Below are 576,716 nucleotides of genomic sequence, written 5' to 3' on the forward strand. Positions count from 1 at the left end.
TATGTGTCATATAAGTTTCTTAATCCCTAAATTGACCTTGGGATCAATAAAGTGTCTGCCTGTCTATCATCAACTGGTCTCAATATCCAATGTGATTGGACGATGGGTCCGCTCAATGAAAAGTTTCTGTCCTGGTGAGCCTTAAAACCCTAAATCCTGACCTGCTGTCTGGTAAACTCTGTTGTTAGTTAACTCTGTTGTTAGTTGTTGTGAAAGCAGTTTGATAGAGCTCAGTGATTTTTGTAAACGGTTGATAATGATTTGCAATATGTTGAAAGATCTGGCTTTGAAAGGAATTGTTTCATCAAGCGCATTTTGTTCATCTTGATCTTTTGTTAAGTATGCCTTCACACAACGCTTCAATCAAAGTCACAGCATTTATTCTAGGTGGTTTTGAAGCAACCCAAAGGCCTTTTGTAGTCGGTGTGTTTATATTGATTACATTTATTGTAGCTGTTCTAGCCAATATGGTAAACATTTTTGACAAGAAACTGCACAAACCGATGTTTCTTCTGATTTGCAACCTTGCTGTTGTTGACATACTCTGCACCACCAGTATCAGTCCAACAATGATTGGGACTCTACTTGCTGGTGTTAATACTGTATGCTATATACTATGTGTAGTTCAGATGTTTATCATGCATGTGGGAGTGTCGATGGAGGTGTTTGCTTTAGCAGTAATGGCATTCGATCGATTGATTGCTGTCAGCTGTCCTTTTCAGTACAACAGTTATTTAACAAACGTGCGCACCATTCTACTTGTATATATGCTGTGGACTGCTGCCTGTGGTTTAATGGCTGTAATGCTGCTAAAAAATCTGCTGCTGTTAAAATCTGCTGTTAAAATCGATAATAATTATTAATCATTCATAATTAATCATTATTCTATATGTCTAACTTGAGTGACTTCCTGTATCTCCTTGGGTGCAGACGCTTTTCTGCTTGCTCTCGCTTCTGTTTGCCTTTTTTCCACTGTTATTCTTTTTTCTTCACTGAGAGATTACAGGTAGTGAATCCTAGGTATTTAGAAAACACTGGGAGTATAATTAATTGGAGATAAAGTGGGCTGCTGCCTTATTTCAACACACTGCACTGCACTGAACAAACCCGGTTGGCTCATCTTGAAGGGTTGTAACAAGTTTAAACTTTGTCCAATACTGAGCTTTTCCCTTGGTGTTGCTCACCATCTCAAGTTCACCATCTTCAATCTTTTTCTTTATGTTGTCCATGTTTGTGGCGGGACCAATGGGCTGGACGCGCGAATGGGATCAGTATAATATGATGTGAGTGACATGCAACGGAGAGGGAGGGGCAGAGCGGCTGCTGCGTTCAAGCCCAAGCCTGGCCTGTGTCTGAGGTAATGATGTGGTAATTGGCCCGAAGCCCGGCCCTCGGGCTGTCGGGCTCCAGTGCAGGGCTCTACGACAGACCCCCTGAGTGCAAGATTCCTCTCTGCCAAAGACTGAATGATACTAATCAAACGGATGAGAACATCTCTCCAACGATTTTTTTTCTGCCTCCAAAAGGGCCATTTCTGTTGCATCAATAGTCTTCCCCTTAGAAAGACGGAGGGCAAAGTCTTTCCACTTCACCATATTATTGCAATGATCTGGACTATTCTCATGTTGTTTCAGCAAAGCACCACCATTTACCTAATCACGCTGTCCCTCTGTTGAGTTTTGTGGACTTTCTCGAGAATAATTTGCAACAGAAGCAGTAAAGCGCATCATTTTTCATTTTTCACTGAATAAATTAGCCAGCTTCGCTTGATTTTTTCCCCATTAACTAATTGTCTGTATGTATAGTGGTAGTGAAAGCTTCGTCCATCTGATTTTTTGGGGAAGGTGAAGGTGTCACTTATTGGCACTGGCCCTCTTCTTACCAGATCAGTCCTTTCTGAGTCGGACAGGACCACTGACCATTCAGCTGGGTCAATTGGAGGAGCTGTTGATCTATATTGATAGCTGGAGCTTGTTGGGGGAGTGGATGGGAAATCTATAGCAGTGGGTGCAGATGTAGAAGGACCTGTAGGGACATTAGATTAAAAAAAAATAGAATTATAACATAACACAGGATATTTTACAGTAAAGTAAGCCAACACAAAACAAAAACTGTTAGATTAACTGACCTGTCACGCAAGCTGAGGTTGAAACCGATGTATCAGTGAATGTAAGCGCTGGTAGCTGCTCCTTACTTTCGCTGGCAACTGTTCCTCGCATTCAAGTGCTGTTAACTGCTCCTCACTTTCAAGTCCTTGTAACTGTTCCTCGTTTTCAGGTGCCTGTAACTCTGCAGTGGATGAACCTCCAATGATAAAACAAAAAAACAAATAAAAAGCTATGTTAAATGTGTCATGTCATATTAACAGGCTAAGAAAAACCTTACCTGCTGTATCATCAGCTGTGGAGGCACTGACACTTGATGAAACATCAGGGGCAGGTAGAGTTGGTTGCGCTCCAAAGTACTTCAACAGTGTTCCTGAAAAATAACATTACATAAGTGCATAGTTGATGGAGCAGAATGAGTTTATTTTGCCATCATTACTTACACTCATCAACAAGCAATTCCACACCTAACAATTCATATTCTATAGGCAAATGAGGCATAATTGCAGTATGGTGAACACTTAACATGGTGATCTACTGCAGCTTAATTATGAGTGTAGCACCGCTACATCACTCGCCATATTAATAAAATTGGAGTCTATTTTCATCACAGAAGTCTCCCCACCCAATATGGTATTTTCTCATAAAGACCAATACGCCATCTCTCATTAACATGTTACATTATAACTGTACTTTAAACCAAAGATCTTAGAGCAGAGCGCACGTAGTGCTCCATCTTTGCCTATATAACAGATGCCAGCTTCCATAGCTGTGCGTGTCGGACGTTGCCGACGCCTTAAGAGTCCCTCTAGTCAGTGGGTTGGGAGCCTGGGCTTTTAGCCTGCTGGCTAGTGCGCTGGACTCTGTCCGAGTGAGGTTTAATGTTCGACACGCACAGCAATGGTAGCTGGCATCCCTTACACCTAGTCAGGTTAAGTTCACCTTCGGGTGTTTCCTCCAACTTAAACCGATATCTCATGGATGAAGACTCACTGGACGTAGTCGCAATCAGTCTTACCACTATGTCACATTATAAAACAGTAATAAACTATCAACGCTTTCAGTGTGAAATCAGAAACAATCTCTCTGAGGAGATGTGGTAAATTTGCCTTCAGCTATGTTTTCATGTTGCTAGTGCTAATGTCCACCTCAGTCAGCTAACTTTAGTTTAAAGCATAAGCCCAGCTAGAGCTAGCACATAGGGAGGTACATGCTTGATTGAACATCCTAAACACTCCCAATATCCTTGACATCTTAAATCCACCTAGATAAATGTATATTAATGGGAGACATTTCACTGTTGATGGCGGGGATGTAGCTCTCATGAAGGCTTATATAAGATCATGACGCTAACTAGCCAGCTATCTAACTAATTGCTATCATAGCTAGAGCTGCTACCTCAAGTGAGCACAAAACATACTGACAAAACATACTGTAAATAATCATGCAAACATACCTTTGTCTTGCTCTTTTTTTCTCCTCCTCTGTCCTGTTCTTCTTTCTCTTTTCGGCACCAGAGGGATACGTCCTTTTTTGTGACATGGCTTAACATTACCGTCTCTTCCAACTGACTCTAATAAGACGATTGAACTTGATGCAGTGTCTATGCGCGCAAATTGTCTATGCACGCAAGGTGTCTAGTTTATGCGCATGACTCAAATGCTGGCAGACACAGAAGTTGTAGGCAGGTATATTGATCATGAAATCAGAATCATCTTGTCTTGAATTATTCATTCTTTTATGTCACTTGTTTAATTTATTTAATATGTAAAAAAAAAAAATTAAAAAAAAAAAAACATTTTTTTTTTCTTGATTAGCCACCAGGGGGCCCCAAGCAGCCGCTTAGTTCGCTTATGCCTCGGGCCGGCCCTGACCGCTGCCATTTTCGCCCCCCAAAGAGGAGTGCCCTCCAGTCTCAACAAGATGGAACTTCCACTCTCCACTCTCCACCACCCCGAACCCCACCCAAATCTCTGCCCTCTCCAGTAAGCCTCTCCCCCTCCTCCCCCCTCCCGGATTTCATGGACGAGATGAAAAAGCCACGTCCAAATCCCATATTCTCTCCCCTAAATCTAACCCTCACCACCCAGCCCCCTTCCCACCGCCACGCTTGAAACAACCATCATCGAAATGTCATCATGCTCCTCCACCTCCTCAGAATCATCCTCTGTCTCCACAGTCTGATAACAGCAGAGCACATGGTGTCCATGTAGAAATACAACTAACTCTAACTGATTTGTGCTGGGTCCACGCTACGAAGTTGATATCATTAATGTCTTCCCCCCAGAAAAGCCGGGGCCACTTGGAGTTCAGATAGCCTTCTCAATTCCTGTGTTTACAGGTAATAGAAAAATGGTGAATTTGCTGAGAAACAGGAAGTGCCTAAATAAATCTGCCAATCTATTAAATTTAGCTCCCATTCCTCATCAGCCACAAACTGTCGCAAAAAATTGCACAGTTGGTTTTGACTCTCTAAACTTAGGTCTATTAAACATCAGGTCTCTGGCAGGAAAATCTTTTTTAATACATGATTTTATCATCAAACACAATCTTAATTTTATGTTTTTAACTGAAACCTGGTTAGACCAGGATAAGTGCAGCTGTTCACATTGAATTAAGCCCTCCAAACTTCTCTTTCATACGTGAGACTAGAATGCATAAAAAAGGTGGAGGTGTTAGTATTCTGTTTATGAGTAACTCAAATGCAAGCAAATGTTTATGGAAATTTTACTTCTTTTGAATATGTGGCTCTTCAGTTAAACTCATCTTCTCGGGCTATATGTCTAAAAATCTGCAAGCCACCTAAATACTATACGGATGTTTTTGATGACCCTGTTGAGTTACTGTCTCTTATCTGCACTGACTTTGATTGTGTGTTAATTGTTGGTGACTTTAACATCCATGTCGACAAACCTGAGGACAGATGGATTTAAGAATTGTGTTGTGTCCATGATAACTTTGGACTCACTCAGCATGTGATGCAGCGCACACACAACAGGGGCCACATCCTAGACTTGGTTATCTCCAAGGGTCTGAACATTTCTAAGGTTCTGGTATCTGATGTTGCTCTCTCTGATGATTACTGTGCTTTCTTTGAGAGTGATATATCTCTGTACGCAAATGTTCAAACTGAGGTCGTCTCAAAGCTACATCACTGAAAACACCAGTGACATATTCATTGAGGCTTTCTCTTCCACACCTCCCCTCTCCAGGTTCTCTGTCAATGACCTTGTAGATCATTTCACTTCTAAAGTTACAAATGTTATTGATGCCATTGCACCCACTAAAGTGAAGGTGGTCTCTGGTAAGAAAAAATCTCCTTGGAGAAATGCCACGCAAAATGGAATAAAAAGGAATGTTGAAAAGCAGAGCGCAGGTGGCGAAAAACAAATCTCCAGGTTCATTTTGACATTTATAAAGAGAGACTTTACATTTTTCAATTTAGAACTGAAAAAGTCAAGGCAGTCCTTCTTTTCAGACATTATCACCAAAAACAATAATAATGCATGTGCCCTGTTTGTCAATGTCGACAGGCTAACAAACCCTCCTGTGCCAGTAGCCTCTGAACATCTACCAGGGCCTGTAATGAATTTGAATCCTTCTTCACTGACAAAATTCAGAAAATTAGACAAGCGGTCAGTGCCACCGTACCAGGTACAGGAGGTGTGCCTTGCTGCCTTGATATTTTACCAGCAGGGTTCTTCAAAAAAGTTTCAGACTGCATGACTTCATATCTGCTACAGATTGTCAACATGTCTCTTCTCTAAGTCGTCTTCCCCCAAGCCATGAAAACTGAAGTTATCAAACCACTCCTGAAGAAGAACAATCCAGACACATCAGTAATGAATAATTATAGGCCCATATCAAACCTCCTTATTTTAAGTAAAATCATTGAAAAAGCTGTTTTTCAACAGCTGAACAATTACTTAATAATAAATAGCTGTTTTGATGTCTTCCAATCCAAAACCAAGACTGAAATAATTGTTTTTGGAGCCCAGGAAGAACGACTAACAGTCTCTGCTCAGCTTCAATCTATAATGTTGAAAACTACAAACCAAGCCAGAAACCTCGGTGTAATCATGGACTCAGACATGAACTTCAACAGCCCCATTAAGTCAATTACGAAGTCGGCCTACTATCATCTTAAAAATATATCCAGGATAAAAGGACTCATGTCTCGGCAGGATTTGGAAAAAACGTATCCATGCATTTATCTTCAGCAGACTCGACTACTGTAACAGTGTTTTTACAGGACTCTAAAAAATCCATCAGACAGCTGCAGCTGATTCAGAACGCGGCTGCTCGAGTCCTAACAAGAACCAAAAAAGTAGATCACATCACTCCAGTTCTCAGATCTTTACACTGGCTTCCTATCAGTCAAAGAATAGATTTTAAAATCCTGCTGTTGGTTTATAAAGCACTGAATGTTTCGGGACAAAATACATTTCTGATCTGCTGCCGCGTTATGAACCATCCAGACCGCTGAGGTCATCAGGTACAGGTCTGCTTTCAGTCCCTAGAGTCAAAACTAAACATGGAGAAGCAGTGTTCAGTTATTATGCACCACATATCTGGAAAAAACTCCCAGAAAACTGCAGGTCTGCTCCAACTCTCACCTCTTTTAAATCAAGACTGAAGACCTTTCTGTTTGCCACTGCTTTTCACTGAAGCAATTTTAAGGCTTTGAACTGCACTGTGACTTTTATTTTCTATTCAGAATCCATATGATTATAAACAGTCAGTGCGTACATGTTTAGATTAACAGGTAAACACTGGGAAACACGTTGAAAAAAACACACATCATCACCATGACGCGTATCGACACGCCTCTTTTGGATCCGCGGCGCCGGCTTGCTGTGTGAATTATACTCTGGTTCGTCTTTTACAGCGGAGCTGCTTGGCTCTGTGTGAACAACCAACGGCAGCGAATTGGCGAACCGCCGCTGCTGCAATAATGCGGCATCTCTGTGTGAAAAGAGCTAGTGTCAGTGGGGGACCCTTCTGCCGGAGGGGAGTGGTTCAAAGAGATCATGTACAGGGTGGGAGGGGTCGGCCACAATCCTACCTGCCCGCCCCAGGGCCCTGGAGGCATGCAGGTCGTGGAGGGATGGCAGGCAGCAGCCAATGACCCTCTCAGCAGAGCGAATGATATGCTGCAGTCTGCTCTTGTCCTTGGCAGAGGCAGCAGCGTACCAGATGATGATGGAGGAGGTGAGGATGGACTAAATGATGGAGGTGTAGAAGAGCACCATCATTGGCTTTGGCAGGTTGAACTTCTTTAGCTGCTGCAGAAAGTACATCCTCTGCTGTGCCTTTTTGAGGAGGGCGCTGGTGTTCAGCTCCCACTTAAGGTCCTGGGTGATGATGATGCCCAGGAAGCAGAAGGACTCCACAGAGTCCACAGGGGAGCCAGACAGGGTGATGGGGGTGGGTGGGGCTGGGTTTCTCCTAAAGTCCACAACCATCTCCACTGTCTTTAGAGAATTTAGCTCCAAGCTGTTTTGTCCGCACCAGGACACCAGGTGGTCAATCTTCCAGCTGTAGGTGGACTCATCACCACCAGAGATGAGCCCAATGAGGGTGGTGTCCTCTGCAAACGTTAGAAGCTTGACCGACTGGTGACTGGAGGTGCAGCTGTTTGTGTACAGGGAGAAGAGTAGAGGGGAGAGGACGCAGCCTTGAGGGTAGCCGGTGCTGATGGTCCAGGAGTCAGAGACATGTTTCCCCAGCTTCAAATACTGCTTCCTGTCAGACAGGAAGTTAGTCATCCACCTGCAGGTGGAGTGTAGTACATGCAGCTGGGAGAGCTTGTCCTGCAGCAGAGCTGGGTTGATGGTGTTGAAGGCAGAGTTAAAATCCACAAATAGGATCCTGGCATAGGTTCCTGCTGAGTCCAGGTGTTGGAGGATGAGGTGGAGGACCATGTTTACTGCATCGTCTACAGATCTGTTGGCTCTGTAGGCAAACTGCAGGGGGTCTAGGAGTGGGTGGTTTTGAGGTGGGTCAAAACAAGGCGCTCAAAGGACTTCATCACCACAGAGGTCAGGGCGACTGGTCTGTAGTCATTTAGTCTTGTGATCTTTGTTTTTTTTGGGACAGGGATGATGGTGGAGGTCTTGAAGCAGGCAGCGCAGGGGACGGCGTGGTAGGCACTGTTGACTGTATTGTAACAGTGACCTAGAGTGTTCTCCTCTCTGGTCGGGCATTTAATCTGCTGACAGTATTTGGGGAGATCATGGCTGAGATTCCCTTTGTTAAAGTCACCGAGGACAATTTATTCAAAGTATGAATGAAGAAATTCTTGTCTCTTTTAAACCTATTCTATTTTTGCCTACTTTGCTATTTCTTAACTTGTTTTAATGTTTTGTTTTAATGTATTTTAAATACAATTTTTAATTTCTTTTAATGTAATTTTTATGCCTCTGTAAAGCACTTTGAGTTGCCATGTGTCTGAATTGTGCTATACAAATAAACTTGCCTTGCCTAACTTAATGGACAATTTGATCCTTTTCTTCTAACAGACTTCTAACTTGGACTGTCATTGACTGATGTAAGCCCTCTGCACAAGCTGCTTTTGAATCTGTTCATACATATATCTTCAATTTGCATTTAATTTATATCATCCAAAGTAAAACTCATTCTAGCACTGTTTTTACAGTTTAATCACCTTAATTTTGCAGTACCTGCACTGTTATTCACCTTACATTTCAACTATCTCGCTTTGCACATTACAATAGCAGCTCAGATCTGGTGGCTCAAATGATTATTTCATTTCTGTGTTTTTATTCTTATATTCCTGTTTTTTATTTTCATTTATAATTGTATGTATTGGTGTTTTTGTACTGTATGTGCCATAACAGCTTCTTAATGCCTAAATTTATCTTGGGATCAATAAAGTGTCTGTCTGTCTATCATCAACTGGTCTCAATATCCAATGTGATTGGACGATGGGTCCGCCCAATGAAAAGTTTCTGTCCTGGTGAGCCTTAAAACCATAAATCCTGACCTGCTGTCTGGTAAACTCTGTTGTTAGTTAACTCTGTTGTTAGTTGTTGTGAAAGCAGTTTGATAGAGCTCAGTGATTTTAGTAAACGGTTAATAATGATTTGCAATATGTTGAAAGATCTGGCTTTGAAAGGAATTGTTTCATCAAGTGCATTTTGTTCATCTTGATCTTTTGTTAAGTATGCCTTCACACAACGCTTCACTTAAAGTCACAGCATTTATTCTAGGTGGTTTTGAAACAACCCAAAGGCCTTTTGTAGTCGGTGTGTTTATATTGATTACATTTATTGTAGCTGTTCTAGCCAATATGGTAAACATTGTCGTCATTATTAATGACAAGAAACTGCACAAACCGATGTTTCTTCTGATTTGCAACCTTGCTGTTGTTGACATACTGTGCACCACCAGTGTCAGTCTAACAATGATTGGGACTCTACTTGCTGGTGTTAATACTATATCCTATGTGCCATGTGTAGTTCAGATGTTTATTATGCATGTGGGAGGGTCAATGGAGATGTTTGCTTTAGCAGTAATGGCATTCGATCGATTGATTGCTGTCAGCTGTCCTTTTCAGTACAACAATTATTTAACAAACGTACGCATCATTCTACTTGTATATATGCTGTGGATTGCTGCCTGTGGTTTAATGGCTGTAATGCCTGCGACTGTGCTCCCTCTCCATCACTGCCACACAAAGCTGATATACAATTTCTGTGACTACGCTGCTGTACTGAGAACTACTTGTGCTGACCTCGGTTACTATTTCAATATAATAACTGTCATATCATTCTTTGTCTTATTTTTCACTTTCTCTCTTATTGCTCTGTCATACTTTTTCATTGCATATTTTGTGAAATTATCCTCATCAGAAGAAAAAAGAAAAATGGGCAGCACTTGTCTGAGTCACTTGATCGTGGTAGTGTGTTTTTACCTTCCAATCTTTTTCCGCATTGTCGTAAGCAGAATGGGTGTGCCATTAACTGTTGAACAACGCCATGGCTTAACAATCTGGTCCTACATCGGCCCACCTGCAGTGAATCCTTTTGTCTACTGTTTAAGGACAAAAGAAATTAGATCTAGGGTTTGGAACATTTTCAAAAGAGTTGACATATCTTAGTGTGTTGTTGTGAAGTGTGAATTTACGTTCTTTAAAATGTTGTCTTCCTTTGATGCTCTTTATAGTATTATGCTAAAATTCATCCATACATTTGTTTAACTGTTTGTTCAATTTTATGTCAATAAACTGTGTGCCAATGATGTCTATGATATATCATTATTGTAGACGGAAAATTCTGCAATGATGAGTTGATTAAAATAATAATTATTAAATAATTATTCATCTTTCATAATTAATCATTATTCTATATGCCATCCTTAATGGACAATTTGATCCGTTTCTTTGCCATAAAATGAACATTTTGGGGTTTTGGATTGAGGCTCAAGGCATTTGAAGGAGTCCACCTTGGACTGGAAAAGTATAACTTGCATTTTCATTATTTTAAATCATTTATTTTAATGACAATCCAGAGTCAGAATTATTGCTAATAAAATATAGAATAATAAAATAATTGTTAGTTAAGTCCTTCAACATAATCAAATTGCATATTGGTTACACACTGAAATTGATCACACACCAACCGTTTTTAACTTGCCAGTTATTGATTATTTTTTGTATTTCTTCTACCTCAATTTTGTAGATGTAAATACAGTTCCTATGACATTCTGTTATTTTCCCCTGTGTGTTATTTAATTATATTGATATTCTGTAACTTTTCCTTGTAAATGGACTTGCATTTTGCTTTTCCAGTCTACAGACCGCTCAAAGCACTTGACAACACTTTTCACATTCACTCATTCACACACTGATGGCAGAGGCTGCCAACTGCTTATCATTAGAATCTACCTCCTGAGCTACAGCCACTCCCCGGCTTTATGAAGTTTTATATGTACTTCTTTTTTTAATGTTTTATGTTTGCACAGTTGACAGAGTTGTTGCAATCCTATTTCACTGCTGTCGCACACATGCAATAATGCATGTGACAAATACATGCCTCCCTCTCGAGTCTTGAATCTTTTGAATAATCTCTAGCTATATGTTCTCAAATCAAGAACAAGAAGTGAATTTATTAGGTTATCAGAAAAATTCAAAATGGACAAATCTGAATACACATAGACACACAGGACAATGGACAGCAAATCACAAGTGTCAGTGCTGCCACCTGTTGATGAAAAGAGAAATCTCATTTAATAATTTCTGAACACATTGCCTCAACTTACTTGGACAGTAATAATAATAATAGTAATAACAAAAATAAAAATAATGATATATCAAAAGCATGTCTGTTTTATTTCAGAATAATACAGATATTTGCCTGACTTAAATAATACACAGTATTATAATACCACAGTGCATGAAGTGCTGGTCTTAAGTTAAGAACTGAAACAGTCATATAGTTTGAATACTATTCCAATTTTAATGACACTCTTCTTTTGCAGTTAGTGTAGAAGAAATGTAATGTAGTGTCAATATGTGCTAACATAATATATATAATATATAATGTTATTAAAATGCATCATTAAAAAACTACTGCCAGTTAAAACAAAAAAGCAAAATGCAACAAACACTGTAGAATACAAACATATCACCAAATATTACGAGTGTCACTGTAATTTGTCCTGTGTTTATGGTGTGTGCATGAAAGCAAATCTGAGATAACAGTTGTAGCGGACCCGGCTCAGCACTGTTACGTTCCACAACAAGGTCATCTTAGGTTCAATCAAACAAACTGATTCCTCCTCACTTATCAGCTATAAAACTATCATTAATGATGTGATCCCGACTGCAGAGTTTGCCCACTTCCAAGGAAGGACAGCTTTTAACACCTCAAACTAATTTACAATAGGGTCCTGGTGGGATTATCAGGTATGGACTGTTTGTTTAATGGCTGTAAACACCAACATCAAACGGACTGTAAGTAGTGTGAATTTCTTTCTGCAACAACCCTGACACAAACACATGGGACTTCTCTCTTCAGGGGGCCAGACAGATAACCAACAGGACCACAAATCTGCTTGCATACCAAGCTGCCTGAATATTAAATGCTTCTACTTTTGCAGCACCCTTTAAAATCAGTATGAAGTAATTGTTTTATTCATTTGTTGTTACGCTCATCACATTCAGTCATTTTCTTGGTCAAGGTAACACTTTCCCAGTCTGAGTTATTCATTTAAGGTTTTCATCGTATTTCTAACGTGTGACTACTGACCATATGTGGGTAATTGTGTCTACATCAATACGCATATAAACTGAGTGACCAACATGTCTTATAACCATTAGTGAAGGAGATGTTGTAGAATTCTGATTTATTTAGCAATATAGTTAGGAGCTATTTACTATTTGTTTAAAAGTTATTTGCATGAAGTTGACATTCTTCACAATATTCTGCCTAAAGGAGGAATTCACTCATGTAAATGTTTTGTTTATTTGTTTCTTTCTCTTTTTTGTACTCTTGTTCGCATAATGGTTGTTTTTGATATTTTAATGGGTGATGGTGAATGAAAGATATGTGTTTTCAGCAAACAAAAATCAGATAATGTTGCCTGCAAACACCATTCAAGTTTATGAATAAAGTTAATTGTGTGGCAGTATGGCATGTAGCATATACAATAGCCGCTTAACAGCAGCAGCAGCTTTGACTAGACCAGCTTGCTGCTGGCTGTGACAGTGAAGAAGAACCAGTACCAAGCTCCAGCCATGAGCCCATATCTCCAGAGTGGGCAGGTAGGATTGCTCAGACAATGTTAATATTATCAAGAGTACGGTCTAGACCTGCTCTGTATGAAAAGTGTCCATTCTGAAGGCATTCATGCACATGTTCACTGAGAAAGACATTGTCTTGCTCAATTATACTGTAACTGTAACCTCAGTTTCAGAGACCAGTGCACTGCTCAGGCATTTATTAATGTTACAGTCTTACACAGGGAAAAATAGATTATGGTGTCCTTAGAAAGTTAAATTGTGGATAATAATGGTGGAGACGAGAGTGTGGTGTCGTAACAAGTCCTAAAACCTGGAAATCAGTTTGCATCTCTGCACTTCCAGTTCCCTCGTCTCAAAGTCAATGTGGTTTTTGAGTGGGTTTTTGGTTAAATGCCCGAAATAAGGTCTGTGGTTACCACAGGCTCAAGATATTATAAAATACATCACTAAATGTCCCACAATTGAATTATAAAGTGCTTACATGTCTTAAAAACAGTGGTTGCTAACAAGTGGCTAAATGAGACAACAGAAGTTGTCACGGACATTAAACGTCATCACACCGAACATGGAGACTTACAAATTGTAGGTTGATCAATTTATAGAAAACGTGTATAGTAATTGTGAAGTAAAACTACTGAATTGAAAATATCAGCATTTCCAATTCAGTGCAAATAAGAGTACCTACTTGTAACAGTGTCTTCACTGTGTATTTTTCAAATACACTGTAAAAAACAAGGTTGTAGAGAATAGAACACGAGAGCGTACTTACATAGTAAGACTATAATTATATATCTCCAGTATAATAGGTTGTGAACTACAGTGGTCTGGTGTGAGCCATAAAACTCCCGGGCCGGCAGCACAGTAGATCTATACCATCACCACAGTTTAAAGGTGCGATTAATATCAGCATTCAGTATCCAACCAAATGTGAAATATGTTCACAATCTCACCTTCTGTTCCTGAATTATGGCATCGAATAATGGCAGTGTTTTTGTAGAACATCATGATGTCACAGTGAAGTTGACCTCTGACCTTTTGGATAAAAAAAATGTCATCACTTCATCATTTTATCTTTATGTTTTTTATTATAAATTGAAATGTTGATGTCATTAGCATATTATTTCTTGAGTATTGGCCAAAAAACGTGTTTTGTGGGGTCACAATGACATTGACCTTTGACCTTTAACCACCCAAATCTAACCAGTTCATCCTTGAGCTTTAGTCAAAGTGGACTTAAGGATGCTGTCGCCCCTCACAGACGCATAAAAACTAATGAATAGCATCAACACTTGATCACTTGAGCAATGTCGGAAAGCAGCAGGTGTGAAATAATGGATATACTATTGAAAATAAAGACCTGTATACTCTGTTAGGTGAAGCTACAGTCACTCAGATCTTCATGATGATCAGCAGAAGTCCAGTTATCTTTATGGATATTTATTCTTTTAGGCTTCGTTATGGAAGTCTACTTGACTAACTCTTGGGAATGATTGACTGATTTAAAATATATATATATGTTTTGAGTGGCTTTTATGTGCAATGACAACAAACAGGGCAATCGGGCCTGAAATTGTTTAGGTTAGGTTCAGCTGATATTCTAATAGTGCTTACCCTAGACTTCTATTTCTCTTTTGGGGTTTTAAGAATGACTTTGTTCATTCTAGCTTGTTACAGACATTTTGTGCACTTGACACATTGTTCTCCATGTACAAAACATTACTAAGTAGTCCTCTCAGCCATCTGATTGTACCAAATCAAGCTTTGTGGCAAGTAAATCCAAACCTTTAAACAGTGGTTTATATGACGAATAAAAGTACTCACAATGAGGCGAAGATCCTCTAAATTTGATTGAAATAATGAAATGAAATTGCCTACAGTGGTCCAATACAGCTAGGAAAATAAAGGACTAATGATCTCAATATTAACTGTGAACAAATAACAATAAACTGTGGACAAAACTTTATCATCTCATAGTATATATTACTGTCCAACTGTATTCAAGGCTGAAATGTTAATAAAATGCACAAAAGGAAAATGAAGTAAGAGTACTGTAGTTATAGTGATTTACATATTAATTTGTACTATTTAACTTCTAATTTGTTTGCATTAAAAAATACAATATAGTCTCTTTGTATCCTCTTTAACTACTTTTTAACTTTCCCTAGTTCACCTGTCCATCACTGCTGGAAATGTTACAAAACAGCACAGTAGCTGTTTACTGCACTGTGTCACCAAACCCTCTGAGGTTCATTACCAGAGCAAAGTTCTGAGGAGGAATCACTCCAGAGGACTGAGAGTGACACAGCTTTCCTGTCAACACATTGCAAACAAATAAGTCATTAACCTAATGAGCAAAGTTAAAGAAAGAAACAGTAACCAAGCGTCGGTAACCACGACACAATGGATTGTTTTGCCTTGCAACAAAGTTCAGTGGGAGAAGAGATCCTCTGATGGCTGACGACATGCTTGCAGATGACTAATCAGTTGCAGGTAAACATTACTAGATGTGAATCAGGACAATTAAACAGCTTTTTGTTTTATTTCTGAGAAGATGTCTTACATCAATACATATCCATCTACAAAACAACTTAAAATACATTATGTATAAGGAGACATAAAACAGCAAAGAAATTAGAACAATACAAACAAATGTCTTCTAGAAACTGAAACTGAGCCCAGCTGCCTACGATTTAGCGCTTAGAAATCCAAACAAAACAGGAAGAAAGTGCAAACTTATAATGTGACTATAGTATCGCCAATGAAAGTATTTCGCAAAACAGAGCATCTTCAAACACAGTTCTTGTTGTAAATCCATTCATTTCTATGTTTTCTTACATATTATAAGCGGCCCTGTGCATATTTTTGTGCTTTTGTGATACACCCAGATTTTGCACCTCCGACCCCTAACCTGGCCTGACCACAGAAATGGCTTGCCCTGGTGCCTCACCTCGAAGAGCATGTGACCCATGTATGGAGGCTGAGTCCCCAGCAGCGGCCGGGGTTGAATTTCAACCTGTGGCTATTGCTGCATGTCACCCCCCCTCTCTTTCCCCCACACATTCCTCTCACACTTTAAGCTGTCCTATCAATATAAAAGCTTATAGCCAAAAAACAATGTCAAAGAAAGAAATGGTTCAGTGCATCAGCCCTCCACAAATCTGCTTTATCCATGTAAACTCATGCGCACGCTCCCTCTTCTACACGCGCATACGGCCGAAAGGAACAAACACTCGCAACATAAGAAAAAAGCATGTGTAGTGGTTAATTTCTCGTTCTATATTAAAACTCACTCAATAAATACAGGTCACATTGTATTAAATGTATATTCCTATGAATAAAACTACACACACACATTCTTATTAAATGTCCTGGATAGGCTTGGATTTTGTGCAAAACAGGATGTTGGATAATGTCTGGCACCAGTCAGGCTGTTTTTGAGGAACAGGTCAGAGTGACCTGGCCAGATGTTAAGACCTTGTGTTTGGTCTTATGATAAGTGTTGACAAATACTTTGTTTTTGCCAAATAAGGGATGAGTAGTGTGTCAAAGTTCCCCTGGGACCCCAGTAGGGAGGAAGTTAAAAGTAAAAGCCCCTTTAGATTTTGGAGATAGGGAAACCCATGTTAATGGTCAGTTGTGAGTCATATGAGGAAAATTGACAGGTGTCTAAAAGCGGGAGGAAAAGCCCCATTGGTGTTAAACAAATCAAGAAGGAGGGATAAGATGGCAAAACTTAGTGTATAAGTGTACAAACAGACAAAACACAGGTGAATAAAAAAAAAACATCATCAATCTGACAACATACGCACAGTATTTAGGAAACCTACTGCAATTACCCACAACACAACCAAATACACGGACGTGCTGCAATGGCACAAAACATTTCTATTTGTAGAAACGGGCAAACACAGAAACGAAACCCAAAACCCAAAAACTTAACTTAATATAAAATTAATGCATATCCAGTCAACACAACATAAATTCTCCAGTAGAAGGAGAACTTGATTTTAAACCCAAGAAAGATGTCGGACCATGGTCAGGAAATTGGGTTGGTTCTTGTATTTTTACAGCCGCAGGATGTCGTCGTGATTCTCAACATCATCTGCTTTCTCACAGTGGTGGTGGCTGCAGCTAGCTACCTCTTGACCAGCAGTGTTATCCTCCTGGCTGCCGTATGCCTCTTTAGCCTGGCTGAGGGCAGCTTTTTGAACTGACTGAAAAAAATGGTTGAAAGTACTTGCCAGCTTCCTCCTTTTCTTCTTCTTTCTTTTCTGGCATACTGATTTATCTTTACAGCAGGTCGTGGCATAGCAAGGAAACTCCCTCCAACACCTGCGGCACACTTCACATTGCATACAATAAAAATGACTCATACCATTTTCAGGAGAAGGAGTTTTAATTGTGAAATGAAAGGCAAAATAAAATTTGGTTACATTACTTCTATTAGGATGAACATGATTATTGCTGGCCCCTTTTTCCCCAGCCAGGCCCTAACAAGCACAGTGTGCAATGGTATATAAACTTTTATGGTCCCTGATGTTTAATGACGTAATATAAAATCAACTTTGCCACATACCCTTTCCAATACAGTTCATTTGTATGTGGGTAAGTGTATATTATACAGTTGGGCCTTTTGGTGCTCCTTAATAAAGTCAGCAAAGCCATGAACAACAAATAAAGTCAAATTATCGTCTTAATTTGGCCAAACATTTTCTCTCCTCGAGCCCCTCCGTTAGTTCAAAGTTGACATTTATTTGCCTCATGGGGATTGAAGAATAGTAGTATTATCTCAATGTTCATACACAAAATCATTTTGTTTTCTGTTACTGAGTACAGAGAATTACAGCCCCGAGGAGCTGTAAGCATCGCTGAGGAAGTTTAATCTTCTTATGAGATATTCTTTTTTTTCCTTTCAAACTGTTGTCTCAGTTGGCTGTACTCAACTGGACCTTTAGCATGTTTGTGTTTAATTTGACATGTTTGTGATACATTATAAAACATTATGTAGAAATATACACTAAAAAAGTTATTATTGACTGTAAAAACACAATAATTGGTTGTTATTTTTGCAATAAAATGTTTGTGTCAGGTGTTCAGGCACATTTATTGATTGAGACTTGCACAAATACATTGAAAAGTATCTTATTACAAATTATAAATACTTGCTCATGAAATGTATGCAAATAAAATACAATTACATTTTCTCTGGTGTGAGAAAATGCATTTAATTTTTAATTTGTATGTTGAGGATTCAAAAACTCATTCTATACAAACTGAACAGAATATCACATATTAGGCATTAAGTAGCCTAAATATAGGTCTGACCTTAACCCCCTACATTAACAAGATGAGCTCTGCTAATTTCACAGATCATAGTTGAAGTTAAATCAGAGTTGAAGTGGCCGTGCAGAGGAGGCTGGAGGTTGAAGGTGGGAGGCCACAGCTTCAGGGGTGCATGCTGGGTGGTTTCTGTCTGTGAAAGTGGGTGAACAGCCAGTTGAAATGCAGCTATGGGATCTGAACGGTCACAGTGATGCACTTTTATTTCAGATGACAATAAGACTGGACATTTAGCAAACGCCTTTCACATCAGTGTTAAACACAGATACGGTGGTGTAAGTAGATTTATAAGATCTCCAAAAAGACACAAAACAGTACCATTACAGCAGAGTGTGATACAATACAAAACAGTGAACAGAGAGAGAGAAGTACACCCCACCCCTTCACATCGTGGCAACAACAACATAGAGGAAAAGTATTCCCCTTTGTGTACACCTAACAGTCAAGTCCATCCATTTCAGTTCTAGTTGTTGTTCAGCATAACTAATATCCAACATTTTTTTATTTACATTTTAGTTTTATTTTCTTTAATTTTAGCTTTCCAATGTAACCAACAGTTGCCCTTTTCTAGAGCACATGTGTTTTATTTTTATTGCTCTTTTCTTCTGTTGTATTTTAGTGTCAGTCTGTAAGCTTACCTTAGACTGCATTATCTGATCATAATTTGAAAACACACGTTTATCTAAGGGGAAAACAACACGCAGAACACAGCTTCTTTTCTTAAGCTACTGGACACAGTTCAGAATGAGACATGGACATGTTGACTGATTTACTTGTATTTAACCAAAGACTGAGATTAGGCTCATAACTGGACACTAAAAATGTGTCTCATTTGAGAATAAAATGACATAATAAATGATGTATTTTAAGTATTTCAAATACACAGATACAAGCTTGATGTAATTTGTAACGTATTTTGTTACAAATTACATCTTTTTTTCTGCAAAGAAAAATTAATAGTACAAAACACTCAAAAGTAATTAAATAATAAAAAGTATTTTAAATACATTTAATTGAAATTCTGACCATATCTGCAGACTACATAATTTGGGCCCTCTATGTAAGTAAGAAAAAAACATACTGGAGACAATGAAATGGTATTTTACTGTAAATTGAAATGAACAATCTCAACATAGTCATAAAGCCGGAGGTTCTGCTATATCAGCATTCACCTGAGTGTGGAGACAAACGTTAGTTTTGTTGTTTTAAATTTACAGTTGTTTTAAAGATTTAAAGATTTTAAATACCATATTTTAAATAAGTTTCTCTTTTCTTTGACCATCCAGTTGTGGGCCTCAGAAACCACTGAGTTGGGTGAGACTGGGGTCAAAACAGATTAAGTCTTATGTGGCTTCACTTACTTCTGCAGCAACATATTTGAGCTTATTTAAACATTACTTCTTTTTAGTGCTTAGTTTTTATTTAGTTCATTCTAACTACCAGGTGCTTTGAAGGAAACACTGCCACTTAACTAGCCTGATGTGGTTCAGGACTGACCTCCACTATCAACCCACCTCATAAGACACAAGATGGCAGCAAACCACACCAACTGCAGCAGATCAGTACAGCGTGTGAGCACATTCATGTGGTTTCTGTTTGTTTGGGTGGCTGAGCTTATTGTGTAAACCGGTGGCGCCCTCTGCTGTATTTGTATTGTTAGTAAACACAGTGATATGAATGAGTCACTGTAAGCTGTCATGAAAGTTTTGTGTAAAAATACTTAATATTTGCTGCTCATGTTGGGACACTTACAGTCACATCAAGCTGCCAGTGACATGGATGACTGAAAACCCTCACGGCCTGCTTTCTGCTTGCTTCATTTAAAGATGTATATTAAATATTTTTAACCTAGTGCTCCTCTAGTGAGCTATAAATTTCAGTCCATTTATTTGGAATGACTACATGTTTGCCAGAGCCAAGAATAACGTGCATCGTTTAAGTTGTTCAATGTCTTATCAGCAGCATACGAGATACTCTGCATGACTTGCAGCCAACTGCTGTCCTGTCTGCTGTCCCTTTTGGACTTTAATCACTGAACTTTGATCATTCTTAAATAGAAAGATAAAAAAAATTCCTCAACTGCCTTGTTAATTTTCATTATTTTTCATTCAAACAATATTATTCGCCTACTTAAGTTATGCACCGTGTCTGAAAAATGATTTTATATTATTAAGTGCAATCTGAGATTTGGGGAAGAAATCCTCACTGCTTGATATTCATGACCAAAAAAAGCTGAACAAATAAACTGTCCTCAACGGAAAACACAATTTCATACTGTTTTGCTTTGTTAATATTTTCAGGACCAATCTAAAGCTTCTTTATTAGCTTCAAACAGTGTTCATGGGACAGACGGCTTGTTTATGTGAAACTATGTCATTTAGTATTTCTGAGGTTCTATTATTACCTTATTTATGTTGGAAATATATATACTTTCTGAGTTTGATATGTGTTTTCAAAATTATATAGTGCACCTTTAACTCAACAAGTTTCATCTCTTCTGTTTCGAGAAGATAAGATTAGCATCATAGAGGTAATTTGAAATTGTTTTTCATGCATAACAGTTAACATAAAACAATGAGTTATATGTTCAAAATGTTGCAGCAATAATTCATATTTACCTTGTGAAAGAATTGGTGGAAGGTTAATTACTGTTAAACACACTGCACTGTAGTTTTCATATGCATTATTTCAAACTTAATTGTAAGTTCATGAACATAAGGCCAAAGGAGCAGTGATTTTAGAAAAAAGAAAGGGATTTAATAGCAAAGAACATTTTTAAAAAGTAGCAAGAAAAGTTAAACATTGTCTGTAGGAGAAGAAAATCATCGTCATGCATTACGATGCATGAAAGATTTTATTCCTCACAAAGTGCACTACTTTGTCTCGAATTTCTTTTGTTTTCAGTCCATAGATAATCGGATTCAGTGTTGGGGGGAAAATTAATGTGGACACCCCCATGAATTTCCTTAAATGTGGTGAAACGTTCTTCAGTCTGTATGATATGATGGTGAAAAGACCCAGACACTCTAACAGGAGGAAAACAATTAGATGTGTAGCACACGTCTGCAAAGCTTTGGCTTTTGTGTCTGATCGTCTGGATCTGAAGCACGCAACGAGAATCTGAAGATACGTATACAAAATCATCCCATTAGCTATCACTTGTGTAAGAGCAACTCCTAAAAGCCCAGTAATGTTGTTGATGGTTGTGTCGGCACAGACCAGAGACAGCAAAGTTGGATTATCACAGTAGGGGTGTGTGAGTTCAGATCGACAGCGAGGTAAACGCAGCAGCAGGAAAAAAAGCACAGCTATTAAAACTAAACTACTTATCCACACACATGAGATTATTTTCATAATGTGAGCATGAGTCATGACTGTGTTGTACTTCAAAGGACAACATATGGCAATGTATCTATCATATGCCATAGCGCTCAGAATGAACACTGCACCTCCTGCATAGATGTGGATAAAGAAAGCTTGGGCAACACAAGCTGAGTATTGCATTGTCCTGCTGCTTGTCAGTATTTCTTTAATGACCTGTGAGAAGAGTGCTGTGGAACCTATCAGGTCGTTGATAGGAAGGTTCAGCAGAATCAGATACATGGGCTGATGCAGAGATTTGTTCAGGACAATGGTAAGGATAAGAATAAGGTTGCAGAAAAGTATGATCATGTAGCTCAGTGTTGCAAAAAGGAACGCAGGAAAGATAGTTTCAGGGGGGAGATCAAAGCGATTTAGCACTAAAACAGATGACATGTTGTAGGGGTTGTCCATTTTTATGCTCTTCCTTCCTAGGAAATTAAAAGAAGACATGGCATAACTATTTCATACACACATTCATTTAGCAGTGACATGATAAGACAAGTAAAACAAAGAATATAAACAAGCAGCGCCATAAAACTTTTGAAAAGTCCACATATATCAGTTATAGTTAAAATGTTAATTCTCACTGCAAAGGACGGAACTTACCAAATTAAAGCTTGAATGCTTCCACACCACTTCACCTTGAATCTGAATAAATTTCACTTAAACACGACACAGCATATATCATATACCATATGTAAATAACAAGTTAAAGTCTTTTAGATTCACAGTGTTGCACTGAAACGCCACAAACAACAAAATGCACAGAGGACAGACTGAAAACAAGCTGAATTAGTATCCCACTATGACAAATGTAGTGGATCATCACTACACCGGTGCTAGCAGTACTGGCAATGATCAACTGCAAAGACATTCAGAAGGATTAGCAGCTTTATATGATTTTTGCTGAACACCCGACAACGCCCTAGAGTCTTCTGGTTAAGTTTATGTTTAGATTGTTGTGACAGTGACTGAAGCACCGTCTCACAAGGGGCTTTGGAAGAATACCACCCACACATTTACATAAAGAATGTAATAATGATTGATTTGGCACAGCGACAGATTAAAGTAAAGCTATATCTATTAATTTAGATTATGATTGTTTACAAACAAGAGAGGACATTACTGTGTGGCCAAACCTCAAAGAAACTGCACAGAGAGAGGTGACAGTAAAGAGGAACGCTGCGATGAATTTTGGCAGCTGCTCTGAAGGCTCTTGTGGTCAACACGCCAGATACACCAGGTATTTACAGATATTAAAAACAAAAAAAAAGAAAGAATGTCAGGCCACAGACAACAGTGACAACTCCCAGGTACAACAGGAAAAGTAATCAGGGAACATTTAATGCCTTTTGTAATGTTAGTAAGCAATGACAAGATCATTTCCATCGAAGCTGCTGACACCAGCAGATTTCTCCCTCTGACACAACTGTCTACCCTAAACTCCACTGAGCCGGATGACAGTGGGGTTGTAGCTATCGCTGTGACGGAAGGACGGTGCCAACGACTGACTTTATGAAATATAAATGGAGTGTTAAGGTCTGAAAAGTAGTCGGCAAACCTGCATTCTCTTTGATAACCAGCAGGGGGCGAATCCAACTCCATTTCCAAAAAGAAGTCTGATTGTGTGTAAATAACCCCTCGCCTGATTTGTGGCCTCAAACAGTTTCCTAATCAGTTCATGGCGTCAACCTCTAGTTTCAAGTCTTCAACACAACAAGATGTTCATTTGGTAAGCAGGATATGCATTAGGGCACAGCAATGTTTGATCGACAAGTCACTACCGCAGCATGTCTGCAGGATCTCAGTCAAATCCAATCAGTATCCTCTCAAGCGCCACTCTTTTTTTTAGGTATTTTTTGGCCTTTTCATGGCTTTATTGATAGGACAGTATTGAGAGATGACAGGAAGCGGGGTGAGAGAGAGGGAGGAAGACATTCAGTAAAGGGCCAGAGGGTGGTCTTGAACCCTGGGCCGCTGCAGTATGGACAAGGCCTCTGTACAGGGGATGTGTTCTGTACCAACTGAGGTAATGGGGCTCCACAAGCTCCACTCTTCATCTAAATGTGGTCAGGTCTTGCTCCAAACAACCAAGATGGCGACGGCTGTAATGCCAAACTCGAGTGGATTTACACTCTGTGCTTAGGAGAGAGAAAGATGCTGACGTCTACCCAGTGCTCCAACGGATGGAGAGGCAGTGTCAACCTTGTGAGAGGATAATGCCAACGTCATGCACAGAGGGTCTGCAGGGATGGTCGGCCACCGAAGGGCCCACTATCTATGGTCACCCCAGTACCAGCGGATATCTGCTTTAATCGAGAGCATTCTTTATGACATATTTTAATGTGTATCCAGCAAGTTGTGGACATTGATATAACTAATACTTAAGTGTAAAACGGTGGACCTCAAGTAATGTAACAACCAATTCACTCGTGGTTACAACCAACACAATAACTAATGTAAACCACCAATATCAGAGCTGATACAGGTGTTACAAAAACTAACAAACCATAATATTTGCATTTTGAAAATTAAAACAGCAATTTTAACACTATACTCGATGAGTGTCTGTCTACTTTGTATTTTGATAGGTCTTGAATTGATATAGACTGCTCTGACTATTTTATGTTTATGTTATTTTTCATGTGTAAGAAAGACATGATAGTGAGACAGTGCACCTGGCCTTACAGGCAGCTCGCTGCCTGAGTGAGATAGTGATCTCCAAAGTGTGCTTATGCTGTTACACTATGGTGCTGAGGACTGTACATCCTTCTCTCCTGCTCTCCTTGTGGTAAGCAGGAAGTCAGGCTTTGACTGAAATGTTTGATGTCCCCCAAACTCTCCTCTCCAGGGCCTGAGCACAGCACAAAACACCAATACACTTGAAAACCCATGAGAGGGTCAGCTCCTGAGAGCAGGGGCCAGACAGAAGAGATACTAAGAAATGTGTGCCAGAGGACAACATGAAGAAAGAAAACCACTTGTCATCTGTCTTTTTGCAAAAGGGATTAAAAAGTAAAAGTGATTTGTAGAACTTATCTCACATCAGCTGGGTCAGTGGGGTCTGAAATCATGTTTATGCTTTACAATGTTTATTGATACATCTGTTCACTCTTTAAATCAGTCTCCTCAGTTACTAAAATAACAGACTATGTGTCTCAACACAGTCCGATTTGCTGCTGAATTTATATTTGTTCAATTGTTAAGGACATGGAGAAGTGATGATCATATTAAATCAGTGTTTCAACATTGTTTATCTTTTTAAAGTGCATATACAGTATAGAGAGAAAATCTCGAATCACATCCCATATAACCTTTATTTATTTAGAAATGACAGAGGTTTCAGATACATACTGAAAATGTTTTTGTTTGATTAATTCTTATTCTTTTGTAAAGGAGAATAAATAAGTATATTTAAATTTTTCACGTGATATAATTACCATCATATAATTTCCATTATGAAGGAAAATAAAACCTTTGTTTCATTTTCAAATCAATGGCTCACATCAAAATTCACATAATGGAAATTATTAAATGCCTGTTGACACAATGTTATTACATCAAACAGTTTCACACAGAGCAGAATGTATATTTATGCAGTATATCTATGCTTATTTCAATTCAAATATATATGCATGTGCACCACTTTCTATTGACTCAAAGCAATGACAGTGTTCATATCATTCAGATATCAGATATCCAATTTACAAACTCAAAATATGTAAGTCAGATCAAGAAAAACACATGAGTTTTTTCTATATAGGCGACTGTTGCTCACAGGACTAAATTGTACTTAATTTGGAAGTCAGCATTAGTTCCACAAATGATTATAAAATATTTCATAGGAATGCCAAAACTGCTTAAAGCTCTTATGAACCCGCTTTTCTTTTTAAGAACATTTTTATGCCAGTCTTGAGTTCTTTGGTTTTCAGTCCATATATAATTGGGTCCAAAATAGGGGGGAAAACTAAAAGTGTAAGACCAAGAGCTCTTCTTATATAAGGGGACACAATATTAATGCGATGAGCAATGAGAGTAATGAAACCACTGAATTCTAGGACTAAGTAAACGACTAAATGTGTGCCACATGTTTGAATGGCTTTTTGTCGGGCATTAGACTGATTAGTCATAACACATTTCCGTAAAATCTGTGCATATGTGTACAGTATCACTGAGAGTGGTCCGGCTTGGCATATGAATATAGTAAACAGTCCGTAGTAGTTGTTCACTCTGGTGTCGTCACAGGTCAGTTTCACAATTGATGGATTGTTACAGTACAAATCTATTACATTTGTCCTGCAAATTTTAAGCCGTGCAAGTAATGAAAGCTGTACAACTATAAGTGAAATATTGATTGACCATACTGAAATAATAATTTTAACTAAGTTATGTGGAGTCATGATGGCATTATACTTCAAAGGCCAACATATAGCAATGTATCTGTCGTATGCCATGGCAGTCAAGGTCAGCACGTTTCCTCCACCATAACTGTGAACCAGTAAAGCCTGAATAACACATGCAGGAAGGGAAATCAGTCTGTTCTGTGTCACAATGCTGTAAACAAGCTGAGGGAAAAGAGCTGTAGCACCCAACATATCACTGATGGGCAAGCTGAATAGCAGGATAAACATGGGTCTGCGCAGCTTTGCACTACAAGCAATAGTTGTTAATACCATCAAGTTGCACAACATGATAAACAGATATGTTAAAGTCCCAAACAAAAACGCTGGGTAGATGTATGCTCTAGACAAACCCAGTGGTTCCAATGTTAGTGAAACTGCAGAAGATGCATTCATGTACATAATCTTGCAGTGCTCTACAGTGTTATGCTGTTGTTGTTGTTGTTGCTTCTTTTGCTGAAAAACAACTGGAAAAAGAGAAAGAAAGCAGTGCTGTGAAATAAATCAGCTGTGCCTCTGCTATCTTACATCTGACATTATGTGCTCCTATTCTCACATACAGTTGAAACCTGTGAGATGTACAATGTAAGACTCTGCCTTTTATTGGCATTGAAGCACACTGATATTACCCAAGACTGCAGTCCATTTCATTTTGTCACAAGACTGACATATCAGGTGTCCTATTATCTCAGTTGATTGAGCATGCGTCCCATGAACAGATGCTGTGTCCTAGCTGCTGTTGCCCAGCCCTTGACCCTTCACCTGGGGACTCACAATAGAACAGCTAAGGAGCATCTCTGTATCATAGCCCCAACGACCTCCAACAAGGCCCTAACGCAATGCCATTTACTAAGACACCACACTTCACCAACTCCAATGTCTGCTGTACATGCTTTGTCCTTGGGGCTATGGACCACTTTACATGGTGGCATGAAGCTTAGGCTGTACCTGACCTGAGCACAACTGTTGGGCAGCGTGGTGGCTAGCACTGTTACCTCACAGCAAGAAGATCCTGGTTTCAAATCCCACTCAAGTTGGAGATGAGTACCAGTCGGACTATGTTGTACATTGTATGATATGTGATCAAATAAAAATATTTCCTCTTCCAACTGAACCAAACTTCCTCACAAGTCAGAAGGTAGTGATTTATAGCACTCCCAAGGTAGCAGTTGGAGCAGGTCGTGTGCTGAGTGATCATTTTTCATGTTCTTTTTACAGTTAATTCTTATATCTGAAAAGGGCTATACACCTACATACCTATAGGTAGAAGCCCAGTGCAAAGCCAAAGAGAGCTTTGGGAATATCTAAGTATACATGTACTTTTATTCAGAAACAATTTTCATTCAATTTATCCCTTTTGTGATTGGTGCACCTCAGCTCACAGTGTTTGTGTTGACAATATGGTTTAGTTTGCCAAAGGAATTAGAGGAGGATTCCATTTAGAGTCATTTGGTATTATTATTGTTATACAATATTCATTCCTCTCTTTTTTTTTCAAACACATTTGCACACATTAAAAATCTCATTGGTTATTCATCATAATCTGTGCATAAAATATTGGAAAGTTTCAAATCTCATGTTATATCACCTTTATTTATTAATATTTATTTTTTAAGAATTTACAGAAGTTTCACACAGAACAGACACATAAATAAAAATATTCCACATCAATTCTGTTGCAAAGGAATAGAAATCCTTTGTTTTTCATTTTTTGAAGAATCATTACACACACACAACAAAGAACCAAATGTGGTGGACAACTTATTAGAGAGATTGTAACAGTATAAATCCACTATATTTGTCCTGCAAATCTTGAGCCGTTTAAGTAACAACAACTACGTACCCATTATTGAGAAATTAAGTAACCATATTAAAATGATAATTCTTACCAAGCAAAGTGGAGTCATGATGGCATTATACGTCAAAGGACAACATATAGCAATGTATCTGTCATATGCCATGGCACTCAAGATCAGCAAGTTTCCTGAACCACAAAAATGAACCAGAAAAGCCTGAATAAAACATGCAGGAAGGGAAATCAGTCTGTTCTGTGTCACAATGCTTTGATTTGATTAATTGTTATTCTATTGTAAAGGAGAATAAATATATATACTTAAATTTTCACATAATTTCCATTATAAAGGAAAATAAAACCTTTGTTTCATTTTCACATCAATGGCTCACATCAAAATCCACCTAATAGAAATTATTAAATGCCTGTTGACACAATGTTATTACATCAAACAGTTTCACACAGAGCAGAATGTATATTTATGCAGTATATCTACGCTTGTTTAAATTCAAATATATATGCATGTGCACCACTTTCTATTGACCCACAGCAATGACAGTGTTCATATCATTCAGATATCAGATATCCAATTTACAAACTCAAAATATGTAAGTCAGATCAAGAAAAACACATGAGTTTTTTCTATATAGACGACTGTTGCTCACAGGACTAAATTGTACTTAATTTGGAAGTCAGCATTAGTTCCACAAATGATTATAAAATATTTCATAGGAAAGCAAAAACTGCTTAAAGCTCTTACGAACCCACTTTTCTTTTTAAGAACATTTCTATGCCAGTCTTGAGTTCTTTGGTTTTCAGTCCATATATAATTGGGTCCAAAATAGGGGGGAAAACTAAAATTGTAAGACCAAGAGCTCTTCTTATATAAGGAGACACAACATTAATGCGATGAGCAATGAGAGTAATGAAACCACTGAATTCTAGGACTAAGTAAACGACTAAATGTGTGCCACATGTTTGAATGGCTTTTTGTCGGGCATTAGACTGATTAGTCATAATACATTTACGTAAAATCTGTGCATATGTGTACAGTATCACTGAGAGTGGTCCGGCTTGGCATATGAATATAGTAAACAGTCCGTAGTAGTTGTTCACTCTGGTGTCTTCACAGGTCAGTTTCACAATTGATGGATTGTTACAGAACAAATCTATTACATTTGTCCTGCACATTTTAAGCCGTGCAAGTAATGAAAGCAGTACAACTATTAGTGAAATATTGATTGACCATACTGAAATAATAATTTTAACTAAGTTATGTGGAGTCATGATGGCATTATACTTCAAAGGACAACATATAGCAATGTATCTGTCGTATGCCATGGCAGTCAAGGTCAGCACGTTTCCTGTACCATAAATATGAACCAGAAAAGCCTGAATAACACATGCAGGAAGGGAAATCAGTCTGTTCTGTGTCACAATGCTGTAAACAAGCTGAGGGAAAAGAGCTGTAGCACCCAACATATCACTGATGGGCAAGCTGAACAGCAGGATAAACATGGGTCTGCGCAGCTTTGCACTACAAGCAATAGTTGTTAATACCAACAAGTTGCAAAACATAATAAACAGATATGTTAAAGTCCCAAACAAAAATGCTGGGTAGATGTATGCTCTAGATAAACCCAGTGGTTCCAATGTTAGTGAAACTGCAGAAGATGCATTCATGTACATAATCTTGCAGTGCTCTACAGTGTTATGTTGTTGTTGTTGTTGTTGCTTCTTTTGCTGAAAAATGACTGGAAAAAGAGAAAAACAACATTTCATGATCCATGTTAACAAACAATTTTATATTAAGTTCTGTGAAATAAATCAGCTGTGCCTCTGCTATCTTACATCTGGCAATATGTTATCCTATTCTTATATACAGTTGAAACGTGTTAGATGTAAGATGTAAGACTCTGCCTTTTATTGGCATTGAAGCACACTGATATTACCAAACACTGCAGTCCATTACATTTTGTCACAAGACTGACATATCAGGTGCCCTATTATCTCAGTTGATTGAGCATGCGTCCCATGAACAGATGCTGTGTCCTAGCTGCTGTTGCCCAGCCCTTGACGGTCTTCACCCGGGGACTCACAATAGAACACACAACAAAACATGGTGGAGTTAAGTTACGGTGGCATGTGCATGTATGGCTTTTGACAAAAGCACGATGAATTCTAGTATGAACAGAGCAATCCTGTATGCTCAGATTCAACTTAGTTTCTTAAATCTGACTAGATGGTGTTTCACACTTCAGCAATAACCTAAAACACACAACCAAAGCAACCAAATTGAGAACAAAAAGTGTGATGTATTTTGATGACTAAGTTATTCACCTGACCTGAATACAGTAGATCAGGGGTGGGGATACATTTTTGTTCCAGAGGGCCATACTGGGCCACAAATTGGGCAATTGAATTGAAACATTAAACACATGGTGCTGAATCATGTTAAACTAATTCTCTGTACGAAATGCAGCACTGAATGAAGAAAAAATCAGGCTAATGTAAATTATCCATAAACAAACATGTGGTCTTATACTTCATGTACAAGTTAACGTTAACTTAGTTTCTGATTTAGAGATGGAACTGTACCTATGAGAATAAATTATAACTGTAAGATGTTGATGATTGACAACATGAAAAGCATAGCCTAATGGGAACAGTTGAGACGTTCACCTCTGTTTGCAAAACCATCAAAGCCAAGCGTCATGTCTGATGTTGAAATGAGCAGTGAAGAGGGCAGGTCTTTATCAGTCAGTTGTGATCTGTAACATGACTTGTCAAAGTTATATTTGTGACTACTTTCCACAGTCTCTCTCTCATATTAGCTCTTGTCAACATGTTCCTTGTTTATTTAAATGAGTTAGAGTAGGAATCTAAAGAACAGAGATGACCTCAGCTGTTTCATGTAAAATGGTTGGCAATACTAATAAAACATAAAGTAATGCAATGCTCATAAACATTTTTCAACATAAATGTAAACATTTACAAATTCACAAACAATGTCATCATCAAATGAAGAAATGCGTAGCTTGCTGTATGTATTGTCCATAAGACAAATATTGCTGTATGGACACTAGTTTTGATTAAAGTATACTGGATTTGGATGTTAATTTGTACATATGCATACATTTGAAAAAAGTAAAGGTTGAATTACTATTTAATTCACATTTCTCTTTAAGAACATTTTCATGCTCTGCCTGAGTTCTTTGGTTTTCAGTCCATAAATAATTGGGTCCAAAAGCGGGGGGAAAATTAAAACTGACACGCCCAGAGCTCGTCTCAGTAAAGGGGACACACTCCCAAAGCGATGAGCAACAAGTGTAGCCAAAGTATTGATTTGTAGAATAAGGTAAACGGTTAAATGTGTGCCACATGTCTGAATGGCTTTTCGCCGGGCATCAGACTGGTTAGTCATGACACATGTACGCAAAATCTGTGCATATGTGTATAGAATTACTGAGAGTGATCCGCCTTGGAGAAAGATAATAAAAAACAGTCCATAGTAGTTGTTCACACTGGTGTCGTCACAGGTCAGTTTCAATAATGATGGATTGTTACAGTACAAATCCACTATATTTGTCCTGCAAATCTTAAGCCGTTTAAGTAACATAAACAACGTACCCATTATTGAGAAATTAAGTAACCATATTAAAATGATAATTTTTACCAAGCAAAGTGGAGTCATGATGGCATTATACCTCAAAGGACAACATATAGCAATGTATCTGTCATATGCCATGGCACTCAAGATCAGCAAGTTTCCTGTACCATAAAAGTGAACCAGAAAAGCCTGAATATAACATGCAGGAAGGTAAATCAGTCTGGTCTGTGTCACAATGCTGTAAACAAGCTGAGGGAAAAGAGCTGTAGCACCCAACATGTCAGTGATGGGCAAGTTGAACAGCAGGATAAACATGGGTCTGTGCAGCTTTTTACTCCGAGCAGTAGTTATTAAAAGCAACAAGTTAAAAAACATTATACACAGATATGTTAAAGTCCCAAACAGAAATGCTGGATAGACGTATGCATTAGATAAACCCAGTGGTTCCAATGTTAGTAAAACTGAATAAGATGCATTTGTGTACATAATTGTACAGTAAAGTACACTATAATTTGTTTGTTAGCGTTGCTTCTTCTTTCAAAAGGTTTACCAACTCCTTCCCACTGATGAAGGAACAATTTTCAGCTGAAAGAAGAGAAAAACATTGAGCAGTCACAAGCAAATATCTGACATTAAGTGCTGTGGAATCATTTCAGCTGCCTCTGCTATCTTACCTTTGGCAATATGTTATCCTATTCTCACCTGCAGTCGGAACCTGTTAGAAGACATAATGTGAAAGGCACAAGCACAAGGCAACGCTAAGCTCAAGGTTAACCTGTGATATTACCCAAGAGTGCAGAGCAGACGGTTTTTATAACACAACTGACATAAAGGTGGGAAAACAAGTATGATGTAATGCCGTTTCAAAACAGTTGCCTTTTGTTAGGACATCAGGGACAGAATGAAGTCTTTAAACAGCTTACCGTATTGATTAGTATTTGTCTTAAGCCATTTTATTGACTTTATATAATCAAATAATTTTATTAATATGTTCATTGTTTTTAAAATACTCAAATTAATCTAATATTTTGCGAATGCATGAGCTCAGCTTTCAAAAATATGAATTCATTAATTAATAGAAATTTTTGTAGCAGTGAGCGAGCAGGACTGGACAGACGGTCAGGGCCAGTTTTATTTATTTTCAAAGTCTTAAGCAAATTTCACTCAGCTGGGATCATAGCTGGTTTTTCCATCCGAATAATGTGTCTGTATTCTGTAGTACAGCATGGAATAAAAATAAGTTTCTGGCTGGTGCACTGGATGAGTCATTTTTATAAACAGGAATAGGTGACATGCTACAAGAAACTTTTAACTAGTTATGAAACACTTCCAGTTTCATACTAATGACTCTATATGAACTACATAAGCAAACAAGAACATCAGTGAGAATATTTTCCTCACAGCCTGAGGAAAAAAGCTGCTCTGCAGTGGTTTAAATAAAGTTAACTTTATTTCACAATCACCAAATTACAGTTGTTAATCTTCCATAGCCACAAATAGATGCATTATCTCATCGCCATGCATCCTGCTAAAAGCTGTGTTTACAAAAGAAATATGATATTAAAAGTATGCTGTGACAAACGCATGGACCAAGATCAAGATCTCTACGACACAAGGCAGTGGTGCTCATACCATTTTTGTCCACAGGGGTCCGCCAGTATCAAAAGAAAATGAAAGCTTCTTGTAGCGGCTTAAACAATTTATTTTACTAAACGTTTAAAATGTTTTTGGAAATATGTCAATTTTCTATTCACTTGGTGAAAGCAGCGTGTGTTTGTTGCTTCAGCCTTTCAGCATAGCTGCACAGTTGTAAACTTTGTTACTCTTCATTCCAGTTTATTTTAAGGCCTCAGCATCGCCTTATGCCAGATTTAGACATGATAGTGTATTTGTGCTCTAAATATGGTGATTGATATACTTTTTTTTCTTTCTTTTTTTATTAAGGAGCTAATTGTGAATTTCCCAGTAAAAACTCAGTAGCTATGCTTGTTTGTTAGATAGTTTGCTTACTTGAGAGTTGTTATTAACTTATGTATTAGTTATCAACATAATAACGTAACATATTGACGCTCTGGGTTTCCAAACTCTTCAAAAACTGACACTTTGGGATGGCGGCTGACTCGTCCTACAATCAAAAAGCGACAAATTGTGAATGAGACTCAAAAATCTACTTTTCTAACAAAAGCACCTTTAAGTTGGTGCTAGTTTTGTACCCCTCAGATGAGTCTATAATATGCTGTCTTTTGTCCATGACCATTATATTGCCCAACAGTAAAGTACATCTCATGGCACAGAAAGTTGCATTGCACTGCACCATCTTATCAGCTCCCCTCTCAACTTCTTCATCTGGCCATATGTAAAACCAAATGTATGTGCGTTATGTTGTATATATTGTGTTTCTATGTATTCCTCATTATTTTTTATCTAATTTTCACTCTTGGTATTTGTGATTCCCTTTTTATTTATTTTTTTGTACTAATGTTGATAAAGCACTTTGTACCATGTATTACTTTCTGACCTACCCTATCTGTATTTAAATTGATAGCTGACTATATGCACCTGGTTTTAATCGGGTTTACTTTAACATGTGATACCATGAAAATGAAATTGTTCATTTGTTCTTTTTCATTTTATATTTGTTTTCAATAACATGAACAGCATGAAATATGTTTCAGAATATCTGGATTTTATTAATGGACCACACAGCGAACAGAGCATATCTTGTGTATATTATACATTGTTTTTGATTCAACAATAATTGTGTATGATTAAAGTTGTTTACACTTTAGACACCAAGTAGCTGTGATGCATAATAAGTAATTCTAAATGTGAACACTGAAGAAGATGGGCTGCAAAGTTCAGTCTTCTTTATACAAAACAATATTTAACAACAGAATCACTGTGAAGAGGATACGAACAAGCAAAAATAATATCTGAGACACAGTTTTACAAAAAGGAATGAAATAAAGATGTCATTTTAAGTATCATATGTTTGACTATGCGCAATATGGGACTAATTTCTCCATTCAGAATCATACACAATGTTAACAACACAAATCACTCTACACACTAAAAGAAACACAAAAGAAAAGAGCCCAATATAATGTACATTTTTCCAAATAGTAACAAGGACAGGTACTTGAGTAACATGTTTTTAAATCTTCAGTAAGATACACACACTTTCAGCCAGTTTCATCTCATCAATATCAGCTGTGAGACTCCAGCACTCTGAAAAGGGGCTCAGAATCATTGACTTGGCTAAATATGTTGCTCACCTGTTTTTATAAAACTGTTTTAATTTGCAACAAGTTGTATTGTGGAAAAGGCATATTGACAAAAAAATAATGCACCTCAAATCCAGAGAAAAATGTTCTGTCCCACACAAGAAACCAAAAACTGTTGAGAGTGAGTCCAGTTTGTGTTCAAGTTTATGTACTTCTTCTGGTTCTTTTCACAGTTTACCGGTTTTTCACAGGTATTGTTTCCACAATATTGCTTACACCATCAGAGTGCTGCTGAGATAGCACAGTGTAATGTTGGTGATTGCAGTACAAAAAGACAAAATTCAGCTGTTAACCCGCTTGCATGAAGATTTAGACGGATACTCTACTCTTTTTCAAGACTGTCAGGAGAGTGTTTCGTATTTCACTTGTATACAGCCCATATACAAGTGGATTCAGAAGCGGTGGTATGAGAAATATCAGCATGCCCATGATCTTTTGCAAGTCAGCTGAGACATTTTTGAACCTGTGAGATAAAATTGTGAAAGTCCCCACAATCTCAAATATGACTAAAATGACCAGCTGTGCCACACATGTGTTGACAGCTTTCATCTTTGCTTCAGACCTCTGTGAAACCACACAGGTGATCAGAATCTTCACATAGGAAAATGCCTGAACAGACACACTCACAGCCTGCATGACAGCTGTGTTAAACAATCCTATGATGTTATTGACTGTCGTGTTCCCACAGGTGAGCTTCAGCAGAGACGGGTTATCACAGAACACATTCATAATTACAGATTTGCACCTGGGAAGTCGTGTCTGCAAAGAGAACAGTGATACAATCAAGACAAAGTCAAGACCCCAAACTAGAGAGATAATAAAGATAACGTTTCTGGGGGTCATGATAGAGCTGTAGCGTAACGGCATGCAGATGGCAGCATAACGATCGAAAGACATTGCTGCGAGAATAAACAAGATTCCACCACCATACATGTGAAGCAGGAATGCCTGTAAAACACAGAGAGGATAGTAAACCTTATTCGTCTCTGTAACGATGTCTGAAAGGACTTTTGGTAGCATTGCAGTTATGCCTATCAGATCATTGAGGGGAAGACTGAACAGGATGAAATACATGGGCTTGTGAAGGTTCCTCTTCAGAATGATCAAAGTCAACAAGGTCAGGTTGCAAAGGATGCCAAAAACATAAACCGTAATACCAAGGAAAAATATGGGATACTTTCCTCCAGGTGGAATGACAAATGGGTCCAGGGTCAACTCAGAGCTGAACCCGAAAGATTCGTTTTCCATTTTCACTTCAGTTAGTAGAAAGAAAAACAGTGATGAAATTGCATGAGTGAAAATTTGAATGAATGTTTAAAGCAATCAGAAGTAAGACAACATGTCACTTTCAAAGCAGCGCTGCAGGAAGTGTTGAGAGCTGCCCTGCCCACGAAACTTCATTTATTGTCACCACAACTGTAACTTGGTTACGTCACCTTTTGCCTCTGGGACTGGGAGTTTTGCAGAGACAAAAAGTTAGGATAATTATTTTAAAGTTTAAAGTTCTGAGATCTGAAGAAAAACAAAGCCCATGGTACCCAGCAAGTATTGAAAAAATAAATAAAAGAAAACTGTACCATCAAATTACTTAGACTTTTCTACGTATATTTATATATTTTTTTAAGATAAATAACTGTTGTGCCGAAATAGATTAATACAAGTGTGTCCTCAAATTACTTGTTTAAATTCGGTTAAACAGAAGGAACTCAAGTTATGGATTGTTGTGGTTAGTTAGTTGTTGTTTTAAAGGCTTTACTGTAGAGTTGCTCACAAATGACTGAATTAATTTCCAGCAAATGTATAAAATAAGATGAGAAAAGATGATGAGTACGGGTAATCTGCAGCTCAGAAGATTTCAATAACAGTGAATCGATCCTAGTTATTTGTGCACTATGATTTTTTCTAATGTTTCATATTTTATGACAGTAAGGGCACAAGCATCACCATCTCTATCTAAATTAATCTAAGATCTAAAAATCAGCCTTCTGTTTCATTGTATTCGGAACTAAATTAATTGATTAATTGCATTGTCTCAATCAAATAAGATAAGAAAATAAAGTTTGATGACCAACTGTATTCAAACGGAGAGTGAATGAGTAGATACAGTATATGGTGGGCCTTATTAAAGAAAAATAATTTATAAGGTTACAAGGTACATTTATTGTCATTTTTTAAATCGTAAGGGTTTAAAAAACAAAATGTGTTGAGTACTTTGTGCTACATCTATTTTAACCCCTTAAAGTGATAGAACATCGGGTCGGGTTTAACTCCAAATTATTAAACAAATAAATAAGATGAAAACAAAAGTTAGGGGCCTTCATAATAATTGTTATTTATGCATTTGTGATTGATGAACAATAGGCAGGTGGAGGTGACGCGCTCCGACTCTGCGCTGTGTGCGCAGGGAGTCCAGGGAGTGCAGAGTGGCAGAGGTGCTGGTGGCTGGGTGGCATTTGGCCGAGGAGCTGGTCCAGGAGAAGTTCACACACTGAAGAAGCGGAGAAACAGGCAAGGTTAGATAGAAGGCAAACTTGAAACACTAGAGACAAGAGAAAACACTGGAATCGTTAGGTTGACCATGTACCAACTAGATCTGGCGATAATAATCTGGCAGCAAGCAGAGAGGAGACAAAGGTATAAAAAGGGAGGCTTATTACTCCCAAATGCACTGCAGGCCAGCAGGAAACCACGCTCAGCTTCTCCCAGCACCTCTGAAACACATAACACAACAAAAACCACGAAAACAAGCCACAGTAAAGTCCAAACCATGACAGCATTGTTACAACTAGGCTTTAATCATTCAAATTACAGGACCTTGGTTATATATAAACAAATGTATCATGTATCGTGGTCTCTACACTGTGGGACAAATCGATCAATAGAGGCTGGACTTTTCATATTTTCGCTTTTACATCTTAAATCTACAGTTTTGAAGTTTGAATTTTACAAATCCAGCAATAGAGTTGACTGTTTTTTTAAAGGTGGACTATCAAGTCTAATATGAAAGCCACATTTTGGCCTACAGTAAGGCTGCAAAGGCCTGCAGGGAGCTACACATGTAGCTCCAAACTAATCTGAAATCTTATCCAAGAGCTACTGGAAAAATATTATGTAACTAGACACACTACAATTGGCAAAGTTACATCAGCAAGCTGTCTCATTGCTTTGTCAAAACACTTTATTAATGAGCCCCCTTGAGATTTAATTAAACAATGTGTTATTAACTGTCTCACATTGTGATCGATCCCTGGACAATTAGTAAACCTCCAGCTGCTAATGAGATTCCTTGGTATTTGCTAATGAAGAAGAGGGTTTATTAACACCCAAGGGGGGCTTTAACATGTGACATTACAACTTGTAAACATTTGATTCCTTAACTTTAATCATTAATTGTATCATTATGTCAAACATTTCAAAGGAAAATTCACAGTTATAGTATCACAACTTAGACTTTGCTTTGTGTTTTTTTCTCTCTATTCATCTCCAGTTTCATATAAAATACATAGTTTTAATTGATTTGTCAAATGGTTAAATTAATTAAAAATGTATAGTATATTAGATTTGCACTGTTGAGCCTTTTTTTATATGTCCCAGAAGAAAAATACTAATTAAAACAGAGTCCTGAAGTGGTCACATCAGGCCTTTGGGAACAAGGACCTTGTACATGCATACAAAAGGGCCGTTAGGACATTAGGACACTGAGAAAGACTAATCATCTCACCCAAGAGGAATGGACATGATGGACCCTTGAGTGGCTTTAATAATTGATTTGACCCTATTATGTCTTGCTGCGGTCTCTCTGCTGTATAACATAATAATAATGATATTGACAATAATGATAATAATTTGTTTCTGAGATTCGCGCTGTCACCTTACACAGCAGTCACACTCAGCATGAAACCTCACTGGGTTATTTTTTTTTTTTTTTTTTGCTCCCATACCTGAATTGTCTGTTTGTGACTGTTAGTAGAATCTCAGCAAATCTGAGACCGAAAAACAACCACGGAAGAATAAAACAAAGTGGGCCATCAGTCCTGCCTCGACCAGAAACACTATCCATCATGGAGAAACTTTATTCACACATGCCTATGTGGCAATACAAAATAAAGGCTCATTTCCACAATTGAGAGCATTCATACACACATTTTAGTGCCAATTCTGTTTCAGTGTACTGAATTTAGTTTGTTTTCATAAAATCTAATGTACTGGGCCCGAAAGTACTTGTGCAGTTTAATAGGATTTTATCACTGGGTAAAAGCCATAGGACCCAGTGTGTGAGTGTGTATGACTTTGACACTTATTCATTATTCATTATTTTTTATAATCTGAACACAGCAGGCAGGGAACTTGGGATACTAGCACCATTTTGCATCATTCAATACAATACAAAGGGTGTTTGCTTTGACCCATGGGCCACCATAGAGTTTTAGTTTTGGCCCCTTAAAGGAAACAGTTTGGGCATCCTTGCTCTGTAGAGTATATTGTAGCGTCACTGACATTTGCACTTTATTGAATTTGAGTCATCAGTTAATATAATCAATACGCAGTACTTATTGAGTGGTGTGAAAGGAATACAGGAAGAGATGTTGATGTTGACTGACCTCTGTACAGCACAATGATTCTAAACCATGTTAAATGAATCGCTGGATTTCCAAGGGGGAGGACAATGAAGTGATGTCAAATGGGCATAAAAGAGATCGAGATCCAGCTGCTGAATCAAGGTTCCACCTCCACAGGACAGGTACTGTCATCTAAGCGAAGTTACAACACTGTGACTATGCCAGGTTGCTGGTTTTGTTGAGCATGTATGTAGAGGATAAAGGTAAGCATCATTGTGGTGTAACATTTAACGCACACAAAGCAACCACTCCACATATTGATGTTTATTATGTTGTTTGTTTGTTTTTTTTCATTTTTGCTTTATGTCTTTTTTGGACCAAATAATGAAATGTGCAACAAATTCCAAACTGCTTACTAAAATGTTTGCTGTATAAACTTTGTGTTATTGTTCATGTTTTTTCACCAGTGGTGTCTGACATTTTTCTCCTGTAGGGTTTCCATCAAATCAAAGAGAATGGAAAGCAACATGACAGTCTCAGGTGATATGCTAGAGATCCAAGGCTTTGACATATCTCCAGAGTTCGTGTATCCTCTGTTTTTCCTCCTGCTGTTTGTCTACTTTTCATTGCTTTTTTCTAATATTGGAGTCCTTATCCTCATCATCACTGAGAAGAGTTTGCACCAGCCAATGTATATGCTGTTTTGTAACCTGTCTGTAAATGATCTAATAGGTAACACAGTCCTACTGCCTCAGCTGATGGCTCATATCATTTCAACAGAGCGGTTCATCACCTACAACCAGTGTGCTGTTCAAGCCTTTTGCAGCCACACATTCGGATCAGCTTCTCATATCATTCTCATCATTATGGCAATTGACAGATATGTGGCGATATGTCACCCCTTAAGGTACAACTCAATAATGACCACCAAAACTGTGATTGGGCTGTCAGTGTCTGCATGGGGGATGTCATTACTTCTCGTGTCTGTTCTGATCGGTCTCACGGTGAGGCTGTCCCGCTGTAGATCACTTATACAAAACGCCTATTGTGATAACGCATCACTGTTCAAGCTCTCCTGTGACGATGTGTCCATCAACAATATCTATGGGCTCTTTTTCACTGTGCTGCTGTTTAGTTTCTCGATCGGAGGCATAGCTGTCACCTACTTCCGAATAGCTCTCATCTGCTGGATCAAGAAAAACAAAGAGCTGAATAACAGAGCGCTGCAAACATGTGCGAGCCACCTCGTTCTTTACCTCATCATGCTCTGGTCGGGGTTTTTAACAATCATATTGCATCGTTTCCCAGATTACCCAGATTTGAGGAAGATTGCATATATTTTATTTCATGTGGTCCCTGCTAATTTAAATCCTGTCATTTATGGAATGCAAACAAGGTCATTACGGGATAAAATTATACAAATACTGCAAAGAAAAGTGACTCCATACTAAAACCTCTGTCTTCTGTTCATACTGTGCTTAAGACATGTTCTTAGATAATCCTAGAATTGATATTTAGTTAAGGCTTAGTCTTAGTTATTATCCTTGTTTGTGTTATTTTTCTTATCTGTGTGACATTTTGTGTTACAGGAGAATTACTTTTTTTTACTCTTCTAATGAAAACTAGGGGAGACATATAATAAGCCTCTGTTTTTAATAACTGAATAGAGGATTCTATCTCATTTTATTTATCTTGATTGTTTAGTTATTATTCTTGTTTATTCATGTTTCTTTTGGGTATTTTTTTTACTTATTGCTTTCTTATCTTTTCTTATCTTTTCTTATGCTGCTGGTCTCTGAGAGCTACTAAACAACATTTTGTTGTATGACTACAGTGACAAATAAAGTGTCTTATGTCTTATCTATATGGTTTTGATAATGTTCATCTTATGTGCTACTAAATAAATAAAATCAAAGGCTTGATCATAAGATGCATCTAATTAAATGTTTCCACTTGTTACACCTGTTTCTGAAGCCTGTCTGTATCTGGAGCACAAAGGTGATTCAATTTTAGTTCCTTTCGTGTATTCATAAGATCAGTGTAAAATGTAAATTAAAACAGAATGCAATCATTTGCAGACAATCTGTGTTTACCAGTAATTGTTTTCCTAAGTGTTCCTGAGCCCATGTAGTAATACAAGCATGTGTTTTACAAAGTAGTGAACCTCGCCCCATCCTTGCTGCCCGTTTCATACCCAATCGTGACGCAAACGCCTATTACCCATGTTTCAAACAGGTGTTTTTGAGCTTTCCACAACTTACCCAGTCTTTTGTTGCCCCTGTCCCAACTTGTTTGCAATGTGTTGCTGGCATCAGATTCAGAATAAACACGTATTTACAAAAATCAATGAAGATGATGAGGTGAAAATGATAAAAAAATATATTGTGTCTGTACTGTTTTCAACTGAGTACATGTCAAAAAGGATTAGCAAATAATCACATTCTGTTCCAACTCTTTCTGGAATCAGAGTTGTATGTGAAATTAGTATCTTTAAAACCACCATAAACAGACAAGGCAGCACAAGATCTTCGTCTTCTCTCATGTTTGTCGATACATTTGTTCTTCTTATCTTCTTTCCTCTTTTAAACTCAACATAACAGATTATTATTTTATTATGTTATATATTTTACTTATACATACATATAGTTCTAACATGAGTCTAATGATGAGTCCTACAACTCTAAAAGAATATGCTGAATATATTTTCTTAAGCAGAACTGAATACTGTACTGAATATTCCCTGAAAAAGCTAAAGGATGTATTTCAGTCCACCTCCCTGGAAAAAATAAATAAATAAATGTCCAAATTGAAGCTGATTCAAAACACAGTTCTGCTGCATTCTGTTTCCCTGTGGGTTCGGATTAAAGAGTCATGGCCCATTTTTACAACATAAAGACCTGCAGGGATAATACACATCAAGAGCCGAGCAAATGGTGGGGATCCAGAGGATTTAACAGATAATCCATGAGAGTTACACTGACATCTTGTTATCTCTTGTTCTGGATTTATGTACAGACTTGTTGTTGTTGTTGTTGTTGTATTTCTCAACAAATCGCCTCTTGTGTAAAGTTGGTATTCTCTCTTTTTAACTGATTGATGCTATGTCATGTCATGTCATGTTATGTTATGTAATGTTAGAATGATGTTATGTTTGTTTTCCAACTCCAAACTTTTAATCTGCCTCTGAGATCTGTAAGATATAAAGATAAAAAGAAATTGTGTTTCAAATGTATGAAGTATAGTATGAACTATATCATATGTACTTTATTTCTTTATGTTGCTTTTGTGAACACCTTGAAGTTTTATTTAAGATTCAAAGAAAAAAAACATTGCTGTACATCAGTATTTTATTTATTCAAAATAAAAGCACAAAATTATGGAAATACCATCAGTAGAAAAATGCATTGATTTGCCATTAGAGTGGCTATTTCTTGGCTGAGCTTTGTAATTTTCACACGGCATTGGGACAAAAGTTGGAGAATGAAAGTTGTCAACATATAAACAAATTGGTTTCAGGGCTAAGACGTTTGGAACAAAGGTAAACTGAATGTTCGTTAAATTATTGTATAAAATGTAGTACTTAATGAACCTGTAATTACACCTATTAACACTGTCACTAACGTCTCAGTCCTGTAGTTAGATGGCTTTGCCCATGATGAGAAGGCTCATTAAAAACACCATTATGAAAAATAGCCACATGAAGAAGCGATCTAAAACTTTGGCGACTTTCTTCCACTCCCCAGTTCTTTTCTGCGTGGCCCTCGTATCTCTGTAGCAGTTGGCTATGTACTCGATGTTACGCAGCAGCTGCCTCTCATTGCTCAGGGTGCTGCAGGGAGCCTCTCTCTCATTTCTCTCACTGTCACTCACTCCTCCCTTCCTGCATCTCTTGTGACCTGCCGATTCTCCACAGTCCATGCTCATGAACATGCCGTTCTTCCAAGTGCTGTAGTCGGTGGTCGGGTTCTTCCCTATTGAGCCCACAGGACTCATCATCTGATCCATGTCTTCCCTCTCCTCTGCCGTCACAGAGCCCACTGTTTCCTGTCCTCTCTCCATTTTGAAGACACAGTCCTCTCTGCCGGGTCCCGCCTGACCATTCATGGTGCAGTTGGTGTTCTTAACAGGCGGAGGCTCCTGTTTCTCCGGCTGTGGTGACATGCAGTTCTCCCCGACTTCATAAACAAAGCACATTCTGGCCATGTGCTGCAGAATGAGCTGCTTGGCCCACTTGGGAACAGGCTTGGCGTCCGGACCACAGTGGTGTATGTTCATGATGAAGATGGTCAGGGCAGTGGAGGCAGTGATCATGGTCATTGTCGCGATGTAATACTTTCCTGTGGAAGAACAGGAAGTCAACATCTGTGTTGGGGACGAACTAGTAAAATGTGAATGCGTTATGTAATGACATTACAAAATAAATGCAATTGTATCTGTGATATGTAGTTACATTATCTTTCTTCCTAAAGGGCATACAGTTGATGATGCTGATTTCAAAGTTAAGAATTCATTGCTTTTAATATACATTGAACTAAATACTATCATACCAATAAAGCTGATCTGTAACATAGTACATTAAAAAAAAAAGTAACACTGATCAAGATAGAGTTTTTAGACACTTGTTGGGATATGACCCCATTTTATTGCCCTTACCAATAAGTGGCACATTTTCAGAGGGCGGCATGATCTCTGCAACCAGCAGCTGAAAGACAGTGAGCGCCAGCATCACGGTGACACCCAAAGAAACCTTCTCTCCAGAGTCAGCAGGCAAGTAGAAGCCCAGCGGAGCCAGGAACGAGATCATCACACATGGTATGAGCAGGTTGAAGACATAAAAGGACGCTCTTCTCTTCAGTTTCAGTGTGTAGGTCACATCAGGGTAAGGGTCAGCGCAGCAGCCGTACTGAATAATGTTCTTCTTAGCCGGCATGCCCAGCACCTCCCACTCCACGTTGTCCACCAGGTCAGCCAGGTCAGCGCTCTCCAGGGCGTTCAGGATGTCTAGCTGGTTACCGTTGTAGGTCCAGGAGCCGTATGTGAACCTGCACTGCTGAGCATCAAAGGGGAAGAAAGACACGTCCACTTTGCAGGAGCTCTTGGTGATAGCAGGGGAATCCCACATTATCTGGCCATCATGTTGGATCACCACATTGGTGTCCATGGGACCAGTGAAATGGTCATCAGCACTGAAAGATAAAGAAAAGTTGTCTGGACAAAGAAATTAGAGCAACAGTGTTCATGTGTATTCCAGGAGCATATTGGTGTTTTGGATACCTTTAACAGAGCAGAGAGGTGGTGGAGAATGATTTGAGAAAGACACTTGATCAGGATACAAAGGCACAAGTTCACCAACTGAGGGAAGAGTCAACACATTTAGTAGAGTTGTACTCATTCCTCAGTGTTGTGTCTGCATTTTATAGTTTACCAGTAATGCTACGTGTTTGTTTACATGTATTAGTATGTGGTTAGTACATAGTGGGAGCTGCTTTCATAATCCTAATCTGATCACAGTAATGTCATCAGAGGCATCTCCTGCTCTATGGCCTCACTCATGTGATACCTTCCTCTTCCTCTTCCTCCTAAAAGTGGTAACTCAGATATTAACACTAGATCTAGATTTAAATTGTACATCGCCATTTTTAATATTGAAGTCCCTTTTGACTTTTTAAAAATACGGACATATATACCAATAACATTTAACATTTATTGATATTGGCCTTACTCTGTTGTAATGAATATGTATTTACAATATGATGTTTATATAAAAATGTTAAATTGCCTATAATTGGTGTTTTTATTGTTAATAACATAGTTTATTTCATTATGCGATGGATCAAAATACACTAATATATTTTTCTTATGACCATTTTCAGTCTCATTTTAGAATTATTTATTTTGCCAGGCAAAGCATGCATAAAGTTACTTACAGTAGATTATAAAACAATAGAAAACAAAACCACAAGGTGATTGAACTCAAATGATCAAAATATAATTTATTCTGTAAGTCTGTATTATTAGAAGTTATATAACTGGTGTATAAAACGCAGGCAGAGGCCTGGACACTCCTGTGAATAATGGCTTCAAGGAATGTTCAGCTTGTGCCTTTAATACTGACCAACAGGAGCCACACGGGGGACAATAAGTCAATGATTAACCCAATACCAGTCCGACCTACTTGTTATATAGGACTATATCAGGTCTCCATACATAACTACTAGGTATGCGGATGGTATCAAGTCCATCGTAATCATCTTTATTCCATTTGAGGTGTGCATCAACCCACACTTGCCGTATCCATAAATATGCGGTCAAAATTTGGTTTCGCTCATCCTGTAAAACATTGAAAATAATTGGCAAAAAGGGACAAATTACATGTAAAATAAATATGATCAAAATATAAAGATGGCGTCATTAATGTGTCGGTATCCGCACAGCTTCTTCTCACACATACAATCATGTGGTGACTTGTGTTGTTTTACCATGTCGATGATTTGTGACAGTGTAACCTGCAGGGTCACGTTCAGGATGTTGTTGGTGTCCTCCACAGGCCTCAGTGCGCTGGTGTAGTTGGTGAATAAATCTTTCAGGAGCTTCTGAGCATATTTCCCATGAGCACACCAACAGGCTAAGACAAGGAGAGAAACAACTCACAGTCGTATATGTTGTGTTTCAGTGAATTCTGCTACCTTACATTTTTTACTCCTGAAAAAATAAAGTATTTGGTTAAAAGGTCAGTTTTCTGGATATTCAGAGCAAATGCAGTGATGTGGATGCTGAAGTGGGAAGAAAGGGAGAACAGGAGAGAAGATGTGAATACATGACAGATGGTGTAACGGGACAGAGTGGATGTCAGGCTCGGCTGCCTTTCTATAAAGCTCTAGAAAGAAAGAGATCAGACAAATCTGCCATAATGTACCAGCAGTGACTTTCCCTCTTCAACTGTGTGCGTGTGGAGGTTTAGCATGTGTTCGCTGAACATTTGTGTATCAAGATGAGCCGGAAACAGAGAGATTAAACATGCCTGTGCTGTGAAAACTGTGTGTGAATGCGAATAATAAAATAACTCATCTATAGATTTTTAATGTTTTACGGTGAAATTATTCTCGCCACCTCCAGGAGACCAGACAGGACACGTATTAGCAGTTTTAAACATGGAGACACTATAATTTATGCTTTATGTGGGGCTTGTTCCCGGTGTCAATCTGGTGGATTTAGGTCTCAATAAAGCCTCTGATACAAAGAAGGTCTACGGGATTATGATGATAGCAAATCCCTCAACAACTGGCTCCAAGTGTACGGATTGTGGGTGACAGCTTTCCTAGAGCTGGAATGGAAATTTGAGAAGAAATGGGTGATGCAGACAATAATTTGAAAATAAAGGCATTCGTAAAATTAAATGCAAGTTTTATGCAAATGTTCTTTGTCATGGTGTGTGTGTAACTGCAAAAAAAAAAAAAAAAAGCTTATCAAGACAACATTATAGATCATATGAGGTAAATAAAAATACATTTGAACTTACTTGGCAAAATAGTGGCACAGAGAAGCAAGAGGAATAAAGTTTGGACCCTCCATCGTTTCATCTTGCTGAAACAAAATGATCCTCATCCAAAGACCATTGGAGCTTGGAGGTTCATCCACTAAAAATAAAAATAAAAATAAGAAGAAAGGACCCTCTCCCCCCAAAAAAGTGTGGTGGTGAATGCAGCTGGGTTGCGTTTGTGAGCTGCACAACAACATCAAGTGCAGTAATAATACTGATGAGGAGAGGCGGGGCAGCAGCCACATGTTAACCCTGCACACACAGGCGATCACACAGAAAAGATATACGTCAACATAAAACGAAAATGAAAGTGGGTTTGTTGAGGCGCAGCACCACGGACAGCTCCCAGCCTCACCCTCTACCAAGCTATAAACCTTTTGTTTGCTTTGTTTTCTTTTGTGTTTTTGCATCGTGCCTTGCTATCATCAGGAGACGCATTTGATTAAACACAAATCACCATGATGTCTGTGATCCGTCATTCATTTCTAACAGGCGGCTCCGCCCAAGCTCAGCAGCCTCATCACTCTCCTCCGCTCACTTTCTCTTCCGGGTGCTGCTCGATCTTCCTCGTATGTTCCTCCTGCTGGAAGATGTCGCATCTGAGCGCGATCAGCTGAGACCCCAGTGGATGCAGACATGTCGCAGGGATGTTAAAATGGCTGGATGATGCCCTTGTTGTTAGTATTCGGGTCCATCCTGCAGCCTGATGTAATGAAGGTTGTTGTAACAGCGTAGGTGTTGACAAGCCAAGCGCGTGAAGGGGTTGTAGGAGAGATTATAGTTAAGCAGCCAGTGGAGGTAGGTTGTCTATTCGTTTCTCAGGCTTTACAGTAAATGCATGCAAATAATGACCAATCAGTGTGTTGATATTCATTGAAAATGTGGACATTACTCACACCTCGTGCCTGTGTGTGATAGGGCTGCAACTAATGATTATTTCCAATTAATCGATTAGTTTTTTTGGTCTACAATGTCAGAAAATTGAGAAAAATTACGATCAAAGCCCAAGAATACGTCCTCAGATATCTTGTTTTGTCCACAACCCAACGATATTCAATTTACCGTCATAGAGGGGTAAAGAAACCAGAAAATATCACGTGAGAAGCTGGAATACCAGCCGCTTGGTTAGGGTTAGGAAAAGATCGTGTTGTGGCTTCCCTGGATCTGTCGCTACAAATATGGCTGGAAACTGTCACGGTGTCTCGCTAAAAATACCCCGTTTTCTGATGGAAAATGCCACAACAGCTCCTTAGAATATACCCAGTGGTTAAGCGATTAAAACCGTTGAAACGCCCTCTCAAGAAGTGGTCTCTCGCTTTGGCAGCCGTCTTTCTTATGGTCTGGTTAGGTTTAGGCACAAAAAACACTTCAGGAAGAAAATACAGCAGGAATTTTTCCTGATGTCATGAATCTTTTTTTTTACGCTTTAATCGATTAATCGTTACAGCTGTAGTGTGATCACCTTTGTGAGACAATGTTAAAATGTTCTTTAATCTGACCTGTTCTCTGTTTCAGACCAAGATGCTACAAGGCTCAAATATCTTGGGGCATGAGCGGCCTCTGGTCATAAGAGTATCATTCTCCTCCTGTGTTCTGGGTACTGTGCTCCTGCCTCTCTTTGGACTGATAACATGTGTCTTCATATCCTCGGTTTTCCATTTTGATGACTCCACTGGTACACATTGCCAGGTACGGTCCTTATTATTATCTTTTTTCTCCCGCTGCTACATATGTTTTGGAAACTAAGTCATCAACTTGTGTTTTCAGGTTCCTAATTACCTGCCATCTATCAGTGCCTCAATAAGTCTAAGTCCTGAGTGTCACATATGGCGGTTCTGCATCGGTCTGCACTCAGCGCCCAGGTTCCTGGTGGCGTTCACCTACTTCAGATTTTACAAGGCGCGTTTTACATCAAGGTTCCCTGAGAGTCCACTCAGCTGTTTGAACCTGGCCTTTTCTATTTTGGAGAACCTGGGCCTGTTGCTCCTCACATATGTATCATCCAGTGAAACGTACTGTGAGTAACACATGTTTAAGTTACTTTTATTAGAGCTTTTATTGTTCTTTTGAATACCAAGGTGATTTGGTTTATGACAAATTGCGATTCAAATTGTGTTGGCAATGTAAGTTCCTGCAAACCACTGATATGTTGAAACTTTGCATTTCTTTATGTTGCAACTCTACTTTCCTTAGGTATCGTTTTAAATGTTATGTTGTGTCAAGGCTGTGCTTCTGCTCTGGTTAGGTTTAGCCACAAAAAACAATTGGTTATGGTTAGGAGAAGATCAGGTTTTGGTTTACCTGGTTCTGTCTACACAACCATGGCTGGAAATTGCCTTGGTGTCTCGATAAAAATATCCTGTGGTTCAGCCCTTAAAAATGTTGAAACGCCTTCTCAAACAGTTTTCTCTTGCTTGGCAACCATTTTTTGACTGTAAAATGCCCCAACATCCAAATAACCAGTGGTGTAGGGATTAAAAATGTTAAAACGCCGTCTCAAACAGTGGTCTCTTGCTTTGGCAGCCATCTTGCCTATGGTCTGGTTAGGTTTAGGCACAAAAAGTACTTGGTAAGGGTCTGGAGGAGATCATGCTTTGGCTTACCTGGTTCTGTGGGCACAAACACAGCAGGACATTTTCTTAATGTCTCATCAAAAATACCCAGTTTTCAGCTGGAAAATGACCCCACATCTAGTCAAAAATAATCTTGAATATAATGCCAACTCAAACAGTTGTCTCTCGCCTTCTCGCCTATGAGTCATGCCACCTCCATCCCCTGCACCATCCTCTTCATCTCCAGACATCAAAGTCAAATGTTGATATTAAATGAATGAAATGTAAAAATCATACATATCTGTGGTTTGCAAAAACATACTCAGATTTTTAATCTGGCGACTGAGCTGTGTTTGAAGTATGATACAGAGCTGCATAACTGTAACAGGCAGGTTGATGTATTGATTCATTAAGTTCAGTTCATTTGACAATTGAATATTGCAATAATACTGTCCTTTACTGACCAAATTTCCCTTTCTTTTTGTATATTTTTGCCCTTCAGTTGTTCATAAGGAAGGTTTTGTCCTCTTTATTGTCAGCTCTCTTATCCACATGTCGATAACCTGCCGTTTATGGAAAGCCATTAAGAAGTATTCATTAAGTCCTGAGGTAGGAGATGCCAGATCACACAGCAGACGGAAATCCCTCATGTCATTTCCAGTGCTTCAGTCAGATTCAGTATTATTATTTTTTCTCCCTCATAGGATGCTAAGTCTCACCACTGGAAAGTGCGTTTCTTATTTCTCAACGTATCCTTCTGTGCTTTTGCCGGATTCTTTTATTGGAAACACAACATGTACTGTGAATCAGGAAGTAAGTGTGACATCAGTTTGATCTTTCTGCTTTAATCTGTAAGTGTTGTTACTGTGCTTCAACATCCATCTTATCTTCCTGCAGGTTATACACTTTTTGCCCTGTTTGAGTATCTTGTGGTCTTCTCCAACATGGCCTTCCATCTCACAGCAGTGTGGGACTTTAAGAGCCGTGAGGTCATGGTCATTTCGTCCTCTGAAGATAAAGACTTCTGACTAGAAACTGAAGGACTTGGTGCTAATTGTACAACCACACAGCCACCTGATCATGATAGCCTTGATCCTGCTGAAGAGGAAGACTGGGATGGCCTTTTCCATATATTTCCATGATGACGGCTCTTAGGCCTTAGTGGGTGTAGATGTCAGACAAATTTTAAGTCAAGATAGGCATATGTTCTACTGTATGGTCTATTCTGAGCACATTTTTTTTGCTTAATTCATTGATGCCTTTACCTACAGTACATGCTGTATTTTATGTAATGTGAAATTTCAACTTTTGTACAATGCACAAAAATATTGTGTGGTCATACTGTGTGTGCCAAAGTAAAGTGACAGTTCAAGTATGTTGGGCTTTCATTTTGAAACACAAAAGGGGGTTAAATGTCTATAAATTATTTATTAGGGACTGACAGTGGTCTTTGAGCCTTTCCGACTCTGCTATTTAGAGCCATTTTACACCATTCAGATTACGCCAAAACATTTGCCACGGAGATCTACTCCAGCTGACTGTTGTGAAAATACTTTGTCGTCCTTCCATCTCCATTTTTATTATTTTTTTAAAAATATCTAAGCTTTTAATATTTTTGTTCAAATGCAAATGTGTAAATGTGAGTTCTCTGTACTGCATGTGGCCATAATGCCCTGTAGTTAATCCACTGAGTAAGGTATTATGATCACACATCGCTTAACCTACCCTGACCTAAAAGTTAATGCTGCCGGATAAAAACCTAGTGGCCCAGTTGCCAAGTGCAAACACAAATCACTGTAATCACTGTACTTCTTTAATAGCTCCAACAGCATGTGTACTACACCCATTATTATACCTATACTGTGTTATTTCATGCACAGCTGTGCAGTATCTCCACCCATATGAGATAGTAAGGCAAGTTTACTCAAAACGTGATGTTTACAAATGAGTGTATGCTTTACAACTGAACAAAATTGCAATGCTCTTTCATTCCCCCAAAACCTTCAATAACTATTTTGTTAGTTTTGTATTGTAATTTACTTACAATTGACAGCAGATATATAATATGAAATATCTCAATATGGCCATATAATCATGAGATAATGCAACAAAAAGTCAATAAACAACATAAAGAGGCCTTTGTGCAGTGTTGTAAAAAGTACCTAGAAGTCATACTTGACTAAAAGTAACAGTGAAAGTCAGCCATACAATTAGAAATTGAGTAATAGCTCAAAAGTTATCAAAAAAAATAGTAGTGTGTAGTGTACCTACATGTACAACATTCACATGACTGAAACTGAATCAAATGCATTCAGCCAATATATATATTTTTAATCACATCTGTGCTTTTCCTTCTTTTGTATGCTTTTGTACGCCATGATGTCAGGTGGGCCTCCATATTGTAGAAGTAAGGTTGAATTGGTGTAATTGTCCTTTAACAGTGTAGTGGCTTAAACAATCCGCTAGATGGCGCACTGCAGCAGTAAGCCTAACTGTGATATCCAGCATAGCCTCCGGACGGTAGGGGGCGACATTGCGGGTGATAAGCAGGCACTCGGTGGTGTAGAAGAAGACGAGCCCAGTGTCTGTCCACATTCTGCGGCTTTTTCGGTTCAGTCTCGGTCGGGGGGGAAACACCGAGACCTTTTTTTTTTTAGCAGGAGGTGGAGTTCGCCGTGCTTCAACTCCAGGTGACCAGGCGTCTGCTGCAATGTTAACACAGAGCTGAAACTACACACCTGCCGGCTCTGGTACATGACAGGTAACTTTATTTTCGTGCTATTTAACTAACACGACCATGTAGCCTAGCTAAAACTACAGTCGCTCTTCATTAACGCCCCTTGCGTGACTTGCGGTGTCTTGCGGTCAGCTAAACATCAACGGTGGCTAATGTACGTGTGTACAACACGCAGCGAGTCGACAGCGATATAAAAAAAAAAACACGGAAGCGAGAGTGAGAGCGCTCTGTAATGTTAACCCCCTCTTTGTTGGATATTTCACTTCATTTCCTAGTTAGCCGAGGTGTTAAGCTAGCTAGTCGGGGCTTGTCTGACACCCAAACCACCAGACGCCGACGGACCAGGCTGCTCTCACTTTTCATAATCTTATTATTTTTCTCCTTTTAAGTGACATGTGTTTGCGAACACGCCGTCAAGAGCCCCCAGCTAAGCTGACAAATTAAGGTTTAAGGGCTTCCTTAGCGAAAGCCAGGTATTAGCAAGCTAACGAGTGTATTCGTTCATTCATTCAGGAAGAAGAGACACTTGAGAAGTGATAGCATGTGTGTGCAGTTACTGCAGGGGATATTTTATGTAACTAACTGTATTTCTTGGTGTATTCACTAAGCCGATTACTGCCGTTTTCTCACATGGTTTAAGAGACAAATAGCCACATTGTTTAAATAGTGCCTAACCCAGACATAAATACTGCATTCTCGTTCTGCTAAAATTGTCAGAATTTTGAAAGGAGTCTGGTGTCTTCTTTCCAGTACGCACCAGTCATGGAGTTCAACAAATTGGTGACCGTGTGGATATTTTGCTTGTGTCTCGTCGGAGAAAGTTGGTCTGACAAACCAAGTTCACCCACACCAGACAGCCAGGTTGTTGAAAATGGAGTATCAGGTGAGTCATTAACCATGGCATTAATGTGTTGCAGCATCCTCAATGGTCTGTTTTTAATCCACAAAGCTGACACACACTATAGATTGGCATTTAGTGTATTAGTGTTCGTGCCACATCTTTGTGATTTGTGCAGGCACTATATGTAGCCATGCTGAGAATAGTCCGGCTGGCATTCTCCATTAAGCCCTGTCCTCCAGCTCAGATCAAGCCTGCGAGTTAAACACGAGGTAATTGATCTAATGGTTAGTGGAGCAAATGAGGAAGGGCGTAAGTAGTTTCTGTAGTAATCAGGGCTCCAGACTAACTTTTCACAATGGTTGCACTGGTGCGCCTGACTGCTTTAGGTGTACCAGGACATAATTTGGATGTAGCTATGGACACATTTTAATTTAATTTTCAAACACATTATTTAAATGATTGTAAACAGGAGTAAAGCAAATACAATACTTTTTTTTTTTCATTTAAATCCTAACACACTCAACAAGAAATTGCAACAACTTGAATTATCTATATTTCAGGTGCGCTGGTGTGACCAATGAAAATGTTTAGTCACACCCTGGAGCCCTGGTAAAAAATCAGGATGTTAAACTATTTACAACAAGTCATAAAATCAAAAGTTGGCCAAGAATACATTTATGTAATCATAAAATTATTAAATGCACATTACTACAGAGGGCTACTTATCCATATTTTGTTGATGCTCACATCTTGGACTTTCACTTCTTATCATTTGCGTCACCCAGAAAATTCTTATCTATGTAACCTAATGTATAGACATGCATGCCAAAGGCAACATGGGCCTCGCACAACATGTCAAATGAGTATAACAAGCTCCTCTTGTGGAGTTACAAATCTTATGAGAAGAGGTCCCTTATCACCGTGATAATCTCTTGCCTCAGTCCATGAAGTAATTTCACATGAATGATGGCAGTGGTTTTGTTTGTTAAGCATAACCTAAGACTACTAAACAGATTGTAAACTATAAAACCAGACTCTAGAAAAGTATGAGCCAGTTATGACATACTATGACTCAGGTTTTTTTTAAAGTGTGCTAGTGTAAGAATTTCAATCTGTTTACAAAAAGCATAACTGTTGTACATGTTTACATTTGGAAATATTTCAGCCAGTATACCTTGAGCAACAACTTACCAAACACCCGACACAACACACTTGCTTGGTTGTGCTCTTTGCTAGCACTATTGAACAGAGTGATCAAACAGGAATTGTTGCGACATTGTCCAAGTTACTCACACACATTTTGCGCTTGAAGCACATTTTTACTGACATGTGCCACATGTCCCAACAGTCCCAAGAGGCCACAGTGTGGGAAAGAGTTCATTCTCTACAGTGATTTTCAAATCTTGACAGGTATTCTGAATGGCGATAGGACATAGTAACCACAGCAGTTATAAAGTGACAAAGTTATGGAGCGTGTTCTTCATCTAGATGCAGGCACGCTAAATGAACTTACGTAACATGAGCTCTTAAAAAAGGCAGCCTGACTGGTATGTAAATATCTTATCTTGTGTCTCTGGAGGTTTGCAAGCCAAATGAGAAAGAAAGCCAGGTTGGCTGTATGAGTGTTGCAGGTGGTAGGTTTTCCCCAGGGTAACTGTCTCTTTGTTTTAACATGCTGCATGTGAATGAGTGAGAGTAAGTGCCTTTGTGGTATGTGGCTTTGCAGGTTCTCTGAAGCTGAATGCTTGCATACTGTGGCTCAAAAATTAACTTTTCACAGCGCGGAAGTTCAGTTTGTGCATCTGGGCTTCCTACTTCTGGTTTTGGCGGTTTTGTGCAGAGAAATATAAGGCACATTTAGCTGGCTACAAACCATTTATAGACTCACATTCATGGACACGGTGACTTTTGCAGAGATTAATCTGCAACATGGTTTACTTTCTGTTTCCTCTATAACTGCTGAGCCAACCTGTCATAACATGGGCTTCTGGGAATAAAGAAAATATGGATTGGCGGGATAAGTTTATCGGTGGGAGGGGGCATTACGCTGTGAATGCCAGCACAAAACAAACCAAATGCAGGAAGTACACTATTGTGTGGGTGACAGTAATTAATGATGAAGCGGTATCAACTGAGCAATATGCAGCCTGAGCTTGGCCATTTGTGAAAGGGGAAGTGAGTTTGATTTTTGGGTACTCCATATTGTTGTAAGGATGATGTAAGCAGTCTGCAAATTCATTTAACTAAAGTTTTAAACCAAAAAGTACCCATCTCATTGCCAACTCAAGCAGACTACGGATTTTAATTAAAAAAATAAAATAGTCTTTTGATCAGAAATGTTCAATCAAAATTCTTTAATCCAGCAGCACATTCTCATTTGCAAAAGCCAACCCAGGAAGAGTAAACGTCTTCGTGTGGGTGAGCAAGGCCAACCTCCCCCTCACTGTCACCTTCTTCTTTTGTGGTTATAGCACAGTGAAATAAAGCATGCTGTGTTTGACATATGCTTCTTATATAACTTAATTTAACCAGGAAAAGGCCTCACTGTGATAGAAAAATTACAAATTAGCAAGACTGTCCGAGGTAAGATAGCATCAGCACATAGAACATAGAGGTTATATAAGACTGGCTTGAATAAAATATGTACTTCTGAAGGTTTCAGGGACAGTGCTCTTGTGAATTCACTTCAAATGTGCTGCTTTAACTTAAAAGTCACATTTAAACTTACTGTTGGCATGTTACATGTAGCCTGTCATGCCCTTTCACACAGCTCCTGGGTGTCTGCATTCATGCCAAACAAGGTTTCCTCTCAGCAGGAGTGGCAGCATTATCTCTGATCTGTTTCAGAGGATTTCTAATCCCTCAGGAAGGAGAGGGGACACAGAGGGCAGACGGGCTTCACCAGATAACTGAGACACTGCAGAATTACATGATCATTTATAATAAAAACATGCATTTATCTACAATTTACTGTAGAGTCCTTACACACTGCATTATTGAGGCCTGACAGTCAAAATGCAGAATACAGTTGAATCTTAACAACATTTAAACCAGTTTTCTCACATTAATGAGAGCTGGGGACTCCAAAAGGATAATAGATTTAAAAATAATTGTTAAAAGCTGTTTCGCCTTGTGTCGTGGCCTGTTTTCGGTCAACACAGTAGGTCTGACAGTCATGGTATCTGGCTTCTTCTTGGTAACATCCCCACATTGAAAGCCTTACATAAACAAGGCTTTGTCTGAAGATAAGTGAACTGCAAAATTCCTTAGCTGAACAAGAGCAAGAGGGCGAGTTAATCCAACTGGGGACTTTCTGCCGTTCCTGTTAAAAGCACTAAAGGTTAAAAGCCATGAACTTTATTGACCATCACAGGAGTAGTTGGAATCCAAAAACATGAACGTCAACATGCTATGGATTTTTGTCTTATCACATAGCAACAGGAAGGATCATCACTAGGATTTCCTTCAGACATCTTTTGAATAGCAAGTTTTTGGTGTTTTCAAGCATTAAGATAACTACAGTTAAACCAAATTGTTCTTTAAAGGCGTTTTGTTTAGTTCTGCATAGTAGTAGTAGTAGTAGTAGTAGTAGTAGTAGTAGTAGTAGTAGTAGTAGTAGTGGAGGAAATGTGAATGTTGACCCGAGACTTTCAAAGTTCCCTCTTAACACCATCTTGTTATGTTATGTTATTGTTTCTCCATCAGATTTGTGTCGCATCGATGTGCCACTATGCAAGGACGAGAACGGCATTCTCAGCTATGAGGCTATCCGTAACATCCACAAGCAGATGGACGATGACGCAAACGGCAATGTAGACGTGGCAGAGACAGACGGCGTAAGTACCAGCCTGAAAAAAGTCATCAACAGGAGCTGATGCTCTATTGAAAGTGGGGATAGTCTGGTTGGTACAGTCACAAAAGTGGTTTTCATTTAGTCTGAAGAGGCCTACATGTATCATTATTGTAACCCTCCGTCATCTGACTCGTCATAGGATTTCCTGCTAAGATCAGTTAATCATAGTCCTGTAATGACCTTAACTGACTTGGAGTAGCCGGAGGATTTGTTCTGTTTGCGCTTCAGTGCCTTCTTAAGTTGTTTTTGTCAAATAATTAACCTAATTCACATTGAGTCTGGTTGTATCTGGCATGCATGTTGTAGGCATTGATGTTGCTTCATTTGAGCAAACACATTGTCAAAATGAACAAAGATGTGAAGTCATTAGTGTAATTTAATGTGTTTTGTAATTTTGAAGTGCACAAAGAGTAGTGTTGGCTGCTTTTCTTTTCAATATAGACAGTTCACAGCTATTTCATGCTCATCAAAGCTGTTGTTTCTCAGACATCACCGGTGCCGTAAAGACAGTGCTTCTAGTCCATTTAGCTAACATCCTGAGTCCTAGTCTAAACTACAGGCAGTGGCCTTGAGGAGGCCTCCTTTGGTGCCTCATTTCAGCCTGATTCAGTCCGTGGCATGTGGTTTAGGCAAGACCAAAGCAGAGGCAGCGTCATCGCTGCAGTCATCTTTGCTTTTAGAAGAGGCACTTGGCATGCAAATACCCCCAAGGCAGAGAATCAAGTGCAGTTCAGAGAGCTCTAACATCTGTAGTGGCTTTGAGCCAAAGAATAAAAAGCTCAAAACGATTAAGTGCACTTCAAGACAGTAGTCCGGCTTCCTGTTATCATACAGTAATTAAATAAAGGGGATAGTTGATTTCTTTATGACCAAGATCAAAGTCTGCATCTGGCTTTTAGGAATAAGATCCAGGCCTTGGCCACATGAAACAGGTCCTGCTAATTTTCCAGTGAGTGTGTTTTGAGGAGTGATATTTCACCTGCAGTAGAGACCAGCTCTCTACCCTGTAGTGAAATCCTCCCACACAAATCTATCAAGAAAGAAAGGCATCATGACTTATTACTGTCTTCCACCCATGTTGCATGAGTTGGCTTTTGTGGGAGTGTTTTTTAAGATCCTGGTGACTGAGTTAGCCTACAGTATAGTGGGAAACCGGTAGTGTGGTTCCAGTGGCCAGAAGCTGACCACTACCACTCCACTGGGGGCGAGGTTGGAATACAGAGTGTGTCATGTATAATATGCAGTGTTTTTTATTTTCAAACCGAGATGCCAAAAAGACCCAGAGACGGTTCAGAAAATTAATATCTTTGGCTGAAATACCACAATGTTTATTATGTCCAACTTAAAGCAAGGGAGATAGAGATAAACTTAAAGGAAAAGTTCAGCCTTTTCAGAAATGCGCTGATGTGTTTTCTTGCAGCGAGTAAGATGACAAGATTTAAACCACGCTTATATTTATCCAGTAAATATAAGGCTACAGCCAGCAGCCAGTTAGCTTAGCTTCTGGAAACAGAAGTAGGCTAGCTTGGCTCTGTCCAAGGATAACCAAGTCCATCTAGCAGCATCTGTAAAGCTCATTAACACGTTATGTCTTGTTTGTTGAATTCGTACGAAAACCAAAATGTAAAATTAAATGTTGGAAGTTTTACTTGGAGTTATGTGCCGCCGGTTGCAACTTCACAGTGACAGTAAGACTTGAGGTGGTAAAACTTAATGTTGATAACATGACAAGTTGCGGCAAGACTCTCACCAAAAACGTAAATAAGTGGATTTCCCAAAATGTTGAATTATTGCTTTCGCATTTCTAAATTATTTTAAGAAGATAACAAGAACATAACGCAAGCCGATTAGTTAGCTATAACTCGTGACCAGCTAAGATTGAAAAGCTTCAATAAGTATTTGCATCTCACACATTTGTACCACTGTCGTTTTTTCATTAACATAACAGTCTACGTCTTTGCATGCTTGTGTTATATTGTAGAAAAACTATCAACGCAAGTGAGGAGGAAGTATGATGCTGCTCCACGCCATTAAATAGTTTGTGAGAAATAGGCATTGTTTTTCAGGTCTTGTATGGTTGAGATATTTATAGTGTTTTATGTTCCTTTCACACTGAGTAAAGCAAATACACACACAAGCCAAACAAATTGCATTTTCTTCTTTTATGGTGGTTATAAAGACCACAGTGGTGAAATGGGTCACAGTGCTCATGATAAATCAAAACCTCTCAACGGCTAATTTCCAGCACCAAATGTGGCCATTGTCCTCCCGCTGTTCATACATTTTATTTATTCAACCTTCACTCAGACTTTATTGTTTTAACCTGTGGGCACAGTATTTAATTCTCTATTTAGGTGGAAGGACAACTTGTACCTTGCGTCATTGGAGATAAAAATGCAGTTTTCTAATAGAAAATTGTAATATTTGTGTAAGATCATGTTGTGCAGGATAGATTCTCTGTAACCACTACAAACATCCTTGTCATCCTGCAGTTCCTGAGGGAAGATCTAAACTACCATGACCCCAAGGCCAAGCATAACAGCTTCCATGGGGATGACCAGTTCATCAGTGTGGAGGACTTGTGGAACGCGTGGAAGGGCTCTGAAGGTACTTTTTCCCCTGAAGGGAGACAGTGACTGCACAAACAGGCCCTCCTTTCAGCTCTGTTTTGTATTTATGAGAGTTGTAGTCTGTGAATCTTGTTTAGCACACTATGTTTCACATTGATTAGCTCCGCTAATACTGAGTGTTTGAAACTGTGCTGATAATTGTTATTTTTAACAAACCACTCCATGTGACTTTGTCGGCCTGGACAGCAGTTTTTTAAATAGCCAGTAAATTAGAGTTTTTGTACTGAAAGTGTGTGTCGCACTTTACCCCAGCTTGACCTTTTCACTTACTCAACAAAGGAGCACGGCAGTTGATCAACTGGCTTGTCAAGCAAAGTGCAGCCTAGTTATCAGCTGCAGCCAGTGGCAAAGGAGGCATCTTTTGACCCTGTCAGCACTAAATTCACACGCTCACTCTCACCTCCTTGTTCCTATCTGTTTAACTTGGCTATCGTGTCCTCATTGAGAGTACTTGTCATGTACTGTGCTGTATCTGGCACTCATGTCTCTTCACACCCTTTCCACTGGCTGCCTTTCTCCCCCTTTTTCACACGTAGTGCTGACTTACCCTGCATTGCAGTTTCTTGACAGTGCTCTGGAGGTTTTAAGCCAGGAAACTGGGTTTTTGTTGAAGAGAGCAACACATTAACAAAGACAGCCTACATTGTTGACTGTCTGCCAGGAGTTGGGGTGCCGATTTTCCTTCCCCAGTTATTGCTGTTGGCAAGCCGATATATCTTATGCCATAGGATACCTCATAGATCATTCAGAGTGTGAAAGCATATGATCATGTGTCAAGCTGTACATACAGTGGAGCTAAAAAGCGTTATGATAGTGACATAGTGTTGTTGTCTTAGCTCTGCATGTTGGGTTTAAATGAAACACACAACTATGATCTATGGGCTCAGACTTTATGTCCATTTCAGATGAACCATGTAGGTAGAAAGTGCTGATCATGGGATAGACAGTATTTGGACAAGTAAACACAGCCATTGCTACAGTCATCATATTTTATATTTGCTTTTTTATAATCACTGACTGCTTGAAGTGATCGACCCGTCGACGTCAGCAGATGCTTGTTATCTTCCCTGGTGATGCTCTGCTTGGCCTCTACTGCAGCCATCTGCAGTTCTTGCTGCTTTCAGTGGGGTTTTCTGCCTTCTGTTTTTACTTAAAGTGAAACACATGGTCAGTTATATTGAGGTCAGCTGACTGCTTGCTAGGCCCCAAGAATAACTTCTGAATGACCTCTTTCTGATTGTTGAGGATTAGTGTTTTACTGCATTGTTCTTAAATGAGCTAAAATGAACACCATCAAACACTGGTAAAGATAAAACTCATTTCAAAATAGATCAAAATAATGGAAAACACATCTGACTGCATTGAATGTGATGGAGACGTAGCCTTATCAGTACTGAATTCTGCAGATATAAGTTGAATAAGAATCGATGAGTGCTGTAACTGTGTTTTTATTTTTTCCTCTTCCCCTCAGTGTATAATTGGACAGTGGATGAGGTGGTGGAATGGCTCATCACTTATGTGGAACTGCCACAATATGTGGAAGCATTTCGCAAGATGAATTTTAATGGGAGTGCCATGCCAAGGTAAGAGATGTCATAACTGTATCATCGTGTCAAAGCTGAAAACTGTACTCGATCTATGGAAAATGTTTCTCCTTAGCTTTTACTTTATTAAAATACTTAGATATAAAAATGGTATACTTTAATGAAAGTTATTAGGCTCAAGCTACAGAGTTTATACAAGATAACAATAGCTGTGTTTTGATTTACTGTGTTTTGATAGACTTTCCTCAATTTCCCAAAAAAGTGTTTATGCTTTCTTGAGATGATTTAGCTTTTTTCAACAAGGAGTTAATGCACTTAATGGGAGGTGAAAACACCTTTTTCAGCAAAGTTCTGACGTAGTGATTATTTAACTCACATCACTGATCAGCTGTTTATGCTCAAAGAGACAAATATTTGTCCATGGTCCTCCTCTTCCCAGATATTCACATAATATTTCCTATACCCGGTCTGATGCCCACAGGACTGCTCTAAAGAAACCTCATAACCTCTAAATTGAGTTTTATTGGCGGTTTGCGATCAACTGGTTTTGTTTTCAGTTCACAAACTCAACTTCTTCTCCTCTGTTTATTTCAGCCATGCATAACATAGTCTATACCACCATCTGTGGATAAAAGTGCGCTTCATATAACCTAGTTTATTGTACAAATAATTGATGCAACCTATTTGGTTCCAGGTATTAAAACCCACTCACATTACCCACTCTATAAGGCATTACATTTCCTCTTCTGATCAGTCAGTGTCAGTTTTATTTCAGTCATTGTAGCCTTCTGCTATTTGGCTTCAATAAAAAACCAACCAGTCCGTACATTTGTCAAAATAGCATGATGAGTCTATCAAATAACCGTTAGTGTTTTAAATCTGATTTATTTAGGGGTCGCATTACAGCCTTTGCTCTTCCTTCCTTATTCATTCAATATGACTGTGTGTCTGTTCTCTCTCAGGTTGGCCATAAAGAACACCACTCTGACACTCTCTATTCTGAAGATTCTGGATCGCAGCCATGTGCAAAAGTTGCAGCTCAAATCTTTGGACACCGTACTGTTTGGAGCGCCGCTGAGTATGTGACCTTCTTTTTTAATTTCTGTACTCTCATTCATAAAACCTCAATGAGACTTTAAAACCTTGACTAGAGATGTGAAGGAAGTTCCTGTTTCATTACCTCTCATGAAGGTTTAGATTTTACTCTTTTTGGCTATGTAATTATAGCAGGATATCTCAAAAACTATCTCAAGAAATATCAGTAAAACCTTGTGGATATTGAACTAGTTGCATGATTCACTAAAAGGGAGGAGGAAGTAATCTGTAATTGCGGTTCCAAATAATATGCCTTGCTTTCTCTGTAATTGTGTTGAAAGTTTATTGCTTGCTCAGATCTTTTCGCCCAACCAGTTCACTTGAATAAAGCTGGTTGCCAGAGAGGCAAAAACATCTTCCAAATGACTAAATCAACACTTCCTGGAACTCCCTCGCAGGAAAAAACAGAACTGATTCTCTTGAATTTTAAGAATATTAGACTGAAACCTCTGTAGGATGGTGTGAATTAACAGCCTACCACCATCACTAACATCCTGACCATGTTGTCTGCTACTCTGATTTTCCATCAGTACTTTGTCCCTGTGTTGTCACCAGGTGTCATTTCCTTTTTTTTTTTTTTATTTAGTCACTTACTCATCTACTCACTGTTGACTGTTTTAGTTGGCCCATATTTGGTATTTAGGGTGAATCCTGTATCAGTTTCAAGGATGGAGGAAGTGAGTTGAGTGTGAGACACACTGCTCTGTATTCCAGACACACCCCTCTGCGTACTGAGACAAATAAACACACCACTCATCCTCTCCTTCTCCTTCTCAAGTGTCCCTGCACCACTTCTGTATCTACAGATCTTAATCCTTCAGGTTCTGCTCTCTCTTTTTGTCTCTCCTTCAGGGTGGATGGGTGTATTGATGGGGTGTGTTTCAGCTGTCATACCTCTTGGCAGTACTTTATATTTTTTTTACGTAATCTGTGTTGACATGTTCCCAGGCTGACCGCCAAAATTCCTGAAAAACACGTTTGTCGTTAAAAGCTTAGCTAGAGCGTGACAGCGGAGTACTGACATTTTGCATTACTAAGCTTAGAAAGTCAGGAAAATTCTGGACTTGGTGTCCAAATATTAAGAGTTTACACAAAATATTATTGGCTTTTTGAAGTGCAAGGATGCATACTTGCAAGCAGAGAGCAGCTAAGTGTTATTTCTTTAGTAAGCACGAAGAAAGCATGTAATGAACCTTCTTAGAAAGCAGGCTTTTGCATCTAAAGGAAGTGTGTAGAGGTCTGTGTCTGGCATGTGTCATTGTGGATGTGTTTTGCCAGAGTCGCACCCTGAGGAAGACATTAGTAAGCGCTGTCTGGCTTTGACAGCCTCTCAAAGAGTCCTACTAGTAGTCAGATTGATGTATAGCAGCAGCATTTTAAGACACATCTCACAATAGGTTTGTCCTAATCTGGTGGGCAGTTGTGTAATAATTACCTCAGGCACATTTAGGCTGCAGTATTAATAGTTTTGTGGTTAATTAAATGTCACTTTATGCTGTCTTGTTTTTGTTCGTGAAAGGCAGTGAATGTGTTGTTTACTTAGGTCTAAGTCAATTACTCCTTACATAATAATGTCAGCAGTGCAAACTGGGTTTCCTGTTCAAGACAGATAGTGTTGACAGGGCAGTAAAGAGTACCATGGGCACTCATTAGGGAAATTATTTTGTATTATCTTAGAGATAATACACTTCCTGTTAAGCATATGTGCTCTGTCACAATGTACACCCAAGACAAATTTAGCACACATGCATTTCAGTTTCAAATATCATGACCTCAATTTGGGAGTTGAGCACTTGGTGGTTAAGAGGTAATTATCTGTGTATGCCAGCCTATCAAATGCAGCCGAAGCCTAGACATTTGGGCTGCACAATACTGGAATTGCTAACTTCGATACAATACCTTGAAAAATATCAATATTTGATACCCCAGCGAAAAACTGACACAAAAGGGGGCATACAATTTTAGATTCTTATTAAATGATTAATATAACAAGGCTTGTGTACTATGTGTTAAGCACAACAGCATCTGAGTTCGTTTACTTTTGGAGGAGGTGGGGCTGCAGTTGTGTATGTGTCAACTTACTGTTGAGGGAGAGGAGAGCGAAAAAACGCAGTTAGTTCTGGTGTATCAAGAAATGCAAAAAAAATTATCATCAAAACCGTTTTGAATATTCAGAATTGATAAATTAATTGTGCTCTACTAGATATTGTTTTTCTGTATCCAGTAGAATTGAGAAGATACTGGTGTAGTGTCCTGTAGTTTTTCTGTTTCTCACGTCTGTGACATACTTAAACACAATAGCAAGCACAGCTCGTCCAAGTCCCTTGACTCTGATGAACCTGTGTTTGTTCTGGACTTTATAAGCAAGTCTACAGGAATATATACAGTTCTCCTAACAGATTTAACACGAGCTCAAGACTTGGTGATGTGCCTGTTACCATACAGAGGGCTCATGTGAAGAGAGATGTGTGCTGTGGGGTGAAATTGTTTGGATTCACAGTGTTATTTGACTTGGCTCTGTGTCATTGGCAGCCAGTGGTGCAGGAAGACGTCATAAAGAACACTAACTTTAGGTGTCATATGCTGCTGATCTTATCTAAAGAGATACAAGTCTGCATTGTCTTTCTCTCCTAATTTTACTTCCTTTTTGTCTCATTCCAGGAAGTAGAGGTCATGTTTTTGACATCTCTTTCCCGCTCACCCGTTTGCAGGTTTTGCAAGAAAAACTTGCCTCATCTTGTTGCGTGCAAGGCTGAAATTCAGGCTGTTTGTCTACCGCTGCATGACAGTGCTCTTCTGAGTCGTCAAATGACAACTTTATTCAACCCAAATTTGATTCTAGATCCAATTTAAGATGGCCTTTCCAAAAGTTCAGCTTGAAAGTGAATCTAATGTTAGGCTTCTTACAAACGAGATGGCTGCTTTTTTAGCTGCTGTGGCTTTTAATAGAAATGAATGACCATGACAGCACACTCACTTTTAGTTATTCAGAGGAATAGCTGCTAGGATTTGATTGATAGCACCTCATGTGAACCAAAACGTTAGAGTTGCTGTGGTTTGGTTTTCTGTGCATGTTTGTTAGCATTGGTTACCTGACTGAAATAGTCCGTGTTAAGCTGGCTTTATCGTGGTCTTCTGCACTCAGCCCCTCTCACCGCAACCTGAACTTGTGCTACTGACTGTCACCCCACAACACTTGCAGTATGACTGGGCTATGTTCCATCACAAGCTTCACACCACATCCATGTGAAGCTTGCTCTTATTACGCAGCTTAATGTTAGGGTTTTGATATACGTCGCCTGGCTCATTGTATTGGTCTATCTAGTGATTTTGGTTTTTACCTTGTGTGACCTGTCTTCGTTGTTTTTTTCTCTCTCTTAGTGAATAGACATAACCACTTGAAGGACTTCATGCTGGTCGTGTCAATAGTCATAGGCATGGGTGGCTGCTGGTTTGCCTACATCCAGAACCGCTACTCTAAGGACCACATGAAGAAGATGATGAAAGACCTGGAGGGCCTGCAGAGAGCTGAACAGAGCCTGCATGACCTGCAACAGAAGTGAGGGTTTTTCCCACCACCCACACAACAGACTATTGTATTCTGCAAGTACTGTATTGTGCACACATATCATCCATTTTCCATTTCCACATAAAACTCACTTTAAATTAGATCTTTTGAACATCAAAGAAATGCAAAGGCAGCTTTGAACATGACTTCAAGCTCAAGAGTATTATAATGAAGTATCACCCTTAAAACTAACATCAGCCAGTGTTGCTGCTAACATGTCTTGAGTTGCGTGAGTTACACATCCTGAATTATTAAGTGGTTAGCCTCGAACATTTACTGAATAGGGATAAAACCTCAGACGTTTTTCTCTTCCCCTGATGCTGCAATATTCCACTTTAAACTTAAATGTGTAAAATTGATTAATACCAACAAAGAATATTCTTACCGACTAACGGTTAAAGTTTGAGTCCTAACAACAGCCATTACCACCTCTTATACATTTTTCTCACACATGGACACAACAAAAACATCAGTGAGTTCAGATGGGCTGTTTGAACAGTTGGAATTCAAGCCAGTTTAACAACTCTCTACAATGTGCCAATTAGGAGGTGTCATTTTTAACTCACTAGGCCATGTTTAGTTCAAAGCTTCAACATCTGAGTGAATAGTCAGCTGCAACACAGCATTGCATTTTTAAAGCTAACTGAAATGTGCAATGTTTCCAGTCAGTATGCACTTTAAAGTGCATTTCCACGCAGACTTTTGAAAGGAAAGAAACCAAACCCCAAAGTAGAAATGCATTTTAGGTTGGTGGTCAATCTATTTCAAACTTTATTCTTAACCGTATGGATAAAGGCAGCAAACTTTGCTTTGAGCAATGTTGACCAAAGTCATAGATATGGATATGACAGGATTGCTATTTCATATTGTTGGTAGCATTTTACTGCAGTAATACAGACTCTGTTGGTAAGGAGTCAGTATTCTTTCTAGGCCTCGTGTGCGATCATACAGTTAGGTTTGCCTCTGCATGTTTACAGTGTTGGAGTTCAGGGATTTGGAGGTGGTTTCTTACCTGCTACACCTCCCCCTGGGCATCTTGCCTTGTTTTACTGCAGGAAATGAACCAGTGCTGATGTTTTGAATGCTTGGTAGATTTGTCCAAAAATGAATGATTGGATGACCTCTGAGCCTTGCAGTTTTCCCCAAAACTACACCTGCAATTAATAATGGTTAGACATTTTAATCAGAAGATTTTTTTATGCCTGAATAAACAAAATAAACAAACATAAACAAATGATTTCATAGTTTTACTTTATAGTAGTTTATACTTGGCAGACCCTGCTACCTTTCTGAGACCGATGGTAAAGAAAAGCCAAAGTAGAAGCTGAAATGGAAAGTGTTTAATCTCTGGGGATGCCATGTTTTGTTTTGTTAGATTAAAAAACAGCAATAGTCTCTGTCATGTTTGCTGGCCAGAGTACAGAGCAGTGACGGGTGTTGACACATGACTGCTTGACATTCCTGTCTTGATGCTTGTGGTCATTAACCAAGGGGAGATGATTTGTTGTAGGCAACAAAACTTTGATTTTGCTACCCTTAGTACCCACATGAGTTGCTCTTTGTATCAGCTGGCTGTTTTGAAGACACATGTTTTTGAAACTTGAGTCGATATGCTCTGATGAACATCAAATAGACCAAAACCACAAGACTTAGGTTGGTTTCTTGTTGTTTGTCAGCCTTTGGTGCTAGTTTTCTAAAGAGTGACAGCTTTCTCTTGCACTGTCGTATGTCCGTCATGACTTCTGTGTATGCATGTTTTCTGTGATGTATATGGGGTGTATTTCTTCATTGGAGCAGTACAATAAGGGAATGGAAAGTATTGTGGGATTCGCCTGTTGAATACCAACCATAAGAGCCATTGACTGCTCCAGTGGGGACAAACCATTGAGGTCAAACTCCGTTCTTCTGATAGACTGCCAGGTCAGCGTGTGTGTTGCCTCTGTGGCTTTATAGTTTGATCAGCTGTGAAAACACACCTGCCACTGCCAACTTTGAATTCGGCTCTGACATTTCATTTCTTGCTTCAACTAATTGCTCGCACTCAATCCTCTTGTGCGGAATAAACCACAGAGCTTTGAGTGAATCTTAAAGGCCCACAGGTGCAGACATGATTCATATGTTCTGCAGTAGGGCTGTGTGATACGACCAAAATCTCATATCCCGACACAGGTCATTTCAGGTACACATTTTCTGTCTATATATTAATAAATAGTTCATCTAAGCATCTCATTTATCTGTCTGTATTTATGTTATTATATCTCAAGAACCGTTTATTCAATCTACTTCACACCTAGGAAGTGCATTGTCAAATTTGGACACATGACACATTCAATATAAATACATTTTGATAAACAGCTAAGGCTACTCTGCAGCAGCAGGGGCGTGGCTTTAGCGCTCTGGCTTCATGGCTCTGCAGACTCACACATGATCCATGTCACTTGATCTCATGGGGAAGCAGACATAAAAAGATAAGTAACGCGTTACAGGGAGAATAAAAAACAAAAGTAGAAAGTTAATCGAGTCTGGAGGAGTGGGGAGACAGTCAACACAGGTTTTCTATTTTTCAGTGAAATGTGGAGGTGAGATTTTCTGTCAACAGTAGTATCCTAGCTAATGTTAGCCTCAAGGGCTAGAACGTTTATCGTTGCTTGGCAGAACCGTCAGCTGCTCCAGAGGGCCTATCTCATTGGCACAGAGAGCACTGTTGTAATCATCCAGATTTTAAATTGTAAATATCAAACATGTTTGATTTTAACGGCGCGGTCCCGGTCAGTCTGTGAGCAGTTCAGGAGGCTTAAGACTGGATCTGTAAACCCCTCACATTGTTAGATAATCTGTGCCAAACAGCATGTTTTGAACGGAACTAGTGTGACAAAATTGGAAATGTCCCTGTTCTGTGTCATGTTGACTCCCCTTCATGTAGTTTGTTTTGCATTCATGCAAATATTCTGCCTGCATCCATGTTGTGCAGAAGAACACAAGGTATCATCCAAATGAGGGAAAATATGGCTTTAAAGTTATTTGCAACACAGTAAAATAACAAAAGCGCATAATATGATGACGCATGATCATTTTTTATTGTGATATTGCACGGCCCTATTCTGCAGATACCCAAACTTACCATAGCTGATTGTAAAACCTTGTATGTGGCTTGTTTGAGACAGTGCTGTGCTGCTTCACCTTGACTAGTGCAGACTTTGTTATATTCATTCAGCCCTACAGTCTCATTTATCGACAATTCAGTACTGTTGTGCAACACCATTTAAATCTTATCTGTGGTGGGTAAGAGCTCAGGGAAAGGACGGACTAAAGACTAAGTGTCTTGTGTCTGTGTCTCATAAAGTAGAATATGTTCCATAAAGCATAATGAGTTTGGAATGACTTTTCATTATACAGAGGATTTGCAGTAGATTGTCAAGACTGTTGAGCAGAAAATGTTGAGCAGAAATCAGTCAGGCTAGCATGTGTGTCCTCTGCCCAAAGCAGTTGACTCAGATTCTCAGACATTTAATTTGTTAAACATTAAACTGCTCTAAATCAGATCCCCCTAAATGTGTTTCAGCCGGGACAGCAAAGCACTTTGGTTATAGGAAGGGATATTGTATTATGTTGTAGGTCAGTGTGACTAGCAACAAGAGACTAGTGGACCTTTTTGAAGCTGTGGGAGAGAGAGAGGTATGTCCTCTGTCTGTAGCCGTGCCTTTTCTTCCTGATCCCTGCTACCAGCTGCTCTCTTTCCATACCTTCAAGCAGATCCTGTGGTGGTATCAAGTAGCCTGGCCCAGGCGTGGCTTCCCTGTTGGGAGACAGTGGGAGGAGGCTTTGACTGGAGCTGGATTTCCTGGGTGCCTTTTTACAAAACTGTTTGACCCAGCCTCTGCCTCACTGGTGGGAGATGGTGTTAAGCACGACTGCTTAGCATGTCGCCACTAGCGCTAATACACCTACATTTGGTCTCGGGTGTCGTGTGCAGACAGACATCCTGGGAAAGGTCTGGCGACAAGGACGACAACATGTGATGGGCATTAGGAAGTTAGTTTCCCTCCCACACAAAATGAATGAGGCCAGTAAGATAATATGAGTGTACAAAAACTTTTGGGGTAAAATTTACCTTCTCTTGTAAAGTCTGCAGAGACACGGTCTGCATCCTGTGAGCTCTGCAATGCAGGTCAGATGAAACAGCATTTAGTGTCTTCTCTCTGGGCATTGCAGCTCTGTCGGTGCTTTCGAATCTTAGCTAGAGAATGGTAGAGGTCAGGGCCGAAAGCAATAGCAGGACTGCCCACCACCCACATTTTCCATAGCTGGCTCTGTGGATCACCTTTCATTTCTCTGCTCTTTCTGATGTTGTGTTTTGCCTGACCGGAGGACAGTGCTTCTCCCTAGTGACTGAAATACAGAACTGCTTCCTGCCCTTCAATGTCTGGAGACTAAAACAGGATGTTTTTGTTGTATCATAAACCTCAGTTCAACATATTTGGACATGGGAATTCAGCAGATTACAGTATCTTAAAATAATGTATGTCTAAGAACAAATAATTATGTCATGGGTGACAAGCCCCTCTTTTAAAAGTAGACTTTGTTTAAGAGGCTAGTCTAAAAATATCCCACGTACGAACACACATGTTCTGGATCCTACAGGAGCGTTGGGTGCGACACTGTACTCTTCTAGAGTTACACTCTGGCAGCTGTTCCCATTCTTGGCTCTGCTCTCTCTGATGTCAGTTTATTGTGAGCTGCCTAGCAGCTGACCATAACTGTTGCCTTTCTATATGATAGCCATTGTTTCCGGTCATGCTTGACTGATGCAAGTCCTGAATTCCACACATACATGGCCCTCACATGCGTACACGTCATTCCTAGCCACAGAAAATGACACTGTTACCTACTATACCTACTATGTTATATGTCTTTGTTTTTTACCGTATGAAGCAGCCACTGATGTCTCGCTTTTGAGACAAATTTAAATTAGAAATTATCGTTTCTCTTTGGCTGAATCCAAATGTATGGACTTCACCGCTCCTAGAGACTTGCGCACCTTGTGGGCGCATTCCTGGGAAGTCTGCGTGTGAGGAGAGGCTGTCTAAAAGCACAATTCTTCTAGTCCACAAAGGCCCTCAATTGGACTTTCTGCAGTTTTTAGCAGCAACCAGGCAAGTTCCATGACATCATGGGACTTATTTTATTAAAATGTTACTTGAATCATGTAGGCCAGAAATAATGTTCAGCCACATGATGATACAGATATATGTGGAAGTGTTAGCTTTAGAGGTAATCAAAATGCATTTTATTATATTAGTCTTTCATGATGACAGTAAACAGGTCACAATATGTACAACTGAAGTCCAAGTGGACATGTTGATTCAACCTTTGTTCCTTCTTCTCAGGCTGCAGATCGCCCAAGAGGAGCACCGTACTGTCGAAGTGGAGAAGGTGAACCTAGAGCAGAAGCTGAGGGATGAGATCAACGCAGCCAAGCAGGAGGCCCAACGACTGAGGGAGCTACGTGAAGGCACAGAGAATGAACTGAGTCGCCAGAAGTACGCTGAAGAAGAGCTGGAACAGGTACCTGCAAAATGATTCATGTGATTTAAACATGGAGCAAATGGTGTTAATGAACTTGTGAGGTGACAACTGCACAGTATGCTTAGGTCCATCAGATTCACACTGGCTATAGTATAAATACACCCACTGAAATCTTTGTCCATTAGGAATTTGGCAGGAAGAACACAACACAACCCACACAAGTAAGCAGAACACATGAGTAATTGTTTGAAGGACTATCACAGTGATCTAATTCAGCCACTTTGGTCACAGTTTTTTTCTTCATTCAGAAACAGTCTTAAATAGGAAACATGCAAAGCTTTCAGATTCTGTATACGCTTTGAGTTTTATGTTCAGTTGTCTGTGGCGAGGCCTGTCGCCTCTTGCTTTCACACACACACTTCTGTTGAGTTCACACTACAGGACAAATCGGCGCTAGATCACTATGTGTGAGCTGTGCAGCCAATGACTCCCAGACGCCCGGAAGATAACAAGCAGGCCAAATATCCGGTCATGTCAGGGGGACGGGTCAAGGAGCCATGTAACGAGCTGCAGCCAGTGAGAGCAGAGAGTCCTAGTTTGTATCAGAATACATGACAAGCTTTTCAGTATTTGCAACCTCTTTGTCCTTGCTGAATCACAATACTAGCAGGCAGCTATACTTTTTCATCAGGTCAGTATTGCATCATTTCCTGTGTCGCTTCTCACAAGTGTTTTTTTAACAAAATGTACTTTGGAGAGGAGACAAACTTGTCGGATATTCCCCCGGCGACTCCATGTCATTGATCATTCATGTAGTCTGCAAACCACAACTTTTTCACGATTACAGAAAGACAGAAAGTGTTGTTGGGAATGGGTTGATCTGATGACTTTGAAAGGCAGGTCATGTGACCAAGGCATCATACTGTCCTTAACTATAAACATGGTTTTAAGTTGTATTTGAATTTCAGACATTGTGGAATTTACACATTGCGTGTGTGTTATCAAACTGTGTGACAGTTTACAGTAATTAAGGAAATCATTTTCTAGATGTGTTCTATTTTTATGTGTTCATTTGTCTCCTAATGTTTGACATGTGTCGCAGGTTCGCATGGCGTTGAAGAAAGCAGAGAAAGAGTTGGAGTCACGGAGTAGCTGGTCCCCTCCAGAGTCTCTCCAGAAGTGGCTGCAGCTCACCCACGAGGTGGAAGTGCAGTACTACAACATCAAGAAACAAAATGCTGAACGGCAACTCCTGGTGGCCAAAGAAGGAGTAAGCATGCCAAAACCATAAGGGGAATGTCATCCATGCTGTTTGACCATCTCTTTAAATTAGATTCTCAAGTAACTACTATTTTAAAAAAAAAAGCGTCAAGAGACTTGGGAGTTTTGACTATCGTGACATGTCGGTTGTTATGCAGCAAAAATAATTCCAGTCAAAATTAAAGCAGTCGAATATAGAAGAAGCTACTTTGAAAGCATATCTTACCTTACACTAAAGGAAGTTACTACAGCAAAGCTACCCAAGGAAGAAGTCTAGTTTAGTTAACTAAAGCTACTCAGAATAAGTAGTTCAAACTACTTTGAAAAAAAATTCAAATCAAATTGAAGATGTACATGCAAAACTAAATTATAACAAAGTATAATACAAAAAAGGCACATGCAAGCAAAAGATGGCACTAAATTGAGTTTATTGAAAAAAGTATCCACTTGTTCAAAATAACAAAAACACCATTTGTTTCTTTTTATGGCCCAAAATCACTTGTAGTTTTGTATGAACATAGCTAAACTAACAGCAAGCAACTGCAATGTTTAGTCAAACTCCTAGTTTAATGACACGTAGTTCACTACTCCCCAACACTGAAGCAGCCTCATTAAGTAACCCAGATCATGGTCTTGTGAAACAAGCAGAGATAAATGTTTGGTCATCTGCTTTCACAGGCAGAGAAGATAAAGAAAAAGAGGAACACTCTCTTCGGGACCTTCCATGTGGCTCACAGCTCCTCCCTGGATGATGTGGATCACAAAATACTGGCAGCAAAGTAAGTCTGAAATTGTACTGGTGGTATACATATTACCGAATTTTAGAAAACTTGTTAAAGCAGCATATTCATTTTCTATTTAAAATAACAGATTTTTGTCCTCACTCAGACAGGATTAACATCACAAGGGGATAAGGAAATTAGATATTCTCTGTGCTTCTCAGTAATTTGAATTAAGTTACAGGATGACTTTTTCTGAAAATAAGAAGGTAATTGCTACTTTAAATATTACCTGCAATTTGGGGTGAAATTTACATTAATACATGTTCCTGACTAGATTAAAAACACTGAGCAGCACAAGGTTAAATATCACCCAATTTCCCCAAGAGAAATAAAGCAAGTCCTCTGCTTACTTCAGATTTGGAACTTCATACAGTGTTAATAATTAGTTTCTCCTCCTCTTGACTCATTTCTCTTTATTTCTCATTTCTTCTTCTACTTTCTCGTCATCTTTCATAGACAAGCCCTGGGTGAGGTGACGGCTGCTCTGCGGGAGAGGCTCCATCGCTGGCAGCAGATCGAGATCCTCACAGGTTTTACCATCGTCAACAACCCAGGCCTCCCTTCTCTGGCCTCATCCCTCAACCTCGATCCCACCTTCATGGGCGGCAGAGCTACACCTCAGCACTTCATCATGTCTGACGATATGGACGACATGGACGAGGATATCGTGCCTGGAACTCTGCAATGTAAGGGTTCATCCGAATCTGTCGGCAGTTCTGTGGGGAGTAGCAAACGAACTTCTAAACCCTCCAAGACCCTGCTGGGCAAATCCAAAAATCAGCCCACATGAGAATTTGGACCTTTCAAGCTACATTTACCTGAATTTGTCCTTGTGGCCTCCCTGGTGTTGTAGGTAGTGAGGGTCACTTGTCTGTGATTGAATGTGTTGTTTTACATTTGTATAATGTGTATCATGTAAATTCACATAATTGTCTTGTTATTTTACACACAATTCCAGATGAATGCCTTTTTTGTTAATTGTTCTCATTCTGGATAAAAGTGTTATACTTGACTCGATTATGGAGACTGAAGACTCCTGTGACTTTCCTCTGGAAATTTAACTGTCAAGAAAAATATACTTCTTAATGAGAACAAGTCCTTGTGCTGACGTATTTGTAGTGGTGGTGTCCTGATATGTGCTACAGACTTTTTTTGAATCTGCTTTTGGTCAAACAGCTGGAGGAAACATTTTACAGGCCATCAGTGCTCAATTTAAATTCTTATTTAGGTTGAATATGAGACAAAAACAATACACAAAAGCTTCATGTACAAAAACTATTCTTATTTTCATGACAGAATTCTGGAGTAAACACTTCTCACACATTTGTAGCTCATCAAGAAAAGCAGCAAAACTCTGATCATAATTCTTTGCCCTCATCTTGTTATGGGCTCTATATTCAACTTGACACACATTAGGTTCGGGTTTGACTAACTGCAGGCAAAAGCTCCGGCTGCAATAGTGAGTAAGTCTTTTAATCAACATTAATTGCACTCCCTATTTCACTCCCCTCTCTCCCCCCCACCACCTCTCTGGCACTTGGCTTCCACTGCTGTCTCATTGGCCAAACTACAGATGGCACCCGACTGTTGGAACGGCGAGCCAGTGACCTGTGGTCCGTGGGTTCAGACTGTCAGCCCATGTGGAAATATCCTGGTTGGCCATTTATCCATGCCCCAGTTCAGCCCTTAGTTTGACATCCCCGTCTCTCTCTCCTTGACTCAAAGCCACACAGTTATAATACCTTTTTAATCAGACAGTGTGCTGCATATGGACACAGCTGAAAGGGAAAAACTACTCCATGCTGCGTTCATCATGACCACCCTTGACCTCTCCTTAGAAGTTGCTTGCTTGCCACATTCACTCTCTCCTCTAAATCTTGTCACGACCCAGTGCACCCTGCTTTCTTCCCTGAGTGATTTGTCTCTTACTTTTATTGAAAATGGGCTAATATATTTATCGTAGTTGGTAACCCATTCACCGTTTTGTCCTTATGTTTGAATTTTTTTCCTTTTTAAGAGGAGAGATAAAACAGGAGCGCTGGGATTTTTTCATGTGGTTTACAGGCTAAATTACTAAATGTGGTTTGACTGAGACTTTAATAAGATTCGTAGTTTTAGGTCAGTTAAAGTAAAGAGAAATGTATCCCAGCACCTGAGTATCTTTCCACTAATCCCCCTGTCCGTCACACTTTATTTCCTGATTGTTGGTTGTTGATAATGCTGTTGTCTTGTGCCCACAGCTCCCAGTATGATGTCCCTGCGCCAACGCCACATTGACCCCCAGCTGGCCATGGGCTCTCAGAGGTTGGTAGAGAGCTGCCTGTTGGCTGGGCAGCAGGGCGAGGGAACCCCATACCCGTCCAGGTCTAGGGCTACCCTCAGACAGTCCCGCAGCCAGTCGTTCGGGCAGCTCGAGTGTCTCCCTCTGCCTCCTCTTTTCTCGGCTGTGTCGCACCCCTCCATCATCTGTGCCTCCAGCCTAAGCCCTCAGTCCCTGTCCTCTTTGTCCTCCTCTTCCTCCTGCTTACCCAGCGCTATGGTTGCCCCTCATTCCTCCCATTTATTTCATGCTTCTTTCCAGCCCATGGATCCCATTCCTGATTTCACCTCCTCAGATGTCTCCAAAGCACACTCCTCATGCAGCGACAGCTTTGGGTACTTTTTTCCAGTTCTCCACACACACCGCATGTGCGAGGGTGTTTTTTTTTGTTTTTTTTTCAACCTGCTGTCATTTCATTTTTTTAACAAAGGTATCGTTGCATAGATACCTTCGTCTGTACATCATTTTCTTCTCTTTAAGTCCATTTTAGTTTGGTATGCTTTCACGACATTGCACCTGATGCGGCATCACGGAATCTTTGCATTCACTGTTTCTCAACCTGTGTTCCCGGTGTTCTTTGCCTGCTCGACTAACAAGTGTGGAGTTCCAGTGTCCAGGCTGTGCCCAGCGTGTCCATGGCTTTTCCAGGCATAGTGTAGATAAACCACAGCATGCAGTGCTTCAACTATAAACTATCTTGATTTATTTCTATTTTTCTTGTTTCCTCAGACTTGTTTTTTTTTTTTTTCCCCGTCACAGGGACCTAAATCGCTCTGACTCCGACTCCTCCCTGTCACTCTCACAAGTTGGTGATCGTCTAGCTGCCTTCAGCTCCAAAGGCCACCTAATCAAGCCCACCTCTCTCATGCACGGCCTCTCCGGTCGTGCGGATGATGCCATCTCACTGCATGCTCACACCCCCAACGGAGGGAACCGCCTTCATGAGATCAGTCCTACAGAGGTCAGCCCCGACAGCCCCATACTCATGAAGAACGTATACGGCATGGAGAAGTCGCCCAGCCTGGGAGAGATCAACAGCCTGTCAGAGTCGTCCCGCTCCCTCAGCCCCAATTCCACTGAACCTGACACGCCGTCACCTACAGGAGGAGGGCAGCCAGGGGCCGTTGGGGCAAAGGGCAGCACCCGCATCCCGCAGCTGTCCTCCAAGAAGAGCCCTCTGGAGGAGGACAGTGGCTCAACAGGAGAAGACACAGATTCCACTGCCAGCCGCAAGAAACACACCTTCAAGATCTTTAAGAAACAGAGGAAATAAGGGCTACATGAACTACTGGCTGTCAAAGCTGTTTGACTGTATTCCTCTGGTCTGTTTTTGAAAAAAAGGTTTTGGGGTTCTTTAATGGTGAAATGATGGCACAAGTTGTTGCCTTTGCGTCTATTTGTAGGTACGACACCTATTCTGAGAAACTGGACTGTAGGAGCAACCAGCTGTTCAGTTTTATCTGCTTCTTTGGTCAATGTTGAATATGTGGGGAATGGGTAGGTTTGTATATTGGAATGTAAAGTATTATTTATTCTGCAGGAAATTGTGCCAGTCTCAAAGGGAAATGTGTCTCCCAGTTGGTTTTTTCTTTCTTGTTCTACGATCTATAACATTTTTGCATGTCTTCACTTTTGTTTGACTGATATTCGAATGCTCTTAGTGTTTGCTTGGTTCTTGTCGTTAACCTGCTTAGTCAACACTTGATGTTTCTTTTATTACTACCTAACCACCTAGCCTACAAATCCAAAGTGAATGCACACTCCCTTTTTTCACTGCGTACTTTGTTTTTATTGATGGTTACAAGTTTTTCTGTCTTTTGTTGTCTTCTTCTTGACAGAGCAAATGACACATTCAGAGGCTCGTACTACTATATTGGTGACTCAGTTCACTGTCAAAAAAATGACATTTGAACACAGCAATTGTAGCTACTTGGTTGGATTTTAAAAATATTTGGTTAAAAAATTGTATACAAATGATTTATCTCCCCACAAAATCACTCAATGACCCATTAAATTGCAGCATCAAACCTTTTGCTTTATTCTAAGAAATATTGTCGAGTGCATGTGAGCATGAGAGGGTGAGAGAGAGAAGTGCTTTGCTTTAAAACAATGCCAACAAGTTAAACAAGTGTTTTAAGATTCTCGCTTATGTAGGTATCCATTTCTTATAAGGAGGAAATGTTACCAAACACATAATTATGAAAATGTTGAACATAACAGACAGCGTGGAAAATAACTTTTTTCTGTGTATTTAATTAAAAAAATGAGGATACACTTTGAAAGTGTGCCGTAAATACCATATAAAGCAACATATTTATCAAAGAACTTTAAACATTTTTATTCAAGTACTCAACTATGTTTTGTTTTTGAAGATTATGCTCTTGATAAACAGGACATTGGATAACCGAGATCCAACACTTTCCACTGATCATAAACTTGCAAGTTTATCTTGGATTTTGTCTCCTGCTATCCTCCGTCTTCTTGTTTCTGTGTTAATGTATATTTAGGTGGAAAATAAAAACTTCACAGCAGTTTGTCAGTGAGAGATGGGTGCTGGTAAGGGCTATAGTTATAAGGCAAAGGTACTTTGCTCTGTATAAGATTTCAAGATGTAACCACTTTGTAATCCGCCTTTTTATGGAAGATTTAGCTCAACAAGTAATGGAAGCAGAAGACCAATCATGTTAAAGTGCCAAATCGCTATTTCTGTCAGAGGCCTTTGTATTTGTAGTGTGTTTGAGCCCCTTTTACTCAGAACACAAAACCACATGATGAATATACAGTCCGTAATGTATATCCTGGTTTACACGCTGAATGTCTAAGGGTTATTGAAACGGTGTCCTCAGTGCAGTATGTTTACATTTGTTACGGATAAGTACTCCGATTACCACCACAGAGAACACGGTGCCAGTTTTAATATGACGGCTTCATATGAGCACAGAACTATGCATCAGTAGTTGTAGGTGATTACTAAAGTAGAAGGGACACTTAGGGCGTTCCTGACTAATGAACAACCAAAAAGTGCTGCAAAAGACACAGTCGGCCTCCCCCAGCCTCATAATGTAACAGGTGGTTTGGATGTAAAGACATGTTTAAATATTTTACTTTAGAAACCAGTTTAAAAAATATATATATATCAATTTCCTACTGGTACTTTTTTAAAGTGTCATTTGTACCTCTTTTGCACGACAGAGCTGTAAGTGGATTATGCCATCCGAACGTGTGAAAGTATGTGTGACTGAGTGTGTGTCTGTCTGTCCGCTCCCAGTATAATGCACTGTAATGTTGATGCATGTCAACTGCTGTAATGAAACCTATATTGGGTTCAAAGAGTGGTGCAGCTTACGCTCTTTACTCCCCTCCCTATCTTTTCTTTCTCTTTATTTTGGGCTTCTATTTATGAATACAACAGTATATTTGTACAGAGAAAATGATAATTTTGCATCTTCTGTGATGGTCTAGACTTTTATGGCACTCCTGCATGATAGCAATAAACTATTTTGAATGAAAGATGAGCTGATTTGTTCTAGACATTGCACTGCATGCTGCACAACACCCGTTATCTGTTGAATTACAGCTTTTCTCCATTGTTTACACACAAATCTGGATGTAGGCACACAATCCTTTAAGAAACTCAAAGCTTATGTATCAAAAACAAAACTCCAGACTGCAAAACTCTTGAGCATAAATCGCATCATTTAGCACACTTTGTTTACCTGGAAAATAATGGCCTACAAAATGCCACACCCTATTATTACAAAACTGGTCTTACTCACTTCTCACCTGTTCAAACTCATTTAGAATAACAACTCAGTCACCCGTCAGCATAAAAGATGTCTCAGGTGACATCTACTGTTTTAGAAAAGTGGAAAATAGAGCAGCATGGACAACAGACAAGGAACCTGTTAAAGAAAGAGTGAGAGCCTTTGACAGTATGACCCTATAATGATGGGTTGTGAGTTTCACCCAATTTAAATTCATCAGAAAGGCAGATTTGCATTGTTTTCCTCTCTGTTACAAGGTTTGTGTCAAAGCAATATAAATACATCATATTCACAGTACTGTATTACAATATGGCAACAGACTATTCTCTATGTACCATAAAATTGCAAACTATTTTGGGACAAAAAAGTTTAAAAAAGGAGTTATAGGAAATAATTCCTACACAATTTTATACATTTGAATATGTTGTGTGGCCTCATGAAGCCAAAATATATAAACTAGAATGGTGCTACCTCCACCAAGGCCCAACAGTCCCCTTTTATGCTCACAGACACATACCTCCGTGTGGGAATGTGTTTAAATTGATGCTCTGTAACAGATATCCAAAGCTGTGTTTATCGTTTTGGTGGAAAGAATCACTTTTGACATGAGAGAACATAGTTTTGAGTGCAGTGTTTCTTTCTTTTTTTTTTGCAAGAGATTCATGCAGTTTTAACAAAATTTTTTACTGTTTTCAGTTTTGTGTTTTGAGAGAAAGTGAGCTTCTGGAAAGGTGTTTTAAAGTTTAGGGAAAACTAAAACCCTTAAGCTCCACTTCAACTGCACTGTGTATACAATGATTGGGTGGGACTATGTGCTGTCAAATATTTACCTATGTGTCACTGTAGGTGAGGTGGAGCAGGATGAGGTCCGGCTCTTTTGGCTTCTTGTTTCCTCACAGCTTGAAAATCATTAATGGAGAGATTAATGAAAACACTTTGTGAACCATGGACTTCCACACATTACGGATACATCTGTGTGTTTTGTCTCAGTATGCAGGTAGGAGCAGGTTTCCCTTCATGATCTGTGTTACTGTGGTGGTTCTGCTTTTAACAGACGTCGTTAGCAGCTACTACATGCATGTCCTCTGCCTCACACAGATAGTCTGGAGTTTAGACCAGGTGACCCTCCTGAATCCTCCAGACGAGCCTCTGCCAGACCATCTCTTGGAAATATTTTACTCCTGTGATGAACCTGCTACAGTACAGCTGGACTGTGTTTTATCTTTTGACACTGGCATCACTTCCACACTCCTGCTCAGACAGTGGAGCTGCATCCCTGGTGGCCCTAAAAAAAGGACTCTGGAGCTGAACCTGCCGGATTGGTTGGTCTATCAGGCTGATGGAATTGTTCCAGACTCCCAGTGGGTGCTGAGTTGTATGCTGCTGGCGTCCATCAAATACAGTGGATTTGATGACACTGAGAGGTCTGTCGCAGCTCAGGATGTGGCAACTTTGCAGCCTAAGCCTTTTTTTAATCGACCTGTGAAACAGCATCAGCTGTGTATGGCCTGGAGCACACAAATACTGCAATTAACTCAACGGATTTCAAAGAAACAGTGCCCTTTGGAGCAAGGTAAGGTTATAGCAGTAATTGCACATGTGCATAAAGGCACCTAAAATCCAAAATATTTTAAAGATGTAATATGTAAGATGGGAGTGAGGAAGGAAGTCCGTAAGTGGGACTTAATGTAACATGAATAAAACTAAAACATTACTTTTGTGCCTGTGTACATTTGTGCTTAAGTCAGACAGAAGTTTGACTGTGGGATCATTTTTGTGTATTGGCATTTGTAGGAGTGTTCGCCCCAAACAGCCAGATTACTGTACATTAGCAGTAAACTAGCAAGCAACGACACGCAGAGGATGTGTGTATCTGTGTGTTCTCATCCAGGTCCATCACTCAGCACTCACCTTAGACTTCGGTTCCCTCTCTTCTTTTCCCCCTCTCCTCTCTGTTGCGATCATGAAATAAAGTAACATTTGCCTTCCAGCTCCCGTCAGCAGTCAACATTACAGAACATGAACATCCAGCAATGGTGCTACAGTCAGGTTTTCTAAACAGGAATGAAGACAAATCTTTTTTTTTTAAAATCCCAAAAATTAAAAAGTAATCTCTCAGCTCCAGATTAACACACAATCCAATGTGATTCCGGGTGTTTATTCCTCCAGAAGGTCTGGCTCTGCAGCTGACTCTCTCCTCCCTCCTGCTCTGACCAGCTGAGTAGCAGCTTTGCTCCCCACCCGCATCACCCACCACCCACCCCGGCTCTGCCTGGTCCTTACATATTGTGCATTCTTTATATCTTTAAAATATATTTAATATCATCCGAATCAGCTATACAGATTAATGATTTTAGGATGTGTCAGATATTTAAATGTCATACTGAAGTGGTCTATTGTGGATGCTGGTGATTTTGGGTGACGGGTATGGAATAAAAATGTTGTGGTCTTTGCAAATTTCAACCAAAAAACTGTGTATGTCATTCAGAAACAGTGCATCTGCTGTCTTCATTATATGCTTCAACTGGAGAAATCTTTGGCATCACAAAGACACTGGACCCTTACAGCAGCAAGACTCTGGACTATCTGCGTGTTAAAGCCATCTCTTTTCCGTGGTAAGACAACCACAGTCACACCTTACATAACCCAGCTTTCTATTCTGTAAATGTTCATATTAAGAAGGGTGAGATAACCGTGTGTGCTTTGTATTTTTATGCCAGGTGTATGTTCTCCATCTGGATATTTGTGACCAGACACTGCCCGAGAAACATGTGCGGCGTGTTTCATCACATAGACTCCCATAATAACTACGTCACGCCAACACTGTTCCTCACAAATTCAGGTATAATCAAGATTTCTCTCTCAGACATTCTCATTATGTAACTACACAGTGTCATTATTTAGACTGACTTTGCCTCGTATGTGCAGGCCAGCTACACATCCAGATGAATGGAGAGTCCGAAGAATTGTCTGCATTTCTCTCTACATTCAAGGTGCCTTTAAGCGAGTGGTGCCAAATAAGTGTGATGTTGCATGGAAGAGTGGTGAGTAGTCTCTTGTTGACAGAAGATAAGCTTAGGATGTAAATAATGGTAATGACCAAAAATAACGTAATCATTGCGTCTCAGGTGACTCTCTCCATGATGTGCGTGGATAGTGAGAAGAGAACTTTTCATTCTATGGAACATATGTAAGTCTAATTTGACACCATGAAGTGATTACACTATGTTATCAACAGGATTAAAATATGCACTGGTGTCTGAATTTTACAGGTTTAGGCACACTGTTGTGCTGGATGACACAGAGGGATATTTTGTGATTGGAGGAGGGAAATACATAACAGGTGTGGAAGGTTATTATGGACCACTGGTTTACTACCGCAACAGAATATCACCTCACAGCATGGTAATGTACCGCACCTGCCCACAGTTACTGTCTACGCCAACTGGTTTAGTCTATTAGCTGGAGCGTTGCAGCAGCTATTCTTCCTGGGGTCCACAAAAAGCTTTACAATGTGACATCATAACAACTCACATCTTACCACAAAACATTACAAACTAAGTGAAGTAAGCACCAGTTTTGGTTTAGATTCCTTTAAGTATTTTCCTTTAGTTCACTGTTAGTTGGATTACTACAACACAGTAATGAGACCAGATTGTACATGATTATTTTAGGATTAGCTGGCCTGAGGTTCATAATTAGTTTTACTGTCGTCATTAATAATAATCATTTATTTTCTATTTAGGAACAGTTCACCCAAAAATAAAAAATGTAGTGATTACATACTCACCCCCATGCTGGTGGAAAGTCGGGTGAAGTTTTCTTTGTCTACAAAACATTTCTGGAGCTTCAAACCACAAAACAGCGTTGCGGCATTCAAATGTATAAAACCCAAACTGATTTGAAAAGACATTATTTACACCCTCGATGGTTGGTCAAGCTTGTGCACCGACTTCAGATGAGGTGCGCACTAGTGTTTTTAGCTTAGCTTAGCAGCTGCTACAGTGAAGATTCCTACTTTTAAAACTCTGACTTTTCAAATCAATTTGGGATCTTGGGGCTTCCTGAGACTTGGATTACGCTGGACGAGATGTTTTTTTTTTTACGGTATAAAACAAGTCCCCATCTGCTTCGGTTGTTTAGGAGAAGGCTGCAACGCTGTTTTGCTGCAAAGCTCCAGAAATGTTCTGTGGACTACATAACTTCACCTGATCCTCCATTGACATGTAGTTTCAATAGATACCTAAAATTTCATTTTTGGGTGAATTTATCCTTTAATCTCACTCCAGTATGTTATTCCTACAACATTCTTCTTGGTTATCCAAAAGTGATCTCAGCTTAGTTACCACATTTGTTTCATTTAAACACTGCAAGCATTTCAACACACTCTGCTACCTGACCTGGTAGATACTAGTCAGTAAGCAACCAAACATGTACGTATTAAATTTGAGTCTGATCCCTTTCCTCCTCTCCAGAGTGAAGCTGTTATTCCGGATGTTATCAGGACTGTGAACCTGAGCAGATGGCTGCAGACCTGTCAGGCATTTCATCTCGAGATGACTGTGAAAATCAGTGGCTATTCGCTCCAGGCCAAACAGGGGACAGAGTCTGGTAGTAGGCTTATATGTCCACTAGATGGTGCTAAAAGTACTGTTTCTGAAATATTCTCATCAGCCCTCTGCAGAGCTACTTAAACTGACGTAGCTGAAACCATCTGTGTGTTTTTCAGACACCTGTTTTGATGCTTTTCATGAGTGGATGGTAAAGGACAGACTGCCATCAGAGTCGCAGTGTGGGCTGTGGGAGGCGACTGACCCGCATAGAAGACTGGCTGCAAAACTGGCCAAGATTGTGGCTCTCAAACATGGTAAGAGGTAAACAGCACAGAAGGATTTTGTGCAGCACCAGTGCAGAATACCCAGAGGTGGAAAGCAACAGTAAATATGTTTACTGGACTTGAGATATTCTAGATGTTTGAACAAAATTGGGCTGTACAGCATGAATTTGTATTGTCTGACCTCCTTGCATGTTGAGTAAACAATCTGAATATTAATGCCTCAGTATTCACTGATGATATCCATATGTTATCTCACATAAAGCACTGAAATCAGTTCACTTTCTGACTTGCAGGAGATAGAAGAGTTAGCCTGGCAGCTGTGGGCAGAGCGCTGTACTCCTTATCACTTCATAAGCTGGGCAGGGCGAGCAGGACTGGAGTGGTCAGCAGAATATTACCACTGCTGCTGCAAGCTGGCTGCTTAGCTGATAACCGAGCTCTGCACATGGCGTCTGTGCTCTACAGCACTGGCCTGGGGGTCAAGAAACAGCCCAGTAAGGTGTGTGCTGCTGGGTCAGCTATCATAAAACTATGCCGGAGGTGAGCTTGTCCAATTTTTTATATTCCTCTCATGACCTTGTGTGCGGTACAGGCTTGGCTCCTGGCCCTGCTGGCAGCCCAGAGGGATGATCGATTAGCACTTCTGCATCTTGGGCACCTGCACCACCGGGGTCTCCATGGCCTCCCTGCAGACCCAGACCTGGCCTATGCATATTATTCAAACATTGCTAAACAGACAACTTTGGACCATGTGAATCCAACACCACAGCAGGTGAATGAATGTTTTGGCGTGCCATCAATTTTCATCTTTTCTTGCCTAAGATAAATTGTTATTAATGGCATGATAAACACATTTGTGAAAAAATTAGAACAGTATGTATACAATACATTCTGTCATAGCAAGCTGTGTCAGACATTCATACATCTAACTGTAATGCAGAGGCTGGGAGAAAACCTGCATGTACTGTAGCTATGGCCTTATTACAACATATGAGCTGATATGTGATATGAGTTTATATTATTTTCTTCCCTTATTGTGGCTATAGCTTTCAGATTTCTATCATCAATAAGTTTACCTGTGTCACTGCTTGCCATATGAAAAACAGATAACAGTATGACAAATTTGGTAATATTGCAATGCTCACAAGTTATTCATGTTTTATTTAAAAGGACTCTGTGGAACGTCTGTGTTGTGCTGGAGGCTGGTCTTTAGTTTATGTTAGCAGACTCCATTTCAAAACAAATGTAAGCTACTGTTGCTCTCTGTTAACAAGTGGAGAGGCACTCGAGAGTGTGCATAAAGTCACGACCCAAGTCCTTCACAAAGAAGTCCATAGTGCAGCAGCATTAAAACAACTTACGTCTCATTTTCCACCTCATGTTCCCTCACATATGTCCAATAATAAAGTGATTAATACATATAAATTGATATTTACATTGTTACACAGAGCCCTTTTAAGCACAAAGCTACATTTATGTGCAACTGTTTTTAGAAAAAAAAGAGAAAATATCTTCTCTCTCTTTCTTTTTCAGACATTTGTTGAGGCTGTTTACCTAAACAATGACGAGGTGTTGAATCTCCAGACCAATGAAGACCATCACATCTTCCAATGGCTGAAACTGCAGGCGCGCAGGGGAGCCGCTGAAGCCGAGGTACCCTGTTCCATCATCTCTGCTTTTTAAGTCATCTAAAATCACAGAAGTCTGATTTAACAACAACAAAAAAATGGCCGCAGACACTCCAACATGATTTTTGTCTTGCAGCAAACGATTGCCCGCATGCTGTTCTGGGGTCAGCAGGGAGTGTCTCCAAACATCCAGATGGCTGTGAGACACTATGAAAGGGGAGCTGTCCAGTTGGGGGACCCGGTGTCAATGTATGACTATGGCATAGTCCTTCTGCAGGTCAGATTTGCATCTCATGTACAATGAGAAACATGACCATTTGATATTTTAATGTCCTGAAAGAGTACTCCTAAGTATTATAAGTGTTATCTCCTGTTAGTAGATATGAATGTGTTTCTCTGTAGGGACATGGGGTTGAAAAGGACATTCCAAAAGCTGTCAGATTCCTGAAGAAAGCAATGGACCAGGTTTTGTATGGTTAACTGTCTATTTCTCCTTCCTTATTCACTTGGTATCTATACTGTAACATTCTAGACTGAGTCTGCTTTCTGTTGCAAAGACTCTTTCAAAGTTTGCACTCCTTATATTGCTTTCCACAATATTTTGTCCCACAGGGTTTTGTTCCTGCCATCACCGCCCTGGCCTGGTACTATGAGCAGTTTGAACAGGACTACAATAAGGCAGTGCAGCTGTGGGAGCAGGCTGATCGCCTCATGTGTCCAGAAGCTGCTCTGAATCTTGGTATCGTTCACTCGCAGGGTCTGTATCCAGGAAAAGCTGCTGACCAGGTTAGCTCAAGTATAAACGCTTTCTACTAACAGTGGTGGATTTTAACTACGCACATTTACTCAAGTACTTTACTTCAGCACAAATTCAAGGTACTTTACTTGAGTATTTCAATTGTATGCTGCTCTTTTTTTCTACTCCACTACATTCCAGAGGGAAATATTGTGTTTTTTACTCTACAACATTTGTCTGACAGCTTTAGTAACTGGTTACTTTTCAGATTACAAATTATCATACTATTCCTGTCCAGTGAAAGCCAGGTATCTCCAAATTTGGTGATTTTTAACAAGGTTTTGAATGCAGAACCTTTAGTTTTAGTATATTAACAATGTGGCATTAGTACTTTTACTCAAAATAAGGATCTGAATACTTCTTCCACCGATGTCTACTAGTATTTTGACAGACTATGCTTAAGTACTTAGAGATACATATTTTGTCTTTCTTACAGTTTATGGCCTATCAGTACTACCTGAAGTCTGCAGAGAGAGGGCACGTCAGGGGAGCAGTGTTCCTTGCTGACATCTGGACCACTGGGATACCCGGCCGTGTCAGCAGACGCCCATCAGATGCTGTTTTGTCAGTCACTTCACTTTTTATTTACTCCACTTTACATATATGATCTTTCTTTACGTCATGACTGAAATCTCTCTTTAACTGACTGCAGGTGGGTAAAGTGGGCAGCTGAGCACAACGGGTACCTGGGCAGCATCTTACGGAAAGCCTTGGATTCATATCTCAAGAGTGACATGTAATTATTTTCTCTATTCACACTTGATCCTGATCAGGCCTCTTGATTACTGCAGCAAATTAACACTGTAGCTTTTCAACAGGTTCAGCTCACTGTTATATTACATGATGGCTGCTGAGAGCGGATACGCAGCTGCCCAGTTCAATGTGGCATATCTATGCGAACAAAATACTGTGAGTTATCTCCATATTTCATGCTTTTTTTGTTGCTGTTTTGTTAATCCTTGTCCTGTTAATCCTTAGATATTTATGTCTTTACTCTGTATGTCCATAGTTAGGTTTTCTGGATCCTGCTTTTGTGTCAAACTGTATGTGGAGATATTACAATCTAACAATCCAAAGTCAAAATCCTGACACATATGGTAAGGAACTATCTTTTGAGACTTGAATAATTGGACACATCTGTGTTAACATTCACAACTGAAACCTTTTTCCCTTCATTCTATCTCCAGCCTTGATTAGGATGGGTGACCTGTTCTATGAAGGACACATTGACAGGCAGAAAGACTTGTTTTCAGCAGCAGAGATGTACAAACAGGCAGCACTGAGGAACGAGCCTCAGGTCGGCTTCTTTTAAATTGATTTTCTTGCTGTTTTTTTTTCAATCTTGTGTTGTATTGATAATTGCTCTTGTGTGCACATGTGCGTGTAATACATACTGTTCTTCCACAGGGATGGTACAACCTTGGCCTCCTTGCTGAAGAGGGTTTCAGGCTGCCGCTGTCAGTATTGGCTGAACTCGGCCATTCAGAGCTGTATCTGGCAGACAACAGTTTGCTTCTGAGTGCTTTGTACAAAAGGTGTGTTTGAATTGTATGTGTTTATATGGTGCATTAGTTGTGTAAGTGCAGACCACTGTTTTCAACTTAATCTGTCAGAAAAATAATTCCATTTTCTTTTCAAAGGTGCAGAGACTCAAATACAGATTCATACTTACCTTGCAGCCTTGCCCTCTTCAATGTGTACCTTCAGTCTTTCCAGAAGGACTATAGTGCTGCTATTATGGTTAGTGCTCAAGCTACATTTGTGAGAAGTTACATTATTGTATCATTTCAGTTATTTTTATTGTTATTATTATTGTGTTAGTATTGTTGTTGCTTTAGTATGTAAATAGGATTTTAATGTTAGCATTTGAGTCACTGGCATTCATTTTAATATAAAGATCATCGAGTTAAAGGTTCAGTGTGTAGCATTTACAGGGATTTTGGAAGATGTGTTAGCAGAAATGGAACTCAGTATTCATCATTTTGTTTTCATTAGTTTATGATCACTGTTGTGTTTTTGTTACCTTAAAATGAGCACTTTATATCTACAGAGGGAGCAGGTGCTTTTTTATGGAATGTTTCTACAGGAGCCCAAAATGGACAAACTATAACTGGCTCCAGAGCAGCCTTGCACATTTTTCTTGTCTTTAGGGGCCACCATATAGGAGAGGGTGAGGCAAGGGGTCTTCTATCAGTTGCAATGTGCAATCTGAGCACTGGGTGCCACTTAATCCTACACACTGGACCTGTAACTGGTCATAAAATGTTCTGACTAAAGGGACGTGCTGATTATACATGCACACTTCCACATACTGAATAATCTTTAACATTTACCAAAGTACAGCAGCATGTCATCAGGCATATCAGACTTCAAGTGCAGCACTTAATCTTAATGTCACATCTTACTGACATTTTGGTCATGTTATTTCACCACAGTTCTCCACAGCTGCTGCCGTGGTTGCAGCTCCAACGATATTCTTAATCATCCTTGGTGTGCTCAGGAGATCCTTCCAGTCGCTCAACTAGAAACTTGTCAGGATCGTCAGTGCAACAAACTGAGGGAGTGAACAGCAAAGTCAACCTGCAGACCAACAGCATGGCAAAATTCTGTGTTAGTTTACATATGTTTACATTGGGATCACTGTAAAGAACAAATGTGATTGTTTATTAAATATGAATAGTTTTTCTAGTACATGTCTGGAATGTTTTGGTTTGTACATTTCTTACTGTTAAAAGAATGTTGTGACTTTTCATGAAGAGAATAAAGACAATACAGAGACTGAATAAGAGCCACGAGCCTTGCAGTCACTTTGATGAGACTGTTGATAGATCAAATATTGTATATTATTTGTTCTTGGATATCCTTTTGTCTCCCAGTGCAATGATTCTTCACCTCCGCGGTCGATCTGTGTGTTGATGACATAGAATTTCAGGTATTGAATGCCCAGTTGTAGTCTCAGGTGTGCCACCACCACTATATACTTCAATGTGCAATAGACAGGTCATCTCCAGTCTTTTTCTAATGAGACATAATACCTTAATTTGAAAAATTCCATCAAATCTTTAACATATAATGGATGTCAAGATGGGGCCTAATCGTCAAAGACTCATATCTCTCATCTGATGTTCACATTGCAATAAAAAATATGTATTCATACAGAACCATGTCTCACATAACACACCACTGCTTATTAAGTATGGGAAACAAGTCTGCAAGAGAATTTATTGCAACTCATATCCCACTAACCAAAAATCAAGCAAGCAATTACAGACACTTCTCATGAGACCAAATCCATTCAACTCTCAACATCTCATTAACACCAGCAGACAAGTTTAATTGCTTTGCTTCTGTTTGTAAGAATGATTCAGAGTTTGTCGGAGGGATGGGATAAATAAAAGCTCTGAAATTTGTACTTTCAATCAGCTTTGAGGAAAAACAGACACGGTGTCAATGCCATTGAACTGAATATTGGACTCTGGTATTTTCAAGAAGGCTTGCAGCAGAAATACTTGAAAAATACATTTCAAGTTCAAATGATGTTAATTAAAACAGATGGGTACACAATGCGAGCCTAATATCCCCACAAACACTTCAAATGTACCACAACTAATGAATACACCTACATTGTAACGGTGGCTCCATAATTTAAGCCTTGATCCTGACCATGTTTTTGTTCCTGACTCCTTATAAACATTTTTTAGATGAGCTTCACTTGGCATTGTGTGAGCTTTTAGGACACTAGGCTCACGTCCTCAGTCATTTTTCTACAAATTTGAAGAGGGGAGTTTACATTCTACAATTAGAAATGTATGGTCTGTTTATTTGATGTGCTTCCAATGACAGACTGTTAGAGCTAAAAGTAAATGTATTCGCAACTATACACAAGAAATGCACATAAAACATGTAATCAAGTATGTTCAGTAGAATCACGACATTTTATTCATGAAATATATAAACCGTTTTTCTTGTATTACCAAGACTATATAACATCAAGAGTTGATTCTTGTAACATTATGAGTTTTATTTTTCTTGAAATATTGTGATAATCATTTTCCCCCCACCAGTGTTTCAAGCTCTTTCACTCCATCTCATTTTCTCAGTACTTTTATGGAGCCAGCGTATTAGCGCTTCATTTATAATCATATTATTCATGGCAGTATGAAAAAAAAGAGGAGCTTTGAAACAGTTATGATGGGAAATATGAATTTAGCTCAATCAAACAGTGACTGTGCTCTCTGTTTCTGAGGAAGGGTTTTTTTTGGGGGGGGGGGATGGGCTGCGTGACGTCACGCATATCGTGGCCACGCCCTGCGAATGACGTAGCCAACTGGCAGAGCGCGAGCAAGCAGTGGCTGAACAATTAGCCGTTCCGTTAATTAAGCTTTTAATTGAGAAAACGAAGACAAAAGCCTTTAAAAACACCTCTACACGCAGGAAGACGCGTTAAAAGTGAGTGAACAACCTATAATGTGCATATTTTATACAAATGCCGGCTTTAGAGCGAGCAGCTTGGCTCATTTATCGCAGTGGAAACCAGACGACAAGCTGCTGAAATGCTGGAAACTCCACTTTAGCTAATAGTTAGTTTTAGCTAACATTGACAACCTTTTCCTCAATAATAGGCCCGCTTGTCTCGTTATTGTAGCATTTGTGCCTAGCTTTATGGATTTTCTTTTGATTAACATGTTTTTTCACGACAGGTGTGGAGACTTTACAGAGTCAAAGCACAGGTGTAGCTAATGAGGGCCCATTAATGATGCGACTGAAAGCAGGTGCGGATGTGCTGCTGCTGATATCACGTCATCTCATCTGTGTAGGCCTGCTGTTGTACATTAGTTTGAGTATGGCTGAGGGGTATACTGGGATCTGGATGTGCAGTAAAAGTCACAGTGAAATGTGTCACATTATTTCTGTGGACCAAAAATATTCACAAAACACAAAATAAAAATTCAGAAATGTCACAGAATAAACAATCAGTGAAACAAAAATATCCCAATAATGCTAACTCATTTCGAGTAGTGTACTTAGTGTGTTTATTAGTTATATTAGGATGTCTTTGTGGTTGGTGTAGGTAGGTATAGTACAAATACTTTGTTGCTGTACTTAAGTATATTTTTCAGGTATCTGTGCTTTACTTGAATACTTACTTTTCTGAGAACTTTTAACTTTTACTTACTACATTTTAACACATATCTGTACTTTCTACTCCTGACATTTTCTAAAAAGGCTTTGTTTTGTGAAGCTATAAAATAGCATGTATACTATATACCCATATGTATATTGTAGGTCAGTTTTTTTCAATCCTGGTCCTCAGGGACACCCCTGCCCTGCATGTTTTTGATGTTTCCCGCACCTGATTCAAATGAATGGGTCGTTGTCAGGCTTCAGCAGAGAGTGATGACGAGCTGATCATTTGAATCGGGTGTTTTGGGGCAGGGAAACATCTAAAAGGACAGAGGTCCCCGAGGACCAGGATTGAAAAACACTGCTGTATGTGTTATGAAACCCAATTTCATGTTTGTATGTTTACAACTTGATAATGCAAAAAGTCAAGCTTTAAAGCCAAATACCCTAGCCAGGTACAGAAAAATGTAAAGCTTACTAGTGCTGCCATTGTATTTTTAGATTTTCCCCATTCCATTCATAATTTCATATTGTACGTTATTATTTAACACAGCTGAGCTGAGAGAAGAATTAAGGCACCAGTCTGTGATCACAGTGGTTCTTTGTACAATGTACTGTGACTACTCATTTAAACACAAAAGCATGTAGCAGTAATAAAAGAGGTCACATTGTGGGCTGCCTAATGTCACTCATTTTGATAATGTTTAATTCAGGCTTGGAAGGAAACAGTGATTATAATTAGACCTGGAGTTAAAAGTGTTTTCTATTTTAAGGTAAGGATCGGTGAATTCAAAGGTGACGGTGGCATATGACTAATGTGCTTTTAGGACAGCAGGGTGTGCAGTCAGCAGGGAGAGTGTCCTTCAGCTCTAGAACCGGGTTCAAGTCCCTGCGTCAGCTTGTGTTTTTGTGGAAGTTGCTAAATTCTTACATTCTCGAGGGTGTCCAGCTAAACTCCTCTCTGCTCTGACTTTCCAGTCTTCAAGGACAGTGATGTGATTACAGAAGGTTGGGAAAATAATGTCAAATTTAATCTAGACTTACATAACAAACGGCCTGTAAAAGAGATTTATCAGCAGTACAACAACATCCAGAGCATGTTGTCATCCTTTATAAAGGAATATAACACAACTGAGACTAATCAAATAAGCCAAATCTGTGCCTACATTGCAAAAGTAATGTTTTGTAATTAGGAGAACCTTGAGCATAAACAATTGAGAGTTACCCAGTCTACCTTATTATCTTGTGTATCTCCATGAGAGTAGTGATAATTAAAGCCTTGCAGTTAGTTGTTCGGGGTAGGGAGAGTATTATGCATCAACTTTCAATGTAGTTATCTTGTCAGTGATAGATTGCCCGTTGTTTAGATCTGGTAGACATATTATGTAATAGCGATAGGACTGCAACTAATAATATTTCATTGTCAACTTATCTGTCAGTTATTTTCTCGATTAATCTATTTATTGTTTGGTCATTTCTATAAATGTTTCCCAGAGGCCAAGATGACATCCTCAAATGTTGTGTTTTGTCCACAACCCAAATATTTTCAGTTTACTGTCTTAGAGGAGTTAAGAAACCAGAAAATATCACATTTAAGAAGCTGGAATCAGAGAATTTTAACTTTTTATTATATTTGCAGCTTTAAATGGAGACTGACCTCAAACATATCTCTGGCATATAGTTAGGGCAGAGTATCCTTAAAAAATAATTTGATACCAATACCTTGACTTCGATACCTGTTCCTGATCAATAATTTTTTCCGATACCCGTTTTAAGAAAAGATTACATTACACATACACGTGGTGAGCTTCGTCTCTGGGTGTATTTTCCTGCATGCCTCAAGACAGCCAATCACCAGCACTATTAGACCTTGGCACAACAAGCATGCTGCATGCTTATTGGCTCACTGACGCTGATGAGATTAACTCTTTGGGTATTGAAATCTTTCTATACTTAATAATATTGAGGCAATTCAGTCAGTGCCATCAAAGTATCGAACTTCAATACACAGCCCAAACTGTAATATCTCGTTGCTTATTTTCTTATGTATGTGCTGATACTGATATATAGACCCTGCTTTTTCTAACTGTCTTATTTATTGCCCTGTTCTTTCACAGTCTTAATTTTGTATTAATTTTAAGCAGCATTATGCAACATTTTTCCAGCTCTCATCCTTTGTTAAAGAGAAACAGTTTTCCACAGCACTTTTATTTTCATTCATTCATTCCATTGTGAATTTCAGATGTTTTATGTTACTTTGTGCATTGAAAGGCTATAGGGTACGCCGTCTGCTGCCTCAATGAGATCCTACATAGATTGTGATTTAAGTGCACAGCAGCCAGGCTTGTGATTTGAAGCTCAAAAGCTGAAATGCGAACAAATGAATAGGAAAGGAAACAGCAGCACTGAGGGAATGCGAAATCAAATTAGTTTAACTCTGTGATTTTTGCTCTGTGCACATTGGCTTACGCAGAATGCAGCTCCTGACAATCTACATTATCAAAGCAATCTGTCTCTCTTTCCCTTTTCTTCTCATTCCCATCCATTGGTTTTCCTCTCCTTTTCTCTTTTCCCTATTCCTCTCTTTTACCCTCCCTCTATCTTTGCAGATGGGCTGTTTGGCTGGAGAAAGGGAAGAGAGCTGTGCCAGTTGTACAGCGGAGGCAAAGAGAAGAAACTCACTCAGGCAGCAGCGGGAGCTGGACTCGTTCAAGGGATATACAGCAGGAACACAAGACGGAGGTGCAGAAACAGTGAAGGTACTACGCTTATTTGGGGGATGGGGGTGTAAAGTAGTTATTACTAGCATGAGATAATGAGTTCTTCATGATTTGTTATTAGAAAATGAAAGCCTTTTCTTCAGGACTGAAGACTTGGAGTGTTTTTTAGGCTGTTCTTTTCTGAGACTCACTTAAAAATTTTACAACATATTTCAAAAGTTAGTGACACACAAAGAATGTATGCAGACAAAGTTTGTTGGCTGTCTTCATTGTTTAAAGTTAAATCTTTATGCACCTGTATTAAGTTTAATCAGCATGGTTCATGAATGTCATATTTATGCTTGAAGATGTTTATAACCAGTGTTATTTCCCCTGAATATTCATTTTGTTACCTGCATGGCTGAATGGTTTTAAGCTTTCGCTTAATGTTGTGCTGTGACTGTATAACTCATAAATAATCCAAATTGTTCACAGAAGGAGAAGTTTCTGGACTAAAACTTGACAATTTATTTTATTAGAAAGTATATTCAGTTGATAAGTACATGATCCAAAATGCAATGTATGCTTTCAATACTCAATGTTTTTGGCAGTGGTACATGAGTGGATGAGTTGGTTATATTAGGTGCGTATCTTTTCCATCAAATACATGTGAGACGGACGACTGAAAAACATGGCTGAAACGCATTGTTTGTGAATGAGCTGTAACTTGAATGGGAGATCAAGAGTTTCTTTAAGTAATAGAAGAGGAAGTCACTCCAAAGATACTGATTTTCGTTTCCAGCTGACATCCCATTAAGTAACAATTCATGTTTTCCATTTTGTTGGAAGAAATTAGAAATTTGAAAAGTGTTATTTCTGTAATTTTTCTTCCAATAATCTTTACAACTCAATCTCTGTTTCCATTTTTTTGGCTCTGGCACCGGAAGGTGACATCCACATTATTTTTCCTTCAAGTAAAGCTTGTATTAGCCCTTTTTTATTTACACACAATACTGCCACAACAAGGACACAGACATTTTTGTTTGCTGTTCTTCCTCTTTGAGTTAGCTGGTAATCACTGCTAGCTGCTTTTTAAATCCCCTGGTGGTGGGTCGTACGTATAACATGCTATCAAAATGTTAGACAACTATCCTTTCCTGCAGGCTCACTGTCTCATTTTTCTTACACGGACGTCAATTTAGTTCTGTTACTACCTATGCTGCCGGCTTAGAGACAGGACAAGCGAGGTGTAATAATGGCACAAAGTCTCGCCTTAAACTGGCTTTGTAAAAGGGGCTATATCACTAATGTTTTCAAATTGGGGAAACAATTGCCAATGAACACAACACCAGAATTTAAAGAGATGTGTGACCCCAGTCACAGGTCTGGAACCAAGCTACTTTGCACTTATTTTTTGTTTATTTGCCCCTCCTGGGTTTCTCTCAAACTTAGCAAAGTGAAAGAAAGTACCACTTTGATTGCAACACCTGGGCATAACCACCATTTCACACAGAATTCGATGTTTAGATTGCAGTGTCTTGTAATTGTAGTTATCGATTTGAGGTTTTAATACCATTAAATATTCAATACTCATTTATTTTTTTTACTATTGTTGAATGGCAGCAAAAGCAGTATGCTGCTAGACTTTAGAGGAGGAATTCTTGAATGGGATGTCATGGTTGGTGATAAAACATAAAGCCTGTTGTTTGCATGGTGTCTTTTTTTGTATTTGGGGGCACAGCAAATTGGTTTTATTTACGTGTCCAACGATGCAACGGTGCCAAATAATTAATCTCTTTCTTGGGTGTCAAGATGTGAATATAAATGAGTGCATAAAAAGTGTAGGTCTATTGATTTCATTCTTCCTTTGGAAGCTTGTTGTGAACTGTCAGAGTGAATGATAGCACTTAGTAAACTTTGCCACGTTGCGTACATCACTTATTAGAGTGACAGGATGGAGCTTTGCCCACATTTTATGTCAGTTGTTTTATCTGTAAACACAGCAGTATTAGAGAGATTAGAGATTGAATTTTTGAAAAGGGCACATCTTGGTTTTTGGCCAAACTCCCCTCCCAAGTGTGAGAAGACTTGATATTATAGATCTGTATAATATCTAATCTGTTGCTGGTATTCATGTAAACTGTTTTGGTATGAAGGGCTGCAGTTTTTGTTTTTGCTGTTTATTTGCTTGAATGTTTTAACAATACTACTTTCATTAAATATAATGGCAGTACCATAAATGTTTCTCTTGAAAGTGTGTTTATAACTGTTTTATTAGAATCTGATAAATTGTTGGTCAGTAAATGCTTTTTTTTTAATTAATAGCTGTGGTACTTTGGCTGGAGAATAATATTTAGTACTGAGCATTTGGTGAATTAAATATCTGCCAGATTATTTATCTTTCCTGTCGGGCCCCATGAGCCCAGTAGTCTCATATTTTCTTTTTGTTTTTTTTGAACAATGTGTTTAATGGGCCTTTCCCACAACTATATCAAAGAATGTGCAAATAAAATAGTAAAGCCTGTCAACATCTTAATAGCTTGTTTCTCACCATGCATGTCTTTTTTCCCAAAGTTTCCAATGGTGCCATGGCGGCAAGGAGCCAGAGCGGTGTGGGATGCAGTTCCCTCCGAGTAGGTGTGCCTTCCTCTATGTTCCAGCTCCTTCTTATTCTCTGTGGTCACTTACTGGATGCCCAGGGTCAAGGTAAATTCAGATCTTCTCTACTGTGTTTATTCTTGGACGGAGAGCATGCACCGGGCTATCGGTGTCATTTTGCCTCCAGCTACTACACATACTTCCTATTGATTTATATTTTTGTTATGTTTATTGTAGTCCTAGTCTTGGGACTGATCTAGGGTCTGCTCAGATTGTATGTGAAGTTGCTAGTAGTTTGACAGAGAGACGACAGGGAAATGAATACCGACTAAATTACTGACAGATGAATAGACATATGATATGAATCCAAGTAGATAATACTAAAGAACCATAATGTTCTTTATTGCCACATCACTAGAAACGTAATAAAACATTATTCAAACAGATACAGTAAATGGAATAAAAAAGTAAATTACAGCCATTGCATAATGTGTCAAAGGATTTGACATCCAGGAGGAAGTAAAATGGGTCATAAATATTTGTATGCTGGTGTTTAATGTGCAAAGGTACAGTGCCAGGTACGTAGTATCAGTTTGTAGACCGGTTTTAATCCTCATAGCCTACGGAGACAAGGCCACTATGCCCTCTGCTGTCAAAGTACTCCACTGGCTTCCATCCCTCCCTGTGACTGGTTTTATTTATAGCATGGCAGGAATTGCTACACTAACATGTGACAAGGGCTCAAAATATACACACGTGCACACACACAAACACAGGAACGCACATGCAGCACACGACTGCCAACTTTCAGGGGTGGTAAGGGGCAGCAACAAGGTTAATGCACGAGAATTGGGAGTTGTGTATTCAGCCCTTATGAAATGAGCTCTGATTAATGGGCCTCCGCTGTGGCTTATGACAGTGCGAATCGTGTGGGAGGACAGGAGAGGACAAGTGCCAGACCAGGAGAAGATTAGAGCCATTCTCTGAAAACAAATATCAAACATTTACCTGGCATTTGGAATAATGAGTTAACAGTAATATTTCCCGTTTACAAAATATTCTCTCAGCTACTGTCTTCTGTCAGATAAATACTGAGAACTACTCCCACTTGTGCTGTATAAGTTAGTTGCAATTATTTAACGGAGGCTTAAGGAAACTTAAGGAAAGCTGATAATTGTTTTGTTTAATTGTCTTGTGCTGAGAACTGCAAGTAACACGCTTTACACAAGCTGAGGGCAAATCTTTAATTTATTTGTCAGTAATACAGTAGGGCAGGTCAATCCTTTCCAACTCTCAAGCTCTCCGGGATGAATTGCACAACAACTCAACAGTAAGTACAAACTGTGCACTCCCTTTACGCCTTTCTAGTTTATTTATTTTTCAGTTGATTAATTTGTTATTCATCAATGTAGTAGTTTCTTTTTAGTTGATTAATTTATCCATCCATTTATTTACCGATCCATTTATCCATCAGTGCTCACATTGCACAAGCAGTTACTTATGATTAGGTGAGCTGTTGAGCCTTGAATTACTTAGTGTACCTCTGGTAATGGTCAGAGATCTATATTGCCAGATAAAATTTAGATTGTTGTGTGTCATCAAATAGCATCTCTGTGTATGCTCGACTGATTTAAGTGAAGCTGCAGAGAAGTGAACACAATTACACTGTGACAAGAGGCAGTCTCATTGCATAACTAAACCTATAAAGACTCAATTGTCAAAATAAGCAAGTGCGGTGGGTAAATCGGGGTTTACTGTCAGATTTCCAGGTTATACATACAATACTACAAGAAGGAGCAGCTTACTCTTTAAATGCCACTAGTGTGTTAAGTGTGTTGGTGAAGGTTTTGCTTCTTTTGGCTGCACTGTGGTTTGTAGAAAACAAGAGTTTCTTTGTGGTCAACATCTGGATATCAGCTTTTCTGCTACCCATGATTCTACGCCTTCTGCTGAGGATATGGTATTCTTGTCAAGGTGAACTATGTGCTGCAGAGACGCAGGCAGGAGAGTGAGCCTGTGCTGCATGCCTACAGTTTGCTCTGCCAAATGTGATAATGACACGTCACATTTGTGGCAGGGATAAAAACCTTTTATATACAGTAGTTGCCATGTCAATGTGAGCTTCATAAGAAATTCAAGGGTGACATTACATAACTAGCATGTTTTCAGAATGTTGTGAGGTTTATATTTTGTAATAAATGGCAAAAATATGGTTGTACATTGTAAATCCAATTAGTCAAAACATACTTAGGTTCTTTTACCTCCTCCACTGTTTTCTTGAAACTAATTGGTGGCCAGGGTTTGACCTCTCTTTATCTTGGAGCCGATAAAAATAGGATGGGGAAGGATGTAAAGAAATTCTCTAAATTAATTTGGGATGAGGGTTGAACTAAAAACAACCTTTTATGGCAATGAAAGTTAAACTGACTGTTAAACCTCTTTGAATACATACATGCACAAATGTCACTGCCTGTATTGTCTATCAGAGGGAAACACAATATTAAAGGTGTCCTGTGGTGGGATGCTCCATTTTTTTTTAAACACGCATCAAGAAAATGCACAGCGGAGCTGACCCTCTGACCTCAACAAGCCACAGCCGCAATGGAGAATTCAACCCAACTCGATGAGGTAGGCTTGACTAGTAGAAATGTTAACTTTACTAGTTAACATTAGACTGTTTGATGTTAACGGTAATGTTACTGTTGTGTTCTCGCTAGCTAGCTAAGGAGTCAGCAGCCGACGTTTGCATTTATAGTGAGTTGAGCAACTCCTCCATCTTAGACCTACCAGCTAGCTAGCTAACTTGGTAATATTGCTAATGTTGGTCCCTTGAAAAACATTAACATTATGTAATGAGACAATTTGAGTTCAGCTATCCAGCAAGGAGCAATCCTACAGCTGCCTCTGTGTGTATTAGTGTGTTGGTACACACTTGGAAGGGGAAACATAGATAGTGTAAACACAGGCATTCATTGGCAAATGTATTTTATGAACTTGTTCTATTAAATACAAATTAATGAATACAGTAGGTTTACCATTTTTCTACTGATTTAGTAAAATTGATGCGACATGTATTTTTCTGTAAATCCATGTGAGTATACTGTGGGCTATACACTGTATAGTAAAACTTTCTTTTCTATTTGCAGAATGCTTCAAATGTCTCAAGCTCAGGCAAATGTGAGGTAAATAGAAAATGTAAATGGCTCCAGAAGTGAAAGAAAACGTTCACATTTTTCAGAATTTGATGCAGAGACTGGCATAATATTCTGCAAAAGATGTTGCTCTTTTCCCAGTCTTGCAAAATGGAACAAACTTTTCAATTAAGTTAATGTTTGAAAAATACAGATTACACCACTCCAAAACATCAGCAGAACATTTGACTGAATTTGCCCCAGTTTGAAAAAATAAACACAAGCAGTCACTTGATAATCACTGAAAAGATTACAAAGCTATGTTTCCAAACCTAGTTGGCTCTCACATCTCAAAAATGGTCTGACGCTTGGCAACATTTAACAGACTGACAAGACTTGTCTAGGCCATAGGTAAATCTTCTTGTGTCATGTCCCATTCCAGTGTAGACCCCTCAGTGGAAAGACCAGGAGATGGTCTACATGAACTATGTGGAAGATGGCAAGCCTGTCAATCATTTTGTTGACATTGGTTCATCGGAGCATGTTGAGCATGCCTACAGCTAAGGCATCCCTCGACGCCATACTTGTTGGTTTGAAGAATGTGGGTCTGACAAAGCAAGATTTGAAATCTTGGATGTTTGGCTTCGACTGTGATGGCACATCTGTGAGGATGGGAGATAAAAATGGAGTGGCAGCCAAGCTGAAACAACTGTGTCCCTCACTTGTACCATTCTGGTGTGTGGCTCACAGACTGGAGCTGTCAGCGCTTGACAATATCAAATCAGTGCCTCTGCTGGTTGAATTGAAGGAGACGCTGAATGGTTTTTACAAGTTCTACTCCAACTGTGCAATGGCTTCCCATGGGCTCTATGTACTGGGGAAAGCTTGGGCATACATGTGGTCAAACCAGGAGAATTTGATGCAACCAAACCTTCAAGAACCCTGGGCATATATGGAAGTCATCTTCTTTCACATATGTCCAGGGCCCTTGAAGGTTTGGTGAAGATTTTTGAAGTTACCCTGGTTCACGTTGAGAACCATGTTGGTGATCCAAATGACAGGGAGGGCAGTCTAGTAATGAGAGGGAGAATATGTTCCATTTATCAGGTCTGACACAGTTAAGATGGTGACTTGGTGTCTGACATTTTTCAGAGGTTGAAGCAGCTCAGCCTGCTGTTTCCAAGGGATGAACTGACCTTGCAGACGGTCTCTGATCGACTACAAAGGACAGCACACTCAATTGTAGCCATGCAGGTTGGTAAAATTTGTTTTGTTTTATTCTTGGACATAAGTATTTTCTATGTGAATTGCTAAAACAGATTTATGTAAGTCCTCTATCAAAGTGTGAAGATGTTTTGCAAGTTGATTATATTATTGAAATACCCATTTTGTGCTTGATTATATAAAATTTTAAATGTAAATTATGTAAGGTTTTTTTTTTTCATTTTTATGGATTACAATGAATAAATTGTTCTAATCTTAACTGAATAATTAAAAACTGAGACAGACCCAGGCCCAACGATCCAGTAGGTACACATTGAGAATGGACTTGGAAACACCTGGTAGAATGTCAAGCTCAACTCCATCTTCAACTTACTCATCAAAGACGTGTAGGTTTCTGTCAGCACACTTTGATAATCTTGAGAAAGGAATTCTGAAGGCAACCTCCATCCTCTTTGATCTTTCTAACTGACCAGATGACACAGCTGAACTGGCATCGTTTGGCAATGTTGAGCTCATTGAATTCATGGAGCATTTCCAATTCCTACTTGGAGCATGTAGGGACTTTTGTAGCGGCAGCTAAGAGAGAGTGGCTTGACCTGAAAGTCCTCGTTCAGCGTCACTACAGACAACTTGAACCCCAGTTGCTGTGGCAGCGGCTCCTTAAGGTTGCTGTTGGAAGGAAAGACCAGCCTGAGCACATGAAGGTCATAGAGGTGATCACACAAGTGTTGCTCATGAGTTCATCTTGCTGTGAGTGTGGAGTCTTGAGCATGGTGAGAAATAAATGAGACCGGACATCTTGCTTGGTTAACAAGATGCTTAGCGTCCTCCAACACATCTCAGTTCATGGCCCTCCTGAACATCAATTCAGTGCAGAGAAAGCAGTCACCAAGTGGTGAAATGGTGGCTGCCGGACCAGAAAAGCCCAGTTCCAAGACTAATTAGGTCTGGTCTTTCTAGCTCCATTAAAATGTTTTATCAGGATCGATTTTATGTATTACATAAATACTGTACATACATACCACAGTTATAATTTTTTGCTCCTTGAGAGTAGTTTTTATTTCATCCATTTCCTTGCTTTGCAAGAGTCCTTTGTGAGTATGTAATGGTACCAAGGACCGGTCTTAAATTACTATCTATTAGGGTTTTACCAATCAAAACCATTAAGTTTTAGCAGCAGTCAATAACAGCATATTATATATTCAGCATTTTAAGTAGTCTGTTATTTAATTAACTTTTTCTTCGTCAGAGGATGATGATGTGTTCTCTGTGACTACGTTGTGGTCGTGTTAACATTCTTTGGACTGTACAATAGTTAACACTAGTTCTACACTACTCCTGTACATTGAATATACACACAATAAGACACCAAAACAATCTCTGAAATACTATATTACAGATATGGAGTATGTAGTAGCTTTGTCTCCCTTTCCATCGTATCAAGGCTTTTCTTCAGTGGCCACTTTAAGAGATTATAACTGTTTCTTTGTAAAACTCTTCTGAGCATTTTAGTTGTTTTATTTCTAGATTAAACAACTGTATATTGTACTGAGAAGTATAGTACTAAAGGTACTCGCTGTGCCCTTCATAATTTTGGTCAAAGTAAATCTTGGAATTCTAGGAATATGACCTCATCTGGACTCATTCTTAATTGTTCTGGTCAAGATCGTCATGTAAATGCCTAAAATATAAAGTGTGCTGTTCTGTGGCATCATATTAAACTGTCACACAACTCTCATGCCTCTCTTTATGGTAAGTCTGCCATGTCACGATCTTCTAGTAAACAATCAATATGAATGATATGCAAGTAATTTCTCATATACACTGCACAACCGTGGGTACAGCATTGGAGGCACTTCAGCTGCTTGTAATGTGCCAAAAGACAACTCTGCTTTATCAGCAGCTGTGGAAGCCTGCCAACCACCTTGCAGATTGATTTTTTTATTACAAAGAATAAATGGATATTGAATCTGTGAGTAACAGAGTGACCTGGCAATGAAGACACTAATGTATTTAAGTCCAGTGTGGGAAAGTACAATTTGACAAGTAAGCTGATTCTATTACAGTGGGTGTAGTGTTTTACATTTACACAATGAAAAGTGCCCAGACCTGTGAGCAGGTACATTGAGAGAGTCATTACACTGGCAATGGTCATATTTTTTCAACCATTCTTTAAATACTGTTTTATTTGTTAAGCTCTACTTCTGGGTTAAACTAACAACACGTATAACACTAAATTGTTACACATTAAATTGAACACATATCTGTAATCACAGTACCAATTAATTTTGCATTAAAAGTGTTGTAAATATCACATTGCTCTCTGTATGATGCTTGGAGAGCATGGTGATGGCTTACCAGAACAATTTCCTGACAGCTCACTGTCTGCTTCAAGTAAAGTAAACGTGCTGATATCTAGCAAACATACCGGAGGGCTCAGACAGAGGCAGGATACGACTACGACTATCATGCCGTTTGTCACTGCAGGCGTTTAGTTGATCCTGACACCTGAGCCAACTTTCAAAACCTTGAGAGAGCATGGCAGACATTCAAAGTGAAAGTGTGGTGGCACAGAGGAAACAGTACCTCAGCCTTGCTGAAAGAATGTCTTGTATAAATGAGTGGGAGTCCTTGCTCATTTGGCACAACCTGAAGGCAGAACATTCTGGGACGGATCATAAATGACAAAAGACGGAAAGTGTGAATATTTAAAAAGTTACAGAACCTTGCATACCTGAATCTCTGTCATGTATGTGTGTGTGTGTGTGTGTGTGTATATATTATACTGTGTATCTTTAGTCAAATGTAAACCTATATATGAAGATATTTCAACTGTTCCTCTCCCATTGCAGTGTTTATGTGTATTACCTGTCCATAATACAGCATGCAGGTAATATTATGATTACACAATAGCAAGATGTCTAGGCGATGCTATCATCAGGTGATTATTTATTACAAGATGTAAAAGGAAGGCAGGAGGATGTGGTGTTTCATTGCATTTTTAAACTGTATCCTTCAGCCCACTTTATAGACTTCTTGCTACTATTGTGCAACACATATTGGACAGTATTTTCTCCTTGATTTTATATGTATATTTATTATTCTAAATATTGTATTGTATAGGAATATGCTAAGCCAGTGGGGACATGTCCAGATTTCTCATCACACTAGATGGCAGTATTGCTTTGTTTGAAAGCAGTAATTCACCATACTTGTCTAGGTGAGAGCAGCATCCAAAAGACATAAGCTTGAATTAATTAATAATTACTATGAACGTCCTCATTGATTAAATCTGTTCCTGACTTTGCTTTTGCATTTACATCAGCTCAGTTTTTATTTGGATGTCAAGGATGGGCTCTGTAGATTTTACTTGCTAAATGCGTTTTATAAGTTAAATTTTGTTGAATGGATTTTATAACACAACATTTCTATTGAGTAGAGGCATCATCATTGTTTAGAGTGGGATGGTTTTTGTGTACTCTAGACCTGTGGGACTGCAGTGTCTTCTTTTTTAATGAAAGTGAGGAGTCAAAGTCATTTAAGATTCATTAGCCCAAACATGGTTGTTGTATTCAATTGAATAAAAGCCCCCAACACAGCAGGGTACAACCCCATTACAACACAAATGACTTCTGAAAGCCATCTTTTGAAAACCACCATTTAGAGAATGCATTTAGGATGCCTGGTTGCACTTGCTTATTTTGATGACCTTAATGTCAGTGAGCCAAAAGATATCACGCTGGACAAGTTTTTGTGGCAGTGTTTATTTTAGAAGACTATGGCTGTTGCTGCTGTGCTTTTCATCTACTTCGCTCTGATTTACCAATGTACAGGGTCATGAAATATTACAGAGGGCCATAAAAGGCATGGCATATCTACCGCCCAGTACAGAGTAAGGGGAGTGAAGTCCCAGTGGATTATGTCACAGTCACAGCCTCCGACTCCCCACACACAGCAAGGCCCATTAAGTCTAACTATCTGGCTTTACGCTTCTCCCTTAGCAGCACCTCTTTTGCAACTAAAATCACTGTGATAATGTTTATTCAGTGTTACAGGGGAGAAATGGTATAAATGTGACACACACTAAGTTTTTTATTATGAGGTTGTGCCCTTTAAACCATCTCCCTGGAGAACTGGAGAGTAACAAAGAAATTGCATTTGAATTCATGTTTGTCGTTTAGCTGCTTGCTTACCCAGAGCAGAGAGTGCAACAGACAAAAAGTCTTAGTTACTAGATCATCAGCTTCACAGGCAAACAGTAGTTAGAAGTTCAAGAGAGGAGAGATCAACAATATTGTGAGTGGGTATACGGCAGTCAGAGTCAGAGTTTGAATTATAATAGCTCCTACTGCTAAAATTATAAGCTAGTTGACAAAACAATCTCACCACAACATCTGTTCAGTAGCTGTTAGCTTTTGATTGTATCACACAATCTGAAGATGGAGTTGTCATGGAGCTGTTGTGTTCAAATTTACTACTGAGTACTACTCAGCCTGTGAAAAGAGTCGGATCATTTCTCCTGTGGCTCTGGAGGGAATTTTGTAAAGTCTGAGAAAATAACCCGGATGACATTATCAGCCCGGGCTTGGAGACTATAAATTTTTAACAGAGAGCCTGTGTTACAAACTGTGGCATGGAGTCTGAAAGACGTGGCATTTACCAGGCAGGGAAAGTCTGACAAAGGATGCAATTGAGTTGGATTATAGGAAACGTAGGACAAAGTGTTTTTAGAGCTTGACTAATAGTAGGAAATAGAAGTCGGAATAACTTTGCTGCGACCTGCTGCTTTAATTTTTCTCCAACTTTGCTGCGGAACATGGAGTGAGGAACAGCTACTAAATACACTTCCACAGATACTTTTCTTAATTATATTGACCTGAAGATTTAATGTTTTAGATACTTAAGATATATTTTCCATAATATACCCCAATATCCGACATCCTCTGTTTTGGCATCCAAATAAAGGTCAACCCACATATACCCCTAATAAGGAAAAGTAGATGATCAGAGATGCCATTTAAGATTATCAGAATCACACACTACAGCTATAATGGAACATGTTCTGTGGGTTGACCTGCCTTGAGGGAAGACGTTAAAGCTGCAGAGGAACAGGTCCAGTGCACCTTGTCATCTTACACAATGACCCCTGCATTGTGTGCTCTTGTGTAATGCCCTTTCTCCCTTGAGAGGAGCCCATATGGCATTCTCTCATTGTGATCATGTGGCTATAATAGCTGTGGACTCAGGATTTAGGCATATCACCGCACGCCCTTGGAGAGATGATCATTAAGGAGATCTGTTTGATTTTTGAAATGAGACCCAGTGCCTGTGCTTGCACCAGGTGATGCTGACTATGCATGTGAGTTTTTTTGTGTGCTCACCAGTGTGATTATAAATTTAGCTGTGCTGCCAGAGTGGGAAGAATCCAGATGTCCTTGGAGTGTTGGAGTGTTTGTCCTCTGAGCGTGATGGTGTTGTGGTAAGGGGTGTGGCTGCGTGACTGGGCTCCTGCTTTGGCGGTAGCACTGACACTGTTCTTCAAAATGACATCTGAGGGAGGGACCTTTCACCAAATGCATCACAGTCTCATCAAGTGTTGCAGTCTGCCCAGATTAATGGGGCTGAGAGCTGATTATGCAGGGCTGTACATCATGACTGTCTAACTGCCTGCTGCTCTCCGTGCCTGTCAATGATCCACCCTCCTATATCCTATCCTTCCATAGGAAAATAGCATAAAGTGGCACTGTCGCCTTCAGCAAGAACGACTCCCGTGGTTTACCCCCAGACTTAAGCAATATGATTTGGCTGCGAAGTTTGTCATTTATCTTTGGATAAAGTACAGGTTTGGTGAAAGAGCCACACTATCCTCAGTACTATACTCACTTGTAAAGACATCCATCTTTCTATTGGCCTTTGTTCATACACGCACAAACACATACCTCAAATTAATGAACTATGCTAAGACACAGTGTACAGAAGGAGCGTGTTTGAGGAGTCATCTGTGGAATGTCCTAGAACAAACAATTGTGTTAGAAAATGTGCAAGAAGTCATAATGTATGGTCTGTGTGGCAGCCTTGTAGTTTTAATTCATGGCTGTGTCAAACTGCGAAGTTTAAAGTGTAATTAAATGGATTGGGACTGCTAATAAACAGGTATTTTACAACTCCAATGGCCTTAACTGCTGAGTTGGGCTACCTGCATGTGTAAATTACCTCTGTCGCCGCACCCTGTGAGCCCAGCCCCGTGTGGGGGATGGATTAATCTTCCCAGCACATTATTGAATGTGTTCCCTTGCTTGGGAGCAGCCGATAAATTGTGCTTGTCACAATGGCCCTGCACCTGCTCTCCATAGCCTTGGAATTTCTAACAAAGCATCACATTTCTGAACACAGCACTCGGGGCTATAAAAAAAATAGAGTCACAACATGGATAGAAAATGCTTGAGGAAGCTGTGATGGGGTGGGGTGGGGGTGGACTAGTGAGGAGGAGGGGTGGAAATACAGGAAAGAGAGGTATGTTGTCCTAGTTGTTGCTTTACATTGTATAACATACTTCATGCAAACACCTACACGCCATACAAAAAAAAAGGACAGATATAACAATTTACCATCTTAGCTCAGCAAAATATTATAAATTCGATGTTGAAATAGCTCCTTTAACTTAAACAGATTACACATTCAGTTTTGTGTTTACCTACAAAGCTGATGTGCTTATGAACTATGGGGAAAAATGGTGCTGTCACAAAGTCCATATTCACAGGTTGCGTATTCATTGATATCTTTAGCATTGATGTTTTGCATTAAATTCTATTGCAATATTATTTAAATTTTTACATCTAAAATAAGCCTTTGGTGTGTCTATAAAAAAACATTTATGAATCCGTACCTCTAAGATTCAACGTCTGTCGCACTGCTCTAGATAATGGTTTTATAACAGGTAATATATTTAACCGACTCTCTTCGCCAGAGTGTCTGGTAATGAGTGGGAGGACTGTGTTTTACCCTCTTTCTTGAGATACTTCAGTGTGACTTGGCTGTTGATGCGACTGAATATTACACTTGGTATACAGACTCCTACATACACTGGGCATTTCAACTGTAATGGCTTCATATGATTCATGTAGAAGTGCAATCTTTGCCTATTAACAGCTATGAACAGTCCACTGAGCAGAATTAGGCAGCCAGCTCAATCTGATACGCTTAAATACACATCCACTATGAATATTTCACATTTGGAAACAAACACAACTGAATCAATAGACTCCCTTTACATCCTTTGCACTGCTCAATGACTGAAACAGCTCCCACAACCTTTTTTCTTTTTTTCAAGCAGTCTTCCTGCACCCTTTCCATGCAATTATTGTCAACCAAATCAATATTCTATGCACTCCATTGAACTCACTAAAGACTATTGAGTGCATGGAATTCTTGAAAATTTCATTTTCCGCAGATTTCTCCCTCTTTGTTTAGTGGCTGCTTGACTCACAAACATCCTTGATATGCAAAGGATACCACATAGTTTTGCTGAAAAGATGTTTGAGCCTAAAATGCAGCTGTATGTCCATCTATGGCTTATTCTGAGGCGTAAAAATGCTTTTTCACTTTCACCAACAGGGGGAGCTTGCACACTTGCCTTCACCTGTGTTCTTTACAAGCTCTTTTTAGCATTTCGTCATGCATCTTTATTCATGCTCCCCTATATTTTACAGCCTTTGTTTTACTCTCCACCTTAAAAGGTCATATGCTGTATATTTTCATTGCTTTGTTTGTTTTGTCACATTAGTTGTCAATGGTTTACGGCGCTCACGCAGCAGTGATCAGTTTGCTTCATTGTTGAGTCACTGAAAATATGGCTTTTCCTGAACAAGACCATTGACACCAGTTAAATGAATTTCACTACATCTCCTACTCCATCTTCACCCTCGTCATTCCTGTCTCTTTGTTTTCACTCACTCACTTCTCACTCTGTCTTGCTTCCTCTGCCAACCACCACCCACCCCTACTCCCCACCCTGGCTGCGCTCATGCAGTTTCATCCCCAGAGGTGAAGAGCAGACTCCTATAATTACCCAAGTGTCTGTGAAATGAATCATTGGGCGGCTGATTGAGCTGCATGATGGGAAACATCCATCCTGAGTAGTACGACTGAGTGTTCTGAGCCCTCTACCCCATCTCTCTGCTGATGCCCAGGGCTGGCACGTGTGCATACTCAATGCCACTGCTGGGAGAGACAGGGTGTGGTCTGCAACCGCTGCGTGCTGTAGCAGAAACCCTGACAGCTGACATGGAAATGTAGCAATCATGAATGCTGTTACAAAAACAACACCAACAGCACCTGGATTCCTGCTCTGTACAATGTCACACCCTACCGTGAGAATGGCACACCTTTGCTGCTGTTGCAGCATTGCATGTGTTATAGTTTAATGTCAGTAGGGGGCGCTCATCTTACAAACAGCTTTACAGCACTCTAAAGCATTCTGACTTGAGATGTGATGTCACACCATGCTGTAGTGAGGTACACCATCAGCACCATCAAGTAGCTCTAAGAAACTGTGACTCACAGAAGAAGACTAGTGATTGTGGATTAACATGGTTAAATGCTTTTCCACTACCAGTCGATGAAAAATATACTGTGCAATATACTGTGCTGCTTACAGAAGGAGGGAGAGGAGAGAGAGAGAGACGGCAGCTGCTCCTTCACGCAGTGGCTGAGAGTTTCGTGATTGGTGTGAAATAATCGGGGTCATTCAGTTTACCAGAAAATAAAAAGCAAATTAAAAGCTGTTAAAATGTCAAATCTAAGTGCAAAAAGTTATTTTTTTCTTGGAGCGTGTGTCTTTCTGTATTTGACTATGCTGTCTATATTCGGACAGGTATGGTTGCATTTCTTAGATTAGTGGATGGTTGCTCCAGAACATCCACTAATCTCTTTGGTGGCCTCACATCTGATGCAAAAGTCAGGGAAATATTTTCTCATTGTTCATGCAATGATAAAACATCGACACCATCAGAGACAAAGAGCATTCACACCTGTAGTATGTCTTTGTCTTGGAAATGTTAACTGCTGCCTCTGAAACCTGGCAAACTCTGTGGTGGAGGACCTCAGACTTCTCCAAAATCCAGTGCACTTTATGCTCAGCTGTTCATTGATTATTGTAAGATTATTGATGTGATGTTGTTGACTTGTTATCAGTAAATGTTTACACAACTTGACAATGCGATCAACCTCTACAGGAATCGCTCTCGCTGCTCTCTGAGCTGACCAGAGCAGATTGTTTTAAAGTTGCCTGATGATTTCCCATGAGAAATAAACGGCAGGACTGTTAACATGATTGACTGGTTTAAGTTTCTGGGGACCATGATCTTAGACACCTACAGATGTGATAACACCCCAACGACAGCTTCATGATAGATACCTAACAGATACCTAATATACAAATATTGAACCTTTCAAAATGTCAGGAACATTTCACAGTTAGCTTTCTTGCCACCTTCTCTCACTTCCTAATTTACATATTTACAGAGCAGCTTGACACCCACTCTCTACTGCTCTTTTTTTTTATTCTTTACACATCTCAGTCTGTAACTTTGGGTATTTACAAATGAGTGTAACACTAAGAAAGCCTTCTAGAAAGGACTGTCTGAAATTAATTGTCCAACATAATCTCCATATAAGTTAATATTGTGTCAGTGCAGCTGTTTTTCACCCCTACCTTTTCTAACTTCAGCACATTTTTAAGTTACATTTTACTTAGTTCGTTCAAGAGACAGTGCAGGTCAAAGAGGCCACATTAAGAGAATATTTTTGTTGTGATGCAACTTGCAACATATATAACTTTATATAACTTTGGCAACTTTGATATTGACTATGAGTGACATTGTTATTGAATAGGTATAGGGTATTATTTACTTTTTCTGCAAGTAAGGTTGTATATATCCTTGCACACTGTTTTGAATAAGTGCTGTGTCAAATGGTTAATTTATTGCATCCACTACATCAAGAGAAAGTCATTTAAAGACACTTTTAAAGATGCAAGTCCGCAATACAACTTCAGTCATATTTGTGCTCAGCAGTTTAGCTCAAACTCAACACTCAAAGCTTTGGTTTGCTCTCTCAGAGCTCAGTACGCCTGCTGCTTTGATGCTGACTCTGTGCTCACAGAGACGAAGAGAGATAGGGGGACAAACAGTGTGTGACAACAGCCCTTCTCCCTCGCTGGCATTAGACATGGGAGTTTATACTGGGGAGAGGATGAGTGCTGTGACAAAGTCAGTAGGACAGAGGGGGAATGGGACTGCATGGGTTTGATTGTTTAATTAGACTTTACTTCATGGCATGCCAAGCCAAATGAAAAAAGAGGAAAAAAGGATTGTGGGAAAAAAAAGCCTGACGTTCTTGGCCAGAACTCATTGTCACAGATTGTGATGGACTCATGAGATTCTGGTGAGTTGCTGATAGTGTTGTCATTGTAGAGTTTGCACTGCTGTTCAAAGCCAAGGCTTTGCACACAATGACAGTTTTTTAATTTAATTGTTATTTATTTATTTTAAAAACTTAGCTTAGCTAGTAGAGTGACACAGTGTGACATTGAGCATATAAAAGCAGATATTCAATCTTAGAGTTCCACTGATGTCTTTTTGGGTTAGGTTGGCCTGGCTTCTCTATTGCTTCATGAGTTCATCTAAGTTCACTGTCACTATTAGACCAGGTGGCGAGTGTGCGACTGATAGAGATCCGGCTCAATATAATCTCTCAGGCCAGGAAGGCTTCAGGCTTGACTGAAAGCTCTGACATGAATGGGCACTTTCACCCTGACGTCTCCCAGGTATGTACCATGGGATATGTGAGTTTTCAAGTTTCAAGATCAAAGTCAGCTTAATGTATTTATTCATTTATTTTTACCTTCCAGTGGTTCAAGATCTGACCTTGTTCCAGATATGCAGAAGTATACTCTGAATATGTTCAGCACAGCAAGATATCATTGTTGGAAAACAAACACATTGGAAGTGAGGAGTGCCTTTTTCTTACTGATTCCAAATAGGGTTGGGTGATCTGCCAAATTGGCATATAAAGATGTCTCCAGTGAAACATCATGATGGACAATGACATCGTCGTAAGGCAGCATTTGCGTATTAGCTCACCAGTGTAGCTGCCGCTGTGTCCCGCTGTTGCTCTGACATGAATCTCCAACTGTCTCACCCTGCAGAGGAAACTCTCCCGTTACTACCAACATACATCCCTGTGCCAGGTTTAAAAGCATTTAATACCCTCGTCCCCACACCACATGTCCGTAGCTTAGCCAGCAACAAGAGGGCAGGGAGGCTAGTAGCTCTTGGACGTACCAACCACATCATAGTGCATTGATCTTTGATGTGCAGCAGAATTAACATTTTGAACTAGAGGTCCAAGAATGTGTATTTAAACCTTGTGTCAAGCTGTTCTTTGATAGCTGTGACTTCTATCGCTCCACTAAACATTTCTCTATAAAAAAGCAGTGGATATTCCCTGCTGGCTTGTCTCAATATACTGTAATTCTAGCACACCTGATTTGCAAAGCGATTCCCACCTGCCTTGAGAAATTGACAGTGCGGTTTTCTGTGACATCTGTTTGCAGTTGCTAGGTACTCTGGGTAATCCAGTGCATTTGTATGGAGCAGCATCCTGACAACTGCAGTGTCTCCCTGGCAGCCTGAGAAGGATTATGACTGTGCAGTTGATATACCTGACTATTGTCAGAAACGGCACCTCCACCCACGCACACTTCAACACAGTGTCAGCCAGCCATCACATCAGGCTGAAGAAGAATGATTGAACTCGCAAAATATTAAAGTCCTTCTTGTGTCCTTTTTTCCAGGCTTTATTTACAGTCTTCTTTCATCATTTCACACTGTTTCCAAGTCTGCATTCAGTGAACATGCATACTTCTTTTACAAAAGGAGATAGCGAGAAAAATGATGGAAAATGTTAACATCAGCTTCCATTTTAATTAATTTGTGCTTTTGTTCGCTGGTAAACACAATATTTCTGTCCTCAAGAAGGACCATATATTACATTTTTCATATGGATTCTGCTCTGAAACAAACAAAAGATATTACTTCTTGTTTTTTTTCTATGTTTAATGCATTACATCTTGAATATAAGTGCTTATGAGGCCTGATAAGGTCTGTGATATGTGACACAGAGTGTAATATCCCTGCTGTAGTCACTGCTTGACTAGCCAGTGTCTGAGATTGGGACAAAATGCCTGCAAGGATAAGCTGCACGAGGCAGTTTGAGTGTGACGGCGTGAGAGAATTGGTACAGATTTATTGAATTTTCAATAGGAAAAGGGACAAAAAACTCGAACTAATAAAACCCCAAAGGCTATTTTCCTATAGGGTATTTATGACTTTTGTGGAAATGTGCCCTCAATAAGAGCTGAGTAGCACAGGTTTGTGCATTTGTCTGTAGGCTATGTTGTAATTACGAACCACCATCACCCTGCTAAGAAGGGTCTGAGAGAGGGCCAGTCACGCTGCATCCAAAATAATGTTGGTTCTGCCTTTATTTCTCCTGTCATGCTGACACAGTTATATTCAGTCTTTCTTTTCATTTGCCTCCCTTTATTGTAGTATGATTTACATATGCTGTGGTTTGGAAAGAAAATTCTTAAATGAAACAAAGGAATTAAGTTCTTGTGCTGTACTTAATGTTTGTTGTTGTACATGTGAGCATTTTATAAATTCAATGCAATTATCTGTCCACTAAGAAAAAATATATACATTATTAATTTTTAGTTCTGGTCTAGTTTGAGGAGTTGACGAGATAAGGGATAGACTGATTTGTGAGGGCCAATATTCAGCATTGTTGCGATTATCGCCATTGGTGTTTTTGTGTGTCTAATTGCTGATAAAATTCATTTAAAAATTGGCTCCTGTGGCTCTGATGCAGCATTCTTTGTCTGTATGTAGTCATCACTCTGTGATCTCACTTAATGTCCTACCCACAACAATGATGTGATTGGTTACCAGTGTTTGTGTTAGGGTTAGGTTTTAAAGTAATGCGTTAAAGTAATCATTACTTTTTCTAGTAACGAGTAATGTAACTTCTTAGTTCTGAAATTGAAGTAATCTGTTATTTAGTTAATTTTTCATAAAAGTAATCCGTTACTGGAAAAAAATGCTGTGTTTTCCTTTCCTTTTGTCGCCACAAAAATAAAATAAAATCCCTGAAGCATCGTATTTCATCGTATTTGTGCTTTTAATGTTTCTATGTAAGCACTCATAGTTTAGAGGTTCATTAGTTGCATTTTTAAACATCATATACTAAGCAATAAGAGACTGTGTTGCATTGTAATTGAAACAGCTGTGCCCAGTATTGTATGCCTCTGCCCAGTTCGCTGTCAGATTGTTAGCAAAATAAAGAGCTGTTAATGTGTTATTGCATCTATTCCTATTATTAGGCTGCAGAGTTACCAATTGCGGGCCATAAAGAAGGCTACAAAATGACGGTAGAGTCAATACATTCAAAGATACAGTTGGCTACATGCCACCTGGACAATATAACCGACAGTCACAAAGGGGTTTTACTGTAATTTTTGGTCACTCTAAAGTACTCTAAGGCATCATTTTTCACAGTACATAACACATTAACGTAACAAGTTACTTTTTAACGGCAGTAATCTTGTAATGTGATGAGTTCCTTTTTAAAAGTAACGTTACCCAACACTGTTGGTTAAACATCACAAGTGATAGCCTATTCACACTGAACAATGTGGAGTGGAAGTATAAAGTAGCAGAAAATTGACTTACTCAAGTATCTGAAGTACTTTAAAATTGTACTTGAGTAAATTCTAGAGAGTTACAATCCATCACTGGTTATTCTAAATTTTGAAACTAAGATTTTTACTTTTACTGCAAATATACTGTTTATCAGTTCCAAATATCAGTTATCAGTCTCCTTGATTACTAATGATTGGTATGAGTATTGGCCCAGAAAAAACATCGCTGTTGATCCCTAACAAGAGGTCTTATTGACTGAAATGTAACTCTCTGATTGGACCCTTTTTGCGACTGTCATCCTGCATCATTAGCGCTACATGGACCCAGACTGGAAAATGAATTTTCTGAGCAGGTCACAAGGCACCTTAATGCTTCCTATGTGTTTATTGATCCTCACTGGTGTCAACAAGGCTCAAGAAGAAATAACAGATGATGAAAATATATTAGTCGAGACTTAAACTCACCTTTTTATCAGGAACTGCCGTATACACAGAGCAGGACACAAGCACACAGATGGATTTAATAGTGTTATATAATAAATTCACACATCTACTATTATAAAATCCGGTTTTTGCTTTCACACCACAAACATCCTGAATCAGAATCCACTTGGAACTAGACTGAAACCCAACTTTTCAGGAGGTTTGGTCCAAACCAGAGTTTCACTGACTGCTTTCAAATCAACCAAAACAAATTGAAGTTTGTAGCCTATAAAATTTACGGAGTCGAGCTTCTGTCCCAGAATTTCTAAATGCTGTTTTTACTGTTTTCCTCTTGATTGCTGGGCTTCAATTCATCCAACACATTAACAAATAGGCACCATTATCCTGATTTAGACCTTATAGAGGAAGACATTTCAATTAAATAACAACGCCCCTCCTTCTTCCACATTCTCTTCTTTTTAACAATGACAACCGTAATCATCAGAAATTGATACTTTAAATGTCAGGTCTGGAGCTTCATTAAAGTGGTGTCAGGGGCAAGAATAAATATCTTTAAAGTAAGAACAAATGTGTTTAATAATGGTTTTTAATCTCATTCATATCATCATGTTCTCTTATGGAAGCTATTAAATTATTGTGATTGGCCTATACCTCTTTGTCTGCAGGCTAGAATGAGAAACGACCCATATTTTTGTTAAGCATGATATGGAAGCATTAATTCTCACCAGCAAACCTGACAGAACAGGGCTCCTAGGGGCAAGTTAATACAAAATGATCACATTTTCACTCATAATCAATATTGGTCAGTGACAGTGGTCCCCTATTTTTCATCCCGCCAGTTGTCTGGAGAGAATGATATGTGGCTCTTTCCTGGTAAAGGGCCCTCTCAGCGACTTGGAGATGGAAATGGCATTTTTAACAAGTGGCCTGGGAAGCTATTGATTATAGTGCCATTTCTGGGGCTGCAGTTTCTGTGCCCCGAGAGCCTCTCCAACCATCTACGCCTGTTGGAGTGAAAGCAGGAATATTGAAATTGTGTCCACTGTTGTATGTTGTTTTGTTTGGAACATTTACTGTCCATTTATCATTATGCCACTTTGTTAACTTTGTTGGGTTGCCGTTGTGAGTGCCGTTGTGTGTTTGTAATCTTAGTTGAGCTACCTGGTCAAATGCAAAAAAAGAAGTAGCAGCTGTGTGTAACTTAAGATGTGTTGTGTTAATGTTGTTTTTTTCTTTGCCTTAACATATGTTTACATATCTGACAACCTTACAAATACTGTCCATCTGTGCTGGACTTAATTTGTATTAGTGAAAATATGATGAGCTTTATCTTTATTTTCCACCCAGCTGGTGAAATATTGGCAGTATTTATACAATCTTTTCAAACTGCATTTTAGCCATTGTGGTTAATGGACAAGGATATTCCATCGGAAAATTGTGTTACCCTTATCACTAGGCTTCCAGATGTCAGTTTAAAATACATTATTTATCCTCGTAGGACATAAATTGGGACAAGTCAGCATCTTTTGGAGCAGCTGCTGAGTACATTCAGGACCAATTAAAGACAGAGAGGCTAAAATATAATTCCTAAAATAGGCAAGGTAAGAAATACTAGTATCTGAAGAATTGGACTGTTTTTTTTTTTAGGTTTAAATTTCTCTGCTAGCCTGTTAAACCAACAATTTTATAAAACAACAACAAAATCAGACACATTTTTTTTTTTTAACTATGTCTGAATATGTGTTCTTTTTTCTCACATTTTAAAAACTGCTTTAAACCATCCTTTCCTCATAAGATAGGTGCAACAAATCTGCTGTCATGGACTACGCTGAAAACGCTGCCATTTGAAAGATCAGATTCTGGGAGGTATTACAAGATTCTGTCTGCTCTGCTAATAAATTTGTCAGATGAAAATTCTGTACCGCTCCTTCTTAAGATGACTACAGGCATAGCTCACTTTTGCAGCTTATTTCCCCTCTGACATCTTTCCCTCATTGCTCCCATGCCTGCTATATAATCTTGTAGCATTGAGAGCAGAAGCAGTTGAGTAACTCAGCAGCATCAGCAGCATAACAACTCCGATTGTATTTGCAACCTCGTAGGTCATAACACAATCTAAGAGTAGGACCAGAAACTAGAAATGACCAAGAACTGGAATCTGGGCCACTCATGGCATAGTTGCCTCAAACACTGTCGATGAAATGAAACTAAAGGCTAAGGCTGACAAGTCCAATGAACAACCCAATGTTGTTAGTCAGTCTCTCAATGCTCTGACTTTTCTACACTTCAGTTCATTTGTTCCTACTGAAAACATAAATCTTTCAAATCTCAGAGCAAGTTTCAAATAATCAGTTTCATTTTTTTTCAAACTGGTGGGCATTATAATTTCAAAAGTAGATATAGTAATAGATTAATTGGTTTTTGGTGTAGATAGTAGAAACTGAAATGATGCCCAATTGTTTGTTGTAATTAAGAACGTGGCACCTCGTACAACAGTGTGGCTCACTTATGTGTTTTTTTAATATTTTTTATTTAATTTTTTTTTTACACAATTGAGGTTTAAGCCAAAGATAAATTAGCTATATCAGGCTTTGGCTTTGCAGACAATACATGTTACTAGAATCAATTCAGCCTTAGCTTTGGTCTTTTCAGGGGTTTAACAACAAGAAAATAGAAGTATCATCAGCTTTACCCTTCATATATGAGTGCAGCATTAATTTAAGAGCACAGTTGCTTAATTGTACGCGCAAAAAGACCTCTCAGCTTGACAGTCTTTAGACTCTCTAGAAGCATGCTGCAATGGCAATCAACCTATTCAGTTGTTTAGGTATGTTGATGTGTTGGGAGTTTTAACGGAGTCCTGGTTCTGCCCCACAGTGAGCAAAGACAGATGCTCAGTGTGATTTAGGTGCAGAATGGCTGTAAGAAAGCAGCATTTGAATTAAAAAAGTGCTGTGGAAATGCAATGTTCGCAATTTCCCTATGGACATGGCCCAGCAACCAGCACCTGGACTAAATATCTTGTAGCACTCACATATTTATATATATATATATAATAGGCCACAGAAAACCTGTACCTGAGATATTCTGACTTGATACACATCCTTTTTTATGCAACTGATGTTTTAATGCGAGGCAGAAGTTAACAAGTTAGCATGAACTACCTGCTGGCACACATCTATTTGCCAGATGGTGGATTCACCTGGGTAAACAGATTTGCTGAGTCTGATTGTGTTATCTTGGTATGAGGGCCCGCTGAGACACAGCTGGCAGGAAAGAAAATTGTGTATTTGATCTGTGGCATGGATGTTAACCTGCATTAAAGGAGGTGGGATTTGTCATGATATTAAACCTATGAACAATTATGTGGGGGAGAAGGTGTAGCAGTTATATCTTGAATGTCTATAATGTTTCAGTATAAGTGGTATTTGACATAAGTACAGTAAATAAAGACATCCTAAGCCTAACACTTTGTCTAGACTGGAGGCGTAGTGTGAGCACATTAGTAGAGCACCAGCAGCAGCAGTAGCTTCAATGCTTCGTCTGTGTCTACAATGGATGCGTTTAGGCACAGTATTGAGTGTAGGTCAGCTGTATTTTGGCAGCGCTCAGAGACAAATACACAATGACTGTATTTAAAAATGGAAGCGTATCTGTTCAGTCGGACACAGTGAGACAGACAACTGTAAAACACGGCTGATACATCTTCTGTGTAGACACGCTGGCTCCGCTATATGTTCATTAGTCACGTTTGTCATTTTTAAAATGACACATTATTCAGCCTTTAATATTGATCATCTGTAGTACATGCTCAGATACAGCTTTGATGTTCCAGTAAGTGGACTCAGTGATTACGGCAGTGTTTGGATGTGTGCTGGGCATTTTTTATTTTTTTTTAACTCTTCTCTGATCGCTGTGTGTATCAAAAGTTTTTGGAAAGCCAGGCGTATGAAGAGAAAGTTGACAAAGAAGATGACAAGAAGCAATGCAGATTGTAGCCTGATTTCTATTCTGCAAAGTTTTTGTTCAACGCTGAAAACATTTTCACAGTGTCTCCCTGTCATTCAGTGAGAACAGAGACAACCTCTTTTAGTCGGGCTGTCAAGATTTCATAGTAAGATGTAATTATATGCCTGTACTTTAACAATTTATTTTGTATTTTTGAAATTCAGAGTGTTTTTTCAAACAAGGAGGACATAAGCTATAATTATGTTAAGCACTAAAAAAGGGTTAAAATATGATTAGAAAAGCATAAAAGTCAAGTAATGGATAATGGAAATAGAAAACAGGAAACGCAAATAAAGTAACCCTTCTGTAAAAAAATTGGTTTGATTTAAAGGTGATCTTAAAAATGCCAATTTCAGCTAATCACCTAAACTGTAATTAAACCAGGATTTCTGGCCTATATCTTTGACAGGAAGTCTTAAATCCCCACTCCAGTGTATTTTAACAGTTTTATAATATTTCAGATTTTTCTGAGTCCTCCCTGGATTGCTAGAATGGCAATCTGGTTGCCATGGTAATTGGGTTACATCCATTACGTTAAAAAGTAAGTGACACTGGCTGGAGTAGGTCTCTAAGTGACAGTCACTGACAATACAGTAGCTCAATGTAGCTAAGGTAAAATTTAGTTTAGGTTTGAAGTTGGTCTAAATGTACATTTGACATTGGCAACTGTCCAGCCCTTGACCTCTAACTTTGTGGAAGTGGATGCAGTTGCTAGTTGAGACATGGGGTGCAAGTGCACATGGGTGCAAGTGCACATGGGTGCAACCCACTAATTTTTTGTCAGTTTTGGTAAATGGATGCACAACTGCAGTCCTTGCACAGCATGTTGGAGACCGGAAAAGAATACATCATTTGTATGGAAATTAAAATATCCCCAGATAGAGTTAAGTTTGGCTGAATATCAAAACATTTGAGGCTACAATTACAGTAATAAGTTATATAAGTGTTAACATGCTGATGAAAGTTCTCAGTCATCCAGGTCATGCTAATTCTAAGTGCTGTATCATAGGCAACTGGACTTGTCATCAAGAAACTGAAAAGTCCAGTTCCCTACAATACAGCACTTAGAAGTACAAGTCTTAACTTCTATCTTTTGAGTAAGGAACGCACACCCCCTGTAGGCTTGATATGTGCTTTTTTAAAGTTTGTAGTTAACTCACTGAGGAAGAACAGCTTGTGTAAGTTTGCTTTCAGCCAGTTACAATGGATGCTCCTCTGTCCATCCATACTTTCAGTGGCTCTAAACAGTCACACTGGTCTAACTCACTACTTGAAGTAGCATTTTGGCCATATATATGTAGAATAATGAAACTCACGGTTGATTATGTTGCAGAAGTTTATCCTGATATGTTTTTTATGGATATTTTTATATTTTTCTGACCATTGACTTGTACCGGACAAAATTCAAGCTGGCTGTAAACATTGTTCCCACCAATGATCATCAATGTTGGAAGTGATTGGTTTTGCACTTGTCCCTGCTTTATATTGTTATAACCTGTGTTACAGCCTTTTGATTAACAGGGCAACAGTGCAGGAAAATGTGAGCATAAGAAACTGAACAAAATCTTGCAGGTACCTTGAAATAAACACAAACAAACAACAATAAAAATATGTCTGAAGTATCTTAACAAAATTTCAAGGTAGATCTTGAGTATGGAAATAATCATCTTTGATGTAAAGAGTGGAACCAGAATTGAACTGAATTTCTGTAGAGACCTGCTCAGAGCCTGTGTTGTTTCAGCAGGTTTAATTACATGGTTTATTGTAGGTTTTATTGCCCTCACACAGATCAAACAAGTTGTTCCACCATAGATGGACAGTAAGAGACATACATTTTGCCTGTCAAGCTTCACAAAATGATTCTCTCTGACCTTTGGGCACCTTAACATTGTATAAATGCTTACAGAGGCATCAATTTTCGTTGCTCATTAATTGCCTAATTACTTTCAACTGTCGTTGTTTCGAATGATGGCTTACTGACCAAGAGGGCAAGTCTCCCAGCTGGTGTCTGAAAACAACCTATTAATCCTTTGTCACAGCAATGTTATGAACCTGCCAACATTAGCAGTCCATTCAATTATTTGCACAACTTGAGCTTTGTGTTTCTGTAGATTGTATACTACACATAGTCAAGTAAACTGAGCCTGTTTTTATTATAGGCACTGTTGGCCTATTAAAAATACATCTTTTTATAAAACAATGTATTTCAGCAGCACAACTAATTGCAGCCTCAATAATGACTGTAACAATGCATCAATTGTCTTTTTCCCAGAATTTTTCAGCAAAACCTGAACATCATTAACTGCTGGGCTGTTGTATAAAATTGCATTAGTTTTATATTGTAATGCATAATAAAGTATAATACATTATTAAAAAAATGTCATCAAAATGTAATCTAAAATCATTTATAGATAAAGTAACCAGATGGGAATACATGTTTTTGTCTAATCTAGTAAAGATGAAAGCTAGACAAATCAAGGTACTTCGTAACAACACACTAGCTTTCTGTAGCTGTTATCTGAGAGGAAATTTTAATTTAATCTGCACCTTGCCCAAGCATGTAAATATTTGGTTGCATCTTGAATTTTCTAATCTCCCTTGAAGGGTAGGTTGCCATGGTTCATACAATATGCAAGCTTGGCAAAAATAGAAGGTGAGGTATTTTAGGAATAATGTAAAAAACAAGGTTTGCATCACACATCAACACTGGCTGATAGTGGAGCAGCAAACTCCATCATTAGCGATTTTTACGAAATGCCCATACAGTTCTGATTGGGACAAGGAATACAATTGCTCTGTAGCCTCTTTCATTTCCCTAGACCAGCGCCCATACAGCAGAGTTTTGATGAACGATTCACACAATTGAGCCCACTTACACCATACTATCTCCCCAGCTTTTAACTCAGAAAGCTGTGATGAAGCTGGGAAACATGGGGACAAATCCTTGATGAGAGCCACCGAAGTAGCAGTCACCTGAGATGTGAGAACATAATGAACAAGTTGTCACCTTCACTTGTGTACAGATGACTGGCAGCTCCAGTCTCTTGCTGTACAAACTAAAGTAATTAAGCAACACTATACAGATGAAAAACGTGAATACACTGTTTCACGCTGTTCGAGATGACTGGCACCTTACAACCACAGATCTGATAATTGTCACTCATGACGCTGCTAACATGATATGGACTGCACAGCTGGGCAACTTCAAACACATTCAGTGTTTTGTACATATCCTTCAGTGAATTCTACATCCGCTTTCTGTGTCACCCCTGCTTAGAAGGATTAGGTGAATCACTGCAGCTAATTGTGCCCTGGAGGAGAAGAAAAGGCTACTGCAGTTGCCACCTCACAAGTTGAAGACTGATGTGGCCATCAGATGGAATAGCGCCTTCCACAAGGTAGACAGATTCCTCAAACAACAACCTGCCATTTGCGCTGCTCTCCTCTCTTCTCAGGTGAGAAAAAGTGCTGTTGACGTTTGTACACTAACCCAAATGGACATCTCCAAAGCAGAGTATAGGGAAGGCTCTCAAGCTACTGAGAGCAGCGGCCATCATCATGTCCGAGGAGAGGACACTTACGTTGTCAACAATTGCTCCACTGCTTCAAGACACAGAGACAAACTTTGGTGGTTCTGACACACCGAATTGTTTGGGAAATTAAACAGTTGATGCACTTGAAGTAACTGTATACTTTGACAGCAAAATTTGAAAATGTATGTATATAAATACTAATCATAATTGAGGATAGATTAAACTGATTGTACATGAACAAGCATAACCATAACCATCAGTTCCATAGGTGTTTTTATGTGTTAATTTCCAATTTTTTCATAGGGAAAAAAAAAATTAAAAGCGAAATAATTAATTTGAATAGAAAAATTTGATGTTTTATGTCTTGCTTTTTTTTTTTTCCCACTGCCACATGAGAGGGCTAAGGACACTGCTGAAAAATCAAATCACCTAAGTTTAAGTTCATGCCCGCATAAGAAAAGAAAGTTTGGGATGCATTTGCATTTTTACTTGCTTTACTGTTGTCACAAAGCTACTTAATTCTCGTTATTATTTCCATAATTTCATTATTTTTATATAAACACAAGGCTGTTACATGTTTACAGATTATTGCTGTTACCATTTTTAAATAAAAAAGGCCACACTCAACTGCTGTCTATGTGTCATTCATTCATTTTACATCAAATCCAGAATCGTTTCCTAATAAAATACCAGATTCCCAAAGATTTGTGTTACTCCTACAAATTATGATCAGTACAGAAGTAATGAACAGAGAACTGAAATGCTATTCTATGTGAGCACCAGTGCATGTACAACCTAATGTGAGAGTCAGCAAGACACTCAGAAGGTGCACACTCAGCCAGGAGCTGTCAAGTATAAGGCTTAAAAGCTTTATGAGCAAATTAGGCATTTTCTAGGATTTCTCTATAGTTCTCTTGTTAAAGAAATACAAGATACTATTGTGACAAGACATAAAAGGAAAGTAATAGACATGCAAATTTGGGCACTTCTACAGACCAATGGCTACATCACTTCTATTAGCTTCTTGATGTCAGAACAACTGTGTCGTAGGTGAATTTCCAATTCCAAATTCACAACAGATTTTCATTTCCTCCTGCCATTCAAAAAGTTAAATCAATATTATTTTTTTCACAACTCTTCCAAATGCCAGTGGCCTTTCAAATTTCAGGTCCAGTAAATTTTAATTGCATGCTGATTTCAAGCAGTTCTCATTCTCAAAAAAGGATTTTCACTGCAAGCATAGCAACCACTTGAATGCCACCGTGTGTGAGATGATAATCACTCTTGTGTCCTTGTGTCCTCTGTTGTTGTTACATGTTGCTCATTAAAGCTGCTTAGTGTGGGGCCAGGCCACAGCTGTACATGTGCGACCATATGCAGGGATCCTCCTGTCCTTTCTCCTGTTTGACACATAAGCTCTGCTGGTGCCAGATGAGCTCTCACTGACAGCTGGATGTAGGCCGGTCAATCCTCACGGGTTCACCTGTCAGCCTGTGTCTCTGTTTGCCTTCTAAAGCAACGCTGACACTTCCTCTGTCCCTCTCCTCTACTCCTCCGCTGTCACTCTTCCTCCTCTCCTTCACCTTCTCACACTGATTCTCTGGCTTCTATCACCAGTACAGGGTTAATCATGTAGCTGCTTGGCTATAACACTTGTCTTTCAACATATCAGCTCCTCCTACAGTATTTATCTGTCTCGTCTGTATCCTTATTTCCCCTTATTCCAGGACACTCTTCTCGTCTCACATCTACTCTTAAGGTTTATATCTCTACTTTTACAGTAGGTTATCTGTCTTCTCACAGAAGCTTCTGTCTCCACAGAAATAAGACAAGGGGATAGTTTACCGAACAATCATAAATATGCAGTACAGTAATGGGTTTCTACACAACATTAAATACACAGTTCATATTTTAGGGGAGCAGTGATGTGAGCAAGAACATGATAGGAGAAAATTAGTCAGTAGCCAGGTTATGGCCATTTATATATTGGGCTACACCCAGTCTCAAATTCATTGCCTCATAGCTCACAGGGTTGTGAACTTTTCTTTTGTCAATTGTCGATTTAAAAAATGCTACTGCAGGCTTGCTCAATATTCTTTCATATGGGACAGCAGAGTTTTGTAATCAGCTATATTCATTGCAATGTTTTTCATTATTGGCTGCCATGCTGTCAGATCAGATTTGTCTGGAAAATAGCTTCGAAGTGCAGTTCAACACGGCTAGCTATGTACATGTAAGTTTGGTTATATTTGACAGCAAACAAAGAAAAGCCTGTTGTCGTAATTGTTAATAACTTTGAAGCAAATGCCATATGCAAACAAGCCAAAATGTAAGATAAGATGTCTTTGGGTTTGATGGCTTTTCAAAGATGGAACCTTTTTAAACCATGCATTAGTTTAAATGATGGTCTTCATGTTATCAATTAATTAATGAATTAAATAATTGCATACAATTGAAAATGTTTTTAATTACTTTGGACCAACCTCACTGAGATCTAGCAACTCTGCACAGTGGTGTCCCAACTGAATGTGATGCCAGTGAGCATCAGTCTTCTATTGAAATGTTGTAACTGCAGTCCGGCACACCATTTTGAGCTGAATTTAAGTTAAATGATGAATCTGTTTATATTGGTTCCTGTTGCTTGCATTGAAAGCACTGCAGTGGCCTGGTTGATTTATGAAGTTGAAATTAGGCTTTACCAGTACAGTCCCGTCTCATTTAACTACTAAAACCTAAATAAGGTAGCATCTTGCTGGAGGGAGATCACCAGGGAGGTTGAACTTTCTGGTAAGAAGACTCCATCACTAACAAGAACCTTATTGCTGTTTGCTATATTGTATGTCCTGGCAAAGAAAGATCTAAATATCACTATATATGATGTTTTATTTATATAAAGAAATACAAGAATGTCACATCTGACTATGGAATGGATTTGAAGCTTGTAGTTTCTTAGGACTGTACTTCTTCGAGTCTTTTTGCCCCTTAGTAGTATCATCATTAATATAGTTATAGAAATTTTGAATTTGAAGTGTGTCATTACAGTACTATAAGTCAGTGTTTGACAGTAACATTTGCCCAGTTGCTGTCCGGGTCTATTTGCATTTCTTGCCCTAGTTGGCAACCACTTCCCCTTGCAGTGGCCAGTTGGAGTGCTTCTGTTGCATCTATTTAATCAGGCAGACATGGTGATGGAAGTGTTGTCAGCATCATGGAGTAACAGAATACCAATTAAGACAGTGTTAGAAATATTGAAACAGCTGATCCTGAACAAAACAGACCACTGGCAAACAGAAGTGACATGTGGTATGACACCACACACTGGAACACATTATTAAATGGCCTATTTTGTAATATTCAAAACATCATATTAAAGGTTCTCCTTTGTTTATTGGTCTAATAAACATTTACCACATGCATTGTTAAAAGGACTGTATGCACATGATCTTTTTCATCACATTACATTTGGTATTGTTTCATCTGACCATTGGATCATATTTTGTCTGGAGAGTCTCAATATTTTTCATTTGATTTTCTTACCTAACATAATGTCAGAATAATTCATCAGCGTAGCTTTTTCAGTCTAATTTGATTAATTGCTCTCCTGCAGAGTTTATATGTGAACAAATAACAGAAGGACACGTCATTTATCAACAAAATCCGCTTCGGGTATTAAAGTTCAAATACCAGCAGCATGAGAATAATTAATGCTGCCAACACTGTGGAATAAGTCACGAAAACACCACACACACGCACACACGCACACACACACACACACACACACGACACATGTACAGTATTTCTACGAAACATACATACATGCATTGACAGGTCCTTTGGGAAAAATCACAATAAATACAATATGCCTAATACTATGTGCTGCACTTTGCTATGAGTAGCATTTCAAGATATTTAGGAAAAACAATATCTAATGGTTTTTACATCATAGGACTGAGATGCTTTCCCCCCCAATAAACACACACCTTTTAAAGATGTGAGGGGAACAAAAATTAAACCATGAGGTGAAATCGAGCAGCCAGTGTTTACTCTCAAAACACATCTGCATGACAAAGAAAATTAATTGACTAAACTGTTCATCATCTTTGTGCATCCTTTTCAAATGAAGCGTGCCATCTCGAGCACAACAGAATGCAAGATTCGATAGTCATAAAATAAACAGATAACATTTCTCTCACACATTTTTGTAGATCATAACTGTGTTGGTTTATTTAATCTATCTCTGTGGCGTGGATTTGAAAGCAATAGAGAGTTTCATTATTGGTGCCGGGCCTGAATTTTTAACATACCAAATCTTAACGTGAATAGAAAATGTCGGAAGAATAATGCAACAGAGATGAATGAATGAAAAAGATTTCAATATTCTCTTATTGTAGTTGCACCAAGATTTGCTTGTCAAATACCACCTCTCCTATCACTGTATCTCAAGCTCATCTTCGATTTCTCGGCTTGTAGCCTGGTGTTAATGCTAATGGCATGCTGGATCAGCGGAGACAGTAAAAGTGATGGCTAGCCTGAGTGGACTTCTGTCCTGTATAAAACCCTATCCCCAGATGGGCCAAGGAAGATTTAGTGATAAGCAAAGGGGTCTTTTAAATGAGTGAGTGCTGGAAATGTGGAGACACATCTCCACACCCAGCCATTTGGACTGGAATGGCAGAGAGGTGAGCGCTGAGGTCCTGTCCATTTGGAAGACTGACAGCACAATCAGAAGCGTCTTAATCACATCTGGTTGTCTCGTTAATCAAAGGAAGTACTATTGTAAAATGTTATGCCTCTGTCCATCAATGTACACCAGTACATTTCCGTTAATAATTTGGCTAACCTTCAAGGAAAGTTCGTTCAATGATCACATTGAAAGGAAAAGCTTGCACTTGGATTAGCTATCCATTTTTTTAATTTTTTTTTTTGGAGATTACAAAGATCATAAGACAACATTTCCAAGTGTGTGATTATCTGGTTCACAGATTTAGGAATACATGATTCAGATGTCATTGCAGATTTTGAAGCATAGCTATTTTTGTTAAATAAAAGTGTTCTGTGTGGGCCTTTTGCTTTTGAGAAACAGTTACTGAGATGGTAAATGCTTTAAAGTTAATCAGGGGCACTATTGGGCTATTAAAGTTTGTTTCCATACGGTGTAAGTATTTTTAATTTAAGTGCTCTTTGTTTGAAATAAAGAACCTTACCTAAGTGAAGACAAAACAAAAGACATCTAGATAACCAAATACTTAAATCCAGCTGAAGCAAGTTAGACAAATGATCATTAAATTATTACTTAATGTGTTGATATGAGATGAGAAATGAAAGCACACATTATTTGTGAATAATGTAAGGTCTCTGACTTTCTTTCGCTAGGTAGAAATAGCTTCTCTCTTGCACAGTTGCAGTCAACTTAGTTAAATGTCCTCTTTGGAGTTTTCTTGTAAACAACCAAGCTATGTTTACATTCATTCTTTTTCACCAAAACATAATGTGGGCATCCTTGAGGATTAAGAAATGTCTTGACTGCTTTTCTTCCGTTATAAAATATTTGCAGAGCTGATATATCCAAGTTTACTTACTTGCAGTCATCTTCACAGGAATGTGGTGGCATGAATGTGTATTGAGCTGTCTGAGTGCTTACACGACTGTTTGTTTTCTCTTCATTTGACCTCCAGACTCTTTATGAAAATGTACATTGCTACTGTTATCATCTAGGCTGAATGCAGCATTTTTAATGTTGTGGAATATTAAGTCGAGATTTCCTCCGTGGCACATTTTATGGCACCATGCAACTGTCTCAGCACTGATTAGTAAATGGTGCTTTGCTGGCATGGCTGGACTCGATTTCACTGTAATGATCTTCCCACTCTGTTACGGTGGACTCATTTCCACCAGATTTCATTAATCTTTCTAACTGCCGTGACCTCTGAACTCTGGACAAGGCTGGGGTCCTGAACACCTGTCCACTTCCTAGCTGACTACCCAGAACTGTACCACTTGAAGACCCCTGCTGAATGCCTTTCCTTGTTAGCGGATAGTGAAGTTCAATCATTGCAGTTAATAGAGAGATTTCTGTGCCCATGGGCCTTGATACCACATGAGATCATAAATTCTTAATACAAAATTGATTCACAGAATCAATCATCACCAATCAATACATTGCAGTGTGACACTGGTCCTTGGATTTAGATGTGTATTTTATCAACCCCCCCTCTCTGTTTCACTCTTTCTTGCTTCCACTCCCGGTAGCATAATGCATTAATATGATGTTGTAGGACAAAAGCAAAGAATAGGTTGTCCTCAACCAGATGAAACATGTTACATCTCTGTACAGTAAGTTGAGGTGCAGTCAGGGACAAACACTCAAAACAAACTCTTTTGCGTCTTGCAGCCAGCTATGACAAGCAATTTATCTCCAAAACATTCATATTCAGCCTTGTATCATCACTGCAGTCCATGTGATAAAATCACTGTGGTCAGCTATGTGTCTAACAGTTTTTTTTTTTTTTTTTCGTAACTCTTTGATTGGAATCAAGTTTTTGTACATAGCTTTTTAATGTAAAAAAAACCAATAGGAAACACAAATATAAAAATCCACTTCCACATTTCCAGGTGAGTTTCAACCGACTTTCTGCAGCCTTCAAGTTGGACTCATAAAAGCTAGCTAACTGTCACCCCTGTCAGCACAGTCTGAGAGGTGGACGAGACATGTCATCTCGACAAAATTTAAAATGTGTTTTGAGGCCCCCTAGCTGAGTGGCTGCCACTCTTTCTCATCGCTAGGCAGATTTAATGCCCAACACTACTCCCAAGAGCAATGGCCCTACCCCAGCACATCAAGGAGTGTATTTCTCTCCATCTCTCTCCATCTCTCTCTGCCTCTGTGAAGGGACCCAGGTGGGGGTATTGTGGAGCTGAACCTTGAATTCTCTCCAGAATGTTTCTATAGGTCAGCAGTTTGACCTCTCTGCATCATGTTGAATGCATATGAAGAGGAATTTTGTATTAGGAATTTGTCATTTCTACATACATGTTACTCATAGAAAATATAAGAATCAACACTAGATCATGATAAACAGACACACTGCACATTCTCAATCATATCTCAATGGCATAAGTTTATAGTGTAAATAACTGAAATGTTTGAAATGTATTACCACATTCCAGAGAAACTTACAACAAGGAATTTATCATTCAGAGCAAATAGTTATGCATATAGATTTTAAGGGAGCCGCTTGGATTCTAAAACCTTCTCAAACACAAATTTCATGTGAACATTACATTTTAGTGAACTCAAAATACATGTAAATAGCTGCAGCTGCAAAAAGGGTTGGCATGAGGGCATTCGCAGAGTAGTCGGGGAGTGTTAAGTTATGAAGGCCACCTTGTACACCTGTGTGAGTATGATTGGATGTTACTAGTCAGCTGGTACCCAGGCAGTTGATGGATGAACAAGTGATAGTGAAGGAAAAAGCAAAAGAAGCAACTGAAGGAGGTGTGACTTCAATTCTTTACATAAATGAAGGTAATGGTTCACATGTAATTGAGTTATGGATGAGTCAATCAAGAAAAAAAATAATTACCATAGAATATCAGTTTTTGTCGGTTGCGTAAAACAAGGAAAACAAAGAGGGTAACACCTTGGTTCTGGGGAACTTGTCATTTCTTCCTATACTTTCTGACGATTTATACATCATACATTAAAATCCCAATTTTAGCTCAAAATCTTTAACTTTGTGTCTGCTGACATCCTCTCCAGCAGCAAGAGATGATTTAAATTGCAGCAAAGATCAGGAAGTTGCTCTGACAGTGACAGTGTGAAAGCCTGCTGTTTATTTACATCAGCCAATGCAAAAGTGAGAAAACACGGCAGCTAACGAAATGTGTTACCACTGGCCTGATGCTGTTCATTTAGAAACATGGGAACACAAGCGTGGTTTGAAATACATCACTGCCTGTTTACTGGGTCTGAGTATTGGCAGTTGGCAGTGTTGTCAGTCAGGACAGGAGCTACCTGTCAGTGGATCAACATTTTTCAGTTGCGAAAATATGAATGTGAAATAGAGAGTTACTGTAATTTATCAGTCAGGCATAAACATGTTCTCTCAAACCAATGTGTTAACATACACAGACACATTTTCAATATACCCCCTGCATGTGTGAATAAGTGAAGAGTAGTAGGCTACATTTTGTTCCCCATATGAAAAGTGATCCTATTTTCTGGAAGAGAGCAAAAGAGTGCGGGGGAAAAAGAATATCATTATGGAAACACCTGACTTCAGTCTGAGTGCATTTCTCTCCTGCTGTTATTTCTGCGTAGTCATTTTTTGAACTGGATATAAGGGGGTAGATTTCATATTGACTGGCTTATTATACTCATTCAATTTGCAGTGATCAAAAGTGTTACTGAAATGGAAGGATGAACTGTAGGCCTGGGTGGCTGTATGGATGCTAGGCTGGCAGCTCCAATAAAGCCTGAGGGGGCTCAAGTCTACCTGGAAGTGTCTGGGAGATGATGTGATTGTTGCTGATGATATGGGGTAATGGACGTGTATAGCTTTCAGTCTACTGGCAGTCTCTCCTACTACTCTGCCTGTAGCTGGGGATCTCATTTTGTAAACACCCCTGGAAAGTTAGTCTGAGAGACTCTGTGCCTCACTACATCCATCTGTCTAAATAACACTCCCACAATGCTTTGGGTGTGTGTTTTTATAATGAGTGCTTCTTTTGCTGATCCCAGACCACCTTTTGGCATTTTTGCCATAGTTATTTTGTGTTTTATAATAAATAACCCCAGTGAAGTTGCTTTATAGTCTCAGAGCAAACAAGCCCCCAGACTGTATACAGCTGATGATCGATCGGCCAACAGTCTAGTAGTTTGCAAATGTACAGTATTCAAATGAATGAGACTGTGCAACAGCCTGAAGCTAAACTGAGGTAATGATTTATGTATGGTGGCACATCGACTACAGATAAGTACAGCCCATTTCTCACCTTTCCATAACATTGCCTCTTTTGGTTCTTTTCTACTTGATGCACCAGTTTATGATGGGTTGAATGGGTAAATGTTGTGTACCTCTGAACAGTCAAATGATAAAATTCACAACATGTCATCACACTTTAAAATAACTTAAGGTAAAGGATGTGATGGTAAAAATTGTATAGGAAATACTGATGATACTGAAATGACTGACAGTGTCTGCATGAAAGTAAAATATTCTGCTCTCTGTTCTTCCACTGCACAATTCAGATAATCAAAGCCATAACTGAAGCTAAATGTAATGTTAAGCTCACCCTCACATGAATGTCATGATGACTTTTAAGTGTTGTTTCCCTCAGGATCAAATAGCAGTTTGACATGATTGTTGATAAAATGTTAATATTGTCAAGCTTGATATTTTTATACCTGAAAACCATCAGGTAAATTGACAAATGTAACCAGAAAATCTGATCAGCCTTTTCAATAAAAAATAACTAGATTTGAATATGGACATCTGTCTCCATCAGTTTGTAAAACTAAAACGTTAGCTCTGCAGCTAAAGTGGAGACTGGGAACAACAGTATAATGCAGGGGCTGTCACATATATTTATCTTTGATAATGTCATATGTTTTTTTTCAGCAGTAGTTTGTCATTGCTGTCATAAATGGACAATCACCTTTGAATGTCATTACGATTATGTTTTAGAGCAGTTAAAGGTAAAGTTATGTGTATCGACTATCATAGCAATGTAGTTTCTATTCAGGTCAGTTTAGCAGAACTACACAGCTCCTTTGAGGGAAGAGACTGTGACAGCTTTAGCCAGCTTTACATGCAGCAGCATGCTGTCTTGTGTTCCATTTCAAGTTGAAATGCAACTAAAAATTTGCTTGGTATTTCTATTTCCCCTTTACTTTTTTATCCATTTCCATTTTGTGGTAATACACTGCAACTTCATTGTACAATGTCATTGTCATTTTGAGTCAAATGTGGCTAACTACTACACAACTATCATCCGTAATAATGACATTGATGAGTTCTCTAAAATGTGACAGAAACATAAGGATGTCACTGTCATTTTAATAGCATTATTGTACCTACATCTTGCAGGATTTTCTTATGAACAAGTGAATGATTACAAACTAGTATTGCTGCAATCCATTAATGTGCAATGTCAGAAAATAATTAGTTCTGCAGACCACAGCCGAGTGTATAATTGAGATTTTATAGAGTTTCTGAGATGTGAGAGAGATACAGAAAAGGAGGAGGAGTAAAGAGTTGAGAGCTGGGACTGTTGAAACCTGTTATTTAATTGAGTGTGTGATATAGAGCGTACAGTGCTGTTGGCCTGAAGAGCTGCTGACCTTCACCAGTGACACCAGTGATCAGGTGAAACTCCTCAGCCAAAATGGGGATAGGAGCATTGTCCACATCTGTCCATGTACTGATGGACAACACTGATGGAGACCAGAGGAACAATAAATAGATTTTTCTCATTACAGTTTCATAATGCACTTCAGTTGTAGCACAGGCAGGACATTGTGATTGTAAACAAACATGGTTCAAGCTGTAATGGCTTATAGCGGGGCAAATTATTTCTGTTAATGTCAACATCACATATCCGTTCTATTTACCACACTTTCTGTGAAATGCAATGTTACTTCTGTCTTGTTTTCCTTGGGATTTAATTCTGTACAAATATGGTACTGTATGGTCAAATTTTACCTGGATATAACTTGTTGTTAAACCCCATTAATCACTTACACAACTGATGACTTGGAATATTATGGTGTAGTGTATTTTATTAAACACTTCAAAATTATTTAGGGAGAAAAAGCCTTTAAAGCACCATGCTAATAATATCACACACCTTTACAATTATGGTATAATCAATCACACTAATCCTATTATGCTATTAGTCGGCATTATGATCCCTGCATGTAATTCTTGTCTCATGCTACCTGTTGACAGAGTTTTTCCAATTTACAGCTCATGCATGCATGTGTAATATATACGATTTAAGAGACTGTTAGACTGTAATTTCCTGAGTTACTGACATAGAGATTTTCTACTAGTATAAGATCACAGTATTAAAGTTCCTGCATACCTGTGGTGCTGCACTTTCTTATTTACTTTGGCTCATTAGATCTCTACTCAGCACTATATGGGAGTGTGCAGTGGGGATAGACCGATAACTGGCCTGGTGATTATTCTGCCTGATATTTAGCAATTTTTCATTTATCAGTATCAGTGTTCTTTTGTGTCAGTGTGTCCAATCAGTGTGTCAGATTGCCAATAAAATAAATCAATTTAATCTGTGGTCTCTCTCAATGTCCAACCCACAACACACTGATTGGTTGCACATAACAAGTATTGGTCAATCAACATTGAATAATTTGAATCTGCTAAGTAACTAGTAGATACATTTACCAAATAAATGTAGTAGAGCGGGGGTATAAAGTAGCAGAAAATGGAATTACTGGAGTAAAGTACCTTAATCATAGAAGAACGGTAAAAGGATCAACCAGTATGGTTTTCCATGGCCGATACCGACACCTGATTTTTCTGTTTTGACCTTTTTCTGCAAATGCACATTAGTCCAAAAAAGTTCCTTGATAACTAATGATTGTTATTGGCTCTGGAAAAGCCATATTGGTCGATCCCTAGTGTACAGACAGCTTTTGACTAACACATTATTTAGTGTTCTTTGAGCTTTGTTGCAGCTGCTGGAGCAGGACAAACGACACGTTTATCATTCTTATTGTACACAGAATCAGGTGACGTGTTGCATTTCCAATCTCCAACCTGAGCAGAGGCCTCATTAGGTATAATAATTGAAAATAACAATGTGGGTGTGCAGGGCCTTGATCTGCTTGCTACACCACTGCAACAGTAGTTGAATTATTCTGTTATTACATGTACTATTGAAAATAGCACTGATGAATTATGAATTCTGTTTCCAACATATTGGAAAGTGCACTGCAGACATAGCTTTCACTTTTTTTTTTACACTCTGAAGTGCAGTTTTCACGATAAAAGGCACAATCTTTAATTGGCATATTAATGATAATCAATCAGTTTTGTTCTTATTAATCAAAGCTAAAAAAAAAGGTGAGCAACTGGATCTGGAAGCAAACGATTAGAATCTGTAAACACCTCCACCTGACACTTAAGGTAAAAAAAAAAAGCCTGCTTGTCTGTAACAGACATGGATGTAAAAACCTTGGAACAGCTTTGTAATGTGTGTCCACCTCATATTGATTTTAATGCCACATCTTACGTAGCATATTTGTCCATAATTCAAATGTGTGATCCCATAAATAAGGTTTTGCTATTTCCAGTTCCAGCTGTTGAAGGAGGCGGTGCGTTGTTTGGTGTGAAGGGGGACAAGGGATTGATGAGAACGTCGACAAAAGAAAAGCTCAGCACAAGGTAGCAGTTTGGGTGGGTCTTAGAGATGGAAGAAAGCCTCAGGCTGGAGCCTTGCTGCCACCAGAATACCATATAGGAATGACACTGTTGCTTTTTTTAGCACCTGCTTTCCTGTTTGCAATGCTCTATTAGACAAAATGTCCATCTGCCAATGTATTCAGAATGCACTATGGAGGTTATTAACATGCCCTTGGCAAAAAGGGTTTAGCTCTGTGGGGCAAGCATCTCCATAAATCGCGGCAGAGGCAGTTTTATTACAGGTTGTAAATAGAAGCCGCTGTCATATTTTATGACAGCCATCACTAACTCATTCTGATTCTTATTACCTCTCTGTTCTTTGACTTGCGGGACCATTCACAGAAACATTCTGTGCACAAGTTTATGCGGTATAAAGGATTGATTGTAAAGGAATTTATTCCCAATGTAATTGCGCCTTCAGCTTGCGCCACACTTCTGACTTCAATTGCTGTTTTCATGAACATTATAACAAGCCCAAGCCTGTTTCTGAATGGTTACGTATAAAATTTACATATGGATGCTGGTACCAGCAGGTTGATTGAAGAGCTGTTTAGTGCAGCATGTTACGAAGGGGCAGAACACAATACATTTTTGATTAGTTTACAAATAAGGTCATCCAACTTGCATTTGAAGGAAGCTCATACTTTTGCTTACAGTAATTGTTCATTTCTAACTGATTGAATAGAACAGTATATACCAGTTCATTGTATAGAATAGTTTACATAATATTGTAAATAAGAAATGGCATGACCTGTAATCAAAATCAAACTGCAGCATATTTTTTAACAGACATATGATTTGCAGTTATCACAGTGATCAGCCAGACCAGCCAGGCACATATGTACATTTCAATCATATTTACTAATCGTTCTCTACAAGCACTGCTCTTCTCCAGTCTGGCTTGTTTACTTATTTGAATTGGCTGACAGAGCGGTAATCTGCTTATGATCTTTAACATTTGGCTGCCAGCAGTCTGGGAGCAGTTCTCTATTCAAGTGTGCTGCTTTGTCGACCATAATCTATACATTTTTTGTGAATATTGAAATATAAACACAAACAAAAAAACTGGCACGGCTCTACTAGCTTTGATATGTTTGCTTTGACAACATTGGTGACTTAAAGTTTCAGGGAAAGACAGCATTCAGCTGCTGATAAAAGAAAGGTTCCACCACTGATTATTTGGCTGAAAGTTGCTGGGCTCTGATTCTGGTAAATTATAATTAGAACGTTAATCATTACCAAGAGATTAGCATAGCAGGAGAAATAATCATTTCACTGCCGCACAACAGTCATTTCAAGAGAGACAAACAACCAAATCTATTCCATTATAGACTTCCAAACTACACCCCTGTCCTGTGCTGGGACACACATGGGCGGAGTGAATGGGGATGGATGGTTGGATTAGGAATGCCGCGAGCGAGTAGATTATCCAGTATCTGGGCAGGCAGATGCGCAGAGGAGAAAACAACTACACAAAGAGCCAGATCTCCATCAGGGGATCAATTCATGGTGCTCGCTCTGTCACTTCCTGTGAAAAAGCAAATTTCATGGTGTGTTTTCAAGAGGCCGACGTCGGAAAAACATCAAGAAGACATTTTCTCTCTCTCTCTCTCTCTCTCTCTCTCTCTCTCTCTCTGTCTCTCTCTCTCTCTCTGTCTCTCCTCTTTCTACTCTCCTGTTTTTCTCTACTCTTGAGCTCTTTCCTCTCTACACTCACCTACTCCACATTTTTGGGTTCAGTTGTAAGATGTAAGTGCAAATGAGCTCTGTCTTCCTCTGCGCACATGCACAGTTACACTTAAGACACACGAACACACACATGCTGTAACCTATATTTGCTGAGTATGGTGAATGCCTATGTGTAAATTTTTTAAGAGGTTTAGCCAGTGAGAGCTGGAATGAGCGTTGCTGTTGGCTGAGTTTCTCAGCCCGGGGCCCCCTTGCCTCGCTCCCCCATTTCGCCCAGTAGAGCTTCATCCTTATCGCTGTCCTGCACCCCATCACTGCTGAAGCTGGGCTCCTCTCCTGCTTGACCACATTTATCCGAGGGGCTCTTGTCTGGGGGTGATAAGCTGTCAGACTTACCAGTATGGATGTAGGGGTTCCCACATCCTCTCCACTTCTCTCTACTGTGCTTTACTCCTTCCACAGTTGTCGTGATTGTTTTGGTGACAGTCAACAATATGTTTTTCTATACATCTGCCCTGACTATCACACACTGCACAGGTTTCCTTCTTATCCCTCTTATTCCCTCTCCCTCTTCCCCCTTCTGTTTCTTAGTACTGTATTAAAGAGGTAGAAAGTGTTTCAAAGCAAAAACAACTTTGAATGGTTAGTGTAATGGGCTCTTAGGGACCTTAGACAAAGACACTGAATGCTAATTCCAGCTACACTTCACCAGATTTATGTCTGTGTGAACTAATTTTACACAAGAGGCAGCAGACATCAAAGTCTGTCCCTTTCATCCGCTGATGACACACGCGCAGAATTTGTTTTTGGAACATCTGTGCTGTTTTTCTGTTTCTGAACTTTGTGTTCAGAACTTTTCACACATAATTGTTAATATTTCTGCTGCCGATTCTTGTGTTGTTGTGTCACTTGGCTGCTTATTAGAAGGACTCTGATGAGTACTAGCTTTGAGATTAGCCCTGGTTTGGTAAACGTAAAATAAGTCTCAGCTCTTTGATGTCGAACTGTGATGAATTTCTTGCGCACTGTGGGAATAAGAATTTTACCTTTTAAGGTGTAAATGAACGCAAACTATTTTCAACAAGACTACTGCTATAATAGCAACGATTGTTATTTTCAAAGTTCTTGCTCTACCCCCGTAGCTTTTGAAGGAGCACAGCCATGTGACACAGACTGTAACAAGCTGTCACTGTAGACCACTTACTATTTAGCACAAGCTGCACCACATGCTCCATGTATTTTCAGGTCGTTCTCCACTAACCACTTGCATCTAAGCTATTTGGTGCTTAGCCTTGCCAGCATCATTTAGATTTGGAGCCCAAGGTACCACGCCAGGCTCTTTATATGCAAAAGAATAATCTCTGAGTATTACTGTTTAACACAAAAAGCTCCAGGCTACTGATGAAAAACTCCTACTTAGAGGTGTAGACATGCAGCAAGATATATTGTCGCATAAGGGTTTGAATTTACCTTGTCTTGCCCAAATTTGCTTTGTAATTTTATAACTCAATTAACAGGGGGACTGTCATACTTTAGAATTATGATCTTAAGCTATGGTGTAATAGCCCAGAGAGAAGCAAACATTGCGCTTGTTTATCTGTCATCAGAAATTTGTATTGCCGACAGATGCTGCTGCTAGTGTCTTAGAGAAAATACACATCTCTTTCCTCATGTGCAGAAAGCTTAATTATAGTTCCTGGTATCGATGCTGGCTGTTATGAAGGGAAAGTGAGATAGCGTGAAGAAATAGGAGAAATGGTAGGTGGGTGGGGGGGGCGACCACAGGTAGGAAATGAGTGAAGATTATGTGGATTCAAGATATTAATTTGCACTGTGTATAAAAAATTATGGACTTGATCATGGGTTTCCTCAGAAGCTGTAATTAGGACATTAAAGCCATGGTGTGTGTACGAGACAGCCTGTTCATACTCCCCGCTTGTGAAGTACCTGTTTTATGAACTTGGGAGCATAACGACCTTGGAGCTTTGTCAGAGAAATGTGGCAAGTGTCTAGTTAAAGAGTTGGCCTTGCATCTAGAAAACAGGCTCTTAGAAAATCATGATAGTATTTGGTGATGAATCAGAATATGGAATTTATTTAATTTGTGAACGGTTTTCTATGGGGCTAACTTGAAGGAATGACTGTGAGGACGTTGTGTTAAAAGAAAGCTACAGTAGATTGGTGATGGTATAGGTAATGTGTGCTTTTGTCTGTGGAATATGGAGCTGATATGACTACTCATATGATATATGATTACTCATGCTGCTTTTTTCTGATTTATTTGATTGTAATTTTAGTATCATTGAGTTTCATGACTATTTAAAGTGTCCACAACAACTTGTTGTCTACTGTGGTTGAAGTGGTTGTGTGATCCATTAACATGACTTACACCACATTTTCTTTTTGTCTGAGCTAGAGATATCAACGGTTAACTATTGAGAATATTTTTTGCCCCGTTGCGCACGTCAGTCTATATTTTAATTTGCGTAACGTACATAATACAGGCAAAATTTGTCAAATGAGAGTTTAGTAGAACTATAGCACTATGGTGTACTACATTACTACTACTAACACCCTGCTGCAATGTCTGAGGATGGCTTGCAGCCAAAGACCACATCGCTGCTAGCTGAAGGGAGAAAGTGTGGTGCCAGTTGGAGGAGATATACTGCCAGTCAGTGTTGTAGAAGGCGAGGGATTCGAGGAGTTAATTTGGTAACGTTAACATTACCTCCAGCCCGAGTTTGTTCTAACATTAGGAGCTACTGTGACTTAACACATGGAAAGGCACTTTGTGAAAAAGAAGGATGAGCTAAAAGTCAAGCTAGCCAGAGCAAACAAGCTAACGTTAGCTCTGACAAGCGACTGCTAGCCAGCTCTTGCAATTGAAAGTTAACTTCACGACTACCTATAACTTCATCACTGCTGACTGGGAGATGCAGTCCAGTGTGCTCCGTTCTGCAGCACTGGCACAGCGGAATAAGGAAATAAGTCTGGTTATGCAAGACTAGTGTGCTGCCCAATCAGAGCCTCTCTGTCCGGTCCGGACAAACTCACCGGGGGCTGTCTGAATTAATTGGAAAGCGCCGCTTGTATTTTAAATTTTTTTCCTTAGTAATGAACCAGTTAATTACTGGTTAATCGGTGTCAGCTTTTCAAAAGCAAAATTTACCATAACTGACATCCCTAGTTTGAACTCAGAAGTACACAGTTCACTATACTTAATTAGTTACTGTGTGAATATTTGCATGAGACCACTCTGATGTAATGTTACTCTTACAATTTGGATGTTTTAAATGCACGTTCCAATGAAACACATTTCTCCAAAATGATTATTATTCGACTTTATCTGCACTGGGCTTGGGACGTTTAGTACACTTTTTGACCATGAGCTGTCACAGCAGAGAGGGGGGATGGGCCAGTAGGCGAGAACCCTACAATTTCCCCACGAGAGTGCTCCTTTCTGATCTTCTACTCTCTTTCCTGCCCTCTCTTTCTCCTTCTCTCTTTGCTCCATTTCCCATAGTGAAGCCTAGCACCTTACTTTTGCAAGAGTGATGCAATTTCCATGCACGTTTCTTCCTGGTAAATAGCATCTCTGTAAATATTGACCTTGTCTTTCCTCTACACCCTTTGCCTTCACCGACTACCTGTTATTGTTACTTGCCTTTTTGTTGGTTTACACTACCAGACAGCCTCAGTCCAACACGCCCCTGAAGAGATATTTTCTAGAGTGCAGAAGGTGGATTGTGCTACCGTCTCTTGTCTCGTCCACGATGCGAAGCTCCAAGCAAAAGACAGAGCACAGAGGAATGAATTCCCTCTGAAACCCAGAGTGAGGAGGGCAGGAAATAATTCAGCAGTAGCTCCAGCAGCAGCATCGACATCAACAGCGGTGGCAGCAGTGAGCGTGAGAGAGATGGAGAGAGAGGGAGTGTGTGTGTGAGAGTGTGTGTGTGAGCTTGAGTGAGAGCGAGTTCCTATGCACTGTGCCGAGCGCAGCTGAGCCGTGCCGTCGCGTGGCAAGCTGTGTGTTCCCGTTTGGTTCCCGTGTGCTCTGGTGTGGCAGAGCTTACAGAAGGGAGAGATGTGGCTTCACTCGGAGCTCCAGCATCAGTGAAAGATCAGCACCCTGCCGGGGCATCACAAGAGCAGCATGGTAGGACTAGAGACCCACTGCTGACACCAGCGTGACTGATGATGACAGCCCACGCGTGGGTTACCATGCGCCACAGCCGCGCTGCTCTAGGAGGAAACACAGCCATGTGAAAGTGACTCGGCTGCCAGCAACTCTTGGACATGTTTTCCAGGGCAAAGTCTGGATTTCTTTCTGTGTTTGAACTTGTTTTTTTTCTCTTGGTGCTTTCTGGCTGTCCCGAACTCACCTATCAAGCAAGGACTAAAGGCAGATGGAACAAGGGGGGTAAGTGATGATGGACAACCATGACTGATATGCGTAGTGTTAAATGTGTAGATGTTTTTAAATGAACTGAAGATTTGATGGACATGGATCTTGGGCAGGATGGTGTTAAAATTTTGGATGACACATTCTCATCACAGACTGACCTTGCCTTGAGACACTTTTGGATTTTGATGTTTTGTGCCACCATATTAAGATGCATAAACAGTCTGGACTTTTACATAATGTTCATCCTCTGGTATACTTATGTCTTTGCAGTTACGACTTATGGTGTCAGCTGAGCTGTGTTCAAAAGAAGTTGACCTGTTTTCTTGAGCATAGGAGGAAGTGATGACCACTTATCCACTGAATGGTTTTGTCTAACTTTTCAGTTCTAGCAAATGTATACCTATCCAACAATGAACACTTTAGTTAAGCTTTTTCAGAGTTTGTATGGTTTTCATCACACTTTTACCATTCTGCTGCTGTCTTTTCATGTTTTAAAGATCTATTTTGAAACCCCTCCACTCTCTTCACACAAATGCTGACACACACACCTTCCCCTCTCTGTGAGGCGGGGTGAGATGAGCGGGATCAAATTTATCTGTGCGCCCAGGAATGTTTGGTTGGCAGGACATGCCACCAGTGTCTCAGAACTGTGATATTTGGTTTAAAGACTTAGATCACCAGTCTTGAGGAGAGGTGTTAATAATTCATCTCAGCCCCTCCGTGGGAGCGGCCCTCTCTCCTCTCTTGTAGCATTTAATCCCCTTTGTCGGATTAAAGGAACCTCTAATCTTAGTGCTAGTGCTCAGTGAGAAGGCTGAGAGATGCTCCCTACAGCCTATCGGCATTGTTTAGCACTCGAGGCTCACGCTGGGATGTGTGCGTCTTCAAAGAGGCAGTGTCACCACCGTGATCTATTTAATGATTCCTTGCCACTTTGCTTTTGCTCTTGTTCTGCCTCACCCGTTCCTAGCTTTACATTTCTTCAAATGGATCTCTTTCACACCCTCCTTTTGCCGTGTCCACGCACTTCTCACCGACACGCATCATTACCACACAGAAGTTCTTCTTAATGACTTGGACCATGCTCTCAGATTGATATTACACACTCTCAAATATTGGATAATGAAAGAGTCTCTCCTTTGATGTCCAGTACTTCTCTTACTATAATAAGTTCATATGTGTATACATTTTTAGTTTATATGAAATGGGTCATATGCATTCACAGTCATTTTGTTTTCCAGATTTTTGCTGTCAATGTGACAACAACCTATAATAGAAGACATTTGCAGATTGAACGAGAGAGAGAATAAAGTTTCATTTTGCCAGAGCTTTCAAAAACAACATGCATTTCAGCCCAATTTTTGAATCACTTGAAATGATGGATAAAATGTATTCAAGGCTGAAATTTGATGTGTTTGGCACCAATATGAATCAGCAATCAGGAAACCAAGGGTAAAAGCAGATACAGTATGAAATCCAGCTATCACTGGCCTCCTGTGAAATGGAGGGCAGTGACCTCCCTTGGTGTAATTAGGCCACAGACTCCATCCCTATCTGTGCACAGTTGAACAAATAATTCCACAGCCATACTCTGAATCCCAACCTTGCTTGTTTAATTATATTTCGGTGACACGTTTTAGAAAGACTAATATTTTCCATGATTAAGATAAGATCCGTGCAGAGCTGACAAACGTTGATGGATCTCCTGTCATTACCTATAGAAGGGACTGGGTGGGAATAGCTATTTAACATTTCATTTGTGTGCCAGCACAGTGTCATTGGATTTTTCTCAACAGCAGTAATTTGCATTGGCTGTAAATTGCCATTCATTATCACATTTAACATCCTGATTTTCACACTTGTGTCATTTACGACTGCACAGTGTTAGCTAAATTATCAATATTTTCTCTTCTGTTACTGCTTATATTGCTAAGAACACCGGAGGTGTTATTTTAAGCCATTTTATTCACTCATTATAAATTGTATGGCTGAGCCTAATGTGTGTGACAATTTGTCAATCAGTAATTGTGGGTTGGTCAAAACGTAACTTTCTCAAACTCAGCATTATGCAATACAATATTTGCCACATATGAAATCTAAACACCAACCACACAGATCTCCATAAAACATGCATTGAAGCGATCATCCACCCAAACACCAACCCTCTATGTGCTTGAAATGTGGCTGTAGAAATTCTTTTGCATTTGTACATGGAACAGCAGGGCTGGTCATCTTGAATATACTGTACAGTATGCCAATTACAGCAGTTTTCAATTGTGACAAATTGACCTAGTGGAAATATTGTCAAAATGTCCATAGAAATTTATTAAACCACTTCTGCAATCTAAATAGACTCACTCCTGTGCATTGCTAGTACTGTCCTTAAGCTTTGAAGGAAACTTTTATAGCTACCTGTCAGGCCTGCAAAGGGATCAGTGTTTGATACTGACAAGCTTTACATGGCACATTACTTGGACCATCCAGATGTGGATGTTGAAAACTAGTTCATATAAAAATAATCTGAAGGGCAATAGGTTGCAATTTCCAATTTATTAATACATTTGACTTTCTGACTATCATCTATCACATCGTGTAACATCTGACGCTCTTTGTCCACACTGAATCCTTTAAATATGTACTTCTGTTATGTCATATAAACAAACCCGGTCACTATCAGCTGTGAGCTTGAGATCAGACTGGAGACACTGTATTCACTCAGGTAAAATATGGGTGAGCAGTTTATATCTCCATATGTTTGTGGATGTTTATGTTTTTATGTCACATTTTACATCGTGACATATAGATGTTTCTTTACTGTAAAGAACATACAGTATAGCCAACAGCAAGTAGGTTGTTTTCTTAAAAGAAGATTCCAGCCTCTGTTCCATGTCCATGATGCAGCGTCTTTAACGCAATTAATAGAATCGGGGCAGCCGACAAAAGTTCAACCCAAAATAGTGCGCTGCATAGCACTGAGCAGCATTGCATCGCTCACGGCCATTCAAATAAAAAAAAAATAAACGGTGCGATTGGACTGACTTTCTCATTGATGCTTGCTTGCGTCGCATTCAGTTAGGACACTGTGTTAGCATGTTACAGAGTCACACCATGGGCTCATGTAAGACACACATATCCAAACAAATGTATGACTGTATAGATAAGTTCCCTATGAGTCTGTGTGACCACAGTTGGGACCACATGTGCTGGCTTGCCTTGACTTGGTTTGATTTGGCACGTCAGCCTAGTGCGTCAGGGATTTGCATTTCCATTACAACAGGGCTTCCTGTTGATGGTGTGTCTGAACTGATAACACACTTGAGTAGTGGTTAAAGAAGTGGCTTTAGATACTCTTCCTCCCTTGCGTAGTTTTGAAGAATAGCCAGTAACAAAACTGTGCTAATTTGGTTGTGGACACATTTACTTTCCTTTGCATTATTCACAATAGAATTCCCCCGTTAATTGGTTATTTAAAAGCTTAGAGTAGCAAAATCGGGAAATGTTGGTTTTTCGCCAGCAGTAACTTCGCACAAATCCAGAAACAGCTAAAAGCAAATAAAATGAAATGATACAATAAAGCAGATGTCTAAAAGTACAAACAATGATGCTGAAGACAAACTAAACTTTAAAACACAGAGAGTCACTTAGAAGCTACAAAATTACTGGGAGCTGATTACAAAAAACCCCTGCCTTCTCTTGGGTTGAGTATCACGACACACGCTTGTTTGAGGGGGAGAAGGGGGGTCGCAATGCGAGACGCCACTTCGGGCCGCTTGGAGGTGGGGTGTGCGCTTTGGCTCCACTCCTAAGGTGGTCCATCTCAGACGTGGCTTGGCTCAACTCGCCTTGGTACAACAGGTAATGAAAAAGCAAATCGGAGTGGCACGACTTCCCTCGGTGAGGCCCAAAGTGCCGGTGGAAATGCCACAACTATGTTTCACTTTGACTTTCAGCCATCCTTGCCCAGCATGATGTATGCCGACTGTGGGTAGTCAGTGGATTAACACCAGGTGTACCAGCTGTGGTACTGTGACGGCTGCAACAGAATGTTGTTTATTGTTCTCCCATGGAGAGTGGAGGACTAGTTCTGAAGGTCTTGTGATCCAGAAACTACCCACTTACGTAATATGACTTCATATGCATGATGTCTGACATCACCCAGAATCCAGCAAATTACTGTTCCTTCATATTCTCACATCACCCTGCAGAGAGACCTCCATAACTAATACAACACAGGAGACCAGATCAGGGGCACCAGAGATTGGAGTGAGCATGGCAATAGGGGGGAAAATCCAATTGAATGTATAACAATCCCACTAAACTACAATAAATGGCTGTGTTCGCATAGAGCTGTGAAGACAAATGATATGTGGACTAGCCTAGGTTTGGGTCATTTTTCGTAATGTTCTCAACAACTGATTTACTAAAGAGAGGCCTGCTGAGGCAGTCAGTGAAAGAGTAATGGTAAAGAGAAGTGACCAACACCTATTACAGAAATACCACTCACACTCCTCTATCTCCCACAGCTGTGTGTATCTGATTGCCTGGGATGGGAGTCAGAGAGTATCAGATTTATAGACCAGGAGAGGAGAGCAGGAATTAATATTACCACTCCCTACTCACACAGGAATAGTGTAGCCTACTACAGATCAACAGCCCAAATTGCTTACTTCATCACCAAGTCTGCACTAAGTCCATAACTGTGCAATTAGTAAGTGCTATTCAGGGCTGCTCAGACCAAGAGAAAGAATAACATCACCATCTACAATAGACTGAAAATGTTCTTTAACAACATTAACTTTCCAACATTCATTGAGGCTGCCTGAATTACATTGAATTTGCATCCATTATTCTAAACGATTAAAACAAGTAAAATCACTATTTAATGATAAAGCCATTATTTAAATAGTGGCAACTCTGAGAGACTTAAATTATTAAAGGATAATTGCTTTAATTTGTACTCACCAAATCTGCTGAGAAGTCCCCAAAAATGATTCAGACATGGCAAGAAATTATACAGGTTCTTAACAAAGGTTAGCCACAGGTTAGCTGAGCTTATTTGGAGGAGAATGGTAAAATTGTCACCAAACTGTCTGCTGTAAATATCCATCACAGTGGGCAGAACAGAACAGAACTTTCTGGTTCAGTTTTGACCTTCTTTATGTTCTGTAGTTCATATACAATTTTCCTGTGCAATCAGGGACTGTTGCAGTGCTCTCACTTTTACTTTTACTTTTACCTTCTCATGTCTTGTTCTTTGTTTGTTTTACATGCTGGAGTGAATATTACCATAATTGACTTAAGACCTTTTCTTTATTTTCTGTTTGCTGGTGGGGAAAAAAACATGTTTACAGAATATTATTCTGTTGTTATACTGGGAGCTTTAGTACCACAACATGTTTTGCATATTTATCCTAATACTTTAGTTCATTGTTTTATGAACCAGTCTTCTATTTATGTAGAATTACTATTAATGAAGATCATCTCCAAACCCCCCAATGTGCCCTGGCCCTAACAGAAAGGCAGAAGTGACTGCGGGGATAGAAATATTATACAAACTAATGGGGGTAAAATTAGGCAACGGCCTGACGGAAAAATGAAATCACTGTCATCACTTTCAATTAATATGTTTGGACTTGTGTCTTGGGGCAGGGAACACAGTGATGGCTGTCATAGAGCAAGGGGAAAATCACTCACTATCTGTTCCTGTGACGTTTTGCTGACACACTGTGACTCAGTTTGGTTTAGCTGGTGAGACCTCTGAGAGCCGTATCCAGGATCCCATGTATGCTAATGTAAAAAAATGTAGGCCGATATTTCAGTACTGCCAAACACTTGATGTTATAAACAAATTGTTTACAAGACAGCCAGCAAGAACATTTATAATGAAGCAGACTTTGCTCCCTCATAATTACTCAATCATGATGAAAAAGGCTAGAAAGGCATAAAATATGCCTGCTGTTCCTCATTCAATCCAATTAGATCATTAAGCTTTGTGCCACTGCAAGTTGAGAATCAGTTCCTCAAATGTACTTGTCTTAATTTTGTACGCCTACGCCTTGTTAGAAATAAATGCAATGTGTACAAGCTAGAAAGTGTGGGCGAGATTACAGATACAGTGGCAACAGAATTGACTCAAGATTAGGTAAATGTCATTGCTACACAATTTAGAGTGGCAGAGGTCTGTAATCAAATCAAATCAATTCAAATTGTTTGAATGTATTATAGCATTGCTCTGTTTTACTATGAGGTGTTGTAAAAAATCTTAATATGTAACATACAGTACATCTATGTAAAGTAGACATTCGCTTAAAAAATGTAAGAATTATGCAAGCATAATTACAATAACATTAACATATCATTATATAATTAGAGAGAAATGTGTTCTTCTTGCAAACAACATATATTTCTAGCGTTTGTAAAACTTTGACATATGGTGCTAAAATATAACAGTTAAGTGGTCCAAGATCCGCAACATTATAGTTTTTGGGTTATTTTGTCACCTGTCTAGTCATGATAGAGGACATTTTGTCTTGTTATAGTAAGAAAAGCACAGGTGTTACTAATGACCTAAATTATCTATGGCTCTGTTGTATTCATTTGGCCGCAGTAAGTGATAGCAGTGAGCTAGAATGCACATCACCAGGATTCTGAACCTGAGTAGCTAAATGTAGTTCAGACAAAATGTGTCTACAATATTCACATATTAGTTGGTCTTTGGCATCTAACCTACTGTATGTTTGTACATGTTAAGTTGGCTTTCTGTTTCTGTGTGAATAACCCTGTCGTTGCAGCTTTGAATGGCCATTGTCTTAGATCTCTTTGTGTTGATAATACTGTTTTAAAGTTCAGCAGAATAACCTATTTAGTTTGTACGCCAATGTTCAAAACTGCATGTTGGCAGTGCAAGGTCTCCTGCGTTTATATGAGCTGTGTCTTTGTGTTTTTATTTCTTTCTTTTTTTCTTTTTTTTTCAGACAGATAAGAGCAAAAAGATCACTGATACAAGCTAAGCATGTTGATTTGGAATGGATTTTACTGATTATGTTTGTCCTACAAGGCCTAAACCTATTTAACCTTCATGATCTTCACCAATTTCAAGATAAAGTTGTCTTAAAGCCAAGCAACCTGAAAGTAACTGAATGTGAAGATAAGAGACATTAGGATCATTAGACAGGGTCTTCCATAGAAGGACATTTGACTAGTCACAAGTCAAATGTCACTCCTATTGCAACATGACATCTATTATTATTATTATTATTATTATTATTATTATTATTATTGATATTATATATGCTACTACTAATACTCCTCTAATAATAATATCTGTCTCATTTATTACATACTATTTTGCAAATGTGTGTAATTCAAATAGTTACTATAATATATTGTACTGTATACTATACTATACTATATTATATATAATAGTATTCTACAGTATACACTGTGACAGGTTCAATAATCTTGACAATATGAAGTTAAACATATTGTCTTTTAAAAACTAGCTTTTCTAATCTTTTGAATACGAGATTTATCATAAGGTAAAAATATAAAGTTGCATTGCAGTTGGATTAATCTGAAGAATGATTACTTATTGTCTGCAATTATAGACTGAGGCAATGAAATAACTGATTCAGTAAACTGGTAAAGTGCCATCATTGGGTATTGCACTTCCTCCTCCTCACCACCCCAGCCCCCAACCCACTTGCCATACAGCACAGTTTAATTGCCACATTCCAGTCACACGTCCTCTAATGAAGCTGATTTCTAATTGCAGTGGAAATTACACTTTACAATAACAGTGTTTTATGGGCGAATTTCAGACTGTAAATATGACAACTTAGTGTGATGGATTGAAGTGGTTGCGTTTTACTGCCTGGGACCCTTTCACCCTGTCTTTCCCTGACTTGGCTACGACCAAGATGCGAGTGTAGCCGCTTGTTCACATGTGAAGATGGTCCATGTTTAATAGTGTATGCATGGGTGCTTTACTGCGCTTCATATCTTTCCATCTTGCTTCTCTCTCTCTCATTCGCTGACTAGAGATGATGATGATGGTGGTCCTGCTGGTGATGACACGAGTTTTGCTGTTTAAATTTTTTATTTGAATCTTTGTAATTACAGCAGTAAGACTGAGGTTGTCTGGAGAGGAGAGTAGTAAAGCTTCTTCTTTAATTTAAAGTCCAAGGCATTTACTTTTTGAAAAATCTTGCCATTGCCATAGAAGTGTCATCAGTTCAGAATAGAGTAACATCATCGAGTCTCTGCCCAATTGAATTTTTCTACTGTTGCCAGGAAGATGACGCTGTCATGGTCAGAAGCAGGAATCCTTCACAAAGCCTGTCAGTAGACAGAACTATATCTCAGTAAGCTTTTTTTGTACCTTATCTGTGACTCTCTGCCTCACTCTAACTCACTTTCTTTCCATATACCTCCTTACCTCTCTTTGCTCTCTGCAATAAAACTTTAAAGAGATAAGAAGCTTTTTTCTATTTCAGGGTCACCATTAGCCTGAATAATGCATTGACAAGAGAAGAGCAGTTTGAGTTCTATGGAGGATAGAAGCACAGCCTTCAATTAAATTATACATCATTATCACAGCTGGCAAGCCTGGTGCGACGGTACCCTCTCTATCCTCCTCTAAATGTTCCATGTTACTGTCTTGTCCAATATTGTGTGTCAAGCAACAGCCTCATCCTGCGCCAGCACAGAGCTGGGATGCAGATAAGGCCGCCTGTGCTGGAGGTGCACATTAAAAAACAGGAATAGTCTAACACAGGGACATCACTTTAAGGAACATTCTGGTGTTATTCTAACTTCCTGTCATTAAAAGAAGCCCTATTCACACATGCACTGCTGCACTGAACTTTTCCGGACGATACCCTGAGGAACTGTGTGAACGCAAATGTCCGAAGCAGTTGAACCAGATGTTAACAGAACTGTACTCTGTTGTATGCTACATGTGTGAAAAGGCACGCTCATCTAAGAAAATGGCAAGAGACTCTCTCTGTCTTTAATAGTCATTGGCCTCTAGTTTGATGTGTGTTAAGCTGATGTAATCAGTCAATAAATACCAAGCTCTATGTCCAGTAAGATGGTAATATAATCTCCTGCCTGTATTTTGTTATGAATGTTCTGCTGACAGTGTGCAACTTTGACAAGTGCATTAGTACTTGTGACAGCCTTCAGGTAAACAAATCTTTCTTTCTTAATGGACCTTGAACTAAGAAATGTGTTGTCGACATATTGTATCCAAGGCCAAGAGTTAAATTTGATGCTTAAATTTCTTCAATTTTTATTCAAGGATTGTACAAATAGATGCACAGATTGAGTTGACACAGTGCACTGTAATAAAAGCCAGGAGTATCTATAATGTTGTAGAGGGTATGCACATGATGTCACCACATGCAGCAAGTTAGCATCGTCAGCCCTCTTGGAGTTGCAGACTTGAAACAGCCTGGTTCTGCCGTCAGGACAGGTTGTTGAGGTGTGATGTCAAGATAAACTGCATCTGAACTCGGAGTGTTTTGTTGTTGTTTTGATAGTCTAAATCCTGACCAAACCTTCTATCTAAAAGAGATCCACACTGATATCTAGCAACATCAGGAAAGCATCAGTGTTGTTCTTTATAGTAGCTCTAGGCAGTCTGTTAGGTCAGATTTGAGTACATGGAAAGAAAGGGAGCTACATTTTGCCTCTCCCATGTGCAGTAGGAAGTATGTCCAACCAGATGCTGAATGTCATTTTGGACCCCAGGAGATGCTGCAAAAAGCTCTGGCTTAATATGTCAGTGCAGTATTTATATGAAGCGAGGGATTTTCACTGCCAGATTAAGGTGTCTACAAAGGCCCACTTTACATTTTGCAGTAGCTTGCGTCTTATCCAGATCTCTTCTTTTGCCCTCACAAAGATGTCACCAAAATGGCACATGCTGTTCAGTCATTTTTTTTTAAATGTGCCTTTTGGGTGTGTTCTAGTGGCATTTATGAAATTGCAGTGCAATTCCTTAATATAAGGTAATCATGCATGGTCTGTATTTGTTGGTAACGTCACTGGAAGGAGGTCTGGGTTGATGATCATGATCACTGTACATGACTTTGACACTGGAGTTCCCGTGCTGTGTCCCACGTGTTGTTAGATTTAGGCGACTAAAACATTTCATGAAGGTAGAGAAAAATTGTGTTTTTGTTGAAATATTTCAAAAGCAAATCATCATCACATAATAAAATTATAATCATTTATGTGGCAAGCGATGAAGGAAATTGCTGAAGATTTGCATCCCGAGTTAGATGCACTATTTGAAAAGATTAGCTCAGAGTAGCTTATAAGAAGGCAGCTGTTTGTAGTTGTCAGTAATAATGTGCTGCCAAAATGCTGCATTCATGATGATTTTTGTTGTCAAGCTCAATCATGCTGCAGTTCTAAAAGTAAAGTATGATGTAAAGATCATTCATTGTTCATTGGCATCTCAAGCAACTTTGTTTCAGGGTTTGTTTTGGGTGAAACTCACCAGTTCAACTGCCAAGCCTAGACATGCACACTGCACAGTTCAGCAGGGGCACAAAAACATAGACTGCTCGCCCCCATCCTGAAATACAATGTTTTTCATAGCAGCTGAACTTCACAGTAGGAATCCAAACATTTGGAGTAACTTAATTGCTTTGCCATTTTGCTTTTGAAGCAGTCATCAGTGAAGTAATTGTACTGATGACTAATTATCTTGTCTTCTCATTTCAAAGTAAAAATAATATATCCACCCAGACAATGATGAGAAAATTAATCGGTCAGTGGTGTAGGGAAATGTGTTTTGGGTGATTAAGTTTAAATCTGACAATCAGTCACTGCCATTCATTACTTTTCAAGAAATTGTACACAGCTATTTGGTTATTTTTGGATGGAGGTATTTTCTGTTGTAACAGGGTCAATGATATTTTCTGTTATAGAGTGCCATCACATCAATGTACACTCAGATCAACCTAAAGCAGTGTTAATGTCTGTTACTGTGAAAAGGATGTCTTAGTACAGCAGAACTGTCTGGATATATCTACTAAATTCTACTTCGAGAAGAACTGAAAGCTGGAGTTGAGAAGGACATTCTCAAGTGTGTTATTACCTGCCCTATATTAGTGCTGCATTATTAACATTGTCCTTAGCCCACTAGTTAATTAACCCCAAAGACCTTAATTTACTGACGAATAATGCATAACAATGGATTAACTTCCTGTTCTCATTACTAAGATTGATTGATTAAAATCACAGCTGTGTTATCGGTCATGTTTAAATATGACCATATTATCAGCGAGTTGCCATTATTGAGTTACCACCAGCAGTGAACTCCAGCAGCACAGTATTTAGTTTTCCAAAGTAATCCTCATGCTGGAAGAGCAGATACATGAAGCACTTTTGAAACTATGGATACGAGTTGTTGTTTCAAGTTAGACTTCCTTGTAGTTCCATCTTTGTTAATAAATTTCATGCACTTAGTTTTTTTGTCTTGTATGAGCCAGGTCGTTGAAATAAATGTTTTAATACAGTTTATTGAGAATATAATAGATCTTGTCACGTTGTAGGGTTGAGTATCATTAAAAATCACACTGTTGTGCTCGCATTTGACACTGGCAAATTCAGTACTGTATGTACTAAAGAATTACATATTAAATTAACTAAATATTGCTTCCACCATACTGTACGTGCTAGTTTCTGCATTAGCAAAGCGGAAAATTTTGTCGAAGATCTTAATAAAGAAGCTACATTTCTGACAAAAACAGAAAAAAAACATTGTACAACTTCTTTACAAAAACAGATAGGACTGGGAGACAGGCAAGAGTGGTTTCTGTGGTCGGGCTATAACGATTAGAGATGTGGGTTTTTCAAACTAAAAAAAAACAGCCTTTGCACTTGTAAAAGGGTTTTTTTTAGTATTCAGTGTGTGTATGAAAGCTTCTAACTGCAGTGAAGCATGTTGTGAAGTGATTATAGACATTTTAACATAGATGCTCTTAGGTAAGAACTGTAATCAGTGTCTGGCAGTATAATTTGGTTGTTGTGATAAAAAGTTTGTTCTTACAATATTTTGAATTGCAACGCCTGTAAATATATTCTTATTGATTTTAAGCCTCCTGCCTTAAAATTGGAGCTCCACTGGCACAGCAAACTTGCAAACATCTGAATCTGAGTCCCACAGTTATGGAGAACCAGCGTTTTCTAGCATTTTCAAAAAACCATCATGAAGAAACCCTTCAAGCTACCTAGCAGAGTTTAATTTGGAATATTGTGTTGTTAATTTTCAGAATAAATTAAAATGGACATAATGGCTAATAGCAGGTTGGGTGAGACAAAGACCTTCATTATGTTCGTCACAGTAAGAAATCCAGTTCTGTATGGGCTATGAGCTGCTACGCAATATAAATTTCAATTATCAAAAGAAGTGATTGTATAATAAACACCTGCATGTGAGTGTGACCATGATATTCTTAGTGAGCACTGTGCTCCTGCGACTGGCAGTGTTGCTTTGGAGGTTGTCATTGTGAAGTCGTATTTAGTGCAGCATTGTGCCTCTGTGCACTTTTGTGTTGCTGGATTAGAGTGTTTATTGTCCAATTTATCATGTTCAGTTTGCCTGCCATGAAAAATATCTCCCCATCTCTGAATATATAATGGCTTCGCTTTGCAAATACAGCAGGAGGAATATTAACAAGTGATCTCTGCAATCTTCCAGCTGATGCCCCGCGATGGTTCAAGAGCACGATTTCATGCAGAGACCAAAATAACGTGTAGAATATTAACCTGAAGGCGATGAGTGTAAAACAAAGTAATTCTCAGGACATTGCTTTACCTGCCAAGGATCATTTTCTGCTTAAGCCTATAAAATGTATGAAATGAGAAAATGTTGAATCACTGTGAACTTCAATCTCTGGCTTCTTCTGTGTCATAACTGTTCCAGCAGAGGTTTCTCACCTTTGCTTTCGTTCGTAATGGGTGGCTATGATGCAATGGCAGCATGAAGTGATATAAGGCAGAGGATGCTTTGAAAGATGAGATGGAAGTCTGCACACTGAGGCTGGATTAAGAGTTTAATGACTGGTAAAATTGTGGCATTTCGTCCAAGGTGACCCCTGTGGAGAGATGATCATGCCATTGCTAGATGAAAAGTGAAGGTAATCCTTTCTTCCTCATTTCTAGATAGCTGTCACCAGCACAGGCTTCGTCACCAAGGCCCAAGGCATGTAATTACACTTTTATTGGCTTTAGGGAGACTGCATCATTCATTTAAAGAATAATCTCACTTGTGAGCACAGGCCACAGTACACATAGATCATACCTGCATGAAAGCCTCTTGTTCTGACTCGCTGCGGTTTAATGGACTTTTATGAATCTAAGTTTGATGCATTGTTAATAGTGTGTAGGGTGTTAATACCTGAGTGTTATCCAGAAGCCATTCCTCTCTCCTCTTCAGTTGGGCGTTTTTGCGAGTTGAAGAGCAAGGCCATATGAGTGTGACAGCAGCAGCATGCAAGTGTCTGGGTCTACTGCCAACCAGCCTTGACACCATTAGCTCTGGTGACACATTAAGGTTCTGTTTGCCTTGTAATTTGTTTTGTCTGTCAATTTGATGGATGTCTTGTTTGCCGGCACTTCCTCACACATTGGAAAATGGTGGCTCGAGGACATTGTTAAACGAACTTCAAAAAGGGAAGCAGAAGGCATTTGTTTTCTCCAAACAGGTTTTTTTGCGTTAATGGGAGTGTGCAACATTGTCTCGACTCTGCGCCACGCCAGACACAGGATAATTAAAGGTGAAAAGCTAATTTGAGGAGAAAGGCGGGGCAGGTCCAGAGGCTTGAGTGAGCTAGAAATAGAGATGCCAGTGACAGTATAGTGGAGTACATTTCTTGGCTTATATCATAGTGGAAATCTTTACCATGTGCCTTGTTAGTGCATGCCCCTTTTCTGTGTAGAAAAACAGTTTGCTGTGAAGTGTAGACTGTAAAACCACCATAGTGTGAATTTCCTCAGCTCTTTCTTCCTGTCAATGAATGCTTGTACCCCAGTACATTAATTTTCCTCGAAGTAGCCACCACTAATTCCATTGCAAATTCTTTGTTCACACTATTGACCTCACCTCTGTGACTGAGCAGCACCGCAATATCCATATAACTGCAGTTTAGCACACTTGAGGAGGTGTAGAGGTGCAACAAAGAATGGCTTCACCTGTTTCTGCTCAGATGACAGGTCAGGCAGCCGAGAGCCACTCGCCTCCAGCTGTGCAGTGTGGGAAGCCATCAGAGCCCTCCACCCGGACCACTCAGCTGAGGAAATGTTACAGCTACACCACCGGCTCAGCTTAATGAACCACCTCACCATTACCTACATGTAATGCCCTGAAAGGTGTTAGAGTGAATAGCACAGTCCCACACTTTACTTGCTGCTAAAGCTTTAGCCCTTTTTAGACATGGAATAAGTAACATTGCTGGCTTCATGTTAGGGTTGCACAATTAATCAAAAATATTATTAGATTTTTGACGAAGGTAAAATGTGTGACAAAACAGTATTATGATGAAGTATTGTAGTGCTGCAGAGATGCCCTGTCCCACAAATGTTGTTCTCCAGATGTAAGAAAACATGTTTGTTTGATATAGACCCTGACAAATGTCACAAAGTCATGATTTAAAAAAATGGAAAATAAAATAATCGCAATATGATTTTGTTTTTGTTTAATCATATCCTGCAGTCCTACTTCATGGATTAAAAAACAAGCCTTTGGTCATTAGGTGACTTTTATGTAAATGTTTCTTACAGCTTTATTCAGGCATGACAGGAGAGTGATGTTTGCCATTTGGAGTGCAAGAGTGAGCTGCTTCTGAACAGCGGTAGTTCAAAAGTAATGATATCAAGAAGGAGGAGTGTTGTCACTTCTTTCAAAGGCTGCATCAGTGATGGATTTTAAAACTTATTTTTTCATGGAGTATTGAATTTCTGTCAGTGAATCCCTTAATAATTTCCATCATTTATTAGATAGTGAATTCTGCTCCTTATTTTATCATGTCCATCAGTCCACAATGAATTCCTATATGCCCTAATGTAAAGTGTTTTGGTTGGTATTCATTATAGTAGTGAGGACATGCTGGTCTGATTGGAATTGTGCTCATACGAAGGTTTTGTTTTTTTGCTTAACCTTTAAATAAAACTTGCATATTAACATAAAATGGATGACAATACTCTAAATGAGGCAGAATACAACATGCATTTAATTTTTCTCTATGCATGTTTCACTTTTTATATTTATCTACCTGCATTCAGTTCAGACAAGGGCTGTGCAATATTGACTTTAGATAAAATCACAATATTCTTAGTATGTATCACAATACACAATATATATTTTGATATTTTAAATCTATTCAAAAGCACAGCAGAAATGCTAGGACTGGGTAAAAATTGCAATTTACGAGATAATCCAGATTATCATCAAAATATGCTTAAACCTCTTGTGTTGTCACTAAAACATACTTGATTCACTTGACCTTGCATTTTGTTAAGAAAGAATATTGTGCTAACAGAGATGGAGCAAACTGGAGGTGATGAATGAATCTTTTCATATCCAATTTAACTTGTGGGGGCAGCCTATGCCGTCAGCTTTGGTGACAGGTTTAGGATTTTTGAATGACTGAAAAGATGCAGGCTTCACCCTTGTGGCAATTCTAAATAAGCTATATAGCGCAGTACAGTAATGAAATAGCTGTCTTTTTCAAGTCATTCATATTCACGATTATCCTGATAATGGACATTCACCATGATCAACTTATCCTGAGTGTTTTTAGTGCGATCAGCATATCTGTTATTCTCCCTTCCCTCGTCCCACAGCAGGGTAACATGCCCCGCCCTAATTCAGACTCATTCAGTAGCGCTGTTACTTTTACTCTACCCTATAAAAGTTATTTGGGGTCTCTCTCTCAGACATGAGACAGACATGTACATAAGGAGGTGCATGTCCAGAAGGCACTTTAATGTGTTGGCATATCATGAATGGTGCAAGCAAGCATGGTGAATACAAAGAAAAAAGCACACTATAAAAAGATGATGGATTTAAGCCCATTTTGCTCCAAACTGCGGAAAATGCAGATGCAGAATACACTCGGGGGGCCATCTTCAATCCAGACTATTATTAGAAGGGGCTGGGGAACAGTGAGTGGTGGGATATCAGGTGGCACTATACTGTTTTGTTCTGTCAGCTCCAGTTGACAGTGTGAGAAAGCAGAGAGCACGGAAGCAAGCCTACTCAGTTTTCAAACTTGACTGAAGTAAGTAAGTCCTGTATGTCATTGCTCTTGACTCTTTTCCCCCGGTGGTTTCAATTGTTACAACAGACCTTGAAATTTGAGGGACTGTGTCAGTAGCAGTGTAAGACTGTAACAGACATATCACAGTCTTAAAGCCATGGATTCCCCTCCATTTTTTTCACATGTGGAGGAGATAATATGTTACAGTTGAATCTTTTCACTACTCTAATCCATGGAGCAGGGGATGAAATCTTATTTAGGGATCAGCACCAGTGCATCACTGCCATGATAGCAAACGACATGCAACTCTGCAAGCTCTTTTTAAGAGCATTAGAGCCTAGGAATGAGTCAGTCAGCAGAAATACCTCTTGGCTCAATTTTTTTTTTCAATTAGAACAGAAACAGCCAATATTCTGCAGTTCTAGAGTATGTTACTACAATAGCCATGTCTTAATCTCTCCATTCATTCACAATATCAACCACACCAGCCATTAAATATTTCTATACATTAAACACCTACTTGGATTCCCATAGCAAAAATATTTAAGACATAGAGCCTTGGATTATTCAAATACAAAGGCTTGGTGAATGCGCTTTGCTTTTGTATGTGTTTGTTTCTTTTTCTGTCCTTTTGAATTTGAAGCCAAGCTTGTCTCAGTAGGATATGCAAATTTTGAAGAAGAATGGCTGTCTGGCTCCCTGAGAAGCTCTTATCCTTCACTGTAGCTTCAGCGCTGAATAGAGCTTGAAGATTTTAACGTGCTATAAGGTGATGTTTGGACAAACTTACATTTGTGCAATGGAATAAATGTTTGTTTGCCGTCTGAGGAACATAACTGGACCCTTTGGTAGAGATTAAAGTATTTGTGTTTCTCTGTTCTGTTGTTGATGGTCTGAATAGCTTCGTCTTGTCTATAAATAGCCATTTGTTATCCCGTACTCTGTCAACACTCTTGTTGTCATCTTATTTTAAGTCCTGACAAACTAGTCTTAGTTTGAATAACACCTGCTCGTACAAAAGAAAGCAGGGCACCTCACTTCATATCATGCAGAATCATTGGAGGCTGAACTTGCTGCTCTGCTACACTTGCATAGCAAATAAGGGTCTCCAAGGAGCCATGAAAAGCTGGTGGAAAGTGTCACTGCTTATAAACGAGAGCTCAGGAGAGGTGTTACTCTGCAAAGAGCCGAGAAGTAAAACTGCAGAGCTGCATTTTGACAAGCAGGTTCAATCTCTGTGTAACTCAAGTAGCTGCTGACTGTGATCGTTCACCACAAAATTCTCCAATGGTCTCACTTTTGTTGCTAATAATGCTTGAAATGTTTCCAGCACTTAGTTGGACAGCTTCCGAGATGTAGTTATTGAGTTTGTCGACAGCGACAAAATCTTTTTGCAGTCGACATGCGTTTGTGATTAAGAAGACGCCATTAGCATATTGGAGCACTGTTCCAATTAATGAAGATAATTTCATCCATGCCCACACATGCCCCAAATCTGTGCTCGGTGGCAGCCTACAGTACCAGCTGAGAGGATAGACTTTGACTCTAACAGATGAATGAGCAGATGCGAGTTGACAGTTTGCCACCACAGGTGAATCTAATGATGGGATATTATGGAAAACAACCTACTTACACCCTAGAATCACAAAGGCCTCATTCCCAACAATTTAATGCTTTATTCTAATATGTTTATCAGCCAGAATATTATATGTATTACATTGTATTTTATGTTTTCTCTGTCTCTATCTCTATCTATTTGTACAATATTGTAATGAAAAAGATGAAAATGAAGCTTAATATTGACCATTTTTATCAAGATATACATGGACATATTACTCAAAAGACTAATTACTGAAGAACCTAGCCTCTCACTTTTTAGTTTTTAGGCTCTGCAAAGGCAACCAAACAGATGCAGGAGCATGATACATATTCATCATATTAGTACTGTAACTGTGCATCTACTGTGGCTTAAACGAACTACAGATTTTCAAACAGATGGCCACACAGTGGCTTATTGTGGTAGATGAGGCCCAAATGTTCTCTATCCACTTAGCTGTAGTGTACAGTGGCTCGAATAAAGGTGTGGTGCTCCTGTAAATAGGCCATCATGATCACATATGAATATTTTATTGTATGTGCTGTAATGGGTTACTTCAGTGCGCCTTGAGGGAAGAGCTTTTTTTTTTTAACTGGACTTGCTACCTCATTGCTACTCTGCAGGTTTACCCCTTGTAAATAATCCTGTTACTATGAATAATTAAAATAATTATTATCTCAACCCCATGATTACATAACTGTGGATAATGGCTCCTAACAGAATGTTTGTTCCATTAGTACATTAATTTTACTTTCTCCTGTTGTTTTGTATTTGCAGTCCTTTTGCTTTTTTCTTGTCTTTCATTGTTTCTTTGTAAACAATTTTAAATAATACTTTTTGTCAGGAGTCTGATAAAGCCTGTGTTGAATGCATCTTTTATTTGAAACCCCTTTTAAATGGATTAACAGTTGCGTAATAGCAGACAAAAACATTTATGTTTGGCATGATTCCATTTGTTTGCTGTTGAACATGTTGGGCAAATGCTGTTTGCATTCGTACTTGTTTGATAGTTTCATGGAGCCAAAGGATTCTGCTTGTGCAGGGGTGGGTGGAGCAGCAGTATTAGCACTGGTTGCCTCTGGAAATTCTGCCTCACCAAAATTATAAAGAATAGTTGACCACACCCATGTGCTGTTTCACTACAATTCTGTGGTTGCAGTTGCACCTAGTTTCAGGTGTGTGTGGCATACACCTTTATCATTGCATACACATCTTCACATAAAAGTCCTCAAGTAGCACCAAATCAGTGTCTTCAAACACTTCAGAAGTTCACCGCCACTCATCTTCACAATTAGTGAAGGAATATGCTAGAACATTTTGTATGAATGGGCATTTCTTAAACCCCCCAACACCTTCTCCCACTTCCAATCTGTTTGCCCGTCTATGTGGACGGTGTGCTACATGAAGTGCCATCCCAAACCAATTAGCAGTGAGTAGAAGTGGGTTATAAAACCCTCCAAAGGTGAGTCTACGTCTATGCTGAATTAATGCCGTGTTGTGTCCACGAAAATTCAAGTTCTGTGTGACTACCTGTACAAACTTGAACTGATCAAAGATAGACATTTAATGTTGTTATACAGATGTTAAGAATTGAAAGGCTACATTGTATTTAAGATCAAGTAGACCTTTCCCTTGTCGTTTTTGTTCGATGGAGTGTTGTATATTTACAGGAACTGTCGCATAAATCAAGTTGCTTTCAAAAATTAGTGTGAAAAACGGGAAGATGTTTACAAAAAAAAGATGCTGATATGAAACAATTGTTACAAAAATGTATGACAGTTCCTGTTTCTGCCAGAGAGTGAGAACTTCGTCCCGAAGCTTGCCGCTTTCCTACACCTTAATGAAGGGCGTATCATTCAGCCGTGAGTGTTATTACAAACAGTTAGACTCCCAAGTGTACTGGCAGAGTGGGAGATGGGAGGGTCTGGTTTGAGAAAGACCCTATTTATTTCTCAAGGAAATAACATACGATCTGAATATGACAATTTGGAGAAGAAATGAAGATCACCTTTTGTTGCCAATTCACATTTCCCCTCACAACTACTTTTGTTGGCTTAAGCCCCCGACTCAGTTAAACCAGAAAAAAGGCAGAGGGGGCGGTTTTATCCTCAACCTCGTCCCATTGGGATGACGAGCTGTCTTTGTTATCTTACACCCAACATCAAACTCCTGATCACAATCATAGCCTTTTTTTATCTGTCCATGCTTTGAGAGCACACTACTCCCCCATGTCACCCCAACTGCTCCTCAGATTAGAGAACTTGCCAGCTCTCAGCTTTATCTACCACTCTTCCTAACCAAACAAAATTGGCTCCAGAGGGGAGTGAGAAAGAGAATCACGAGGAGATGAGACAGGCTGGCTTTATCTTAATCAGCCGCAGACATTAAAAAGTTACACTGAATTAGTTTTTTCTCGCTCCTCTCTGACTAGGGTCATTAGGGTTAACACTGTAAAGAAGGGAAGGGATGTAGGGGAGATTTGTCTCAGTGTGTTCTGACTTGAAGTACAAGGCTTCAAGGACAGCTGTGAATTGAATACACCTGGTAAAACATGGTGGGATAAGCATAAAAAGAATCAATATGATTGTTAACAGCAGTTTCTGTTTTGGTTCTGATATCAAGGGGCTGCAGAAGGATACTTCTGTATAATCACTTTGTTTTGCTATTATGAAATGTCTATTTTATAACTTGGATAAGTTGCTTTACTCATACCCCCTCTGCAGATTGTGTGGGTGAACACGGCTCTGTTCCTAGATGTGTCAACATCCTTTAACAATCATTCTTGTGCAGAACTAAGAGATATTCTTTTTATTTTCTTGGCATCTAACTAATGCAGTTCATAACACACTCCCAATCCAGCGTAAACAACAGCAAAACTGATGCAGTAAATAGAAGTGCTTGGGGCAAGTTAAGAAGGCTTGTTGGGGAAACAGAGAGTGGGAATAGAATCAGCTGTGATAGAACTAATGGTGTACACGTCTGTTTTACCAAGCATCAAATGCATTTGTTACCTTTGTCATCTTTTTTTTTTTTTTACACATTCCACTGCTGGTGAGGAAAAATGCAAATTAATGCAGATATAAATTCACACAGGTGCATTGCTGTAAGAATCCGATTGGATTGACCACCACATCTCGGGCAGGTTTGGGTATGATTTGATCTCAGCCAGATATAAATGCAATCTGTACAGTTTGACAATGTCTTCAAGATATCTTATTTGAATTAAAGTTTAAGTTGTTTCAACTGAATGGAGGCCATCTAAAGAGCAAGGAGGAAATGTGTTGCTTAATAGCAGGAGATAGTTTCACTGCCCTTGACCACCAAATCCACCGTCTCCGTTGATCTAATGTGCATATTGAGATCCCATCATAATGCGGGCAGAATTGCGATAACGGGGACGATTATTAATACCAAGACCGATGTAAAGACCCATGATCCGATGTCATTACAGAGATAAAGCACCCTGACACAGACCACATTTAATGCCAGGTTGAAATGGGTCCTGTGTTCAACGCACATGTTTTCCAGTCCATCATTTAAAAACACATTTGGATAGTATGTCACAAATCATGTGTCTCTTTTATATAAACATTTCCTAAATGGTTTGGGGCCTTAACAGTACATTAAAAATTCACCTATTTTAGATTATACTCTATCTTTGTTTCTCATTCTTATCAGTTTTCAAATAATGGATTGTCCTGGTTTCAGTCCAACTGTCGCTCACAATCTAAATGTGATGAAAAAGTCAGTGCAGTAGATGTCCCTGTGGCCAGGATCCAAAAAGATGGACTTCAAACATGACAGTGAAGGGCAAGGGTTATGGACAGTACCAAGTCCCTCATCAAAATTTTGATTGAAACCATAAGACAGTGACAGATTCACTGTGACCTTGACCCAAGCTGACATGACCAGGGTGAGCCAGTCAAAATGCCTCACCCATGACGAGCTTTCCGTTCCCTGGAAGAGATGACCTAACTGGCATGTTTCTCTTTCACTCTTTATCATTAGCCGAGCCATAGCCTTACTGCATCTCCTCTACTTATCCTCCATAACTCAATTCTCTGTAACCCTTCACATCGAACCTCCCATTTGGCCTAATTTTCCCATGAGCTGCATGTATTAATCAAGCCCAAGGCCTGATTGACAGGAGTTATCACCAGTGGATCAGTTCAGCTCTGCCTATCTGGGCCTTTCCGTCTGACTAGGAGACTATCAGAGCTTCTGCTATCTCTTGCGCCTGCAGCCAGTGTCTACCATGAGGAAGGGCTGCTACATTTGTGGCTCTCTCTTATCTCTTCCATTTTTAAACATCCCACAATCAAAGGGCCTGTAGCATTTCCTGGCTAATTGCCAGAGGATAATAAATTGCAAAATCCCCCAACACCCCCATCCTCTCCCTTCACCTCCATCGCTGGTGCTTACGGTTACTCATTGGCAGCAGGTAGCTAATAATCCGCTTCATTGCCACCGCTTTTATTCGCCTGACTGTAAGCATATCCAGTATTCAGTTACATGTTGAGTGACCCACTTTAATGGAAACTGTACCTGAATCCATGAAACACATCAAACAAATGGAAAATTATCCTAAGCATCATTAGGCTACACTGGCACTCGATCTGCCAAGATGGAAATGTGGAGCACTGAAACTGAGCTGGAGTTTTCATTTAAAGATATTGGTCTCTCTCATTGCCCCAATTTACAGGATTACTATCTTTTCATTATGAGCCGGTTATGTTAAACCAGATTTACTGTATTTAAACAGATGGCATACGAGGGTGTCAATTTTGCATGACAGGATTAGGTTGATCTCGCCATTTGGGTGTCTTTTAAAAAGCAGCAGAATATTAAAACAGGACCGCATTAGGCAAGATGCTTTTAATGCAGTCTTGCTGAGTGTAGTACTGAGGGGTGATAATTAGTGGGGATACACCCTTGGTCCTAATAATGTAAGGCTTAATTATTCCTTGAAAAAGAAATGTTGCCGCTGGGCGACTGATGATCTTAACTCCAGCATTTTAATCTAAGCCTTATCTAGATTCCTATAGTCTTTAATGGCTGTAATTCAGCATTCGTAAGCTTTCTAATATTAAACAACATTGGTCCATTGAGATTTATCTGTGTCAGGATGTTCTCTGATTATCACTTTAACACAAGCAATCTTCATTTTGACGCAAGTGTGACAGTTTATTAACTGTATTAAGTCATTTTGTAACCCCCCACACACAAAACACATAGACACATACTGTACGCTATCTCTGTTTGAAATCTCCACAATTAGGGGTGGCAAAACACTGATCTAATGCTTTGGCATGTGAAGAGAGAAGGGTTTTTCATGTTTTCCATACAACAATGTACCTCAGATTATGGTGGTGTTTGGATTATACCCTTCTGAGGTCTCCAAGATTGGCACCAAAATGTGGATTGTGTTGAGCATCATCTCTGTTTGATTCATGATCAAAGCTGTTGTGAAGCATTTGATGAATACATACATATAAACTGGCTACAGCTGGCAACAAGCCTTTGTAATTAGAAGCACTTTATTTGGCCACTCTCAAACAGCTATATTGTATAGAAGAAACTTTGTGACACATTACTGATTACATAAGAAAGTTTTTGTCTTTTGTCTGGATTTTATGTAGTTTATGAAATTTTACCAATATTTGAGCAGTAATTTTCCGAACGTCATTTTATGTCTGCAACAGAGCAAAAAAACATAAACTTTTCGCAAAGAAAACCATGAAAATTTGAAGCAGCTGCTCTTAAGTTTTATACTTCACTGTAAAAATAATATAGTAATAAACACTGTATTGTGTAGTTTTACTAATTGTGATTTTGATTTATATGTAAAAAACAGAAATGTTTGGAACATTGAGATTCAGGTCTTTGTTATTGTAAATGTAAAATACAGCAACAGAGTGCTGCAGTACCAAATTAATTGTTTAAAGAAAGCTTATGCTTTACAGATACAGAGCAGCTGAAAAGAGTTGTCAGGCTCATCGTTTATTTTATTTTAGCTCAGTCAGTGTTTATGATTATGAATAACTCTTGGGTTATTCATGGGTGGACTGAGCATAAAAGAAACTGCCCTGTCTCACAGTCACACCATCACACCTACACACACATTTACATCTGGGGCTGCCTGGTACAGCCATAGTCTCATATGACTATCCACTGAGCAGCTCCACTGTAGCGGTAAGGAATAGATGTATAGTGCCATGCAGTTACAATGCAGAAAGAAATAGTCTCAAATGTAATAAAAGGCATTGACAACTTTTTATCTTTAATTGTAAAATACAGACTTCAGATCTTAAGGACTTTTGCTGTAGACATTTGGTACACTGAAACTACTCGACAAGCTTTGTTTTAACTCTTGGAAAGGCATCCAGACCAGCTCCAGATCACTTGGAAGGTTTTATTTAATACAGAAGCAGAGGAGAGATCTGGCCCTTAAACATGAACTACTTAAGTAAGTTGTTAAGTAACTAATAAAGTAGAAGTAGTAAGTAATAAAGCAATTAAGCAAGTAAAAGTAGTATTTTAAAATCAATCCTTTGATGCACAAGTACTGAGTGCTTCAACCTGAGATCTGAAGCTTAATTTATTGATTCATTATTTTGAGGAGACCTGTTGTTGTTATTATTATTTATAATATTTATAATTATTAATAATAATGATTATAATAAACAAAATTGTTTACTGTATTGCTGTGAGAAACCAATATCAAAAATGTTGTGAATATCAAAAAAACACCTCCCTGATAGTCTCAGAGCAGTAACAGTAAAAATAACATAATATTTTAGAGCAAGAACTTCCTCTATCTTTCAGTGGCGTGTCCTCCAGAGTATGCACTGTGCTGTACCTGTCATTAGGGGATCCCTGTTGTAACCCCCCAATCATCCTTCTCACCATTCCTCTGTCCCACTTCCCCCTCCCTGTTTCCTCTGGGTGCTAATTAATGTGTGGAGGAGGCTGAGAAGTTAACCAGCAGCCACATTATAGCAGCATCCGTGTCTCCATGGCTCCTCCCAGGACAGAAGCTGCTACTTTTGAAACCACCTGAACACAGACCCACATACAGACACTGATATCTACTTGTGGATCTTGTACTTTCTGTCTCAACTCTCTTTCTGACTCATTTTATATTTGATCTCACTTAATTCCCACTCACACACGCTGACACAAATCTTATATACTGTTCCAGATTAAAAGTTGCAAAATGTTAAGCTAAACTATGTTCCTTCATAAGGGAATCTCTTCCTGACAAACTTTATATTTTAGTTTTCACATGCTCGCTCTGGTGTAAATCAGTTCTTATTCAGTCAGAAAAGATAAACATAATTGAAACCCCTATCACAAAAGAATCATAATTTTATCTACAAATATGAAATATGCTGTATTTAATTTGTAAGGCGTTTTTTGTATTAACATGCATACAGTCCTTGAGAATATTCTCATGGTGAACAATTGCTCCAACTGCTGCTATCGTGGGAGAATGAGTTTGCTCTGAGAGGGCAGGGGCTTGAGTCAAGATGTAGGCTGGCGCACCTGCTCACATTTGCTAACCTAGCTGCTAGTGCTGAGTCGTGACAATGTCTCAGAAGTGCGTTCAGCTTATTCAGCACAAAGGTTGAATTAGCTACAACACACATCCGATGCTGATTTCTTTACTACCTGAAATAAAGCAGAAATTTGACAGAAATAGGTCTTGGTCTTTAAGACTACAAGAAGTTTGTGGATATACTGACCATCTCTACTGGTAGTATTTGTCCACATTTAAATAACCATATTAAAAAATAGTTACTTGAACTAAGAGGATGAGATCGCACAATCCGACTGATTATTAAAACACATAACAATGATAGACAGAATGAATATGTTCGTAATTAAAAGCCTTTTCAGACTATGTGTATACTAGCACTTGATTTATTGACTGACCTATACTGTGACCTCAGGAAACAACCCTGATTATAAGTAAACAACTGACAACAACTGATTATCAAGTAAACATGTGTCAGACTCACTTGACATGGAGGCTCGATATAATACAAACATAATGACCCTGATTTCTTTAATTGATGGTATTTCATTTGTGCCGGATGTAGTTGTTTCAACCATCTTTTTAAGCAAACCATATATGTCCTAATGTGTGTATGTATAGTTTATGCATCTATAAGTGTTTGAGTTCACAGGGCTATCTATTATGGATAGCAGACATAAGAACATTTAATCACTCTTAATAAGAATTATGAATAATTTGTTTTGACGTTGGCAGCTTCAATAAGGATAGAACATAAAGAATGCAGCCACTTATAAAGGAAGTTGTTTGCTAATGTTTGTGTATAGAAAATGCTGGATGCATTATTGAAGTTTTACTGTGCTGCATGTAATAAATCCTCTTGACTCCTATTATTCATTGCATAATGGCTTCCATTCATCATTGAGAACATGAGGTATATTAGCTGCTGGAACCTGGTGTTTGGCTCCAAGGCTTTGCTAAAAAAAAATTAAAAGTGTTTGTCAGTTCATTTCTGTAAGAAAACGACAAAGTTTAATTATGTAATGTAGTCTTTTTTAGAGACTCAATTTGCACTTTAACAACAGAATATCTCCAAACAATGACATATTGTGCACTTTTGAATAGGAGATATTTGCCAGACCTCACACGCATTACTCATGAGATAATCCTCACATTTTCTTCTCATGAGTGCTGATTTTTTTAGATCATCACATTGCACAGATGAAATGTGTCTGTCTCCTCCCATTATATTCAACCCTTCCCCCAAAATGATAATTAAACTAGGAATGCGTCAGAAAGCCTAGAATTAAAGTGCTTAATTATGCATCCTTCACACATTAATTTTTCATGATTTGGGAATCAACATTCTTAATTATTCAAAACTGCAAAATGTATGAAAAGTTAAATGTGGAAAAGGCAGAACAGATGAACACAGGAATAAGAAAAACAAAATGCACATTGAGGTGGTGAAGTGAAGGTCTACCACACAGTGTGCAGCAAGGTTTCTCTCTCTCATCTCCTCTCATCATTCAGTCAAAAATGTGCATCAGGGAAGAAAACTGGGTTTAATTACCTGATAAAACGTTAATGCAGGGCAGAGAAACAGAATTGACTAAGTGGTGCAGAAGAGATCTTTGACCTGGAACAGTAGTCCTGCTGGGAACTTAGACCAGTGGGGACAGACAGAAGGTCGAATTTGGCAATCGTGTGGGATCAAAGTAAAACTCAAGTAACAGTAAGTGTATAGAGTGTATAATATGATAGAATTAAGTGGTATTTTTCTGATTAAATCTGCTCAGTTTCTCCAGCATCAAACCTTAAAACCTTTATGGAGAGTTTGGAATTCTTCTGTGTTTTTTGACATGAAATCGTTTATCCAACTTTAAGTGAAAATGAAAATGAATTCATTAAACAATTGTAAAGGGTTGCAAAAGATGAAAGGCCACATTTTATTCTTTGCATATTTCCAGAAAGGCAAACGCTTTTATGTTACAAGGTCATGCTAATGCTGTGTATGCTTTTTGTGGATTTATGTATACAGTGAATGCATTCCCATTCTCCTGTGTTGTGCATGTAAATGGATTCCAAGTTTATGTATTCTGAAGGTCCATTTGAGGGTAAAAGTTGAACAAAACATTGACCCGCACCTCTGAAATCTTCTGTAGTCTGACAGTAACTCCGTAAACCACGACCCTTGGAAAGAGTTGTTACTGTGGCTGGAGGTCACCCAGGCGGGTCTGTTGGGATGACACAAGGGCTCGCAGCATGTTTTCTGGCCACTGCTGCTTCCACTGCAGGCCACCATAACAAAGACAGTGGCCTGAGCCAGCACTTGGCCTTTCTCTCTGGCCCTTGAAGGCAATCACAAACATGTGCATCCGTGTACGTGTGCATACACACATAACTGTGTATGAGAGTTGACCAAGGTTCCCCATGAGGGTCTTGGCCTGTCATCTGACAAAGCCTAACAATAGCAGTGAGCAGATGCCTGGGTTCCAGGGCCAAACAGATGGATGGGCCAAGTGGCTTTGGATAAGAATCACCCTCCTAACCCATAAAGGCAGCTTGGGGTTCTGGCTGTCAGGGTGCTATGTTTTTAGATAAATTAGCACAGCGAGAGGAAAAACAGTGGGCTTTGCAAAAGTCCAGGAACAGCTTGCAGGAAGGCAGGCATAAAAGAGAGGCTTGCTCAGGGCCCAGAATCCCACCAAGTCTAATCCCTCACCCATTGCTTGGAAGGCCAGAAGGGAGGGTCAGTATCTCTCCATGAGGGACTGAAATATTAAAGCAGTTATAAACTATCACGCTGGTCTGCACCATGGCTGACAGGTTGACTTGAAATGGCCACTAGATTTAGGGTGCCATGGGCAGGGTGACAATAAAAGACACATCACAGGGCAGCGTACCTGATTGAAAACAAGCGTAGCAGCCTCCATGTCCTACTTGTCTAGCTTCCATCTCTTTGTAAATTTTGGCTTCTCTTCCAAGCTTCAGGGTTTTTTTTTCTTTGCTTTGTGTTCTATTTCGACATTTGCATTTTGATGTTTTCTTTGTTTCTCCACATCTTCCAAGGCTTAACGACCATAAAAACCTATGATATTTGGAGACCAGTGAAAGAGAGCCTTCTTCAAACAGCCTCAGTGTGCTGCTGATGCTACAATGTCAGGCCTGTGATGAGGCCTGTGTTGGCATGGAGCTGTAATTTGAGGAAGAGGAGGTGCTGGCTGTCTGACCCCTGCCTTGTCAGGCAACCCTCACAGCATACACAGTATTGAAACTCTGGCAGTCAAAGAGGGAGGGGCAGGCGGCGTAATGGCCCTGAGTGGAGTGGGAGAGGGTGCTTAGCCAGGGTAATTTAGGAGCAGGACATACAGATGGGATTGGGGGCAGAGAAGAGACTCTGCAGGGCAGCAGTGATTAGACAGAAGGGCTCTCTTGAGTGCAGCGATGGAACTTGGCCACCATGACAGACGAGGGGGGAGAAAAGGGGAAACCACCTCGTGACATCATCAAAAGGGGTGAAAATGGAAAGGGTGCTGACCGTAGAGTTTGGGGATTCCATAATCAAAGGGCTCTTGTGAAGTCCTTATGACACCGCTGATCATGCTGTTTGTTAAAAAGCAAGTAGGACACCAGGTTGCTACGCTCAGTGAAAATGTCCCTGTGGTCAGCAATGTACAATAAAGGTTTTCCCAGAGGATAAGGATACGGGAAGGTAAACAATCACCAGCCAAGTGCTGAAATGCTACACTGCAGCATCAGGCTCTCATCACAAACCACCACAAGAATTAAGAAATAGCACAAGTCATCATGCAGTGAAGCTGCAGGGTAGTTAAATAAACACCCTGAGGTTCAAGAGGTCATTGTTGATAAGGTGGGGAAACAATGAACGCATGGAAACTCACTACAGACGATTTGACGGCAGAATGTTGCAGACCTATCAAACCAAGCAATGAATACACAATGCCTGTAGTCGTTGAGCCCCCTGGCTCTTATTTATCTGAAGGTAGAACATAAATGGAAAACTGCAAATGGCACTCAGCACCTGCATGCTGCCCATGTCTGTTTGGACATTAAGTGTAATGAAAGCCACACGTCTCCTGTCTGGACGGGTTGGAAATGATGCAGCTCAAATGAACCTGCCTCTCAGTTAAATGTTTTCACACTTCACACTCCATTATGGTGGTGCTGATGTGAGCGGCTCCAGGTGAGCAGTGGGGATGAAGGCTGTCAGTGGAGGAGAGGGGCTGCGGTCCTTAGAGTGGGAGTGGGAGTGGGAGAAAGGAATGGGAATGGAAGCCACAGCTCATTGGGAACATCAGCCTGCTACGGGGAGGACAGGGAACATGACTCATTAGGTATGGGCCTCTGCACTTTCTATACTGAGCTGCATGTTAATGTAGGGAAGACATGGCTGAACTGGGACTCCTGTCCTAGATGATGACAATGCTAGAGAATTGAAAAATGTTGTTGCTTTCCTCTGTAGCAGATGGTGGATGTAGCATCACATAGCCCTTCTAACCAGCTGACGGTTGTAAAACAGTCAACAATAGCTTCACATAACACCAACAGTTTAATGTGCTTTTATCTGAGATTTACAGGGAACATTTACAGGAAATACCACATGATTGACTTGAATAGTTAATGAGAAAAGAGTCTTGGATCATATACATTATGACCATTGAAGAGCAAGTGAGCCCTGATGGAGACTGAAGGAGAGTGAAAACCTTTATCATACTAATGAGGGATATTAGCCATACTTTCCAGGCTTCAACGACGTTGAAAATTTTACTCTTGACATTAATTGCCTTTCTCAAGTACTGAAAATCTTTTTTTTAACCTCAAGAGTGTCATTTCATGAGGCTGAGTTAAATTTCGAGGGGGGTGGTAATGAATGTGGACAGGAGTCAGCCAAAAGTTTTCTATTTGCAAGGTTGAGATGTCAATAAAAGCCCTTGTGATGGCATTTACCACTACAGGCACACACACACACACACACACACACACACACACACACACACACACACACACACACCTCTCCTGTGTGTCATATAGAAATGCAGTCAAGGCGACCTCAATTCTGTCACATTAAGTGGGGTAGATCGCCCTGTAAACGATTACTCCACATCAAATACATGGCAATGAACTGTGTTTAAACACCACAAAACAAATGAGGGCTTGTTTGCTCTTGAATTTTCTTTCTTTTCTTGGTGAAGACTAATTAGATGCTCAAGGATACATCTGATTAAACAACACGCCACTCTCACAATTAAATGTCATGTGCAATTACGATGAGAGGAGTGACTGATCCTTATACCACGTAACCCATTTGCATATGTATCTTTCCATCGTCCTACCGGCTCTCCTTTTCTATCTTGGTTTATATCTTGGCCTTTATAAAGGCAGAGATCCTGAGAACCTGTCTGATTATTGATCGGAACAAGATGCCCTTTGAGAATTTAAGACATTATGTACAGAACACAGCATTTCCAGCAATACAATACATGTGGCCAAGTCCACTGAAATCTAGTATTTTCACCTTGTATGATAACTCATGACACAAGGATTGAGTCTGAATCATCCTTTATCCTTAGAGGATAAGGCAGATGATGTTCTTTATTTGTCTTATTCTCAACAAAACCCATAAAAGACTAGATAATAAAAAAAGGCTAAATAATATCCTGACACAGCTGGACACTGCAGTTTTTGGCAAACATTACTCAAACAGGAGTAAATAGCGAGTTCTTGGGGACAATTGTTACCTGCAGGTTTGATGCATTAGCAAGTATTTATGACAGCAGGACAGTGTATGTGGGATAGACTCAGAATAAACTACAGTGCACATAGTTATTGTGATAAAGCAACATGTCACTCCGTGCATATGTGTTCTTAATAGTAAAAAAAATTGAGGTCTATGGCACAGCTTAATCAGACTTTGCATGCACAAGCGATACTTGTTTTGTGGGATCTATTCATTGTTAGTTTTATTCCTTTCATAGGATTTGTTGACAATGAAAAGTATATAGAATATCACCAGGGCTGTACTTTTGTTGTACTTTCTTTAGTATACTTTATGTGTTGCTGATGATCCCTGTATTCCAAACAGAGGTGTCCCAGTTTTAAGCAGATTTATGTGAGATTTACAGTCCCCAACTGAGGTAGAAAGCATTCCCTCTGGGCAAAACACCCACTCACTCACACCAAAGCGAACAACAACAACAACCAAAAGTGAGGTCCCTTTGCAAGTTGCCTCAAGCCTCGCAAGCTTTCCGCTACATCCTTGTTGTGTTTTGCTTGTTGCTCACCTGCAGTGATTTATGTGTTTATCGGGCTGGGTTTTTGCTAACATATTTTAACTTTATTCTTAGGGCATCTCAGCTTTAACAGTCTCTTCTTGCAGCGCAGGCTGGGAGTTAGACTCAAGCCTCAATACCACGAGCACCTGGCGTGCACCTGAATCTGCTGCATTTTGGGGTATTTCAGATATATCGGATCATTTGGTCCCAACCAGACTCCTTTTGAAGTTGCTTCTGTGGTGTTTTTGATTTGACTCACATGAGGTGACCGTTTCCTTTATCACAGTCTAGCCAGCAACAGTTAATCTCAGGAGGGCTCCTTTAGATCCTTCCCCGTCCTGCAGCACCGCTATGATCAGTCACCTGTTTTCTGTTTCACACAAAGCTTGCGTGGGCCGTGCAGGAGTGTTCATCCCCAACACTGCCATATCACTGGGAGAGGGTGTTTTCCCCAGAGTAATCCTGATTTACTCCTCCGTAGAGCCTGCACACTGCTGCCTCGATCGGCTGTGGAGTTGTAGCATACAGCTAGATCCACCCTACTCTTCCTCTCTCTCGCGCACATTACCCCACCCATCTTACATGCTCTTCATCTGTTTCCAGAGGTGAGATTTGGAATCGGGTGGGAGTGTGTCCAATGGCATTAACCCACAGTGGAGCTTGAATCACAGATTAGAGCAGAGGAGGGACTGTGCAGAGTGGGGCTGGGTGGGAGGTGATACAGTGGTGAGATGGGGCTTCGGGCGCATGGGGAGGGTGGACAGCTCTCATCAGGGCCAGCAGGGATAGAGAAATAACACAGAGATGTGGGGCTTGAAATCCAAAAAGGGATAGGCTTAAATCTTCTGCTATTGAGATGGAGCTTTGGGGCTAATAAAGGATTCCCTTGAAGGAAGAGTGAGAGCTCGGCAGCTTCCAGAGTTTGTAGTGTCCCTGCTGGTGCCGGAGCAGACCAATTTATCATCGTGTTCCCTCTGAAAGCTATCACATTCATGGAGGAGGCAAATTTGCCTTCATGTCAGTGTAGTTTTGTCAAAACTTTTACTGACCTGTCAGTGTGTTCTCAAATTTGTCTTCTTAAACCAGCTTTAGGCTGCCATATTGGGATGCATTGAAGCAACTAACTTCAAGAGCTCATAAATATTATTTGTCAGTGTTTTGGAGATTGATCCTCCTCTCCTCTCCTCTCCTCTCCTATTAAAGATAGTTTTTCTTCTTGTTGCTATAGGTGTATTTGAGATGGCATTATTACTGTGATGGGTTCTCAAATATATAATTAGGCTAGTGCAAATATCATTACAACATAAATGATGATCTGGTCTTGATTTTGCTACAAAGGATTGTAAAACACATGAATAACTAATTAAAAGTCATTTATGTATTGTTTTTTGCTTTGGTTGTGTTGTTATAAACACCATGAGAATGTGTCAAATACGACAACAAAGAAAAACCATAATGCTTTTTATGTGGTTGTCTTGTAGACAGAAATCAATAATAGGAGTATATTATTATTTTCTGTCTTGTACTAGTTGTACCTTCACATCCTCTGCTTCTCACAGCGTTAATGTCAGTCAGGAAGAAAAAAAGAAATGCCTTACCGAAACCTTACCAACATTATTTACATTTGGGTGAACTTTCAAAATGGTAAATACATCAATCTTGTATGTTCTGCTCTTTCTGTGTGTGCTTCTGTGTGTGTATGGTTGAATGAGTCTATCAGTCTTCCTGTACTCATTAATAGGAGTCAGGTTCATAAATAACAGAACCGGGAGGGGCTGGTATTTGCATGCCAGCTGTACCCCCGTGTCACCAACACATTAAACCCAGTAAAAATGCGCAGTCTGTTTGTACCTGTCGACACATTACCCCACTGCATACTGAGAATCGTCAGGAGATCTGTCAATAAGGAGGCACTTTAACAGTGTAAGCAAGATAAGTGGGTGGAAAGCAATTCAACGTGTTCTTATTTTTTTGGTAGCAGGTGCGAGGGTCAGTGCTGAGTAACAGAAAAGTGTGGCGCGATGAACATTAGGGTGATGTGCGTGGGCTAGAATGTTGTTGAATAATTTCCTTTAATATGTACTCGGAGGGGAAAGAGTTTGTGGTTGATGAATAGTCAGAGCTGTTTTTATAAAAGGGGCATTTACTGATGGATCATTGATGGATCTGATGTGACCTCCCTCCTCCTACAAATGCAGCACAGATGTTTTGTTGCTATTATGGCTGCGGCTAACAACTATTTACTTGATGATGAATGTGTTGCTTATTTCTATTCATTTATCGACTGTATTTTTATTAAATGTCTAAAATTTGGGAAAAATGCAGATAAAAAGTTTGCACAAGTTTGCACATCCCTAACAACATCTTCAAATTTTACAGACTTAAAGTCCAGAAACTAAAATGTATTCAATTTGCAATGATATTATACTAAAGCAAAGGGTAATTTTTAAAAATCTTTTTAAAGTACCTTTTTGTTGTAGGCTACTTCCACCGCTTCATCCCCTTTTGAACACAAACACACACTGTGGCTAAACTGTGACTTCAAGGTGGGGAGAAATGTGTGTGGACCGACTGATGGACTGACAAAGGGACCTATAAAACTACTGGTCGCAGCTTAAAAAACAGCAAATGTTTTCTTGATTAATCGCTGCTTGTGTGAAATTAATTTTCTAGAAATGTTGGCAATTCATTTTGTCAATGGAGTAATTGATTAAGATATTAATCATTTCAGCACCAGTTGCAATCGGTGTGCTTGAGCTCGTTCTGAATTCTCCACTTAATATCATTGTAAATTGGATAATTATTGGTAGTGATACCACTGATTTCCTCTCCATTCTGATAGCAAGTAAAACCAGAATGGTTTTGCAGAGACCAATACAATACAGATACAGAAAAGCTGCATAACCTCATCTGGCAATACCTCATCATACTCTGACAGGCAGAAAGAGATGTTCCTAACAGTTGGGTATCACTGAGACTAAATCCTGGTGATGGCATAGTTACTTTCTATTGTGTCTCTGTTGATGATAAAATACAAAGTTTAGATATCAATCTTTTGATATGACAATTGATCCTCTGAAGAAACGTTTGGAATGGGAAGTATCAATATATTTCTGTATCTATTTGACATCACTTTTTCTTTGATTTGAACTGTTGGTAAGATGTCACCATCGTCTCTGAGATTGTAATGTTCCTTTTCTGACATTTTATAGGCTAAACAAATATTTGATTAATCTTATACTAAACGGATTCATCAATCATAAAAACAATCATACGTTGCAGCAGTAGGCTTGATCTGGTCTTCTCCATACCACCTCGCATCAGTGTTACCAACAGTAACTCCTTAAGGGGTCTAACCTGTTTCCTAACAAGTACAGAAATTAGGACAGCTAGCCTGCACCAGCCAGTTATTTACACTGCACTGAGCCAAGTAGTCATTATTATTCAAATTCATTCAATTGCAAAAGTGGGGGGAGAGTGGTCTTATGAAGATGAGGAATTGCAGATAATTAGCAGGAAGGCATTTTGTTTGAACCCAGCCACTTCGGCTTGGGATGCGCTACGAAGGTTGGGTGATAAACAAGCAATGGAAAAACACAAGGGGAAAGAGAAAAAAAGACAACAAGCTCTTTCATCTAAACCCACACAGAGATAAAGTCTAAGGAATAATCAACTGTTGTGTTGCGGGTAGACAGCTGTGGAATTAGCCATCTCCAATCTGATTGTCCCCAGCACTTTAATCCCTAATGCAGATAAATATGGCTCTGAAGTCGTTCGGAGAGAGTGGCTGCTGCAGCCCTGGGTCTGGCCATCTAACAGCTTCTGTCTAAATGGCTTTGACTGTCGATGAAACGAGGCTGTGGCAGCGGCACTGATGTGATGTTAGCTCGTTCCCTCTGTTTGTCTGTCTGCCTGCTTGTTGTTCGCTATAGGTATCATTGTTTCCATTCCATTTCACAGCAATCGGCCTTGGTGAGAGAAAAGTGCTTTTCTATCCTTGAGCTGTGTCTTTGTCATATCAAGGCCTCTAGCTTGAGCTGCAGATTCTTTATAAGCCTCAGAATGTGTGTGTGTGTGTGTGTGTGTGTGTGATCCTGTGTGTGTGTTTATGCTTTATCTACAGTACGTGCCTATAGTTATTGCAGTTAAACTTCATGATGCATGGTTTTTTAATGTGTCTAAGCACGAATGTGTGTGAGTGAAAATGTGTTTGTGTGCACTGAATATATTGAGATTGCTGATGGATCTATTTTAGGCTAAAAGAGTCTCTGTCAAAAGGAATTGCATTAGTATGACAACAGACATTCAAGGCTTGTTGAAAGCACAGTCACTAGAATAAAGAATCTTTTATCAAATCCAGGCTAACACTTTTTACAAATTGTATGCAAACACCTTTCTTGTGCTCCTTTACTTTTCAAAACTGACAAAACATATTTTGTGTGGCTATTTGAATTGCCTGTTTTCTTTGAGGACACTTTTTGATGGATGCGTATTCACGTACCTGCTGATAGTGCCTGGCTTTGATTTACTGAGCGTGTCCTCAGAAAAGCGAAATTTTAAGCAAACACATTTATGCAACTGTACAACTCTGACAATGTTCGCGGCTGATTCCTTTTCAGTTTTAATTGCATCCTGATAACCAGGGTGGAATGACGCTAGACGTAATTAATCACGCACCGCTTTTGTGAGTACATTTATAACACATGAGTTGACTCGCGCAGACACACACACACACACACACACACACACACACACACACACACACACACACACAGGGGCAAGGTGATCAATCAACCTGCGACAATGTTCCAAACACACCATCATTCCCTCCATGGCTGCCTTTATCAACAGGCTAATTTGTCTCACTCTGCACCTCAAACATTATGAGTCCTCACACATTTAGCCCCACACCTTTCCCTTTTATCTTCCTACCCACCACTTAATACAGCAATTAGAGAACTGTGGAGGTTGCAGCTTCCTGTTAACTCTTGCCTGCTCAGGCTAGTTGCCACAATCACATACTGTAACCTGTAGCCTGCTGTGACAGCGGAAAGTGTTCAGCAGACAAGTCGATAGCTATCTCAGCTCAGTATTGCTCCTTCTACCACTTCTCTTCTTTTCACAACACATCCTGCAGATATTCTTGTTACATTATTTCTTGCTTGCTAGGCTCATCGATCTTACTGCTTCTGATTCTTCCGTCTTATATACAGGTTCACTGGGTTGATAAAGCAATCAGCACTACAGTAGCATTAAGTAGGTAAACATATAAGCACTGCTGCTGTGCTCTGTCCCCCCCTCCATTCCTTTATAGTTGCCCACACCTCGTTTCTGTTTGGCGCCATGTCTCTCTCCTCTGCTCCGTCCCTTGCTCTAGCTTACTTTTCAGCTTTCATGTGCTCTCCTGCTCTTGTTCTGCCCCTCACACTCCAATCTTTCATGTTGATTTCAAAACTGGCAAGCCCGCAGATGAAAAGTGGAATGGAGTCGGTTGAAGAGAGCCAATTTCCTCGTCTCTTGTGAAGATTAGCTGAGGCTCATTGGAACGTATGCTTTGTGTTAAAGAGCCTGCCAAATGACAGAACACGGCTGGGGGATTCATAATTATCTTTTCATTACTCTGCATGTATAATGACTGCCCCCATTATAAAACTCAAGACGATGTACACATTACATTACCCCAGACAGCACTGAAACAGGTGCATCTATTGTACATTACAGTTGATATCTTTTTGATAACATGGTCATTTTCTTTATTTGTTTCTATGAAATGAGCGATTTGACTGTTGAATGTGATATTCTACAAATAACACTGCATACGATCAGATGGCATTTGCTTATGAATGTGGTTAACATCACACCTGCAATGTACAACACGTTCGTACACGACGACTGTTGCTTGTAGGACAACATAAATGCAGTTTTCTTTATCGAGGGTGCAGAGCTGTTTGCAGTATTTACGATATTATCTGAATTATGTGTGATTTTGAGAATCTGCGAGACCTGGTGGTGAATAAAATTTGAGGGCTCATCGAGCATAGGCCATCTGTTATGGGATGTAGCCTGTAGGTATTGAGAATTGCTGTAGATTACCATAAAATACTAGACCAAAAGTGTTGTCTTCTTTCCTGGTTTACCTGCTATTGCTGTATGATTTCAAGCAAAGTATGGAATATATGCACATTTTATACCTGACTGAAGGTTTAACAGGAGAAACAGACTTGCATTACAAAAGCCATGTGGTCATCGTCCCTGTGCCAACATTACCTCCAGAGCATTTGCAGTCCTACACTTGTCACTTCTGCTGATTTTACACACATTTTCCTGTGTTTTAAATGACTGATTCCATTTTAAATTCTTAATTTTAAGTCTGTTTGTCCCAGACATGCAGATCTCGAGCATTACATTTGGAGAATAATTCTAGGCTTGTAATTGTGTTTGTCTTGCTTAGAAAATATGTGCAAATTCAAACAGAGCCACCATTTGAGTGCGTGTGTGCACATCCGTACACATGGTTCTGCCCGTAGTGCCAAATGGTACAGATGCGAGCGAGGACTGGCTTTATGGGTTTCTGAATGAGGATGGGATAGAGCAAATGGGTGGTTTGGCTGTAGTATTTCTGTCATCCCACCACAAACAGAAAAACAACAGGACTGCAGGCTTGTGAATAGGCTCCGTTATTAACCCCATAAATCACTGGACTGCTGATGGTTTCCATATATGAGACAATTCATCAGATTTTCTGCCTCTCTTTCTCATTTGCAGACACACACACACACACACACACACACACACACACGCACACACACACTCTCACGCACACACACATACAGTACAAGCTCATGCACTTACACATGTACAAACACAACAGCTTGAAAAATGGGAAATATTGCAAATAATCCACACAATAGCATGACATTGCATCTTTGTCACCATTGCTGTTTTGTTCAGTTTCATTTTCCTGCATATCTAGCCTGAGAGGGATAGTTTCTCTCAAAAATCTATCACATCGTTGCTGCTTCTAACTAATGGTGTTAGACAAGGCATTTGCCACTTGGGCTACTTGGCTACTAAGATTAAAGATACTCTTCCCATGAATAATCCTGGTGATTCTCATGGTTCCTCTGAAAAAAAATAGAGGGTAGATAAGATTATAGGTAATGAAGAGGAATGGATTGAGGCAAAGCAGAGGGAACTGGGAGGGGGTCTTAACTCCATGACCAGCAGCTTTGTGATAGTGATTTAGGAGGTCAGAGACAGAAGATAAAGGCTTGTGCATTATTAATGCTGAGGGGATCTAACTGGATGTGATTGGAAGTTTCTGCTGGCGTTTCTGCTGAAGAAAAACGAAAATTCATCAAAGTGCCAGCGCGTGTATGTCTGTTCTCACATCACTGCCTCATGAAATGATACAGCATTTGGATCTTTATTTGAGTCCCATACTGTGTTGCATGGTGTAAAAATAGCACAAATCTAAGGCATCTTTTTTTGCTACTTGCTGTTTTCCCAGGATGAAAGCTTACGTGAAATGAACTAAATGCATCAAAATGAATTTTTTAACTCAATTGTGCAGAAAGTGAACCTCATTGCTTCTCTCTGCTGCAATTATTCCAAAAAAAACCATTTCTATTGCTGTTTGTGAAACCGGGGGAATGTTTATCTGCAAGCGAGGAAAGTTTGTGCATAGAGTGCCGGTGAAATGTCAAACTGTGTCAGTGGAGCAAAGTCAGGTCCGTGTGTGTGCAGATGGCTCCTGTGAATGTGTGTGTGTGTGCCTGTGTGTACTGTACATATTTGTACATGTGTGTTTGCGTGTGAGATTGAGTGTAAGCTTGCGGTTAGCTGTCGCCCCCAGTGCAGATTGATGGTTTACAGACAGGTAATTTATGACCTCTCGGTTGCTGGCAGAGAGAAGGGTGACACGCGACTTTCCCCGCAGATAAATAAGCGCTGCTCTGGGGCCCACATCACCTCACCCCTGCATGTTTGTGAAAGAACAGATTTAGCTCCCGCTCTTTTTTATTTATTTTTTTGTCTACTCAAACAGCTTGCAGCTGGTCTTCTAATCTTGCTTTCTTCATTTCTTTTCTTTGATTCTCTACACTTCAACAAATTTTTTCCTCCTGCCCCTCTTTTATTACCGTGTACCCTCCTACCCTTTCCTGTCCTTTTCTTCTCCCACCTCTGGTTGTCTTTGTTTGCTGGCTCACTCAGCAGGGAGCTGGGGACTTTGACATGCCAGCCATCATTTACAGGAATATGGTGTGAAATCGATCTCATGGAGAACCCTGCTGCAACAGTAAATTTGGGAGGGAGGGCTACAGATTAATTTCAAGGTCTTTTTGGGCGGAACGCATGGCCTGTCTGAAACGGGGAGAACATATGAAGGTGTGGTATCATATTGTAATTTATCATGTGGCTGTAGTTTCTGCTGCCCGCATGTCCGTGCCAGAGGTTTATTGAAGGGACAAGACAGTTTCATTTGAGCTGAAATAAACATCAAATGGTGACTGAGCTCAATCAATTCCTTTGTCCGTCCAAGTAATTCTTCCCTAGAGAAGAAAGCTGTAGTGAGGCGGGCAGGGGCAGGAAGTCGAATAGCACAGAGGGAAAGAGATGCGTGAACAGAGGTTGACTGATGGATGGGGAAGTTATTACACCGCTGGGAGGACGTGTCATTTATTGCCAGTTGCTTGTCTCCCGTTGCCTCTTGTTTCTTTTATGGCAGTGATTACAGAGCGGATGCATGGACAAACAGCTCCCCCAGAGATCCCCATCAGCCATATAAAACACATGCACACAGAAACACACACAAACTACATTTTAACCTTCCACAGCAAGCCGAGCCACTGTCAGGACACAATGCAGGTAGGGGGAGGAAGTCATCAGCAAGTGTTACATTTGTCAGGGCTGCTACAGGACCTTGTCTGTCCCTGATGTGATGACGTGCTAAAGCCACAGTCCATCAGACCTTGAACAAGTTCTTCTGCCTCACTCTACCAGGGACCCGTTAACAAGCACAAAACGTGCTCGGACAGGAGATGTTGTGTGTCTGTTTAAGACCTTGGCTCTTTCCCAGAGCAGTCAAGGAAAATGTCTTCTGTGGAGCCGGATGAAATAGCAAAAACACATAATGTTTGAACTATAGAGATGTGAATATGAAGTGTATTTTCTCTGCCAAGGGGAAATTATTATCAAAGATTTTTCTCATCAGAATAATAACGTGTACTGACCAGCCTTTAGTAAATGTGATTATATTTGTAGTGATTTGTGCAAATATTTCACAAAAAATAACAACTTAAAAGACACCACATCTTATAGTCTTTATCTGCAGATGGAGCTTCCCCACATGATAACAGACGGTCATATATGGGGGGTCTTACCACCCGTCTCTGTTCAGTGATGATCTTTTGTGTCATTAGAGGTAAATGCCTCCTGGTCAATGCTAAAATACAAACTTTTTCCTGTTATGAAGTTTTAGTTTAACAAAATAGAGTTAAGATTCTAATTTAAAGACACATTTAGTTGTGTGTGGCTACAACTGTGCTCTCAACCCATTTACCCCAGTGTCCATGGTTAGGGGCAGGAGCCAAGGACATGTTACCATAGGGAAAGCCAAAGTCTAAAACTTTCTAGGAATTGCCATCAATCACAGTCAATCAAAATTAAAACATCTGTAACAGAGTATGACCAAAAAAGTACCACATATAGAACAGAATAGTTGTAGTAAGGTATTGCTTGTAATTTTTCGTCATTAGTGCTGCTAACAAGCTGGACACACCTGTGTACTGCGTGGTGGTTACTGAGCTGCTGCTGCTCATTAGCGTGTTTGTGTTTGTATAGGCTGCGTGGCAGCTGCGCTGTGCAGCTCCTGCCTGCCCTATCTGTTTACATGGAGTTTTCCTTTGATAATTAGTGATAAATATGATGACGTGATTTTCCTTTACCTGCTGAAAGAGCGAGAAAGCTGGAGGAGGAATGAGAGGGAGCGAGGTAGAGAAAGTGAAAGTGAAAGAATACACATACAGACATTAAAACTGTAGTGAAATGCTGGTATGATGTGGATATGACTGTCTACAAGTCATTTTCACATCGATTTTTGCTGAGAACTGCGGGCGTGTCACGGTAGAAATAGGCAAGACTCCGAATATATAGACCAGGCGACACAGCAGCCACGCTTGACACGCATGTTAGAAGCGCGTCTCATGCATCCAATGTGGCCAGTCTAACCTGTTAACATGGACGTCGAAGTGGAAAGTGAGAGGTAACGCCACGCAGCAGCATTACTCACGCATCCAGTGTGTCCAGCCTGTGCTGATACCAAAACAATACTTTTTGAAAAATACCTTATTTTTTATGATTTATGATTTATGGAAATGTTTTAATTTTCTTTTAAAAGAAGCTGCAAAATGTCTAAAACACAAGCGGCTGTACAAGAACTTTGTTTCCACACAAAATCAGCCAAAGTATGATTTTTTTAAAAATCTGATTAAAGAATAAGTTTCATTAGAATACTAATATTTTAATATTGCTCAGACGTTCACTTTCAGGTATTTGACAGTTTTCGATACTTTGTCATACGTTTAGCGGTGTGGTACAGAAAGAGTCTGCACAGCATTCTCACACAACTACCCTCAGCTCAGCATCTTTGAGTAAGTGACTACAAGATGCAAGTGGCCCACTATGGCCACGCTTCCTTCCCGCCATGGCAACAAGAAAGATGCATCAGGACACATGCAGCCTGAATGTACAGCCCAACCCAGCCCTAATTTTTTCATGGAGGACAATGGCAATTTAGTAGTGCCTGTTTCTGACACTGTGCCAAGCCATGCTCTTCTTTGTTGTCCTATTTTTCATAATAACACTTTCTTCCAGGGCTAAACAATAACAGAAGGGAGGGACTTTAATAAGCCTCCATCTCAGCCCTGTGCAGCTCAGGGGCTTGTGGCAACAGTAACTGTGTGTATTTATTATTGATGGCTAGCACCTTGGCCCTGTGTTTGCAGTGGAGGAACGGCGCAGGAGAGAAACCAGGTCATCTACTGCACAATGCCAGAGGCCCAGCTGACTCACCCAACCAGCTTTATTGCATTATTATTGCATTTCTTTCATTACTGCTATCGCCTGCCTTTTCAATACCTCTGGCTTGGAGTCACAGTTCCCATAGAGTTTACCTTATGGCCTCATGGAGAGCCACTTCTCACTACTACATCTGCTCTATTACGCACACACACACTCACACACACACACATTCCCAATGCCTTTCTCTCTTCTCAATCTTAACACCCCCTCTACCCACCCTGTCTTTTTTCTTTCCTCCCTTCTCTAGAGTTATTTTTCTCCTCTTTGAAGAACAGCGATAACGATTTGCCTTGGAAACACCACCACTTCTATTCACTTCTGCTAAGTTGCTTCAAGGTATAATTTGCTGAATCAAAAAGGGATGTTTTGCCTCAAACGTTTACTCAGTGTTTTACTCTTGGGTAATATTCTAGCCTAGTGGATGATTATTTTCTGTTTAAAACCCTGGTTTTACACATGCGTCTGTGCTATGGGGGCAATTAGGATGGACAGAATGTTGTTGCTGAAAATTATGTTTTGAGGTCAAATACATAGTAAACACTTCCGATATACCACATTGACCCCCTCTGTGTGTTTTATGTTTTAGAGGGGTACATTAAGTTGTGTTTACTGGAATGTTAATATATTACATGTTACACCCACACATTTCAGGTGAATTAATTATAATTTGTGGGTTGAGGAGAACGGTCACAGAGTTTGTAAACATCGAGGCAGGGCATTTTTATCCCTGTCGTATTGCTCTTTCTGTCTCAGAGAAGGCAGTCGTGGGTGTTTGATCTCATTAATGTGGTGATTAAGTGTTCATTGTGTCATATTTTTCAACCAGAGAAGATTTTACTCTTTTTATGTGCCTGTGAATTGTGAATGTAATGGCACTAAATGATACCATCACGTCCTGCATGAGCCATTACTGTTTCAGGGTAATTGTGTTTCCCAGAATTAGCAGGAGGTCAGCCCATTGTATTATCACAGCCAGTGATCATGGAGATGAATATCGCACTGAATTATTCCTTTTCAAACATGTAAAATACACTCTTAAAACAGTATAAATGCAACTTACTTTACTTGCATACCTTTGTCCTGATAATTATGTACGTACACACGTCATGCGTGTTGGTTAATACTGTGGATTTATACTTAATGCAAGGTGTTATGTTGGTGATTAGAGCAGCTGTGACATAGGTTTTTGCTTTATAATTCAACGTTTGATTTTGCCAATTGAAATGTCACCGAATGTATGTATGGTACTTGATAAGGTATTATGCTTTCATTTTTATTTATTAAATAATAAAATATTTAAACTTCATTTATTAAGTTTTGACACTAACAAAGCAGTTCCTCTCCTCTATCTTTCTTTCTTTCTTTTTAGCAAATAGCTGTTTGCACAACTTTCTAGTAGCAGCTCATCAGCGGGTGCTAATTAATGTTAATTTTGTGACTGAATCTTGAAGCCAAATTAAACGTGTCAATTTTGTGGTTAAAAGTGTTTTCTGCCGATGTCTGTACTTGAGCAAAAATCATTTGTAGACTGATATAAACAAGTGTATCTTTAGTTCCAAGCACTCCAAAAGAGTGAACCTGAACTCTTATTAAACTTATTTAAATAAATTAAGTTTTTAAACTTCATGGTTGTGAATCAGTACCTTCTACATTTGCATCAAGAAACTAGTGAAAATAAGGTTTTAGATTTATCACTCTACTGCTGTGATTTCAATGTGTTGGATATATTTTCATTCATTTAATTTCCTTACATTAATGAGACTAAATCATTAATTGATTAATGGAAATCATGAGAACAATCATAAATCATTAGTTGCAGCATTAATGGGGGATTTTCATTGTATATCTAGACTACTTTTTGCCATCGGCCAATTTACACAGGCTGTCCAAGATCATCCTGTGGCCACTCTTTTATTTATTTTATACTGTATGTGTCTATTCTCTGTCTCATAAACTGTTCCATCCTGGCCTTGTTTAATGGAAGCGTCAGGGCCACTAGAGGCCATTCAAGGCCAGAGGTGACCATGTTCCTTGGGTCAGTCATAATTAGCCGCCCTGCAGCCTGAGGGCTCCATAAAAATGAGATAGGTCATCTCAATCTCAGGTCTTCTTGGCCAAGCTTTTTGCTGCGCTGGTTTTTAATGTGTTCAGCGACCCCCAACTAAGTGCTTCCATAAAACACCATGCAGTGTCCCTGGGCAGTCAACAGTCAGTCATGTTGTTTTTTCCTCTATGAATATTTCCAAAACTACTGATGCATGAAGCTGCATCAACGCAATATTGTGTCTGCCCTGTTCTCCTTTAAATATGTTGTGTTCCCCTCATTACACAAGTAGACTGCAGTTTATCTTTATTAGAAACCTGCATGCCTAACTTATAATAATTAATGGTGTCAAAGCAGGCTCCTATCAGAGGAATAGCAAATGAGGGTTATGTAACAAAAGCACCATCTCTGACAACTTTTAAGGTTCTTGAGTTTAACTTTGAAGCATTAGGTTAAGTGCTGGGGAGATGTCTTGTTTTGGCTATGATGGCTATGATGATGACCTGTGTAAAAGCTTGGGCTGACTTTCCTTTAATTGCAATATAGTTCTAATTTACAGCTGTCAAACTGGAGGTTTATGGGCTCTGCACTATAAATTGGCTCAACAAATAGCAGCTAAGAGGAAAATAAAGGGTATAATTGTGTTTTACATGTCATAAAATTGAGGTCGAAATATATCTCGATGTCACTGGATGAGGGCATTGAGGTTCCAGCAATATGGCCGGCTGTTTAACCTTTTGATAAACATCCTCATTAAGCATTAGCACCGGAAATATAGCTTTTATTCTTCTCAACACTACACATATTTGATGAAACCATGGTTAATTTTGGCCCTAAGTGCATCCTTTTCAAATCTTCAACTCTCTGCTCTCTACTACAAACTTGCTCTCCTCATGTCATTTTTAACTTGTCTTGCTAAGCTCATCATTTATCTTCAGACTCCCATAATATTCAGACAGTGATGTCTTTTATGGCTATTATTAGAAATGGTGTCTGTCTTCAGAAGCTGGCACAAAAGTGTGAGTGGTCCCTTGGGCACTGTTTCATATCAAGGTTAACTTGTAGTGATTAGGATAAGGAGACGAGTAGTTGCCATGGGGATGAAGGAAACGGTGGTGGAGAGGACGATAAGCCCGGAGTGACAGAACTCTGATGTTTCTGTTGCTCTGTATACAACAAAGCTAATCTGAATACAGTTCATATGTATTATATCCCTTACAAGGTCTTTCATGGCTGCATTAGTCATGATGTTGATGACGTAAACAAATAGATCCCTCTTACATAACGATCAGAGGAAAAATTACTAGTGCTAATGGCAAATAATAGGCTTGAACACAGTAGTATAATACAAAGTATTTTTGAGAATCTTGAATACATGCGCTAAAGAGTAATAATGCAGTCAATACACAGCAAGTTGTTTTTGTAAATCTAACAACAGCCTGACAGATTGTTCAAAACCAATCAAGGCTTTTATTTTTTTCCATTCACTGATGAGGTTCGGTTGGCCGACTCATCTATTGCTTTGGGAATTCTGCCATCTGTCATTGAAAAATATGTTGTCAGGAACCCGAGTCACTTGATCAAGGTCAATCTTAATGACATTCAAACATTACATTAAGCAAATGTAATAGCTTTCTGATACTTCCTAAAGGGTGCTGTATGGACTGTACTATAAGCAATGAAAAGATCAGTAATTTAGAGCCTGACTTAGATGAAAACTCTCAGAACTGCTATTCTTTAACTAATTTTAGGGACTATTATAGGGTCTTTATGGTAAATCCCCTTTAAAACATAATCCGAAATTATGTAAAAACTCTAATCTCAATCTGTTACTATCAACTGGGTCATCTTCATTAATTAGAAAAAACATGTTTTTAGCCAAGAGATGGCTCAGAATGATGCAGCTTTCTAACAAAAATTCAATTATTTTCATTTTGACTGTATTTAATGCCATCTAGGCTGAGTAGACTTTCTCATGGCACCTACTCCTTCTATGGAGTTGATCCAAAATCCTCTTCAGCATACTTTTCCCTTGGCGATGCCTCGAACACTGCACGGATAATCCTTAGAGGAGAGGACTAATGCCCCCAGATCACCCCCATGAGAGGTGCTATCCGCGCATCCCTACTACTGAGCTCACTCTTCTCCCTGGTGCCGTCCCCAGCAACACAATAATTAATGAGCTCAACCAGCCTATCGCTGCAGAAACCTCCCTCCCCAATCTCCATTATCCACATCATGCAATGATAATTTGACTTACGTAGGTGCTAATTTCATATAAGTTAAAAGGCAATTAGGAAAATGTGTCTTTTTGACGGGCACAGGGATTAAGGCTAAGCTGTGATGCCACCAGTCTTCAGAGAGTGCAGGCTTATAGTGGGTATGAAGGCCTCTGCTTGGCAACACCCATTATCGGTCATCACATTAATAACCCCATATTTCACATCTCCATTTGATGTGCTACATTTAATTAAAGTGTGAGGTTGTGTGACGAATTAATGCCTAATTGGAAAGCACCTTTTGAACATTCCCTTTGCCCTACACCATATGTGGTTGGTTGTGGGGTGAGAGAAGTTGTCTTATTTCTTCTCCTAAGTCAGGATTCAGCCTTCTATTGTTAATGTTCCCACGCTGTGAAAATGGACAAAATTGTATGTATGCCTTCTAGTAGATGCATGCATCACTGTGCCACCTACAGTGTACAATAGCCTTCTACATTTTTTTCCACATTTCAGAAAAAGAAAGCATCTGCCCTCATTAATGTTGCAGTGTTACATAGCGCTGTGTTCGTGCTAAGTTTAGAAGGTGTGTCGCATGTGAGAATACCAACTACCCATACCACCTGCCCACTGAAACTAATGGTATATAAGCCCTGTCCACATTGATATTACATATTATTTAAAATGTGGACAACTGGCCCCCATCTCCTGCTTTGAATCTTAAACATCTGCTATTCCAGATTAGTTGAAAGCTCATAAAAATGTAAATCTGCCATACAGGGGTGGAGTATGTGTAGAAAATGATTTATAAATACCTCAGACAAACTGTATATTTCTCATGCATTTATTTCTAACTTTGAAGGCTGTTGCCTGAGAATTGAGGCTAATCTGACATTTTATAAATCTCCCACTATTTAGGGAGATATTTGAAGATAGAGGTATTATTTCCTCTCCTACCTCAGCATTCCTATCGCAGTGGGAGAATGATTATTATGGATTTGTGGAGAAGTGGTGTTAACGAGTTTACTCACACTGTTTAGAGGCTAAAAAGCAATTTGAACCTTGGCAATAACCATGCAGGATATTGAAATGTAGTGTATGCGCAGTGGAGTTCCTCGATTCTACACATTCCTGAGGACTTTTGACTGTTGTTACTTGTGCTGTTCTGCCTAGATCCAGTCTGTTTTGTTCTGCTCTGAAGGAGACCTAACAAATTAGATTTTTGCTTAAGTGCGCCAGGCAAACTAAGTCCCATCACAAACAAGTAAGCCCCATTTACTCTCTCGCCTTGTGCCAAATTAAAGCCTTGATTCAAAGTTACACTGAGCTTGTCACTCCACCACCAGCCACTGGTTTTTCCTGTGTTTCTCATCCCACACCAAGCCGCCATCATGCTCACATGTCTGCATTTCTTCATCATTTGTGTAGTAATTACTCTGTGGAACCTGATTAATGCAAGTATTGATTTTATTGTTAAATGTGAGATTAGATGCATGGACTCCAGCACTATTCATCAGAATGCACTGGCATATCATTAAATTGTCTGTTTATATTTTATGTGTACACATTTATTAAATATTAAGCTCATGTTGGTATTATTTTACCCACAGGACAATGATACTGTGTGTAAACAGAGAGCAAAGGTTGAATACTGATACTCATCTTTGGTGGTGAAGGTTAATCTGAAAACACAACATTAACATATAGTTTCAGTTTAGATTCCTGGTATAACAGCGGCATTTACTGCACATGAGGAATGATATGGTAGCATAGAAAATGTTTATGTAAAACACGTCTTTATTATTCAGATGCACAAAGTGTCACCAGCTACTTCAGCTTTCTATTAATAGGAGACATGATGCGGATGTCTGTATGTTACTCACACTGCGATATCCGATTGATCCCCATTCAAACTCCTGCTGTGAGACAGACAGATAAAAATAAAATCGGTATATTATTAAAAAAAAAAAAAAACGATTTCCAAAATGCTCTTAAAATACATGGGTCACTGGGACTTTTCAATTGAAGTCCAATGTGACATTTCCTTTTTGAATATTTAAAAAAAATGTTACTTTAAAAACATAATCTTTAACAGAATTATAAAAGAATCCAGTTAAAGCTAATGACCTTTTGGGAATTGCCTCGTTTTTAGAGTGCGCCATGCTTTTATCTCCAAGTGAGTCACCTGATCCACTTTCTTTTCCCTGATAACATCCCCTACTCTTGGTACTTTCTTTCTTGTCCATCATCACTGCTATAACTATATAAAAAAAAAAACACACATACCCACCCCCACACATACACACACACCATTTCTGGGTACTGGGATTATGGACTGTGTCCCAATGCATTCATATTTCAAAGTTGTATCTCTAGTGTCACTCTACATCTTGTCTGTGGAAGCAACGTGGAGGATCCTTCTCGTGTTTAAGCATGTTTATGTTGCTGACCCAGTTACTGGATTCTCGCAGCGTTAGATATGTGGACAGGGTGGGGCAGCAGCGTAGGCATCATTTATTTCAATTTAGCTCTCCATTGCAAAGTATGCATACACACATAGAGGTATACATGGCCACACATGCACATACTTACATATAACAGCTCTACATACATGTACACATGCTGTGTGCTCAGCAGCTTAACCAAGCCTTGAGCTTGTCACGTGATTATTTATATACTGTATGTATGCATTACTCACGTGACACACTAGGTATGTACAACTATGGAGCTTCTATAGATGCTGGAGAGTAGGTACACGGTCATAATACGAGTGAGCTCATGATTGATGGATAATTGAAGACCTGAACTGTGTGGAGGAAGTGGTTGGATAACCGGGGGAAGAGAACCACAAGGAATGCTTTAGAGTTTCATTTAAAATCCAAGGTATTAAATAATGTAGAGAGCCCTTTGAAAGCTCAGTCGAATATCCAAGCACAGAGGTTGTCAACAATGTTGGGAAAGTTAAAGGCACAGCTTGTTCCGAGCTGTGTTTGTAGCGGGTATGGAAACCTGAGTGTTTGTGTCTCTTTGTGTATGTGTGTGTGTGTGTGTGTGTGTGTGTGTGTGTGTGTGTGTGAGACGGAGATGCAGACACAGATTTGTGAGTGAGAGTCATAGGATATGGTGAAATGACGTGAAACAGCAATGTGGCATCGCTTCATGTTTAGGATTTCTGACATTTTAGCATTTCTGTTTTTGTTATCTGCCATGATTGGTTTTATGCCTTTAAGACCTACATTATATGATGTTTCTCTGAAGTGCTGCATTTAATGATGTCATACACCCCTCTCTGATGTCATCATCAATGTTTTTACGCTTTACTTTTAACAACACCATATGTATTTTTAAATATTATCATCAACGCCTGTTTCAGTAGTCAGTGTTACCATTGTTACACAATGTTTGGGAAGAGACAAGTACATTATGTGCCCACTGTCGTTTTGCTTTTTCCCAACAATGCTAAGTCGGAGAATGGATGCTACAATTAGAAACCAAAAGTGCTACAGGAGAGTCGCAGCACAGAGTTGCAGGAGTCAGATTTCACTCATGTGACTAGAGTAAAGATAGTTGACTAACAAAACAAAAGCAGAGGACTTGTTGTCTTATATGTTCTTGTAAAATGTACCGTGTAATCGGTAGCACCAGTGTTTATTTATTAACACTTACAACTTTATTAACAGGTGGGAATTTTTTGCCACCATGGCATCTCTTCTATGTACCAGAGAAATGTCCTGTATCGTTTGTTTACATGTATTGACATGTGTTGTGCTACCTGTTGTTTTGTCCTTCAAGTCAGTGTCAAGTCAAGTCAGAGTGGCTATTCCTTCTGTTGCTACTGTAACAACTGAGTTGCTCTCTTGTATTTGTTCCACTAAAAATGTAAAATGCATCACTTTGAATGGCCTCCCCCACTGGCTGTTTATAATAGCAGATGTTAATCTTTCATGAACTCAGTAAAGGTCAAACCATTATTTTGTTGCGTTTGTTGGTGAGAGTAATTAACCCAAAACAAACATCTTAATTCTTGTCTTTGTGTTTTGGGCTATTGGTCAGCCAAAACAAAAAAATCTCATCTGATTTTTTTTTTTTATTGTTTTCTTACAACAATAGACAAAACATTTAATTGGAAAATTATCAGCAGATTCAGTGATAACAAAAAATTATTCTTAGTTGCAATTCAGTTGATCAATTTTTGAAAGAATAATTGTGACTAAATTATCACATTGTCTTCTGTCTGTGTGTAGGTGCAGGGTAGGTTTGCAGCGAGCTAAAGACACTTCCAATAAAACGATCAAGACAGCAGATTGCTTTTGAGGTCTGTACCGGAAGAAATCTTGAAACTGTGATAGTGATTTTAAGTCAGAAAACAATGAGATTCCATCTTTAATTTCCTTGCTGTCTGTATAATGCTGTTGTGTTTTTATGATTTTATTCCAGCCTTTATTCACTTACATCCTCTTAGTTATGTCTTTGTTTTTATTTGTCATTCTCATCTCTGTAAGGCACTTTGGTAAACATTTGTTTTTAAATGTGCTCTATAAATAACTTGCCTTGACTTATCAACTGTCACAAAACAGCTGTAATTTAGAGTACCTGCATACCTGCATATAACACTTCAAGGGCATTTGGGGAGTAAATAAAATATGCCTGTCAACAAAACAACCAGCTGAAAGCAGCTGCTGGTGGCAAAACACATTGGTTATCATTTTACAATAGTCTGTTGTCCAAATTAATCATTTCATGCAAATGGTATTTAAAAAAAACACAAAAACAATGCCTGATATATGCCTGCAAACAATTATGTTAATGGATATTGATAAAACTCTACGTGCATGACACAAGAGACGTGACAACATAATTTTTGGTGTTCACATCCTTGCACTGCCAACACTGCATCAAGCATAAACAAAGGCACGGACAGTCCTCAATTACGTCCTCAGGTGCACATTGACCACACATGGTCCAGCCATATACTACTGTGGGTTTCAGTCTAGTCCTGTTAATTTAACTGTGGCAGCTTTCTCTTGTAATGTACTTTGAGTGTTCGGACCCACCATAGGCTGCTGGAACCCCCCTGTAATGAGCCATGTCTGTTCACTTTAGAGATACTGTGCTGCCTTGAAATCCCCACTGTCTTCACACACACACACACACACACACACACACACACACGCACAGCTCATTCATTGGGTGTTGTTTTTCTTGTGGGTCTGAAAAGAGAGTTGTTTACTCTCTTGTGTCAGCAACAGGTGCACTGTCTCATGAGGAAGAACTTTATCTTTCACAATCTGTTTATCAGCTTTAAAATGGGTTATCATCATCATCACCTGCACACACAAGGCTACACAGGTAATTAATAAATGACACGAGCTGCATAACTTACCCTTGATCTCGCTGACAACACATCCATCTGTCTGTCCTTCATAATTCTGCTGTCAGTGAACCTGTTACACCATTTGTCCTTGTTGCAGAGCGTGTTGCTCAGACGGTATTGTGAGATTGATGTATTCACAAACCTTTACTGATGTCTCTCTCTTTCTGTGTCTGTCCTGCTAAGCTGTAGAGCCAAATCTGTAGGAGCTACGAACGTTAAGAATAGTACTGTCGTCAGTCAGTCCTGTCTCTGGGCCTGAGTTTAGGTTCCTGTTGGTCTCTGAGGTAATTGTCATGATGTTCTCACTCTGAAACTAAGCCAGACAGCTGACATCATTGACCAGCTCCCTTTTCTCTCATCTGCTGTCAGGATGACACCATCTCTTGCTTCCACTCGTGGCTCAGCAGAAGACGAAGAGAGTTAGCTGGTGTTAGCCATGTTGGCTGTGGAAGTAATTAGAATGCACACTTCTTAGGTCCTTACATGGATATGCTAATCCACTCCATTAATCTTGTCCCCTCGCATGTAAACGTGGGAGCCACATGCTGCACCAGTTGCTCCTCACACTTCAAACTGTTAATGCTTTGCTGTTTTGCTGGGAGAGAGCAATCTGCTGGAAAATAATCAAGGCAGCCTAGCCAGGACATCACTATGGTAACTTCCCATGACCCCCCACTGCGGAGGATCAGAGCTATCTGTAGATTAATTAGGCCTACTGCTATGAATCCTCTCCCTCCCATCAGTGGGCTCCACTCTGGCCGCTGGATAAACAGTGACCCATTGATTGGATTGGTCCCCCCTCTTCCTCTGTAGCAGTAGGCCCATTTACAAGTCAGTTGTTTATTTGAACAACACTCTAAAGTGAATAGGTTGAATCGGTTTTCCTAAAGGACTGAATCGAATGTTCAAACCTCATCTGTGCGCTGGATGGTTCCTGTACAGTTCAAAGTGAGCCTGTGAGCCTGTGAAGAGGCTGCTGGCTTTAGAGGAGTTGTCCTGAAGTGACTCACTTACTTTTGAGAGCCTGAAAGAGAGTCAGTATCATATTAGTTCATGGTACGGACCCAAACCTCCTGTTCTTGGGATCAGTAGCTGTGCAGAAGTGAGCTGCTGAGCTGCTAAATCTTAAAAAGCTGCTTATGCAAAAAGGTTGTTAGACCATTTTTTCGGTTGTAATTTGTGTCATCTCTTCATAAATATGTTAGTGTGTACCATAATTATTTTATAGGCCTGTAATTCAAAAATACTTAATTTATGAGTTCCTCATAATTCCGTTGGTAAGACTTTATGTTGAGACTTTTCTTCAATGCTATCTTGGTGTGCACTATAGTTATTTTTAGTATCCCTTAATTGAATGTTACACCTCAATTAACGTTAAAGTCCATCATAAATGATTTACGGATAATTTTTAAGTGTGAGGTGAGGAAAATGTAACTATAGTTAACGAGTATATGATAATGGGCAAACCTGTCATTCTCTGAAATGTTTCAAACTGATTATCCGCTGAAAAAAACACCAATTAAATCTTACTTTTAGCAGCAAAGTACCCCATAGTGGCTTTTATAAATGATGTGTACTTTACATGCCTGCAGCTGCTTCACAGTAAAAACCTTCCGTTGTTGCCAGTGACTGCTGTGCTGCTTGAATTCAAATGTAATGCCTGATGACAACTTGTGAATTTCTTGTTTCCTACATGATAGTAACATATTACCATTACAATAGTATGCAATTAACTCCTCCATGTCAAAAAAGAAGAGTCACATTGTGTTTATGACAGATGAAAATGTTTTTTTATTTTCATGAAAAGACGTGAAAAGTGAAGTACCACCAAAAATATATTATTTTTTGTTTGTTCTCATAATTTGAAAACACATCTTAGATTTTCTTTCAGACGTCTTTGGAAACATAAAAGAGTTGAACAAATGAATCTTTACACTAACACATACAACATAAAACCAAAAAATACGGTCTGAAAGCTAATTTATAGAGATGACAATTACTGCTTCTGAATGCAAGAGTTACTGTAAATAACAACCCAGACCATGGATGAAAAGGTTTACTCTGGTAATTAAAAACTGCTCAGTACATGGCACACATTGCCCTACTGTTTATCCACTGTGCAAATTCATGTCACCAGTAGTTGTATAATTTGTTTTGCCAGCTGCAGTTGGAGTGAGGATTTACTTCAGTGAGTGTACACTCCCTCTCCACAGCATTGTGTGGACCACTGACCATCACTGGTAGCTGATCAAGCCACTTTATCAGCTTTATCAGGTGCTGTGCTGTTTCACCGGGGTTGGGTCGGGGGGAGCGAGGGGGAGGGGTTGTTTTCTTTTTTCACTTCATGCTTTGGTGGCCACGGCTTTGTTGACCAGGGTCTGTCTGTATGTGTACTTTGGACTTGACATGAGGACAGTGCAGGATCAGTGGGAGAATCAGTGGAACAGAACTTGACAAGAGAACATGAAGGTTCCCTCTGGAGGAGGTTAGACAGAAAAAAGACTCTTTGTCTGTGGGGGAAACATTTCATTCAGTGTTTGTTTGATCCTCTGTTGTTTTACCTCAGTTGAGTCTTGATGCATGATTGCAGATGGCCTCTCAAAAGTCTTTGTTCTACAGTGGAGTGAATTCTTAAAAATATCATCTCTCCTCCCTTGTACACTATTTGGATAATAAAATAATTGAGATCGGGTTGTTGAAGTGTTATCACTCTGGATTTCTTCCTGATGGACCAAAGCATTTGGTTTACTGTGCATTTTACTGTGCTCTTCAGTAAATATGTTAACAAAACCTAAGTGTAACCTCTTAATTAAAGCGCAGCTCCACCCATTGAGGACTGCATTTTTTTTTAACAAAAATCCTGCACCCTGCAATCCTGTTATAATGCATTATGGTGGATGTGTTCAATCCAGGGAGATTGTAGCTTAGACCATATCACAGACTACAGATGTACCACTTTTTCTTGGTGCCGATCCAGTTCTGTTTCTGCCAATATGAACAAAGTTATTGTCTTGCATTTCTTTGTTTTGTGACTCAAATATATCAGAATTAAGGGCATCTAAAGTTGCTTTATGAAACGTTCTTAGTTCTATTGTACATCTAACTCGAGAATTTGAGACAAAAATAGGAAGGACCACTGGTTGTCTTGTGCATTAGTTTTGTCATGGTTCAGTTTGTTTGGCCAATGTTGTGTGATGGCGAGCAGAGAATCCTGCAACTGATGGCAGCATCTCATAAACAGAAAATGAAGAAGACGTGTTGTACAGCTCGGCAACACTAGGCTTGCTTCAGTGGAAAAAGTGAGCAAGAAAGAACACAAACAACAAACTGGATTTGATTCAAATCAGTGGCAGACAAAGAGCAGAACATCTGTTTTGCTTTAATATAAACATCTTTGTTTACAGCAGTTGGATCTTTTTAAGCATACACATACAGTACAGTGCTTACTGTTGTGTTAAGTGAAAACGTGAGCAATTATAGTAAGAGTGAAAAAGTGAAAATTGGCTAATTAGAGACGCATTTAAAGAGATATTTCCCATTAAGGCTTTAGTAAATGAATAAACACTGAAGTTAAACATTCCAAATATCAAACTGGTGTAGCACAGGGGGCACAATGTGGAAACAGCACCTAATCCTGATAAGATTAATAACATACTGTACGGGTCAGTACTTATTTGGGAATATTTATGCATCGTACTATAAATAGTAGCATGACCCTCTTTGTCCTGATGAACGGGTTTCATAATATGTCATTCTGGCTGCTTGTGTCTAGCAAAACAGGATCATTACCAGTTTCATATTCAAATGATGATTACCTTTTGAAAGTTTACTGACGTGTTCTGACTACAGAAACACTGTGAACATTGACGTGTGTGTAAATATAATCTGCTCTGCAAACCCAGATTTGTCACTTGGCTGCAGGATCCCTCGCACGGCTGGCAGTGTCACTGTGTGAGATGGCTGCTGTTGTGATGGGTAGTTGATTATGCCTCATCTGCCTGCCAGCGCCTTCAATCAACATCCACAACTAAAGGGATGAGGAAGAGGGATGTTTATTTGGGCCTGGATTCTGTAAATGCCAGTGTGGATTCATAAGCCCCGTGCCTTATTCTTAAGCTCAACTTTTGCGGCTTTCTCTCTCTCCGACTCCCTCTTTCATGCTCCTTCTCATTCTCTCCCTGTCAGCTTTCTACTCCGCTTCCCCCTTCCTCAGTCCCTCCGCCACAATCAGAGAGAAATGTTTATGAGCCAAGCTTGAAATTGTGACCCCAGCCACCCTGTCCCACATCTCCGTCACCTGATGTATTTTTCTCCAACCTCCTGTCTCAATGCCAGAGTAAAATTGGCCAACCCTTAACATCTCCTGCAGCCCCACCAGACAACCTCTTCCCGCTCCCTCTAGCCTGGCTCAACCCAGGCTGCCAGTCTGCCGTGCTGTTCTGTGCTCTACACGCTCCAGTGCGCTGTCGGCTGGTGACAGGCTATTTGGGATTTACCCACTGCTGCTGTGCCTGTCTCTTCATCTGCAGCCTTTCATGGCAGTAAAAAGCAGTCTCTCCTCCCCCTTATCCTTTTCCTCCCTTCTCTTCCCCCCTCACCCTTCAGCTCAACTCATTCCTCCATCCTCCCACTGCCCCCTCCCCTCCCCTCCCGCCATATCTGCTCCTAATCCCATCCTCCTAAAGACTGTAATTGAGCAGCGCGGCATGCTGGGATTAGGACTGTTATTGGGGATATTCTCATTGCAAGAGAAATTTGGGTGAAAGTGTGGGCAACTGGAATCTACTGACACTCAGATGCGAGCAGATGGTTAGGGAATGTGGGGTGTGGGGGAAAGGGAGGGGGGTGTGAGTATTCAGGAGCAGGGTCGGCTGAGGGAACTGCCGTCACTGGACCCCTGTTCTGACAAGGTCGATCTCCAGGTCACTGCTGATATCCAACAAACTGACAGAAAATCCATAAAACCATAACGCTTAAACAATAAAACATCAGCCCCTACAGCACAATATGACATCAGATCACTGAACAATGATGGACATATAGTATTCTCCATATAGTATCTTACATTTGGAATTACTTTTCACCAGAACTATGGAGGCCATTTGAGTGATTGATGGCTTTTAATAGCAATCAGTATGAATCCATGGCATGCCATCTGAGCTGCTATGTCCTGAAAAAAACGTATTGCCTGGCACGACTGAGTCTGCGGTGGAGATTTACAGGTTGGCGAGAAGCAGTGCTGCTTGTTTAGATGTGTTTGCCAATTCCTATTGATCAGGTCTTTGGCCCTTGATCCTGTATTTTGAAGCAGCCCTCTTTTTTATCCTCCATCAGGAGCTGAGATAAAAGAGACTACACAGAATGACTGATACGGAGTTGATTTTTCCCCTGCTCCTGGAGTTAATTGAGGGATTTGCCATGACCCAGATGAATATTGATTCCTAATGGAAACCAGACTTCAATTGGCACAGAGGTCTAACAGGCCATTGAAACAGTCGATGATAAAAACGAGCATCAAAACTGTTGATGCATCTGGCAGTGTCCAAAAACAGTTAAAAGTCTTCAATAAAATATGATGAGAACTGTACATTTGCATTAAAGCATGCATCGGCCAAGTTGTCATGTGGCCAGCATGAGGTGGGATGTGTGTTTAAACTCTTTAGGATTTAAAAAGTCTTGCAAACTGCTGTGGAATCATCAAGTTTATTTCCCTGTACTTTGTAAGCTGCTTAAGTCCTGTGCCAGCTTAGCATTGCCATATTAACATCACCCAGTGAGACAGCTCTGACAAGCTCCCTTCCTCCACAGTTGCCTCCTGCTCCTACTGCCTGACTGGCACTGTGGAAAAAAAAGACTTATGAACTGACATACACAAGCACATGAATACACATGAGCGCACGATTCTTGCCACACACACACACACACACACACACACTTAAATACACTTTAAGCAGACGTGGTTTTACGTTTTTTACATCCAAGCTTTGCATTTTGATATCAAACAACACTTGCCAGAAGAGTTTTTTTCTTACCTCAATGATAGAAGAAACTGTAGCTGAGGTATGAAGACGTGATGATTGACAAAGCTTAATGTCATGTTCCCAGCTGATCAACGCCATTTGTCTACCCTCGTGTCCCTGGCTGGATTCCCTGTTTCCTCACTGCTGAGTTTGTACTCCAGTGTAAATGCAGGGATGTGGAGAGGGAGGATTATAAAGTCAGCGTTAAGCAAACATATGAACGCAACACAGTTTAATACATTAGGCGATTAATAAATGACATGTCATGTAAGTAGTTTGCATTACATGATCTTAAACGATGAAACCAGCTGTCATGTGACTTTAATGAGAATGCTTTGGATAGCTGTTGGACAGTCAATAATTAGCTAATATTTATGCCTGTGTGTGTGTGTAGTTGTAATATTATTGTGGTTTGGTTACTGTCTGGGATTGATGTCTGTCTTCTGTCTTCAAAATGTGGTAAAACAATGGCAGCAGAGTAACAGCAGCACATTTATTACAAGAGTCTGACACCTGAGACTGTAGTGCAGCTTTCACCTCATCTGTGTGTCAGTCTCAGCAAAGTAAAAGTGACAAAATATGTCAGATGTCTTTGTAAGGTGTAAGACAGACTGTTACTTAGATGTTCACGCTAAATTAAACGGTGTTTCACTGAGTGCAATTATAGCACATGTCAAGTGTCTCAGGGTGAGAAGGGTGAGGGTGAATACTTTTACAAAATGGTATAAGCTTTTGTTCAAACTCGGTAAGAATTATTGATTGGATTGCTGTCAGGTTCTGTCAGGAGTAGTTCGTTATGTAGTTTGCACCCTATGGACATCCAAGTTTGAGCAGTTTTTAGGAGGGAAAGAAAAGAGAAAAAAAAGACTTAGTCTGTCGATATGAAGGCACAATCTGAACGCGAGTAACTCCTTTCTTCTGCGACATTAAGTGAACATGGGATGAGCCTCGGCATTTGCAAGGTCCAGCATTTTGTCTCTTCTCCTGTCAGTGACTTAATGTAACATGCATAAGCCTCTTACCAATGCAGAGGCAAACAAAATGGACTTTTATTGGTTCTTACAAAACAAAGGTATCATTATTACTGCTTGAAGGAATATGTGCACAAAATTATGTTTGCCTGTCAAACTGATTTGAGAGGCAGTGCAAAGCAATAAATTTGGAAAGTGAAAACGTAATTCTATTCATGATGGTCTATATTCCCTCAATATTATAACATTTATATTATGTGCCAGGCTGGTTTTCCTCTGGAGGCTCTCTCGTCTCAGAGCCTTCTGTTTTCATAATAAAGACATTATAATGGTATAAAGAGCACTCTACATTTCCATATTGCCTTCTACCAACTATTTCTCCCATTTAAGCTATTCCTATTGCCCACATTTTAACATAAAACCAAATATTTACTACAGACCTCATCTTTTCTCAGTGAATGATGATAAGGAGTATGGAGCCAGGGTTGGTGTGTAATTTATAATATGCAGTATATGATTTGTCAGGGTAATGAGAACAGAGCTCTTTTCTAAGCTATTCCACCCACTGAATGCCCTGATTGATTAGGACCTGGCGAAACAAACTCAGTGGATTCATGCCTGCCTTAATGCTTTGGACCCCAAGCTGGAATATTAACCTAGATGTATTACAATAAAATATTCACCTTCTGGTGCCTTTATAAATCACAAAGTGGGCAGAGATTACAGTGAATGTGGCACCAGTGTGATCAGGGTCAGCCCATTTTCTCCTTTCTCTCCCTGCTTCCCTTCCCTCTCTGTCTGCCTCCCTTTCTGCCGAGACAGTAAGAGCATGTCAAAGACAGACCACAGGGTGGGGTAGGAGGACACATAACCAGCCATATGTCTTCACTCTGCAGCACAGCAGCCATGGGGGGAGATGGGAATACCGCCTAGTCCATCACACGGTTTCTGTACAAATGGACACACATATCTTATTTGTTAACCTTTGTTCTAAGAAGCTGTGTTTCATACTTTATATCTACCTTAATTAAGAGTGAATAATATAGTATATATCATGTTTAGGGACTGTATTTTAATGGATGAAGGTTTGGCTTTACAGTCCTTTTGTTTAATATTTTCCAAGAAGAGCAACATTAAGACAGACAAAATTAATGGCATGCATTATAAAACCCAAAAGACATGCATTAGTACTTAATAGGTTTTGATAGCCATATGCATTCGTTTTGTTTAGCAGTAAATCCCATCGAGTGGGCGCTACAATGTGCCCTGAGGCTGTATTGTAGGTGAGTAATGGGGGTGAAGATGTAAACACTGGGTTTGGGACGCAGTTCAATCATGGGCTCATGCTGAGACCTTTAATATTCAACTGAAATTTCATTTTGACATAAACTTGATGAAAATTGACAAGAGAGGCGTATTAACACAGCCATTCCCGAGGGTAAAACAAAAGGGGCTGAAACAATGCCCAAACCCACACAAATGCACACACACGCTCACACACAGTAGACAGGAAGACAAACAGTTTCCCCGATCAGCGTGCCACATTAATGCAATTTAGAGATGAGTAACAGCGAGAAACAGACAGCATATTATCAACTAATGGCTTTGGTTTCGCAATCCATCTAACAGCAAATGTGCATGCTGATATAAATAACATTACCGACCGGGCTTGGAAAAAATATATCCAAAGCAAATAAATGATGGTGCAACATCAAATGCAAAGAGCAGTTGTCTGAGAAATGAATAAAGTAGGTGAGGGTCTGCTATGATGATGAAACTGGAGACAGATAAAGAATAGACATGAAGGATGGACAGCTGGCGTTTAGGCTCAAACTCACTTTAAAGCAGTCGCCAATTCTGTGACATGACATAGACAGCTGACATCAAAACAACAGGAGCATTATGAGGTTTTTATGTGTTCCTCTGTGTGTCTAGACAGCAGTCAAATTTATCAGTCAACAGTATAAATCCCTCGAGTTTTCTAGAATGACACATTTTAGTGGTTCCTTTCAACTTTTTTGCCTCCATCATCTAATACCGGTGTCAAACATTCAGGTTTGATGAGATCAGTGACAGATGAAGGCAGTTACAGCTTAGTTATCCTGAATATTTTTTACTTCCTATGTCAGGAATCATCATCTGCTCTCTATAATTGTGCTGCTTCACAAAGTTTTTTTTGTTTTTATGTCGACAGAATCAACCTTTTACCTTCTACCTTTGTTCAAATCGCAAATATAGAAAAAGTTGGAAAAACCGCCTCAAGTTTCCAGAAGGCTTTAAATAAAAAATGGTTTCACTGGTAAATCCTAGGTAAATTGCCAGAAATATTTTTTTCTTCCTGACAGCAATGTGAAATGCTGCAATATGTGTTCTATTTTTTTTCTCACTCAGGGATCCAGCAACTAGCAGTATTCATTGTACTACGCTCAACTACCATTTAAAAACAGGAAGGTAAAAAAACATTGTTGCACATTAATGATAAGGAATGAGATGTAAGTTTCACAGCCTGACTTGAAGCCTGCAGCAGTGAGCCTCCCTGAAAATAACTGCCTGAGTGTCCCTGGGTTATTATTGTGCCCGTCCTCCCAGGATGGGAGCTGGTGGCAGGGCCTGCTCAGAGGTATAGGAAAACTAACAGGATTAACAACGCCATCCCCCACTCACCCACTTTGGCCCTCACATGTGCATATAAGAGGCCATTTCTATGGTAATGCTCTGTTTACGTGAATGGGAAAAATCTATTATTTGCCATTTTAGCCTTAGAAGGAAATGACAAATTGTTTGTTTTTTCTATTTTGCCAGATTCCTATCAGTTTTGTTCCTGTTTTTGGTTTTCTAATGAAAAACAAATTGATGTCCACACTCCTGATTAAACAGACCCCGAGGATAGTAAATAACTGCAGTGCAATCTCGCTCTAATCTCGGGAAACTTTCCCATCCATAGAGCTGGCTCTCTTACAACATCTTTGTATTCAGTCATAATTCTAAAATAAGACATTCTTCTTCTTACCCTGTTCATCTTTGAAACATTATTTTGGTTTCCCCGCACATTTATAACAGTTTTATTCATGATGTTGACAGAAAGCTAGAGTAACAGCTGTTAACATAGTGAAGAGATACAGTCACATACACTTGTGGAAACATACAAGTTATTTTAAACCCCTGCATGTTGAGCTTGGGCATCACAGGAAAAAACATACCAGCAGGGTGCACTCCTGATCATACGTTTCTGTCCAAACAAGATATTTTTAATTTGTCACTGCGCCAAGTCTATATATAGTCTGTGTTTTTGTTGTTTTTTTGTTGTCACACTTGTGCATTTCTCCAACTGTCCAAAGTCTAGTACTACTTTCGATGAGCCTTAACTTGCAGTGTATCTAGAGAAGTTAGAAGCTCAGGACAAGCCCTTGTGTAAAGATAATAAAAAATATTCCAATCGTCTTTGATAGCCCTGAGGATGATTCTAACATCTGCTATTTTTCAAATGATTTCATTGTGTAAACTTCAAGTCTCTGTGGAATATGTTGCCAATTATTTGCGTAGAAAGCTCACCATGTTGTTCAACTATTTTGTTTGATATACTGGCACTCTGAGAGGAAGGTTTCATTAATTGAACTTCCCAGACTGTTTGACCATCAGCTGGATTTTGATAGGTAATGAAATTTGTTCTTTGTGACTCAAAGGACATCTGAGTTTGTGTGCTCTCACCTAGTAAAGCCACCAAAATTGTTCCTTGCGCTGGTGCAATAAGAGATGGACTGTGCAAGGCAAAAATACAAATGCAATTTCAAAACACACAGTAAAATTGCACAGTGCTGCGATTTGCATAAACACAACCTACCTCAGACTCACCACTCCAGCCACCTTAGTGCAGCAGATTCCTTTTGGAGACATGGCATTACAGACAAACTGTGCAATTTTGGTGTTGGCACAGAAACATCCCTTGTGCCAAACAAAATTGGTTAACGTTCCCACCAGCTTTGCATCAGTAGACGCCATTTAAGGCTATTGTGTCCTCTTTTTTTCTCTCTCTGTGTTGAGTCAAAGACATTTTTCTATTGTTTTTCAGGGCGATAGCTATTATATTCTTGCATGAAGCAGCTCCAGAATAAAAAGCTGATTTATGATCATACATATCATACTTATACAAACTCATTTGCGCAATATAAAGGTTATTCATATGTACAAATGCATACCGAGGCCACAAAGCAATTATGATTTGTTATCCTGCAGTGTGTCGCACAATACAAATACATTTCTCATAATTCTTAAATGCATAGTTTGCATTGATAACGTTTTTCAGCAGTTTGGATTTTGCTCTGAATGAGTGCATTGCCTCAGTTACTGTTTAGACTGTGTGCTGGTTAAACAACCCTGAGGGTTTAACTGGTTGGCATTGCTCCACATGGAGGAGAGACTGGTGAGTTGGCTGCTGTCATGTCTGCTAATAAAGACATCACATCCAATGGGCACGCATGCTCACGTCCTTGGTTGGCATGACAAATAATACCATTAACCCTACCTCCCAAAGCAGCCATTTTGATTGATGCACGAGCTAAAGTGAATGTAGCGTTTGTGTGTGTGTAATTTTGTGTGTGCGTGTGTTTAAACCCACAGTGGTCTTTATTGCTGTGACCTTTCTCGCCCGTATGCAGCTGGTCAGCATTCCAATTAAGAATGGAAATGTTGTATGAGATGATGATGGTGTTGACGCTTGGATCAGATCTTTGTATGATTTACAGAGCAGCTTTAATGCACGCACTTGGGGTGCCTGTGATATATCACCAGGTGGCAGCATTTATGTACAGAACAAGCAGGAGCTGCAGTGGATCTGAATTCCTGCACTCAACTCTATAGACCCCTGTCGCTTGGCAAACATATGATATAGGATTTTACAGATTTCATTTTAGAATCTAAAAATCTAATTTCTGGGGACGAGAAACCCCGATGTCTCATAATTAAAAAATGGAAGACATTTAATGTGGATAAAAATTTAATGGCTCATTCATAATTTACAATAACAGATGGGCATTCTGGCACATGGGATTGGATGCATGTGAAATGCTGTCACTTTTCAGGGGATGTTGTGTGCTTTGTATGATTATAAAGTGATGGGGTCACTTTTGTTTTGTTTTGTTTTGTTTACCATGAAAATTATCTACTCTCCTCAGTAAAGGTGGAGGTGTTTTTGATCATGAAAATATACAGTTGCTGAATGTCAGTGGTCACAGAATAAATTATGAACTAAATACACATGATGGTCATATTTATGCAGCAGTCAAAGGAACTGTGTTTTCCTTGTCTGGTTCTAGCAACTGGTCCAGCTTTCCTCAGCTTGTGTCTGTGTATTTCTCACCAGCAGAGACTCTCTAATTTATTACTTTAATTGATGTAGAGCACACTCGCCAATAGCATTAATGATTTAAAAAGATTCAAGTGAGTGTGGTGCCAGATAGCAGTGTAAGACAGTTTAACTCATGTGTAACTGCATCCCCAATTCCTAACGGACAGATGCATTCGCACATTTATTGTCCTTTTTACCAATAGAAAGAGTGAAATGTGTGCACTTGTGGCTTTCCAGAGCTATGTAGTATGTCACCATTAAAACTGTCATTAAACAGATTGCCAATTACACATCTCCTGCATTTTACCCCCATCAGCTCCAGCAGCCCCATCCCTTCAGATTGCCCTTCAGTCTGTAAATGCTGTGTGACCCAGAAGCACTGCACAGAAACTGAACGTGTTTCTGACTGTTTTAATAAAGGAAATTGCAGTCAGAACACTCTGGACCCAAATCAGATTTGAGTGATGATGATTTGACTTACGGCAAGACATGCTGAGAAGTCTTTGTGTCCTGTGCTGAATGTGAGCGTGCGTGGGTACATGCTCACCCACACACACATACGTACGTGTGATTTGTGGGACTGATTGCATTAGGTGCTAGGAGTTAGTCCCCGTGGAGGAGCCACATGCTCGTTGTACCCCAGCTGTAGCTGAGATCTAATATTCCACCACCAGCACCATTATGTCCTTGATGGGCCAAACCCAATCTTCTGCTTCTTTGTGTCTGCCTGGCAGGGTGGAGAACAGAGCGAAACACTGTGTGAGGAAGCACATCATATGCAATATTCATTTCTTTAAAGTAGACTTGCAGTATTGGCTGAAAGGTAACTTCAGCTCAAGATTTTTCTGCTTCTCATACTGACATGTGGTTTACTGAGATGCAAGAGAGGTCAAACAGTGGTCTGAAGACACACTTTAAAAGATGACGTTTGTATGAATCACAGTCATATAGTGCACTCATCCTTTTTCCATCTTCTGTATTGTACTTTGTCTACTGATGTAGACAGCTAACCTCGGTCACTGCTTTGTTAATTTTCCCTCTTCAGACGACTGCAGTGCATCCATTTCTGTTTGTAGTTGATGTTTTGCCTGAAGCTTTTTGTGGAAATTGTTGCAGAGGCATGGTCTAGTGTGGGTGAGCCAGACAGTGGGCACTATCGTTACCTCTCTTAAAATGACCACAGTGAAAGCCCCCATTAGTCGGCATTCAAGTTCTGCTCAATACCTCCATACACCCAAAAAGCAGCCCTGACAAACAGAAAAGCTTCGTCCTCACTCTGTAGTCCTGCACATCAGTTTCAGTTGGCCAATTCAGTCTTCATTTTAATGCCTCACCATGCCAGATGGTCTAAGTGCAGGCTATATTCCCCATTTAGGATTAATTCTACAGCTGTTGCATTTGTTTAGCATATAATGAAAAGGCTCTGTCTATTTTAAGAGACACAGCCCTTTCTGATCCCTCTGTATGCCCCAGTTATAGAGGAGAAATTGGCCTTTTCAGTGTGTAATCTCACTCCATTGTCTCTGCTGATTTCCATTATTGTCATCAATTCATAAGCAGTTAGGAGGGTGCCATGTTAGATTGACAGTAGCAAGTGGAGAAGCAATTAACACAAACAGCTGGTTAGAGAGAGAGACGGGGACCTTGTCATTTGTAAGGGACAAAAAACAAACAATGTCAGTGCAAATGCTTCTTCATATCAGGGTAGTTGATGTAGGTTGATACTGTAGGTGCATATTACAGTGTGATTTCCGTTTCAACATTTACAGTACTACAAAAATGTGTCATTTTTTGAGGTGTATATCCCCGTATTGATTAAGTAGTTGAGTTTTTCCAACATCCAGAATTGCAAACTGCAACTCGGTTTTTAGGATGTTTAAATGGGCATTTTTATTTAGATTAAGTTTAGATTTCTAGCCTAGGGCGAGACTGAGATATAACAACAAGCAAACTCACGTGTTTGGATTGTAGATGAAAACCTGCAAACACCGCAGGTTAGCTGGGTCATTACTACTACTGCTAAATGCAGTTACATGAAAGGTTAGTCTTCTGGGAGATGTATACTATCTTTGCCAGTAAAGTCATCTCATCCACATCCTGGTATTCATCCCATCTTGGATGAGTTTTTATGGTTGGATGATTTTTATTTTCATGTTTTTGTTGGTCATGTATTTGCAGATTTTTGAAACAGATATTTATTTTCTAAAATGAGAGGCCATTATATGAAATGAAGCATCTCTATCCAACATGGCATTGCTTCTGGGTAAAATATTTGTTTATTTGAATAACTGGGGAACTGTTTCCCCTAATACTTACTTTGTTGCCATGGCAACACTTCATTCTGGCACCACAGCGAAGGCTATTGAAGATAAATTGCCCATTTGCCACATGTTGCCTCGTTTGCCATATGTGCTAATTTCTGACACCAGATTTATGTGCTCATACGGGCAGCAGTTAAGATACTATGTCTTTGTACTGAGGTGCAGATTCATTTCACCAATGACCTGCTTGTTTACCAACATCTGCTTAATTAACCTCCTGCCTTGGCTGCAGAGGAGCTGCCCCAACTGACTATACCAAGTGCCATTCCCCCAATACAGGACAGCTGCCAACTGGCCGGCAGGTGACCGCATAAACCTCTGGATCCAGGACAAGATTTATCACTCCAATAACCTCTCAGAATTCAAATGTGTGAGATGATTGCTATAGTGATTGGATGCCCCTAATAAACAGCAGGCTATATTTGGGAGAGCATCTCCCACTGGGTCATTTAGAGTCCACTGTGTCCAAACATGGCAGCTCCAAGGCCAGATGTTTGATAACAGACTCACTTCCACTGCCAAGTTTCTGAACTTCAGAGTTCAAATATTGATACGTTTCTATGGCATTTTTCACATTTTTCAAGATCTATGTTAGCATATTCTCTCTTCCATTCTTCAGTAGTTATGTGTTTACTGTGAATGTGTAAACATTTCAGGATTTTTGACAACCTGGTTGTTACTTATGTCAGTTGTGATAACATGACTGACCGGTGTTATTGCTGGGATAAAGCAGCTTCTCTAGAAGTCAAACATTATAATTATCCAGTCGTCCCAGTAAAATGAACATTTGATTTTGCAAACTCCGGTCTTCAGCTTTAACTTCCTATGTGCAGAAGTTGTGCTTGCATACAGATTGTGTTTAGTTTTTTTTTCTTCTTTTTTTTGCAATTAGGAATTATATTCATATTCTTTTGTGGTTTCCTCATATTTAAAGTTGTCTTCAAACAAGTTGCTAAAATGAAGGTTTGTTTGTCTGAAAGCTTGTGTTAATGACCCTGCTGGACACTGTTGTAGTAATGTTATTGCTTCCTTAGACCTCAAAAATAAACTTAGTGAGTAAATGTTATAGTAACTAAAAGGAATTGTGGAAAAATAGGACACTTTGGCAATATGATCAAATAAAGCAACATATAGGTTGTGGATGCCACAGTTTGCCCTTTGTGGGAATACCTCTGCTTTCTATCTGTTCTCTTTGGGCTTCACCACTTTCAGGTTTTCTTTGTTACAGGCACATTACTAACATATCGATTTAACTAACACATACAAAGCTGCGGTGAATGTTCACAGATTCACTTTATCCGTCTTGAAATGTCAGGTTGAGTATTTCAGCATTGTCATCCTAACATGTTTATCACTTTGATTTCTCCCACGTTTTAATCTGGTTTTGATTGATTGGTTAGTCGGTTGGTTGATTGGATGATTGAATTGCCTTCTGGTGATGTTCATCGACAAAGTGCAGCTGAGATCTGCACATTGTCAAGTTCAGTGATGTTTCTGGTATTTGTTGCTGTCTGCTTTTTCACTTGTCCTCATCAGTCTAGATGAGTGTTGTTATCTTCAAATATGAGACCATGGTTCTGTAGTAGCAAAATGTAGCCTATCCAGTTAATGTTAAAGTAGTGAACAACTGATTCAAACAGAGGAATTCTGGCACATCAGGATCTGTATGTCCAACTACAGTTTAATGTTATATTTTTTTCCACAGCTGTGTAGATCTACTTTATAAAAAAAAGTGCTACTCGGTGGTCTCTTTTAAATTAAAAATCTTACTTAGTCTGTGACACTACCAGGGAAATTGTTCTTACATTTTCATTCTGGAGGCTCTGAAAAAGGCAGAATGGTGTGTTTATATCAATGTTGGCAGGAGACGTTGCCATCTCAGAGTAGCTGGTTTGACTGTTAAAATGGGTTTGAAGCAGTAAACCTGATTTATAATGGTTTTGTTTTGAATTCTAGCCCACAAATGTTCAGCATTATGCCAGTTTTGTGATTCAGCACACATGCTTCATCCACTTCATGGCTTCATGTCATAACTGGTTCAAGAGACCAGACATCTATCCACATAATAATACACATTAGATTGTATGACAAATCTCTCATGGCTTCTAATCATGAAATATTAAAAAACTGCAAAGTGATCATTGAGAAATTATACCATGCTCAATATTCACTTCATGTGCTGGAATTAGAGAAAATGTTTTATTGATGTAATTTAAGCCCCCCTCAAATGTTTTGATCATGGCTTCAGGACATCGATGAACTTGTACTGATTGTAGGAGAAAAGGCAATAAGAACAAAGAAGTAGGGAGTAACCTTTGAAGATGATCTTCTTTGTCACCTCTCTTTGCCATTGGCGATGTTTCTAGTGAAGCAAAAGCTAATTTCATTAAGACATGGGGGATGGGTTGCGTTCGGCTCACAGTTATATCATTATGGACTTCATCAGTGTTTCAGAGAGAGGAACAGGATGATCAATACATAGTTCTGCAGGCGCTCATACCAAAACAAGGTACCTGGCTGAGTGAAATCAAACAGTGTGTACATGATTCCACCAGTGAAATCACAGAGATTATGGACCTCACTGGTTCGATGTGTTCGTGTGGGCAGTAATAGGAGTGAGAGCCTCTGCTTGCTTTAATCTACTTTCTGCCTCTATCATTGTCCTCCCAGCACTCGGGTGAGCAGTGCAAGGTAGACTGGAAGGGTGAAGCACTCAGAACATGACTTTATCTCTTTTCACCAGCTGCTCTCTGCTCCCATCTATAGAGGGAGCAGGGGAGGAGATTGAAATGCGGCGCAACGGTACTGTCGCAGGGCTAACCCTGAAAAAAGGCCTTTAAAAACGAGTCACAGTGACAGTAAGTCTCACAGCAATGGAAACTGAGGGGGAAGGGAGGGGTGTTTACTACAAACCAATAATTATGGCTTACCTTTGCTGTGTGCCTCAACATGGCTGAGTAGGCTGCAGTGTAACCTCTGTGTCAGCTTCTCTCCACCATACCCTCTATTTTTTAATGTTCACCCAGTCACAGTCCTCTACTTAACACACAACAAGTGATAATGATACTGATGAGAGTGTATTTTCTTGTCCTGTAATGAAAGTGTGGAGCTGCAATATTAAGTAGTTAAAGTAAGATCAATGCTCATGTCCACACGCTGCTTAATCTACCTTTGATTAAACTTTAAACCTCTTATTTTAACTCACAGTATGCATGTGATTTCTCTCTCACTCAAAACAAAACAAAAAGTGTATTGTGGGATTATGGGGCATAAAAATTTGTCTATGTGAATGAGGCAGAAATGTTCATGGACGAGTTCATGTTTTAAAATGTTATTCACATTACGTCTGCCAACTTCCTTACTCACTCTGACATATCATCAGGTGTTTCCCTGGAAGTTATTACCATTACCTATAGTAAAACTACAGAATTTTGGGGGGTTTGAAAAATGTTGGAAACATTTGAAATAATGTAAGTACACAACTCAACAAAAGATATAACAAGTGTCTATTTTAGTAATGCAGAAATGATACATATTTGATCTTTAAAACTAGACTGAAGTGTGTATAATGTATCTGTGATTGTGTGTCGATGTGTGTGTGCATGTGAGGCAGAGCGAGCATAAGCCTGTACAGGGGGAGGGGAGTAGTGGTGCCCTCTGCTATTCCTAGTCAACATGTTAATTAAAGAATTATTAGCACTGTTCCACATGTAGTCAGACGCTGGTGATTAAAATGAAAAACTATGTTCAGCCTTTTTTGTTCTAATCTATGAAGCTGAGCCTCTGATGTGTAATCACAGCTGTGGTATCATTTAAATTAGAATTCGTCTTACGTTAAAACATCTCATTTAAATACTGCTATTGTTAGATCCAAGTTAGTTTAATATAAACTGCCTTTGTTGTAGCTGACCTACTATATTGCCACTAACGTCATAGATGGATGGTAAACTTGCACAGAAATACATTGTATCATTGTTATAGATCCGGAGGCTATGACCCTGAATCAAAAGTTGGAGGAAAAAATGTGTTATGAAGTCCTGGTTTTGATTCTTTTGTCAGTCTTCCCCTTATTCAGCCACACGTCCATTTATCTTACAGTATATAAATCAGATTATAGCAAAGAAGCTGGAAACATTGAGCCATAGATATACATTATGTGAAGTGCATTTGTTGGTAGGTGGTGTCTACCAACATAAAATCCCTGTGATAGAACATTTAAGGCAGGTTTTTGATGCAAATGGGAACCCAAACAGATATTTACGGTAAGTTTTTTGATTTGCTTATTTGATAATTTAAGTGTTTGAGTTGACTGCCAGATTTTAGGATCCTTTTCCAAACAGAGTTAGGGGGAATGGAGTCAGCAGAAATGGGATCATTGAGCATTATTAGAGCTTTAACATCACAGGATTTGCTACTTAGAGTAAATGCTGGATTAGTGTGGGGAAAATGCCAGTAGCTTGCAGATATTTCCAGGAAAGCAAACATTTAAAAAAACAACATGCACATATATGAAAGCATCCATATCTGTTTTGCATGTGTGTGTACAGTATTTGTGTACATGGATATGTGCATGAATGTGCACGTGTGGCCTTGTGTATCTACGGTACCTGTGTTGAGACAGGGCAGCCTTGCTGTCTTGTTTGCCTGGCCATGGCTTATAGAGCAGCAGTTGCTGCTTGGCTCACACACCAGCTGCTGTCACATTTCAGGACACACTCTGAATCACTCAGTTTATACCCTTCACTGCTCATACACCTCCTCGGGCATTTCACCTCTCTCATGGGTTACCAAACTGACATCACTGAATATGAAGATAATGAAAGGGCACAGTAGACCATGGTTTAATTTCTTCACAGTGGTCCTCAACTACAGTTTTAATGTCCAGATGTAAAGACAAATTTAGCAAAAATGTTAATTTTTGCAAATGAGAAGTTCAATTTGTCCTCTGTGTTTGTAAACAACATATTGTCAACTGGTTGATGATGCAGTTTATATCTTTCATAATTGCCACCCACAAGATTGAATGTTTCAATAAGTCAAATAAACATTGCTATTTTTTCCACAAAGACAGGGATGAAAAAGAAAATATAGATATATATTGCTTATTATTGTTAATGACGCTGCAGGGATTTGGTGACAATAAGCAGGTTTTATTGCTATACTATGGCTTGAGCTGGAGAGCTAAGGGTTACTCAAACAAACCCCCAAAAACCAAACACAGAGCTCTGTTTCTGTTTACCAGCGTTAATGCTCTGTTATTTAGTGCCACAGGCCCACAGGGAGCAGGGTTCGTCTGCAGGGTGAATATTCATTTGGGACTGACACCTGAGACTCACAGGCATCTCACAGAGCCCATCCTCATTCTTCATTAGAGATGTGATTTATGCACAGTATTGACTGCATTGTTTCAGTGAAATATCCACTACCATCAACACATTCATTATTCTCTTCTGTGTTTCTGCCATATTAGTGTTGGTGTAGTTTTGTGGAAATACGCTTGATAATTAGGAAATGTTGCCTGTAAAAGTGACGTGGTAGTACAAGGCCAACAGCATGCTATTGTGGTTAAACATTTAAATACAGCAGTACTGTCGAGGCCATGTGAACAAGATTAACAACAAAAAGCAACAATGTATTACAACAATGTGTAATAATACAACATTTAGATTTAACAGTGTAATTTCCCTTCATGTTAGTTCATTGGGAAGCATAGAATTGTAGCGCCGGTGCTTTTGAGCTTCCCCAGACTCTCCATTGTGTGGAATATAATGAAGGCATTGAGTGCTTCATGAAATCCATTTCCCTCTAGATCAATCTGGCCTAATGTCATCTGTCTCATTCACATCTAACTGCCTAGGACTGTATTAATAATTGCATTGGCTGTATTGATTTCTATTGACCGTCAGAGCGGGCTGTGTGAAACGCTGTAGTCTTCAAGCGGCCTGACCCTAAATCAAGTGACATCTCATTAGAACAGACAGTAGCTCTTAAACAGATCTTTTCCGGCTATAAAAATGGAAATGGGAAATGGCCGCTAACATAAAAAAGGATTGTTTCTTCATTCATTGCTGATATGTCATTCACTGAATAAGTCAATATGTCTCCTCTGAGGTTGACAAAAGGTGTCTTGTTCATTTTTTGATTATCAATTTACCTGAGCACTTTTTTTTTCTTTTTACTGTACTCTGGCAGATTTATAAAGGGTAAACGCCATGTTTTACAGACTAGACTGATCTGTTTAAGGCTGGATTGGCCCACCCTGACACTATGAAATTATGCATTTTTTGCAGATGTTTTGGCCTTGCCTTCATGCTTTTTACTTCTCATTCTACTCATCCTAAACATCCTTATTGGGTTGAGGTTGTTCAAGCCATTTTCTGTCATTTTCCTGGAACAATGTAAAACATTTGCATATCTGGCAATTCTCCTCTGAGGTCTCACATTGATGAGTTTTTTGTTTGTTGCCACCAAGCAGTTGCTGAATGTTGTCTTTGTTTATTTTATTGCACCATCGTATGTAAACACCAGATTCCCGATTGTGTGAAAATCTTGGGAGGGTTTCTGTCTGAGATGCAGAGATCTGTCTTACATCCCCAGCAGTTTAGTTAATGGTTACGGGATATTTTATAGGATTGTATTGTAATGTTTATTGAAAGAAAGTCATAATTTGCGTTTGGTTTAAAGGGAAATTAAACAAGCAACATGTAAGGGCAAGCACCACAAGACTTTTAAAGAAAGTAGCTTCCTGGATTAGTTGTTATAGCTAACTGCAGTCTACTTTAAGGGCAACATGCTAAAACTAGCTGTCTGTTCATCTGTACAGAGCAGTTTGTTAACATGTGCTAGGCTGAGGATCACAACTGTTTTACTGTTTGTAGTTCTGCTAGAGAACTAGTGGCAAACAATGTAAGATTTGTTTATGTTATGTCTATTGAATTTGCTTTGAACAACACTAGCATACCTGCATAAATTTATACTGGTCATTCAGTTGATGTAAGGTGAATTGTAGCTTGATCGCTGACATTCAAATTCTCCTTTTCCTTTCTTTCTTTTGTGCCTCTGGATGACTCCTTCTGCGAACCTCACTAGGTAAGTGCACAAATACATTTACATTCATCATATTCCTTTGCTGGGTCAGCTATTGATAGATGTAATAGACCAAAGGAAACATTGGAACCGAGTCGTCAATTGATCAAATACTGCAGTGGAAAGAGGGCAGGACCTGTGGTTGTTAGGACTGATTTCTTTCCCAGTCTAATGAGTCGCTGCTGACTGGCTGCCACCATAAATTAATCTCCTTCTTTTGCCTAGTTTTCACTGTAAAAACACTGTATAATATCATGCTGAATGGTTCATTCATGTCTTTTCTACCGAGTTTCTACCATCTTCATTGTCAGTTGTATAAACCCCCTGACAAGAAAGATGGTTGACTTCTGTACAATGCTAGACTTGGAGGAATTAAGAATATTAGGCTTGTCCACTCTCCACTGACTTCATATTCATGTTGTTCTCTACTTGATACTTTTGAATACATTAAGCAATTTCAGTACATTGTTAGTTTCACCCTGTGTATAATACATACAATTATATGAAATACAAACCACACACACACCCACACCACTAGACAGACTAGATATTTAAGACTTACAAGGATTATGAGTTGAAACAATGACCCATTTTTTACAGTGCCGCTCAGGCCAATATAAAGGATAATCTGTGGCTGGATCTGGTGCTAAATGAGTGCTTTATGATTCAGTGCTGCTCTCTCATGGCTGAGCTCGATTCAGTAATGAGTTGGTAATGAAATTTGGGTTGGTGGATGCTGGGTAATGTGGCTAAGCAATGCACCGGGGGTCCGTGGCGTATGCTCACTTGCTTGTTGGACCCTGGGCTCTGATGAAACCCCCACAGGCTTTAATATCAGAGCAGAGGCCAGCATTGGGGAGTTGGTGCTAACGCAGCCTTATTGCCTTCTGATAGAAGAATATTGACAAAGGACAGACATTTTCCACATCTCGGCTAGGCTTCACATATGTCATGATTAATGATTAATGAGATAAATAACCAATGTAATGTCTCTATAATAATTCTCTCTTATTTAACAATATGGCCATTTGGTCGCTGAGCTCCCTTCTCTATCAGCTCCCCTTTACATTCCAATCTTTCCATCACTGTTCTGCTGAAAGCAGCAAAATGGGCGCTCGTTTTCAAGTTTAATAGTCATTAGATTTGTAACAGAGTGACAGCTTCATGAATCCAGAAAGCTCCTTTATTGTGTTAGTACGCTCAACCTTGTAAATTCCTTTGTGACTCTTTGTAAATTTAAGGCATCAATTACACCGTGTAGTGAAGATCCGTGATAAATCTGTGCGGTTGATGTGTTGCTGTAAGCCCAGACGGGGATTGTTGTTGTTCTTGCACATATCCTGAACCAGCCATGCATTTGAAAGAAAATTTCACTGTGTTGTCAGTATGTAAATGCATTTGTATTCATCTCACTATTTTCATGATTTATTGACTATAAAGTGTAAAACCCGTAGCCCCAGACAGTTTGTCCTCAGCACAATTTAAAGGTGCTGTTGAATATAGCTGCAACAAACCTGAAATTATTGCCTGTATGTACGTATACAAAACACTGCTTTGATAAACAATCCATCAGCCCTCTAATGCCACATGAAATTAATATGTTGCCGTGTTGGAGTTTTCAATTCAGTTTGGTCTTTGTGGTGCTGTGCTTTCTCTTGCTTTTGAGGACAAGAAGCTGTTTATGTGGAAGTCAAGCCAATATAGCTTCCATTGCTTCCACAATCTTTCACTTAGATATAAGCCACTTTCCTGCACTGCCCGAGTCAAGCCCACCTAATCCACTCTGTATTCGCTTGCTGCCCTAGTTCGCCGCAGCAGTGGCGGTGACACTGGACATGTATACAGCACGGGGCCACATAAAGGCTGCCTCCACCTAAGGGGAAGAGGAACCCCTGTAATGACTAGTTGAGAGAGCTGGATAAAAGGAGCACAGCAGAGAATAGAGACCAGGGAGTGGAGCTCGGTTGACCCAAGGATCACGCTCTGGTTTGGCCCCTTGGGGTTTAGATCACAACCAATTGTAGCAGCCCCACTGCCCAGGCCTCACACACACATCATGTTCTGAGCAGGGCTGTTCACAACCCCACCACAACCCTGCTGCTACCTTTCCATAACGGCCAGGGATGGAGGTCTACAGGGATGCAGTATTAAAAAAGAATTAGATCCTAACTCGGTTTAGAGTGCCCCAGGCGATATTAGTATTATAAACTGCCCTTTGTATTTGTCACGCAATTAGACTCCACCTTATTTTCACTTTACTGTACTGTTTCAAAGAGTATTTTTCCTCTGCCTTTGTTAATATGCACTACACTGTCAAAGCACAAGAAACTCTAGCCCCCAACAGTTTTCTTTGAACCTCATTTAAATGGAAATTGTACAATTATAACCCCTGTGAAACTCTACCACTGTGATGAGAGAACTGAGACTTTTTTTATGTCAAACATGCATTTTCGGTAATGCAATTACCGATGCTGAATTTCTGTTCTTCTTTTCTGTTGGGAGGGGAGACTGCTTAAGGTGTGTTTTGCCTCTGAATGCACTATAGTAAAGATAATGGCAGCTATCAAGCTATCAAGGTTTTTTTCCATGAGGCCCCACACACAGGGGGCCCGTGAGACAGAGTTGCTACAGTAATCTTCTTTCCTGCACGACTCCCACCTTTAACTGGGCTCGGCATGGCCTGCTGGCACAATAGCCTCACCACTTATCATAACCACCTGCCATTTACCCGCAAACACAATCCTATTCTCTGACTAGGTAATTACTGTGTTTGCTTCCACATTGTTGTGTCTCCACCATGCTGATAGTCATGTCCAGAGATGACAGCTACTGCTGGTTCTCCAAAGGCTCTGCAGCTATGTGCCATATGTGCCTCTCAAATATTATTTATCTTCTGTTCAATCCAAAGCACCCTGAAGAGACAAACATGTATCACATCTCGTTTTTATGCTCATATGCAATCCACACATCGCTTTTGTTTTTATGTTTTTACTGTAAATTGAGTCAATAGAGTGGTGGGGGTCGTGGAACATTATCAGCGACTGTTCTTCCATTTGAAACTCCTCAGGTAGATGGTACAGTCTACACTGAGATAGGCTTCACGACCTGTCTTTTTCTCAGCATGGCTACAGCTGCAAGATGTTTACTCCAGGCCTTTCCTTAAATACAAGGCTTCTCAACTGACCGGGATTAGCACTGTGGGGAAGGGAGGTTCTACGAAAGGGGATGGGAGTGGAATGCGGTTTTTGGGGGTAAAAAGCAGCTGTTTGAAGACCGTAAAAACATCCATGATGTAGGTCCTGTGTACTTGATAATGATGACCCTGGATCCCATTACTCCAGAATCAGGGAGTCAACATCTATGCCCTGCAATTTAGAAGCTGGATTCCAGCCTGTAATGAGAGGCCCCTTGGTCTGGACTGCACGGGATAGCCACGTGATACAGGAAGTCACCCCGGCTCCAGGTCACACAAGAAACACATGATGGCTGCTTACTGTCCATCGATTAAGTATAGGTTGCACTGATATTATAGGCAAATGAATGGTCCCTGGTCATATTTTAAAATAATCTCACCATCTCTAAATCCTACTGGGTTTAGTAAGTGATTCTGAATAACCAAATATTTTTCTTGAGACCTGATGCAGCTCTTGTAGTAGTCATAGTCAATTACAAAAAACATAGTACATGGCCAAAGCAGAATTGTTAATGTTGTGAGATCATTAGTGACAATTATTTCAATGATTTTGAGCCAAAATGTGGGTCATATTTTTGTGATATTTTTGTATGAACATATATACTCACTTTTGTCCATAGGGGCCACCAGAATCAAGAAAAAAATTATGTTCCGTGAGTGGCTTTAATGGTCCAATTTATTAGAAAGTTAGTTTTTTAGTCTTATTCCCAATTCGTCCAAATCTGACACTTTGGGATGTTGGCTGACCCAACCTTCAATCCCAAGCCATCAGCATTTGACTGCCAAACCCACTGATATAGCGCTGCTTTCAGACTGTGGGTAGTAATGTTTGTCTTCTCATATACTGATTCAAGACTGAGACTTAGCAAACCATCTGTACAATTATTTTCATGCAGGTTTTTTTATGCAAAAATACTTATTTGAATAAGTAATTTAATCTGTCTTTCAGCCCTATTATTGTTTGTTATCTTTAAAAGCAGATGAAATCAGTTAAATTGGATTTTCAATAGGTTTTAATATATTTAGTCATGTATTGGTAAAATAATCCTCTGCTAACTGATAAACCAGTTGATTATATTATTACAATTTGAAACAGACAATCAGATCCCTGTAACAAATGTTATTTTCAAAGTAACCTTTCCAAAAGTGAATCACAGTGTATGATGCTATCAGGAGGACAGCTTGTATTGCTCATCTCAGGGGGCAGCTGATAAAATAATTTCAAGGAAGGACAATTGGTCTCTACTGAATTTTAAACTCATTTACTGTCTTTTGCCAATTTTTGACAGATGGGAAAGTGGCAATTCTGTTTCGCTCCCTGAAGACTAAACAAATGAAAAGCAGGGGGGTCACAGACGAGCTCCTGTGACTGAATTAACGCCACCTTTTTCATAATTGCTCCAGAGTAGGTGCTGTAGATTTCAGCTCGATACACCCTGCCATCTTGCACACACAGATTTAGCCAGACCCTGACCCCCCACAGCTGTAATTCACATCAGGATTAGATTTATCCTCCATATTTTTTTCAGTTATATAAATGAAACTCCATCTAGGTGCAGGCAGCATCCACACCCAGTTGTTAATACAGTTTATTAAAACCCACCATGGTGGGCTTGGTGGAATGGAGGTCATATAGGAGACTCTAACCTGTGTCATCTATAATTCATTGTCAGAATATGCTCTTCTTAGTGGGATTAAAGTTTAATAACTTGACAGTCTCTGTAAATACCCCTTTGTGCAGAGCTAGTGTCTTGCCTTGTGTAGGGACCGATGCAGGCACTAGATCTGGTGCTGAGTAGGGGGCTGGGAGAGATGGAGAGTATCTGCTGGGGGAGAGGAGATGCAGTAAGCCCAGGTTAAGCCCTGAGAGCCCACCGTCAGCAGGCCAGTCTCCTGCATAAGGACAAGCCCCAGCTGAAATGTGTTTCCCTGCAGATAAGGTCCAGTCCAGAATGGGGGCATGGACGAGATGTGGCCCCTATCTGTTATGGTTCTTATTGTGTGGGCGAGCGATTAGGTTAGGGGAAATGTAATACCTCTGTGAAGGAGTTTTGCTACGTATGTACCTACTATAGTAACTTGGCTGAGGTTAGACAGGGTGGAGGACATACTGTCTGCAGTTGTTGGGAGTCGTAGAGTGAGTTTTACAGTCTAATCACACAGAGCAGTATATTAAGCCAAACTGCATACCGTGCGCAGCATAGAACACGTTTTAAGCAGCGCGTGACTGAGGATAAGTACATGCATTATATATTTTACTGTAGCTTTTTGGGATTTTACAGTCTCACAGGAGTCTGGCTTTGCAGCGAGATGCCTGACTGTCTTTGGCTGGCCCCGTCATCATTATTAGGCCTGTCTTGTTTATGGCTGCATTTAGCCAGTGGACTAGGTGGGGTCACAGAAAGGAAACAAGCTCTATTTGGCCATCACTCAGTGCTTGTTAAAAATAACAGCTTGACTGCAGCACTGAACCTCAGTGTTCCTACGGTACAGTAATGCTCTGCTATCAGTAACCGAGTTATCAGTAACAGATCTCTGATGCGGTTGGACATCATAGCACCACTTCAGTGTAGTGACCTTTCTTCTGTATTGTTTCCCACGGAAGAAGTGCATCTTTTGAGCAGTCTTGTGGACATTTGCCAGTGTCTGATTGCTAAGCAGCAGTGTTTTGGCATTCCTAGAAGTCACTTGAAGTATGTCTTATGGTTCAGGCTCAGATTCAGCTTTCGTTGGATGTGTTTGGCATCAGACCAACCAATTAACCTCCCTAAATGGCGGTCTGGATTGTTTGAAATCCCTTTCGTCACATTTAGCCCCCCTGTGGTTTCTATCAGGGAACAACGGGTAAGAGGTGATGCATAGTGTGAGTGTGTGTGTGTGCTTGTGTGCGTGCATGCAGGCTACTCCTGCACTGTACAAGCAGGGAGTTTAAAGTGTAGTGTCCAAGCTATGGCCTAGTAATTTCATTCGCTCTTTAATATAGCTTGAACTCCCTTTAAAGCTATGGACATGTAAATGTATTTCTGCCATTTTCCCCCTCAGTGGCCCCTCTCTTTCAGGTTTATGGAGCACATTATAGTCTAATTGCTTTGATTTGGATCCCGCTTGTAAAACCAAGCCTGTGGTGGTGCTCTTCAGACCATCTCCTCACTTCAAAGAAAAAAAAAAAATCTATCCCTCCCATCCCCCCTATTTACTGTCGTGGCTAGGTGTGCAGGAAGAAGTGCTTCCCTTCAGACCCATCTCCACTGATGTAGGCACTAAATTGCAATTATTCATGATGGACGGGTCAGGAAAGCTTTTCCTTTTTTAGAAAACTCAATTCCCCTCCATTCTATTGTCGTGTCTTTCATGCAAGTAAAGTGAATGTATGTCTCCTCCTGAGTGTGTGTGTGTGTGTGTGTGTGTGTGTGTGTGTGTGTGTGTGTGTGTGCGGGCTGTGGTGATCTTGTGATTTCAGCACATAAAACAACTTGTATTCTGGGTCTCCTGGGGGCTGATCCTTTGACATAGAATAGATTAAACAGTGGAGGAGATGGCTTTGTGTGCTGCACTGGGCAAGTGGGCAAGTGGTACAACAGCCAGGTAATGCTAGAGTAATGCATTCCCACCACACCTCTGTTGCAGCTCTGAATATATGGCCAACAACTACACTGCAGCTCTGAATGCACGTTTAAGTGTTGCCTTGTAATTTGCTGCAAGCCTTGTACCTTGTGTAACAGTTCAGTGTTGGGTAAAGCGTGGAGAATTCACAAAATACCAGCAGAGTGCTCAAGGAGAGGAGGTGAAATACTCGGCTTGTTTGTATCACCATTATGCTGGTGAAATTTATAAACGCATTTATGTGTTTTCAGTAGTAAAATGCTGTAGTTACTGCTTCTTCTAATGGCGGTTTCTAGGAACTTGCAGGCTCCCACTTTTCCAAACTCTATTAGAAACAGCCTGCAGAGACCAACTGCTGTCTGGACTAACATACTGCATAATGTAGACAATTTATTTCAGGTTTGAAATACATGCTTTTATCTTTCAAGACACTGGCTATTTTTGGCAGTTTTTTTTTTCATTACTGTGCAATTTTAGCTCTGTTCACAGATGAAGGCATGAAAGAAAACGGTCCTGTCAGGATAACAGGAAGCAATGTGCAACTTTACCTTTGAATTCAGTCCAGGCATGATGGAAGTATTTTTGATAGAACTGCAGCTGCGGTGACTCATGTTTGGACAAAGAGAATATGCTCATTCTTCAACATGATGTACCCCATTATTTAAAGTACCAATATGACTCTTTTAGCTGTTGTTAAGGTTTTTTTTTATCAACTGTAGGAGTCTGTGACAAACCTAAATTTTAGCAAAGGAAAATCAGTAAAAGAAGTATGATACATTCAGAGAGTTTTTAGGCATTAATGGCAAAACACTACACTAGTTTTGTCCTATGCTTTACATTGTAGATCCAGTTCATTCACTCGAATATTTGACATTGATTTAGAAGTGATGTAATGGGACTCTTTTGAATCCTGGCCTCAGTATACACAGATTTGAGCCTGTCCCTTAACTCGATAAGAGCCCTTTCTTTGTTCTTGAGGTTGAACAAGTGGGATGGTTTTGTCAAAAAATATGGCGGGCCATTTGTCTTCATTCAGACAACAATTGCTGTGTACCCAGGATGCTTCCTGTCTCTATTGTTTTCCTCAGTTGTACTCATTTTTCTCAGGTATGGTCTCTTTGTTTTCCAGAAGCGTATTTTGCACAGTTGTAGAAATCCAGAATGTCCTAACTCTGAATAACAAGTTATTTATTCATATATACAAAGACAATACAATTAAAACATTTCTTATGATCTGTAGTGATAGAATGTGGTCTACTCTGTGGCATCCTTGTTAAACATTACTGTAAGAATCCAGTAGAGGGCACATTTTGCTAGTTGCTTTTAATAATGACATTGTTTTTAAAATGAACTCCACTCCCCTCTAATACTCTGCTGTGACTGAGCATAAAATAAGAGAAATATTGAACTCACATAGGATTTATGACTGGGTTGGCAATGTCAGACACTTCATTTTTGTTTTTGTTTTTCAGTTTCTCTCTTCAAATCTATGATTTGAGGTGAAAGAACGAGCCATTTTGTGTGTGTTGAGTGGGGAAAAAGAAGAAAGAAAAGTGGTCGCCCTAACAGGTTGACTTACACCATGTTCTTAAACTCAGAGCTTTTCCTCAGATGTCATTTTAATGGCCAGATTGTAAATCATCTGTGCTTGTACCTGCATTTATGTTAAAATATGAGAAGCATAGCGACAGCCTCGGCCACCTCTCCGTTAAATGCACACTCAATTTATGACCACCATCATGGGACTCCAGGGAGAAAAGCTCAAGATTGTGGCTGCACAGCAGAGTGAAAACGTATAGCAATCCCAGTCACAAGGGCCTGAAAGTTCAACACCTGAAATGCAAAAATAGATTCTGAGTGCTGAACTTTAAAATCCTCAGAATGTTGAACGAGCTGTACATTTGGTTTCTTTCAGTTTCAGCAGTGTTGCTTTTCAGAGAAATGAAATGTCACTTGCAGATCACAGTACTGAGAGTTCGTGGCACCCATTAGAGGAGATTCAGTGGCCATTAAAAGGGATATTTGTGTGGGTTGCAGCGCTTCCTAGAATGGCAACAGCTTGCAAGGACATATATATATTAAATACCTACCTTACCTTACCTACCTTGGTTTGTAACATGGATGTATGAATGGATTTATCACTCTTTTGTTACATTTACGGCATATAAGAAGTTCAGACCACAGTTTGTTACTCAGAAGTGCATCTTTTCTTCAGGAACAACTATTATTTTCCGCTTTTTTAAATATATAATATAATAATAATAATATATATATATTTTTTTCATTTATACAATACTGTCATGACTACATTCATGTAAGTGTATCGATATCTACTATACTTCCAATACACTGATATTGACAAAACAATTACAGATCATAACAGAACATTTGTTAGAAAGATGGGGGAAAACTAATATTATGTAATAAAAATAAGTACTTCTTGAATAAATATGACTATGGGTAGAGACTTGTCTGTTCAGAACTGAAGTAAGGAACAGTCGAAAGTTTGAAATCCTGTGGTGTTGACATACTTGCTCACAGCCTGTGTAATGTAGCACATGAAAGACAACCAGCTGTCAAGAAGAGAGAGTGCAGCAGATATAAGTACACATATATAAATAAAAAAAGCACTATGGAGGTGGTGCCAAAAATTGTTATGTTGAACATGTCAAACATATATTTTTTTTATCTACAAGAAGAATATCCAACATGAGGTGAACTTGCATTCTGAGTACAAAACAAGACATATGAAGACGTCTTTCTGGGCTTTGGGAATTTTTTACAACGAATCAATTAATTGAGAAAATAATCATTAGTTTCTGCCCCCCTTTATGTCCCACTTTTTATTCTTGTTTGTCTCAAGGCTGCACTGTTGGATTTGTTTAAATTAGGTAACCACATCATAAAAGTGTGTGCAAGCATCTGTATGGGGATCTGTGTCCTACTTTTAGTATATTGTGATCTTCCTTAACTGTAAACTTACAACAGTCTATTCATATTTTGGAAACTGTGTATGATGAATAAGCTAAGTTGGCACATAATTCTGAACAGCAATAAAGCAGTTTTTATTGTAAGAGTCTGGTTATACAAAAATGATGGGCAGTGAGAATTCACCCGAGCCACACATTTCTTTTATGTCTTCTATTCTCATTTCTGAGGTGTCACGACCAGCTTCTCAGGGATAAAAACAGCAGAATTTACTGCAGCTCTAGCTGTAGTCTAAATGACTTCTTTGTAGCCAACCATTTTTTTCTTTCTTTCACAAACCGAAGCAACAACAAGACTGATCAAAACCAATCAAAAGCATTCTTCATTAATACTGATTTCTTTTCATTTCAAGAGGCATGTATTCATCTTTTTAATGCCAGAAATTCCCCTTTTTACACAGTGAACAGTTTCCTTTTCCAAGTCCCCACAGAGCATCAACTGCTTTTTTCTGCATCATGGTCCATAATCGCCATCTCCAGTCATACATGTATCGCATCATACTATTACACCCAGCCCACTCATATCACATTGGCAATAATGCCACATTTTAGTGCTTGATTATATCCTTAGGACAGATCAGACAGTGACCACCTTCCTGCTGCAAACTAATCAGCTCCAAAAAATTACTTATTGATCCCAGGCCAGACCAAGGAGGGGGATTTAGTGGTGGGGTCAGTGGGAGGGCCCGTGTTGCCTGATTGCCAGCCAGCATTTCTGAATCATGAAAACACACACTCACACAGTCACACACAAATACATACACATGTTGTGGTTTTTCATTTTTTAGCCAAAATGAATCAATTACAGCCCAAACATGTACTTCTAACAAGCTTTCCTTTCACAAAGACGTTGTGATAGATATGATGGTAACTGGATCTGGTTTCGTATGGAATACTCCCCCGGCACAACATCTCTTCCCCTTAAAATACATAAATTGGAAATGGATTTTTTTATATATACTGTGCATGACATTTAGCTCGGAAAAGTAATATGATGGGACTGGAATTGAAAAATCATCTCCAGTAGGAATGCTCACTGTATGATCCTATTGAGTTTTGTAATAGCTCACTGTGGGAGTTCAGACATGTATTGAAGTGCTAGAGGGTTTTTATATCGTTTTTGAACAACATTTATTTCTATGTTGTATTTTATTGATATTACATAGTAAATGTGTTACCTTCAGCTCACCAATATTTACACTTGTGTTTTTTATCAGTAAACTCATTTTCCGTCCAGTTTACGGCATTGCAAACACTGTTTGACCAAACTACTGTTCCCCTGGCATGGCAGCTCTCATTCCAGACAGCATTGATCGGATCTTTTAGAGATGAATGGATTAATTACAGGCAGTGAGAGGAGACGAAATACAGTCTGGCGTGGGGACGAATGGAATGGAGGGCTGGGATTGAGAAAGCCATTAAGGCAAATTGAGGGCATTAATGACTGTAACACTGCCAGGGGGCCCCAGCGGCCCACCCTTTTCCCTGGCACTATGGCTGTGTGTAATGGCTTCCTCAGCTGCTCTTTTCAGGCATTGGTTGAGCAGTGGCTCTGTGGCAGCGTGGCTGACAAGATGTTCTTTTCCACACCTCTGAGACTTTACGGGGTCTCAAAGAGGCAGCTGTCAGAAACCACAAGAACCACCTGCACCACACTGGAGACACGGTACAGGTTGTAAATAATAATTAGATATATTTGACCATGGACTCTGATGATTAATACCATTTAAGTATACACTATAGAAATACTGTATTTATGAGAAATACAGGAATGATGTGTGCTTATTTCTTTTTAATAGAGAGAAGTGGGGCAAATAGGTCGTCTAAAGAAATAAAACCGCATGACTCATTAAACCCTCGCCTTGCAGCAATATACTGACACACAAAGCAAGATTTCAATAAATAATGAATAGCAAAAGAAATATGGGCCTTATGTTTATCTAATTAAACACCATGAAATATGAATAAAAATCAATTATGATTTGCTTAGAGGCTTTAAACACCATCTCTTTAAAGTCATATAATGTACACAATCCACCCACACAAATATTAAATACGTTTTTAACTATAAGTTACATCTCACTTTACATTATGCCATCATCGAATGTTCTGCACGAGCTCCAGAAGTGTATTGATGCATCAATCAATAATAATAATAACAATAATTATAATAATCATAGCCTTCGTGCTCCTCTTTGTTCTCTTCTTGTAAGTTTGTTTCACCCCTTCTCAATGTCTTGGCTGTTTAAATCTAATCTAGCTGAACACATTACTCCGCTCACACAGCCCCCAGCTGAATGTAGCAACTCATAAAAGCCCAATATTTCAGCCATATTGATTCCTCTGGTAAAATTGGTTTGAGCCATGAATGTGCTGCAGCACTGTACGCTGAAATGTTTTGCGGCCGCGGGGGAAAAGAACGAGGGTGACCTTGAATGTTTTTCCCCCCCTCTTTTACTTTCATATCAGTTTTTCTCATTCTGCCTTTGAACACTGTTTCATGGTTTTTCTGATATCCTTGTGTACCGCTGTAACTTCAGTGACCTATAGCACAGTGTTCGCATTCTCTTAACCTGAATTACCCTCTCTATTCATGGCTTCTCAAAAGAGTAAAAATATTTGGATTTGTTCCTAACTTTGATCGAGGAAATGACATAAAGTGGTTCTTGTTTGATCTCCAGTTCAGATAATTTATAAGACGGTTTCTCTGCTTCCTTTCATCTTTTTAGCTCCTTCAGCAAGAGTTCACTCAGATGGAAAGTGCGGTATGTGCTTATATGTGATCCCTGACCAGGATTTCGATAGTGTGCTGCTACAATTCTCTTGCAGCACAATGACTATACACTACGCTTTGGTGATATGGAATGTGGCATGCAGAGACAGCTAAATAAAAGCCTCTCATAATGGAATAACCCCCTCTAAACTCCTAACCTTCCTCAGACACTCTAACCGTAACCCTTTACAATAGTAGTAACAGTAGTTCTTGCTTCACCAGCACTTTATCCTCCTCTTAACTTCATTACTAGAGACAGATAAAAGATCAATGCTACAGCTGGCTGTTTACTTTTTACAGACATCCATGAACTTTGTAATGGCCACAACTGTTTACAGCTATTAGTGAAAGGGATGGGAAGCATTAGGCTTATATTGATATCAGTATTGATGTTTTTGTTTTTTTTTCTTCCACAAAGTGATCATGGGATACTGTTAATTGTGTTTCACCAGGAATGAAAAAATAATCAGTGTGTGAGATCTAGACTATGACTGACATTCTATCTTATGTGTGTTTAGTAAAGGAAAAACAACCTGCCTTCTGCTCCAGATGGAGGCTCATGTGTCGAGAACAGTTACTCAGTATAAGCACACATGTATTTTTCTCCTTCAAGAACAGTTTATATATCAGATGTGGGGAAAATTTAAGAAGTATTGCATACAGTGTGTTTAGGAGCAGCGTTTTGCTATATATTGACTGCAGGAAGACTGTACAATGACCACAGCTAGTCGCTAGAGGAGGGAGATCGGACAATTTTAGATTGTGATCAATCTTGAGTGTGTTCAAAATCTGCGTTTCAGGTAAATCCTAGAGATCACAGTATTTAATGTCCTTCTAATTATTTTTCCAAACATCAGAAAACCTCCCTGACAAGTAGATTTTGTGACGTATTGTAAACATTGCAATATGCGTTATTGCTAGCATCTTGGCAGATGAGGAGCTGGTGTGAAAAAGAATATCTTTAATGCAAGCTTGTGTTTAATTGGTGCAAATGGAGACATTTAAAGACTGTTTGAAGTCTGGCTATACTCTACAGGGCATTTCAAAATTGAGGAAAACATCATTTAGATCGTGATTGCGATTAAGTAGATGGTGCTATTCTTTGGCCAAATCGTCCAACCCTTGTAATCACATTTGGTATCGCTTGTGTTTAATAATTCGTTTAAACCAGTGGTGTTAATATTTAAAGTTATTACTGACGTTGTTTTATCTGATAATGTTGTCTGCCTTGACATGAGGTTGACTCTTGCCAACTTGAGGTGGGGAAGTAGATTAGCAAACTAACAAATGGCATATTGTCCCATTGGGTCACACCCATTACATGACACAATTAAAATAAACATACTGATAGTCTTAGCTGTGTTTCTTTCACATTACGGTTAGCCTAATTTTCAGAGCATTTTAGTCTGTCACCTATAACTCAGTCCACATAATATAAACTCACATTTTCTTGCAACGCTAAGGAATGCAACATCATTAGGAAACAATCTCAAGTTAGGAAAAACAATTATTTGGATGGCAGAAATGAAACACACATGACAATATGTTGCCATGGTGATGTATTGTTTTCAAAGACTGGAATAAAATATATTTAATACAATTGTTTAGTATTATGTTGTTATTCTAAGCATGCATGTAGCTATACGATGCAGCGTCCTCTTAATATTGTATTGCAGACATCAAGTTGACATAGGAGTCCCTCCAAAACGTGAGGTCATTCATTCATCTCCAACATGGATAGTGACAGAAGAAACGAAAACCCAACATCATTAGCTTCTCGTTGCATAAAACATGGATGATCATGACAATGTATGATCTACCATCTCCCAAAATCTATGTGAATGCAACACAATAGTGGAGCAACTGAAAACTGCCAAATAAATGTAACATTCTGACCAATCAGGATCAGACACCAATTAAAGACAGGTCTTCAGTACCCATCCCTAATTAGTACCGATATGTGTGTCATGCAAGATGTCCTTGTGCATACATGCTTGCGTGTGAGTGGCATGTGCATTCCTTCATCATAGCCATGCCAATGGCTGTTTTCCTCACTCATGCATCGTTTGTCAAGTCAGCCAGTCAGTTCATTTCAGCAGCAGAGGGCCGACAGATTTGACAGTCTGCTGCAAGTGGAGTTCCTCCAACTTTCTGCTGGCACAATACTTGATTGTGATTTTGGGGAAAAAAGAAAACCCAGTACTTTTGTAGCAGTGCAGTTGGGTCAGAGTTAAAAGTCTATTGTAGAACTGTAATAAAGCAAGGGGGTGAGACCCAAACTCAGTAGAGGCTGATGGAGGTAAATCGTGTGCCAGGATCTTCAGCAGGAGGTCCATTGTGGTGAAAAAAGTTCCACCTGATGGAAATAAATTGGCTGGGGGAGTCGGTGCTGAGCTGGAGTCTCTAAAGGCTGAGCCAGCTTCTAAATGGCTCAATTTAGCTTTTGTTGGAGCCAGAAACCAGAACAGGTCACTGCCCCACAACCCACCACAGTGAAAATCAATAGGTAGTTTCAGAACAAGGGGCCTTATTAAAACAGGTCCTTTTTCTGTGAGGTGTTTGGATGACACTGTCTCACAGAAATCATTAAGCTCAGCTCAAACTGCTCACCACGTTTAAATTGTTGCAATCCCTTTTGACCCACATATCCTCTCTTGTTTTCTCTTATATCCTCTTTTTGATCTTAAAGATAGTAGGAGTACAATTACAATCTGCTGTAACTGTAGGATACCAGAGACTGTATAGACATTTCCAGTTTATAGGTAGCAGACAATAAGGAGCACAAAACAAATTCGATAGGCTATCCTCCAAATACAGCCACAGTAAATACCAACAAAAAAGTCTTCCAAGAGATAGAAAAACAACATGAATAGACTACAGATAATGCTCCAAAGACTGTTCATTTTGATGCTCCTTATTTTACAACTTATGCATCGTTTCATTTTTTTAAAGTTAGCAAATATAGATGCTTCCTGTCACCCCCCCCCCCCCCCCCCCCCACACACACACACACACACACACACACACACACACACCCCGTTTCTATCTTTGTCTCTCTTTCTGTTGTAAAGGTAACATCCTCACGCTTTTAGAGCAGAGATGACCTTTTCAGTTTTATGTGTCAGGCCGTAATGGCACACAGTAAAGTCTCAAGGCCAGCAGCACTGCACAGCAGTGTAGTAAAATCCAAATAATGTTGTTGACCCAAGGCTACATGCCCACACACTCATTCTGTTTACCACCTAGAAGGCTTTAACACCGACCACAGGGAACATGGCAAGTGAGCCTTTTAGCAGAATATTTCTTTCTTGATAATTTTTAAAAGTAGGTTATTTGAGTCTCATTCTCAGAATGAATTCACTCCCACGTGACTGCATTGTGATTGTTTGTTTGGTTTTACATCCATTCTCTGTTAATAATATAATACACTCCTGCAGGGAATGCATTTATGATTTATGGCTGTGTATTGTAACATTGTCGCAAGTTCCTGCTTCTGTTTTGTTTTGTGTTAACTGTAAATCAAAACAAGGAACGAGATGCAACAAAGTACCAGGCTAGTGCATTACATTAAAGGGGAATTATGGACAGAATTTTAGTTTAAAACATTCAAAAAATGAACAAACATTATTAACAGAATGTGAAGAAACAACAGTATTAAGACATCTATGTGGTTTGTTGCAGTGATGTCTACTGAAGTTAGCATGCTAACCAGCTACCCCTGGCCCATCCTGTCTTTGTTGCCATAGTTGCCATAGTTTCAGCTGCCAGATGTTAAATCAGTTACAAATTCACTACATAGTTTAATAAATGAACAAAAAAACCCCCAAATGTCAAGAAAGTAAATATTCTTACACCTTTTCCCTTACTAAACAGAAAAATAAAACCGAACAGGTCTGAATTCAAGTTTTTCTTTTTTGACCGAACTAAGACAAGCTCATTTGCCTTGTTATCTCAGTGCTGATGTCCAACGCTGTCTCTGTGTGTGCCCTGTCTTCAAATTGGCATCTGTTGCTCTCAGAGGCTGTGTTCAGTCCCACTCTGGTGTCCAGCCGTGTTTACTGGGAGGCGGCTGAGCCTGGTTTAAGTTAGCACTGTCGAGATCCAGGCAGATAAGAGTCAGCTAATAGCCACTTCACAGCTAACGTGCTAACAGCAGCTTGTCGCTACAGCCAAAGATAGCTACAGCAAAGAGTATGGTGAGCAGCAGTTAGCTATTGTGCTGCTCCCTATCTTTTTGAAACTACCTTCAAATTCTGCTGTTTTGAATGAAATATACACTATATGTTTTTAAGTCTTGCTGTGTAATAACAAGGGTGTGACAAAATGATGTAATTAAAAGTGTACTAATAACTCTTGTCTAATTATAGCAAATCATGCCATTTAATTGCTGCTTCCAACCTAATAAAGCATCTACTATTTTTGTCTGACACTGTTTTGATTCTATATTTTTACGCTTTACGGTGAAGTGGAAGGATGTAACAGTGAGTGACAAAGTATAATGATGAGAAGAAGAAAGAGAGGCAAATGAATGTCTTCTAGCATCATTCTTATTATCACATCATGTCTTTATAGATAAATCTGTCCACTTTTTCAAGTCAGTGTTGATGCAGTATGCACAAACTCAAAATGCATTTGAAACCAGATCGATAAATAACTATATATATAAAGAGAAGATTTATATTTATTATACATTTTAAATCGTTCAACTTTTATGAGTGTCTCTAAATGCCAAAAAAATCAGTTCAGAAATGCTTGGGCCATAGTATTGGAGACTCGTGTGGGTCAACATTTTGAAGGGACGGGGAATTTGTTACATTTTGAGAGACACATAGAGACGTTGCCAGAAACCAAACGTTGCTGAGTCTGGTTTATGTTGTAACAACAGAGAGTGATCCAGAAGAATCAGCATCTAATTTTATTCGTCCAGATGTGGCCTTCTTGTAGTTTTATGGTAAAACCAGATGTCTGTCTTCCACTCTTTGTGTAGCAGAAGTAATTTACTTTGCACTGCTCACACAATCTACAGTAGGACAGACACTGACCCGTTTCAACTGAGACCCACTAACCCATTTTTAATAGTTAATGAAGAAAACAGCGATATACTGTATGTATAAATAACATCATATTATGGACTTACACGTTAATCTGAGCACAGAGATCCAAAAAATGGTGTATACACAGTGTTATCTTTGCTGAACACCTAAGATAAAATAGACAACTACAATTACTACAATCTGACGTGAGAAATCAACTGTAGTTTTTACAGCTGATGAAAATGTGAATATACACATCACTAGTAAAATGTGGATTCAGTCACAATAGTAAGTAGAACAAATGTTTGAAGAAGAATTTGTAATGTGCCTGAAATAAAAGAGAGAGCGAGCATCTCCTGTCTTTTGTTACTGCTAAGAACTGAAGACAGAGCTATTCTTGGAGGAAGAGACAGAATGATACAGTGTGGGTTGAAAGTACGGCAGATTAGACAACAAAGGCGATGGAAAACAGTAATTTAGTGCTGCATTAAAACAGATTATGGAATGTGCAAAAATGCTCTTTGATGATTGCTTGCAACTTTGATGCTTACAGGCTTCGGTGAATGTACGATGTACAGTATCTACTGTATGAAAAATAGCATCTTTGATGGATGTTAGATTTAAGCAGAAACGCAATCTCACTAAGCTTCCCATTGTTTGGCCTCATTCTATCACCTTTTACTGTGCTCTGCCTCACAAATAAATTAGAGGAAAATGCAGCATTGCCTTTTTCTTCGTGCCATTCTGATATGTAAATGAGGAGTTTGACTAATATGCTTTGTTTCATTTTCCAATTAGGCATCTTGTTTGCTGCATAAAACACCCAGAGTTCTGCCGTACCAGTCAGCATACGTTGTATAACATGTTTAGAGTTGTTTACAATATTTAAAATACAATAAAACACCATACATAAAGTGAAATTATGATTAACATGCCATGTAACCATAAAGCATTTTAAGTACCAATGCAGCATTTTTGTATCGATGACATCATGGATTTATAGGCTGCTATTTGAACAGCCTTTGTGTATTCATAGCTTTCAGGTCTGTTTGGCTTAATGTCCCAGTGCTGCCGGCAGTATTTGTGGCATGGTGCGAAATCTGACTTCTTCAGTGCTCAGACTAGGCCTGTAATGGCTCTGTTGGGACAGCGTGAAAGTGCTTCTTCAGCGCTCATTAATGGAGCAAATTGAACAGGTCTCCCGGCCTACCTCTATAATGAGGGCCCCCTCTTCTCTGCCCCCCCACTCCCACCATCATCCTGCAGTCTATTGTTCACCTACAGTTAGGGTCAGAGCTGCCGAGCAGTAATTGTATCACTCTGACCCTCTTTTGGTTTTTATTTTGTCACAGGGACCTGCTCTTTATTGGGTGCAGGCCATCCCTCAGGTTGTAAAAGCCACGGTGCCCCTCCTCCCATACCTAGGGACAGGGGTGCTGCCTGCCTGCCTGCCAGCGATCAATATGCCACTGTCGTTAACTGGATTTGTTGCTGTGGTGCTTGCTTATGAGGCAGCAATTAGAGTGTGAAGTGGCAAGGCCAGGGTACGAGGCTCCGGCCGTGCGAGGCTTGGCCCTCAGGGGGGATGGAAATGTCAGGGGCACAAGCCCAGTTTCATTAGGGCCTGAAGAGACTATGACGATCCATACTGTCTGTGTAATTCATTCGGCCGAGGGGGGTTAGAATTATTTGTGGTAGACAGTTAGCAAACATAGAAAGAGGTCACAGGTTAGGAGTGGCTGTGGAAAGTTGCTTGCTGTGAAATCCACTTACACCCTGTGGAATCCACTTACATGCTTCCATTGTTTTATTACCAGATCAGTGGTTTGAGGGGAGCGTAGCCTGAATGATACAGCCAAACTGCAGCCTCTTGTCATGTAACAACTCAGCTGTCATTTACAAATGATACCAATCTATTCTTCAGTGAGGTGCTTCAACATACAGTATACTCCAAACATTTTTTAGAGTAGCTTTTCGCCAGTCCTTCACCATGTCACCACCTGCTGCTTGTAGGCATTTATTGTGTTTCTGCTAGTGTGTGTGGGAGACCATGCCTAAAAATAATTACAGGCCAACATGTTTGTGTCCAGCGTCATCAGTGTCAGACCATCACTCAGTCCGATTGGCGACATTGAGGCATTTATGGCGGTTGGGGTGCCCGAGGGCCTCCCCCAATGTCTGGACATTTTTCTCCCCCCCCCCAAAAGGGTCATAGTGTCCCTGATCGAGCATGGGTTGGGGTGCCCTAATGTGTCATTTGGGATTGACTGTGACCTAAGGCCCTAAATCACTTTCCATTTTGGGGGACAATTAAGTTTGAACCTCTGATGTGCACTGCCTTCAGTTGACTCTGTCGATAGCACTCAGTGTGCAGGGGCGGGGCCGTCTGTTTCACAGTGTTTTTAGAGTCTGTGTCCAAAACGTATCAATAAATAAGAGACTCAACATCTAATATTCTGATTTCATAGTCAAGCTGCTTTGGTAAACTTGTTTATGTTTATGTGATCAAAGGAGCTTGCTCCTCCAGTGTGACTATTTGTTTGGCAAGTCGTCCAGAGTATAGCGTTGCATTGCTCCATGGAGCTGTACCTGACAACATCGCACACTAAAGCGTGCAACAAAATTCATTTTCTGGCAGTAGGGGACAGCAGATGTTCAAATTGTCCCAGGCCACTGGGTTACCAAATCTGAATATTGAGATTAATGTTTTTCCCCTGCTCACACCTGACTGAAGGTGAGGAGGAGCAAAGCAGACAATTGAAAGGACGTGAGCAGGGTAATATTGTTTTTCTAGTCATGATTACAGACAGTTTACAGTGTACAGAGAGGGCAGGGCGATTGAAAGGGTTTAAGTGGGGACGAGAGAAGTGGTGAGAGGAGCGGTTTTAATTCTGGGCTCTGTTCCAAAAGTGAGTGCATAGTTGAGAGTGTAATGGGGTACAGATTTTTGAGTGTAATCTTGACTGTGTGCAAAAAACAGCCTTTTAGGAGATTAAAGCTGAGTTTTACTTTTTATAAACTGTTTATACACAACATATTCCCTGAAAATCGGGTTTTGCCGCAGTAGGTACTTTATAATGTTTTGTGTTACAGTGTACACTTAGTGCATACATAGTGCATTAGTACATGCATAAGGTTGTTGACACATGGTGAAAAAGTACAACGTTTGATGACAGCAGTTGAATGAAAGAAATAGTGGAGAGACATTGATAAACGGGGTGACAGGAAGAGTTAGCAAACTTTCATGTCCTATTTTATTTTCCTGATACTTAAATCTATTAAAGATTGCAGCATCAAATCTTACCATCATCCCAGTCTTCCATCACAGATCTCAGAGTTGTCAGCTGCGAAGTGAAGTCAGTACAGAAGAATTCAATCAAGCTGTCTGACTTTTTCATGACTGGGTGAGCTGCTGCACCGAAACACCAAGTTATTTACTATTCCCGATCTATAGAGTGCAGGTAGAAAAGAATGAGAATGAGTATAATGCCATCCTATATATAATGCAATACAATAAACTAGGGTTGTACCGATCCGATCACGTGACTCGGAAATCGGGGCCGATCACGCCACTGAAGACTCGATCGGGACTCGGACGTTACGACCCGATCAGAGATCGGTTTTATATATATTTATTTAGTCATTATTTGTATTAGATTGTTGATATATGGGCTATTGGTGATTCAAAATAAAAAAAATAAAATGAGTATTTACTACCACCGTTTACGACATGCGCATGCGCAGAAGACCAGCACGCCAGTTTGTTTTGAAGCGGAGTGGCGAGTTGTGGCGCACCATGTCTGCTGTGTGGAAGTATTTTAAAGTGAGTGACGAGAACGATGCAGTTGCAAACTGTCAGATATGTAAATTTGGGATATCGAGGGGTGGTAAAATATAATAAAAAATAAGGGACACCTTGGATAGTTTTCTTCGATCTTTTTAATTTTTTAAATGTATTATAAGAGTATCGGATCGGGACTCGGTATCGGCAGATACTCAAAAATCAAAGGACTCGGACTCGTATCGGGGGCAAAAAACCCTGATCGGAGCATCCCTACAATAAACGCTGCCATTAATGGAGAGATTGTGAAATTTGCAGGATAATGAGATTTCCACTGTGCATTTGCTACCTGCTAACACAGAAAATAAATTGCATGACTCTCAACAATTGGATGGTCTAACAATCCTTAAATACTGTTTATTGATCACATGCCACCACTACAGAAGGAGATTTAATTAAACTCTTAGTTCATGCTCACACCCACTCTGCTTCCTCTCACAAAGAATAAGAAATATTTACAGCAGCAGCTAATACAGTAAGATAGTCTTAGTGATATTTTAAATGGGAACAGCTGGTATACAATGAGCAAAAAGCCTTTATGGTAATGATGAATGCAAATTTACAGTAGAGGCTATAATAGCAGACAAGGCTTGGTAGCAACAAGTAAGCACTAGGACAGAAAATGTACACAGTGGATATAGCACGCAATGTGCGTGCTGATGTAAGTGTGACAATGCTGGCACGAAGCAAGGCGCTACCAATCAAACTAACACTACCAATTGATCTGAAAACCGTTACAAGCTAATCTCATTCTCCTCTCTTTAAAAACACATCACTAGCCAAAGTAAACATTAGAATGGGACACAACCAATGCATATACTGTGTTTTACAAGGATTTAATCATGTGTGAAACGCAACAGGTTAATAATGGTATTTATAATTACACAACACAGCTCAGACATTTAAATGTGTTTGGTTTCCTGTCTTATAAAGTTTTATTCTCCCCGACAAGACTTGTAAATACTTGTGCCCTGATTGAGGATGCTCATGCCAAGTCTTTGGGAGACTCTGTGTTTCTTTGCAGTAATGTTTTAATGAGGGTGGAAGGAAATTACTATGAATAAATGATGTTGATAGCTTAAATAAATCCATTTGTTTGGGTTTCTTGGGTGTTTATGAGACCAAATTTGCCATTTTCAGAATTTCCTGCAGGGATAATGAAAATAAATAACTTCCCAATTTAACGGAAACCATTGTATAATATTGGCACAGTGGGTTTCAGCATTCCGAGAATGAAACCAGTCCTATCAGTCTGTATAGTCTGGTCAGTTTTGCAGGACTAAGGCATTTACAAACCAGAGGAAACAGAGCCTCCTCAGAGTCTCACTAATGATGTCTGTAGCTGTAGGAGGACTGGAGAGAGGAAGGACAATGTCTTAAGTGATAAGGAGGGTTGGAGAGACACTTGAGAAGCTCTTGTCCTCCCTTCCTCTCGTTCCCTCCCTTCTGACTCATCACAGCTCAAGTATTCACTTCTCACTCATTAGCGGCTGCTGCCCATCGCTCACAGGAGCAAACTGTTTACCCTGTCCTGTCATGACAAAGACTAGCACCCTGTTATCAAGGCCTGCCCTAGGTGGGGGATGACAGTCGAGATGAGTTTCTACAGAGGCAGATTAAGCGGCTGTGTTCAGGAAAAAGTAGGCCAGCTAATTAGCTTCAGCTCTCAGGACCCTGGGAGTGGGCTGTTTTTCACCTAGACAGGGAAATTCCACAAATGACAGGAATGTGGTGGAAGAAGAGGGGCTGGAATATCTAATAAGAGTGGGAGGAAGAGAGAGGTTGACATAACATCGAAAAAATGGAGGAAGGAGGCAAATCATCTTGTAACATTTACTTTGGATTCCCTGCAGCTGAACTCAGTGTACTTCACACATTCTCTTGTGTTGTGTAAAGTACACAGTGTTGTTAGTAGCTTCTGTGAAATGGCCTTGACAGTGGAAAAAATAGATGTTACCATCTGTGTATAGGACAGAATATAAAAGTTCATCTTCTAAATGAAATATGAGACGGTCTTTTGTTCAGTCATCAGAGCTGCAAGTTGTTGCAGAGTAGTTCCTTTGCTGCAGCATCATCATCATATTTCATTTTGCAGATTTTTGGTTGGCTCAAGAAAAGAAAAACTCACTACATGTTTTCTCAATCAGGTTCTCATTATGAGTGATGGGATCTTGCATAAAGATTTTGATTTGGTTATTTCAAATACAGACTCAGTTAGAAAAAGATGATGTCATGTATTTATGAGCACAAATCAGAGTTTAGCAACCATTCAACGGCATGTTATGAGTTCTGAGCTTGTTTACTTACGTTGCCAAGTCACTGTCAGTAAAATCTGCTGAAACCACATCTCCACCACAAAGTTATGATGAAACAGATAAGTTTTAAGCTCTATAAAACATCTAAGGATGTTTTCCCCCAACTTTAACTTTGGCTGCTGCGTATTTAATCATGAATATTTCATGGAGAAATAATCAAGATTTCTGGGGCTTTAATGTTTTCTTTTAAAAATTTAAATCTTTAAAATCCTTTAGTACAAATTAGTAAACATGGGTACACATGAATATGCTCTGCTGTATCTTATCTGATTGCCTTGTAGTTGCTGCTTGTTCACATACATTCTCAAATAAAATCTCCCACAGATAGCTTGTTTATTCAGTACTTTGCTTGACATTAAAGTAGGAGAGAACAGGAAATGACAGAGCTGAACCCAATGTGAAAAGCATAAATTCCTACACAATAATCCCCAGTTTTGCAACATTTGATAGGGCGCCCCTATCTCACTTCCTTTGCCTTTCAGTGAACACAGAGGAAGAAGGGGCGATGCATTACATACAGAGTTTATGTCCTGCTGATAGAAGCCTCTTTCCACATCGAGCTCAGGTGTCCTGTCCTCCATACTTCCTCCATCTGTCCAGCCGCGTCCTTAAGCCCCTCTGAGGGAGTATCAGAAAGTACAGAATTTAACGTGTGGCACTGACTCCCATTAAATGTTTTATTACCCCGAATAAACCCAAATCTGCTGTGTTATGTCTCCGAAAACTTGGGTTCTTGTAAATGTCTCCCTGTTTCATGTATCATGTTAAAGCCACAAGCTTAAATAGCAAAAGCAGCCCTCGATGCTGAGGCTCCGCCAGCGTGGGTCTACTCAGCCTGCCACAACTTTACTGAATCCTTACTCAGTAGCCATATAACCATTCTGTAGCTGCGTGAATCTTATTCACTGCTGAGCGGAGTGGTTTGCATTGTTGGACAATGGATCATAGTGAGAGGTTTGTCACTGCTTCGGCATAATGTGATATTGGGTTGTGTGTATTAAAGAGTGGAAGGAGAGGAGGGAAACAGAGATATCTAATAGATCTATGGACTCTGTGTCATGCTGGAAGTGACTCTGTAAAACTTGCTAAATAAGAAAGTAATATTTCAGCCAATGCTAACGTGCATGTCGTGATGTGTTTATGAGTTATGAGTGTGCTGTACTGTGCTGGGTGTGTGTGTTTGTGTCTGTCACTGCACTGTATAGAAATGATTGTGTCAGTGTGTGTGCCTATGTGGGTGTTATTGCCGAGGATAGTGCGGAGCAGAGCACAGCTTAATATCTATGTTTGACATAGAGGCCCATTAATAAGGGCCTGATCCGAGCCCAATGACAGGACTGCTGACAGAGGAGGATCATGGGGAAGAATCATGCCCTGCTGAGGGAGCCTGGGCTGCAGGTAGGCCCATTCTCCCTTCCCCAGGTGTCATTACGGATGCTGGGGAGGGAGCACAGGAGGGAGGGCCTCTACTGACATCTACATTAATCACCCCTCCGCACATCACCCCCCTACTCTGCACACCGCCGCCCCTACCTCCAGCTCCTAATCATCCCCACACAGAGACCCAAACCCAGTAAGGGGATACTCAGCCATGAAAGATATCCAGCTAAGAGCTCCCCAAATACCACTCTGATCTGATCATGAGTGATGCTGCTACCTGGACCTCTGACCTGGCTCACAATTAAAAACACTTTCCTCTCTCTCCCCCAGACACATACATACAGCTTTACTGAAACTACACATTGTGTCACTGTCTGCGTTTGATTCATAGTTTGCATTTGGATTGGACCTCAGTTACATGCAATTAAAATGCAGAAAACGTCTCTGCTGGAATGTGTCTCCAAACCCCCAGAGTGTGTGCTGCTGTTGAACACACTCTTGATTGTCTTGTAGATATCACACTTCCCACTTGTGGACCCCCCATTGATCCTCAGTTGTGCTTTTATCTACAAAAATAACAACACTTGATGTTCATGTTTCTTCACTGTAGACTGAGCCATTGAATTAGAGATCATTTATAATCTAAATGAAAAAAATGCAGTGCAAGATGCAGTTAATAAACTGCTTTAAGTTTCTCTCTCTTATTTTAAGCTGCTATTTGTTGTCCTATGACCAGTGTGTAGGATTTAGTGGTATCTAGCTGACCAATATATCAGTCAGTAGCTATTAATGGCTGATATTGGCCTGTCACGGATGTATCTGCATATATGTTGTCCAATATGCTCTAAAATAACTTTTTTTAGAGGTCATAACGCAGAAAAACTTTGTAATTATTAAATTCCCAGTGACATTTATGGTTTCAGTGCAGGTTACTGTTAAAATGTAAAATATCCTGCTTCACTACATATTTTTGTCACAAGTATTTGATAACCACATCTAGGGATCACTGCAAAACATGTGTGTATATTGATATCCAAATATTTTATCCCTTAATATCGGTATCAGTGTCCTGAATATTGTCCGGGATTTATCATCTAGCATCTCACCATCTTTAGCATCTCCTCTTCTTAACTACAATGGCAGCTAAAAATGCAAAAGGCCCTCTCTAGTGCCCGTATTCAGTTTGTCTGCTCTGGGCTACAGTAGAAAAATGGCAGTGCAACATAGCGGTCTCCATGGAGAACGACCCACTTCCTCTGTAGATATTAAAGGCTCATTCTAAGGTAACAAAAACACAACAGTTCATAGTTTCCAGTGATTATACACTAGTGAAAACAATTATGAATATTTAATTCCATTTCTGCCCCTAAATCCTACACACTGGACCCTTTTTAATAGACATTCATTAATTAACCCGATTTTGCCACAAAAGTCAGTTGACTTCTGCGATCAACTTGACCGGTCAAGTCATGTCACTTGGGGAGTGGACGAGGATGGATGTGGGTCACACCATACAGCCTTCCTAATGAATGGCTCCACCCAGGATCCATCAATGAGCAGATGTTCTGAAGACAATAATTGGAAGTTATCTGATTGATTATTAGTTCTGATTCAATTAAAAGCACATAATGGCACAAAACGTGACAGTAATTGTGGCATGATTAGTTTAGGTTAAAACAAATGATCATCTTTGCAGGGATGGAAAAGGGTTGTAATTACACACACTCTGTGTTTTTTCATGTTTTTAATATCTTTGGTTTCAGCTGATGCAGTCTTCCAAACCACCACTCTTGCTTCGGTTTACCGTCAGTGAGGTCACACTTAATTATGTGTGTTTACACCTCATCTACATGCTTGCTATTTTAGAAATAAAAGAACTAATCAACCCAGCAATCCCTGTTTGTCAGTAATGTTATGAATGTCACCCTAATAAAAGATCCGTGATGATATTCCAACAGTGGAATGAAGCATTGAGCTCATATTATAGTGTCCGTGAGTCATCAGTCCATGGCTTAGCCCACCATCTCATTTTTATGTAACATGCCTTGCCCTGAGTAAACACAGCCTACAGTTTAATTAAAATAAATCCACTTTCAGCTGATATTTAGAAACCCGCAGAATATCACTCTCTCCACTACAGATACAGTGATTGAAAGTGGGGGATAAAAGGCTAGGCTTGAGGGAGAATTATACTCTACTTACTTTTCCATCAATGAAGCCGTACACTCCATTGTTTATGTTTGAAGCCTGTGTTTCTTCTTACTAAATTACCCTTCTCCAATTCCCCTTTTTCTCTGTTTTATTCGCCTTGAACCTTCAGCAACACTGATGACACAATAAATTTCTGTTTGGCTCGGTGTGTGTGTGTGTGTGTGTGTGTGTGTGTGTGTGTGTGTGTGTGTGTTCAAGTGTGTGCGCTTCTGGTAGAATCTAGGACACTAGAGGCACTGAGAAGACAGCATTTGCATGCAGCTCACAAACATATTAAAATATGAAGACAAATCACTGTGTCTGGCCAGCTGACAGCGCCGCCTGCAATGGGAGCAAGCTTGCAAACTTACAACATGTCGCGTTTCCCCAGTAAGGCCTTTATAGGGCAAGCTTGAACATGCGGCTTGACAAACAAACGGAAGAAAAAAAAAACCCATGAGCAGTCAAAGCTGTTATTAAAGGCAATAGAAGTGGTTCCCTTTTTTCCAAAGCCATCCTGTCATGGTGCTAGTCTCTCTATTTTTTTATTGGGAGAGTATGGTTTTCACAGACACCTTCAGGGCACATACTGTGAGTTTTGATGGCTTTGTTCTATGGCTGACTTTGATGTAAGCCATAAAGTGGGAAATCCAAGCCTTTAAGGTTGTGCCCCTGCTAGTGGGTGCTATTCAGGTAAAAACAAAGGGGCCATGTTAGATTTATCTTACATGTCTTTATATTTGTGTGACCATACTCTCTTTTTCTTTTTAACTTACTTTGGCTGAAGCTTGAGTATTTGCTTTTCTGTAAATTATAAACCAGTTTGCATTCGGTGTGCTCTTTGGGGAAAGAGAAAGACAGTAGTGGCCTATTTTGGGAGAAGGGGGTAGGGGGGTGTTTAGTTATTATTACTTTTACAAACCCCTTGAAGTGACGGTGTAAATGAGCATTATGTTGCTACAAGGTGTTCTAGTTATCTAATTTTTAATTACTTAGTGTTGAAGGAGCTCTTCTGATGTGGTATTTATCAAATCTGCTTCCTTCTGCTGCTGACAGTAAAACAAACATACATGTGATGGCACAGTTATGTTAAATCAATCACGTTGCTATAGCAAATATTTCTGTTGGGGCTACACATGCTGTCTCCTCTTTTTACACCACTTGATAGCGCAGTATTAAGAAGCCTGGAGACAAGACAGTTGCTATAAGTGACACCAGTAGGGGGAGCTCACAGCTCATAGCTCACTCTGTAATAAACTGGTGGGGCTACATGAAGAAGGTTGCTGGGCAGCAGTGCAGACCACATACATACAAGACCCCCTTTCTGTCTCTGAATCTAAGCATGTCCACGGTCCTGACTGCTGTGACCTAAATATCTCATTAAAACTTGGATCGTAGTGATGTTCTTGTGTGCTGTCTTTGTCTGCACACCCTGCCCTTAAAAGGACTTATGTCTGTATGCAATATTGGTATGCAGAGAGGCCACCCTCTCTGCTCATCTTGGTGCAGGGGCTCGGTCAATCAGTCATTGATTTCTGACAGAGATCATATTTACAATTCTGCTTCAATATCTCAATACATGAGCATCCCTGTACCATTTAGCTGTGGAGTCTATTGATTTGTGATTTCAACATATTCAGAAATTGTGCATTACAATTGTTTTCTTCTTCATTATTCTCTTTTTCCTTTTTAAAACTGGTCTTATGATATCACATGTGCTACCTGTTGGCTGTTTTTTCTTTTTTTTTTTTTTTGGAAAATGTCCCATGAATATTGAAGTAAATAAGGTGGTCAAACTGTAAGATAAGATTTGTCCTCTTTGCTCAGATTTATGTAAAGCTGATATGGAAACGTGTGAGAACAGAATGTATTCAATACATCTCTGTCTAAAATGATTGTCTGACCAGGAAAAGGGGCTCACTGTCTCCATGTCTTCATGACTACAGTCAGATTTGGACTTAGATCCAAGCTTTCCTCTACTTCTCCGTCCCCTCACTCCACTACTCTCTTCCCTTCTCGCTGCTCGTCTTCCCCTACCGATCCGTGCTTCGTGCAAGTGTGTCAAGCCTCAGTGTGGTGGGCTGCGGGCTGTGCCGGGTGCGCATAAACCGTGCGCTCCTAGCGGCAGCGCTGTTGAAACCAAACAGCAGAGAGGGAGACGGAGGATGTTGAACTGACTTGTATGACTGTACATTTACAGCGCTATATCTCAGGCAAAGCACATGGGTCGTTTGGGAGCTGGTTCCCGTTGTATTAAAACAACTTTTTGGGAATGCGTGAGAGTTGAAGGCTGGTTCCCAGTCAGAGTGTCAGCCGAGCCATGTGTTGAACTGTGGAGACATCGCTGAAGATTTGAAGGGTGTCAGAGACGCGTCCTGAAGGAACCGAGGACCTGCGGAGAAGAAGTGCACAGCCTACGCTTATTTGCCAGTGTGGACTTACATTTGTTGGACTTTAGCTTGTTATTGTAGGTCTTCTTGGAGGAAAAGCAGAAATTTGCGGATGAACTCGCGGGGCAGGCAGGGGTAATTCTCAAAGACCGAGAGTTTGGTTTCAAGGTTTGCTGGATATGAACACCCCGAGCAGCTCCGGGTGACCTACTCTGAAATGGATCATCTCAGTTTTTGGACATTGAAACTGGCTTTTTGTCAGTAACTACGACCCCTAGATAAGTCCCAGAATCGCGGACTAGACTTTCCTCTAATTTTGGAGATATTTTTCTGCAGTGAATTCGAGGATTTGCGCGCCCGCCGTGGATGTTTAATATGCTAGTATGGGTCCGCTAGCGTTCATCCTTGTTGGTGGATTACTGTATTTTCAAGTTGATGGTAAGTTGCCTAACATGTGCCGTTATGTAAAACTTCTATTAAACCATCTATTAAAATATTCAGTTCTGTTTTGCATAGACTTCGCCAGACCCCGCGCATGGCACCACTCATGTTTAACCTGCAGGTTAGATTTGGAGGCAGTATTTTAAAAAGGCATATGTTGTTGGACTGTGGTTCACAGGACAAACGTTTAATTAATTCTCTGCTTTTTGATTTCTGAAGAACTGTTAAGTCAGCAACTGTGCAGTTGTTATCAGAGACTACTGTTTATTAAAGGCTCACCTTATGGTGTTGTGATTTAATTTTAGTTCACCTCATCTCAGCGATTTTTTTCCCTTTTAGGTATATATATATATATATATATATATATATATATATATATATATATATATATATATATATATATATATATATACATGTATATATATATATATATATATATATATATATATATATATATATATATATATATATACATGTATATATATACATGTATATATGTATTATTCATTAAACACAGCACATTTTATAGTAACCCTTTAACAACCAGCTGAGTTCAACAGATAACTCTCCCGTCCATTGCAGCTGATGGTCGCCTCTCAGGAGGGTAAAATTAGGGCAGAGATCAGTTTTTTTCCCCTTTCAATCCAAAAGATTAAAGAAGCAGTCTGTGTTTTTAAGTCGTAAATATCATTTCATGATAGTCATGTATTCTGATTTAAAGGACCAGTCAGAAAAAATATTCAGTTTTCCACTGTGAGACTCAGTGAGTGTAAACCAAAGATCTCTGAGTGTGAATGATTCTCAGGTTGTTGCAGCGGCTACAGGTTATCTCTCTGATGCAGATGTGGAGAGCAGTTCTGCTTGTTAAAGGATTTTTGCATTAATGGATAACAAAATCCAAAATATTTGTGGGTATTCAGATGAAACAAATGAAAGTAGTCTAACACAACAGAAAGTAGTTTAAACCTGTGGGTTGGAGGTTAACTGACTTGCAGGTGTTTGGCAAATGTGCTGTGAACGCCCTGCCTCTGCTCTGTATTAAATGCTACTGCTGTGATCAGTCAGGATTTCAGTACTGTCACTGTGCATTGTGGTGTAAGCCGGCTTAAATCCAAGCTGGGACAGTGCCCCACTTTATTATTCCCATTTGTTTGATGAAACTTTAATAATGATGCAAATGAGATGGATACTGTTTAATTTCTGCAGCCAAAAGCTTCAGCCCTCTTTGTCCACTCTGCTGCTGAGTGCTAAATCAGCATCTTTTCCTTCTGATTTTCTTCTTGGGATTCACTGGCCTACACAAGAAGAAGTGGTTTAATGGAGGAATTAAAACAGCCTCCACTGCAGGTTATTAATGTGATGACTCACATCAATCATCAAAATAGGAGAGCTTAGGTGATGGAAATCATGATTGGGATTGGTCCAACCTGTGACTGGTGGAATGATGGGTGGGGTTGAGATACATTACTTTGAAAATAAATAAGCCTTTGTGTGATTACAGATTTTGAGTGCAACTTTTGAATTAGACACACCTTTTCACAGTTGTTCTCTTTATGTCACACACAAGTTTGCACAGACACAGTGGAGCTTGTGATCATAGAATGAGGAAATAATTCTTCTGACCAGTCACACACTGGGGCATTATATCAGCACTATGTTGTGAGCAATGATTCACACATGTGTTTGCTTTGTATTGTTTGTACAACTTAGCAGTATGTAAAGCCGAGGTTTTGTTGTCACTGAATGCAAGAGCCTGCAAGGCCCCATTTTTCTTTTCTTTCACCTGTCAACTTGCGCTTTTGTTCTTCACAGCTGCGAGTTTTAGGTCTGAAGCTTCATGTCTTCTGCAGTTAGCAAATCAAGTCCCTTTTCTGCTGGGATTTGAATATTTTTACTTTTCTTTCTTTTACCTTTTTCTGGCGTCTTTCACTCTGTTCAGCCAAACCCACTGGTTGCTAAGCAGTGGCTGATGGCATTGCAGGCTCTCCAGAGGGAGAGGGTGCACAACTCCCCGGGAGCAGTGGATCTTCCCAATCATTCGCCTGTCACCCACCTCCCCCCTTCTTCCTCGCTCTCCACCTCCATCCCTGCAGCACCCACCCATCACCCAGCCCTTTTCAGAGGTAATCTGAGGGTCCTTGGAGAGGGAGGAGCTTCCTCTAAGAGTCCACTTAGGCAGACAAAAAGGTCTGGAGTTGTATTCACTGGGCAGCATTGCCAACAAAGCCAAGCCTTGTGAATGGCGTCAGTCACTGTTTAGTGTGCTGTGATTAATACTGCTAGTGTGTAGGAAAGAGGAGAAAAGGTGAGATGGAGAGAGAGTCGGGGGAGAAACTGAGTGTGTGTTGGGTGTTGTTTTGAGCGCTGAGAAGAAGAAAACAGGGTCCCCTCACTTTTTAAAAAAAAACCTGATTGATTGTAGTTGAAGACATTTCCAGGAATACACCAGTCAGCAGCTGCCTGGTTATCTCTTAAACTCCACCATTCTGCTTTTGAAGCTGGATTAGAACATGCTTTGCATAGTGGACATGCACTCTTGACCTTGTGCTATTCTGAGATCTCCTGCATGCTTGTGTGTGATGTAGGAGCTGGTGACATCACGTCCATCCTGGGTGACACTCTGAGAGGTGCTGAAATATGGCCCAACTTAAATCTGTCTTAGAGGCTTTGGAGACACTTGGGGTCTTATGTGGTGTAGACAGCTACAGCTTTTTATCCAAAGGCAGGGCTGTGGTTTCAGTAATGCTGAGTCAAGAGAAACTCAAACCCGGAGAGTGGTTGTGTATGTGTCGGGGAAAGGAGGAGGGGAGGGGGAGACAAAATGAGTGTAATCAAATACAAAAATTGAGAGAGGAGTTGTTTAACAACACAATCTTTTAAAGGGAAATGGCGAGGATGAGGCTTTATTACCAAAGCACCCCGGAGACTAACAGCTCTGTTGATGGTCATGATTGAATGAGAGAGGTTTAAAGTACTGCCCTATAATGGAAAGTAAGCCCAGATTAAAATAGTCTAGGTGAATGATGAGGCAGGCTGAGGTCATTGTGTAAGAGCCATTGCGATGTCTCGCCCCAAATGTGATTGTTCTGCTTGAGTTGGCAGCGTTTAGGCAGCGTTATTGTAATTGCGGTTCATTTGCTGGAATGGGGTTGCTGTAATGATGAACCCTCATCTGAGATCTACAGGAAGCGCCTCTCTACTGTCTCTCACGGTCTCATCACTGTCGAAGGAAGCGGCTCTCCTCTGCATCAAAGAGCTCTACTGTTTGTTCTCTGATTAACATCAAAAATGAGTGCAGAATAAAGACAAAGGTGGTGATCATGAGAGGAAGTGAATGAACAGGGAACAATGAATGAGGTGAGCACTTGTCCGATGAAAATCAGCTTACAGACCCTTGTGTGTGTGTGTGTGTGTGTGTGTGTGTGTGTGTGTGTGTGTGTGTGTGTGTGTGTGTGTGTGTGATAAGTGTTACTTGACCAGTGACGTGGGCCTGTCAGCTCCTATGATATTTTAACAGCCAAGTCTGACTACTCTGCGGATCACATTTCAGCCGCCTTCCACTCCAAACGTTCAGGATAGACTTTGAGCTCTACATGCTTCTTCTGATCTGCAATCACTCAAAAAATAAAGTGTTTCACAGCCGTTTTAAATTCTGGGATCATGCTGGTTAATGCTTTTGCATTTTCATAGTGCAGAAGTGGGAGAGAAAATGTCAGCGACAGAAAATGCACATGGCTGATTTTGCTGTAAGACCAGCAGAATGCAGGGGAGGTAATACCACTTTTCCCTGTTTTACCTCCGCTTTATTAAGTCCCAGCCAAGCATACCCCTGACATTTACAGAGCAGAAAATGGCCTATTGCATTTGCCTAGAGAAACAAAGACAGAAAGAGGACGAGAGATTACAACAGGGAGAGATAGAGGTTTAACGCTAACAGGTAGGCGGCAGTAAAGGATAAGCATCTTTCCTCATATGATTTGGATTTCCAAACTTCCCCAGACTCATCTCGTTCACTATCTCTCTCTTTCACTCAACTAACCATCGTTGGCTTGTCCATGAGGGTGGAATTCAAACACTGAGGGGGTTGTGGTACACCTGCGATGGCTGTATAGTTGGTGTGTGTGTGGAGGTAGGGATGGGGGAGGAGTGATATGATGAATTGAGCGTGCTGACTACGAGGCAAAGCAAGCAGTCAGGGCCTTCACCTGTCTCACACACCTGTACTTACAGAATACACACCTGTGCTTACCCCCTGGGCCCCCAGACACATATAATCCTCGCTCTATTCTCTCTCTGGCTCTGTTTGCCAACAGGCGATTAAGGCTTTTAGGCAGGCCAGCAGACAGAAAATGTTGATCTAATGACTCTTATATAATCCCGGATGGTTAGACGATAGTGAACAAACCCTTATTGATCAATGGCAAATACCCAGCCAGCGGTTACAATCCAAACTGCCTCTGTGTGGGACAGATTTCTCTGTTGTAGTGTGGATGTGATGAGCGTTCTCATCTCCACAGAACTTGATTATCTTAAGAGCATGCCATAATGCAGACAGTATAAAGTACAGCACAAGCCTGTGATGCCTTAAACTTACTGGAAGAGACAGCATGTTTGTCTTATCTGTGTTTTTATGTTGCGTGCTGCATTGAAACGTCGTGTTTGGGGAAGCATCTAATTACTCTGTATCCCGTTGGCCTCACTCTGCCCTCTGGTTGGCTGTCTCGCAGCAACCTTTGGATAGAAGGGAGGGATGTCAAGGTTGAATGACTCATAGAAGTGCATACAACTCTATAACTATACATGCTCAGCCCACATGCGCACTGTAAACACATAGAGAGGCGGACGAATGCATACCGGCAGCTGTGGACTGTGGTTGCACAAAGCATTTATTTTTCAAGAGGACGAAGTAAGGAGGCAGTTGCGTTGAATTAAAAAACAACTTGTTTATTGGACATGCATGTTTGTGGTCTATTTTAAGTCATTGTCACATTCCTTCTTGTTTACCTTCTTCGTGTTTTGAGTCAGTAACACACCTTCTTCATTGTCAAGAGTTTGTGTGACAGCTGTACCTGAGCGGAGTGTGTCTCGCCAGTGTCTTGAAGATGAGGTCAGGCCTGGTGATAAAAATGCATGAGCTGTCTCTCAGCGTGAGACGTGTGAAGATGGACAGCCAGAGCATGACACTCGGCACACATCCGTCACACACAGCAGTAGTCCGGCGCAGCTGTAATGCTGCTCAGAATGGTGGAGCCAGTGAATAAGTGTCTTGTTTCACCATCTCCATCTCCAGCCTGGTCTATGGATCACCCAGCCATGACAGCTTTGCACCTTTTCTTCCACATAACTAACTGGGGAATCTAACCAAACAGAAGTGCTTGGACTTCAAACAATATTCTATCACTATGTGGAAACTTTAGTAACCCAGAGGTCTTCCAATGTCTTCCCCTGCATGTTTATAAGGACATTTACAGTAGAGTTTAGCTGGCTCAATGGTTGAAAGAAAATTAAATGCCAACTATGTTGATAATGGATTCATTGTTTTAGTAATTTTTTTAAAGAAAAAAAAAAGTCAGACATTTGCTGGTTTCAGCTTCATAAATGTCAGGATTTGCTGCATTTATTAGTCATTTATGATAGTAAATGAATGGTCTCTAGGTTTTGGACTGTTGTTTTAGACAAAAGAAGTGACTTGAAGATGTCACTTTGAGCTCTGGGAAATCATGATGATTATTTTTGACAATTATTTGACATTTTATAGACTAATATTCATGAAAAAAACAGACAGATTAATTCATAATGACAATAATTGTTAATTGAGGCTTTTTATGAATTGCAAAAACTGCATATTGCTATTATTTTCCCTTATTTGGTAATGCAACATAGTGTTTCCTGGCAATATCCTTCTAAATAACCATGTTGTGTAATCAGTGTGTGTGGTATTATATGCTGTAATATGCTAAATTATGTTAAGAGTTCAGTTGCTAAAAATGCTGTTAAATCAGCCTTATCATCATGAGACATTTGATTAAATTAATACATACATAATAATTTAATATGTTCTGTATGTCAGTGCTGTGAGAAGCTGTTCTTGTCATGTCCCTGCTGGAAAAAAACATGGCACCACACTGCTTTGTAAACTGACCCGCCATGACCAGGCGTGAGTTGATTTACTGTATATAATGGCTCCTGGTGAGACTGGCTTTGTGGTTGAAGTCTGAGTGTGGAACGTGGCACGAGCCAAAGTGTCACAACCATAGCGGCGGAGCAGGAAGAAAGCCTTAATCGCATCCTTGAACGTTTGAACTCTCCAGTTTCACTTCCAGGATGGTGATGACTTTTCTGGAGAGCTGCTCGCAGGCATTTATCATTTAGAGGCCCAGCAGCACTCAGCTAGTGGTCGCATTATGAAATGTAGTGGGGTGCATGTGTGTGAATGTGTTTGTGAGCACCATTAATAACCATCAAAGCCCATTGTTTTTTTGTGTAAGCGTGGATTTATGGGACTGAGTAAATTGAGTAAGTCCTTCATCCACTTACTCCAGGCACCCTTGACCCTGTCGCCCTAAGCCAGACCGGATGAAGTGTCCCGTGGAATAGAAATTTAATAAATCTCATCTTGACTTAAAAAAACACAAACAGTGAGCTGTAAGCGCCATTTCATTACCTTGCTCTGCTCTTTGAGTCCATCACTTGGATGGTGTGTGGTTACAGCTCTTATTCCTCATGCTCACATGTGGAGCTGGAGACCAGTGGAGTGGCTGGAGGTGGTGACTGCCCTCATTGACATGCAGGGACACTGCGATGTGTTCACCACAGGTCAGCACCCTCGGTACACCTCCAATTATCCACTCATCTCTCAACACAGTGTATCATGGACACCTGAAGGCCTCCTCCTCCACCCTCGTCTCCCCTATGCCTTCATTTCTAAAGCAATAAAGCACTTATTTATTTTGCCCTATTCAATCTGCAGGGCCAGCTCAGCAATGCAGGTAAAGAGATTACAATGCTTGAGGGAGAATCAATTGATGCCATTCATTTCATTGCACTTGCCTCAGTAGGAACTGTATAGAGTAGCCCACGCTTGAAAGAAGGGAATTGGTGATGTGAGATTTTTGCGGCCAGGTCACACACACACACACATTTATCTGGAGAACACTAACATAAACACTGCTGCTTGCTTATTTGATTTTATAGCACATTCACAGAGATTAAAGTGAGCAGATAAAATGATGCTATATTGGCATATTTTTCTACTAATGAAGACCAGCGCTTAACTGGAGCAAGTGGACATTAACTTAAGTCAAAGGCTCCTAGACCATTAATCATTCAGTCACCTCTTAAATTTTTACTACTTGTACTGGGATTTGATGCACACAAGCACAGCTTTTTAATATCAAGGCAGTTACTACCGTAGTCCAAAGGCAGAGGCAGGCAAGAAAATGGCTGAGCACAGGCTGCTGAGATGGATCTACGGGAAAAGAAAGAGGTCTGAAGAGGTCTGAAGAAGGTGGGGTGATGCACCAGGCTACATGCTTGAGTGGCCCTGGCATCGGAAATCATTTAATCTGCATCACACAGCTTAGTGTCCCTACCAGTGGCCTGACATCCCCACAGAGCTGGTTCTATAGTCCTTGCACTAATCATCCTGTATAGAGGGGAAGCAGCACCCTTATCGATACATTGCACTTCACAATAAAGAGATCTAAACTATCCTCATGTCCTCCTCTCCCTCCTCTAGTCTCCTGTTTCACGTCAGCAATCTCAGCTCTTCTGAGACACACCATCTGCTGAAAAAAAGATAACATCATTCCTTTCTGTTGATGGCTACTGATAGGACAATGAAGAGCAAGAATGAGAGTAGTTTAGAAAAAAAACAAGGTGAAAACTGCTTGAAATGCAAGCTATGTGAGTCGGCCCTTTGCAGCAAAAATCAGATATTCTGTTTCCCACAGTAATCTATTTATATATTCCAACTGCATGGGGGAGAGAGGGCAAATACACAGACGCAGAGTCAATACGACCCCACAACACCACTGCCCGAAATACACTCAGAGTGGAATACTATCTGATATTTGTTGGAGGCAGGCACGGATGCAGTGAGATGTTGAGAACAGCTCCTAGAATTACCCCTGTGTTTGCTTTCAGAGTATAGATCTTAGCAGGAGAAGGAGGGGGGGACAGTAGAGTAGCAGAGCGCTGATGCGGAACAGAGCTCATCATTGGAGCTTGCTAGCTTGCAAGCTTGAACTGCTTCCCTCTCTCGAAACAGAAGATGGAATTAAAGTAGCTGCTCTGCACCTGTGAACATCCCTCATTTCACTTTCTGTCTTCACTCTGAAGATTTTGCAGTATATTCCAAGCTGGGATACACTCCTGTAAATACAGCAGGATTTTCTTAGCGACACCTCACTGAGATGAGCTTTATGTCTTTGGGGTGTAGCTGAGCTCATGTGGTGTGACGCCACTGACAGCCCACCCTAAAGAAGATGAATCTGGGGTGCAGAGCGGGCTGCTTGCAAGTGTCACGGCAGGCCAGTGCAGAGCCGAGGACGGCCAGTAACATCATCCCATCGCCACCCCCAGTTTCCCCCCTGCTGCTCCCTCACATTTCCCTTTTGATGACATGATGGATATGACTCTGTCACCCTCACAGCAAAGGGAGGATGTAACAGGACAGGGAGCAAGTGAAGGAGATAGAGAGAGACTGGGGAGGGGGAGGCAGAGATGTATAGAAAGAAAGAGATGGAGCGAGAGGCTGAGGAGAATATTTTTCAGAATGGACAACATGGATCTGATGCATAATTCATTCCTTATGAAATTTCTTTGGGTTTTTCACATTTTTTCTGAGTATAATTTTATTTTCACTCCCTGCATTTCAGCACTTCCTGCCTGGCGTGCCTCCACCAGTCTCCACATTAGAGTTATTGCACCTTGGCCTGGACTTTGGTTTTCATGTTTGATGTTTTATGGAGCCTCAGTGACTGAAACTTTTTGCCTTGGTCTGAGGTTGCCGTTGGTTACCTGTGATCAGTGCACATGTCTGTTGGCAGAATAACTTATATCTCTTCGGGGAGCCCTTCCCTTTATGCTCTGGCTGAGACTGGTGTGGGTATTGATTTGGTTGGTGGGCTCGAATTTCTCCTGGGAGCTAATAAAAATAATTAGAAAAAGATCATCAAAGGCCTGACCTTCTGTTGCACACATGAATAAATATGTGACAAAGATAATAGAAAAGAGCCCTTCTATGTGTGTGGTCAGTGGAACATGAGGGAGAAGAAGCTGTTTGTCAAAGTGGTGTTTTAACACTGAAATTGATCAACAAATTTAACAATTTTTTTGTTTAACTGTGTGTTTACATTTATTTGTCTTTATAATAAATGTGAATGGTGATATGTTATTTGGAAAACAGAAAAAACACAACAGAGTCAAAATCATGCTGTAAACTGGCCATTTCTCGGATAGCAGCATTGCAAAATTGCATCGGATTTCAGTCAAGCTGACATAAGTAGAGTGAAAGAAAAGGCAGAAAAGAATCAGCTTCTGGTTCAGTAATCCCTCTCTGATTTCATCCTCTGTCTGTGTGCTTGTTTGTTTGTTCTCTGGTTCCTGCTTTCCTCCAGGAGTGGATGACTGCACAGCAGTGGTGAAAAGTAATGGTGGTGTTATTGTAGACAGGGGGAAACACAGCATTTTGATTGGAGCGTGTGCCCTGAGACCCAGTGAAGTGCACTCGCCTCAGCTCAGAGAGCACTTGATTGCACAGCACCAATGATCGCATTAAAAGGGCAACAGAAAGCCCATTTACCGTAAAGAGAGTGAGAAAGGGGGCCCGATAGGAAGCTGGAAATTGACTTTCACTTCCGTGAGGTGCTTGGTCTGATGGTTGGACAGTGGGGACATACATGAGCTTTTTGATCTTCTTTGGTAGCATCTCCTGGACACGGGAGCCACATGAGGGCACAGTTAAAAAACAAACATACACAAGAAAGTACAAACATGTTTAGTGTGTGCTTTTGAAAGTGAAGATTGCCCAACAACGGGTAGGGTTTACAAGTTGAAGTTATCCAGTATTGAGATTGATGTGCCTATTTTAAAACATATTCCAGGGCATATGGGTGTGCTTTTAACCTTCTTTACCTCTACACCTGACGAACCCCACTCAGAAAAGGACACTGACCGTCACGTATAGCCCTCTGTGCACCCGGCCCAGCTTTTTCTGGCAGTGAAAGGACAATTGTAGAGGCATCTGCTGTGTTCATTTCCACCGGAAAGAGGAGAGCAGATGGAGTCTCAAGGTTTAAGTGATTAGAAGGCAGTAGATTGGAATACAAATTGGATTTAAAGAAATTAGACTGATATAAATCGAATGGAGTCGCCGCAGTTTAGTGCCGTGCATGCCCATTGGCTTTAGTGTAAAGCCACCGCAGGGCCTGTGGATTATAAGGGAAGCAGATGCTCCAATGAGATAAGAAAAAAAATGTGCATTTGACACTCCATCTGAGGGAGATGGGGGTCTCCATGTCCGTCCTTTATCTTGCCCTTCATTTATCAATGTCACGGTGTTAATTACTGCTTCATTTATTTAGTCACTTGCCGCCAGAATACAAACTTGCCCCTCTGCCCCTACACTGACAAGGGCTGCTTGCCGGAAGACTGTTACCTATCACTGGTGAAAGAGATTGGGTTAAAAACTGCCAGTGGCATGCTGTAGGTTTTCCTGGAGATGTTCCATCTCCAATAGTATATCTTTAGTTTTAATGCCAATGAAATTAGATCATGCACTCCAGGAGCAGGATGTCACTACCCCCTCTACTGCAACCCTTGTCTGTGGCCCCACTTAGAGCAAGACACTAGGCCTGATCACTAATCAATGACAGGGAAATGGAGGGAATTAGCCCAAATTAGGAAGAAGAGAGAACAGACTACCTCCTGTTCTTGGGTCAATATGCCACTGTCTGATGCCTGATCCCTGTTAAGACAAATGGTGGACTCCTACACATTTCCACAGAGCCTTTCTGCATGTATGTGTGTCTATACGTGTGCACACACATTCACCACACTCTTTGAAGTGTATTTTGTGCTGATCAGTGAGTTTCTAACTGTGCCTGTCCTTTTGCCGGGAGATTCTTGGGAAGGAAAGACCAGGCTACAGCGTGTCCCGGATCCCCCTGGGAGATTCAAGTATGAGGGGTAGTGGAACATGTGCAAACCCTGGCAAACAAAGAGCTGGAACCTCCACTGTTATGCCTCCATCTCAGGTTGAAATTAGCCCTTACATAAGCACAAAGGCGTTTGTGGTACACTGCTCTTCTGTGTAGCAGGCATCGTCCTATTACCCCACTGCACCGCCCCGGGGAAGGGCACAGTCATCAAGTCAGCTCAATCACACGCACACCTGCAACAACTAATTTTAAGACAAAGAGCCCAGCACTCTACTTAATACAACACTGACTGGTTGACTGCCAACTGAATCAGAGTTATTGATGGGGTATTGAATGTGGTTCAAAAGAAAGAGGATAAAGAAACGGCTGCTGGAAAAGTTTGCCTCATTCCCCATTACCCTCTACTGTGTCTTTGACTGTTTGATGCTGGATCAAACTCTTTGATTGTTGCATGGTTCCCAGGGCCTCTGAGATGTAAATGTGTGTGTGTGGCCTACAGCATCTTATCTCCGTGGTTAAGACCTGGTCACAGACACACAGAGCACTCTGACTTGGGGAACATTATCTTAGCTGCCAGACTCCCACAGCTCACCCACTGCAAGCCCTAATAAAAAGGAGCGGGCCAAGGTTTTCAGCCACAGGGGATTAGCATTTGACATTAGTCTGGACCCCGGCATTCATATTCACATCACATGTGTACTGCTGCAACAGTGGACCATTTTACTTGTTTGCACCCCACTGAAAGCCAAATATATAATTTGGGTGTGTGTGTAAAGTGCAGATGTAAGCTGACTGTATGCCTCCATTCACCGTTCACCCATGGGTCCAATTACCCAGAAGCCCTTGCATATAGGGTTTAGAAGAGCAGATGGCTGCTATTTGACTGGCCTGAAATGGTGATTAAAGGGTCCAATATATGTTTTTTACATGCGTCCAACCAAAGACAAGCTTTCGTAACTATTAGTTAGAGTCCATCCATTTTCCATCCTGCTTATCCAGCTCTGGGTAGCGGTGGCAGCAAGCTAAGGAAAATAGCTCATTCAGTATGTTGTTCTCTCCAGTAGTGTAGATTTTGGCACCTAATATTTGTTACGTTTTCTGATGAAAATATAGATAAAAGTCTGCTGGCTGTGTGCTTGATTTCTCCAAGCTGCGTGTACTTTTAGTCTTTTGCAATCCCAGCAAATTGTACGTCAGAGTGAAAATTGTAATATATGTCTTCATATTTCTGTCTAGCGATTTATTTACTTGTTATAGATGCATTATTATTTTCTTGTCTCTTTTGTCATGAAACAAAGGTCACAAACAATATTTTTCATCATAGTTTTCATTGAAGAAAATTAACATCTAATGCACCTAAGCCACATTTAGTAGCTCATCCTGTGGTGTCCTGATGCCTTCCCCAGCTAGATTGGATATGCGATTTGTTCCTTTTAGTAGTATTTATTAATTAACCCCCTACCTCTTCCCTATTTTGTAAATATTGTACCTGCTGACTATTAAGCTAATAGAAGGGATTTTTGAATTGCGAAGGCCTTGTTATTTCCAAATATCCAACTGAAACAATGCCTAAAACCTGCATGGTGTTCTTCTATGATTAAATCGCATCTCTTCTTTCTCCTCCAGGATCCCGTCTGCGCCAGGAGGACTCCCCACCCCGGATTGTGGAGCACCCCTCTGACCTGATTGTCTCCAAAGGGGAGCCCGCCACTCTCAACTGTAAAGCAGAGGGGCGGCCAACCCCGACAGTGGAGTGGTACAAGGACGGAGAGCGGGTGGAAACGGACAAAGATGACCCACGTTCGCACCGCATGCTGCTGCCCAGTGGCTCGCTTTTCTTCCTTCGCATCGTTCATGGACGACGGAGCAAACCGGACGAGGGAGCCTACGTCTGCGTGGCCCGGAACTACCTGGGAGAAGCTGTGAGCCGTAATGCATCTTTGGAAGTAGCATGTGAGTCAGGACTTTGTGTCCTCTTTTTTTTCTTATTTGTTTCTTCTTTGCTGCAATGCTGCTCTTTTGCTGATATAATTTAATAAGTCATTTGGCTGGATGAAGCAAAAAAGTCTGGATTCCAGATGATGGAAAGACTGGATTTACGTACGGCACAAGAAAATTGAGAGATAATATTTGAACATTTCCTGTCAACAACTGCACAGTCTTTTTTCCTATTTATATATAATGGACAATTACACTGTCTTTACTGCAGGGAACAGTAAACAAATCAATGTTTAATTTGAGGCAACTGCTTTCGGTGTTCCCTATTTGCAAAGATTGTAATGATTTCCTGCACGTGTAAAAGGGACTCTTAAACTCCATCATGGTCTCACTTCATGGGACATCGTTTGGAGCGATAATGAGTCATGCAGAAGAGTTTTTTTTAAAGGACTTGAGATAAAATAGATATATTTTTTATCTCAAGGGAGTTTTAATAAAATTGTCTACAGACCTTTGAGTTGGACATAAAGCTGCTGTCAGAATATACGAGAGGGACATGATGACATGGATACGTGGGTCTCTCACAGGTGGGTGGGGGTCGAACGTCAGGCACAGATCAAAGTCCTGATGGACATTTGACACAGGCTGCCTGGACTGTGTTGGTGAACACTGACAGGCAGAACCTGAGCTTTGGATCAAATTACCTTTGAAGATGAGCCTCCCCCCAGCAGGCTCAGGCTGGGCTTCTCAATGGAGCCGGCTCCCAGGCCCCTCAACTGCCCATTAGGTGGAGCGGAAAGTCTCCATGACCTTATGTTGTTTTTGACTGGTGGTAGTGACATAGTCCTCTGTTTCAAACAAGGGCTACATTCATGAGATTTAAGCCAACTGTAGCATGTTTTTTTAGTGGTATTTACAGATTCATTTTTTGGATGTTTCACTTGATTAGTGTGATTTGGCATGGAAAAGAGACTGTAATGACATCATTTTTGGCATCATAGGGTTAGCTGAAATTACCTTCTATCTGCAATTGAGCAAAAAGTTAACCTTCCATTATCCTTAGTAAACATAAATGTGTTTCAGTGTTTCAAACAGAAAAAATAGCAGTAATACCACCTCCCATGAAATAAAAAGGACCTGTAACTGTATATCTGAGGTGAATACATTGATCATTGGTTGTCGGATGGGAAGCTGGTGTGAGATCCTTGGGAAATGGACTTTGTGTGGTGGAGAGGCGGGGGTTGGTCTCCGCCTCTGATCTGGTCCCCTGCCTTCCCGAGGGCACTTCCAGCAGCCCCCAGGTGCTAAACTGCGTGACAGCAGCTTGATCTATCGATTGCTGTAAGAGGGCTCTCCTGGTCTAAATGAAAATTCATGAAAAATTGATGAAGTCTCCAGATTATTTTATTTTTCCCTTCTCATACTGTTTCTTAGGGCTTTATGTTCACTGCTCTCTCATGTAATATGGGTTGAGCAGCAGAGGGGGTTGAACAGATGCATTGAGTGCTTGAATGGCTTAAAGGTTGACGGGTGAGAGGTCGTAAGGCCAGGGGATGAGGGGATAAGGAAGAGTTAGCAAGGTGAAGAAATAGGACTACACATATGATAGGTATTATCAGGTTTGAGAGAGAGCTTCAGGCCAAATCCTCAGGCCACAGTCTGAGTAAACAAGGATAAAGAACTGTACCTTGTAACTACCATTTTGGCAAAAAATGTACACCATCCTCAGACAACACACTGTACTGGCCTAACAAATGTAGATACAGTCGTCCTCAAAATTATTCATACCCTTGCTAATTTTTGTGATTTTCTATTTTTGTGATGAAATGACTGCATTTTTTCAAGTTTGTTTATGAGTTATACGTGACCAACAAGTGAAAGAATGACAACAATACACAATTCAAGAAATTCTTCATTTCAGGGGTATTTTATTCAAGGATTCCCAAAAAATGCCATGTTCAAAATTATTCATACCCTAGTCCAATGTCTTTCTTTAATAGTCAATAGCATAGCCTTTGTTTTTTATGACTGCTTTGAGACGATTCTTGTATGTGTCCACAAGCTTCCTGCATGTCTCCTGTGGGATGTTTGCCCATTCCTCCTTTGCGAAAGCCTCAAGCTGGGTCAGGTTGGTCGGTTTCCTAGCCATCACTCTGGTCTTCAAGTGATGCCACAAGTTCCCGATGGGATTCAGGTCAGGACTCTGACTTGGCCATTCTAGGACGTTGACATCATTGTCCTTGAACCATTTCTTCACTACCTTGGCAGTGTGTTTGGGATCATTGTCTTGCTGGTACGTCCAGTTGTGGCCAAGCTGTAGTTTCTCAGCAGATTCCTTCACGTTTTCATCAAGGATCCTGATGTAATCTTCCTTTTTCATTATTCCTTGGACCTTGACTAGGTTCCCTGTGCCACTGGAAGAGAAGCATCCCCATAGCATTATGCTTCCACCACCGTACTTGACTGTGGGCACAGTGTTCTTTGATTTATATGCTTCGCCTTTCTTCCTCCAGACATATTGAGCATCCATATGGCCAAATAACTCCAACTTGGTCTCATCAGACCACAGGATGGTTGACCAAAAGCTGGGATCTTGCTTCAAATGACCTCTAGCAAAGGCCAGGCAAGCCTGCACATGTTTCCTCCTGAGCAGTGGCGTCTTCCGAGGCCTATGTCCATGGAGACCTCCTCTGTGCAAGACTCGCTCAATGGTGGACTGTGAGACCTTTGTCCCTGCCTGGTCAAGCGTTTCAATTAGGGCCTTGGTTGTGGTCTGGGGGTTGTTGTTGACCTCTCGGCATATTTTCCTGGCAAGTTTGGGGGACACCTTACGCTTCCTGCCACGCCCGCTGAGGTTTTTAACAGTATTGAATTTCTTGTACTTGTTAATTATGCTCTGGACGGTTGCCACAGGGACATCATACTGCTTTGAAATGGCCTTGTAACCCTTTCCTTCACTGTGGGCACGCACAAGACGTCGATGTAGGTCTTCACTGAGCTCCTTCTTCTTGACCATGATGACCAGAAATTGAGAATGACCAGAACACTTTTCCTCTATTTATACTCTTCTGGAAAGATGCTATTTTTTTAAATCAGTGTTTAACATTTGTTCAACAATGTTAATGGTATTTATTCCATTGTAACATTTTGGAATAACCACAGGACAAAGATTTTTGTAGAGACATTGTCAGGGGTATGAATAATTTTGAACATGGCATTTTTTGGGAATCCATGAATAAAATACCCCTGAAATGAAGAATTTCTTGAATTGTGTATTGTTGTCATTCTTTCACTTGTTGGTCACGTATACCTCATAAACAAACTTGAAAAAATGCAGTCATTTCATCACAAAAATAGAAAATCACAAAAATTAGCAAGGGTATGAATAATTTTGAGGACGACTGTATATCTTAATACCTTACTGTTCAAACATGTCTTCTGGTGCATACCCTCATTTATTGATCACTCTGAATGCACCGAGATGGAAGTATAAACAACTGTCTTCCATCTTTGCATTCAATCAGCCTTCAAATGAGTTAAAATGACTCCCCATCTACATCGCATTATTCTTTAAAGTACCATCAAATCTTCCCATTCAATTTCTAGATGAACCGATATCGGCCCTTCATTATCTGACATTATTTTGCTTATCGACCTGACCTGACCCGGCCTGAGCCATTGAGAATCACAGCAGTGTTGGTCCGACTGAGATGGAGTGTGGGTGTAGGAAATGGTTGTGCTGGTGGGTCAAGTGCAGTTCAACAGGAGCACTTTCTTGATTATGATGTGACAGTGCAATGAAGTTTTATTAAAGTAGAATAATTGGTATAAATTATTTGATTATGAAGAGATCAAAGCGCTCAGAGGCACGTCAGGGAAATTGGAGGAGATGAGAAAAAAGAAATCATATGCAGGTAGGGTGTTATATTAAGACACTAATGACTTCTTGAAACTTTAATGACAAGTAATCTAAAGGATATTGAGTAGGAATGTCCCAAAGCTGATCTGCAGGATTGGTGTCTGAACCAATCAAGTGTCTGGCCTAAGGCAGCAGAATGGACAGCACAAGCACAGCTCCATTATTGTTTTGCCATCGTGCTATTTTCATTGTTTGAGAGCATCTTCTCTCTCACTCTAGTAGTAGTAGTAGTAGTAGTAGTTTACAGATAAAATGGTCAAAAAATGTAAAATGTGCAACTTTGATTTAAAAAGTGCTGTGCAAAAACATATACATTATATATTTATGAGGTGTTGATCAACATCCACAGTGTATTTTTGGTGTATTTGTGTTTTTCCAGACATAAGGCTCTCATTGGTCCCAAAGAGAAAGGAGGACCATTTTATGGAGCGCTCTATGCCTGGTTTGTTTTGGGCCCTGGGCTTTCTTGGCTTTCCCTTTCAGCCAGGTCTTCAGGGGGGAGCAGAAGGGGGTGGGGTGCTAAATCCCCTTGCATTGGCTTACTGCAGTGATTAGCTTTATCAGGTCCTGACATCCGTCTAGTGATTGTAAAGCCAAAGCTAATCGCACAAGAAAAAGCAGCATTTAAATCTATATCCATGTTGAACTGGGTTTGTGCTTATGATATGTCTTGCCCCCCCCGTCCTACGCCTGTCTTCTACCTCCCTCCCTGTCTCCCTCCCTGTCTCCCTCCCTCGTATTGAACACACCTTTGCCCCCCTTCCATTCACGAGTGGTTGAGCAGGACCCTGGTGAGATAATTGAATTGCAGCTTTGAAACAGATTGAACTCAGTGTCCACTGAGCAGAGTGGCGCTGCTGCATGCTGGACCTCAAGCTGGGCAGCACTCACCACTCTCTCCGTTTGAGGAGGAAAGGTGGAGTGAAGAGGAAGAGGGGGAAGAGGCCTCTGAGAGGTGCCTCTGCATTATTAATGTGGGCCAGATTGGGGGGACTTTCAAACATGTCTCCTTTAAGTGTTGGATGTTGAACACACATTGTTCACAAATGGATGGACAAGAGCATGAACTGCCTTGTGTTATTTGAGTTCATGGTGCATGCGCAGAGTGTGAGGATAATGCTTAGGCATCACTTTGCTGCATTTGGGTAGAGATTTCATTAACGCTGTTGTTCACTGTCCCGTACTTGAGAATATAGAGAACTTGTAAACATTTTGCCTAGAGCGTATCTGGGCAGTCTGCTTTGTAATCTTGTTCCTCCTCCCAAGCTCTCCAAAACTGACTGCAGGCCAGCTCTATGGGATGGATGTGCCGCATATAGGATGTGCCCCCTTTTCTCTTTTCAGAATAAACTAGGTCAATGAGCAGGTTCATAAATCATTGTGAAGCCTGTGTCAGAAATGCTAGCTCCAGCCACCACTGAATAAATTGCTAGCACTGCGGATATCTGTGTATATGTAAGTGTGACAAGGCACACCTGGGGCGATAGGATCCCAAGGAAAATGTTAATTAGCCCCATCTTTTCAGGTGGATGGGTAGCACACATATGTAGTGCTCCAGATACAAGTGTGTAGGGTGAACAGTTGCACTTTTAATGGAGTGTAGAATGTGACTCAGGCCCTCTGACATGTATGTGGCTGCATGTGTGTTAAATGTGTGTTATTGTCTCGGGGGAGAGGCATCGCAAAAGAACGAAGACACAGAATCTTGAGGTGTATCCTTTGCCGCTTCGTTCACTTTGTAACCTTTAAAAATGCAAATGACACAGAAATGAAACAGATGTCTTGGGTTGGTTCTAAATGCCGCTTGGAATGGGATCGGATGACTTTTAAAAAGGTCCTTTGATATCATCTAATGTACCACTTCTGCAATTAAGTGAATCGTTAGGTAGCATTTGGTGCTCGTACAACAAGGTAATTAGCAGGAAAATAGAGTTGGGAGAGGTGCGAGTGGTGAAGAGAGGAGGAGGGTACCAAGCTGTTCCTGTTGTGTCCAGCATGAGGGGAAGCTAATAAAGGGACAGGCCAGGAGGAGCAGGCCAGGTGGGGAGTCAGGCTGAGCTGCACTGCAGAGGCGTTCACAAGCTCATCTGGACTCATTATTCCGTTTCAGAAATTAGAAAATGGAGTGACAAGTGCACACAAACAACAGACAGACACACACACACATCTCGCAGGAAAGTGTGTGCAAACACCTGCCCTCATGCTGATATAAACCCCGATAGGATGAGGTTTAATCTGCGCTGAAGTCCTTGAGAAATAATGAAGGGTAATGAAGGAAGCAGCAACAATGCAGCCATTACGGCACATTAATGATGCACGCTACAGTTAGGAAATAAAACACAGTCTCAAAAAGTGAGCATGGACTAATTTGTATTTAAATATGTTTTACTCTCAGAGCACATCTCAGTGTGTCTGTTTGTTTATGTGGTGGGATGTGTTGAACGCAGAGTCAAGGGTCAGTCTAAAACAATTATTGCGGCCTCAGGTTTCTCTTGTAGTTTTCCCGATTCTGTATTCCCATTTCAAATAGTTTTTAAATAATATATTTAACTGAACATAGAAGCACAGGACAACTTCAAATGATGTAGTGACCCTATGGGGTTGGCGCTGCAAGGATTAGTCATTTAATTGATCAGTTGATTGGAAGAAAATTATTGGACAGCTATTTGGAAAATCGATGAATAATTTTGCAGCAAAAATGTCAAATATTTTCTGGTTCCAGCTTCTTAATAGTATGGACTTGCTGCTTTGCTTTGCCTTTTGCCTTTCACTTGAAGCAATTTGAAGATGTCACTTTGCACTCTAAGACTAATCGATTAATCGACAGATTAATCAATAATGAAAATAATCGGTAGTGGTGGCATTTGTATTTGAGAAATCATATTTTGTTCAGTTTTTGCATGGTGGACAGGTCTAAATACTGCACTACCCATTAGTCTTCGCTATCGTTGCCATGGAGAAGAGCCAGTCAGAGGTGCGAATCAGAGTTGTAGCAAATTCAGAAAGGTTCATCGTGACAGTTGAGAACAGAACATGACAAACACGGTGAGAAAATGTCATTTCCAAGTGCCTCCTCTTTTTATTTTGAAAAAGTAATCTGAATGACTTGTTGTCAAATAACATAGCAGTATTGATATTTCTTGCTAAGTCCAGTTTAGAAAAAAAAAATAGTTATGCACAAGAAAAGCAAAAAGTATTGATACAAAAAGGTGAGAGTGTTGTCCTGTGATAAGAGAGACGGTGAGAGCAGGCGAGGGTGTGAGAAATATCTTCCCCTGATAAACTGTGAGAGAGCAAAAACCCCTGATTAAATGTGTCAGCTCTGTGTCTGTGCTGCTGGAGTTTGCTGACCTCTGTAAAGAGGTGTTGTTATCTATTGGGATTCACTCGCACAATTTCCACGTACACACACACAGCTCTCACCAGCAGCAGCATGCAAATTTCTCTCTCATTTATCAGCCGCAGATGGCCGCAGTAAATGAGGAGTTCCCGCCACAACCCCAACTCCTGTGCAGGGCATGGGAAGAGAATGGCCTGCAGAAATGGAACAGAAATTTGGAAAACTCTCACAGGGAGATAAATCATCGGAATACACCGCAGTCACTCCCAGCACTCTGACCTTTCACTGTCACACACACAAACTAGCACATTCACACACACATGATATGTCCTGAGACTGCACTTTTACTATCCTCAGCGGGCCTTGTGTCCCAGCTCTGACCTCCCCAACTCCACCAAGGGAAATAGACTGTGTTACCTTCTTACCTTCAGAGGAAGTGAGTGTTGTGCTGAAGATGGGAAATACTGCAAACCTCCACCATGGCACTTATTATGACAACAATAATGGAGTGGTGCAGCAAGAGCTGAGGGCAGAGATGGAAGGTGTTGTGAGAAGGTGCAGGAAGATGACAAAGAGATGGAGCACTTAATGAGATCCAAGTTTGGTTTGACCTTTGACTTTCTCTCCCCTTTTCTCACTCTCCACCTCTCCACTTCCACCATTGTGTCACCTTCGAGTGTATAAACTGGATTAAACAAGTGTGTGCCGCTCCGTCATGGATGCCACGGCACGTCAGCAGAGGAGTGAGCCGTCAAGCAAAGAATGCTGAGCCAGCCGCTTCTCACGCCCATTAGTGCCCGGCAAGATGAAGCACCCGTCGCACCGGGTTTTGTTGTGTTTCTTTTATACACCCTACTCTCGCTCCTTCACTCTCTCCCTCTTTCTCTCTTTATAGTGACACTGTTATTGATGGCCTCTCCACTCTGACAATGCAGGGCTATTGCTTTGTCTCTCCTGCCTGCCTGCCTGCCTGCCTGCCTGTGTTTTGCCTCCTCTCTCCTCGTTCTCCTTGCACCAGTGTCTCATCACCCATGCTTCACACTATGGGTGCTCGCTCTGCGTTGACTGAAAAATAAATCTTTGCATTTACATCGGGTCCCTAAATTGAACAAGCTTGGCAGCATTGTAAAAAGTAAGCACTCTCAGACAAGCATGTTCTATAAAATAAACGCACCCTGTCTTGCCACTTCTTTCACTCTAATCAGACAGTTTTGGATGTAGACTGAGCTGTAAATTATTGAAATCTGTCTGCAGGCTGATTATTGATCAGCCTTAAAACACAGACAGGCTCAGAGGCTCCTGCTTTCATGGGTGGATTGCACTTTGATTTCTGGTTTAATATCGACTCATGGTTGTAATTTATTCAAGCCGTGTGTAGCTTGCAGTTTTTAGTAAGCAGATTTGATGATCATCAAAATATCTTCCAGAATATACCCTGCTCTATCAGTCTATTAATCTGCTCTTCAGGCTGTGTGTAGATAACCTAACACATGGGGTTTCCAACTCTTTAGTCTATGTTAAATTGCTGCACAGGTGTGATATTTACCAGAATTTAGATGAATATGTCTGATACCACTCTATTTGCTGTCAAATGGCCAAAGGGACAAGTGAGTGATAATAATATTAATCGAAAAACGTGACCCTGAGTGAAATCCCTGTAGACCGCTGCGTTCCGAGGGTGGCTTGCCATTGAGTCCAGCCGGGATTGGATCCTCTGACCCTTGGAGAACCCTTTGCCCTCTCCTATCCACTCCAGATCTCTGTCAAACCATAATTCCTTAACCCAACGTTCCCCTCCGATGAATGCGTCCCTGTTGTGACTGACCCCCCCCCCACCCACCGTCCTCTCTCTCACTCTCTCTCAGAGACCCTCTGAGACTGCCAGAGATGGTAATCCATCATATGGAGCAGGGGAGGAGGTGACATGGTGGAGGGCTGAAGTTCAGACGCTAGCTGATACGGGTTTGAATCGAATGTCGCTGAAATTGATTCACCCTCTGGTGTGTGGAATGGTGTGTTATTTCTGCACTGATGTTTCTGGTTCAAATGCCCATTATTTCCTTGGTTACTTTCACCCACACCTTTAAACACACATTCATTCACACACATACATGCCTTTGCACAACACTTCAGGGTGCACAATGCTGCAAGGATTGATCTTGCGCAAGGGCCAGGACTCAGTCAGACCCACGATTTAGTCTGTTTATTTTGGTCTACGACTGTCACACTGCACACTGGAACTCTGATGGATATGTCTTGCTGGGAGGTGTTGTGCACAGTTACACACAAGTACTTACATACTAACACAAGTGCACAAGCACACAAAAAAATGCTTAAGGTAAATGGCTTTTGTGGATGTTTTTCTACTTGTACAAACATTAAGGGCAGCCTCTCTTCAATGTAGCCCATTGGGAACATAGGAGACACAGAGTTTCAGCTTCATTAGATTCTCAACTCAACTGTGTGGATGCAGAGGAAGAGGAAACTGGGGGCAGGGAGGATGGGAGGATAGAATTCATGGGACACAATTTCCAAAGTTTACAGTCTTGCCAGCCTTTAGGCTTTGAGAAAACACCACCAGGACAATATAACCTAGTTTGTATTGATTTATGAATTAGTAATTATTTTTTAATTTGTGTTCTGCAGTCCCTTAAACTGTTACCAGGCCTTGCTGGGCTCTGGGCCATGGCAGAGTAATCGTGGCTCCGGATGTGTTATGACTCGGTGATCTCTCGATGGCGTAGACAGATATTGTGTTTGGCTTGGATTACATCTGCTGTAAGGGACACCTATCAGCCATCAGAGCCCTCAACAGCTGCAGACCAGAATTGAAACCTGATCATCCAGTCTCTGCTGTCTCCCTCTCTCTCCGTCTCCCACCCTCTATCACTCTCTTTCCTTCTTTCTCCTTTTCCACACCCTCCCTCTCTCATTTCCTTTCCTGCTGTTTGAAAGTGATACTCAAAGCATTTTGATCACTTTCAAAAGTGAAGGGAGACAAGATCAAATGTTTAAGCGTGTGGTTTCTAAGACAGCTGTGGTTCCATTCCGTTTAACTGCCTGACCTTTACATGACTGCGCCGCTGCATCCAATGGGCATATCAGCAGAGGAAGTTGGGTGGCTGCTGTGTCTACTCGAAGGTGACCTTGTGTGTTGCAGAGTTAATGGCTTGCCGTTTTGATGTGGAGTGTGTCCTAACTGCTGCTTCTGTCTGTTAGACTGTTCTGGGATCAGTCCCAGGCTTTGCTGAGGTGAAGGAAGGGACACAGGGGCTTGATGTTGTTCATTCAACAGCCATGGCTTCACTACAGGAGGTGCTGCATCCACTAAACACTACAGGTTCTCAGCTTCAGGACCATCAAAGCCACATGATTTCATAGAGGGTAACTGGCTACCTCAGTAATGTGTAATGCAGTGTGACCAGGTGCAGTGAGATGACATCACATGGTGAATGAGACCGGGAGCTGTGGTATGTGTGGCCACCTGCTTCTGCAGCTGGGAGGATGATTAGCAGCTAGCCAGGCTGATTATTAACCAGCCAGACACTCATCCAGCCAAACGGACAGTCAGACAGACAGACAGACCGGGACACTGACAGACATTGCACATTGCCAGATATGAGCCTGCACATTGGTTGGCACAGTAGAGATCAGACATAGTCGCCCAGACCACTTAAGCACTAGCATGGCCAAAGGCCAACTGAATAGAAATCAGAACATCCTATTCAAATGCTAAGCAGAATCTTATCTCAGTGCCTCTTGCTGCTAGCCCTGGTGCTTTACACTGTCCGGGGAAAAGCTATTAACGAACATGCAGGTGCCTCCCCTGTTTGCCTGTGTTTCATTGTGTGTGTGTGTGTGTGTGTGTGTGTGTGTGTGTGTGTGTGTGTGTGTGTGTGTGTGTGTGTGTGTGTGTGTGTGTGTGTAGCGTTGTGTGTGTTTAGATAGGTGTATGGTCAGTTTTCTGTGTTTCTCTTTCTTGATTTAAAAAAAACAAAAAAAAACAGATTTTACTCAGACTACAAATCTTTGAAATGTTATTGTTAGTGTATTTCAAACATTACTGTTGATGTATTAGTCTTAACTCAATAATGCCATACACAGCAGTACCCACCACCCATAGCGACAGAAATGAAGGCAGTGAATCATCTTAAGCGTGGCTATAATTGCAGGGATTTGTCTTGGATCCATCGAGATCTTCTTATTCCACAGGAAATGAAATCTAACGACACTGAGTGATCACCAGGGGGTGTGTGGCTAACTGATGAGCGTGCTCATTTGACTCCACCGATCTTTAAAAGCCATTAACGCTCTCCTGTTTCATGCACAAATTAGGCCTCCACACACAAAGGCACACAGGCACAGCAGCACATAGATGTTTGGAACGTGAACACAAGATAGGCCCATATGCACATGCCAGTACCCCCCTTAACACATACACTTTGTAACAGACTCCAAACTCCCTCGTTGTCGTCCAACTTGCACGATGAACGTTTGCCCATTTGAAGCCTAAATGGCACAGTAAGGGAAAAATGAACCCCAAGACGCCACGTTGTAATGGAGCTGAAAAGAACAGCTTAATTAGCCAACATAAGCCATGCCCAGGCATTAACTGTGAAATTTACATGTTAGCTTTCTTCCCGGCTTTTTTTTAAAAGGTCCCTGTGGTGTTCATGTGGAACAGACACATGAATTACAACTCTGGCACTTCATGAATATCGATTTGGCTGCTGTTGCTGTGCAGGAGGTTATGAAATACTGTAGTATTCAAAACATGTTGAGTGGGATACATCTGCAATTAGTCAGTTGTTCGTTTATGCTACTAATGTGTTATTAGTTTAATTGCCTGTTTTTGGTAATTAACTTCCCCTCACTCACACACAGCCTCATTCTGTGAAAAACACCCGTAACATTTAAAACCAACTATAATTTAGAAATATTGTGGACACATTGTTAATTGTTTTCATGATCCCTGGATGACTAATCATATTTAAATATTAAATATGAGGATATGGTAATATTGCTCTTCTTATCAGACTCTCAGACTCCAAGCAGAAGGGAGTTGTCTACATGATTTAGCTCCTTTCACAGCGGTGCAGGCGTTTGATAGGCCAGTTACAGAGTCAAGATAGGCTGACCTTTGGCCACCTCTGGATGTGACCTCTGACTGACCATCGATTGACCATCATCTGACCCCATGGCTTGAAAACAGAGCTGCATACGGGTCCATTTGGCAGTCTGGAGAGGATCTCTAGCAAACACTGCTAATACAGTTACCCTAGTGTTATTGGGAGATGTATGAAAGGAGAAATAGCCTGGGATGGCAGGGTTATTCCTGTGTCAGAGGAAGAAAAGCACAGATAATTCAATTACAGGCTAAGGGATATGAGCATCTGTCAGCTTATTCATTCTTATAGTACTCAAGTTCTGTTGTTACTGCAGTAACCTCTAAACTCAATTGCTGCCGGATTCAACTCATTACCTACTTTATGAAAAATTGAGCCCAGATTGGTATTCTGACATCTATAGACCTTTTACCCTTTTATTTACCATGTATTTACAACTACAGTACAAAAGACCTTTTCTGCTTTTTAAGATATTTTGTGAAACTAAACCTTGCACCAACCCTCTAGATTTGCTGAGCACTAGACCAGACTCTGCTATCTCTTCTTAGCATCTTGCCACACTTCAACCCCCATCCTTCCTCCATTTCTCCCTTATCCCCCAAATTGCTGCTCCCTAACTGGCTGTAGATGATAACACTTTCAGCCCAGCAGCCAAAACGCCCACCCCCACCCCCCTTCTCACTATGAAAATCAAATAGCAACCTAGTGACTGACTGCTAATCAAATTAGCAGGATTTTCTCATAACCTTAATAAGTAACTTGACTCGATAAAGGATGCTGATGAGGGCGGGAGACAGCTTTTTGATTGGGAGGAAAAAAGAAGGGGGTATATCATTCATCTCAAAATCACTCAACGGTGCCAACTCGGGTGTTGATTGTCATAAATATTCTTGGACCTTCAATTTTCACCCAAACGCCCCACCCCCTAACTCACGCCACAAGAGCATCTCACCTCTTCCGACTGCATCCATGTGCCAGCAACACCACCCTCAGTCCTCTCTGTCTGTCTGTCTCTTTTCTCACACACAGCAGGGGGATGGTTGGCCCAAGAACGTGGCATCATTAACTTTCTTGAGTGGCAGACGTTAGACGTGCGGAGGGCTGTCCTGTCCCACCCCCTGCTGGGTGTCCCTCAACCCCCATCACTCCTTCCTGTCATCCTCCATCGCTGCATTTCTTGCTTCTTCTCCCCCGAGCAGCCATCCACAGATTTCATACACTTGATGCTCAGTCAAGGGTGAATGAGAGGAGGCATTACAGGACGCATATCCAATTACATCATCAGGAGTGTGCCTTATGATTGTTGACATTCATGTGTGCAATTTGTATTATGTGTATTTATGTCTATGTGTGGTGGTAGTAGGGATGCATTTGTCCGCATTTATACAACTGTCTAACTATTGAACTGTTGTGACTCTGGCTCTTTATAAAAGTGTGGGGAGTCCACTACCACGCAGTGTCAGGAGTATTTGTTGTTACCACCAGTGTGGCACGTGCTGCTGAGCTCCCTGTGGTGCAACGCCCTGTCTCATTAATCACAAGCCCTGTGCTGGAGCCCTGACAACCCACAACCTGGTGGCCTACCACCTCCCCTCATGTATACTGGGAAGTCTCTGCACCATTATTAAACTCACAGGAACAAGGCAACACACCAGTGACAGCTGCCAGTGGTCATTTGAACCAGCCCCCTTTTACAATTGAAACTCCTCACTTCACATATCCCCCACCAAGCTTTTTGGCTTTCTCTCGTCTCGGGTTCACAAGTTTTGAACCGCTGGGGCAAAGGTCACTGTATTTGCCAGGTCGTCACGGCAACTCTCGACAACATCAGATGTCAAGAGAGTTGGCCGACCATGACGAAGGAAGGCAGAGAGCTTTGTTTGGCCGGCCACTTCCTTCTAGAGAGCAGAGGAAGCAGGACAGAAGGGAAGAGAACAGTAGTTTTGTTAAGCATACTCTCTCCCTCTTCCTTTGCTGCGGTCGGTGTCTGGCAGAGGGGAATTTAACTGTTCATGGGGGGAGTGTTATGGGTTTGTTAGGGTCCAAGTCAGGCTTGTACTGTGGGGTGCTGGGGCTCAGAGCCGTGCCGTGGTCTAGTTGTGTCATGAGCATGTAGCTGAGCTGTCACTTGTCTCTAATTGGCTTAGATCAGCCCACGAGAGGCTCAAAGCTCACTGACCCACCCTCTCTCTCTTTCTCTGCCTCTCTCTCTCTACCCCTCTCTCATTAGCTTTTGTTCCTCTGCCAAGCTAAGACAGTGGTCTCCACATGGTCCTTTCCATCAGAGCGTTTGATCCAAAATCTCTCTCTCGTTCGGGCAGGCCTGTTACTTTCTCCGCCTCCATGCGTGTCCTGTTATGGGGCTAAATCTTGCAAGGAGCAGGCTGCTAGAATGATGAGAGAGGATTCAGAGGGCAGCTTGATCTAATCCTGATTGGGGACCTGATTGATCTGGGCCCCGGGGTCGTCACGGGGTCAATACATGGACTGATGATAACATGGTTCATCTTGAGGGAATAAACCTATCGCAGCACTTTCACATGCCATTACACCTCATATCAATCCAGACAACAATTCATATCTGTCGTCTCCACAACTCCACCACAGTTAAAGCTGTATCCTTGCACGTCATTTACCAGTGCTGCAATCAGTCAACCATTCTGAATCCTGCCAGGTTGGGTGTTCCGTCTTGGGCAGTGTAGGATTTACGATGTCCTACAAGGGTTCGGGGAATGACCCTCTTGTGTGCATCCCTGATGATGTTCTAATTGGATGGGGTGACCTTTCTTCACTGTAATTTTGAAGCGTACGTGGTCCTTGGGGGTGGGAACAGATTAAAAAGCAGCAGGGGTGGGCTGATTGATGTGTGCTGTGGTTGGTGTGGTTGTGGATGGACAGTGACAGGTAGAGGGACAGTAACATATGAGTCCACAGCTGTTGAATGGGAAGGGATGTGCAGACTGATAGATGGGAGGTGGCCACAGCCAGGCTGACTGATTGCTACCTTCTGGTACATCATCTCTAGCAAAGACTATGCATACTGTGATTGAGTGGTGGGGGTGGTTGATTGTTTGGTTTCTGAATACATTAGGGTTGTGGCATATCATATTATTCTTGACAATACCAGTACAAATTTTAATGTGGTCAAAATGTTGTCACACCATGATTAAATATACTGCTACACAGGGATGGGCAATCTGACAGTTTAAGTTGGTGATCAATCTTGAAGGCGTCCACTTTTCAGGCAAATCATAGAGATTGTGGTATTTAATGTCCTCTTACTTCTGTTTCCAAAAATTTACATAACCTCATTGGCTAGTGGATATTTGCTCTTAGCATTGGACGAATCACTTCACATGGCTTTTCCTTTGGTAGTGTAAACAATGCAATGTGAGTTTGGCTAGAGGCATTTCAAAATTGAAAAAAAAGTTTGCAATTTAGATTGTAGTTCGTGGTGCGATTAAATAGATTAGGAGATTTTTTGGCCAGATTGCCCGCTCCTACGGCAACATGTTATATTAAGTATTTGCACCATGACTATGTAGTTAAAGTAATGTTAGATTGTAGTTTCTAAAAAAATTTGCAACTTTGGTTGTGGTTTAAAACATGAAACATGGTGTCATTTAATAATAAAATTGATTGTGGCACACGAGAGGTTCCTCAAGATACGTCTGATTGAGCTAAATGGTTGATTGATTGATTGATTGATTGATTGATTGATTGTTCGCTTCTTTGTAATGAGTCAGAGAAGCATGTCACAATATAGAGAAAAAACACAGACCTCACAATCAGGTGGGGATATGTGGGAAAAAAAATACCATACAGACAGATGTTTTTTATATAAAAGTGCATTAATATTCATATATAATATCAACGCATGCACATCATTATCAATTTTCATATATATTTTGCAGAAATAAATGCATTGTAAATATAAATATTGGTGGTATAAATACAGTATGTGGCTGCGTGTGTTTGTGCACTCTGAATGTTTATCCCTGATTTTGGCTGTGAGTTTGCTTTGCATTCATGTATAGCACTGTCACTGTGCTCACAAAGCTCCCAGCATATATTTATTTTTCTGTCAATATGAAATTTGCTTTGCTTCTCTTTGTAGCCAGAATGAGTTGAAGTGTGGTGAATGGGTTGTTTTGGTGCATTGACTGGTGAATCCTATTTTGAAGGCGTATGAAGCTGGAACTAATTCCTGCATATTTATTTGGCTTGGTCTAAGCAAGCTAAGCACAAACCCTACTTAATATTCCAGGGCATGCTAACAGGAACAGGCCTATTGGTGATAGCAAAACAGCCTCTTACAGCCTTTGGAAGACTGAGTGGAAAATTTGGGAGCCTCTGAATGTCAAAATAATTTATTCCCTTGCAAATGAGCATGGATGCATGCTTCGATTTAAGGTGCTAGGATTTGCTTTTCCAGCTGTCTTTTGTTATTTTATGTCATTTAGTCCCAAGCTAATATCTGAAAAGCATGCTGTGTGCTACAGTCTGCAGCTTTCAGATGATAGATCTTTCCTCTGTTCTGATCAGATTGATGGTCTTCATGCACCTTTCATTGATCGTCAACCAAACATCCAACATCATTTTAAACCCTTTTATATTCTCCCTGCATCTCATAGAAAATCTCACAGAGAGGAGTTAAAAGATAAAAGAGCATGAGGAGGAAAGATAGCCTCCCTAAACCTTCACCAGGCTCGAGGCGCTTTTGTTGCGGACTGTATCTGAAAAGATCAGCTTTAACAACCTAAGCAAATATCCATGAAAAGGCTTCTGAAGGGAGGGCCTTGAACCTTCTGTTGAACAGGTGTGTTTTATAGCACTGTATTTGTCCTTTGGTCTTTAATGCTCTACAGTCCCACATTGTCTGTGTGTATGTGTGTATTTCTTCGTGGTTGAAGCTCCACTGTAGCGTTGAGCCAGTCCCAGCAGGAGGGCCGCAGCCAACCCTGTGCCATGTGAGAGCTGCAGGGAGCGGGCTAACGAGGTGTCCAGGCAGCTGACGGCTTTGTCCTGCTGCCTGTGAGTGGCGATGACACAAAGCGTGTCCTGCAGTGAGTCCTGTCTGTTCTTTGTGTCTGCCTTTCTCCTCTGCCCAGCACTTTGGGCTACAAAAGGAAGCCGTGCGAGGCAGCATTGTGGCATCAGGTGGACGAGACGCTGCGCCTGTCCTGTCCCCCATTTCCCTCCTCCCCATCCGTCTCCTCTCTAGACCACAAAAAAGCGAATACTTGAGGCTTGGATAGCTGTGAATTAGTGTCTCGTGCAGTTGGTAGGCTCCTATTTTCACTGAAGCCTTGACAAATAACTATCATTTTATTAGATTCCCCATCCTCTTTCCTTGTTCCATCTCGCCTTTCTTTCCTCTCCTTTCCTGTCACATTATGCTGAAGTGAGTGATGATCCAGAGGGCAGGCAGTTCTCTGTCATGTGTTTGCTGCTTGTATTTGCTCAGTCTCCCATCTTCCTCTCTTTGCTCTACTCTCTAATTTATGAACTGCTACACTTGAGTGGGCCTAGCTCCTATTAAAAGCAGCACATCGCCTGTGTTTGTCCTGGCCTTTCCTGCACCACAGGAAGCTCATCCAGAGCCCCCACTAGTTAAAGCCACTGCAGGGGGTGAGCGGCAAACATGGACACCTCTGTGGATCCTCTGCCCACTGGAGGGAGAGGTTTGACGCTTCTTTTTAAAGGCCAAAGTCATTTGTCTTTGTTGTTTTCTGTCTCCCAGGGATTGTTTAGAGAGAAAAAGACAGCGAGAGAGATAAAGAGTGAAAGGGAGTGAAAGCGAGCAAGAAAACATGCCTTTCTCTCAGGAATCTCTTTGTAGATGGTGCGATGTTTCTCATCTGGGCCATTATACTGAAAGCTGTATTTCTCTCTGTTGTTTTACGTTCACGGGCGTATGATGAGTTTTCTTTTTACTCAGCTTTTCTTAAACAACAGCTGTGCATTGTCTGATCCTCAAAGTTTAAAACATTAGGTAAAAAATCTGAACAAATTCAGCATTTTATAGTTTAACATTGCTTCACCTTTTGTAGTGCTGTAAATCAAACGTTGCCAACACCATATGTGTGTACAGCCCTGTAAATCTCCATTAATATTTAATCATCTGGACAGCAGGTCTGAATAATAGTCTTAGGATTTATGGTCCCTCAGAACAAAGACTCTGAGCTTTGATCCTTCAACCTGTGTTACAGCCCTCTCCTATGGCCAGAGAAGCTGCGATTGCTCTGGTGAGTCAGCATCATGAGCTGAGTATCCATATGGAAGCTTCAGTCATGCAGAAGCAGGCACCAGTTCTAACAAAGAATCCACACCGTAGGCATCAAACAGCGTGTGCACATTCACAGCAAAGCATCGCTGCCATGTTTTATATGTGAACACCACTCGCTGAGCTCAACCACAGTGTTTCCATATTGTTAGAGTAATCGGATTTAAAACAGAAGAACACAGGGGCAGACAACCAAGAGTGAACCACAGAAATCACAGAAAGGTTAGGTTGGAATCCCAAAGGACTACAAATCCCTTCTCTGAAATCTCATTGTTTGGAAACCATGAAACCGGATCCCTGTAACAAGTCTCTGATCAGTGGAGACCCGACCCAAAGGACTCAATTAGACCAGAACGGCCCTTTTTGACCAGGCCTTTATTTTGCCTCCTTCCTTCTCCCAGCATGCTGCTACCACTGCACCGGAGCCGCCTAATGCCCCAGACTGGGAGCCCGGCCATACGGCACTCTGAGCAATCACATCGTTCAGCCTTTGCCCCTCTCATTACACACCAACAGCATAAATCCACACCGGGATGTGTGCATGCATGCATGTGTGTGTTGCTTCCTAGTAAACCTGTGGCACTCCCCTTGACTTAGTGTTTTAATTGGCAGCACGAGTACAGTAAATGTATATTTAAAACACTGGCACAAAATAGCAGTTACTGAAGCATCCCTGCAGTCGGAGGCAGTAATCCAGAATTTAATTTCAGTCATTTTGCCCTCCTTCACTTATGATTAGAGTGAATTATGATAATTTCTTGATTATGGTTTGGCCCCTGCCTGTGAGCCTGAGGACACTCCTTGTCTGAGCTCAACAGACGATGGCAATGGGGAGCATGTGCAACCCACTGGGTCTACAGTGTCAAACACTTCCTTCCAAATTCCATAAACACAAGCTGTACTTTGTGCTGCATGATTGTCTTGAACTTACCCTGCAGTTGATGAAGCACATGGTGGCAATGTGGCAGGTACATGTTTTAATTCAGATCAGTGTGTTCAGAAATATTTAGCTCTTCACCTGTGGTTCAACATCCGATTTGTGTAAGCCGCCTCCAAAGGTATCTCCAGAGTGAGATGAAAGAGGAAGATGAAAGATGAGAAACGAGAAATGGCTGGGTTGATATGAGGGGTGCATGAATTATCGTGTGTATATGTGTGTGAGAGAGAGAAGCATCAGCAGTCGGGTCAGCAATCTCGGTAACTTGGCTCCCATTGTCTGGAAACCCAATACCGCATCACTGATTCACATTCAATCAGGGATTCAATCAGTGATTCAGATAATACACGCCGGATCATCCACATTGCTTTCTTCACACGAAAGTCAATTAGAGCCTCATTTAAAAAGCAAAATTAGTTGTTATAGATTTAATAAGTGACCTGGACTGTGGCGGACTGGGCACAGCCAGGGAGACAGTGGTTGGAGGTCCATGGGGAAATGAGCGCCTCCTCACTAAAGCCCACTGGTAATGACTTCTGTTTAGTCTTGATAATGTCTACTAATTAGTTAATCAAAGACAATGGCCTTCTACATACACCTCCCACCTTAGCAGCTTCTGTCTGCTTCATTGAACAACAGCTCAGAGTGTAAAGCCTTGAAATCCCCTTTCACTCTCATCACTGGCGGACACACCTGGTTGGGCTTGGTGTATGCCAGCAGCGAGATGTACAACACATTAATTTGCTGAATTAATATTAATGGATGCATGAACAAAAAAAATATGCGATGATCTGTGTTATAAAACATGTAAGAGGATAATAAAATATCATAAAGTAATACACTTCATCTCAAGCGAGGTGTTCACGCTGGTCAGAAGGTCGATATACAGACCCTCTGGGCAGGACAGACTGGAAAAACAGAGCATTGACAAAGTGTCTCAGCACCCCTTGGAGCTGCCATCATTGGGTGAGTAATACTCTGTTTTCTCCATAATCAATTAGTAAGCCTTCATTAGCTAGGCCATTCATTATGTTGGCGTGTCAGGGACGGGACATGGTGCAGTGGTCGCCCGTGGGATGGGCACGTCACTGGGTGCTGATACATGACGAGGCTCTCACAATCGCTCTTGCATCTAAAGAGGACACAGCCATTACTCTGTTGCACAGCCAAGCAAGCATTACTGTGCGTGGCCAAATCAACATCACTTTGTTGTTACGCAGCCAGCCAAGTAAGCATTATTCATTTTAGTTGCAGAGCTAAGTAAATATTATTTACTGCTCTTACACAACTAAATATTCATTACAGTATATTGTTAAAACCATTTGAGCTCATTTATTTTACAACTAGAAAAGTGGTTTCTTCTCAACACGGCTGTTTATGTGGAGCAGAATGCCTACAGTACATATTTGGGGATTTTTAAGATGAGAAAGTGCGAGCAGCTCTGCTGTTGGCTTTTAGCTGAAACTACCCTACATAGTAAGACATCCTAAACATATCCCAATTACTCTGGTTTCTCACAGCCCTTGTGAATATTACAGTAGCTTGTGAGCTGCACTAGGAGTCATTAATGTAAAACAGATGTTAGAAGCATTCCCTGGTGCACCAGCTCTCAACGCTGGAGTCTGTACCACTGCAGCATCAACTCTTCTGCTTGTTTGGATGCATATTTAATAGAAACAGAATTGATTCTACTATATAGATATATTTGAGTCTGTGTGCATGTGTGTGTTGGTGTGTCAGCGTTTGTGTTTTGGCAGTGTTAAAGATGCCCACAGCACAGTGTGAGCCCCTCTCTCTGTGTGTGTAATGGCCTGTGCTATAGAATTATGATGAGGGGCAGACAGAGATTAAAAGAGTAAGATATTGAATGGCCCTATGATGGATGAGAGCTGTTCGGGGATCAATTAAACAATAAGAAATTAATTCTGCCAGCGACATGCTCATTAGGGACTTCATGGAATGAAGGCAAGGGGGAGAAAGAAATGTGTTTTTTTTTTTTAAATTTAATTAATTGTGTCCTTGCATTTTTATCTTTTAAATTTTGGAGAATATAGATGCCATTCATTAGCAGTGACAGTTTAGCACGTACAAAACATTTTAACCAGATTAATATATACAATCACAATAGGTCATTAAGTGTTGGAAGTGCTATATATATATGTCAAATGTATGTTTGCATACTGCCACTCTCCAGATCTTCCCTTTATGTTCACCATAATGCTGACCTTGTTTAAAGGCCACAGCTAAAGAGCTTTTTTTCATTCTCCTGCTGAAAAGAAGCTGCTATCAACCTTGGACTCAGTGTGGTCACGTCTTTGTGTTGCCCACTGCAGCTAGATTTGGCTGAGCAGAGAAACAGAGGAAAGTCAACTAATTACGGGAGCAGCTCGTATCAAAGGGCCGCTGAGCGCTGCAGATACGGGAGCCAACAGATGTGAGTAACAGCTGCCATGTTGAGTGTCAACCTTCTCGGTGCTGTCAGTCTCCATTTGCCCTGTGCACGAGTAAATAATGTGTTGTCTTAATTCATTTGCTTCTGCTTGCAACAGCCGGCACGTAATGGATTCTAATATTAAACATGATCCCGTTCCAGTGTGCAATTAGTGTGTAGCTCCACCTATTAACACTTACATATTAATGGAGTCTCCCAGAGTTTGCTGAATGATGGTTGTGGGCCTCGTCATTGCAGGAGTGGGACTCACCAATTGGCAGGCGCCAGTGGTTGGGGACCCATCAGTCTGCCTGCCAATGGAGGCACTATGGAACTTCTGTGGTGCTGTGGCAGAGCCAACACAACAGCCCCTCCTCCCCCCATGGGGAAGGCTATCCTGATGCGCTGGCTCAGGGGGTGAGCACACAGACGGACAGGCGGGGCCAGTTGCCAAGCTGGGCCAGGCCCACTCAGTGCGCAGTCTGTCTGTGTGTGCAAATGTCTGCTTGGGGGGGTTTGATGTGGATGGACTGCTAAGTGGAAGTTGAGAGGATGGTGTAGGGGTGTGGCTGTTAAGTGAGAGTGGTCGAGGGTGCACTCTGTACAGATGGGGGGATGGAAGGTTTGCTTGTTGAGCAGATGTTTTAGGGGTGTATGTTTGTCTAGGGGGTGTGACATGGTCAGTGAAGGGCAGTCAGGGGACTATAGAGAGGACATTTGTTGGTGAGCCTGCTGCCCTTCTGAGGCTACTCATCCAAAAATGTTAAAGGTGAAGCTGGAGACTTGACATCTGGGAGTGAGCTCTGCCCTCTATCAGGTTCTTAGAGCTTTCCTTTGTTACAAATATTTATGTCTTTGGTCTGGTCAGATGACTTGAAACATATGCCTCCTTTATGCAGGTTTAGGACTATGTTAATGTGGACGCTTGGTCAACAGGCACCTCATATTTTTCACTTCAGCCTGGTGGTTCGAGGCATTGATTAGCATTGTAGCACTCCTTTCATCCCAGAGACTATCTGTCTGTCTGCTGTTGTGTGCTATTCTCTGGTGCACAGCAGAAACAGATTGGAGTTTTCATTAAGGCGGAAAACTGTCAGATTCTCAACAGCTTTTGATCTGGACATATGCTCTGATACAGTGGAAATAAACACTGAGCTCAAGCCTAAAAAATCTCTCCCTCTCATCTCTATCACTCTCTTCCCATCATCGTGGCAAACTATATTTCTGTCTACACTCATCCTTCACCTGCAGTTGAGGAGAAGTGGTCTGCAGCTTGCTTGGAGCTGTTTTTCATATTAGGTGGAGCTTTTCTATAATTGGTGGAAAGAGACAGGTCTTTGAGTATGGATCATGGCTCTGTAATGACTCTCTCTCTGAGCATGGGTGTGAGTGTAGGGTGTAGACCAGTGCTGAATGGGAATGAGATGAATGCTGGGTGGAAATGAATTTCTAAAGGCCATGGTGCTTCATCACGGGCCCAGCACTGCCCGTCCCACTCTTGCCTGAATAACACCAGAATTATCACTCAGAGGGAGGAGAGAGCGATGAATACTTTCAGCTACTACACCCTGGGGACTCTGGTACCCCCACCCCTCCCTGTCTCTTTCTCCTCTACACACACACACACACACACACACACACACACAAATGTACCACACACTCACACAGGTAGAGATTGGAAAGGGGGGGCAACATTATGCACTAATGGTGTGCTCCATTAATCATACAATGATGAAGGCCATTTCCTTTATTTAATTGGCTGCCAGTATCTCAGTGTCTTTGTTGCATGTCATTTCAGACTCTCACTGGCAGAACGCTTGTGTGTGCTCCACTCTTTTAGCTGGCAGAGTGCAGTAGTGGGGTATGGCTGAGAGCTCTAGAGACACATCAAACAAGTGTCTTTTGTATCTGTTGGTAGCATATCGCTAATAGACTGAGCAATATTGGAAAAACAAACCTCAATTTCTAGCATGCAGGAGTTTCACAAAATGTACCAGCGTTCAATTTGTCCCAAGTTATAGAAAATAATAATAATAATAATAATAATAATAATAATAATAATAATGATAAAATATATATATATAGTTGCTGTCTTTATTGTCATTAAAAACAAAAGGTAGGAGAACAAAAAAGGAAAAAAGGTCCATTTTGTGTCTACAGCTGGGTGGGTATCTATTAGACTATAAATATGTAAGTGTTATTAAGAAACATGTAGCAGTGAACGCTTAGCTAAGTCCACAAATAGGCAGCGGAGGGGGTTACTGAGGGGTAAAAACCCTGGCCACACACCAACACTCCCATTACAAAAACATGTGCCAGTTATCCATAGATATTTACAAATTATGTGTTGATTTACAGTTAGAATTATCATTAGATTTACGTAACTTTCATTACTTGTGGCATGCTAAAATATACTTTTGTGCAGAAGTACAGACTGACTGTGCATCGTAGCCTTAATCAATTCTTTACACAACACAGGACATTTGTGTGTCCCTGAATAGATCTTTCTCAGCTGGTAGGGGACATTTCTTTTAACCACAGGTGACCAAGTAATAGCCTCATGCGAATAAAAATGAGAGTTGGTGATAACAGCAACTACAGATATTTTTGATTCAGTGTAACCTTCTGCTTTGTAAGTATGAAAGTATCCATCAGTATGGTGTACAAACAGATTTGCCTGCTTGAGAACCCACTGTGGGGCATGATGGCACAATCTGATTTGCCCACAGTGGGAGATACACTGCATTGATCTGAATTTCAATGTCCTGATTTCAACTATGAAAGAAGGTAAATTGTTAGTTTGTAAAGTGTATTGTGATTTTCTTCACTTGGTGTTCATCTTTTTTAAGGCCATAACCACTTCATCAGAAACTGATGCGCAAAAAGTTGAGGTTGTTGTTTATGTTAATTTCTAAAACATATTCCGTACACAGTCTTTTGTGTAGCTCCTAATTGGACAAGACAGCTCTCGCATTTCAACAATAAGGGGAGCAAAAACAGAGAGTATGCAATTATGTACTACTTACAAAGGATTTTTTGATTCACAAAACACTTGGTAGCAGCCTTACACAGGCATGTCTATTATCATAATGCATACTGTCTGTTCACAATGTGGTGAGGAGAGCATTAGAGGCAGAATGCTCTGCAGTTGGCTTGTTTTGCTCTTTGAAGGCTGAAGGAGGGCATGGCAATATTTACTGAGAGAGTCCCCCCCTCCTCCTCTTGGTCCCACCCTGCTAGGCTGGCGTTTGAGCTTCACAGCCGGGGGATGTGTTTTGCACCAGTACATCTCTTCTCCCTCCCCTTCCCCCTCAATCCCCCCTTACTGCAAGCCCTCTACGGACACGCTGCACAGGGACACCCACTTCCTCATTAAAAAACCAACAGCCATTAATGTTAGATGAGGGCAAGAGGAGCTGGAGGAGGGAGAGCAGGGAGAAAGAGGGAGGTGTTTTCCCCTTGATCGACTCCTAAGGATGCATGATGAATCCTCACAGACACATAGGCCGACATGCTGCGAAAGGGGTGGAGATGAGAGGCTGCAGACATTTTTTCCCAAAGACAGACAGACTGACAGACATAATCGAGGTCGTATAAAATGGCTGCAGAATCTCATAGAGACACACAATCTGACATACTGATAAAAGGATCAGAGATTGAAATGGAATAATTGTGAAGTGAAAGATTTGCATTACTGCAGGAAGCGTACTTAATGACAGATTTGTTCAAAAATACTCATCTCCCTCCCTTTTTCCTCTCTCTTCCTCTCTCTCTCTCTCACACACACACACACACACACAGTGAATATGGAAGCAGCGAGTGCCCTGTATAGAGGGACTGTTAATACCCAATATTCCCCTGCTGTGAGGTCTTAAATTGGTAGGCTCCCTGGAGTGGAAGAAAAGTGACAGGAGAGGAGAGGTAACACCATCTCAGCCATAAATCTGAGGTCAGGGTGATATGGCATGGCTTAGGGCTTAAACATAAACAAACATGCACACGCACACCCAAATGCAATAAACAGTTCTCAAATATCTGCCGTTGCTATGCGTTGCTTTGTTATAAGAGTGCTGAGGGCTCTTCACACTCACAGCAATCCAAGACAGCAGTGGTCAATTCCCAGTGGCCATCGACCAATCTGCTGAGACCCTCCACTCGATTCCACATCTACCTTTCCAATTGTGATAGACAGTTTGGTCCAGAGAATCAATCCCATCAATTTTAGGATTGACCTCAGCTGCACAGTCTGTAAATACTTGAGCACACAGGCTCATCTTTTAAACTCTTGGATTTATATGCCAGTAGTTTATGTATGTCGTGGAGCTTTTACTTTGCTGCAGTCATGAGGATCACCATCCTGCGCTCTCTGTGTGTTGATGTGTGTAGGAGGAAATGGGGTCATTGTTATTACACTGTTTTACAGAGAACCCCCAGGATGAAGCAGAGATTACAGCCCAACGCAACGTGGGTGGATGTTTTGGAGCGCGTGTGTGTGTATAGTTGTATTCTATTGCCGAGTGTCTGCTGCGCATATGTGTGCGAGCGCTCAACTTTTCTTTCCAAATATTCATCCAGTATCATAGGGGTATGCATGGAGGGTTCCAGAGCCCTGATGAGAAGGGGGGCTGTGGCTGCAGATCTGTAGCCCTATAGCGGTGGCTGGTCTGTGGGGAGCTTACTGTGTGTGTGCGTGTCTGCAGGCCCTGTCTGTGTGCATAGAGCTGGGGGAGACAGAGATGGAGAGAGCGGGCAACCAGAGCTAGCTGGCTGGGTAATGAATTTACTCCTGCGGCACTCTTTAAAGCATAATTACACTCATCAAAGCCAGGAAGGCCTGTCTCGCCCACTGACTCCTAGCTAAAACAAAGGCAGAGCAAAAACACCACGGCTTAATTCTCTTTCCATATTACCATACCACAGTTACCACGATATCATTTTTTATGTCTTTTTCTGTCTTTAGCCAGAACACAGACCATAAGTCAGATTTTTCTATGTAAAAGTGACTGGCTGTAATAATTTGTGGCCGAAGAGTACAAATACTCAAGATTTAAAGGGGCAGTTCACCGCAAAATCAAAATACTTATTTTTCCTCTTACCTTTTGTGCGATTTCTCCACCTAGATTTTTTTTTTTGTAAGTTGTCCAGTTTTAGAGATATCAGCACTAGATATTTCTGCCTTCTCTCAGATATAATGGAACTAGATGGAACCCTGCTTGTGATGCTCAAAGCGCCAAAGAAAATACATTTGAAAAACTCAGCAGCAATGTTGCTCACCAGAATCATGACCTGGTCACTCAAGATAATCCAAACCTTTTTGTGAGCTGTTTCACGTGAGAAATATTTTCTTTTTCCGATCTACACCGGCTAACCATATCACTGCACTGAAGGAAATATGCATCTACTCATGGACAAGAGGCTAAGCTAACTAAGCTAGATGCAGTCCATGAGTAGATGTTTCCTTCTACCCGGTGATACAGTCGGGGGGTGTAATTTGGTAGAAAGAAAACAGTTGTTACATGAAACCACTCATAACAACATCTGTGGAATATGGTTTCTGCAAAATGACATTGCTGTTCAGTTTTCCAAATGTATTTTTTGTGCTTTTGAGCACCACAAGTGCCATCAACGACCAGTATCTCCAAACTCTTCAAGTCAGACCAAAACAATCTAGATGGCACTACAGATAAGAGGAAAAATATGTATTTTTCGACTGGGGGTGACCTGTCCCTCTACCTTTCACCAAGCCGACTACAGAGAGACTTCCTATCCTTAAAACCTTTCTATCCTTACAGCCTTCATCCATCAGTCCCCTCAGTATCACAATCATTTCCTCTCTTACTTGATGAAAGTTGACATTTTAGCTCCTGATGAAACACCTAGTTCCCAATATCCCTTTTTGACTCCGCTCTCAAATTCAACTCCACGTTCCTCTTGCCAGTGCTGTTCTTCCCCCCTTGTCTCCCTTGACCCCCCCTTCACCTCCAATTTCTGTGGGAAAAGGTCAAGGTTGTGTGTGAGCATTTGGTTGTATGTCCAGGGCACATGTTGGGTGTGTGTGGTAAGCATACAGAGAGAAACTAGCTACTAAACAGCTACACCTGTTCTAGCTTTGGAGATGAGAGGGGGACAGAGACAAGGGGAGCTCAACGCACCACCCAGCTTAAAGCCTAGGATTCAGAGGATCAGACACTGCATGTGCAGTCTCAGACATGTACAAACTCTCATTCAATTCATCTCCTGTTTAGCAATTTTGTAATGAGATTCTTTTAGTGCTTAAATTATTCTATCGAAGGCATAACTGCACCTTATTAATGGAGGCTTCTGTCGCGTATTTGGTGTCATTGACACACACATTAGCAACTTATCACCATAATGACTACCAGCCCCCGTGCAGATCAGCCCACAAGAATTTGCCAGTTGGATAGATGTGGCTGACAACTGTGGGCATATTACACCCCTCCAGTGTAAGTGTGTCTCTTAGAAGTCGCACTTCTGTAAAACATGGAGCAAATACAACCGCAGCTTTGATCAGTACACGCACTTGAGATACACTTTGCTCATGACTTGAACAATTATTATTTGAGTTCATAAAACCATCTCCAGAGTGAGAAATTCATTTTGAGCAAGTCTTTCCTACACAGGTATGAGAAAAAAATGTTGTGGTGGATTGGTGGTGTCAAGGCCATACAGTATGCCATATAACAATATATTCTATGCTGTCTGTAGTAAAGAGTGTAAAGGCAATGCATTTATTGTGTGTGCTTTTGTTTTGTGTGTTTGTGCAGGGTGTGTTTAGTCTAATTACTGCAGCCCTCTGCTTGGTGAAGTGATTTACACATTGTTTTTCTCCACCGGGTTTTTGGGTAAATTTGAGATAAGCACTCTCTCTCCTCTCTCTCTTTCCCCCTCACCCTCTGTCTCACCCAATCTTCCCTCCAACTCAACATAATAAACAGTTTCAGTGTTTTGTTTTCCTCCACAAGGCCTCAGTGTCTCTTGAGGATTTATCATCTGCCTACAGTATTTTAGGGGTCTTAATCTCCCACCATTTGATTACTACCAGCTAATTAAACAGAGAGGATGCCAAGCAGGTGACAGCAGGGATGGAACAGCGAGGTGGCATCAGTGCTTGTCTGGCAGCCAGGGCTTATTTCTTGTCCTCTGCTCTACTTGCCACAGTCTGCAAAAAAATAGTCCAAGTATGCTTTATTTGCATTACTGTACTCTTATATTTTAGTTGTACAGTACAGTGAATCACAGATCTGTCTACTGAGCCAAGTTGTTTTTCTTTGTGGTTAAATAGACCTAGATTTTATTTTGCTTCGCCCTCGCTACTGGACTGCCGGAGGCCAGCGAGAGGGAGGAGTGCTGGATTTCAAGGCTCTGCGGCTGGAAATAAGGAACTGCTGACATCAGCATCCAAAAGTCACATTAGTGAGAATGAAAGGATGGCAGTGAAAAAAAATTGCTTATAGATTTATTTCTCTAAAAATTGAAATTGGCTTTCCCCCCCATTTTCTCCCTCACAAAGTCCCTTATGAATTTTTAACAGCAGGTACAAATCTTTAGCCGTGCATCTATTTGGTGTGACACCTTGCCACCCACGAGGTTGCTTAAACAGAGGAGTGAAATGATGGCGCGCAGATATGAAGGGGACAATGATAAATGTCACAGATGACAATGAGTTTGTCACAGCCGAGAGATGCCCTTTTCCCCAGTCCCTCAGCAAAGATGCTCTCTTCACAGGTCTCAGTCCCTTGTCAAGTGGTTAAACCTGTACATCCATATGCATGCCGCTACACATGAAACAGCGTGCATCTGCTTGTCGTGCTCTGCGGCTGCCCTAGTAGACAGGCAGACAGGATGTCCTTAGCCCCAAGGCCAGTGAGACAACGCAGGATCTGCTGACCGGGAGAAAGGGGCCACCAAGATCCTCAGGGCAGACTAATGCACTGCTGTGACTGTGGATGAGATACTGCATCTAGTTGACAAAGTAGACTCTGTCAGCATATCATCAGAGTGATATTCGAACTGACTACTTTTGGCAATTCACCAAATGTACTCTCTCATGGGAATGTGCATTCATCGAGGGGATGAAGATTGTGATATTTCTTAAGGTAAGCCTGCTGAAATGGCCAGTTAAATGTTTCCTAATTATATTCTTTTAGAGGGCAAAAAGCATATCTTCATGCTTTTATTATAGTTAGTCAAACAGATAATTCATCACCACTGAAGATAAATCGACCTGTACCTGCTTAATTAAGCATTTATTGGGGTTAAATGTGAGCAAGAAGCAATTGGGTTTTATTTTTAATTATCATTAGAACTTAATAGATTTATTTTTGTTACTTACTTTGCAATCATGTTGTTTTTCATTTTCAGTTCCACGTGAAATATGTCTACCGCTATTTAAACTCTGTTTAGTCGTGACCAGAATCATCCATCAGAGCTCAGACTGATATCCGTTAACCGTGGGAGAAAGTGGGGTATGTTTTTCATGGGTACTATCTTGAAAAGGTTGATTTATTGACTAATGGTGCAATCTTTTTTAATATTTATTTAAGTTTTGTAAATACATTTTTTTTAAATTATGCGTCTTTATGGCCCCTTAATGCTGCACTTTAGTGATAATAAAACCCAGTATCTCACATATGAGGTGCCACCAGCAACACTTAATTAATCTTAATTGCTTTGAAACAAACCAGCCTGCAGAATCACTTCGTTTTTCTAAACGACTCTTCCCCCAACAATATTGCATACAACCATTTTTCCCCCTGTCTTTCCTGGCGTGATGAAATGCGCTTTTCGTTGCTATCTATCCCTTATCCACTCTGTTCCGCCACACACTCCTCTCTCCGGCTCAGGAAAAGCTTTCGGAGGCTGCCAGAGCAGACCCGTCATCTGCTGGCAGTCTATTTGCTGTTGTTGGTGGGGGATGAGTAATGGCAGCACCACTGTCCTTATCACCAGTCCACACACCTGCACTCCTCCCTGCACCACACACTTAATTGCCCGTCCGCACCCCCACCCCTGCTTCAGACCCTGATATCTGCTTATGCCTCACATTCCTGGATAGAGGCCTTATGTCCATTAGTGCCATGGCTGCATGGGATTTATAGCTTTGCTATGGAGGCTAGGAATCAACATTTCGGGCTTGGTGGGACAGAAGATGCTGTCGTCTTGGTAAAATGGTGAGGAGGATCTTGTTTTTTGAGCATGGGAGGGCAACGCTGTTATACTCCTTTGCAGTGGATGTGCTGAAAAAAAGGAGTGGTGACATTTTCTTATGATTTTCAGGACACGTCCTTAGTGCTCAGGGTCAAAGCTGGCATACCACTGATGAAAACAAGGAGGCAGAGAGAGCATAAAATAAATAAAAACACAAGGCGTGGAGGAGCATTCATGTCCACAATGAGCCGGACAGACAGTCCCAGTGAGTGAGAGTCACAACAAGGTGGAAGCAAATACCTCATGCTTGTATCATAAACATGCACAGTGGGTTGCAGTGGTCTCCTTTCTCACTACGATGCATACATTGGCAGCAGCCGAGCAGATAGACAGATTTTAATAATTTAAACTTTATGGACTACGGTTAGCTTTGAGAGATTGTTTCTCATTTTGTCATTAAGACGATCCAGAATCAAGCTTAAGAATGATGCAAAAATTTTAAAATTGATCAGTGTTAGTTGTATGAAGCCAAAATGCATATCTCCAGATACCCAGATATAGAATATGCCCTATATTGCTATGTTTAAACACTGTTACCCCATTCTATCGGACTGAGTGGACTGTGAGGTAGAGTGATCCCACCTCCTTTTGTTCATGACTTCTTTTATCCCAAACGTTGCATCTTGTGTCTTGTTGCAAATGCCAGGACAGAAGACAGTCATAATGTCCAGTCACTTGTTTGACAACAGAGACGGCTGCAGCAGCACATACTGTGTTTCTTGACGTGGGAAGTGCAAGACCAACGAGCAGGAACTTCATGTAGGCTTTTGTTGAGCTCTTTCCTTCCGAGGCAAAATTAGTCTGGGTTGTTGAAATGTAATTGGAGAACCATTTCAAGTCCTGTGTCTGTAGACTCCTCAGACCCACTCCTCCTTTGACAGGCCTGTAATAGGCTTGTCTCTCAGTCACCAGTAGACTTGGCCCCAATTCATCCTCACGGCATTATGAAACAAGTCTCTCAGGAGACCATGATTTTACCTTAAGAGATTGTGTCTAAGTGTATTGTCTGTCTTTCTAAAAATGAAAACAAGGGTGGATTCATGCCCATCCAAGCCAATAACCCCATTGGCTTGGATGGGCATTTGTCTTTTCTAATAAATGCACTTGAACGCATTTATTGTCTTTTTTCTCTCTTAAACTCAAAATATCACAGTTGGGAGAAGTTAATAGTAGTGTGCTCTCTTAGCACATTTCTTTTCCTGTCCTCTAAGGGTTATTACACAGAGAAGGTGGAGCGAAAACCTCAGACATGCAAAGCATTCCAGTGCATGAGATTGATTGCAGACAGTTCGTTGAAGCGAGCTGCATACTCAAATAGAAACGATGGCAGCAGCGGCAGCAGCTCTGGCCTATAAAAAGCAGCAGCAACAGCTCTAGTATCCATTTAAGAGTATCCATCCTCCTCCGAGCAAATGCCCCAGAGAGCACCTCCATTAGGGCTCCAGCTGGAGACTGTAGCAACCACAGTTACACTCTGGTCCTGCCACCAGTCCTCCAGGTCAGGAGGGTGCTAAGAGGTTCCTATTGGCAACACTCCCTTCCCCAGTGATAAATATCCAGGAGCTCACTGGATGACACCAAATTTTTCATCATTAATCCAGGCCATTATGAGGCTGTTTCCTCGGCATTGATCCCCAGTCCAGTCCAGCTGACGCAGCCCCTGCAGGGTGGATGCGGTGGGGGGGGTCACTGGGGGAACTGGGACATAGCCAGGCTACCCAGTCAAGTGCAGAGTGGGAATGCTCAGATAAACACAGATGTGAAGTGTTGCTTGTGCATACTAATCACGCGGTACTGTATGTTTAAACATACACACATATAAACACAGTTGAATACAACCATACGCTCACACAAATATAAACACAACATGCTGTGGTGGATGAAACCGCATTCTGCGAGGAATTGGATGTTGACAATCAGGCCAGATGTCCAGGTGTTTGCTGATAGTAAAGCCTTAATTACATTCACATGCTGAGAGACAGTTGCTCCCCATTACGTTTTATAAACACACATACTGTACATACACACACCAGTGAGCCCAGGGGGGCAGATGCACAGCTATTGTCTTAATTTCATTCCCCACTTTTCCGCGATTTGCTCTCCTTTACCCCTCCTGGCTGGCCCAATTGAGATTGGCCTGCTGTTGCGCACTCCCAGTATTCCAGAAAATGAGACGAACAGAATGCATTATATCCCACTGGGGAGAGACGCAGAGTAGGGAGATTTACCTTCTTTTTTACAAATGATATCAAATCAGGGAAAGGAAAGTCTGTCAGCTGTGAAATTACTACTCATCCGGGTCTTTCTTGTTTCTGCTCACACACAGAGAGAAAGAGAGAGAGCCACGGAGACTGTTAGAGAGGAGCAATCGAGTAGAGAATAGGATGGGAAGGTATTTGGCTCAGCATGTGTTCCCTGTCTCCCATCTTCCTCTTCTCTGTCATCAATTGTTGAGGACAATCTTGCCAAGGCTGATTGTGTGTCCACCTCCTTTGATGAAGCTCGGCACAGAGATTGTCATAGGTCCACATGGAGGCAGTGAGCTTTGCCTCCAGGCTAACAGTGGGGTCTGCTGAGGGTCACTCCACTTTAAATGTCTCTATTTCCTTTCTTTACACTGGAGACGGCTTTATGATAGCCAACATGGTGATAGTTTGCCAATCACGGCCTTTACTCATCTTACCTAACCTTTTTGCAACATAAACATGCAGAGATGATTAAGGTTGGTGGTGTAATAGAGCTGTATCACCATATTATCCAATGAGCTCTCTCTCAGATGAGTCCTCATTGGTGTTGTGACAGCCGGCTTGGTCAGAGTCGTGTGGCAGTGGTGGCGGAGTTGCGTCTAGAGGGGAGGGGGTCAGATGGACGAGGTAATTACCCGGATCACTGAGCATGAAGGTGGGGCCATGGACCGCTGTCATCACCGGGCTAACAGCTGGAGGCTAAAGCCCCTTCAACAGCTGGGTGATTGCATACACACACACAAGCACACATGCACACAAATGCATGCGCACAGTCCTAAAGAGTTACCCTCACCTGTACTGAAAAGAGACAAGTGGCCAGTGCTGTGAAAATCAATGGCACAGCTGGCCAACTACTTCCCTCTTTCTCTATAATGTTGTGCACTCCATGAGCAAAACAATGAACATACAAGTTCCTTTTTGTCACAATGTTCGTTCAGTCATTAAGGCTGTATAAGAATGTGACATCCTCCATCTCCTCTCGTCTTCTTGTGTGTTTTTAAGCTGTTGACATCCCCGTCTCACTCCTTTATCCTCCCACATGAGGAGAATAGAGACATTAATGGAGCTGGCAGTCCTACTGTGTGAGTTATTACTCTGCTCTTTCCCTAATGGAGAAAAATTTAATTATCAGCTAATTTGCTGTGTTGTCTCTGGTGACATGAAGTTCCCCATAGTGTCGGCTCCCATTAAATAGTCTGCTTTGACTCCTTTATCCAGACACAGGGAGTAAAGAACCCAGGTAGGCACAATGAAATTCGGAGCTTACTCGCCTTTTGTGGCACATATGGCTTGCAACACACCATATGTTGGTATATTAGCAACTTTGCGTAGTTCTGCATCAGAGTACCTGCCTCAACTTCAGATTGTATTACATTCTGATCCAAAGCGAAATGAAATTAGATAATGGATTCTGAAATTCTCTGTATTTTTCGTGAGATTTCCTCATCTGTGTGCCAAGTGTTTAACATGCATTGCTGTTTTCTTATTTCCCTCTCACAGTAAATTGGATTGACTTCTTAATTACAAAGACAAAATAAATAATTCAGTCTCCTTTGAGATTTACACACAATAGACCTCTTTTTTAAAACAAGGGACCTGCATTAAACCTCCACATAGTCTGCCTTATTGTTATCCACTAAGTGTGTTCCATAGAGTTCCTCATTTATCTGTCTGTCTCTGCTTGTAACCACTGGGTATAATAATAGTCAGCAGTGGAGCCGTCTTCCTTCCACATATAATGTGGATGTCATCCAGTGGGACCATTAAAACAATGTGTTATGATTGGGCGTCTTGAGCAGTGAAAGGGATTGATTTCCATTTACCCCCCATTAAATCCTCAGACATCTGGCATGCCTTTGCCAGCACGTTTCCAACTCCTCCTTTTTGTTTTCTGTTGAAATATTCAGGAGCACCTCTTGCTTCTGTGCTCTCACTACCTCCCCTGTCAAAATACACTCAACCTACTTTATTTATTTATTTAGTTTTAGGATGTGTGTGTGTGTATGCTATGCACTCATTGTTAATAATTCTTAGACTGCCAGATCAAAATCAAGTGATATTATGTGATGTGACTCTCTGATTGTTATACCCCTCAGTGTGCAAGTGCTGTTTTTGCATACCTGCATGCATGTGGTGTCTGTGAAGGAGTTAGACTGTGTGCAAGTGGCTGTGTTTGCACGAGTGTGCAGACACTATAGTGAGGCTCTGCAGATGCTGATATTGTGTTGTTGTATGTAAGACCTGCAGGCCAAGCGTAAAGACGGAGGGGGCACATGAAAAATACATGATAATCATCCCGCCACAGTGCACACAAAAGCCTAATTGGAGAGAGGCCCCCTCCCTGTTTGTGTACAGAGAGGCTCCGATAGAAGTGGTATAGTAGGTTCATTAGACCTTTGTTTTATCCTTACCCTAAGATGCTTGGCTTGGCTTTTGTTTTTCTGCAGAGCCAAGAAACTACTCTGCATTCAGGATTGAAATAGTAAATGGGTTTATTTAGGAGGATGTGTTTTTATATTGTATTTTTCAAATGTGCAATTCAGCAAGCATAATTTTTTAACTTGCTCCTTATCCTGTTTTATTTCTTTTTTAACAAAAATCATTTAACTAATAGTGCTCCAGTTTCACCATCTTCCGTCTGAATATTCTTGTGGCTGTTATTGAATTCGCCCCGAGGCTCTGTCAAAAGGGGTGTAAATATATGGGTCAGGAGTGAGAAGTGTTTGGCCACCCCCATCTCCGCTCTCTGAGCCATTAGAACAAACACCACACAGCTGCTTATCCATGCATACCTCGCCTGCAACACAATATCTTATCAGCTGAGAAGTCACACTGGCCAAATCAATTAGAGCCTGTGAATATCTATGGATCTGCAGTGTGAAAGCATCAACATCCCTCCAGCTCCTCCTGAGAACAGTCAAATTAATAACTCTAAGTGGATAATGCCCTTGCTCCTATCAACATCAAAATTGAATTCTTGCAAACAGCTGAAATATAGCCAGGGCATGTAGCACTGTGGTAGTCAGCATTACAGGCTTTTGCTTTGATAGCTTGGTATCCAACGGTCCTGCTTTGCACATTGAAATTCAAAATGCAAATTCATAACAGCGTCTAATTGGCAGGGGGTGTTTAATATAAAAGTGTTCCTGGAGCCATTTCTTTCCAGACACTCTCTGTTCAGAGCTTTGGTTCGCCACTGAGTAACTCTGTTGAACAAAGAGAATGAGCAAAGATCTACAGTGTGGGTAAAGAGTCGTGTCGAGCAGTAACAGAAGTTCACCGGCTGGGTGTAAAACTGAGGACTCTCATGAAATAAGTGGAAAGGACAGAATAAGTGCTTTTACATAATACATAGTAACATGAGAGCCAGCAGAGCCCTCCTCCCCTTTTTTGAATGCCCACTGACTGTTGAGATCTCGTTGCAATCTCTCAGTTTTAACCACTGTGGGTCATCTATAGTGCCAGGAGCACCACAACACACTCATACTGAGAGTCCTTGTGTTGGCACCACTTAGACCATTCCCATTCACACAGGCTGTGATGGATGTATTTGAATAGTCTAGAGATGAGGCCTTTTCCCTCTGTATCGTCAACAGTGTTTGAGAAAGCAGTACATCGACACAAACTGATTCAGTTGTTTGTCCCTGGAGTTTGTTAAAGTTAATCTGGCTTTGATTAGCTTTTAATAAGATAAAGTGTCTGCTCTCTGGAGTGGTTTATTCTTCGGAGAGAATAGGCTTCTCTGGGTTTTCCATTTTGTACTTTCCAAGGACTTTATGTCTTGTTTTACACCCTATCATAAATTTGACTTGACAATGACCCTGATTCACACACAACCACCAACTTTATCCTGTTTTGCTCAATAAGTTTTTCTTATTTCAAGGTCACAGACTTTTCCAATCACTTTTTCCACCTCCTTGTTCTCATTTTTTTCTGATCTCTTGATGTCCCCTTTGTCCTCCTTCATTCGCTCATCATGTCACTCTTCTCATGAGGAGTGGATAGTTAGACTAAGTAGTTCTTGTCTTTGCGCGTCTCCAGTACGTCATCCACAATGGCCCTTGACACTGACGAGAAAAAAAAAAAAGATGAAATGTTTTTTCGACTCTTGAAAGCTGTAAGGCAATGCCCTCTCTTTCAATGTCAAAAGAGAACTAGTGGGAAATAAGTGGCCGAAATGAAATAGAGGCAAATAAGCTGCCACTTGTTGAATATGAAAAATAATATGTAAAGATTTGTAGCCAACCAAACCAAAACAATGTTCCATCAAAGGTATTTCACGTATGTAAAACCTATGAATGCATTTGGAACTGTATGTTATGTATTCAGATATTCCACCTCAGAGTCTTTACCCAATTCCCTGTGAATAGTCTGATTAGCTGAACTGACTTTCTTGGTCACAAATTCAGTAGTGTTTTAAAGTGGTCAATGAGGCGGATGAGGGGTTAAGAAAGCTGCTTTCTATCCTCGCCTTTGTCCTCCTCCCACAGCAATGGCATGTGAAGTTATTGGGGTCCACCACGATCTTATAGAAGGGGGGATGGGGTCAGGTAATCCACTGGCCTGCCTGCAAACACTCTTTCATGCTAGACTGCCTTTCAATAAATAAGAAATGTTGTCTCCCTCAGCAATATAATATTAACCTGATCTCGTCCATGGAGAGTGTGGGGGGTACCTCCCGGGTTAGGGGCGGTAGAAAGGCCTCCAGGCCACACTGCTAATGGATACACACGTACACAGTGTTTGAGGATTAGACGAAAGCCCATCTAGGGGGAATATAGCCCAAGAAAGCAGAGGGGGGTTGTGGAAATCTAATTTCTACCCATTCCAAAATCAAGTCACCAACACACCTTCACCTGGTGGTCATAGAGTGCACAATGCATAATCAAGACTAATGTGATGCATATAGAAATACACAGAATGGGTTTTTTTTTCACTGACAAGCTCAGACAGAAGGGGGCTGATTAAAATGACATGTCTGTGTTGAATCATAAGGACATAAAGATGTGAGGGGGCTGAAAGAATTGTGGAACAGACTCTGTAGCAGTGGCTTCATGCTGTGTCTACCTTTGAATCCCTCTCACTTCTTCTCAGCCTAAATTCACTTTTCACTGAGAGACAATCTATTGGTCACAGTCTGGGAGTAAAGCAGCATGGCTTAGGCCACAGAGGATGAGCTCCATCCCAAACAGGTACTACCGGACACACTCTCATTCAAACTCAGCACTGAATACCAACACTCTCATTCGGCTGATTCAAATCATTATGAGGATTATACAAGATAAAATATTATGCTGGAGACACAAAGAATAATTGCTAATGGTGGCTTTAGAATGGCCTCATTCTGGAAATGAGAATAAGGGTGACAGAGAATATTTCAAGTCTTTATCTCGAGCTTTCATTAATGCAAGTTTCATGGAAAGGATGCTGAGAGAGGAATGTTAATTATCGCTATTCATATTTCGCCGAGCAATAAGCCGAGGATGGTTCCACCGGAACAAAGATGATTCAGACTTCTTGTTCTCATAACCTGCATTTGTGTGCCGACAGAGCCGATCTGTCTTGTTGCATGTTAATGTCGCCCACAATTGGATGCTTATAAGAATCTGTGTTTGTACATCCAGCTTTTATTTTTAGCACAGAACACACACAGATAGCTTTTTATGCCTTTAGTCAATCGATAGTCAAGTAGAATATTGATCTACTTTGTGAGGAAACCGAGAACAAAATCTTAACCTTATATTTTTTATATATGTATGTGTATATCCCCACTGGGCTCTGATGTATAGGAAAATCTGTCTGAAAGGTTGTGTCTTGGTCTGTAGAGGAATGCAGATGTGGTGGTGAATGCAGAGTGGATGCACCATTGTTCACTGTGTGGAACTCGTCTATAATTTACAGGGTCTCCACCCCTCTCCGTCACTAATGGATGGGGGTGTCTGCTCGGAGACTGAGCGGGGCGTTGAGATAGGCTGGAGGATTGCCTCTTGAAGACCCCCCTCCACCTCCACACCAGATAAAGAAAGCCCACTTCAATTTGGCGCACGTCTAGTCCACGCAACGGGTTACCAAAGATACCGAGACGAATCTCGAATACAGCGCTGAGGTTTTGAGGTGGGACATATCTCGTGAGGGTAGATGTTTGAGAGAGGGGTGATGGAGATATGGAGAATAGAGGGGGGTAGTATAATGTAGAGTGTACACAGATCATTACCATCCCCTATAGCTCCAGGGCTCGTCATGTTGAAGGCAGGCAGATTGAAAGGGCTAATGGGAGCCAGGGTGATGCTGTGTGGAGTAATTTAGTGCAGGAGGCGTGGTGGTTTGAGAGAAAGGCAGGGGGAGAAGGAGCTCTTAATCCTCATCATAAAAAAAGAGATATACCATTTCACCTTAGTATGGGGGGGGGGTGCACCTTTCGATACATGGAGGACAGGTGCTCAGCTGAGAGAATGATGGAGGTCACCGCGGCCCCTAGGCTATATTGAAATGACTGTATGCCGAAAGCTGCCTATCCCTCTCTGTGTAGTGTCAGCTCAAAAGAGAACAGCCTTTGTTGTTGGCCCGTTTGTAGCCTTGACACCAGATGTGAGTGTCAGCCACAGGATGAAGAACAGCTGCTGTGGGGTTAGAATGGTATGGCCTGGGTAAAAATACTCTTCATATTTGCCTGTGAAGTTCAGTGGCCATGGTGATAGCATGTAGTTGCTGGTTAGCTAGGCTTCAGCACTGTCCCGAAACTGTCTTGAAAAAGTATTTTATGTATGTTCATCTGAAGTTGTATTAGCATTCAAACTTTACAAACTTTTGTACTTCAGTGCATTTATTTACTGTAAACTCGTGTTGTCACATTAAACTGCAGTTTACTAGTTTACATTTCATGTTTCTCTGAACATAAAGTCTAAGTCCTGTTGTGTGTGCTGCTTTATCTTCATTAACTCTGTTAGCTCGCTTAGCCAAACACACTGCAGGACTGCTGCCGACCGACAGCTAGCAGGTCACTAGCTCTCCTCTTGCTGATTTCAATACAGATTTGTCGATCACAATCTAGCATTATCAGGGGAAAGAAAGGCTGTGTCCCAATGTGATAGTGAGAAAACTGTGTCTTTGTGCATCATATTTTTGATAGTAATTGTAGTAACAGCATGGAAAGACACGCTCTGTTGTTGTCAGCCCTTGGTTTAGTTTGTCATTTTCTAGGCGATAATTTCATTCAAAAGTCCCTTTCACACCAAAGAAGATCTCTGTTTTTTCCCAAACATATTTTCTATCATCCTCAGGTCGACAGGTTAGTCTCGAGCCCCAACTGGGTAAAACAACAATTTGGGCAGAGTTAGATTTGTTGGGGATATACAAGACTAGCACAAACACCATGTCCACAGCATCCATCCAAAACACTCCAGTAGCTTAAATGTTACAATACGCTCACTCTGACTGACATTCACTTTCCCTTTTATATTATTCATTTATTTGCTCTGCTCTTAGATGGACTAACGTCACTCTTCACTTATTCATACAGAGGGACAGAGACATTTCTCTCCTCCTGGCAGAGGAAGGATCAAGAAACAGGGGTTCCATCCAGATAGCTTTAGGCAGCGCCGTGTGATGAGAGCCTGATGAAATCATTGTTTGAATCTGAAGGACACAGAGGAAGCTGTCTGAAACAGTTAGAATCAATTTAATTTGAGCTTTGGGATCAAAGGCAGGCCTCTGGGCTGCTCAGTATTTTTAGTGCTGCCTTTAAAGCCATCAGTCATTTTCAATTCTGATTAACTTATGGAAATCACTCGCTATTTTTGAGGTGTTAATTCTCATTAGATTACTGATGGGTAGACGATGACTGATGCATAAGCACGGTGATGTTGACTGAAATTCAATGTGTCGTCCATTGATTTTTTACATCCACTATATGCTATATTTTTACATTCAGTGCGACTAGGTGATGTTAGATGTTGTTGGCCTAGGTGAGTTTTATGTTTAGTAATGTTGCTGGTGTGGAATGGGCCTCACAATAGTCACTCAGTGACTCATCAGATATCTCAAGTAGTGGCCTACTCCCTCATACATAACACTTCATAAAAGCTCATACACTTACACAGAGTGTTCTAGGTATTGTTTGTGGTGCTTTTGAAAGGTTAGATGTTGTGTCTGACCTATTGAGAGGTGGCTTGAGGACAGATCACTCTGGCTCGGGACCAACAACATGGCTGTGGACAAAGCTACTGATCTGAATCTACGCCTCCTTTGAGAAGACCAGCGGTGTCATCAAATGTGTACATGAACCCTCGAGACATAGATGGGTATTAGTATTTATAAAAGCAAGAGAGTGAACACACTCCAGTGCACCGGGATTAGCTCGTGTGGCCTGGTGGGCAACCTGCTGTTTTCTGCATCATTTCCAACGTGGGTGTTTTCAGAGGAAGATTAGGACAAGGCTAGATTGTTGAGTAATTGGTGGAGAGAGGCCACAGCTCCCTATGATCCCATCACACTCTTCACACCTCAGTGGGATTCCCCAGAGATCAGTGTCATACAGATAGGAGTGAGAGCTATACGTGTGCATGTATGTGAGTATTTGTATCATGTGACAGTGACACAAGAGGACGGGATGAAGATTAATGTGGCTGAGATGATATGTAGATTTTCCTCGTCACCCAGTAGTGTTATAACTGTTATTTTTTTCCTTATAAAAAAGAGCATGCGACTAATCTCTCTGTGATGTTGTTGTGCCAGAACGGAAGCTGTCAGTGCTGGAAGTCTGTTGACCTGTGCGCCCGTCCTGGGGTTCACGCCTGGATATGCAATCTTTCCTCAGCTAGCCCCCATTGGCTTCTTTTCTTTCCCCCCTTTTGATCTCAGACGGATAAATTCTGCCTGGCTGCTCCTCCGTCAGAGGAAAACCCAATGGTGGGTTAGGCAAGGTCATGTGGAGAGAGGGACTCAGTGAGGGTAAGACAAGGATAGAGAGCGAAGAGACAGAAATAGGCTGACAGCAAAAAAAATAGACAATTTCACCTGTCATTTTAACATTACGCTATACACTGGATTCATCACAGATCAAGTTGTTGACATCTTTCTGGCTCATTCTGTTGTTCAAAACCAAACGTTTTAACACAAGTGCATTGTGCTCTTCATACAACTCCTGTCAAACCCACACATTTTAGAAAGATTTAATGTTAAGACTTGCTTTACAAACAGGGAATGAGCCCAAATTCCCTGTTAAGACTAGTGGATCACAGAGATTAGCAGACATAATACTAGTGACAGTCTAAGGCAATATGCTCCCTGATACCATCTACTTGAGCTTTCTTATCTAGACTTCTCCCTGCCTTACCTGACAGCCCACATTGCCTGTCCTTATGTATATTTGCTTAGTAGTTAAAAAGATACTGAGGCCACTGTCAAGTTATCATCCAGCGGGGCTCTTTATTTATTTACCCGTCTACCCTTTCTGATTCTGCTCATGTCTTCCCTTGGTCCCTGACTCTGTTCCCTTTGAAGTAGGTCATTTTATAGACGAGGAAAGGTCATTCCTTCTGACTCCCTTGTGTACTTGCTCTCTCTCTCTCTCTCTCTCTCTCTCTATCTATCTATCTATCTATCTATCTATCTATCTATCTATCTATCTATCTATCTATCTATCTATCTATCTATCTATCTATCTATCTATCTATCTATACTGTAGTAAACGACTGGTTGGAGTCGGTGAAGGAGGGGGAGACTGAGGCAGGAAATATTATTGGAGAGCAATGCTAATATGCAGATAATGCTGTTAGCGCTGTGCAGTGGCGCTGCTGGTGAATGAGTGGCTGTCAGGTCTCCTCTGCTCTGACAGGCCTGTTGACAGACTCTGTCTACATGTGTGTATGTGTGTGCGTGTTTTGAAAGAGGGGGGCTGCTCAGCTTGGTCGCTCTCTCAGCACTCGGCCTTAAAGATTGGACACATGGCTGCATGACTGCAATTAGCAGCATACTAACACACAGGAGTATTTTCATCCCCTGCGTGTGCTCACACACACATCGTTACAGGCATTTAGACCAAGGCGCACAGATGAATCGGACGCACATACACACATTTGGAGCCTACACAGCGGACGAGGCTGTCTCTTGTAGTTCAAAAAGAGTTTGATTTCAGTAAATTATGATCAAGAATGAGAAATGATTGTAAAAATAGCTCCCTTACTTACGTGTTATGTTGTTAAACCTTCTTTAGTCAGACAAAAATTGCTGAATTTCTGTGAAATCTCAACATTCTGTCTCTTTTAAGGTGCCAGAGTTTAGTAGTTGTTTTTACCAGGCAGCGTTCCTTTGAAGATGCTGGTATTTTGTTGTTGCTTTCTTCTGGACTCCTTTGTGTTAAACAAGTGCTAAAGAAGTGAGGAGAAAATAGATGCAGACACAGATGCACCTTTTTATCTGCTCTTTACACCAGTGGTCTCTCTGCACAGCTACAGGCCTACAGGAAGACACGAAAGGTGTGAGTTTGAAGGTTTGACCTAACCACCACCACCACCAGCATCACCTTCCCCCTCCTCAGGTCCTCCTCCATCCTGACTGACATCCCTCTATGGGCCTGTACCCCCAGCAGCGATGGTCAATAATTCCCTGCCTGATCCAGCACTTCAAAAACAAGCAGCCCCAGTTCCTGCTCAAGCCAACAGCGTCATGAATAACAATTAACACCCTCCAAAAACAGCAGTAACCTCTGATAACTCCAGTCTATCTGGCTTCTGGGGTGCATTTGCATTAATGATTTCTCTGCCGTCTTTTCCATTGCTTTGTCCCTCTGCTCCTCTCCGTGTATCTCTTTTTTTCACATGCACTCCATATCTTTGTCAATCTATGATTGATCTTTAAATGCGAATCTGACAATTACAGCTTTAGACGCTGGCTTTAATGTACCTACAAAATGTACTCATTAAAGTGTTAAGTAGGAAGATTGTCTTTATTTTTCACCGTTGTTATTTTGTACCAGTTTTAAACAATATTTGGTATTTTCGATGGACAGTAAATCCAGTCTGTTCCACTACAGTGGTTAAAAGACAGCAATACATTTTAAAGTGAACATAAATGCTTGCTCACACACTGTGTCTCATATTTATGAACCCTCATACTCTGTCTAATGTTTTCCTCTTGTCTCTTCTCTCTCCTTCCTGCCACTTTTGCCTGATGACGCCATCCTTTCCCAAATCTCATCATTCAGGTGAGTCATTTTCAGTCCTATTCTTAGCCATTTAATCTTTTTTCTTCTCGAAGAAAACGCCCTCACAACTGATTGTGTTTATCCTTTGCTCCTCATCTGATTTATCTATTATGTGATGAGACACTGCTGAGTAAGGTTTGCTTCCTTGTGCGCATGAGAAACCACATTAACCAGATATAAATGCAGTTCCTCTGTTTTTACTGCACACACACACACACACACACACAAGCATGTAAACATACAGTATGTGAACATGCAGACATGCACACCTCAGTAACACCTACACCCATAACTGCTTTCTGAATAGGCTGATGGGTACTTGAATTGTCCCAAGGGATCTGTCTGAAATAACTGTGATATTCCTTTGAAGGCCCCTTTTGAGCGCAGAGTAATGAACACCTTCAGCATGGAGCCTGCATTTTGTGCTGTGAAATTGTCATGCAATGAAATGAACAAAATGGGATTTAGACTAGCTTTTTGGGGGGAGCACATCCCCCACACTCCACACCCACTTCACTCTCTTGTTTTACCAACTTTGCTCATCTACATCAGGTACCTGTTCTCCTCTCCTCCCTTTTTTTCCTCTTCTTCTATCCCTCCTCCTGCCTGTAGCATCCCATTTCCCCTCCCTGTCCTCGTTCCCATATTTTTACCCTCATACATCTCCCTTGCTCTTTCTTTCTCCTCTCCTCCTCCCCTCTACCCTTGTCTCCATATGCTGTGTCTGGGTTCGTTTACATGGCTGGAGGAAAGGAAAGGAGAGGAGTGGGCTAGCCTGAATTAAACATGCAGCAGCAGTATGCACCAATCCAGTCGGGACCCACCAGATGCTTGCCCTCCAGATTCACTGCTTTTGTCTCTTTCGCCTCTCTTAACATGCACTTGTTGTATCTGTGTCTTTGCTGTTGTCTGTGTGTGTTTTTATGTGCGGCTCTATTTGATAATATTAGAATGGCAACAGTATTCACAGCGCAAGGACCTTGTTTTATGAGAAGAAACTGTGCTTACTCTCGCATTGCAATCAACAGGACTGCAGTTGCATATAATATGTATTTCCTATCTCGATACTTCCCCTTACTCATGTTTATCATATGCATGAACTATATCTTTATGCTGGGTCCTGGGGTTAGTGGCTCCTATTTCTCAGGTGAACAAGATTAAATCCCCCCACCACCTCCCCCCATGTTAGATGTGTGTGTCTGCAGCATATGTGTGTATGTGTGTGTGTACCTGTATGTGTGACAGGGAGATTTACATGCTCTAATGATGAGGGATCAGGGTGAGGACAGGGCCTGTCAGCGCCCCTAATGAGAGAGGGCCTGTAGCCTGGGGCCAGGGTAAAGAATTGGAGAGGAATATGGATGGGGGGCTGGGGGTCGCACTGAGCAGTGGGGGGGTCCAAGGCGACAGAGGCTGGCATCTGTCTTTTGGTGACACTGTCCTCATGGCTAATTCACAGCACCCGTCCCCGAATTCCTCTGTGCAGAAATGATGTAGATACAAGAAAGAAAGAGGTGCCTCTGCTCCGTTGAAGAGGGCCACTGATTAGAGCTGTTAGACTCAAGGGTTGAAGCCTTTTCACTCAGGCACACAATGTCATCCCGCTGTCTCAGCTCTGCTAAATTATGCTGCTTATTGATTCAGAATTCAGCTGTAACCACCCCATGCTGGATAACTGGGTTCAGACTGAACAAATGTAAATGAATAAAATCAAGGATCTTGAGTGACTTCTAATCTGTATAATTTATTGGCACTTACCAGTGGTTGCATATTGATTTCAAACAGATGCAGACAATCAACAGTTTTATGTGAAGGTATTTTTTTTTATGTTTGCTCCCAACAAGGCAGAATCCCAGGGATTAGCATAGTCTTATACTAAGCCTCTAAAGATGCCCTATAGACCTGAGTAGTTTCTCAACACTCACCTCCACCTGAGGGACTTTCTTCTCAGCTGTGCATTAGTGTGAAGAGCGGGTGTAACATCACACCTATTTCTCTACCTCAGGCGCTAAGGCCGAATGTGTTCGAACCAGAAATGGCAAGGCTGACCTGCCCACTGGCTTCTGTGCCCCAGATGGACTCAGTTGGAGTTCACTACCCACGGATAGAGTGCACACATGCTCACTCTGATTGCCTACACACATAGTGCACAATAAACACAACATACACATTTTTGAATCTGATTATCGTGTGATTATCTATCATATCAGACTGTTATATTCTACATTTTTGTTTAGGGTTGGGATTTATCTAATCCAATATCGGTATCAGATATCGAATATCAATTTTTACATGATGTATAGAAATCTTACTTACTAGTAGTTTACAATGCATTGCTGTGCACTGGATATCTTGAAGTTGTCCAAACCATTAAAGGAGTTGCCATAGAAATGTGCTCTCCTACACCTGTTTGCATTTAAATACATTTAAATTTAATGCATTTTTTATGTATTTTTTGCTGCTGTGTGGTTTACTACCGTCCATGTTACCTTCCACATAATATCAACAATAACAATAATAATAACAATAATAGTATAGATATAGAATATAGAATAATAAAAAAAAGACAGCCCTGGTATTGGTATCTAAATTCAGGTATGGAAATCGGATCCGATCCAACAAAAAGTGGAGCAGTGTATCTCTATTTTTCTATTGTTTTGAGGAATAAGCACTGCAGTGTCATCCAAATCTCCCTAATAACTTTAATGGTATAGTTGATAAAATGCAGTGCATTACGGCAGGCCATTGACTTGACCCCTGACATCAGCGACATCCTCAGGGCATGCCCTGGCTGTTGGGAGATCTCCCATGATACACTGAGGCCACTCTCTGTCCACACATGTTGCAGTATGGCTTTGCTAAAGGCCATTGATAATTCAGCTAATGAGTGTGAGGGGATGACCAGGATTAACCCTCTTTAGCATCCCACCGTCTATCTGCCTGTCTGGATCTGCCTCACTGAGCTGCTCCAAAAAGACAATCAATACCCTGAGATATGTCACACAGAGCTGCTGATTTGATGCACCGCAAGACGCATTCTGAGCAAAAGAAAGCATGTGTTTTACTAACAAAAAAATAACAACGATTTGTCCATTGCCACAGTCATGCAGTATTTACAGTACGCTGTATATCGACTCCTGTGGTGGTCCCCGTTTGGTTAAAGACAGAAAGGATAAGGCGTAGAGAGAATTTTGCAGAGAGCTGCCCAGTGTTGCCACATGCAGCAGGCAGAGCCCTGGTTGGGGATGTGTTCTGGGCCTGGCTTCACCACATCAGTAGAGGAGGCCTCATCCAAAAACCCTGCCTCCTCGCTCCTCTCCACCTCCTAACCCAGAGACCGAGTCCAGGCCCTGCCTCCAGTGCTCTAATTATAACAGGAGCTCCACAATCTGTAATTTATAAGTCTAAAACACTGTAATTAACTACAGCTTTTATAGGGAGTCATAAATAATGCCAGGCCCTTTTTATAAAGCTAACTTCTCTGCTCTGCTCTTTTCCTCGCCTGCCCTGGGTTTGTTTCGAGGTAACACGGGGAGACCTGGGATTATTATTCAAGCCACCCGCCTCATTCAACCCCATAACATCCCGCTCATGCAGACAACCTCAAAAGACTTTTTGAGTTTTTTCTGACTGGTAAAGGGGGATTTTTTGGGGTTACCCAAAAACATTACGTCAGAGCATCTTGTCAAGTCCTGCCAGTTTTAGGATGTTTGACTCAGTGGTGGGGAAGGGGGGTGGGTTGAAGGACGTTGGCTTAATATGTCTTTGGTGTTCCTGGAAATGTTTCTAAGTGCGGTGAGGGATCCCTCTGAATGATCCTGATATACATGTCTTCAGAATAGTGATGTAATTAATGACTTTAACAGAGCAAGACAGAAAACCACAGAAGGCCAGGAAAATGTTACCATATGGTTGAAGTAAAGACAGATTTCTCTATAATGCCATGAGAAAAATATAGGACAAAGTGACATCACACACAGTTTTCAGGTTAACAGTTAAGAGGAGGCTATATTTTAAATAGCTGCAGTATAATCTGGTCTCTGTGGAGTTAAAAAAAAAAAAAAAATCCCCTGCTGTCTCTCCCCGCCTTTTTATAGACGCTTTACTGATGTGGCGGCTGATTTTTCCGAGGTAGTTCAGATAGTCAGATATGCAAGGGAGATGATGCCGTGTATGGATTATGGTTCCTGCTGTAATCAGCTGCATTGTCTGACGGCTGTTTTCTTCCCTGCCTGTTTGGGTGGCTGATGATTTATGTGGTGGTCTTTACATTCAGTCCTTAGGGAGGGACAGCCACGGAACAGGCTGGAACAGCTCGACTCAGCATTCTTCTCCTGTCACAACCAGCCTTCCAACTTGTTCCTCAGACAACACAAAACAACCCATACGGAGAAAAATGACCCCCTCCCTTCAAAAAAAGAGAAAATAATCTGTCTGTTTTGTATGAGAAAAGGTTAACAAAAGTGAGATACATAGTGAGTGCACAAAACAACAGCAAACAAAACAGAGTGTAACAAAGCCCAAGGCTGAGGAGGAGACAGAGAGGTGAAGTATGGGATAAAGAATGGGCCACCCTGGGCACAAGGAAAACTCTGAGCACCCACTCCCCAGGACTCAACAGACAATAGTCCATCTGCTCGAGACACACAGGCGCTTTCAGTCGACAGAAAAGCCCCCTCGTTTGGATTCAGCCTCCCAGTATCTTTCTCTCTCTTCCCTTTTTCGACCACCCAGACACTGCCGCCGCCCCATCTCCCCACTCCCGCACATCACACATATGCAGGAGATGATTATAGTCCTCCCTGTCTTACGGCCCTGCCTCCAGTTTTTTTAGTATCCACTGGAGACAGATCCTACAGATAGTTCAAGGCAGACAGAGGCTCAGTTCTATTGCTGCTTAAACCCTTCTCTTTAGCGGACTATTCAGCTTGGAATCAATTAATCTCAAGCCTGCCTGGTAAAAAGCCTGCAGGAGGGATTTTAGATGAAAACGGCATTTTGGGTTTTTTCCAAGAAAATGCGCAGCTGAGAATTCAGTTTTAGGTGTTATGAAGAGCTAAATAGAATACTGATCCATTTCATGGTCTGTCTCAAGAGATAAAAAGAAACCCCTGAAAAAAGAATCACTTTTGAAGATGCATATAATGAATGTGCACACATATGTCTGTCTGCTTGGCAGTCTGCATTTCTGCTTGTTTGTTTGTGCCTTTGTGTGAGCAGTGCTGTGGCTGGGACTGAGTGCCGTCCTCAGCGGAGCAGTCGGGGCCTCCTGAGATGTGGCTCTGGGGTTTCCTGTGCTCCCTTGCTATGCCATGGTCTTTAATGACAATATGGTGGCCCAGGCAGTGGCAGCTCCTCAGAGAGGGAGAGGGGAGGAGGTGGGGTAGGGCAGGGGCTGATTAGCGAAGAAGCCAAAGATGTTTACCAGGCTTTTCTGTTCACTGTTTTAACCCCTATCAGGCACTCCACGGAGATTAGGTTTTCATTTTGCTTCCACCAGAGTGTATGCAGCTTAGCTTAGTTTAGCTTAGCTTAGCTTTCATCACCTTCACTGATTCCTGATCTGATATGAAATAATCTAACTTTGTTGTTGGTTTGTTGTTGCAATTATTCATTTTTACAAAAAATAAATCTTAATTCTTAAAACCAACGCCTCTAACCTCACCTGCTCTCTGTACCATCCGTTAGGCTCCTAAGGAGTCCTGGGAGGTTGTAGCCTTGATTCCAAATGTTTTTAGTGGGTTTACGAAATGGGTTTTAGTCTTAATATGCTTGGCAGCATGCCATTGGTCCCGCACTGATTCTGTTGAGGATAACTCAAGTAAATGCGTGTGTGTGTGTGTGTGTGTGAATGTTCTTGCGGATGTTACAACCAGAAAGCTCTTGACGTGAAGTAGATGTTAATCCTCCCTCTAACTAAGCTGCCAGCTCTTGGGTATAATTTGAACCCATCCAATCTAAATCTCAGCGTGCCTCTTCAGTAAGTGGTAGGTTGCAGACTGCAGTTTCCGTCTGTGCGTGGCAGCTTTTCCCTGATGACATGATGTGTTGACCCTCCTTCTTGTGTTCCATGCGTCGGGCTGCTGGTTGTACAGTCGCATAATCCGGAAATGAGTAAGTGGCAGGGAGTGGGGATGTTCTCTTTAAAGCTTAGCTATCTGCCTAGCAGTGATGAGAGGGTTCAGTGTAGGGACGAGAGAAGCTCAGCACATCCCTGTGGTCTTCCTCGTGCCACAGCCACTTTTCAGGGACAGCCTGAATGGATGCTGGCAGACGAGGACAAGCCTCCTCCTGTCCCTGCTTCACACTAGTTCACCACACATGACTCTCTATGGCAACACACACACCTGTGGGACTAATAGCAGCTGCTTGTGTGATTACTGTGTTTACCAGGCAGCAAGGCAAGCTACTTATCTGTATACAGTGTGTTTTATATCTCAGATATACATGCAAATATATTCTTTATAGAGCTAATTTACTCTCTGCTCTTTTCATTATTAAACACCAACTAAACCACATAGTGCTCTGAACGCAGCAACATCTATCTACCTCAGGAGATTTGTGTACCATGCGGGGTGATGCTGCAGAGTGGTTCCATCTATAATAACCATAATCAAATCAATGCCAGTAAATATGTCTCTTGAGCTGAGCAGGCTTGGCGTTAATGACAGAAGTGTTGAGATGTAGCAGTACGCTGAAGAAGAAGGGACTAGATGATTTATTTGCCAAGGAAATCGCTGTCACAGCAGCTCTGCTCTCAGCCCCTCTCCCTGGTGCCCAGTGGGCCAATTAGACCAGCCTCTAATCCAAGGTACAACACCTAACTATGCCACCAGAGAATAGCTGCATACACAACACGGACCGGCTGCTGTCATACACATTTCAGTCACAGAAACTCTCCCGCCTTTCCGTTTTGCATTTTTATCAACCTCCTCTCTGTCTCAGCTCCCCCCACCTTCTCTCTGGTGTTGTACCTGCTCCGCCATGGGCCCATCGGGCAGTATGGCTGCACGGCCGTTGCCGTATAGTCTCTGCCATGCTCAGGTGATTAGGCCTCATTATGAAGACATTTGTGCTACACTAATTAACGAGCCTGTTGTGTTGCCTCTCAACCTCTTCTCTCCTTCCCTCTCATGTCCCTGCTTAAGTTCAGGCTGTGGTCTCCCACCTGCTCTGCAGCCTGACGTTTGCCCTTGCACTGTAGCAGCCACCAGATTGTAGACTTCACACTGTGGCTACACTCCCGCAACCAAGTGTTGACAGTTAATTTGACTTCACCTTCATCAAGAGCAACAATAAATCAGAAATGCTGTGACACTCAATCAGTGCAGGCTGGCAGTGTGTCAAACATGGCTGGGTCGATGTTTGACACTTGTTTTTGATCAGATTTTCATCTGTATGCTTCCATCCCACACTGAGGCTGATTATACAGCTCGGTGCACGTTACCAACTAGACACTCAAAGGGACAGTCAGTCACTCCAACAGTCATGTCTCGCAGCTGTTAGAAAGGGACAGCCCTCTAATCACTGCACTGTCATGTACACAGAAAAAGAGGCCTCATCCTGTCCTTTCAGACCATAAAGCATATGAATATCCAGAAGATGTTCAACAGACGGGTCTCCATGTTCCGTTGTTTCCACTGGCCTTCCCTTGACAGCGGCGCCATTAGCAACCAGTGTCAGGGCAAGGGCAAAACTGGGCGGGAATGGATGGTCTCCAGGGGGAAGGCAGGAGGCTATATGGTGACTGAGGACGAGGGGGATGGGTGTCATATTGCAAATCATCAAACAAAGCAATGAGATTACCGCCAGTAACCGGTTTTAATATCAGAGCTTGGATATTGCCAGAATCTCCACAGCGCCAACTTAAAAATGTCAAACATGATTTAAAAGGTTATTACACTGCCTAGCGGGGAAGAGAGGACGTCCTCTCCTTTTTTTTTTTTTAGCTGTTTGATTTTTACAATAAATCTCGGTATTCTTTCCTCTTGAGCCATCCTGTGGATGCCGATGAGTATACAGTTCGGTATAGTTTACGAGAGGAATAATCGGTGAGAAAAATACCCAAAGAATCAAAACATATTATACTTCCCATCTCATAAAAATCAATGTGTTAGCTGTTATGCTCCAAAACAAGTCTTTCAAATGGAAGTCTTGGGGAAACTACACTCTACATTATCCGCATTGATCTCAATGTGGGGTCTGTGTAGTCTCATTTTGGCTCTTGTCGTGATAGGAGCCTATTGTGTTCCCTGTGTGATTGTGCTATGATCTAAACACACAGGGAGCCCCCCAATCCTGTTGTCTCCCCATGTTGTTGCCGGGGGGGACCCTGTTGGAGCAGGCCTTTCCAGGGGCAGGCCTTTGATACTCGCAGGAACCATTAGATGTCTTGTTCAAGCACATTAGTTCCAGTGTTGACTAGGGACGGCTCAGGAGGACCGTGGTGGCCTGCACCGTCATGTTGGTCTCAGGAAAACCTTAGTTAGAGAGCAAGACAGGCTGGATTTGCAAATCCTAGGCTGGGGTCAAAAAGTCTACAATTTGCCTCCACTCCAATCCTTCATATCCACTGCTTGCCGTCCCTCCTGAGCATTATTTTTCCTCAAGCCATAGCTAGTATAAGTCTGACTAGCATGCAAATGCAATGATTTCTGAATTCCCATGCACCTGCTCTCCCCTCCCCACTGCTTCCACATATCTAGGCCCCTCAGGGGAAGAACAGAACTGATATTCTTGCCACCCCACTCCACCCTCATCCCCCCAACCATCACCACCACCCACCATCTCCTGCTCCTCACTTGTTCCCCTCCTGCTGGAATGCCAGCGTGATATGATGGGTTTGATGAAATACAAAGAAATAGATGCATGATAATCCAACTTGCTGATCGGAGATGATATATGCATCAGACATTACACTTTCAGTTAATCATTTTCGTCTCATTCTTTCATTCCAGTCTGATTACCTGAATCCCTTTAAATAATCTTTCATTTCAACACCTGCAGTTGGTGATCATTGTGTCTTGGCACCTGTGCCAGACTGGTGTGATGAAGTTTTTGTCTCAAGCTTGAATTAACTTCATCCTCTTAATGGAGAATTACATGGTACACAGAAGCTTTGGACCCCCGGAGACAGATGTGTATATGTCTATGATTTGAGAGACAGCAGACTGTGTGTACTGCACGCTCTGCTCTTTTTGTCTCTGATCAGCAGGTTTGTGGTATGGCATGTTGAAGTGGTGTGTGCTCATTTTCAAATTTGTTTGCTTCATAAATCATCAGCCTTTTCTGTAGTACACTGAGAGGGAAAACTGGCAGGGAGGGAAAGTAGCGCTCTTTAAGCACCCCCAGCTGCTCAGCTGTCCTACACTTGGGATCCTCCTCATATACAAGTGAAGACTGGCAGTGCAAATTGAACCAATCCATCAAAACAGGGTACAATTTGTTTAACCTTCCCCTGTCAGGTATTTAATGGCTCTGTTATTACATATATGGAAATGCCACACAATATGCTGTTGTAACTAGTTTATGAGTTATAGATATGAGTACAGGTAGGAAGATGCATGTTGTGTATATGCCCAGGCTGAGTGACTAACAGAGTAGCGTTTGTTTGTTGTGGGAGGTGTGTTAAAGGGAATAGAAGAGTGCTGCTGCGAACACAGTTACAAAGAGCGTTAGACAAGAATCAAAGAGAATGCAGGAGGAAGAGAGTATGCAGAGAAGTGGAAAAAAGTGCAGGAATAATAAAACAGTCTTTCTGGCAGGCAGCCAGGCAGAGTGTGAGGGCAAGGTTCAGATAAAAAGAAGAATAGGAGACTTGGAATTCAGCCAGTCAGATTTCACAGTTTTTTCCCCCCTCTCCTCCCCCCGTTTATTGTCAGTGCCAAGATCTTTTGCCAGAAAGTAATGGAAACTCCCTTGTAGCTCGCGTTCCAATAGTGGAGTAGAAGAGGGTTTGTTGAAAGGGCATGTTGATTGCTGTTGTCTTACATGTACAGTGTGAATGGTTTTGCTGTGACAGAGTCAATACAATTCTGCTCTGTGTTTGACACCCTTTGAGAAGACTCTTTTGTGTTTAATGTATCAGCGGTACTTTACCTGTCCACTGTACACCCCAAATCCATTTCTTCCCATAACTCCTTGAATTGACCCAGTGGAATTCCAGCTATGTTTTTTTCTACACATATAGTTATAAAACAAATCCAGCTTTATGCTTTCACTCCACTACATTTTGGAGGCAGATATTGTACATTTCATTCCACTACATTTATTTGATTTATTAGATTTGCAGATTCAGATTATTTTATTTTATTGGCAATCTGATTAAAAAAATCACTAATTCCCATAATTGAAAAAATGCTGAATATCGGATCCGACAATCAGTCAAGCTGAAACTTGATCTGTCGCTGGTAAGAGTACCATAAGGACATCAGCAATGTCCCCAACTTGAGTCCCATGTTTTTCTGAAAGGATGGGTGGAGAAAGAAAAAGAGAAATATTCAGCAAGAACCACTGAGATGGAGACCTTTACTCCCAGCTGTGCATTTTCTTGGGGGCAAACAATAGTAGAATGGGCAACTTCCATATGTGAATGTGACAGTGTGAATGTGAGCGAAGAGGTGTGGAACAAACATACTCAGTTGACCTTCCCCGCATAAATAAAAGATTGCAAAAAATGTGCACCCTGCTCCCCAAACACTAACCATGAGAGGACAGAAGATGCATGATGCAGAAATTGCAGCCTGCTTGTGCAGTTGACATAATGCCCCACAATGACACTTATTAAATCGTAACAAGCCCGCCCTTGGCACCCCATCTTTGCCCCCGCAGCCCCCCGCCTCCTTCCAGAGCCCAGAGGTTTGTCAGAGCACCGAGAGGAAAATGCTGACATTGTGGGCTGCTGCTGTTCCTCGTTATTGCAGCCCACATCTCAGAGCTGTCAGGGTCTAGCTGGTGGTGACGTGGGGAAATTGGACTGACTGCTTTCCGGAGGGCATTCCCCCCCTGCTGTGTCCTGACCTGAAATATGAGAGAAAGGCCACTAGTCACTGGACCATCACCTACTGTAGTACTTGGAGAAATAATGGCAATTGTACTTTAACTAGAGGCATCAGTAGCCTGTGTTTGGATTTCAAAGTTTATTTAAGAAAGGAAGCATGCGTCTTAGCTGTTTTCCTCTGCCCCCTCTCTCTTCCAGCTGAAGTGAGAGGAGTCTTAAGAGAGAGGGATCTTGAGCACAACTCACCAGTGGAAAGAATTTATCTGCGATTAGTAAAAGATCGGATAAACTAATCCTTGGGAGCTACTTCAAGGCTCCTCAGTCCCTTCTCCTGGGGGACAGAGGCCGGTGTGTGTCAGGCACATATCCAAATATACACACACTCAATACACACACAAACTAGTATAAACAGAACTACGAAATAAAAAGGTTCCGTCATTAAACAACACTTTGCAATAATGCAAATGTATTCTAATAAACTCGTGTTCACAGACATGCACACATTGAAACATGCACAACCCACAAAATCCCCTCTCTACCACCTGCTAACCCACATCCATAATGTTTTCCTCTCCCCTGCAGCTCATCAGGGATTAGGGAAATTGCCTGGAATGAAAGAAATATGTTCTTTGATGGCCCCTTTTCATGCATATGGTGGCACAAGACGCAGCTGGAGTTTTTTTCTGGAGCCAAGGAAAAGGGTTCAGCTGTAGGAAACCCAAACACAGTGAATGACGGGGCGTTGTGTCTCGTTTTTTCACTGTTCCAAGATGGATCATTTAAGCTTGTGCTCTTCGTAGTGCTAATTACCGTTTAGCGTATCCACTATTTATATTCTTTAGACTTTGTTGGGAATATTATGGATTAGGCATCAGTGGTCCGCTGTTTACGGTCTCCATGTACAGCTTGATATTTTTTCAGCAGATGTTAAGTGAATTGGGACATCCTGTAACCCCAGTTTTTACCCTTCTCTAATCTAATTGGCCTTCTAGTCTGCAGAACTGCTGGAACATTTTGCTGCGGTGCTACATGATGCAGCTTTAGTTTCACAAAGTGCGCATGGCTTCTGCCACATGTAGGCACCACAGCTGATGCTGCATGACTAACAGGATGCCAGCAGCCTGATGGTGATGGTAGAGGTAATGACCCCCTGTGCATGCGTGGGTAGGGCTTAGAGGGCAGGCAAGCGGGTAGTGGTCTATAATTGTACGCAACATCTCTACTCGATGGTCTGCAAAAGATGTACATCCTGTTGAGGGCACGGGGGGGCTGGGGAGGTAATTGAAGGGTTTTAGCAAAGACTGCCATTGGACCACGCAGCAGGTTCAGGTTTATCACCACAGGAGGCCAATACATAAGATCGTTTGGGATAGAGTAACCAAACCTCACTGCTTCCTGGGAAGGAGAATGATTATACAAGATAATTTTTCTATATTGCCCGCATAATATATACAGTAATGTGTGTTGAAATACATCTTCCCTCTATGGCCAGTTAAGCTATATTATTCTTGTTGTGAGACAGTTAAAAATGTGAAGGTGAGAAGATGCAATCAGTTTAATTGTCAGGGAGCGGTGTATGCAGCTGTGGGTCATTTTTATGTCTCTCTTCATTCGCTGCCTCTGCACCAGTCAATGGCAGTCCTAGCTTACATCGATCTATTAACAATGTGTACATATTGACTAGCTGTGCAGTAATGTATATTCCTGCAATTATTGGGCGCCTGCTCTCATCAGTATGCATTTCCTCACCTATGACCTTTTACACAGCCGCAGGCATTTAGAAAGTGTTATTATGATAAATACATTCTGTTGATGTAAGTAGAGATGGAGAACAGCATGCAAACAGTATTCAGAGCATCATGCAGTCTTCAAGAAACTGATTTCTAAACTGAAATATTCATTTGTGGGGTTCAAATTAGTTGTAAGTGCCCCCATATTATTATATTTGATATTTAAACACTCATGGTAATATGATATGTTTTGTTTTTTATTAGCAATCAAGAGTTATTTTTTTCATTCCAAGCAGCTCTTTGCTCTCCATCCGTCTGCCTCTCTTTCTGTCTTTCACTTACGGATAAACATCCCATTTCATGTGTCTGTCTGTGGGCTTCACTTGGATGTTTGCTTTGTTTTAACCACAGCAGAGAGGCTTTGATCAGTTAGAGATGGACTTTGCTTATTTTAGGACGTGTATTTCAAGTGAGTGCTAATGATCACCACAGAAGCAGAAGTACACAGCAGATACCGTACACAAAGAACAAAGAAGGCAGAGAGAGTAGGACATGTGTATGTATACATTTGTGTGCTTGTTGGCCCGTTTCTTCATTGTGAAAATTATACTGTTAGTTTTGAGTACAGTGTGGCCTGGTCTCCACAATCCCAGTGCAGGAGTGTGGCTGTTTTGTTGCCCCAGCGAAATGAAGGGTGGAAAGGAGGGGAACAAGGCTGGATTTGAAATGGACTCCCAGCCTGAAACCCAGGGCTTGGTCCAAGAACCACAACCAGTCCAGAGTTACTCGTCTGTGGTCACTGCAACCTTGTAGCAACCTGGCAGAGGCCAGTGGCACCGAAATAACAGCAAAGAAAAGGGAAGTCATTATGGGGCTGGGTTAGCGCTCACATTGAATTATTATGATGGTGTCCAAAATAAACATGCACACCACAGTTTGTTGGTTTATGAGAACAGGGGAAAAATAATCAGGATAGAAAAATCAATGCAATTATAAAAACTGGCATCTCATTTCCTTTGAAGTCTGTAATTTTCTAATTTTGTTCTAATTCTGTTTTTTCAGCCAAGAGAGTTGGCAGTAGGTTCCTAAAATACTTGTCCAATAAGATGTTGGACTGTTGAATGTAAAAAAGGGAATTGCGGAATAAATCTATTTAAGGACTTTACTGAATGGACTCTTAAAGACATCAGTAAAGAAATGTATGTACATTTTGGCGAAGTAGTGATGTCCAGTAACAGTTCAGTTCTACCTCTTAATATTTTAACCTCCAGTCAGAAAATTGTGAGAGACACACAAACACTCACACACACAGCTGCACGCAGCACATCAGCAACAGAGACTCTAAATCCGCAGCTTTCCCTACTGTGCTAATGGAGGGCTCATATCTTCTTAGTCCCACAGGAAAGTTGTGCTGTATACCTTCCCATTGTGAGGCTAATCTCTAGTTTATGGGCCTGGGAATATCTCTCCAAACACAACAACTAACCCTTAAAAACTCTCCCACAAGCCACACAGGGTCATATCTCAAGCAATTAACTGAGCTCAATCCAACACATAAGCCGCCTGCTTCCAGGCGTTGGGAGGCGGAACGACAGCACTTGCATAGGGTCCTGGGATGGTGACGGTCCCGGGGGCTATTGGAATTGATTGGATATCCTTACTTAGAAATGACCAAGCTTCTCTAAGCGCTTAGCATGCTGACCTAAGATAGATGAGGCCAGTGTCCTCTTGGCAATTTCCACACAAATCCACTTCTCTGCAGTGCTCGACTTCAGTTCGGTTCACTTTAGTTCCCCATGCTTTGAAAGAGAGGAGATGAATGAAATGATGTCGAAGTGGTACCTCTCTCTTTTGGTCTTTCTTACCCCTCCTTCTGTTGACAAGCAGCATAGTGCCCACCCTAGGGTCTGTGTATCAGTACTGCAGTGTGAAGGTAAAATCTGTGGAGGGTAATGAAGTAGATGAATAATAAATGTGGGAGTGTGCCATGTGGTGCCAGGATCCTGGGGCGGGCGGCAACAGTGGGGTGCATGAGGGCCTGTCTGCCCCGGGGTCAGAGTCCACACAGTTGGATGGGTGCCACCGCAGCCCAGATCAACAACAGATCAACATGAGCATCCTGATGTTCCTCTAATCTGGTCAGATTAGGCCTGAGTGGGGGTGTCTAGGTCTTCTGCTCAAGGGTGCAGAAGGCTCGGTGATGCTGAAATGATTTTTTTTTTTACTAATTAATAGTTATGTAAATGCAAATCTCATCCTAGTTGATGTGATTAGTTGTTTTTAGTGAAATTGGTGACTTGGGTAGGCTTTAATTCAAAATTAAAATGCCTCCAAATTTGTTAGGATCGTAATGATTTATTTACTTCTTCCCACTACTTCCCACACATACATATGATATTTCAGACATTGCGCTTTTTTAGTAATTCTTTTCCATAAATGGCGAAAAATGTACTGTAATCTTACTTTCAGTTTGTACTTTTAAGTGCCTATGAACCTTTTAGCCTCGCTAAAGCAAAAATTGTGAATTATGGGAAAGCCTAGTATGAGGAATTCTAGAAATATCAAAACATAATTCATCTTAATTTCAGCCAAAATGGATGCAAGCTGCTACTTTAAATCATGTTTTATCACATTTAGTGTTAAATTAAGTTGACTAAATGCAGGTCCCTTAAAAGCTACTAAATTGTGGTGTGTAGTTCAATGCTAAAGCTGTCTGTACTTGACACAGTCCAGTGAGTTTGCAAGTATGATTTTGCGCATGTACTGGACTAACCTTTAATTTAATTATTATCAAAATCGTAAGATGGCGAAGTGCAAAATCCAAATTGTAGAAGCTGGAATTTTTTGATAAAAGTAAAATATATCACAACATACCACTATAAATGAGTATTGTGGTGTTAAAGAGATGCCCCGACTCCAGTACATATCACTTTCTCCAGACGTAAGGGAACGTGCTTGTTTGGTACAGTGAAAATGAAATAAAACATGCCATTTCCACTAAAATCATGACTATTATGGCAATCTATGTCCAAAATAATCGTAATATGCTTGTTTTCGCATATTGCTCAGTCCTAGCCTGTTCTACCTCCAATTTTGTTCTTACCATCTTATAGTTTCAGCTTTTATGTAGTAATCAGTGTTATTTAATGGATCAAGTTCAAGTCAAGATCAAGTTTTCAATACTATAGGGAAGAATAAAGTATAATAAGTTATCATTGCTTCAGCAGCAGTTTTGCCTCGGGGTGCAGGTGTACAATTTTACTTGAGAAAAATGTCCTTAACGATTCCCCGTGACATTCTTAGGCCATTGGCAGCTGTCGCATTGTTTTTAAATTGAAAAAGCTTCACAGAAATCTATTTCACTTTCCTTCTCTCTCGTTTTGATGTTTCTATTGTGTGTAGAAAGAGGGGATACAATCCTCAGTCTTAAATGTGGATAAGTATGTGGTAAAGAATCCACGTGTTGGTCTTAGTCGGTGGCAAGTGAAAGAAATATTCAGGCAGTTTGCTCTCAGCAGGTGCCTCACCACATTTCACACCGGTTACTTGCTTGACCAAAGCTAACATGCAGTATAAGCATTATTCATATAAAAATTCCTGCTGTCTGTAGGCATTGAGTAAAATGTAATTGCCACAAATGTATGCTGGAAGTGTGGAAGATGCTTTTGACAACCATAAAATATGCAATAAATACCTATTTTCTGGTAGGCCAAAGGCAGTATACTTAGCTTATTATTGTGTTTGGTAAAAATCACACAGCCAGACTATCGCACCACAGACACACAAAACCTTTTAGCCCCACATCCCGATATATACTTGCATCGCCTTTAGCCTGCAAGTGGATGTCAGTTCACGGGAATTTAAATTGTTTTTCTTGGCCTCAGACAATGGAATGATAATGGATAATGGTGATCCGCCAGGCATAAAGAGGGAAAAGAGAAAGAAAATGGTCAAGGTTGAGAGAGTAAATTTCCTGGGGTCAGAGGTCTAGGGATTAGCAGATGTCAGAAGGAAAGCTGGGAGGATGGGGTGATGCAGGGGAAGTGGCAGAGGGCATGTAGAAGTGGGGTAGGGAATATGATAGTGGTCTCAGACTGGGTTCTAACAGTAACCTCAGGTCACAGTTAGTTCCTCTTAGACCTGCAGGAAATGCAAGGTTTGCAATGCTTTCTCGCTTACTGAAGATTGCTTTTGCTTTCTGTTTGCTTCTAACTAACCAGTTGTTTTTCTCTTTTTCATGTCTGTTCCTGAATCCTTTTGTGGTTTGCTGTATCCCCTCTCAACAACGGCCTTGCCTTCCATAGGTAAGTGAAACCTAAACACGATAAAGATTAACATAATCATAAGTCGCATGAAGACTTTTTTGTCGGTGCACAACGCAGACAGAACCAAATAAAAGGTATACTTTTTGATAGAGATACAGAGATGGTGACAGCAAGTAAAAGGCTAAGAGCAATCACTTGGTTTAGAACTAATGCCTTTAACAGGATTTTCAACATATGTTTTCATGCCCCCCAAATTACACACTTAAACAAGGATCCTACCCAATCCTCCCAGGCTGAGCAGTTAATATTTGTTCTGAGGACCCGTCTGTGTGTGTTTAAGCCCAGCTGGGATCCTGGTGAGTGCAGAGGGAGCAGGAGAGATTGGGACGCCTGGAAGAGAAAATAAAAATCTAGAAAATTGGCTTAAATTAAAAAGGCAAGGGAGAAAATTGGGGCGAATGTGGAGTGAGGTTATCTGGAATGGTGCACTTGTACAAATGTGTGTGTGTGTGTGTGTATGTGTAGGAGGGCACCGCAGCAAGTTGCTAGTGTTGCCTCAGTTGCTTCCTCCGGGGTTGCTTGGCACCAGATGGGCTCCCTGAGTGAGGAGCAGCTGAGGAGTTTGATGAGCCCCAGCAAGGCCCCGCCTACCCTACATGTAGCTCCATCAGGGGGGTGGAGGTATACAGGCCTTGGGAGGGCTGTTAAACTTTCATCTACAGTCGTTCTCCCACCCTCCACAGCTGGTTCAGCCCATATCTGTGGTCCCAGAGAGGCTAAGGGCGAGGTCACCAACCCCTCTATAGCCATAAAACATATATCACTCCCACAGAGGAAGAAGTTCCTCTACTCCATTTTCATGTCTGGCATTATTCTTGACACGTTTATTTTAGCAGATTGTCCTTCTACACATGATTATTTGGATTTTGGGTAAACTCTTAGTCTTCCCTCATTTTGTTTGGCTTTCTTCCACCTACACTTCACTCAAAGTGTAATCTCACTCCGGCTTTCTGTAGGAGGGCAAATAAAGGTCTCTTCTGTCTGGTCCACATGTTGAGTATCACACTCCTCGCTGTCTCCGTGTCTCGATTTTTTTCTTTTTTTACCAGCAGACAACATTCCTCCTAGCTTGGTGTTATCACTTCAGGGTTACTGTCAGGGGGAAAGGGAGGTGATTGAGACAGACTCCATCTTGTTGGACCACAGTCCAGATAGTAGCTAGTGAGGGCCTCCTTTGTCACGATGACCTTCTGTATCAGAGAGGGAGAGCAGACAAAGCCTCAGACTAAAAAGTAATGACAGACTGTAGTGTAGTGTTGTATAATGTATATCTCTGTGGGCTAGTACAGTAGTAGAGACATGCCCATCCATATGGAGAGCATTTGTTGCAATCCTGATTCACAGATTTACCTTACATATGTTTATTAGAATAGTACCAAACTTCAACCCAGCATGTTTTTCAGAGCAGGTGGTTCTAGTCACCAGGCAGCAGTGGAACATATAAGAAGTGTTTCACTCCAGCTTCAGATTGTATGCTGGCAGTTTACTGATAAGAAGGCAGCAGCCTGCTGGTGGAGTTGATGAGTCAGGAAAGGTTTTTTCTATCACAAAGTTCAAGTTCAAACCACAGTGACAGCTCAGCTCAGGTGTGTTTGAACAAGACACTGAATCACTGTCAGTTTCAAGAATGTTAGTTGACTCTAAACATTGACTATATGGTGAAAAAACATCCAAAAATGCAATTACTCAGCAGGCTACAACAACCCAAAATACAACCAATAAAAAACACAAGTATAACAGTTTGCCTGTGCACGCTTTATGTAGTCTGGCCTTTTCTTTACTTGTCTCCAGAGGCACTTGATGACATAACCAGAGTGAGTGAGAAACAGAGAGGAAACGGCCATCCATAAACATGGCATGTTTCATCTGCTCTGTTGTGATTATTGGAGAAGGCATAGGAGGTTGTCTGCAGAACATCTTTAATGGCCATCTCCTCTTTTTCTGTGGCTGTCTGGACAGGCTGACACCCCGTATCTCAGTGAAGCTGTCCAAGTCTGCCAGCAGGGATTCTCCCGGGCCTAAATCTCTGAAAGATTTAACTCTGGTGTGTGTGTGTGTGTGTGTGTGTGTGTGTGTGTGTGTGTGTGTGTGTGTGTGTGTGTGTGTGTGTGTGTGTGTGTGTGTGTTACTGTCAATGTATTTGGGTAGCATTGCATGTAGAATTGCTACAGAATCTTGGCAAGAGACTTTTACTGCATTTCAACTAATTGACATGGATTTGAAATGTATATTGTATATACGAACATTAAAATGAATCAGTCCTAAGTCGTAGCTGTAAGGTTATTTGTTCATAAATCTTGAACTGGAACCTTGGACAACCAGGAGTCATGCTGTACCAACACTGATTACACAGCCAGCTCCAGTGTGAAATCACACTCTGAACAGCTTTTCATAAAGCGTGTTTCGCCTGGTAGACATGCACACCGAGTACTTAAATTACACTGCAGGTATTCTAATTGGAAAATTGCCCCTGACTTGATTTGCATGTTTGTGATACAGTAAATTAGGAGCTAAAGAAAAGGTAATGAGTGCTCCACCAACCAAAGCTGTCCATTTCAGCCTATACTACTACTACTTTTAGTAATGCAATGTAAATGTATTGCTATTTTTCCATTTTAATGAAAGAGCTTCAAGGGACATTCTTACCAATATGTCATTTTAACCTTAATGTGCATATGTGTATTTATTATCTTACATTGTTGATGCAGCACACAGAAGTAAGTAGCAAAGACATTGGTTATCAGGCTTTGCAGTGACCTTCTTATTCTCTTTTTCATTGCGTTGTCCTGTTACACCCCCCCTCTCCTTAATGCTCGAAAAGTTTTCTTCTCGGATGACATGTGGCAGCTCAGCCATACACTTGTTTGTCATCTCCTCGAATTGACGCCAGCTTTTCGTGTCGAAATCAAACCTGAAAACTTTCCAAAAGTAGTTTTGAATTCCCAGGTTAACACCGCCTCTGTTTCCTCTGGCTTTGATTCCTCATCCCTCTCTGACTCAACGGATGGAGAGGGCAGGAGAGGGTATACGATTTAGACAGCTTTTATCTCCCCAGCCAAGCTGCAGTGGAACTCTGAACTGCCTGCTTGCTAACCCTGTCAGGACCAGACAGAGGACTCTGGTGGAATGAGACCTGAGAATGACTTGTGTGTCACTCTTGGCTTATATCCTTTCCCCTCGCTGCTTGAAAGCCAGAGGCTTAGTGGAGGCAAGCTGAAACACACAATGCGGGAAGTAACATTCCTGAAATCGGTGCCTGAGCCAGTCAGAGGTAATTGTTTATTTGAATATTCCAGTGCAAGACAGCTTCCCCCTGTCAATTGCTCAAAAAACAAATTACAATGAGCAGCGCTGTTGAGAGAAATTCGTTAAATAAATGGAGCTGAAAGTCCCTATGTGCAGAACTTGGCAGAAAATCCTGCACTTCTTAGAAGAGACGTGTGCACACTGGCTTTTTCTCTCTCTTTTACCTTTAGGGAAATGCAATCATGCGCTGACCCAAGGATTTAACCTGATCTTCTCACTGACGCTAAACACTTCCACGTTTTGTTGACATAGTTTAACCTGCAGGCTAAGGAGAACACACAAAGTGGAATCCGCAAAGTAGTCCGAATAAACACTGAAGACCTTGAATTGCAATATTTCTTTAATAGTTAACTACACTACAAGTTCTCCCATGGTCTTTTCTTTGCCCTGATGGTCATGTCCACATTGAACGTCAGTATCTGGCAGTGAACACATCAAAGACTGTTTACCCATCAAACAGTCTGTGCGTAGTGGGAGATGTTTATTCGGCCCTGGGCTCTCATTCAGCTAATAGGCAGGGCTTCACTCCTGATGAATTGTCAAAAAGAAAGCGCCACATTCCTCCTCTGATGGCACTTTGAGAGTGTTATTGCGTTTTATTGCTTTCCTCCCTTAATGAGTGGAAGGGAGCCCAATTACCAGCAGAGGCCATCAGGTTCCATCTCCGTAACACATTTCAACTGGCGAGTATTATTATTGTTCATTAGGTTAGGGCCAGAATCTGCGTAGCTAATGAGAAAGCTCAGCAGCCAAGAACCCTCATGTACCAACAAGACCACAATTCAATTAATTAAAACATATTGCTTAATAATGCCTTGAGAGAGAGGGCCAATCATCAGTTCTTATTTCCTTTTTTTCCTCTTCCTTTAAAGAAACATCACAGTAAGTTGCATTGTGGGGCGTGTTTGTTTTAACAGCGACTCTCAGAAGGAGTTGAGTTCGGTAGAGGACTGTTGAAAGAGAGCTCTGTGTGTTTGTTGGCAATGAGACGAGATTGGGACTGGAGGAGGCCTGCCAACACTGCTGTTTAAGTACACACAACGTTATTGGGTTACTCCAGCGAGGGTGGGAGTAGACTCGGTGGGCCCGGATTAATATGGGGGTAGAGAGCGGACAGCTGGGTGTTTCTGGTGGCACAGGATGAGGCTAGGCATGCGTTTATGTGTGTGCCCGAGAGGAAGAAGAGAGAAAGAAAGAGAAATAGGTAGCAAGCACAGGCGCTTTAACAGCCGCAGCTCAACCATTTTCTCCGCCACATTTACTCCGTCTCCTTTCGGGGCCATTTCTCGTTTACAGTCTGCGGTGTAAACAGGCAACTGCTTCCCTCGGTGAGAGAGGGCTTCAGGTGAAAAACAGAGGCTATCACCTCCATCTCCATCCCCAGTGACTCACCTCATCTTCTGGTCTACCAGTCTCAGTTCGCCAAGGTCTAATTAGCTCACCGGCACAGAACGCAGGCAGAGTAATTGCGCTGAGTGTGAAAACTCAGCCCGTAGCAACCTGGCTTGTGTACACATGAGGCTGCTCAAATAACGTGGTGCGGTGGCAGGCGGCCACCACAATCTTCTCTCCTTTATTTATTCACTTACTCAGTCACTTAGCCTTGCTTGTCATCCTCGCTCTGACGCTTAATCAGATTTACCACGCAGTTAGGACTGTTTCAGTCTTTATTTTGTTCTCTGTGGCTTCGCTGCTATTTTATTTGGAACTGTCAATCTTTATTTTTTTTCTACTTCCTTGGGGGGCTTCTTCTTTTTTTTTTACCATCTTGCTCTTAGTGACTCTGTGAGGATGAGTGGTGTAATGTGGGTCATCATTTCAGTCTTCTTTGATCCATTAGATGCTTGAGGATCTTTTTTCAGCTAATTGCCGTATTCTATTTAGAAAGACCCGAGGTTGACTCAACACAACACTGACCTTGGGGGCTGTCAGGCCTTTCAGAAAGACACAGAAATACTATTTGTGACTGGCATGGGTTCACTCATACTGTATATAGTAGCAGATATTTATACAACTTTGGCAAATTTATCACATGACCTTTTAGGGATTAAGAAATTACGTAGTGGCTTTGATATATTTCACTTCAGGCTTTACAGTTATGACACTTAAGAAAATCCAGTTTAAGTTGTTTGTTCCAAACACCGAAAACACACACAGATCTTGACACATGTTCAAACACAAACACACAGAGAGCTTTGACACTGAAACAGCAAAACAAGGGAGGATGAATCTTTTTCAAAATAAATGAGAGACTATTCACTCCCTCTGAGACAGCAGTATTTAGTAATGTCACCTGGGGCAAGTGGGGAGGGGGTCAGAAGCCAAGGGGGGTGAAAATGGAGCCATCTAACCTTCACCATCCTTCATCCTGATGGCTGGTTTAAGGCAGGAAGGAGGAAAAAAAGGAAGCTGGATTCGAGAGGAGGACAGTTGGAGCATGGGGGGACTCAGACCAGGCTTCCTGCTATGATGGATTGGGGATGGGGAAGAGAAAAGAGCAGTTGATGCTAGTGTGGCTGCAGAGCAAGGGAATAAAAGAAGGAAGACTGAATAAAATGATTCATCACTGGGGAAAAGGTATTAGTCTGATTGAAGGACCAGTAAAGAGAGTAAAAGAGTGGACGGGAGGGGCGGGGGGGGCAAGGGGAGTGACATAATCTCAGGGGTGTAAAGGTGAAGATTTGGTAAAAGAACGAATTAATACCGTCTGGCAGATGGAGCGTATTCCAGGGAATGTTAAATAATCATGCTGAGTCTAAAGCGAACGGGGAGGAATGGGTATTGTTTTGTCTTATCCCGTGCCTTCAAAGTGCCATTTTTTTCCTGCTGTCTGTCTAGTGGTGGGTCGTGGGTGTTAGGGGGATTATGAGTTTTGCCAGGCAGACCGGGGTTAAGATGAATGGTTGTCCTTTTGGATCCAAGATGGCCATTATCATACCCACATGGTGCCGCCAGATAAACCCCCCAAAGCCTTTTTGATTCACGCAGGTTTGTTGTCCGTCTCATTTTTCTTTTGTTTCTTTGTCTTCTCAGTAAACGCAGTACTATTTTACACCTCCTCCTGGAGCAGAGCGAAGCCCTGGCTGTTACTTCCGCATAAATCATTCCCCAGGCTGTTACAATGGCAATAAATGACAGAATAGCATTTTACAGTTAAAGTGACTACATAGATATAATTTTGGGTGAAAACTGAATCAAATAGTTGCTCAACAGAGACTGAATAATTTGTAATTCTGACACATTATTATTTTTTAAGATAGAAGCATATGTAATTTAATAATTAAAAATTACATCTTTTTTGTCTGAATGGTAGTATATTGTCTGTTTGAGATTAATAAAGTGGTTTCTCTATTTAACTCCTGGTCAGACTAAGTAGATTTTCAAGAGTGAACAATGAATAAGGAATATGCCAATAGGTTCAAAATAAATGGATTTAATGGTCTATTCAGGCCCTATTTTACTTTTGGCTTTTTGACTGCATGGTTGCTTTCAAAAAGGAAAGTATTCATAAGTTATGTTGTGTTGCATACAAGGCTTTTCTGATTTTCTGACAAAGACAGTCCTTGGCCAACCATTATTTTTGTCTATAGTGAGACACAACAATAAATGTGTTTCCATCTGTTGCCTTGGTAGCAAATAACAGGGTTTAAAACCATTTCTCACATGGATTCCCTTAATGGCTATCTCTGTCTCATTCTTCTCCAATCAGAGGCCAGTGTGATTAGCCATGTCAGTCACTGGTGAAAGCCCCTTGCACAGTGGTGCTGCAGTTTTCTGTCTGAATAGACTTTATAGGAGGAAGCCCTCCCGTATCAGCCTGGACACTGGATCTATTCATATTCACATCCTCTGTCGTAGTGTCACTTCAGTATTGTGGAATGGGGAAACATGTTGACATTCCTCTCCACAGGATTATTGTCAGTCTTTTTGCTGTCCATTAAGGCTGAGTTGAACATTATTCACAGCAAATAATAATACACCAAGGCTCACTACATGATTGTCTTGGATGGAAATAGGCTTCAACTGACAAGGAGATGAAATGTCAGACAGTCTGGTCAGCTCACTGGCAAATGTAGCTGGTTTGGACCATTTCTGTTGAGCCTATAGATGAATGTGCATGTGCTGTTGACAGCTAGTGGTGGTGATGGTGATCCGAGTATGCGTGCATATCTACGTTAATGCATGGTGATGTGTGTGTGTATTTGTTCAGGTTGACAGTGAAGCAAAGCACATAATCTGTAATGCACTTTGCTTCAGCCTTTTGCCCACACCCTACCCTCCTTCTTTGTGTGCCGCCCATGTTTGCTCAGCAGTGGACACAGGCCTCAGCTAAGAGCATCTGGGGTGCTATGATTAAGTATTAATTCAGGCGTGTGATCGATTTCCCTCCAGCTGCTGCAAAAGAACTGAACACAGAGGGCAATGTTCAAATCCTGACTCGGATTAGTGTTCAACAAGAGATCTTTTTTTTCTGTTTTTCTCTGGGCGTAATGTACAATATTCAGTGCTGAACTGACCAGACAGACCACACACAAAGAAGTGTCTTCTCTTGTATCATCACCACTGTTTTTTCTTCTTCACACACAAGCCTCAAACACACTCAGAAGTGTTACAGAACTATACGTCTAGACAATGATTAGGTGCGTCTTCGATCATCAAAGGGTTGCTGTAGTGCTCAGTTTTGATCGTGGGATGAGAGATTATCCTTCACTCTTTCTGAGAGTAGTAAACAGGCTATGTCTCAGACACGCATCCCTATCCATTCAACTCTCCCACTGCACATCACTTGATCTCTGACCCCAGCTCAGGATAGATTGACACTCATGCCACTCTGTCAGTGGAGAGGCCTCCCCACCCCACCTCTAACCCTGCAGGTCACCAATTAGGCTCTGCGTCCATCATCCAACCAGCCATTCCAGACCCCCCTTTCCTATAGATGATACCCCACCAAATGGAGGCCATATTGGTCCTGTCCATTTGTCTTCATCAGGGGCTATCACAGTGGAGGCCTCCCTAGCCCCAGAGGGGCCCCCCATCTCTGGTCATGTCTCACTCACTGCTTCTAACTTTCCCTGAGAGGTCCATGCATATTCTCATCAACCTTTACCTTGAAATGCACCTGATGGCAGGTACAATGGCAACCTCATTACTTTGAGGCAGTTTTGTTTTCAGCATGATAATGAAGAGGGAGAATGGGGTGCCGGCAGAGGACAGCGCATTGGATAAAGATGGCTTTTGGAGGGGCCGTGGTGCACTGGAGCGTACAGTAGGGCTTTGCAGGCCAGTGTATTTCCCTGGAATTGGAGGGTGTGAAACAAGACTGAAATGGCAGGCAGAGGCCAGTTAATGGGCCTGTCAGAACAGCCAACCTTGCTTTGAGTTTACTGTTTTAGTATCATTTTCTCTGTGTGTGTGTGCTAGGGTGTGTATTTCTGACCATGTGAGCATACATGTGTGTGCATACGGGTGCGTGAGGGCCTGCTCCCTCATCACTCAAGTTGAATGGACGTCAGCCAGCAGTGAAATTAGACTGTCTCTCCCTCAGTGGTGGACTGTCACTACTGAGATGGAAGGAGGCTGAGCGGTCTGGTCCCAAGGCACTTTTAGTGGAGGCCCATTTTGAAGCGTTTAATGTTTGACACACACTGACACACTGTCAAAAGCACAATGACCTACAAACAGCCGTACTCTCCATCAAAAAAGGTATGGCAAAGCCGCAGCATAGGGTGGCATACTCAAAGTCATACACCCATTAAATCAAGCAAGCAGTCGCTCTCTATTTTATCTAAACGCCTCTATTTGGCACCAACTCAAAAAGTAGCTGCTCGAATTCCAGTAAGCCAATCCATTTGATTGCCTGACACAGTGGGTACAATACCTTTTGTTACTCAGATACAATGATTTTTGGAGTGAGCCGGGGCCAGATTCAATCCACTCGTCCAGGATTGCACATTATGTAAGTGAACAAATACTCAAAAAGAGACTCCCTTACTTTGGTTTTGCAAGTATTTTAGAGACGGCTTTGGATGAAGATCTGTATCTGCCGTCAGACTTCATATTGCTACATCCTTAGGTTTCAGAGATGTGATTAAGGGGGTTATACATGCATGTGCATGCGTTGGCACATGAAAGTCTTGGTAATTCTCAAGACTTGTTCTCTGGTTTGTGATTACAAGGTTTGGTAATCACTGTAGAGGTAATCTTTAGACTACTGTTTGCCCAACTGTTGGCATTCCCCATCACTCTTTATGATGTAGACATCTAACACACAACTCACGTTTTTCCTCTTTTCCTCTCTCAGACCCTCATATTAAACATTTATTCCTGTAAACATTCTTTGAGAAAGAATTTTTTCGACTCATTCATTTCAGCGTGCAGAGAAGCAGACAGGGGGTGTAAAACAGCTGCAGACGCGCAGCGTGTTGTGACTTTATGACGGTATTGCTCATGCACTCCCTAAAGAATCTTTGTCTGACGGCTAAGTGGAGTGAGGTTACAGTCTCTTATTTTATCAGGCTTTTACCACTCCTCCGCTTCCCCCTCTGTCCCATTACAGGTCATCCTGCGGCATCTCCCGCTGCTGTGCTTAAATGTTTAAAAGCCTTTTCCCCTTCAGCTTTACTGTTTGTTTACCTATTTATTATGTTTCCATGCCTCTCATTTATATAGTCTGCTGCAATATTATTCTATCTCTCCTTTTTCTCTTTTTATATCTGGCTTGTTTTTTTGTTTTTTTTTTACTGTTTGTGTGGGCTGATGAGAATGAATGCTCGGCCAGGTGCTTGGCATTTATACGAGTCAACCATTGATCCTAAAACTCACACCAGACCAAATATGTCCACTGAGAACTGGACAAAGCCACTTTTCCTCATATACTATATCTCTGTTAATTTATACAGCTATTGGATTCCTCGGGTCCCATTCTCAGCCTACCCTATGATCCTCTTGTTTATACAAGGTCTGGTTGTCCTTGCAGATTTAGCCACTTTAATTTGCGGTTGCCCATAAATGCTGTGTTGATTCACGGCTGGTAATTGAGCGCGTGGCCACAAGGGGAGTGGACAGGCCCTGGTTCCTGCTCATTAATAGTGGGGCTGCGACAGAGAGAGAGTGGAAAGTCTTCCAGGCTCCATTGATTCACTGTCTCCATGCTGCATACTGATGCAAGCAGCCCTGCCTAATGCCCTAGTTCAACAACCTTACTGGGCAGAGGGAGGGCGAGGGACAGACACAAAAAATTGTCTTGGCCTGACACAGATTACTGTCTCCACTGAGTAGCCTCACAGCTTCCCACTCCAGTTACGCCACCACTCTCCAGAGAGGTGACTGCACTATGCAAGGTCCCTGTTTTGGTCTCTTAAGTTTTCACCAGCTGTCATTGAGTCTTAGTCATCTCAGAGTTATGTGTTTAGACAGAAGGCTTGAGAACAAGGAGCTGCGTTTAGCAGGTGTCGCCACCATGTAGCTTATAATACCTCCAGTTTGTAATTTGTTGGTGGTACATGTGTAGAGTGAGTCCTGATGAAGACTACTGGCTAATTAGCTTCCACTAAATCACAGTTGATGTTCAGTGAAAACAGTCATGACCCTTATGGCCCTCTCAGACACCCAGCGGCTAAGGCAACTCAACCCTGAGGGGTTAAAGGTCGACTAAAGCAGTTAACAGAGCAAGAGTCATACCTGACTTGACCCTGCTGCAACCTGAGAGGCAGAGATTGGCTGCCACTTAGAGTCCACACTCATCTGTCACTTCAGCCCCTTACATTTTGGCACAGCACACACACATACACAGAAGGTCATAGACACTGGGGCTGAAGATATAGTAAATCTGGAGATGGAGGGTGTGTTGTGACAAAGATAGAAAGGGAGAGAAGAATTGTCATCTCACTGTCCCTCTGGGGTGTGAAGGTTATCACAATCTGTCATTGCTGTTGAAGCAACACCATCACACATATGATGTGCCATTCTACCTCTTAATATACTGTAACTTATTAAAAAAGAGCAACAATCAAATAAACTTTTATCCTAAATATAATTACCTCGGTTGATTTTGTTGGTTTGCCTCTTAAGAAGCAGAAACTTTGGACAGTAAGCACAACAAAAGATACTTCAACGGATTAATTGGGGCTGAGAAACATATGTGTATGTTTGTTTTAGAGACCCCTTTCTTCTTCCACAAAGAGCCAGCTTTTGCCAGCCTTGATGCACCCTGTGCTTCAGTATGGTGGATATGTGTCTGGCTGGCCTATGTGTCAGGGCTGTTGAGGCCCTGTCTCCTCTCCAGGGAGTCTCCTTCCACTCACTCACTTCATCCTCCTGCTGTTGCTGCCCTGTGGGACACAGAGGCACGCAGAGCCCAGATTGAGCCACTCTTGCTTGGCCCTGCTCCATTCCTCCAACAACGCTAATTACATCTCAAATGGTAATAGATGAGGCCTCGTTAGCAGCTCTCACTCCCTTGAAAGATTCACAAACATACATCAGAGGGGCCACTGATCGGTCTGAGCTCCCTCCTTCAAAGGCTGGACTTCACAGGGAGCTGGAGGCCCGATTCACTAATTACTCCTGCAGTTCCACACTGCTGCCCTGTGCACCGCCTGCACCATGCAGACAGCTTTTCTCGCATCACCAACGCTGCTCTCAGACAGGCCTACACTCAAACCCAGGCCAAACTATACAGGCGTGTTAAATCTATAATTCAATGATCAAATTAGCTCTATGTCTATTTTTGTCTCACTGTAAACCAGCTGTTAATGCGATGACATTGCAGAAATCATTTCTCATAGTCACGGACAGCTTTAACCTCAATTTTTGGAAACTCCTGCATGTTGAAGAGAGAGACAAAGAAATATGATGTCATTATAGTTCTTGGAGAAAAAATGCTGACATTTCAACATTAAGTATGTCATTAGTGCTCCCCCTAACTAAATTAGACTAATTAAGGCTTGAGTTCGTTATTAAATTATCTTACCACAAAGCGTGTCTTTTCTGCGCTCAATGTTAGAAATGTAATTTTATTCTGCAGAGATCCACTTAATGGGATGAAAATAGATCTAAAGTTCCAACTGTGTTCACTCGTGTGTGTCATCATTTTCTCTGATGTGAAGTGGTACGTACATGTGAGTCTGTCTATGTGTTTATGTGCATGCATATGTGTTTTTATTGTTCTTAAGAAATACTTTGTGTTGTATTTTTATTTTATTTTATTTTTGTTTTATACCCATGAAAGCTTCTAGAACAAATGGTGCATTATTTTCATGAGGAGAAGCTGCACTTCTGGCTTGTTAAGCCAATGCGCATATAGGATATTGACTGGTATATACCTCTATCAGGATCTTTATTGGTTCAGAACTGTGGTTGGGCTCTCTTCATTGTTTAAGTGATTTAATTCCACAGAATCCCATTAGATTTCATTATCATTTGTGTTTTATTCGCTGGCTGTTGTGAAGGAGAGGGAGTCAACAGGAAGATTAGACACTGCTCTAATTGTGGTGTGGTTTACAGTGGGCCTGTTTGCCTGCATCGATCCACTGTGAGAAATAATAATAAAATGGAAGTAAAGCGATGCAGGGAAGGAAGGGGGCGGCAAGCGAGCAGGGCTCGTTACTGAAGGAATGATGTATTGATCGCGTCTGACAGGGTGCTGTGGACCGATCAATCCTGATGGGCAAGAGGAGCCTGTTAGGAGATTCTCCTGGGTCGTCAGGGTCACTCAGACAACAGGCAATGGGAGAGAAATTAACTCATCAAGGAAAGGGATAGATGGAAAGATGGATGGATGCTTGAATAATCAAGAGAGAAAAAAATGTAAGGGTTGTGTAGAAAATAATTTGGTATGGTGTTATAAGGTGAGAACGTTGTTAATTTGTGTATGAATGCATGAAGGCATACAAATAATCCTCTCACTCTTGACCTGTTCCATACTGGTGAGGGAAAACAAACACAATGCAAATGAGAAGAGCCATGCAGTGTGTGGACATTTTGTCCTGCATACTGCTTCTGCACAAGGTAAACAGCTGCATGCTTTTTGATTCAGTTTTAAATGGTTGATAGTAAGGCAGCCTTTCAGAAAGAGATATACATTCAGTCAAAATTAAGATAAATTACTCAAAAGTAAAGAACAAACCACTGCCGAACAGGTGAATAGTTTCAGATAATGATGGGAAAATAAAGCAGAGAAGAGGAGTAATGATGTAAACGTACAGTATCATCTGTCTCTGCTGTCCAGCATCAGTCCAGGAAGCCTTTCTATTTCCCCTTGAGTACACTATGCCTGGCCTTGGCCGAGCTAATTGATAGCCTGTACGTTAATTTAAGTCAGACATGAGTGGCTGCTATTAATGAAGGTGGAATTTGCCAGCCTGACAGTGAAGTGAGGGCTCACGGGAGAGTGATCTACAGCTTGAGGCAGAGTCTCGAGGCAGATGCTGGAGTGGTGTAGAGCTGAGCAGCCATTACATTTCAAGAAGGCATCCACTGTGAGCTCAGAATGAATCCATTTTCACAGTAAAATTACCTCTATAAATTGGTCTAGGACCTATTTTCGGAGTGTATAGTAGAAACGTGAGCAAAGTTTTCCTCCTCAATTGCTTGGACAAAACTCATAGAGGATTATGATGAAGTGAACAGGAGGGGTCGCTCTATGGCGGCAATCGTAAGGTCGGGTTTGTTTGTGCTTTTTCTGCTCAGATCGATCGGTCCGTCCACACTGACAGGCCATTTGCATTTAGCCCCCATAATTGCTGGAATTAATAGCACACACATTTACATTGTATTGTCAGCCGTGAAGTGATTATGGTAATCAGCAGACGAATTCAAAAGGCAATTTCAAACTGCTATTTTTTTTTTCTCAAATGAGTTGATCGACTTCAATCATGTGAGTGCTCAAAGGAAGAGTGGTCGTGAATTATCTGTGTTAATGACAGGTTTTTAGCTGGGCATGGATGTTTGCACCATAATGTGACAAAGCAAATACACGTGCATTATTTGTTTCAGCGTGTTTGTCAGTCGTACGTCCAGGGTCATGTTGATATAAAACATGCAACAATTACCTGGTGAGATCAGACTCCTGTGGAGAATGCTAAGTGCTGGTTGTCACTGTGGCACGGGGAGGTCAGGGGTCCCTTTCCTCGGCAGAGTGCTCACATGTCACCTTTCTGCTATTCAAACAGAGGCTCTTTGCCCCATCTCCTCTTATCTCCCTCCTTCTTTTCCCCTCCCATTTCTCAGCCCCTGCCCTCATATTTAATTCAGTAGTCCGTCGAAAAGGAGCAATGTGTGTGGGTTACTTCTTCAAGGCTGGACTGGAGCAGGGACTGACCATTTTGGCCCCTTAATAACAATGGTTCAATGTTCATTTACCAAGCCATCTTCAGTTACTCATTAATGTGAGACACATCCTAGAAGTAGTAGACATTTTAAGCATCCTTGTGAATTTTTTTGAGTGCATGGAGTAAAGGGGCGGGGATGCAGACGTCCATGCTGAAATGGACGTAGTGGAAGCAGTCATGCATGAGTGGAGCGCCTAGCTCTTCATTTAAAAAGCTCTTTTGGAGGAGGAGGATGCGTTTCTTGTGGCTTGTCATGGTTCCCCCCCATATTCAGACATGCTGTATGAGAAAACAGCCCTCCATCCCCACTATCGTGGATTCAGTTATTCAGTTATTCATGGCTTGAGGGTGAATAACGAAAGATGGTGAAAAAACACTTCACTCTGTTTCTCTCTCTGCCTTTCTCTTTCACTGTCTCTTGACTGGATTGCTACTTAGTTCTTGACTCCTATTGAACAGGGGCATCTCCAGTACCAGCAAAGTCAATAATATTGGGAAGAAAGTCACTAAAATGACGTCTGCTATTCAATAATGCTAATGCAAACTGAAAATGATTAGCTGATCTATACTAATCAAATTGTCTAAATCAGTGTCAAAGGGCAGACATGCACCCAAGCTTTCGCTACGTATATTCCCACAGAAGACAGAATCCTATATGTTTTCCCAGCCATACAGTATGTTCGGTGAGAGCCTCAGCATCTTGACAGTGATCTATGCCATCAAAGGGCCCAGAGTGATGTGGCACATGAATACCGAAGTAGCTCTTTTTACGGCTGTGGTGGAGCAGAGGCTCGCGCAGCACGCCGGCTGCGATTGCCACCACTCTGTTCTGCTCTTTTATGTGGCTGTGAGAGATGGAGGTGTTTGAAGACAGGGATAAGGCTGGTGTTGTGACGCTGTCAGGCACCGCTTCATTCTTCAGCTTCAGTCATTTGAAAGCAAGGAATCCAGCTCTGACACGTGCCGAGCAGAAACCAGGAAACAGCCATATTCTTTGTTTAATTGCATGTGATACAGGTGGAGACGGTTTTCTGGCACCACCTGCGATCTAAATGCATGATAATGTATATTGAAAGACGCACATCATGTGGTTCTTGTTGTGCAGTGGGTTGTCGTTTATTAAGGAAGACTTTGCTTCTGTTTTCATGTATAGCCTCATAAATTAGCCTTTGCCATATCAGACACTCAGTCATTTTACACTCTTGATTAAACCTCCTATGGAGAACTCATTAACCATGCATGATCACAGTAATTAATCCCCCCATACTCCTTAATTCTCCACATGTACCTGCTTGGTTGTGAGTGTCCAGCAGGTGGCACACCACCAGACATGCAAAACACAATCTTGTGGAGGCTGTTATCTGTATGTGTAGCTCTAACTGAGAGAACTGATAAAACCACACACGCTAATTGGGTTTTACAGCAGCCACAGTCTCACAATGCTCTTTCATTACCCAGGGGACAGTGCGTCTGGTTGTTTCTGTGTTCAGACATACAGGGGTTTTAGGGCATCAGTGTGTATGTGTGTATGTGTGTGTGTGTGTGTGTGTGAGAGAGAGAGAGAGAGAGAGAGAGAGAGAGAGAGTTAGAGTCTGTACGGGTGTGTCTGTATCATAGATATGTGTGTCAACCACCCCCACTGATGTGAGAGCGCAATCAGGGATTCCAGTGGAGGCAACAAAAACAGCTCAAGTGGTGTCTGCAGCAACACTAAATGTCCAGCCCAACTACACAAGTCTCTCCTAATGGCTCCCCAACGCCCTGCTCTCTGGGATTAGACATGACGATTTCAAATGTCATTGTATCACAGTGACCTTTCAAGGACCTGGAATTAATCAAAGAAAAAAATGCGGCTTCTGCCTTAAATGGCAGGAAGAGTCACCTTTGATCCGAGCATTGGATGGAATTGTCCTCAGAATTGAAGTGATTTTAAGATGGTTCAAAGGCTACGTTTACTGTAAAAGGTCTGTGTCATGAAATCAGAAGGGTTTGTGGCTTTGTTATAACCCTTAGAAGTAGAGGCACAGTTTCTGTTTCGAATATTGTATGATGTACGATGATGTTTTTTAAGATAAATCAAGTAAGGAGAAGTAAGAAGAATGTAATGTGGTAGTAATTAGAGGGGAAATAGGAATTTCCTTGAGAGAAAAACTCCCTTTAAACTCAAATAAATGCTTGATATGTTGTTCATTTATGATTGGAAACTCAGTTGTCTGTTTATGTGAATTGGCCATTGCCCACAGATGTAGTTAACATTTTTAAGCTCATTGTTTTAATTTCTTGTCAAAGTACCAATAGTCATCCCCACACTATTGTCCTAATATGTCTGCATCCCAATCGTGGTCGAGCAATATAGCTTTGTTTCCTTATATCGGGAAACATCCCTTAATGCCCCTAATGATCTCTGCGATTGAATCACACAAGAGAATAACACTTGATTTTATCTTCTCAGTCTTACCAGACACATGCACAGAACACAGCAATACCCACTCCACCCCCTTCTCTACCTCCTATCTTTAGCAGTTCTGGCCCAGTAGCTCGAGCTCATTGAATTATTAGCTAATTGCCAGGTGAAATCAGTATTGATTGTGTGTTGCACAGCAGCTAGTGGTAATAGTGGTATATAGCTGGTCGCAATCTGGATTCTGCTTCTGGGTGATATGAAAGCTGGGGACTGTAAAGATAAAGGACACTGTGTGGGTGGAAGTAGAAATGCTTGCCCATGCACACACACACACACACACACACACACACACACACACACAGTTTGCACATAACCACACATACAGTGTCTTTTGAGCCTTGTGTCTTTGCTGCAGAATCTGTGCCCTGGAGAGCTGTGGGATCACTGTGCGGTGCTGCTGTTGAGCCACTGTCTTGTCCTTGCTATGTAGGTCATCGGTGCCCTCCAACGATATCTTATCCCATCTGCAGTGCAGTCAATACTGTTGACAGAACTTCAAATAGCTTCGGATTAGAAGTTGCCTCATTAACTTTGTTCCTTTGCCTAAATGATTAACCTCACATCTCCAGCCTAAAGAGATGTATTGGACAAGTTTTTAGTACCAACACAGAATGAAACAGTGCTGTTTAATCTGCCTTTTTGATGTGGTGCCTGAGAAAATTTAAGGGCGAGGAAAGAAATGGAGAGGTTTAGAAAAAAAAACAGGAGGGCTGAGGGGCTGAACAGGAATGGTTTAGATACAGCGCTCTGCACTGATCCTGAGCATGGCAACCAGTGGTGTGTTTCAGATTGTTTTCCATTTGCATGATAATATGAGCATGGATTGACTCACACACAAACACACACACACGTGTGCACACACACCAGGGTTATTACATGCAGACTGACGGTTCCAGCAGGACAGATTACCTGAGTGAGTATCCAGGGTTTTTACTCCATGCCCTGAATGGATGAAATTCCCCCCATTAGCACGCAGGTTACATAAGCCTGGTGTACAGGTATATCCAGCTGCACCGAGGCAGTAAGCTGATTACAGATGGAAGTAACACAATTACTCCTCCGTAATGCAATTAACACGGATTGGATTGTGAAATAAGCGACCGGACTGTCATGCGGATTCGCTCAAGATGTAGAGCTCCTCCGCAGAATGACGCCAGAGAAGCTATAGCTCCAATAAATCATTTAAATGCTCCGCTGAGAGAGTTAATGTCAGAGCTTTTCAGCACACATGCTAAAGTCTTTTGAATTGCATTTAAATGAACAAACATGTGAATCAGCTATAAAGTAAGCGTTTGTCGTCTCCTAGGATTTTTTGTTTTATCTGAGCACCGCACTAATGGACTGTATATGAGCCAGACTCCTGTTATTTCAGTGCAGTGTAGAGTGATCAGTTTGTTATTAGTGCTGCTGGTGCATTGCTCTGCCGTGTGCTGGGCAACTGCTTTCCATACAAACTGACAGCCTCTGCAGCACAGACACTTGAAAGTGTAATATGTGTGTGTATGAGTGTGTGTGATACTTAGGTGAGCCTAATGTAGCAGTGATTTGCTGAGCAGGCAGCAGCACTGCTACAATTTATTCCAAGTATTTAGATGTTATGTGCAGCATTCAATCACGCCTCAGCAGACGCACATAAAGTATATAGCACATCTTCAGGATGATAGTGGCGCTGGTTGTACAGAGGGGAATTTTCAGATGCACATTCTGACTAAATGGTGAATTGCTTCTTCCCCCTCAATCATAAACAGCTCACACATGTACACACTGGGACATGGAGATGGAGAAAAAACATCCCTATCCATGGGCGAGGCTGTTGTAAAGGTCATCTCCGTATCCAGTTTAATTTTTGCTCTTCCTCAAGAGTTAAGATCTATAAAGTGATCAATAAATCTCTTTAAATGTCTCTGCATCTAGGCTGCGTGTGATTTAACACCCCGCCACATCTGCTGCCTGCTTTCTACTCACCGCACTGACAGATCTCAACCTTCCTCTGCTCACAAATCTAACTGTATCAGCCTGCGTTCAAGCCACCCAGCTCGCAAACGGCCAGACCTTTACATTTGATGGATATCAGAACTGGTTCAAAGTCCTCTGTAAAGGTTCTGATCCAGAAGCAGCAAATGATTTCTGGTATGGAGAAATGTGTCACCTGTGATCTACAGTGGAGAACAAAGTGTCCTTAGGTGTGAGGATTCTTCCTTTCAGGCAGTATTGATTGAAGGAAAGATGATCTGAGGAGGCTATTAGGAGGATTGAGGAGGGGGGAAGAGGCGAGGAAGGACTGTGATGAACACCTCTCTAATCATTATGCCTACAGCATCAGCCTTACACATACACACACACACACACACACACACAGGCAGCCGGACTGTAAAGTAGGATTAGTTCAGAATTTACAGTATGAGATCAGTTGTGTTTGTTTAGAATATTGTTTGTGCCTGTTTTTTGCCGCCATGTTGTGGGGCCAGCTCTGCATCTGCACCAATACACACATGACTGCACACCACTGATGGGTGGGGCTCTGTCACAATGAGCACAAGGAGACACAGTAATGGCATACACACATACGCACACTGAATTTTTATGATGTCTCCCAGTATCTTTGTGGTCCAGGCTTGTAGATTGGTGTCTAGGGGGGGATGCTGAGTACAGTAAACTGGGCTATCCACAGCTGTTGTAAACGCCTCCCTTTCTCCTCCTGCGTGTCCTGCAGTACAGTATGGGCTGAGCACACTTGCACTTGGGGCTCGTCAGACCAGGCTAGATAAAAGCTGCTCAACTCCAGCCGAGAGCTTAATTAAAACGAGGCTGCCATCACAGAGTGACACCTTTTACAAGCTCCTAACGGCTCTCTGCTCGCCGTTACTGCCAATCCAATTATAGACCAAAACAATAAAATAGATACGGAAGGAGCTGCAGCAAATAGGATGGCATAAAGAAAAAGAGGGGGAAGCTATTAAAGATCATATGAAGATTTGCACAGTGGACTGCAGCACAAGGCTGCAGGGGTTTCATTTTCACCAGAGATGCCCGTGTAAGTATGCCACACCGGATAAGCGACTCAGCTTCTGTCTGTGTGTGTGCGTTTGTGCAGTCTCCGAGGAAATCCAGCCCCGTTCTCTCAGCCTGGACACAGTTCAGCAGCATCCTGGGGATTATCTTTCCCCGTGGAAGGTCACTACCTCAATGTCATTAGGCCAGAGCTCACACAAATCTGCTGAAGACATACACACACATAAACAGCACAAACAGCATTTTAGACTTTTTTCCAGATCCAATTTCTATACTTGTGGCTTCTAACACTGCTCCTGTTTCCAATGGAGTTACTCCTGTAGTGTGACAGTGTTTCATAGCTGGTCTTGTGACATCTGTTACACTTGAACAGTTACATAAGAAAACTGTAGGGGGTTATACATATTAACTATAACACTGCAGGTGAGAGGGAGAGGTGGTGAGGATGAAAATAATGAGATATTAAGATGCGGTTTAAGGTCGTGTAGGAGCAGAACAAGGTAGATGGTAGATGAAAAGGTTGGTATTTTTATGTAGGTATGCAGAAAGTCAAGTGAATATGTCTTTAATTTTTCATTGTAAGATCTGTAGGCTCCCCTGGACGTGATAAATATGAGGGTGAGAGCTGTATTATATAGGGCTGCAACTAATAATTTTCTTTATCAATTAATCTGTTGTAACATATTGTTCTGGTGATTAATGGATTAGTTGTTTGATCCTGGTGAGATAACATCCTAAAAATGTCTTGTTTTGACCACAATCCAAAGATGTTCAGTTTACTGTGATAAACGAGTAAAGAAAGCAGAACATGTAGATGCTGGAATCAGAGACTTTTTTCTTTTTAGAAAAAATACTCAAACCGATAAATCGATTATCAAAATAGTTAGCAATTCATTTTATAGTTGATAACTAATTGATTAATTGTTGCAGTTCTAGCATTGTAGTCCATTTGTTTGGTAATTCAAGCCCAATGAGAGTCGCTTCCTTACTTCTAATGTGTCACTAAATCCTATGTCACTAAGTCACTGAAGTGACTGGTCTGCCTGAGTCTCCTCAGACTAGGAGACCCAGGGACCTTTAAAGTTAAATTAACATCCTGGGCTAAAAGGAAACCATTGCCAACTTGTTTTACAGAACTTTTTTCATTTTAAGTATCAAGACTTCCAATCACAAAACAATGTAGAGAAAGCAGCTTTTGCAGCTGCTAAAAGGAGTTTGCTTCCAGTATGTTTAGATGTTCCAGTAAGGCATACTAACTCTCAATATGCCTACTCAGCCACTCCTCTGTGTAGCTCTATTACATCCCAAATCATAAACGCCAGCAGCTTCCATATAATATTATCTATCATGTTTAGATTGGACTGATGCAATAGGAGACTAAGAGAGAAGACATTAACAGGAGACATTTGCCTGTCTGCCTGAGTGCACTACTTCCTCTCCTCTTCTTCTTCTCACTTTACTTCCTCTCCGCTCTTCCCTTACCCGATGCAGGAACAAACCCACCTGCTCCATCATGATGCCTCACTACCTCTGTCTGTGCTGTCTCTGTGCTGGAATTGGCAGGAAATCAATCCCAGCGCTCTCATCTACAACCCCCCCTGCTTCTCCCTCCCCTTCCTCTCCTTCCTTCACGTCTTACTCCCCCTCCCGGCTGTAAAGTGTCCATTCTGGACTGAGCACAAGCATCAGCACAACATCATGCCTTATCAGAGCCGGCACAAAGACCCATGGGCACATTGTTCGTCAGTATCAGCCAGCTCCAGTTTCAGCGAACTGTCTGCATCTGCCAAGCCCCCCAAACACATTCATGACCATAAACAAGACAACAGAATGAAGACTGGAGTGGCCACCAGAATCATTTTGGGGGCAAAATGCATCTTTAATTGTAGCGCCTGTTAATTACAGAGCGCTATGAGAATAGGAAAAGATAGTAAGGAGGATACAGCACATCGTTATTTATTATGCAAATGTATTCCATTTTAGACACAATTAAGTGATTAGAAAGCTGTCGCTCTCTGCTCTCTTTCTTCTCCTTGTCCTTACTTGTCTTTTTCTTTGCTTTTCGGCATATTACTGTAATGAAGCCATTACTTCTTCAAGTGAATTTTAATGAGTTTTTAACTAACATTTTAATGAGCTATACATTACCATAAAGCATGGATTAGGCTAAATTGAATTGTGTCAGAGTGTGTGTGTGTGAATGTGTGTGCGTGTGTATTGGTATTGTTAAAGGGTGTAAAGGAAAGAGGTTCATTAAGAGTTAATTATATTGTTTCTCAGGAGCAGCTCACATTTTTCCTGGATCGGGCCGGCAGAATCGCCCTCTGTGGTCTCACTGTCATTACGGTGCTGCCCAGGGGCTTGTTAGGCCAAATTAGGGGTGCTGTTTGAAAAATGAGCTTTGAACGGATGCTGCTGTTTAAATAAAGATGTTTGTTTAGGCTTATCTACTGAATCAGAGGTAGCAGCACAGCATGTGGTATGAGTTTGATGGAATGCGCTCCATTCATTTACAGTCAGCCCCATCTATTCAACACCTTTGTACTCCTCTCTCCAGTTTGACCTTGATCAGGCATCCTCTCGTCATCCCCTGTTGTGTTGTGTTATGTCTTGCCTCTTTCCTCTCAGTGTTCTCAACAGAGCACATATGCTCTTTCATTCCATCCAAGGCTGTATTAAAGATGCACATTTCATACGATATCACCGCCTGTGATTTCCCCCCCTCTATGGTATCACTGCCGGCCATATGATTCTCTTTACTTTCACTCTTTTCCATATTTCCTGCATCTTATCTGTGAAAGTGACAGTGTTATTTACAATCCCTTAGCTCAGGATTTGCAGATAGGGAGAATAGTGGTGGAGATCATATCGGGCTTGGCCATGGTCTGTGGAGAATGATTGGGTGTGCATGTATATGGCTTCATCTGCGAAACCTCATCTGCAGTCGGTGCAGAGAAAGCCCTGACAAGCCAGTGAAAGTGAGTGGAGGGGGGCAGGATGCAACGTATGGGACAACGCTGTGGGATTGGAGAAAAAATTGATGAACTGAGAAGATGGAAGAAAAATAAAGACAGAGAATGACCCCCGATGGTGAAAGGAGAGAATAAGACAGACAGAGAGAGATGGTGATGAGTTGTGCTAATGATGAGAGGCTCCACTCAGTTCTCAGAGGAGGTACAGCCTTGGGCACCGCCAGCCGGCTATATTTTTGCAGCTGTTTCTCTGGTCTGACCTGCAACCCCTCAGTGGAGGAATATAGGGGATATGTGTGAACCTGCTGCTTGCCTGCCTGCTGAGGGGGTAATTTCTGCATCTGGATAGGGGGCAAAGGTTAGCTCTGTCCGGTGGGAGGGCAAATGAGCGAGTCAGAGCTGGAGAAAAAGCTTGCATCCAGACAAATGGAGCACATCTCCTTTCACAGTGTCATATTATATAGTGTGGCATTATCCTTCTACTGCCTTCAGCATCAAGAGTAATACAAAACATCAATGACAGCACATAGAGTGGTTTTGGTATGTTTTGTCAAGTGACATATATATTGTCTCTCTTCTCTAAGGGTGGAATTGAAAATGGCGGTATTGTAATAGCACTCTGCCGGATGAAGCGCAAAAAGCACTCGAATGAAATGATATTATAGCTTGGAGCTACCTCTCTACAGCTTTCCCAGTTTGTGTGTGTGTGCATGGTTTATTTTCTAATCAGAGTGTGGGTAGAAGGTGGTGGGTCTGGGTGCCGGGGTATGGCCCCGGGCTTCGAGCTGTTGTAATCTCTGTCTGTGTTTCTTAGCCCCTGACCCAGGAGAATATCTATGAAAGCATGGAGGGTCTTTTTCTCCAGTAAATAGGGAGGGAAAAGTAATAACAACCACACAAACATTCACACATATTACAAACGGATACCAAGCCCTGCAGCTTTTAAGAAATGTTTCACAGTTTGTCAGGGTTGTGTAAAGGTTTGTGTGTGTGTGTGTGTGGTGAATGTCTATCAAAGTGATGTGAATGTCAGAATGGAGAGAAAAAATTAGGTTCTAGACATCAGTCTGTGGTGTTGTGGCAGCAAGCTCAACCTTTGTGAACCAAAGCTAGGTGCGCTCCTGCAGGTGAATGCATTTGTCAGCACTTATCTCAGTATGCAGGCTGGACGCTTCAGTCAAGGCTCCCCACTAATCTTACCGACAAGCAGTGTCACCCTCCAGTGAGTAATATCTTGGGTGGGAGAAGAGGGTGCTCTGTACAAAATATCTCTCCTCATCCCGTCCTTGCCCTGCCACCTCTGTGCTATGATGCCGGGTGGTTGTGCTGTCATGTATCTGCGTCGGGATGATTTTATGTGTGCTGAGTCTATCTCAGCTAAGGACAACACACACACACACACACACACACACACACACAGGTGGACTTCCCTAATGGTTGCTGGCACAGGCCTCCCCCAGCAATGTACGACAATCTGGTTTACAAAGTTTCTGTGTGGGTGTCTCCTTTGTGTTTTATTTTGGCAGAGACCTCCACTCTCAACCCCTTGGCTGTTTCACAGCGCAAGTTGCAACCTGACTCCCTCCCCTTTAAGTTCGAGGTGTTGAAACAGTGCCAGCTGAAAGAGCTGCAAATTTGCCATGCTTTGCCTCCTGCCTGATGCTCCTTCATCCGAATCAGCCCACCCCTCTGATATTTGGGAAATAAATAGATAAATAAAATATGCGAGGCAAAGGCAGATTAATATTATTCAGATACGGGTTCTTTTTAGCCTGCAGCCGGATTGACAGATGTAGCACTTGCCAACTGAGGGGTGTAAATGTAAAAATATATAAATATTTATAAGCAAGTGAGCAAGAAGGCAGAGTTTGGGGGCTGCTGGAACTCCATGGGAGGTTAGATGTTTTCAGTGGAAGAAGAGTCGAGTGTTTCAGGGGCATAGAAAGGCAATTACCTTACGTCTGTCGGCTGATTCGGGCCTGAATGCCTACAGGGCCCTTAGAGTTCAGCCGCAAATACACAGACCGGCTTAATGATACGCACATATCAGATGCACCTCACATAGATTAACAGAGAAAAGAAGTCATGGTACGGTTCTAATATAAAAGCATTCACTTGCTTTATGATCCCCGACACAGTGTAGTTCAACCCATTGAGGTGCCTGCAGGCAACATTGGGAGGCAAACACGCTCATACTGTAATGAAGCAAGGCAAACGTTACACTGAGGTGATGAATATTTGAGTTGTGTGTGTGCTCTAACAGTAGGAAGTTGACCTTGCTGACTGTGGCCTTGTTGTTAGGATAAGATGGGGTACTAAAGCGTATTTGGATTGGACTCGCGCTCATTTACTTAAACGTACGTAAATGTATCTGTTCTGATAGTTGTCTTGGAATTAACAGGCCCTGAACTAACATACAGGGCATAATCCCTCCACCAGTTTCATCTGTTTGTTTGATTGGAGTTGTTTGTTACACTGTGTTTATCCTGTCCTCAACAAGTGTGTGTATTATATCCGCTGGAGTGTGTAGCTACTCGGTTTTTATTTTTCTGTTTCATGCATGTATTTAGATTGCAGGGTAGGGGTGCATTTACTGTGACATACTGTGCAGTGTTAGATTAGATTAGACAGCACGACACAAGCGCCCTAATGATGCACCTAATGTGTGTTTCTTTTGTCACTGTTCTGTTTCAAAGGAAATTGATTCTGACAAAATCCCATGGGTGCTGGCAATAAATGGAACGGAGCAATTAAAGCCAACGTGATCTTGAAAACAACAGGCAGTGTATGGTCCAAACCATTTTAAACAGCAGGGCTTCTGTTTGTAATGCAAATACACTGAGCCCAGTGGTGGTGGTGGCTGTTATGCCCACCCTGGCCAGGGGGTCGACCACTCTGGAGCTGGCTAATTACCTTAGCCCTTTAGATTAGAGGGCAGCCCTGCACGAGAGAGAGAGAACCTCTACGTCTACCTATTCTGTATTCTCTCCTGTTACCCCTGTGTAAAGGTTTCATTTGAATTCATGTCACACCAAAGTCCCACTCTGTACCCCTGTGCATCCCCAGGATAATTGGGTTGAAAGCTTCCTCTCTTCCTCCGCCCGGCTTCCCCTTGGTCTAAATAAATAAATAAGAAGACAATGGAAGCACAGTTTTCTGTAGAGAGGGTAAGAAGAGTGAATGAAGAGATGAGAGAAGCCTCGAGCACAGGGACCAGTTATCCCCTCTTATAATCCCGGCCCTCCCCGCCATTGTCCCTCAGTGCCATGTGGAATTTACATAAGGACCTGTGGTGCTGCCCTTAATTTAGCCCTCCTCAAGCATCTTCAAACATCCTCCAATGAGCTCATGCCTTTTATCCTTCAGAGAAATCATGTGTCCCTCGCTGGATGGACACTGCTGAAGCTGAAATTCCTAAAGTGCTGCTCCACGGATTAGATTTATTGTAGATCAAATGGCGAAAGATCTGTTTGAGTGCACACAGCAGGAGAGAGCCAGAGCGACCTCCAGTTTGTACCTTTAAACATGAGGTTTTTATGTATGTTCAATCACTGGTGGTTGAGTTGTATCCTGCTCTGAATACACAATTGACTAAGAATTTAATATCTTATGGTTATTTTAGTATGTGTGCGTACGTCTGTGCTTCCACATTTGTGTTCTCATATGTGTGACGGCAGCTCTTCTAGTTTAATAATGAGTTGGTGTTGTGTGTTTCACCGAACACTATGCATGGTGAGAGGCTATCTCTGTGATGAAAGGCCTACCTGAGGGTGATTAGATACAAGGCCACAGTTGTTCATCAGACCACCCACTGTTTCTTTTTTTTGTGTGTGTGTGTGTGTTTAAGTGTGTGTTTGCGTATATTTCAAGAGAAGTGAAGCAGTGTTGCACCCCTGTGAGCTCTCACATGTGAATGACACCAGGCTTCAGGGCATTCTGTCTCTGTTTGTTCTGCTACCTCCACAGGGACCTCCATTAGCTCCAATTAGCTTTCACTTGTGCTTGCCTTGTCAGATGGAGCTGCACATCCCATTTAAATAAGCGCCATGAAAGCTGAATATGTTCGCGCTCTGTGTTGTGCACACAACTTAATGCATATGAAGATTCTAAAAATGGTGAACTTTGATATTATGGCATTTAAATTCAGCAGTATGCGACACAGCTGCACTCTTTCTGAACCGTTTCCTCCTTTTTTCCCCCCCTCAGTGCTGCGAGATGACTTCAGACAAAACCCTACAGACGTGGTGGTGGCAGCAGGAGAGCCGGCGATCCTTGAGTGTGTTCCTCCCAGAGGCCATCCTGAACCCACCATCTACTGGAAAAAAGACAAAGTGCGAATTGACGACAAGGATGACAGGATCACAGTGAGTGCTGTTACAATCCTGGAATGAATATGTAGAACTTTTTTTAATGTCTTGTGTGAATTTTATTGTGTTGGGCGCATAATAAAAAGCTAGTGAGAGATCGTTCCATTTGTTGCCGCACGTGTGACTAATAATGGTTTGACAAGGACTGCAATGCATTAGGAAGAAAACTGGGGAGAAAACTGGGAGAAAGTGGAAATAAACTAAAATATTTTATCTGTGTTTTTAAGAGAATTTTTTTTTTTTTCTTCAGATTCGAGGAGGGAAGCTGATGATCTCCAACACAAGAAAGAGTGACGCTGGCATGTACATCTGTGTGGGTACCAACATGGTTGGAGAGAGGGACAGCGAGACAGCACAAGTCACAGTGTTTGGTGAGCTTCATTTCCCCAGTTCTCCTGAAACATTAACGTTCCTGATGATCATGCTTTGTCCATAAAATGATAGAGGGAAAAGGAAAGATTATCGCTAATGAACGGATAAAGAATATGAGGTCAATTGAAGGGATCGTTCTTAAGGAAGAAGCCACTGTGGACATCCAGTGTATATTCCCACACTGAACGAGACCCATTGTTTGACATTATAAAGTTATCTATTTCTATCCTCTGTGCCCATTCCACAGAGCGACCAACCTTCCTCCGGAGGCCCATTAACCAGGTGGTCCTGGAAGAGGAGACAGTGGAGTTTCGCTGCCAGGTACAAGGGGACCCTCAGCCAAATGTACGCTGGAGGAAAGACGACATTGATGTTCCTCGTGGGAGGTATGTACATCTATAGGATATTCTAAAAAAAGGCTTTGTTTCAAGGGTGAAAAGTTTCTGCAGATAGGATTCAGTTCACCCTTCCTCTGTTAAAGTATATGAACAACCAGTTTTGAGCGTGTGTGTGTGTGTGTGTGTGTGTGTGTGTGTGTGTGTGTGTGTAGCACTGATGTGACAGGCTGCACTTAATGCAAAGGAGCTGTGGAGGCGATGATGTCAGTCTGAGTGACTGTTTCAAACTAATGATAACTCACACTGCCAGCTATCACCTGGCTTGGCTGCCAGGGGGCATTAAATAGCTCTATTAGGCTGTACACAATGCACATTACACATTCAGGATAAAATGACTCTACCCTTTGGTGCCCCAAAGACAGCTCCCACAGCCATAACAGGGGCAGACTGTGTCTCATGTCAAGGAAGGGCTCTGCATGAAGACAAACAGATATTGAGCCAGACAATTAAAACTGAGTGACAGGTAAGTGGGCAGGAAGCCTGAAATGTAGACAATGAGATGAGCAGAAAAAAATCTGGCACATTGAAGAGCAGACAGGTAGAGACGGAGACAGATAGAATGACAGGATATAGGACGAGGCAGAGTATTGCAGCTGACGTGGCCATCAAGTGTCTGTGTACAGGTGCAGCTGTTCAGGTGAAATCTTGGCACGGACACCTCAGAGACCTGGAAGATAATAACTCCCTCCCTTACACATTTAAACCCATTCATTCTATATAACCTCGCTGACACATGCAGTGACTCACAGTTTCAAAAACAGAAACTGATGAAAGAATATAAGTCTGTAATCTACTGAGAAATACCATTGCCCACTATAGTGTGTCTCACTTCCTGTGAAAAGCCACTGATGATGTAGTGATACTGTTCAAGCTGGGTCCTGTATATTGGCCTGTTGCTTCACTGTGACTCACAGTCAACAGCTTGGTCAGTGTGTGTGGACTTCAAAGAGACCAGCGTTATGTCCTCAGCCATCAAGTCAGTCACAGACTGCTTGGATCACCTCATAAAACATACACGCTCAGTGGACCTGACATCTCTCAAGGCTAGCTGCAGAGCTGAGCGTGGGCGGGTTGTTTGTGTCTGATAAGGATTTGGTTCACTGGGCAGTGGGACCAGAGCTCTGTGCCAAAGCAAACACATAAAAGTATTTCACTCGTGTCTTTGATAGGGAGTTGGCTCTGGAAATGAGTTCATTTTGTACACTAATTAACAGATTTATAACGGAGTAGGATGAGTGTCATGTGCCCGTGTCCTTGCTAACTGTATCATCCCTTTGAAATGAACGCCTGAAAAAGACACTGCCAAAATTAATAAGCAATAAATATTGCAGTGTTTCTAATTACACTGTGAGAGCTTTTGTTTTCCTTGCTATATTTAATTCTCCAGTTTAGCTTTGAAGCAGAAAGCAAGCATGAAGACTGAGATATTCTAATTCTGACATTTCCTGCTTCCTTTGTTGCGTGCCAAAAAGAAGACTCTTTTTATTGTTCAGTGACGAACTTTTCCTGCTTCCTCCGCTGCTTATCCGCACTTAATAAACATGAAACACGGCGCCTCTGTGACTGACAGAAGAATTGTTTAAAATCCCACGAAAGAATAGTTTCCAGTTCGATAACTGGCAAGAGCTCTGAAGAAGAAATAAAAGCAGCTACTGTAGCACAGCCATTGTGTCATTACACTGTGGGCGTCTGTAGCAGTATCTGTAGTGGTCTTCACCATAGGAATAAAAGATCAAGCACTTCTGTATTCAGTGGGGAGGGGTCTTTGTTTGCGCTTTATCTGAAAAGGTTACACCGTCCTTATTATTATGATAAGCTGTAGAAATAGAGAGACTTAGTAAGGCCGCTCCTTCTTTACCATCTAATTGTTTTAACTTGTCTTTGCTGGTCCCTTTACACATGTGCCGTCCGTGCCTATGTTTGTGTTTGTGCAACTTTTAGACTAGCAAGAAGGGAAATGGAGCCTCAGCTGAGTAAACAGGTCTTTAATATGCTCAGTGGCTCCAGCAGCCTCCCAGGCAAACACACACTGGCACATAGACATAAAGTACGCCAGGATGGCACTGGCTTCAGTCTCTGTGGGATAGAGGAGGAGATAGAGACAGCAAGAGAATGGTTTCAATTAGTGGACAAAGAATGATGCTGCTCTTTTACCTCTGTGTGTTTTACTGTGTTTTGAAAAACTAAATTAAAATCAGCAAACAAGCTGATCTACTCGAGGACAGTTTTCAAAAGGCTTTAGTAGTGTGATGTGATAAAACAGGTCAGTTCTATATTTTTCATTATACATGATGATGAGAAATCCCAAGACATGTCCCTGTGAAACTGTTGAAATTACAGTCTGGCACCTGTCAGAGTAAATAGCTAAAATGTCAAGAAACAACAGGTGCATTATCCCAACAGGTGCATTAATTATGACAGGAATTCAGATGTTTCTTTGCAGAGATGGAAGTTGTACTCAGATATTGCAGTTAACAATGCAGTTTAATGCTTAAGTAGCATTAAATGGAAATGCTCATTTAAAGTAGAAGTACCTCAAAATTGTAGTGAGTACATTTCTTGATTAAATGTACTTTCAACCACTGTTTGGTTGTGTGTTAAGAGAACATTTGCATGGACCTTATTCTTATCAAGAAAAGATGTAGTTTGAGTTGTTTACATCATGCATTGCTTAAAGCACTGTCATTCTGTTTGCATGCAATAGAGCATAGCCCAATAAATGACTCATTTCTTAAGCTTCAATCTTATTTGTGTGCACATTTGTAGCTGTCCACAGAAAAATCCACATAAGCCCCGTTCGGACAGGATTAATATTCCAGTGGGAGGGAACAGTCTCATCGTTCTGGATTGTATTTGACTCAGTGCCAAATTACAGGATCTGGTTCTTTAAGAGACAAATAATATAAGGATTATCAAATGGTTCTTTCTGAATTCATATTATATCTTCACAGTAAGGAGAGCACTGGAGACTGTGAGGTGATAGTGTTAAATACATGTAGCCCACCACACATAAAATTAGTTATAGGAAGGCAGACCAGCCAAGACAGAATAATTACCTGTAGCTGAAATTAGATCAGGCCATTTGTTGAGCTTGCGGGTTCTTATCCTCATAATGGCTTTTCTTTTTTTTCTTCATCATCTGGGCTCCCAAATAGGACTTTATGTTACCATCAGGTCAGAATAAAACGTTTCTACTTCTTCCATTGTCAGACCGAGCTCTAAACTGTGTGCTGAGCTAATGAAACTCTAAAATCCAACGTGTCTCAGGGCACAACTTATATTATAAAAGGGCCAATAAGTGTGCTGAAACACAGTGGTTAGTTGGGGCTTTAATTATTACCAGGGAAGAAGGAGAAATCACATATCTGCACTCCAGACAGGATTAAAATCACTGACCAGCACGTTATATTAAAATCACTCAACCTCCCCTAGAGAAATAAGTCTAGTTTGAATGGGGCTCATTCTTTTTGCCTTTATACATGCGATTGGATTCAGATGGTAGAGTAGTGTCTTCCCAGGGGAAAATCTTTGGCGTGTGTCATCAAGCTGCTGGATTGTAGCGTGTGTCTTAAAATACTATGAAAAAACTCTGGAGTTAATTTAAGCTGTATGCAAAGTAAAAAATATCTACAATTTCCTTCCATAATGAGGCATGCTCCACATGTAGAAATGCATAAACAGGCCAATTAATTATTTGCAAGAGTGTCTTCATTTGGATTAATATCAGTATCAGATTAATATCCGTCTGTCAAGCATCTCTGCAGAATCTAGGGGAAAGCACACAGTAGCTGCTCACACATCAGAGAGCTTTGTGTCTCCAAAATGGAAGAGTTTCTGCTATAGTCCATGAATCCCAGTAAAAAAGACTTGGGCAGTGTGTGTTATCTTCCATTGCCTACCAGCTCAGTGTGTGGCCCACGTCTCTCCCTCCTCTCCCTCCTCATTTGCTCTGGACCCTCGTGCCCTCTCCTGTGCCTTATCAGAGCCCCTTTGGTCTTGCAGTCTATCTGTATTCAGGCCCCTCGTCCCCGTTGACCTCCACAGCGCCAGCCCCTGCAACATTCAGCAGAAAAGCCTTTCTTTCTGACTCAATCCCTCTGTGGTCTGTGCGTGTGTGTGTGTGTGCTGGTGTGGGTTTGTGTATGATAGAGGTGTGTGGGTCATTCTGTTTGAGAGAGCTGTAAAAGCTAGTGTGACAGGAGCGCCTGTGTTATGCTGACCATCCAGTTTCAGTGATTTCTCACCTCCGCAACTCAGCAGAATGAAAATACGGCAGGCTATGGTTCCTGTCTCCATTACTTCCCCTGATATATAAGTGGATATATCTGGTATTTATGAGGAGGTTGGTGAGTGGAATGGCAGTAGGATGATCAGGGGTGTATTCAATCTTTAAGGTTTATTGACACTGATTGTGTCAACAGCAAAGAACTGAGAATACAATAATAATTCACTCTTAATAATTCAGAATATAGAAAATATAGTGTTGCATTAATTAAGAGGATGTGCAGCTGATCAGTCATTATGTATCAGTGATTTTCAGTTATCTTCATGAATAATGAAAAATACCTCTCTACTGCTAGAAAGCACAAATGAATACCTCAGCATAGAGTATATATGTATGACTTCCTCAGTGTGTTTCTTGTTTGTGCATCCTTTAATCGTCACACACTTACAAAAAGAGAAAATGTAAGACTGCCCTCCAGGCATTGGTCTATGAGCTTAACTTAACTATGAGCTTTCTCTATTTGCAACAATTTTCCAGTACAAGCATGTAGTCTGCTCCAAACCACTTCCACTAAGTAAAGACTGCACTGTTGCCACTGTTTCTGTGGCACTGAAGAGAAGTAACTCTTTCAAAGGCAAATTTAGGATGAGTTTGCCTCACACAAACCCCCAGCCTAGCCTAACCATAGGGGTCCATTTGAAATCTTGCCAAATGGATCTTTGATTAATGTAGGATAAGGTGATGAATGTCAGTCGAAGGTACTGACCCTGCTCAGGCCTGAGAGGTGCCAAGAAGGAGTAGAGCTCTGGCTAAGGTCCTTAAAGAAGCAAGATGAGAAGCGATAGCGGTTAATTGATTCCCCCTCATGGGTGACAAGCCCTGGACAGGTAGACTCCAGTTCTTTTGATCAGGATGAGGTAAAGTAGCAGTCAGATGGTGTGAAACTGGATCAGAGTGTCAGAATGAAATGGAGCAGAGAGGGGACTTTGTGTCAGAGCAGTCAGGCCAGAGAGCAGGCTGGAATTAGTCCTCTAGTGTATCTTGAGTCTGACTCATGCGCTCAGAGTTGGCACACAACCCGTCTACCTAGCACCGGCCCTATTCATATGTACACACAGAGGCAAGGCCGATAAGATCCTCTCAGGTTGAGTCATTTTGTGGATATCTGTACACACACATTCAGTCGTCCGTCCAGCCCACAGATAAGATTCTCTTAATGTGAGCGAATTGGCAAAGTCTGAAGGTGGAACACGGGTGAGTGTGTTCCTGACAGGCAGGTTCAAAAGCAAATCCTCTGAGATGATCCGGAGCATTTTTTTCTCAGATGTAATGCTTTTAAAGTGTGTCCAATAAAGTTTTCATCTCTGCACAGCCGTCTCCGTGCAGCAAACACATCAAGTTGACGACCCCGAAAAATGCTGCTTTGTCTTGGCATTTGCTTACATTCCCATCACTCCTCATCTCCCTGCACGAGCGAATGACTCTGCACATGTGTGGATATGTGTTGGATGATTGTATACTCTGTTCTCTGTGTGAGTGTGTGTATGTGTGTACAGTGTGCTTTTTCTAGCCTAAATGGAGGGGGGGTCCAATGGGGTGAGTTTGGCTCTCCTATCCTTTCCACAGCCCTTCTACATGTGCAATTACATTCCTCCTCTAATAGAGAACAGAGCTCTACCCCAATCCAGTCTCAATAAAGAGCTACTGTTCCTTTTCTGTGTGTACTTACATGTGTGTGGGGCCACAACTACCTCTTATCCCTGAGTATTTCCACTCATCTTGTCATCTAGGCTGATTCCATATAGAAAGTTGATTACAGATTGATTGGGCTCATGTTTCCCACTAAGAAGTCATGGACCAGCCTGAGGTTCTGTTTGAGAGATTGATGGAGACGGGACCTAGAACAATTAGCATGTTGTCCAGTAGGTGCATACGTGGGTTATCCACATGGCGAGGCCTCGGCCGTACTGATCTCAGGCTGTGGGAACCTGTATGAGTCGGTTCAAATACTTTTCTTTATGGCTTAATACTTTAGTTTATAGTGCAAGTTAGCAAATGTTAACACGCTAACATGCTTGACTAAATAATTTGGTAAACATGGCAAAACTTATACCAGCTTAACATCAGCATAATCGCATTGACATTGTGAGCATGTTAGCATGTTGATGTTTGAAATATTGCTGTATCTAAGTGCAGCGTCTACTACTGTGGACTTTCAGTCTCGTTTTTACTTAATAGTAATGTAAAGACTGATGTAGATCAACTGTGTTCTGCCTCTGTATCTCATTAAAAATAGAACTCTTGAGATTGAAGTGAACAAGACTGCATGTATGGTTAATTTTATCCAATACAATTAGATTGGAGGTGAAATCGGTAAATAAAATGTTGGGCTGTAGTAACCAACTTCTTCAGTGGAAAAACTCCCTTCCCTCTATCTTGACACAGAGCTGATTAACGTAGGTTGATTGAGAGCACTGGGGAAAAAGCCATTTGTTTACTTGCTCTCATCATGGTTTGTTCGGGAGTCACAGTGTTTTTCCCTAAGCCCTAACTTGTCTTTGCCACTGTTTTGCTCATCTCCACCTCCTCTTACAAGTCAGGAGTTCATGTTGAGCTACCCATCGTAGCCGGAGGGCAGAGTATGGGAGGATTCTTTCTCTATTAGCTTGTTTGTTTTTCATCTGACGATAGGCATGTCCCAAAAGGTGCTGTCTCATTCCTCTGGATGCCACTCACTCAGTTTCAACAATAAATGCATTCTCCATGTCCCCCACATTACCTGAACTGTACATCCCCTCTCAGTAGAACAAAGCATTCAGTCATGACTCAGTCAAATAATCATTATGGCTCCTTAAGTACCTGTGTGGAGAGGAGGAACTGGCAGTCAAAGTTGAGGAATGTGCTTCAATAAAGCTGCCTTTGAATGGTTGCTGAGGAAATGTCATAACAGCAGGCGAAAAAAATAAGACATGGATAGACGGGACAGATTAGTTTTGCAGCTGCCAGTGGCAAGCAGCCATCAGTACACCTGATGGCCGAGTAGAGGGGTCTTTCCCACCCTGAGGGAAATTAGCCGTAGCATACTATTACTTTAAAGTCACATCAGAAACTGTTGCTGTAAATCATAGTTTGGTGCCATATCTAATTCCACCTTCATATTGTGCACTATTGTGTATTAACTTTTAACAATCCCCCTAAAGAGACCAAAAGCAAAAATGACTATTCCTGCTCCAACGACTATTACAGCTTCTTCCTCTGTGCCATGGAGCTGCATTGTCATCCAAAAGCCATTAAAAACACATAAAAGAGTCATGTTGTTGCTCTTGGTGGCATATTTCTTCATTACAATGAACATGACTAGTGCAGTTTGTTCAAAAACAACTCTGACTGTGTGTTCAATCTCAGGAGGGTTTGCTCAGTGTTGGGCAGACATCACTGCTCTTGGTATTTTTATGTGTTTTTAATAGTTGTTGGACTGCAAGTTTGGAGTTTTATGGAACAGAAGTATAAGCTATAATAAAAGGATAATATAATGGCAGGCATGTCCTTTAAAGGTGACTCTGGGGACTTGGTATCAAAAAGACACCATGTCAGCCTGCAGTGCACTGATTTAAATGCTGAAAGCAGCACATACATTGCATCAGTCTCAGCCAGGTTGCCTCCCTTTTTTTTCAAACTAGTAATTTAGAATATTCTATAATCACATACAGATTATACACAGGGGCTTTAAATGGGCAAGTATAGTGCCAAGCTCTTATAGAGTAGCCCTTTATCTGTTCATATCAACTCTGTTCTCAATGTCTGTGAGTGACAGACTGTAGACAGCAGAAGGTTGTCAGGCTGACAGACCACCATCACTAAGGCCCACCACCCCCGCCAGCACGCTCCTTACACACTGCCAGGCCAGCACCCCCTTCAATTACAGACTGGAACAACAAACGAGACCAGCATCATCCCCCTGTCAACTGCCATACAATTCATACAGGTCTAAGCACACATACTACCATCTGCAAACACACAAAAAAGCAAACATTTGACTGCTGCAGTGGAATTGAAATTAGGGCCAACTTCGCCTCAGTATGGTCGCTGTATTGATTTAGTCAGCTGCTTTACAATAACAAGTTGTAGCTCAGTATAGATTTATTGCAACTGTACATTCATGCACGTGCAGTCGCCGCACAATGGAAAAGTTACGCACACACACACACACAAAACCTCTGAAAACATCTACAAACTCAGAGAGAGAAACATCTCATGAATATTGAACGAGTTTTGAGGGTTCCAACTGAACGCACTCCTCTCTGTGTACTGTGTGTCATTGTTGAATAATTGATCCTCCTCCCTGCAATCTCCATTTGTCAGAATGAACAGTGGTGCTTCTTTGTACCTCTCCAAGAGGAAATACACTTTCCACAGCTACTGCCAGACAGCTCAATAGGCACGGGTGAAATACTGAAGCACTTCTTATTTGTCACAGGGTTAATATTTTGTCTGAATTTATAGTTTTTGCATTTAATGCTGAACAGGCAACTTCAATTTCATGATGTTACATCTTTGTTGACAGGTATGAGATCAAGTACGACAAGGAGGACTATGTGCTGAGAGTGAAGAAGGCTTCTGTCAACGACGAGGGCACGTTCACCTGTGTGGCCGAAAACCGCGTGGGCAAGCTAGAGGCCTCCGCCACTCTCACAGTCAGAGGTATGACACACCTTTGTGCTTTTTTTGTACTTTCACATTAGCTAGCACATAACAACACTTAGAGAGGCCCTGCACCACTGAGGTCGTTCAACTTGTACACCAAAACGAGATTTAGATTGGCAGTATACTCCATAGGGTCCCCTTTACACAAATGGAAATCCAGAATGCTGACTCCTTCAGCCAAGAGAGATGTAGACAGTCTATGAATCTGTTTAATTATTTACATTTCCAAGTGCGGCGTCGACACACTCTGCCACCCTCCCCCTCGTCATGGTGGTCTGCTAGCCACGCTATACCCTCCATGCTGTAACCACCCAGTCAGCAAAGCCATTTCACAGATTACTGGTGCACACCGCCAGTCCCACACCTGGGGTTTACAAGGTTAATAAAAACATTCTAACCATAATTTTTTCCTCTTTTCACCACTCTTCTTCCCATTAAACCCAAGTGTTTAGGGGTCTCTGTGTAGAGCTTTAGTGTGACACAGGGGGCCAGAGAGGGGTAAAACAAGGTCCGGGTTGTTGTTTTTTTTTAACCTTTTTGGAAGTAGCATCTTAGTGTTTTCCTTGACAGTGAGGAAACATACAGTAACACAGAGGAAACACTGGGGAACCACTACCTGCAACAGCTCTTTTGGATGGAGTTTTTCAGCAGCTCCAGTCTCTGCCTGTAACCCACATGCTGTCTTCACTTAGTCTTTGAAATGCTCTCTCTCTTCCTCTTGCTCTCTTTTTTTTCTGCTGTCCATCAGCACGTAGAATTATAGATTTCATTAATGCAGACAGCGAAGGTCCAGTGGTAAATTTGTCTCTGACAAGTAGTATTGGCTGCCCCTGCAGGTATTTGAATTCAATTGAATATGACTGACCACAGGGGGGCGCTCACACCGGACTGCCTTTATCATGCAGGTGTCTGAGAAACAGAAGCTTTGAGCTTATTAATAAATCTGTCCAGCATCAAAAAGCTACTGGATCCTCTCTGTCATGCTTACCCTGGGCTGAAATGTGTTGGCCCTACACAACATGTCATTCATTCTGACTTTGATTTCATTTTGTCTCATTTTATTTTGTTTGTTTTGTTCCTCTTCTCTTGTTTTATATGTTTGTGTGTCTTAATTTGTTCCTTTTGTGTATCCACTCCTCCATTGTTGTGTCTCCAGCTCGCCCTGTCGGTAAGTACCCATCCTTCTGATTTGATGCCATCCTGCATGCCCTCTCCATACTCACTACTGCATCTGACTGCCTGACAATCAATCAATTACCATTGCTTTAACATTACTGTATTTGACTAACACAGGTGTTACATCACATTGTGTAGCCTCGGCGTTATTGGTTGCAGATAGTTAAATAGTGTAGACTTTACAGCTCTACCTGGATCACTAACATGAAAAACACTAAAGGCCTAATAGACCAGGTCTGACTGTTAATTGAATTTGAGACATACTGTGCCTAATCGATGCAGCCAGCTGCACTTATCTTAAAGCTCCAAGGGAATGCTTTATTTTCATATAGCTTCCAAGTTTCCTCAGTATCCATATGTGTTTTGAACTGAATCAATTAAGTATATAGAATTGGCTCCATAAGAATTTCTTTCAAAGTAAAGAAAGCATTCATTAGTGCACATTCTTTTTTGTAGGTTTTTGTATTTTTACACTTGATCTCACCTGACAGCTGATGGTACTGCTGTAGTTTTCAACGACATCAAGTGTAGTAATTCAAAGTTTCTGTTACTAGTGTCGCTCTTAATTCAAGTCTCTATAGATTTTAGATCCTGTCCTTTACAAAGACTGAGTGGGCTGGCAGTCTAATAGTCTCAGACATTGTCATCTCATATGGTCCAGGACGTGTTTAACTTGCAAGTCTTGAGGCCATCTGTGGATCTTTGGAACACAAAGCTGAGATCTGTTTGTTTTGGACGAGCTTCTTTCTCTCTGAGCCCCACGACACAAAACCAGGAATCTCATTTTATTTCCCTACAGATTGGAAAAAGGTCAGGGCAGAGCCAAATTTGATACACTTAAGATGTTGAATTGTTCGAGGACGTGATTGAACATGGACATCTGGAGAGAAAGGTGTGCTTTCTGAGAGCAGAAACAGGTGGAATTCAGGAGCTAGAAGCACGTGTCAGGACAAAGAAAGGAGAGGGGAATAATGGCAGAAGTGTGTGTCAAGACTGGCAGAAAAACCCAGACTCTGCCTCAATGGCTAGACTTTGGTTGCCAAAACAGCAGTGGCTGTTCTATGATTGTCAAACTGTCAGCTCTCAGGAAGATGGAGGAAATTACACATTCACTCTGCCTGTGGGAAGAGGCAGTAATTGCCATCGACTTCTGAATAAAATATGATTGAACGTGGGATTTTAAAGGGGGAGGCTTCTAAGTTTGTGTGCCCGGGTCTGCTGAATGGATGTCTGCCTCTCTGTACATTTGTTCTCTTCACCCTGACTGCTGTTTTATGCTGAGCCCTCTCCAGACCAGGCAGATGTGACTTGTCATGAATTAAATATGGACACCTGATCATGTGCTTCTTTAGGTGGGGACAGGAAGGAGCCTCTCACATGTCATTAAGGGTCTTTGAATCAAAACAGGGCCAGTGTGAGTTAGCCCAGAGCCAAGCTATGAGACTGTCACACACTGACTTCCTCTTGATTTGTCTGAGTTTTTGATCTATATTTCTCTGTGGGCCTCCCACTCCTTCTTTAGGTCCATCCCCCTCACATTCCCCAGAAGTGTTTCATTTCTTTTCCTTTTTCCTTTATGCTTTTTTGAAAGTAGTGCCACAGGTATAGAATGAACCAAAGATGAATCTCAGGCCACCAGTAAAGCTAAGTTTTTGCTGAAAGATACTTTGATGCAAACAGTGAGTTGATGTATTGACCTGTTGGTTCAAAGAGTCCAGAGTATTTTTTTTGTTTCTAACTTAGAGTATCTCGGTTACAAACAGCTTCCACTGATGACAAGTTGTTGGCTACAATAAAGATGATTCACAAACAGATTTCTTTCTTTTATTAAGTTTGATGAAATCGAGTTGAACAACACATTTTTGTTTTTGGCATCCTGCTTTAAACAGTCATTTATACAAGCAAAAACACTTATAAACCTCAAAAACATTCACTTAATTCTGTTTGACAATACTTGGATGCATAGTGTAAATATGGAAATAAGTGAAATAAAGTATATTTATATTCTATAAATGAAAATATGTCTAAGTGTATAAAGAGCCTACGAAAACGGAAAGAAGGAAACACTGATTAAAACTGTGATAAAGGACAAGGTCAGGCATTTCAGTGATGGTGCAGTCTGTAAGGTGTTAAACCATATTTTTAGTGAGTAGTTAGTAATGCAGCATGTGGGCTGGAGCAAAGCGGAGGAAGTGAAGGGAGGGAACTGAGTCCTTGCCAGAGCATGATTTAGGAGCTCTGTATCAGGCCCAGCATTGTGAGAGCCACAAGATATCCAAGCTGCAGAAGGCCAAACGGGAAGGCAGTAAATCTGTAGCCATCTGTACCATTCCCAACTGTGTGTATCTTTGACAAATACACACCCCCCAGAAAGGGATTACATGGAGAAACCAGCCAAATGGGAAGAGTTTGGCCTTACTGAAACCAGCTGGCTTGTCACTAAAAGGACTTACAATGAAATCAAAAGAAACATAAAGGATGCAAGATGTTGCTTTGCAACAATTCATGTTTATGGTCAGAATATAATATTATAAAAATCTGTGGAAATTTCTACATTTTTTCTTTTTTTTTTCTCAAGAAAATGGCCTAAACTACCCATTATCTGCACTTCCTTCAGGTTATGGCAGGGACTCCCAGTCTTTAATTTGTTGACTTTCATTGTCTCTGCAGGAACCGTGTTTCTTCCTCTAACACATAGACGTGTTGTTGATGTCTTATCTTGGCAAACATGGCACATGTCAACATGGGCCCAAAACCTCTCCGTGACAGTCAGAGTATAAACCAGTAAAGGTCTTGGGTCATGCAGTAAATGACATCAGGTCAAAGTTTAGACATTTTCATGGATATAGTTTTTGTAGTTGAGAATTTTGGTAAATATCTGCAGCTGCACTTTTGAATTGCTTATCATCTGTGTGACAGTCCGGGTTACTTGTGGTGAGGGATGGACTGTGAAGGATGCAAATTTCTTCTTCGCTTCATTGCTGGATTGTCAGCCAAAAGCAATCTTTTGTAGTTTTTGATTATTTTCCGATAAAACCTGATATCTGAAGTCAATTACTCAATATATTGGTGCAAATTAATAAAGTTCATCTTAGGCAAAGAAACACACTATATTCCCTTTTTATACACTCTATTCATCAGCTTTTTCTTATTAATTGAAAAAAAAAAAGATAAATGTAGAGATGTGAGGGAAAGGTGGTGTGAAATCCTGCCTCCCTAACCTGCCATCAGTGAAATGGTCAGGGAATGAAGAGCGGCAACACTAGATGCCAAAAAAACTTGAATCTAATCTAAATTCCTCTCTTTTTTTATTGAACTGCATCTGTCGAGTTGTCAGTCAGAAATGTCTCACTCTGTCCCGACTGCGAGTGCATGACAACTGGTCTGGCTCCTGATGGAGTCGTGAATATTGACTGAGAAAGCTTCACACTGCGATTTCAAAGTTTGATAGCTTTTCAAGCCTCTTCTCTCTTTGATGGAGAGGTGTTAGCTTGAAGTGTGGTAAACAGAGAAATAGTCTTTTCTGTCTCTCACTCTCTTTTGATCAGAAGCACTGAGCCACTTCAGATCATGACTTTTACATGAGATGCATTCTGATGAAGACTAAATCTCACATATGAAAAAGTCAGACATGATTAACCCTTATGTGTCTATATCTGCTCATAGTTTTGGATGTTCCCAGGGCATGGGTGTGCCTTTGTGTTGTCTCAAATCTGAGTGCCATTGTGACCAAGGCGCTTCCCCGTGTGAATGCCAATGTGACTGTCATTCATTCAGCCTCAGTCTCACCTGGATGAATGGCCAACCTGGTTGCCATGGCAGTGATAGTCATCGGTGTTCTTCCTCTGTTCAGAGCTCTTAGACAGAGAACGACGGATATAACGCTGCATGGAAGCTCTGTACGGCACTCCCATTTTGATTTGACCGTGTTGTAGATTGCTTGTTTTTGCTTGAACCCCCTCGATAATCTTCAGTCCTGATGTTTGGCCTCACTTCATAACATTTCTCTACTAACACTGGTGCTTTTCCCCTTTGACTTCAGCTGCGCCCCAGTTTGTCATCCGCCCAAGGGACCAAATTGTGGCTCAAGGCCGCACTGCCACCTTCCCGTGTGAAACCAAAGGAAACCCTCAGCCTGCTGTCTTCTGGCAGAAGGAGGGAAGTCAGGTAAGATCAATCTCACACAGCCCAATGTGAAGAAAACATTTGTTTCTTCTTTTTTTTGCCTTTGTTCTAAAATGATATGCTCTTCTATACCATTTTACAATGGTTTTTTAAACGTGAGTAAACCCGCAAAAAATAAGGGATTGACTTCTTTCCCCTTGCCAGGAGATGAGTTTGCCTTTCTGATTTTCTTCTGGTGTATGGTGTACATGTCACAAATACACCAGAGAACAGGGAGTAGTATAAAGCAGCATGGAGGCCACTGACGTGTTACTATGGTTACACTTTTACCTTATATCTTTTACTTCAGTCTCTCTTTCAAACTCAAGCAGACTGAGTGATGTTCCAGCCCTGCTTTAACAGAGACGGGTGGAAAAATATTTACCCTCCAACGTCCAGAACTTTAACACACAGCTGATCAGAGCTGGATCTGATAAACACCTGTGACTTCTGTAGTGTCCTTTGACCTGGGAATGATTGCTGATTGTACCCTTTCCCACTGAAGACAAAAGCCAAATGTTAGTGGGGTTTTTGTTCAGCATGATAGGAGTATCAGTTGGCAGCTTCCATTATCTACTGTGCACCATCACTTTGTTTGGATTCCCTTGGCTGTACAAGTGCCGAGTCCTTACGAGCCTCCTGCCCAAAACACACACACACACACACACACACACACACACACACACACACACACACACACACACACACACACAGCACTTGAAAACTACACTATCTGTCATCAGTATCTTTACTACAGACACAGATACACCTTTGTTCTCAGAAGCCGCCAAACGACAGTGTGCCTGGCAAAGTGCTAATCGGTTTCCCGTGACCCTGCACTGATAAGAACGATCCTATCCCTCACTCAAGCAGATAACCCATTCAAATACCTGGGTGTCCTCACTATGCTCAACAACAGTGCCAATTAGGAGCCTGTTGGGGCTTGTAGATGAGCCAGAGATATGATTCAGCTCTGGCTAAGGTTCAAACACACACAGACATACTGATACACACACACAGCTCGCAGGCCAACAATTACAGCAAAGTTCTCTTTTAAAGAGTGAACAGAAGTGAGACACATGCATACATGTTCGCACAAACACTTGGTGTAATTCTCACCCACTTCAACCCTCACTAATGTGTGACCTAAAGCAGTGCAGTATGACTCAGTAACACTGAGTAATTTGGGAACTTTGAGCAGATTTATATCCAGCGTGTGTCTGACATTGTCATTAAAGATGAGCCTTTTGAAATGAATGCACTACAAACACTTTTGTACAAGCAGTTGCAAGTCCTTGCCGCCCCGGCACTCGTCTCTGTCCTTGTGTTTATTGATGCTTTTCTCTACCTCACCCACACTGATGTACAAAAGGTATGAAGGTATTTGTTGAGAGAACAAATTAAAGCTAATTCACTACAGTAATTAAATGACAGAAAGGCCTTTTTTCTCACACTTGAGGATAATAGAGTGTGCCTCTCTTATGTGTTGGAGATGCGCACAGCCTAATTTGAAAAAACAACATAATTTGTAGCATTTAAGTGATTAGGTGTAATTAAATTCAGCTAATGTATTTGCTGTTAACTTTTGGGATAATAAGAAAAAAGGGATGTGAAAAAGAAAGAGATGGGATTGAGTGGCTGAATTTTAAAAAATATGTATTTTTAGTGTGATTAGTCCTATGATCCTGTGTATTTACTCTGGAATATGTGGAATTGATTATCCCCTCTTCAGTTATGTTCAGTATAAGTTCAACTCATATGGGGTGGTCTCTGTGGGTAAAAGAACAGCTCAAAACTGCTGTGGAGTTGAAGCAGAAAGGAAAGTAGTCATGAAGCCAACAAGAGCAAAAGTTGCCTTCATAACACAGTGGAGCCTCTGGCTTGGCTCAAGTATGAAACCAAGTCATCAAACTGTATACATGCCGGGCAGTTTGTGAGCTTGGTTAACCAAGTGATAGATGAAATTGTTCATATTGTAGCTGAGATAGTCTGATCCGTGTGTTCGTGTGTGCACAGTATGTGTGTGGGTTTGGTGGTGATGCTGTTTTGTACTTTTTCCAGGTTGTACTGGTTCCATGTTCTCACTAATTGGCTGTTTGTTCCTCTTCCTGCAGAATTTGCTCTTTCCCAACCAACCCCAGCAGCCCAACAGTCGCTTCTCGGTGTCGCCCAGCGGAGACCTCACCATCTCATCTGTGCAGCGGGCAGATGCTGGTTACTATATCTGCCAGGCCCTGACCGTTGCAGGCAGTATCCTCGCCAAGGCTCAACTGGAGGTCACAGATGGTGAGGGAAAACTGCCCCCTAACTTTTTTCCATGCCAGCACAGTACAGAACACAGGCACAGTCCTTTGAACCGCTGCACATGTGGGGAAGTTGGTGCAAATGTTCAATATGCAAGTTTGATTCACACCCACATGCATTTAGACATTTTCCCCTCAATGAACAAATGATAACAAATATAGCCTTACTTTTGCTGAGTTTTTTATGGGAATTTGGTCTTTAACACCCTTGAAAGTATACACACAAGCACAAATTATTATTTTTGTGTTATAAATTCAGCTTCGGTTTGAGAAATGCCAGCATTACCCCTGACCTTCAGTTACCCTGTTTTTGCAGGAAGCTTTTTGTTTCATTTTGCCCTGACACAATTTAATTAAAAATTTCTACTTTTCCTTTTGGAAGGGAAATAAAGCATTGCCCTTGAGTTCCTTCAAGTTTAATGATCAGCGTTTGGGTGAGTGGGCGAGGTGCAAGCGTGTGTGTATGAGGGAGGGAGCAAGAGAAAGAGTCACAGAGGAAGAGGGGGGACATGATTGAGTGAGTGAGTGACAATGGTTCCCTGCAAAATGAATTATGTGGTCCTGCGAGGTGTGGGAGCATCTAATCTGCTCAGCTGTTGTGATGGCAAGATAGACGGCCATCCATATGTCTGCTGAAGTACCTGCTAGCAGATAGATTAAAAGCATGAAAGGACACTTTTTTTTCAATATTTTGTCTGAATCAGGAATGGTTTTATTGCACATACAAAATTGGAATGTCCTTCAGTTGCCTGGAAATACATATAATCACATTTTACAGCCAAATGCTTTGGTTTATCAACATTAAGCTAGTTTATTTTATGTATTTACTTCATGTTCTGACAGTTTTTTTGTCCTCGGGTGTAAGGCAGGTCTGAAAGAAAAGGAGTGAGAGGAGGAAATAGTACATGAGGGCCAGGGTGAGGTCATGGCCACACCTGCCGCAGTCTTCATATGATTTACTGCCCTGAGCCCCTACAACAGTCTGTGGAGTTCAAGGAGATCTGTAATGAGAAATTCCTGATCCATGAGACCCAAAGCCTTGGATGAGCCTTGCCTCCTTCCTCTGTCACTCCTACATGCCATCGACACATACATCAGACACATCAAATTCCTGGACCGAGCAGTGTCTTGCGCTTGTACTTGCAATGATCAAAAGCAATCATGGTTTGCTGTCTTATAAAGAAAAGCTTTGGAGTCATGAACTTTACTTCAAACATCCATTAACAGCAAACATGGATGCACAATATTAACCCAAGCTATATATGTGAGACAAAATGCAGTGGCAGTGGCAGACAGGAAACTTCCCAGGTGTGTTTATGAGATAAGATAAACTACAGCATAGTGAGTCTCTGGCCAGTAGCAGGTGCTTTATTCATCCCTTGGCTTGGTCACTTCTGATTCATATGACTGTGTTATAAACACTCCAGAGGACTAAAACAATAATGAAGTGAAATTACTGAAATTGATTTATGATATTTGGCTCATGGTAGATAATATATCGGGTTTCTGCATATTTTTTCTCTTTCCTGCCATAGGTGACCCAAAGCGAGGTGTGCACAAGTGCATTACTCAGAATCACTTCCTTTTGTCAGATGTCGCTGCTTCAGAGAAAATAGGGGTGAAAACGAGGGTGCGATAATGTGTTGAAAGGTTACTGAGGTAGACTTGGTAATTATCCCCTGCAGGTCTGACATCATTAATCCATACCTTCTAATTAATGTGGGCCCTGTGATGCCAGGGGGACTCCACATTATTCAACTCTAAATATATAAACTGCCTGTGTGTTCGAGTGGTAACTCTCTCTGAGATCACCTCTGACATAGCCGCTATTTCATCGAAGGAACCCACAGGCTTTTTTTGGCACATTATAACAAATTAATTTTTCTCATGTAAAAGGAATTTATCTCAGCGTTGGCATTCATCTAAAGTGAAACAGGAACAAAATATAAAAGGGCAGTCTTCCCCTATTATTTCTTGTTGTGATTTTGGTAGTATTCTTCACTCTGAAACCACCTCGTAATACTTGTATAAGACGGAAATGGTACATTTGACATTCACCTTTTATTGTGCCCCACACTGCACATAATGAAGTATTTATCTGAACCACACTGAGTCAATAGGCAAGCGTCTCACCACTACACTCCACCACAGAGTCTAGAGTAGTGTGTAAAAATAAGGCTACCCAGGCAGTAACTGGAAACTGCTTAGCATCCGTCTGCCACATCAATGAACCTAGAAAACACTACTCAGCTGTTCTTTCCCTGTTTCCTGGAAATACAGGATATGGTCATTGTTCTGTGGTGCAATTACAAGACCTGCAGAGAAAATAGTCTACTTTATGATAGGTAACCCACATCCACCCCCAGTGCATTTTATGATCAATGCTGTTGCTCGGTTAATTTTACAGTCAGACACCATCCATGTAACTTCAGACTGATGTGTTCACGTTTTTGTCTTTGTCCCGCAGTGCTCACAGACAGGCCACCACCCATCATTCGCCAAGGCCCGTCCAATCAGACGCTCGGGGTGGACAGTGTGGCACTGTTGAAGTGCCAGGCATCAGGAGACCCCATCCCCTCCATCAGCTGGCTGAAGGATGGGGTCAGTCTGCTGGGGAAGGACCCCCGCATGTCCCTGCAGGAGTTGGGCAGTCTGCAGATCAAAAACATCAAGGTAAAGGACGCATTGTTCTTATGGTGTGTTCAGTCAAAGTCGTAACTCGGAATTTCCTAGATGAAATTTCTAACTTCTGATCAGATATTCCAGGTGTTCAATGCCAAAAGTTAACAAAAAACTAGGCAGACCATAAAAAAAATGATATCTCTTAGCAAGTGTACACAATTGAAGAGTCAGCAGTGCAGTCTCTTATAATATGTAAACAAAATAGATGGGGATAATCAACACTCGAATCGATTTTACTACACTTTTATACTTTGAAACACATTTGTCATATCTAAATTTGAAAGCTGGAATTCTGTCTCTGAGTGGCGTTCCATTGTAGTTTTTCTAGTAGGAGGTCAGAAATGTTCAAGTTCCGAGTCAACTCATGACTTGGATGAGCAGGGTACCATAATGCCTTAAAGAGATTAATAGGCAGCATTGATTTTTTGATAAAATTATTTGATAGTATCACTTAGTGGCACGGCAGCTCCTACCGGGCTCAGCTGTGCAGGGTTGGATGGACTCCAGCTGTAGGGTGGAAACATGTATGCACTTAAAGATATACACACACATGTGTACACACATACACATTTAGAGTAGATTAAATTTAAAAGGATCACATCTTCTTTTCCCCACTCGGAGGCCTCAGTGGAATATCTATTATGCTTGACAAAGCTGCCGACCACTGACATGTTATTTAATAAATGGAAGGAAGGCACAGGGACAAAAACCAACAAACAACCAAAGTTCCTAAGAGGGATGGAGAGACAAGCCAGCTGTCATCGGTCCAGGGGGTTTCCAGCAGCCCACCCTAAATTAATTAGCCTGGCTTTGTTGTGGTCTGCAGGACAGTGGGGAAATAAGGAGGGGGAGTAGAGAAGTGATGGAAGGGTGGTGAGTAGAAAATGGAATTCATTAGGAAATTAGCGTCAGCACTTTGAGGCACTCACAAATGACACACAATTTGGCCTGCGCGAGGCTCGCTCACGAAGTCGCCCCATCACTTTCCAGTATTTCAGCGATAGGAAGATCACATGTATTCAGTCATTGCTGCTGCTCTTAGGATGTGTGAAATGAAATGGCCCTTCCACTAAAAGTGTTATTAGTGGAGTTATTATGTTATGTGTGTCAATGCTCTTTGTGTATGTGTGTTTATTTTCATAAATACACATGTATTCTCCTGTACACCAGCTCTCAGACTCTGGGATCTACACGTGTGTGGCGACCAGCTCCAGCGGTGAAACATCATGGAGTGCTTTCTTGGAAGTCAAAGGTACAAGATGTTGTAATGATTCCATGTATTTTATATATAGAGAAAGAAAAATGTTACTCAACCTGTCAAGTACAGTTTTCATCAGAGAAAGTGGCTTTTTCTCTTCAGAATCAGGTGGAGTGATGGTCATAAAAAACCATGATGAGAATGAGCTTCCAGGCCCACCATCCAAACCTCAGGTCACTGATGTCACCAAGAACAGCGTGTCTTTGTCCTGGCAGCCTGGCATGGCTGGAGCATCACCTGTCTCGTCTTATGTCATTGAGGCATTCAGGTTTGTTTGACCTGTAAAATAAAACACTCACCCAATATTCAATAGCCTTTTTATACCATGGATTGCAAGTACAGGTAAAAATATTATGTTCAATCGTGTAGAGCACATAGATTATCCTCCACGCCTTTACACTTGACCCTGGAAGTCTCTCTCTGGGTGTTTATGTTAATGTATGTTATGGGAATAATTTATCCTCTGAATTAAATGTCTCATTAGTCAATAAATCCTACGAACAGACATTTATGTTTTCATGTATTTTATTTACTGTTTTATTTTCTTTCTTTTTCGTATTTATCTGTTTCTTTAATTTTCTTTTGTATTTATTTTCCTCTTGTGTGTTGAAACTCCAGTATTACTATGTTATATAATTTCTTGAAGCCTTGTACCTTTAAGAAAAAACAATGAAAAGTAATTCTATATCTCCTTTTTCTCTTCCATTGCAGTCAATCAGTGAGCAACAGCTGGCAAACAGTAGCAGATCATATCAAAACCACCCAGTTTACTGTCAAAGGTCTCCGTCCCAACACCATCTACCTGTTCATGGTCCGAGCAGTAAACAGCCAGGGCCTGAGTGATCCGAGCCCCATGTCGGAGCCTGTCAGAACACAAGGTACTTTACCTAACAGTAATGTGAAATGAGTTCTTTTTATTGACAGTGTTTATTGAATGCATGTATAGTTATATCTGAACCTGTCATAATCACTTTCACTGTTGGCACGTGGTTTTCCTTTTTTAGTGAATATGATTTCTGTTTTTACTGATAGAGTAAGGTCACTGTGCTCCCCTTCAAATTGTGATACTTATCAGCCCCTCTCAGCAATCTGCAGTGAATAGCTGTACTGAAACACTGCAGAACTTTCCAGAGGTCAAATTCTCCATCGCAGTCCAGCTCATTAAGGCTACACTTAAGCAATTATGTAAAATAAGCATGTCTACTTTTGGAAGGCATAACTGAGTTAGTGCTATCCCTGCTATGTTAATGATCATAACAGGAGAAAATGACTGCCTCCAAACCCAGAGAAGATTTGATTACGGTACCGGACAGACCACAGTCTCCAGATTACACTGATATGATAAGTCCAGAGCAAAAAAATAAAAAGCCATTTTTGGCCAAGGTCTGTCAAATACAAGCCAAGAGTGTGTTTAAAAAAGATTGAGTCGATTTGAATTGCTGCATATCTCTCTCATGCTGATGTGAAGGTCTAGAGATGACATATAAATGTGTTTATTGACAACGGCATGCATTGATGACAAATTGATTTTTCAGTGCTTAACTGTGTTTGGCCCGTCTTGCTCTATAAGTGTGGCCTGTGATTCATGGCTGCGTTGAGTCGTCTGATTGAAGCTTTTTTTTCTTAATATAATTTAAAAGTGTTTTTTTTTTTGTATTTTTTTGCTTCCTTTCGGTAAATAACTCAAAATGCGGCTCGCTTTAACCACACTCAGTATCTCATACACTGGAGGTTTTTTTTACTGCTTGTAACTTGAAACACATGCATGTGCAAAATGGGGAATGAGCTGGAAAATAGTGCCACAGTGTCCATTCATCTCCCATCCAATATGTCTGGGGCCGTGTGTTCATGCTTCATTCATTGATGTGGTTGTTCAGTCAGGCCCCCGTTAGTGCAGACAAGTCACACATCTGACAAACTTTGCCTGTCCAAGTCTCCTTTCTTTTCTCCAAACCAGAAAAGTGCCTCAATACAAAATAAAATGAGGTCATTTTAATGCAGATGAAGTTGCTCCTTTTCAAATGAAGTCATGATAACCAAGTGTACGCTCCTTTGTTAAAAAACGATTGGTCTATTCAGTCGCTCTTTTCCTATTTCACTTCTGATAGTGATGAAGCAAGCTTTATTGTGAGGAACTGAGTGAACTGACTGAAAAAGAGTTGGCAGCATTTTATTTTGCCGCTGCCCCCCCTCTCACTCTCCCCCTCTTTCTCATTTTTCTTTGTCTATCTCTCATAGATATAAGTCCTCCAGCTCAGGGTGTTGATCATAGGCACGTACAGAAGGAGCTTGGCGAGGTCATAGTTCGGTTGCACAACCCTGTTGTCCTGAGTCCCACAACCATTCAGGTCACATGGACGGTAAGTGCAGTCTTTTTGCATATAGGATACAACTGTTTTTAACTGATGCTACACTTTCAGTAAGTGCAGCATTTTCATTTGTACAACTTGAGTCTAATCACTGGAAGAACTAAGATATATAAAATCATTTGATTTGTATGTGGTTTTCTTATCTCCCTGCATTCTTTTTACATCTTTGATTTTGTAAAATTGAGTCGTAAAGTCAGGATGCTTGATATGAAAGATCCCTCTTTGAAGCCAAAAAGGTGCTCCTTGAGGCTACCATTTGTTTTATGTCAGGAAATTTAAGTCAGGTTGTTCCCTAACACCTCAGCTTTGAAATATTGTAATTGGTGACTTTAAAGTAACTGAACATCAAATAGCTGAGAAATTGTTTCTTTCAACCGCGCTGAACATCAAAAGAGATGTCAGAGACATCTGGTTGCTCATCAATCTTCCATATGTCTTCAGCTGCTTCCCTCTGAGAGCACAGACTATGCGGAGATGAAATTAGATTGAAATAAATGTTTGTGCTTGAACTGTATTTTGTGAACAGAAGTTTTCCTACCACCTTGAGATGATACATTAATCTTATTTTAGTCTCATACATACAAACAATACAAGCACACACCTGCTCCTCCACTGTACGTTTGCACATATTGCCTCACCACAAGAATCAACACATTATGTCTGAAAATGTGACATTTTTATTTAATCTAAAAATGTGAAATCAGCTACAGGATGATTTTTTTTATTTAATTGTATGCTAATGAGGACAAAAAGGCTATTTATATTATTCAAAGCTGAGGTGTTCATACCGTATATGTGCATGTTTATTTTGATTGCGGTGCTATACATCACTCAAGTCCAGGTATTTACAGTAGTAACCACCCAGCACTTAGTGGCATGGAGTGCCTCTTTCCATTTTCGATTGAACCACATTAGCAATTTTCCTGTTGACATGTTTATTGACCCCTATAATAAGTCTCACCCCAAGACTTGGTAGCTAATTTAAAGCTAACGCACTGCTTTATGATGGTTATGTACAATCAACAAAAACATGGCTACCTAATCAATCAGGGGTCCTTTCAGTAAACAGGGGGGCACTCTCAGAGAGCTTTTATATTCTCAAATCATTCCATTAATAAAAGTCACGCATCCATTTTGCTGATTTACTCGGGCTACACTGGCAAAAAAACAGCTGCTTAATATCCTACTTGAAAGCCCCGCTCACTTCTTCTACTGTTAACAAGCCATTACAATGAGTTATGCGCCAGCTCCTCCTCTGCATAAAATCAGCTTTTTAAGAAATTCAATTTTAAGAGAGGGGTCTTTTGTGGGTTGCAGGGGGCTATCACACTTCCAGTCTCTCCGTCTTTTCTATGGGACAGATCTGCTGTTATCACCTCTGCTGTGTATTCTCCTCATGTCCCCAGGGTGTCTGTATTTGTTGCTGCACAACATTCTCATGCAGCCCATCTTAGATGTGTCGGAATCTGCTTTCCACTGTCACTAGTTATTATTTATTATACATTGGAGACATGCACATGTCCTTTAAGGTGGCATTAAGGAAAGTCTTTTTAATAGAGGAGGGAACACTTTTGGGCTGCGAGCTGGGCATATGAGGTAATGTCATGGTGTTAATTGAGCTAAGTGTGTCATAACTGGTGATGAAAGGCCCATTAAACGAGTGGCAACCTCTAAAGTGTCATGAATGCAATACTGCGAGGAAGAAATTCATTGCAGAAAAAACATCCTTTTATATTACCTAGCGGCTGGGCCAAGATAGCATCTACCAATCTCCTCTGCACAGTTCTTTTTCCGCTGAAGTACAACAGTAATCTTGTCTTCATTCACTCTCTCAGGTGGATCGTCAGTCCCAGTTCATCCAGGGTTATAGAGTTCTTTACAGGCAGACATCAGGACTGCCTTCACCAGGTCCATGGCTGACCCAGGATGTAAAGGTCCCTTCTGAGCGCAGTGTCATCCTCTCTGGACTTAAAAAGGGGATTGTGTATGAGATCAAGGTCCGTCCTTATTTCAACGAGTTTCAAGGCATGGACAGTGAATCTAGAACGGCTCGTACAACTGAGGAAGGTATGGAGAAGAAGAACGTACTGAATATTTGTAGATTCCAAATAACAAATGCGGGATGATGGTTGACACATGACCCCACAGGCTGCTTTCATGTTGGTTTTTGTCAGAATATCACAGGCACCTCTGCCTCTCCCTTTGATACTGAGAACTGAGGAATATATGTGTGAATGTGTGTGTGTGCATGCATGTTTGTGCCTGTCTGTCTGACCTTCCTGCTGTGCCTTTTTTTTGTTTATGATTGGTGGTGTTAGTGCCAACCTTCTTCTAATCCATCACCCAGCAGCCACAGGCCTGAGCTGTGATTGGACACAGCACACACTTCCTCCCGTGAATATGATCTGTCGCCCAAAGCTTGATTCATACAGGCTCTGACAAGGCTACAGAGCAGCGTGGCACAATATCACACACACACAGGTCTGTTTGGATGAATTTACTGTTTTGACCTATGCCAAAACACAAATGCATCCAACAGCACTGCACCGGCTTTGCCTCAACCTTCCAGTCTAAGAACAGCAATTAAATAATGATGTTATGTGAAGTAAAGACATGCAGTATGTGCGTGCAACAGCACAAAAAGACAAATACAGACTCTTTATACTGAAGACAAAGCCCATCTTGCCACAGCATATTTAGGCCTGCATGTATAGGAGACAGTTCACATCCTGTCTGTGTGACAGGCCCATTTATTTTCCCTTCCTCAGAGGGACCATATCTCCTGTGGCCAGCCAGTGTACGCACTGCTGTAGTGGAACTGCCATCACATTACAGCTGTCCCCAACACACACACACAGTAAACGCATGCATGCCAGCACACAACCTCTCCCTAAGGCCACCAGAACCTGCATGTCCAAGCTATTACCAATGCTGATAACTCTCCCTGCTTCTCCTCTATCTGCATCCCAGTTCCTCAGAGAACTTGACCACTTTCTATTTCTGTCACAACCCCGCTGCTGTGCCTGGTCATAGCTGATACACCGTCAAACACACAGCTCTAGGCTCCTCTGAGACTCTGGGACTACTGAGAGGGGCAGCTAGATGGATAGGGAAGTCTTGTTCAGAGGGTGATTAAAACTAAGGTTGTCCATTAGCTAACAGAATTAGAGAATCCCAGGAGCAGGTCCAGACGGGCGCAGGGTTACAGTATGCACAGCACTCCAATGCTGTGTCCATCTTTGTTTTCTCCCTCCTCCTTTTTCACACATTCTCTCCCTCTCCATCTGGACAGACATGTCATGGCTGATAAATGAACTTCATCTACGGTTGCCATCTGATTCCTACTGAAAAATTGTCCAAGAAGTCACTAAGGAGGCCCATCTTTTATGCAAAATAATGCTTATTTAGGGGGAAGGGAATTCAGTAATGTTTGTATAAATGTTAATTTGTAGTGGACTGGTCTTCATCCACATTGATGGGTGTCCCTGGGGAAAATCTACTGGTTTCCACCCACTGCTTTACATTACCTATTGGCTCCTTATTTTGTATGGATATGATATGTTTGTATTCCTTCATCATGCAGCACAGCACTGTGTGTGCGCGAGAGACAAGGGGTCACATTCCTGCCTGCCATACATCAATCCGCTAATGGCTCTATTAGCACAGCCTCCGGGGCCTCTAATGAAAAATGTGTATTGTTTAGTGCAAATATGCATGATAATAAGCTGCTAAATCATTCATAACATTAACTTTGAACGACATTGTCTCTGATGGCTGCCACGAGCCAATCCAGCACTTTGTCACCTGGATGTAATGCAGCGTTGGAAAGCCCTGAGCATGATGGTTGATCAGATGCTCCCTTGCTAGATTGTTTCTAATCTGGCCAAGGTGTTGGGTTCATCATTGGACCCATTCATCTTCCACCATGCCAGGGCCTCCTGGCTCTCTTGGGGCCGGTGTGGCCAATCGCGCTGAGGGATGAGCACAGATTTACAGGGTGACACGTGCCATTTTGGATGGAGGCGAGGTGAGGGAGAGGCAGCCCAGGAGTAATTGACCTGTCAGTATTCTGCTGTGGTGCTGCTCTCCTGCCAGCCACTGCGGAAATGAGAAAACATTATTTTTAAAACGTTATTTCCAGTTGGGCCAACTGTTATTTATTTTTCCTCTGTTACCCCTTGTGGGGTCAGAAGATTGTTGCCATCAGAATAACAACAGAGTGAGGTTTATGAAAGCTTGACTTGTCTTGTTTCTATCCACTCTCTGTCTGCCTGTGGACAGAGCCGATTCATTTAGTTGTGCCTTGCTCTGAAGCTCCCCTCTGATCCTTACGTACTGGCTTTAGTTTCATCCCGCTGATCGATGGAATCAGTCAATATGTTTACCGAGACCTTGTTTCCTTTCCCTGAAATGTATTTTTTTTTTCATATTTCCTTCCCGTCTGTGCTTCATCCTATAAGCTCGTTGACCTGCATGCCACCCTGGCTCGGTCAGTGTCGGAGTCTTAGTTTTAGAGCACTTGCCTGACTGTGCCAGGTTGTCATTCCACAAATCAATACCTGTATTCTCTCTGCAAATCCACCAGGCTGGAGCAGAGGATATACTAGATATTAAATCATTGTGAAACATTAAAGATAGGCTATAGCCTTGTCAGACCCGCCCTGGTCTTCATGTAAATCCCCCTCTAATGAGACATCTTGACAGCCTTCAGCCACCTGTGCCATCCCCGAAGAATAACATTCCTTGACAACGCATGTGTGTGTGTCTTTTTGTGTGCGTATATATTTATTATCTCCTGTTCAGACACATTCAGATGTACAATACTGCTGTGCATGTCAATATTACAATTATAAATACCCTGAAAACAAAGTAGTTTGCCTACAACAGTGACTTTAAGTATCTTAATGACATGTAAATGTTCCAACTAATTCTATTACATGAGTTCAATATAAAGGGTCACATTTAACCAACCAGTAGGTGTGTGCATGTTTTATTACAGAAAACAGAGTAATTTTAAATGCATTACTTATATGTATAATACTTGAATAATAAACACTTGAAAAACACATTATGTTTATGTTGAAGTTCCCCTTAACATTTTATGTAATAACTGAATAACACATAACGTTAATGTATAAGTCTTCATTAATTTAATTAAATCGTAAGTTATTCTATTTATTTACACTGACTCAACATGATAGAAAACTTTGCAATAAAGCAGACACCTTAAATTAAACATGTTTGTAATAAAAATTAGATGGAAAATGTACATGCAATTAAAAATACATTAAGTCACTGTTTAAGGCAAAATATTTTTTGAGTGTACTATATTATAACCTCTTAACCAGTCTTATTTTGTGCCTCTTCTTTCAGCTCCCAGTGCCCCTCCTCAGCAGGTAACAGTTCTGACAGTGGGAAACCAGAACAGCACTTCCATTAGCATCTCCTGGGACCCTCCTCCACCAGACCACCAGAACGGCATCATCCAAGAGTACAAGGTTTGTCCCAGCGAGTCAGCATGGATTCTCATTTAACTTATACAAAGCCAAGTGGAATCAACTGCCTCTCTGTTTTTCCTCCTCTCTGCATTAGATCTGGTGTCTGGGGAATGAGACACGTTTTCATGTAAATAAGACGGTGGATGCAGCTATACGCTCGGTGGTGGTAGGCGGGCTGCAGGTGGGAGTGGTGTACCGGGTGGAAGTGGCTGCCAGCACAAGCGCAGGGGTTGGAGTCAAGAGTGAACCTCATTCTATTATTATCGGTAAGACTGAATGATTAAAAAGCATTCATAACTTTTCAACCTCCTGTTCAAGTTTTTCTATATGCTTGCATCAATGTTCACAAAGAATAATATTGTTTTTCAGTGTCAGTGGATGATTTTAGCAAAACAACCAAGAGTGTGAATGTTTTGGCTAAATACTAGGAATTGCCAAATGGATAATATTGTTGAAATACTACTATTTTGATATGTGGCCTTACCACGTATGATTTATGTGGAGCTGAGGCAGATTGTGCCTGATTTGACCCATAACTGATGGCTTGGCCTGTAGCATGTTCTTATTTCCCCAGTGTCACTCACATAATCCATCTCCAAGAGCAGAGCCCCAAGCTTGCAGCTATAATATATTGTGCGTTTGCGTGTCTGTGGATGTGCGAATGGGTGTGTGTTCATGTGGTTACAAAGATAAAGAGTATTTCTGCAACTTTGCAGGCGTGCACATATAATATGTGCATTTTTATCTTTATGAGCGTGTATTTGTTCCTGTCAATGTGTGGGAACATTTGATTGTGCTCCAAGAAATAGTGTCAGGCAGGCTAGTGAGGGTGAGCTGCGATTAGAGATCAATACAGGCCAGGATCCTCTCATTTCACATGGTGTGTTTTACCGGCAATGGAGTGAATTAGGGGCTGAGCTTAGCAAACAACCAGCTCACCTGGAGGGTTTGTTGTAAGCTTTTCGGCTTTGTCTTTTTCAGTCTGTACATTATATTTCACTGCACATCCTTTAGATCTATGTCCTGCTCCCTTGGTCAATATCTCAGCTATAATTCATCAGACCTACTTTCTTTGAGCTTAATCTAGCCCTAACCCTGTCTTGATGTATCCCTAGGTGTTGTTTCTGCACTGCGAGGAGGTAGAACATTCCCAAGCCCTTCAGTGTCACTTTGGCGATTGTTTCAACTTCACCTTGAAGCAGCAGATCATGCACAACAGCATTGCTATTATTTCCTGCTTCTCTCCAGAAGGTATCACATTAATGTTCCTGTTTATCTCTGTGCCCTCAGGTAAGGAGTTTCGGGACGTGATTATACATGGAAACCGGAACAACAGCATCACAGAGCAGATCACTGATGTGGTGAAACAGCCTGCTTTTATCGCCGGTATCGGAGGGGCCTGCTGGGTCATCCTAATGGGCTTCAGCATCTGGCTCTACTGGAGGAGAAAGAAGAGAAAGGGCCTGAGCAACTACGCAGGTTAGACTGATCATAGTCTCACTGTAACCTATGCTAATTTACGCTGACATTCTGCTCTTGTGCTTGAGCAAACAGTGGAAAATGCTCCATTGTTCAACTAATATTTTTTCTTCCGTCAAAGCAGGAGTATGTTTCATTCAATCAGTACAGTTTTGATGAAAGTTGCTAGCAGTGAGGTTCAGATGGCTACGGTGTTAAAGCTCAACAGGGAGACAGATGTCAGTGTGAGCCATTTCCAGAAGGCTACAGTTTTTGACAAACCCACCCACGGTGTTGGTTAATAGCCCATGGTGGTCGAGCTGAGTGGGCAGACTGGACTCTCTGCTGGTCACTGAAGCTGGAGTTCGTCCAGCTCTCCTCCCACACACTGACCCTGACATCTTATTGAATGACCCGCAGTCAATACTAGCAACCACCAAGTCCACATACACTACCAAGGGATACAAGATTTAATTAGAGAGCTGAAAATAGTAATGAACTCACACATGCGTGCCGCAGCCAGTATAGCACTATATTCTAACATTAGTTCTTGCCCTTTAACAAGCAGAAATTCAAGAGAAAAATATTTCCTTCTTCTAATTTTTAGCAGGTCAAAAAAAGGCATTTTCAGTCACAGCTACTATGAGCTGGCTTTATTAATTTGCTCTTAATTTCTGTTTGTTGCATTTATATGTTTGTGTGTTGTTTGGTTTTGTGCCGCTGTCTCTGCACCTTGGGCCTCTGAGCTGGCTGCTTTCCTGGCTGTCGCTCTGCACGCTGGGTGACGATGCGGTCTCAAATTCTCTGACCCTCAGCACCTCTCGTCTTGACCCCGTCCCCGGCGTGCAGATACCCCTAAAGCACCGCTTATCTCTGCAGGCTTTTAACACACAACTTCTCTGTCTTCTTGTTTTGCAGTTCAGTCCTTCACCTTCACCCCTGCAGGTACTGTTCATTTGTCCCGTCTCCTCACCCCACCTCAACGCAGATTCATCTCCTTCCCCGCTTATAGTATATATGCTTGGATTGTCCGACTGTTGGTCATGGCTGGTGCAAATCCAAACTTCATAACCATGAAAGCAATTTATCCAACCAGAGATGCAAATTCACACCTCAGAGATATGCTATTGGCCATGACCAGAGCCCTGCAAACTTAAGCCCCTATTCCTGCCAAACCTGCGGCCTTATTGTGTTGTAATTGTGTATGTCTGTTGTGGCTATGTGTTTTATGAATGTACTTTCATCCTGTTTTGTGTATCTTTTTTTGTGGTGCAGGGTAAGACTGTCCATTTCCCTCTTCTCCCAATAACCTTCTTCATTTTTGTTTTCTTTTTAAGACTCGGATCGTGTTGTAATCTACATATCTGTTCTCCATAGGTGTCAGTTAGGCAGCTGGCTGGTGTGTTTGATTATTTTTTCCCTTTCCTTCCATTTATATTTTTTGTTCTTTACTTGTGACAATTTTCCCCCCACTGCTGTGACTATACATATCTGGCTGAATTTATTTTGTTTATCTGTAAACTAGAGCCATTGAGAATGATGTAACAGTGTTATATTGTTGAAATCTGTAGCCTGAGTGGAACCAACACAGTACAGATCATTTATCTGTGGATGGAGTGGAGTGAGAGAAGCCTATCCAAAACACTAAATATTGGATGTAAAGTTAAAGTACAAAAATGCATTGCAGATGGATATTTGAATTATGCCTAGAGGCTTCTGTAGTGTACAGTATCAGTGTATCTGATAGCTGTGGTACAGTGAGTCAGGGGTCAGCACAGGGCCCTTCCCTCTGTTTCCTGGATTTACTGACAACCATAACTAATACAATTTTTTGGTAAAGTATACATGTAGCCACGGGGTCCCTGTGGAGCCTATGCCAAAAACCCAATTAACTCTGGCCTTTCCACAACAGCTGTAACAACAGATTATGGAACACATTAGTATGTTAGTGAAACACACCTTAGACAAGCAGGAGAGGAAGCGGGTTATCTCACTAAAAGAGTTTTGAGTGGCAAGCACAAAACAAGGTCAGATCTAGCAGAGATTATGGAGTTAGAGTGAGGTGATATTTAGGACATGAGCCAAAGTGCGGCTGAAGAGTCTTACAGCGCTGCTCTTCTCTGTATTGACAATTAGTTGATGTATTGAGAGTGTCCTGCCTCAGCCTCCTAAAGCTGTCAGTACATGAGAGGTAAATCACTACACTGTTGAGGCAGACGGCCAAGCAGGAAGGAGATTTGATGGAATTTTTATACGCTGATTATGTCCACCCCCCCTTAATGCTTATTAAAGGGGATTAATCTGTATTCATATTGGAGAAAGTGCTTATCTGGAAGACGGAGGCGAGAAGCACAGCCCATGCCGCCGTGTCACTCTGGCTAACATAAAAGTATTTCACAGCAGCCCAGAAATGTGCCTGAGCACAGATAGGGACTTCAGAGGCCTTCCCGCTGCACAGCCTCCCCTCCCCTCGCCTCCACCACCTCCTCCTGTCAGTCCTCTCTCAAGCAACAGAGAGTTCTCTAATGCAAGTTTGTTGGTGGTGGAACAAAGAGAAATGGCTTTAGCTATGACTGAATAAGGAATGCCAACTGTGTCTCGAGCTGTCAAAGCTATATTTTATTTAGGCAGACCTGCAGTGCTAGTTTTATCTGTGTAAAACTTGTGTTAGCTGTAAGTATTTAAATTCCACTTGCTGCTATAAAGCTTAATGCAGGAAATAAACTACAGTTTTGATTTGTGTTCCTCTTGTTTGAAATCCTACAATTCTGTTCATGAGAGACAAAATTGGATTAAATGAGCTTAGGTAATGTTGGTGATTCATTAAAACGTCCTGTAAGCAGCCTTTGTAATCTATTGTGGGAGTTTCCTCTCCCTGTCAACTGCGTTGCTACGTCACCCACAGAAAAGCCCCCTCTCTCTCGCCCATGTCTGGGCTTGTTGTGGAATCAACCTGAATTGAAACAGAAAAGAGAGGAGGAATGTTCAGCCTCCTTCTCTCTTTAATCTCCATCTGTGGAACAAATGAGCCAAATTACTAACAGCTCTCCTTCTCTCTCTTGAGTAAACCAGCTCCCTTTTTCCCCTCCCCCCCCCATCGGTATGCGGTGATTTCCGAAAACTCTTGCTGCTTTTCTGTGTTTCCTGTGATCCATTGAAGTTCTTACATGCTTAGAACTCTCGACGCTGCTTTGTCATCATGGTCGTTGAACAGAGATGAAATGGAGCCTTCACAGCCGTCTCTCACTTTGAGCCATGGAGTTTTACTAGCCGCTGACAAAGAGCGCGGTCCTTGTTATCTATACATCACTGTAATGGAACAGGCCACGTGTATGGCTTCTGGGGGAGCCCTTCTTGCTGAAGGATCAGTAACTCAGCCTCCATGCTTGCAGATAGAAAACTCAACGTGATTAATGAGCCCTCTGCCTTTTCTAATCATTTTTTGGCTGAGATTTAATCACAAATCTGATAATAACTCAGCAGCAAAATAAGAAAGATGAAATGAGTTTTGCCTCTCATCAGGCATCTTGTCCTTGAGGAACACATGACATCTCCACTTATGCAAAGCAAAGCAATATGCAATCCTCATCACTGGACTTTTTTTTTTAATTTTCATGAAAGGCATTGGACGCAGAGGGACATCTGCATCCCTTAGTGAATCCATCAACTATCTAGCTGTGTAAGAACAAGAGAAGAGATGAAGACATAGCTGGTGAAGGGCAGGCTGGACAATACTAAAGAGAGAATGTGTCTGATCTTAATTATGGAAATAAATCCTGGTTGTTTGCTATGAATTATAGAAACTTAACCCAGCTTTGTCTTTTTTTTCTTCCCTCATTTTCCTCTGTCTTTCTTTTCTGACTTCAGTGACATTTCAGAGAGTCGATGGTGGTCTGATGAGCAATGGAAGGTGAGTGTGGTCAATATTGCAAGCAAGTAAACAAAAATCTTCCCTTCATTAATATTTCATCCTCTCTGTCCTAAGCTTTACATGTCTTAACACAACCGTTTCCTCCACAGTCATGCATCAAGTCTACAGCAAGCTTTTTTTGATTCTAACGCTGATAAATGACTGATAGATTGAAAGATAACCAATACCTGTTTGTGTGCCTGCCATGCAAACCGGCGTGCAAATATACATTTCTAGCACATTTCTGTTCATGCATCGATAGATGGACTCATAAATCTCCTCAACAGAATTAACAGAAACAATTTAAGCAGAGAGTGCTTTTATTTTGTCATTTATCTTCCGCTGCCGGCTACAGGCAACCCAGAAGCCCTCTGGAGTGATAAATTTGCCTGTCACCTTGCGTGGGCGGCTGGGATCTGAGCACATGTAATAATGTAAAAATAATTACCCAGGGGAGAGACGGTAGAGGTACCCCGCTTGCACCCCCATACAGCTTGCTCCATTTCAGTGTGTGTCGCTGAAAGAGAGAGGGGCTACAGAGACGAGGGCACATCTCAATGACACCAGTTACTGAGCCTTTGTGGGTATTCAAGAGACTCCCTTGAGAATCCCGGGCTTCTGTCTATCTACTGCTTATCACACCTGACTAGGTAAAGCCTCCAGATCTCAAACACTCAGCGAGAGATTGCCAACTAAATCTGACCCTGTGTGTCTTGGCTTTTGGGAATGTGTCTCTTCTGCTGTCTGGTTGCAGCATTTTTATATTTATGCTTTTTTTCCCCCGTTACTGTGTTTGTATGACTGGATGCCACAATGGACGATTTTGCCTATATTGTTCTGTGAGCTGCCAGCACGCTCTCAATGAATTAGCTACGCTACTTGCCATGCCTTTTCTCATCTACTTTCTGCTGTAGTGTTTTTCCTTCAATTTTCCACATAAGTGGTTCTGATTCTCACTCCAGCGAATGGGATTTGAAATGTCTGTATTTGTGGTGCTCTATATTTGTCATATCTTTAGTCAGGAGCAGCAACTGCCTCAATTTTCACCACACTGGAATAGGATGCAGTGTGGAACTGTTATTCCAACAAGAGCCTCGGATCCGTTAGTCACTGTAGTGCCATCAAATCCCAGATGTTGCAACGTGCCCATCTGCCCTGAGAGGGAAAATGTGTAGCAGAGTATCAGAGGAAAATGTGTTCATTTGTTACATGAGATGTTTATTGCATTAATTAGACAATAGCAAATGAAGCCACGTCTGTTTCCAGTTTCTCATTGGCTCCTGCCAAATTGCCCTGACTGAACAATTACAGTTAATCGATCACAAAATAAATGATTCATGGAAGATGAATAGGCTGCAGATTGGTGGACCTGGACGATTTGACATTGGCTGCTCAATTGAAATTGATAAAAGCCGATAAGGGCTCATTCCTTATCCCCCTGCCAATAGGGAGATTGTAATTAGGAGGTAGTAATAACTTCCTATCTTGGCACTGATCAATATTTTAGTAAAGCAGATTCACTCCTATAGGTGGGGAGAACAGGCTGAGCATTGCAATGAACAGGTTTCACAAACACTGTTGCTATGGAGATTCCTTTACATACCAGGATCTGAATGCTAAATGACAGCATGAGTTAATCTAGAAAGTAATCGGTGTTTCCCATTGCTCTAAGTGTTAGCTAATGTCTAGACTTTTAATCCAAGTTCCATTCACGAGTCTGTGGGACCATAAATACCTGATTTATGAAGTTGCTCTGGAATTAATATCTCTCACTTGGCTTATTTATGGGGAGCTCAGTGTCGGGCATCTTAGGCAGTATTTATGGTTTCCTACCCATCACAAGTAACTGAAATGTCCAGCAGGAAGACGAAATGCTTCAAATCAAATTTTATCTACCAAGGTTGCCATCCATCCTGTGCTGGCCAGGGATTAAAAGTTAGGTGCTGACTTTTTATTAGATGTATGACCCTGTGTCCACCTGCTCACCATTACCCCACCATCTCACAAACAAACGGAGTCTCACACACACACACACACATATATATAACAAATATCCTCAGTAGAAATCAGTCTTATTCTAATTATCCTCAGCAGGAATACTGCTGTGTGATAAATACAAGGACGATGCAACCATTTCCACTGTCAGCTCCTTGTCTTTCAAATGGTCTTTCTCAAGTGAGCTGAGGGACGAGTCAAGTGAGACAAGTAATGAGACAAAGGCATGTTTTTTTACTTTAGACGGTGTACAATTGTGGTGCAGTCTTGCTGGAGTCAACAAAAGAAAACATTATTCTCATCTTTTTCAGCTGCTTGGAATTTTTAGTCTGACAGATGTTAAGCGCATGAGAGGCAGAGAGAGGAGGGAGAGAAGGAGGAGGTGGAGGCGTAGAAGGGGAGAATGAAGGAAAATGGGGTTAGGGAAAGATGGTATGGCAAGAGAGAATAATGGCAGTGGGGAAACATGGCAGCTAGAAACAGAGGTAGGAAGGACGTTGGGAGATGTATTACCCTATAAAAGTGCATCTGTCTGATGCACAGCCATCAATTTGAATGACTTGTCTCCCCCGAGGGCCTGTTTTGGCATTCAGAAACCACAGCGAGGGCTCTTAGCTTGCCAGGGCTGCAGTTCATTTGGACTCCCCCCTCTGTGGAACAGCTCTTCTCATTAGAACCTGTGGCTGAGGAAGAGACTGACTGCAGCACACCCATTACCTGCCCTTGTCCTCAGGGCTTGATTCTTATCCCAGTCCCTCAGAGCCAACACGTCACCACACTGGAGCTAAGACAAAAACACCCATCAGGCAGCCTGGATGCTAACTACTGTGATGCGCAGCTTCTCAGAGTGCACATACAGTATGTATCTGTTGTCTGCTACAAACAGCACTGCTGGGCGCTGACAGTGGGGTGTGCTGTGTTTCTGAGATGATAATACCATCTGCTTCATCACATATGAGGCTTTTCTGACCTATGTAGGGTGTTTTGTCTGCTTAAAATGTACTTATTTTGTATCTTCTAATTTCGTTCCTTCTTAATCCATTTCAATGCCAAGTGGGTGTGATGTATCAATGAAGTGGCACATAAACAAAGGCATTTAACTCCATCTCATTCTCATTTAACTCCATCTGTGTTACGCATGGTAACTAGCATAAGACGTGATTGTACAGTAAAGTGGCCCTAATGGCCTCCCAGCAGTCACCCATGACAGGTTAAAGTCTTAATGGCTGCTTTTTATGGGTCTCACCCCCTCAGGAGGGACACAACACCTGTTAAATGGAGCTGCCCTCGCCCATATGCAGGCATCCCACAAGTGGGTCATGGGCATCATGGTGGGGCTAGAGCCGGGGTTTGACGTCTCATCAAATAAGATGTAGACTGTCTGGACATCGCCACAAGGGGTTGATGAGAAAACACAGCAGAATGAGCAAGATATTAATGAATAAGGAAACAGCATACATGTGGGTGTCCGTGTGCACTGCTGTATGTGTGTGCAGAGAGCAAATGCATGCATTAGTGTCTCCACAGTGTGCTTTTGCATTAATAACTGAGGGAATGTGACAAAGACACAGCAGGAGAAACAGAGAGATAAAGGGCTGTGTTTGCCTGAAGGAATTCCAACTTTGTGGGGGGAGAAATGTATCCGTACAGTATTTCCCCCTATCTCAGAAGTGTTTCATTAGCTCCAGTGGCTTACGGCAAGCTTATCTCACGCAAACACACATTCTTGTGCACAAACTAACATTTAAACATATGTTTGATTTTTTTGTCTGCACATTGTCTCGCTGCTGATTGCTGTCATGTTATTTTATTCATTATTTCCAAATCCAGTAACGTAATGCAGAAATAAACCATGCATAATAATGTTTTTGTATTAATGTAATAGCTTATGTTTAATCTACTGTTTCATCCTGTGTTTCTGTCTAGCCGGCCGGGCCTGCTGAATGCCAGTGACCCAGGTTACCCCTGGTTAGCGGACTCTTGGCCAGCCACCAGCCTGCCTGTCAACAGCAGCTCCGGGGGACCCAATGACCTGAGTAACTTTGGCCGAGGAGGTGAGTGCCCTGGTGCTGTCCCCGGTGCATTGAGAAACAGACCATAGGAGATGAAAGATGATGGCCTGCCCTCCTTTCTGTTCTTGAGACGCTCCTGTTGTTCATCATGTACATATATGCATATTCCATTTGTGTTTGGGTGTATATTTATATATCACATCAGAGGACAGCTAGAGCATTAACAGCAGGGCCTCTGCTGTCACCAGGCTGAGTAATGGCAAATAGTCCAGCCTGGTGTCATGGCCCATACCTCAGAGCTAGAGAATGTGAGGGGAGAGACGGGCAGAGGAGCAGGGGGTGGATGGCTGTTTGAAAGGATGGTCTTGAGCAGCCAGTCGTGAAGGACAGGCGCAGCTTGACTGGCGCAGATGCGGACACTTCCGCCACGGCTCTACATCATCTTCCCTTCACTGGGCATGCAAACCATGCACTACGGAGAGAGTCTGCTTGCTCATTCCCTGGCTCTCTCTCTCTCCCTCCGTTCATTCTTCTGTCAACACACACACATGCAGAGTAGCAGCGTTTTCCCTCATGAACAGAGAAGGGAGGGGAGTGAGATATTCACACATGTGGAGGGGAAACAAGGCACCTTGACTGGGAGGCTGAGGGTTGGAACGCTTGAATAACTGGGATGAACTTTTTGAATGAGGTGAACCTGTTAAGTGCTGTTCCCTAAGATGCGAGCTTAACTGAAAGCACAAAGGACCAAACTGTAATTCTATAACACTCCAGGACCTCATGCACTTTGTATCCCAGGTCTCTCAAGGTCTGATGTACAGGGATCGTCCTCTTCTCTTCATCTGCCATAAAAACTAGAACCATTTTTATACAAACTCTCTACGGGGTTACAGGTCTAGTGTGTAGGATTTATGGGGGCAGAAAAGGATTATTCATAATTCTGTTTTCATTAGTGTATAAATCATCTGTAACTAAGAATTGTGTTTTCAAGAGTCTGCCATGTTACAAAACAAACACTGGCTCTTGAGAGAGCTTTTGGGCCCCCAAAGGGAAGGATGACATGAGGGGTGTTCAGTTGGGTGCAATCTGCAACCTCACCGCTAAATGCCACTAAATTCTACACACTGGATCTTTAAAGCCATCCTGTAAAGTCCCATCCGTCCTCTTTTCAAGATCTTCCCACTGGGCAAGGAGATAAGACGGGCACCATGCTCTCTGATGGAGCCATCTACAGCAGCATAGACTTCACCACCAAAGCCAACTACAACAGCCCTGGCCAAACATCCCAGGCCACACCCTATGCCACCACCCAGATTCTCCATTCCAGCAGCATCCACGAGCTGGCAGTAGACCTGCCTGAGGCCCAGTGGAAGGCCTCACTCCAGGCCAAGCAGGAGATGGCCAACCTGGGGTACTCACTGCCCGACAAGAACTCCTGCAACAACAGTAAGTCAAACTGAGACAGTGAGTGTGCTAATGGCGATTTGTGGGGATGTTGTTGCCCTCACAAGTCTTTTATATATGATTGTGTCCCCAAGAGATTATTCTTATCCAGTGACATCAAAAACAAAGTGAATTAACCCAGATCAAAAGCCACAAATTTACAGTTACAACAAGTTTTCCAACAAAAGTATTTGAAGCCTTTCCAAACCCACTGTGGTTGGGAGGAGTTTGTCCTAAAAAGAGTCATTTTTCCCCCGGCAGACATCATCTTGGTTACTCTCCAAGGTTGAATAAACATCTTTTGAAGGAGCAGTGCCGCTAATTCATCTATCCATTCTCTTGCTGGGTTTTCATGGTGGTGCAACTCCTTCAGTTTTTAGAGTAATTGTTAATCCATTTTAGCTTGACTAATATTTAAGAAATTAATCCAAATTAATTACAGTGGATTTGATGCAGGATTTTTTAAAGCCGAGTGGAGTTTCATACTTTAGGTGTAATGAGTATTCCTCGGCTGTCTTCTTATACATATTTATGATCTCATTTTCCAACAGTCTAAAACAGATTAATTATTGTCTTTACATAGTCCCTTTAATCCAATGAATCTTTAAAAACTACTTTTTCAAATTCTCCCTGACATTATTTTAAGAAGTATGATCTCATATGATTATGTACATCTCTCTGAGGGGAGACAAATATTGTATTAAAAACTCTACTATTGACTCATTTATCCAGTTTCTTGAAATGAAAAGAGTTGTATTAATGATTAGCGCTATGCTTTTCAAATCAACAACAAATCAAATTTGTCCTGCAAATGTTTTGCCTGTTGCATACAAATCAGAAAGTGAATGACAGGTTGAACAAGTGCTCCCCGTTGAATGTATGAATCCTGAATTTGTCCTGCTTGCTCAATGCTCTAACTGCATGTTTGCATGTGCTTGTGCTAACTGCCAAACACCTGACGCCACTGTGATTTTTGCCCTTTAACCCCCACTGTAGCCCTCCTTTTCATTCCTGACTACCGTTTGGCCGATGGATTGTCTAATAGAATCCCACACAACCAATCACAAGATTTCAGCACCACCAGCTCGCACAACAGCTCAGAGCGAAGCGGCAGTCTCTCAGGTTGGTTTACGCAGCAGAGAATCTTATAAAGCAAACTAGGATGCTCTCTGGGGCTCTGCCGCTTGACTTTATGATTGACTGATGTGTTAATTGCTTTATTGATCTGTTATTTGCATGTACTAACATGACATCTAAGAGAATTTATATGAACACGTGTCCCTTTCCCTCACCAGAGATGCTTTGCTCACTCAGCTCCCACTGCTTACAGTTTATTTCATGTGGATGCTATAGAGTCTTATTTTTAGTTATATGTGGTTCTGAGTACAGTAGCTTCTACTGTACTGTATGTAGTCATGCTGTTATTTACATAGGAGTTGACAGCTTATTAGAGCATAAAGAAAGAATAATACTATGATCTCCTGACGGTATATGGCTGCAAGTGCTAAGGCTGGGTTTCTGCCATATCAGCCGGTCCTTGTAAGGGCTTTGTCTCTCACTGTGTGAGTGAGCAGACGGGAATAGGGGCAAAGGGAGTCTTTCAGACAGAGTGGACACACTCTGGACACACACATACACACACACACACACACACCATTAGAGATGCTTGGCTGGGTAAAGTGGCAAAAATACCTCCCTTTTTCCCTCTTCTCCTAATGGTGGCTGACTACACTAAAACCCATGTTCAGAGAATTACAATGTCATTTATAGGACACCAAGGCAGCCCTCTGCCTGCCTCCCCTCCACTCTCCTCTTTTATCTAGTTACAAGCCACTGCCTTAACTGGTCTCTAATTCAATGCTCTGGCACACAGTGGGTTGGAGAGAAGGATGTGAAGTGGCCATGCCTTACAGGGAGATTCCTCCTATAGACACGAAGGTTACTAAGGGCCCAGACTGGGCTTGGCACATGCTGTATTATAATTTCATGAGACGGAGAGAAAACATCATTAACAAGAAAGATCTGTGCACAGAGTACAGTGATATGCCAGAGAATATGCTTTAAAATAATGGTCTAGCAGATAGTAAATAAGGCTATAGCCAGCAGCCTGTTAGCTTAGCTTAGCGTAAAGACTGGAAGTAGGGGGAAACCCCTAGCCAAGTCCTGTCCAAAGGTAACAAAATCTGCCTTCCAGCATAAAACCCCACTTGTAAAACCACAACTTAAACCACAACAAGATGTAAAATATAAATTATTAAGCTTCAGAAGTGTACTGTAGGTGGATTTGGTAACGTTGGACAGAGCCAAGCTTGCCGTTTCTCCTGCTTCCAGTCTTTATGCTAAGCTAAGCTAACTATTGTTTACATCTAACTAGGCAAGAAAGCAAATACAAACGTCTCCCAAAATGTTGAATTATTTCTTAAATGAGTTTTAATGTTATTTGATATACAGTAAAAACACAAAATAATACCTTTACATATTCAGTGTCAATGGTAAAAAATTAAATATCAAAATTTGACTGAAAGAGATAATAATCAGGTATCTAAATAAAGTATACTATAAAACTGAATCCCCTACATAATATGTGATTTTTATGAGATCCATTGCTATATTGAACAGGTGGGAGGCACTAAAATGAGTTTTCTCACTATATGTCTTCTCTATACTGTACATCGTACCACAGAGATGGGAATTTGTACAAGCTAAGACTTGATTCAGACTTCAACCAAAGTAAACTCAGCATCTGAGCGGGGGAAAAGTTGAAGTAGCGGTGTCTTGCTCTCCCTCTGAGGAGATGGAAGGAATAATGAATGTCAGGTCTGAAGGAGGAGAGCAGGATGAAAAGGAACAGAAATAGAGCAGCTTTCATGGCAGCATGGATCTCCACTGGGGACAAGAAGCTGCTCATTAAAACCTTTCTTAGTGTAAGGGAGAAGAGGTAGCTGCTGTTTTCTGTGTTTTCTGTAGCGGTTTGAGACCCTGAAGACTCCCGCACTCTCCCTCACACGCTGTGAACCTCCATAATTATGAGAAGTCCATGGTTGTTTGTGACCTATTGTGCCCCTGCACTCTCCATATTTGTTGCATCTCACCTCATTATGTAACATGTTGTCTTTATTTTTAGTTAAAAAAATGATGATACATGACTTTCAGTTATTTTGATGTCCTTTTTGAAATGATTCTCCCACTCAGAAGTTATATCTGGCTGCATAGTCTTTCTAGAGTCTCTGCTCTGTGGCTTTCCGCCTCAGCACTGACGCACCCAATGAAAACAAAGCAAGCTCAAGGCTATGCAGCCCTGCAGTTATAGGCTGGGAGCGCCCAAACCTTGGGTATAAATACCCAACGCAGAATCTATATTTAGGATGAGTTCCCCTTTGAAGAGAGGCCCAGTTTTGTCAGAGGAGATGGGTTCGCTGTGTAATTCCTGTATAGCTCCTAGCCACAGCCTCGCTCTGTATTTTTCATATTTGGGGTGAGCTGTTGTAATTCCAGTGCCAGACCATCTTTCCTAGAAGAGGCTCATTTACAATATTGATGGCTGGTCTTGTGTGGAGGGACTAAGGATGATTGAACAATCGCGTCAGCTCACCATTTATTGGTAAAAGTCAAGCGTCGCCCAGAGGTACGATTAGGAAACCCAATTACTTTCAGACTATACTTACACTGTGGTGCCGCCTGCCTTGGGCTTACAGTTGTTTCTTTTATTACTTCCATTCTTTATTAATCTTATTCTGACACCTATCTCCTCTTGTCTGATATTCCCTTCCTTGCCCCAGCATTTTTACCATGCTCATCTTTGAAGTGCTTTTGTTTTTCTTGCTGGTTGAAGACTTGAAAGAGCAACATGATTATAATTTTCTGGACTCAAAACATTTTTTGCACTGCTTATTTGTATTTCTCTGCCATCTGGCTTCCATGAAAATCAATAGAAATGTACCTCATTGCTTCTGTATGTTTCTCTCGATGACAGTGATCTACTTTTTACTGTGCCGGAGTCGAGGCAGTTTATTAGATTACATTGGAGTGCACGATGTTACATTGCACAAGATGCCGTATTGGCAGCTTTTTTGTGGCACTGGGAAAAGTGATTACAGGCCTTTGGCAGAGAAGGCTAACCAACAGATGACAGATACAAATGTGTTCAACAGAGTTTCCCAAAGATGGCTTTCACTAGTCTGTGCGGCCGGTGACGTCGATTTGAGGTATTTCCTGGATTGAGATTTAAGGTGTTTACTGGTATAGACGCACTTCAGCTGGCCACAAATGGACTCATATATGCAGATGCTGTACAGTATGTCTGCCTACTTCCCTTTCATGTGCATAATGTAAGAAACATGAGAGAAACATTACATATTAATAAACCTGCGTGCTCAAAAATTAATGGTATAGGGTAGGATTACACTACATGGAGATTCTTTGCGGTGTGTGATAAACTTGATAGATATTGTGTGAGACAAGATAAGATGCAATAAACAAAAACAAGTGTACATTTGTAATTTATTGAATAGATTTTTTACTGGACCAATGTACTGAACTCTGTCTTAGCATGATGGAAGAAGGAAAGACAAGTTTATGATAAAGCATTATTCAGACACAAGGCAATTCAGAGTGCTTCACAGGGGCATGGGAATACATTAAAATAAGACATTAAGAAAACATTAAAATTGCATTTATGAGACAATAAAAACAACAAAGTGACAAACAAAAATGAAAAAGAAGTTGCATTTTAAAGACAATATAAACAAAAGCAAGCAGTAGCAGTTACAGATTAAGGAAAAGTTAGATATCTAATTTATTGGAAGGCTGCAGTAAACAACAATATTTTAAGCTCCGGTGTAAATGAGCTAACAGTTTAAGCAGTCTTCAGGCTTGTTTCGCATACAAGGACCCACTCATCATTTTCAGTAATGTTCAAGAAACATTTTAAAATCATTATTATGTATGTTTAGTCAACCTTAACTGTTCCCTGTATTGATTGATACAAAAGTTGTGTTGCCGCAAAGGTTGATTTGCCTCATAGGTGTACCACGAAAATATAGTTTACGCCCAGTGGTTGGATGTTTTGGTCAAACAGATGGAACTTTCTACATGAATGAATCTTGTCTTTTCTGATATTGGTATACTTTTTCGTCTGTGTCGTGGCAGAAAAGATGGCAATGATGTTCAATATATGATGCATCATGTAGCTGTACTACAGTGTCGAACATTTATTGTGGACTATTAGGTGAGCACGGCAGGCAATTTTAAGGTTCCACCTTGAGCTTTAGGAAATTGGAGAGGCTACTCACATTTTATTAGTCAATACTATATTTTATAACCACACATTATATTTTATAGTGCTCATTTATTGAAATAACAATTAATTGATAATGACAATAATCATCATCAGCAGATACAGTTAATTATAAAAGAAAGAGCTCCTTTGGAAGTTGTATTAATATATATTTCCACATACACTAGTAGGTAAAGAGTTACTAAAGGAACTAGTAAAGACTGTTAAATGTAACCATCCAAAAATAGGTGGGTTTTTTTCCTTAATTTTTTTGGTAAATAAGAAATAAAACAGTTCTGAAATGTATCTAAAGTTATTGTAAATAAATTAAGTCATGTTTGTGTTTTTGTTGATAATCTTGCGTTTGCGTTTTGAATGATATGATGATTTACCCCGAGTAAGGGTTCATTTTCCATCAGCACATCTTAGTCTTCAGGAATATGTGTAAACTGTATATACCTTAACTCAAAAACACATTTGGGCTTGAAGTCAAATGTGTTTTGAAGAAAAAAAAGGTTTCTTTCACAGTGACCAAATCATATAAAACCCGGTATTGACCTGGCTGGCAGATTTATAAAGATGGATGGGACAGAGGAGAATCTGGTGTTGGAGGGATATGAGTGGAAATGGATGGGGTTAGCGGCTCTCCGGTGTAATAAAAGAAATGAAAGTAGTAATAGACTCTCAGTGAATTCCATTAGGGACACACTGACACTACACAAGCCATTCATTATGATGATGCTGTGAAGTGAGATATTTCATTGTGGAGCCCAAAGACTGGTGTTAAAGGGGACACTGAGGGATGGGTGGAGCACAAAGGTCTGCCTCGGCCTCGTTTACTGCCGTTCTCTCCTGTTTCTATGGAGATTTGAGTCTTTTCAGCCAATTAATCAATGGTAGCACGCTTTTCATCAGGCAACCTTGAGCTTTTCTATGTAAGCACTGACAGGCAGGGGCCCATTGAAATGTTGTATTTGAAACTGTGTATGATTTTCCAAGGGTATGTCAAAACCAAATGGATCTGTAATCTAACTAGCATGTATGGATTCAATTGAGTTTCTTGAGAAAACACATTTGTCACAAGCAGCTACTGTAATTTGCAATGCTATCCCACTTGTATATTAGTTTTTAATGGATTTTCTTTTACAATCTAATTTTCAATGACTCTGTCTCTTAAATGGATCCCTTCCTCTTCCTTTTGTAGGTGGAAAGGGAGGAAAGAAGAAGAAGACCAAGGCTGGCTCTAAACCTACTAAAGCCAATGGGTCCAACTGGGCCAATGTTCCCCTGCCCCCTCCCCCTGTACACCCTCTCCCTGGCACTGAGATGGACCATTACCCCAATGAGCACCATGAAGGAGGAGGGTATGTCTACTATACAAATATACTTCAGTATTCAGATATGATATGAACAGATGAATAATATTTTGCAGTATTATTTCATCTTTTGTTCATTTTATTTTAGATTTTGATGCTTAGCACTGACTTGAAAGTAGACAAGAAACTGAAAACTAGAGCTGATACTGATATTTTGGCGTAAAAAAACTCATACTCATCCCTTAAATTTGTACAAAGATAGTTAATGCATGCAGGATAGTTTATAGTTTAACAATATGAAACAATGATTCTAATATACAGATAAATTAGCCCAAGCATCTTTTTCTGCATTATGTTCTGTTATCGGCACATATCAGTTGGGCTTTAATGACAACCATATCAAAGTGCCAGCAAAATGGAAAAAAAGGCTTGTCCAATATTTTGTCAATATCTTTCTCAGTCATACACGATTAGACAATTTAATATCCATCTGGACCTCCTCCCATTATATGCACAATAGAGCTGCAACGATTAATCGACTAAGAAAATTAATCCAAAATAATTTGATAACTAAATAATCATTTCAGTCATTTTTCAAGCAAAGATGTCAAGCATTTAGTTACAGATTCATAAACTTAAGAATTTGGTGCATCTCTTTGTCATGTATGATGGTGAATAGTTGAACAAAAGACATTTGAGGAAGTGACTTTGGGAAATTGTGATGAGCATTTTTCACAATTTCTTTACCTTTTAAAGACTAAGCGATTAATCCAATAATCATGAAAAAACGGCAGACACATTGATAATGAAAGTAATTGTTTGTTTCAGCCCCAATACACAACCTCAAGTTTTGAGAAAACTCATGCAGTGTGGTCCAATCCAAGTCTGACTTGGTTATTTCCACCCAAGACATTATAAGTTACAGTTTAGACCCATTTTAGTCTCACTTTTTTATTGTTTTGAAATTGGGTTCAAACTGAATTCATATTTAATTGTTTGATTCATTTAGTTAAATGGTTAAAATATTGTAAAATGGCGACACAGAAGATGAAGCAGTATGAACTAATCATATAATTACCATCTCTGTTGTAGATGCACTTGCTCATTATTATCATCGTATGTTTCCTCCTCTGACTACATCAGTAGTAGAGAATCTTGTGTTTGTGCTTGCTGGAAAGAACAAGACAGAGCTTGCCAGTAGGAGCAACACCATACATTTCTGTTTGTAATAACAGGGTTCAGCTCTGTTTTCTCTGCGGCTAATTGCTGTACTTCTGGAGGAAAAAATGAAGGATCAATCTGTGTATAGTTTCCGCAGACAACCAGATACACACACACACACACACAGAAACTCATATACAGATGGCTGCAGATCAAACTATCTGCTGATCCTGTCTTCAATCTATGAGATGACTTCATGACTTGAAAATAAATGAAAGGGAAAAAAAAAACAATGTTCGAGCAGTCTCCTGCTGCTACTAGCTCGTAGACACACAGATGGTTTCAGATTAATCTATTTGCTGAATTCCACAGTGGAAAAAAATCATAATTGCATTGTTTCATAAAGAAAAAAAGCGAGACAGGCAGAGTGGGGGATTTATAGCAGCAGATTGTTATCTACCTCTGAGTCAGAAGGAGATGTAAAAAGCTGTCAGAGTTCTTAAATGTGTTTGATGCGATACCAATCGCTTCTTTTGTTTATATATATATACACTAATTACATGACTTTCTTAAATCAGCTGACAGATTTTTAACATTTAATTTAGTGTGCTGAATGAAACAGAAGCTCAAACATACTCTTCTGTAGTTACACAGTAACAGAGGCTTATTTAAATGTTAGTGTGTGTCTCTGTCTTTGGTCCAGTAGGTGCAATGTCCTCCTACTCCCATTTCCAATCTGGGAGAGTCATCTGCTTTAATGGGCTATCTGGCAAATGAAGAGTCCTGTGCACTGTAAATCTGAGGCTGCTCTTAATGGCAGCAGATTAAAACAGTTATGTCCTATGGAGTGTGCACTGACAAATTTCTTTAATGAACATTTTCTTTATGGCTAGTATTATTTCAGCATGTATAAGCACAGCTATGAGGAAGTGAAGCCTGACTACCTCCATAATTCCTCTCAGGACTGTCGTATAACGAATTCTTGCGAAAGTTGGACAAGGTCACAAAGCTCCAATCTTAGTGTATAGGAATTTCTTATAAAATATTTATATTCTTGTGCTGTATGCTATTCCCTCTCTATTCAGTAGCCTTTATATATTTATAGACATGACAATATCACACAGCTTGTTGTGGTTATGTTCCTGTCCACATGTTTTTTTCTTAATTTAATTTCTCATTAAGCTTTTAAACAAATTAGCGTAAGTCTGGATGATGACGACAGTTTAAACAGTTAGTTGATTAATATTTTAGTCAATTGACTGGAAATTAATTGGCAAATATTTTAATAATAGATTTTGTAACACTAAATGTCTTTGGGTTTGGACCGTTGAGTAGGTAAATAGGATCTCTCCCATATCCCCCTTTATCTAGGCCGACACCGATCCAAGATTTGCAGAAAACAGTTCAATAGTTTTTGTGTACCACCAACAAACAGACACGGGCAAAAACATAACCTCCTTAGTGGAGGTAATAATCCCTAGTTGCATCCCTAGATCAGACTGATCATCATCAGCTTTCAGAACCTTTGTGCAGTAAATATCTCTTCTCACATCAGGTATGAGAGTGATGGCTGGGGCCCGCCCATGCCCGTGCAGACCTATCTTCACCAGGGCATGGAGGATGAGCTGGAGGAAGAGGAGGAGAGGGTTCCCACCCCTCCCATTCGAGGGGTTGCCTCTTCCCCAGCTGCTGTGTCCTTTGGACAGCAGTCCACAGCCACCCTTACCCCTTCTCCCCGGGATGAGATGCAGCCCATGCTCCAGGCCCATTTGGATGAACTGACCAGAGCATACCAAATGGACATGGCAAAACAAACGTGGTAAACAACAAAGCTAGTATTTAATAGTCTTTATTGTAGTAATATGAAATACAGTCACACTACGAAACAGAAAAACATATTTTAATACGCAATTATCTATTTTCCATTTATCCATGAAGATATATTTTCATATTGCCTTGTTGTCATTTTAAAATGCTTACTGTACATTCTGTTCTGCAGGATTTACTTTGGTCCTGCAGTATTCTCCATGTCAACTGTGTGTGCAGTGGAGATAAACCCATTAATCATTTCATTTTAATGGGCCCATGCTACCACTTAGGCGACTACTATATTTTGCTCACTCTAAGAGACACAGTTTCTTACCCACGGTTGTTTACTCCCCCTACACCCATACGGCACATTCCATTGTTGTTGTGCTCATGCAAGTCAGATGAAGGCCATGCTTCATTCTGTCGGCAACGCGGAGAGAATGAGAGACTGGCATTCATTCATAATAGTGAAGTGGGGGGTAGACAGGGAAGCCTTGTCAGGAAGGAGATGTCATGTTACCCAGTAATGACTATGTTGGTTAGAGAGCATCTCTGACAACACCAGAGGGCCAGTAATTACAACCAATTCCCACTGCAAAACGCGTCAAAGACATTGCACTCCTCAAACAAACGCGGCTGTCAGTGGAGCAGGCTGCCACTGAGGTGACAGCCATGTGTCGACAGGCCTGGAGAGAGCGTGCCTTTGTACCATCCACAGCAGCAATTAGTGGGTCATTGTGTTAGCATGCAAGCAGCACCGTGGAATTAGTGGAATTGTCCAAATTTATTCAGCGCTTCCATATGAAAGAGGTCGCTAGAATTAGCTCTATACTTCCACATGCATCCCTATTTTTTCACCATCTTGTGGCATAGAAACTACTGAATATTCCCTTTATTCTTTATATATTCATCATTCCTGCACATTCCTTCATATAAATGTTTTTTTCCGGTAGAGTAACATATATGTGTAGTATGTGTTTGTATAGTAAGATGTTTTTCTCTTCCCAGGCACATGCAGGTAGGCTCACTTCCTCCCCAGGCTCCTGCTCCTCCAGTGGGCTACGTGTCGAGCACAATGGTTTCTGACCTGGAGACGGACCTGCCTGATGAGGATGAGGAGGAGGAGGAAGAGGAGGAGGATGAAGGCTATGGAGCCAGGCATCCCCGTGGTATTGAGCACACACCAGGGTCTAGCATGGACAACCTGGACAGCTCTTTAACAGGTAATGGGTGCTTCTTTGTACATATTTGTACCATATTGTAACTAATTGTTACTCATTTTGTACAATAAATGTGTGTATATTTGCACTGTTAAATTGTATCCTTAATTTAGACACTGATTAATCAATGTTACACTTTTTTTTTTTCAAATCAAAATTACTACGTTCTAATGAGTCTGAATGGGCAAACATTCACTTCCCATTGTCGTTGTCTTACAGTAAATGGATTGTTGTTCATGACATGTTTTTAATCAGTCTGCCATGCGTACATTTTTATGTGAACATGCTTACTGAGTGTCCCTTAATCAAGTTTTTTAAGCACTTTTGGCAGACTCTGGGGAATTATAATTATCATTTCCAAAAAGAGATAAGAAAGTCCATGAATTTTAAACAGGATAGTGAGAGGGAAATTAAGAGGAGGGAGAGGCATGGTGAGCAGGGGAGAGTGTCTGTGATTTAACTTGCACACTGCACCGGAGCCAGCGCCGCCCATATCTTCCCTAGGAGATTTGAAATAAATTTCACGTGCAGCATATTCCATTCCAGACCAGAGGCACCATTTCCATTTTTACAACTCACTGAAAACTTTTACAGCCGTCTGTCAGGGGGACATATGAAGGGCATGACATTGCAGCGGCAGAGCTTGGTTCTGGACTGCTGCTCTCATACTGACCAGACCACAATTTCCATCTGTAAACTAGAGGGTAAAACTGGAGGGATATTTATTGAAAAAATATGTTGCATTCGGCTATAATGCACTATAAAGACAAGTCGTGATGCAAAATGTCGGTGACTCTGTGTATCTATCAGCAGGATCCACACACCTTCTTAAATATCATATTAGGATGAGGACTTCTCAGTTAATTTCCAGGCCCAGTTCCCTCAAATTCAAGGACACAACATGGTGCAGATGGAAATTAATTACTTTTACAACACTAAGAATTTTTATAATGACAACTCACAGGATTTACAGAGGCCCATAGACAGCAATTACAAAGACAGAGACTTGGATGTGTGAACACTTTTCAATTCTGCTCTTTTACAGCAATCTGTTAACAAAACACAGAAGAACAGTTTCTATTCTTGCACAAACTATATAATTCAAGCACTTTCAACGACTCATCTATATTTAGGTTTATCTGAAATGGCCATGTTGTTTTTTTTCCTGAAACATCATAATCAATCTTGCTGCAGGACCATCATTTTGAGTTATGAAAAACCAACAAAGTCTGTATTTGGAGCAAGCCATGGTGGCTGAGTGGGTTAAATAAAGGACTCTCACCCAGGAGACCGGGATTCGTATCACGTTTGGAACATTGTAATTTTTTTCTGTTTCCTGTCAGGGTTTGGTTCCGTGTAGGCAACAAAGCTATTTGGTTAGGTTTAGGAAAAGATGGTTGGGGTTAAAATAGACCTTCTGACAATGTTAAGCACAAATTTTTCCAGTCTTTTTCCTGAGTCACAAAGCTATGACCTAACAAAACCGTGATTGGTCAGTTGTAATGATGGTCCCGGAGCAACATTAATTATGCTGTTCCTGAACAACACGGCAATATCAGTTTGTGCATATGTTTATCCCTATTTTCAAAATCTTCCAAGGCATACTCTCAAGTTGGCCAATGAGGTCTGAATACTCAAAAATGAGATCCATATCATGAAAATTATGGTTGGAAAGAAACAACAGAAAATATCCTGTGTCTGAAGGTAGAGGAGCTGAGCCAGCTGAGAGAGGAAGCATGAGAATAAGAGGGTTGACAGTGCTACTGGTTGGTCTCCCCTGTCAGTGGCAGCCCTAAAGAGTAGTTTTCCATGGGATGATGGAACAGTGGTTTTGGTAACGCTGACACATGCTACTGCTGATGTATTTGGAGGAATATAAAGCAGCGACTGGGCCCTAATCTACTGCATCTCTCCTCCACTGTATTACTCTGAAGACAGCACTATTTCTTCTTATCTCTCTGCAAGTCTGCCTCGCACCCCATCGTTTGACAACACAGACACGGTCCCAGCTCCGGGGTTAGCTGGAGGGAGAGAGGGAGGATATGGGAAGCCGCTGAGATTTATCGTGGCCACCATTTTGCGGCTATACAAATAGGGGAGGGTAGGAGTGAGATTCCTGTCAAGCCTCGCTTGATAGATTTGTCATTGTTTTAATAATATGGAAATAGGTCTGTTTTCATAATGTTGCACCAAAGGCCAGTAAATCAAGCATTTTTCACTGATGCCCCAGGAAAAAAAGCCTTCTCCTCGGGGACCATTTTTCACCAGCAGATTGTCTGCACCAGCTTTACAATGTGTTATTCTACACTCTGAGATAATACCACACATTTTTTAGGAGATAAATGTAAATCCCGATGTTGTGGTGGGTATTGTAGAGCCATGTCTTGCTTGAGCCAGAGAGATGAAGCGACACATAGGTATTACCTGGCTTTGTGTGTAGGCGGTATAGGTCGTGTGAAGCTGAGATGTGGTTGCAGTGGCTGTTACGCCTACAATGAGCTGAAAGCTGGGCTGTTCTGGGCGATTACTCTCCCATAAAGCCTTGCCAGGTTTGTGAGGAGCAGGGTCACGTCTCCTGACGGCAGGTAGAGACGCCTGCTCGTCAGGGGGAATGATTTTCCTGCTTAACGACATGCAGATTAGGGTTTCCGTCAGTATAAATCAGTTTTAGTGGCAGGAGGGACCTGGGCTGGGTTTTACTGCCCCCCAACCATCTCCCGTTTACTGGCCTTGCTCTATCAGCGCGTGGAGCACGGGAGGTGTCAGTCAGTGGATTTTAGAGTACATGGTTTGGCCCATTGCTTTGGTTCAAGACGTGATAAAATGACAGAGCCGTAGAGCAAACTCTGGTCTGGAGCTACAGAGAAAAAAAATCCCACATTTCTAGGACAAAAGGAAAACTAGATTGAATTTTTATCAAATTATGTTACAATGATCACAGTTTGATTGGACTGCTATTTCTGAGAATAGAAGTGCTCCAGAGGTTCAGGAGTAGAAAGTGGCAGTTAGTGCAACTGAAAAGTCATTCTGTGATGTGATTTGCTGAGGCAGTGTTCCTTCGCTGAGCCGGAGGAGTTGGAAGCTTCAGCGCTTTGGCTGGCACTGCCTATACTTCAATATCTGCTCTATTCTTTGTGGGAGGATTGGACCCAGCGGAATTGCTGTCTTTCTTTCTTACAGAAAAAACTCTCAGAAACGGAATTTCAAAGAAAATAGCTCGGCAAGATGGAGGGCTCGAGGTAGTTACTGCCTTGGATTTCAGTTAGCGCTGTAAAAATGGGTTGTGTAAGGGCTTCTCTACCTTATGCAAGCTTACATTTTATAGAAGTTTCCATTAATCGGAGAGAATTTTACTGCAATAGGAGTGAAAAGCTGGTGCAACTTTAGCTGTCGAAAGTGCAATTCCCTCAAGTCACATCCAGTGACAGAGTTACCACCTCTTTGAGACAGATGGTTCAAGATGAAGAGACTCACAGATGGGGAAGTTGGAAAACTCTTTGAATGGGCTTTCCCAGTGTATCTGGATAAATAAACCAGAATTACCAAGTTTTATGTATAATTTTAAATGTGTAGTGCAAAAGGAAGTGCCATCTGAGAGCCCAAACTCTTATTACTCCAGCTAATATATATGTGAATTGTTCATTTGAGTCTCAGAACCGTCCTGGCCAGCATTATGCTGACCTTTTAATAAATCCTGCTGCTAACTTTTTGTCCCCATTGCACCCTCTACAACCTTTCCCCTCACATCTCCCCAGTTCTCTGTTCCGCCAGTCTGTTCAATCACATCACTCTTGTGTTCTGTGTGCGGGAGGGATAGAGTGTGTGTGTGAGCAGAGCACTTGGGCTGGTGCCACTTGAGCAAAGTCTGCCAAACCAGTCCCACTGAAAGCTGTCACATTAGCCGACTGTTCTCTGTGTTTTTGCTTGCCAAAGTGGCATATTTTTATTGGCACACTGATACTTTTTATATTTAAAGTGCTGGCCTGGCTTTTTATGTGAAGAGAGGAAAAAAATCAAAAAATCAAAGCATGAAGAAATACTTCCAGGAACACATATATTTAAGATATAAGTCACAAGTACTGTGTTATGTAAACATATTTCCTGTGTGTACCTCCTATGTTTTAATCATCTTTAAATTAACATATTTGTGTGAATACATGAGTAGAGAAAGTACTACAGTAGCTATCAGATTTTGTTTTAAAATTCTCCCTCTTCTTAAAAATTACAGCACAGTTTAGACATAGTGGTGGCTGTGCATTTCTAAACAGGAATAAAAAAAACTGTGCGCACCACCAGGTGTTTGATTCAATACATTGTTTTGTGAGATGCTTCATCTGTGTCACCTGAGGCAGTCTTGTAGCTAACTCTGCTCAGCACAGGTGCGCTCATTGTTCCCTATCAAAAGACGAAGAAAATCAGTTGTCGCCAGTCCTGCTGTTCCACTGTGTACATTCTGGTGTGTGCTTGTGTGCACCTGTGAGTGTGCGTGTGCAGTATATGTCGTGCGTGTGTTTGTACTAGATGAAAGAGGACAGGCCAGAACAGAATGACTACACAAAAGCGCTCACCTTCAAGAACAGAAATGCCCCGCAGCAAATACGAAATCATTTTAGTGTAGGATGATAATGTTACCTCTTTTTTATAAGATCATTCAATACATTCATCCGTCTGAATGTAAAATCACAGCACATATGTTCAAAATGTCAGATCATATGTCCATAAAGGTCATGGGCACTCAGATGAAAAGTATGAGCATGATATGGTTGAATCTGAGTGGTTTAAAATAAAAAAATAAAAACCTATTCACACTGACACACACATTTGCTGAAACCTGTGGTGTTCCTCAGGGTCCATGGTGAATGGTTGGGGCTCAGCCTCGGAGGATGACCGTAATTTCTCCAGCCATAGGTCCAGTTTGGGCAGTTCATCTGATGGCTCCATCTTTACCCACTGCAGCTTTGCCCAGGCCCTGGTGGCTGCTGCAGACAAGGCAGGCTATCGCCTGGAGGGCACTAGCCTAAGCAAGAGAGGTTGGTGTGTGGAGACCAGCTCCCCACTGCCTGACTGGAGCTTCTACCAGTGGCAGATGACTTTTCCTTTCTGCTCTGATTCTTCCTCTTGTCGTCCATTGGCTGATGTTTTCCTCCATAATAGTTGGCTTGGGATTTTCTCTCTGTTGTGCCCAGGTTGTGCATGGCACCTGTTGTACATGGCTGGACTGCGGATGTCTCCCTATTCTTAATTTTAACTCTGCTCCTCTATAACTCATCTGGCTTTGCAAGCTGACTTTAATGGTTTCAATGAGTAAGAATTGGGTGATATTTTATACTTGCAAACTTTTATGCTTTTTCTTCTAATGAACTCCTTTGTTTTCTACCAGGTTTTGGCATTTGATTGATAACCTCTACCTTTCCTGATGACAGAATCAGCTCCACTGTCTAGGTATTGGCTCCCTCATGTCTTTATTAACCAGCTGGCCTGTGGTCCTGTTTCCCTCTTGCAGGTAAAGGCTTGTCCCACAGGCCCCGGCCCAGCAGTCCATTCTCAACAGATGGCAGCACAGTCGGCACACACAGCTTGGGCCACCAGAGGGCCACCAGGCCCACACGCAAACCCCGAAGCCAGGGCACAGCACCCCACCGGAGAGATGCTGGTGCAGACGGTGAGGCAGCGACTGAAAACACATTTTAAATAGTTGACTCAGAAAGTTTCTCAAACATCTGTTGTTGTTTTATGAACAAGAAGGAGTAATATATTGGATGGAAATGTGTCTAGACATGATTGGAGTCAAAACTACATTTCATAAGTCTTTTATGGCTTTGGTTGATTCATTCTGTGGTTTTCCCCTTTGGCACAGACCTACCTCCTCCACCTGAGCCTCCTCCCTGTCAGGGGCAGGGTCGTATCCAGGGGGCCCGCAGCGTGAGCAGCATGGTACCCCCTACAGACAGGAAGGCGTCATCTCTGGAGCGCCCGCCAATGTCAGGAGCCCTGTCTGGGCCAGAGGATATGAAGAGCTCCATCGACAGACAGGCACGCACTACTTTGGAACATCATCGCCAGGCTCAAGACAGGCTGGGCTCCGTGGACCGAGCTGATGATGGGCGCAGGGGACACAAAACAGGTGCGGCAGAAATAAGACTGAAGTCTGGAGCCATGAAAACATACTTCAAACATACTTCAAAAGGTTTTGAAGCACTGTATGTTTTCATAAACTTGAGTATTGGACAGATGGAAATTTTGGAGGATGAAAAGTCAGCGGATGATCAAACTCATTCAGATTCAGTCTTTGGCAGTCCATCTAGTGGTTCTTGGGTCGATTTAATCTGTACCAAATGTTGAACTGAAAGATCACAGACTGACGACTGAGATCTCCGCCACTACAGTCAGGCTGCCAGCATGTTAACAAAAAGTTCAGGGAAACAAATCACATATCTTTTTGGGTAGTGGCGTCCTATTTATTTCTGAAAATGAAGGGCTGTTATGTGTAATATAAACCAGTTCTGCACTATTTTCCATCCAAACAAAATCCTCTCTTATTTTGCTTATTTTCAACCATTGCAAAGGAGATAAAACACTCTAAACAAGTGGAACTGTTCCGGTTAATGACGAAAGTGTAAATAAAGAGATAATTCATCGATTATAGCAAGAAAACAACAAGCACCCAGGAGCTCCTGCTGTGCCTTGGCAATTGGGTTTTTTCCTCAAAGTTCTGGTGGTGAAGTTAGCTTCCATGCTGCGTTGAGACTGGGCTCCCATGAACAGATTGCACTGTCTGCCACTTGCTCTGGTTTCCAGAATGCCCCCCTCAGCCCTCCCTCAGCTTCCTCAGTGCCCCTGTAACTGTTGCCAATATGGGCCTGCTCCGCTCCAAGTGAGGCAGGAGGCCCGAGCAGCTGAAATGCACTCTAATCGCTTCAGCTTTCTCTTCTCACACAAACAGCAGCCGCTCTACACCCCATCTGTGTGCGTCAGCGTTCATGTCTATGTGTGCGTGCCTGCGTGTGTGTCTGTGACCATTAGAGATCTCCATGCTGTGCGCCCTGCCCTCTTTGTGCCAGGACTATCTCAGACAGTTAATCTGAGACTGTGAGACAAAGACAGGTGCCACAATCAGCATCTCTACAAAAAACCCCAAAGGTGAATTCCCATATGTGTCAGAGTGCTGACTGATTCACAGTAGAATCCACTGAGGTCGGGGCAGGCTCTATTACAGTCATTAGCCGAGCGGTGGGGAGCAGTTTGATGAGATTTCACGCAATGACGGAGACTGCTGAGGGTCAATGTTATGCTGCCCTGCAGCAGGGGGTGCCACAGCAGCCAGTGGTCCCTCTGTTATTGTATTTACCCCCTCACAAGGCTGGTCGATGGTAGGCCATGTGTGAGGCTGAGAGTCCTCTCTGTGGCACGCCCTGGCATAGCCTGTTGGCACCGCCACTCTGCAGATGTCAGGAGGAGGGGGATGTTGCAAAGTGCTCTTTGTTTCCATGCATCAGATGTTAGATGTGTTTCACTGCAACAATAAAAGTCATGGGTTATGTCTACAAACTTAAAGGATGCCTTTCGACCTCTCTTTGTGTTCTCAGAGGAGGGGTGCCTGCCATACAATAAACCATCGTTCCCCTCCCCTGGTGCCCACAGCTCATCTGGCACAGCCTCCTCCAAGGGCTCAACAGGGCCACGCAAGACTGAGGGTCCACGACAGCCACAACAGTGGACCACCTCAGAGCACGCTGAATTCCTGGGGACCAATGGACAGTACTCAGGAGAGTTATGTGAGTCATTGTTGATGAAGGTTCTCAGTCGTCCAGGTCATGGTCATTCTAAGTGCTGTATCGCAGGCAACTGGACTTGTTTCAGTTTCTTGAAGACATTTCACCTCTCATCCAAGAGGCTTCTTCTGTTCTAACTCACTGGAGAGTTGGCAGGCTTTTAAACTCTGTGTGGGTGTGACCTTACAGAGTCGTTAAGGACACGTGTGAGCTCTGAGTTCCAGTGTCGCTATCATTAACTGTTAACCACTTCTTGGCAAACAGCAGTTTATCCATCCACTCAGTACCTTTGCACAGCACTGGTTGCCTCACAACTTCACTGTGACAGCAAGACTCTGAGAGGCTGCACCTGGCTGTTGATTACAGCACACAGTTCCCCGTAAAACCACAGCCAAACCAGTTAATTAGTGAGCTTTTGAGATGTTTTGCATACTTTTTTTTTACTTCAGAGACAGTTAGCTGTTTTTCCTGTTTTACACATGAATGTTTGCTCCACTGTTCCTCATCACATTCTGTATAAATGCTTCACACACAGAAACAAAGATCTGAAACGATGTCTGTGTAAAAAGGGTGAGGCGGCAGGACGGGACACACGCTGTTAGACATTCTGTTGTGTTACATGTCACAGCTCTTTTGCTTGAAGAATGCCAGCACGCTATTTAAAATCACATACATGGGAGCCAGCATTATTCGGTTCAATGTAAAAAAGCAAAGCCAGCATAATGACAGCAGGGTCTTCTTCACGGCAGATTAGCAATTTATCTGTGTTAAAGGTGCTTTAGCTTGATACTGTATCTTTGTTTAGCTGTATGTTCATCCAGTAAACCTTCAGTGGCTTTTAGCATGTTGAGAGATAATGTAAACTGAAGTTAAATGTCTTGTATGTGTCGATTATGCTAAGCTGAGCTAATGTTAAAGTATTTCTTTCAATAAACATGTCCTCAATGTTGACACTTTTCTTTCTTGCTCCCCACAGAGTGATCTGCCTGGGATGTGAACTGGAGTAAACCCGGTCTGTCCTCGAAAGAAATGACGCCCTCCAAGTCGGGGCAACGAACTTTGTCCTTATCTGTGTTCTCAGAGCGGAGGAGTGCACTACGGAGAAAAGCGGTGTCACAGAACTGTAAATGTGATGTATAGACACAGACATACTGTACATCTCACTATGTTTTCGTCCTCGAGAAAATATTTTCCACCTCCTACCTTACTGTAATTTTCTTTTTGTTAGAAAAAGGCAAGTAAAAAAAAAATGAAAACATCTATATGAGAACAAATTTTCTGGTAACTGTACTTGGGGGAAAAGGGAATTTTGTTTCCTGTAAATATATTCTTTGACTTGTTGTTGCATTGCTATGCAAGCCTAATTCAGTTTGAGCTTTTTATTTCCATATACAGGAACAGTTGGTTTTATCTGGTTATTTGTATTATATGTGAATTGAGTGGCTGTTGTGCCATAAAATAATTGTTTTATAATCCATTGTTTGTTAATAGTTACCATTAATTATTATCATTATTATTAATTATTGTTTTTGCACTGCAACTTTTGGTGATAAGCACAAAAACATAGCTCCTGCTGACATGAAGAACCGGAAGAATATGTGAAGAGGAGTTTCTGTACTGTAAAGTAAAGAGAAGAAAATTATATACTAGTGTACAGAGAGATATTAAAGAGTAAGGCTTTGCTCACAGACAGCAACAAATAAGGCACCCGTTTCTATAGTTGAGACTAATTGGGTGGCAGACACACAAGGTTCCCGAGGGTCTGAAGGGCAGATATGAGGCTGGAGGACACGGAGGATACTGTATTACTGTAGTTGATTATTTAATTCCTAATTAACTGCCCTAAAACAAAAGTTTGATATCATAAACATTTAGTGCTCCATGTTGTTTGGCAACTCCAGGCATTGTTTCGCTTTCACAAAGAGACTGAGGGAGTTAATTTTTTATTTTTATACAAGGGTCTCCGAGCATTTCAAGTTTAGTTTTTTTATATAATTTACTGCCTAAATAATTTTACTACACTGAGTTTACGCTCCTCGTTCAGTATAATAGCACACTAACCATAAAACAGTCAAAAGGGAGGGAGGTGGGGGTCGGTAAAATCTGTCCGCATGCTGTAGTTCAGTCAAAGCACTTACAGAGGCAGATTTATGATCCCTCTATTGCCTTAATAGGTAAACACACATCACAAACAAAGGAGGATCTCTTGATCACTCCCATACCTACCTTAAATATCCGTGGAGCAACATAATTTGTTTACATCGTTTATGTTTTAGATTTTATGTCTTTAGTTCCATCCAGTTTAATATTGTTTGCTTTTTAGAGCACTTACTGTTTAATGTTTGTTATATTACCTGTGGTACAGTATCATCCAAGAACACATTGGCCTGCTCGGTCCAGCTGCTAAAATTGGGTCGTCTACTAAAGCAGTTGTTGCTCTAAAGGTCGGTGCCTCAGTTACCAACACACTATGATCAGCACAGTCTTGAGAGGAAATAGAGTGTGTGTATGATTTACAATGTAGCTTTGAGTCGATGTTTGGGAGTGATACTGGAGAGAGGCCTTGTATATTAACTAGCAGGTCCCACTGCCTCCATGTCTACAAGCCACAGTGTGGAGCAGAACACTTTCTGTCTGCCTGACCGCCACAAAACACACTTATCATCCGCAGCTTTCGACTTCTCAGCCTCTGAATCTTGATTTTTTTTTTTTTTTGTCTTTTCAGACAAGGTTTTTATTGGTTGTCCTGGTTTTTAAATGAAAAGCTTGTTTCTTTGTATGCCTTTTATGGACTCCAAAACGCTGCTTACAACAATGTTTTCAATATTAATGTTCAGGATTTTTGTGGTTCAATGACTGTTTGTTTTGTCTTTTTTTGTACTGCTAATGTTGATAAAAAAAGGGGGGGTGGAAACTTAAAAGGCCGTCAGATGCTGTTGTACTGTTGTCGTCATGCCATCGTCATTTTATATCATCCACCCAGTGGCCAGTGTTCTGGAAATGAGGTGCAAAGAGTATCTCAGGTTATTTTACATTCTGGTGGTGTTTATGTATGTGTATATATGTGTATATATCCATACGCATCTCCACCTTATTATGCCATTCCATTTTCATTGACAAAAATATCCCTCTCATGTCCGATTCTGTCGTCCCCTCTTTTTCTTTTTCTGCTGTGGATTTTTGATTCTGAGTAAAAATGTGCTGGTTCATCCACCTTAAGACAAGATGTCAGTAAAAGAACATACCAAATTAAGATTGATATTTCTAATGTCTAATGCGTTCTCGTGTCTCTTTAATACTCATTGTTTTCTTTTAAAATCACAGTGTCGTTTTGTATTTATTAAAATGATAATAAAAGTATATTGTGAAATATGCATAAAGATTTGTGGAATATAAAACGTGTTTTTTGTTCCTTGTAAAGTTTGCTGTCAGAGGCGAGCAGCGAGGCCATAAGGAGATGATAGGCACACTGCGCTCACAGCACGGTGAAGGGGCCGGGTCAGTCGTCTGAGTCACTCTTTGTCCTGCATGTTCACCGCACTGCTCCTCTCATGTCGAAACTAAAGAAACTCAAAACCTTTTTTGAACACAAGGAGCAAGAACGCTCACAATTTGCTTGTCAAGACAATAGAGAAAACGTCTTTTTGGAAGGATGAAAGTACTTTGGCTTTCCCTCTCTTTTCGTTCATTTTCTCAATATTGTTGATTCTTTGTAGCCTATCTGTGTGTTGCCTTTTTGCTATAAAAGAGGATTAAAAATGACAAAAAGAGAAAGTTGTTGGGTGGAGTCTTTCTGTACAGTACGGGGGTGAGGTGACGCCCCGATCCAATGCCATTTCTACAGTAAATTACATTCTGCTTTTCTTTTTTATTTTCTGTAAACCACCTTCTGTATTCACTTGCATGTCCTTGTCCAAGAAGAGAGTGGATCAAGAAAATAAACTTTTACAGTCTCATTCCCATGTCCTGTAAGATAAATCCATGTTCTTTTATTTCCTTTTACCTGGATCAATATCAAATAAAATATTTTTGAAAAATGAAAATGCCTAAAGTTTGTCTTTGATAAAAAAGACTGATGCACAGGGCTTCATTATGCTGCCACTTCAACATGAAAAACACAAATTTGCCTGTTTCTCCAAAAAGTGACCCCTCTGATATCTTAATAGTGTTTGACTCAGCAACAACTCGTGAGTAGTTATTTTGTACACTGTGTGTGTGTGTGTGTGCGTGTGTGTGTGTGTGCATACGTGCACTCGAGATATGCAGCCTCCTGTGTGTGTTTTTTGGAAGAGCTCCTGACTCAGCTGTGCTTTTTATGTCAAACCAATCCCTACCTTGATCCTTCTAGAGGAGCGGCTTCAAACACAAATCCAAATCTCCTAAATCACTGAGACAGGCTGCTTCGCTTTCAAGCTCTCTTCGAAAGAAATGATGCAAAACTGGATCTATAAAAACTTAGAACAGCTTCTGTATCAGCATTACGTGCAAATATAACTTTGTCTCTCCATCAAACACTTTCCATATTCCTTATAGAATCAGTCTTTCCATACTCCATATGAACCAGACATACATGAGTTGCTTTGATTTCCAAGCAAGCAGTGACTCGTCTGCTGCTGCTATGCTGTTGAATTGTCTGTTGAGTACACTGGTGGAATATTTGGGTTTGTTTCGGTCTGCGATTTGGTACCTGAGCCCCATCGGTTGGAAGTGTTTGCAGCATGATCTGAGCTGATGGATCCTCGCTGCTGCACAGCCCCTGAAATCATCCACTCTAAATGGCCTAATGGGACACTGGCAGAGAGTCATAGTGACCTCCACCTTACTGGCGAGCTGTTTGACTGTGGGATCTGGACCTGGTGATGGAAGCTCTACAGCAGGAGCCATTTCAGCTCCTTGAAATGTTTTAGCTACTATGGGTGTCTCACGAGGTTTGTTTTCTTGTTGGACAAAGAAGTGCGAGAACTACATACAAATTCATTGCACAGGAGCTGCCGCTTCATGTGACATGATGGAGGCCAGCTCCAGTGTGTAGTTTGTATTCCACGTGCAGACTTGCCAACCATCCCAGGAGACTCACATTTTAATCACCCTCTCCCGGTTTCCTCCCTGGGTCAAAATTCTCCTGTATTCCTCCCAAATTTTAACACATTTTCACACCTTTTTCCCATTTTGGTTATCACAACCTGTTTCTGGCACTGTACAACGTGTAGTCTGCTGTACTGTTGCACCTCCTCAGTAAGTGAGAGACAGACAGACACTGCAGACTGATAAACCAAAGATAGTCTGTAAGCTAGGTGCATTTCTGAGTGATTTTCTGCCTCTCTTTAAATAACTTGGCTTGTGCTGGGGCTCTATTCTGGTTGTTAACCATTGTGCTATGATTTTGTTTTATGTTTGTGCTCCATACCACAATGTGTGGTGGAGAGTGAATAAAAAGAAATCTGAAAATCTAGAGGAGGGAAAGAAATCTTCAGATTTCCTGTAAAGAAGACGGAAGGAAAGTTTTAAAAGAACGGGGCATGTATTTGGTAAAATCAGCTAAATCATTTGTTCTGTTGCACCAATGTCAGTCACCATCAAGAAAATGTAATAGGATATTAAGATATTAAGATATTGTATTCTTTCCCTGGGCGCAATTTGGGGAAATTTCATTGATCACAGGGCGCCCATAAATGAACCATTTCCCCAGGGCTAGAGCGCCCTGGTGCAGACTTTACCATTCGACAAGGTAAACGTCTGCTGAGGACCCGTGATAACTACATACATGGACATAACATGAAAATACTATCATCCATAATCAATTATGTTTATAAATTAAATCACATCCTGCAGTGACCTATCACTAAACCCTGGAGATGATTGAATAATCATCTTCATCATCATCTTCCCCCTCTAACAGATGAATGGACTATTCCATCACGCATGTCACATGTCAATCAGGAGCACCTGAGCTGATTTCCTGGAAATGAGGCTGCTTTCTGGAAGTTTCACCTCAACTTGATGCAAGATGCTATTAAGACTCTCCAAAACAAGCAAATAAAAGTAGTTGAAAAAACTATTGTCTGGAAAATCAAATGTTCACTATCATCCACTTCCAACGCAGATATTGTGGATTCACTCAGAGTTTGGTGACGAGAGAACGCCTGGAATAAAGGTACATTTTGTTATTTTGTTATTGGCTGGTTTAATGAGAAAACACCAGTTTATTAGGATATGTGATTATTGTGCTGGTTTATATGTGTATTTGTTGGGCCATTTACAGTCAGGTGACTGTTAGAGGTGGCAGATGAAAATGCATAAGTGACTCAGGGATGCAGTGTGTTCATGTCCTCCTGCTATAGATTTTTTTAGTTTATTGTGTTCTGGGTGAAATGTTGCCTACATTAGGTCTAGATACAGGAAAAGTATGTAACATCATGACATCTGGCATACTTTCCATCATCATGATACCAGGAATACCTTGTGGTTCATCGCAGAAAAGTTTTGGAGACAAAATATCTCATTGTTGTTCCTGCGTGCTGGTAATATAACAAGCTGTGTGAATGTGTTTTCAGCTTATCTTTGAATGTTTGCTCCTGGAAGTTTTGTTTCAGTGTTCAGTAGCTGAGCCTCGTGTGGCGATCTTGACAACTACATTCAGTCTGCTCTGTGGTGCTTCTGCAAGAGGAGTAGATCTGCTCTGTTTCCTGCAGTCGGTATCTCAGTGTGGAATATGAAGAAATTTGAGTCTTTTAACAGAGTCTCCATGTCAGCTGCCTTCAGGTCCTCTGGGGTCAGTCCTCTTACATGAAGTGTGATATACAGTATGAGGTGGAATGATAGAATTATGATCATAGCTTCTTTTGAAAACATTGGTGTTTTTTTAAAGTCCTAGATTTGAAATTTGACATTTGACACGTCACTATCAGGACCTGTGAAACTGGATGTGCGAATTAATTTCTGGTGGCATTAACTTGGTGTCATTTCTCTCCATGAGGAGGGCTCAAGATTTTAAAGGTTACCCCTTCATTTTAAATCTATTAAATAAGAGAACCGGTTGGCGCTAATGAATAATGGTGTGTGTTAAGGTGAGCAATTAAGCACAGTTCAGCCGTCTTAGTCAGTTCATCATAAATCTTTCTGTTTGTTGGCTCTTGTATTAAACCCACATCCTCCCTTCAGCTCTTGGCTCTCCTCCTCCATCTGAAAAACATGTTTATTCTAAAAAAAACCCCAGCCAACTTCTCTCCAACTCTATTTTTGAACCAATGCATTTTGGGGCATATTTTGGTGACATAAACGAGCTTATTTACATACTTGTTAATTTGTTGGTTAATCTACAGAGCGTTTGAACTGATGGTGCAGTGGGAGAGTAAACAGGGTTTTTTTTTTCGTTTTTAATATCGTCCTGTTCATCTGTGTTAACCAGCTTATTTTATTTTGTTTACTTTAGTGTCAGGTTTAAAGGAAAGGTTCACCCAAAAATAAAAGTTTAGTCATTATCTACTCGCCCCCATGTGGATGGAAAGTTGGGTGTAGTTTTGGGGAGGAAATTTGAATCAGAAGAGAAAGATCTTTTTTGTTATTGTTATTGTCTCTTTGTTTTCATGACTGCATAAACAAACTAACCTTAAAGGACAACACAATTTCATACTTCAGTAGTGGAACAAATAAATATTTCTAAAAACTACACAGTGCTCATTTAAAACATAAAAAACAACCTCTCTCTTCAAGTCTCTTGAAACCTAGATTTGAGAATTTGATTGAGAAGACATTATCTTTATCGTTTTTTAAGTTGAAATTGTTACCTTAGCTGGTGAGCTGAAACCATTAGCGTGCACCAGCTTGACTGACTGAGGGCATAAAAAGATCAATTAAATCAATTTTGTATCTCTGGGCTTTTGGAGACTTGGATTACGCAGGGCGACCTGTTTTTTATGTTTGTTTTTTGTTTGTTTTTTTACATTTTAAAACAAGTCTGCATCCTCTTTTTTTAATGAACCTTTCCTTTTATTTAAATTGGATTTATTTAAATTCAGATACATGGTTGTACAGTGGTGATCTATGCACATGTCCACATGTTAAAGCCCTGTTTCTAAATCAATCATAATGACAAGAAACTGTTTCTCTGGAAGAAAAATCGCTGTTAAGAGCCGTTCCTCTGAATCCCTGACATCCCAATTATGAAAGAATTCCTTTCACGGCATTTGGGAAACCACATTTATGCAAAATTGACTCAGAAGGGAGAACCTTTTTTTTTGTTAGGGCCATTAAAGCGTAAAATTTAAACCAACCACACACGAGTGAAACAATAACTCATTTTCCTGATATTCCTTCGGAATGCTTGGGAGGTTTTTGCATTCATATTTATAGAAAAGGTTCAGCGATCTATCCTGACCCTTTAAACAAACCCATCGGCGCAGACGAGGCAGGAGCTGCTCCCATTTCACACCTCTTCCTCTGCCTGTGCCTGGGGGGCAGGACGAGTAATGACTGCTCCGCTCCTTGCCAACAAAGCAACTTTCCCGCTCCGCTCCCATCTTTTATTTCCAACTGTTTACCGGTGTGCACTCATCCACCTCTTCCTCATTTCCCACCTCCACCGGAATGTGCAGCAAATATGCAGTTTGCCGGTGATGTACCTGTTTGTCTGTGCGCTCCCAGAAGCCCCTGCTTTGGTGCAGCTGTGTGATTGTTGCATCAGACGGTGGTGGAGGTGGTCTGTGGAGAGAGCGAGAGCTGGTTAGCAAGGCAGAGGGAAATAAGCTTTGCTCAGCAAATACATGCTGCAGTAAGATACAAGTTATCAGGGTGGGAGTGTGTGTGTGTGTGTGTGTGTGTGTGTGTGTGTGTGTGTGTGTGTGTGTGTGTGTGTGTGTGTGTGTGTGTGTGTGTGTGTGTGTGTGTGTGTGTGTGTGTGCTTTGATGTCTGTACCAGTGTGTTTGCGCTGGGAGAGAGGAGCTGGTCTGTGTGTGTGTGTGTGTGTGTGTGTGTGTGTGTGTGTGTGTGTGTGTGTGTGTGTGTGTGTGTGTGTGTGTGTGTGTGTGTGTGTGTGTGTGTGTGTGCTGCATATATCTGTGTGTGGTGATGAAAGGAAGCATCTACTGCTCGTGCTGCAGGGTTTTTTTTCCTCCTCCTGCTTCTCCTCCCTTTTGTTTCTGGACTGGTGACAATGAGTGGAGGTGAGAGGGCAGCAGTACCAATGCAACACCATTCATCACACATGTCAAACAGCTAGACCAGCTGCTGGGGACAAGCGGCAGAAATTAGCATTTCATCCCTCTCTCTCTCTCTCTCTCTCTCTCTCTCTCCTGCTCGCTCAGCCTTTATCTCTCTATACGTTTCCGTCATAGCTCCACATTTGATAAATGACTGTGGAAGACACATAATTTTCCAGCTGTTTGGATGAAAACGTGGCGTTATTGACCAACACTTTGCATATATTGAGCTGTGTGTCACAGGACAGACAGGTCCGGCTGGTTGCATGTGGTTCCTCTCTCATAAGACTACCATCCCTCTGCTTAATGAGCGTGGGGGAATGAAACTGACCACTTCACTGGTTAGTGTTGAGAATAGTATATTTTGCCATGCCAAGGTGGACAATCACTGTCTTATATTAATGTTTATAGTCAGACATTTATTTTTCTTGATAAACTGATGGCGACAGGTGACATCTTCAGATATCTTGTTTTGAAACCCACAGATATTCATGTAACTGATATAAAACAAAGAAGAAAAGTAAATCCTCACAATGAAGAAGCCTAAACGTACAAATATTGAGCATTTCTGCTTTACAACTGAATAATACTAAATTATTAATCGATCATCAGAATAACTGCTGATTTATCTTCTGTTGTTGTAATTGTTTCCACTGTTCTTTACTCAGCATGCGTACAGACGTGTGTGTTCCACATCCTGCATTGTTGCAATATCGATATCGAGGTATTTGGTAAAAAATACAAATCAAGATACTTGAGTTTGTTGCCCAATCCTCACATTTATGACTTGTCCGTCAAAATATTGAGATAAACATTGTGTATCACATTATAGTCTACATGTTTGAAATACTATTATAAAGCCAATCTACAGACTTTTTACATGGACAGCTGTCGGCTCGTGTTTTACTTTGTTGATGGAGGTTCTCAGTCATCCAGGTCATGGTCATTCTAAGTGCTGTATCGTAGGCAGCTGGACTTTCACCTCTCATCCACCCATCCTTCCTCAGTTCTGAACTGAAGAAGCCTTAAAACTCCAAATCCTGTCCTCACTTTTGACCTTTTGTAACTACAGTGATTGTGTGTTGGGTTCTGAGTGCTGCCAAAACGCAGGTGACCTATAACTTAGTGCTGTGCCCTGACGCATCCTGTGTACACACTGACTGAGGACTTGAAGAGTGTGAGTCATGTCCATCATATCATGCATGAGCTTGTGACTGATGCATCCACTGTTCTTATCAGCATACCGGATGTTATAATGATCTTTAAGACTGCTGCTTTTCACATATTACGTGATCAATTAACTTTGAACCCGCTGCTCAGTGTTTGATTTGGCCTCTTCAGAGCTTTGTCACTTGTTTTTGTTGCCTTTATAACTTGCAGAGTGCTGATTACGACACCTCTTTGATAGCTCACCAGTGCCGCTAATTAGTAATCAACCTAATGGGAACGTTGTAGACGTGTTTGTAATTCTGTTGTGATTTCTTTTTCGCACTTTTTTTGAGTTTACATCATTTTGCATTTTCCACAGATTGATGGATGGGTGTGTTGTGAGAGTGGGCGTTATATTTCACCTTGCAGTCTTTTTCAAAGCGACTATTCATACAAGCTGAGAGCAGAGAGATTTTATTCCAGAGAAAGGAAAACTGTGCTGGCAGAAATAAACAGTAATTGATTGTCATGTGTTGTAATGGCTCAAGGCAAGGTAAAAGCTGCTGAAAAGAAACCACTGTATGCAGGTTTTACTTTGCAGACCAGAATCGTTAGTGTGGATGTGTTTGTGTGTTAGCCCCACACGTTGCCACTGGATGTTTTAATCTTAAGTACACTTGTCGTACACTGAGCACAGAGCTTTAGGTGCATCATGTTCCTGTGGGCTTTAAACATGCCACTGGCTGCTGGTGGGATGGCTTGATGAACAATCTCTTAATCAAAGCTTAATTGTTTAGCATGATCCTGAGTGACCTGGGTAATGGAACCCCCCCTTGATTAATGATGTGTGTTAACGAACACAGTGGGAGACACCCAAAAACCTTGTCTGACTCTCGTTAATTAAAGGCTGGGTCCAACAATTATGCAGTATAATGTCGTGGAAATACAAAGAGAAAGCCTTCAAATGTTTGTCTTGTAGCTTTGTGACAGCGCTGCAGAGCTAATGATTATTTTCATTGTCAATTAATCTGTTGATTGTTTTCTTGGTTAACTGATTATATTTTTGGCCCATCAAATATTGGAAAATTGTGAAAAATGTTGATCAAAGCTCAAGATGATGCCCTCAAATGTCTTGTTTTGTCCAGAATCCAAAGATATTCAGTTTATTGTCAGAGAGACGGAAAGAAACCAGAAAATATTCACATTTAAGCAGCTGTAATCAGAGAATTTTGACTTTTTTCCCTCAATATTACTCAAACTGATTAGTCATTTAATAAATGAGTTTGTGATTAACTTGGGTGACATCTTATCAATTAACTGTTCTGTTTTGTTCACATCATCTTCAGTCGATTGCCGGGGAGGTGTTTGGATGATCTGTAAATCACCAGGAACACAAGATTTTCTTGTATAGTCAAAATAGAGTGTGTGGTGTAAAGAGATAAATTCAGGAATGTTTTCTCTGTGAGCCTAAATCACACGTGTCCCTCTTCATGTCCTTCAAATCTCGTCCACGAAAAAGAAGCATTAATAAACCCACGCTCTGCCTTCTGCTAGAAAACCACACCGGAGAAAAAAGAAGCAGCTTTGCCAAGGCCAGCTTTTGTCTCTTCTTGTATGAAGTGAGGTGGAAATATGCAAAACCATCCTTTTCTGCCATTCACACACACAAGGATAAAGACTGAGATATATATTTTTCTAGCCAAACTTTTATGGAAGCTTGCTCATGTTTTTCACACAGCGGCACTTCAACACGTGTGATGGGCAGAGCTGAGCGGAGAGAAGTCTTCGCCAAGGACTCGCACTGAGAATCTGCCCTCTTCTTTTGAATGTTACAAGGCTGTGGCTGTTTTCAATGGCACCAACACATAATAAACTCATTCCTTTAAAACAGAATAAAACGGCTGAATTAATCAACATCCAACACATTTATTTAATAGATAGATAGCTATTCGTTCCATGTGACGGGTTGTTCGCTGTATGCTTTTTGTATAACCTTTCATGCCCTTTTTTTCCTGCTGCAACATTTAAAACAGTGCACATTTGCACACTGGTGAAGAGGAAACCTTGGTCTTTTCCTCTTCATAATGCCTCTTCATCTGCTGCATGTTCCTATGAGGCGATGTGTCCAGTGTTGAGCACAATGGCTGACCTCCAGGCCTGAATGTCACCACTCTTTGAGGCATAATCACCCCGAGATGGGCAAGGTCACAGGACACACACTGCCTAACCACTTATCTCCTCCAGCTAAGGCCACACAGGAGGCTGAAGAGGGGCTAGAAAGAAGTAGGAGGAAGAGGGGGTAGGGACAAAGGAGAAGATTATGTTAAAGGAAAATTTCATACTATTTGGTTTTAATCGTTTGTTTTATTACGTTTTAAAACAAGTCCCCGTGAACTGCCGTGTTTTTGGAGAATGCTGTTTGGCTGTAAAGCCTCAGAACTAATTTCTGGACTACGAAACTCCAGCAACTTTCCACCGACATGTGGGTGAGTAGATAATCACTGCATTTTCATTCTTGGTCAAATTGTACCTTTAAATGTCAACTTTGCTCGATTATTTAAAAATGGTCTCGTACAAAGGTTGCACAACTTAGTCTGACTGGTCTTATCTGTCGTGGATGTGCAGGTCCTTGATGAGACTTAAGACTTACCTGGCAACCTTCTCAAAATCCCTCCTCGACTCCTTTTTCCACTCATTACTTCGGTCACGGACAATAGCAGATGGTGCAGCTGCCGGTTTAATTGTCTTTATTACCGAGGCATCTGCTTTCTGCTTTTTTAATCCAGAACACCGTGGCATCATGCAGGCAGTTTGTGAAATAAACATGAACTAAAAAAACCCTCTTTCTCTGTCATGTTGCAGTAACAACGCTCAGAACATTACTGTAAGGTGCCGCAGTGGCCGACCGGCTCACACCTCGGCTTGTGTTGTTCCAATAAAAAAACATAAAGAAAAATAATAATAAACATGATTGTGTGGGAATGTTTTCATCTTGCCATCTGCCTCACACGTGTTGCTTACACCTGAAAGTCTATAAATGAGAGAAGGAGAATCCCTGTGGCTCTGTTCAGCTATTTTTCTGTGCTGGTGAGGTGTGTTTCACCAAGCTGAGCGAGGCTGAGGGAGAAAACAGCAGATGTTAGACTCTGACAATCCTTTCTGCCTTGGATCTGCCACAACAAAGCAGCTGAGGGAAAATGTCATCCCTGACGGCCCTGCGTGAATGAATAATTACTCCACTTTGACTCAGGTCAGGGGAAAGAAGCTGAAGGAACCTCTAACCCTCTTACCTTGAAAGGCTTTCAGATGGGAAGCCCTGCATCATGGCATGTGATAAGACGGTGACACTGAGGAGCCTGTGACATGCCGAGATCCTTTGGAAATAAAAAGATTTTTCTTGTGGCAAAACGCTCAGGGAAATGAAATGATTCACCCCAGCAGCTCAGTACGTGCTCTTCCTCAAGAAGACGAGATGGGGACATGGGGTTCATCTGTGAAGAGGAGTTGGGGGAGGGAGGGGGAGGGAGAACGTCGGAGGATTGGCTGGCTGTGTTGAGCTAGCTGCAGTCATGTCAGGAAGGAAGCGCGGCTTTAGAAATGCATCATTGTCACCATTATGCTTAATAATTTGAATGACATCTCTGTGCATGACTCAAAGGCACTTGTATAGGGGCTGGCGGGGTTATTAGAAATGACTCCCCCAATGATGCGTGTCACTGAAGCAGCAAATTAACATGAGGAGATGGAGGCACGTTAAAAGCTGCAGAGAAAGGGAGGGAAAGGCTGAGATGGAGGGAAGAGGGAGGCATGTGAAGGGGAACAGCGAGAGATGCGGAGAAAGATGTTGCTATTTTCACCCTCTTTGTTAGCTGAGACGCTCTGGTTGTGGTGTTCCAGCTCCCGCTCTGTTAGAGCTTTTTTTTCTCTTTCTGAACACCAGGTGCTCCTATTGTGATAAATGATTCTCAACTGTGCCGAACAATAGCAGAGGCACCCAGACATATCCCTCATCAAACAGTTCCATGGCCCCTCTTCCACAAACTACACAATAAGCACACTGGATTGTGCCGGTGGTTGTTTGTCTTGCCACCACACAAGACTGAAGGCTATTTTCGCTTCCTGTTTACCATGTTACTCACATGGTAACTGACAGTCGCCGGAGGATTTCTCTGCTCGCTCATTGGCCAGTTTCGTGTCCATCAGCCCTCGTTAACTAAAATTTTCCCGTTCTTCTTCCTCTCTGCTGCTCGTTTCACATCCTGCTTCCTCCTTCCTTCCCGCTCTTTGCTCGGCTCCTGTGCATTCCTTTGTTTCCCCGTCTCCCGTCCCTGACAGCAAACAAGCCGTGATGCATGTGTAGTGTCTTCACCTTTTTCCGCCCAGTAATTTATGCTGTCAGGTAGTTTTTCCTCTGTTTGGATGGCCAGGCTTTCATGTGTGTGCAGAGCGGTATCTTGGGGTGTTGACACGTTCCTCCGTGTTCAGCATGAAACAGACTGTAGCAGGTAATTGATGGGGGTTTACTGCCACAGGCTGCGCAAGAGGAAGCCCACCAGTTTTTAACCCCGTCAATTAGATCAGCAGGTTGGAAACAGAGAGATTATCTCAGGAAAGTGTTGATGATGTAAACATCAACGTGGAAAACACTGGTTTGTGCTGTTGACTCAGTTGCCAGTTTTGAACAAAAGTCCACTTGTGATCCTTTGTTCACCCCGTTTGTATCAATGAGAGCAGACTGAATATTTTTTAACCCAATGCAGTGCCAGAAATGTTCATGAAGACTCCAATGACCACAACATATTTCGATTGCATCCCCTGAGCTTCCTCGGCAGATGGAGTTTGTCCAGTTGTCATCAAATTGTAGATTTTTCTGAGCCCTTTAAGAACTTCTTTTCCATGTCTGAGAACAAGGTAAAAGAAATGGAAAGTTGATTTATTTTCAGAGGGTATTTCAGGCTTTTATAAGATAGCTAACAGTGGAGAGATAACAGTCCCTTGGTCACCAGGGCGCCACAAGGAGGAAATTTCCATCTTGTCCATTAACTTCGATCAACACCTCTAAAAAGTGTTTTTGTTTGTTTTTCAACCACATCAGTCACTGTGTACTGTAGCGTGGTCACAGTTCTTGAATAATCAAACTCATCGGATCATTGGCTGATACATCTTCATCTTATGTTTCTCAAATATTGAAATCTGCATCGACTTTAGAAATCTAGTATCTGTCAGGCTCTAACTTCTGGTAGAGCTGAAATTACTTGTCAATATAACAATTAATCCTTAGTTTACAACAATTTAGATTATCGATTAATTGTTCAAGTCATTTACAAAGCAAAAATGTGAGACGTTTGCTGGTTGCTTCTCCTCAGGTGTGAAGGTGTGCTGCTTCTTGATTTTTGACTGCTCAGACAAAATAAACATTTTAAGATGTCACCTCGAGATTCTCACTCCGTTTCCTGTAACTTGTTGATCCTGGACCTTCAGTATATCCCTGAAACCCCTGTGCCTCGTTAATATCTACGAAGGCGCTCGTATCCATCTTTATATTGGCACAACACCTATGTGCTTCTAATGACATCAGTTCCTCCACACCAGCTTGTCCTCTAAGTAAAACCTCTTCCCGTCCGTCCTCGCTCCCCAGCCACACAATAGTCCTGTTCAGCATTCAGCCGGGCACGCTGGCCAGGATTCTGCCGAAGTGATAAAACCCCATTTATCAGCTGGAAGCGTCCGCAGACTGCAGATATATCCAATCTCTGTGCTTTTGATGCCAGGGTCACACCAGTATGATTCTGGCTGGCTTACTGAACCCCCAGTGGTTACTCGCTCAAGCTCAAGATCTCATTACCAAGTGGTGTTACTTGCTAATGAATTTGTCTCTAATCATGTTATTTGTAAGTGCCTCACACAACGTCGGGCGAAACCGGCGAAGTTCTCCCAACAGGAACCAAAATAAAACGTCTCTCTGTGGGATTTATTTTTCTCAGAAAACAACTCTGCAATCCATAATTTTTGTGGTTGATTTGGCAGTTTATTTCAGAGGCATCTAATAGGAATCCTAATTGGAACAGTTTTGAAACAGTTGAGTGATGAAAACCATTTGGATTTTATATTCATTATTTATTTATTCCCCCATTTAAAGCCGCCCAAGCCACGGGTGTACAATACAGGTTTTCCCAGTTGACTGAAGGCTCCATGTGCTACCTCCAACCTTGGGGTTGATTACAAGACCTGTTAACATTCGATCATCAACGTTACATGTATGTGATAAAGCTTTTGAAAATGTGCAGCAGCAGCATTGTTCTAATCGCTTTGCAAATATTGCCTCAGAGGAATAAAAATCGCATCACGCTTAGATCCAATTTGTGCTACACTCACCAATTACTTTCACGGTCCACTTCCCGCCTAATACAGAAAGGCCAGATTATCCGCTGGATGTCTGGGTGCTGCACACCCTAATTACAAACACAAATTGGAAAAACGCAACTTGTGACAAAAAAATGTAGCATGTGATTTGTCCCCTTTCCAAGAAAAATATTTGCACTAATTTACTTCGACTCTGTGTCCTCAAGGAGATAACTGGTCTCTGAGAAACGAAAGGCCTACTTATGTAAAATGTGAGGAGTTTTTGATCTTTCTATTGGTCTTGTAATCAGATAAAGCTGTAGCATGGATGTACTGTGTCTAATTGGGTTGATGTATAATTAATCTAAACAGCACTACCAGCGCACTTCATTACATGACTGATTAAGAGGATATACAGAGGGAAAGACAGAACATTAGGTTATCAAATAAAGTCAAGTGCTTTGAAGAGCTGTGTAAATCTACAAAGAGCTAGTTCGAGCAGACTTTGAACGTACTTTTAAGGCACCATAACCCAGTGTAAAGTCACTGCCTCACTCCACTTACAGCTTGTTTTGCACTTTATTGCTGCTGCAAGAGCTCACTGCAGTTTCTCTGTTTCTGCTGGCTGCACACATCTCATGCCTGGACTCACAGAGGATACGTAGTGAGGAAGTCTGGGCTGATCATTGTGTAACTGAGGAGAGAACCAACAGCATTGAGTACAACATTAATGCATGTGAACTTGGAGTCACATCCAATGATTGCTTTGTTCTTATGCTGGCTTTTGCTGAGGGCCAGGACTAACCTACAGAAGCAGAATCTGAGGCACGGAGGAGTTCATAGAGGGTTTAAATACAGATGAAGTGTTGAGAGGAGCTCAGTAAAAGTTTTCAGATTCATGATAGTTCATTCATTGTTCGTTATGCCAGAAAGGACATTCATAGCTTCAACTAATAACTTTTGGTTTTAGTAATAAATCTGTTGAAGTGATGCTTCTGGCCATGTCCGTTGGTTGGTTGGTTTGTCAACATAATTTAAAAGCTGCTGAACAGATTTCCATGAAACTTGGATAGAGGATGGGTCTCAGCACAGAACAGAACCCATTAACTTTTGGATGAAGGTATTCGCTCTACTGGCTGCCATTCAAGTTACCCAATTGATCATTTAGTCTATTAGATGTCCAGTGGGTGGCATTTAAGAAATGGAATATAGTATTCGTATTTATGATTACTAAGAATCATGTTTTCCTTACCTTAGAATGAGCTTTCAGAGAAGTCAGACATGTTGCACTGCCACGTTTCTGAGAATGGACAAACCAAATACTGGCTCCAGAGAGGGCATTTCACATTTTTTGCAGCCATTTTTAGGGAAGGGTGAGATGAGGGTTTCAGTTGGCTGCAATCTGAAATCTCTTTGCAAGATGCCACTAAATCCTACACACTGTTATGTGTCAGAAAATAATGACAATTAGCAATTTCCAGAGCCAAGGAGACATCTTTGAATTTCCGCTCTACAGTCCAAAATATTCAGTTTAATAATGAAATAAACCAAAGAAAAGCAGCAAACCCTCACATCTGAGAAGATACGGCACCAGATAATGATAACTCAATTGCTGGATTAATTAATTACTTACTTACTTACTTTAACCCGAGCACAGACATTAATAAGAACTATATAAAAATAGCAGTTTTTCCACTGATGGTCTCGTTTGTTGTTACAGGTCATTTTTAATCATCAGAGGAATCACAAGACTGTTTCATAAACACTTAAAAGTTCCTCGTAGTCACTTTAACAATCAAACATGAGGAATATAAGAATGCAAGAATATAAGAAACTATAAAAAAGATATAAGGATATACAGAAGATGTTCTCTATGCAAATACAGTTTGTAAATGTAAATATAACACATAAATATCAGTGCAGATATACAGTACAATACCAATATACAATATCAGTGCAATATACATTATTAGTTCAATATATGCTTTTAATTAATCCTATCTTAAATAATAAACAGCCAATAAGGTTGTCAGTATTTATCAACATTTACAACACTTACAGTATGCAGGTAAAGTTTGGCTCCAGGAAGTTAGAGCAGTTTCAGATACAGCATGTCACAAACTCCTCAGAGCTGATTTTTTGACATGCCTCTCATTCTGCGCCGCTGAGTTCACACCTGCCAAATTCAAAGCAAACTCTCATGAGACAAAAAACGTTCAGATGGAGTCACAGAGAGCCCAGGGCTGCAGGTACGACTGCGAGCGAGTCAGGAAACTGGTAGAGACAGAGCCGCACTCGTCAGACTTCCAGGAGATAGATGTGTCCTGCCACTGTATAAATTGGCTGTCGGAAACATTGCGCGAGGAAAACGCTGCAATTGCTGGGAAGTTAGAGGCGGAGTGACAATGATGGAGAGATGAAGAGGAGGGAAAGATGGGGCGAGGGTCAAAAGGGAAGTGAGGTAGTGAGGTTAAAATTTGGGGAGAAGGGCAAGGTCAGTGTTAAATGTCTCATAAAGGGCTGGAGATTGGGAGATGAGTGTTTCAGAATGAAAGACCTTCACAGACAGGAGAATAGATGAAGATAAAGATGGCTTGGATTCAATTATGGACAGAGAAAGCCACACATAGCATAGTTATCATGGAATAAATCTACTGTACAAGCAGCAACAAACGGTTATTAAAGCTACAACTGCGATCGTTATCATTTTCATAATGACCGTGTTATTGTTTTAGTGCCTTAAAAGCTCCACTTGTACAGCATGTCTCCTGTGAACTACGCCATAAACACTAGAGCTACCTCAGTGCTGAAAAATGACTGGCATGAATTCAGAACAATAAAGGAAAGAGCCACACTCTAGAATAGCAATTATTCAAAGGATCTGGCAGGTCTGATAAAAATGAATGAAACCTTATGACTTGGCAAACTAGCTTCATGGTTAATGCAGGACTTCCTGGACGGAGGTGGAAGTTATTGGAGGAGCGTTCCCCCCGCGGGATAGTAGAGTGATTTGGCCATACTCTGCAGATGTCTGCCATACAGAGGAGGAGATAGTGGCTGTCCGCTGCAGGATGGATGAGATGAGGAAATGAGAGAGGCATCCACCAGGGATCGGACTATGACTAGGAAGCCAATAGAGAGACAAAGTCACACCCCTTCCGCTGGCCCATCACCTTATTTCAGAAGAAATATGTATGGTGGTGAATGGTGTGAGAACATTTATTTTTCATAGGGTCTGAATTGCACCATGAACCACACATGATGCTTTTTAATTTAAAAGATCATTTTTCAACTCGTGAAAAAGTCGTAGTTTGTCATAAAACTGAACACTGAGGTATAAAAGCATGAACATTCTTAATGAGAAACACTATACCAACAGTTGCGCAAGTGACATCTGGTTCAACACTCACAGAAACCCATAACTGAAATGTTGTAGCTTACAAAACTGACTAATTCTCACTTTGCATAATTCTAGCTGCCACACTTGTTTTAATTTCCACACTCTTTCTTTGCTGAGGTGACGGCCATGTTGGTGTTGGTGAAGTAACATGAGTTTCCTGGGCAGCTCACTGGGGAAACAATGATTGGTGATACTTCTGGTGCTTGACTAGAGCAAATAACAGAGTATCTTGGTCGTTAACCTAGATCTTCATGACTGAACAATTGACTGTATTCACACGGTAGCCATTTTCCTCTGTCGTCACGGTCAGTGTGGGAAGCTAACGTCATACTGCCATGTTCCAGGTTGAAAGAAGCTTTAAACGTAGGGAAAATGACAAATAGTTATTCCACTGCTTCCTGACTGAACAGCAACTTCAAAGACAATGGATAGTGAAAATGAGGAGGGACATCAGGCCATATTTCAAGGTAAAAACAACATATTTGATAACCCTGTTGCTGACAGCAGCTAACATAAGTATTGCACCTCTCTCTAGCTAACATTACCGTTTGATTGTTTACACAATACGATAGGCAAGGCGTGAATTTATTCTAAAATATCAGCGCACATTTTGTCTTGGGCACATTTATATAAGCCTGGAAGTGAAACACACTGGATGTAATCAAGCAACAACATTAGCTAAGAAGTGGAATGCTAATGTTAGCTAATGGGTTATCAACTGTGTTGTTTTAGCTTGAAATACAAAATCAAAATCAGAAAGAAGTGAAAGGACAACAGTTAGTCAGATTCACTGTGTTTGCACGACTTGCAACCTGGAACACAACACTACGACATCTTTTATTTTGTGTTTTGTGAATATTTTTCATCCCCAAAAATAATGCGGCACATTTTACTTTTATTGCATATCCATGCACATGCATATATCTCAATATCCCTAACTGTTGTAAAGATAGTAAAGTACACTACTTAAAATTAAAGTGTGGCTTTCTTGACTTGCAAAGCTATCTTTTTCATTGACAAACATCATACTGTATAAGGTCCCGTGAGGGAAGCTGGAGGCCTCTCTATGACAGTACCAGAGGAGCAACGCCAAGCGTGATGAGTAGAGTAAAGACACAATGGATGCCGCTCAGTTTCTGTTAGTTGCTGTCAGCAGAAGATCTCATTCGAATGATTCTGAGGATCACCTACTATAGAGAGAAGATAAATTGGCATCCCTATAATTGCCTGAACCTTTAACCTGGAGGCAGGAAGTGGTCACTTTACCCTGGGAGGTCTAATGTTTGGCCTCTATCATAGAACAGCATCAGCTATTGACACACAGCAGTAATGGCCTACCTTAGGGCTGGTAGCTTCACGCAGAGTAATGATGACCCATGCTCGCCTGCAAGCCACTGCTTTTCTTCTCATCGATGCAATTACTGCACTGAGGCATGGCCGGCCAAAAGCGCCCATAGCAAGACGGAAGATCACAATTCCCTGCTGTTCCTCTCAACACCAGTGCTAAAGCAGAAAATAGCTCAAAGAACAAGTTTGTGTGAAAATGTGAAGCTAATTGGTTAATCTGTAATATTGAAACGGATACAGGGGATGTTCTGTGCGCAGGTTGTCGTGATGCATTAATTATTGTTGACGCTCGTGCGCGTTTAGCCCCCACCGGTGAAAAATGAGATGACAAAAGAGGTAATTTCCTCTTTCTCTCAAGATGGTTTGTAATTGTGTGAGCTACAGTGAGGGTGGGGGTCGGTGTGAGACTTCTCCCTCCCCATTCCTTCTGACAAAGACTTTAATTCACCGTAATTATACAGATGGATTGAAATATACAGCAAGACAGGGAATCACTCCAATTATGCAGAGTTGATTAAAACTTGGACCCCATGCCAGGGTGCTGCAGGAGCATGGGAGGAGTCAAGATGTGCACCAAGGAAGCAGTGAGCACATAAGACCAGTGAACATCTGCACCACAACGACCAAAACACAGAAGAGGATTGAAGTGTTTCTCTCTTAGCTGAAAAGAAACAATATACAGTTTGATGGTCTGGTGCATGAGGAGGAGTTTCTGCTCGCGACAGAAGGCAAACTCCTCACGTTGAATTCTCACCGCCTCCTAATGAAGATGGATCAATGCTATTCATTCGCTGACAACCGCACACAGTGTACAGCACAGCCCATCTCCTGTGTTGTGTCACCGCATATAGCTACAGCATTTACACGCAGCGGTGGGGATAAGTCCTTGGCATCTGGAGACCATGGTCAGCGGAGGAGAACGAGGAAGAGACAAAGGGAGGCAGGAGATACAAAAAAAATAAAAAATAAAAACAGGAGATGGAGAATAAAAGAGAAATGGACACGGAGACAAAGAGAATGAGAGGGAGAGAGAAAAATATCACAAATAGGGAGGAACAGAGTGAAAAGGGCAAGACATTTGTCACCCTCTCCTACAGGACCAAAGGAAGAAAGAACAATATCATTAATCTCCTGACATTTCAATATTGTATTAACCTTTCTTGTGGAATTCTCTGGGCTCATTAGTCTTTTTTGAGGGGGAGAAAAATAATAATCGATAGAACAAGCCGTGGACACGATCTAGAAATATGCTGCAGTCAAATAACATACAACCCCAAGCCAGTCATGATGCCCGCCTGTCATTAGCAATCGCTCCCTTTTAATCTGCTTTAAATTCAATGGTTAAAAATCTAACCTATCAAAGAAGAGGATAAATGGAGGTGAAAGGGTGTAGCTGTTGCTCCCCACTAGGTCACGGTCATAAAAGAGAAAAATGGCCGGGCTGTAAAACAACAGCTTAAGATGGCAACACAAGCACATCAGCCATCTTTATGTGAGAAGAGAAAAAAAAGCCTCAAGGCCACACAAAGCGTGATGAACCCATGTCTCATCTCCCCACGCTCAGTCAGTCAGCAGCCTGTCACATAGAGAGAAAGAGAGGCTGGAATCGAGGAGGAGGAGGAATCCAGAGGTGCCCACACCCTTTAAACTCCACCGCCTCGATCCTCCATACGCTGTAACACCTCCACCACCCACTCATCCGTGTCCTCACCTTCCATCTATCAATGCCCGGAGAACACCAGCCATTCAAATCACCAGCACTCCCCAGGTCATTTGACTAAGAAAACACACTAATTCATCCCCATTATGTGCCCTCGCTGTACATCCAAGCACCGCCGGGCCTTTTGTCCATCATCATTTACATTTAGCCCCTCCGTGATTGGTCGTGTCGAGCTGTTATGAAAACATGTCGCTGTTGAATGGTGTGATTGCATGTTTTCACTGGGCATTCCTAACCTCGGGGAGAAGTCACCCAGGTTCAAGGGTTATTTCAATGCTGTCATTATGGGAACACCTAACACCTTGGTGAGGACAAGAGCCCTCTAATGGGCTTCTTTGAATTCACATGGAAAAGAGTGCGTGGCAGGTTCACACACCTACTCTATATTTCCCTCTGTGTCAGGGGAGGGGGGCTTTTAATTTTGTAATTTAGCAGAAATCAATCATATTTGTAATGAGAGAATTATTGTATCGGACAGGGGCCTGATTGAGAATCCACAGGGGGTAGACAAAATAACATAAACACTTAATGAATAGGGACTCTAAATAAGGGCTGGGAAGAATATATACTATCAGGCTATAGATGTAGATACTGCTGCACAATCTCCACCAAACCCTTTATCACCCCAGGTTATATCATTATTGTAGTTGACCATTATTGACCATTGTAGTCTCAAAGCAATGAGCTGGACTGTTTTATGGCAATATAAGATAGTGTGAAGTACCTTGTCAGGGTATTTAATTTACTGCATTAACCCCCAAAACAGATATTCCCATCTGGTTATTGATGATCCTGAAGGTTTTGAAACCTCAGTAGTACAAAAAATGTCCCATTGGACTGAAGGTCCTTTTATCCAACTGACCGTTATCCCATAAAACAAATGCTTACTGCTCTGAAGGCTCGTAGTTCCAAATATATACACTCCCGGGTGTGTTTTTGACCTTAATGTCTTAGTGCTGGGTTAGGGTTAGGGTTATGGTATGTTTTTTGGTGTAAGGCCAGAAAGATAGCCTATTACAGGCTCATTCAGCACCATGGACAAGGCTAGCAGTCAGTGAACAAACAATGGCAGGAAGACTGTGTGTTTAAGGAGCAATGGGGATTTGTTTTTGGGATAACAGGCTGTCGGACAAAAGGGCTTTCTGTCCAACGGGACTATTTTTCCAGGCTATTGAGGTTTTGGAAGTGCTGAATGGCATGCAATCAAAGCTAGATTTGTTCTCTGACAGAGAATTTTGATAATCAGTGGCTTAATATATATAAAGCAAAATACTGCTGCCAAATACTCACTGGTTGCAGTTTTCTTAGTTATGAGGATAGGCTGGTTTGCTCTATTCTGTATCAGGAGTTTCAGGAGAAACAAAAATTGTATGGAAAGTGTACCACTACCTCATTTTCTAATTGTTGTTTTCCATCTGTGAAAACGTGAAAAATTCAGGAGAAAAAAGGTTTTCATGTGTGAAACGGTGTGGGGAAAAAAATACTTCTTTTTTTTCTGTCAGGGAAGTTTTAATTTCTCTGTGGACACAAAAAATTCAGGATATCTTTTTCTTTCATATGTGAAAAGATTTTTTCACCAGAAAATTTCTTTTCACCTTTTTTTTTTTTTATTTCAGGGGAGTTTTATATTCTCCATGCACACTAACATTTTCAGGATACCTTTAATCTGTCATGTGTGAAAATTAATGGGAGAGTTTTAATTTCTCTGTAAATGCTAAAAAAAATTCAGGATTTTTTTTTTCATGTGGGAAAACTGGATGAAAAAAGAATTTTGGCGGGAGGAATTTTTTTTCGGAAGGCTGAATTTTCTTTGTTTTTATAACAATCATTCATGTGAAACAGACTGAGACTAGACAAAAATCTCCTGTATTCAAAAATTCTCCTGAATTCTTTTTTTCATGTGTGAAATTGAGTGAAAAAAATAATTTTAAAGGAGAAAAAAACTTTTTTTTCATGTTTTTTTTCTTTCAAGGGAGTTTTAAATTCTCCATTCTCCAATTCTCCAAAATTTCAGGAATTTTTTTTCATGTGTGAAACTGAGTGATTTTTCTTTCAGTGGAATAAACATTTTCTTTTTATATGAAAAACCAAGTGAAAATATTTTTTTCACAAGAAAAAGATTTTTTCACGAGAATGAAGAGACGTGAATGAATGAATCTGATCTAATGAAAACAGACTGTGATCACTCCAACATGAAGTTATCTGTATCATGTTAGTCCGGATCAGCTCAGATTATTATCATCAGCACTCACCTGTCCGGCTGTTTAACAGGGTCTGGACTGGCTGTCCAGTGAGCTGTTGAAACTAGAGCAGCTGACAGGAAACAGGAAATGAGTTACAAACAATTTAAATCTGTCCTGATGGTGATTAAAAACTTTACATTAAGTTCAACACTTAAGTCATCAACATGATCAATAACGGAGCTCCTCCTCACGTGTTGATCACATGTCAATGGGATGCTGTTTATTTGTCATTGACGAGTCGTTACCGCATTGTTACCGCGTCGTTACCGCATCGTTACCGCGTCGCTACCGCGTCGTTACCGCGTCATTACCGCACTGTTACCGCGTCGTTACCGCGTTGTTACCGCATCGTTACCGCGTCATTACCGCGTCATTACCGCGTCGTTACCGCGTCATTACCGCATCGTTACCGCGTCATTACCGCATCGTTACCGCGTCATTAACGCATCTGTGCTGCTATAACACGTCATTCATGGCTCGTTCATGTGTTGATCACTGTCCGTCACTGTGCACTGACAATAAAGCTGAATTGAATCTGATCCAATAAAAACACACTGTGATCACTCCAACATGAAGTTATCTGTATCATGTAACAACATGTTAGTCTGGATCAGCTCAGATTGTAGCAGGAAGTGATGTCATGGACTCTGAGCTCACTTTGATTTCCCATCATCTGTTCTTCCTGGAGATGTTTGTTAGATCTGTTTTTGTTTCTTTTAACTCAGAAACATGTGACAGGGAGTGACGAAGATGAGGGGGTGGGGCCGTAGACAGGTGACTGTCACACCTGTGGGCAGGGGATGGAGCTTACAACAGGTGAAAGTCACCTGGTCATGTGATGACTCATTCCAGAGCCGAACCTGAAGGCGTCGTCATTCCTTAAAAATGTGAAGAAGAAGAGAGATTTTTTTTTCTTCTCAGCCATTCTCTGTCAATGATTATTGATTATTATCAGTGTTTTACCATCAATATCTTGTTCTGACCTGATCAGTTATCACACCTGTTTTAAGGAGGTGCATTGATTGTGTGATAAATAAAGCCTGAGCACAGTTTGTTGTTACGAGGACATGTTCAGTTATCATTTTTTCACGAGAAAAAGATGTTTTCACATTTAGCAGACGCTTTTGTCCAAAGCGACTTACAGTAATTCATACTACACTGATGGCAGTGGCTGCCATGCAAGATGCCAACCAGCACATCAGGGTTCAGTATCTTGCCCAAGGAAATTTTAACATGCAGACCAGGGGAATCGAACCAGCGACCTTCCAATAACAAGACACTGGCTCACCCCCTGAGCCACAGCTCAGGAGAGTTGTATATTCTCCATGCACACTAATGCACACTAACCATTTTCAGGATACCTTTGAATCTGTCATGTGTGAAACTGGATGGGAAAGTTTTAATGCTTAAAAAATTCAGGATTTCTTTTTTTTTTTCATGTGTGAAAACTGAATGAAAACAAAATTTTGGCAGGAGGAAATTTGTTTTTGGAAGGCTGAATTTTCTTTATGTTTTTATAACAATCATTCATGTGAAACCGAGAGAGACTAGAAAAAAAATCTCCTGTATTTAAAAATTCTCCTGAATTCTTTTTTCATGTGTGTACAGAAGCCCTAAAGGGCCATGCATTCATACATTTTATTTCCCGTGATAACGAGTTAATTTCATTTGTTTTCTCGAGATCTCAAGTTATTATCTCGAAATAACAACTGCCGTTTTCCCGAGATAACGAGATAATTTTCTCGAGATCTTGAGAAAACAAAATGACAGTTGTCAGTTGTCATAGCTGACCAGCTATGTAGTTAATGAGGAGATCTCGAATAAATTATATCGTTATCTCGGGAAAACAAAGTTTCGTTATCTCGAGATCTCGAGAAAATGATCTCGTTATCTCGGGAAAACGGCAGTTGTTATTTCGAGATAATAACTCGAGATCTCGAGAAAACAAATGAAATTAACTCGTTATCACGGGAAAACGGAGGAAATAAAATGTATGAATGCATGGTCCTTTAGGGCTTCCGTATGTGTGAAACTGAGTGAAAAATGTTTTTTTACAGGAGAAAAAAACATTTTTTTCATTTTTTTTTCTTTCAAGGGAATTTAAAATTCTCTGTGCATTTTTTCACGAGAAAAAGATTTTTCACGAGAAGAAGATTTTTTTCACAGGGAAAAGATTTTTCACGAGACAAAAAAAAATTTCACGAGAAAAAGATTTTTCACGAAAAATCGGGAGAATGTTTTCACATTTTTTTTCCCAGGGGAGTGTTATATTCTCCATGGACACGGTTCAGTATCTTGCCCAATGACACTTTGACATGCAGACCAGGGGAATTGAACCAGTGACCTTCCAATGACAAGACACGTGGCTCAGGGGAGTTTTAGATTTTCCATGCACACTAATGCACACTAACCATTTTCAGGATTCCTTTTAATTTGTCATGTGTGAAACTGGATGGGAAAGTTTTAATTTCTCTGTGAATGCTAAAAAAATTAGGACATTTTTTTTTGGAAGGCTGATTTTTCTTTGTTTTTATAACAATCATCCTGTATTCAAAAATTCTCCTGAATTCCTTTTTTCATGTATAAAACTGAGTAATTTTTTTTTTTTTTTTTGTGGCTCATTTTCCTGTGTTTTTGTAATACTAGTTTGTGTGAAACAGAGTGAGACTAGGAAAAATAAGTCTTCTGAATATCTTGTTTCTTAAAGGGGATTGTTAATTTCTCCATGGCTGGGTGGCTGTGGCTCAGGGGTAGAGCCAGTGTCTTGTTGCTGGTTCAATTCCCCTGGTCTGTATGTCAAAGTGTCCTTGGGCAACATACTGAGCCCCGAATTGCTCCTGATGTGTGTCTGGTAAATGCACACTAAAAATATGCAAGATTTTTTTTCCATGTTTGAAACTGAATTTTTTCAGTAGAATGCACTTTTATTTTATGTAAAACAAAATGTTTTTTTAGGAGAAATTTTTTACTTTTTTAATTTTCTTTCAGTGGAGTTTTAATTTATCTGTGCACGCTAAAAGAAATTCAGGATATCCCCTGAATTTTTCTGTGAGATTTTTTTTTTTCAGGAGAATGCGCCTAAAACATTTCAGGATATCTTTTTTTTTCATGTGTGAAACAGAGGTGAAATTTATTATGTATTTGTTTTTAAGGTTGTTTTAAGTGTCTGTTTTTGTAATACTCATTCTGAACACAAGTGGATGAAGTGAAACATCCACCCCCTCAGATTTCCACCTCTTCCCCAAGATGAACAAGGAGCTCAACAGTCACCATTTTTACAGTGATGATGGCGTTTTCTGGAGGTCTGAGACACTGACTACAAAGAAGGGATGTGATCAGCTCCTGGACCTCTGGACGAAGTGTGTAAATGTAGGAGGAGGCTATGTTGAAAAATATATGTGCTAGGTTTTTACTAAATTGACTCCTACTACCTTAGGCCATGAACTGAATTTTGTGTTGGTTAATGAAACTATTCCTGTGAACACACTGAATAATTTAACATTATTTTCTGACTGATACCTGCAGTTAGCCAGAAATGATCTGGCCTCTGTCAGGCGTCTCTTATCGCTTTTTTAGTTTTTATTCTTTTCCTTCTACACCATGTGCATAATTAGCTCAGCGACTCTGGTAAATTAATCCACTAATCAAAGAGCTTCTAACAGTTTTCCTAATCATCATAAGCACTTTTGATAAAGACCATTACTCATTGCTGATATTAAATGTTAGATGGTGAGATCAGCTTACAGATGCAAAGAGGACAGCAGAGAAAAAGCTGAGGGAGGGAAGATTCCAGGGGACGCTACGTGGAGGCTATATTCCTCTGGGTTAATTGTGCGGACCCCATCGGCACTAAATAAGGATGGTTAGAATGACTGGCTAAGTGACAAATGGATGTACAAATCACCCAGATTACTTCCCAGTTATTAAAAAAACTCTGATTTTGGCTGGCGTCCACACTCCCTCTCTCATTATGTCTGGCAGTCTCACCACTGACGGCTATCTTTTACAATAACTCATCTCAGTTTAGTTTTCACAAGTCGAAACAAGCCTAAGTGTTTAACATTGATTAAAAACAACTTTTTGTAACGATGTGAAATTGTGATGAGTTGGTTGGGGAAAGTCATTAAACGTACATGAGTTTTGATTGATCGTCTGAAGAGGTGGCGTTTGACCTGCAGCTGTAGTGTAAATGGCTGTGGAGAGGTGCCGCTAAGCTGTCTAAACACTGTGCACCTGTGATGACGGGTTCCTCGCCGGCGTTCTCGTGGAGGGTAGCGACAGTGGGATGAGTTGTCAGACAGTGCACAGCTGTTCACTTAATTACCTCCTAGTTTGGGAAGGAGGTTAATGAAGCAGTTTGGCGATCAGAAATGAGAGACAGCCTGAATGTGCACAAAAGAAATTAGTTTCTGGCTGCTGGGACGGAGCTGAAAGCAACAGCCGTTTAAATTATTGATTGCAAAAACTGAAACACTGAAGGCATAAAGAAAGAGGAAGCTGGAGGAGGAGGAGAGGTTAGTGTGCTTTACAGATTTCTACATGTTTAGCATATTCCTGTACAGAGTAATTAGGCCTCATACTGACATTGGCATATTAAATCGGATGAGTGACTCTTTTGTCTTTACTTCCTTCTGAGAAATTAGACTCATTCATTCACTCTAAACTTGGATTCACTTATTTGTAGGCTGGGTAGACGGTGACCCTGATGGGCGCAGGTGTTACTTTTTAGTCGTGTAAATAGAGCTGCAGCTAATGATTATTTTCATTGTCTGTTAATTTGTTGATTTTTTTCCTCAATTAAAGTAAATAATAAAATGCCAAGAAATTGTGAAAAATGGCAATCAGTGTTTCAAAAAGCCCAAAATGACTTACTAAAATGTTCTGTTCATCCACAACCCAAACATAGTGAGTTTATGGCCATAGAAGAGTAAAGAAACCAGAAAATGTTCACATTTAAGAAGCTGCGATCAGAGAATTTTGACCTTTTTTCTTTAAAAAAAGTAAAAATACTACACTACTATTTCTGACATCCCTTTCCACTTCCGCTTCATGCATCTTTGAGATTCAACATCAGTTGGATTATCATTATACAACCAGGATTGTACAATGAAATGATAGCTGTTGTCCCTTTACGCTACCTATAAAATCTAATTATATATACGGATGAATAAATAATAAATCATGAAAATAGAAAATCGAATTATCAGGTGTAGTGATGAGAATGAGTTCAGGGATCTCGCAGCCTGAAAAAAGAAGCTGTCTTGTAGTATCCTTTCGGCTCTGTGCAGACACATCACCTCACCAGTATAATTGATGCTTGCTGTATGGGTACCAATGATGTCCTTGGCAGTTTTAATCACCCACTGCAGAGCCTTCCTGCCCTTGGCTGTGCACGAACCATACCAGTTTGTGATGTTTCCAGTCAAGCTTTAGATAGTGTGCAAGAAATGCAGATGTTTCACAAACTGTACTGTGTTTTTGCAACCAGTTAGGGCTGCAACCAACAGTATTTTATTAAATAATCAGTCTTAAAAAAATATCCATCTTTGTTTCCAACAGCCTAACGTGATGTCCTTTTTAAGTCCAACCAATAATCCACAACCCTTTGAATTTGAAGCTTTTCATCTATTTATTTATTTAAAGCACCTACAAGGAACTTGTATGAGGTAAAATCGCAGTTCAATTGCTTGTGTGTGGCATCCTGATCTGGCTAACGCATGCTTTTGTTATGCCAGTGAAAGAAAGAGGCAATGTATTTTTTATACTATTTTCTTTTTTGAACACAGCTGTTTGCTGGATGCATGGCGATGAGGTCATGTGTCTGATTGTGGCCTCGTTAGATTAATCACTGTGATCTCTAGAGTTTGTTTCAGTACCCTACTGTACTCGTTGAACTACAGAGCAGCTTCTTTCCTCAGGCTGTGAGATCACTAAATTCATCCTCAGCACTCCGCCATAAAGACATGTTTACATTTCATGACTTATCTGACCCAGATCAGAAATAGCCAATCTTCTTGCTGATGGTCTCTTTTGCCTATGTAGGTCATATAGAGAGTCAGTATTTTGTATCATAAGAGTTGGTAGATACTACCAGGGTGTATTTATAAGTACAATAGTTCTAGTATTTTTTACTCATTATCCGAGGAAACCTTCAAAGTCTGGGAGTAAAAAATAAATAATTATAGTAAATTCACACTCACTCCTCTTTTTCATCCCCCTTCCCCCAGTTTTAATGTCATGGACATGCCGCTGCACCTTTGAGCCTCCCCCTGAGCGCACAGGTAGAGTAACTGTAAGGACCAGACCAAAGACCATCCAGCCTCATCATGCATATTCATGCCATAATGGGGTGAATAACCCTGGCAGCCAGTGTATCCGCTTAATATCCTTAATCACCTGCATCTCATTGTGGGGCCTGGACACACCTCCACTCATTAAAATGATGGATGGAGGCATAAGGGGATGCTCTCCCCTGTTCCAAATTTGTTCTTGTTTAGAAAGGTGCTTATTAGAGAGCACCTGGGGGAATGAAGGGGGGAAGGGAGCTCCGATATCTGGGAGAAGAGAGGGGAGGAGAGGGAATCCAGACCCCACAGTTGTCACTGCTAAAGAATTATAAAAACATTACTCAAAATTGTTCTTATTTTGTGTGTTTTTTATTGATATTGATGTTTATTCTTGATGTTTTCTTTTATCTCATTTGTGTACGGTGTCCTTGAGTGTCCAGAAAGGCGCCTTCTAAATAAAATTTATTATTATTATTATTATTAAAATACTGTATTTCTTAAGATTTAAAAAAAATGTATATTTGATGTAAAAATGCTTTAAAAAACGTTAATGTAGCTTTTGATTCATTCCTGTCATTTTACATTTGAAAAATGTCATCAAAACACAAATTAAATATCTTTTGAAAATGTAAAAAAATCGACCAGTTGTCGCACTAAATGAGTTTAGTAGACGCAGAATCTCTCATCGCTCTGATGACTTCGAGCAGAGCACTCGAGGCGGCCGGTCTCTCGAGGCTCCAGGATATTGAGGTGGGCTGCGCTAGTCATTAGCTTGTAAAAACAGGACTTCCACTGCAGTTCTTTGAGACTCAGGAGGGAGTATAAAGGGGAGGAACCATCTCTCTTTCTTCATCACTGATGTTTGAATAAGCCAGACAGACAGCGGTTGACATTAAAGACTCCCATAGGCCAGGTTATTGCCTGTGTGAGAACAAGCAGTAGGCAGGTTAGATGTAATAAACTGGAACAAATGTATTTCGGTCTCCAATTAGGATAAGTCGCTGTCTGGAGTTGCTCCGTGGCGACAGAGTCATCCTCTGATTTTATGGATATTTTGTTTTGCCGCGTCAGCAGCTATCTCACCACTGGCTGCAGTGAGTGATGAGAAATAAGATGAGTACTGTATTCTCTCTCTTATGTAATCTCATTGGAGCCTCCTTACGCCTAATTGGCAGCAATCTAGGCCTGTCAAATTGAATATAATCCCTTCACCGTTGGTTTTAGCTTCCCTCTATGGCTTCAAATGCCTTCACTGAATGACATGGGATGCTGACATTGTGAGTAATGGAGAACACTAATGGAATTGGCATTAGGTAATACATTTGAATAGCTACTGTATAGAGCAGAAAGAGCTGCTTAGCCCCTGAGCCAAGGATATTGATGGTTCCCTCCTTGACTGTGTTGTTGAAGTACATTGTGTCCTTTGGGGTGAGGCCAACTCAGATGATTTCAAATTAGAATGCAATAGATGCGCTGACATTGAGCTTTATTATGATGCTCTTCAATTATACCCACAATAAATGTGTCAATAAAATTACATTTATGACTTTTATGAATCATTTTTCATATCTCCCATAAATGTTAGTGTTGTGTACTTTGCACATATTGTTAATAACCATAAGATAAATTATGGGAAATGTAAGTTGTTTTCTTTTTCCAATGTCAGGCTGCTGTGTTCTTATATTGTTCACAAATCCCATGAAAAGACTGAAACCAAGATGAACACAAATGATGAACTGATCCTCCATTGCTCCAGCAGTTAGCTTCACTGTTGCACAGGGCAACATGTTCCTTCATTAGCATAAACATGAGCACTGAAGTTTGTTTTTAATTTTCAATCCCGTGTTCGGTGTCATGGAGGGGTTAGATGCAAATGTATCTTGCAAATGTATGTAATGATGTATGTGCTCAAGAACCATGAAAACAACTGCAGTTGGCTTCACTAGGAGTGTCTGGACTATTTTAGGGCTGCACAATTAATTAAAATATGAATGAAATTTTGCAATATGGACAAGTGCAATATCCAAATCACAGACGCTACAATCGTTTGGTAAAAAAGTGCATCCTCTTCTTTGTAGAATGAAAGTGCTGTAACGCTGCAGAGAAGACCTGATTGTTTGGTTCAGACCTGAGCAAACGTCACATCATCGTCAGTTTAATATTTTTTTTTTCTGTGAAAATGAAAATTGTGATGCGAAAATGCTCATTCCCACTAATCATGATTCATATCGCAATCATATGTGTCTTACTAGTCTCAATTTCTAGCCACATCTGTGTTTAATGGTCGCCCTTGACGACCAGCCTTATCCTTTGACAGAATCTTAACAAAATGACCAAAAACACATGTTTAGTTTGAACTTTTTTATTCATCTTTTTTTTTTTAGTTCTTTTTACTTTTTTGCTTTACGAAACAAATGTTTGCAGATGTCCTATGAATAAACAACAGCACCCTTTCTCCTTAAAAAAACAGGGGTCCGTCACCCCTGCCTTGTCAAGAAAAGAGACTCTTCTTGTCCAATTACAACCTCTCCAGATTCCCAAAGTGACTCTTGTTTCCTGTATTTGACATTCGTTTAAGTGCATTAGTAGACGACAAAACCATTTCGATTAATGTGCAATAGCTGAGTTTATGGTCAATGCGAAAAGATATTTACATTGCAGCTATGAATCACATTAACTGTCTTTTTCATCACTTGAGCTAGCGTCAGAACCGGAGAGGGAGACAATCACAACGCAAGGAGTCTCCTTTCAAGCACAGCCTTCGTAAACAGCAACCTTTACCTACATCATTATCATCATCGTCATCATCATCATCAGGATTAACTAGACTCTTTTGTCATACCTGTTTTCCTCCAGTAAGACAAAAAGGTTAATAGATAGAATGGTTTAAAATAAAGTTTAGTGATTGTGCTTTTAAAACCAAAGTAAAACAAATAACAAACATTGACGACAACACGAAACATAACAGTGCATTACAAAAAACAAAAGAAAATGAAAAAAAAAAAAATAAAGAAATCCCAAAGTGGCACTTTCTTGGGGCAGCTAAATAATATAGCAATTTACAACATGGATGGAAATGATAAAATAATAATTATATTTACTGGCATAATAAAATTAGAAATTCGCAAAATAAAACAAGGAAGACAAATTTGAGGTACCACGATGGGTAAAACAAGAGGACATCATGTATACAAGGATATTTACAGACAGTCCACCCCTCTCTGCTTGCAGCTATTTTATTACAGTAACTTCTGACTGTAGGGGCTCCCAGTTCTTGTCAAGGCAAGCCGAGTCATGTCAATGTCTGGAGTAGGATTTCACTCCATATTGCATTGGAATTAAACATAAATATACTACTGCGTATTTAGTTTTGAATGCACCATTCTTTTATCTTCAGACACTCTTTCCTTTTTTTTAATGGACATAGAAAAATGATAAGTTAGAAAAAAAACCCATTGGTCTGTTTTCCAGATGTAAAGAAACACTACTGATGTACAGTATGATGGCAGCCAACATGATGGTGAAATACTGAGATATTTAAAATTGTAAGAGAAACAATGGTGCTCCACTCTCGGAAAAATCAGGACAGTCCACCGTTTTCCTCCTCTGTTCTTCAGCTTTCTACCATCTGGGTAAAACAAAAACAAACATGTTGGTTAGTATGGCTGCAACTAACAAATATGAGACTGAAACATCCTGCCTACTACTGTTAATATCATAGTCACAATGTTTTCTAATTTAAGGGATCTGTATCAATATTGTTCCTAAAAACATGCAATCAGTTGATATATTGTTACTGCATTTTATTAACATCCAAGTATCAGCTTCGGTCAGGCTACGTTTCTGTAACTGTCAGATGTGTTGAGTGTTAAGCTGTTTACTTGATAACTGTTCCTACCTCTAGCTCTTCGTCTCCTGGTTGAAAGGCCCCCGTGGTGTTGAGGCCCATGTCTGCAGGGTTCCTGCGGCCTCCTTCTCCTCTCCGCCGGCCCCCTGAGCCCCTGGAGGACATGGAGCTAGAGGAGCTTGGGTCTCGGGGGCTGTTGACTGTGGGGAACTGTGGTCGGCTATAGGGCTGAATGTCCTCTGAACCTAGGGACAAATAACAATTGTACGGAGAGGTGAGACTTGCATAATTAATAATACTACACATGGCATTGAGGGATTTCGTCACATTGTATTTGTTAGCGTACCTGCGTGTTGGCGTGCCTTGTTGGCGGTGCTACCCTCATGTTTATTCCCTTTCCCTCCATGACCAGTCTTTTGTCTCTCCTGAGCGTCTTTGCGTTCAGACGAGCTGGTTCTGGGGTCCGAGCCCTCTCTGGGCCGATAGCTCCCCGTTCCTCCTCTCTTGTCTCGACCCTCACCTGCTTTGGGGGAAATCACTCCCCGGCCCTCCAGGGCTGCCTTGGAGGGGTGCGTAGGCGACTTAAGCACTGCTGGAGGTGGGATGGGCGGAGGTGGGAGATCTAAAGGATAAACACAGGAAGTAAGAACACATTAACCACCGACATCAATAACAAGGCTTTAGGTAATTGCACCAGACTGAGGAACAAGAATCTGTGTACTCTTGAAACTTTAGTGTGTATCATCTGTCACTCAGTTGTCTCACACCTGCAAGGTGATGCACAAACACAGCTGCACTGTGTGTACATACACTCAGATCTGTACACACGAGAACTCCTCGGCGCAGACAGTAAACAGAACAGATGACATTAGTGAGGCCGAATCCGGCTGGAGAGTTATGAGATTTGAGCGCGAGGCGAGAGAGGAGGAAGAGGGGAGCATGACGGTCAGCAGCTGGGCTCTCTGACCTGCTCGACTTCCCCTGTCGATGAATCAATGCTGCTTGTCCTTGAGCCATTATTCATATGAGGCCAGCAAGTGGGCCGCCTAGTCTCTCACACATCACACAGCCATCTAAACAAAACAGCGAGAGAAAAGCCTCGTCTGCCTGCGATCGATGGCTTTTCATCTTCTCGTCAGTTTCCCGACCTGAAGGATGGTTTTATCCATAATCCACACAGGATTATAAAGTTAATAAATGTACAAAAGTGCAGACTCTTACACCTTGCCTACATCCAGGAGGCTACCTTATACTCTTAAGATTAGGGAACGCTGGATTTCGTAAAAGAATCAAAGCTTTTATTTCATTTTGATACACGGAAGGCTAATGGGACAGGTGATGTCTTTGCTGCGTCTTGTTGGCGGAATCAGGCAGCCTCAATGCACTCTTCTGATTATCCTCCACCTCCATACACTCCTCCTGAATACAAAAGGGGGCCAGTCAATATCATAGAGCAGAGAGGCGTCTGCAGTTTTTTAATATCTTTCTTGCCTCCTGAGTCCTGCCTCAGCCTGAGTCCGATCAATGCCACAGTCTGTGAGATATAGCTCACTACACGGGAGGAGCGGCGCGCCTGTTAGATTTATGAGGAAATATCGGCGAGGACAGAGCTCCGGTCTGAAAAGAGTCCCCTTGGCTTGCCAAGGAGGGTGTATCAGAGGGCCTGGCGGTTAATTAGGCAGACAAGGCTGAGAGAGATCAAAAGAGACAGGGAAGGGTTAAGTTCAGAGAGGAGGTAGACAAAGGCATTAGAGTCAAACGCAATATGAATCATGGTGGGAAATATAACCTGGGTGTTTCCAGATCTACTGTGCAAACAAGAGTGAGATGAGAAGGTCAAAGAGGAGTAAGGGGTGGGGAAGGGAGGCTGGTGCACGTGTTTTCCTGGCTTGTTTTACTGCCGCCTTAACTGCTGGTATTTATGTGTATTTATAGTGATGCTGCCTGGATAGTCAGAGCAGTAGAGAGACAAAAAGGAAATCATGGAAACACACATTACAGCATATTGTGTGTGCAGCACAACATGGTGAGTGTTTCCTTTTGCTTCTCCCTCCTTTAAATTTCATGAAATCACCTTCTCTCACCTATCACCTCAGCGCCAGTCCTCCAGACCACAGACAGGATATGTAAGGTGGGGGTTGAAGTGGAGACAGAGGGGGTGGGGGGTGGGGGGGGAGGCAATAACCTCCAAATGAAAAACAATCCATTCAGATCAAATGCAATCAGCGGGAGGGCTGATGGACAGACAGAGCTGCGGAGCTGTCAGTCCGCCCCCTCGCTGCTCAAACAAAGACTGAGGAGAGGGGAGCACGGGAGAAGAGGAGAGAGTGGAGAGGGATGGAGAGGGATGGAGAGATCACTCCAAAGGGAGGGGCAGCGGATGAGGAAGAAGCCAGGATATAAGGATGATGGCAGGAGGCGGAGGGGCTGGATTTTCTGCAGTGATATAGCTGGTCTGGCTCCCAGTGAGCTGGATATTAAATCTCCCTGCCAAGTGCTTCCAACACTCAAGGACACCTGACACTAAGAGGAGAGCCAGCTCCGGGACAGCACATACTGTACACAGCAGAGTGAGCGTGTGCACACTCACATACAGATACATCTTTGATATTTCCACAAGATCAGAGCGGAGAGAAAAAAAGTGGCCTTCCACTGGTCGACTGTGTGCTGTAAAGAATGATGCCGTAAAAAGTCAGTTGCTCTTTTACTTAACGAGGTTAAAGCTTTTCCTTCTGTGTACAGCTGCTCTGGTATTTAGCCCGTGTTTGGTTTATGTTCGGGTCCTGCCGAGTAAAAGGTGGCACTTCAGTATGAGCCAGAGCACCTGGATCAATTTCATTAGTGGCTAGAGTGGAGAGACATCCCAGTGTCAGCATAGCCAAGCTGGGCAGAGCTCCCCTGAGACAGCCCCCTCTCCTCCAGCCCTCCCCTCTCCGTCATGGCCCTGGCCTTCAGCCCGCCACTCGCCCGATCTGTTCAGCACCGTCACAGATTAGGAGTGATGCCATGTATGCATGTGCATAAACACATGAGAGAAGATGATTAAAACTCTGGCTCACGGCACACCCGTACTCAGTCGTTTACGGACACTACATCACAGTAAACTGCACTTCTCCCGGCCATATCTGCAGAGGGGATAGGGGGAGAGCCATTGATACAAACTGACCATCTGTGGACTTGTGGGAAACAGCAAACCTGCTACTGCTGCTACATGTCTCACTCTCCCTCAGTCTGTTGGCTGGACAAAGTCATTCACACCTTTTACAGAGAATCATGTACATACCTGCCAACTCAGAGTTTGTAAATCATTTTGATAGCAGACAATGTTTAGGAAGATATTTCATTGTGATTTTCAGATTAATATTCAGATTCAAATTGTCCTAAACTGTAATTGGAGGTCTACTGTACTGAGCATCGAACAAGGCATACTTGTACCAAGTGTAATCACAAAGCTAGTCACTGTACAGTATCTCGTTTCAACATTAGATTAAATCATAGTTGTTTTGGAAGTAAATTTAGCTAGTGTGTCATTTTTAGAGTAGGATTCTACAAGAAAAGTATATTATAGAGCGGCAATTGTTTCAGTAATTTTACGAGCAAATATGTAAAATATTTGCTGGTTCTAGTTTCTTAGATGTGAGGATTTGCTGCCTTTCTTTGTCTTTGGCTCTGGAAAATTGTGATTAGCACTTTTTGCCGTTCTATAAACTACGCAATTAATCATGAAAAACAACAGGAGTTTAATCAATTAAGAAAAAATTTCGTTAGGTGCTGCCCTAGTATATTGTAGGGTTGCCCTGAATACCATCTTTGGGGCTTCGAAGCAAACTCTGAAGTGCAATGATTGGGAAGAGCGACTGAATTAAAAGCTGTTGCTTTCTCCTCTAATGTGTGAAATCCTGTAGGCTGACTTAAGGCATTTTCAGTGGTGTAACTGGGAAATTGGGCATGCTTGTCATCATAGAAACAGATAATAAGATTATGATTTTTATTGCAACTTCAGCAATATCTGCTGTCTTCCCTTCGACACACGTGCAAGCACTCAGAAAGTGGCATTTGAATGCCGCTTTGAATGTCAATTACCGTGGCATTGGTAGAAGCTTTGAAACATTTGGCAGCCCTTGTATACTGCTAGAAGGTTTTTTTCAATTTCTTACATTCTGAAAATTGCTTGACATGATTGTGTTTGTATAGTAATGAAATGTAAATCATATGTGTACCTTCATTATAGACTTCACGTCGTTGGTTCCCTGGATGAGGGGCAGGATGCTGTTTCTGCTTCTTCGGAGGCCTCCTGTGTACAGCTGCCATACTCATGTTACTGTCTGTAGACACCGGGCTGCCAGGACGGTGGCCTGACGGGTTTATTTGGTATTTTCGCGCTGAGAAAAGAAACAGAGAAGCTTGATTTTACCATTCCTCACATTTCTTGCAGTAACATTTCTTGGGGATGTGTCCGACTGTTACCTGAAGCTCCTCCGACTTCGTGGCCCTGTGTGTTAGGATATTTGGCCACCCTGAGGCCTGAATACTCTGCGGCTGCAGCGACCGCTTGAGCAAAGTCGGCATCAGTGAAGAAGGATCCATCTGATGAGCTGACGGCGCTGGACCTCCCTGAAGAGACATTATCCTCTTCAGAGGCCGACCCCCATCCGTTGATCATGGAGCCGGTCACCGAGCTCTCCAGGTCGCCCATGCTGGATGCGGGCGTCTGTTCAAGTCCCCGTAGCAGCAACCTTCGCGGATGCATCTGGGGATGGTGGGGGTGTGTGTGGGGGTGGGTGTGGTGGTAGTGCATCTTGGCTACCTCTGCATCTGTCTCGTCACCCTCCTCCTCCTCTTCCTCCAATATATCCTCCTCCTCCTCCTCCATGCCGTCAGTGTCCAAAGCCAACGGGCTGGTGATGTAGCCATATGTGTGTGAAGGAGAGAGGGGCCTTGGAGGGGGTGGGGGGCTCACAGCATGGCGTCTGCAAGAGGTGAGAGACGCTCGGTATCAGAATCCCATCACATTTTTGAGGTTTTGGATAAATTATGCAGAAAAAGTTATTCAAATACACATGGGACCATACTATTAATTCAGCATTTTTTAAAGCAAATTAACTACAAATCACATGTGATTGACTTTTAACTCAAGATTGGAGAGTTTACAACCATGTTGTCCAGAAATCAGACCCCAAAAAAAGGAGCATTAAGAAACCATAAATGCTAAAAGGGATGTGAATTTGATAGTTTATTTTTAATGATTTCTGTTTTGGCAGTTCAATCCTAAATGAATGAGGTTGTGGTCTCAGCAATTACAGCAGAATGATAATACCACATGGACAAAAATAAAATGACCTAGATTTAGACTGTGATTTATTACTTTACATTACTTCTTAAACAACTTTCAAATTGCTGCAAGTTGATTTTTATGCTGCGCTGAAATGAAGTGAAACCACTGGCTCCCTGGAAGGTAAGAAATCAATCTAAAAGCTTAGATATGATTTTGAGAAATGGCCAACAGGGCTGTGAAATATACAGAAGTTGGAGTTAATGGGCTAAAACGTGGAAAACACTTGTGAATTTCATCTCTATGAGGCTTTAGAGAATAGATATATTTCTTGAACACAGGCTAACCACTTCTTCTTTTGCTACTTGTTACGCGCCTATCCTCGCAGACCATATACCTGCGTTCATGGCTGTCATGTGGGTCCTGGAGCATCGGCTGCATCTCCTCCTGCGGCGAGGGGGTGAGGGTGGCTGTGGACTGGTGACTGTAAGATACAGCGGCAGGGGAAGAGGCTGCCCCTCGGATGGGAGGAGTGGGGCCCCTCTCCATCTCCTCTTCCTCCTCCAGCTCATCAGGCTGCAGGTACATGTGAGAGGGGGGCATGGGGCACTGCATGTCTGGGTCACAGCTGCCAACAGAGAGAAACAAGCCTCATTACCTCCGTATCACTCACAAAAAAACATGAATGTTTTCATATACAGAAGCCAGAAAAAACATGCGCTAAATATTCATGCCACCCTTCTATCAAGGTTTGACATGAGTCTAGCGCTAATAGATAGAAAACCCTTGGGGCACATGCTCGCAATGAATGTGAGAAACAGGCGAAAAGGCAGGAACTAGTATTTAAATACAGTGTGTGCGCGCCTGTCAGAATGTTGTTGTCTTTGTGTCTGTGCAGACGTGTCCCACCTGTCTTCCATCGATAGAGAGTACTCCTCTGTGCTCCGACTTGGGGGTGGGTTTGCAGGGGGAGGGGGCAGAAGGTCAGCCCAATTCATTGTGCTCTGTTTGGGTAGTTTGGGGGTGCGCACTCCTTTCTTCTGACCCTGACTGCCTGCTCAAAAACGGGGGGGAAAAAGCACTCAATCAGTGACAAGACACCTACAAACACACAGACCTACATTCGCGCTGCCTCAGAAAAACACATCAATTATTAATGTTGAAGAAAATCGCCAGGTAATGAATTGACAGCAGATGAAATGCATTAACAAGACTGTCTGCGAAAGGAAAGATCATTTTACATGTAAGAGTGCAAAGGCTAATGCAACCCTCGCGTTTATGCAAGTGTGCACACAGTTATTAAATTCTGGAAATACTAGAAAATTCCCTACAGCGGTACAGAGAAGGTAGGAAGAAAACGGCAGAAAAGGGTCCAATTAATACCAAACTATTAGAATTGTGAACCAATGAGCTATGAGGTGCAGTGAGCATTAAAGGCTTCTCCTTAATGGCCTGAACTTCAAACGCAATATCAGAATGGATACATGGCATTAAGGTGGCAGTGTTGCATGCCGTCTGCAATGTGTTATCATTTGTCCTTGTCCACAGACAGACATTGAGGCCCTGATGAAATTAGGCTGCACCATACTGGAATTAAAGTAAAGCCAATTAATGAAAGCAAGGGAAACTACGCAAGGACAAACAGAGAAATTAAATAAAAGGCAGAAAAACAAAACCAAAAAAAAGAGTTGATACCAAAATATCCTTTCAGCTAATTTGCTTTTAACATCCCTTGGATGACATTGCACCAGAGAACAAAAGACACAAGATATGCCTGGTACGGTGTTTGTGCAGAGCTGTGTTCATTTGTTTCTCTTCTCTTTATATTGAGCAATTTTCCACTTTCTGAAACCATCTCTCTTTCAATTTGTCTTGAAGATAGACTGATGTGGAAATTACTCAAATTAAAGCGTGCATTATTAGCATCTCAGAGTGATTTATTGCTTTTGAGCTAAACTGGGATTTTCAAATCGAGCTGGGGGGGTGTATGTGATTGTATAGTTCACAACAATAATAAGCTGAGAAAATACTTAGGCAGTTAAATTAAAAGGGGAACAAAAAGGAAGGATGAAACTCCAAACAACCTCAAGAGAGAGTCTTTGGATAAGTTGATTTTAAAACCTTTGAATACCCTTCCCCAGAACTACTCTTGTTCTCAATGTCCCAACCCTCTTACCCGAGGTACTGCTGCTGCCTCGGTCGGAGCTGTTGTAGGAGCCTCCAGTGTGGCTGTCATGGGTCTGGTTGTAGGGTATGGTGGCTGGCATTGGGCTGTCACCTCCTCTGTAGCGGTCTGGTGGTAGTGTAGGGTAGTTAGTGTGACATCTTGCCAACTTTCAAGCAAATCAACCACTTTGTAATGAGCAAGGAAACACAGTTTAATACAAAATACTTCACAATGGAAATGTAAAATGAGCACAGTGTACAGCGCAACACATGGCAAAAGACATGCATTTCATGCTTTGTAATGTTCAGGTGAGTGTGTGAACACATGCAACATCTGCACAAAAATCTCAAAGCTATCACACCAGATGTGGTTCCTTTCTGCAGGTACAACAAGGTGATGATAGCTTCGTTCAAAGACCCAGGAGTTATCTTTGTCTTTCCTTTAGAAATCTGACACCAAAGATAAACCCTCACACCTGCCTTCATCACAAAAAGACAACCCAGATACCGTTCGACGACAGCCATTCAGCCCCGGCCCACATTTAGCGGCAAAGATTATACATGATTGCATGGAGGGTGATGAGGGGTTACATGAATGCCGTACAGACAGGCAGAAAGAAAGAGTGATGATGCCTATGTTGGCTGAAAAGGAGCGAGACAGAACCAAGAAAAATATGCGCATGAAACTCTTCTACAGGCTTCCACAGTGAGGCTGGAAGAGCCGGGAGAGGAGAGAACAGAGGGAAAAATGAAGTGGAGGAAGATCATGGCTCGGAGTTGACCTCTTTAACCATGGCTGCTGGGTATTCCACACACTCACCCTTGTTCAGCTTGTTTTGCTCCATGATGTTGTACTGCAGCTGGGAGCCCATTTCCTGTTTCTGCTGCAGGACTGAGGTGGGCTTCCAGCAGTGTTTCTCATTCGGCTCCCCTCCAACCCCGAGTCCTCCTCCACTCCCTCCGGTTCCTCTGTCTGAATTTATGTTGTTGCCCATGATGGAGGACTGGATGAGCTGGGTGGTGGCGTACGGTGTCGGCTGGCCCCCCGGACCCACAAAGCGGCCATCTTTCAGGTTTGGGCTGTTGAAGGTCTTCATTTCATTGATCTTGTTGGATAAGTCTACATCTCCATAGACTCCTGACTCCGGCACAATGAGGTTGGTCTGCTTATTTTCCATCTGGTTGTTATAATTGGCGATGCAGTCGGCTGGAGAACATGAGGAGGGTATTTAGTCAGTCGCGTCTACTGCTGATCAGCTTAGCAGCAGCATGCCAGTTCGGTAAGAGCTTAGAAACAATAGGGCCTCATCTGATCTACTGCAGAGCTGAAAGCATTTATTTGAGGCAAGTGAAATACATTTACATAATTAAAGGTCCCATATTTTGCTGATTTTCAGGTTCATACTTCTAATTTCTAAATGTTTATGTGCTATAATGTCCTCTATTCACCCTCTGTCAAAGTTTTAGTGACTCTTTAAGGCCCCCCTCCTGAAAAGCCTAGTCTGTATTGATTGGTCACCTCTCACAGGTCTGAGCAAGTGATGCCCACTGCGCTTACGTGTCAGCTCTACTGGTGTTTTTGCAACCATGGCTGTACTGGGCCCGTAGCTGAGTGACTGTATAGTTGTGATATCACAGGCAGAAGCCCTGATATGCTGTTTTAAAGGCACAGTTTTTAAATACAGACCATATGAATTTCTCTGCGGATTAAGCGTTTTTATACTTCCACAGTATTTATTTAGCAACTAGACATGCTTGTAATAAAAAAACGACAGGAAAATCACACTTTCTACGATATGGGACCTTTAATTTCAGACAGGATTTCTGTGCCCATCAGAGAGACATTTCTGTTTCCGTTTAAAGTCTCAGTTTTGTTTGCCAAATGATGATCTACTTAAGGTGTGTGACACAGGTGGTATTACATCTCCTCGCTCAGCCTCTTCTCTTCTCAGTCCCACCCGTGACTCAATGTGGGTGTCATCTCTGTTCTTTCCCATCTGACAGTGGGAGCATCTTTGCTCATTGAGAGGGACAGAGAGACATGTCTGTATCAAAGACCTGGAATGAGACGCGCAGTAAAAGCACAGCTCCACTGACAGATCCAATTTTCCCTGGCTCATAAAATATTCAAATCCTCCAGCAGATCTGAGAGCCAGCCTTGCGGTAAATACCAAGGACGGCCATAGGTGCACGCTGCTCGTGCCGCACGCCTCACGTTTCAGCAGCATGGAACAGCTCGACACTTCAAAGGTTGATGTGTGAAGGCGCCCCTATGGCTGAGATAAAGGGACATTAACTCCTATTTCTTTGCTCTGTCACCTAGTCAGTGATCCTCTTAATGTTCACAGAGTTTAGGTTTGGCACACACACAAAGCATGCGTCTGGCAAGCTCCTTAGTGTCATACAGCGGGGTGTCATGCGAAGAGTGAGGGCTGCCTTTAGCCTGTTATTCCCTGTTAAACATCTCGCTCCATGTTAAGGCAGAGTTAAACATTTCAACCTCAGAAGGGTGATTAGCACGGAGAAAAAACTGAACTTGATGACTATAAAGTCCACAAAATGAATTATTAATCTTCACTGGGAAAGGTTTTGATGTAAGGAGAAACTTCTGCACTGCTGGACGGATATTAGGCTGAACAGCTGGATAGGAATTATGGGGCTGGCCTTAAAGGCACAGTCCCAAAGTGCATAATTTAGAACATAAAGCATTTCATTGCGGTCCAAGTTTCCGAGGACTGAGTTGTTTAAGACTTGGGTCACAGCTGAAAATTAATAACATTAAGTCCTGTGTCACCCTAGCTGAAGTTTTTGGCTGCAAGTTTCACTTTGTTCTCTTTTCAGATAGATCACTTTGTGTGTCTGTGCAGTAGTGTATATTATAAAGCAGTGTGTTGGATCTTGAGGCCAATTCTGTTCCCTTAACTGTACTCAGGCTGAATAAACTAAAAGGCCACCTGGTGGTTCTCCATCCAGTCTCTTTCCCTTTTTTCCTCTCCACCTACCCGACTTTACTTTATCTCATTCACGCTCTGTACCTCCGCCCATACATTTCAGTGTATGTTTTAGCATATACTTATTCTACTCCACTCCTTTCTCCCCCTTCCATCTGCTCTTCCAGGTGCACCTTTCTCCCTCTATCATTCTCTCTTCCTCTGCTTCTGGCCACCGTCTGCAGTCCAGCCTTGACCTCTTCGCCCGCTGCACATTTCTTAAATAACTGAGCACTTAGGGGAAATTACATTACCGGCTATAACAACAGTATGGAAATCAGCAGAGCAATTCGATTAGCAACAGAGTAGAGCCATAAGCCCCTCTCAGTGTGCTCCTTTTATTTCCTTCCTAAAACAGCTCTACTTTAACCTCAGATAAATCAAACACACAAGCGCACAGCCACTCTTAATCCTAATATTTCTTCAGGTTTTTTCGTGTGGAGACCTACAGAAAAGAGAGATGCACTGAACATCTCTCCAGGGAGCTAACCCAGATATCAGATTTTACTTCCTTTTCCACTGCAGATTCCCGCCGCTCCAACATTTCTTATCTCTACAGTTATTTTTGTTTAAGGGGAGTGTTTATTTGGGTTGTTGCCTGCGCATGGAAGTGCCGACACTACTCACCTGGGCGGCTGTACGTTGCCAAGTTGCTGTCGCTGTTGCCATTGCCGGCAGTGCAGCAGTTGATGCTGCAGTCGTTGTGGTTGGAGCAGGAGTTGGGCCACGTGTCAGCCAGCCAGGGCTGAGTGGCAGATTCCCCAATGTTTAGCAAACCAGGCCTGTAAAAAGAAATTGGACCAAATGGGTAACAATAGTAAGAGACTAAGCCAACACCACATTGACATTTATGTGAATGAACTCAGACACCCACAGTAACATGATATTTGAAAGAGAAGATTATGTAGAGTTTATTTATCCAGCAGCTGAGAATAAGAAAAACAGAAATCCGGCTTTAGTACTTTTTGCCTTTTGGCCACACACACACACACACACACACACACTCACACACACACAGGCCCGTGGAGCACATTATAAAAAAAGCCCCGCTAAATAAATTGTGTGTGCTTGACTTGCCCACAGCCGATGACACTTTCCCTGAGCCCTCGTGCGCATTAGCGATCCGCCTGGATTAGACAGCCAGATAAAATTCACTCCCAATGTTGCAAAATGTGCGTCTTCAACAGCCAGTGAACCACAAATGCTCCCTGACTAGATTCCATGGTGTCACACAACATCTCCGTCATGTTAAAAGTTTTTTTTAGCTTTACAGAAGGAAAGAAAAGAACCTACGCCGACCGGTCCTTCAGTTCACTTCATCCATCCCTATTGTTTCCATGTCTTGCTCCTATTTCCTCCGCTTTAATCCCAACACAATACGAGACGGCTTGTTTAACAGGATTCTACTGCACAACCTGACCTCAGGCCAAACCAGTGAGTGTTAAAAGAGCTGAGAATAAATAGCCTTGTATTGCTCATGAAGTGAATCAATCTAGCACACAAAGAGAATGCAGGCTACTCTACCAGGGCCATACATTGTTTCAGTATTCAAATCTCCACTGAACGACTCCCAGTTTGCATATCCCAACACTGAATTAGCATTGAATTACGTCTCCTCATTCCCTCTCAAATGACTCATTTCTTGGATTCATTTTGGGTAATGAACACATTTGTCTTGTACAGCCAAATACAATCCCACAATAGCTCCTCAATCACCCCGGCAGTTGTATGTTGATATTGAATGGCCATTGTCTTTGTGCAGAGCTGACACAGCCATGCTGCATATGGGATTCAATCACAGGACTGGATAATATAATGAATATGGATTTACTGCTGATGGCTCCGAGCTAACTATTCATTATCACATGAACAACAGCAAATGCACACTTAAAGTCAGCACTGTGTACATTTTGTACTTCTACTGTATTTCTTCTTTTTTTGATCAGCATTCTCAATTTTCTGTAGTTCTGGGCTGTATGAAAACACGCCGAATACCATCCGGTGGATGTACAAATGAGCGTTGGCAAGTTGATGCAGTGTTTACCAAGCCTGATTCTGTACAGTCTGACTGTCTGTGCACAATGCACCATTCCACAACATGTAGAGGTGTGGCGTTACTACCAACTCTGTGTGTGTGCATGTTTCTCCGAGAATGTTTTAAGGTGAAGCTATGGCACAGCCTTGTGGCTGGATGTGGCTCTCCACCATATAGGATGAGGATGGGCTCCTGGCAGACTGCATGGGGCTTTGTTCCTGTTATCATAACATACTTAATGCACCTCCTTACCCCTCCTCAGCTCTGTGCTGCCTAAGAAAGTCACAGCACTCCCCCTAGTGTTTGTTGAGGAGAAGTACACCTGCCCAACCCTTCCCATCTATTCAGAAAGGGTTTAACACCCTATTGTATTAAATTCTAGTCATCATCACGTTAAATATTTGAAAAATAATAATAATAAATTATTTCTTACCTTCCAGCGCTGCTTACACCTTCCCCACCTCTCTGATATGCCACTGAAAAGAGAGGAAATAATGAGATTCCAACGTTATTATCGCTGTCATCACATCACACCATCTCTGCCAGTTGTCATGCAAGGTCAAGACGAAATTATTCATAGTGTGTGTGTATGTGTCTTATTGTGTCAATTCAAGCGAGCTTGTGAACGAATGTGTGATGCATTATTTCGGCTGAGTCACACACACACAGACACACACACGCACACATAGCAACAGGAGCAGGAAGAGGATATGTAAGAGGCTTATGAAGAACAGAGATGCAGAGCTCTTTGGTTTTCTGGCTCAGGTTCAGTGTGTTTGAAGCTCGGCACGCTGCAAGTTGGACTCTTTCAAGGAGCTCTAAGCTGCCGGTGTGTGAAGCCGAGATAAACTTCCAACTTTAATTACAATCTCTTCCCTGAGAGGAGGGAAAGGGGGAAGAAGGGTAGGTAGGTGTTTCTTTTTCAAAACAGGAAGTGGGGTTTTTTGGTCTTCGCATGCAGCCGGAGGAGCTCAGAGATTAGCTCTCTCTAATGCACACCAAAGCATCAGGATCTGGTTCTAGATGGAAATCGGTATAATGCACTGTAACGTCCTGGTTCTACACCGGGTGCCAGGGCAGAGATTTGTTTCTTAAACGGATGGAAAGCCAACCACACAAGCAAAGAATGTGTTTCACCTGATGAAACACTCTTGCAACTACAAAATTATTCCACCTGATTGCGAGCCTCGAGGCAGAAAAAGAAACAACACTACCACTGTTTAGATACGACCTCTGCACAGACAGGATCAGCCAGGGCAACCACAAACACAAAATGTAGAGTATTGTCTCTCTCACTCTCCTCCTCCTGCTCTCACTTTTACCGTTCCACATCCGCTATTGCACTAAGCACTGCCAACACCCCTGACACACCTCAGGGGAACAAAGAACTTCAAGTCCATGAGTGAAAGACATAAAAGGAGGAGAGGACTGTAAATACAAGCTCAGAGAGAGAGAGAGAGAGAAGATAGAGAGGCACGGAGAGCTTTTCTTTTATCTGTTTTACGCTGTGTCACTTCAATTCGCAGATAACCTCCTTAGCCGCGCTGCTGCTTGCCTATCTAATTGGTGTGTTGGAGTGCTGGTGTGTCATTCTCTTGAATCCCATGAGGTTGCCAGCAGCCCCTTTGATCAAGTTACCACTAGTTTTAACAGCTCCTTAGTCGTGTGGCCTGCCTCTCTGTAAGCACGACATTCTGACACGACATTTGGTGGAACGTTTATTTCTTGGTAATTCTTTTAAACTTTGGCAACGATCGGCTCCTTCGACCGCCTTCTCCACAGTCATTTGCTCTCATCTATTAGCTGTTTCATTTGTTAAAGGAAGTGTTTCACAAGGCTGGTGCTCATGTACTGTTCAGTGAATTCATAAAAACAGACTGTGGGTGCTTACCTGTTGGTGTAAATGTAAAGGACGGCACTGTAGGGACAGAATAAGGGGGACAGAGTTAGCTCGTGTTGCATACTTTCTATGCTTCATCACCACATAGTTTCTGTCCAAGAACCCAAATCCACAAAAAGTACTTTAGCCTGTATTCACACGCTACTCGCTGCCCCATGGTCTTTGATCCCAGCAGACATCCCCGGACCCCAACTGGGGGAAAGTGAGTGTTGAACCAGCTGCTGGTTCAAATCCTCGCCCAGACTGTCAGAGGCCTGCTGGGCGGGGGTCACACACCCGGGAGATATCTGTTGCTATCTCGAACACTCACATCATCACCCACACGGCTCAATTACTCACACTTTGGCATGGAAGAGGCCCTTGTGCACAAAATCAGCCTGCTGTAAGCAGATTTACATTCTGTAATGGCTGGTGTGGTCTGTGGGTATCTTCTGTACAATGTACTGTGTTTGTTGTTAGCCTCTTTGAAGACGTGGAGAAGGCTACAGTATTCATTTCAGTTGATGCAACATTGCTCCGCGCTCATCGTCATCCGCCGCACTGACTTAAATATGTGCATTTTAGAAATGTTGCTGTCTCCCTTCAACCTACAGTGAAAACATCTGAGAAGAAAGACGCTGCTTTCGTCGTATACTTCATTTCCTCAAGTAATATATTCGTACAGCACCTGTGCCTACAAACGTCCTTTAAATGCCACAATCATCCTATCATGTTAGAATTTCTCCTCTTGACGCTCAAACAAGTTTAAAGATATGAGCGATTGGATGGCTTTTATCTGTTTGATGAACGCCTTTGAAGAGGAGACGGGGTAACACTTGGTGTGCAAAACAGCCTGTGACAAATGTAAACGTGATTAAAATACATATTCTCACACAAGACTGTTGCATATGTTCAAGCCCAGGCTCGATGAAGCTTTGACTGACCTACGATGAGTTGAGTACTTATTTAGTTGCTGAAATCTAAGGTTTGTAGCTGATTTGTGTGAGTTATTTCACTTGCACACTGCACAATGTTGTCATTGCATGAGTTGTGATCAACACAAGCACACCATCAGGATTGCACGACTGCATTCATTGTCAAGGAAATAAGAGAAGTGATTGGATTTTTTTTTTTCTAGTTTCCAAATTTAAATACGTAATCCGAGGCAACACTAGCATACACTGTAGCCCAAAGTTGCACACATCACACAAGTCCCGATTCAACCTATTTCACCCTGAGTGCAGATTGTTGCTTCATGTGGTTGCAATTATTCTCTTTTCAAAACATTCTTAGTAACCAGTTCCAACAAAGACCGTGGCCTCTTGTGGTCTGGGTGCAGGAGGAGGAGGAGGAGGAGGAGGAGGAGGAGGAGGAGGAGGGGGAGCATGTCTGCGTACTGTGCCCCTGAAGAGCTTTGTGAGTTTATAAATGTGAATAAACATCAATATATGGAATCATAGAAAGTCAGAGGGTAACCTCAGCCTACACAGTCTCCCTACCGCCTAGGTCATTACAGAGTCTTCAAAGTTACGGTTCTGTTTTAGGGATACAATGAATGACTATTTCATTCAGTCCAAACTGATCGCTTCAGGTTGCTTCTTTTGTCCAATCAACAGTCCAGAAGCCCAAAGACTTCTTCATTTGGTATCATAATCGACAAAGAAAAGCAGCAACTCCTTTCATTTTATAAGCTGGAACCAGCAAATGTGACATAAGACATTTAAAATGTCATAATGGTCTTCGAGAGGATGTTCATGATAATATAAATCATATTGAGATGAGGAACAGTTCTGACCATCATGGACCACACAGGTATGTATACAAGCTGTTAAAGACCACAGAGCTTAAAGAAAAGATGAGCTGATGTGTCTCTCACTGTCACATAACTCACAATTCCCACTATTAACGCGACTGCGGTGGATTCACAACATGGACAGCCTGTGTTTTCTATGTGACAGCCGCAGATTAGCAACAGCAACACTTAAGTCGGTCTATTGTCTGTGTGTGTCTCAAGGTTGAAGGCTGGATCTCCTCTAACCCTGGCAGTCAGCAGTAAACCTGAGCCCAGGAGCGGGGACGGACGGCACAGGTAGCGCTCACAGGCAGCAGCTGCACAGCCCAAGGCCACGCATTAAGCCGGCCCACACATAAATGAGACTCAGAAAGAAAGGCTAATAGCTCTCTTTATACTCCAACTATTGTCGGCAGAGGTTGGGCATGTCATGAACCCTGTCACTTTGACTCAAGTCAGGTAAAAAACCCTACTGGTTTACGCTGTTGCTACTCTGAGAGGGACGAAATGCAACCAAAACACACATGGGCAGGAAATGTTGGATTTTTCACTATTAACAGGACTGCTCAACGCTCAATTCCTCCACATCTGAATTCATGTCTCTAAATGGACAGCAAGAGTACTTCAAGCATGTAAAAATGTAAGCACGTCCTTGATAAAGAGGGACTATGGTGAGATATTCTCTATTTACTAGCACAGTCATGAGGGAGTTGCTAAAAAGCGAGAGCTGTTGGACCTCAAAATGTACTTTTTAGTGAAAACACTCTCACAGAAATCAGCGTGACAGAAGTATGAAAGAGAAATAAAGGATGTCTTCACGCAGCACTCTCAGCGGGAACTCACATCGCGTCTTGAGGTACTCTACTGGAGAGTACTTTCAGCTAGACGTCACCTAGAGCACTCTACAAAGACATCTTTGTGTGAGTGACGGGCAGGATGTGAGGTGTGTTGGCAGAAGTTGGGAACAGACAGAAATAAACACAGTACCACGCCAAAAGCTGTTAGTGAGAAAATGTCTTCTAACCTGGATATCCCTGGTATGGTAGCATTCATGGTGCATTGTTGTATCAATAAACTGACCTTTGCGTATGCCTGCATAGCTGCTGGAGAGGCCGTTCCTCTTCTTTCGGTGTCTGTACAACCAGATGCTGAAGACCATGAGGATGATCCAGCAAGCAGCTCCTATCCCTGCTATAAAGGCCGGCTGCTTGACCACATCTGAGATCTGCTGGGACAGGGGGTTCTCCAGGTTCACATTCTCGGTCATTCGCCCAGATGCATCTGAGGATGGGGAACGATTGGAGGAGTGCAGGATTAGAAAGGATAAAGGTACCGTTGGTGGTGCAAACACACATGAAATGAAAGCAGTTAGGAACGTGACAACAGTCGAGAAAAGAGGGAAAATAAATGTTATTTGGCAAAACCTGAAATAGGTAAAAAATAAATTCAACAATAAATGGAGTCAGCATGGTACACAAATAGGAACATTCCTCTCTCTCCAGACACACAAAAAGATTCTTCATCTCAGCAGGTGCGTATGAGGCTAGCTTGTGAAAATGGAGTCGTTTTCTCTCCATTATTCAAAAGGCTTTCATCGCAAATCCCAGTCAACAACGGCAGGAGAGCAGACAAAAGCAGCCGAAGACATTCAAACACATGCCTGTGTGCCACACGAGGCCGATGGAGCCGGGATAGCAAAATCACAGAAGGGCATCATTTACAGCGAGCGTCGCTGGTTTCATAATCATATAAATAAATCCGGTGAGATCATCCCTCAAATACAGACACCACAGTAATTAGCGACATGAGGCACATCTGTGAGAAGCTGAGGTGTGAATGCCTTGAAGCCGTTTCTAATGTGAAATGCACTGTAAAGGCACCGTCTGTACAGAAGCACACAACAACCAGCTCTCGGTCTGTTTTTCTCATCTGTCTATTCTCTCTGTGCTTCTCCCTCATGTGTGATACATGAAAGACTTTTTTTTTGGTTGCCCCACCCCCGCTGCCATTCTGAAATTTCTTCATGTTTGTGCTACTTTGTCTTCATCTCTTTCTCTCATGGAGTCTTTCATTCTGTAGCCACTCATCTCTACCAACTTTCTTAGCCAGAGGCAAGAAAAAAAAACAAAAAAAAAACTTCCCCAGTGAAACCAGCTCGCTGCCTTTACCCCTCCATATCCCTCCGTCTGCTTTTGTCTCAGTCGCTCAGTCCACGTCTCTGTTCGACTGGCTGTCTTCTCAATTTGTGGCTCTGCCCGGCCGAGTGAACGGAGCATGCCAATGTGACTAAGCAGCCCACGAGGGACTGTACAGGTATCTAGGCTGTGATGACTCAGACAAGCTCAGAGTGTGACAAATGCATTTGGGTGAAGCGCTGGTCCCCAAGGCACATTGTTCCACTCCAGTGTTGGAACATGGCAACAATCACCACAGGAACTCTTCAAGGGAGAGAAATTGTATCAGTCACAGCCAGTGCTTCTTCATGCCCATCCCAGCCCACTCAATCACACATTTAAAACCAGATGGACTTCTCTCTCTTTCTGTCTCTCTGCCTCGTCCTGCTATTCACGTGTTTTCCATCCCACTCCGGAGCAGGCCAGCTCGGAGCTTTGGGGGAATAAAAACTGACAAAAAGTCTCAAAATATCTATCCGTCTAGACTAAAAGGGACACAAAACAAGAAGTAAATTACAGCAGCTGGCCACTATGCAGTCTGTTTCTTAGCATTAATAGCATGCCATGTCAGAGCCCAGAGTGCAGGATTCATTATTGCCTTTGTTGTTTGAAGCGGAGCAGAGGCAGAGAACACTGCATCCTTGACTGGAGAGCGGAGCAGGGTGGGGCAGCCAGCTCATCAGGAATTTAATGTGTTGATCACGTTGACAGCTACTGGAGCTAAAAGTTCCCTGTCATTCAAACTCATCACACTCTTCTGTGCGAGTGTGATGATGTTTGTATAACAGTCATCACGCTGATTACAGTTTTTAGGCATCACTGTTGGTAATGAAAGGAAAAGCAGGCAGAGGCTTGAACATGTACTACTACTACAAAGAAAAGAATTACATAACTGTCTGTTTACTGGCAGGAAGTCATATTACCGAAAAAGCTCTTAATTTGAGATGACTGGATTAATGCCATAATTATTTGTCAGATGACTGGGCTCCATTCTGTGTGTGAGCATTGCCAGAGGACAAACACATTGAAACACAGCGAATGTATCCACTGGAGCAAAAAACAAAATAATTATCTGACCTCCTGTGAGATAGAAATAAAAGGTTGTTTCTACCCACCAAGCTGGAAGACGGTGATATCGCTCTTGACTCCCGGACCCGCCCCGGTGCTGGCTGCTACCTCCACGCTGTAGCGGATCCCCGGGGCCAGACTGGGAATCAGCACGGATAAGGTTGAGCCGTCAACTGTACGGTTGATGTGGTACCTGCTCTCGTTCCCCAAGCACCAAATCTGCCATAACAGAGACAAAGACAAAGTGGAGATTGAGGCAATGTTTTGAGGGATTTGTGACAACATTCAGCTTGGTAGCTGCCACCAATCTGTGTCCTTGTAATTGGTCAGTGCTGCTATTGCAGCGTTTTGGCGCGCCGTGGGTATTGTGTTACATCTCTGAGGTAGGAAAACATTTTACAGCGTGGGTTTAAGTTTTACAGGCCGTGCTCAACACAGGGTCAGTATTCGCTGAGGTAGCCATAACATGTCTCTGTGCTGCCTTAAGCCCATGAAAAACAAATGGGGATCAGTAATCACCCCCATAACCCAATTTCAGCAGAAGTTAAGTGCTGTCACTCCCAGGAAGGAGAGCGGTCACAAAGAGAAGTATACATTCACCTCAGCGTGAGGCCTGGAGACCTCCACATCCTGAACCCCCCTGACATTCTGCTTTCTTTACCCCCCCACCTCCTCCCACCAGTTAACCAGGTTAACATACACACTTCCTACTACACACATCTGCTCGTGCGTGCGTTTGTACTTGTGTGATGGAACTACAAAGCCCTGAAATTTTTCTGTGTATCTTAAAAAATTGCGGTGAGTGGAAGTGCCGCTAGGGACCGAGCTCGGTAATGAGCAGGGAACGCTCTCGAGCCGAACTTAAAAACCATGAAATTACTCTAAAGCCTATCACCAGAAAACATTTACCTGGAAAATTAACAGTGGCTTAACTTTTTACTCGCTCTGCCTCATCTCCCCCTTCCGCCACCAGCCTGTATTCCGCGTGACACAAAAAGCTTTCCAATTAAAAAAAAAAGGACTTCTACAGCATAATGTATGAGAGGACAGCGCTGTCCAAAGTGGGGCCATTACAAAAAGAGCATACATTATCAGGCAAGGTGGAAGAAAAGGGGACTGAGAGAGAGGTGCTGTAGGTTGAAGGATGCATTAGCACAGTCACAGACCAAAGAACTAACAGGGATTATAATGGAGGTCTGTCGCTTCATGCTTATGTCCTTGGTCATTCTTATAGCTTGTTGTCCTCCACACTGCTACACTTTTAACTGCCTGTATATATAATGTGGTGGTTTGTAATGTGAAATTCATTTTATTTCCATTTTTTCAATACAAATAAATAGGTTAAATATGCTATCTGTCATGGAAAATGTCAGACAGGTGGTCCATAAACACCACTTAAAGCCAAACTGCTCTGCCCTACTAAGCTGAACTGCAGTAACTACGCTAACAGCAGTTATGTTCTTATTAAATATGTATTATTAGTCATTTTAAAATCAAGACAAATTATTTGACCTATGACCCTAAAAATGAAGATACATCTCTCTGACCTGAAATATAATATATCCCTAATATATAGGGAGTGCAACTGCAAAGTGGAGTAGCTACAATCTTCCTCTTATCTTCCTTCTGAGAAAATCTCATTCTAATTTTATTTAATTGTTTTCATGTATGCATGTTTAAAAAGTTGAAATAAGAAGAGAGATTCAAACAATCCTCAAGTAATATTGTGAGTTTTAACATATTACGATGATTTGACATATTTTGTGTTATTGTAAAATGTATGCAAACCTTTTTTTCTTAAATGATATGCTCTCACACATTATAATCTAGTCCCTGAGTAAGTACACTTTATGTGGTCTGCCTGGGTTTTTAGTTGGATTCTCTAGTTACTGCAACTTTTACATTGCTTTTTCTCTGAGAAAGAGCAAGATTGAACTTAGAAATCGTGTCACCAGATAAAACAGACATTTAAAAGTAAAATTTAAGTCACTTTTGACCAAAATTATGGTGCGGTTTGGCTTTGTAGGGCAGTACAGTAAAAAAAATGACACCTATCAATAAATACCACAGAAATTGCTCTTGCTGCAATTCCCCAGATGTGTGAGTCTACCATCTCCACCAGATGGCACTGTTTCACAACAGTTTACACCAGCTCCTGTGCTCTCGACTCCTTAACTCTCCTGTCTCTGAGTCTGTCATCACACAGAGGAAGAGCACTGAGGAGTGTACAAAGGTGTGCCTCAACTAGGAATACATTACCTTTCCGTGTCTGTGCATTGTCTCTGTTATCTACTCTGTCTGCATCCCTGTTTGTCTCTCCTTTGTGTGTCTCTACAATTCGAGTCCCACTTGCTCCGACCTGGTGTAACTGCTGGCTGTGTTTTTGTTACCTTGTATTCCTGGACCACCCCATTCTGCTCCTCTTCTGGAGGGGGTTGCCAGGAGACCAGGATGGCGGTCCCATTGTCCCCGCTCTCCGTCACTGTAACCTCACGAGGCGGGGCACTGGGGGCTGAGGGGAGCAGACAAAAGATTAAAAAAAGAAAAAACACACCTTCACATATGTGAAGCAGATTTTCTGTGTCATAACTGCATGCAGTCTCTCCCAGTCTCCCATCATTCCATTTAGCTGTCAGAATTGGTCCTTTATCTCTGCGCGAGACGGAAGCCGAGATGAGAACAAAGGGCTAATCATCAAAATTACGCTGCTTTTTATCTGAAAACAGAGTTTGTTTAACACAAGTGCTCTTGTGGATAAATAAAAGCAAATAACTGTTTACTCAAAACAGACAGCGAGTTATGATGGCGGTGTTTGAAAGCCAACCTGTGGTCCAACGGTAATTAAACTGAAATAATTATGAACGCTACAAAAAGACATAATCGCTGTGTGTCTGAATGCTATCAAAGAGGAATTTTTATGCTTATGGAGGAACAAACATCGTGTTTAGAGCTGCGAAAACAAATATCAACAAAATTGGGAACAAAGGAGAATCCAGCACAGAAAGATCAAAACACTCCCACACATGAATCACACACGAAAACTCTATTAAACACTCTGCACTCACATCTCTCTTAACTGCTTGCTGCAGATTGAAATTTGTAGTTGGGTTTCAACCAAACCTCATGAGACTGCCACAACCACACCCTATGTGAAATTAGTATAACACTTGCACTGGAGCGGTGTATACGGGTTTCCATAGGGCCCTTTAAAGAGCTGAACATGTACCATACCATGCTTCAATACACCACATTTGAACAAAACATAATCCTGCCCTCCCTGCCTGCTGTGAACAGCTGTTGTATGCTCTCACACATGCAAGCTGTGCACATAAAATTGTGTAAACATGAAAACATGCATGCACACATGCAAACCTTGCACACAGTCACACACGCAGTCACATCCCCCCACCTTCCTCCAGTGTCTTGCCAATTTTGACATCACTGTCTGTCCCCTGGAATTCATTGAAGAAGGGGCGGACTTTGAATTCATATGTGACTCCTTTCCGGAGCTGTGGCACGACAGCGCTGTCCTCCCCTGGGGTGCGCACCTCGAACACAGCCCACTCGCTCCTCTGCAGCCCCTCCGGTGAAGGCCTGTACATCACCTTGTAGCCCTGGATGTACTGTGACTGCTGCTCCACCTAGTGAACGGCAAGGGAACAAAGACGGGTGTCAGCTTGACTTGATTAGCTGCTTCACAGTTCCTCGGTGGAAAATGATACAGCAATGTAATGGATTGTAGCATCTCTAGACAGCGACGGATGCGTGCAACTGATACACCAGGCGCTGTATGGAATGAGGTGCTAACTCATCACATCACCCCTCTGTTTATCCATCCACATCTACATCTCTTTTTGACTGACTGTCTATGCGCCATTTGGAGCAGCAGCGATTTGTGCAAACCACAGTATGAGGTCATTGGCCAGAGGTTCCTCTAAGTCTGGAGCTGGTTAAATAGGGCCCAGGCTCCCAGAACAGCCTGTCTCATCCTGTCCCGCTCTCCAGTGTACTGACTGGCTGCTGAAGTCGAGGAAGAAGGAGGAAAAGTGGATGTTTTAGTAAAAGTTAATCGGCATCTGATGTAGCTAAACAAAGAGGAGAAATGTAATTGGAAGAGATTTGTCTGTTGGTTCAATTTTGGGATAATTAATGTTGCTTTGTTGGAGAAGAGAATAACCGCTAACCAGTAGGCTAATATCCCTGAGAGTCCCTGTGGAAGGCAAGCAGCACTGGCTTGTAAAGATTTTAGTGATTTCTTTATCCCTCCCCTGTAAAATATGCTGCCGGCTCAGGTGGTCTTCATTAGCCTGAAAGCTGTGCAACCATTTACCACAAGACAAAAGGAAAATGTTAAAAGTCCACACTGGGAATAGATTTAACCCCACAAAACAAGGAAACTGTGGTGTTTAACTGTAATGTCAGTCTCCTTCATGTCATGAGTGTTTTTTCTGGAACATTCCACGGAGACAGGGTAACTGGGCAGTAATGTTTTAAATCAGTCTTGACATGTCAGTATCCTTTTCAGTCCCATTCATCACTCACTGTGACACTTTATAATACCTGGGAATGCAGGGGTGGCCTGTCAAAACTGGGACTGTTCTTACCCTTCAGTTCGACATCCCACAGACTAATATCTACCATGTATAGTTTTATTGTCTTATAATCTTAAAAAAAAGATTATATTAGATGACATTAACCACATCAGTTGAACGTCAGTACTTCACATTCAGCTTGTAACAGCAAGGAAACATCATCACAAGCCCTGCTTCTTCCTCTCCCACCTATCCGTTTCAACATCTGTAAGCCATTTCCACTTAAGAGCATGAGTTGGCCGCCTCTTCCTTCTCACTTATATTATTTTAACAGCCGTCAAGTGTTTTCAATCTGAGAGGGCACAGACTGGCACGCCACACACTGCTATACGATGCTTCATGGCTAGCAGAAGGCTGGGCGCTGCAGTCTTGCTTTTGGAGCGGTTAAGAAAGGTCCGCTGTGGGCAAAGCTGCAGATTTTTGGTCTCTGGCCAGACGACCAGTTCAGGCTCATGCCAGATGGACACTAAGAGCACTTGGACTGTGTTCTGGGCTGCTCTCCTCGGCGTCCTTCCTCTGTAGGGTGCTAGGACGTTAGCACATTAGCTCGGCTGAGTAGCCTGACAAATTGACCGTAGGCGTATCACTAAACTAACCTTGGAGCTTTGGTGACCAGCTGTACCAGTGATCCATGTGGCGATCTGTAGCTTTAAGAAAAATAAGTGACAACAGTGCATTCATGGTGAAAATGATACTCACCGTCCACTGCACCCTGACGGATGAGGAGGAGAGAATGGTGGGGTTGTGCAGGTGGATGACCACTTCTCCAAGCTCCCTCTGGATCTGACGATGGTCCACACCCTGACTGGTGGGAGGGATATCTGTACGCAGACACACAGGCATAAAGAATTAATGATCTTATCTTTAACTACTGGAAAATCCAGAACACTGTGTACTGTTTTCAACCCAAGGGTGCAGTTCTCACCTTGTGTTTTCACAGCATCAGTGATAGGACTGGGATCACTCAGCCCGTAGGCATTGGCTGCCCGTACTAAGAAGAGGTAGACTGCGCTGGGCTTCAAGCCCTTCAGTACAAATGACTCAGTTTTCACATGCTCTGCCAAGGTCTGCCAGCTGCTCCCTGATGCATGACTGTGGACACACAAAAGAGAGAATTACCATTAAATAGGTTTTATTAGGGCAATTAAATTGTTTTATTTATTGATTGCCGAGCTGATAGTTTTACCTGAAGGCCTCTACGATATAGGAGGTGGGTGTGGCTCCAGCATTAAGATTGGGTTTCCAAGTGAGGGTGACGGAGGTGCGGGTAACGTCAGTGACCTCAGGTTTGGACGGGGCACTGGGGATCAGGTTTGGGTCGGTAGGTCTGTTTGGCTGGACTGGGACTCCAAACTCTAAAGGCAGAACAGACAGATGGAAAGAAAGGGAAAGAATGAAGTTTATTGCTATTTCCAAGCAATGGATATTCAATATTACCTCTAGAATTTGGCTTTTTCTTCTCACAAAGTAGAATAAGATTATTACAAAAATATCAAGAAATTAAAAATTTACACCTACACCTCACTATTAGGCTTACCGTGGACCTCTAAGTAGGCTTTCCATGAGGCCTCTCCGCTGGGTGTGGACGCGATGCAAGTGTAGGTGCCGGTGTCACCAAGCTGGAGGAGGAAAAGGGGAGGATATTTGGTTAAATGTAAATCATGTGCCACAGTTTCCTGAACTGGCAGTTGTGTCTTTCCCTCTTTCTTCTTCTTGCCATCTCTCCCCCCACCGTCACTGCTCTGCTTATTGACATTCTGGTGGAGTCTGTAGCAGGCAGCTGTCATTGCCCGATAATCTCAATATCATCTCTTTCATAGCAGAAACCGGGGGAAAGCAGCTGGAAAGGCCAAGTGGCAGGGCACTGCTAGTCAAATGGAAAAGATTTCCACAGGATCACAGACTAATTGGAGACCTTTTTCTTTTTCTCTCTCTGCCATCCCGGAGTACACAACATGGAAGTGACGGCTCTGTGTAACAGATGTGGTAACAATCTGTACTGAATTTGATATGGTGTAGTCATTTGTAGTTTTGTTATGTTTTAGCTCAGGAGCTACAACTCCAGAAAGTCTTTTGAAGTTAGTTATTTTAATAGCTGAAAGTCTGCATTGGATCTGGATCTGCATCAAAATACACATAAAGTAGAGAGAGGTAATTGTGTGGTACATGTGCCAGGTTTTCTTAATTGAAAGTGCAGTAGTTCATGAGAAAAAAAAAGCTGGAAAAAAGCCCTTTCGCTCGCACAATTCTTGGATCGTCACCTTGATTTTTGGATCCAGACCTAAAACAAATCAGTTCTTTCTTGGCGCTGCTAAATTTAATTGAACCGACTGACAAGTTTTTGAGATATTCTGCTAGCTAAAAGGCTGATAAACAAAACACAAAACATAGCCTTGCTGGCAAAGGTATATGGCACATTTTCACATTACTGCATTTCTAAAGATGTCTGCTGTCAACTGCAGTGAAAGACAAATAATTCTGTACTGGTTTGTTGGTGATGCATCGTACGCTGAGGGCTACGGTGCTGGTGTGTAAGCAAAATGAAGACAGAAAAACAGAAAGAGATAAATTGTAGTGTGAATATGACCCTCAAGGTGTGTATTTATTTGTCTGGGTGGTAAAGAAATGTATTAAAACTCAATAATAACAACACCCGCATGATCACATTCACATATTACCTCATGCATCAGAAACATCTTCATTAAAATGGTGTCAGGGAGAAATGACGAGTTCATTAATGTAAAGCGCCTGCTGAGTTTGCTCGGCTACGGCGGGAGAGGGGTTCAGACGCATCGCCTCCCGCCTGCCTAGCACTGGCGGCCCAATCACACTGCAATCGTGTCACCGCAAGACATGCCGGCATCCATCAGGACGCCGCAAACTGACGCGAACTCTGACCCCGTGACGCCTCCATCTGCAAGACACGTCAGCACCCCCTGCTCGCCTCTCCCTGAGAGTGTGTTCAGAATCGCACAGCTTGTCGTCTCACACACACACACACGTACGCTCACACATGAAATAACTCACAGAACCCACTGTGCTCAGTGACTGACAGGAACTGCAGACTGTTCGACTTCACAGACTCCATTTCAAACCCGCGACAACTAACTGACAGCCCACTGAGAGCTGGTTGCTGGCAGGGAACACATGCTTTATTTACCAACCAGCGGGGGTTTGCCCGGCACATTACGGATGTGATATGGACAACTTTGAAGCCTATTTCGGATGGATTTAGACATTAAAAGGCAGCCTAATAGAAAATCTTGATTAATAGCATAATTATATTTCTATATACATGTATATAGAAATGCCAGGCAGGCTTGATGTAAAAAAGACATCTGAGAATGTTTGTACGGTGTGCAGGTGTCTCACCTTTGCATAGCGTATCTGCAGTGCACCCGTGTCCAGCTGTTTCACCCTGGAGTCATGTGTGGACACCAAGACACCATCCTTCCTCCACAGGATAGTGGGGCTGGGGTTTCCTGACGCCACGCAGTTGAGGGCCACTGTGCCGTCCACAGCTACCGTCTGATTGGTCGGGCCCTGTCGGATAACTGGTGGCGGGCGATCCGAAATGACTGTGGAAGAAAGGAGGGGAATGAGCAATTATGTGGCGAGGAGGAGGGAGAGAAAATGTGAAGGTGTTCATGTGCTGTAGCAGGCACAAAAGGAATCAAGTCAGTTATATCCAGCTTGTGTGAGAAAACACACAAAAGGCATCTGACAAACAGTGTTCAGTAATGGGAGCATGTGAGAACTGTAAGGATTGTGGGAGAGGAATTAAATCCAATTTTAAGAACTGGAAACAATTTTCTAATCATTCAGCAGCAGGAGACGAACTTAGCCAAATAAAAGCAGCGTAATTAAAATGAAACGGCCTCTTCAGTCTTCTCGCTGCAGCTCAACCAGACGCCTGGCACTACACATACGGACGCTCGCGGCCAACGATCCCAGAGCCCATCCCCCAGCCGTAAAAAACACAAAACAGGGGAGAAAAGTGCTTACAAAAAAACATCTAGCCAACACAGACAATGTTATTAGCATGAGGACGTTTAAACTCCTCCCTGCCTCCCAGCCTGTGAACCCCAGGTGTTAAAACAGTACACACGGACAACAAAGACAAAGAGAAAGCGTGCGTTCGACGGAAAGAGAAAGGCTTTAATGCAGAGGATGGAAAAGAGACTTTAATTAAATGCATCCCATGCATTTTTTTCATTTTTATTTTGTCTCTACTGTGTGTGATCCATCACGTTCCTGCTACAGGTCGCCTGCCCCCCTCTGATTATTATTATCATCCACAGTACTATTGATGACTGTATTGCTGTCAGCACCACTGATTTAGTAGGAAGTTACATTCAGTGAGGAGCAATCAAATTAATACCTCACACAGTGTAAAGGCAACACATAATGATGTATATATGTGTCCATAGATCCTCAGAACCATGCTGCGGTCTAATCTCTGGTTCGCTTTGTATTTGCTTTTGTGCCGGGGATGGTGCAATTACTAAAACATTGTCAGCATGACCTGTAATTACCAGATCTGCCTGCGGAGAAGTGGTGGCCTCAGAGCGGCCTGCTCACTTTAATAACTGTTATTATTATCCAGAGAGCATGACAGAATGAGAGAGAGAAGAAGAGCAAGAGAGATACGGAGCATACCATCGCAGGCCTGAAATGAAGAAGGACATTTGCTAAATGAAGGGATGAATCTAGGTGTGTCGTAGACAAAATAATAGCTGCCCAGATCTCTGTGGGAATGGTGGAAATGAAGCCAAGGTTAGTCCACCAGGCTGACAAGGATTGGCTACCAGAGTAATTAGAGGACCCAATCCAGACCTCAACACACAGCCACAGTCTTCCAACGGTAGACAGCAGCAAGCCAGCCGTGGAATACCAAAGGAGACATTAGCCAGTGTGAAGCCAGCGAGGCCAAATACTGAGCCACGGTCTGGGTGCACAGGCACCAGAGAGTCTCTACCTCTGACAGGAACACATTAAACAGGCCAGACCAAACCTCACAAACCTCAATTTGGATATTAATATGCTCTACAGTGCTACCACAGCATTTCAGATGAACTGCATTATCCTCATGAGCCAGAGATGATCTGAAATACCAACATTTATCCACTCATTTTCTTTCACTCTTCCTTTAATTCCCTCTGTATGCAAGAACTGTGTTTAGAGGAAGGCTGCTTACCATCAGTGACCTCGAGCAGAGCTTTGGTGATGACGCTGCCAGCGATGTTGAGAGCCTGGCAGCTGTAGTATCCCATGTCTGAACGTTCAGCATCAGTGATCGTCAGGTCTCCAGTCTGAGATACAGAAAATCGGCTGGAGGGTTGAGGAGGTTGGTAGGAGAAGAGGAGGTTCTGGAAACACATCACGTACAGGCAGAAGTTTATTACCAGCTATTTGGCTTGAATACGTTAATTGGACTTGCATCTGCCTTAAGGTATCAGCTAACAACTAACAAAATAGTCCTTTCCAAAGCTTTGACTGAGTATACAAGCATGTTCTCTGCCATTTCGAAATGAAAAACCTTTTATCCTCATTTATTTTGTTTACCTGACTGCCTTCCCGCTGCCAGAAAATGGCTGGCTGTGGGTTTCCAGTGGCCTCGCACTGGAAGGTGACGGTTCTGCCGACGCCAACCACCTGGTTCCTTGGTCTCACCACAAATGCCGGGGGCACTGGAGGACAGCCATGAGGGTGGTTAGCCATTGAATAGACAAACACGCCATAGTATATTATTATAATTCTCACAATATTACAGTTCCATGTGGTCTGGGAATTTTGAATGAAAGAAATCTGTCTGCAGCTACGGCCCGTGTATTCAAATCTCTTCTAACGCTTCAAGCCCTCTTTCAAAACTTTGCATGGTGTGTGTGTGCGGGCAGAAGATTAAACAGAGCGCTGATCAAATTCAAAATGCAGGCATTATAGATGTAATGAATAGAAAAAACAAGGGTTGCTCACATGCCCCCTCATTTGCATGGGCAAGGGCATGGACCATTAAAATTTACATGGAAATGGGGAATAAATTTGAGCCATCTGTCCATGCTGACACCCTCCAATAGCGCAGGCCTCAACCAGGATGCGGTATCCATGCATCTTAATGACAACTTCCATCTCTTACTAAGTGTGGTGTCGTGGGCCAATGTCATCCGTGCAGCTCCACGGTGACACTAGGCCTTGCTGGTCTAATAGGCCATCTCTGTGAGGAGACACACCCTGAATTTAGAGGTCCAGGAGTGGGCCAGCGTAAACCTGGATATCTCCTCAAATATCATAAATCTGCTAACATTCTAATTATTTTTATACAGGGGCTGTGATACAAAGCAATCTGAAAACTGTCATTGGAAATACAGACATAATCTGTCCATGAATAAGATGGAGTGTTTGGTAATGCATAAAAGGAGCAAATAATAGAATGAAATGATGCGGCTTTACCTTGGAGGCCCAAAGCTGAGCATATTTTTACCCATTAATGTCCTTTTGTCACTGTTGCCCATGACAACAGATACATGAGTGCTGATTGGTGGGTGGAGAAGTGATGGGAGGAGGATGGAGGGGGGTTGTGACAGCTTCCTGTCTCTGTCAGGGCGGTGAATAGGTGACGGGTGACATTTCAACTTACCAGACACGACTAAAAAGGAAACAAAAACACAACAACAAAAAGCCCAAAGATGAATAAATAAATCATAAACAGCATGACACAAAGATGAGAGATAAGGAAAATAACAGTGCGTGATGTCCATGGGCACAAGCAATCATGTTGTTATTATTATATGAATAAAAGACATATTTCACCCACGGCCCAAACCCTGGAGACCACATGATACACACAGCAAGGGATAATTACCATGAGTGATCAGGAATGCCTTAAGATGCACACACACAAGAAAACACTGACAAACATCTGATTCAACATTTCTACTTAGTCTTGTGACTTGCTTAAGGACAGGAAAAATTCCAGATTAAGTAAAACAGAATAACAAAAAAAAGGCACACAGACAATAACATGAAACACATGGGACAGATGTTCTCTGCTTTGCAACATTATGCTTTTTGAACGTCCTTGTAACCTTAATGAGGTTTAGAGCACCCAGAGGATCAGCCAGATCACGGTCCTTCAAATGTAGCCTTGCAGATGCAAGACGGATTCATAAAACCACAAGGTGAATGTTAACTGTCAGTCTTTGGCCGTAAATCTCCCCCGGCCAATCGCTCACCTTATCTAATCTGTCTGCTTCAACGGCTCCCACGGAAACATAAACGCTGTCAGTCAGAGTAATGACCGGCCCCTCCCTCCTCCCCCTGCTGGCCTTTAAAATGCAGATAAGACTCACATCAAACACTCCCAAAAGAAGACGCTCACCGCTATCCGCGCGCGAGAGGCTCTAGATACACACAATCGTGAGAACATACACACTCACGAGTACAAGACCCCCCTGAACACCTACACACATCCATTCATGTGTGTCTGAGCCTTTAATTAGGTAACCCTACCTCTCCCATGCTGCTGTGATCACAGTTGTGGACCTGGAGGGAGAGGTGAGCCTTAAATCTGACCGGGCTACTTTGTTGTGGGCTTTCCGCTAGCTTACAAAGCAGAGGGGAGTCTCTATCAATAAGCTGATCAGAGCGGTGGAGGAAAACACACTGAGCACCGTGGCCTCCAGCCCAATAGGAGGCAGGCTGCGTACCAAAGGCCATAACGGAGATATTAATAGGGATTTGAGCAGTGCTGCTGTTCAGCGGCCCGACATCAACACAGGAGCATGACTGCATGCAGAGAATTTAGCATGATTAATATGAGCTCCCATTGGGAGGTCTGTGGCATGCTGTAAATGTCCTGTCCCTCTATGAGATTCTTTATACTGTACATCAACTTAAGGCAGACACTACTGGTGAATAGGGTCAAAATTTTAACTAAGAGATATCACGATGAAACTTCCCAAGTTGATTACTTACGTTAAGACAATATTTTTTTGTATTAGATGTTTCCTGAAATGTTATGTTAAAATATGCAAATTAGGGATTATGTCTTTTAAAAAATGCACAAATTAGCATGAAACCTGATAACTTGGATAAATCAAGGTTTCATTTTATTGACGTGAGAGTCAAAAATGTTTTTCACTACATGAATCAGAAAATGCTGTCACCGGCCATAAAAAAAAATCCATTCTGACTATGTTTTTTGGGCTATAAATCAGGCTATGATTGAAATATGAACAAACACTTCCGGGACAACCTCCAGAATATACATACAAATAAAAATGTAAAGTTTGGTATATGTAAGTGCTACTGAGGTGGAGATTCCAGGCTAGGAGTGTGAGTAAACCTCATTTTAAAGGCGCAATATGAATAATAAATATAAGAATAATAATTTAAGTTCACAACATTCAAAGATTTACTAAAATTATTACAAGCAAACCGACAGCAAAGCTCCAATGCTCGCTGTGTAAGCAGCAACAGAGTTAGCAGTTATTCTGGTGATGTGCTGCCCCCTAGGGGTTAAGAGTATGAATGCACAAAGTGGACAATTCTTACATCATGCACCTTTAAGGATACGTATTGTAAAATAAAGGTGAGTAGGGTAAAAATATAAATAACAGATATCATCATAAAACTAACACAATTAATTACTAACATTAAGACAGTTTTTTTTTTTGGATTACAAGTATTCTGATCATTTATTTTTAAAGATGCAAGTGATAAATCTGAGCTCAATGAACACCTTAATGTGTGTTTTGGACATTTTCTTTTAGTGTCTCCTTTAAATGTGGTTCTCATATCTTTGTGTGACAGTGCGTCATGCACAATGAGGGTCTATTCGATGGTTGGGATAAATCAAATGCGGAGATACAGAGATAGAGAGACACAAAGCATCCGTTGTACATGTGGCGCCCGACCAGGTTTTGGTATTTATCATCACTGTAACAGCACGCAGGCTGCTGACAAGAAAGTTCCTCTCATTCTCTCTCTCTGTTGGCACCAGTTCCAAGTCTCCTTCCAGACCCTTTACATGGGTTATTAGCAACGCTGCTCTGGGGACTACCATTCCATTCAAGACCCATTCTATACATAAATCACTGCTAACGGCAAACTTAACCAGCTGAGAAATAAAAATAACATGTTGATTTTCTGGACTCTGTCCAATATAGTCTGAAACAATGTATTTACATTCCTATGGAGGAAGTCCGCTGGTAGGGTTTAATTAACAAAATACAGTATAAACATTATCTAAGCACACCAGACCCCGATCAAAAATGCCCTTGTGTGATTCTTTAATCTTTAAAAACACACTCGTACTAAGCAGACTTAACAGCAGAACAGCCCATCTCACTACTGCATTCTCATGTGGCTTAGATTAATGACTTTACGATGAAACTATAAATGTGGCTTATGACTCGGCCAATTATGCGTTTCTTCCATCAATCACAGAAATATTTTACTTGACATATTTATAAGTCCAAAGGAGGTGTAGTAGACTGACAAACATGTGTGTAAGACAATAATTCACTGATTAAGTTAGCAACGAGAGCGGAGCACATTGAAAGGAAAACAGCCCGAGGCAGCACGTCCACAATGTCGACATTGTTCACCGACAGTCTGACCAGGAAAGGTGTGAGAGTCCCCCTCTGTCCACACAGAGCTGGATTCTTCTCTTAAACTGTCCTGCTCTTTAAAGGGATTTGCTTTGTAGGATCTTCAATATTGTCAGTCTTGCCATATTTTTTAATATAATTTGCAGTGATAAGCAAGTTGCATAATGACACCGCAGGGAAAGACTTCTATATTTAACCAAAGATCCAATCTTAACTCAGTTGGTTTTATAGTCCATTCACACATCGCAGCAGATTTAGCAGAAAAACTTGAGTTCAAAGAATATTTACATTAATTCCACTTTAGCCTTCAATATCGGATTACCCATTTTGTGGTGTATCTCTCTCTGCCAGTAGCTCCCTGCCACTGAAATTATATTATTCAGCTGCTCGGTTATGCAGCGGCTCGGCAATCGTACCCTACTTTGACTCTTGATGAAGGGTGACAGCATTGCCCACTAAACCCACAGACTAAACTCATGCCCCCCACATCACTGTTGTCCTCGCTACTACAGCGGCATCTTACTACCTTTACATCGTTTCTGCTCCTCTGGCCTGTTTAGACCTACAATTACCCGGCTTTTCTTTCCTTTCCTATGCCCGCATCTGTAATTAGAAGCATGTCATTTCCGGGCGTGGGACTGTGGCCTGCTTGTCTCTAATTAGCTGGACTACTCAGTGCCCACAGCCTCCCTGGCCTCCTCATGTCCTGGTCTGGATGAAGCTCAGGGATCTGAAGAAAAGATGGAAATGTTTCTAGGAACTCTGAAAGCTTGGAGGTTCAGGAATCAGTGGGATATAACCATGAGAGCAGAGCGAGGATTCCTGTGATTTATGCTGTGCCTTTCGCTTGACCCTACACTCTAAGAAAGCAATTTGCCCCCTAAATCTATGGCAGAGGTTCTTCTTTGCTGAAGGGTAATCAATTTAAGTGATTTTACTTACAGTTTTCATGCCTTTCTAATTCTTATAACATGCTAGATTGCATAAAGGGTCAGTGAATTTCTTCTGCATGCAGGCAGGGAACAGGGATCTGGCCCGAGGTTAAGACATTTCATTTCCACTGAGGACAAGGGTGGTTTTAGCATTTCAAATATGTTTCTAAGCCTTGAGAACAGCGTATTGAACCAGCGCATCAATGCTGTTCCCTTTCATTAACTAAGCTTTCATCAGGGAGAGGGACAGAGTGAAAAAAGGTAATAAACGAAGCAGATATATTGACGTCGGTATTGGCAGGTGTGTCTAATCTCGCTCTTCAGACCAATCCAAAGATCGGTGTCTTGTGGAGAAAATCAAGAAATAATTGCAAAGGGTAGCCAAGTGAAGATGGAGTATCTGTGTTTGCTGGTGGGGGTTGGCAGCGGAATAAAACTGCCCTGTCTCTTCATATCTCTGCTGCGCTGACTGCTGGGAGTGACATTAATATGACTGACCTCACCACAGAAACCTCTCCCCCTCTATCCTCTTCAACACAATCGCCCCCCAGCCCCAATTCCCAACCCGTTCTGCATCAGTGGTGAGCCACCACCAAGACCAACATACTCACTGTCCTCCCATCCAATCCTCATCACCCAGGCACTAAGCCTCCTCCTCCTTCCCTCCAGTCTTCTCTCACCCGACTCCCTACATTCCCATTAGTTTGGCGTTAAATGGCCCCTGTGTTCCTCTGATTCTCAGGAGGGTCTGGGGGTGATCCCAGCCCCCAGTTCCTCTGAATGGTTTCTTTCTGAATGTTCACACTGTGTGACCGGCTGCTTTATATTCCAACTGTGTTAATAAGATGTCCACTGGAGAGAGCCACAGGAGACACATGGATATTCCATAGGTTCAAAAATAGTACTGTATGTCTTTAAACATGAAGGAAGACCGGCCTCCGGAGAAATGCCACTTGTATAGGGCAAATGAAATCGATTGCTGCTGAGCTCCCATGTGCCCAGCTCTACAGCTGTTATAGATTTCTGCGTTTCGTTTTATTAGAAATCAATCAGCTAATTGAGAGAGAATAGTTGAAAGTGATGACCGTGTAGTACTAAAGCTGAAGGCTATTATTGCAATGTGGCCGGGCTAAATTGCATTGGAATCAAGCTGCACAATAACCCAAAGTGGAAGTGAATTTAGGATAGCTGCCCAAGGCCCTGTAAATGAAACATTTGGCTGAAGAGAAAAGTATTCTGTCTTACCGTGGACGGTGAGCGTGGCCGACGCCTCCGCCTTGCCAACCATGTTCTCGGCCACGCAGGTGTAGGAGCCGACATCAGCTGAGGTCAGACGCCGGATCTTCAGGGTGTGGTCCTCACGAATCTCATATCTGGTTTAAAACAGGTGTTCGTGTATCAAATGTTGTCAGACACAGACTCACTCAGGGAAACATGCGTCAGCTGACGGTGCCGACAAAAGCGAGCAGAGGATCGAACAAAGGCAGGGTGAGGATGAGGGAGGGAGGTATTGTGTGATGAAAGGGGACCAGCCGGTGAATCATACCTTCCTTTGGGCAGGTCACCGTCGTCCTTCCTCCAGCGCACGGTGGGAACTGGGTCGCCACGGGCCTCACACCTGAACTCTACGCTTTGGTCCACCAACACCACCTGGCTGCCTGGGCGACGTACGAAGCTGGGGCGCTCTGTGGGGAAAAAAACAGCACGCAAATTAAAAATCACAGGGCTCACAACAGTCATGCTGGACTAACGCTTTTAATTAAAGGGTCACTCCACTAATTTTACACATTAAAGTGTGTTTACAGGTCTTGAGGAGTACTACTGCACATGTGAAAAAAAAGTAATATAAAGTCATTGGTGTCTCCAGAGGAAGCTGCATGTAATCTGATGAATTGCCTCCAGTTATGTCACTCAGTGGCTAAGTTGCATTGTGGGTAATGTAGGCAACAGAATTTGAAAAGCAGTCCACTGGTCTAACATTGCACTCCTATAACACTGTTGGACTCATTATGGTCATTTAAAAACAAGTGATACAGCAGAACCAGAGATATTGCCTTTTTTTATTCCACGCATTCTTCTTCCTTTTTCAAAACCTGTGCCTACATTACCCACAATGCAACTTAGCTGCTGAGTGACAACACTGGAGGCAATTTATCAGATCAAATGCAGCTTCCTCTGGAGCCGCAAAAGGTTTTATACTACTTTTTTCCACATATGCAGTAGTACTCCCCAAAGCTGTAAACACACTTTAATGTGTAGAATTGGGGGAGTTACCCTTTGAATTAAAGTCATTAAATCTGTTGCTGCCTTCAATAAATCCTGGTTTTGCTCTATACAGCCAGGCTTTAGAGCCAAGTTGAACATTAAATTGAAAATTGAATGAAAACCAGTGGAAAAAGCTTCAAGATAAAAGGTTTGTTTAAATCATGCAGTTTTAGGTGCTGTCAGTTGTCCTAGAATGCAAATAGTGAAATAATGAGAAATAATCTAATTGAGTTTGTCTACAGTGCCCCGACAGGGATAGTCAATTTATGGTTAACTTCACATAAAATGAGACAAAAATACAGTCTAGACCAGACAGTACGCATTAGTCACAAGGACAGGAAACAGTTGTGGTTTTGTCGATGGTTTTAATTACGCACGAAAAGACAGTAGATTAATTGAAGACAGGCCACTGAACAAGACCCGACACAGAGAGTCTAACCCCTCCTGTCGTCTTGTTAACCCCATCACCCTAAAGTCCAGCTCTGATTCTCTATGGTCACCAAATCCCAACAGCACAGGGTCACCACAGCTCTTATATTCTCTCAGGCTTTCAGTCGTTCTGAACACATTACATCAGACTTGGTCCCAAAAACTAACCAGGCTGGTTTATGATTAACTAGAGTTTCTGTGTTGCGATATTCCCTCAGATGGACAAACACAAAAGCTCGAGGCTGGCCTCGTTTAAGCCGTGACACTATTATTTCAGTACAATTATTTATCTTTACGAAATCGGCTTTGTTGTTGTTCAGTCTGACCGATTATAAGAAGTCTCGGAGGAGAATGGGGGGAAGGAAGTAAAAAAATGTGGCGATAAAATCAAGAGTCTGGACATGTTTTCTGCGCGGGACACAGGAGAGTATCAGGTTCAGAGGTCGCTCATGGTGAAATAGGGTGCAGCTGGTCAGAGGAGAGAAGCTGCTGGGGCCAGCGTGGGATTCATAGTTAAGTGTGAGATTGGAGGTCATCTCACACTCTATCTGATAAAGGTCAGCGACACCATTTAGTTCCCTGGGAGATAGACAATCAAAGCTTAACATCTGGATTATGTTTCTCGCTGCAGACAAACAGCAAAAAAACACACGTGTGGATGTGTGTCTGCACAGAGAGGAAAGTAGTCAACAGATTCTAAAAACGGACAAAAAAGATAAATTACCAAGCACTGTAAGTTCGGCTATTTCACTTTCACGTTCTCCGACCATGTTTGTGCCGACGCACACGTACTTCCCAGCATCAGTCTTCCGGGCATTTGTGATCATCAGCTTCCCTCCTCGTATCTGAGGGAATAGAAGAGGAAGAGAGGAGGTGAGGGGCTAAAACATGGAGAGGAAGAACAGCAACATTAGAGACTGAGAGACACTTGGGGCCTGTGGTTGACACACAGAAAACAGAGAACAGCATAGCTCAACCATTACAAAACATTTCCTGATTGCATTTAAGAACGCCTGTGAGCATTTAGTTACCAAGAAGCCATTACAACACCGTGATGAAATGTACTCACAAACTCATAATGGCTTAGTGCTAAAGTGTTTTTATTGGGATTTTGCTCTGCAACTCTCTCTCTCTTGCAGCTTTTTGCAGGTCCTACCCGGCCTCCAATTGAAGTCTAAATCACTATCGGCCGGCCTCTACCTCCTCAGGGTAAGCTGAGCCAAAGAACACTTTCCCAATCCAACACAACCGCAGGCCCCTGAGGGAACACCTGAGGCACTGCACAACTGCAAGCACTTCTGAGCTTCAGGACAGTTTTGTCTATTATTGTCGGGGAATGTTTGAAAGAAAAGGTTTCTTGGAATTTTTTTCTGTGTGTGCCTACAACTGCAAGTGACAGCAAGTGAATGTACATTCAAGCACACATACACACCCAACTCTGCAGAGTGAATGTGTGTTTGTCCAGGTGAATGTCATGTCTGTTATTTCCCAGGGCTTTGATTACAGGCCAGAGGAGGTGCTTTGTTCTCAGGCAGTCAGAGAGGCAGCCCCGGCCCCAGCACAGGCCCCTCAGCCCCTCTCTCAGCTCACAGCCATGCCAGTCAGCGCACAGGCAGACAATAGCATGGTGCACCAGTGATCTCTGTGCCTTGATAGGGCTTAAGGTTTTAAATGCACACATCAGCCTGGACCACCACCTGCAAGCATGTAATCGATACCCTCATTAGAGAAGCACTGACAGAGAACTTGACACGCAACATAGCAAAATTCTGCTTTCCCTGTGACTACCATGTTAATCTCAGAGCCTCCTATGTGTGTGTTCACTTGCATGACATGTCTCAGTAAATTTTCATCACTTGCACATGACAGACAAACTTATAAGACGGTGTGTGTATCGACTTTACTTTCATAAAGTATGCCAGATTCTTGAGCTTTCCAACCGGACAAAAATTCTTCTGGATCTGAGGCATTCCTCAGCCCTTCACCCCTGTTTAATATTCATGGTAAACCAGGAGGCAGAGGGACTTGAAGAGGCTGCGGAAGGCTGGCTTATTTAGGGCACCCTGTGGTGTTGGAGGGGTTTGAAGTATCATTATGTTACTGTTTGTTTGAGGAAAGGCTTAACAGCTAAAACACTGTGACACTCACAAAGGCCCAAGGTCAGGGCAGACCATGCAGCAGAGAAAGAGGGGGGTGTACTGTTGGGTCCACAGGGGCTTTGACATGAGGTTCCACTTAAGGCCCTGTCCACTCTATCCATATTCTTACCTCTGTGGCAGTTTCCCATTCTCCACAGGCATATTTGGAGTGCCAGAGCAGCAGGGACTCTGAGAGCCAGCTAAAGTAAATGAATGCAGCGAGCGGCACTCTTTTTCTCTGCATGCATATCCTCTCCACACAACACGGCGGAGCTGAAAGCCCCAACAATCTGACCATTATCCCTGCATTACAGGGAGATGGCTCTATCCTGTTGCCTTTTGTCTCATGTCATTTGGCAATGCTGATAATGAAAAAGCCCCTATTCAGTGTGCACTCTGTTGGTATTCGCGCAGCAGTTCATTTTCCAGGCTGATAATTAGCCACAACTATTGCACAAAAGGAGGAGGACAATGTGCTGCATTTTGACCATTTATGATGCTCCCGACAGACTCTTGCACTGAGCAGACAATGGTCTGGGCTTAAATACTGGCATTTTTCCTGCTTCTGTTTATTTATCCTTTACTCATTGTTCCTGAAAGACCTGTTTGACTGAGTTGAGAGGAATGCCGCCAGCTGCTCTTAGCAGCACAGCAGCATTGCAGGGTAATAGACCCACCTCAGTTTTTATGGCTCAGTGGGAAACTTTTCACAACCGCCCCACATGAAGCCATGAATATATGTGAGATGGCACACAGCATGCCATTGGTGTTTACACACAGCTGACTAAAATAGATAGAAAAACAGAAGGGTTCCTTCTGATGTGTCTCTGAAGTCCGCTCCCTGCTCTTTATGTTGCGGCAACCAAAGCCAAGCCGACCCATCCCAGTAAAGTGCAGTGTGGAGAGAAAATCCCCACTGCAGGTGGTTTGGGACCTCGCTCAGATCACCAGCGATCACCAAGGAGACTGCACGTTCCAGCATGTTGCATGGTGGGAGGAATGGACTGAACCAAACACAACAATGCAAGGGGGCCCTTTGACGAGCTCAGCTGTTCATCACATTATAAAGATCCCACCCTCTGCTTCTCTCTCTACAGTCCATTTCAAATTCACTATATCATAAACAAACTCTGGATGTTGCTACATGATTGTCCCATTTCTGTTACATCTTGATCTGCTAACATGGGTGTTTACAGGAGAGCGTCCAGACTGCAGTCTGTCACCACAGTTGATTACTCATACTTAGTGCTACTTCAAAAGTGGTCTTTTGGGAAAGCTCAGTCTGTGAGGTTTTTTGCTTGACAGGAAGTTTACAGTGAGCAACACCAGCTGGTCTGCGCAGCGCTGTTAAATCTACCAGAGCCAGTTTTCAGCTCTAAAGAAGGCCCAACACGGCTGCAGGCTACAAGGACACAACTCTGAGTCATTTAGCCTGTGTTACAGCAGCAGTGCTCACTGCGTTTACTCAAAGGATTTCACCCATCGGTGCACAAAATTACATATACAGCAGCATGAATAAGTCTTCATTTCCACTTGCATGGGGCAGGATGCGCGTTAGTGCAGAAATGATGTATAAACGACAAATATAGTGTGCGTGTGCTGTATTAAGTGGGGGTAAAATCTAATTATGGCCAAGGCCATGAAAGCGAGAGCTGTGCATGATACTGAGTTGGAGCAGGCCTGCTTTGTCCCTCGCCTAGTTAACAGTATGAGGTAGTTTGCCATTGGTTGATGAGCAAAACTGGAAATATAAGTGACAAAATAGATGAATGCATGTTTCTTTTGATTTCATAACAGAGCGAGATCAAATGTGCAACATCAAATGGCTTGAATGTCAGTTTAGGGAAACAGGATGTTGAATTTTGCCTTTATACCTTCTGCAGTGGGCATTAAAGAGGTAGTAATCCACGATACATGTATGATCCAAATGTGTAGAAAAACACAAGACAGACCTTAAATTAAAAGGCTACAAAAGTTCACTATGTGGCATCGAGGTTACGTGCTTATCAGTAACTTCTGAATTAACCCTGGTACGGATATGATTTGATTCCCTTTAAACGCGATTATCCGCTTGTTCCTTTCAATTATGCTGCTCAGCGGCCAGACACGGACTCTTCATCTCCTGCCTGTGCAGCTTGGAGAAAGATAGAGAGAAAGAATACTTGCACTGTTTATGAGTTTAAATCGCGATCAGGGCTCAATGTGCTCAACCTCAGCAGGCCCTCACCGAGCAGAACTGTGATTAGTCATGTACAGTCCTTCACTGGAGGCTGCCAGCAGCAATAAATCACTGTTTTAGCTTGAGCGAGTAAAGAAAATATATTGGGGACAACGAGCCCAGGCTGGATTCAACACTGTGCTACGGGCACACAGAGTGGAACATCTTTATTAGTATGTTGTATTTATTATCTGGGGAAGATTTGATTTTCCATGACTGTGCCGTGAAGTTAGCCATCGTCAGCACTCAACAACTGCACAATATACACAGCCTTGAAAACCAACCGTTCAGATTGTGAAAATGGGATCCAGACCCACAGCTACTTCTTCCTCACTACCTGCTTGTGTTAGCCGAATGCTGAGTCAGAGTCTTTTATTTCCCTAAAGCACACATCCAATCAGACACAACTAAAGGCCTCTTCCTGCTCAAAGAAAACGACCACGGGCACAAAGTCATGTTTGGTTGAAACAGTTTGAGCAAAGATTATTCAAGACAGGCCTTTAGTAAGCAAGCATGTCGAGCTGATTGACGCTGCAATGCTGGCTGTGCAGTTGTTTTAATTAAAGCTGAATAATTGGGGGTTTTGTTGCAAATCAAACGTAGGGAGTTGTTTGGATTCTGCAGGCACTGCTGCTGCTGCTGCTGTGCACAACTTTCTCCTCTTTGATTCAGCTCATTTCTCCTCCTGATCTACGTTTCTCCTCGTTGATTTCATCAGCAGGCCATCCCTAATCAATGCACTGCTGCTGGCTGATGGAGCAAGACTGATTCTATCTACCTCAGTCATTAAAGGTTGCAGCCACCAAAATGGGCTGCTTCGGGTTTGGTAATTGCTGTATGTGAATAATGAGCCAAACAAATCAATCTTTCAACAAACACCGAATTGCTGGTAATGACTTGACCTGCATCACTGGGTCATTCGATCTCATACATTTAAACACATCAACCTTATATACAAGGCAGGCTTCAGGCTTTTAGATGAGCCTACGTGTCAGGAATGACAATGTTACAAATCACAGCGGTTTCCAGAAAAAAAAAAAAAAAAGAGTCTTACAGTGATCCTCTCATCTCGGTCGTCAATGTTGACTCCATCTTTCTTCCATGATATGGTGGGTTCAGGATGTCCTCGTGGAGGTTGACACTCCAGGACGGCCGGCTCTCCTGCTGCCACGATCACATCTGCGGGGTTTTGTCTGAAGTCATCACGGAGAACTGCAAGAAAATGGGGAGAAAAACCAGTACATGAGTGATTGCAATACTTAAAAAATACTTACTTACTTAAAAAAACAGAAAACTTGAAGCTGCTACATTTACAAAGCCTAAGGCAGATGTTAAGACAGCAGTAAAGGTGCTTCGGAACACATAATTCATTCTGCACAGTTGCCAAAACGTAAGACAAACATCGTTATTGATTTACTGAATCTAGCCTGCCCTGAAAACTATAATAATCTCTACAAAATGTCTTCACACCGACTAAAGTTAAATAAGGTACGGTGTATGGTGAAGGCTACTGTGCTTCTACATAAGCAGTTGCATGCTTTCTCCCATATAACCTTACTCAAGCTTTACAACAGCGAGGATGAGCACATATCTGAGCCCATCATCATCTTTAATAGCAATGACCTTCCTCTTTGTTGACCGAACTACACAGACTAACATGCAATCATGCACACACACACGCACACACACACACTCCAATATACTCTGATCATCACCACTCCATCATCGCTTCTTCATCTCTCCCTGACACTCCATATTTACATCCCCTGCGCTCATACACCTGAGCTATCTTAACACAGATGAAATCCACATTAGATCCAATCCACTCGAGCTGCCTTGCTAAGGACTTTGGTAGGATATGATTCTTATTTGCATTGATTTTCCCTGCTAGAAGAGCTGTAAAAAAGATGACACAGCCATGGATTTTCATTATTCCGACATGAGAGGCCCACGGCTTCTCATTCCTAATAATTTGATACTGAAGAGATGCGAGGGTTTAAAGAGATGAGCTGAGCAGTCCTGATTTTCATTTGGGGCTGAATGCAAAATTACTAAACCCGGCCTCACCTATACTCATTAGTCTCCGCCTGCCTGCCTTATCAGAATATCACATCAATATCATTACAATCCAGTAGTTCCAACACAGCAGATCAATGCATATCTATTTTGTGAGAGGCAGGAGAACCACACATGTCTGGACTCCATATCTCCGGTGTTAAAGATAAACTGGAGGTTTATTGAGAGGGGAGAAAGTAATGAAAAAGCAACAAGCTCCCTCCTGCGCACACTGTGCCAGTAATCATTTTCCCAGCTTCACTGGATATACATATAAAAACATAAGAAAATAGTGCCTGTAAATTTCAGGCTGAAATTCAGGCCACACACTAAGTTTGCAAGGTCAGTGCATTGTGTGCATGTGCATTGTTATCCCCTTGTGAATGCATGCTTGTGTCTGTGTTTTTGGGGAAAAAAGTTGTGCTTTTTGCCGTCTATTGTCTCACGCTCCTCAGCTTGCTCTAAAGTCACCTCAGTCACAGATCAAAGTCAGGCTCACTCCAGGACCCCTCACCTACTGACAGCCAACAAATTCCAGACTAAACCCTTTAAGCACTTAATTGGTCATTGCCGAGCCCAGATACTGCTCTCTGCTTCTTGCGAATCCATTTCAACAGCAGGAAGCTGGTTTTGGAGTCAGAGATGGGTGGTAATAGCTTCCCCAGTCTTCTGCCACATAATCACACCCACACTTACCTACGTACAGCTGTGACATTACCCAGCCTCAATTCTTAAGCACAGAAACAGTATTTATCGGGAACAAAGCAAAGAGGATTCATCAGATATTCTGTGACTCACACCCCGGTGCCGCCCATGAGGGGGAGGCACAGATACAGGCACAGTGTGCTCTGCCACAGATGAATAACGATTAAGTGCGTGACCCCTTAAATTTTCTACACTCGCCGCGATCCAAGCCAAACTCAGCGGTGCAGCTGCGCGGCGAGTGAGCTCATTTGGTGCGCTTAAAAGCAGATACAGCCATCCAGGAATGCAAATGTAAACACTAAACATCCGATCCATTAGAGCACCCGCTCCATCTGAAGAAACACCGTCTCCATTTGTATCAGCAAGGTCAGCACACTCTGAAGAGCCTTATTGTAAAAGTCGGCCTTGAGCATGAAGGTGAGGGAGACATTGAAGATGCTCAAAAGAGATTTTTTGTTTTTTAATATCCGAACACCTCTCCTTGCTGTTTTTCTAAAGTGAGTATAAAAGTGTAAACATACTGCGTACGATGGAGATAGTGGCTGCTGATCATACGTATGTACAGAGAGTTATGTGTTTCCTGCAGAGGCTGTAATAAATGCTTGGATGAGTAACTTTAAGTGCACATCGTCTCCTCTCAGTGGGTCTCTACCTCCCCTGCTGGCCTCCCTGTAACTCTTTCAGCTAACATGCAGATGTATTTGTCCCTCCGGAAAATAAAAAGGTATGTGTGTGGTGGGGTAAAGAGGAAAAAAAAAAGGGATGCAGGATTGACTAGTTGGAGGCCCGAGGGAGAGCTGGCATCATCCAGTGTTTACACCAACAGCGCAGTGACCTCCACCCCTCCTTAACAGCACTCACTCCCCCACCTCGCTGCCCTCTCTCCTCCTCCAAACCAACACCTCTTTGTTATAAACACAGCTGAGTGCAGCGCAGCAGACAGCCTCGAACATCTGCGTAGTGGAAAACAAAATCCTCTGGGATGGAGGGCGAATGAGCATAAACGAGACAGAGGCGGCCAGACAGTCTGTCAGACAGACAGACGGACGGATGGACCCAGATCTGGATGGGGTACAAAGCCCAAACTCTTCCGCCAGAAGCCCTGTCAGATCCGGAGCTGGGGTGGACTGGGTTGCCTCTGGCCCCCCTGGTTTAAATAAGACATCCCTCCTCTCCCTTCCTGTATTCATACTGCATAAGGCCCGGCTCGCCTCGCTGTTCCTGCTCTAGGACCCAGAATTGGTTAAAAAAATGGGATCGAGAGGCTCTCACGCTGTGTGCTGTCCTGAAAGTGTGTGTGCGCGGTGTGGTCTGTGTCCGTGTTTGGGATAATGAGCCTACTCTACCATTCTGTCTCTCTAGTGAGCCTGCAGCTGTCCCCTAGCAGATAATATTTCCTGCGCTATTAACAGGGAGGCCAGACTCAATGTGTGCGTGTGTGTGTGTTTGTGCGTACAGACAGAGATTTTCATTTTGTGGCTTAATGTGTGGAAATGGGCCAAAGTCACAGGTCCCAGCATGAAGACATCTCTTTGTCCGTCCTGGATTTGCTCAAATATGCTGATGATGGGATGAAACAGAGTGAATATCCGGACCTGGACAGATATCAATACGCTTTGTCAAGGTAAAGGGATCTATTCTGAATTGCATTTCCTCTTTTCAGGAGGCTAAGAACAAAACACGTCCTAGCTCATCTGGCTGACATGCCTCGCTGCAAGACAAACGGCTGACTGTGCATAAAACAACCATTTTTTATCAAAGCAGAGGTTTAGCTAGTAGCGGCAAGCATCTGCTGGGCCAAACCCAGTCTATCCACACTCTACAGTACTGTGTGATAAATCGCTCCCCAGGTCCACAGTAGCAAATTGGAGCTACACTGAGGCTAACGCAATTAGCTGCCATCATTTCTTACATCCAAACCATGCTTCAAAGGTCAGCTGAGATGGCTGCTCACAGCTCTGAAAACTCCCAAGGTTCATCACCCCCACAAACTATCCCCCGTCCACCCACACACACTCACACATAGGCGCACACGCACACGCACACGCACACACGCACACACACACACACACAGGAAATTGAAAACAGATGTTTAAATGTCAAATTAAAATGAGATTCCCGTGCTGCCCCTCCAACATTAATGAAAATGGAGACTTAATGCCACACACAAGTCTGGGTGGGAAGATCAGATGAGCTTTGTTCTGAGGAAATTAAACCAAGTACAACAAGCCTCCCCGCAAATCTTTGGAAGGATACAAAAACAGACCCACCAGAGAATTAAAGATTTATCAGAAGGCACCAGGAGTCAATCCCGCAGAGACACAGAGCACAGCATGGGTCTCGCCTTTGGCTTTGGATTTTTCCTTGAAACGGACTGGACATGGCTAACTCCAGAATGAATGATAACAGCAGGAAAAGGCTACTAAAGAGAGGAAGAAGAACAGTAGAAGCAAGGGAAAAGGAAGAATCTGCACTATATAACGGAAGATAATCCATTTCTCTTCCCTGTGGTCCTCCTGGAGGTAGTTTGCTTCTTTTAAACTCATCAAATTTGCTTCATAAACTGCCACAAAGTCAGAATATCAGGGGTATAACATAATCAAACATTACCTGACGACATAAAAAATGGATGAATGGACAGTACAACAAACACTGAGAAAATATCAAATGGCTAAGCAGCTCCAGATGTTCATGGTTATGTGCGAGTGCTGCAGAAGAATCGCTCTTTCTCTCCCATTTACTGTCGAGGCTTCTCTATTAGGGGCGTCACTATTCTCCATATCCATGATTTGATTTAATTTATTTTCAGCACTGACAGCTGTGCCATTGTTAGACTATCAAATCTTGATTGGTAAAGAAAATAGATCATTGGTTTTATCCCCTGACAACTGTCATTTAAATTTCCAAATTGTTCTTTAAACAAAGAAGGGTAATTTACAGCGAGAGCATGATGCTGCTCATCACAGCCGGTACCAGTCACCAGTACCAGTTGTTTGTTTTCTTCATACACATGCAAACAGGTGGCCAATCTTACCTTTCTTTTTGATTAATAAAAATAAATTCTAATTTCAATTTATTTTCAATTTAGAATCAAAATCGGATACATTATTGAGACGAGTCAGGTCACATGTAAAGAAACCTGTTACATATTCACTGTAGCTGCCGCCAGGATATTAAAATCTTCCCCATTTTGGTCAAATGACAAATGTATGTGTATTAACCTCGGGCTTATGCTGGCTGAGCTCCCCACCAGTCCATTCCTACTTACTGTACAACATAATTCCTCTGCCCCTCCATGAGTGTTGTTTATGCCATAAGCAAAACTCACTCTGCCTTCTTCACAGTGCAGCTCCAGCATGTTGTGTGCTAAACCGTCCCATGTTGATGCTCTTCACCTTGCCTCCAGCTCCATCCTGTGGGACACACACCTCACATTCTCTCCCTCCATGTATCTCCCACTTTGTCTCAAAATTTCTCTCTCCCCTCTCAGCATTTGACCCCCTTATCTTGCCTCTCTCTCTCAGCTCACACACACTGAGCAGCTTACATCAAAGACAGGCTCATAGCGATGGCGTGTTAACCCATGCCACTCTCTTGCAAAGGCCTTTGCAGGTGGATAATCTGCCAGCGGCGTGCGTACAGGGTGTGTGAGTGTGTTTGCGCTGCATAAATCTGTAGTTTTGCTGGTGGGTGTGAAGATATAACAGGACTCCTACTGTACTCTGGAGAATCGCTGCCTCCCTCCTCTCCCTCCTCCTACTCCTTCCCTTGTTCCCTCTTGACCCCACCACCAGGGAGATGAGATTGGACACGGCAGACTCCCCTCTCTTTGTCAATCTGGCTCTCGTTCCTCTGTTCTGAGCTCATGCCCTCTTGCCTGCCCTACAGACACTATCCTCTCCTGCAGCACGCAATCTGCACTGAGCACGGCCATAATAATGTCCAGGATGGATGATTATGGATATAAACTTCACACAAACACAAATACAGAGATAAAACTGACACAAAGGGAAGTTGTAAATAAAAGTGGACTTGAGAATAAAGCCATCATACGCCCGCCGCTCCCAAGTGTTTTGTTCTTTTAGAATTCAATTTATAGATTTCACATTTATTTCCAAATGTCGTGTTGATAAATCATGTCAGAAACAATAGCACCTCTCTAGACAACCGTGACATTCAATACGAGGTCACATCTGCAGAGTCACATTGGTTAAAAATGCCTGACAGCCTAAGTGCCGGGTTGACCGCGAGACACCTTGTGGACACCCGTAAATATGTCAACAAGAGCAGACAGACTATTACCCGACTGGCCTTTAGGGTTTGCACCTGCACACGATGCCATGAGGTCATCCGCCAGACTCAGATGTGATGCCCAGTCGCTGAGCAGAGACAGGATGCCCCGATTAGCTCTTATAAACATCCAGAGCCGGAACAATAAACCATGTGAGTCAGTCCATTAGTAAATAAACAAAACACAGGCCTGCTAGTGCCTGTCAACATGTTCTCTCAACTTGGCACGGTATACAAATTGGACAAAAGGTAAAAACTGAATGTTTGTAAGTCATTAAAAGACATCTTGACAACTGCTGATCGAGGTAAGCCCTTCATAAATTCAACCCAGACTCTAGAATAAAAGTTGGCAAAGGACATTTCTGCAAAACCACAAATGTTATGTTGCGACTTTGTTTGTTTGGGTTCAATTTTCATTTTTTTATTGTCACAGTCGCTGTGTTTATGCTCTGGTTAGGTTAAGGCACAAAAACCACTTGGTTAGGGTTAGGAAAACATCATAGTTTGACTTTAAATACCTGTTTTGGTCACCACAAATTCAACCAGAAATGTCCCAAGTTTTTATTAAAAACATCAGGCTTCATCAGTTGCAGTTTTTTGACACGCTTACAAATGCTTAAATGCAAACTCGAACAGTGGTCAGTAGCTTGGAAGTCATCTGTAACTCCACCACCGTCCCCTCCACCTCATGACATGAAAGTCAGGTAATAAACATGTTACGTGAACATGGTATGACACATTTTGTAGACGTGTCAATATGGTATGTAGCATATGATCGTACAAATTTGGATGTATCAGTGGTTTGCAGAAACGTTAACTGCTAACATTTTAGCAACACAAATGCTATAACGACTAAGTGGCTAAAGCAAGTATTTGAACAAGTAGAACAGTCTGGTAGGTTTTAGAAAATCACATCAACATACTGTAATGAAAAAACACCAATATAATCCAAGATCTGTGACGATATAAGTCTCATATCACAAACAATATATTTCCCGGCCTGTTGTGCTACTAACTGTAGAGTTACACAGATACAAATGTAAACCAGACCATGTACGGATATGAATCAGGCTGGCCCTGCTGGTGTGAGGATTATAGCAGGGGTAAGGCGAGGGGCGTAAAGGCATTTACACTGTGCCGTGCCAGATGATTACAGTCTATACCTGGCACTGGCAGTGAGGGCAGATGGCTTTGCGGACCTCTCAGTGGCACAGCAGAGGGCACGTCTGCAGTCGCTGTGGTCCAGTGTGGCCACTGAGTGCAGAGGGTTCTCAGTGCTGCTTCATCCTCTATGTAACACACTTCCACCGACACATGTAGACCTCATGTGCATCAGTATCCAACAGCAATTATGTCTGTACATAAAGAAAACACAAACATGTGCACACACACACAGGCGCAAACACAGGCATACACCACATAAAGGCAACCGTACCCCACTGCCGCGCAGACAGAGAGGCCATTGAGTGCCTGTGTTTGTTTAAATGGTCATAAGTCTTCTCGTCAGGCTTGGAGAGAGAGATGGCGTTTGGCGAACACGGCGAAAGGCACAGAGGGCAGCGGGGAGGCAGGTTTATGTGAGTGACTGAGTGAGTGAGTGAGTGACTTGGCACCTCGTAGTTCAATAAACAGTGCCTGTTTGATTGGAGTGCTGGGTGAGCAGGGGTTGGACTAAAATAAAGAGTGTTTCGAGTGCCGGGTTTGCACAGGCAGGAATGTTGGGGGGAAAAAAACACAGCTCGAGAACGACTCTCTCTCCAGAAATGTTATAAAAAAGGAAAAATACAAATCCTATAAAACCCTGATAGGAACACCCGCTACAATGCAAGCTGTGTAATAAACATCTGTATAGGATTATCACATTTAAATTTAATGATTCAAAAACAAAGAGAAGCCATTTGTGGATTTGTCTGCTTCTGACAGATCAGCTCGTACATGTGAAAGTGATTTTAAGGCTGTTTTGATTCTGAAGGAGTGTGTTACCTGTTGTGGAAACACAGCATTGAGTGGAACAGCTACTAAATGCACTGAGACATGTATTGTTTTCTTATGACAGGGAGGCCAAGCTAAATAAAATATTCTGCTTACACAGCATAGAGCTGATGCCAAATTTTACAATGTAATAAAATAATAATGAGGGAGATAAAGGTGGGAGAAGCAGGTAAATCCACAAATTTTACAAGTAGAGAATTAGCTTCATTTACACCGCCCTCGCAGAGAAAGCTGACTTAATGACGTGGCTACGGCAGTCAACACTGAGCTGCCGGTACTGAAAGAAGCATGTCTACGACATGTCCTCACTTATAGGTGGAGCTCTGCTACCTACTCCCTGAGGACCAAGAGGAGAATCGAGAAACCCAGTAACTTAGCTCTCATCACTCACTGTGTAGTCATGAGCCTGAAGCTCTCTGCATGGAGACACAATAGAGCAGATGTAACACTATAGTTCACACACAGATGTACACCTGTACAGTGTGCTCTCTCATTCTCTGGCTCTTTCTCCCTCTCACACACAACACAGAGTGAGGTAATGGGGCTCTCATCTGCCCTTAGTGAACTGTGTCATGGGGATAAAGTGCATCCTGCAGACACATACTTACACAATAAGTGGAAAAACTTAAATGTGGATGTGGACAAATCTTTAAGGCAGGAGAAGAGCAATTTCATCAATGTTATTTGCAGCTACTGTAGTAGATGATGCAGCTTCACATTCTAAGGAATTTATATTTACAGAAAATGTAGCCACAATATGAATGTTTCAGATTTGGTCTCATTAAGTGAGTCTGCATGTTAGTTACAACATTCTCTTGGCATGCTAGTGTCTGTTATTCTGAGCATTTTCCTAATAAGTGTATCTCTATAAAAGGACCTTGCTGGTAATGTTTCCATTGAACTACTGAAAAAAATAGTTCCTATGAAAACTGCTGACAGTGTGTTCTGTGGATTATCCACAGTAATGGGGACATCGATTCTGGCAAGGGATGTTGCTGTTGAGTTTTTTTAAGTGTTATTTTAACTGCTGTGAGCACCATACACAAAATCATCCTCCTTTGTATTGAGGTAGAGAGGCAGACATCTCAGAGATGGGTATCTGAAAACCTGGCAAAATAAGACCAGCTATCTGCGTGGCAAGATGAGGTAAGTGAGAAAATATGTTTTTGTGTCATTTTAGTGAATCGACCCTTTATGACCCTCTTTCTTTGCCTCACTCTTTCCTCCCTGCTTTTCTCTCCTCTCTGCCTGTGTTCAGCTTTAGTAGACTGTGCTAGTCTGTCTGAGTCTTCACAGTGTAATAGGATTTTACACAACACAGAATTGGTGAGTATATGCAGATCGCACATTTGTCACCATAGAATGCTCATTACAGTAAATCCCTTTACCTCCAGAAAAGCAGGCGCAAACACGGCAAGAGCCGTGGAATATCTTTATCCACTTGTGCCTAAATCCGGCTACGTGTCTTACACAGCTCGGTTCACATTGTGTCAGTTATGTTTGCTGACAATATCTCACTGTGAGCTGCCCTCCCGTCTGTGTGGCCCCACCAGCTAACCCTCTCCCAGCATCTGCAAAGATGAGGGCCTTATTAAAACAATCTTCCCAATTAACATTCCTGGCCCCCGGAGCCCCAGCAGCCCTCCCCCTGGACCTCCTCCACAGCTCCTCCAGATCTGACCCCTCCTCGGCTCTACAATGACAAAGAAGTTGTGTATGACCCGGACCAGCCACGGGACCCTTCAATATGACTGGACTGAGAGGGGGATGTGAGGCAACTTGTTTTTCTACCTGAGGAACTGAAATCTGTGTGGTTGTCTGATTTTATGGTGTGTTTGTTTGTGTGTGCGAGCAAGCGAGAATGAGGGAGAGAGAGGGATGATGCAGGAGAGGATATATGAGTTAGCACCAGTCAGGGCGGCGCAGTCGCCATAAACGCTCCTAATTTGATGTGACGTCCAATGAAATGGGCTCATTTACACAGGGTGGATAGCTCATGATCCCGGACAGGAAGGAGTACTGTAAGAGGAGCCTGTCAGCCAGCTAACTCACACCATCAGAGAAATTACATCCATAAACACGGCCTGCTTTCCTGCAGAGTGCCATTTGACCTGCTGCTTACCCTCATCTGAGCATTTTGGAACATCTGCTGCAGATCTTTTCACTTCTCTATTAGCCTGAGATCTCACGACCAGATTACAAGATGCTCCCCAGCCTCTCTCTTACCTTCCCAAAACAAAGATATATTATCGACAAACAGAGACTGATACAGTGTTATTCTATAGCCGTGCTGTGCAAACAGGACCAGTGGAGAGGGAATTAAATCCTGGTGTGGAGCTGGAGATGAGACCATTTTACGATGACAGTGGGTCTGGGTTTGCTTTATGTCAGAGATAATGGAAATCACAAACATGATACAGCTCCCGGTCTCCTCAGCTCACTTGGACCTTCCAGTGGTTAAAGTTCCTATGAAATGACTAGTGTAGCGCAATTTGCTTCTTTATATTTATGTATTTCCTGTAAGAACAGGCAGCTGGGGAGGGACTTGTTGTGAATAATGATTAGTAGCCAATAGCACTGACTATGCATCACACCCCCACCATGCAGCTGGATGGGATGGAACAAACGCTTCCTCCAAAGAAGATGTAGGCCAGTTTGACGACAGGGACGACAGCTACATGCTAACTACCTAGCAAAGAAGATGGACTGGTATCTGTCCATCAAGTCACCTTTGCATTTCAACTGGCCTCTATCATTCTCAGAGGCTGCATAGGGCCGTGGTCCGGTCGTGTTTTTTGGGAGGCTGTTGGCTGGCAGTAGTTAGCGGTTAGTTTAGCAACAAGTAAAGCTACGTGTCCAAAACTGAGGCAGAGCTACCAGAGGACATCAGAAAATATGATGCAGTTTCACCCAAATTAGCTTTATATAAGCTATAAAGTTATTTTTCGTACAAGTTATAAAGATGTGTTTTTGTACTGTAATCTATGAGGCCCGGTCCCAAGAAACACTCTGGTGGTCTCCTGCTTTATATAAATCCATGGCAGCTTCATAAAAATAAAGAAATTGCTTATTGGACAAAATATTAGTATATGTCCCTGAGTGCAGGATGAGTCATCAACATTTTTTTTAATAGTTATTCAGGAAAAATCAAAACAAAAAAAACAAACTACAAAACAACTTTTTGCCATTGTTTGGCCTGATACTCGTATAGTGGAGATATGGAGCAAGTCATGTGACTTCACAGGAACTTTAACATACCTCACCTCCTACTGCTACAGCACAGTTCGGCAGAGTTAAGTATGCTTGAGTGAGCGCGCATGTGCAGGAAGGTGTGTTTGCTTGTGTTTTAGTTCTCCCTACTGATTACACTGCCAGTCTGTTTGGGCTACGCCTTATTAATGCATGCTTAATGAGATCCAGTGGACATGCGGTGCGCGGATGTTCTCTCTGTAGCATATGTCAAACAAACTAATTCAAAGCAGAAGAGTCAGAAGTCTCACTTTCATCTTTAATTGGTGTAATGGAAATCTTAGCCTAATACACTTAGTTTCCAATGAAAGTCTAATTTGACAGAGGTTTAGGAAACAGTAGGAGTGAGCAATTGTTGTGGAGAACAGTGTGTCTTGGTCGGGACGGGACCATAAAGTAGGATTACATCAGCGGCTGTTGCGGAGGTGACCGGGGAAGAGTAATATGATAGCGGCTGTGTGGAGGGAAACAGGCAGGCACAGAGGAAAATGGGGAAGGAAAAAACACAAGGGGGATCCAATGTAATGTTACAGCAGATCCCTCAGCCTTTCGTCATGGCCACTTTCATTTCCACCATGCTGATCCCTCTCCAATCACTTTACCAGGCACAGGGGAGACAGGGAGAGAGGGAAGGGAGTAAGAGGGACAAAGAGAGGAAAAAGGTTGTAGAGGTTAAGTAAAAGTGTGGAAGTGAGGGAGTCCTCCAGAGATATAGGGCACAGGAATGTTAAAGAGGGTGAGACAAAGCAAATAAGGGTACTGGGATCCAAACATGTGCAGCAGCTCCAGAGGGGCACATCTTTCTCTGATCAGATGCCGTCCCCATTGCAATGGTTTCCACATGGACTCTAAACTTTCCCAGATGGACCCCGGGAAGATGAAAAGATGTCCATATCCCTATCTAAGAGGGGATCTGTTACAGTGGGAAGAGATACTGAGAGGAACGGAGCGAGGGAATGCCGTCACAGATACTGTGCCAGAAAGAAATAAGAGAGTTGAAATTTCATCTTTAGCACTTGCCCACCACGTGAGTGTGAACGCCTACGTGATCACTGCCAAACACTTTGGTGCTATAGCTTTTCACTGCATTTGTCAAGTTGTCCAACATGCAATATCAAGTATGACTGATGCCAAGGAGAAACTTTTGCAAGTGTGCCAGAAATTACCCTGATCCCTGTGAAATTGACACTGTGTAAGGTTTCAGGACTGATGTTAAGCCCCGGATTTTCCATCTTTACATTTTCATTAGACTAGGAACAGACAAAGAGAAGTGCATACTCTTTTTTTCACTTTTGTTTTATGGTATACTTTGCTACTGTTAACATGGCTGAAACATCCCGGTGAGCTGATTTATGATCTCTCTCCCCAGGGTACAAAGCCAGGCCCAGCAGCGAGGGAAATTTAAGGCTACTGCACCAACTCGACTCAGAGAGGACTCTAAAATATCTGCTAGATTTATAGAAGTGGGAGAGAAATCTTTTCCTCCTCCTCGGATTTGTGTTCATCTCGCTACTAATTCAAGCTTGGCAGCCAGAGACTAGCCTGACGAACAGAGGGGAGTGTCAAGGTGCAATCTGTCTAAAAATATTTGTGTTGGTTTCTTAAAATGTATTTGTGCTTCAGCGTCGACTTGGCCTGTCCATTTGAAAGTCTGGCTTCTCCATCTTTTCATCCTTGCCAATGCTTTCATGAAGCTCATTTATCAAAAACCGCACGAGGAAACTCCCCCTTTATGTTTTTTTTATCCGATTCTTAAGTCTAGAATTTTCTCTCCAGTGATAAACAACTCATACAGCTGTCCATTAAAATCTCATCTGTTAAAATCATGTTTACACTAATACTCTGATGTTATGATGGCTGTATAATTCAAAACGACTTAAGATTGAATAATTGCTAAGAGATGAGGGGAAAACTGCTGGCTTTACTGGGTGACATTAAAAGGGAATATTAAATACTGGTCTCATATCTTTTCAATCCCATCCCCAGCTGCTCTCCCTGTAATATAGTTGGTGACGGGTCTTCAAAACATCGGCTTCTGAAAAATTAATATATGAACACCTAATCACATTGAAAAAGCTTCCTCTGGCAGTTAATCCTCTTGGGAACAAGTCAAGCTTTGGCAAGGATGGTATGAAACCTATCAAATGTACGATATAATAAACTTATTACACATCAGCTGTTGGCATGTTTCAATTTTATTTTATTAAGGCATCCTACCCTCCTGGTTCTACATTTCATTTTCTCATTTTCAGTTCTGTATTGCTCAATGTGTTGCAGCTCTAAGTAGGAATGATACAAGTTAGATTTTTTTTTTCAAATTTCATGCAAAGATCTATGAACAAGCTTTTAACCTTGAACCTTAAGGCTTATCTCTTCCCTTCGCCTCCTTCTCTGCACTGTTTCGCCAAGCAGGTGTCTACAGGGACAACCACCGGATGCAGCAACCTCTAGTTCACCCCTTCATAAAAAAAAAGAAAAAAAAAAGAAAATCCTACTCAACACGGATGCCATTCCCAACATCCAAAGGCATGTGGTCAGCCCAAAGCCCCCGTGCATCGTAGACAGATTACTGTGAAAGGAAAAGAGGAGCCCATCTGGAGCAGGAGGGGCGAGGAGTGAGGGGGAGAGGAAATTTAAGAAATGGAGGAGAAAGAACTGGTCGGATGATTGAGGATAAGGAAATGCAGGGCAGAAAGACGGAGAAGTATGGTGGTGGGGGGGGGGGGGGGGGGGGGGCAGATGTTTGAGTTTTTCTGCCAAGGGGGATGCAGGGATGCATTAGAGATCTGAACCGCTAGAACGCCAACTTGGGTGTGCTGTATAAATCAGGCTGTGAAAGAGGCGAGACAAGGTAAAATAAGAGCTCGTGTGAAGGAAAATTTAAACCTCATTAGTCTAAATTATTTATGTGGAAAACACTCAATTAAAAGTGAAATATAATCTAACATGATGACACATTTAATGTGATGCAGAACTTGGCTGAGATAGCGATGTGTGTTAGCCTCTAGGTTCCACACGCAGGTTTGAAGGAGTGACGGGTTCAGTGTGTGTTTGAGGTCAGTGGCCGTGTGTACACACACAGCAATGTGTTAAGAGCTGCCGGGTTGTGTGGTCAGTGGTACATCTCATTAGCACCTGCTGACCTGACCGGTTCACCGCACTCATGGAGCAGCAGAGCCGTGGCGTATAGCAGGCAAGCGTGAAAGCAAACATGAAACACTCCTCTGTGCCAGCAAATAAACTGTCCCCTGGCAGGAGAGAGAAAGAGTATGAGATCAACAAGCACTGGAAGAAGCCCTCACAACCATCATCCTCTCCCTCCGTATCTCGTCAACAAACTGAACATCATCAGCTCAGAGAGGTCAGGACTGAGCGAACAGATAAACTCTCCCTCCGTTTTTCCTGGCTCTTCTCAGATAAGACATGCCTATCGTGCCTCACATGGGGAGACAATTTACCGCAAAATGCTGCCACTGCTTCCCCTCTGAGCAGATCATCAAATAAATCCAATGTTTAGTTTCTGCCAAGCCCAAATATGCCAACAAAGCTGTGATAAGAGTGCGTGCAGCTAAAAAGCTACATTGTGCTCAACAAAGGGGAAAAAGCGAATCCGGGCCAGGATGTGATGGGGCTTGTTGCCCTCTGGAGCAGCAGATGAGGGTGTTCAGTTTGTTGTGGGGAAGAGCAAAATAAAACAGATCTGTTCACGTCATGTGGGTGAAACCTGCCTGGGAGCACAGGCCATATGGGTGACATCAATGTAATGCGTTCTCTACTCTTTCAATTGAGCACAGTGTTATAATCTGTTGGGTTGTAGAGTAAGTACTCTCTGCTAAGTGCAGGGATGGGACATATCGCTGTATGCATGCAATACAGGTGTGCTGTCCATTCAAAGTCTAATGCGAGGATGAGACTACACAATACCAGCTTGCAGAAGTGCATTGTTTCTTCTTCCTTTCCAATCATCAGCAGGGGGCAACTCCACTGGTTTCAAAAAGAAGTCAAATTCTATGTAAGCTTATGAGAAAATGACCCTACTTCTCACTTCATTTATTCCCTCAGTAAAGGTTTCCTAATGGGTTTATGGTCTCAATCACTGTTTTCAAGTCTTCTTCAATACAGCATGATATTCATTTGGTAAATCATGGTCCAATTTAGAGTAAAATAGATGATAAAGCAGGGTATGCTTTATGGCGTGGCTACCTCGTGACTGATAAATCACTACCATGGTGTATCCTTGGAGTCCAGCTCCAATCAATCATCCAAATACGGTCACTTCTGGCTCCAAACTCCAAGATGGTGACGGCCATAATGCAAAACTCGAGGCTTCAAACCAGTAGCCCACAAACCAATAGGTGTTGTCACAGTTTACTCTTGGGCGTGACCGAAGTAGGGAGTCAAGAATGAAGATAGACGTCGGGTACGACAGTTTTTGATGGACACATCATTTGGGAAACCTGGCAAAAAGACTAACATGTCATGGTCCATGACATTGACCAATCAGAGCACAGACCGCATACAACTTCCCACCTGATGAAGCAAACGTAAGATATTGATGAAGTTTGTCTCCTGGCACGTCCTTTCTGATCACCTAAGTACATCATGCAAGTCTTGAAAATGGGAAACCATGATTAGCTGGGGTCCAGTTGGCTGGTTTATCTCTCAGCCAAGTCAGTGCATGAATGTATGACTGTTTGATTATCTAATCCAACCATCTGACCATCTCTAAAGGCAAAAATTGTGTGTACTTTGATCCTGGCATAATACAGATCGCCAGACTGCCTGTGAGTGGCTTCATTCTGCCTGATTTGCATCTTTGTTTTATTTTGGATTAACTGGCACACCAGGGTCACATTATGTTGGACGGAAAACTCTGCACATATTTTAAGTTCCCCTGCAACCAATTGGATCTGCCCACAAAGTTTAGCACTGATTACAAACACCACCCGCCTGCAGTACCGGGGCCACATGCCTTCTATTGTCTGAGTCCCCACCATGTTGTCTGTTTCTGGGAGAGATAGCATCTCAGCAAGCCCTCTCTGTGGCTTTCTGAGACCTCCAGAGCCAGTGGGAGGCGGCACACCTGCACGACAGACAATAGCAATGGCTCCTAAAGATTCTGCTGTTCTTTGAAGTGGCGATGGATGTGAGCTCAATACCTCAGGCTCTGTGGTTTGAGCACGCAGCCTTTGTGATGAGAGACGGCTTTGAGATGAGACGACCAAAGCTTTTAAGGACGTTCAAGTGTTTGGTTGACCAGCCGGTCCACATCAGACAAGGTGTTCTTAAGAGACGTACACAAAGTGAAAATTACGAGGATGTCTTAAGGGGGTACAAGCTCCGGTGCTCATCCAGTGTGGTCTGATCTGCCACATTTTCATAGCATAGTTAATTGGCATTGGAGTCAGGTATCAAAAGAGAGACACCGAAAATATACAAATGAGGGAGAGACAAGTCACGGAAGAAGACCTGAGAGCTACAGTATGTTTGGGTTGAGGAGGGAAAACACCACATAGACACCAGAGTATCACAGCCACATCTAATATCTCTTCCTTCAGTCTGAGCTGTTAGCCCTCCTAAGCATAAACTAGCTGTGAAATATGACATCATAAAAAGCAGTGGGTTTTTCGATTATGAGGAATCTATGAATTATTCAGAGGCAAGTGACGGCAATATTTTTCTCCATATCCTGCTGCTTCCTGGCTTGCCTCATAGTTCTGTCTTGTTTTTTCTCACTCACTGCTGCTCTATTTAGCTTTTTCTCCATGTATCTCATTTTTGTCTCATCCCGTTCAATTCCATCCGGTGGCATGTGTAGCGCTAGTGCTGAGTGAAGATCTGGGCGAAGAAAAGAACGAGTCTGGGAAACAAGGGAGTGTTACACCGTGACAGACTGGTGCTAAAGTGGACACCTCACCTCTTGACAGGGCTACAACAAAGTCAAGTGAGTGGAAACCTTGACTAGTAAACAGAGACATCCCGGGCATGCCAGACGCTGCTCCAGTGTCAACTCTGTCATCATGTGGCTAGAAAGCCTGCCAGTGTTGTCCTTACAATCCCACTGTCTGACCCTCTATCTGTCACCATCTATTTCACTATACCCCCTCAACTAAACAGCATCAACACACGGCCTTGGAATAAGAACTCTTTTACTGTACATCACAGTGGTTTACTTTGCTTGCCTAAGCGTGATACTGCAGGGGCCACTGGGGAATGAACCAGTCGCAGAAGTGCATCTTCCCTCAGTGGTGACAGACAAGGCCATACAGTACGTCTCTGCATAGTGATGACTAATGATCTCTCTGGGGTTCTTTGCCTGGCTGCATCTCATACATACATACATTTGACTGTATGTCCTGCTTTCTAGCCATATAAGTTTGCATAAACAAACAAAAGCAGGCAGTTCCTGTTAATGATTCAACTACATGGCAAACTGCTGATGTGGGCAGCTACACTTATAACCATACGTCTGCTTTCAGGATGCTTGGGATCAAGGGTCCCTTTTAAAAGCCTTTTCACACCAAGCACGGATATACATTTGACCAAATCCTTGTTTTAGCTGATGTCCAGGTCAAAATGGGAGAAAACCAAGTCAATTTATTCACACAGCATCCAATACTGTATGACAAACACCACAATGATTACCTCAACAACCAAGTTAAGGACAATGTACTGTATGGCTTGATATCTCCTTGCAGCTGGGATACAATGACGATGGTAATTTAGCTGATATTCACTTACGTTATATGTCGGTCATGCAAAGGGGCTTTTTTGGGTCCAGGGGCAACTTTTTAGGCCTCTTTCAATATCTAAATGACAAAGTAATGTTTTCGCAAATAGGGTGGGTGGGGACCGGGACAACAATGGACTAGGTATCGCAGAAAATTTGCACCGGCATAGTTGCAATGCGGAAAATTGCGTTGGGATTTTGCGTTTTGCTTATACTTTTCGGCAGTACAGCCACATTATCTGTTCTCAGTGGTTGGTGCTTGTTAGCAACGAGTTGTCTGTTTACAGTGTAAGCAAAGAAGCTGAGAAGAAAAGGTCAGCTCAAAATGTTTGTCAGATCTATATCCAAGTATGGATTTGTACTCCACTCTCAATCCATATTTTACATGTCTGAATATTGTTGAATCTGTTGGATGGGATAATGTTTTGCTTCAAACTTCTTCTTGGGAGGTAAACTGCGCAAACTTTAGTTTTTTGGCAGAAGCATGCATAGAGCAAATTCATTCTGACAAAGCCTATGCACCAGCTCGAACTCTGGACTGAAGTGAGTGAATATTTACTTGGCCTACTTCCAGTTACACATTTTGGGTTGTAATTTAGGTCGCCAAGGAAATGTGCACTATATGTGGTTGTCAAACATTTCTGTTTCCACGTTTCAACGTCTACTCCCTCATACGGTGTACATGATTACTGGGCCACATGTTAGTTATCACTGTTTTTAAGTTGTGAAGGAGGTACATAAGGACATGATTTTGTGCAAGTCATTTGACCTGAGTTGTCCTCTTCTTTAGCTACACTGTGTTTTCTCTGATTCACAAAAACATGATCACAGTGTAGCAGTCAAACACATACGGGCACAGGGCCAGCCAGAGGAGGACACAATCCATGAAAACTTAATTTCCTGATCCAAATCACTTTTTTTCCCTTCTTTTCTGTAATAACTCCAATAATGAGAAAGAAAATGAAATAACTTCGAGGAATAGATGAAGCATGACATCCATTCACCAACTAGGCCGCATGCTCTGATTCCCCCTCCGTTTCATTCAGGCCTTCATATTCACACGGACGCATACACATTTATTACAAATGCCACACAACTGTAAGCAGCAGGACACCGGGTACACTGCTGCAAAAACACTGCTGCGCCTGTCACTAATGTACTCCAAAGTATGTGCTTCAAACGAGTCACCACCACTAGCAAAAGCCATTGTTTAGAACGGCTGAAGTAAGGACCGGCAGTGATCAACCTGAATGGAGTAGTAAGAGCAATCCACGGCCACTCCACATGAAATAGAAGAGCGATGCCCGGGCTGAGGAGGCCCTCCACCTTCTCATCTGTCCACTAAAAGCCCTCTGCTACTGCTTCATGCATGCATCCTCATCCACCCACGCCCTGTATAGTCCAATAATGAGCTCAGGGCTAATGCATAGAACAACACAATTAAAGCCAAAATGGACAACTCCCCACTTCAGTCCAGGCACGAGCATGCAAGATAGCGCTCGCTGTGCTGATGTGCATCCTCCGATGTGAGCTTGACCACTCATGCATGTGTATATCGTGTGCCTCTGAGTGTGTGTTTACTCCAAGAAGCAGAACTGAGTTGACAGCTCCAGCCAGTAGCCCTTTGACCTGTGGCCTGAAGTCCTAGTCCAAGACGGCAGTGCTGGTTTGCAGTAAGTTCCTCCCTCTGGCACAGAATCCTTGGCAGGTCACCATGAAACACAAAGGCTACAGGCACATGGACCTGATCCAGGATGCCACGCTCGGTTTGAACTCTTTCTTGACAAAGAGGAAAAAATAATTTCCCTGTAGAAAATCCTGGAAGAAAGGGATCCGAGGAACAGTTCAGCAGTGTGCTGCACTGAAGTCAAAGAAATCTAAGTCAGATTTCCGCTTGAAAAGGCCAACCTCAGCTCGCAATCATAGTTTCACAGAGGCAATATTTGCTTACAGCTACACTGTGTGCATGTTAAATTGCATACACAATGGCCTATTTGTTATGGCCCTGATATATTTGTCTTCCTCTGTCTCTTTTTTTTAGGGCCAAGAAGAAAATCATTCTCGGTTTCTGGGCTGCCTCGCCTTTCCCCATTTCTGTCACAGCTATTATTTCATGAAATCTGACTCCTGGTATTCTGTTTCTTTTCAATTTCCTTTTCAGCAAAGCCTGAGCGTTCCCTCCTTCCATGTCAACCACCTCTGAGCGTGCAGCGCAATGTGCCAAAAATATCTCCGTACCAAGAAACAATCTTGAAACTACATTCAATTAAATTTGCCATTCCATTTCAAAATAGAAAGACTGAGCTTTGCTTTTTCACAGAAAAACAAAAACCACTCATCCTGGGATTTCAGTCTGCCTTTGTTCTACATCGCTGTCAGTCTGTTTATTTACTCCTCCGAGAGTGTTTGTGTTTGAGCACTTGTTTTGGACAGGCAACATAAGCTCAACAGACTACCAAAGAGTCCCTGACAGCCCTCCCATGATTTCCTTTCCCCAAAGATAATATACACTCTAATGTAGACGAAGAAAGAAGCTAATTGACCTGAAATCAAAGCTAATTGGCTTCTATTTAGCCTCTTCCTGTCCTAGAGCAGTGCAGACACTGAGGGAATATTCCCTGATCCAAGTCACAGAATACCACCAACAAATCTGCAGTAATCAGGAGTGGGAAGTGTGATACTGGACTGTATCTGTATCTGCAGGGCGTGGTGAGCCCCTGGCTGAGCTACTGGGTACAGATGACCTGACCTGTGTGTGCCTGCACGCTGTCGGCTTAGCTGATAAATATCTCTGTTTCTGGCAGTTCCCACCATAAAGTCTCATTCAAACGGCTATACTTCATCAGAGTTACCCCGCGACCTGCCCCCAGCTTCCCATGGATCATTTTCTAGATTTCTTTCCGGCATGATGTTGTAACTCTTCCTCCATGTGTGTGTTTGTGTGTATGAGAACATGACTAACACTGAAGAAGAAAGAGACCTCCCTATTCACTCGACGTCATTCTTCAACTTTTGCACTTTCAATTTGACTGACTATAAAATCTCTTGAGAGAAATGTTGGGACTTTTTAAATCTTGGTTGCTATCAATAAGCACTGCAAAAGCAATACGCTTTATGAACAGCGGCAGTGAAAGTGAACTTTATAATAATATATAATATATATATAATATAATACATTTCTATGGAAAATAATCTAATGTTATATCTATATTTCAAATTCTATTTAACAATGTGAAATTACAGTCTCCTACAAATCTTGTGCGTGTTGGATTTAGGAGGACTTAGCAGCAAAAATTGAATACAATGTTCATAGTTATGTTTTAATTAATGTGTAACCACCTGAAACTAAGAATCGTTGTATTTTATTTACCTTAGAATGAGTCTTTCATATCTATAGGGGGAGTGGAGTTTGCCATATTGCACTGCCATATTTCTACAGTAGCCCAGAACAGACAAACCAAACACTTCAGAAAGGGCACATTTATCATATGTTTAGCGGCCATTCTCAAAGGGCTTTACAGTGACAAAGTATAGGTATAAAGTATAAAGTATAAGACAATAACATTTTTCAAAATTGCATTTAAAAGACAAAAAAAAAAAAATCAAGCAAATATTAGCAGATAAATCATTAAAGATGAAAATAAATTGGATTTAAAAGACAATAAAAATAAAAGCCAGAAAAAATTGAAAGGTTGTTATGCATCTGATCAGTATCATAATTATGTATCATGTATTTATCACCCAGCATGGGATTTTATTAGGTTGGTGCATTAATAATAGTACTTCTAATACATTTGTCAGGCTACCAGTGCCATTATAATAGAAAGCATGACCACAAAATCTATACATTAGACTGACTTTTAGAGAGATAGAGTTTCAGTCTGTGGTTTTATGTGTTTCTTTTTCTTATATTTCTTTCCATTTGTTGTTAAGGTCAAAGTTAATTTGCCACCCACACCTCTCAAAGCAAACTTATGCCCTCTTGTGTGACTGTTTAGTGAATAATGTGAACATGGCCCTGAGAGAAGAAGTTGCTTTGATTTTTATCTCAGCTACACGGGTGCAGTGAAACAGACATAAGACACAAAGTGGAGCAAGATACTCAATTTGATGTACGAGGTGCAAAGGCAGAACATTCGCAGTACACAGTGATGGGTAATAAAACAAATGAAGCAAGACTCAAATGCTGTTTGCACCACTGTGGCAACATGACCTACATCTGTAAGAGTGGAGGAATGCTGATCCTTATCTAATGTAGAATATGGCCCGAGGACAAGACAAGTCATCTTGGCACACAAACCTCTGTTATTCTTTGTAATCTTCCCCTTCACAGTGTTTGTAACTACAAGAGAGAGCTTCGGAGTCGGTGAGTGTGCCGCTTTAATTGATGCACCGATAGAGTTTGATTCATGTTACATTCTACAAGGAGAGCCATGAAGTATCCGATGAGAGCCCGGGCAGGGTTACATTAAAGGCATTCCCGTGAACCCTCGGCTCTCCACGGCACAGGATCCCAGTCTCTGTTTCTCCCTTCCAGACAGATGCCCAAGTCATTGTTTTTTCTGAGCCTGCTTTTCAGAGTGAAAACCCGATCCCAGTGGCTGCCAGTGTCACCAGTGGCCCCCCGTCCTCCCTTGTCATTCAATCCCATCTCTCCTCCTTTCAGGAATGCACTTCAGTCACTCTTTCTTATTCTCCCTCCCTCTTTTCTCCGGACCACGGTGCCCTAGGCAGTCTGGGGGCAGTGTGTGTTTGGTTGTCCCAGATCTATTCATCCTCTCTGGTGAAACGGGATACAGTGACCTCCTCTGTGTCCGGTGGTCTCCATCCCAGGCTCCTGTCTGGTAAGTGTCAGAGATCGAGAACCTGCGAGGGGAGGGGGTGGGTATCTCGATGGCCGGTCAGGAGACAAGCCAAGAACATGAGCCTGTTGGGCACCACGGAGAGATGATACTGGATCTGAGTGAACGGACCAGCAGGAATGTTCTGCAGTGAGTTTATGTAAACTGTTCCACAACAGTTTGGACCAAAATCTCCGAGCCATCTGTTGTGCTGTCATCATTTAACTCCCTCCAACAAAGCAGCAGAGTATATCCAGCATCTAAACCATGTCTAATAAACGATGCAGATTGGTGAGACATGCCATACTGTACCTCAGCAGGGGATATGCACATAAATGTGTCCATTTCGATGCTATTTTAACACACGGTGACATACTTCAGCGCTGTGAGCAAACCCCTCGCTTCCCATTATGTACAAAACTAGGGGCAATTACAGGAAGGGTTCCTCCATTATAAAAGGGGAATATATGACACCCCCTACCTCATGAGACATGACAGCCTCTCTGCACCTCACATTAGCATAATGTACGTTAACCACGTGAGCCGCAATTTGTCTGGAAAATCTTTCCCCCCACAGGTTTATTATTGAGAGTGTGTCCATTAAAAACAACTGAATTTCCATCTCAATTGGCTCACCATAAGGTACAGTGTTGGCAGTCTTTGAAAGAGTAATTGGATCCATTAAGGCCAGAAAAAATGCAAGAGACTGTAAGATGCGTGTTCTTTTGTGTGCACAAGGATGGAGTGTGTGTGTGTGTGTGTGTGTCAGTAGATGTCTGTGTAAATGCCAGAACATGCCGGTTCCTCTTGAATTTTTTTTTTTTTTTGCTGCACTAGCAGAACAATGCTTAATTGGGACCAATTAAGATAAAGTTTCATAATTTAATTTAGTATTCTTTCCCGGCATCAAGGCAGCAAGTCATTTTAATGAGAATCCTCCACGAGAGCAGCACTGAACAGATATTTTAATGCAGCTCTGTCAGTCAGTTCCTGGCTGTATGAATAGGCTTTCTGCCCAATTTCTGTGATTTTTTTTAAAATGTAGAATAACCTAAAAAATACATTGTTAATGTTGTTCTAACCCCATGATTTCTATTTAATTTGAAATGGACACACTCAGGGTTTTTGCTTGCTGGCAGAGGAAGAAGTGGACAAACAAGAGCTGGCAGCTAAAATGATCCATGAGTAGACTTTTCACCTGTGTATAGCCGCTCACTGATGTGAATCCATTTACAGTTTAGCCTTAATAAAAGTCCCTTTAACTTTGCAGCACCTGCAGCTCTGGACGCCTCATCTAGCTAATGTTAACAAGCCAAACAGGAGTTGTGCTCCGTGATAAATCTGACCACAGCCGGAGAAAAGCTCCCGCAAACAGCCTTCCCCCTTATGATAAATGAACAAGCCTGCGAAAGTCCTTGAAACATGGGGGTTACTAGGCAATGCCACAAACCTATCTGTCTCAATTGTGTTCAATGGCCTGTGATTTCTATGAGCCCATGCTGGAATGTGTGTATCTCTGCATGTGTACCCCTAAAAAGAATGACTGCTGTAAAGCCATTACCTGTCTGAAATGGTGGCCCAATTATGACAGTCTCCTTCAGCATGCAGCCTTGCAAAACCAAACCCCATGAAATTGATTACCTGCACACCTGGACCTCATTTGTGACTCTACTTTTCTCGCCGTCCCCTGTCACCGACTCTCGGCTGGGCCTTGTTCGTTTCAACAGGAAATAAATGATTTAAAGATACATGCATGCAAAGTAATGGAATATTAAATCCTGGACACCAAGGCAACAATTGTGTTGGGAGACAAAAATGCTTGGAGAATTAATTTCTGCTGAGAGGTGAGAAAAATCCTACAATAGCTTTTTCAAACCAATTTGAGACAAAGAGAGGGTGAGGAAGAAAGATACAGAAGAAAGAAAGAGTGGGCAGGAGATGAATTTCCTGATAATGAATAATCACCTGGCTCCCAGCGTCGCCCTCCCTGCTATCATTAGCAACCCTGAGTCTTTTATTGCCTCATTCTATTCTGTATTCCTTCTTTAAAAGACTCCCCCCCGTCTCCGCTCCAGATTGACCTCCCCCCATTAGGCTCAAGGTTACTGGGGCGGGCACAAGGACATTCCTTTGAGAGAAACAGCAACGCTTGGCTGCCACTAAATAAATAGAGATGTTTTATGGGTGTCGGTGACAGTAAAACTGTATGAGATGACAAATCTGCCAGTTGGGTTATTTTGAATACGCACAGGGGAAATACATTTTATTGCTGAAGTGAGGATTTTACAACAGTTAATCATCTTTCAAAAATACCTCTGTATCCTGGATTTTATTCACTGAGAGACAGCCCAACAGTTATGTGGCACAAATTCACCAATACAGGCATAAAGAACACACTGGCAGCCAGCAAAAAGACAGTGATGGCATGTCAGCGTCCTCGCTGTTGCCCCGTCCAGCTCCTGCCTTTGGTGTTTGCACCTCGACCGTGCTTCTCTGTGGTGTTTTATAATGAGCTCTCAGTTCTCTGGGAGGTGGAGTTGGAGGTGGAGGAGGGGGGTAGAAAGGACTGTTGTCTGACTCCCTCACAGCTCCTGGAATAAAAAAGCCTATTTGTGTTCTGCTGTTGACCTCCGTCTCTCAGTGCGAAAAAACCTCTGGGGACCCCCTACGCTCTCCATCCCGCCATCCTTCCGCCTGTCCATTCCTCCCTTCATCGCTGACTGCCCAGTAGCTATGCATATCTGCTGATAATGTTACAGGGCTCTTTCCCCCACAGGGATACCTTACGGTGCAGCGGGATGACAACACTGGCAAGTCGAATTGCACACAGATGGCTTATATCACTGGCTGTTTTTCAAGAAAGCTCAAATGTTGAGTTATTTTTCTCTGGGTCTACAAGTTCCTGACTTGATCTGGGTGTTTTTTTTGTTTCTTAGATGCATTCCTGGGACTGTCTGAACTCCCACTCAGTGAGCTGAAATGCAACATTGTGCAACGGGTATACAGATACACTACGCCTTGAAATGTAAAGTAAATTTCATAAAAGAACAACAACTCTCAAGAATGGGTAGGCATATACTATAATGGGGTAAAAAATGACTGCAAAGCAAAGGGAATGTGTCGGATCCATGTGTGTGTGTGTGAGGTAAGACAAGTAGTCACACGGTGGTGGGTCCCACATAACAGTAGCTGTTGAGTAAGCCTGGCGTACGGCTGACTGCGAGGCGACCTCTCCTGTCTCTCCTGACTGTTGTTTTGCATTCTTCATAATTAGAAGCGCCCAAGCATGCCAGGCATTCCTAATAGAGGTGTTTTACACTAGCGGCTGACACCATCACTCAATCTGAAGCCAGTGGTCCTTTCCCAAAGGTCAACAGCTCAGCCTTCATCCTCTTTTTCGAGCTGCCTCCTTCCCAGAGATGTGGGGGCCTGCTCGTCAGTGTGACAAAGCCACACGCCTCCTTTCTTTTGTTCCCTCCCTCCTGCCCTACCTCTGTAAACCCTGACAACCAACACGAGCGTGGGGTACTAGTTAAACCAAAGCTCCCCATAGTGACGGATGACTCCTCTGCTCCCTGCACCAATGAAGACGGATGCTAAGCATGAATTATTAAGGGCCTGAGCGGAATATTTTGATATTGAACCCCTTATGAATAATTCCAGCAGGGCTACCCCAAAATGAATTACCTTGTTCTCCATGTACTGCAGAAGGAGACGCTGCTCTTTTGTCTCCAGGGGTTCAGGTAGTGGAGGGATGCAATATACTGACCATAAAAATCCATCTCATGCTGATAGTTTGGTATTGTGAGCAAGGAGGGAGTAAAAAGTGTGAGCTGCGATGTGTTTGGACAGTGCAGGATTGTATATTCCCTTTGATCCAGCGGTCAAAGACTGGTCCACAGAGAGACTCACACTGGGATGAGAAGTGCGTAGAATGCAGAGGGGGCTGGTGGGAGCCAATGATTGGGATGCGAGGGTTGGGGTTGCATGTCCAATTATCTAGCAGGCAAGGAGAGAAAGGGAGCCAGCCAATTAGAGGGAGAGGGGAGAGACCTCTGCCATAGACCCACTATACTGTATACCCCACTGAGAGAGACAGACAGGCAACCAGACAGAAACAAAGCCTATAGAGACATATGGAAGAAGAGAAACTGAAAAAAAAGGTCAAGGAAGACAGATAGTGAAGAAAAGAAAGGTGAATTTTTCTTTTTGTGTTTGTGTGTGTGTGTGTGTGTGCACCTTGTACATGACCGCAGTGTTGCTTGAGTTCATAATGCAATATATCACTGAATACTTTATTATGATGGGTTCATGACTAGTTCTGCTAAAAAATAAATAGAAATAAAAATAATCTGGGTAAAATCTTACATTTCACCTGTTTTCAGTTTCCTGGCAACATTTCTGGACTTTGCTGCGTGTTGCCTCTGTGAATGGAATACACTCTCTATGATGAACATCAGAATATAATTACTATTCAGTGCACTCTTTCTGTTGACAGTCAGCTCAAGGAAGAAAAAAAAGATGATTATAACCTTTGAGAAACTGCAGCTAGCCAAATCCTTGACTGAAGGACACTTAATAGGGTTATTACTTAATAAATAATGTCATGTATCCCCCTCTACAAAAGCTCCCTGTGTCACTGCCAGTGTTCATGGGGTTTGCTATAATTTAGAGTGAGGTTGACTATAATTACACTCTCTCTTAAAGAATCTTGTCAAAGTGACTGGGGATTAAATCCAGGGGTAAACAAAAAGGAGGACAAAGTCTGCTTCTTTACTAAGACAATGGCATCCTGTCTTTCTCGGGATATTTCATTATCTATCGAGTGGAAAGATGCCGTTTTAACGAGAGTCCTCCAGCACATCTGGAGCAGAGATAAATAGAACAATTAAGAATCATCCATTCTCACTTTCTAATTAATGGGTTCAATGACTTATTGACCTTCAGAACATAACTAATTGCTCAGGTTAGCAGTGCTTAAACTCCTCGTCGGTCTTCCAATATCGTTTGATTTGTTTCTTGTAGGGAGATTCAGTGGTTGGAGTTTTAGTTAGAATGTCATTTCAAAAGATAATGTCTCAAGGTTAAATGTGCCATGTTGAGTGTCAGGTACATAGTCTATATTCAGCAACTGTGCCTTCAAATAAGCTGTCAGGACGTCTGTACGGTCATGATGTCAGAACTATGCAGTCACGACCGTGGTGGCAAGAACACCAGCAGAACTATTGTGGAAACACGGTGGGCAATGCCTGCACAGGCCTGTGAGAGCTGACCAATCAGAGCACGAGGGGACCTTAAAGAGACAGGCACTAAAATGAAGCATTCAGAAACAGGTGTGCTCCAGCTATAATAACATAATACAGGGTTAAAATAATGTGTGTTTTTTTTTAACATTAAAGCCTTAGACACCTAAAATAAAAGTAAGAAGCTAAAATGAGCATAATATGAGACATTTAACAGCTGCTTTAAGATATGAATGGAGGATTATTCATTTAGAGTGCACAGGCACAGGCATGAAAAATGGAGTATTTGCTGAAGTTAGTCATTCACCCACAACAAGCATGATTGAAATCACCTAAAAGTTACAACACCTCAGTTCTAGGAAAACCTCATATTCCAGTAAACACTATCAATATTTGTGGGAACCCATAAACCTGCGGCCTACCTTCACCATTCCTCAATTACTTTATTACTTTACTCTATCATTTATATGCCTCGACAATACAGACCAATGGCTCACTCACTTCAGGAATGTCTGGTGACTTCTCAATGTCTCATTTAAGTCTGAGCAAATTGAGGGGTTTTGAGCTAAACGGCACTGCACTCTGTGGCCAAGTCAAGTCCAAACAGCGGATTTTGTCTTTTCAAACCAACTGTATAATTTCTGACACCACAGGAATGAAGCCACAACTCTAAACTGAGACAATGCTCGCTCCACTTTGAAAGAAGAGCAACGCTGTCCTGAAGTCTGACCTGCCATTCTGCCATCACACTCTGCGATGACGGGAAACGTTCTTCACTGCAATCAAGAGTGAGCATTCTCTCTCTAGGCACGTGCATTACAGATTATCATCTGCTTCCAAGACTGGAGGACATGCCCAATCATCATCAAAGCAGCAGCCTCCATTTCTGTCTTCTTTCAGGAATGCTCTGTGATACAGAGAAACATTTAGGTGCTGCAAACAGGATATTAAAGACCTTAGTCCTCTTGTCTTACAGCTGGCTCTTAGTACAAAGGCTCTCGCAAGCCAATAATTAGCCACAGGTCTGTTTCACACGCCTGCCTTGACCTCTGACCTTTTTTACTCACCACTACTTCCTGTGAGCATATTTAGAGTCCAGTTGTAAATGGCCCTTTGATCAAGAGGCAGCACAGATGTTTAATACATGCAAAGCCATTAGTAGTCCTTTGTGCCTTAATACATCATAATTTGGAATTAAGCAGACAAAGGTCAAGAGGGCACTGTGGTCTGACCCACGAAGGCCCTTGGCGCTTGATCAGTGGTCAGTCTTTAACAAGGCTCTTCAAGGAAGGCTAGTGTGCCGGCTGAGAGAGGGGTGGCCGGGGGGCTGCTTGCTGATGTGCGAAGCAATACAATTTACTTCACATCAGAACAGAGATTAGGAGTAAATGGGGAAAAGGACAGGGTCATCAGTCTTTTAGCCCTCGAGCCCACACCTCCTTCTTGCATAGCGATTTCCACGGCTGCACGCGTATAATTGTGCTAACTAGAAATCATGAGGAGAGCGTGCTGGAATGAAGCATGTTGTCAGTCTTCTCATGTAATGTACAAAAGAAGAAAATGTTTAAAGATGGTGGGGAATGAGTTCTGAGAAAATGTGCATTTGGTCAAAACTTGGTAGAAGACTTCCTGTTAAGTGTGTACCCATCAAGTGTACTTTTTCATTTTGTCAGCCCGCTTCCTCCGCTCTATCCCCATCCATCTCCAATTCTATGTTGTGGCTCTCTATGTTGAAACCACATGAATGATATTTCACACATTAAATCCTATGGCATGGGATACATTTCCTTACAATATAGGGAATACTGTAATAAAAGGAGCAAATAATGGGCCCTTTTCATTTGAGGTCATACAAATAAAGAGCTGAATTACTGCGGTGCACAGATGTGTCCCGGTGTAAATCATCAGAGCAGCAGCAGTTTGTTAAATGTGCTAACGTCGATATCAAATGAAGACATCAATAAAAACGTGTACAAAGTCTGAAAGCACATTATGAACTGCGCTTTAAATAAATCAATCTATTTCTATGCCACGGCAAAATAGCTATTTCTCTGTCAGCAATTACAAAGCCGCATGGAGCATTCACTCAGAGTCATTCATCATCAAATACTATGATTTATGCAGAACCAAATAGCTCTAATAATACAAGCCCCCTACCTGGCACTCAAAGGACACTGTACAAACTTGAGACAGATAAAACAAGATGCATTAGCGCAGTAGGAGGGATGTGGGGGGGATTCAGAGGGTGGCATCTGGACAGATTAAGATGCAGGAATTTTACAGCCCAGCATCTGTCTTTTGTGTCCGCGGGCTTAAAGAAGACCTCGGACTGTGCATCTTCCTGATTGTAATCTGCGGGTGACCGCAATCAATGAAGGCCTCTGTTTGCCAGATCAATGGAGGACAACAGTAGGTGATAGGAATTCATCATGCTGGAGTGGTTTTGGGTGTGCGGTTATACGCGTGTGTGTGTGTGTGTGTGTGTTACATAATCATAAACGCATCGGAACAGAGCAGCCCCCCCATTGGCACTCATCTGATTGACTACAAGAATTGAAGGATGATTGGCAATAGTCCCTGTCACCAATCACACCCCGGGAGCTGCATCCAGGAGCAAGGAAAAATTCCCATGTTGCTGTAGTGTATTTTACTTTAAAAGGTGCAACTATGTAGTTTGGGGGAAAACATTTTAATCAGATCTTCATTGACTGATTTTTGTTTTTATGCCGACACAAACTTAATAAACAAACTCTCTTTGCCTCATTAATACTGTAAATAAGTTTGAATTTTCTCTCCAAAACTACATAGTGCCCCTGTAAAAGAATAAAATCACATCATGCATCAATACATTTGTGTGTGCAGGCATTTACCCAATTTCCAAAATCCAATCCAAACCTCAAATAACCAGAATTACAAGCAATTTTAGGTTTTGGTGAGTGCAGAAGAATACCCAGAATGATTGTTAGGAGTTGAATAAAGAGGCAAAGAGCAATGAAGGGAGTACCGTCCGTCCATAAAAGGCCAGCTTCGAAGAGATGAGAGGAGAGAATGTAGGTTACTAATCCTCCCAAATTAAAGACATAAAAGAGATTATGTCTACCAAAGCTCTCACTTCTAGGCCAGTACACTGCTACCCCCTCTACTCTCAGCTTGACTTACTCTCTGTGTACTCAAACAATTTTCTCTATCCCACTTAAGTTTTAGCGAGCGACGCAAACAGACGACATAAATCAGATGTGTGTCATCGAAACACTGTAATGAAAAGACGAAGCTCACGGGAATTTATGCGAGCAAAGTCTTAAATCTCGTTCAAATTCTAAACACATAACTGTACACAAACACGGGCACACGCACTGACACATGTGCGCCAATGTCTGTGCTGACACATTACGCACACTCGCCTAACACCACCATGAATGCACCGCAATTAGCATAATAAACCTTGTGGAAAGCACCATAGGACAGACACTGTGAATGATTTACCAAGGGAATATAGCCCACGGAATATGGTGGGTTTACTGGAATATGTGTGTAAACACTACTTAGATGCACTTACCTCCCTTCTAACACCTGTCTAAACACAGCACAACATTCAAATGGCTGTTTATGCTCAAGCGCAACGCCACTGACCTTGCTTTCATCCTTGGGAGAATTCTAAAATAGAAAACCTCATCCAGCTTGTGCATATGTTTAACACACATGCATATTGACCTAGCTTCAAAGGCAGGCAGGTTTTTTGAACCGGCTATTTAAGAGGAGCTTTAACGTCAAAGTGTGGAAAAGAACCACCCCGCGCTGACCTGACTATTTTGAGTCTTGAACTCTCACCTTTGGACAAGGACATGTCGGACGTTGAACAAAACCAAACGCTGACACTCTGAGCCCAGGTTAACGGCAAACTACAAAAATAGAACCGAGGTCTAACCGCAATTAATCACAAAGTAATTACATGTGACTGATCAGTGAGCATTCTGTATCATATGTGGACCATATCTAAGTGAGCGAGAGAATGCCCTTCCAGTCTGCAGAGCATTGGCTGCTCCTTTTCATGTAATGAAGCTATGCAATGCAACCGCTCACGGTGAACAGCACACAGACCAGTGTAAATACCAATCACTCCCAGCTGTGTCTGCTCGCCTCACTGAAGGAGCAGTGGAGAGAAAAGAGAACGCTAACAGAAGACCAGGGAGCAGATATCCTGGAGCACAGCTCCCCGAGCATGACGGTTATTTGCATGCAGGGCAAATAGAAGAGGAAGGAAGGGAAACTACAGAGTGCAGAACGCACCATGAACCCACCTCTGTCCCAGGTAATGACAGGGCAGGGCTTCGAAATGAGTAGGTGTGGAGAAACATGTGGAAAGACAAGTGAGTTAAATAGTGAGAGAGGAGGAAGGAAGAACTCACAGACAGATATGTAGCTGCAGATTGCTTTTCTGACTTTTTTATCTCAAGAGGAAAAGTTACCCAAAGTTTCCCCTTGAAAGGAAATGTTCAAAAGAGGGAGGATATCCTCAAATGCCTGGTGCTCCTTTATTGTAAACCTAATTATCCCTAACATATCTGTCAGAGGATGAGGCCTCAAAGAAGTGTTTTGTCAGAGAAAATACATAAAAGATGAAAAGAGCGGGGGACTAGAGGAAATATTCGCTTTGATGAGAACGCATTTATGCTAGTTATGGACGTCTCTCCCCGTGTTGTATTTTCATTGCCCTCCCTCATGTTCGGTAAGATTTTAGGGTCTTCTGGAATCTCCCGAATCTCTGTTGGCGGCAACCACATCCCAGGGGAAATGTAGGACGAGAATGCTTTCATCCTTCAGAAAACTGTCTCTCTCTGTATGAAGTTTATCACAACACCACTGCATTGCATCGGATACACAGAAGGATTCTTCCCCTGAAGAGGTGGCAGAGTTCAGACGCTTCAGAACTAAGAGACCTGTTGGTTTCCGAGACGTGGCTGTTTACAGGAAGACATAAATGAAAGCCTTTTTCTGTGATCTGTGAAAGTCATTACTTCCATAGGGCTCATTCACAGCAACACTATCATCTTGTGTGATCATCCCTACCAGTCTCATCCCTCACCCTCTCCTCCTAACTTTTCTGAAAGGTTAAGAGGGAGGTGATTTGTTATAAAGAGAGGATTAATGCAGCTGTCTGACTACCACTTGGCTGCGGAACTGTGATGATAACAGGTGTCTTTGTGCACAAAACTGACAGACAAATGAACAGTATATGCGTCCATGTGTCTGATAGAAAGTTAGAAATGTAGCAAAACTCAGGCTGTGGAAAAAGCAGTCCACTTATTTGTTAAAATCTGAAAAACAGTATCACATTGTGAGGAAAATCAGACGGACTAACACATAAAAGTACAGTCACGATCTGTCAGACAACCAGATATACCAAACGTGTGCTGATGCAATACACAGAAACCGGCAGACACAGCTTTGATACACCTGTCCTACCACATAGCTCTACGCAGCTCACACTATAACATGGAATCCCTTTATATGATAATTCGCCATGGTTGACATTGCGTAAACAAGATAAGACAAGTCAGGCTGAGAAGATAAATGTGACAGGGCCTGCAGGGGATCACCGCCAACATATATGGAGTTTATTTGGGGACAGTCTGGCGTGAAAGTGAGGATATGGCCCAGTGATCTTCCTGTTCCAGGTGAGGGCTTTGGCTATTACATTCAGTTTCATCACGGCAGCAGCTGACATCCATGCACAGGGAGCCTGATAAAGACACAGGTGATGGAGAGAGAGCAACCCTTGAGTATGTGATATAATGTTATAGAATAATTTAACAACCTGAGAACCTTTGTTCATCTCGGGGGAAGCTGACTGGGAATACACGCTCATGTTGCTTCACATTCACACCTGGGACTTTACAACAGTCTGTGACTGTGGGCTACTGATCAGCTCCGATAGCGTAGCTGGAAGTTAAGCACACCTCGACAGCAGATGTTGAAAACGCATTGAGCACGATGGCGGCAGCGTTGTGGAAACAAAATTGAAATTGGCGTGCTTAGAGAGCCCATTTTCCTGTGGAAAACAGGGAGATTGAGGGGATCAACCTTGGTAAAGCGAGCCAGAGACGCATCCTTATCCCGATGATGATAGGTCAGCAATTCCCACCAACGCTCCTGACAATTTAACTTATGTGACCGCAACTGTGCAGCGGGTCATCTACTGTAGCAAGCGTGAATTATAACCCATTATAGATAACTGATCCTCGTATACTGCCAAAGTAAAGATAGTTCAGGTCACAAGGCCAACCTTGGCGGCCGATTTCAGCGCTATATATATATACACATCAGTGAAAACAGCTTAGTGATGAAATAGCTGATAGCGAGGGATAAAAGGTGAGTCCATGAGCGTGTGTTTACTTCTATACGCAGAGTCAGCCATCAGCAGGCTTTTTTCCTGTAATTTCTCTGAAGGTAAGACATTACAGTGAGGAATAATAGCACGACTAGACGCAAGCAGGAAAACTCAAGGATCTTCAGCTGATAGATGAAGAGACTGTCAAGTGCTGCGGAACACTGCTGATACGCAGCTAACTGCAACCAAGAGGGAGCAATTAATTATTAGGAACTACAATCATTCACACTTACCTGAAGATGGTGATTAAGTATCTTTCAACACTCCCCGTTTTTTATCTCGGCATGTGTGCATGTGTGTGTGTGTGTGTGTGTGTGTGTGTGTGTGTGTGTGTGTGTGTGTGTGTGTGTGTGTGTGTGTGTGTGTGAGGGGGGAGAGAGATATGGAGGGAGGGGGAGAGGTTGCGCACACATCCCATCAGACTTTGAGGTATGGTGATGAAGTGTGGCAAACAGATCTTATTAACACAGAGAAAAGCTATGAGGCCCTCCTCGGCCCATCTCCACCTAAACGCCACAAAGCAAACAGGGTGACCCCGCTCTAACCCCGGCCTTGTCCATCCATCACCCAGCAGCACACACACACACACACGCGCACACACACACACACACACAACTAATGCCCATATCTATCTGCATCGTCGACACTAGGCCTACCCTGTGGAGAGATTCATGCTGCTTCACTCCATTAACAGCTCCAGCTCACACACACAGTTCACACCACGAGCAATCTAAGAGCAGTGATGGAATGAAAGTACATTGACTCAAGTACTGTACTTAAGTACAATTTCAAGGCACTTGTACTTTACTTGAGTATTTTCTGCTGCCATATACTTCCACTACACTACATTTTGGAGGCAAACATCGTACTTTTTTTTACTGCACTACATTTATTTGATAACTTTAGTTACTAGTTATTTATTGCAGATTTCATGATTGCATCAGAGCCGAAGCAGATTATTTTCAAATTAACTTATTTTATCAACAATCAGATAAACACTCATTCTGATAATCAGTCGACCCATAGTACACAGTGTATACAGACGTGGATATATGTATAATTTACTTTTACTTGTACTTTTGATACTTAACATTAGATACTTTAAGACTTCTACTCGAGTATGACTTTTGGGTACTTTTACAACACTGCCAGTTTATCAGAAACATTCAACATTAACACATCTGGAGATACAATAATTTCACTGTACAGGAAGGTAATCTGAAAAGTAACTAGTAACTGAAGTTGTCAGATGAATAGAATGGAGTAAAAAGTACAATATTAACCTCAGAGATGTAGTGGAGTTGAGGTATAAAGCTCCATACAATGGAAATGCTCAAGTAAAGCACCTTGAATTTGTACCTGTACAGTACTCAAGTAAATGTACTGTGTTTTGTAATCATTTAGGTTACACAAAGAACTTATTTGTGAGTTTTCTGTTGGAGTATATCTACTCAAGTACTGTACTAAGTACACTTTTGAGGTGGTTTTACTTTCCCTCTCCTGCTGCTGTTTTATACTTCCACTCCACTATATTTTGGAGGTAAATGTTGCTGCATCAGAGCCAAATATGTGTATAATTTACTTCTACTTTTGATACTTAAGTGAATTTAATATCAGATACTTTAAGATTTTTTCCGACACCGTCTTAGAACCCTCACATATTTGAACAGGTTCGTGTGAAAAATGCTTGTAAATTGACAGCAAACTGTAAACTATAATATTTAACGGTTTTCCACTTGCTCATTAACAGAGTTGGAATAGTGAACGTGTGCTGTTCTAAGTAAATAGTTCCACAAGTAATATTCCTTATTTCCTGGAACATATTTCACTGTGAACATGTACTTTCCAACATTTACTAAAAATCGCTTCTAACGTGTTGGAAAGAAGCTATAAAAAGGCTTTGAAAAAATCTTTTGACAAGCGGTATCACTGCCAATCTCTTCTCCCTGATCTCTTTCACTGTCTCTCAATCTCTTGTTTATTGTATATCTAACTGTGGGTATCAAACTGGCTAGTTAGATGGTACTTCCATTCCTGAAGACACCAGACAGACAGATAAAAGATTAGGGCTTAGACAGTCAGACGTGGTCAGTAAGGCAGAGGAAATCCCTATCATTTGTCTTAGGCCCTGCAGACGTATGTTCAAGCTCAAGTCTCAACCCCCCTATCGCCTCTTCACTTGTCTCTCACTAGTTTAAGGTTCATGCGGAGGTGAGGGTCCCTAGCTCCCCCTCCCCTTCCAGTGACCCCTTGCTCCCTATGCGTCTCAGTGCAACAGACCCCCTCAGGGATCGACCTCTTTCCCCTCCAAACAAAACACACACACATACAAGCACACGTGTTGCTTTTATGTGCTCTGCAGGTGTTGCAACACACTGTCAAGCATACACATTCCCAGCACATGCACACAAACACATTAAGAACACCAAAGACAGAGCGAGGTAATGGTTCAGGCATTGTTCCCTTTCCAAGAATAAAACCAGATAGGAGCTCTTAGTGCTCTTACTCTGCATGTTTTTCAAACTGGTTAGACCTCACTTGACACTAGCCATCTTTATCCTGGTTGAAAAATACCCCTTCTTACACTGGGCTATTGATTTAAAGAGCAGGTAAGGTCTGCACCCTGTTGTTCACAAGAGGATTTAGAGGATTTAGACAGAGCGTGATGTGCCAAAACCTTTCAGAAGTTGTAATTATTGTAATTCGATCCTGAATGGTGCAACAACAGAAGAAAAACGACTATTGTTTTCTTGGTGGGAGGGCTTTTGAGGGCAAGGGGCAGACAGACCTGGGATGACCCTGTGATGCATAGAGAGAACTATCAGTCAAAATGCCAGACTGACTCTAAATCACCAAACATTTCACTGCTGCGCCTGTCTCCTAACACATGTGTTGAAGGATGTTTCACAGTGTGACTGTTCAGGTCATGCGTGTCTTCCCACTTACCTCTCACCCATCTCCCCCTGCAAATACATCCTGCTTTTCTGGACTTTTCAACCAAATCGTCCCAGTAAATAAAGAGCTCGGAAAAAAACAAACTCAGCAAATATTTGTGTCTTTGTCATCCCATCCATGGACTGATAAATGTGTGTATCCTACAGCTGGTCATGACCAACCAGTCTTGAAATAGGACTACACGCTGTTGTGCTCCAGCTTCATATGAATGCAGTTACCCTGTGCATACACACAGATAATGTTATGCAGGGCTGAGAAGCTCAATCAATTTTCATCATCCGCAATCAATAACAGACAGCATTAAGTTTGCTCGGCCATGAAAATGCAAGCTTTCTAACCATATACCTGGTGTGAGTGCAAGCAGAAACAGCATTGTGCCCTGACCCAGCTGCTTCACCTCTCAGTGCCCTGGCAGCACCCCCGGGCCTGGTGGTGGTAATGAGAGGGCAAGAGGACAGGCAGCCTGGGTTCAGCCACGGAGCAGGGGGCAGGGGGCAGGCGAGGCAGGCCAAAGGATATGCTGGCCCTGAGATGCATACTAAAGAGGCATCAATTACAAATTCCATTGCCAGCATTCCTTGTCAGTCCCATCACAGCTAATAAAATTGCCCTGTGATCCAAAAACCCTGCTGAGCTCAGAAAATCTAGAGGGAGAATTCTGCATATCTTAATCCCTTCGTCAAAGGCAGCACGTCTCAACATTAACTGTTCTTGTCACCTTTAGTGGGGGGAGGTTGACAGGAGGACGGAGCTTCTTTCCATCATGGACAAGCGGCAAATAAGAGATGAGCGGAAGACTCATTTGAATATTTTAACATGAAACAATTAATTACATTTATATTCAACCTTAACATTCAGATGTTTGAGATGGCAAGAAAGAGAGAGAGAGTGTGTGTGTTGTGTCCTTTACTCCTGCAACTGCTCTTCATTCCCCCACAGGACTGTGGGTTAAGTGACAGCTTGGGCCCATCACTAAGATGAATGGTTCTGTCCCACACAAGGCCTTTTAATTAGCTCCACAAGCTGCCTTTCATAAAGTGCACACACAGAGAAATGCACCCGCACACATGTGGTATTATGCACATGTGTTCACAAACATGTGCCCACAAGCAAAATGCAGAGACACATCTATGAAAATACAAATTTTGGGTTGGTTTCACTGGATACATATTTTTTGGGGGAAAAAAAACTAGCACACAAACACAACAACAGACAACAAATACCTTTGATAAACCCCAGCCCCCATCTGAGTACAACCAAAAAATGTGGGCGTTAAAGAGTCATTTCCGCTGGGCAAGATCAATCCATCATCATTTTAGTTGTAGAGAGAGGGGGGGGGGGGGGTGGGTAGCCCTGGTGGATTGGGGGAAGCACTGGTGGGGTGAGCAGCCTGGCTACCAGACGGGTACCATCAAGACCGGGACAGGAAGCAAGAGATCACACTCCTCCTCCTCTGGCTCCTTTTCATTCCCTCCCTTTTCCCTTCTTCTCCTCCTCCTAGAATCTTCCTACACACATGGTTGGGAATGGCGAGTCCCATCCCACCATTAGAGCGTGGGTGGGGTTAAAACAGGGGCCTGGGAAGGCTACAACCAACCACCGGGGCTGTTCCAATTACAGAGTGACTGATACCAGATGATGAAGCTTGTGGCATCTCGCATTAACATCCACCATATCCGCAGCATCTGCCCAGATGAAGGGCTATGGAGGGACACTGAGCTCCACGCACACACACAGTACCATCCAATTAGTGGGGCTGCCAGCTATCCAGCATCATGTTGGTGGGTGGAAAAAAGGAAAACTGCCTGAGCGGGACTCTGTCGAACTGGAGCCACTGAGCAAAGAAGCTGTAATTGTGCTATACGCACTCATTAGCAAAAGGTCCTTTGTAGCCAGCATACTGGCTTTTCAAGTGTGTGAGATAGAAAGAAGGAGAGAGACATCATGTTTTTGATTCGATACAGCCTGAGACGGTCAGTGAAGTGCGCATAATGGCTTGATCTGTCAAGCTCTTCCTCTGGAATGTTCCCCTTTTGTTCCTCCTTACCATTCTCGTTCAACCACACACACACACACACACACACACACACACACACAGACCAAAAACACACAGACAATAAAAAGCAGCAAAGAGGCTTACAGTACATCTGTCACACTGCTGGAGCAAACACTGTAGCCTCACAAGACACCACCAGCTGTTATGGAGCCCGACTCGAGGTTTGTTTATAGCCCATTGTTTTCTCTGCCCCGTCGTTCGCTCCTCAATTTCAATTTACTCAGATACACGCTAACACAAAGGAGGGCAGTGTGTCAACGCCCACAGGCCTTTGAAGTGCAGGCTGAATGTTAGTTTAGACATCTGAGAGCAGCTTCAGAGTGAGCATGCTCTCCCCACTGCCTGTCCACTTATAGGACGCATTTGGCAAGGCATGGGACACTTGGAGTATGAGGAAGGGGTGGAAAACACTCAACAACTTGCTGCCCAATTTGACTGTCAGACAACCCTGGCAATATCATTCCTAGAGATATTTGGTGCACCAAGAGCAGTCTGAAGGAGAGAAATAGTATAATCTATATTGAACACCTTGGAGTGGTATGTGTTTCTACCACTCATTTCCTAACCTGCTCGCCATGGAAATAAAATTATTCTTTATCAGATCTACTTTAAATACTGACAGACCCACAAATCTGTCAGGTGCACGGTGAGTAACTGCATTCCATTCAGTCAATCCTGACATTCTCTGCCTTCATGGAAAATGGTCATAGCTGCCGGGCAAGTCAAACAGATTTGATTTCACTCATATCTAGTAACAGTACGTTTTTCTTTCTCCTGCGCTGGCTGAAACAGAATATGCCTTGTTCCCCCTGGCCTCGGGAGAAATCTTCTGCCTAGCAGGGCTCGAGATGGACGGAGAGAACCCTGACTGCCTGTGGCTGGCGGCGGGTCTGTGGGGAGCGGGCTCATCAGCAGTCTATTGGAGAGGGAAAGAGGGTTGGATGGATAGAGGATAGAGGAGGAAGGGGGGCCAAGGGAGGTAAGGAAGGGGGAAATCAATAAGCCGGCCAAGTGTATCTTTTCTCTGGTATGGGCTGGTCCAGATTTCCCTTTTCTCCCGTTCGCATAAAGGGATGGTCCACAGCACTCCAATCACAAAAAAGATATCTAGAGAGATATTGCAGACAATCTTGAGAGGACAAAGAATCCAATCATACACCCACTAGGAAGACAACTTTTTCTTAGTTTTTGTGGCAAACAGCTGGTCCAAACTTATTATTGTGAGAAGGTTACAGTGCTAGATATATCTAGAGGCACAAAAATACAAAGCCAATATTATGAAAGAGCCATGGGGCTCCAAACATATCCATATAGAGGATTCTCCAATGGGGGATTTATTCATTTCATTAAATACACAGACTTTCTCCATTTTCTTTTGTTTCCTCACGTCTGCATTTCTTGCCAGGTTGTTTCAGTATGTCCCTAATCCCTTTGTCTCCCGAGTTGTCAGGATGTGGAAAATGTAAAGTCTTGGTTGTGATGAAATGTACAGAAGCTGGACTCCTGGGGGATGACGGTAAAAGACAGCCTCCCCTGACAGGTGCCCCCGTCACCTCTGTGGAAAACAGACACAGGAAAGAAGAGCTCTATTTCTAAAGACGTTGCTCTGCATTTCAAGCTGGAGGCAAAATATCTCATGCATCAGCAGCATCACCACCCATATCTGACAAATTCTTCATCATAATCCCACTTGTTAGTCATGTGTTCAAAGGGCATCTCTGTTACCACATTCATTTAGAGAGAATGCATTAGTCAAGCCGGCGTTAGGACACTTAACCTCTGCCCACGGAGTCAGCAAATGGCCTAATCGATTCCTTCAGATCAGTAAAGAATGGCAAACAATGGCCAGCAATCACAGTGAGCACTGTGTTGAGGGCAAGGCCGAGAGCCTCTCCCACAAGGTCAATATTGGAGCCACTCGAACCCGATAAGGAGCCACTGGGAGATAAAGCAAGGGCAGAGGCGTCGAAGAGTTGACACTGTGGTACTTTCCAGTCAGCCTGATTCATAGAGAAGATGACCTCATATCCTGTTTATGATCTTCCCTCTAGCTAGGTTGAGAGTCCTGAATTGATGGATAGATGGTTTGAAAGACTTCTATTTGATAAAACATAGATCACAAAAGCTGCCTGATACAACCTAGATCTCCAAAGTGGCGTCTAAAACCATTCATTCGGACTCTTGTCAACAAGACCATGTCATTGTTATTCAGGCTTCGTCTTTTTGAAAGGACCGTGTTTGATGAAAGTACAGCTGTCACAGTGGGGGACCGGCATAAGTAGTATGATGACAGAGTGATGCTGAGAGAAAAGGAGGTCATGTAGCTGAGGGGCACTTAGGAGCCGTGGACCAAGGGGGCCAGGATATTGTTCGTCAACACGACTAACCCCACAGGGCTCACAGAAAACAGTCTGGCTCTCATTTGGCCTGTCCCTGTCTCTCCAGTTGGAACCACAGTCCGACAAACACACGGGCACTTAAAGATGGATATTCAAAATAGAGATTCACTGATAAGCAGCAGGTTTTTCATTACCCATATATTGGGTCATGAAGTCAAGAACGTCTTACATGTGCTTAAATGAAACTCGAATGGTCTCTATGGTGACATTGGGAAATATATGCATGTTTATACTGTATGCAAAGACCACAAATTAATCCAAATCAGATTTGTACTTAAATGGCAACATCTGCTTAAAGTTGTACAAGGCAATCTATTGTTCGATTCTTAGGTTCGATTAAGAGAATTTTACTGAGAAGAGAAGATTCATCAATATCAACGAAGACTGAGTAAATCTAGTCTGTTTATAAAAGAGCACAATCCATGTGTGAACACTCTGCCTACAGGAAGTGACTAATATAAAACACAAACAGTTTTTCAAACAGAAGCCTCGAGGACTCCATCCAAAAAGAGCTACACTCACCAGATCCTGACTGGCTGGGCTGTTAAACATAAGCATGCTATCTACAGTTCACTGACATTTTCCTGGCAATATTTCTTGGAATATATGTTTCAATTTTCCAGTTTTCGCTCGCTGCTATTTGAAGCCACCGATGTGTGAGTTGGCCGGCGTAACCTTAAGTCTATAAAAAACGGAAATGTTGAACAAGCCAAGACATTAAAATTAAACCAAGACAGTAGCAGAAGAAAACGCAGCAAACACTGGCATGTGTCTTGTTGGTTTAGAGTAACATGCAATCAACTTTGCTCCTTTTCATCTTTTTTTTTTTTCCCTGACAAGGGCTTGCAAACAAAACCGCCTCGTTGGAACAATAGAGCCATGATTGTTGTGGGCATAAAGTGAAACTTATCTGTCATGTCACCCCCCTTTTCAGTACGCGGCACCGAAGCCTAGAGAAGGAAAAGAAAAGCCAAAAAATGTCCCTCTAGTACAATGGCTGCCTTTGTCAAACTGCAGGCTGATACATAGCAAACAAAATGGTAAATGTTTGAGCAATGAAACTGAATCCGTGTTCATTGCTCAAAGCAGGGACTAACCTGCTCAGTTTTTTGGCAGGGTCTCTATGTGTATTAGGAGAGGGGAGGAAAATAAAGTGGAGGAACATACAAAAAGCATTTTCAGTGCTCTACAAAATACCCAGCTAGTATCAGTATAACTCTTTTAATTTTCCGCCTTTTCATTTGCTTGTAGCAAGCATTTTTTATTCCTAACGAGATGAAACAGTATTTCCACATTTGGTCCTCAGCTGACAAACCTATGTTTGACTTTTTGGTTAAGGTCATGTGCTCTGTTTGGACTTGGGCCCCTGGTCTCAGACTGCCAACACATACAGCACAAATCCATAAGTCACTCAGCTGGCTCACTGCAGGACCCAAGGCAGTGAGTGTTTCTTCAATCTGAGTGAAGAAAAAGCTGAGATGATGGACGCACAAGGCAGATAATGACTACTTTCACTGGTTGTCAAATCAATCCAAAGGTCCCCTAGATTTGGATCATGGTGCTCCTACATGAATGGACTTTGATATTTACATGAGGAAAGCCAGACCATTCCTCCCATCTCAAGGGACGATGCTATGGTACCGGTCTTTGACATACGTGACCAGATTCAAAGCCGTGTCCGTGCTTACTCACCCCTTGAGAATATCCAGATTTATCCTCTTTCACAAAATCTCGGGGCAGGGATACAAATTACATGTGACATCACATTGTGGAGACATTGAACAGAACAGCAGCATGGAAGGAGGCATGGACAGGAGGAAGGAGAAGATGAAAGGAGGCACCAGGATGTCACAGTGAGTCTATTGTAGATTTTTCTCAAGACCCAACGTGCCCCATTGTAGAAAGAAATCAACCGTGCCTTCCTGTGCACGTCTGGTAATGAGGGTGTCCAACCAAGCTAACAACTACCACCCAAACAGACCAACACACACATGCAAAGACACATTGTGAAGACATTTTTACTGCTGAAACCTACTTTGCTTAGTCTACCTATTCACATTGTATAGTCCTGGTCCATAAATAGACGCGGCCAAATGGTACAACATAAACTTAAGACAGAGTTGTGTCCCTCAGCAGCATCTGCCACGGAGTAAATCTGCCCACAGCCTGCAGCTGTCAACAGGAAGCCCAGAATGACCTCCACACACACACATACACATGCTCCAAGAGTCAAACACACACTCTGAATTGCACACACACCAGTCTTTCATCTGTCCATGATTGGCTCGAGTCCAGCCTCACATATCTGTTCCAGTCTCTTATAAAAAAATATATTATTCAGTCTTGTTCAGCTACACTTCAGGTCATTATTATTACAGGAAAGCGGAATTAGTGAAATAAATTCAGCTAGAACAGCGTTTGAAATAAGCACATGAAAAAGTGCTACTGGACGTTTTGTAAACACATGCTATATTTAACCAGCCCACATACCCTGTAGCACAGTGCCGGCAAATGCACACTCTCAAAGGAGGGACGGGTTTCTGGTTTTTGTCAGTGCAATAGCTCCTAGCACCTCAAGTGCCGTGTCCAGATTGTCAGTTTGCTCATATTTTCCCTCAGCCTGTTGGCGGAAAATTTACAAGAACGTTTTTAACAGTTTGTTATTTCATGGGCTGGCAGAGTCAGTTTTGCTGAGTGCCTTGTAAATGTCTTTTAGGACCTCTGATAATCAGGGGGACTACGGGCACTTCACTTAGTGGAGTACATGAAAGTAGCAGTTCCCAGTAATCTATCATGGAGAGACAGAGGGAGTAAAGCAACTGGTGTGTCTACATGTGTGTGACCGCCCCCTCTGCAGCCTGTATCAGGATGCATCATGTCATGTTTCATAATTTTCCATTTTTTCCTATCATATCATGAAAATAAGACAGGCTGCTGCAGTATTCACTGTTCAGATGGGTTTTAGAAAAAAGTGTTGTAAGTGACAGCTGAGGCAACTGCCCTCCACAAATCACATCTTTCATCAGTCTTCATTAAACCGAACACAGTCAACACCCTTGATGAAACAACAGGAAGAGAAAACATGTACACATACACACACGCACACCCTCACATGCACTCCCAACACACACAAGTGCAGTCAGGACGGACCAACAGCGATCCATTAACGGTAATGAGCGTATAGTAGTCGGAGGGATCTCAGGGCCTGACAGCACTAGGAAGACGAGGGGGGGTGTGCACCCTGTTTCAGTGCCAACCTGCCATCTGCGCCCAGCACTGGCTGAGTTAATGAGGGGATTAGGCCCACATGCACAGCCGTGGGACAGGGCCCCTACCCTGCCACCAGCAGGAGCCCACCACACCAGCACTTTTATATGGAAAACATGACAGAGGCAAGGTGGGCTACTGCACACATGCTGAGCAGAAACCCCACTGACTGCCGACGTGCAAGGGCATGTGGGTTGTCTGTTTGGCCATTCCTTTATGGATGAGATTGAGTGTGTACCTGTGTGTGCATTTGTGTGGTGATGTACTAATAAATGACTAAAAATCTGAACATGAAGCGGGATACAACGAGGCACACGGCGCAGGGAACAGAGGGGATCACAGGGACCCTTTCCTCATCTGGCACAGACAAAAGAGCAGCTTGATTAAAGGGAACCAGGAGGCAAAACAAGTCTGTTCACCTAGAAAAGATTAATATGAAGAGAAAGGGACAATCTGTTAAACAAAGCAGGAATATGTTAGCAGCTCCATTTGGCAGTGACCCGAGCCAGCACTGGGAGCACACCACTATTTACACCCAACAAACCCAAAGCACCTCCAGAGATTGCATGTCCTGAGGCAGCCTACCCTTCAACACCGGTCCACAAGGAGCACAGGGGCCCTCAGGCCTTCCCGGCGAGTAGCGACACCTTTATGTGTCACTGCCTTCCTCCTTACGGCCATCACCACCTCAGCTCAACTTACGTGGCTGAGGTATAGTGTTCTGCTGCAGAGGCAGTGGAGAGAGGAGGACTACGGCCAAGGACTCAAATGCCAAACAGCGACAGATAAAATTACTTTACAAAAAGGCTGATTACAAAATAAACGAACAGATAAGTGAATAAATCCACTGACCTTGGGTGCAATTAGCCCTTAATTACTGCAGACTATGTGCCCGGGGAGATAAATTAATTAAAAGAGGATAATGGAAAGCAACAAGGGAGGCTTTGTGTGGAAATACCTGCCAGCAAAAGAGTCACCACAAGCATCCAGCATGAGGAGTTCTGTGTAAAAAGCTGGAGTTGGTGTGTGAGGCAAAGAGACAACAAAATGAAAGTGTAAAACATAAGAAAACAGAGTCCTTGGCATTGTTAACTAACACTCAAATCTCACGAGGCTTACGATTTATTATTATAGGTTTGGGAAGTAATGAAATGTGAAATCACAAAAAGCTCCAATATGCCACCGAAAAATGGCTACCATTATAGGTATTATCCGCAAACATCATGTTGGACATTTTAATTCAAACCTTTCATGCCCTATACTGCCTCCTGACCACAGCGAGGAAACTTTAACGACTAGTCAAATTGGGTCTTGGCAAAAATGTTAATTCGCCCTGTCCCTGTTTCACTCCGTCTGTGTCTGAGCTTGTTTCTGTCCCCCAAACTGCTGTTAAATCTGCTCCCGCAACAAATACGGACATACTTTCCTGGCTTTTTTATACATTACAGCAGTGGAAACCATCGTTATCCTGCCCACCACCCACACTATAGCACTCCTCTGAGGGCGAGAAAGAGAGACAGAATCTAGTCAGTAGACACATCCAAGGGTCAGGCGTAACTACCGCCTTTACCATTTGGACTCTGCTTCTTTTCCCCTTGGTGCTGTGTGAGGCTACAGGATTGAGTGCCAGTCTTCCCATGAAACCAAAGGACAATTATGTTTATGTCTTGACCGTCCCTTTCTCCTCCCCCCTGCCCCCTCCGGTCTGTCTGTCTCTCCACACTGGCTGATCAAGGCCCTGGGAGCCCTGTAATAACAGTCTGTTTGGACACTCATCACTGATTGTCAATTAGAGCTTCTGTCTCCTGTGACCCCCCAACACGGAGACTTTAAGAAGCTGTTGACAGGCTCAGTCGTCTCTACCTGGTTAGTCATCGTACTATTTAAAGACCACGTCACCTAACAACATCCCTTAACTGCTGAGTGTCTCCAGAGCTGCTCCACAGAAACAACACACAAAGCCACGGCCTAATGTCTAAATGCAGTATGCGTTAAAAAACTAATGAAATAAAATGGCTGGCACTTTCAGATATGGAATGAGTCATTGCTGTTTAACCACAGCCTAATAAAGAAAAACAGACCACCGAATACACTCAAATGGAATGAATGGCATGGCTCATGTACAGCGTATCAGACCACTGGCAGAGCTGGAGGAACATTGTCCAGCGGTGGTGTTTTATTGGAGGCTTGTATTTGTTAATGTGTCTGGGCTCCTGCGCAGTTGAGAGAGAGAGAAAGCCTAACAGAGAGGCTGTTGTGCATGGGTCTGGCTGGAGTCCACTGTCCCCTCCAGCCAAACTACCATATTCACACTTTTTTATAAAGCCTTATGAACTGGGGGCACTCTGTGTGGGTGAATAGTCACTCTACCTCTTCACACACAGACTACTTTTTTTTAGAGTTCACCGTGTCAGCCGGGCTGAGAGCAATTGTTCCAGTGAGAGTACTTTTGCTTTATTTCCATCACTTTTTCTTGTCCGGCCTTCCTCTGTGTCTTTCCGGGCTGCTGAATAGCTGCCTACACCCTCTCTTTCATGGTGCCCTCACTGTTGCTGGAACAGTGACGCCTAGGCAGGACCTGGGTCTTAAATAAGGGCTTGAGGCCTGACACATGTGGCCTGTGAACTGACAGCAGCTTTGTAAGGCAACAGGGGGTGTGGGAGTTTGGGGGCCAGGGGCCAGGGACACTCAGGGAGGAGAGACAAGCTGAAGGAGCCCCTTGAGAAACAGCCTGGGCCAACAACCACAACAACACCTCAACAAGGGCTCCAGTCATCCAGCGGAGTCGAGCTGGAAGGGAAGGAAGAAACGGCACCGCTGCTAGATGCCAACAGGAATCAAGACAGCCTACGTAAGAGGAAGGCAGAGGAAAACCTAAAAGGAGGACTGGGCAGATGATGGACAGAGGGAGAAAGAAGGTGAGGGGAGAGTGAAAGGAAACAAACTATACTGGTGGGCTAATAGCGCCAAAGAAACCTCCTTTTCTGTTTGTCACAGAGAGGAAGCTGGAAAAAATCCTGATGAAAACAATCTGGGTAAAAGCTGTAGTAAAAGGGATGTTGTGAAGAAATACGAACAGACAGGTGAGAGGGAAAAGGAGAGCAGCTTGAAAGTGCACTGTGTGTCACAACACATTGCCATACGTACCGGGGAATCTGTGAAAAGGCCAGCAGGGAGATAAACAATGATGAAAAAACGAAGCCAGAAATACTTCAATGCGACAGTGGGGAGATAACAAAGATAACCACAAATTAAAGTGGAAACTGCAAAAGAAGAGTCACATGTTGCATCAAAACACAAAAGTATTGGCTACTGTTTTATCGGTTATCACCTATAGGATTTCAGCCAAAGCTCTACCAAGCTGAAAGAACTTCAGTGGGAGGGAAAAAGAAAAGGCGAGGAGGAGGAGTGGGTGGTTTTCCAGGACAGCAGACAAAGAGAAAGACAATTACAGCAGCTCTAAAAATCTATTCAGTGCATTTTGCTGGGAACTGTTCCTCCTCCATCTCTCTCTCTCTCTCTCCCTGAGTCACTGTGCACTCCTCTGGCCCGATCCCAGCCTAATCCTTCACTTTACCTCCATCTCAGATGATTTCACAGTTGTCACTGAACGCTGAATTTCCTCTTTCTTCCCACAAATGTTAACCGGGGGACATGCCAAGATGGCGCCGAGATAGCAAACTGGCTAAGGGGGGTGGGATGTGCCTCTCAAACTGGCAAATGTTTCCCTCACGGTTGTTAGCCTTCTCCACAACAGCACATTAAAACACTTGGCCGACAGTGCCATTTAGCAGGTGAAAACATCCAGACTGTCCTCAGAGGAGGCTGAAGAACGCTCACACCAGCCAATGTCCTTCACTTAAAGTTAGAACCATCAACATTTCACTAACGAGACAAGAGACCCTCTATGTGAAGCCGCACGTCAGAGGACTCCTCAGAAGGCAAACCGAAGGTCATGATGACATCGCCACCTGTCCCCAAACGATCAAGCAATGTCCACACATTATGATGGAAGTCGTCGCTGTGGCTGGCCTTCAAGAGACTGAGCCGGAGCAGACCCCCCCTGTCTAATTACAGTTGGAGAGGTCACTGTCCTTCCTGCTGCTGATGTGGATTTACTGACACTAAATCCTGCCTTAACGAGGCATGGAATCTATCTGACAGAAGGGGAAAAAAAACATACAGCTGCGCAACATGGACAGTTTGGGTAACAAGACAAGAGACGGTAGCTAATGGTTTAAAATGCCACTGATCACTAAATCCCCTCTGTCATGTCCACAATTGTTGCCCATTGATTCCCCTCTACAGCTGCAACACTGTTTTGTTCCCTCCACGTCAGATCTCTTGAACTTCATGCCATGAAGCTATGCCACTGGTATGTGACTGCTCCTGGCAATGGAGTGAATTAGGTTTGAAGCAGGGTCAGAATAACTACGCTGGGCCAATGGTCTTGGCATAGACAGCACCATGTGTTACCCGGCTGGTAACCACTACACACAGAGGAGTGAGGTGTGGTAACAGTAAACAGCCCAGACACAGGAATGCACAGGGCAGTAAAACGCTATACAGCGCCATTCATCACAGCACCCAGAGCTCAGCAGGGGCACAAATATCAACGTTTCCCCCACACGCCCTGTTCCACAAACAGATTTCAGCATACTTTCAGTCTCCCGCTGTCTATAATTCTCCCCTGTGTGCCTTACTGTCTATAAGTGCCCGTCCGGCATTCGTGCTGTCTGTCACTGATGTGCTTGTCAGTGAAGTTTTTTTATTAATAGCTTGGTGAGTAAACAATTTGAGGTTTAGCGTAATGCCACATAGGCCGTGGCAGTGGATGCCAGAGGGGTCACCTCTGGGACAGAACCTCAGAAAATGTCTCCAGAGTGGAGCGGGACAGCAGCTGAGGACTGATAGCCTAATACATAAGGATGGGAAACAAAACATTAGGGATGCACAGTAATATATTTTTGCCAACATCCTATCAGGCTGAACTAACACTCATTTTCACTGTCAATTAAACTGTTGATTATTGTTGCAAAACTAATTCAGGGTCTCCAAACAAGAAAAAGTATCTTAATGAGGAAGGAAACATTAAAGGTGCAATATGTAACTAAAATTATCAACAGTGTTGGCATTATGTCAAAGACATCTATGTCTTGTGTTGCAGAGATATCTATTGAAGTTAGCATGCTTAATAAGCTAGCTCCTATCCGCTTCATACTACAATTTCTTACATATTAAACCTTTAAAAAGCCTTTATTATAAATGGCTAGATCATCAAAAGGGCATTCATTGACAAAGCCAAAATGTTTCGACCATGATCAGTTGCTTGGTCTATAAAATGTCAGAAAATGGTGAAAATGTTGATTAGTGTTTGCCAAAGCCCAAGATGAAGTCCCTCAAATGTCTTGTCTCACAGAGGAAACCAGAACACATTCACAGTTAAGAAGCTCTAAGCTGGAATCAGAGCATTTTGACTATTGTTCTTTAAAAAAAAATGACCGAAACTGTTAATCCATGAGCAAAATAATAAAAGCCAATATGCCAATCCTTTCCAACTCAGTTTGGCCGACTGCCATATGCATGTTTCTTTCGATCTACTTGCAAAGAAAATAAAGTCTCTCATGTAGAGTGATCTTATTGTGATGGACCTCTGGCAGATGGAGAAAATGTACAAATTCATAAACTATTTAATCAATGGTTCGCGTTACTTGCACATAATTAAAGGTCATGTTGTTGGCCTGGTTTTATCAGCAAATACTGACGATGTGCTGACATTATTGTGCATCTCTGCAGAACATGTTTTCAGTAAAGGCTGGAGGAGGACAAAAGCAAGTACTTTAAATGACACGGCAATAAACTGTGCTGCACTGATAGGCAATGATATATGAGTCAACATTTGTATGGACTAACCAGGTACGTTCAATAAAAAGCAAGTGGTTGTGACCAATGAGTGGAGGTGCGATGCATATACACCGCTATGGACCATTTAGTCCACCATCAACAGAGTAGGGCAGCAGAGCTAAAGCATGTGTGACTTTCAGGAGCTGGAGGTGTCTACGTGTATGTGAGTGTGTGTGTGTGTGTGTGTGTGTGTACAAGCTCCTTCAAAGCCTTTGGTGATAAATCCAAACATTTCTGGTCGACTGAAACGCAACGTAAATCTGTCCTCAGAGCCAGTCGGCATCAAAAAGCCTCAGGGACAGATGTGTAAAGAAAAAGAGCACTGAGTGACAACCAGAAATCTATTCTCCGCTTGATGTGTCCCTCCTCATGGTGAGGACAATCACAGTTTATCTCACTAAAGGATTTTCAAATTTCAGTCCCCACTTCCTCTGGTTGCCTAGATGAAGCGAGGCAGAGCACGTGTGAGATCCAGACACTCAATATGTAGCCACATGTACTGCGCTCTCTCTATTCTTTCACAGATTCCCAGGGATATTGGATCGGCAAATGATTTAACAAAGAGCCGGGATTAGAACAGTGTGAAACAAGGTGCTTGAAGCAAAAAACAAAAAGAGGAAACAATGAGCGCAAGGGAAGACTGCGGCGGGAAGATAATTAATGAATGGCTGCGTCAAATAATACAAGCTGTAACAGTGGGACCTCTTGTCCTACTTCTGCTGCGCATTACGCACACACAAAGACACACACAAACAAATAAGGGGGAGGAGGAAGAATTAAGAAGCGGTTCCAAAAGGAATTTAATAGTGATTTACCAACAGACTTCCCCATAAAAACGTCTTAAGGAAACAGAATATGAAACGGCACGGGTCATTGAGAAAGACAATGGAAACAGAGAAAATCTGGCAGACAGGGACATTCTTACAATAATGATGGTGAGGCCGCACTGCATAATAAAATATTGGTCGCATAGTGGTAAAACACAGAACTTTTGGGGCGATGGGAGGGGGTGGGGTCAGGAGGGTTCAGGGTTTTTGTCTTGCACAGAGTTCACTTTTATTTGTTAGGCTGTGTCAGCTAGTCAGAACCACAGGGGAAACAGACGTGCCCTCCGAAGAAGTGGACAGAGCCGAGCGGCCTGAGAACTATTTTATATGGAAATCCTGACACCACGTTTGCATTAAAAATGCAAGTCAGACCAGGACATACAGGGCAGATAATGAAACTAGTTTCCAGAGGTGCATATTTACTATAAAATGCGATTTGTAAATTAGTATTCAAATATATTCTGTTCATGGGGTCCTGCCTTGAATTATGGGAGGTAATTTTTTTCCAGTGTTGAGAGAGTGCCTTATTTCTGTGGCAGGTAATTGAGAGCAGCGATGTGAATAGAGTGTCGGATATGGTGAAGGCCTGACTCTCCCCTCGGCGTCAATGTCTCTCTGAGGCCCAGGAAAGAACCATTGTTCCATCAAGGGACACAAAAAAGGGATTAATTTGAATTTGGTTTACAATGCCATGCCTTTCAAGTTAATCCATCTGGCCTGTGCCCCGGAGTTGCCGGCTACTCCCTCCATTCCCCATTCACTCTGCCAGCGCTCTTTGTCTACAGGAGGGGTAAATGTCAACTCTGCCACTGCTTGGGCAGAGAGTCTCCTACTGAGCCAGGAAGAGAAAATGAAGACAGAAAGAAAAAAACGGCCGCAATTACAGAAATAAATGCTTTTTCTTTTTTTTAATTCTTCAAGCTGGTTTTATTCACTAATCAGTGTTAGTTTCACTCCTACAGTATGCTACATTTTCATGTATATTCAGTACTCACTAAGATGTAGCCTATCAATTATAATATACACAAAATGAAAGTCTCTCTGAATGCAGAGGAATTATGTGCAGCACTGCTGTAATTTGGCTTTAACAGATGGAGATCTGGCATTAAGATTTTGTAAATAACAGGCTGTGTGGAAAAAAAAAATCCACTTCCCTTCCTGTGTAGTTACTAAGTGGCCCGCATTATCTGGCACCCCTGCTGAGAATGTTAAGATGAGTCTCCCCATACATCCATCATGTCCGTTTCCTCCTCTTCCCCCCCAAAAAGTCTACCAAATTACATGGGTAGGTACACGAGAGGCATTTTAGTTGCCGTTCGTTTGTCTGTTGCTTTAATTATTTCTTAAAAATGCCCTTTATGTCATTAAAACGCTCTCTATCTTTCACATTTTCCAAATGATGTGGCATTGAAGTAAAAAAAAAAAAAAAATGTGGTAACTTCTAAAATCCAGAACAGAAATAAAAGAGCAGAACAGAACTCCATGCTGTCATTTCTAAACTTACTGCTCACACATTGTGGTGGTTTTCGAGCAAAGTATCCAGAATTTTTTATGCATCCCTGGTATACAGTATTCAGGAGGCTGCAATGACCCGAAATCATAAAATCTAATTTTACTGCAGAGTGGTTTGGAGGATAGAGTGAGAGGGTGACTGTGAGGCTGCAATGGGAGAAGCATCTACAGGGAGAACTTATAAAACTTCAAATCGTATAAAAACCCTTTGCTACCATCACTGGCTGAGGTAATGGTACTGCCTCTCCTTCGCCGTCTCCCTTAGTCTCCGGCTGCTACCAGAGGGACGCTCAGACTACTGACCTGTATCTTTGCTGCACAGCTCCCTGTACACCCCTGAAGGACACACATCTCCACAGACCAACAGAGGACAAAACTGAACAGTTGCAGCAGACATCTGCACGTGGAGGAACAACTGAGGGATACAGATGGGGTTTTTGAAGTCTCTTGGCTGTTACCTAGTTAACAAGCCTTTCAATTAGCAGGCATGGCAATCTACTGCAACAAATATTACTAAAGACACAGAGAAATAGTTCATTTGGATGCGGGCTTAATGAATGCAATTTATCTTGCTCCCGAGAGAGCTAAGTAAAATACACATAATATGTACAAAGAACAGCGGAGAGGAACACAGATTTTAATTAGAGATGTTTTATCAAACAACTCTAGTGTCTCAGCTGATGTCCTCCTGGCACCACTTAAATGCTCCTCTGCATTAATCAGGCAGCTCATGTAAAGTACATTATGCAGAGAAGATGTCAGTGTAACTCTCCATAGATTCTAACACATGGCACCAATTCTCTGCTTTATCTTTAGCTCCAATAACAGTACTTCTTACTTTGTCCTTATTACAGCGAAGAGATATTTTCAGCGGGCAGGCCAAAGCCAATACTAAAAAGATGAACAAAGCTCGTGCTGATATTTTATTTATACTGTGTATAGTTGTGTGCTGTGCACAAAGCTAATGATGCTAGATGATCTGTGCACAATTTTCAGATTCATCCGAGTTCAAAAACTATTGTCTAACTGACAAACCATCTTCAAAAACCAGGCACAGCTATACAGTTGTTCCTCGAGAAAGACCTCAGATGACGGCTGAAAGAAGTTGAATAACCTAATTAAATAAAAACAAAAGTAGAAGGCTTCGGGGGGCACAGTACTCCACAATTACAGATTTCTTTTTTAGGTCAAATCTCAGTAGTATGGCCAGGATTTAACTAATATTCAATTAGACAGTGGCTTAGTTCTAATATAAGCCAGCAGATTTAGCTGTCAGTCAGAGTTTGACAGCATGCAGCATGTAAAACTAGAATAAATGGATGCAGTGTTGTGGCCCTGACAGATGTGTTTAACCTACAAAGATCCAGCATCCTGCTCGCTATTCCTGGTACACAAGCATGCTGTCAACATTGTTTACGAGAGGTCTTTTTCACCTAAAAGCGTCCGTTTTCTGGCCAGTGTCATAAGTGAGACTCATACTGCGCTGTGATCTCCACAATGCTGCTATTCTTCAGAGCCGGGAGGACAAAACAGTGTGAGGCTGAGAATTGGAGAAATGCAGCGGCAAGAGGTGTATTGAGGTAGACAGCTCATACCACCCCCCTCTCATACACCATTAGTCCTGGCGGTATGTTGCACATTCCAGCCCCCCTGAGTGTGTCAGGGAAGTGGGGCCCCTCCGCTGTGGACCCATCTATAGAGTGCTAATCCACCGCTGGGCCATGCAAAACAGGGGACGACCGAACATAAATAAATAAGAATGAGTCGAATCTCCGTCTACTTTTCCCATTTCAATCAAGTGCCGGGATGGAAACCAGACAGCACGGTCACATTCAGGGGCCAGTCAAGGCTCAATTAGAAAGCCCCTCACCGAAAACAGCGAGTGATTATTTTTAAGCCCTTAAAGTGTCTCTCCCTGCTGGCTGAGAAGTGGGGAAGTGGGGCTCAGGAGGATAAAAAAACCCGCCTTTCTCCCAACACCGGCTGTCAAAATGTATAAAGTTTATAAACAGAGACAGACAGGATTAAAGGTGCAAGGAGGGAGGTCAAAAAGAAGGGGAAGGGAGATTGAGGACCCCCAACCCTCTCACTGACAGATACCAGTCGCCAGCAAGCGCCAAGCGGAGGCCGATCACCAGGACCACACTGCTGCGGAACAAAATACTGAGGACAGCAGGACCTGTGATGTCTGGAAACCAAAACCCACTCCATTTATTCTTATCACTCGTTTAGCATTCAGTCCTGTGCCAGTATGCACGGCATAATGACAGGCACCACACTGAGGGAAAAAGAGTGGAATACATGGTGGTGTTAGCGGTTTATATAGCCCAGGAGCATTATCATGTAAATGGTAGTTACTGTACAGTAAAAACCCTGCTTTTAAAAATGATAGCAGCTGGGCCTCAGAGGGGGAGGGATGTATCCTGAACATAAGTGCTCTTCAGGGACACTATCCCTGCTTTTTGTCTACTACATCAAAGAGATGCAGCTGAAGAGCTTCCATTTCCATTGCTGAACACTGTGTACTTTGTCTATGAAACTTAGAGATACACGGTATCCATGTGCATGTACGACAGGTGCACAGGTTTGTGATAATGAGTGATCATGCTTGTACCTGTCATGTTTCCCATTATTTCCATTCACTAAGTCCTCCCCAGCACGCATTCAGCTCCCATAAAAAGCTGAATTTTTTGAAGTGAAGATCACTCTGAGTATTTCATTAAAACTCTGCTTGATAGCACAGTTCATCTGATTACCTTGATGACATCCAGCTAGTTTAATGTTCTACAGCTGTACCCTATTAAAGCACCACTTCCATCTACTTTCACTCATCACCCAAAGTGTAATTCTACCCTGAGCAATACGCATTGCACAACAAAATTTCATTATCTCAATGCCAATCCCTGTAATTTTCGCAAATATGGTGATGACACTTCTTTGGATGAGGAACAAAGGAATTAAATTGGTTAGAAAAGGGCAGCTGGGGGCTGTCGCTGTAGTTCAGGCATGGTGGGTGGAATGCAGCCCAAGAAATATGAGTCATTTTAATTCTCTTCATCATTGTTTACTGTCTATGTATCACTGTGTTCCTGACCCAAGGGCCATACTGTGGCATTGCCCGTATCAGTTAAATGTCTCCGGCCTGGACCAATAGAACAGGTACTCACTCAGCCTGTCAGCCAATTACAGGCCGATGCTGTCAGCAGGACAGAGTGATGCCGAAGCTCCCTGATGAATACAGGCACGTCGAGCATATAAATCGGTTTCATCTGGTGTCTGTCCATACATCCAACGTGCACATATCCACACTTCCACACGCACCCACATCTCTGCTGAAAGATTCTCCCGTGGGTCTCATCCGTCTCACTTTGTTCCACAAACTCACTTGTGATCATTTGCAAAAAAAAAAAAAAAAAAATACTTAGCGAGCATCTGTTTAACTTAGTTCTACAGTAGTGCACCCGAACAGTCTTTTAACTTGACATCAAAGCTGACCGATGAAAATGGTCCCAAAAGTCCCGACAGTACTTAGCAACTATGAGCACTCGGTACAGATCAAATGGGACCAAGAGGAGCTATGATTTTTGTATGGAAAAATCTGGCTATAAGGCGCTGCAGTGTGCACCTTGGGAGCAGGGTCACACCAGGGCTTGGATGAAATATTCCGTGACTTTTCATGACGAGGAAGAAGAATTTGTATGACCTAAAAATTATAGTCTACCCTGTTTTGTTGTGGTTGCAGCTCGGAAAAGCTCTAAAGTGATAAACACTCGCACTCTGTAACATCTGGTCTCGCTAAAGAGAAAACCAGATTCAAACGACTTATGTGAAAAGTGAGAAAAGAGAACCTAAATTAAAACTACCCATTTGAAAAATGGCTTGATAATCCTTGACTTGAAAATTCATCAAATCCCCTGACATTCCCAGTCTCCTTAAAGGTATTCCAGAACCCCATGACCAATGGGGAACCTGTTAAGATAAAATATTTTCCAATTACTTCACCAAATTCCTCAGAAAATCCATAGTCTGGGTAATATAGATGTGTATTTATTGTCTACCTTTTTCCATCCAGCAAACCTTTTGTCTGCAAGCCGGATAGATGCTCATTCTGCATCTGTGGCTGAGAGGATTAACAGACGGGCTGAGGGAGAGTCTTATCTCACCTTGCACAGATAAATCAGACACTGCTCTGGAGAGCAGCAGAGAGGAAGACACAGGCATTTGAGGAGAAAAGCCACACACCGTGCTCCTCGCCAGACTGTTTGTTTAAAACCTGCTTTAAGGGTTTATGCTCTGCTCTGCCTGCCCTCAGGAATGAGCGGCCAATGGCCACAGGCTCCAGGGTTGTTTGGAACGGGCAAAATGGTCACCTTGATCTTCTCTCCTGTGACAGTTTCCAGACAACATGGACGAAAAAGTTGTCTGCTGAGAACCTGACCTACATTTTTCTCTACCTCTGACCAGACAACCACAATTTTCCACCTTTCATGCGACTATCCTGACACCCTCTCACGCATACTTGTTTTGTGGTATAAATAAAATTGGAAGAGACGCTGTTTTTATCAAGTCGGAAAACAAATTCACACATAAACTTGAGAAAATACTGAATTAACACGCTCGCCGTAGTTACACTGATTTGTGGCAGGCGACCAGAATTAGTACAAAACTGTGAGACTGCCATCTGACTGTGACACACACACACACTGTTGTAACACTTGTGTGCACAGACTCAAATGTACAGTTTTGTATCGAAAGAAAATCAACGCTGACATTTCCCTTGCGTCCTTCTGTACATGCCAAAGTGAATGTTATGGGACGCTTTACAACTTTATGGTCAAGATGAATGGCAGTTGATGTTCAAAATGAATATATTTATAGTCGTATGAGGACAGCTATAATAATGTCTGTGAGTCTGGAGGACAAAGCTGGCTTTATGTGGCTTTGCCCAAGGGGAAATAGTTGGAATCTTATGCGGGATGAAAGGAAACCATACTTTCTGATACAATTCAAGCTTGAAAGTAAAGCAGCAGAAAATCTTTTTTGTGAATCTAAAACGAGTCCAAGTCGTGCGTGACCTAGTCATTGCTCTTGCAGGACTGCTTTCTCTGCAGTTTTTTTTCAGAGAAATAACATTGCCACTCTCACGAAGGACAAATACTGAACATATGCCTCAAGCAGAGACACTGAAAACTGAATCTCAGTGCTAAATGTTGCGTGAAAATTTAAACAAGCATAACTGTTATTTTACCACAGACAAAAGGACCCTTCCGTCTTATAAACAATTTCAATTAAGAGGGGTGTGTGTGTCTGTGTGTGTGTGTAACCACCCCAAGCAATTAGAAATTATTGATCTGCAGAATTGTCTCAACAACAGTTAATTACAAAGAGCTTCAGTTTAAATGATTGCCTGATGAGATGCACATCTCAGAGAGAATAAGCTAACAGGAATCTTGATAGAGTCAATCAGTATAAATGATGAAATATGTGTGCCCGATGGGCTGAGGGTAAGTGTAATTATGGTCTTGAAGGGATATTCAGTGACATTATGGGACTACTTTAACAGCTGATTAGATCAGGAATACATTCCCTTCACCGTTGATTCATATGTGGTGGCGGTACCAGCATATAATCAAGACAGGTGGGGAGCAATATATATAGAGAAAGGTGGAGAGTGGATACAGATGGTGCTGGTGAAGAGAGCTCTTTCATCTTAAAACACTGTCATTTATTTTTGCATATGAAAAAAGTTCCCCCGCCACAAAGAGGGCATCCTAGTCAAGGTGACCTCTGGGGCGTGAAACATCAATGGATCAGGTGCAGGCCAACTGTTCCATTGAAGGTTGGAAGCTGAAAGGAATCACAGCAGCTTCAAAGAAACCACTGGCAAAACACAGAGAAAAAAGACAGCACTTACAACAGTTGACATCAATCAATAATGGTCTGAGAAATGGATTCCCATTCTGTTGACCAAAAGCAGCGCTGGAGGGGAATCTTTATTCTCCACCCGAGCGCGATTGCCATGAAGAGTTTAAGAGCATGAATTACATTTAAGAGCGACTTGCATTGTGAACAAACTCTGCATCGCCAGGGGATGAAAGCCAGCTGTCAGGCCACAGTGGCAACTGAGTGCTTCACCACTGAGGACAGTGTCTGTTTGCCAACAGCAAATAACCGCCTCTGGCCCATTTAGTACCATCTCTTTTTCTTTTCTGCAAACAAAAGCAGTCTGCCACTGAGATGACACGAGCTCTTCTCAGTGGCTACCGCTACACCGCCCGATCAAACACAGAGCTGTATGTGGAACGAGCCCAAAGCCAACACAGTAAAGGACTCTGGACTAACCAGAGTACATGAACACTACATACTGCCAGGCCAACACTAAGGAATTTTAAGTCCCTGCTGTCTTGGCTCATTTGTTATCCCGGCATCTGCTTTGCATGGAAAAGTGTTCATTGGTCATGAAATCAAGTTTATGAGAAAAGCAAACTTAACACAAAAGAATACCTAGAATTTTTTAGACTAGAGTGGGAAATGTAAATTTTTCCATTCGTCAGCTTTAAAAGGCGCAATATGTGCCAAACATTACCACATCACAATCTTTAAAAAAGACTAGACTTTTGTCATATATTTTGTTGAGTTGTTTACTTACATTATCCCAAATGTTTTCAACAATGTTCAAACCCAATGAAATCTGTATTTTTATTTCATTCAGTTGCCTGTTAATGGCGTCATATCCACTTTACCCCCTCTAATTACTTTAACTTCTGGGGAAACACAGGAAACACCCAGTGTTGGCGAGCTACCTAGCTAACCACTCTGTTGGCTACCATTGACTACTGGCGGCAGACATTACATACTGTGCCTTTAAAGAGATTCAATGACACTATCTGCATGTTACTGTTTTCAAAAGGGGGATTTTTTTTTCAAAATCCCCCTAAACAGTGGCGGATTCAGGATATTTGAGGAGCAGGGGCAAAAAAGTTCAAAGGGCACCAACTGTGTGCGGTGGGGTACTAGTGTGCAGAAAGGGTACTGGAAGGGCTCCCTAGATGGTGCGTTCTCATGTTTTATTTACCATAGGGGCATCCAAGAGCGTACTTTGCTGCGTTTTTTTGAACATTGGGGCACCGGGGGGGCCAGTGTCCTTCGCTACAAGAAAAAAACATCAGCAACGAGCTGGCGACCTACACGCTGAGAATGGCAAGTTACCCTACCCTGGTTCCTACAGCACAAACTTAACAAGCTAGCAGCTCATACCTTTTAATTTGTATGTACATATGCAAAACAATCCCCCCCCCCCCAATACTATTTTGCCGGGAGGAACACTGCAACATCTTGGGTTTACTGCGGCCCAAGACACTTGTGATTCATTTAAAGAAATACAAACAAGACAGAGGCATTTTCTCTCTCTTGTGCAGCCAGGTCTTTCTCAAGCACTGAAGTCACATAAAAAGGCAGAGAAGTAAAATGATGCAAAAATCAGACTGGAGAACACTAATAGACCACTCCTAGAGTCTGAACTGGGTCAGAACAGGAATCAACCTGCTAGGCTTTCACACATTTTCTGCTTAAAACTGAAGCCCTTACACAGAGAAAGACAAATATCCTAGTAGAACAGTCTGGTATAACATGGCCCAGTGCCACAGGGCTGCCAGTGAGCAGAAAAAAGAACAAGGAAAGTACAAAAAAAAGCCTTGGTATGAGAGTTGAGACTGACTTTAGGGAGATATCTCTGCTGGCAGGCGCTCAAACAACCACCGAATGCAGGCACATGTAGCTATAAACACACACGCACACACAAATAAATGTCACACAAACATGCACATCACACTCTGAGGGACACGCACACATGCATTCTATGGCAGCGTGCTTATAGCAAGAGAGTTGCCAGCTGTCAGAGATCTTTGAGAGAACAGAACACCACCTGTCCCCTTATCTTCCCCTCGTGAGCCAAGAGAGACTCTCCGTCCAACTGGAGCCACCTCCATCTACTCTCTCATCCCAAGCTTAATTGCAGCTTGTCCGCTATTTTCTATTGGACAATTTATCCCTGTCTTTGTTGTTTCTTCCCAATCGCTCCTTCTGTGCGTTTGATCTCAAAGCGCCAGATTCCGTGCAATTATTTTAAATCACATCAAGGCTTTTCTGACAAGTGTAATCTGTATGTTGTACCTGGAATCCTTGTGGTGATGAGACCTGATGAGGTCTAGATTTAAGTTGAAGTGGACAGTTTTTCCAGATGTTGCTCCAGTTGTTGCCAGATAGGAATTTGCCCATCAGGTCAGTGGCAGTGTGTGTACGTAACGGGGTGCAAGGTCAACATTTCTCTGTCTCTGTGTTTACACTATCTCACTAACTCACCTCTCTCCTCTCTGTGCCATTGTTTTGCTTTTGGTTAGCTGAGCGTTTGGGTGCAGACAGATTGATAGAAGGCAGGCTGAAGCATGGGCAAACTCAAACCGCTGCTGAACCTGCTTTCTGTGTAAACACAAGCCAATGTGATACCCTGAGAGTAAGCACGGTGGGCAGCGGATTTTGGTTCTAAATGATAGTCCTGGCGAGCAACAGTTAAAACAGTTATCCAACTCTGCTACAGCCCATGCACTGATGTAGGGTTCGGTGTTAACGGCAGCTTTGCTCAAAGCTGTTAAAATAGGGGAGCATTCTCTCAATCTGTGCTGGCAGCTAGAGGGCCACCAGTCAAATAAAAGCAGCATGTGCAGTTTCCAGGTAACAAGCCGTAGTGAGAATGTGTATATGATGGCAGTGCTAATGGGCCAGAGTTCCTCTGAGAAACACACAGACCTTCCCGCTCATACTGTATACACATGCACACACTGCACAGGAGCACTTAGGCCTGGGAAAGAGTAGTGGAAGAAATGAGTGATGGCCCAAGCAGCTGTCTGAGAGTTATGGTCTGAATCGTGGAGGCCAGGCTGATGTTTTTCAGACAACCTGAGCAGCGCTATAGCAGATGGAGGTCACCGCTGGGTAGCATAGCTAAAATTAACCCACACAGCTTAGCATGAATTAAGCTGGGCCCCTGGGCAGGGAGCACGCATCCCACAGGATTGAGGCGGGTGCTGGGCAGGGAGCACCAGGCCGGCGGGGACCAGACCGCAGCTGAGGAAAGGTTTCACGAAATCAGCAGGGTCCCCCCCTTTCACCGAGCAGTCGCTCCGACTCCTAAGGTTGAAAATGAATTTACATGGCAGTGGTGATCCTTAGGAAATGTGATTAAATCCTGGCAACACACTGAGCGATGATTAACTTATTCTCTACCCTCTCTGTGCCCTTCTACGCTGCGTCTTGCATCTCTGTCAGGCAATCAATAAGCTATTATAGCTCCAAACAGTGGGGCAAATTAACTTACGGCTCCACCTGCAGAGTCGGCACTCTCCGATAATCCCATTGGCAGGGAAAAATGAGACTGGACGCAAAGGCCAGGTCCCGAGATCATCTGCTACCACACCAAGATTATCGGCAGTCCAAACATGGACTAATGGTTATATTGTAACTGTAGGGGAGTAGTAGAGTTGGACATTGCCTTACTTTATGATAGTTTATCACTACAGTAGAAGTAAAAGAAAGGGATATTTTTGGGCTGTGAGCAATATCTTGATACTATATTGTTATCGTGATATGAGAGTATATGTTGTCTTAGATATTGGATATCATTGTATCGTGATGTGTCGTAAGTGTTGTCTTTTCCTGGTCCTAAAGGCTGCATTACAATAATGAGATGTCATTTTCTAAACTTACCAGACTGTTCTACTTGTTCTTAGTTTTGGATATGATTGTTTATCATAAAACTCACTGTGATAAGGTGCTGTATGTAGGATTTTTTGTTAAAAACATTAAAAATTCAAAAATGAATTAAAATTATCTACAGAATGTGGAGAAATAAGAGTTTTGATATCATATCAAAGACACGTCCAACTGACTTAACTACAGTTAGCAGCAGTTAGTGGTTACTCTGGTGATGTGCTGCCCCCTATTTGTTTGGAGCATGAAATCTAGAGGTGGCCAATTCTCACAAATTGCACCTTTAAAGACCAATATCAAGATATTCAAGATATAGCCTAAAAATTTAATGACATTATGTTCAGGCAATATCGACCAGCCCTAGGATACTGGTCAAAAATGTGCTGAAAACTAAAACAGATAAGAGTCAAATGCTAAGCTATTTTGAAGGAAGTGAAGAACTCTGGGAAAATTACTAGCTATATCCCGTCCGGTCATTGAAGGGCTTTCTATCCCATCCATCAGATGGGAGCCAATCGCCTAAATGGAGCTGAGGCACCACTGACAGATTAGAATCTGATACTAGTGCAAGAAAGAGGGAGAGAGGTCTGGCAGGGAGAATAGAAATGTCACCCCGAGCCTAACAGCAGCACTATGGTCATACAATACCGGGCCTCACTGAGTCAGATGTCAGCTATTCCAAATTTACCCACAGCGACTGACTACTGTTTGAATTTTGAATGGATCCTCTCTACTTTTTCTCCTTTTACACATGACGTCCCCCTGTCTGTCTTTTATCCAACTCTTTGCAGTATATGGTTACATGGAGATCCTTTTGTGTCCTTGCCACACCCTGCTCAGAAAGGTCACGCAGGCACAAAGAGGAGGTGAGAGTGTATCTGTTCTATTCATCGCTCAGTCAAGCCGCCCTTCTCCTTATGGTCCTAATTAGACTATTGTATGTGTTTACATACACTCCATTGAGGATGATTATGTTCCCCGCACATGTAGTGAAGCCTGAGGTGTGTAAACAACATTCTCTCAGTTAATAAGAGGAGACAGATGTTTGAACAAGTCGAACTAAAGCTTTTAGATATGACCTGCATACTTTCAATTATCTTTAATATTGGTTTGTTGTTTTATGGTTCATCCATTTCTTTTTACGTCCTTTGTCATTAGAGCATCATTACTGCCGTAATGGAGTCAATCCCTTCATTTGTAACATGAGACCTAGTATGGTGAAAATCTGGGTCTTAGAAATTAACGGCTAGCATTACAGAAAGGTCAGGATACCAGAGGAACTACACTGCGATAATGAGCCACAACTCTCACTCATAGTGGTCCTATTTTAGAACACACTCTTGTATCCATGGCACGACAAGGAGAAACTAATTTTCTCCCAATTGTTGCTTTAATGATCAGATTAGCTCCCACAGCAACCAAGGACAATTAGATGACAATTGAATGCCATCATGTATCCCCTGTTTGCATTTGTCATTGACTGATGGCAGGCCCGTGACCATTCGCAGTCAGCAGCAAGTAGACTGCATTTCATTTGTAGTCAGATAGCACAAGGCCGATCGTTATCAGTGTTTGGGTCTACCACGTAGCTCACCAGCTCTTCCTGCCTGTCTGTCTTGCTCTGGGATCAGCAACATGCTACAACTCTGATAACATTTCAGATGTCCTTTTTTTCTCCCCATATTTCTCCGCCCCTTCTCCTTCACAAGGGTGTTGGAACTAACCCTTCAATCTTTTTCTCTCTTCTCTCGCAATTCACAGAAGACTGTGTGAGGGAAAACAACACAGTGGAGAAAAGAAATAGAAAATAGAGAGGAGAGGAAAGAGGAGATAGCATGTTGGAAATGGAACATACATTATATCAGATAAAGGCTGATACAGCAGTGTGGCCCAGACTCTGTTTCCTGTGTTATCAGTCCACTGAACCCGGAGCAGAATCAGCTTGTCTTCCTGCTACTGTTGAGCAACCAAAACTCTGCCTCTCAACACCTCCACAAACCCTACAAAACTACAAATCACAGATACTATCCATGTCGAGGAGGACAAAATAGATGTGTGCCATATACTTTAGAGCTGACCCGAGTACTTTGAAGCTTTGCAGTTTCAACCGTTGCCATGGTACTCAACGTCCAAATCCGAAATGGAGCTCATCTGTGGCGTCTCAAAATCTGTGCACCTACAAACCAGTGAGGAAGCATTTCTACTCTGTGTGCAAAATTTGGTCTGTGGTGACAAGTGCGAGTTTGACCCTCAACTGCTTCACACTTGCTCGCTTGTCAAGTTGACTTTTGAGAATTTGGAATCGGGACAGCAGCTGACGTTTCTCCTCCTGTCCTCGTCTCTCATTAGATTCATAAATACAATAATAGAGAAGTATATGTAAAACACCCACACCCCTGTCAAAGCTTTGAATATTCCTAGGTAATCCTCACTGATGTTTCAAAGCCTCGGGACAGTTATTATATTCGCATCAATCATGCCACAATGCATTGTCACTTAAATATCCAAAACCTAGTATATCATTGCCGCTGTGCCAATATGCAGATACACTGAATGTTGTTACTGTGCTTCAGAAAAGTAACACAACTTTTTTGTTTCATTTTTCAGACGCAACTGAAACTATTTTGGAGCAAGCTTGTCAAGTATATGTGCCTGACATTTCTCTGGTCTTGTTTTGTCCCCTTGCTGTACTTAAGCTAGATGTCACAGCTGCCCGCTGAAAAACTATCAATAGGTGCCGAATTGGTTGTCTGTCTCCTGGGAGTAAGGAGTGAAGAGACAGGCCCTAACAAGGTCCATGCAGGCTCACCTTAAGTGGACTGAGCGTGCCCCTTGAGCACATTTTTCTAACTTTGCCAAAATGTTTGCAGAAAATCCCTGAAGTTCCGGTCTCCAAACCCCTTAATCCTCCCTAACTCCATCGTCTCGGATCGAGGAGCATGATAGAAGGTTTCAACTGAGGGCTTAACCAAGGTTTAATAACCAGAGCATGTCCACAGAGCAGAACACCTCGTCATATGACCAGACACCAGAATGCAAGCACATACGCACGCACGGACCTCACGGACACATAAACACACATACGCACAGCCCACTCTGGCCACGGGAGAGGCTCAGACCAAGAGGAGATTACACCTCACAACAAGAGTAATACCCAGGTCTCCGCAGAAGAAGCGGAGATTAGAGTCAGCAGCATACATTCATCTGGTTCTCACAAGCACTGACACACAGCTTACCACCAGGAGCATTTATCACAAGAGCCAAAGACACACCTCAAACAAATATGGAAACATGGAGATAATGGATGCACATAAAAAAAACACACTCACTGAAACATGCACACACACACGCACACAAACAGTATAGATGGTTTTAAGAGGAGAGGAAGTGAAGGTACTCTGCTATCAGCGGTCTTCCTGAGTGCTAGTACAGGACCACTGGACTCAAGAGCTCACATACTGTATCTTATCAGCTCGAGACTAGCACTTCATAATGTTAATATCATACTTCACTATCCTGGGACCCTGCACCCATCCTCCCAAGATCCTGTTCTGTGCTATAGCCAGAGGCAGGGATTACATAGAGATGAATAAGCAGTCACTGTGACGACCAGAAAAGAAAAAAAAAAGCTCTGACGCATGAGAGTTTAGGGAAGACACCCAGACAGAAAGCTGTGCAGTAGCACTACTTTTTCATCCTGAGGTATCTGGGCAGTGTCAGCGTGTGCAAATGGATGGACTGCGAAAACCTTCACAGAAACAGAGGAAAGTGCTTAAAGTGGACTCCATAAGTCAGCATTCCCTTCCTTGTTAACAGAGGCCAGCCATTTCCTACATGAATGCACACTGAGAGGAGATCCGAAAGGCTAAAACAAAAGAGGATGTCGGTGTGGAACAGCTGTGTTTAGCACATCTAATGCATTTCATCCTCCATCTTTGTAGAGAGCGAGATTAATTATACATCTATTAATTAAATATCTGTCACACTAAAGGGACTGACGCAAACTACGCCTTCTGTGGAAATATTTTATGTCGTCATTAAAAAGTACCGCATTCACCAAGCCTCTATATTTACTGTTTTATGGTGCAACCCGTGACAATCTAACACAGATGATCAGATACAGAGTGGAAATCACAGGGAATCACATGAAATAATTTCTGGCTCTGTTAATTTCCTCGTCTCTAAATCACAAACAGTGCCCAGCCTTGTCTTCACCATGTTTCCGTTAGAGGAAAAGAGACAGAAGGAGGGATAAAGGGGGTTCCGGTGTACTTTTGGAGGCCACGTCTTCCCTGTCTTCCCTGGCCCAGTAGGCTGTCAGCAACGGGTGGAGCATGGAGTGATTGATGGGACTTTGGGCAGGCTCCTTTACCCATGTCTGTACACCTGCCCCTTTAGCTCATGTAAACCCTCCTTCATACAACACTCTGCTAGACGTTGTTCACTAGACCAGTGTAGACACACTGACAGATTGATGGAATCAAACACATATACAGACAGACTCATGCACCCTCCAAATACAGTAAGTCTTGCATTGTCCAATCTTTTTCTGTCCAAGGTTTCATTCTTTTATGAGCCAATCCATTCAACTTTCTCTCAATCCGCTGGATGTGAGATTCTCGTTAGGCTTGGTGCCGATGTTCGCTTTAAATCCACACAAAGCACCTACAACTCTGTTAAAAAGCTGCCCTGCCTCCCTGCCCTGGCTCTTATCTGCTGTTACGCTGCTCTCTTTCCCGTGGTGAGCATTTTCAGCGCTTGGCCCTTCATCTAGCCGGCAGTATTAGTTTTCGCGGGGGAGGGCTGCGTGTGGGCGAGTTTACGCTTTTGTGTTTGTGAAAACCATGCTCGAAAAATCCCAAAATCAGTGTGACATTTGACACATTTTGACATGACTGAAAGAGACATGAGCATCGTCTTTCTCTTCACTCCAGGCTGCTGTCACAGCACGGAGTGACATCTGCATTTTGGGTCAATTATGTCCGCCAAACTCTGCCAGGATGTGTCTTGTGCATATTCAGGCAAGATGGTCAAAGTTTTGAAATATGTATCCAGGTCGCTAACGAGCACAATATGCAACGAGAGGCGGCACACGTTTTTGTGATGTAGGCCTCGTTGCGTATCCCAGAAATTCTCCACTGAAACTGGCATTAGGTATCGACCGAATGCAGCAAATAGATGCTGCAGGTTTAATTACATGGATTTCATTGATTTATGCAAACACCCTGAAGTGCTAAATATGCTACGGCCAACAGACCACACGCAACACGCATGATAAAAATCGCTCCATGCATATATGGATTAAGAGAAGACTAATTGAAATGCGTGTGTGGAACATATCTCAGACTGCAGAGGTTTCACAAACACTGAGCTGACAGTTATGTGCTGTGGGGAGTGTAATTAGACAGTAGCCAGTTGTTTCCCATGTACTGTAATTTTAGGAGACACAGCACTGGACTGAAATAGCCTTGAACAACACATTCACAAGCAAGATAAGCTAAAATTAATACATTATCTGTTAAATTAATAAACATGGATTTGTTTTAAAGACAGCAGAATGCATGCAGAACTTTTCACACTAGTATGAAACAGACTTTTCTTGGTGAAACACACACACACACCACTGGGCTTTGAGATTATGGAAGGGTCTGCATTCCGACATAAAACAGATTTGGATTGGAGGCCAAGGAGAGTCTGTGGTGTGGAGCCCACGCCTCAGCTGCATGTTGACTCATGAAGCAGACCCTGGCTGTGCCGTTTGCACCAATTTGCTCTGAACCTCCCTGAGACAAATAACTGCCACAGAGCTGTAACACACTCTGCCTCCAGTCCCCTGGCAGACTGCCAGCACACTCACTGCTGCTTCTGCTGGGGTTAGCCGTCCTGATTTTTTTTTTCTCCTTCACTTCTGGCTCTCTCATTCTCTGCCGTTTCTTTTTTTCTACCTCAGTCACTTATTATTTCTCTTCACCTCATAGACTCATTTTACATTTGGAAGTCTTTCTTGCCGAGCAGAAAATAGAGGTTAAAAGGAGTCTACATTATACACTAAAATTACCGAAATGGAGAAAGAGGTGTGAGCAAGTCAATGAAATTCAAAAAACAGAGAGCTGTTGCACTATATTGCCACCCTTGTAATGAGTTAATGAAAAGCAAACACCATGACAAATACATAATTGCTTTGCCACCAGGTGGTGAAAGATGCTGTCTTCAGTCATAGGGCTTGCTCTGTTTGAGTGGGTACCAGTGGAGGAAAAAATGAGTTGTAAAGAGGAGAAATAGGTGAGGAAATGGATGAAAGAAATGTGAGATGTGAGTAAACTCAGATGTTATGTGTCGAGGGGAAGGGGGGCAACATAAAGACCCCAAGTCTTTGAGGGCCAACAGATGTACAACAATGGATTTCCTGCATGAGAGACAGGCGAGTCCTCAAATCAGTGGGAGGCGACCGCGCTGCCTTTAGACTGGCGCATGCCAGCCAACTGTCCTCCGCTCTGCAGATGACCCTTCAGCATGGCCCCAAATCTGTCAGGATGAACTCTGCCTCCTTCGACACATCTGAAACCCCGACCTCCCCCCACAAACCAGAGAGTCAACACAGCCAGCTGACTGCACACGGCGACAAGAGACTTCACAGAAGCATCAAGAAGATGAATGCAATTCTGAGATAAACTTGGCTGAATGGAGTTATATGCAATGGACCAAATTCAAGTAAACATCCCTCCACTTCTGTTGTTAGTGGCAGTAAAATGTAAACCCTGCCTCTGGAGTGAGGAGTCTGTATGTGTGGATCTGAGACCTCCAGCCAACCCTGTGCGGTCAGCACTGAGCAGTCAGCCAGGCCACTAGACAGCAGGCCCTGAGGTTATCGCCTGCTCAAGTGGAGCAGTGTGCCGTCCATTACCTCACTTTGCTATCTCCGCATCCAGGAAAAGAGAAACAAGCTATTCATAGAGCCTCTCAAGGCCTCACGCAGAGCACTGGGCAAAGGAAACTACTGTGACATTTCACAGAGTATACAGAGTGCAGCACACATACTGTATTGTGCTTATGTGTCGGTCAGTAATTGCTAAATAAGAATGAGCACCTTCCCTATTACCCGTTCTTTAGTGTTTGCCGAAAACATGAATGGTATCTAAAGATGCACGGGTTACAAAAACATAATCACATTGTTTAAAATACATTTCAGTAACAATGAAAGACAAATATCAATGTGGTCTTGCTCCCGGTTCTTTATCAACAGGCAGTCGCTGTGCGCAAAGGAAGTTCATTATTTGACGTCAACATCTCTAATACAAAGAAAACAATAACCTAATAGGACGAGAATCCTATCTTGAGCTTGTTTGAATACACAAGGCAAACAGGAATCATGGTAAATGCATTAGCGCCGGCTTTGGGTTAAGAGTCTGAGATAGAGAGATTGCGGGCTGCACTGTACATGTGGTTAATGATAAACCAAACAAACTGGGTTAGCTCTCCTAGCCTGACAAAACAGGACTTGTTGAAACTTGGATTATGTTAACAATCGCTGGTGAGTAAGGGAAACTGTAAAAGCCCCGCTCTTGGAATAACATCTCCAAAAAGTTGTGTTTTTAGCTTTTAAAGTGAAAACGTTAGCGGGGGGAGCACTAGGCAAAGTCAACACAATTAAACCCACGACTTCCTTCTTTGGAGTTCCATTGGAAATTAAAAGCCTGGTTGTGCCCTCAGCTTACACTCTGTCTACAGTGCCCAATGCATAACAGTTAAGGTATGACAAGCATCTTTAATGACAACATGGGATCGAAAATGCTCTAAAACTTTCTTATATGCCCTCATGAGTCACATTTATTGCTTGTAGTTTCTTCACTCTGGAGTTTAAAAGGAGCCTTGTAAAGAAGTTTCAGTGCATCTGGGCCTTTTCTTTTTCTACGGCCTCTTTTCTCCGGCAGGGTTCCATCCCGGTTGCTCCGACAACATAATTATATGTAGTTAAGCATGAGCTGCAGAGAGGGGAGTGAGAGACACCAACTAAGTGAGAGGGAGAGAGAGAGAGAGGGCTGGAGCGCAGTGGCTTGTCATTATGGGTCTGTTTGAACCTTATACAGAATAAGCAGCCCAAAACTTGAGACCGAGCCAATGGCACTCTGGTCCTCGCGAGTCCTGCCAACTGTCTTGTTTTTCTACTTGAAAAACCCACCTCTGAAATAAACACTGTATATCATCTACTACTAGGGAAACATATTTTTAGCATTCTGACCTGTGGAAACTTAAAAAATTGTGCCAAACACAGTTCTCTCATATTTTTTATGTTCATATTTCGTAAAATTACTTCGCCTCTCAAGCAGTTTGGATAATTACATTTAAATTGTGCAGAATTGGCTAGCATTAGATATCAGAGGATATATGAGGACAACAAACCAACTGGACCAGCATTCTGCACTGTGTTTCTGCAGCTCCCCTCTCTGATCATCTGAAGGGAGACTTATACTCTCCATTTACAGAATGGCTCATGGAATACACCAAGAGTATGATCAAGAAGCCTGTAAACGTCTCTGATCTGATGCTTTTAACTTGACGTTTCACTTAACCGACACTGACGATGGAAAATATTGAAAACACACTCCCACAGATCCCACTAATACAGCCTAAATCTGAAAATACACGCCAAGCAGCACTACTCTGTCTGACCCACACCTCATACCCAAGACCATTACCCTCAAAAAGCCAGGAGCCCATACCCAGCCCCACAACCCCCCACTCTTCACATCCACTCACACACACACATTCAAACACACACACAATTCTTTCTTTCCCCATCTTGATTAGATTACAGTGAGCGGGTTGGTGACAGCCTCTGGGCATGCTAGAAGAGCGGTTGATATCTGAGCTCTCCTCCTCAGCCTTCACTCTCAGCCAGTCAAGAGAGCAAAGAGATAATATGTCTGAAGAGCTGACCTCACCTACGAAAGCAGCCTTTAAATAATCATGGGAACAAATTTGTCAACACAGGTCGCCACTCACAAAAAGACTAAACGGTTTAGAAAGAGGATTTTCTCTTCCTACATTACATACCCACTGACTAAATGTAAATGTATTCCTTGCTAATATGTCTTGACCCTGAAGATGCTAACATCCACTTTACATCAAAGCTAGCCAGTCGTTGCCTGACTGTTGTGGACAATAAAAGGAATCTCTGATCCCTCAATGAAATGAGTGGGAAAGCTCTTCATTAAAAGATGACTAAACGAGATGCAATGATTGCATTCCTTTCGATATAAAACCTCATATCTATCTCTCTGACAAAAAACAGAAGCAGGGCCAAAACAGAAAGGGCTTTGTTCCCATTGTAGCTCCTGACCACCTACCAAGGGCCCTTTAGAGAAGCACTCACCCTGGAATGATCAGGCCACTTCTCCCCCAAGGCTCCGCAGGCCTACGGGGACCGCTGGGCCAAACACATCCTGCCCATCTCCTAAGAGATTATCCAACTCACTGAACACATTGATCACAGAAACAGTGGAGGAAACTGGAGCCTGCTATTCAGCTGCATCTTAACCCAAACTCTTCCATTCACACCCACACTAGAGGCTAAGAAGAAATAGGAAGACATGCTGCACTTACTGGCTACTTCCAGCGAGGCGTTGTGGCTCACTGCCTCTCCCAGGTAGTTGCGGGCAACACAGACGTAGGAACCTTCGTCCGGCTTGCTCCGTCGTCCATGAACGATGCGTAGAAAGAAGAGGGAGCCGCTGGGAAGCAGCATGCGCTGCGAACGGGGATTGTCCCTGTCCGTTTCCACCCGATCTCCATCCTTGTACCATTCCACTGTCGGGGTTGGCCGCCCCTCTGCTTTACAGTTGAGAGTGGCGGGCTCCCCTTTGGAAACAATCAGGTCAGATGGGTGCTCCACAATCCGGGGTGGGGTGTCCTCTTGGCGCAGACGGGATCCTGAGAAGAAATTACAAAAATTAAAGTTTACATTTGTACCCTGTGGATTGTTTTTGAGCCTTATTTAACTCTGGACTTCAGCTGCTTCACACAAGGCCTTACCCAGAGAAGCTGAATGTTTGAATGCAAATGAATCATTTGGCACAGCCATTAGCCTACTTAGGCCTGCAAGAGTCATTGTCTGGAGAATTCACAGCTAGTGAGTGACCATTTTGAGGTGATTGTAGCTGCTTCATACTTGTTTTTGGTTTCCCGTATATTACTGTCCACTCTTCTGTTGATGTAGTAATGTTATCAACACAAAAAGCCATTGTAGATGAGTCTTCCTCCTCCTCATCCACCCTCTACCCAGGCGCCAACCCTTGCCTAAATCAAACAGCATTTCCAGTAGGTGAGAACCAGTCTGACAGAGAAACTCCGGACAATGCCTGGGCCTGATTGTCCAGACATTGTCATTGGAAGAACTTGCTTTACCGTACAGAGTAAGTATTCTAGTCAATTCTTCAGAGTTCACCACATATTTGTTTATGTTCCTGTTCTAATTATTGATTGTGAGGTGAGAATGTCAACCTATCATGCCTTTTTGTGCTTTATGAACAGCTTCAGGAACACAATAGTCAGCTTGTTAGGATGAGTAATGTACTACACAGTAAAGACTTATAATATTGATGCTCCATAAGGTTTGTGTCTTCACGCCTCCACAAGAGATACAGATATATGTTTGCATTTACATACAGACAATACAATTTGAAAGTTGGTAGCAGATGCAAGAAGTAAAGACCAAATAAACTGTCTTTGCTAAGTCTGTGAGCAAAGACACCCTTTAATTACAGCAGCAGCTCCTTTAGTAAAGCTGAGCACAGCTCCAGCTGTGTGACTCTGTCATTTCTCAGTTCAAAGAGCTAGAAATACCGTAAACAATCATATGACACACCTTTAAGGTAAAAGGAAATGAAAAGATAAAAGATATAAATGCACTGCAGGGGCAAAGATTACATATGCACCCAACAGCAGTGCCCACAGCAGTGCCAAGGGGGTTACCAGCCCAGTGCTATCTCAGGCCATTACCACTGCTCTCTCCGACCAGTCAACTGTGGCTATCAACCTGCTTTACATGCAAATTAGCTTCCTCTTGTTAATTCCTGAAGGGTGGGACTTGGTGGTTGTGAATTTATTGTGTGCCTACACACAATAGTTTGTGTAAGTGTGTGTGTGTGGCTGTGAGATGTGAGAGAGAAAGACAGAGCGTTTTTCTCGACTCGCCATATCTCCCAGCATAGGGCCTTTGGATCCCATTCAGCACCAATTAAAGAGAGTCAGCTCTAATTGGAGGCACAGGCCTGCGATTAATTTGCCCAGCATCCCGTGAACTTGCCACACTGCCTCGTTTCTGTGCCCTCCGCCCATCCCCCCATTCCCCTCGAAATCTGGTGCTGAGGAGGCATCTTCTTGTGGTCGCTGTATCTTTTAGGTAAAGTCAGCATAATGGGTGACAGCTCTGTGGAAAGATTAATCACTTCAATGCAAATGTGTAGCACGGTCAATTAAATATAATTAATCCAGTACGCCAATGAAGGGCATCGTGATCATGGGTCTTTTTAAGTTCTTAAACGTTTATTAGAAGACAGACTTTTTGACTTTTCGATCAAAGGGTTCACATACATCTTCTGCACCTGTTGTTCTTACATTAATCTTATGCAACACTGAGTTTTCCCTTGAGACTTGGTGCAGGCTCTCCTTAGGGAACATACTCCCCTTTGCTGCACATGTGTTTTCTACAACTACTGGTCACAAACTGCAGCATTTGTGTATCGTACAATGATAGTGGGAGAAGTGACCTAATAGCCAATGAGCTAGTCTTAAAGGGTAACTCAACCAACACATGACAGTGTGTTTACAGGTCTTAGGAATTACTACTGCATATATGAATGAAGTAATAGAAAGCCTTTTGTGGCTCCAGAGAAAACTGCATGTAATCTGGTAAGTTGCCTCCTGTGATGTCGCCAAGTGGCAAGTTTATAAAAGCATACTCCTAGCATTGCACACCTATAACCATGTTGGAAACATTATGGACAGTTTAAAAACAAATGATGGAAATTGGAACAAAACCTTTAAAAGGCAACAACAAGCAATAAAACTCGATATTTCTTCACACAAGCATTTATTTTCAGATTGCCTAAAGTTGAAAATAATTACCAGTAAATGAGATCCTTTGCATAAAAAAGATGAATAGTAATATCATTAAAATTGCAGTATGGCCAAGTGCACTATCCATATTGCAGGACATTATATATGGTGCATTGTGGTGCTACAGACATGCCCCAGCCAACAATTCATATTCTCCTCTCCTCACCATAACATCATTTTCACATATTTTTCAGTGAACATTAAATGCAAGATTTACCATTCCTACCAAATCTGTGACTCTTATTGCAATATCTGTCAATATGTTTTTTTCTTTTGCCTCTTGTTCAGCCCCAAAATGGGGGAATATGACGGATGCAGTGCAATGGAAAATTGGCCAGTAGACTAAAAAACACTGTACTTTGTGCAATTAGACAAAAGCCAATCATTTGTTGGGTAATTATTTGGGAAAAACACGACAAAAAAGTCCCACAAAGAAATCCCTGTAATTCTAAAACTGTTTTGTTCCTTTCTGTGTGTCATTCTACTGATACGCCGTGGGTAAGAAAACATATCTGCAGAGATTAAAGCATTTCTGAGAGACAGACAGAACCAGATGGAGAATTAAATAGAGCTGCATATAAAGCCTTTAGCAAGAATGAATTAGTCTGCTTTCTGATGTTGAGTAAAGTTTACACAAAAATACCTATCTGTGCGTCCTGGCTATTGGAGCTTTCTAAACCTCCACTTGGCTAATTAACCTCCATTTGCAACCTGCTCCCGTCACAAGCTTTTGACCCTGCGGACCATATGCTAACGAGGACCAGCCCTTCGGTCAGGCTGAGCTAACACACCTCGCTATGCTAGCAGCATACACAAGCCCATTACCACCACCACAGCAACTGCACCACCGCTACCACCGCCTATCACCAGACAAGGAAGGCTAATATGTTTTATTAAATAGGACTTTGAAGAGCTCCGCCGCTATCTGCTCAGCCTGTTCCCTTCCTGATTTAGATAGCTCCTCTCTAATTTGAAATGGTCTGAAGTTTTAGGTTTTATGGGGGAGCCATTAACTATTTAGATGCAGCCCACTGTGCGGAGAGCTGTGCAGCCGGCAGTGCTGTGTTTGATCAGCGGCTGTTTACTGTAGATGATTACACCGGATCTGCATGATAAAGTAGCAGACTGAGAATACAATATAGAGGTACAGTATCCTGTTACAGGGAAGCTGATGAATAAATATTTGGCAGTTCATATTGAACACTAATAAGTGTGATTCCTGCGAGGGTGTGTGTTTTGAGCTGTGAGTGGATGAGAGCATGTATCAGTTACACAATGCTATTATGCATTCCTTGCTTCCTTATTGAATTCACCATGTGCACGTGTGTGTGTGTTGCTGTTCTGATCCCCACAGACCCGGTGAGTGACCCTAGTTACTTCAGCTCCATTACCCCTCACCAGGGGAAAAAGACACAAGCAGTGTAAAGGATTATTCTGTCATGGCACAAACACTCCCGTGCTCCCCCTCTACAGGTGCATGCCATTAGAAGATGGCCAACAAGCTAACTTCATGCCGTCCCTTCAGCACGTACTGAGGAACGAATTTGAGACAGAAACAACAGCAGAGCGGTATGCACACTTCACTTCTGAACCACGCAGTTCAGCGTCTCTTTCTCGCTCCGCTTTGAGTCGTCTAGCCCTCCCTTTATTTCAAAGCGCTGCCCTTCCTTCTCCTCTCCTGCTTTCAACCGCCCTCTCTCCTATTTTCTATCCCCCGCTTCCCCCCTTCTTTGCTTCCAGACAGAAAATGCGAGATGAGCTAATGCAATACACAGCCTCACCAAAGGGAAGCTGGGACTTCTACTGCAGGGATCTGATCGATTGGAGCCTGAGGCAAGATTCTCCTTCTCCCTTAACCCTCTCACTTGCTGGAGCTCTCTGTCTTTCTTTCTTTTCATTTGCTCGCACACACACACACACACACACACACACACACAAAGTTAAACTCTGCTTGAGGGAGCATTTGCTTGCTGTGGAGGTAATTAAAAAAACCTACAATTCTCTGTGACTTTTCTCTCGCTGCTAAAAGCAATCTCAGTAATGAACAACAAAACCATGAGAGCCCAATAGCAACAACAAGCACAGCCTCAGACCCATCCATACAGCCACCACAAGGGTCCAGACCCAGACACTGACCCGCACAGTGTCTGTATGCATCCTAGGAATCATAAAGACCTCCGGGGTATTTGCCCACTCTGGTAACCAGGCTCTCTCCATCCTCCAATCATTAACAGACTTGGCAGCATCACGAGACTTGTGATGGTTCTCAAGAATCCAAGGTCATTCAGCTGTCCATTAGATCACCAGGCATACATTGTATATTAACATTTTGGCTACCAGCTTCATATTGATTCATCTGTGTCTTGGGGCCAAACTAGATTTTCACCTTGCAACATGAGTAGATGTATTGTGAATCCATATTCGACGAGATAAGCCGGCTTCCTCAATCTGATAAAAAAATAATATGCATGAGATACAGACTGCTACCTGTCATGCAAATATATTGGAACATAATTTGACCTACTGAGCAGGGCACTCATACTTCCCTCAGACTTAACTAGGGTAAACTATTGACCAGGGCGGTGGAAGTTGGTCGGATTTGGAGAGAGTAGAAACTTGTGTCATACTATTTATTGGACGGCATTCATGGTGATTGTATTAATTGAAATGGCCAGGGTGTTTTATATCTAACAGCTATTAGATATAGATGTTATTACTAGGATTTAGTAGCATCTAATAGTAAGGTTGCAGACTGCAACCAACTGAACACCCCTCATCTCGCCCTCCCCTACAGTGGCCACTAAAAGTGCGAAAAATAGGAAAGGCCCTCCCTTGAGCCAGTGTTTGGTTAGTCTCTACTACTATAGGAACATTCTTAGTTAACATGAATATTATATTCAACTTCTAGCGGTAAATACCTGTAAATCCTACACACTGAACCTTTAACTTATGCTACAGCCCCCTTGACAGCCTCACTTCCTAACACTATTGACAAGAGCTGAACAATTAATTGTGTCTAATTACATAATAACTCCCACAGTTACTAATGGAAGAATTTCACTGAGATCATTTCCTGTAAATGGCCAAGACATCAACTAGAAAGCAAATGCAATAAAATCTTATTTGTGGTGCTGCAAAGCTGGAAGAAAGCCATCGATCTAACTGCTCTGACTGAAAGCATAGATGATGACCCTGGACCAGCAACCTAGACGCTGAGCAGCCTCAGGACAAGAAAAAGCTAGACAGGGTCAGCTCTATCAGAGGCCGGGTCATTCCTTAAACACAGCATGGTTGCCCTTTACAATTAAGAGCTCATGTACCCCCACAGGCAACACTGAGTTGACTACTGTTTCATTACTAACCACTCTGCATAAAGCTGGAAAGAAGCATAAAAGGCAGGCCAAAAAACAGACAAAAACAATCACCTAGCTGAAGTAATAAGTTCAGGTCCAGTGCGTTCCCTCAAAGAAAAATAAATGCGCCTCTGCCTCTCATGGCCCTTTTCCATGGCTAATATCTTGGCAAAGTTTGAGATGCAGGAAAGGAGCCAGGTACCTGCCCTTTACCCCAGAGAACTGACAGGGGAGAGGGGCAGTGAGGCCATTTAGATGTTGTCTATTTTGTCCCCTGATGTAGGGAGAGAGGATAATGTGTCTACTTCCCTGAATGATAAAACACCTTGACAATGCATGGTCATTCAGTTCAAATCTCGGCATAAAACAAACGATGCCGGCCTAGATTGCATTGCATGTGACTCTATGAACAATAGCGTGGTAAAGTTTAATTTCCCCCATAAAGACGCTCAAGGTCGCGGAATCTCATAAAAACAGATGCTAAAATTGAGAGGTGTTGCAGGAGCCCGAGCCATATCATCACGCCCCGTATCAGATGTCCAGCTGAGCAAAGGAAGAGATATGGAATATGGGTCTGTGATAAGGAAGAGCAAGCACAGTAGGGCACTCCCTATCTACAGTGCCATTAATCTGTGATTAGGGGACTTAAGAGGGATTTATGGCAGAGATAAGAGCAGAGGGCGTGTCTCTCGGGGTAGCCAGGCGGAGACTGCAGACACGCCCGCTCGGGACTGTGCCGGGCCAATAAATGACTGAAAGCAAAAGAAAAGGCACCCTTTTCTGTTGAATTAGAGAAGATAACGAGGAGAGAGGGCAAAGATAAGACGGGGAAGCAGAGGGAGAGACGGAAGCGGAGAGAAAAGGCAAGGTACCGTTCTCCTGCTGATCAGATGACATTAACAGGAAAGTGAAATTGAATCTTGTACCGTTTCCACGTCAGGATCCCACCCTGGAATGCGGCGCATGAATGACTTTGCCAGTTGCATCAGATCAGACCTGTTTTTAATGTTACACAAGGCTATCACTTACACTCCTAAGAGGCAGGATTAGAGCCCTGCGTGTGAGTGTGTGCGGGGACCCAGAGGTGGGGAGACGGAGGGGGGGATGATGGATATCTTTATGGCCTCTTTCTTTCCTCATCTCTTTGTCTCCGTTTACCAAACAGAACGGGGTACGGTTACCTCGCTGATACTACAGCAGCACTTGAGAACAGATATCGGCTTCCAAAAAATAGTACCACTGTCCAATTTAGCGCTTTTCTTAATCAAAGCAAATCTGAAACACACCACCTGAGAGTTAATGCACAACACTGCAACCCAACACTACACTGTTTGATTGTTTATCTGTACTTGCTGTTATAGAAACTATGTCCACACGCTCACAGACGATTACAAAGCTGCTATTGATATTTGAGCGGAATATGGCTTCTGCTGACTGTAATGCAAACATGACACAAAGCTCCTTTGTTATTGTTAAAGCCCAGACATTGAGCAAGGTTAAGGAAGTAATCATTTTAAAAAAATCATCAGACTGTGGCAACTCTGCAAGGCTTCCAACACAGTTTATTCAATCAGTATTCATTCAATTTTGAACAATAGAAACCACAAAACTTGCTCCAGTTTTCAACAGTTTTTACATGGGGACTAATAAACTATTCAGATCCATCAGCATCACATTATCACTGTTGTTGCCTTTGATCCTCCTGATACTCATTTGTCATAAACAATAAAGGAGCGACAAATCTGCTGACGAGACCATAAACAAGCAGCACTCCCTGCCTTGCTCAGGGCCACAGGTTAACAACACCAGCTCCAGGGCTCTGATATAATCACGGTTGCTCATCAGGATGGGATCCAACAAAGGCTCTCCTCGGCCTGGAGCACCAGCCCCAGCTCGTGGCTGTGTCAGCTGGGAAACACATCCCTGGTTCTCCCTGAGACAGCCCCAGCAGAGCATTCCTTTGGGAGGCTGGGGACCATCCTGCTCTGGGGGCCCCCATCTGGAGCTATGACAATAGGAGCAGTATTTCCACTTCTGCTCAAGGCTTTTCCCAAATGGGCCTGACACATTTGGAAAACACCAGGCATGATCGCAAGTCTGATAAAGGAGTGCTGATACTTGTGAAACACCCCTTAAATCAACTGACGATGACAAGGAAATCTTTGTTTCGTTTGTCTTTAAAAACTTTTTTTTCTCTGAAAGCTCATGGATGAAAATTAAAGACGGATGGCCTTCCTCTGACAATTTAAATATCCCTAGTACCGTCACATAAATTCACAGCAACATATAAACAGGGAGTAACTGTGAAAAGACATGACAAGGGGAATATATACTATACAATAATGAATTTTCAACAGAACCCAGGGGACACAATTGTGGATGAGTTGTAGCTGCTCCTGATGCCAAGCTGCTCCAGCGAGCGTCATTAGACACAAATAAAAGCTGTCAAACTCTGCAGAAGGCCATGAGGGCAGAATTCATTCCTGCAGGATAAACACAGTTCCTATGCTTTATTATATCCATTCCCTGAGACAAGGAGGAAATCTGTAGTGGAAAAGACTGGAGTGCTTGTTAGGAAGCTGCCTGTCAAATTGGCTCTGGAGACCACGCAGGCAGATGGGCTGAACAGAGCAGGCTGGATGCGAGCAAAGAGTCGGCCTGTCTTTATGTGTGCATGTCAGTCTGTCTAGTATCTATCTATCAATCTATTCAAAATGTCTGTGTCTGTGTATGACTTTGAGCAGACTCGCAGGCTCCTCAGGTTGACCCTGCATATTCACAGGGGTGACCTAGAAGAAGAAAACCCGGCCTGAAAGAACTCCAACACCGGTGTCGAGGATGTCATTCCTTCAGCAGAGCAGAGATCCCGGGGAAAGAGCTGTAATTAGCATGTGCCAGGCTCAGACCCTCTATTAAGAAGCGACCCTATGCAGCACAGTCAAGGTTTAGAGCATGGGGGGGGATTGTGGAAAACAGAAGCACAGGGGAGCGTGAGTGGGCAATTACTTCTTGTTTTTGTTTTCCAGCATTGCCTGTTTTTAATGAGGTTTGACCAGTGCATTCTCAGTGATACATCAAAGCAGCCTGCAACAGCAGGATAGGAGAAGCAGGGGTAATTGAATATGCTGGTACATTTATTTCCCAACAGGGGACAGCGGGTGTTTCACTGCTGACTTCTTCCTCCATGAGCTGCTAGACTTGAAATCCTCAAGAGATTAATATATTAGATTCCAGCAACACGATTTGTGTAGTATTTTGAAAAACAAACAGTTAAAAGCGAGGTTTTTAAACATGCTTTTAACACGAGTAGGAAAGGTTTGGCTCCAACGCACATTATATTATGCAACGATCGCAGAGGATTAAAAACGCTGCTGTAGGGTTAATGTACACAAAGTGCTTAATTTAATTCAAAATCTGCTGTATGCTCAGTTTTCCTCCATAACAATATGGTGCGGTGGTCTGCTCTTCCCAAGGTCACTCTGTACTGGCTGCAGTTTCCCTTCCTGTGACCGACCATGAGGGGAGGTGGGATAGGTGGCAGGGAGTTGGGAAGGCAGGGGAGGGGCTGAAGAAGGACCAGCAGCACACTCAGCTGGCACAGCCCAGCCACAGGGAGTATGGCATTTGGGCTCGCTGCCAAGAAAAAGAACAGCTCTGAAGGGATGCCAAAGTGAATCGAGGCAGGCACGGCCAAAAAGCACCTAATGCTTTTTAAATGTTATTTAGTTGATGGCAGCGGCTGATACGAGCCCACTGTTGGACCGGTGTTATATTACAGTCCCTGAGAGCAGAGCCGATGACCTTATGTAGGCTATTCTAAATGTTCGGCCAAACACATTCTAAAGCAAATCTCAGACAGCTGGGTGTTGAAAGGGAATTTCAGTTACAGCATTCAGACGAGGGTACAGCGGTAATGTCTGAGTGCAGAAACTTGGCACATTTCCCACCGGTACCCTTTAGGTTAAAAGGGTAAGCACGGAGCACATAGCATCGGACTGTCAATGTGTGAAAGCTTGTGCATGTGCATGCACATATGTGACAGTGGTTCATACACTGTGCCCGTGGATGCAAGGTATTATTAAAGTGAAACGTGGCTCCCAGAGGCATAGCGTAGGTTAAGACTCAGTGGAGCCAGTTTCTCATGTGGCAAGATCCCAGAGACACCAGCACGGGCCTGCTGAGTGGGGCATGGCCCAGGTCCAGCTAAATGGAACACAAATCGCCCCAAACGGTTCAAACCTGGCCTGGAAAAATGAGAGTGGGATGTAAGGCATGCCATGTGATGCACAGTAAATATTTGGTCAAAATTAATGAAGGGGCAGGGGCTGCCAGGAAGCCTTTTTCTAGACATCCACAGAGGGGAGACTGTGCCCAGTCTGGCATTAAAATTAAATTTCCTTCTGCAGACAACTGCTCACTGGCCTGTCGGCTTTCCAGCACCCACTTACCAAGTCCTCCCCTCTAAACACACACCAACTGTCCAGGTACACGGTGTATCTAACAAATAGTGTTTTCTTTCCATGTCATAACTGAAAATGACTCGATCACCAGTGTATCCCCAGTCCTTAATTCCCATCTGTCAGTTTAATACACCTGACACTAGAACTACTGTCAGACATCTGAATAAAAAGAAAACCTGTCTTCCTTCAGAGTCGGAGACAGGGGAGGGGGAGGGGGAAATCAGATCTGTGCGAGACAGCTGTGATGACAAATGCAAGAGACGAAATATCCCTATCACCAACAGCATTTCAAACTGTTTTGTAAGCGGAAATAACCACCCTGAGGATACGTCTTTTACTTTCCACTGACACTGCATTACGTTGATTTTCCCTTAAAGCTCCTTTAAAAAAGTGATCAGCAGTGAGGCAGCCAATGCTTTATGTGGTTTGAAATCCATAATGTATGCTTTATTGTATCTATCAAGAAGGGTGTACTCTCCCTGTCTGTACTAAAAAGAGACAAATAAGAGCAGGAGTGCAAATACAAAGGCCATGTAAGAACGGAGGCATAAGCTCAGCTCAATCAAAGTCAGAGGGTGAAAAAACACTTTGAATAATTTGGCGTTTGGACCAGAAAGAGAAAGCCAAATATGTGTGCCCGTCATTATCATTAAAGCATTAAGCAGAGGTGGAGGCAGAAGTGAATAGCATGCTCTGAATGGGAACATTATGAGTGAAGGATAAACACCGGCTGTCAACACTGAATGTCAGAAAATAATCATAACAGTCAAGTAGGACAGCATTAATCACAGAGTACCTTCAAACATTCTGCTACAAAGTCTCCTGAGCCAAAAAAGGTGAGATTACTGAAACCAAGTGCATGTAGGGAAATGGAGGTGAGGCTGTAAAACCTACGAAGCTTCCGATTAAGACTTGGTGACAGACGTGCGGCCAAATGCAAAAGCAATCTTGTGCTTAGAGCCTGAAGAACCTGTCTCTCACATGGTGACTGCGATTGTTATTCAATTAGAGCTTCCATTGAATAGGGAAGGAGAAGGGGGCGTGGGAGGGAGAGAGGGTGACGACTGTACAGTGGAAGGCGACCGAAATGGTGAAAGAGAGGAGTGATAAACAGCTCTGCGAGTCTTTTGAAATTGAAAAGTATAGTTTAAAAGCTTCTTGAAAAGGTGAAAATCCAGAGGCTTTCACTCTGAGTCAAAAGTAGTGTTCCGGCTCAAAGGGAGAAAGAGAAAGTGGCACTACACACATTATCAGCAGCGAAGAAAATAAAACACCACAGGATTATTGTGCTCATTTCAATGGTGACATCAGGTTTAAGAAAAAAATGTCACCAATTTGCAGAAAGTGGGTAAGCCTGATAATAGATCTGGATTAGAGTTAATCTCCCAACTCAGAGCGACTGTGTATTTACACGCTGGAAATTCACCCAGTTATTTGAATCCTCCTCACCATGGTTACAGCTGAATGGTGGGAGCGGCTCCGAAAGCAGTCCTATAATAGTGAATTTCAAGGTCACCTTCTCATTAATTATGTTTTCCAGCACTTCCTCTTAAATAGAGCGCACCCCTCCTACTTTTATCACTGTCTTTGTGTGACAGAATTAGCCCTCAGGAGAACGGGAGTACATAAAGTTGCTGATGCAGCTCGAGATGAGAGTGGCTTTTGAACACAAATCTCTCAATTGCAATGTGTGGATGGGAAAAAAACCCAAAAAAAAACAGTTTTCAAGATTTAAAATAAACAGGAACTTATGTTTGATTGGGAGGGAGAACCTTGTCACCGGAGGGAATCTTAACTACGACAGTATAGCTGAGAGGGGGAGGAACTGAAGACATTAATCAACTAATTAGCAGTCTCTCTTTTAACTGCTAATTTAATCTATTCCTCTCAGCCTCTTTAATGGTATTTTCCCCTGTCAGTTATAACGAAAGAGTGGTTTAGCATTTCAAAAGTGTATCCAGGCCTTGCAATGTGAGGGTAATAGAATGGTCACAGGAGGCTGGGAGGAGGCCTGAGCTCAGGGAGTGAGGAAGAAAAGAAGGATACTGGGGAAAGGCCGTCCTCAATGCCACCTCTCAGTCTCCCCAGTGGAGAAAATGAAAGGGAGGGAGGTCTGAGGCCTTTTTAAAATGCACAAGGCAGAGCGCCCCACGGTAGCACGGCTTCTCCACCACCACAGCAGGCCCAGGGCATGCCTTCTGGGAGTTCCTGAGTATGCAGAATTTAGACACTACGCGTTGGACGTTCCACACCAAAACGAACCCTCAATGCCACACTGACGCTTTTGTACCGGGATCATTTGTTTACTCAGCACTTTTTAAAATCAACCTCACCTCTCCCCAGATGTCCACCTTTAAAAGAAGACCAAAAAAACAAAAAAACAACACCGGCGTCCTTGTCTCACAGTTTTTCACCACTATCACACTAATCAGCACATTCTCTGCCATGAGGGACCAGAAGGAATATGCTATGTGAGCACGCAGAGCCAGATCAAGAGAATTCCCAGAGCTGGTGTATCATGGTATGTTTGACTCCTTCGTCCTCCCTCCATCCCCCCCCTTCCACACCCCGGGGTAGCCTTTGTGTAGCCGCACTCCCACCCCCAATACCACTCTCCACTCCTCACACACCCTCAGTCCCACATGAACCATTCTCTTCCCCCTCCTCCATGCCTTTCAATCGCCCCGTTAAGGCGACACAATGCGGCCTCCCCGTCCCCACAGGCTTTTTTTTTTGCGTGTCGGCCTGCTTTATTTAAGAAAAGGCTTCGGTGCTGACCAGCCACAAAAAAGGCAAGTCTTAAAAAAAATTGGGCCAAAACAAAAAAAGCACGGGGGATGGGTAAGAGGATGAAGAGATTCCTTAAGCCCCCTTTCGCCACCCCACACATACACAAACACACTCCCCACCTCTCCGTCTTCCCTTCACATGTATATTAGAGGAGTCATGGGGAAACTAATCCACGGTGATGCCAGATCAAGTAAACACGCATATAGAGTGTCGAATCGAATCTGGATAAGCGTTATGTAATTTGCTCGCTCATCACTGCGCCTGTAATACAAACTTTTTTCATTTTTTATAACAGGAAGCAAAGCTGCGGGAATTCTACATGCACCGTGAGACAGAAACTAGACAACACCTTTCAACCTATAAGGACACCCCATTTATAACTTGAGCACAGGCTGGCAATGGGGAATGTTTGTCCTCGACGTCAACTGTCAGAACAAGATGCATTTGCTATACCGACTGACCCAGGAGTGTAATATCCTCGACACGCCTGCTGCTTTCTAGTATCAGCCAGCTCCAGACTAAATAGCTTATATGAAGCTATGTTCCGCAGTATTCTTAGTGTAGATGGCTTAACTCTGTCTGGCTATACGTTTCCAGAGCTTACACCGACGGACAATTTGACAGACAAAGTGACACTTGCTAAATAAGTCATCACAACATTATCAGCAAGCAATGAGCATAAGTCTCCTGACTGTCTAAACTGAGGCCCGGTGAGTCAGTTAATTCCTGAGGAATTTGAAACACCATAAGGGTGACACAGAGGGCATTGGGACGTATCCTCAGTTTTACTAAATTATCTAAATCCTCTGATTCTCCGCTCAGACATGCATATCAGTCAAGCTGCAGCCAAGGCGAATTACAAACTATTGACGTCAGATGGATTTCTTAATTAATCCAATTAAGCAGCGCTTTTAGGTCATTAAAGGAAGAGCAGTCGGGGCAAAGCAGATCATTAGGAGTCCCCGCCTAATTACCTGCCCTCAAACAAACTGCTTGAAATGTTTATACAGTCTGTCATTAATGACTTAGTTGTAGTTCTCATGAAGAGGACACGGGCTGCCCTCCCACATTCCTCCATGTGGTTTCACTAAGCCAAAGTCTGCCTAATCCTGGATCTTAGGGTGTAAAACCCTGCTTGATTTGGATTAGGATCAGATTAATGTGTATTAGTGGAAGTTATAGAGATATGGCTTTATGGGTGCCGTCACCTCACACAGGTGCGAGATTTTTCAGGGAGAGAGGCGACACGGCACACCTGACCCTCTTTCATGTCATGATCCTCAAGACGCCAGAGGGATGGACTCTGAAAAACAACACCACTTTTCGGGCTATTTGGAATATAACCTGACTATTTCACAGAACTGGGTAACTGCGCGAGATGGTAAGAGGCCGGCTCTAATGAGTATGTTTTCAGGCCTTGTGAAAGGTACGAAGACAGGAGACAGAGATGGGTCTCACCTGTGGTCTGTGGTCATTAATTGGCCCTGGAGCCTGCTGTGTCCTGTCATATCATCGTGATGTAGGAGGTGGAAGGGCTCTGCAATTTATCAGCACTTACGAGTCAATTTGTCAAAACCTCAACGGCTAGGTGCTGCAGGGGCTGGGGCTGATTACCAGGGCACCGCTCCCACACCCCATGGTTTTTATCAGCACTAGATACTCACACTTGCTGTGCTTGGATACAATCACCCAAAGAGTTTGCAACACATGGATGTACACTTGACGATAATTGCCTTGCAATGAGATCATGCCTGTCGCTATTTATCGTTCCTATCTCCTCAAAGTAATCCAGAGAGTGTGAGAGGCATGGCCTCCTCTTGCCCTCATCTGAATGCAACCTCCGAGGTGAGTATAAGGTCTGACGAGCACTTGGAGGACAGATAACAGCCATTTAGTGTACAGCAGGAGGACAGATCGCCTGATAACAGGGTGAGACATGATAGATGCAGGTATCAATTTACAACCTTCAGACAGGGCAGGGCAGCAATAAGCAAGTCACCACGTGTTTGACAGGGGCAAAGGTCAGCTCATCTCTCTCCCTCTTTTTCACACATACGAGCACAACAAAAATACTTTCTTACAACCAGGCCAGCAATGTGAAGATACTCTTGACACGATCCACAGAGATGTTACTAAACACCATCAAGAGTTTATTTAAGAGATATGATACCTCGCCTAACTCCAGAATGAAGTTGTTAACCCACCAATTAGCAGCAAATATGAAATCTTTTCCTGGCAAGTGGCGTGTAATCCAATTTTCCTGACACTAGCTTCTAATCCAAGACCAATCCTTTGAGTATCTGCTGTCCAGTCCATCTCTATTAGCAGGCCCTATTCTCACGCCTCTCCCCAGAAAACATCCCCAGACATCCCCACAGCTAGGCGTAATTGGAAACCCTGGTGTCTGACGGTCTTTCACACAGGACAGGACCATTAGCAACTCAGCCCAGGCTCAGGTTCTGGGGGCTGAGGGTCTGAGCAGATGGAGCCACCACCTAGCTATAAAACGCTCACCTCTGACCCTACTTCCTGTTTAGGTGCTACAGTGTTTCCTCAAACGACTGCAGTGTCACAGGCTTTTAACCATCGCCGCCACCACATCCCTGCCTCTGTGCAGAAAACAAAGACCCGATTCAGGAAGCCAATCATGAAACCAATTGAAATTTGAATGTCGATGATGAAATTCTGTAGAGAGACAGCCACTCAAGAGCTGGAGGAACACGACCAACGGACAGAGGATAAAGACCTTTCATGTTTGAGCATGATTGAGATCCTGAACATTCATACGCATGCAGACAGATTTCACTTTTAGGGACATGCAGTAACAAATCAAGAGTTCAGACAGGAAACCGTGAATAGCTTTGCAGATTTAAACTTGAAAACGACAACACTGAGAGCTTGCAGGTCACTGTTTCTATCCTGATACTTGGGTATTATATAGATACATAAAATAGCTTATAAATCCTTGTCTGAAACTGTTCTACTTTGGGTTTTTTTTACAGGTTTTGTACAAGTCTTTCTTTGTGTAAAATGCTCCACTAGCTCCCATTCAGGGTGCTCTTTCCCTAATGTCTTATAATGGGGTCCCAGGCATTTGCTTCCTCATAACTCAGAAGCAACTGACCTGGAAAACCCCAGCTATAATGGTCCAGGAGTTCTATAGAGACATCCATGTGATGGGTGAGGAGGAATAATGTGTAAGATAAAAAAAGGAACAATGCAAGCGCCACCAGCAGACAAAGACAACTGAAACCAGGCTGCTGTAGCTCCACATAAGCCGAATTACAACAAGACTAACAGTCAGTGAAAAAAAGACACGAGGGAAGTCTTTGCATTTTAAGAACATAATACAAAATGTTGCACTCAGCAATAACAGTCACCGGTGAGCTGAGGGGTGACATACATGGAAACATGTTCTCCATAGGGGCTCTGCTGTCTGCATGAAGGATGATAGCTGCTCTCCCCACACACATCCCCACATGGCTTCAGCACTTCATGTGTGACTTTATGTGTGCTCAGCCCTTTAAAGTTAGGTAACCCTTTCACTAGGAGTGGTTCTGGTCATAAGAAGAGAAAATGTCACCGTTGTGGATCAGAATGTTGTCTTCGAAGCTCAAAATGCACCAGAGATGAGCCTCGAATAAACATCAGGCCGAGGCCTTGAACAAACTCAAAAATGCAGATTTAAAAAATAAAAAAAGTTTGTGTGTTGTGTGCCCTGCAGCAAGAAGGCAAATATTTTATTAAAAGCCAACATTTTGGTAATTAAATGAATGTTTTTCAATGAAACTCTGTTCGTCATGTACTGTAGGCCTGCTGCTTCACAAATAATATAAAGAGACAAAAACTGAGATTTTTTTCCCTCCTCCCCCAAAATTCAACTTGTAGAAACCCAAATAAAAAACCACACTGAGAAAACATTACTTGTGAATAACGGTGACTCTCTTACCTGAGCACACATGGAGAATTCCTAACAGAAATACAAATCCAATAGAAGTTGGAGACATAATTCAACGCCTCTCTTATGAGAAATGTTCTTGTGTAATCCAAATTATTCAGAAAGCAACTCAGGCATCCGCTCCTTCATGTCAAAACTGCACAAAAAAAACAAAATCTTTAAAATCCAGAGTTTGAGAAATGTAACACCCAGATTTTTTTGGTTTTGTGAGTCACAAAAAAGCCAAAATATCAGAAGAGTCCAAGAGCAGTTTATCAAGAGCTTGTTTTGGCTTCTTGATGGGGATGAGAAGAAGGCTCCAACAGATGAGGAAAAAACACAAACAAAAAACAGCTCCACACAGCACGAAATCTCAACACATGCTCTGTTCCAGTAGTTGAGCTGAACTGAATGATGGCATGTGTGAAAAAGAGAAGTGGAAGAGCTCTATCCTTTCTTTGAATTCATCCCGTTGCAGCCGTGCGCTCACGCCGTTCAGCCGATCTCATTCAAATCATTTAGTTCCTTTGTGCCAAAAAAAGAAAGGGACAAAATATTAAATCCACTGAGACTGAAAGTTGAGTGAAAAGTGAGTAAAATAACGCGAGCGGTCGCTGTAGTCCACGCTGTAAAGCCTCTGTCCTTGCAGTCACATTATTTCAGTCCCCCGATTCTGAATCTGTCACTTGAGATCGGAAACTTTGCGAGTTAGTCCTGTCCTCCCTCATCCAGCAGATCTCGGACAGGAGATCAGTGCAACTTTTCCATCACTTTTCCCCCCCTAGTTTCTCCTCCTGCTTGCGGCTCCGAGCGATCCTGGTGCGCGTCGCAGACCCTCCGAAGCTCAGACGCGAGGAGGGAAACACGGATTCATATTCACAGCATTTCATTCAAGGAAAGCGGAATGCCTCGTCAATTTGGTATGCGCCTTTCTACCCCCTCCATAGACCCGACAATGTTTCCCAGAGAAGAAATTTAACCTCTTCCCGCCTGGATCGCACTGAGCAGCGCAGCCACACGGCGCACACTGGCAGGCTGCTGTATTTTCTTTAAGTCCGTCCAACAATAAGAGGAAGCTTATAAAACTATTCGGACATGTTGTTTTTTTATTCTTTCTGCGGCTCATGACTAAAAACAAATCACCAGCCCGTTCAAATGATATCCCAGAAGAGCTTAACAGTATGGTTTTGGATCTGAACAGTTATTATATAATGGCTCTAAAATACTTTAAGGTTTTGTTTTGTCTCCTGTGGTTTTTCATAGACTATTAATAATTAAATATTCAGAACTAGATCAGCTATTACATTATATATTTTTTTATCCATCTGAAGTGTATTACAGGATAAACATATTTAAAACTGCACGAACATGTTAAATTATATAATATAGATGTATAATGAAATATAAATAAACTGCAGTTAATGCTCATCAGTGCACTATGAGTTCATAGTGTTAATTCAAATCTGCTGATCCATGTTCCCAATTTAACAACTTCCCCAATGTGACATCAACTTGGGACTAACCCACATAAAAAATGTGTTTCTCATTTCTTTTATTCCTCCTCAGACTTCAGTGAACCCTGGTTTCTCTGCAGTGGTGTGATCTATTTAGCCTATAGGAGCGTGCTGATTCTTTGAACTTCTGAGTCACAGCCAACAACAACAACAACAACAACAACAACAACAACACCATCAGCAGCAGCACGGAGCAGCTCTTTTAAGATATGGCAAGTGTAATTTATAACCGTGCATTAAAAGATCTGAAACGTGTTGGGAAACATGAATGAGTAAAAAGAACAGCTGAAAGGCTTCAATGTGTCCACAGTGGAGCTCTGTGTGTGGATCCACTGAAGATTTGTAACCCAACAGCGCCCTCCAGTGAAGCCTGCCGGAATGAATCTAATAAAAAAAACATGTTTTCACCAGGGGTAAGTATATATATGGTGTTTTCAAGCTAAGGAGTGGCTGCTGACAGGTTAGTCATCAAGCCCTGAGGGTTTCAGAGTCTGTCATGTTCCACATACTTGAATGATGATTTCATTATGTAGGCTGAATTGAGGATAAACACCATATTTTACTCGCTCATAACACTGTTTTACACTCAATGAAGCAGTGAGTCAACTA

At 41.7% G+C, this 576,716-nt stretch overlaps 12 protein-coding genes and 1 pseudogene across 15 annotated transcripts; 6 read left to right on the forward strand and 7 right to left on the reverse strand.

The window, feature by feature from the left end:
• The first annotated feature begins 9,291 nt into the window (after window positions 1-9,291).
• Window positions 9,292-15,787, forward strand: LOC141012155 (olfactory receptor 13G1-like; annotated as a pseudogene).
• Window positions 15,788-21,045: 5,258 nt separating this feature from the next.
• On the reverse strand, window positions 21,046-21,984 carry LOC141012175 (olfactory receptor 52B2-like). Its single transcript, XM_073485585.1, has one exon. It carries the CDS (start codon window positions 21,982-21,984, stop codon window positions 21,046-21,048), a length of 939 nt encoding a protein of 312 aa, XP_073341686.1.
• Window positions 21,985-25,442: 3,458 nt separating this feature from the next.
• Window positions 25,443-26,375, reverse strand: LOC141012198 (olfactory receptor 6N1-like). Its single transcript, XM_073485617.1, has one exon. The coding sequence runs from the start codon at window positions 26,373-26,375 to the stop codon at window positions 25,443-25,445; it is 933 nt and encodes a 310-aa protein (XP_073341718.1).
• A 2,146-nt stretch (window positions 26,376-28,521) lies between these two features.
• LOC141012207 (olfactory receptor 52B2-like) lies at window positions 28,522-29,454 on the reverse strand. The gene has a single exon (XM_073485629.1). It carries the CDS (start codon window positions 29,452-29,454, stop codon window positions 28,522-28,524), a length of 933 nt encoding a protein of 310 aa, XP_073341730.1.
• A 1,477-nt stretch (window positions 29,455-30,931) lies between these two features.
• LOC141012215 (olfactory receptor 52B2-like) lies at window positions 30,932-31,861 on the reverse strand. Its single transcript, XM_073485641.1, has one exon. The coding sequence runs from the start codon at window positions 31,859-31,861 to the stop codon at window positions 30,932-30,934; it is 930 nt and encodes a 309-aa protein (XP_073341742.1).
• Window positions 31,862-34,968: 3,107 nt separating this feature from the next.
• Window positions 34,969-35,907, reverse strand: LOC141017444 (olfactory receptor 52B2-like). Its single transcript, XM_073492174.1, has one exon. It carries the CDS (start codon window positions 35,905-35,907, stop codon window positions 34,969-34,971), a length of 939 nt encoding a protein of 312 aa, XP_073348275.1.
• A 3,838-nt stretch (window positions 35,908-39,745) lies between these two features.
• LOC141012223 (olfactory receptor 52N5-like) lies at window positions 39,746-40,669 on the forward strand. The gene is made up of 2 exons (XM_073485654.1): window positions 39,746-40,079; window positions 40,209-40,669. Exons 1-2 carry the CDS (start codon window positions 39,746-39,748, stop codon window positions 40,667-40,669), a joined length of 795 nt encoding a protein of 264 aa, XP_073341755.1.
• A 2,185-nt stretch (window positions 40,670-42,854) lies between these two features.
• chrna10a (cholinergic receptor, nicotinic, alpha 10a) lies at window positions 42,855-46,798 on the reverse strand. Its single transcript, XM_073482037.1, has 5 exons — window positions 46,738-46,798; window positions 45,698-45,843; window positions 45,394-45,548; window positions 43,872-44,404; window positions 42,855-43,555 (listed from the first exon to the last, which is right to left on the reverse strand). Exons 1-5 carry the CDS (start codon window positions 46,796-46,798, stop codon window positions 42,855-42,857), a joined length of 1,596 nt encoding a protein of 531 aa, XP_073338138.1.
• Window positions 46,799-48,270: 1,472 nt separating this feature from the next.
• On the forward strand, window positions 48,271-50,338 carry LOC141017541 (post-GPI attachment to proteins factor 2-like). The gene is made up of 5 exons (XM_073492235.1): window positions 48,271-48,447; window positions 48,526-48,775; window positions 49,813-49,919; window positions 50,015-50,123; window positions 50,208-50,338. Exons 1-5 carry the CDS (start codon window positions 48,280-48,282, stop codon window positions 50,336-50,338), a joined length of 765 nt encoding a protein of 254 aa, XP_073348336.1. The 5' UTR covers window positions 48,271-48,279.
• Window positions 50,339-51,890: 1,552 nt separating this feature from the next.
• On the forward strand, window positions 51,891-78,976 carry stim1a (stromal interaction molecule 1a). Of its 2 annotated transcripts, XM_073482025.1 has the most exons (14): window positions 51,891-52,071; window positions 52,798-52,930; window positions 56,594-56,724; window positions 59,234-59,348; window positions 60,843-60,954; window positions 61,878-61,993; window positions 65,392-65,569; window positions 70,966-71,143; window positions 72,207-72,374; window positions 73,043-73,143; window positions 73,603-73,832; window positions 74,720-74,800; window positions 75,387-75,450; window positions 76,226-78,976. In XM_073482025.1, exons 2-14 carry the CDS (start codon window positions 52,810-52,812, stop codon window positions 76,737-76,739), a joined length of 2,109 nt encoding a protein of 702 aa, XP_073338126.1. In that variant the 5' UTR covers window positions 51,891-52,071; window positions 52,798-52,809; the 3' UTR covers window positions 76,740-78,976. The 2 variants fall into 2 exon arrangements, with proteins under 2 accessions (XP_073338126.1, XP_073338117.1); XM_073482016.1 differs by lacking the exon at window positions 74,720-74,800.
• Window positions 78,977-80,175: 1,199 nt separating this feature from the next.
• Window positions 80,176-89,085, forward strand: LOC141012241 (protein sel-1 homolog 3). The gene is made up of 22 exons (XM_073485678.1): window positions 80,176-80,803; window positions 81,719-81,845; window positions 81,951-82,072; window positions 82,159-82,274; window positions 82,359-82,420; window positions 82,503-82,635; window positions 83,706-83,841; window positions 83,960-84,097; window positions 84,361-84,566; window positions 84,660-84,839; window positions 85,601-85,720; window positions 85,832-85,972; window positions 86,098-86,160; window positions 86,308-86,481; window positions 86,928-87,055; window positions 87,144-87,227; window positions 87,310-87,400; window positions 87,501-87,588; window positions 87,679-87,788; window positions 87,899-88,026; window positions 88,132-88,231; window positions 88,927-89,085. The coding sequence occupies exons 1-22, from the start codon at window positions 80,176-80,178 to the stop codon at window positions 89,014-89,016; spliced, it is 3,165 nt and encodes a 1,054-aa protein (XP_073341779.1). The 3' UTR covers window positions 89,017-89,085.
• Window positions 89,086-96,946: 7,861 nt separating this feature from the next.
• On the forward strand, window positions 96,947-410,438 carry robo2 (roundabout, axon guidance receptor, homolog 2 (Drosophila)). Its single transcript, XM_073489795.1, has 29 exons — window positions 96,947-97,020; window positions 258,612-258,938; window positions 347,984-348,141; window positions 348,395-348,515; window positions 348,764-348,902; window positions 357,704-357,840; window positions 363,062-363,186; window positions 365,298-365,469; window positions 367,954-368,159; window positions 369,339-369,420; window positions 369,529-369,694; window positions 370,138-370,304; window positions 371,665-371,786; window positions 373,631-373,862; window positions 377,169-377,293; window positions 377,388-377,559; window positions 378,584-378,772; window positions 382,619-382,661; window positions 386,583-386,710; window positions 387,842-388,114; window positions 389,108-389,233; window positions 394,591-394,750; window positions 397,419-397,682; window positions 398,681-398,895; window positions 403,740-403,922; window positions 404,396-404,554; window positions 404,750-405,016; window positions 406,479-406,667; window positions 407,641-410,438. Coding segments are annotated over exons 1-29 (4,704 nt in total). The 5' UTR covers window positions 96,947-96,965; the 3' UTR covers window positions 407,643-410,438.
• Window positions 410,439-440,696: 30,258 nt separating this feature from the next.
• On the reverse strand, window positions 440,697-575,506 carry robo1 (roundabout, axon guidance receptor, homolog 1 (Drosophila)). 3 transcript variants are annotated; one of them, XM_073491007.1, is made up of 30 exons: window positions 574,606-575,506; window positions 557,540-557,866; window positions 484,813-484,970; window positions 480,127-480,247; window positions 478,255-478,393; window positions 477,954-478,081; window positions 472,803-472,811; window positions 471,731-471,855; window positions 471,363-471,534; window positions 469,538-469,743; window positions 467,703-467,784; window positions 467,352-467,520; window positions 467,091-467,257; window positions 466,865-466,986; window positions 464,983-465,214; window positions 463,964-464,085; window positions 461,621-461,792; window positions 459,412-459,612; window positions 456,552-456,578; window positions 455,094-455,136; window positions 453,253-453,407; window positions 450,456-450,842; window positions 449,646-449,762; window positions 448,379-448,523; window positions 447,867-448,097; window positions 446,665-447,167; window positions 446,418-446,579; window positions 442,544-442,819; window positions 442,249-442,442; window positions 440,697-441,978 (listed from the first exon to the last, which is right to left on the reverse strand). In XM_073491007.1, exons 1-30 carry the CDS (start codon window positions 574,661-574,663, stop codon window positions 441,964-441,966), a joined length of 4,965 nt encoding a protein of 1,654 aa, XP_073347108.1. In that variant the 5' UTR covers window positions 574,664-575,506; the 3' UTR covers window positions 440,697-441,963. The 3 variants fall into 3 exon arrangements, with proteins under 3 accessions (XP_073347108.1, XP_073347118.1, XP_073347126.1); XM_073491017.1 differs by lacking the exon at window positions 456,552-456,578; XM_073491025.1 differs by lacking the exon at window positions 450,456-450,842.
• Between the last annotated feature and the right edge of the window lie 1,210 nt (window positions 575,507-576,716).

This window comes from Pagrus major, chromosome 2, assembly GCF_040436345.1.
Source record: "Pagrus major chromosome 2, Pma_NU_1.0".
Lineage (NCBI taxonomy): Eukaryota > Metazoa > Chordata > Actinopteri > Spariformes > Sparidae > Pagrus > Pagrus major.

Coding starts and splice junctions, on each gene's coding strand:
- LOC141012175 (XM_073485585.1), bottom strand. CDS start 21,984: ATGGACAACCCCTACAACATGTCATCTGTTTTAGTGCTAAATCGCTTT.
- LOC141012198 (XM_073485617.1), bottom strand. CDS start 26,375: ATGTACATGAATGCATCTTCTGCAGTTTCACTAACATTGGAACCACTG.
- LOC141012207 (XM_073485629.1), bottom strand. CDS start 29,454: ATGTACATGAATGCATCTTCTGCAGTTTCACTAACATTGGAACCACTG.
- LOC141012215 (XM_073485641.1), bottom strand. CDS start 31,861: ATGTACACAAATGCATCTTATTCAGTTTTACTAACATTGGAACCACTG.
- LOC141017444 (XM_073492174.1), bottom strand. CDS start 35,907: ATGGAAAACGAATCTTTCGGGTTCAGCTCTGAGTTGACCCTGGACCCA.
- LOC141012223 (XM_073485654.1), top strand. CDS start 39,746: ATGACAGTCTCAGGTGATATGCTAGAGATCCAAGGCTTTGACATATCT. Junction 40,080..40,208: donor AGCTTCTCATATCATTCTCA/TCATTATGGCAA, acceptor TCGTGTCTGTTC/TGATCGGTCTCACGGTGAGG.
- chrna10a (XM_073482037.1), bottom strand. CDS start 46,798: ATGAAACGATGGAGGGTCCAAACTTTATTCCTCTTGCTTCTCTGTGCC. Junction 44,405..45,393: donor GATATAGTCCTATATAACAA/GTAGGTCGGACT, acceptor TTTATCTTTCAG/TGCTGATGACCATTTCACTG. Junction 43,556..43,871: donor TGAAAATGTGCCACTTATTG/GTAAGGGCAATA, acceptor GTTCTTCCACAG/GAAAGTATTACATCGCGACA.
- LOC141017541 (XM_073492235.1), top strand. CDS start 48,280: ATGCTACAAGGCTCAAATATCTTGGGGCATGAGCGGCCTCTGGTCATA. Junction 48,448..48,525: donor CCACTGGTACACATTGCCAG/GTACGGTCCTTA, acceptor TTGTGTTTTCAG/GTTCCTAATTACCTGCCATC. Junction 49,920..50,014: donor AGTATTCATTAAGTCCTGAG/GTAGGAGATGCC, acceptor TCTCCCTCATAG/GATGCTAAGTCTCACCACTG.
- stim1a (XM_073482025.1), top strand. CDS start 52,810: ATGGAGTTCAACAAATTGGTGACCGTGTGGATATTTTGCTTGTGTCTC. Junction 59,349..60,842: donor CGCGTGGAAGGGCTCTGAAG/GTACTTTTTCCC, acceptor TCTTCCCCTCAG/TGTATAATTGGACAGTGGAT. Junction 73,833..74,719: donor CGTGCCTGGAACTCTGCAAT/GTAAGGGTTCAT, acceptor GCCAAACTACAG/ATGGCACCCGACTGTTGGAA.
- LOC141012241 (XM_073485678.1), top strand. CDS start 80,176: ATGGACTTCCACACATTACGGATACATCTGTGTGTTTTGTCTCAGTAT. Junction 82,073..82,158: donor ACTGTTCCTCACAAATTCAG/GTATAATCAAGA, acceptor TCGTATGTGCAG/GCCAGCTACACATCCAGATG. Junction 86,161..86,307: donor TGAAGAAAGCAATGGACCAG/GTTTTGTATGGT, acceptor TTTGTCCCACAG/GGTTTTGTTCCTGCCATCAC.
- robo2 (XM_073489795.1), top strand. CDS start 96,966: ATGTTCCAGCTCCTTCTTATTCTCTGTGGTCACTTACTGGATGCCCAG. Junction 348,903..357,703: donor ATTGATGTTCCTCGTGGGAG/GTATGTACATCT, acceptor CTTTGTTGACAG/GTATGAGATCAAGTACGACA. Junction 371,787..373,630: donor CCATTCAGGTCACATGGACG/GTAAGTGCAGTC, acceptor TCACTCTCTCAG/GTGGATCGTCAGTCCCAGTT.
- robo1 (XM_073491007.1), bottom strand. CDS start 574,663: ATGTCTCCAACTTCTATTGGATTTGTATTTCTGTTAGGAATTCTCCAT. Junction 478,394..480,126: donor AGCCGAACTTACAGTGCTTG/GTAATTTATCTT, acceptor TTTTCCCCACAG/AGCGCCCCAGCTTCGTACGT. Junction 467,258..467,351: donor TATATCGTAGAGGCCTTCAG/GTAAAACTATCA, acceptor GTGTGTCCACAG/TCATGCATCAGGGAGCAGCT.